Source organism: Tyto alba, unplaced genomic scaffold (genome assembly GCF_018691265.1).
Source record: "Tyto alba isolate M040663 unplaced genomic scaffold, T.alba_DEE_v4.0 Super-Scaffold_42, whole genome shotgun sequence".
In the NCBI taxonomy this organism is placed as follows: domain Eukaryota; kingdom Metazoa; phylum Chordata; class Aves; order Strigiformes; family Tytonidae; genus Tyto; species Tyto alba.
Genome location: NW_024881318.1, coordinates 34,675,830 through 35,252,545, shown reverse-complemented (window position 1 = coordinate 35,252,545; position 576,716 = coordinate 34,675,830). Strand labels below are relative to the sequence as shown.

At 37.1% G+C, this 576,716-nt stretch overlaps 3 protein-coding genes and 1 long non-coding RNA gene across 14 annotated transcripts; 2 read left to right on the top strand and 2 right to left on the bottom strand.

Moving 5' to 3' along the window:
* Positions 1 to 145,593: 145,593 nt before the first annotated feature.
* Positions 145,594 to 405,867, bottom strand: KDM4C (lysine demethylase 4C). Of its 7 annotated transcripts, XM_033003740.2 has the most exons (23): positions 405,657 to 405,867; positions 398,873 to 399,034; positions 391,141 to 391,316; positions 388,179 to 388,293; positions 377,049 to 377,242; positions 371,732 to 371,781; positions 362,021 to 362,124; positions 355,226 to 355,363; positions 277,982 to 278,175; positions 275,010 to 275,239; positions 272,535 to 272,896; positions 270,464 to 270,575; positions 261,472 to 261,522; positions 251,558 to 251,739; positions 250,478 to 250,694; positions 250,131 to 250,207; positions 228,647 to 228,702; positions 224,894 to 225,002; positions 174,956 to 175,141; positions 169,869 to 170,039; positions 153,119 to 153,238; positions 149,298 to 149,390; positions 145,594 to 146,538 (listed from the first exon to the last, which is right to left on the bottom strand). In XM_033003740.2, the coding sequence occupies exons 2-23, from the start codon at positions 399,011 to 399,013 to the stop codon at positions 146,365 to 146,367; spliced, it is 3,252 nt and encodes a 1,083-aa protein (XP_032859631.1). In that variant the 5' UTR covers positions 399,014 to 399,034; positions 405,657 to 405,867; the 3' UTR covers positions 145,594 to 146,364. The 7 variants fall into 7 exon arrangements, 5 of the variants coding, with proteins under 5 accessions (XP_032859631.1, XP_032859633.1, XP_032859634.1 ...); XM_033003742.2 differs by lacking the exon at positions 261,472 to 261,522; XR_004408717.2 differs by lacking the exons at positions 145,594 to 146,538; positions 149,298 to 149,390; positions 153,119 to 153,238; positions 169,869 to 170,039 and adding an exon at positions 194,043 to 194,217 and having other exon boundaries at positions 175,062 to 175,141.
* Positions 405,868 to 408,482: 2,615 nt separating this feature from the next.
* Positions 408,483 to 419,094, top strand: LOC116964343. Of its 2 annotated transcripts, none has more exons than XR_004408721.1 (3): positions 408,483 to 410,767; positions 416,172 to 416,314; positions 417,081 to 419,094. It is a non-coding gene; the product is annotated as an uncharacterized LOC116964343 (long non-coding RNA). The 2 variants fall into 2 exon arrangements; XR_004408720.1 differs by having other exon boundaries at positions 416,159 to 416,314.
* Positions 419,095 to 429,076: 9,982 nt separating this feature from the next.
* Positions 429,077 to 480,122, top strand: GLDC (glycine decarboxylase). 2 transcript variants are annotated; one of them, XM_042804770.1, is made up of 25 exons: positions 429,077 to 429,347; positions 429,455 to 429,533; positions 438,722 to 438,857; positions 450,036 to 450,200; positions 452,945 to 453,022; positions 453,722 to 453,869; positions 454,132 to 454,328; positions 456,829 to 456,925; positions 457,850 to 457,955; positions 459,011 to 459,150; positions 459,905 to 459,985; positions 460,546 to 460,643; positions 461,149 to 461,233; positions 461,328 to 461,369; positions 464,320 to 464,462; positions 465,378 to 465,453; positions 470,743 to 470,868; positions 471,763 to 471,912; positions 472,388 to 472,500; positions 473,102 to 473,243; positions 474,895 to 475,006; positions 476,251 to 476,346; positions 477,567 to 477,739; positions 478,412 to 478,492; positions 479,476 to 480,122. In XM_042804770.1, exons 1-25 carry the CDS (start codon positions 429,114 to 429,116, stop codon positions 479,617 to 479,619), a joined length of 3,042 nt encoding a protein of 1,013 aa, XP_042660704.1. In that variant the 5' UTR covers positions 429,077 to 429,113; the 3' UTR covers positions 479,620 to 480,122. The 2 variants fall into 2 exon arrangements, with proteins under 2 accessions (XP_042660704.1, XP_032859640.1); XM_033003749.2 differs by lacking the exons at positions 429,077 to 429,347; positions 429,455 to 429,533; positions 438,722 to 438,857 and adding an exon at positions 442,358 to 442,461.
* A 2,554-nt stretch (positions 480,123 to 482,676) lies between these two features.
* Positions 482,677 to 575,024, bottom strand: UHRF2 (ubiquitin like with PHD and ring finger domains 2). 3 transcript variants are annotated; one of them, XM_042804501.1, is made up of 17 exons: positions 573,581 to 573,641; positions 572,404 to 572,468; positions 558,803 to 559,045; positions 553,798 to 554,060; positions 537,331 to 537,549; positions 516,749 to 516,858; positions 508,798 to 508,984; positions 504,626 to 504,749; positions 504,132 to 504,239; positions 501,905 to 502,009; positions 492,122 to 492,228; positions 489,935 to 490,097; positions 489,261 to 489,398; positions 487,923 to 488,046; positions 487,359 to 487,522; positions 485,313 to 485,411; positions 482,677 to 483,791 (listed from the first exon to the last, which is right to left on the bottom strand). In XM_042804501.1, the coding sequence occupies exons 2-17, from the start codon at positions 572,410 to 572,412 to the stop codon at positions 483,645 to 483,647; spliced, it is 2,310 nt and encodes a 769-aa protein (XP_042660435.1). In that variant the 5' UTR covers positions 572,413 to 572,468; positions 573,581 to 573,641; the 3' UTR covers positions 482,677 to 483,644. The 3 variants fall into 3 exon arrangements, with proteins under 3 accessions (XP_042660435.1, XP_042660433.1, XP_042660434.1); XM_042804499.1 differs by lacking the exons at positions 572,404 to 572,468; positions 573,581 to 573,641 and adding an exon at positions 574,386 to 575,024; XM_042804500.1 differs by lacking the exons at positions 572,404 to 572,468; positions 573,581 to 573,641 and adding an exon at positions 574,386 to 575,023 and having other exon boundaries at positions 487,359 to 487,519.
* Between the last annotated feature and the right edge of the window lie 1,692 nt (positions 575,025 to 576,716).

Genomic DNA, 576,716 nt, shown 5'->3' with positions numbered 1-576,716 from the left:
TAATCCTATAATATACCATCTATTCTTAGCTTTACAAACCAGTAACTGGAATGCAAAACACAGCATCTATGGTGAAAAGCAACACCATAGATGTAAAGTCCTAATCTAGTTTCTAGAAGGATATGTTAAGGTCTCCTCCTCAGAGCTTCAAGGTAGATGTGCCTAGCCACGGTATTAAGTGAGCCTCTCAAGAGGCTGAAGGGCTTCAAAGATAAAAAGGAATGATGTATTTGAATAAAAACTGAAAATCCAACTTTATGAGAAAGATTATAGGAGCAGAAAATAAGATTTCTTCTTTTCAGCTCAGGCCCTTCAAACTGAAGCAAGTTCTGAATGATGTATGGGCTGGTCCTACTTCTCCAGCAGCCCGACTAGACACGACTAGACAGTTCTTGTTGCATTTGGTTGTTTCTTAAGCCCTGTGTTTTTGTTGCAGGCCTTTAGCTCCTACTGCAACTTTCTCAATTCCTTTTGTCTATTGCATCCAATGTTCTCCAAAATCTTCTGTTCCTGAACAGGTTAAATAATTTTTCACTAGACAGCTCCCTCTTTTTCCTTTCATAATCCAGTGTTATTAAAGGGACGTAATACAGAGAACTAAAAAAAAAAAAAAAAAAAAAAAAAAACAAAAACAAAAACAAAAAACCAATCAATTCAGGCATTATCTATCCCAAAAAGGCAAACCACAGAGGAGATATATAAAGCTTAACAGCTTTAGATACAGCTTTTGCCTTTTGGCTACAAAGCTTATGTAGGGTGTGTCTACATTACTGACTGGTGTATGGCACAAGGAGAGGACTGTGATTTGATTTGCTGCAGTCTGTAACATTTCCAGAACAACACGTTTTACATAGCCTCCTAACCAGCAACTAAGTTTGGACTGGTATCAAGTCCTTTCTGTGAACTATGCAGACGTATAGGCCAGCTGCTGGGGAACCTTGCATCCCCATTGCAAGTGGGGTGCTCTAGGCAGTTCCCTGTTTTCAATCTTAATTCCAGCAGGAGATAAATCATTTTGATTGTACCAGCAGTGCACTTAATTGCATAACACAGTATAGGCAAAAAGCAAATTTTCACCTAAGATGATGCCTTCCAAAACTCAAATTCACTAGACATAGTCATCATCCAATAGACTAGGCAACAAAATCACCCTGGTCATAAAAATATATAAAGAGACCTGAGTCTATTTTTCATAACCTTGCCTGTTTCTGGACTACTTGGACACCAGGCATCAGGCATCAGAAATGGGTGTGTATTAGGTTAGTGTGGCAAGGTTTTGGTAGAGGCAGGGTTACAGAGGTGGCTTCTGTGAGAAGCTACTAGAAGCCTCCACATGTCCAATAGAGCCAGTGCCATCCATCCATCTCCAAGACACACTCGCTGCTGGACAAAGCCGAGGTTAGCAATGGTGATAGCAACTCTGTGATAAAATATTTAGGAAAGGGGGAAAAGACCTGTGCAAGGGTAACAGCATCCATAGGAGAGGAGTGAGAATATGTGAGAGAAACAATGCTGCAGACACCAAGGTCAGTGAAGAAGGAGGAGGAGGAGGTGCTTCAGGTGCCAGAGCAGAGATTCCTCTGCAGTCCATGGTGAAGACAGGCTGTCCTGAAGCCCATGAAAGTTAACAGTGGAGCAGATATCCATCTGCAGCCCGAGGAGGACTCTACATCAGAGCAGATGGATGCACCCAAAGGAGGATGTGACCCTCTGGAGAGCCCACGCTGCAGCAGGTTTGCTGGCAGGAGTTGCAACCCCATGGGGGACCCACACTGGAGCAGTCTGTTCCTGCAGGACTGCACCCTGTGGAAGGGACTCCCACTGGAGCAACTCATGAAGAACTTTAGCCCATGGGAAAAACTCATGTTGGAGAAGTGCATGGAGGACTCTATCCTATAGGAGGGAACTCATGCTGGAGCAGGGGAATAGTGTGAGGGGTCCTCCCCCTGAGGAGGAAGGAGTGGCAGAGGCATTGTGTGATGAACTAACCACAATCCCCATTCCTCATCCCTCTACACTGCTGGTGAAGAGGAGGTAGAGGATTTGGGAGTGAAGTTGAACCTGTAAAGGGAAGGGTGAGGGGAAAAATATTTTAAGATTTGTTTTATTTCTCATTGTATTACTCTGATTTGTTTGGTAATAAATTGAAATTAGTTTCCCCTAGTTGAGACTGGTTTGCCCATTAAGTAATTGCTGAGCAATTCCTCTGTCTTTATTTTGACCCACAAGCCTTTCATCATGCTTTCTTTCCCCTGTCCAGTTGAGGAGGGGGAGAAATAGTGCAGCTTGATGGGTACCTGGCACCCAGCCAAGGTCAACACACCATAGGATGTCAAAACAGATCACATTCTTGTTCTTCTGTAGCAAACACTATCTGATAGGAAATCCACAAACAAATGCACACTTTGCAAATCTAAAGAAAGATAATAGACCTTTTTGCTGTGACAGTCCAACTAAATCAGCCCTATACCCTATCTAGCCATAATTAAAACCCCACACTCAATAATTAACTTATCAAAACTTTGGTGATTCACTCAGGTATTTGGGTAAAGGTCTCCCATTCTCTTCTGTTGAAGGAGAAACAGATCTAAGGCACACACGGCTCTTACAACAGACCTTCTCAGCAGAATTTAATCCTCGGCATTTGCAGATCAGAATCTGATTCCCCTGTATGAAACAGAAGATCATTTGTTTGCTCTCTGGAAAGTGGGTGAGCACGACACATATATCAAACTGCTTTGTCCTAGCAGATCTCAGAGAAGATTTTGAAGAACGAATGGTTCAGCACCCTGTGCAGAGCAACAGTTGGTCCAGCCAAACTTAAGAGGTGCAGCCTCTCAAGGGAGCAGGAGATTCCAGCCAGTCATGAGTGGAAGTTTAGGGTGGGCAAAATGTGATATCTGAAACAGTAATTAAGAACTTATCCCTCAAGCAGAGTTAGGATCTTCAATGACTACAAGTTGCTAAGATACCAGGTTTGGACATAAACTTTCATCCAAAAGACAACATTTGCAAAAACAGATGCCTCACAAAGCCCTGCTCGGTTGGGTGCAATGTTACAGAGACAGAAGTGGCACTGTTAAATTGCAGAGACCAGTCAGCCTTTGGAAGCTTTAATACCTAAGCAGCTATTAATTGTGACCTGGTGCATTATATATGTGTAATGATGTGTTTGTTTCTATGTAATATAAATCATTTATTTTCTCCTTATGTCTCCTAAGAATTACTTATAATTTACCAAGTAACTTCTACCAATATTTATTAATTTTAATTATAGAACCAACATATTTCAAGGCAAAGATGTCATCTATAAATATGAAACTAAATATATTGCTGAGTACAGGAAATGAAGTAGTATTTAATTACCAGCAATTGCTATAAGTAACTGTCAAGTGTTAACCGCCATTACTACAAATCTCATGTAAAATGGAAAAATTCATGTGTTGCTGCTATTAATTTAATTTACTAAAGTTACACTTTTGCACTCTACTTAGAAGAGAAGACCAAATAAATATAATAATTACTTTATACAGTGCAAGCTGGATCAGTACAATACCTCCAATAAATAACACTGCAGCTAAGAATGATAGTTCATATAAAGCTTGAACATGTGCAGTTGAAATCAATATACATCTTTGATCAGTTTCACTGATCATTTGAACAGTGAAACTTATAACATAAAACACTGCAAGTTAATACTTATGGTAACAGTAACAATTGATACTAGTTCAACATCAAAAATAATAATGGCAAAAATATCAACAGCAGCAGACTTTGATTTTTTAAATTTTGTTACACCATTTCAGCTAGGATATCAGAAGTCTCTGAGTCTATATTAACTTATTCCTGATACTCCTGCTGGAGTTTGAGAGTACCCTTTAAGCTCTGTGAGAAAAGTTTCCATCTTCTGTATTACTAGAAATACTAAATAAACACTTACTAAGTTGTGCCACTGGTGTGAGAGAAAGGAAATTAATAATAACCATGTGATTTCACTCAGTTTCAGAGGTTCAATTATGTATGTTTTCAAAGTCCTAGCAGTCAAATACTCTTCCAGGTAATGCATTACATTGTTATGAGAAGGCCTGTATTTGTGTATTCTCCCAGTCAAACATGCTTTTCATATATCTATCATGGACAGGAGAAACCGGATGGAAATGAGGAGATAAAGAGAAGGTTATTCACATTATTGTAAATATTACAACACAAAGGATATCATCTGGAACTTAGGACAGTGTGAAAGACAGGAACCAGGTAGAAAGTAGTGATGAAGTGTAAGGCACTTCTACCTCTACGTCATTGATTCAAAGGCAGCCACTCAGTACCAGTGACTCGTGAAGGTAAAAACAATGATTCATCTTTATTTACATCATCTCATGAATGCTTAGGAAATTATGTCACATTCTGAATGTCATGACTGTATCCCTCTTGGGAATTCCAAACCTCAAAGGGCTGTAGGACCCACAGGGACCAGACTACTTTTATTCTACAGGTAACACTTTCAAGCCATCACTGTAGACACCAATCCTTTAATATACATGCATGAACATTATATGTTCTTTCATACAAATTTTCCCTCAGTGTCCTTATTTACCTGATCTTTTAAAGACATTCACAAAAGCGTTTTTCTAGTTATGCCTCTGTGATGTTTTTATGCATCAACAGACACACAGCATCTGGCTAGATGTTAACGTAAATTTTTTTCCACAGACACAAAGTGGTTTACAGAATAGAGTCTGAACTTTGAACTTCACCAGCCCAGAAATCTTGTCTGCACACTTTTTGAGTTTGGTGATAGAATTTACTATGCATATTCAATATCCAGTTCCCAAAAGTACCTAAACCAGTCAAAACAAAACCAGTTTTCTCATACACAAATACAAGAATATCTGCCTGTTTATTGCAATTTCCAAACCAAATTATTGTTTACCTGAATGAACAATGCAAGTGGTTTTTAAAGAAAGAAATCTTCCATAAATCTATATTAAAAAATTTGGGCTAGCCTTCCCTTGATTTAAATGTAATAATTATGTATGCTCAAGCAAAAAAAAAAAAATTAATAACCAAGAAGAGTTTAAATAATTGGAAAAAAAAACCCTTACAGGTACAACATCTAGGAAAGAGCATAAAAATGAAAGGTTAAAATGGAAACATTGCATGACTTTTTTTTTTTTTTCTGCAGTGAAGTAAACTCAGTTTGTGAATAAAGCTCAGAGCCTGCTATGCTTCTCAAAGAGTAGCGAGTAAATGTCAAACATGTTTCTCTCATTTCCAAGAAAAAGTCAAGATACTGTGTGAAACAATATGTAATTGCTAACAGCATTTGATGTGATGATATAAAAACAAACCAGCTTATGCTCTCTATTTAAGCCATAAGGCATCATTCAGCTATGTTTTCCAGGCATGTTTTAGGAAAAGCAGACACAAACCATTTTGTCTCTTTTCTTCTAAGGTGCTGTGAAGTTCAAACACTGCAGTCATCTTTCCAAACCCCCACATATCCCTTACTCTCCCTTTGGAGAGGAGCAAGAGGGAAGAGTATTAGCCTGATTACCTAAAGTTAGGCAATCAGACTGTATCTTTCTGCTAACTCTCTCTTCCCAAAACATTCACAATCCAGAGGCCAATTTCAATTAAAATTTACAGTAGAGCTCTCAAAGATATTAAACCCCTGTGAATTTCATGAAAATTGGATAACTAGAAGAGACAGGCATGTATATTGCTGTCATCAAGGGAAAGAGCACAGCATGTTTTTTAACCTTTTTCAACATCAAATAATCTACACGGGAGAGCACCACAATCAGTGGTAGCTGGTCTCCAATGTGTTTGTGTCTCATAGTGGACTAACACTCTGGTCAATGTAACTGATAGTTATGACAGGAGCTCAGCTCTTATAAGCCACAGGAGAACCCACAGCAGAGAGCACCACTCAGTGTTCTTTGACTGTGGGAAAATCTTCAGTGAGTTTATGCCATTTATCGTACACCAGAGAATATGTGTTCAAAATGTGCTCATGCTGGCAGTGCTTGTTGTTGTGGAGTCTCTAGCATCCAGTAAAGCTTCAGTGTAGACTGAAGCTCATTTTCCACAGAATATTCATAACCTCTCTTTCTCATTCTAACAGTCTTTCCTTCCTTTCTTTCAGGTGGAGTATCAGATGTTTAATAAAGCATCTTACAATCATAGTATACTTGAGTTAAATTCATCCTTCAGCTAGAAGAGAAATCCACAAGAAACTTTGTCAGTTATGGTTGCTTTCTCAGGGAAGAAGATGTTTTCAGGAAGCTGAACATCAAAAGCACTCAAATCATTATGTTTGAAATAATTTGTAACATCCTAACTTTTATAATGATTGAAATGTTACACTAAGAAATCAGAAAGACCTGTGCACAAAATTCTGATGATTTCTAGGCAGATACACACATAACACACAACCTCCTGAGGCCTGTGAAGCTGTCAATGGCATCTAGTCCAAGTTCTTCACAACATATGACTTCCTCACAGCTGCCAGGTAAGGTGCAAAAGAGCTCTTTTGACATATTGCAAGCTGTCTGCCAAGTGATTTTTTTAAAAGTACTTTAAACAGGGGTATCAATTTCACTTATTCTGATTTTTCACCTCAAACTCATTAGTCCTAACATATTTCTTGTTAGCAATATAATGAGTGGCAGAATGAATCCATTTTCTTCTGTCATGGTACTCAGCACAAGGGCTGTGCAGGAAGGATTTTTCTTCTTTTCCAAAGAATGTAATTCCTATGTTAAATGAAGACCTCAAAATTTCTGACAAACTGCACTTTTCATCCTAAAAATATAGCCTGCAAAATAATCCCCCCATTTTACAGAACATTGTCTATTAACTCTGATAATCCCTTTGCAAATTGAAGACCTTAGGCAATATACGGCCCAAATTTCTTCTCACCTTTGTACTCTTTTTGTTATCAGCATAACATCACTGACAACAATGAAATCACCCATTTAACATGAGGGGAGAATCAGGTCCAAGTGTTTCTATATTGGTTTGATAGAACATCTTACTTATTCACCGATAATTTAATTAATAGTTTTACAATCCTAAGAGTTTTATTATGAATTCAGCTGTGTTGACTGTAGAGTCATGATGCTTAAGAAATGTAGCTACATTTTTTTCAGTTGCACATTATGAAATTAATACATGTCCTATCTAGATATGATGAACATTTATTCTCTTGCCAAGCTAACTCTAATTTCTGATAGATGTGACAGTTCAAGCAAAACATTCTGAAACTGCCAAAACCCTGAATTGCAGAGAATGAAACTTTATGCTTAGAAGAATTCCATTAACTTTTGTCTAGCTTGCTTTTTTTTCCCATTTGTTTTCAACAGCCACTAATAGCAAAAATTAAGAAAAAACACCAAACAAACAAGAAACAACCAAAAAACCAGGAAAGACTATTCTCTAAATATGTTTGATCTGGTTTAGAGATGGAAAACCCTTAAAGTCTTCCAAAACTACTGACATTTTCCCAGAACTCTATCCTTTTATACAGAAAGCTTAGACATAGATAATTCTAAATCAGATTTCTGCCCAATTTCAACTGCCATTGGAAAAGAACATTGCAGAAAAATTTAGAGCAAAAGAGATTTTTCAACAATTAGGTGAATCATTTTACACCTCCTGAAGCAATCTGCAAATTTATTTATTTTTTACAAGTCACATCTGTCCATTAGAAGAGGAAAATACTTGCCAAATATGACTTCCATTGTCACTTTTACAACACACACAGATGAACTGATGGGTTAGTGACCTATACTTAGCTTTGTGTGTTCATTTCTTTCCAGAAAACTGAAATCAAGAAGATAGAGAAAATTCACTGTAAAAAGTCAGTGGCTGTGGGAAAGTAGTTTGAGATTGGGATTTAAAAAAAAAAAAAAAAAAAAAAAAAAAAAAGAGTAGTACAATGGAAGGTAAATACACTAACTGAAATTACAAAATGTTTTCTTAGGTAACATATTTCCCAGGGGCATTGTTGCAACACTCTACCACAACACTATGGTTGTAATTTGTAGAGTTTCTGCTGCCTCCAAGTTGAAGGACCCAATATTTTATCACAAGTCACAGAAGTTCACAACTTAAATCAAGATATTCACAGACTCCGTCCCTAAAAGAAAATTTAACAGTTCTTCCTTTGTGTGTGTCAGTAGCAGACACTGATTAGTAAACCCCTGTACAAATCCTAGCCATGCAATAGGGCAGCAGTAGGTTTCATAGTACATATCTCTCACATTATTGTAAAAATTAAATGGATTTTAAATCAAAAAGCTTTGTCTCTAATCTTGAGTTGGTAATCTATTACAGAAAGTAAATCCTAGCACTCTGTCTTTGCTCTGAAAATGTTTGGGATAAATACATTTCTACGTAAGAAGTGTTTCTCTCATGGAAGAAACTTAATGCATATATCCTCCACCAAAGCACATTGGTTTAAGTTACAGGACTGGACAGCCAACTCTTGCATTGGGCATGACAGCACCAAAAGCAGGGAGAAAATCAATAAATTTCTAGTGTGAGTAATCATATGTTATCATATAAGTCCACCTTTCCTACCAACTAACGGCAGTCACCTCATATAAGCAAGGGACCAAGGAGATCTTTTCAGTCTCTTTGATCTGAGGAAGTCTCAGCTATGATTTGTAAACAGCTAAGAAGTGAGAAAATGTTCAGCGAAACTCAGAACACATCTATTTAGCATACTGAACCAAGGTGAGCTCTTTGTCTAAATCCTGTCTTGACCCACTTATGTAATAGGACTTCAGTGATATCAGATAGAAGTGGTTTAGACTGTGCTGGACTGCAACAAAGCCTTTTCTCCACGGTGGCTCCTGTTATATACTCATCCATGAAAGCAGTGGAGCCAGACCAGGCAAGGAAAATGTAGGGCCTCCAGTGCAAGCCTGGTCATCTTTTTGACCAGAGCAAGGATCAGCCTGATCACCTGGTGTGCCCAAAGAATAGCCACACTGTCACATCATGTCGAAGAGCGATCTGGGTCAAACAGCTATCTGTATAGTAATAACAATCCCAAATGTAGTATGTACATTCTCCTGTTCTGAACTAGATTCTTCAGGAGCTTATCTCCTTCCATACACAGAACCAAAGAAAACTAGCCTTCAGAGTTTGGTGCTTTATGTTACAGAAAAATCAGCACACCTCTCATTTAGCCAATCTAAATTTGTAGATGACATCCTCTTCCTTTGCCTTTCCTAAAAGAGACCTCCTACCATGATGCTCATAATTCATACCCCGCAGCTATAAGCACTCCAATTTCTGAAGACCTTCATAATTTTTCTTTTTCCTCTGTTTCCTGCTATTTGCAGATGGTATTCTATGCTGACACTTTGTCTGAAGTTTACCCATCTAGACCTATACAATTACATGTACACAAAAGCCCAAGATTACAGAGGACAGGTTTATCAGTGTTTGAATGTCAACTATCCAAAACTCTCTCTCTGCAAAATGAGAATATATATATATATGTATATATATATATTCTGACATAAGCCTGAGAGATTTCCATCATTACATTTCACATATGGAAAATGGGTGGGTATTCAGTTATTTAAGGCATTCAAAATGTAGCATGCTCAGGTCTCCTGATTCACTGGTAACAGGGTGCATCTGCTGGATAGTCTGACTGTACAGATGCCACTCAGTGAAAGTTTTTGTTTCCACTGATGCAAGAAGGACAAAAGACCCCCACAGGCAGACATGGATGGTGCAGGACATTCTAGGAAGAATGTAGCTGAATTATTATATGCCATGATTTTAAAATCAATAAGTAAATAAGGAATGATTAACCATGATGGGAAATCACTAGCCTACATTTAATTTCATGCAAGGTTGATATGTCACATAAAACTAAGGACATGTGAAACCCATGTATCAGAACTGTTGTCATGGCCTTATGAAACTCATACAAACTTATATTAGAGAGTTTCTTTTTATATCATTTGACTGTGGACTACAAACTACAATGAAAAAATGCAAAAATTGTGAATAAATGTCTTAACGTGTTTCCACAGGTTTAATGATTCATTCCAGTATCAAGAACAGCTACAGGAGTATTCTGCAAAGGAGAAAAATGGAAAACTATGTGGAAAATAGGTTGTCATAATTCAAATTCAACTATTTTCATATAATTTTTAAAAGCAGCTTGACAAACCACATATGGGCTTTTCCCACTCTGGTTTGACATATATTTAAAATAGGTAGATTTACCAGTGGAATAACAACACAAGATTTTTATTTGACTAGTCTACTCTGCTTGACACCACAGTCAAATCTGAACTTGAAAAGGTAGTGATTTCCATATTTTGCTAAGATGAGCTCAGTTCTGCTGAAAATATTTGATATGGTTAAAATTAATTTAATCTAGCTACATACTCTCTGATGGAAACCTCCAAGTTTTGGTTTCTGATAATAGCAAATATCAGTGCATTTTCTTTTGTTATCCTAGACTTCATTTCTTCCTCAAATACTTTGATCCTTGGAACACATTTTCCAACAAATAGTTTATATGGACAGAAATTAAATCAAGCTCTTAAATCCTATGTGGCTTTAAAAATCTCTATGGATTTTTGTGGTTCCAAAATGATAAAAATGAATTAATTTTATTCTGAAATAAAAAGATTTTAGGGAGATTTTGAAAGGAATAACCACCATAATAATGTAAAAATTTTTGCTCAGTCTCAAAGAATAGTGTATCATCTATGGCTCTAGTATTTTATAGTCCCCAGACAGCTTTTATGTGTTATTATTAAGTTACCTTGTACCCATATTGTAGTAATTGTAAAAGTGCTGTAATTTACTGTCTTGCAATGCGTAACATTTTAATAGATTACAAGCAGACATTACAACCCAATGGTATTAGAATAGTCTTGAAGGTGTCCTGTATTACCCTGGACAGTAGCAAGCCCCTGACGAAGATCAGGAATTAATTTAACATCTACTTTTACCTACCTTTATTCCCCATATACAATCTGGGTTTGAAGGTAGAGGAATACAGTACTGGAAAATGCACTTCTGCAGGACTTTAACACATCCCTACATCTCCTAGCTTATGACAATACCACTCTAAGTAACTGCCTATGGAAAGATGGACAGAAGTACATTTTAAAGTGACTTGTAAAGACAAGGTTGGTGTATTTTGCAAAAGCTTTTCATTTTTAATGAGCTATTCACTTTCTGTACTCATTTTATTTAATAGCTTAGCTTTCTAACTCTCTCTTCTCTCTGGTAGTGAATTACTTTCCAGAAATAATAGGGAATTTTAAGCATCATCATGTTGCTGGTATTGTCACTTGAAAATGTGGGTTGCCATCACCTCATCACCCCATCCTGGTTTGCTCATTAGTGGCACTCTATATGGAAAACCTTTAAACATCATTACTACTGTGGTGTAAACCCAGTGTGCCAGCATAATGAAAAACAATTCAGCAGTTCCCTATGCTCTGTTAGTTGTGTTTGTCATAAATGAGTTGTGGAGATTTGGAGTGAATGATCCATATCATATTGAACTGTCCCTTTTATCGCTGACAATTGAAGGTGACTGAAAAGCTGGGTCAGTGTCAGACTGTATCTAATTGGAAACCTTTCCTCATTAACGTTCAGTGTTGACTTGTATTAGTTGATGAAATTAGGACCACAGTGGAATGGATTTTATTACACAGAATGAGCTGGTTGAGCTCTCTTCCATTTCAACGTTTTTTTAACCCCACCCCTGGCTGCTGAGAAAGGAATTCAGAAGCAAGGGAGTTGTGAGTGATGCAGGATTAAGAGGAAATTGAGTAAAAATGTCAGTGCTGCTCAGGAAATTGAAACCATGTGCATATTTATGCCACATTTACTTCAGCAAATCTTTTGTGAAAATACTTCCTTATAGATCATCTGGGGTTATTTTGTGGGTTTGAGTTAGAAGTAGGAGAGAAATGTTTCCCAGGTAAAAGGGAAATGGCAAACTTGAGGGGGGGGGTGGGGTGGAGAGAGTTGTGGAAAGTGCTTATTCTCTGAAAAGTAGAAATGAGGAAATAATTTTAATGGCTTAGATACAGTTTCGCAATAAGAGAAATGTACCACTCTCTTCAAAAGTGCCCCCAAACCTGAATAACCCATTTTCTTGTTTATCAGCTGTTATAAAAAGCTGTTAATTGAAGGAAACCAAGACAAATCCGTAACACTAAAAATGTTAAATATAACTGCATGAGCCTACAGAAAATATGCAGGAGTCATGCTATAAAGATAATACACAAAATACTAAATTTTTCATAAACATTTGATGAATTTTAAAAAGCAGTAATATCTACAAATTCATTTTAGGAGCAAATTATTGCAGCAGAATTGATCATATGACAATCTGACACAGGATCATGATGTCTATAGACTATAAGTTTGAGGTAAATTCTGACATGACAGAAGAATAAGGTGACAAGGGATGCTTAGTATAGTGTCTTGCTATCACAAAAACTCCATTAAATGATTTTGTCTTCAAAATCACAACTCTTCCTAAATATAGGTTTTGGGCTTTTTTAACTTCAGCGATTTATTAAAATTGAATACATAAGGGATACCCTGCTCTCATCTCCTTATAATGTACCCTTAAAGCCCATAAGTCACTGATAATTATGGACAGAACCTCAGAACATAATGGAACTGAGATTTTTAAGATCAGGTCTAAAAAGAGCAAGGAGTTTCTTTCCAAGTCACTTTTATAGATCTCTCAGAGGTTTTTCACTTCCATCAAAATCATGATTCATGACTTTTTGCCCCATAAATCTTTCCAAATATCAAAACCATGTAAGTGGACCCAAAATTTCACTTAATTCTGTAGCTCAGAGGCATGACAAAACCACCATGCAAATAGCTTCGAGTCTGATCTCAGATATTCTGCTTCTGAATAAACAGTTCTACAAACTGCTTTCAACTCTCAAAAATTGCTCAGTCTGATTCAGACAGGAATCTGAGCTGTTTTGTCAATGTCTCCTCTTTTTGCGTTTAGTCAGAGACTGACCCATCCTCTCTAGATCTTGTAGCTATGCTAATTTGCAATCATAAACACCTTATTATAATCATAACTGCCATCTTATAAGAAGATACAGAAAACTGACAATGTAAATTGGGAAAGAGGAAATAAGTTGTTAATAGAGAAATATCGAAAGTTCTTTTAACAATACCTTAGTAATAGATTATTTTGGTATGATGTTGAAATGTTTACCTTGGTCACATTTTCCTTATGTTTATTTTTTAAAAATTAAACTAGTAAGTTTTGGTACATCTTTTAGCACAGTTATATGTTTATATTTTCTAAATGTATGTTTTGGGATTTTGGAATGAAACAAAATGTTTATTGGTGTTACTGGAAAAAAAAGTAATAGACATTTTTCACCCATCTCAGCTAAGAAGAAAACCCAGAGGCTTTCCCAGTATTATGAAAAAAACACATTATAAACCAAAAAATTATCTCATATGTTGGAATGACAGTCTCATAGTCTTCTCTCAGTGAACAGAATCATTTCCATTCGTCTTCAATCAAATATATTTTGATTTACATAATACAATCACTCTTAACTCTCTTTTCCTACTCATGCATCATAAGAGTAGACTGGTTACCAGTTGCTACTTTGCTTCTAATTCTGGTGCTGCTGGGCTTGAATTGTCTGTTAGATTTGTATTTTGGTGTCCTAAATTTTTCCTCTGATGTTGTAAGATTTGTCCCAGCTTAGGGAGGACTTATTTGGTTCAATACAAAAAAGACAGAATAAATAATGATACAGTTCTAATAATTTAATCTATTTCTCCCCATTCCCACCCATCCTGTCCCATTCCCTCCTCCCGCCAGCATCTCAAGTGTGATGCATACCTTGCAATATCAAGATAGTGTTTGGAAATTAACATTGTTACAAAGAAATTTTTTTGAATCTCTGAACTTCCTCAAGGTATTTAAAACAATTATCGTGGTATTTAAATTCTGATAGAAGCAAGGGGAAAAGGTGGCAAGAGAAAATAAAATAAAAATAAAAACAAATGTAACATGAATGTTTGATTTGGGGTTTCCACAACTAGGTGAAAATAAACAGCTGGCACAGAAGTAGGAAAGAGAGTTCTATGCTTACTGAATAAGGTAACATCCAAAGCAGAAACTCTGGCTTCACTAAGAACATCAATGTTTAAACAAGTTGCTTGAAAGCACTGCTTTGGAAACTCAGGTACAGACACATCTGGTTTGACTCTTTCTCACTTTCAAATGATTCCAGCCTTCATTTAGATATGACGGTATCTGATGTTTACACACAAGGGGTCAACGTGCTTGTCTTGCTCAAATCCATTAATAATCCCTCTCTATTTTACCTCCACTGCATTTATGAACACTAATTACTATGAAAACATCAGACAGAAACCAAGTGACATCCAAACATGGGCAGTTACCGGTTAAACTCACGTGGCTTTCTTCCCAAACTGTCTTTCAATGACCTTCCTTCTCAGGTTTAAAGTGCTATTTAAGAAGAGCTGCAGACATTTTGTTGGCACCAGACTTGAAATTCATAATGGGCACATTATTTGGCCACATTATAAAATAGCATCATCCATCTAACAAATGAAAAAATTTTAATGGGTGCACTCTTAATTATAATAATTTGGAAGAGAAAGACATCAGCTGAAACTGAAGTGAGAAGGTCATTTAATGAGATCTGTGACTTTGGAGTCCCTTTTCATGTTAGTATAGGTAATTGGACTTGATGATCTTAAAGGTCCTTTCCAACCTAAATGATTCTGTGATTCTATGGTTTTAATTCTTGTCTACAGTTTCTGTTTTTCTGACATATTATAGCAGATTTTCTTATTTTCTGGTATGTAGGCAGAAGCAAGAACATGACTACTTGATGCTTTGGTTGTGATTAGATATTTTTTTATTAGCACAAGAATTTCTAATATTTTACACTCAGAAGTAAAGCATCTCCCAGTCACTAAAGGTCAGGGAAAAGGAGACACACACATCAAAGCCCTACCAATGGATGCTTGCACTCAACCACAATGGAAGACAGAAAGAACATGGAGAAAGAGCAGAAACTGAAATAGCTCTTTCCAATCTTAAAATACCTGAGTTAGAAAAACACTTCATATGCAGCTCTACCAAGCTGTTACATTCACAGCTCTCTCTATTGCACAGATTCCAATAAGGCTCACAATAAAATGTGTATTGAACTATCATATTGCTGTTTTCAACACAGGGTACAACATTCATGAGCTTCTATCCATTTCTCCCTGGAGGTGCTTTCCTCTTCGTTCTCTCAGAAAGAAGTTTGGTGCTTTCTTTCTGAGAACCAGGTCTCACCTAGGGACCAGTGTTGCCCAGGCTGCTGAGCTCCCTCTCCCCTCTGAAAGTACCCATTAGTTGCAAGGCAGGAAACAGCAGAAGTTCAGACATAACTGCCAGAGTGGTGAGACACTAACCATTTTCTTGGTTCATTAAGTTACTTGCAGCTCAGGCATGTTCAATAGGTCAGACTTTAGGAAAATGGAAGCAAATGCACTTATTACCAGAAATTTCTTTATATGAAAGCTATTGCCACTCCATTTTAAAACATAACTTTGATTAAAATCTAAACATAAACCCTATTTTAGGCAGGGAGCCTGAGCAGTTGTTTGTTGTATGAGAAACAAGAAATATTAATATTCTGGATCAGCAAAGACAACCTTGCAAGGTAATAGTCTGTTATTATGAATACATACATGTGACCTTAAAACCAAGCTGTCTGCAGGAAAAAGTTGCCCTTTGACACCCAGGTACACCAAAGAACAGGCTGCCCAAAGGTGAATGGTGGACTGAGTGTGAGATCAAAATATAATGATAGTATGATTGTGACTGGGAAACTATTTGCAAAACACAATTAAGTCATCATTTAAACCCTAGAGAAAGCACTCTGAGTTTCAAGTTCAAGGGTAACATTGTTAACAATATTGGTAACATGCTAAAAATGGTTTAACATTTTACCCACTTACCTGGATCATCTTACGGACAAGTCTGAACTGGTCTGATCTGGTTACAGTGTCTGATGGTTAACTTTAGAAAAATACTGTAATAATAATGTTCCTGTATTGGAAGTTGATAAAATAAATACTGCTTTTTTTTTCTTTTGTTGGCTGTTTTTTTTTGTTGATTTGTTTTTGGTTGGGTTGTTGTTTTGTTTTGTTTTTTTTTTTTTTTTTAACTGAAATGTTTTTTGGACAAGTATATGCTGTTGCAATGATATTGCAATGGAGTGTGGCTTTCTGGTATTTTACTCATAAATAAACATTATGCACTGATTTGATTCTCTTAATTTTGCAGGAAAAAGGACTCTAACTGTATAGCCCTTTTGTGGCACATAAAGATCCAGTTGCTATAAATCAAAGAAATGGTGACATTACTGAAGGGAGAGAGAGACATGTGTAGCATTTTTCCTGACCTCTTTGAAAGAGATTAAAGTCTGGAGTTTAATGAAATGAAATCTTTTTCGAGGGAATCCGAATGAGGCTTCCTCTGGAGCACTGTTCTGGGGCAATGATTTCAGCTGGCCTCAGATTTTCACCTAGGTCTCCAGTGTCAAAAGTTAAAGCAGGCTGCATTCACTACCTGGAGACCTTCTTTACACTTCTTATACTAAAGCCAGGAGCTGCCTCTGAAATTACTTGAAGTAAAACTGTTTTAGAGACAGAAAAATATATAAACAAATTAAATAAGAGTCCAAGATCACTATGTCTTTCCTATCAATAAAAATGTTAACCTACCTCAGAATTTCCTGACCATAACCGGGAAAGAGATTAAAGTTGTTTTCACTCAAAAAAAGACCAAAGGATGCACGAAGATATCTTTTTCTTGTTAATGCTAATGAATAATGTTTATATTAGAACAATTTTTACACTAGACACAAACTTTATTCAGAAAACTGTCTTTCTTGTAGTAAACTGAGATAGCAATTGAAATTTATTTTTCCAATATAGCTTTCTTTATGAGTTTGTGCATTTTTCTTCAAGCTACTAACTCAGTTGATAAGAGAAAAAGAGTCAGTAAATAATTTGGTTATTGTTTAACATCATTCAGCATAAAAATTATACTCAAGAAATTTTCTTAATTATTCAACAGACTGAACTATTAAAATTGGGGGCAAAAGGAGATTTGTATAAATAAACTGCTACCCTTTCACCAAGATAAAGCAAAAGGTTCTCTTGTCAGATCTTGAAAAATGGTAGTATTATGCCTAAATTAAATGTTTTTATGTATATCCAAATTAATATTAAAGAACTAAAACATTACACAGCTGTGTAAACATTTATTTGGTTAGCCGATCTTTAAAATCATGCATTTTAATAATTTCATTGAAACTGGGGGGGTAGGGGGATGGGGTAGGGGGGGAGGAAGGAGGGGTAAATGAAAATGAAACAATGTTTACAATATTCAAACTTCTGAGTGCAGTGATTTAAAAAGAAACAACCAAACCTCCTGATCTCTATTAGACAGAATCACCTATTCTTCTGCAGTACTGTAAATGGTCTGAATTCCTCACCAGAGAATACAGCCAGAAAGGTCAACAATTATGCAAAATAAATAATGGGTTTAGAACAATCACCATATCCAGCTGGTCCAAAGTAAGCAAACTCTAAGTCTGCCTGCCAGGTGCAGGCCTCTTTTCCCTGTGGGGATGACCAGGACCTTTCAGAAAATGATGCAGTAAACAGTGTTGCTAGATACCCAGGGAAAATGCTTACTGATATGTTTGAAAACCAAAGGGCCCTAGATGCAGATAACTGCAAAGATGGTTATTTGTTTTGGCAGATTTATTTCATTAACAAATAATTTATTTTTATAAAATGCATTTGTATGGATACTACAAAAATTATAATCTAAACATAATTACTTGAAAATTTTCGGGGTTTCTTTTTGTTGAATGAACATCTTACATTCTGTCCTTGTTTACCTCCACTATTCAAATGCTCCAGCTTCTTGCCACTGTTTGCAAGAAGGTGGTTCTACACCTATAAGTACAAGTATTAAGAGAATTAAATTCAAATTGTGATCCCATTAGAAATGCTATTACCCTTTTTGAAAGGACAAACCCAGTACTCTGTGACTTATGTGTTTAATTTCTTTGTATTTTGACTGATCGCTTTCACAGAGAGCTCTTTATACTGCATCTGCTGCTTTTAAAGTTTGCCATCACATATTTTTGAATAACAATATATCCAAAGGAAGAGTGGTTCAATTAGGACTTCATGTAAGCAGAAGGTTTTAGTAAGGTTATTGGTTAAATCCTGTCTCCTATAATCTCTGTACAGCAAAAGAGTAAATGCTAGAATCTGAACCTACTCTTCTTCCTAACAAATGACTCCCTGAATAATTCTCTCCTCCCTTACTTGATTTTTTTACCTTTCTGTACGCAGACAAATAAGGAAACATGGGCAGAAACTGACATGTGGTACATGGAGGTCTCTGTTAGTGCTTCTCTTTTCTAATATGAAATATCCTTCCTGGTGTTTAAATTTTGGTCAGCTTTAACTGTCCTCAGCAATCCTTAAGGATCATCTGTAGTGCATTAGAAGATGAGTCCTTAAGTACAGTTAAAAGCAGTGTAGAAACTCACCAGCTCCATTATATTTATTTACTGATATCAAAAACCTAAAGCCAGGAACTACAAAAATATAAAACATCCCAAGGCCCTTCATGAACTAGGAATACAATTTGAACTGTCTATACAATTCAAGATGCACAGAAATACAACAGCAGGTCTGAAAGGGGTGCTTTTCTCTTTCTGCAGCTGCCAAGCATTATTGGAAATGGGAGGTGAATCTAGAGCAGAGGGAGAGAATTATTAGAAAGTGTTTTCCTGATGTTTCGAGTCCTCTCCTTTCACTGTCTGCAGGGTGAACAGTGAATAAAAGACTTGCAGAAAGCCAGACCCATGTATCCAGTGTGCTTGAAAATTCAACTTAGTATGAGAATTATGGACTGAGCTCTTACAGGGCAAACCAAGGAAACCTCATCAAACATAAAATACTGGAGAATACAGACATATAAAATCCCTAGAGAATCATCCTGTTATCATCATAAAAATTAAATTAAAAAAAAAAAAAATGAGAGAAGGGGAAACAACACATGCTTAAGCATAGATCTAGGTCCTGTTGGATCACCATCTAGATGCAAAGAGAAGTAAAAACTACCTCTAAGCAGAAAATTACTTAAAATTAAGAATACAATATTTAGTCACTGAGAAGTCAGTGCTCTTACTTGATTTGGTTGCAAGTGAAAGCAAGTTTCTAGTATTGCTTGAGCCTACAGTATAAACACTGGCAGTGCACCAGCGCAATAACATACAGCTGGTCTGTCCTAGCAGCCTAAGATAGTAAGACCCAGTATGTCCAGAAATCACTAGAGTGGATTTAGAGGTGCTGAAAGTGTGTAACGAGGACCTCACATGGTTTCTTTGGTTGTTAAGTATCTCTGTATTAATCTGTAGCAGCTGTTTGTGAACCAAACTCACTGTCAGAGTCACTGAAAGTAGTGGTCTGTAGGATTTCTATGAGACAGGAGGAATGGGCACAGAATTTTCCTGAGGTAAAAGATTAATCAAGGGGAACCCTGGATTTTTCCCCTTTGGAGTCAAAGAACAATAAAATAAATCCTGGAAATATAGTGGGACAAAAAAAGCTCTCAGATGATATTTTGGCTGTGTGATTTTCTCCTGGTTTCAGGATGATGATAACAAGTTTAAATGCAACCAGGTCTATTTTTCCCCTAGCCAGAAAATAAAGGTCTCAGAGTAAAATGTCACAATGATTCTTATTTTCAGTTTTCAGGTTGTAGTCAAAAGCTGAGGCTGACATTTTATCTTGAACTCTCATAGTTGTGAGAAAACAAAGGAAAAAGAAAGGTATGAGGAATTAAGGACAAAGTATCCCTCAGACTTGATTCCACAGTTCTGCAATTTTGGTTGCTAGTGACTACTACTGGGCCTTGTGCCACTCAAACCTTTGGAGTATGCATTGCCTGTGCTGGCTGCAGCCAGCCTCTTCAACAGTGCTGTCCATGGAAGGAGCACTGTGGGTTCATAGCCTTTGACCATATGCACAGATGCTGCTAGCTGCTGTGTCATCTTCTTCTTCTTAAAAAGTTAAATTTTATTCTTATTGGAGAGCACTAACATTCCCCTCTAAGTGTCCCCAGGTTATATACTGGGTGTTTCATTACATTAGATTAAATGCACTTTAGACACTGTGATTACAATAATTTTCCCCACCAGTTTTAGCGTATTTCACATGTTCAAGATCCTGATTAGAAACTAATTTGTCTCCCTGAAACAAATACAAGTTAAGATTTCTTTAAGGTGTGGCTTTCTCCAATAGTGAACAATATTGGAGTCAATTTTTTCATAAACAATTGCAGTTTTGATAAATATAGGTATTACTTGTCTTTTTCATCCTCAGTAGGTTGAATTTTATTCCAGTCTTTTGCAGTTCTGTCATTTTCTGACAGTGGGAATGAAGGAAAGAGTTAACTTGTGAATTCAAGCTGCCGGAGCAAGCACAGTGATAAGTGCTACACTCATGCTGATAATCCAGGAAGTAAGCATAAGCAATTTAGAAAGGGTCAAAGGCATTATATTCATTAATGTTAACAGCCTTCACTCTGGCACTGAGATGAGACATTGTGACAACTATTCCTGTTGCTGACTTGTACATTTTTGGGGTAAGGATTTTTAAAAAAATCAAGAGATTGCAATAGTACAGATTTATTACTAGTTTTATATAAATTATTTGCACTTATGTCACATTTGTTATTTGTGCCACAATAATAGACATCAAGAAATCTTTATGTTTGTAGCTGGCTAGGTTCTTCATGTAGTAGCTTTGACTCCTCATTCTTTGTATAAGATGTCTTTCTGTCCCTTAGATGCTATTTTGACCACGCTGTTGTTATAGGTTGAATAGATTATCAAACCCTTATGTTAACAGGAAAAGCTGTTCTGTAAAATGATTTCCAATACCACTTTTAATTTTTTGAAAAAATTTCTCACTTAAAATACAAAGATTTTAGCTTAGATAACAGAACAAAGGAACAAAAAGAAGATAAAAGCTACTAAAGTTATGATAAATCAATATATAAGTGGACATAAGAGGATAAACAGACAGATACAGTGTGCTAGATATTTGCTCATCAGTAAGCATAGGCTCTTCACAAGGATGATTAACTAGCTGTTACCCATGCTTCATGTTTCTGGTCATTTTCCCCCATTTTCTCCCTGCCTCAGTCAAACACAGCACATATAATTTTTCTATTACTCTTCGTCTTTCTTTTCTTTTTTTTCGTTTCTTTGTTTGTTTGTTTTTGGTTGGTTTTGGTTGGTTGGTTGGTTTCTTTGGTTTTTTGTTTTTTCTTTTTCCCAAAGCAGGTTTCCACATCCGGATAGCATGTAAATCTGACTATGTAAACTTAGAGAAGCATTCAGCACAGAAATTAATGTAGTAAAAGTGATGCATACCACAGGGCAGTCTTCTATCATTTGTTTGTCATTGTGATTTGCTATGGAAAAAAAGGATGATAACAAGAAGAAATGGAAAAGTGTTCTCAAGGTCACTAACATTTCTCTGCTGCAGGATTTCCCCAGGTGAAATTATTTTAATTTACAAATTTGCAGAGATAAAAAAGGTCCTGCTGTGAAAACCACAATATTCACTGTAGCGTGTGGTGCTGATGAGCTCCACCAGATGATAAAGTAAATTGAAATCTCACATTTCTAAGACCTTTCGTTAGTGGAGGGAGAAAATCATGTGAAGAGTTATAATATAGTTAATGATATTGCAGGGCTGCTCTCACTAACTCTACAATTCTGTTATGTGCATAGGTTATCATACTAATTACCTTCATCTAGAATATTAGTCATCTTAATAGAGGGCTTTCATGTTTCCTTTTACTTCAGTTCTAAAGCTTGCAGTTTAGTGGTTTCAGACTGTAATAAAACTCAAATCTCCCAAAACAGATCAAAACTGGATAATTGGATTTTAAACAAACCGTGCTGCTGTAGGCATGACACCAAAGGGGAAATTGAACAAGAGAACTATCCAGTACTTCTCAAATCAAGTAAATGGGAGGTACATCCCAAGAGTCAAAAGAAAACCTAACATGCACTAGATACTCCTTTCCACTTTTTTTTTTTTTTTTTTCCTCTCAGATTCATCCTCCAGGGTGCTGTGATAATCAATATCTCTAAACACATAATCAGGGTTAAATTACAGAGTTAAGTTTTACCAAGTTGTGCCACCAACAGTGAGTGGCTCTGACAGCAGAAGATAATCACTAGATTTATTTATTTTCCTTGGTATTAAGACATACATGTAGCATTTACTCAACAATGAAAACATGTAACAACTCCACATGTGAAAAACATATTCCTAAAAGAAAACAAAACAAAACAAAAAAAACCACACCCATCAATCAAAAAAAAAAATAAAAAGACCCTTTTTCATATTTTTTAGTGACTTTGTTTCTTTTTGGTCTTGTTCACAGGAATAGTCTAGCAGATATACCTCGCAGCAAGCAGTTCAAAGAACTCTCACCACTTCAAGAAAATGTTGCAAAGATCACTCTAAAATTTAGAGAGTTGTTATGTTTTAAACTTAAGTAAAAAGTAATGAAACAGAATCTTATGATACGATTGAGTTCAGTTAGAAGAAAACTGGTTTAAATAGTTACATTGACCTCTTTGTGGATCATCTGGTTCCAAATTAGCTGTGAAAGCAACAAATGACAGTTCCAGAGAGGAGTTATTCTTCTTTTCTAAACATCCTGTCACCACTTGAGAACTCCCTCTTTCTTAAGCTTTTCATTTGCTCTTAGCACAAAGCTTAAAAACTCAAAACCAGGAAGGCAATATTAAATAACCAACACATCATAAATGAAGTGTTATTGCAATCATGTAGACTTTACTGACAGCAAGAATAGTTTTAAAAAACCCCAAACCTCTCTACACAGGTAGACAAGATATGTGGTAGTATTTTACAAAGTCTTCCATTTGATAGAGGACTACCTTTTGTTTTGATGGCTCCATGTTTCATGGGCTCCAAAGAGTTTAGAAATGCCTCAGCTTCAAGGCAATTTACTTGCTGAGCTGTAATATTTATTGAAAAAAAAAAGGTAAGAAAATAATTTTTATTTACTAGGCAATCAAAAATGCAATAGAGGCAGTGTTCAGAGCTAGTTTCTAGTTCAGCAGAAGATTGGAGGGGATCTGAAAAATTTTTCTCTGTTTCTATTACTTTACTAATGGCATCATGAGCTATGTTTGAGGGCAAAGGATCCCCAAGGTGCTATAACTTGAATTATTTTTGTTAATGCAGATATTTTCTCCTAATTATTTTTCCAAGACAGGAAATTATGATTTTTCAAATTTGCTTTTTACATTTTCTTCAGAAAAGGTGGTGACTTCAGGATCAACTTGACTCTTCCAAATGTGGAGTAATTTATATGGACAAGATGGCAATACTTTTATGAAATATACACTTACTGTTTTAAAATGGTTTAAGAAAATCTCAAATAGTAACTTTTTGCAGGTTCATGGTGGTTTTTGTGGCCAGTGTTCACTTTTGTACAGCTATACCAATAGGCAAATATATATTCTCTCAGATAGAGAAAACACTGAAAGAAACAAAACCTCTCTGATGAATTCCAGTGATCACTCTTTCAGAACTGAAAGGGGAAAATGCCAAATAAAGGCCAAGAAATATTTTCAGCTGTATCTCTGTAAAATAAAATATGAGGCAAGGGAAAAGTCATAAGCATTTATTTGATCTTGAGAGTATTAAAATCTCTGGAAAGGACAGAAAACAGCCAGCCGTTTGTAAACAAAATTTTCCAGTTAGACCTATGGTATTCTTCATTTGTATGATTTTATACACAGGGAAAAGAATCAAAAATAGTGCTTGGTTTGATTTGTCAATGGAGGCTCATAACTGAGCATGCTTATGCTGCATTTTGAGCTCTGATGTGGTCAGTAAGATACTCACTATTTCACTTCACTCATAGGAATCATTACATTAAAGGAAAAGCCTATTGTTGTGTTTCGTATTAAATGGATAGAGCCATTCTCATAACTGAAAGGTCTCCATAGAAAACCTGTCTGAAGGACACACAAATACTTAGCTGTGATACTATCAGGTGATTTAAGCTTCTTCCAGACTTGGGAGACCATAAACTTAATATTCTCTTCAGAATAAGGTATTTGGTCATGTGTATGGCACAAAATGAGATATTATTCCTAAAAACAATGATCTAAAAAAGTGGTTGTTGAAAGTTAATAGTTTTATTTTGGACATACTGTATGCCATGTAAAGTACTGATATTTATCAGCTGGATTGTGCAAATAAAACTGTAGGGTTTATTCCCTAGAAATGGTATGGAAACAAGTCAATGAAAACATGAATCAGGAAGTTAGAAGTAAGAACAAGTCAGTGGCAGTTCACAGCTTAAATGACCTATGGGTTTTCAGTTATCAATCCCTACTTCAGGAGGTTTTGCACAGTTCCCTGTGAATAAAATAGACTGAAGAAAAATGCATATCCCTGACTTTTGGAAGTCCTAGATATTTCTCAGCTCTGCTTAGAGCACAGAATGGAAAGTTCAGGCTTCAAAAAAAAAAAAAAAGAGCTTCAGTAAGTTAATAAATGTTTTCCTGTTAAGGTTTGTGAAAGTGGGAATAGGGGAGGGTGAGGATCAAAATACTTTTATACAGAGTGGGAAAATGGGAAGTATTTCTAAAACCTGGACAGTTAACCTTTCTCAACCCTGTGAAAGAAGATTCTGTCTGAGTGCTGGATAAGATATGCTCTGTATAGTCACATTAGTTAAACGGGATCAAGCATAGGAAGATGCAGCTGAAGAGAAGGGAACTGCAAAGTTAGTTTGCATTTTGTTCAAAAGACCTAACCTCAAAAGATGCTCGGTGTTCTTCACCCTCAAGAGACTGGCTTAACATGATGCTGGACCAGCCACTAATTGCTTTGTTAGATTATTTAATTAACCCTGAACAAGCTGTCTTAGGGGATGCAGCAAGGGACATTTAACCAATCTCTCTCCACATGAAAACCTTGACTAGTGAAAACTGAGAAGGGAGAAAAAATGGCCCCACATGAAATTACACTGATGACATTCTGCAGAGTGAGACATACTCAACATAGTATTTAACTACCACAAATGTCATTTCACCTCTCTATTTTTAGATTAATTTTAAAAACTTGGGAGTAAACCATGTTTTCCTTGGGATCCACTTTGGAAAGTGACATTGCTTTCCTGTCTCTTATTACCCTATCTATTTCTTACATAAATTGCTGCCAGCAGAAGGGATAACAGCTGAAGGAGAGATGATGCTACATTAGCAGGAAATGAGTCTGTTTGTTTCAAGTGACTTCTCAGGACAGCAATAGCTGGCATTGTAACTGGCAGAAATCCACTCAATGGACTCTGAAAATGTGATTCAGAATGAGATGGTATGACAATTAATGTGATTCCAGTTCTGACACACACCAAAGGAGAATAAAACCCAGTTGAAGTCTATCATGCATAAGGTATTTTCAGGCTGTGCTAAACAACTGCTTTAGCTGCAAAGATCAACAAGCACAGCATATACTTAAGCACAGTTCAGTCCTGAGTCTGAATAGAAACTCCCCCAAAAAGATGATTTAGATTCAAGACTTGGAGAAAAAAAAAGAAATCCAGACTAAGAAATGTGGTAGTGTAATTTACCTCATCTGAGCAGCCTAATATTTTGTTGAAGAAAAAGAAAGTGGTCTAAGATTTTCAGTCAAACCTTTGGTGGTTTTGGCAAGGAATTTGGAAACTGTTTCTTAATTTAAGAACGAATAAAACAAATATGATATCATACTACCCATGAAAGCTACTGTAGGATATTTTATTGGACATGGCTGGTCCAGCTGGGGTGAACAGTTACCAAGCACTGATGTTCATGTAGGAATGAAGCCCTACGTAATCTGAAAATTTGCACAGCTGTGTACTTCTGGTAGCTCATGACATATCTGCTAAACTGTAATATACAGCATATGGGTCTTATCTGAACATTTTAATTAATATATTAAGTATACCCACAAATGGCCAAGGCAATCATGTGGTGTGCACTTTGAAATCTTAAGTCCAACATACTTCCTTCTCTGGGTTCTTTTTTCCTTCATAGTCACCACAGAAGCCAAAAAATTACAGTATCTGCAGAAATAACATATGCTCACTGTCATGTGATTTTGAAAGGGATGTGTTCATGACTGTATTTTTTAAAGACTTTTATAGCATTATGAATAACATCCTCAATATCTGTTAGACTGAAGACACTAGGAAATTTAGGGGTAAAACTCACATTATTGAATAAAGCCTTCCTTCCATTGACTGCAGAACTATAAAAAACTCACAAGAAGTATTTCCATGGATGAACCAACCCAACCAATGGCATAGCAAGAAAGCAACTATTTTGGGCAATTCTGAAATATCAATTGAAGTGCCCTTACCATACCATCATTTTCTTTTTAAATGGAAAGGATGACAGCCAGAATATCTCAGTTAACTTCAGTTCTTATGACATCTCTCAGACAAACCTGCTGCTATTGAAACATAACAACATCTTCAGGGTTTCAGTGATCAAAATCACTATCTTAATTATCTTCTAAAAATACATTGGAAACCAATTTCAATAACTAGATGGAATCCAACAGAGTGATCATACTATCCATTGCAAAATATGTTTATCCTTGCATGAAAATCCTCTTACTATTGGACTCAGATGTTGCTGCTGCCAACAAGCATGGAAACAGTTGAATTGTGCCTATGCCAATCAGTAGATGGCCAGGAGTTGAGATGAATGCCATTCCTTTTTGCATGAAAAAAAGGCAGAAAAAACAAACATGCTATTGGTGTTTTTCTGATGTCCAGCCATGGCTACAGGCTCAAGTAAGCCACGATGAGAAGTGTTTGTGAGGAAATCAGATATGCCAATTCAGCATCAAATCCTATCTGTATTTTGCCAAGGAGCACAAATTAAAGCTGCCTAAAGGTTGCCTTGAATTCTGTTGGCAGACAAGCTGTGGACACAAAGGCCTTTAGGGCCTTTTTATGTTCCCTCTCCCAGCATGCATTTGTTCTTTCCAGCCAAACCCTAGTATCCAACCTATTAAATGTGGAAATGATGGTGGGTAATGGAAATATTTTTTTTGTAGTTTGGAATGAGATTTGACAACTTATTCCCACATTGGAAAATTTTGGGCACTCTACAGTTTACAAGAAAAGTTTGTATTATGAAGTAAAATACTGCTGTGGCAATTGACTGTAGTGTAAATACAATTTCCTAATGTATTCCATGTTTCTGCCAACCTTATTTTTCTAGCTAGTCTTATACTTTATTGTCCATTAGAATAGAATATGGAGAGTGTCCTTTATTACTTCATGCAGAAGGATATTTCAAATTTTGCAGTATAAATCCTGTGCTATCCCAGTGCTGCTTCTCCACTGCAGCTTAGTCATCTGAATAAGAAATAAGCTTATGTCGGTGTTACAGTTTAACTAGCAATGAATTTCACTTTATTGCGATATTTATGAAAGCTTTTAAAAATGTGGTTAAGCAGAAACCTTCCATGTGGCTTCAGTCAATATTTCTTGAAGAGGAGGACTTTAAAAAGCTGAAAAGCTGTGGAGTTTTACATTCTTTCCTGATACCTCACCTTCCGCTGCCTTTTTGTCTTCAGCTGTTTCACTGAGTCCTACCTTAGTGCCACAATGTCCATGGAAAGTTGTTTTAGTTTGTTCAGCTGTTAAAAAACAAAGATGTCTCCATGTTGCCTATAACATAAGCAAGAAGCTTGGAAACAGGAACCGAGAAGCCCCAGGCACAATTTCCATGCCATTGTAAGTATAGCAATTGTTATTTGACCTTATACAGTTACAGTTAGAGCTCTTAAGAACCATTTCGTAAACAGTTTCTTGGCTGAGGAATGTTCCTTGAAATTGACAGGAAACTCTGGATCTTGAGTAGAGCTCTCCAAACCACCAGTCCTCCCCCCGCCCCCCTTTTCAGAGGGAGAAACTGAGTGTGAGGATAGAAAACATTAGCATGGCAGTAAAATAAACTGTGATTGATTAACGACTTATAAATTGAGTAGATATTGATGGTTTGGGGCATCTTCTAAGGTGTCTTGCACTGGCTGAGAACTCCTAAGTACTTAAAGGTATCTTCCAGGACAAGATCTTCCAAGGTTTAAATTATTTTTTGAGAGGAAAATTTCTGATCATTTAATGTCTGAGGAAAAAAAGATTTTTAGTCAAAGACTGGATTAAGTAACAGTTTTCTTTTCCCCCAGTAGCTCTCTTCATTGTAGCCCACTTAGCCCTGAAAAACAAGATCTATTTTCCTGATCTCCACCTTCCATGGGATTTATCTTCATCACTGGATTTTCCATCCTACTCACTCTCATCTGCTTTTTTTGTGCCCCATACATATTATACTTCTGCCAGCAGCTCAAGACCACTAGAAAGCACCAGTCTAATCTCCCCAGAAGCTGCATGATTAGGAAACTTTTCAGTGAACTGTGAGCTGTGAATTAGAACCCCTTTGTTCTAAGGAGTATATACAAGATGTCAGTATTTAGCTTGCAGAAGGAATAGTTTAGCCATCTGGTTTATATGCAGGTATGAAATCCTTTCCCAGTTTTCTATGAAAATGCAGTGCCTGTTCTGTTTTGTGCTTGTCAACAGCTACTTTAAGAAATGTGCAACCTGAAGATAGCTATCACAGCAGGACTCTCAGAGAAGTTCAGCAAAGAGACTTGTAACGCACCAAATCTCAAACAGGCTTTGTCATGACATAGTAATCTAATCTCTGAGATTCTGTTGTAAGAAAATTTTAAGTGCCACATAACTCCTAAGAGCTACTCATATTGCAAGACAGATCACAGGACAAAGCAGTCATATCAGCAGGACAGTGTGCACCACTAAATAGACTAATGCAGTCCTTTCAAGGAACAAGGTAGCTTCTTGAAACTATCATTTCAAGAACCGAGATCTCTTAATTTCATTGGACTGTACCTTGTAGACTGAATATGCCAGGTCAAATCAGTTTCAGCTCAGATATATCCGGTCTACATGTTGAACAGTGTAAGATATACAACAACTGTATAGACAGAGTTGCTATATTTTGGGATCTAGCATCTTCTGAATACAAGTTTGTCGTGATTTGAGCTCAGAAGGCAACTGAGCACCACACAGCCACTCACTCCTCCCTTCCCTACCAGCAATGAGAAGAGACAAACAAGCCAGGCTTGGCATTCGAGATAGGACCAGAAGGGGCAAATCATCCATTATGGTCACAAGCAAAAGGCAGATTTGTTAGGGGAAGAAAAAAAAGAACATAGATTTATTACAGACACTAACACCACTTAACAGAGTAGGACAGTGAGAAGCATCACCACATCTTGAAAACAGCTTTCCCCCCACCCCTCCCTTCTTTCCAGGCTCAATTCTGCTCTGGATATCTCTACCTCCTCCCCTTAGCAGTTCAGGCGGCAGGGAATGGGGGGTGCAGTCAGTGATGCTGCTTCTTCCATCTTCAGTGTGAGGAACTTCTGGAACTTCTTCCCCCTGATCCAGCGTGGTCCCCCTCCCACAGGGGACATTCCTCCACAAACCCCCTGGGACATGAGTCCCTCCCACAGGCCACAGCATTTCCCTACACTGCTCCAGCATGGGTCACTAACTTTCTTGAACTGGAGTCCCTCCCACAGGCTGCAGCCCTTCCTGAGCTGCTCTGGCATGGGACACCCCCGCATGCTGTAATCCTCTCAGCACTGATCTACAACAGCAGGGGCTACCTTTTCCCGCAGGATCCCGGCCTTCTTCAGGCAGTCACCTTGGTCTGGCATAAGAGGCCCCCCACAAGCAATAAATCAGTGTCTGCTCCACCGTAGACCTCCACAGGTGGCAGGGGGGGCTGCCCTGCCATCTAACCACAGGATACATGGGGGTCTCTGCTCCGGCACACCTCCCCCCTCCTTTCTTCCTCCATTCGTCCACTGACCTTTGTGTTCATGCAGCTGCCGCAACTCCTCCTCACAAGTCCGTCTTCTTCCAGCTCCCTTCTTAAATACATTGTCACAGAGGTGCAGCTGATTGGCTTGGCTTTGGTGAAGAGATGAGGGTGACTTGGAGCCAGGGGATCTTCAGAAGCTTCTCACAGGGGACCACCCCTGCAGCCCCCTCCACTGCTACCAAAAAAAAACCACCACTCACTCAACCCAGGACATTCCACCACTTGCCTCTGTGAATCACATATTTAAGAATTAAAAGATTCCTCATTCACTACAGAAGATAGTATATACATCAACATCAGAACAAAAAGAAAACAAAACCCAACAAAAACAGAAAAAAAAAAAAAAGAAAAAAAGAAAAAAAGACAAAAAGAAAAAAAAAGACAAAAAGACAAAAAGAAAAAAGGAAAAAAAAAAAGAAAAAAAAAAAGAAAAAAGAAAGAAGAAAAAAAGAAAAAAAGAAAAAAAAGAAAAAAAGACTTCAGCACACCAAAATAAAAATAACATTGACAAAGTATTGAGACACAATACACAAAATCCACCCCTACTCCCTACACCACACCAGAAAAAAAACTTCCCCACAATTACAACTACAGAAATTCCAAAGATCATTCCACCAATGGAGTTCAGTCTGCATTTTGCCCGTGACCACAATGGCTGATTTTCCCCTCCTGGTCCTATCTTAAATCCCAAGCCTATCTTATTTGTTCCTTCTCAATACTGGGAGGGAAGGGAGGAGTTAATGGCTGTGTGGTGTTCAGTTGCCCTCTGAGCTCAAACCAAAACATTCCTTTTCGACGCCCCACATTAATAAACTTAATTTCACTTAATCTCACTCTTCCTCATTTATCAATAGAAGGCAACTGAAAACCTTAGAAAACTATTGTTTTCAGATAACACACACTTTCATTGTACCAAAAATAAATCACAGAATATTTTTAATTGGAATGGAACTCCTGAGGTCATCTAGACAAACCTTCTGCTCAAAGAAGGTCTAATGAGATCAGGTTGCTCAGGGAGTTGATCAGCTCTGACTGTTGATCATCACTAGAGGCAGACTGTGTACCACTGTAACATTTATATGTGGCAATACTGATGGTGGGGAAAAAAGTCACAGAGTATAGAATTCAATTTGTTTTAGCTTTGTTCTATTTACAATGCTAATAAAGCTTAAAGGCATGTAGTTGAAACTCTGATTTAACTTCAGTAGTTAGGTACAACTTCAAACTCATGCTACACACCTGAAGACTTTGGAGTGCTTTAGAAAATCTAATAGATTTCCAAGAGAAAACATATAAAGTGATATAACCATAAACTGATAACTGCAGAGTGTGAGACAGGAAAGAATAGCAAGAAAGGATCCACAACAACGAGCAACTCTCCTCTTAGAGAAGATAGAAATTCAAAATGACTGTGATCAAAACAGTTGTAAAAAACAGCAAGCACAACAACTAAAGACTTCGGTCATGTAAAAGGTGGGGTGTCAGGGCTGCTAGTCTTGGAGGAACAACTTGCCTTCTGAGTCATCTCTTCTAAGCTCAGTCTTCTCCATAAACATATTGTCAAGACCACCGATATCTCCACATCAGAGGATTTCACTGCAGGGAGTCAGCAATGTCAAACAAATCTTTTGAAATCATATGTAAAAGATACCTGAGCATGTACAGTAAGCAATTTTCTGGACTATAAAACAACATAAAACAAACAACAAGAGAGCAGCTACCACCTGCTGATTACTGGGAGCAGGCAGTGAAACTAAAATTTTGCATACATTCTTTTCTTCCCTCAGTCCTCTGGTATACATTGCAGAAAGATGGGAAAAAAATTGTTTACTGCAATAATTTGTTTCCAAAACAGTGATGATCCTATGTATTTTAAAAGCTGTTTCATTCCAAAACACTAAAACCTGTTCCAGTCTTTCCTGCTTTAAGAACATAAATAAAATATCAATGACACTTAAAAATAAAAGCGTCCAAGTGTTCAGCTTTCTTCCATGGTACACATTTGTTTTTAAGTTGTTATCAACGGAGTTTTGATTGAGCTCTTTCTCATTATAAATGTTCCTAAATGGGAGAAATACCCTAACTGAAGACAAAGGTGAGGAAAAACCCTGTAACATGTATTTAATTTTATAAGCTTTCTAAAATGTCTGGGGAGAAAAAAAAAAAAAAAAAAAAAAAAAAAACAAAAAAAACAGGAATAGAAAGCTCAACTGGAAGTGCAATAAAATGGAAACAGAAGAGATACAGATGCATGTTAATGAGCAGTGAAACCATCCAGAATGCCAGTAATGGTGTGAGTATTAGAGATAACTGTAAGGAATGAGATAATTACATAGCTGAAAAGATTGTTGCTATCTCATATCATGAGGATATTATAAACAGGGCTTCTCTCTCTCTCCTTCTTTCCCAAAGGAATATGCACAGAAAGTGGAATTCATCAGGTTAAGGACCAAATAAAAACAAGCATGCACCTCGCCTGTCATTTATAACATAACCCCCTCGTGGTTATCGTAGTGACTTCACTTTCTAACCTGGCCGGCAATTGCCGTTATACCAGAACAGCACATTAACAGAAATCATTGTTCAAGTGTTTTTACTTTAATTTTACTAACAATTCCTAACAATATCCTTGGACACAGCCTTTAGTAATATATTCCTTTACAAACATGGCTGCAATTTAACTGCAATTTTTATTCTCCAGTTTCCTTAGTGTGTTTTTCTTTTAATGAATTACACAATTAGCTCGTTTCAAAGAAGGCAGTAGGTAGGACAAGGCAGGTAGAATCAAATAGTTTGCTATTTAAACACTGCTTTCCAAAAATTTGTGCCCACAAGTTCTTGCTGTAACATTACAGTACATTGGAGCCTGATTGAAGAGCACCTGTTAAATACATGGGCCTCTTAAAACAATTTATTTCTGTATTCCTAACTAAAATATAGCCATAAATACAAGATTTTGTCTCTCATTTAACTAGTCCATAAAGATGCGTGAATCCTGCAAGACAAAAACACTAGTGGATCTGAAGCTGTAATGACATAAAAGGTTCTGAATAAATACATATTTGTGAACAGACCAGAAGTGAGACTATATATGTGTAATGAATACAACAAGAATTAAAAAGTTCTGCAACAAAAAAAAAAGGAAAAATATGTTGAAACATGATTTTGTAAATGGTGTTTCAAAAAATACCATTTTTATGGGCAAGAAATTTAACTACTCAACCAATGTGCATTGAACAAATATTGAAGAAGTAGAGCAATATCTTATAGAAGTAGGTTCTACAGTACAGTAGATTTAAGAAGGTCTTCAAAAAATAATTCTGAAGAGCATAGAAGCTTTCTTTGTGTCTGTTGAAAGTAAGAATATCATATTTAAATATTGAAAGGATAAAGATGACTTGTTGGTGAAAGGCTATCATGGTGAGACAGTAAAAACAGTATTTTTTAACTTCTTCTCTTACAGAACGGTGGAGGGAGTTAAGCAATTGTGAAAAATATTGGAAACTACATTTAAAATGTCTCCCAAAGCTGCATCTTGTCCCTAGGTATAAGTGCTTGCAACAAACACAAAAATAGTAGAATTAATATATTGAGAAGCCCATATGATAACAGGACTAGAATGTGAAAAGGGAGCACAATTCTTGTTTGGAGGGCACACTTTCCTAGGTTTTAAAGTGTCTTGTGTTGCAGCTGGGAGGTTCTTGTGCACATCCATTGGGTTTTCTTCACAGTATTGTTAATTTGTAAAATACTTTTATCTAGTAAATTCAGTAAAGAAACAAAGGTAAAACTTTCCCCTTGAGAGCTGGATTAGCTCTCCCTCCAGCTCAAGGATTGTCTTTTATATTATTATTTTCTTTGTTTGAGGCCTGGACGAAGAGTGCCAATGGTGAGAAATTCATTGAAAGAAATTACTTATGAAGTGAAAGATATTTCAACAAAATAGCACATTTACTAAATAGTAGGAATGTGTTCTTCGAAAACTCTGCATATATGTGGTTTTTTCCTATGAGTCAAGGAGAATGAGAATCTTCCTCCCTGCTAGCTAAGTCCCTGATTTTTCACTAAGAACAAGTATGCTTGGGCTCTAATGAAGAAGAGAGTCTGCCAGAAAAATTCTTTGTGGCTTTCCAGCTTAAGACATACACTGTGGAAGGTAAGTTAAGAAGGAACAATTTTACTTTATTGCTACAGAGGATCAGGTCTCCAGAGTTTTGTTAAACTCCTCTCTCACTGACTCACTCATATCCATACCACATACACGTCATTTTTGCGACTGACATTTGTGAATGCTGAACAAGCACAGTTACCATCCTCAGATGTGCATCCTCAGAACATATCTACAAATAAGAGTACAGTATGTTGTCTAATTAAAGCATGAGTTCTACCTTTTAACAGGTTAGAAAATCAGTCTTAAGCAAACCAAGGAACTTCTCCTTTAGACATTTATAGTAGAACAGAGCTGTCCATCTTGTAAATGTGGACTAACTGGCTTTCATACAGCCTGTTTTTTGGTGCAACCTTTTTCTTTTTTGATTCAGAAAATTCCTGCATTTCCTGTAATTTTTCATATATGGATTAAGTATTTTTGTTTCCAATCACAAAATATTTCCAAACAGTAATTTCTAAATAGCAAAATTTCACAGCACACTCTCAGTACTCCTCGAGTAGTACATATTGCACTTCAGCTTTCACTTCTAAATACTTTTTCAGAGATAGGAACCGATGGGACCACAGTTCTATCTTTGCTCCTATCTAATTCCTTTTTTTCAGCTCCTGCATTTTATGAGAAACTTGGAGATGGCTTTCAATAGTCATCTTCAGTCCTGTTCTGGGTTTACCAGGAGACATTTGCTACACAGCTACAGAAGACAAGCACAGGAGTACATACAGAGGAGAAACAAAGAACATCTCAAGAACTCTAATGCAGAAAAGGAAGATATCACTTCTCTACATTTCTGCCTCAGCATTTAGTAGTTGATTATTGAATTTTAGGACATGCAAAATATCTATCAGGACTTAAATGTTTGCTAGAAATGCAGAAACAAATCTTTTCATCAGTAGTGAAATTTCTTGCTTGTGCAGTTTTTCTTATGTCACGTAATCCAGTTATTTTGATGTTGTTTTAATTATTAGGGTTGGCAACCAAATGATCCTGTTAATTATTTATAAAAATTATTTAATTTTCTGTTTACTTTTAGTTCTATCTTTCTGCTAAGCAGAAAAAAAAATCAACCTAACATTATACAGCCATTTAGTCTGTACAATAAAGAATGCCTGAAAAACTGAATGATCTAATTGGTTAGCGTGTAAAACAGCAGAATTCACCACTCAGATCTTATTAGCCTGTTCATTTAATTAAGATTATGCAAATTCTTTGACAAAAAGTAACATTTTATAATAAAGTTATATTCTCCTATTCATACATTCCACTACTTGAATTGTACTAGGGGATGTTCATTTAAGACAAGCAGCTTTGATCATAAATATGAACTTATTCACGCCCTGCCATATCTTATTGATATGGCAGGGATATAACAGGATATTTTCTCTCTTGTTAGAATGAAGTTGCAGTTCAAAGGATTTAGAAAAACATCCACTGTAAGAAATTGGCAAAGCAAGTATGTATTGCACTACAACCTCCTGAGAATTGCATAGTGTTCCTTCTTCCCAAGCTTCTGTGGGGGTTCATGCTGAAAAAAGAGTGTGTGCAGTATGTGCTGCAGTTGAAATTTAATAAATAATTGAAAAAAAAAAAAAGTCTGCCAGAAGACAAACGTGCACTATGTCAAATGTCATGAAATCAGCAGGCAGGTCTCCATCTGTTTATTTATTTAAACATATCATGATGTATTTCATCTACAATATGCAACTCAGAAGTGAAAGCTTTGTGTCATATCTCCAACAGAGCTACTAACCCTTGCACTGTATTAAAAAGAAAAACAATCTCAAAAGGTAGTAAAAATTACTGAATCCCAGGGATGTGTTATATGAAGTAGAGATCTCTCTGATGGATTTTGTGTATAAATTTCAGTAAATGTATCTGTGGGCTTTTTGCAGAAGTAATGAATACAAAAATTTTCTCTGTTTAGATGGAAGGTTTAGTTTTGAGGGTGGGGGGGTCTTTTCCTGACACACACCCCACCTTCTTTTTTCTTTTTTTTTTTTTTTTCTTTTTCCTAAAAGCTTTGTGTGATTTAACAGTTCTCTGAAGCTCTCAGTAAAAATTCCTCCTGTGGCAAGCTCCAAAATGGAAACCAAACGTCTCCTGAGCCTCAGATAGAATGCAGTGAATAATAAAACAAGGCTTTGCACTCACACAGCAGTCTCTGAGAGTCTCTAAACATTTCAAAAATAAATGAATTCTCACAGCACCTTAACAAGGTAACTAAGAACAGGAGATGGTAATGGGATTATTATTCCCATTTTGCTAATATAGATACCAAGATAGGGAAGCCGAATAACCTGCCAAGATAGTGGTACGTACTCAAGAGAAAGTAGATCTTCTGACTCCTGGTTCTAAATATTTACATAGAACATTGTCAATGGCTAGCCAAGGTTTGCAAACCTCCAAACCTTACAAAATCTCTCCTGAGATATCATATAACAAACAGAAAGCTAAGGCACAATCCAAAATGCATTAATGTTAATGGGAATTTTTCTGCTAGAATAAACACACTGAAGTCTGAAGATTTTCCTGAGCCTTAGTCAACCCGAATGCTACAAAACTGGAACAGGTTTTGCTACTTCCTGTCACATTGCCAGGAAGTACTCTAATAATTGTCTCTCTTGCAGGGTTTTGAAATTACCTTTCTAAGCAGTTGTCAGACCAAAATAACAGAGTTAGTGAGAGCATTTGTGTCCTTGCGCCTGGCATGGCCAGCTTCACTTTGGGTGCTGTGGGTAGGCAGTTGTTACTCTGAGAGGACGCAGGCCATGAGAGATGCTTTTTACTGTATTGTCTTTGAATACAAAAAAGACCATTATTCATATTGTTATTCACAGATGTATTCATATGTTTTATGCTGGCTTCTCACTTATAAAATGGTCACCGAATAACACCTTTCAAGAGAGCTAAGAGAGTGTCACAAACAAAGAGAAAACAGCAGCTAGTTTCAGAATCAGATCAGCCCTGTTCTACACCATTCATTTTTTAATATCTACCTCTTTTTTGTTTGGGCTTTTTTCATATTCTCTCTCTCTCCACATAACAATGTTACATGAGTCCAGCTCAGAGGTAAGAGTGCCACCTATTGAGTCCCTGGCAATATTTGTCATCATCTACAAAGGAAACAAAAGCTTACATACAATTTCTTATGATGCATCTGCATATAACAAAAAGACAAGCAATGTCTTCTCAACCAAATCCAAGAATTATGTATTCAGAGAAAAAAAAATACATGGTAAAGACTATAAGAAATAGTGCCTTCCTAACAAACATATCTTCAAATATTTTTTTCTTTAGAAAATAAGGAAAGGGAAAAAAATCAAGATTCAGAAAAAGATCAAGTATTTATAACAAAAAACTGTGTCTATAATAAAAGAGCAGTTTGCTTAAAACAGTTCAGTTATAGTTCAGGGTAAGTTTGTCTCCTGACTTGACCCAGAGAGAATTTTTTCCCCTCATCATGTTGTCTATCATTGTACTAATTAAATACTTTATTCAGCCAGAGTGTGCTAGATGTCATCTTGGAAACACTTCAAACAGTATTGAGTAATTTAAATCTGAATATAAGGCAGCCACATTATGGCGTTATATTACAGAATGAACTATCTTTTCCTTTTTGGCAGCAAAAATGCAAAGGCAGTGCATATTTTTAAAAATTGCTGGAATCTCTAGAAAGTGAGGAAAACCAAAAAGACTTACAAGAACAGTGATGATTTTTCCACTTTATTACACTTGCATGTGAATCGCATTTTCCTGGCATCCCAAGCAATGATGACATATGAGAAACATGTATATTTTTAGAAGAGTTGCATTATTGTTGACTTGGGTGTATATACTGAGTTTAATCAAGAGAAATCCTACCCATATTATACGCTTCACTTAACGGGCACTAGCTAGACAAATGAACCATTTTCTGAAATGTGCAGAAAAATAATCAGACAAGAAAATTATCAGAAATTCCATCAGTACACAAACACTTATCTCTCCAGACCAGGGAATAAATGTGTGTACTTCATTTTAACTTTAACTGAAGCAGTACTTTGCTTCCTTTCCTTTTCTGAGCCATGGTGCAGTATTACTTATTGTTGCTCCAAAGCAGAATGTATGGACAGTATCTATGTTGGTGACCTGAGAGAGAGCTCACATGATTAGGAAATCCAACAGGAGGGAAAAAACAAAACAAAACAAACCAAAACAAAACAAAAAAATAAACACCAAAACAAAACAAACAAACAAACAAACAAACAAACAAATAAATGCAATTTAGTGGCAAACACCACCCTGAAATAACCAGATCCTGATTACTTTTCAGGATCAACCTCTCTCTAAGAGCAGTGATGTACAAGAAATGACAAAGGGTGAATTCTGGTAGCGTTATTCCAGTGTCAGTGTGAACACTGCTTCCATGAGACCAATGCAGGAGAGAAAGAAATGCTGTCAGGACACCTGGAAGGAGAGATGAGAGTAAATGTGCGTGTAATTATTGCCCCCAAATGACTGCAGTGATGATCTGATAACCCCATAGCATAGCAAGCAAACATGAACAGCTGTCACAAACTCCAGAAACTGTAATATCACGACAGAGGAGTGGATTCTCCCTCAGTATGCAAATATATGTGAGCACAGGTCAGACAGCTACATTTCTTTAATACAAGGATGCCTTTTTCTCAATGTTACTTAAACTAGTCTGCTAACATTCTTAAGAGATCTGTGAATCTAGCCAGTGAGATGTGTAGACAAAAATCCCAAAAAATTAATCAATAAACCTTGTCTACGTATGTTTACTTTCTTCCCTGCTCTTCAGGATCCAGGCTGCCTCAAATTCCCGATCAGTGCAAGGAGAGAGCCCTTTCTTGTGCTGTTTTAAAACCAAGGGACTAATTCTTTCTGTGGATTGATGAGCAAATAAGAAAGTTTAATTCCAACAGCTTTATTTACTTCTCAGAAAGGTCTGAATGTCCTGTACATAGACAAGAAAATCTGACTTCATAGACATTGCTGAAATCACTCTGAGGAATCTTTATCTACCAGAGGTGTGACGACTCCCCACAGCTCCCACTGAAATGATGTACCTAAAGGTTTGAACCCACAATACATCCAGGATGGCAAAATCTTGACTTTCTACACATTTCTAGTTTCTCTTCATCTATCAGTGACATAACTCTGGATACAAGATGTATTTGTCACTTTGCACACAAGAGAAATTATTCCTAGTCACCCTCACTTCCTGGACTTCATATAATTTATAAACTGGACGCTGATCTTAACAGGATGGATTGAAGAAATGTAGGGAATATTTGTTGCACACAAGTGTAAACTGCCTGTAATGCTGCTGAATACTTCCCTTACCTCTGACTGAGTTTTGAGCTTGGATTTTGGCAGCAATCACAGCAATGTAAAAATCACTCCAAGAAAAGATGTAAGGAAAAAAAGGAAAGAAAGAGAACATGTCAAACAAAACATGCTGGTCTAATTTAACACAAGAGTCCTTTTAAGGACACAAGGTAAAAATCACACCAAGTAAGGATGTAAGAAAAAAAGAGAAGAAAAAAGGAAATATGTCAAACAAAACAAGCTCTTTTATTTTAAAGGAAAGTTCTTTTGGGGGCTTAAGGCCTGAGCCTCTGTTAGGACTGCTACACATGCTGGACGACTGCCAATATATCAGGTTACAATAGGCCATTAGAAGGGGCTGAATATGGATAATCTTCCCTAAGGGCTGAGCAAAGCCATACTGCCTTGATTACTTTTTTTTTTTAATTTAGATTAAAAATCCCTATAACTGTTGCAGACTAATTGGAAAAAGACTTTAAAAGAGCTTTAGAAAATTAGGTAAGAATAGTTTTTATTATTGTACTGTGCAGCAATTGCTACAAACCTCTTCCTCCTAAAGGATGGGGAGTCAATCATGAGAAACTCTTATCAGAACAGAAAACGAAACCTTTTCCCTTATGGAATTTCATCTTTTGAATGCTTGTTTTATTGTGACCATTTTATTTCAAGTCATCATTGGAGAGCAAAACAAGTGGTAGAAAGGCTGGTCTCTCAGCAATCTGCACACTTGCACAGTGTTGTTAAAAAAACAAGGTTGCTCCATATGTAGGTGACTAGCCAATGTAATCATAGCCCCAACATTATGATTTGCTGACCTTTGACAAAACATGTATCGGTATTTCATTTAACATAGAGAAAGTTTCTGATTTAGTTTGAACATTCTCCCCAAGTGTTGTAGTATGAATTCCAGCATTCCTGGCTCTTTATCACTCCTGATTAGTAATCTGTGAACCATAGAAACTGCAGTGCTGATCTGTGCTCTGGAACTCAAAGGTCAGGTACAGCATTAAAGACCCCAACCACCATCTAATTTCTAGGAAGAAACGTAAACGTAACAGTCCCCTGCAACAACAGCAACATGTTAATGCACAAAAGCTAGGGTTTGAAACTGAGAAGAAAGAAGAGGAAATCTCATCACTGAAAATGGTTGAAGACCCAAGTGTAATGAAAATCCACCAATATGAGAAATAAATCAAACACTGATAGAGAAATAAAGCTAGTAGTCTCCCACCTACTTCTTTCCAAGTAAATTTGCACTTGAGTTTTATGATATCAGTGCCTCTGCAATCACTCTCATTCTCAAGGAGGTACAGGATTTAGGCTCCAACCTGTATTGCTTTCATTCACAACCCTAATGAAAGATTTGCAAAGGGAGCTGCAGCATCCATGTGATTCATTTAGATATGCAATCAGATCATTTTGTTCTCAGGGAAATACTATTTGGGGAAACAGATTGATATACCGTGATTTGTATATTCTTGACTTCTAGGGGCAAGTTTTCAAGTGTTCAGCTCTCACAGCTGGGGTTACGTTTTCAAAAGTGCTGAGAGTTCATTAGCTCTATTGTAATTTCTTTGATCAGATTTTTATATATATATGTATTCTGAATATCACTTGTTTTAAGAACCTGGACACAGCTCTGTAGCATGCAGTCTGTGAACAGAGAGTATCACTCCTACCTGCTGCCAAAAGGTTCTCCAGAACTTCCTCTCAACCCAGTATACTCATCCTGTCTTTATTTTTATTGTGTGATACAGAAAAACAAAACCTAACACCCCTGTATTCCCAAAGAACATTGAAAGCACCTGGAGCCATATTCTAAGAAGAGAGGCTGAGGAAAAATAGAGAGCTCCATGTATGTATCAAGATTGATTTTGATATAATATAAGGTTATAAAGGGATTTACTGAGCAAATCAAACAAAGGCAAATTCTTTAGACTTACTAGGCTTTCAGAGCAACTTTATTCCTAACCCAAGATAGCTATTGACAATTCTTGGACCTTGCTGGAGCTGAAATGTGTCTCAGCAAATGTTGCTCAGTGTCCACTATACCTAAGCATCTGGCTCCACTGTAGACTTATCTACTAACAAATAAGCAAATGTTCACAAATCTGGAACACATACTCAGACTCCAGCTAGCTGTAAATTTAAGCAACCCTCTCATAATATATACTGCACATATTCATGAAAATGTTGTGCTTCATGACAAATATCTACTATGTCACATGACTAAATTCAGCAGTGTAGTCCCTTTGCATGTTTTATGTCACTTTTACATCACAGCCTCTTGTATCTCATATCAACAAAAATCAATTCACCTGTGTGAATAGTAAAATTGCAACCAATTTATAGATTTTTGAGTTTCTCTGCTGTTAGCTAATTCCTTCTTTGTAACAAACATTTTTTTAAATTATCATTGTTACTGAATATATAGAATGATAGAAAGATCATAATGTTTAAATAGTGGGTCTTAATACTTACTAGGGATGTTTTCTGAATAAGCTTTTCCCTTTTTCTGTCTTACAGTTCAGTCATACTAGAAGGAAAAGACGAAGGCTGGGGAAAAGTATCAGCAGATTTTTAGTCTATAATGCCATTATAATGATATGATGAGAGAGGTTAGTGAGAAAAGTTGTTTTTTAAACCTATATGTTCAAGACAGTCTCAGTTAAGTAAAACGAAATTGCTGCATTTCAGGACTAGTGGCAAGGAAGAAACCTAATTCTCATTTTTATTTTACTTTAGAAGCATAAAGGACCGTCAAAAAACTATGTAAATCAGTATGAATTTACACTGGACTCTAGACATTTCTCACCTTTCTGTAGTAGATTTCAATTCTGATGTTTAACCCACAGCCAACTGCTTTTAGGTATGAAAAGAAAGGTGGATATAAGCTTGAAAATTAACAAATGCAATTAGAATATTCTAGAACTACAAATGATATAGAGGTATAAGTGATGCAGAGCTATGAATCATAGAGATTTGTAGTTCAAAATCACTCTCAATTCCTAGCTTCCTGGAAAAGTAAAGAAGGACTTATACATGGAAAATACTCCTCAAAAACCAATAGCAGAATTCTTCCATGTTGTTCTCCTATAAATATCTCCTCTAAGAGATCAGAAGTCACAAAGTATCCAAAAAGAAAGGGCAGAAATATTCTAGCAAATCAGTTTTCAATCCCACTTATTTCTATGTGCAGATACGAGTTATTGTAAGGAGAAGAATCCAGAAATTCCATCAGATTATGACCTTTGGTTGCTTTGGCTACAGTGCTGATTAGGAGGAATGGTCTCCCAGGGGAATCCCACTTCTGAAAGGTTTTGACACTGTCTACAAAGAAGTCTCCAAAGTTGGTTAACTTTACTGCCCCATAATCTGATATATTTTGGTAACATTTCTATTTCCTTCTATAATCCATTAACACACTACATATGCCCCCACCCACAAGATCACCACCACCACCTTCTCTTCAGTGGTAAAATAGCTTTCAGTATGTTTTTAATTCATAGTTCCTGTCTAAAGGAGGAATCTGGTTACCTGAGTAACAGAAACACAAAATCAGACATAAAATTAGAATTTGTTAGACTCCCTGATTAGGCAGTTGAAGAACAAGAAATATTTTGCACATAAACCCATTTCTGTACAAAAGTCAAGAACTGCAGAATAATGTGTACCCAGCTAGCTATATACATGAAACAGAAAGCAGAAGATAACATACAAGTAGCCATGTATGATCACATCACATCACAGCACATGTTCATAAATTCATAGGGTAACTCAGACTAGCTTCGACCTGAGGAGATCTGTAGCCCTGGCTCAGTTCGCTGCTGATCAGTGCCTGTTGCCATCTCCCCAGAGCTACTCTCCAGCCCCGTTGTCCTAGATTGCATCCCTGTATGGCTCTGGCTTCCTGGGGCAGAGCTTGGCCTCTTCCCATGCTGAATTTTATGGCATCCCTATGAGCCCCTTTCTCCCCTTCTCCAGCTCACTCTGAATGGCAGGCCATCCCTTGAGTGAAACAACTGGTCCTCCTTGGTGTCATCTGCAACCTTGATGCATGTATCCTCTATTCCCTCCTCTGGATAATTGATAGAGATGTCAAACAGAACAGCTCCCAGGACAGACTCTGTGGGACCCCAGTTGTTACCCACCTCCAGGTAGGACACAGCTCATTAACCATGACCATCTGAGTTATACCATCCAACTGGGGCTTTTGTGGTTTACAGGCCTGTACAGAACAGTATCATCTTTCCAAATGCTGTCAGTTTGGAGATGGTACTTAAAGCAAATTATAATGGGGAAAAAAAAACACAAAACTTCCACCAACATGGAGCATTTCTTACCTTTTAGCATCTAGTAACGAAGCAGTTTCCATACTTCAAAGTAAGAGATCTTGGTAGACTTCTATTTTTTTGAACATTTTCTGTTACTTTCTGAACACAACTCTCCTGACAATAAGTCCTATAGGGTCGTTATCTATTGTGTGGGGAAGAAAACTCATCCATTGTAAACATACTGCCAAATAATGTCATTTTCTCCATCTCCATTCTGTTGTGGGAAAATGTGACTAATCAGTCCCTGTTCGTTTTCTCCTCATCATTCTTGGATTTATCTAGTACCTTCAGTCATTTTTCCTCACAGACTAAAGAAACCTAGTCTGTTTAATCTATCCTCATGTGGAAACAAATGGAACATCATTGTCATCTTTCTTTCTAGTTTTACTGTGTCCTTTTTGAGATGCTGTAACGAGAGCTGTGCTTAGTATTAATGATACGAGCACATCTTGGACTTGAGGCATAATAATGTTTTATGGTTTGTTCTAATTTTCTTTCATAGTAATTCCTAACTGTTGATTTTCCATTTTAACTGTCTCTGGGTATTAAGCTGATGTTTTCATAGAAATAGCCACAATGCCTCCACAGTCTTCTTTCTGAACAGTAGTAGTTCATTTAGAGCCCATCACTGGGTATGTATACACAATGTGTACATATAGATAGTGGGTTTTTTCCCAGTTGCATTACTTTCACAGCACTGAATTTATCTTTCACTTTATTGCCAAGTCACATAATATTGTGACATCCTCCTGCAGCACTTTGCAGTAATCTTTCATTTAACTGATCTGAATAATTTTATATTATCAGCAAACATATTTACCTCTCTCTATATCTAACTACTTTCCCAGGATTTTGGTGAATATATGGATGAATACACATCTCAACCTAGACACTCAAAGAATTCCACTGGTGAACATTGCAATACCTGACAGTTATTTCTTTTTTTTTTGTTTTGTTTTGTTTGTTTGTTTTGGTTTGGGTTTTGGTTGGTTGGTTTGGTCTGATTTGGTTTGGGGTTTTTTTGGATTTTTTTTTTTATGATAGTCAGTAATAGTTGTACTTCCTCTGTTGCCTCATGTCAGTTTAGGATCTCTGAAAGTCTTTGGTAAGAGATCATCAAAAGTATTCTGAAAGTGTAACTGTGGAACAGCCACAGGATCTTGTTCATTCATCTAATCCTGTAAGAAATTCCGATACACTTCCAGGGAATGACATCATTCTGCAGAAGCCAAACTGAATGTTTCCCACTATGTCACAGTTATTCGCATGTATTACTGTCTCTGCATTATGGCTTCTTCCAGTTTGTCCAGTACAGAAGTCAAACATACTCACCTGCTGTACCCAGACCTGTTGTGAATCACTTCCTATGAACCTGTTTCAAATTTTCCAAATTTGTCAAATTTGACCCTTCCGGTCTCAGGGTCATTTTAAAAAGTAAGTTGTACACCACAGTTCATGGGTCAGACATTTTGTACTGATTGCCTTTACAACACTTCATAAAATATAATCTAATCATCATAAATTGTTGGTTTTCAATTGCCTTTATTGAAACTATTGCACTGTAGAGTGTCATGGGGGATTCTGAACTTTTCCGTCACTGTGCTTGAAACCTCTCCCAGATTTAGACAAATGTTGTCTAGCCCATCATCTGCTCTTCAGTTAAAAGACTGATGACAAGAAGAGGCCTACAGCCACTACAGATTCCTAATATACCTCGCTTGAAAAGGTTTTCTATATTGATGGGAAGCCATCTATAACCACTCCCACTATCACAATCATAACTGTGTATATATATTCACTTGCTTCAGAAACACAGCCAGTCATCTTCTCTGGTTTTTAATCCTTAAGGATTTGACAATAGCAGTAAAACCTATCAAGAAGGAAATAGTGTATTTTAGCCTGGCTTCTCTGTTGTGACTCTTAGGGTCCTGTTACTGAAGGGGAAAGAACTGGAGAAGCAGAACACTGCATGTTTGACTGCACTCAGTGTCATTTGCTGCATATACACATTTAAGAGAATATCCAGACACAGATTCAGTGCTTTAAATATCTGTCCATCCTTGTTAGCTCTTCTTTCAGCCTCTGTGGTATCCCTGATGCTCAGTAAATGACTGCCTTCAAATGCCTGCCTTGACAACTGAGCTCTATAAACCAACCGCCAGCAAAACTCAAATTGAATCAAGGGGTTGCTTGAATAATTTATATGAGTGTTACTTTTACAACTTCAACACATTTACAACTAAATCTAATACACCTGAACTACTGCATAACAGTCTATTCATGGCAAATTGGGCCAGAGAGAGCCTACACAATCGTGAGATGAAAAAAAACCAAAGCATGAAAGGGCAGCAACTGAATTCCACTGGAGCTGATTATACATTTTGTACTGATATATAGCTTCCAATATAAAATTTTAAAAGCACAAATGTTATTGGAACAGTAACAGCACAGGTTTGTCCAGGTGCAAGCCTTTAGCCTGCCTTCATTCAGATTTTTTTTCCTGGCATATGAAGTCTACACTCAGCATTACTCAGTTTAACAATATATGCTGTCTAAGTAACTGTTAAATTTGGCCCTTTTTTAAGTGGAAGTACAACATATTTTGCTTACTCCAGCATCAGTGTGCCAAAAAGAGTTAGGCACATTGTTAGTTTACATATGTAATTTTCCCGTATGCATATTCCTTTTAGGGCATCCTAACAGTGTAACAATAATCATGAACAAAATAAACATATTAAAGTAAAATGCTATTGTTTAACTGACCTTATTTGATACACAGAAGGTGAGAATCTGGTCTTTTGATTCAATTTACACAGATCCAACCAGATGATAATTAAAGTATTCACATGTTCTGTTTATGCTCCTATGCAATTTTTCATATGTAACAGGATTTTAAAAATAGGGGAAGGGAAAGAAGATGGAAGGAAGGGAAGGAGGAATCAAGGGAGAAGAAAGAAAGTAGGAAGAATTGATTGGGATGTACTAGGAGGAAGGAACTGGGAGAAAGGAACTGGAAAGGAGGGAAAGGTGTGATTCTGAGAAACAAAGCATTCTGTAAGAAAAGAACAGAATGACAGCATACAAACACATCTATAGTTTATTTGTCTGTGTCATCTTAACTGTTTTTCTGAATTTGATTACAGAGGAAAGTGTGTCCTGGATATTGATATGCAATTGAGCAGGACATAATATACCATTCATCTTGAGGACAGCATTTTCCTTAATGTAGCAACAGCATAAATGTGTGAGTGGAGGTTGTCTTTTTAACCATAATTTAAGGTGCTAAGAGTTGTGGAAATTGCTAGCTATTTGTGTGATAAAGTGTGGTTAAAATTGAACCATAACGTGTAACTATACAATCAAAAGAATAATGACCTACTAGTTTTACTGTGCTAGCAACTTACAAAACCATTGAATATTTGTCTCACTTTAAACATCCTTTACTTTTCTGGATGAAATGTTGCCATTAATAACAGTCATACTACCCCTTACTGATTATTTCAACTGCATCAGTAACACTGTAGTTAAAAGTACAGTTTGGTTCCTTTATTATGAAATTTATAGTAACGAAGTCTTACAAGTTTAAGATGAAAGACCCATGATACCTACTGAGTAGTCACTGTTAAATCACCATATCTCTAACAATAAGAGGAGTTAAGCAATACACAGCCAAACTATTCACTGCATTTCCACATGACCAGTGACATGTAGTTTTAGGAGCACATGTCAAGTTAGGTCTGATGACATACAGGCCTAGAGAGCCACAATGTTTGTTGGTGTTAATATCTGAACAGTCATAGAGTCAACCATGACCAACTGTGGGCTATTTTCACTACGTGCCCCCACTGTACTCAGTAAATGTGGATTTCAAAGGGGCTACAACACAGAGTGTCTAAAACAGAAGCTTTTCACTATGGGAGCTTGGGCAACGTGTTTTTCTGTTCTCATCTTTGCAACCTTTAAACAGCAGAAGCATCCAAAAATGTCTAAAATTAAAGAGACTAAGGCACATAGGAAAGATTTGGGAAAGAGTGGCTTATTTCTTCAGAATCTAGAAAGGAGAGTAACACAGTTAACAAATATTTTCCCAAGATTTAACTGCTATCTTTGAATATAAACACTGTATGTAATAGTGCCACCTGGTGACTGAATTATATTAAACCTTTAAAGTAATGAAATAGCTCTGCTAATTTGTTTAACTATTCATAAATAGGGTTCCAGCATCCCTGGACTAAGTGACATAAGCCCAAACAATTAGCAGTCTATTGACAATGTGCTATAGTTCAAAGCTTAATTTTAAATTTGACAAATGTCAAGATCCAAGCTCTTTCTTAAAGCAGGAAATATATGTAAGAATAAATCAGTGAAGCTGAGGATACTTAGTATGTTCAAGATTGGTCACCTAAGTGAGTCAGCAAGAGTTTGACTTGACAGGATGCCTTTATGGTTGAGATGTAAGTATGAAGTATAACTGCTAAAATTTGCTACAGAGTAAATACAGAGTAATTAATTTTCAGATCATAAGCACTGCTTTGGACATTTCCATGCTTTAAGTGACAATCCATCTTGTCCACAGTGGAAATAAATAGAATTTGTTTAGAAGTCTTCAGTTAAAAAGAAATCAGCTTCTTCCAACTCTCTGTTTTATTTTAAGTATTTTATTTTCAGTTAAGAAGTTTGGAAGCAGCCATCCAGCACTAATAATTGCTCCTGATTAACACAAGAACATCAATAAAAAAGAGAATTGAACACTTCTTTTTTTTTTTTTTTTTTTAATTAAAATAATCAAGTCAAGGAAAACAGCCTACGTGACAGATAGCTTGTGTAAAAATAATTGACTCATTAATCTTAACCATATGAACATGTCCACATTAGCAGGGTCAGCTTCTAGAAAGGATGCAACTGTAGCTACATATTCACAGAGGTGTGAAGTTGAAGTTAGCCTAATTGAATAAAAACTTTCCTTAAGAACAAAATGGAGGCTTTAGAGAAGATTCAGCATCAAAAGCACAGAAAGATTCAGTGGGATTCTCAAATCACAGCATATGGATTATAAATTATTTAGGCAAAAGAATGTCCTTTCATCATACTAAATAGAGCAGACAGCACAAAGATATTTGGATCACTGACTGCAGTCTCTAACAGTATCCACAAAAATACATCTTTAACCTCAGTGCAAATGTATTTCTTATAACCTTTTCTTGGTGATAAGACAACTAGACCTTTTAAGCTAAATAGCTTCAGCCATGAATTGGGTTCATGCAAAAGGCTTCACACTTGCAGTAAACACTGGTGCCAGCACATGAGAATATATAGATATTCAGGAAGAGTTTTCAGCAATGTAGGCACAGTTGTTGACTGAATACAGTCAGAAATTTATAACTCTGTTGATTACACATTATACAGGGTAAAATTTTGTAGCCATGTAACCCCATAATGATGGTGTTGACACTGTCCATAACAGGCCACAGGCTTTGCCTTAAGCTGACAATTCATGACTTAGTACCTGACAAGGTTTGTCTGAATTTCACTTGGCTTCCCTGGAGATTTGTTTTAGTTTAGCAGTAACAGAAATTGTCTAATTACCAGGTAAATATTGTTTTATGTTTTGTTCAGTTTTGAAAGTAAACTGTGTTAAAATAGTTATCACTATACAGAGAGACACATTTAATAGTTAAAAGCAGCAATAACAAGTAGTTAATCTATGTGGAATGAGATATCTGTGACTTAGAAAGAAATGCAACATGGATAAGCAGAGGAATCAGATGGCAGCAGGGACCTTCAAAACATAAGCACAGGGCAATACCAGAAGTCCTGGGCTTCACATAGCTAGCCAGTCATTCCTGGTCACTGAAGGAGTGCAACCCTGAGAGCAGGATATAACCAATATTAGTGATAATAAAAATAACAAAGAACAAACATTCAAACAAGAACAAAACACTCCTTACATGGTGTAACATGGACTTGCAGGTTAGTGAAGGAGGAGCAAGATGCAGAACATGTTGCCAAGCACACAAAATTGACCACTAGTATATCCTAGGCATAGAAGAAATAAACTATTAACATCAACTTAATCTTTCCCCCTGCAAATGGCTCAGGATACTTGTGACAGACCATACCCCACAGTCCTTGGATTGAAGCTACCATCAACCTTAGGGCCCAGAGGGGTATTGCAAGGCTGAGTCCATCACCAGAGAAGAGGATACACTTTAGGAAGTTTGTGTCTGTACCATTTTAACTATACGTGATTTGATCTGTGAGCATTGATAACACATTAGTATCATTGCAACTAGGCTACTAAAATTCTTCAATTAAGCTATTAGGATTTTAATTAGACTAACAATGGATTACTGGCCTTGCATGTAACGTGTGTGCCTTTTTCCTTTAAAAGGACTTTGAGTGTTAAAACAATCTGGTTTGTAGCATAGGTACAACAGATTGGTAGTACTTTAGTTATGTTATTCAACACGTAGGCTGGCAGAAGAGGATAGTGTGCCTGCCACAAGATGCTGTTGCACAGACCATGTACCATTCTGAAGCACCATAATTCTTTCACTCCTGGTGTTTCAGAAAAGAGCACAGAAGTTGCATCTAGGCAGTTCCAAGTTGCTGTTGACTGGACCCATGTGGGGCATGTTTGGTTTTCTCCTATGTTACTTGACCATGAGATCTCTACACATAAAAGTCAGCTGTCGTGATTGCATTGTCTGTAATAATACATTGTAATAAAATCATATGCAAATAAATTCTTGGAACCCACCCAGCTGCTGAAAATCTCAGCTAAACTCTGAGGACAGCTCCTTGAAACTATCTAGGCTAAAACAATTGATGGCAGTTGAAGATCTGGGTCAGCATGTTACAGAACAAAGAACTGTCTTCACTTTGATTATTTTGAGAATAATTGTTGAGATAAGCTTATTAACTCTGATCTTTTCAAATATCTGCCTTTTCAGTGTCCGTGATTGCCATCTCTTAATTATCTTTCAATTTTTTACTTCAGAGAGCACGTTAGCTCATTAAAGCCTACATTATTTTCTTAATATACTGCAGGTTTTCTCTTGGAATCAATATGGGCTATCAGGTAACATGTTTTTCAATAGGGACTGTAAGTCAAAAGACGAACCTTAGCTGTCCAAACACATCTCATGTAGAGCAACTTAAATAGTTACTCTTCTTTTTACAGAAGTACAAATAAAATTGGATTTTGGCTTATGTCTTAATCAATGCAAGTTATCGGCTATTTTCATGCCTCCTTGATAAAAAATTAATATACACATTATAGCTGTGACTAGTGTTTGTATATGACTGTAACCATTTCAAAATAGTATTAAATATACTTATTTCTTATTTAGATGAGGTCTTCCTAAAAATTCTTTAAATATGGCTTTTCAGATAGGGCTTTTTTAAACACTTACTGGCATAGAATCCTTGCCCAGGGTGAATGCAAAAACTGCAGATGCCCAAGCTGTGGACAGAACAGAATTTAATCACACCAATCTAAAATGCTGGATTTCAAAATAATTAAGTAGGATCTTTTTTTTTAGTTCTTTCCTTTTTTCATGCCCTCCTCCAAATTAAGAAAAGCAATTTACTTCATAATTTTAAACTATCTACAGTCATTGGACAGATTAATCAATCACCTCCAACTTTTTATATGAAATAAATAAAAGTAGCTTCTGAGAAATAGATTAAAGGAAAATGAAGTCCACAAAACTAATTTGAGGGGACAATGGGATAGTCAGAGTTCAAACACAACCATCAAACACCACAAAAAAAAAAGATTTACTTTTAATTTATAATCAGAAGGAAAAAAAAAAAAAAAAATCCAACTGAGCTTAGACCAAAAAACAACACATTTACCAGTGACTGAGAGATCTATGGGATGAAGACATCTTAACTGGTCCAGAAAGAGGTTTGAAAGGGTGTTTTCACTGTGTTGGGCTGTAACATAACAGTGTAGACTTTAACCACCATAATTCAGTAAGAAAGAAATACTACAAGTTTGGAAGAGACATTTTTGGGATTTGTCTTGTAGGAAGGCATTAAGCAAAGCAAACACCACCACCCCACCCCACTACCCCTCCTCCAAAAAAGGGAAAAAAAATGCACTTTAATGTGAATTACTAATAATCTTGTTTATATAGAATAAAATATTTTTATAACATTTCAATCACATTCATGTTTTCTTAATTTTTTTCACACATGCTGTAATAAAATTCAATTTTTTTGCTGTGGCGCAGTCATCTTCAGTTAGTTCTTTTTTAAAATTCCCTGACATCTAAATATAACCAGTCTACTCTTAAAAAGAAAACATTTAGAGAGGTATCTTTCAAAGACGGGACTGTCAGATTGACAGGTGCATTAACCAAACTTGTGAGAAGCTCCCAGAAGATGGAAGCTTTACCTTGAAAGCTAAACAGAAGGTCAAAATCAAGTATTCAAAATATTGCATTCTGTGAAGATACAGTTGTATCACTAATAACTGTAAGGTGAACCAAAGTCTACTGAGGAAGGTCTGAAAAGGAAAAAATGTGTTTTGTTTTGGTTTGGTTTGTTTTTTTTTGTCTGTCATGGCAACAATATCTAGGCATCTATTTAAAACTGTCTTTGAGAAGTACCCCTAGGACTTCATCCCCATTCACCAACATTCCCAAATGTAGAGATGTTTCCTACAGGTCTTGTAATGTCTTCCAGACATTTTATAAAAATAAACATTCCTGAGGCTATTTTTCCCCAAAGCCGTTTTTCATTGCTAAGCAAATAGGATTTGCACTCAGCAGAGACAATGCTAAAAATGTTTTGACTTGCCAAGACACAAGCCTAGTGACCCCCACCTGCCCTTCCCTGCCCAGAGCTCACAATGGGGTGCCTCACTTCAAAGAAAGTCCTGAATTGATGTGACATCATTTCCTTTTATTCTCATATTTTCTGAGTTCTAGACACTGTGGCTGCAGTATAAACTTAAAAAGAAAACAAACCTGGAGCTTCAGTTAGTATTCTTAATTTTCCCTGCTAAAAATGAAGAATATATTAAAATTATTTTCCTTGAACTCCCTATGATGTTTGATTTGACCAAATGCCTTCCAGTAACTAGGTATTTTTACAACAAACCCAGGAAACATCAACGTAAACATAATTCATATTACCATATAAATAAATTAATTCTTTTTTTTTTTCTTCAAGCCAGCATTCATTATTCCTTCCAAAATCTGTGTAGAACTGATTCTCACTAAATTCAGAAGAGATAGTAATGAAAAGCAAATACATTTGTGCTGAAGTCCTTTCACAATTTGTTTGTTAAAGTTTTCATGTTGTATCTTTCTCTTAATACTCTTGCTGATTCCTGACAACTATGTTATCCTCCAGAATAGATATATCTGGTGTCTGAGGAGAGGAAGTATAAAGAAAGGAAGGAGGAAATGCTCAGTATCTCATAATAGATCTCTTTTTCCTTCTGACTTTTCATGCCACTGTAATATTATGTCATTACAAAAAGGAGCACAAAAAATTCAGTTCTGCAATTTTTTATAATCTTTTCAGGCCAACACCAGAGTGATAACAGAAATTGTTAGTAGGGCTTGACAACCAAACAGCCTTGGTGCTCAGGACATATTTGATTTGTGTATGCATGTAAACAAAACTGATGGTGAAGAATCATGGGCCATGGAAAAACTAGAAGACAAGTTCCCTAGAAATTTCTAAAAATTTAAAATAAATTAATTTCCATATATTATGTCTCAGAAGCATTCCCCTTCTATTCCCTATCTATTTCATGACAGTACTATCTCTTCTTTCAAGTCTGTGAAATCCTTCATAAAACTCATTCAGAAACAAATCATGAGGTATGTGATGAAACTAGTAGAAGAGCAGGTTAGAACTGATGAAAGAATGTACTTTTCACAACAGTGAATCTCTGAAGCCTGTGGCCAAAGAATGAGGAAGAGACAGGTATAACAGCAGGTCCAGAAGGATGGCAAACTCACTCACAGACAACAGGTTTAAGAACAGAGTAAAGGGAGTAAGGAGGTGTCTCACAGCAGTTCTACTGTAACCACTGAGAGTGACTACTGTATGAGGTTCAAGTGATTTTATTTCAGATCTTTCCAGCCTCTCTTCCTCCTACTCCAAGGCAAAAAACAAAACAAAACAAAACAAAACAAAACAAACAAACAAACAAACAAAAAAATCAGAATTTAGAATGGAAGGATAACTCAGACAACAGCAGACCTGCATGTCTGACTTCAAGGAGGCCAAATGTTTAGACAGTCTTCTGAAAAGGTTTTCTGTCAATGAGAACAATGAAACAACTCTCCAAAATGGTAGAAAAAGGCTACTTAGCTATTTTGAAATGGTTGTTGACAATTTAATGAATTTATGTAACAGGTTTCCCTATAGTACCAGAAGGATGGACATGATGACCCAGTAGGACTTTCAACAGGGAAAGTGACATTTTTGACAAGTATTGCCATCGAAAAATTTATATGTTGCAATAAAATATCACAGAATCAAACTAGCTGATTACCCTGTCTTCCTTCTCTCATTCTTCTACCTTGGGGACCCTCCTGCTTTCTAGAAAAGAAAATAGACATCTGTATTTGGCAACATTTATGCAACACATCCATCGCTGAGTAAGTTCTCAGTCCCACTGAAGCCAAAACAACATAAACTCTCAGACAGGCATACATATTTTCTAGTTCAAGGCCACAGTGATTGTTTTTCCCTGTATGCAGCTATGCAAATTTCTCATTTTATTTATGATGTGAGTCTTAAATTACTATCTGAATAACTGCATTAGTAAAAGTAAACTAACAGTTTAGTATGAAAGTCAACACTCCTACACTGTTCTAAGATTACTTTAAGCCTCTGACTTGCAACAGATTGCAACAAAGGGGAATGAGACGACAACTGGTCATTGCTGTCAACATTTCTGACAAAGAAGGACTCATCCCATAAACATTCACACTAACGGAATCACTCTTAAAATTAGGGTAGATTATTTTAGAAGCAGAGTTACAGAGGTTTAGGCTACTATGGGTCAAATCTGGGCTAATTTGAAAACATTAATGAAAAGCAAAGCAAGAAAGAGAGATTACTCATTGCAGATTGTTTACAACTGGAGCCTATGTAACGTTATTAATTGGGTAAACAAAATGTAGATTTTTTTTTTCTCCTTTGGGAAAGTAAAAACATAGTCATTTAAACAAAACATTCTTTATCATGATTCCCTGTTGTATCTGTGGAGTTATGTGTGGTGGCACTGCTAAGAAAAAAAATAAACATTCTCATTAACAAGCTGAGACAGCTGCCAAATAATCTGTTTTGGTTTTTTGTTTTTTTTTTTTTTTTTTTTCCTGAAGTAAAGAGTCATTTCAACAGTGCTGGGCCTGCACTATGGCTGAGTTCTGACAAGAGGGGGAAAATTCAGCTGTAAACTGCCAGCCTATATTTACGTCACAAGTACTGAAGCAGCAGCAGGCAAACTCAGACTGCTTCTTAAACAGAGAGCTTAGGTACTGCCTGCAGCACTGCTGTGGCAACACGGACCACGGTGCGTGATGCAGAACTGACCTAAGAAGCTGATGAATTGCTGTTTACAAGCCAAACACATCAAACTGCTAGGTATATTTTGCTAAGGGTGGCAAGCTTCAAGAAGCAGTAATCAATGTGATCACTGCCCCCAAAACCAAAGGTAGAACAGTAGCCTTTACTGCTGTCCTTCCTGATTAGAGCTGCATGGAGTGTCAACACTGAGCCAACAAGTATCACCATGACTTCCAAGAAGGTCTGCACATCTGATCTCCTTTTCAGGGGCCAGTCGCAAAGTATCCAGCAAAATGCAACATCTTAACATTGCCATTAGAAGTAAACAGCTCCTGGCCATCAATAGTGGTGATATTGTATAATATCATAAATGAAAACCCCTAATTCAATTTTTCAAACTCAGTACTGGTTTTCTGGAGAAGGATGAGGCCTTAAAAGTTGCATTTATAGTCCACTAAAGTATCATATTCAAGGAATAGGTTTTGCTTCCAGTTTTCTATAGTTTAAGGAATAAATTGTACCTAGGAAGTTTGTAACAGTTTTTAATTTCAGCAGGTGCTTAGCTATGAGTGTATGAAGAAAAGCTAGAAGAGAAAACTCTTGACATTGTCTAACAGTGGCTCCTTATATTCCTCGAAAAGCTGTGAGTTAAATAACCTTACATACGATACCTCACATGCACTTAATTTTATGGGTTAGGATGTGCATGATTAAGCCAAAGAAATTGTTATCTTCACTTACATTTGTCATTATAACCTCAAAGGTAAAAAGCAATCTTCTTTTAAATTACATTGGAATGTTTAAATTCAATCTAATGTTAGGGTTAAAGGGAAATGGGGGGCTGAGGGGAGGAATGACAATTATCTAGCAGCCAGTCATTTGAGCAGATTTTTTAACTGGTCTCCAAAGACTACCCTCAAAGTGGGAATTATATGTTTCAGGGATTCAGCTGGCAATGAACACACTGGGCATTGATACCAATGGTGAATAACAACAGTGCATCTCCATCAACATCTTAGTTCAGATCAACAATGCTTTTGTGAAGTGACTCCAGGTTGTTCCCACTTACCACACTTCATCTGACATCTCAGAACACCCTCCAAGCACATGAACTACATTTCTGGAAGAAACTGAACTAGAATAGGGGCTTCATTATCTCATCTAACATTGATTTGATGACTTATTGTTAAGGACACTTTATTCTCATTTAATTTTTATCCCTACCATCATTTTACAAATTTAATTTTAGATATGTATTTTATTTAATAACACATCAGGCATTTGAAATACACTGTCCAGAAGATTTTTCCTCAAATAACAGAGTTCCAAACCTGCAAAAACCTGAAAGCATAGGAAATCTGTCTCAAATTCACTAAATAAACCAGAAAGCTCCCTCATGTAATGTATACCCAAGCAGGCCAGGTCACTGTTTGTCAGCTTTTTGCAGGAAAGCTAACTGATATATTTAATATAATTCTCAAAATGTAATGTGAACTTCATACAGAGTTTGAAGATCTGGGTTGGATAGTACACATCAATCTGAAACTGACCAGTACTTTATAACATGTCCACATTTCTTCCTGTTACTGTGTGATCACAGATATCTGGACAGTAATGCTGTCAAGTTACTCTTCTTGTGGTGAATATGTGTGCTGACCTTATTCTAGCTTGGATAAAAACAGTGCCTTTCACACTCTCAATCTGCTAATGCAGGGCTGAGGTTTGCTGGCAGCTTCTCCCTCTCAATGCTTCTCTACCCTTCATTCATTCCTCCATGGCCACTGCTCTTTTATCTCCATCTTTAAATACTTCAAGGAATGCTTGAAGCAAGTTGGCCCAAGTATGAGCCAAAAATCATCTCTTCCTTAAATAGTTACATTGAGCTTTGATTATTGGAGTCCAGACTTCTTAACTAAAGGACTGCAGGCTGCAGAAATTGATCTCTTATCTCAAAACCCCAGAGACACTTTAGTCAGAAATCACTTCAGGGGGGCCTGGCTCAGTTCAGTTTAAACATAAGGTAAGTTTAAAGGTAAGGTAAACATAACATAAACAAAAAGTAAACATAGAAGTGGTCTGAGCTGTCAGCCACTTTCATTGGTTCCAGAAATCAGGAAAGGCTTTTGCCAGGATTAAGACAGAGCACAGTCCCACCTACAGCCCAATTTATCCATTTTTTATGCCTTTCTACCCTTTCCCTTTGCCAGAACTTGCAATGCTGCAGAACGCACTTCTGTGCCCAAAACCTACTCTTCCACTGTCCTCAGCAGCCCCTGTTCCACACAGGTCTCTGTCGATCTTGCATGCAACCATTTCAGAAGGGGCCCCAGCCACAAGCCCTCTTCTGACGCGTTAAGGAGCTGTGCAACCATCTGAGCCGCCAGCAAAGCTCGAGGTGCAGCTTCAGCAGTGGAGCATGTGAAGGGAGCAGCTGCTTATTCAGCAGCAGCTGCAGAAGCAATAGATATGGAAGGAGCCAGTCAAGCTGCAAGAGAAGCTTCTGTTGTTTAAGCAGAAATCTGCAAGCTGATCTTTTCCTGTTTAGTGAGAAACATGAGCAGTGGTATGGAAAAAGAATATAGATGGCATGAGAAAGAAACAACTTGAAAATCTCAAGATGTATTTTATGTTCTGTATGTGTATGAAATATAAAAACCCTTATCCTTTAAAAGCTTACTCCTAAATAAAAAGCACAGACTGTGTTTCCCTTTCCGAGCTGAGTAAACATAATTCTCTACGGTAAGACTTACACACACTATCCAAAAAGATAAGGCAATTTTAAGCATGGCATCTTCAGATATTCTTCCTTTCCTAAACCCAAAGACCTCCATGTAAATCAAAAAATTTAAGTAGTCTGGAGGGTTTACCGATTATTTCTGTAGAACAACTGAAGTACTGCTATCCTTCAATTCCTTACGACTACATAAATTTGTTTTTTAAAACACACACACAGAAAAAAAACCTCACAAAAACAAAACAAAAAAACAAAAGCCAAACAAAAACCAAACAAATGAACAAAGAAGCACAACAGCAAACAGACAGCTTGGAGGTACAAGAAAATTCATCATTCCAAAAGGTGTTGAAGATTTGTTTCCAGTATCAGTCCATTTTTTTTTTTTTTTCAAGAAACAAAATCAAAGCCAGATGACAGGAGATTTTTCTATCAGTCAGTCTAGTTGTTTTTTGTTTTTTATTAAAAAGTTATAATATTTTCTTCATTATCGTCCTTACAAACTAACTTCTGTCTATTAAAACAGATTAATGTGTAATCTTGGTTTAGGAATATTTGTAGATTAGACTGTTACACAATTTAACTACTGATGAATAATTAAAATCATTAATTTATCCACACATGCAGTAAAATAAAAATCTACAAATAAATTTTCCTCATTCCCTTGATAGCTTGTTTATTTTATTCTTTATTTCTTGTTGAGATGATTTTTCTTCAAAGCCAAAACATATTTATGTATCAGTCATATTACAATGTGTTCAAGTTAACCAAACAGCACAACCTCACATGTCAGTAATTCAGCAGAAAATGAAATCTGTTTGATTCCCAGTGGCAATTCGGAGTATAAGGATCTCATCCAAATTTATCACCATGACTGGGGAAAAGCAGATGACCAAGCACAGCCAGGATATACCAACGGTGACATTTTCGTATGCGTAAGAGCAATTTAATTTGTCTTTCCTTTTTATTCATTGCAAGCATAGATATATTTGCACAAAACTATGTGAACATTTTAAAGCAATTAATTAAGCACATAATTCATATGAAAACAATTTATTGTTGGACATTATCTAGGTATCCAAAATGCACATGTGATTTCTGTGCCTTCTAATTTCTGGACATCATTTGATTGTGTAATTAGGAAAGTAGATTAATTAATTTCTGTCTTACTACAAGAAGCAAGGTAAATGCAGCAGTCAAGATGTCAAAGCTATCAAGAAAAAGAAAAAGCAGCACACAACACTGAAAAGAAAAGCTCCAGGCAGACAAAGCTTTTACATACCAAAATAGGGAAAATAAGAATCCTGAATTTAGGGAGCAAAAGCTAGGTGAAAATGTGTCACTTAAAGCCTCACTGTGGGAGAAAATTCAGCTAATGCCATATCTTAGAAACATGAGTGTAAAAATAAAGGGGGAAAGATCATCTAGCTCAGAGCAACCTAATGGTCTCACTCGTTCAGAAATGCTTTATGTGGTTCTCATTATAGCTCAATGGAACATTTATAGCTAAATACATTTTCATTAAAATAAGTATTTCACAGAAGATAAAACATTTTACAAAGACATACTGATTTAAATGCGGTTTTCAGCTAAAGAAGGAAAGAGTAAGAGACCGCAAAAACAAAAACCTCAACCTTTTCAGTGAAAAGATGAACTTTTCAGCACAGCGAGATGTAAGAAAAAAACATTTAAAAGTCTTAGTTTAGCCCCAGTGCATAAATTAAACCTAACTGGAAGCACTGGAAAGTTGCTGAAAACAAAATAGTTATCCCTCCACCTGCTCTGATCTCCCCTTTCATTCTTTTTCCTGACATGAAAAGAATTTGTGTTCCAGCTCAGTTGATGAGGCACACACCTATATCAGCAACATCAATGACAATCTCTCTGTTGTTATTTTGAACTCCCCTTTTATGGACCTGCTGCAAGGATTGTGTCAGTCTTATGAACCATAGGGAAACATATTTGCATAAAGTATGCGGTTAGCTTTGGAAGAGTCTCTACATCATCCAAAATGTGTAGCTGAAGAGTGAATCTGTAAAAACTACATGTCCTTGAGACATATATTCACTTTCCCAAGTTCCTGCACACATTTTAGTTGACACTATCCCAGTATCCAAACTGTGATAGGTCACAGTTACAGCAGTCTTAGTACACTTGTATAGTAAAGATTTAGATGGGATAATGTGGTGTTTTGAAACTCTTGAAGCTCTTTAAGAAAATATTCTCCATAATGATTCAGTGAGCGTAGATGATGTCTATATAGATATGTCCTGTAAGAGCTGCATAGAAAGCTTCTCTCCTTCCCTTCCAGCCCCTAGTGTCCTTTTGACAAAGCAGTTTTCTTTAATGTTTCCTTGTTAACTCTTCTGTCAGTGCCTCTTGTGTGGTAATCCCTCACAGCTTTTGGAGGATGCATAACATCCTCTCTTAAACACAAGGATCACTACTTGTGCATGGTGGTATCTGCAGCAATCCTTAAGGTTACCAAGTGATGACTTTAAGCCTCATGCCCAATAGCATACGTTATTTAAGTTGTAACATTATAAACTGCTTTTATTAATTACATAGTTTCTATCTTGAAAACTCTGTGTTGACATAAAAAAAGCACATCCAAATAAGATTTACACTGTTTTTAAAAAGGTTGGTCTTTTCAGGTGCTTGTTTGCTCATGACAAGGACTTAAATGCATTGCAGTATCTTCTCATTAAAACTCCAATTCAAGTCATCTAAAGAGAAGGTTCTGGCTTATTACAGTGTGATGAAAGTGCCCAAGACTACAACTGTAAATAATTGACTTATTTTTTTAAAAAATAGATGTGGAACATATAACTTTGGGCTAGAAGTCCTCTAGTCCAGACTCCTGCTCCAGAAAGAAACAGTTCATACAGCAGAGTAGGAGAATGCTCAGGTGCTTCAGGTGTCACTTACTAGCACCTCTCTGGAAGAAAGAGTCATACTTTCTGACTTTGACCACAGGGGATGGGAGCATAAACTATTACATTAGATTTCTAAATCTGCTTTAATACAGTTACATCTCTCATTTTTACGAGAAATATTATGTCCTTCAAGTAATCCTGTCAATGTGGCCAGCACTTCAGAGACCCCTAAGAACATTTTCAATTGCATAGTCCTCAGAGTTAGCACTATCTCTTTTCTGTATGTTTAGTACAGCTCCTTTCTCAAGTCTCACTCTGTATTCTGACTAATTACCAAAAACCACATTGCTTGGAAAATTTGGTCTTTAGAGGAAGATTCAATACCCACAACAGAACATTTCTTCTAAAAACCTAGACATTTGACAACAGATAGACTTTACAAGGGTTAGTTTGTCATCATCAGTTGGCTGGATCTTGGCAATTGTTGAACAGCATACAATAGTCCAAAAAATAAAGATACACCCAATATCCATATAAAATTGAAGGGGTAACCGACAAGCAGAACAGAGTGATTCAAACTGGCATGTGTCCAAGGTAGTGGCTTTGCCATCCCTACATTGAATACTGCTAAGTGATCTTTAATGACTTATGGTAGGAAGGTTTGTTTTTTGTGGCTACCATGACAAGGTACAGCACTCCCCAGTTCTCTACTCTGTGACAAGGTTTGAGTTCAGTGCTGGCTAAAAGAGAAAGTTGCCAGTTACCACAGGAAACTTTGAAGTTCTTTGGCAGTAAGTGAACCAATGTTAGCCTTTTAGGATCACAACATGAGTTAATTGTCTAATTTGGAGCACCTAGGGTAGGAGTGACTCAGTCATGCTCTTCCTCCAAAAGTATGTGGTCCTATGAACTGCATCTAGGCCTATCCCAGTGGAAACTATCAACCCAGTTGCTCCATTCTCTTCTTTGTCTTCCTCTCCACCTATCAGTACAATGAAGATGTGTCTCTGCACGATAAGCACAGGACAAATACTCAACACAAAGAAAAATTTGAAGTTCTCCTGCTCCTTTCAGATCTTGAACAATCTTCCAGGCATCCAGAATACAGATCTTATTTTTTAAGGTAAATAAACTGGCTATATATTTAAGTTAATTCCAACTCCACCAATTTAATCTTAGTGCAGCTAGCAGACCTCAGTGGAAGAGCTGGCTAAGTACTGATGCCATTCTTGTGAATTGTACCAGTGCTATAACACAGCTTTGCTTTTCAGCTTAGGTTTCACAACTGATCCTTATTTATGTCTGGCAACAGGAAACACAACACTCATTCTTACCATGTGAAACATACAGTTGGCTCCTTACAGACCTCTAATACTTTGTGGGACAAGCATTGCCTAGTCCAATAAGCTTGGAGTTCTCCCACTCACATGCTGACAAGACCTAACACCCAGAGTTCAGGAAAGATGGCAAAATCCAAATTGAAGTGGAGAGAGGAAAAGAATACTTGAGAAAAAATGTTACCATTTGAACTTCAGAAATTAAATCCAATGAGTGGCCTAAACATCAGAGTTGGTATTCCAGTTCATACACACAAATGAGGTAAAAAGATACTATGGAAGTGTTCGACAAAAAGAAAAGCCATGTTCACATTTAACCAGAGACAAGTCTGTCAACAAGGACAGCAAGTTTCAGTTCACAGAAAAAGTGGCCATGTCTTTCTGTTGAAGAGAGAAAGGAGGAGGAGTGGAGGTGAATAAATATAAGAAGCAGAAAATTTAGTGTATTATAACCATGAAAATTAATGCTGGAAGCAAAAAGGGGGATGAAAAGGATCTGAAGAAATACTGATAAGGCTCAAGAGGAGTAGTTATAATAGTGTACATGGAGGAGGAAAAAATTAAGGAAAGAACTATAATAGTGAGCTAAACTGGTAAATCCTTCAACTTTTTTATGCCACACGATCTAGGAATAGATCATTTAGGATTCCCCCCTAACCATAACAAAGTAATGTCAAATGATAATCATTATGTTTCACCTAAGAGAACACTGATATTAAAATACACACATAGACAGAAAAGCAATCTGTAGAAAATTACATGGGTTTTCAACATGAAAGGGATTCTTTGTACAAGCTTTTGTACATAACACGGGGTAATTTCACAGGGGGAAAAAATTAAGTACAAAAATGGTAACTTAAATTGTTCATTTGGTATAAATCTAAAGTTGGTGTGAAAGAAGACTGAATTGCAGGCTTGTTCCCTTAGAGTATGTTGTCTAAAACCTGAATAATATGACAATTATTCAGAGCTCACAGAAAGAAGTTATCTTTTCCAAGTCTGTAGAGTAATAAGGGAATGAGATAAAGTTGTTTCTTTAACTCCAGGAAATGCAAGGTGTGGTCTAGTTTCTTTGCCAGCATGGGACCAGTTTGGCTGGCTAGTGTAATGTACTGCCAGCCATACCTAGTGAATAAGAAAGTGTTAACACCAAGACTAGTCCACACATTTCCCAAAGTACAGAGATTTCCCTGGTGACACAAACCTTCTCTATATACCCTCTGTACCTATGTTGAGAACTTTTGCTACTTTTCCTAATATATGATAAATAAATCATATATCTGGTATCAAGTTGTTATTTAGGGGGTGAGAAGGGAAGTTTTTCTTCTACAAAATCTAAAAATAATTAACTCCTAATGAACTTTATTTTTTATTGAGTACAAGACTGCTATGTTTAATTCTGTTTATAAATACTAGTTCCCTGATTATGAATGAATGGGTACCACTATGTTCAAAGTCAAAACTATTCTGTGGCTGTGGAGACGGATAAGGGTAACTTGTAAATCACAAGCAACTGATTGATGATGCTGCTATTCTATGAAGAGTGGAAGGAAGTAAACACTATGTATCTGGATGCCTTACACTTCAGAGGTATAAAATATCAGAAGTTGATTTATACTGTAATGCAGAAGTGCTATCATCTCAACTGTGAAGACATGGAGTTGAACACTCAGCACAGTATCTTGTTCAACTGTAAGGAAGAGAACAAGCTCCATGGGACATTTTGCAGATCAGTGTTGTAGCACAGCTACCGAATAGAAAAAAAATTGTATGTGCAATAAGGGCACTTTATGCCTGTTATACACTTTTACAGGAAAATAAAATATGAATGCAATAGGGCCAGAGATGGAAGATGTGGAAAGTGGGTGCTAGTCTCATAAAATGCAGTTTCCTGACCTTATGTATTTGTGTAATTTTCTTTTATACTTTTTATTAGACAGAAACAAAATCCAGTTTCCTCATCTGGACTCAGATACAAATTAATTCAATTAATTAAATCCCACTTCATTGTAAGAAAAAAATAATGTTACTTTATCATGTTAATTTTTTTCCAACATGGAGTAATGGAAATACTAATAGCATACTCAAAAATACTTAAATTGTTTTTCTACGAGAAAGAATATAGTTCATCTTACATTATTTTAATGTATTTATTTATAATATATTATTATTAGAATTTAGGCATAGGAATTATGGCTCTTGATCAATAACTAGTTAATGGTACATTTCTGTGTTTAAAATGGATAGTACTAGGCACATATATTCAGCTTATAATTGATGCTGCCCACACACAACTTTCTATACAGCATTTCTTGCCTATTTTTCATCACTCTGCTATTCATTTTCTTGCATACATTATCATGTGCATGCATGGAAACAGGCTCAGCTGCTTAGAAGGCTCCTAAACATTAACACTTTCAAACTATTCAAAATGGTAGTGTTTTGAGATATTACCAAGATATCCGAAGAAGAAGCATTTATGTTGTTCTTTATTAAATATATTTCCTTTGTATTGTATTATATGTATCTTAACATAGTAATAAAAGGCAGTAGTGATGGGCTTCAGTAATTCAGAGTATGAGTGACTTCCCAAAATTCTGCAGTCCTTAAAAGTGGTTGAGTGTACAATTTTTTCATTATGTTCTCATTTTAGAGATAGGAATCTGAGGCAGAGACAGAGGATTAACTTGCCCAAAACCATACAAAAAGTGTGTGGCAGATCCAAGGACTGAACCGACTGACTTCCTTCTGCCACAGTGTGTTATTTTCTTTGTCTTTATTGATGTCTCCACTAGAACTAGCATGACTGGAAAGCAGCTGGAAAGGTCTCTGCTACACAGACCTGACTTTTCTCCCCTTCCTCAGTCTAGGATCTTGTATACACTACTTATTGGATCAAGTCTTTGCTGAAGAAAGTCAGGGATCAGCTCCTCTCTGAGAGATAGGTAAGGAAATTCTTTAAGACTCAAAAATACTTGAATTTTCTTTCACTTTCTCTAAGTTATGGTATTTCAGGCTGAAATTCGTAAAAACCTATAAAGCCTTTCAATATTAACAAGGTCAAAGCAATATAACTAGTATTTGTCACTTTTTTCTTTTTTCTTTTTTTTTTTTTTTTTGGTCATATCTTTAATTCATATATGAAGTCTCCAGAGTTTTCTCAGTGTCTGATTCTAAGCAAATGAGTAAACACAAAAGAAGCCATTTTCTTGGTTATTTCATGACAAATCATGACTCATCACTTCCCTAGCAATATTCACCAGAGATTTTAAGTGGGCAAAATTAGGTTACCTTGGTAGATGGCTTAACAGTGAAGCAGGCGAGATATAGATCTTAATAGGACTAAATTTGAGATGAAAGGACATAGTCACACAAAAATGAATCGTTTCCTCCTTTCAAGCTCAGTTACGGTAGGCAGCCATGATATAAACTGCAGCATCTGCAACCTTCATCTTCAGACATGACACTCTCAAATAATTAACTGTTTTCTCTTTTTACAGGGCTGGGATATTTGTTTCTCCACACTTTCTTGTGAGAAAAATAAACCATGCTGACCTATTCTTACAGACTGCAGTTCATCACAGTTATGTACAGAAAGTTTGTCCTTCCCTATCCTCACTGTCATCCACACTCAGAACAACTTTAAGGAATCAGTTGAGAAGAAAAAATAAAAATTTGTCTTCTCCCTTTGCATCACCCGAAGGACAACCCTTTCTTGAGCGAGAAGATGAACTTCTGAGCTGAGTGGACCAATTATGTTTTGAGTACACATTCTGTCATGAAATACAGATCATGTAAACACATTAAAGAGAGTCTCCTGGCTTCAGAGTTCTGATAGGAAGGCTTCCCATGTTTTCCATGTTCATATCAATATGCATTTTTGACTTCTGAGGTACTCAACATTGGGAAGAAAGACAGTGGTGGGGGAACAGCAGAGCAAGTCTCTTCAGCATTGCACTTTATCCTAATTTTTTTTTTTTTAATTAACCAATTCATAAGGAATACAGAAATTCAGCCTAGTTTAGGATGAAAAACATATTTTCAAACCTTTTTTTAATTAGCAAGCTGTGCACAGAAGTGAACTAGTTTGCTGCATTTACCCTGATGCCAGACTGCAAAGAGAATTTTGGCATGGTCTTTGCCACATGTTAATGTTGCTACAGTGACAAGCTTGAGCAGTACCATTATACTGAATCTGTAACAGTGAAGTTTATTACTTTATTTGTTAAGTGAAGAATAGTATTTTGTGTTTCTGTTTGTGATGCTTTGCTCTATTGCAGATTCTTTGCAGGGATGAACTTTTGCACTAGGAGAGCTTGTTTTCTGCCTTCTTTTATTTGGTCAGTCATTTTGAGCACAGCAACATCCTTGAAGGCAGACACAGATGTTGAGATTAATGCTTTGGAAAGGGTATAATGCCTGTTTGCTATTTTCAGCCACTGTCATTCATAAACAAGAGAGCATACTGCTGAACAAACAAGGTACTCTAAGAAAATAATCTGCTCCAACAGTATTTTTCTTTTTCCACCCAACATTTATTTGAGTCTATATATGCTTCTGAAAGACAGTAAAATTTGTCAACTTGTTATGTTAGATAAAAGATTGAATTTTATCCTATAAATAACATTCTCTTCACCCAGAACTCAAATTTATTGATTCTAAAATATATTTGGAACACTTTTCAAGGTAACAAACAAGAGACAATGGTGAAGAAGCAACTGTTTTGCAGTGTATGCCTGGCCCACAGCACTAACTAGATTAAACCTCTGCTTGGCAGCAGTTTCTGTCTTTGAGGTCCTCCATAAAATATGACTAGAAGATGGTTTCCAATTTCTTTTTATTTGAGTCTGTATATCAAAAGCCACACCTGAGTGACTTTTATAATTAAGATCTCTGAAACTCTGATTCATGTTGATCTTTCAGCCTCAGACCTTTCATGCTCCATAATTTCTTTCCTAAAATACGGCTCCTAGAATTGAACATGTAGGTTCCAACTATGTTCCCCCTAACACTCAGCATTAACAAATTTATAATCCCAACTCCTCTGAGTCTCTTTTTACTCCTGCCAGTAATCGTTCAAATAGCTTTGGTGTATTATTTATGATTAGCCCTGTTTCCCAAGGTGATTTTTTTTTCCTCCCTACAATTCGTGCATTTGTTAGGGGCTTTATTTTTAAGCTTACTAGTATACCTTTTTGTCTGCAGTCAAGTGGATGACCTAAATCAGTTCATGTCTACCTTTTTTTGCTGTTTTTCTTACCTTTTGTAATAATTTGACATTCTGAATAATATAAAGTACTTTTTAATATTCACTTAGCTATTAGTAAGATTTCAATAACATATATGTTGCATATGTGTATATCAATAATGGCATTAGTCAGATTCACTCTTCAGCATTTGCAAAAAATAGTTTTGTCAAACAAAAGCTTGGTAAAACTAAAATAAACTGTATCTGATGTAAGCATCCTCTAAGGGGAGAAATTGTTTACACAAGCTGACACTGATACTTGACCAACAAGGGATCAGTGGCCAAACATCATGTGAAAACTGACATTCAAAATCTATGAGATTTTGAAAAAAAATGGAAGGCAGACAAATAGCAGTGAAGTTAGAAGACATTATCTCCACAGAACTCCCAAAGAAAGTAAGAGAAGAAGGACATGATGTTTCAGCAATATCATGAACTGAATCAACAGCAATTTCCCCTTGATATGTCTTTTACAATATAGGAAATGAGACAGAAACCAAAAATACATTCAGCCAGGACACCACTACATATTTCACACTCAGGCACTAATGGTTTAAAATACTGTTTAAAAAAAAATGTGAAACACTTGCAGCTCTTGACCTTAAAAATGGCAAATTGGCCTCAAAAGGGATCACAAGTATTCAGAAAGGTTGAGGTTGAAGTGGACCTCTGGAGATCAACTGGTCCAAACCCTCCTGCTCAAGCAGTGCCACCTAGAGCCAGTTGCCTAGGACTGTGTCCAGAGGACTTTTTAGTATCTCCAAGGGTGGAGACTCCACAATCTCCCTGGGCAACTTGTGCCAGGGTTCAGACACCCTCATGGTGAATAAGTGTCTCTTCATATTCAGGAGGAACCTCCTGTGTTTCAGTTTATGCCCATTAGCTGTTGTTCTGCCACTGAGCACCACTGAAAAGAGCCTGGCTCCATCCTCTTTGCACCTTCCCTTGAGTTATTTATAAACATTTATATGATCCCCCCAGAGCCTTCTCTTCTCCAGGATTATCTCTCCCAGATCACTCAGCCTTTCCTCATAAGGGAGATGCTTCAGTCTTTAAATCATCTGTGTGGTCGTTCCCTGGGCCTTCTTCAGTGTGTCCATCTGGTACTGGTGAGCCCAGAACTGGACATGTTACTCCAGATGTGGCCAGGAGTAGTCAGAACAATTCAGAAACAGACTTTTCTATGTACTGAAGCCAGGTGCGTTCCACTTCAGACACTCCTACAACCCCTCTTTCTTGGGAGCTTTAGGTTTCTAATACCTCTCAAAGCTTTGCTGGTGCTTATTTAAATTATCTTGACAGCAAACTACAGAGCTCGCTGTTTCTCTGAATAGATCAAAAGAGCATGTTTTATAATCTTTATCTCAAAATTAATCAGAAGAGAAAATATCATCCTCAATTAAAATCGTGAATATGGTCTCTTTTGCTTTATCACAGCTGTGAGATAAAGGCCAGATGAAATACAGATTTTGGATACAAAGTCTGGAAAAGCAAAAGTTCAAGAATGTTCAGTTAAGGAGTCAATATGAAATCAGTCTTCAAAGAATGTGGAGTCTGGGAAGAAATAAATGGCTGTGTTTCAAAATTTATTCAAGATCCTTTCCCTTTTTTTTTTTTTTTTTTTTCATTTGAAGAGCTTAAAATATTTTAAGAAGTTAAAACATAGTTCATAGCAAAAGTACTCAGGCCATGTACTCTGAAATTTTTTAACTACAGGTAATACAAGTACAGTTGAGTTTCATCACATTAAGATCAAAGGCTTTGATTATGCCAAAGCATTTCAGACTGCTTCACATTACAGCTATGTGCCTCAGAACAGACAGAAAAAAGCCAAAATGCCACTTACTCATGAGATGTCTGAAACAGTAGGAAAAAGAACAGGTCAAATATGACCAAGGTTCCCAGGTAGCATAGTTTACATAATAGCAGAAGATGATCATGAACTATAGGTTTTTCAGTCTAACTGTGGAAAATCTCACATGAACATCTAGCAATCTGTATGATCTTTAGTGCGTATGTCAGACACACTCACCAGGTACCTGGAGAAGAACTGCCTCTGGCATGTGACAGCACAAGAACAGAGTGAGAACAGAATGCAAGAGATCATCTGGGAGACGTGAGTCCAAGAGTGCTCTTGTGTCCTCTTAGATAGCCACTTCATCATGAACACTCCCTACAGCACTTCACAAAATAGGCTAAAAATGCTCCTTTATGGGAGAGTATCAGACGGCAGCATGTTGAGGCATGACTTCTTTGCCTCTCTAGAGGGCAATGGTGAGACCACTACTTCAAGACTACACTGCCAAGCTCAGTTCTCAACTGCAAGAACAATGTGGAAACCTTTGGGAGAGAAATGTAAGAAAAGCTGAATAACCACAAATAAGTCTTGTAAGGAAACTTGGGTTTTGTGCTGTAAGCTGTCATTTTATTAGTGAGTATTTACATGAAAGCAGTAAATGGTTATATAACACCTGCACTAAAATGTCATGAAAACATGACAGTCAGGCACAAAAATGTACAAAACTGCATTCTTCTTCACTGACAGTGACAATAATCAGATTGAGTCACTCTGAATCCAGAGTTCCTTCTAGCCTAGAATCCTGTCTTGTTTTTAGGAAATATTTTGAGAAAGGACAGAATAACAGGGGAAAAATATGGTGTGCTTCCCCAGAGTACTTTTACAGGTGCCAGTGGCTCTGTGCAACTTCAAACATGTGACCAGCATATTTCATGTAAAGTAGAGAATGAATAGGCATTGTTGTACAGTTCCATGACGATATATCCATGCCATGGCAACTGAGGAATGGAGAATGCTGACGTACAATCCTAGACAGAGATTTTTGGTTGGAAGAAGTGTGATATTTTTGCATGGTTTATTTACAAAAAAATATTTCCACCTAATTCTGATCTTGGAACACCTGAGCAAATAACTAATGTACATTTTTTATATGTGTAAAGTCAGTTTTAAAGTTTAGCTAAAAGTTACTGCTTGTTTTTCCCAACAGAACACAGCTAGGAATACCAGTGTGCATCATTTTGTAAATCATATTAACATTCAAGTTAACACTTTTTCTGCAGTCCATTTAGAAAATAATACCTGCTTCTTATAGAATTGAGAATTCTTTTTAATGTGAAAATCAGTCCTGTACACATCCCGTTGTGTCAAACCCCATCATATATCATCATATCCTGTGATACATACTCAATACTCTGAAATAACCTAAGGCAACCATATTACTCCGGTGCAACATACATTTGGGGAGAGAAAGGAAGAGATGATGGTTTTGATGTGAACAGTATGTCATATGTTTGTTAAGAAAGCACAGGCTTGCATGTTACATAAAAATACAGTTGACATTCTTTCAGATGGTCTGAAAAATCTCTCTTGTGCTGTGTCTCCTTCAGACTTTTCAATTTCAATTAATTTAATGCTCATAAATTAGGAAAAGGATGCTACAAAATTTGGAAAGCTTTCAAGTAAACTTTGAATCCAAGTCCATAATCTTCATGGTATTAATAAATCAGAATTACCTGCTAGTGTATCCGGAGTATCTATCAGAAAAACTGTTACTCATTTGAGTTTTATTGTAAATACAAAAATACATTTTTTCCTGAAAACTGTTTGAAAAGGTGCACATTAGATACAACAGGGATACACACAAAACGTGAAGAAACAGAAACCACCTTGTTTTCCTCAAAGTTGTTAGCTGTTAAGTTTCCAGTCATTAGAATCCATCTCTGTTGTCAGCAGGGGAATAACTTGCATCAAGCTTGTACCCTTCATGCTATCAAACAGGAGCAAACTCCTGAAGAAAAAATACTTTTGCTTTATTCTGGCATCTCCTTCACTATTACCAACACCACTGACTTCAGAGAACTTTCATTTATACTGGTGTACTCCAGAGGGGGATTTGGCTTTCCAGCTTTATATCTCATTCCCAAATAAGATACAAGGAGGACAAAATCTTAAACAGACAGTTTAAGTATAGGTTCCTAAATATAGCACAATAACTTTCAGAGAGTACACATACTTCCTGCTGAAGTCAATCAACTTGATTTCATCTCTTGCACAGACTTTGTGCCAATATAATACAAATGGCATTACCCTTGAATGTATTCGATGAATAGAAAGCCATGTCCATTTGCTTTCACCACTAATGCACTTTTTAAAAAAATAAAAATGAAAATTTAAGTACCTCAGCACAGATTTCAGTTCTTAAGTCCAGGATATGAAGTAGATAGATGACTCTAATTTCCAGGTATTCATAACCAGCTATTTTTTACACAGCAGCATAGGTAATCCTATCTGCACAGTGCAACCTTGTATGTTTATGGTCAATGTTTATATGTAGCCTCTTCAAAAAGTGCAGGATTTTATTTGCATTTTACCAAGACCAAAAGGAGACAATAAGCACATCAAACTTTGTAGTTTAATTATGCAATCAGTGAAAGAAGGATGGAAGAAGAGTGGCAATAAAGAAAATCTTGATCTCAACACTGAAGTGGCCTCAGGCACTTAATTTGTACTTCTGGCTGAGAGAAAATATGAGCCTGCCTATTGTGTTCTGCTGTTCACACTGAAACTAAATCCCAATGTAAAGCTTTTCCACAGTGATGAATCTCTTGGATGCAGAATTATTTTAAGTTTTGTTCACATGACAAATGAATGAGAGCCAACAGAAATACTTTTCTTACATGGTCACTGACACATACCTTATTTTCAAAGTGTAGTAAAGCAACATTACAAAATGAAACACAGGGAGGTCAGATTTTTGTCTATACTGTACCCATATAGTGTTATAAAATTAATCACAGGTTTTATGACATCTCAACTGCTATTCAAAAAAAAAAAAAAGCAAGGAACTACACGTTCAAATATTGATGTCTCTGATCAATGTACGCAGACATTCCGTCCATGAAGTTTTTCACACAAATAACTTACTCCTACATTAAAATATGCAGGGTTCAGGTTCCCTTGATGATGTTTCAGAAGTATCACCCTAAATTCCTTTGAACACTATAGACTTTTGTATAAATTCCTGTATCTTTCAACAGACACTGATAACAAATGCTTCAAAATAGGAGGTTCTAATTTGAATAAGTAACTTTGGAGGTAACAGGTAAAAATAATCACAAATTAATTAAAATGTCTTCCTTTGTTTGGGGTGATTAATAATACGTAAGGAAAACAGGTTTTACATAATTCATCAATCTGACGCAAACTGGCACTCTCCAGTTCCACCCAGTGAAACCCAGCTACTCTGTGACACTTGAAAAACAACTTTGAATTGATGTACTACATCCTTCTGCCACAGGACTTAAAGTCATATGGATCCAGTTTGTCACATACTAATGAAGTTTCTAGGACTGAGGCAGTAAGAAATTAAAAAAAAAAAAAAAAAAAAAAAAAAGAAGAAAGCAAGAAAAAAAGCTTAGTTTAAAACGGGGGGTGTTTTTCTAAGTGCTAACTTGACAAAACCTAAAGTAACATACTAGCAGTTAAAGATAGAGGACTTAAGTAAGTTAATGTAGCCTATGCTCATATGACTGAAGGACTGTTTCCTAAGGAACCTGAAATTTCCAAGTATATTGTTCACAATTTAACACCAAGAATGTGTAACACAAGGTTCAATCTGAAGCAGCAAGGTGGCAACACTGGGATTGAATCAAAGTGGCAACAGATCCTTCTTTCCAGAGATGTATGGTCATAGCAGGGAGCATTTTCCAGTAACGGACAGGCAGTGAAACACTTCCTTAGCAGGATTCCTCTTCCCTGCATAGACACACTTCACGGGAGGGTCCAAAAGGAACAAGAAAACTGTACTGAACTCCCTTCAGTTCTTAGCTTTGCTCAGGCTGTGTACTTTTACCTTCTTCGATCTTCTTTTATTATTCCCTTAGTCCACTGCCTGATTTTGTTGCGCTTGTAAATCCTTTTCCCCAAAAATCTTTCTAAGCACTCTGTCTCCTTCAGTTGTGTCCTCTCTAATTTGAATTTCTTTTTGATTTGTTTCTAGAGTTCAAGTTTTTCCTTCTTTTTTAACGTTGTGACAGAGTATGAGGGAAAGAAGCATCTTCTAAAAATCCACCTCCTCTGCTTGATGTGTAATGGGAACCCTTCATTTGCATCTGTGCACAGCACTGCAACACAATCAAAGACACGTGTACAAGGCAGAGCTCTGGTACCTGAGGCTGCCTCTGAGCTGTGCGCAGTGACACCAGCACTGCCTGTCAGCACCAGCCTGCTCAGCTAACTGTAGTGGTTTTAGGAGTACACGTTCTTACTTAGCTTTAAATTTCTGCATTGGGTATGTCTAGCGTAGATACCAAACTCGTTTTTTAGTGTTCAGTGAAACCTGAGGTGTGCAGGCCAAACCTAAACCTCTGGCAAGCTTTGAGCTGATTAGCATTATTTTTGAAAGAAAAATAAAAAAACAAGCATCAAAGTAGTTATCAAATTCTTAAATCATGATTGGATGCTTTATTATAGTGTATATGGAAAATGTATTATAATGATTTCACTTAATTAACTATCTTAAAACTCCCAAATCTTTTCTGGCGAAACTTGTTCTTTAGCAAATACTTGTTACTGAGTGTAATTCAGCTGTTCTCTCCGTTGTGATAAATGTAGTACTTGTACTGCTGCTCACCTTGGAATGTAAATAGTTTGATAGACATTTTTGGAGTAAAGTGCATAACATGTCTTTTTCTTCCAGTTTTCCAAACAATCATTTTTGAGTAAAGCCATATCATAAAGTCCAGCAATTAATTACATCAAGATTAACATCTTGAGTGTTTAGAATTTTTGTGTTGGTCTTTCTTTCAAGGCAGAGACATACTTAACATTTATGGTTTTTATATTTAAGTATTAAATTTAAAATCAACAGCAGATTCTATTTGAGTGTTGTCTTACGCCCCCATCTTTTAAAAAAGAGGTGTTAGCATGAGCACCTCTTCTTCCTTTATTTAATGATAAATGCTCCACATAGCTGTAGCTGGATCACTATTTATGCTTACAAACATTCGTTTTCTGAGTGGTCTTTTATATGTAATTACAGTTTGATCAGACATTTTTTTTCCTTGAAAAAGGCAAAGGTTCGGCACCTCATCCAATTGAGTTATAAGTTTAAGCCTTCTGTTAATGGATTGGTTTTTTTATTGTGTGGTACAACTTTTCTGAATTTTATCATTTGTAAAATTCTTCTTTCATGGACCCTCTCCTAGTCATTAGCTTTTTTCCTGGGATGCTAGTCATAACAAAAGTATTGCTCGGTTACAAAAAACAGTAAAATTAGGATAACAATTAAAAATACTGCTAAAATGTATGAACTATTCTGCTTCAGGTGGAACCACAGACCAGTGACCAAGACTTAATTGCATATAACCCAAACTCTTAGAGTTGCTACAACAAAATACAACATTATGACAGACCAACCAAGAGCTACAGCGTTATTACAGTAAATACCTGTGCAAACCACATGGAAAGATCCTGGTAGTTGTCAGTGAGACTCAGATCTATTGCTGAATACTCCTTCTTTCCTTTGGTAGATTTGCTCAAAACAGAGAAATGCACTTCAAATTCCTGCAGTTATTTTCATCTCAGCATAGCATTCCCTGGTTTCCTCCCACAAAAAAAAAAGATAAAATAATGATTTGGTTAACTCTGGAGCACCTTGCATAAGTTCTTTGTTTTCCAAAGGCCTTTTTGGCTGCAGAAAGATTCAAAACACGTGTTTCACAGCTATTAATTAACAAATAGATTCATTTTTCAATATCCAACCATTTGTTCAGTCCCTGCGTTTAACACAGGTTTATGCATCCACCTGACATTGTACTGAAAACAGAAAATAATTTTTAAGTCCACAAGAAAATACAATGATATATTTTTTCTTCTTTTCTTTTAAAGATAGCAACGTTTGTTGTTAGTGTGTTTTAAACTCTAGTGCTTATGTTTTACACATAACGCCTTCAGCTTCACTATTAAATATTAATATCTGAAGGCGTGTTGTCAGTCTTTATTTAAGACCTTTTGCAACAGATAATCAATATTTGCCTTAAGGATATCTTACAGCTGTTTTGGAAAAACAAGCCTCCTGTCTCAAACAGCTGGAGGATGAAACAATCTCCCATATCCCTTAAATAGATAACCATTACTAATTTTCTTAGTGAAAAAGGAAAATGCTTTATTTAGCTCCCTTCATGGTAGAGGGTGGGCTCATGCATGGACTTGAAGCATTTATTTTTCCTTTCTAAAACAATTAGAAAATTTCTAATTTATTGCTCCTAAGTACTCAAGTCATGCAATGTACCTGTTAGCCCAAAAGTTCTCTGAACAACAAGAGAATTTTAAGAAAAAAGGTCAGAAATCAAATTAAAATTTGCTAACAATTTATGTATTTAATTTTCATTGATTTAGCCTCATATTGATATTGATGCATCTTTTCTGTAAATGCAAGATGGTGAAGTTGAAAGACCTCCCAGAGTAAAGGCGTAACCTGATATATAGAAAGCTTTAGCAACCTCAGCTGACATTTACCAAAGTTGAGCACTTTTTCCCCTTTTCTATGATTTTAATTCCAACAGAGTCAGAATACAGAACATGAAGCTTATTGCACTTCTCAGATTAGAGTGACAGAAACTGCTTCTAATCCTCCATCATCTTCAAATTGATGTTGTCATTGTTGAGCACTACATGTACCTGCAAACACTGAAGACTGAAAAAATAATTTAGTCTAATCTAAAATGTAACTGGGACATTCCCCATATCTCCTCAGAGAAGATACAGAAAAGGGAAAATTATCTAAAAATCTATAGTTGCTTGAAAAAAAGGGGAGATGTTTGGAGAATGTTTTGCTGCACTATACATTTCTGAGCAAATATTTTATATGACAAGGTTAGTATATATATTTTATACTATTGTGCAGTAGAGATGCATACTTATTAAACAGGCAGCATCTGCATACTCAAAGTAAAAAAGATGGGTCCAAGCCAGGACTCTGGATCCAAACAGATGGCAGGTAACAAAGGCTAGTTCAGACAAGAGTGTCGATGGCAAAAAACAAAAGCTTTAATGACAGGGTGATACATAAAAAATTTTCCAAGCTTATGCTGAGGTTGTATTACAAACTAAGAGATTCTGCTTATCATCCTCCACTTAAGCTGCCAAATCCTGCCCAAAGGAGCTATCCATTGCAATACACTATTTTACCAACCCTGAGTGCTCCCGAGTACTCACAATTTGCAAAAGAACAAAGCACCAAAACCTCTATGAAAATATCACATATCTGGAAAGCCTTTTAAAGCATAGATTCCCCCATCTGTTCCACCAGACAATAACCACCTACGTTCCTACTGTTGAATATATTCATCTTTTAAGAAGTTCCTAAGCAGTGTTGATCCAGGACCTCTTGGATTTAAACTATGCCCTGACTAACAAAACATTCTAAATAATTGGTGCTCCTCTTTCTTGAAAAAGTCAAAATATCCATCAGAAAAGGGATATTTTCACATCCTTCCTCTAGACACTCTGCTGTTATAAGAGAATTTAGGAGTGTGGTAACTGCAAGAACAGAATCACACCAACCCGAGATACAGATTTTATTTTCTAAATAATCCGGGCAATAACAGGTAATCAGCAGGGCTATCTTTATATTAGGAATGATTGTGTGTGGGGGGGGGGGGGGGGGGGGTGTTGTTGTTTAACTGAACAGTTGTGTTGTTAAATTTCTCACTGAATAAAAAGAGAAAGCTGACACTTATTACATGTGTTTTGAGCTAGTCTTCAAAGCATTACATGTTTCAGACATGGTAACAAATTAGGATAGAGACTTGTCTAGTAACACTGCAATTTGCATTGTTCATCAAGGTGACTGGTGAAGGAGAAACATTAATAATAATAAATACAAAAAAGAAGATGATCTCACCACTCCCCCTCTGAAAAAGCCCTATCTAGGTAATAACATACTGACTGCTCACATTAGTCCTCTAGATAACCAGCCAATAAATAGTCATTGCTGACTGTACACTTGATTTCTAAATTAGAAAAAAGATTTTACAGCACTACAGAGTAAGACTAGTCACAGATTAATTTGCAGATATGTCTCTCATATTTTGTAGTCTTGGCAACATATTTAGCACCAGAACAGAGACAAGTTATGGTCTTAACCTTCATCACTGTCTTAATCTCTCATTGTTTGGCAGTTTTTCCAAAGTCTTTGGACAAGGTATCAAAGGAATTCATGGCAGGTTTCAGACTCAGGAAGAAGGTTCAGACTGTAAGGTTCGCGAGACAGGATATCAGTCACCTCTGAACTCTGCTTCAGATTTACCCATGGCTAGTGATGATCCACAAAGTCATCTGAAATGAGCTAATGGGCTGTTTCTCCAATAGATGCTTACAGAAATTACATCACAAATGCTACTTCAATATCTACTCTCCAGGAAACTGAAATGCAAAAGAAAAGGGAATTACACTAAATCTGAGTGAAGAGTCCAAATGCCTATTTCATACTATCTTTGTAATTCTACAATTCTCTTAAGGCAGGAAATGATGGCTTTTTTTCTTAGTTTGGGGTTTTGGAGACAAAAAAAAATCTTAGTGTAAAAATGGTCTGATCAGAACTAAATACACTGCAGACATGACCGTGTTCTGCATAAGCCAAGTGTGCTTTTTGAAAGGAGGGATCTAGGAATAGAGGAGATGAAGATTGCAACTTCACTGGAGTCACTAGGTGATTTTCACTAGGCAGCAAAACAACTGCTGAACCATTCGTGCACACAGCAAAACAAACAATCAAGCCAACGGAAGTAAGGACTTTCTTTTCAACAAATACTAGATTATTTTGCAAAGATCACATGAATGCTGTTCTCTAAAAGAAGTCATGTTCACTGAAAAATATGCATTTATGTTCAACTCCAGCTTTTAAGTGCAAAACATATTATTGTTGCTTTATCATATTACTCTTGAATAAGATTTGCTTAGGAAAAACCTGAAGGATTAATAGTAGCAAAAATTATAAATAAAGCAAAGAACAATTATGTTCTAGATCCATTCCTGGTGTCACCTCAGAAAAGTAAATGTTTGATTGATTCTTTTGCAAAATCTGTTTTCTGTTGAAAAACATTTATATTTTATAGGCTTCAGGATATGCATGTAGTTTGCTTTGGCAGTTGTTTCACCTATTGAGATGTATGGACATTTTCCAGCAACAAAAATTGTAATACACAAAACTGGCAAAACAACATTAGGAAAGACAAAACTTGTATCATATGTATGGGAAAAAAAATCACATATAAATGTTTAGAATCACATTCCATAAGAGAGTAGGAAAACTACAGACAGTACATATAAACATAACATTAAACTGTCACATTACAATGCTTGAAACTAAGCAGATATGAAATCTTAGCTACACAGCTTTTTCTCTACTAAAATGACATTTTGAAAATATGCGAAAAGGATCTCAGGAACACTGAAACACAGTCAAGTACACAAAGATTCTAGGCAGATAATAAACACAATGTCCTTTGCAATATCAGCTATAGCACTAGCAAACAAGGTCATGGCCTTGTACCATGGCACAAAGGTACATGTTGACAGATACGGCTGTCAGGTGAAAAAAAATAACTGAATATATGTCTAATCAGAATTAGGATCTTGATATAAGATTCCACTTCTCATCCATACTTAATGGAGGTTTAAGGTTTAAAGGTAAATCACTTCTCAGTAGTACCATCAATGAGCTATTGAACATGGCAGTGTAAAAGATGGGCTCAGACACTGACAAATTCAGATCCTGGGCCTCCATGGCTGGAGATTCTGGGTTACCAGTGCATTTTTCAAGCGCAGCTTGAATTTCATTAATCCCATATAATTTAACAGGAAGGCACTCTGGGGTGAAGTGAGGGATTTCCCAAGTGTTCTCCTGTGGGGACAGAGTAGAAAATTAAAACAATTTTCTTTCAAAGTGAAAGCCCACAAGGAGTTTACTGAGCCTTTCCTTTTCCCTTTATATACTTATTTCCTTCTTTGAGAAGAAACTGCAAACACACAAAAAAATATGTATTTGTGGCAAACAAGCTAATCTAACATTATCTATATGAACATACCAAGGAATATCATAGAGTAGCATTAAAATACAGTCTTTCATCACACGGGGGGAGTTCTGTGTCCCCTAAGAGAGGAGAAACTCATAAACTTTGAAGAATTATGAACATCTGACCTCTTGGATAGTAGAAACCATAAATGTCATCTAGAAATTCCTGCATCAACCTCATAATTTCTGCTTCGGTTCCAACATTTGCTTTATAAAGTCATACAAGTCTTGATTTAGAGATGTCTTGAGCAATTCCAGAATGCCTGGTAATAGGGACTTAATCAGGACTGAATAGTCAGTCAGTACTCACTCTGGCTCAGGAAGAGCTAAAATAAAATGTCCATGGTCTCAAACAGTGCATCTCACCAGTCAAAAGAGGAAAGGCTACCCAGTACAGTGGCATCTGTTCTCTGGCTACTTGTAAAGAACCCTATATACAGAAAAGCCTTTGAAATCCAATATACGAGGTCTTTTTTGGCAAGGAATAACGAGCTACCTTTCCCAATCATGGTGGTTTAAATTTCTGCTTCTCCTTAGAAAAAACACAATAGAAAGTCCCTCACAGTTAGCAGTAACTTAAACTTCTTGGTCTTCCACTCTATCTTGTCTTTTATTAAACCGTTTATTAAAAAATTTATAGTCATTCCAGCACAGCCTCCACATTATTTTAAATATCTCAGCTATCCTCCTCATTAACACTTAGCAATGGGATAAATAACATAATGTGTTTAATAGAGTACCAATATTTTAAGCAGGCCTCAACATACTTTCCACTGAGGGTCAATACACTGTTAGTGAAAAGACAGTTATAATAAGGGAGAGAAAATATCCACATCAACTATTCCCTTCAATAACCTTTAATCACTGAAATTCCTTCAAAATATGATGTAGTTCAGGGGCTAATTAATACCTCCAAAAAATCAGAACTCTAATACACTTAGTCATGTCTGTTGTCCCAGTATATATGAAATTTTCCTCTTTGCTTTGTATGTGAGCTATTAGAAAAGATGGTCGTGGAAAGAACAGTTAAATCAGTGCTTCAGCTTCTATAAGGCTGATTGAAAACAGGGAAGATTAAATAACTTTTAGGAAGAATTGCCTTGTAAAAATCTGTAATATTACTGAAGTGCCATGTGAGTTACAGCATAATATAGCTGAAGTGGCACTTCCATTTCAAGATCCTGCTCTCAAATACTTGTAATTTTCATAGAAGGAGGTAGAAAATATGGCTGAAAATTCTATATATGTTTTCCAATTTGTATGCAATTTTTTAAAGCTTCTCTGTATTTTCTGGTCTAAGAACACCTATTACAAATTAATCTATAGTTTAAAATGCTATAAATGAAGTTCAAAATGCCATAAACACACCATAACATATTATATTACAGGAATGTGAGAATACTGTTCAAATAATAACAGGTGGAAATAATATATTCTTTCTTTCATCCAATTATAAACCACAATGCCATCGTGTGCCCTTCCTGAGAAGACAGGAGAGAAGAACATTTGGTTATGAAACGAAAAAATTCATGATGTCATGTGTTTTCTGATTTTTCCTGAAACTGCTTGCAAACTGACCATAAGTAAAGCTTCTGTAATAAAGCGATGAAAATTTTGCATAGCTCTGGCTTTAATATCATGATTCCCTAGCAGTCTAAATCCTAGTGATCCGAGGAAGTAACCATATGGCAGAGGGACAAGCAAAGTGGTTTTCTTTATGCTTTTAGAAAGATGCAGTGGATGTATTGGGTTTGTGTGGCAAGATTTTGATGGCAGGGAGACCTACAGGAGTGGCCTTTGTGAGATGTCAGAAGCAACCCCCGTTTCAGACAGACTCAGTTTCAGCCATCTCCAAGACAGATCTGTCTCTGGCCAAGGCTGAGCCCATCAGTGACAGTGGTAGCAGCTCTATGATCACATATTTAAGAAGGAGAAGTCACTGGACAACAGCAACTTCGGCCAGAGAGAGGAGTGAGAATATGTGAGAATAACAGCCCTGCAGACACCAAGGTCAATGAAGAAGGAGGGTGAGGAGGTACTCCAGGCACCAGAGCAGATTCACCTGCAGCCTCTGGTGAAGATCACAGTGAGGCAGGCTGTCCCCCTGCAGCCTACGGAGGTCCACTGCACAGCAGGTGGATGTGCCCAAAGGAGGGTGTGAACCTGTAGGAAGCCCATGATGGAGCCCACACTGGAGTAGGTTTGTTGGCAGGACTTGTGACCCTGTGGGGGACCCACACTGAAGCAGTCTGTTCCCAAAGGACTGCACCTCATGGAAGGGAACCACACTGGAGCAGCTTGTGAAGACCTGCAGCCTGTGGGAAGGACCCACATTGAAGAATTTTGTGGAGGACTGTCTCCTGTGAAAGAGATCCCATGCTGGAGCAGGGGAAGTCCATGAGGATGAAGGAACAGCAGAAATAGCATATAATGAGCTGACCACAACCCCCATTCCCTATCCCCTTGTGACACTCAGGGGGAGGAGGTAGACAATTTGGGAGTGAAGTTGAGCCCAGGAAGAAGGGAGGGGTGGGAGAAGGTATCTTAAGATTTGTTTTCACTTCTCATTGTGTTACTCTAAATTTTGATTGTCAATAAATTAATTTTCCCCAAGTCGAGTCTGTTTTGCCCATGATGGTAGTTGTCAAGTGATCCCTCTGTCCTTATCTCAACCCACAAGCCTTTTGTCATTTTGTCCTCCTGACCAGATGAGGAGTGGGAGTCACAGAGCAGCTTTGTGGGCACCTGGCGCCCAGCCATGGTCAACCAACCATAGCACACTGCAATAAAGGATAAAAAGGATAAGAACACGTACTGCTTCCATTCAGCAGTCAAGGGCTATAACTAGAGTTTTCAAGTGTATTAATTCAGGGTTGGACACCAAACTGCCTGCATGAGACGTAGGCTGGTGTTGTAAGATGGAAAGCAACTGTAGCTCCTGATGCATCTCCCTGGCACTGTTGAAGCTTGTATCCCCATCACTGCTAATGGTAATATTAGTCTGGGATACTGGAAGTTTAACATGCAAGAGCCTAGACTGTGATGTCACAAAGTTGCTCTTCACATCCACTTTGAAAACTAGTTTGTACAAACTAAGAGTGTACAGTAGAGAATTGGCTATGGGTAATTATCGTGCTATAAATCAGTGTCTTGCACAATTTACTTTACTCAAAGTTCTGCAGAGGGGATTTAAACAACTACACAAGCACTTTGATCTGTATTTTCCAGCCAAACATGAGCTAGTCTCAACACACTATAAGCAACACTCCATAACTACGGGTGAGGGAATAGCAGTATAGACATTTCACCTGTCTGAATTATGCATGCATAGTAAAAGTGAAGCTGATTCATTTAGACTGTTTGAAGAGAAGATAAGCGCAAGTCTCCATGCTCTATTCTTGTGCTAGCAGAATTCTCTTTTCTACACATACAGGGTAAAACCATTTGGATTTTCACTTCTCTTCCTTCATAACTCACCCAGTCTGTTTTAATTAACGTTTTAAGTGACCTGAGCCCTGAAGTAAAGGATTCAAACAGAAATTCAGAGAGGGAAAGAAGATACAAGAGGCATGCTGTATTTGTAACAGTATATTCACAAATAACATCAAGTAGGTCACTGACCATTTTGCATGGCAACCTAAAAGTGCACACATGCTCCCAAACCTGAGCAAATAAGGACACGACTAATGTTACTGCTTCTTCCTTTACCCAAGCACTTGTCAGCACAGTAATCCACAAACTCTGGCCATGCCAAAAGCAGTCCCAAATTTCTCTGATATATCTCTCTAGCAATAATACAGAGATTTATGTAGTTAACCTACAGAAGAAAAACAAATAAAATCATCCCAGATGACTAAATCACAGTTTCTGGTGGATAGCTTAGTAACTGAATACTTTATCCCCTGAAGGACTACTCAAATCATTTGTTTTCATTTTCTTGACATCCTGTCAGTGTAACATAACTGTGCTGTGCTGCTCTGCTTGTTATTTTCTGGGATGAAAAAGACTGTCTTTGCTGAGGAATCTTAAGAGGTAATGAATAATAAGTTAGAGGAATAGACCCAGTCATGTGATCTCTCAGGAAAGAACATTTGCTTATAAGCCCTCTTACAAACCACAGAAGTCAGTGAAGATCTCAGCAGCTAGGCCGTTTGTGTGGGAGGAACTGACATGTTCTCTTTATGGTCCCTGAAAAAAAAAATCATTTGATGAAATCTTAGTATTTTTTTGAAGCTGGTCCTTTCAGAAAGGGTGCTTTTTTTTTTTTTTTTTTCATACACAGAACAGCTGTTCAGCTATTTAATACTTCAATATTTTTGTGCTCTCATTCTCCCTGCACTGCTAAGGAGTTGGCAGTCACTGTGACGGTATTACAGACCCCAGGAGAAAGCAATAATATCTGGGATATTGACAGTGCAGTAGGTTAAAACATTGTCACCCAGACCTCTCAGTTCAGGCACAGTGAGCTAGAATTTTTGGCTTAAGGAACATGTGAACACAGGTTCAATGATCCCACCCTAGCCCCTAGTGAACATTAATCCACATCATAAAATCATCAAGCAATTTGTCAAAGCAGTTATACACACCTCAAAAGATAATCTGAGACTGGTGAGTTCTGAGGGTGGTACTGGACAGGAATGGCTATTTATTTTCACATAGAGTTTACACTGTGTTTGATGTCAATATTACTTGCCCCAGGCATTATTACTAGACAATTATTTTCAATCACATGCCTGTTGGTAAAAGTGATAAGAGAATTTTAAAGGGGAATACTGTGAAACTTATTCACATACATAGCAAACCAGGACTGCTTGTAACAAGGGCAGAGATGCAACCTGTAGCAGCATAACATTAGAGCTACAGTTTTTATAAAAATATTATGAAAATCCTGCTGGAAAAAAAAATTCTCCTCTGCTTCCTCCTTGCTCCTGAGGGATGATAAATTACTGCTAGCCTAAGAGCACTCAATTCCACACTTATACCTTCAACAGTAGTTCTAATGCAAGGATCAACAGAGAAGTGGCTGTATATAGAGCACTTCCTCATCCATTTCCTTGCTCCTACTCTCGTAAGGGAATAACTAAGTGAAGACCACAGCTTTCTCCAAAGTGGCAAGACCAAATAACTTCTCAAAAGATGAATGGTGGCTGTCACATCATATTATGCCCTTGAAAAGGCTGAATAGCCTAAACAGGAGTTTAGGATTTAACTTTGTCCTTCTATGTAGTTCTCACTTATGAGAGAAGGACTGATAAAAAATAACCTTCTTAGTCTGTTCATTTATAAAAGCATCCATTTTTTTGTTTTGTTTTGTTTGTTTGTTTGTTTTTTTAAAAAGTACTAAAGGGGAAAATGAATCAAAACAAAGCTAAGCTAAACACAGACTTTATGAGTACTTTATGCATTACTAATTTGTAATTTTATTCCTAAATCGAAATAACTTCTATTTCCCAAGAATAACAGAAAATCCTTAAAACAGGAATGAATACTTATGTAATAAGACTTCTGATTAGAATTCTATTCCTTTACTAGTTTATAATCTGTTATTGTACCACAGATTTGGATTTAGAAAGACATTTAACCAGGAGAATGTGTACATTTAGCTACAGTTATTTTTTAAAGGAACAATACTATTTCTCTAAGCTCCAAATCCATATTTTGCATTGTTCCTTTTAAAAATATATTTAACAGTTTCATAAGTTTTAGGAGCAAAAAAACAAAGTTCTTCATCAATTTTTTATAATCCTTTATCATGTTACAATGTAATTCCAACTGATATGACCTTCAGTAATGCCTAGGAGAACATCACAAGAAGTGTAAAATAAACACTGAGGTACCAGTTACGTTAGTGCACATCCATCAAGATCAACAGAGTAGACTCATCATCACATCACTAGTCCTGCAATTTGTAAATCACGTTGGATCTGGCTTTTCTTCCAGGCATTCACTTCTGTGTTGTACCATGCCATGTTTTATGATACTGGAGAACCTAGACATATTTTTTATGTCTGCCCCATCACAGCCAAAACTCTTCTGTACGTCCTCCATATTCATGTGTTGTTTTTTATGAATTATCTTTAAAAGTGTTTTGTTGACAGTCTCACAGAAAGTTAAACATGGCCTTTTTTATGTGTTATTGAAACCTTGCACTTGCCCACTATCATCTTTATTTTTCCTTTTTTCATATCAGCTCTTGCCTTCAGATACCATTAAATAACTTCATCTTACTAGGTTCATAAGATACACAGTCAAACTGCTGGCTCCAATGTCTAATCTGAAACTGTCATCACCCTGAACAGCTGTCAGACTTTCTGCTACCTCCTTCTCATATTTATGTTGCCCCCTCAGCACAGGAAACTTTATTGTATTTGCCCATCTTTAAACCCCACCACTTTCATGATACCCATACTCTCTTCTACCACAATTAAATAGGGGCTTGCTTTAACAGATAATTTTTATTCTCTCCATATGGGTTTCATTTTTGTCTATTTCATCCTCCTGCTGTCATTCACCCTACCCAAGGGACAATCTTCTCTTCACATATCTGCTTCAAATATTTCCACCTATCCAGGAGCCCTTCCTGGCCATCTTTGATCACAAATATGAAATAACTGGTGTTCAGTCTGGGATTTATGATGAGAACTCATTATGTAATTTTTTTAAGAGTACTCTACCTACTCATCCTGGAGAACAACAAATACAGTCCAGGAATTGCACAGGGTTGTTTTAACTTGTAAGGAATGAAGCTGTGGTCCATTCCAGCAGCACAGTTGAGATTGGATTGCTTTTAACACCAAGAAGTTATAAAATATTATGTCTGCCTTTATAAATAAACACATCCATAGATATTTGTAAACCCAACTGTGTAAAGTCCCAGTAACCTGATACCAAGTCTGTCTACAACAATGACCTGCCAGAGGCACAGCAGGGGCCCCTAAGAGCACAGGCTGGCAGAGGTCTGGAATGCACGGGAACAGGATGATATTAGGAGCCCCAGGGCTCGTCACACAAATGTCCAGTTGCTGACAAACAGGTGTGTAACAACTTAATGAAGCTGCATGTAAATAATAGCACAGGTGGAGCTGCCTTGAAAGTATATGTATTACATCAAAAACAATCAGCTGTGATGGTGACACTCCCCCAAAATAAATATGCAGAGGTGATCATCCTAGCACCCTGTACTGCATGGCCACTTCTGTAAGTAATTATCTTTTCATTGTTCAGGTGAAATTATATTTTAGTATTTGGTTTAATGTGTTGCTGCTTCTGCTTAGTAGATCTAGTTACCTACCCTTTTGGACTAGTTGTTAAATCTAAATACCACAGGGTGCCCCCATCAGGCCATCTGAGCTAAAGGAAGCATTGTATGTTCAGAAGTACTGTATGTACAACATTGAAAACACTTTCTACCACCAACATTTACAACAAATGAAGCTTAATCCTTGTACATAGACACTGTTGTCTGATGGGAGGATGCTTGCAGTTTTCATACTAGGCACCATGTGGTCTGATGGGAAAGCCCCTAATATCCCACCATTCCTAAGAAAGATGTGGAGCATGGGGGCAGCTCTCAGAAAGGCACTTGGATGTCAGGTTTGTAACAATGGAGAGAATGACTGACAGACAAACCAAAGTACAGGAAGAACTTCCGAGCAGGGAAAGCATCAGTACATAAACATTAGTGCAAAATAAATATTTAAATCTCAACTGATGTAGCTCAGCTGGGTTTGATATAGCTGTCCTGGGTTTGAGTGAATGTTGGGGGTTTTTTGGTAGCAGGGGAGGGGGCTACAGTTGTGGCCCCTGTGCGAAGCTTCTCGAAGCTCCCCTGACTCCAAGTCGGCCCTACCTCTGGCTGAGGCTGAGCCAATCAGCTGCACCTCTGCGATAACATATTTAAGAAGGGATCTGGTGAAGAGGAGTTGGACTTGTGAGGAGGAGTTGCAGAAGCTGCCTGAACACCAAGGTTAGTGGTAGAATGGAGGAAGAGAGGGAGGGGAGGTGTGCAGGAGCAGAGGTCCCCTGTATCCTGTCGTGAGATGGCAGGGTGGCCCCCCCTTCTATTCATGAAGGTCTACAGTGGAGCCGACACTGATTTATAGACTGTGAGGGCCCCCATACAACAAATTAAGGTGTCTACACCTGAAGTTATACGGGATCTGGTGAGAAGAAGCAGCCCCCACTGCTGTAGTTTGGCACTGGAAGGATTGCAGCTTGCGAGGGTGCTCTGCACCAGAGCAGCTCAGGAAATGCTGCAGCCCATGGGAGGGACTCCAGTTGGAGAAAGTTGGTGTCCCACGCAAAAGCAGCTCGGAAAGGGCTGTGTCCCATGGGAGGGACTCAAGCTGGGGAAAGTTTGTGGAGGACTGTCTCCTGTGAGAGGGCGACCAAGCTGGAGCAGGCGGAAGAAGTTCCAGAAGCATCCCCCCCGCAGAAGATGGAAAAAGCAGCAGCACTGACTGCACACACCCCACCCCACCCCCATTCCCTGACCCCTGCACCACTGGGGGGAGGAGATAGAGATATCAGGAGCAAAGCTGAGCCCAGGAAGAAGGGAGGGGTGGAGGGAAAGTGTTCTCAAGATGTGGTATTGCTTCTCACTGTCCTACTCTGTTAAGTGTTGTTGTTAGTGTCTGTAATAAATTTATGTTCTTTTCTTCTTCTCCTAACAAGTCTGCTTTTTTCCTGTGACCATAATGGATGACTTCTCCTTCCCTGTCTTATCTCAAATCCCAATCCTGGCTTATATTTTCTCCTTCTCAGCACTGGGGGGTGGGGGTGGGGCAGGAAGTGAGCAATTGTGTGGTGCTCAGTTGCCCTCTGAGCTCAGATCATGGAGTTTACTGATTTACTTTCTACTTCTCAGTGCTAGGGGAGGAAAGGGAGGTGAGCTGCTGTGTGTGCTCAGTTGCCCTCTGAGCTCAAACCACAACAGTGAGGTAGAATAAGGATATCTAGAGGTGCTCACGTGACTAGTTACTGGGTGGCATCTTCCATGGTTGTGATCTGTAAAGGTCCTAGGATCATAAACGTTAGACTTTCATGACTTCACCCATAAAGCTTCCGTATTGATGAATCTGTGGGATGATGGTCAATTAAACAGTGCAAACCAAGGGACCATAACTAATCAGCCTGAATAGTGAAAAAGCTGGCAACCTCCTGAGAGAATGAAAAGACACAAACTGAACCCAAATTAAATTAGATTACTTCAGGAATTTATAGTCAGTTTTGTTAAAAAAACAAACGTGGCTAGTGGAAAAGAGTAGAAGCTTAGTGGTACTGTCCATTAAACTTCAGTAAAACCTCTTGAGAAATAAAATAAGACATTTCATTTCAAAAGTGCCTTTACTTCCATTATTTAGCTATGGCCTGAGAAAAGAATCAACACAGGATAAAACACAGCAGATCATATCTTTTTGAGCTTTATGTAAGGCAAGCCTTGTGCTTTGTCCAGTGCTTGAGCAAAGCTATTAAGTGTTAATGCATATAATCTATCTAGCCAGCTAACTAGTTTAATCCATCACACAGTGTGTGAAAACATAAAAGCAACCCAGCTGTGACAAGTTAATAGCAGGGTTAGGCAGTAAAACGGTAACAAAAACACACTTTGATTAATGATCCTGAATTCTCCAGTTCTAGTATAGATGGCTTTTGTCTAGGTTTATTTAGTGGCCAATCAATGCAAAATAGATCTGGTAATTTAAAGCATTATACCAGATCAGAAGTGTTGCCCCATACTGATAAAAGCTAGAGAAAATGTCACATTTTCATAAGGAGTAAAAGTAACAATTTCTATATCTAGACCTACTTCAGAGGAAGAGAGAGAATTAAAATACACCAAACTCAGGGGTCAGTCCAGTAATACTTGCAGTGAAAGGCAAGTTATAATTTGAATAAAATAAGAACCGTGCCAGACTATTACTCAAAGAGTGAAGCAAAACTTTCTTTGACCTCTAAAATGTGTGAAGACCTTCCCTTTCCTTGTATATAAGTTTCTGGTTCCATAGCCCTCTGTGAGCCATTTCTAAACAGGGTCAGAAAAAAAAACTTGATGAAATGTAAGAAGACAAATTGTTTTCTTGGCATCTCTCAAATCTGTAGTGTTTTGGATACTCAATTATCAAATACTTTGGGATACATCAGGGCACTGGCCAGCATTCCTCCTCCTTTAGTGCATAGAGCCTTCTCTGTTAAAAACACCATTGAATGAATACACATGACACAGTCCCTGTGACCTCAGGATCTGGGAAGCTTGGGAGGGAGCCTCCCAACCTGAGGAATTCAAGCATCAGTTACATCTTAAAGAAATGCTGCAAGTATCAAGCTATAGAGCTTAATTACCTCTGCTTGACATTTTTCCTCCAAAAGAGGTGTCCCACCACCCTGCAAAATACACATAATAGGGTATAGATTATTCATAAGTATACCTCCTGTTGGAACTGTTTGGAGTTTGAACTTGTAACAATGAAAAGGACAATGAAAGAAGATAATAAACTACCAATAAGACCTTTTACATTTGCTGAGCAATATGAATGACCCAATAAAAAGTCTTCTACATACCAGGTAAGTTGGAATGAAAACTAGAACCAGCCTGGAGAAAGTGAAAAGAAACCTCTTTTTCACTACTGCAAGTAACAGCATGGCTTCTACTGATGTAGGACAACGTAGTGCATGACGTGGGCAAAACACTTTCCCAGATTGGAAGATCAGATTAACAGTGAAGTCTGTCTTTCTTGCTTATGTACAGCACCCAGTAAAGCAGCCTTTCAGCGTGAGGTGTTTGAAAATGCTAATCCTTCTGACCTGCATAGCTGGTCAGTGTGGGATTCCATGAGTAGGTTTCAGTAGAAAGTGAAGGTGATAAATGCATCTTGCCACTAAGAAGTAATCACAATTATCTGCAAGGAACATAATATCCCATTTCCCTGAACACGAAAGGAATCAAGTGACTGGAGATGGTTACTTCAATCACAACTTCAAATGCCCTTCCAGTCATTACACAGCACACCAACCATTCTCTTTGATGTAACACCATGTGTGGTTCCTCTGGTTGTTCATGGCTTACTGCTCATTCTCTCACCCTGTACTTCTACCTTCTCCATTATCTGTCACATAGGCCTCCATCCAGACATAATTAAATAGGTTGTATTTCACTTTCCACTGCTTAAGTTTTGAGTAGAATTCATTCTTATCTTTGGCATGAGTTGTGGTGAAGTGTACAATGACTTCATAAAAGGAACTTAACACTTCATAAGCAATGTGATAGCTAATGCTGACTGATACATGAAACAGTCCAAAACAACTCTGTAAAAGAAAATGCTTCAATAAAACACCAGTGTTCACTTCTGACATCATAGGGTCTAATTCAAATAAATTACATTATTCCTACTGCACTGGTCTGTAACAGGAGTTGCTGGTATATAGACTTGAAACCAGAATTTGTTTCTTAGCCAGTTGTAGATTTATGGCTTTTTGTTGTTGTTTTGATGATGGCTATAAGGCAAAATTATAACAAAATTCTGCATAAAAAGTGAATAATCAAGCTTGTAATGTCTGGGAAATTTTTAGCAGTATAATACCACGTCTTAATTGTCAATATAGCAGCTAGAAACATGGAAAGGCTGTCATGTAAAGTGACAACATGACATGCCTGTAAGTAGCACAGCACTCCTCAAGAGAACTAAATTGACCTGCCTGTTCATAGCTATCCATGAGAAACTACCTGCTGTAGCAGTCCTTCTATCAGTAGCACCTGATATGATATTTCCATCTATCACTTCTGCATGGGAAGCATACTTGTCATCTCATCTAACACAAGTAGACATCTAACTATGTCTAGAAGTAAACAAGGAACTTGTGTTAGGAACTGACAGTAAGTTGCAGTCAAACATTTTCAAAAAGGCTGTGTTAAGGAAATATGTAACTAAAACTGTTTTAGATCTACAGAGAAGGGAAGGAATACTTCGTCAGTGACTGTTTCTGATAGTTGATGCTTCAAGACTTCTGTTACCTGACAGTGTGTTCTGGGCAGCCACATTCGAAGTTACATACTGAGACACCTTTGTCCTGTGATGTCTAAAGGATAACACTAGCCTACAGCTGCCACTAATCCTTCAAGCACATTTTGCAGATAAAAGAGTTCAGTGGGTCAAGCTAACCTAGCCAGCTGTCTCCAAACAAACACTTAGAAAGTCCTTTGAGATGTGTCAGATTACAAGCAGTGATTTGGAGCATCAGCTGCACCAAGTAACTGTAAGCGCTGCTGGCAATGTCCAATTACATGCTGACACAAACTCACAAAACACTGCAACCCTGATGCAATAAACCAGCTTGCAAACTCATATCTCTCGGTAGAACACTGTTGAATATTTCCACAAATGAAAACAAGCTCAGACTTCTGGATGTGACTCAGATTGACTGTTTCTCTATCTCCTTTTTAAAAGGTTGGTCTTCTATTTTGGCTGTTATATGGAGTGGCCAGTCCCCATAGGAGAGGTGTGGTTTCAGTGACATTCAACAAGGAATGCAAAGTAGCCAAAAGGACTGGGGAGAGCTGTTGCAAGAAGGACTTCTCCATTTTTTCAGAAGGATATTTTGGTCTAGACATGATATAATTTATGGCCACTGAAGAGGGAACAAGTACCACTTGAAGAGGGAAGTATTGTATATGCCTAGCTACCACAGTTCTCAGGATTTACCTACTAAATATACTTACTACTTTGCAGTAAGTTTAGGGCTAATGTTTATGATATTAATTCAGTTTCCAAGAAAAAATTACCACACAGAGTGCCATAAAAATGCAATTATAATCCCTGAAGACATTAGTTCAAGGGATTTTCCATGATATTCAAACCAATGAATGGATTTTGAAAAACATAGCTGTATCTTTAGAACAGGAGTGCAGTCTAGAATATATCTGCTCTCATTACTGCTTTAATTTTAAAATTACTTTTAAAATATGATACTTAAAAAGATAGAGGACAAGACTGCTTTCTTTCCAGACAAAACACTAGGTGGATAAATGTGTTGCTTCTAATTTTCCTTTGAGTGAGTGATTATTATAGGAAATATGCTAGGAAGTGTGCTGCAGTTGCAAACATCAGCTCTATAGCTTTAAGGAGAAGCGTTGAGTCACTAAAAGAAAGGAAAATTTCTGCAAAAGACAAGAAAAGGGCATGAGTGAAAGACAAGAAAAATTTTAAGGAAAGCTAAGGCTTTTTTTTTACGAAAAAAATTAAGATTCAGATTTTATGTCACATTTTCCTGAAAAACTTTTGTCCTTTCCTTGCACTAAGAAGAGGTGTAGCACAGTGGTTTGCCAGAGTAATAACCTTTCTTTTCAGAGAGAGGGAGGCTTTGCTGCAGAGTAGGGATGTAACTGATTAGTGGAAAAGAACCTGTGATGTCACTTTCCTGCATTATTCCTAGTAGCCAACAAAGAGCTTTATTAAATACATTGTTTTTATGACAAAGAATACTGTTAACTACAAGCTCTAGTGAAATTCACAAATCACTGAAAACAAACAGACAAAAGGCATATGAAACATGATCAGAGAACATTTCTGTCAGTGATTTGTTTCAAAAGGAAGAAATGAGAATCTAAGCACTGAGGTGACGAAAAATGGCATGAAAAGTACAGGAGCAAGCAAAAAGAACATCCTCATATTTTGATCAAGCAATACAGAAGGGGAAAGGGAAGGGCAAAGGAAAGGAAAAAATAAAGGAAGTACCTATCTGAGAGAATGGACTGTCACTGTGTTGAGATGTGTAATTTTGTATATAGAATTTGCCAAGAAACAACAAATCCCGGGCTGCTTTAAGTTAAAAGCCTGCTATATGGGAGGGTGAGGGAATTGGGGGCAGAGGAATCAGCAGCAATAAGCTTACTAAAATAGAATATTTGTATTATGATTGAGGAATAAGAATTCCATATTACAATATCTCTCAGTGGCTGCGATTGCCCGAAGCTTTCAATTATTATATTTATTGTTTGTGCATTTGTGGGCAAAGGACATCTACCAGGCATTGACAGGACTGCAAAGGATGGAAAGGAGCACAGCCTTTTTCTGCTTTCCAATTACAGAAGCAGCTGATATCCTGCCTGTGTCAGAGACCTTACATCTACTGTCATAACCTTTCACTCATGTTGTCCTGAATGATCCTTAGGTATGATCCTTAGTTAGAATGATCCTTGGTCAGGGATATAGAAGTGAGCTAAGTTGGAGATTCAAGACAAGCTTAAGATCAAAAGGTGATCTAACATGTTCCTGTACTTCTTACTGATGGTAGGATAGGTTACAAGTCTAAAATGCAGATTTTGTCCACATGCCAGAAAGGAAGTAGATCTGTTGTTTAGAGGGAAGGGGTGAACTGGCTGATTCAAACTGGTGCCCTGTTTTGGCTCATCTAACAATACAAAAAATGTATGCAGAGCCAAACAGTTAGGTCTAAATGGCAATTTATCCAGGTATAGCTTAAAAACCAGAGAAATGTCTAAATTCAAGATCAATGAATGTGGTTAATCCTAGGGCTGTTCAGCACCCCTAAATTACTATAGGCTGCTGTTATACACTATAATAGCTTGCTGAGCATTTGTTAACTCCAGCAGAGTATATGTGCAATTATTTCTAATGAACTCCTCAGCCCCTCAGGAAAAAAATAGAAGTCCTTTTGAATTGGTTCTACCTGTTGGCTGCATTAAATTTGGAAACAAAAGACATACATTTTCAAATCTCCCCATAAAACAGGGCTCAGAACAAGATTGGCGTGTTTATTTTCAGAAAACCTCCTAAAGCATTTTAGGCATGGCCAAACTAATAGATCTCTCCTTGACAGTTGCAGAACTTTTATTTCCTTAGCTATAGTGTAACAGATTGCTTGCAGTTTAAGTCTCAATGTTTGGGTTGCACTGCAAATTCTGGCTGCCTGCTGGGATTGTAAAGAGGTCTCATGCAGAGAGGGGAATTCTGGGAACATCTGCCCACATAAACATTATGCAACCAAGGAGTCAAGGGACGGAACAGCAATTTGTGGGAAGGTGAGAGAAAATAATTTTCCCTCACATATCAGCAGACTATCTACTAATACACTAAGAGTTAAAAAGTCTGTCTGATCTTGAAATTCTTGATAATTTAGATGGAAGAACAATTAAAATAGAAGATAAGACCTCATCCGAATGAATACACTTTTTTTCTGTTTCAGAACATCTCTTATTCATGTATGTTTTCAAGTTTACGTTTTTCACTCTCCTCTATATCATAGTGTAATTGGAAAAATACAGCTTCACATGAGAGGATTTTAATTTTCATGGCAGATTTACATTAGATTGTCTTTATCTGGGAGATTCTTGATCACCAGTCAAAGCAACAGCTGGTGCACTCTGCTTCAGCTGTACTTGGACATTGGGGAATGTCATCTTATCAAAATGTTTTAAGTGCACCCATCAAAGCTGACATAAACTGGAACCTGCAACATCAGCCAAGCAGACTGCAGGTTTATTGCATGGTTTCACATCACTCTGCAGAAAGCAGATTGTGCACAGGAAATGAAACACAGAAATTATTCTAATGTTAAACTTACTTGAATTTCAACTTTCCCAGACAATATAAATCAATTTAGGTCCCAGCACTTCTTGTGCTGTTTCCAGTGTTTTAAATATTTACTGTTCAACAGCCTCTGAATATCTTTCCAAGATCTGCTTCAAAAATTATGAGGTCTTAAACCCGTTGTTCCACCAATATTTCTTTCACACTCATGAACCTGGATAAACAAAACACACTTTAGGATTGTAAGGAATCTGCAAGTGTTAAATGTTGTTCTTTAGTGAATTTGCCTGAGTACTTTTGTCTGTGGATAGCACTGAAATCCACATAAAAACCTTCATGTGGTGTCAGATCAAGAACCATCATTGACACAGAGCTGCAGTCAAATCATAGCAGCGATCTTTGGTACTTAAGGTTTTTCCTCATAAGATCTTAATTACGCACAGAGTATGCTAGATGCATGCAGTATATCAGCAACTCAAATCATTTCCAACTGCTTTAGCCAATGTTGAGTTCAATTGTTTTTTTCATAATACCGAGATTGACACTATTATTTTCATGACACATTATTATGTTTTAGAAGAATAAACAACACACATCACCTAATGGCCTACAATGTATACTCTGTGCATGCACTAAGTATTCTTTTCACAGTGGATTTTCAAAATGCTTTACAACTCCCATTTTGGCACAAAATTAGGCCATAAATTGACTGAACACAGCTCTCAGACTGAGCTAGAATTCTGCAGGCTGAATTTCTGGTTGGCAATCAGGAAGGCAGAAAGAATTTTAACTGCAAACAGCTCAAGTGTGCAGGAATAGATAATAAGCACCAGGTAAAAAGCAATGAATTCATAGGAACTTGATGTTGCAATGAGGATGTTACTGTACAGCTGCCAACTTATTCCCAAAGAGAAGAGGACATAGCTGAGCACCTCAGTAACTGAATACTCTTAAGCGTATGTCTTTTCATGAATGTCCATGTTTTGCCCCAAGTATATCCCTCTTTATTCTGTTTTCTTAGAGCTAAGAATGCATACTTGCAAAGGAGCTTGAAACATACAATATTGAGGACTAAATAATGTTCTCACTTGTGGCTCACACATAGCTCAGTGGAGGTGAAAGAATCACAGTCTCAGGAATAAACAGAGAAGACTGAATTTACTGCTGAGTGTCTTGTGACCTTTTCAGGTACCCTAGAAAAGTGATAATTTAGAATTTGTATATAGAGATCTCAGATTACGTTTGCTCTGAGTAACTCTACTGCATCCTCCACTACAGCACCCAGTAGGTGTCAAAAATAAATTTTACTGAATATCACATGTATATGGCAGAAGTTTGGAATCCCACCCTAGCTGACAGTATGTTCACCCTTGGTAAACCAAACAAAATAACTTACTGTAAACCTTGGCATATATGGGGAATCTCGGTTCCAAAATAAGGTTTGTGATATACATCCATGTAATGTTACTGCTGCTTTTCAAGAGACACATAAACTTTCTTTTTTTTTTTTTTTCTTTTAAAAAGTAATTGTTAAAATATGTGCTCTCTATTCAGATATCTTTGAAAAGCACATATCAGTAGCACTAAAAAGTAAAGAATTTTCATGGTTTTATACCCAAAGATTTCTAGCAGTGTTTTGCTTGTTTTTCAGCTTATTCCAGGTTTATATGCACTGCTTAAGAGCAACAACTCAAGGGTTCCTGAGTTGATGCCTGGCTGGGCAACAAGCTATACATGGGAGGTGGTGAGTGATTGCCATTGCATCACTTGTTTTGTTCTGTTTTCTTTCTCTCTTCTTCCACATCTCGCTAGTTTATTAAACAATTTTTATCTCAATCCACAAGTTTTCTTGCTTTTACTCTCCCTTTCCTCTTCCCCCATCTTACTGGGTGTGAGGAGGGTGGGAGCAGTGAGAAAGTGGCTGTGTGGTACTTATCTGTCTACCAGAGTTAACCTACAACACCAAGATAATGCACCAAGAATCTTTAAAATAGAAAACCTATGTCAGTAATTAAACAGAATTTTTCAGGGATGTTGGTAGGGTTTTTTGTTTCACTGAGTCCACTATATATAAATGTGAAACATTCACTTCTGGTATTAAACATCAACTGCCTAATCTCTTGAAAATAACTTCAGAGAGAACAAGCAAGTGGTTTAATTTCTTCACTGGGAGGGTGGTGAATCACTGGAACAGGCTCCCCAGAGAAGTGCTCATGGCACCGAGCCTGTCAGAGTTCAAGGAGCACCTGCATGACCACACTCAGTCATGTCGTTTATTTTCATGTAGTCCTTGAGGAACAGCTAGTTGGACTTGATCCTTATGGGTCCCTTCCAACTTAAGATATTCTATGATTCTATGAACTAGCAAATGGTTATATATGAGCATCAGACCAATATTCATTGAGGAGACTATTAATTGCACATCTCACAGCTCTTCATGCTGTGAGCTACCCTATTTGTCTGTCCTCTCTGAGCACACATAAGGCACCATGAGAAGAAGCAGAGAAACGATTCAGTAGGCAGCATTCAATGTTAACCTGCACTCACACTGAAGTGTAGCAGGCTTTCTTGTTTTGGCCTATACTTTCTCTTCATTTAGCTAACTGAACTTACTAAGTGTTCTGCACCAAAGAGATGAGCGGCTCTACAACATGCATGCAAAGGCTCACCCATTCCCTTGCTAGTACAGAGCTAAAGAATGTGTTTCTTAGGAGGTGCTCATGACAAAACAGTCCCCTGTTTGCCCCTTTGCCTCATCCAAGGACCACTAATCCTCTCTGATTTACAGTGTTACCTAGAGCTACTGAAAGTGGACAAATTCAAAAAGAAAAAGGCAGCTCGTCGTTCACTTCAGATTCACTTCACTTACCCTGGGTAAGTGACCTGTAGAATAAAAACACAAAACATTTCCATGCCCTAGAGATAGACTTTTAGACCAAAGGAAGGTCTTTCTAAAGCCACTGAGCTACCTCACCTAGTACTATCTGTACTTTTAATGTGCACCCACCTTCGCCAAAGCTAACCTGACAGGTAGACTGGAAGCCAAGCCCAGAGGCTGACACAGTCAAAACCAAACATCTGGGATCTTTTGTCACATGGCTTCTTCTTTGGCACTGCAGGGTAAATTTGTTCAAAATCTTTTAGCATCTGATAAAAAAATTAAAAAAAAAAAAAAAAAATTAAACCCAACCAACTGAAAAAAAAAGAGAAAGAAACTTTACAAAAGCCTGACTTCTTAAATTGAACTTTGAAATGTGAATGAATCTTCACCTCTAAAGTCATAATGGGAGTACAAAAGACAGAATTCATGAGCGGAAGGACTTCAGGGCATGGAAAATCAGACATAACATGTAATGTCAAGGGTGAAACAAAAGCAGTTATTAATTTGGCTTCTTACAGTTAAAACTGCCAGTGAATACATTTTAAATGCAGAGATCCATTACACCGTAATCCCAGTTATATCCCCCTGTCACCATGGAGCTGGGCTATTAATGATGTTGTTATTTCTCAAGTTAGGCCTAAACTTTTCAGTTTTGGAAAAAGAGCGTCACAATTAAAATCTATGCTCTTTAATAAAACATTTGTGTTAAATGCAGCCAGTGGTACCTAGGGGGGTACTCTTCAGCATCAGTCTTTTACATCATTTGCTTCAATAACATATGTGTTAAGATCAGCTTTCCCTAGCATTTTATGACAGAGTCTGAGAACTCAGCTTCTTTTTGCACTCATCAAGCCTGAGTCTTGCCAACAGAAAATTAGTTCTGAAGATTATAAAATGCACTAAAAGTAGAGACCAGAGTTGAAGCAAGAACCTCATCTCACAGAAACAGTGAGCAGCCAACAATTAGCTGATAATATGCTGGCCATGGAAGGCACTTATGTTACACAAATAGAGAAAGGGACATACTGTGAGTGCAAATTAATTACCCAAGGACACAAAAGCAAAAGTTTTAGCATAGTACTTGTGTCATGGTTTAGGCCCAGAAGGCAGCTGAGCACCACATAGCTGCTCAGAGATGGGGGAGAGAATATTGAGCAGAAATGTCTCAAGGAATCCGTTTTAGAACTGGGAGGAGTAGCTCACCCATTATGGCTACAGGCAGAAGACAGTCTCATTAGGGGGAGAAAAAAAGGAAACATGACTTTAATTCAAATGTTAAAAAAAAACAACACTTAACAGAGAAGGTGGGGACAGTGAGAAGCACCAGCCACATCCAGAAACACACCCCCTCACCCTTTCCTCCTTCCTGGGCTCAGCTCTCATCCTGATCCCTCTCCCTCCTCCCCCAGCGGCACAGGGGGCAGGGATGGAGGTTACAGTCAGCTCGCCGCTCCTTCCTGCTCAGGAGGTGGGCTGAACACCGCACATTTCTCACCTGCTCCTTGTGGCTCTCCTCTCACTGCCGACAGTCCTCCATGAAACTTCTCCAACATGAGCCCTCCCCACAGGCTGCAGCCGTTCCCAAGCTGCTCCGGCGTGGGTCACCCCCGCATGTTGCAGTCCTCCCAGCGCCGAACTACAACAGCTGGGGCCTCTTCTCCCCTCAGGGTCCCAGCCTCCTTTAAGTTCAGATGCCTGTCCTGGTGTGGGCTCCTCCACAGGCTTCAGGTCAGCCTCTGATCCACCACAGACCCTGTGTGGCAGGGTGGGCGGCCCTGCCGTCTCACCACAACATACAGAGGTCTCTGCTCTGTTGCACCTCCCCTACATCCTTCTCCTTCCTTCCACTGATCTGGGTGTCCATCCTTCTTGCAACTCTTCTTCACACGCCCCAACTCCCTCCCAGGTTCCCCTTCTTAAATATGTTATCTCAGAGGAGCAGTTGATTGGCTTGACCCTGGCCAGAGGCAGGTCCGAGTTGGAGCCAGGGGAGCTTTCGAGTAGCTTCTCACAGGGACCACTGCTGTAGCTCTCTCCCTCACTATCAAAAAAATGTGCCACATAAATCCAGTACAGCTTGGAAACTTCCTGTTGAGTCCTAGCATTTACTACCCCATCCTGCCATCACTATATACCTCTTAAATTCCAGAGTAACTTATTTCCATAACCTAAATGACAAAATGTCATAAGAACATTATGACTGTAAAAAATTAAAAGAACCAAAGTGGGTGATCTGACTGCATTCATTGTTATACCTACTTGTCTCAGCAACATTATTTTGCAATTGTAGAGATGATTAAGAACCTCAGGCCAAAAAGGTTTGCAATCCAAGCAGCTACAAAAGCAGATTCAATTTCCATTCTATTCTGCTGCATACAGCTTGTTTTGTTCCTTCAGTACTGTATTTACAGGGCAGATTATGTTTTCACAATCCAGACTTTTTCAAAGGAAATTAACACTGTAAGAGTATGATCATGATATGTGACTCACAATCTCATATCCATGATGAGTGCCTAGGGTGCTTAAACGACCGTCACAGTTATGCTGTACAGCTGTTTAAAGGTGCACTGGAGAAACAGTTTGGGTTGTTAGAGAAGTCAGATGAAATGGAATGAATCTGTAATCCACACTGGAACTGTAACGTGACAGTTACTTAAAAGGAGAAAAAGATGTAGGTGGCTTCAGCTTTTTCTCTTACTTCTTTCTTGAATAATTGTGTGCTTCTATACAAAAATACTGAGTATGCATTACACATCAAAATAAATAATTCCCCCCTATCTCTGTACTCCAAAATTTGCAGTTAATTAACCTAATCTGTCAGTTTTTGTAAATTGGAAACTCTTCCTGTCATCCTCTCCAATCATTACGTATTTAAATTTCATCCTTGGCCAGTTTCATGATAATGTTTATCTGCTCCAGAGGATTGGAAATGAGAGTAATACAATGCCATACCATTTAATTTCTTTCTTAAAGCTGGAAAAATCAAAGCATCAACTGGTCAGTTAGATAACACAATTTCCCATATAGGTTATTTGCGTACAATAACTGGGGGCTAGTTTAATTCCTGAGCTGCTTATTTAATGGTTCTGATAGGGATTCCTACAGTTAGGAATGAACTGTGCATAAAGTTTCTGTGAAAATTGTATGAAAATTTTCTCACATCAGAGCAGGTTATATATAAATTACAGCAGCACATATTTAACATTTCATTATCTGAACAGAATAATATTCTCTACTATTTGTATACATTTTTTTTATAGTATTTATCTTGCAAAATGTAGAGAGAAAAAAATAAATGTTTAATATCAACTACATATTTCAAAATCACAGAAGGTTTTTTGCAGGTGGCTCACTTCAGCCTTATATCTGATTTTTTTTTAACTGCTCCTGAAAAGTTTAACAAGGAATTAATATATGTTAACTCAAGTCATATAAATAAATTTTTAAATTTCTTTCATGCTCAGTGTGCTTTATAAACATTTAGTTAATTTCAACACAACTTTCATCAGATGGAGAATGTGTGCTTCTAGTTTTGGCACCCTAGGAAGATTAAGGCTCTTATATGAAAGAGCATTTTTAAAACTCTTCTGGCTATAAGAAGGATCCAAACTCTCCAGATCAGTGAAAATCCTAAGGAGAACTTATCTGTAGACAGAGCAAGGATGTTTGTATGTACCCTATCTCTGCCTTGGAGACCATGTTACTCAGCCCAAACACTGTACCAGGTAAAAATTCAAGTCCAAGCACCAATGTTTTATCATACTGCTTCTTTTGCTACAGTGTTGCCTACTGTGTATCAAATACATCTTAAATACAAATGGAAACCATTAAGATGTTCATTAAAATGATTGTAAGATTACCAACTTTGTTACCAACAACAGAGTCATGTGCCAAGCATTTCCACGCTTCCCACTTCCTTAGAATATATCTCTACTCATACTGGATCCTTTTGCCAAAGCAAAGAAAAAATACCTAAGCTCAAAAGAAAGGGATATCAAGAATTGTTCCACAACATATCGCACACATGCAACAAAAACTCTTCTGTTCTTGATAAGGCAGGCAGAAGGAAAGACAAAATATGAAGGATTTTATATACCTACTAGCAGCTGCTGATCAACAATAGTAACTCTTCAGTAGAACTGGAAAAGTTGGACTTCCTAGTCTCTGATAGTAGAAGGATATGATAATCCTCTTCTGCAGTGTCTTTAAGCCATTGTTGTCCCTTTGCCTGCAGGGATCTTTACTTTGATTCTTTGTGTCTTACTCAGTCTCCTCTCTTTCCCCTGAGAAGTTAGGCTGAGATATCAAAGGACCCAAAGTAATCAATATATTTTCAGTTCAGGAGGATTCAACCTACCTCATCTCTGAGCATTCACCTGAGGATTTCAGTCTTGAGCTTGTGCTCACCCAGAACTTTTATGGCAATAAGCAGTTTTATGGTACCATTTTAGTAAGAGGGATTTTGCATTATTGTCAGAGGTAACTATGTAATGGATTGGTTAAGTTAGTGGTTTCCTTGTGAAAAAAAAAAAAAAAAAAAGGCTTCTTGGCTTTACCCTTTGAATCTCAAAATTTCTGTACTTGTCATTAGACAACTGGCAGGTTGTTGACTAAGTCAAACCTTAATATTTGACCCATCTGAGGGAAGAATTTGACTGGCTATCATGAAGAAAAATTTGGGCGATATCGCCAATCATTAAATCAATGTGTTGCTTGATGAAGTCAGTTTTATGGCTATCAGACAGTTTTAGATCATCCTGAAGACTCTGATACCATGAAAGAGGGACAGGTGTGAGAGATGGAGGTTTTTTTATGTGTGCATGCATACATTATGACTCTATATTACACTAAGATTTTCCAGTGCATTCACCCTGGCCCAAAGAATAGGAATTGTGCACAGTTTCATAACTATGTGTTTTAAAGATCAAATCCAATTGTACCAAGGAGTTGTCTAAATAATAGCACCAGATTTGTTTTTACTCAGAGTAAATAGAATAGGGAGTTAAAAAGACTAAATTTGATTTAGCAGTTAACAACAGTACAATACTTTTTTTTTTCTTCTTAGCACATCACAAGCTCAAAAGCTCTATTTTCTTGACTTATACAGAAAACTTATGCATCTGTAATTTGAGCAAACTATCATCTAATTAAACAATTTAGATTGAATATGCTAATGTAAAGGATCATAAAAAAAAGAATAATTACAAAGGGACTTCAAGAGGATAATTACAAATGGAGAATGTTGGATCCAAATAAAATTCTTTAATTACTGAAAACCCATCTAAACAAAGGATTGAGAATATCTTGTTTAAGCATTATGCACAATGAATGTCTCTTTAGACCCTTGAAAAATATTAATTTGATCATGTATTTTTTAGATATCACCTAATAACTTTCAAATACTATGAGCCTCGGGGAAAAAAAAAAAAAAAAAAAAAAAAGAAAAAGGAAAGAAAGATCCAGCAATGTTCCTATTCTATAGGTCTATTTGTAGAGTGTCAACAGTGTTTCTTATCCCAACAGTAGGACAGTTCATACTTTCATCAGCATCACATTCCTGAAGGTATCAGAGAGGGAGTTCCACTTACCCAGAGTGACTTAACACTGCATTATTAGTAAGATTCAAGCTGCTTATGAAGAAGAAACAAAACCAAAACCATTTACTTCAGCAAACAGATGCACACATGCATTTACAGAGTACAGCTCTGCAAACAGGTCTAACAGTAGGCTTTGTTCCTCTAATACCCCTTTTTCTACAATTAGTGGATTTCTGTAACTCTCATGTATTTTGCCTCAAGTGTCTACTTTCTCATGCAGTGAACTCTCTGCCAAGCCAAAACATGAAAAGATTGTTTCTTAGTTTTCCTTTCTACTTCAATACCTAGATTTTGAAGAGTTTCTGCAGGTTAGTAGCACATTTTAAAATATTTTCACAATCCCAACTACAACTGTAACTTCATCAATGTCAATAGCAGGTTTTAAGAATATTGTCATTCAGCCTTTGGCCAAAAGACTTAAGGATCTGCAAGGTCATATGGTTTAATTACACTAGTAAAGACAGCCATTTAACAGAGGAAATTATTATATCAATATTATATGTGTAACATCCCCACAGGAGCCTCAGATCCCATATACATATACAGCCCTTGCAATTTTCTTTAAAATGTTAAAACAAGTATGAGATGCAGGGAGAGAAAGCAGTTCTTAACCAGACTATCTCATTGATTTGTCCTTGGTTTTGTTAACATGACTCAAGTATTTAACAAATATTCTGGAAGCTTTCAGCTCCATCTTAAAAGGCTGAGAAATCTGTTGCTTCATTTCTCCAAGGAGATTCACAATAAAAATGGGAAAAAATAATATTCGATACACTATTTTTCCAAAAGGAAAAATAAAAGAGATCATTTACATTTAAGTTCCAGTTGTATCTATTCATTTTGTAAAAGTATTCATTAGATGGAAGGTAAAAAAGACATAAAAATTTCCCATCTTTTTTAAACCCATTTTGGATCACCCTGAAGCACAGCTGAACTAGAGGTATATTTCTGAGAAACTTCAGCATAAAAGAAACACAGTAATCTAAGAAAGAAAACCTGAAAAATGTCTGTTCATCATACCATCAGAATATCCAGACAAATACACAAAGGTAACAAAACACCCAGATTGAGGCCAACAAGAGCTGAACAAATTTAAAAACATCTCAAAAAGTTAAAAATTTAAATACTGAAACCTGTTTTGTACCCTGATATGATTTCAGGATATTAAGAATTAAACCTTTTCTGATAGACAGAAAATAAGAGAACTGTATATGTAAACAGGAGAAATTTGCATAACTGTGCAAGATCTATTACATTCCAAGGGAAAATATCTTGATTGAGGACAGTTTTGGTTTATAATTCCTTTTGACACTTCATTAAATACACAAATTATTTCCAACTCATGTTTCAAGTTAAAGTTGGAGAGTCAGTTGTAGGTTCCTGGGTTTCTGAAAGAACACTACTAATGGTAATAGGATTTCTGTAGTCATAAGGGAAACTACCAAAGAAGTAATGGCTCTGAGATGACTACTAAATAGGGTTTCAACCTGCTGAACTTGGGTTATATGGGATAAGAAGTTTGTCTTGCTGTTGAACTAATTCAATAGAGACACACTGAATAGATAACTGCTCTAGAAACATTTAAATGAGAGAATACAATGTACAGTTGCAATAATAATCTGAACTTCCTATGTTTATACCAGAAAGTGAAGTCTGCGTTGCACTGCATACTGTACTTGTGAAAAATCTAGAGATGCAAACTTACATAAACTACAGTACATGTGTACACTACCAGAAACACACTGAAGCTGGGCTGAACTCCTGAACAAGAGGCACAAAATTGGGGAAAACATTAGAAATCTGCAAACCTACCTATAACCTAACTACAGAAAAAGAAGGTAGAAAATAAAAAAGATTTACTGTTACTTCTCTGCTATCATGACTTGCAAGAACTGAGATAAAAGAGAAAGAGAACCTACCACCTGTGATTGAGGAGAATGCATGTAACTTTAATCCTTAGGAAAAAAGCAATCTCACTTAGCTACCCTAAAATTCTCCAGTTCTATTTTACCTTATTTACCTCAGTTTGGTAGCTGTTAGATACATTTTCCCCCACAGAGATGCTTTTTCCCCTTAACAAATGCAGGATTATTGAAAATTGAGTCAATCTTTAAGGCAATTGTGTTGTGATACGGTCCTATGTGAGCTGGTGAACAAAGGCTCAAGATGACTCAGATGAGCCTTCGTTTGATGGCACCATACTGTTTTCACCTGCCCAATTATCCAGCACTCAAGGGGAAGGCACTGAAACTCCCTAATTGGTAGAATTTATGGCAACTTTTTTTCCCTTTGAGGAAAGTTGCCCTCTGAGACATTGACTAAAACAGACTCTTTAGAAGCAGCAGCAGCACAAACCAATATAGCCATGTCTCATTCTAATTTTGCAAACCATAGGTACAATATGTGTTTTTAATAGATTAGACCAATCTTCTTTTTAGGAGTTTCAATAACTTACTAAAAAAATATTTTCAGTAGACAGCTGGTAATTTCAGCTACCAACCTATTCTCTATTCCTGGCACACAGTTGTTTCAGGAATCTATCTTGCTCCAAATGGACATACAAAGTTTTGTTAACACTTTATGAACTAAGATTTTCTGCTGTAGTTTTCATGGGAAACTTCACAGCAGCTGACTCTGAAATATCACGAGAAATGTGAATGTTCTTTCTAGCAAACACAGGAGTTATTCAATGCTGCAACCGTAGTCTGAGAAGGGGAAAGTCTAATTAAGTTGTAAGGTCTTTCAACCCATGTCTTCTGCCAAAGCTCATCCTGATCATAGACAAACTGTAACATTAAGGTTATGAAAAATACCTGAGACATGAGTCAACGGACTATAGTTGGATAAAGAACCAAGAGTCACACATGTAGAAGTTCAGTTGACTGAAACAGACAAGTTTTTTTTGAGCTTTGTACAAGCAGATTATTAAACAGGCTTTCTTCAGCCTGGCCTGAAGTAATGAAATTAGAATTGGAGAGATGGTCTAGCTGAAGTCCATTACAAATAGAGGTTACCTACTTTCTGATGAAAAGTAGGTCCTGACTTTTAATAGCACCAAAATGATCCTCATAGCAGTGTCTATGATCCTCAAGAACATGCAGGTATCTAACTCCTTTAGGAGCAAGTCAACTAGATAGCTTTCAGGGTCTGTGCTCCATCTATACTACTTGTATGGGTAACAATTATTTAATTCACCACAATCAGGTAAGTGTTGTTACCCAACCAATTCTCACCTGAAACCATATGGTAAATAATCTGAATTCCAAAAGAATAAAAGTATCATTAGATGAGGATGCAAGCAGAGACACATGATCTTCTCCTTCTAGAAATCCAGCTGAGTTAACATTACACTGACTCCAGTATATTCACTCATGCATAAACAGTATACTGCCTACTAGTAGCACTCCGTGAACCAGTTTCTGGACATGGCTCTCTATAGACATAGAGGAGCAGCTTCACTTTCACAAGCCCTGGTCCTCATGGGGGACTTCAACTACCCCAATATCTGTTGGAAGGACAACACAGGACGACACAAGCAAACTATAAGGTTCCTGGAATGCACTGATGATAAATTCCTTCTCCAAGTGATAGAGAAGCCAACAAGGAGAAGTGTTATGCTAGACCTTGTTCTCACCAACAAGGAGGGGCTGGTGAGGAGTGTGAAGCTCAAGGGCAGCCTTGGATGCAGTGACCAGGAAATTGTGGAGTTCGAGATCCTCATGGCAATGAGGAGGGCGCACAGCAAGCTCACTTCACTGGACTTCAGAAGAGAAGATTTTGGCCTCTTCAGGGATCTGCTTGGTAGAGTACCATGAGATAAAGCCCTGGAGGAAAGAAGGGCCCAGGAAAACTGGTTGATATTCAAGGACCACCTCCTCTAAGCTCAGGAGCAATGCATCCCAACAAAGAGGAAGTCAGATAAGAATGTCAGGAGGCCTGCATGGATGAACAAGGAGATCCTGGACAAACTCAAAGACAAAAAGGAAGCCTCCAGAGGGTGGCAGCAAGGACCAGATAGCCTGGGAGGAATACTGAGAAACTGTCTGGGTAGTCAGGGATAAGGTTAAGAAGGCCAAAGCCCTGATAGAATTAAATCTGGTCAGGGATGTCAAGAGAAACAAAAAAAGCTTTTACAGCTTCATTGGTGATAAAAAAGAAGACTAGCGAAAATATGGGCCCTCACTGGAAGGAAACGGGAGACCTGGTTACCCAGGGTATGGAGAATGCTGAGGTATTCAATGACTTTTTTGCCTCAGTCTTCACCATCAAGGGTGAAGCCACTGCCAAAGATGCAGAAAGTAAAGGCAGGGTCTGGGAGAAAGAAGAGCCACCCATGGTAGGAACAGATCAGGTTCAAGATGATCTAAAGAACCTGAAGGTGTACAAGTCTATGGGACCCAATGAGAGGCACACACAGGTCCTGAGGGAACTGGTGGATGAAGTGGCTAAACCACTACCCATCATATTTGACATGTTATGGCAGTTCAGTGAAGTACCCACTGACTGGAAAAGGGGAAACATAATGTCCATTTTTAAAAAGGGGTAAAAAGAAGACCTGGGGAACTACAGGCCTGTCAGTCTGACCAGTGTGCCCAGGAAGATCATGGAGTGGATCCTCCTGGAAACTGTTCTAGGGCACATGGAAAATAAGGAGGTGATTGGTGACAGCCAACATGGCTTCACTGCGGGCAAATGGTGCCTGACAAATTTGGTGGCCTTCCACAACAGGATTACACCACTGCTGGACAAGAAGATAGCAACTGATGTCATCTATGTGGACTTGAGCAAAGCTTTTGACACTGCCCTGCACAACATCCTTTTCTCTAAATTGGAGAGACATGGATTTGATGGATGAACCACTCAGTAGATACGGAATTGGCTGGATGGTTGCACTCAAAGAATTGCAATCAATGGCTTGATGTCCAAGTGGAGGGCAGCGGCAAGTGACATTCCTCAGGGATCAGTGCTGGGACCAGTGCTGTTTAACATCTTTGTTGGTGACATGGGCAGTGGGATTGAGTGCCTCCTCAGCAGGTTTGCTGATGACATCAAGCAGTATGGTGCAGTCAACACGCTGCAGGGAAGGGATGCCACCCAGAGGGACCTTAACAAGCTTGAGAGGTGCAAACCTCATGAAGTTCAACAAGGCCAAGTACATGGTCCTGCACATGGGTTGGGGTAATCCCAAGCACAAATACAGGCTGGGTGAAGAAGTGTATAGAGAGCAGCCCAGCAGAGAAGAACCTGGGAGCAACAGTAGATGGAAAACTAACTATGAGCAACCGATGTACGCTTGCAGCCCAGAAAACCAACTGTATCTTGTGCTGCATCAAGAGAAGTGTGGCCAGCAGGTCAAGGGAGGTGATTCTCCCCATCTACTCCAGTCTAGTGATACCCCACCTGGAGTACTGTGTCCAGCTCTGGGGCCCCCAATATAAAAATGACATGGACCTGCTCAAGCAGGTCCAGAGGAGGCCATGAAGAAGGTGATGAGGGGACTGGAGCACCTTCCATATGAGGACAATCTGAGAGTGTGGGTGCTGTTCAGCTTGGAGAAGAGAATGCTCCAGGGAGACCTCACAGTGGCCTTTCAGTTCTTAAAGGGGGCTACAGGAAAGATGGGGATGACTCTTTATCAGGGAGTGCAGTTATAGGATGAGGAGTAATGACTTTAAACTGAAAGAATGTAGATTTAGATTAGCTATATGGAAGAAACTATTTAATGTGAGGGTGGTGAGGCACTGGCACAGGTTGCCCAGAGAAGCTGTGGCTGCCCCCTCCCTGGGAGGGTTCAAGTCCAGGTTGGACGGGGCTTTGAGCAACCTGGTCTAGTGGAAGGTGTCCCTGCCCATGGCAGGGGGGTTGAAACTAGACAATCTTTAAGGTCCCTCCCAACTCAAACCATTCTATTATTCTGCATACACATTCTCTTTCACATTCACAAACTTACCTAAAAGATTAAACTGACTTAGAATATATTAATTCAATTGTTTTTTACTCAGGATTTCCAGCTGCAATGGGATCAGGGCTTTTAACAGCTTTGCTGAAGACAGTCCTACCAGCATGCAGTATCACACGTTTCAACTCTATATAGTCTGTCCCCCAAAACTATCTTTTGGGCAACAAAGGCCATGAACACTAATAACAAGGTGTAAATCACACAATCTATGAAACCATCCATCCAATCCTTGTCAATCTCTAAGCAAAGAGCACAGAGAAGGAGTTAAAGTAAACTCAGAAATGTGTGCTGAGTTAGATCTGAGAAGCCTCCTGCTACCGAGGAGTGAATCTGAGTGTTGATGGGGGAGGCTCCTGACTGAGCAGGCGGTATAATAGAGCCTGTATCTCCTGTTCCATTGCAGGGATCCACAGTCTGCTCCTACTCAGATCAGCTGTTGTTTTGCAATTTCTTTAGGCCACCTGCTGTCTGTACTAATTTTGTAGTTAGCAAAGCACTCAGAGAATGGGTGGGGCACAAATGTTGTACTTCGTTTAGAGTAGGAAAGGATCAGAGACTAATAAAATTATTAAAGTTAGACTGTGTGTGCACTGATCTTTTCTAGGCATTAAGTACAAGAAATGCAGAGTTTACAAACCATCAAGTTTAATGTACTACAAACAATAAGTAAATATGATTCTCCAGGGAAGATTGCCTCAGTGTCCTTTCCTTCCAAATATTCCTTAAGCTTAGTAGCAAAATTGAGCATCTCTCACCTCATGCTATTCTTCTCCTTTCTTAGTAATGCGTGGATAGTTGATAATGACACTGGAGGAAATCTTGCTCCCAGATTAGCACTGCAGGAGTGTCTATCTGCAATGCAGATCCCTGCTGCTTTCAGTATGTGATATCCACAAATGTCAGTAATCTTAGAACAGGCAGGAAAAAAAAAAAAAAAAAGTCAAAAGAAGAGAAAGCTTTGCCAATTAGGTGTCACTTCTTTGTCCATAGTTCTCACCAGTTTTAAAAATCTTAACCCTAATCATATTAGGTGAATATAAACTCACAATAAGCAAAAAATTCATCACATATCACATCAAGTGCATAGCACGGAAATATTGTAGCTCAGTTGATGGGTGGTAATTCATTAAAGCATGGTAACTCCTATATTTCTAGGCATTTGACCATGTGCAGAGCTTCCAGAGGCTTAAATCCAGTCCTAGTTCTTCCACAAATTCTGCCATTTAGCTTCAGGCAGGTTACTTCATCTTCTTGGCTCATTTTATCATTATCCCAGTCCCCAGAGCTTTACCTGTCATATCTTTTTAGATTGCAAATATATCAGGGCAGAGGTGGGGTTAAGACTATAAACTGTTATTTAAAGACAGCACAGTGAGACTAGATCTATTTGGAATTTTTATTACATAAACTATAATTTCATTTTTTTCTCTTTCTCTAAGACAGGGGACAGAAAGATTAAGAGAAAATTAATCTAAATTAATCCTAGAAGTAAAATTGACTCCTGACTTTCAGTTTTATGTGCTGTCCACATATGCACCAAAACCTTAGCTTCAACCTGTTGTTTTTGATCTCTAGAGGGACTTTGATATGCTTGAGGGTAGACTTGTTTACAACTAAAGAAAAATTGTCCAGAGGGTTATTTATCATTGTTTTTTAAATCACTGTTGTCTAGCGTTTAATACTAAGTTTCATGCTAATGCATGGAAATAAAAGTAATAAACCCATACTGATTTAGATTCTTCTTCCTTGCCCATTGTTTTATCCATTCAGGAAGCAACGCCAGGAAGCACACTGACTTATTTACGCTTCCTACCAGCCACACAGATCACCCACAGTATCACTGTAACATGGCAACACCGGGAAAAATGTTCTCTCTTACTGTCTTCTTTCATGAAGCAAAACAAAAATTGCATGTGCATTCACAGGTGCTACCAAGATTTTCCTGCAGTTTCACAGAATACAGACAGAAGGTGACAATGTGACCTTTTTTTATAATACAGGGCACAGAATTAATTACTGTATGAGCTGGAGCATGTCTGTTACAAACACAGCCAATTCCAATGAAAATATTGCCACAGTTAGGAAATTCAACACCACTGTTAGTAAGCTGTCTCAATAGCTAATTATCTTTGCTAAATACTTACGGCCCTAAATGACAAAATGGTAACTTTAAAAAGAAGTAAAGACTGCTACTTACATGATTAGCACATAAAACAGGCCAGTTTTGAGACCTAAAATGCCAGATGCTCTTTCTTTAATTTGCTGAAGTTCTGTTTTAAGGAAAACTGTTAAAAAACTGGAAATACCTATTCATTGTGGGAAAGCACAGTGCAGTGACATAAGAAAAATTCTTGGTAATAACAGTTTTAACTTTGGTACAAACTAATGAACAAGTTAAATTTATGTTCCATTTCTAAAAACCATACACAAAGACCCCTTTCCAGTATATGAAGACCACAAAGGTGTCATGATGGGACTTCCTGGGATGGGGCAGGGGCAAGATCACATTTGTCAGTTGTCTTGTGAGATGTGACTCTTTCATGTCTGTGCAGGGTGCAGGTGCCCAATTGCTGGCAGCAGAGTCTGCAGGGGGGACTTCTGTGAGGAGAGACCAGGGGCACCCCATGTTAGACACAGTTGGCTCCAGCAAACCCACCAGAAGGCACAGCTGAGCACCTCAACCAAGATGGGGACCCCTCTTGGAAAGCAGTTTAAGAAATGGCAAAATTGCCAGACAGGGGAGGAGGGAACAAAAAAGAGTAAGAAACAGCAGAGGAAACTCCAAGGGCAGCGTGCTAGATGGTGGAGCAGGTATTTCCCCATGGCCCATGACCGGCCCATGCTGGACTGGGTTTATCCTGAAAGAACAGATCCTGAGGGGGAAGCCTGCACTGGAGCAAGGGAAAAGTGCGAGGAGGAAGCAGCAGCAGAGAGGAGCTGCTGTGGGTTTACCACAACCCCTCATTCCCCGCAGTCTTGCGCTGCTCGATGTTGGGAGTGGAGGAGTCAGGAGTGAAGAGTGAAATTGAGACTGGGAATAGGGGGGAAGGTGATGTTTTAATTATCTCTTTGTTTCTCACTACTCAAATCTATGTTAACTGGCAATAAATTAAACTCATATTCGCCAAGCCAAGCTTGCTTTTCCGATGACAGTGATTGGTAAGTGATTTCCCTGTCTGTCTCAACCCACAAGATTTTCCAATCTGTTTCTCCCCTTGACCTGTTAATGCAGGGGAGTGTCAGAAGCTGGGAGGGCATTTGGCCAGGTTTATTCCACCACAACATGCCATAGCAGTGGAGGACAGCAGAGCTGCATGGGGACTTTTGACATCAAAGGTTGGTAACATTACAAAGGTGGGAAATAGAAAGACAATAGTTGCATGTGAACCTGCTTATTCATGGCAGATTGACTGTGGCCAACAGCTAAGCATCACACAGCCATTTGCTTACTCTCCTGCCATCTCCAATGGGACAGAAGAGAGACCAGGAAGAGCAAAAACCAGGAAATCCATTGGTTGAGGTAAGGACAGTTTAATAAGTGAAGGAAAGAGGAAGAAAACAAAAAAAAACAAAACACATGATGTAAAGGCAATCATTCAGCATCTGCCACAAGCAGGCCAATGCCCAGCCAGTCTCTTAGCAATGCTTACCTTCCCAAAGAAACCCTCCTCTGTTCTTATTGTTAAACATGACACTGTATCGATTAGAGTACCCCTTTGGTCAGTTTGGGTGAGGTATCCTGGCTGTCACCCCACCCAACTTCTTGACCAGCCTACAAACTACAACCTACTCCATGGGGGGTAGAGTGGGAAAAAGAGAAAGCTCTGATGTTGTGCAAGTACTACAGAGCAAAAGCCAAAGTACTGGTGTGTTATCAATGGTGTTTTAGTCACAAATCGAAATCACAGCACCATTTGGGTTGTTATGAAGAAAATTAATGCCAGCCCAGCCAGACCCAGTACATTACATCAGCCTTTATTTCAAACAATTCATCAGAGCTGAAGAGATACTGTTTAAGGAAGCAAAAATTAACTTTTTTACGTTTGTATTCACCAGGGCAGTCACCTGTGAGGTGATGATGAACTAGGAAGAAAATAGTTATATATGCTAATACAGGACAAGAGACAAAGCAGAAAGATTTTGATGCTGTCAAGCTAGTTTCCTATCTCCTGCAGAGAAACAGATTCCTCCATTTGGATTTTTATGGAGCTGATATCAAGAAAGTATTGTGAAAATGCTGTGAAACCTTTTAGACAAAGGGTGTGTTATAAATAAATGAAGCCAATCTTTATAAAAAGTATATAATTTTATTTGGGTTCAATCAATTTAGGGTGAGAAGCAATAGGCAAAGCAGCGCTGGGTGTGTGGAGAGCCTCAGCTCTGCCACAAGTCACACCGAATTCTAAAAGCAGTGTCTCTTATACTCTTTCCATCAGATAGTAGTCCTGCTCTTATTCCATTGGGTCATTTGCATTGCTGGGGTAGTGTCCTCCTCCCAGTGGATCTTTTGGAAGTTTGAAGGTTTCCACGTCTTGGCGCGCTTTCCTCTCATTGGGTCCGTTAAAAGTCTCAGGGTCTCAGCTTTAGGCAGTCTTTTTCTAAACAGCTATTGCATCAGCTCGGGGAGGGGGGGGGGGGGAGGTCAAGGAGTGTTTCTAAAAGGCAGCAGCGCTTACAGTGTTTCAAGTTAAAGGTACATCATCTTTTTTTTATTATTATTATTCTTACACATTCTCAATCTGATTCCAACATTCACTACAATTACTATACATGTCATAGTGATCACAGCTCACCCCGGATCCACACAGGGAACAACAATTACACTTATCACACCATACTCTATGTTGACACGAATCATGCCTATGTTTTCCACAGGTGGAACAGGTAGACATAGTGGAGCTGCAGTAGAGCTTTTACCTCTCCCTGCATTAAATTCCTGCTCTGCAAACTGGAGAGCCCATACTGAATTACTTCTGTACCTCAGAGTTTCCCAGGCTTCCACCTCCACAGTCTTTCTTCCAAATGCACTTGAAGACTTCCAGTAGCTAGCCACCTATGGAACAGGTCACCTGGGAGGGTACATGAGGTTGTGTTGTCACCTTGACAGTAACAACTAATTATATTTGCATGATTTGGTCTTATATTCATTTTGATTTTCAGCATTGTGAAAGTGGTGTGACACTCACCATGACTGTAGATATGTGTGAAATCAATTATAAATAAATTATTTTACAAAAAAAATACAGAACTTTAGGGTTTTTTTCCTAGATTAATATGCATGCAAACAATGCAATAAAATACTCTTCAAGACAATGTAGATATTGTTCTGTTTATTATTTTATTAAATTCAATGAAATCAGGTCTTTAGGTTGTGATAATGTGTGGGTGGGATATATAATGTTACAATATTTGTAACCCAGGCAGGCCATAGAGCAGTGAAGCAGCAACTGCTTGTGGTAGTTGATAGGTTTCACAGTACATCACAAGCATATTCACACTATAAGGTCTGTTATTGTCAAAGGGAGAGGATGAGAGAAAACACGTAAGTTTGCTGTCTTGAACATGCAGAAGAACAGAGGTATGTTGACCAAGAAGAGTCTGCCAAGAAAATGGAAAACAGGAAGGTGATAGGAACAGAGAAATGAAAAAGAGTTGGAGATTCCTGACAGGCAGACGATCACAAAGCACATAAACCCCTCAGAAACATCTTCCTTACTGCAGTTGCTGTTTTGAATAAACAGGCTGTGGAAAGAGCACAACTCGGAGAAACTCCTAGCTGGATTGTGTACATTGTTGCTGAATCCATCTGAAGAGAGTACACAGTATTTATAGTTTAATCACTTTCTGTTCCTTGTTCAGAATAGAAGTGACTTGGGGAAGAAAGTTGGATCAGTGTGGGTGCTTCCGTCTCCTTCCACCAGGGTCTCCACAGCCCAAACCAGATTCCTGTGTTGTGAGGCACAGTTTAAGTCAGGCTCTCAAACAAAAGCTCCACCTTATCAGAGCCATGCTGTGTTTTATACATGGCAAATGGAGAATGACATCGCAGAAGCAAATCCTACCCAGTTGCTGAAAGGACAAAGGTTCATGACACAAGCTCTCATAGGAGCCATAGCTCTCCTTGATTACTTCTAAGCTGATTCCAGCTTCTTCCTTTTGACTGTTCTTTGAATATGGAGTTTGAACATCTTCCCTAGTTTCCTTAGTGATAGTTTTATAGGTATCCCATTTTTGATGTATCCTTAAGAGCATTACCTTAGCAAAGGATGTCAGCACTGCTCCAGGGATGTGCGTGTAAAGTGGATGTGAGTGGACTTGTACTGTCCTACAACATGATGATCCTGGCTGCAGGAGAACAACTCAAGTTTTGCTATGGCCAAACATTTGAGCAAGGAAATGACATACAGCAGCCTGGCACAAAAGCAATTGAGGCACATCGACAAATTGATCAGTTAGTCCTAGCAGGATGCAAAGCACTGTGGGATACCAATTGAAAGTTGGTCAATTTAATGTGAGGTAGAGATACGTCCAAGGAAATGTTAGGCCCCATTAACTTAATATGCTGTTAAGTTCACACCCTTTGCACTAAAATATAGGAAACACATTATCTAGCCAGTTAATTCACCTAAAGAGCTGCAGCAAGTAGAAGCAGGTATTTTCAACAAATAAATTGTTTGGTGTGTATTAACCCCTGAACCCCACCAAGATATTTATTTACATGTACCTTTTGTCCAAAACTGATGAGCTCATTTTGTAATAGATGGAAAACTATATTACTAGTCCCTTTTCTTTCCTGACTGCTACATTTTCAAATGGTGTTAAACATAATAATTAGATTGCAAATTGGCATCAGCAGAAATATGTAGTGAGACTGACTTTTTATGATGTTTTTCCCAGATATTTTTTTTTTCCTTTCTTCTTCTTTACAATCAGTTTCCAAGATAATTGTGCCTCCCTTCACTGAAAATGATGACTGTACTTACGTATTGCCCTGTAGAAAGTGAAACTGCATGCCTCAGTGAATTCTATCATCATTTCACCCCCTAATGAGAGAGATTGTTTGCAGGCAGATGAAATTAAATTGTAAGCTCTATTGACTTCAACAACAGGTGCCATTTGTGCAAACCCAAAGGGAACCATTGAATTGTCAAAAAGATTTAACTCTTCCTGACACAGTGGTATCAGATAACATCTTCTTGGTACCTGCACCTCATAGAGTTCCCGCACCCACAGTGTCTGATCTCATCTATAACATCACTGGCAAAATGGCTAGAAAGAACTGAGTTAACTGCAAACGAAACAGCTACACTTTCTGATTTCTAGATTGTATCAGATCTGCATAAAGCAAAATGAGGAAGGAAGAGAGAAAATAAACTGGAAAAAAAAATAATCTGGAAAGCAGTAAGGATTTCAGAAACTTTCCAGTTTTTTTAAAAAAATCCTCCATGGTTAAATTAAACTCAAAACTGCACTTGGCAAATTTTAGTAGGAAGAATTTCATTTACAAATGTTCCACACTTCCCCCATAGCCCTGGGCTGTGAAAGGTTGCCAATTACTTGATCTGCATTTGCAATTAAATTGAGATGATCACTGATAAACTATGCAGAAGAAATCCATGCAGAAGCAGGCCTTTGCCTTTTTTGAACAGATTAAATTAGTATTAGCTTGATGGCTGTTTTTTGTGCAAGTGTAAAACATTGGCATTCTTAGTTCCAAAGAGAAAGAATGCCCAAATCCCAGTGTTGAACAAAAAAAAGATCTGGTGCTCTTTGAGTTACTTCCTTAATGCTGTTTCTTTCCCTGACAAGAATTCTGTTCTTGTCAGATAGAGAGTCAATCACTGCTATCTAGCAAGAGAATCCTCTCTGTTTCTGGATATAATTTGATATTTCAGTGATGTGAAGAACAATTAAATACTTAAGCATTACATAACTTCAAAAGTCTCTTTTGAGATGAAAAATATGCAAATGATAATGTCTAATATGGTTATGGTTAAATTCTTTAATTTTGACTTGAAAGCAAAGAGATTTCAAGACAGCATGATATATTTGATCCAATAAAATAATCAAACCAACTTTGTATCACTTTGGTGGCAATTTATCTTCCCTGCCTGAAGGAGAAAGATATTCCTGCTGCAATAATGGATTTATGTAGTTTTTCCCATATCTGTTTCTTTCAGTTTAAGTATTCAAAAATGTGAAGTCCTTTAGTGGGTAATAGCTCTAGGCATGTAGCAGATAGGAGACTTCCAGGAGATGAAGGTTAGAACATTCCCTTGTTGAATATGGTTACAGGGCTACAAGTCAGCACTCTTACTCTGCTAACAGGCCCTCATATGCACTCCCTTATTATACCAGTAGAAAAAGGGAAAGAAAGGCTCAGGAAACTAATGGTCTGCAATTGCAGAAGCAGCACAGAATGCAGCTTTAAACAGTCAGCCAGCAGGATCCCTGTGTTAACAACCGCCGCCCCAGGTTTGCAGCAGCAGCAGCAGCAGCAGCAGAATCTGTGTGTGCTGCGCAGCTGTACTGCTGCGAGTTCCTCACCCGGGTCCTCACCGCTGCGCACAGTTCAAGCGCTGCCTGCTGCCTTCTGGGCAGAGTCCCTACCAACTAAAGACAGGGAATAGCAAGTAAGTCCTGCAAGCACCTGGTGAGATAATGCCTGTTTTATTCTGGTAAGAAGTAAAATGTGCTGATAACGTCTTTGACATTTAATGATGCTGATTTCATTTTGAACACATCATTGAACAGATATTGAATCCATTCATTTTGGTAATAGACTCAGAGCTGTGGAGCTTCTGTTTTAACAAATAAATAAATAAATAAATAACCCAGAAACTTTTCTGTGTGGGGTGGGCAGTGGGAGCAGTCATAACCCCCCCATAGCGTACCTGTTAGCATTTCATGAGTTTTGCTTTTCTGTCTGCATTTGCATATGTTTATCTGAAAAAATAATTTACTTTTCCTATTCTTGTCTGCAGCTTTTCCAGTTCTGAGATCAAGCTTCATACTATGCTTTGTTAGACTGGCTATTCTAAAATAAATGCTAAAACTTAAATATATTAACCAGGTTTTCCAATTTGGCTGTAGAAGGTTTGGTTTAAATATTACTTTTCAGACAAAACTGTAGCATCTTTTCTTATTACACTAATTACATTTTGTAATTATATTTCTCCACCTTGTAACAAAAAGGGGAGATTTAAATTAAATAAAATAACTTGTAAAAACTTAATGGAAATTTTCAGGTATTGCTATGGCTTTTTTATAACTGTCAGAGCACTGCCATGACCATTGGAACATTTATTTCCCCAATTTCAATTCTTTGTGCTTTTATGCAAACTAACTCAATTAACAGTATTTGGGCAAAACTAGATATAACACATTCAAAGTGAGGATCACTGTGAGTCTAAACAAGCAAAAATGTGTATCAAAATCCAAGTCTGGATTTCCTTCCTATGTTATATGGCTATTTTTGGCCAGTGCATCTCCACCTACTTTTGTGAAGTAGCACCACATTTCTACCACAACAATTAACATGAAGATCTGGTTTTGTGCAAAGATTTTAGACATTTGCAAAAAAGAAATTTAATCTGTTACTGAAAATTATTAGCAGAGAAATACGAATGAGAGACACTGGAATAGACAGTACATAATATCTGCTCAACAATCTCTAGAAATATGCTAACTGCACAGGGGGGCTGACATTTTAGTTTGTTTTTTGTTTTTTGTTTTTTTTTTTTAATTGGACATAATCAGAACTCCATGTGTCTTTCTATAGAAATATGTCTCTGTATGAAAGAAAAAGAGATTGTTCCTGCTCCTTCTGTGGTTGTGACCACTTGCAATATGTTCTGATATTTATCTGTGTAGCAACTGGTTTCTTTCATTTTTCCTGTCAACATCCAACTTTTTTTCTGTCTTATTACATTTCCCTTTGCTGAACTCTCTGCCCCTGTGGAAAAAAACTACATGGTCTCTCATAAAAAACTTATAATGAAACCACAAAAAGTGTATTGCCTTATTGGGCTTTTGCCAAATTCTGCCTCTGACTTTCCTTTTTTTTGAGTAAGCAATAAGATTCAGAAACGGCACAGTGGATGGTCCAACGTTTTTTTCCTTGGTCATAGGGTAAAATTGTTTCAGCAGGAAGGTAATAAGCTGTTAATGAAGGTGTTTGAAGCAAAGTGTGGTCATAAGATGAATAAAAGGAGTCTGTTGAGTGATACAGATGAAAAGGTAGGATAGAGGTCAGCCATGTAATGACACCAGGTTAGATATTCTGTGTCCCATAAGTTGGTTATGACTCCATTTAGCTTCACGTATTTATTAAAAGGAAGGGCCACACTGCTGTGATTTGTATTGTAAATCCACAAAAAGAAGACACTCTGCTGTCAGCGCTCCATTCCCAGCTTTGAATAATCTGAGCTGTAGGGCAGTAAGGAATAAAGTCCTACACCCTTTTAAGGCAGAGAAGATGGAGAATATTCCTGATTTATTGTACATGTAAGCATCCAATGTACTCCCTGCTGTTAATTCTACCAGTGGATCCAACCAGTGAGTATTTCTATAGCCTTCCTTTTCTTCTCGAGAAACTTCAGCATACAACAATGTCCAAAATAATCTAATTTAAAGTCATTAGCTGTGAACCACTGTAGATGTTCATATATGCAAATCTTTCTCATTAAATCCCACAAGAACTTTCCTGACAATTTAAGAATTACCTATCCATATACTCTAAGACGCTTCATGGCTAAGCAGCAATTACGGGTTGCACTTTGGGATTTAGACAACTAAAGTGGCAGGTCACTGCTTAAACCCTTTATGATCTTTCTGGCTTATAGTCTCTCCATTTTTCAGTTTCATAATCTTCACGATGGAAAAACAGGTTCCTACATTGGTTTTCTGAGAGAATAGATAAATTAGAAATTAAAAACTGCTCAGGTAATCAATCACATGAATACCATTGTGATGTCAGGAACAATGGCAAATTTCTTTTGATTAAGTTATTTAAATCTCCAACTGCACAGGACCAAATACTCACAGGGCTAATGAACCACCTGGTAATGAACAATAAAAATGAAGCACTTATTACTTTTCTCTATAGTTGAAGGCAGTTTTCTGTCTCCTGTCATTTGGTATCAATGAGCAGGTTTCCAGCACAGCTGAAACAACACTAGATTTGAAAGATGTACAAACATTGGTATCAAATATATTAGCAGCTATGAAAGCCAAACCAAGCTTTTGCCAACAGCTGCAGCTAGTTTCCCCAGTTCAGTACAAAGGCTGCAAGTAAACAATGGCTCAGGTTAAGTCTTGGATATGACAGGAGGAAAATGACAGACAAAACCTGCTTCCAATGCAAACTACTATCCTTACAGTAGTTCCTGTATGGAATATAACTAGAACTTGAGTTCCAGTCATTTTTTTTTTCAGTACTTGTACACCACTTAGTCTGTGAACCAATAATTTTAGAACCACATTGCTAGAACAGGTGGATAAAATATATATAATAGCATGTGGATATTAAATAGATAAAAAATATCTTTTAATGAAACAAAATTTGGGCAACAGCCGAGCACAAGTCAACTAGAACTATATTCCTCATAATGGGATATAAATTTAACTTCTCACTTTGTTACTACCTGTGTCCATACCAAACAGTTTTCAGCAACCATTTCTCGCATGGCAATAACCCTGCCTTTTGGAAAGCATGCAATATAAATCAAACAATAAAACACTCTTGAGTGCTTTGTATGAAGCTAAGTAGAAGTGAAATCTCCTTCATTCTGAAAGGAAAAAAGTACTCTCAGGGGAAGGGAAACTTGATCATTACAAAAATAAAATTATGTTTAAAATAATAATTACTATAAAAAGAAAATTAAATTACAATAACATAAAATTACCAATCTCAAAATTCTTTGATTACCTTGGATTCTCTTTTGTTTTGCCAGAGAGAGAATTGGACTTTTTGCTAAATTTTGGTATTTTTAGGTCTGATACATCACATTAATATAATAAAATAAAAGAAAAAAGAAAAAAGAAAATCTGCATCACAGAAATAAAATAATGGTTATATTATGGTAACATGATCACAACATGAACTATTTAAAATGTTATGACATGTAGAATTAAATTTTGCTAATTCATTTCACAAATTCTTACCCTGAAACTGTGTTACACAAATTTCTACTCAAAGAGAATAGAATGCTATTAAAACAACAGATATTCTGAACACATTGTTCATCATTGGTTTGAACTAATAGACATATCCAAAAATATTTAGAATTTTCTACAGCTCATATTAAATTAATTCCCATCTTACAAAATGAAGTCAAATAAAGTGTGTTTCATTTCCATATTGTCGTGGTTTGGGCCTGGTCAGCAGCCAACCACAATGCAGCAGCTCTCTCTCCCTTCCCCTCCAGCAATGAGAAGGGACAGAGAGCCAGGCTTGGGGTTCGAGATAGGACTGGGATGGGGAGAAATTTCCCTTTACGATCACGAGCAAAAGACAGACTCGTTAGGGGAAGAAAAAAAAACCCATACATTTATTACAGACACTAACAACACATAACAGAGTAGGACAGTGAGAAGCATTGCCACATCTTGAGAACACCTTCCCCCCACCCCTCCCTTCTTCCCGGGCTCAGCTCTGCTCCCGATATCTCTACCTCCTCCCCCAGTGGCGCAGGGGCAGGGAATGGGGGGATGCAGTCAGCACTGCCACTTTCTTCATCTTCGGTGAGGGGAGTGTCTGGAACTTGTTCCCCCTGCTCCATCGTGGTCCCCCTCTCACAGGAGACAGTCCTCCACAAACTTTCTCTGACATGCATTCCTCCCATGGGCCGCAGTGTTCCCCACACTGCTCTGTCATGGGTCACTAACTTCCTCCGACTGGATTCTCTCCCATGGCTGCAGCCCTTCCTGAGCTGCTCTGGCGTGGGACTCCCCTGCATGTTGCAATCCTCCCAGCACTGAATTACAGCAGCGGGGCTGCCTTTTCCCATGAGACCCCGGCCTTCTTCGGGCACAGAACCTTGATCATCTGAGCAGGAGCAACAGGCCATAAATCAATGACTGCTCCACCGTAGATCTTCATGGGTGGCGGGGGGGGGGGGCACCCTGCCGTCTCACCACAGGATACAGGGGGGTCTCTGCTCCAGCACACCTCCCCCCTCCTTTCTTCCTCCGTTCCTCCACTGACCTTGGTGTTCACGCAGCTGCAGCAACTCCTCCTCACAAGTCCCCCTGCCCATCACCACATCCCTTCTTAAATACGTTACCGCAGAGGCGCAGCTGATTGGCTCAATTTCCCAAACAGAAGTGGAGCTGACTTGGAGGTGGGGGAGCTTCGAGAAGCTTCTCACAGGGGGCCTCCCCGATAGCCCCCTCCCCTGCCACCAAAAACTCCACCACTCACTCAACCCAGAACACATATTAACAATAAACAAGAGTTAATAGAAAAATACATGCATAAAACTTCCACTTTTTTCATGGGCTGCCACTAAATATGCTTCTGAAATCAAATATTCACATGTTTCTATAAAACATACTTTGAGACAAAGCTAGGGCAAAGCTAAGATTGAATGCTTAGTGCTTTCTGACTGGTATGATTGTAAAGAATATATTATACAATTAAACATGTACAGCGGGAGGTTACAACCAGATCTAAACATTTTTTCACTTGTTTTGATATGTGCTGGATAATTTTAAAATACTTCTGTAGATAGTTACAATATGAGCACTGTGAACTGTAGTTTAATAAGTGCTTTTAATCCACGTGGGATACATAAAGATGCCTTCAGTTGCACATTTACTTTCTCAAGAGAAAATGATTCTTTACTGTGGAAAGTAATCTATAGGCCTTCAACATTGTGTTTTGGTCTCTGTTTCACAGATGCAAAGCAGACATTCAGTATCTGTCAAAAACTGCCTCTGTAGAAACAAGCACATACGTAATTGGTTGTTCATTTAAGACACATTCTAGGGAACGGATTTTTAACTGATTACTTCTTTTAGATAAAGCCACATAAATATGCAGATTGATCATGCATTTGAAATTGTTAACTCTCAATGCAAACTCAACATTTAAATGTGTATCCTATAGTTCTGAGAACTGTTTATTAGCCAGCATATCAAAGCAGGCAGAGAGCTAATTCTGTTCCCCTGACAGTATCATGTTGTTGCTGTTCTACTATCAAAACAGTGGGTTTTACATGTAGAAGAAATCCAAAGCAGTGTGTTAATAATGCATACACAGAACACCCTCAGTCCATCTACAAAGTGGCTGACATACATCTCCTTTCTGATATGTTTCTCTAAATGGCTTTTCAGCTTTAAGCAACTTTCTGCATCCTGTCAAGCAGGCTTCACAAAAATGAAGATGCCTACAGCCCAAAAGTAATGCCCAAATCCTCAAATTCTAACATCAGCATGACTTTAAAGGAATGGTAAAAATGTATCATATAGTAAACTGAGAACATGCTTCCTGTCTAGCCTGCCAAGAAAAGAACTGATGATGCACAATGAGTATTTGTGGGTCAATTACAGAGATAATTTTCTTAAGACATGTTTGATTATTTAGAAAGATGCCCTAACAGGTGGACTTTTATTTAGCAAAAGGTACATGCAGAAACTGTGAAAGATCATAGCAGGAAACTGCTCTGCTCTAACTCAGTGTCATTCATATTATTAATTTGCTTCTACAGGCCACAAGTATAATTATTCCTTTTTATCCTGGTAGATTTTTCAATCAGGTACAAATACCAGACTGAAAAGTAGAGTCAAGATACATCTACGAAGACAAAATTAACACTGAAGAGTCAATTAATTTAAAGATACTTGTCACACACACATATGCCTAGCTAATCAACCAACAGTATAAGCCTTAGGTAACCTGAAACCCCAGCTCTAAAAGAGATTACTATTGAGTTCTCACTGTTCATGGGATTTCTTTTTTCTTCCAAATCTCTCTTGGTAAACAAACCTGTCTAACAAATTCTAATCCAAGAATAACAGGTCTAGATTTCCCTCAGCACCAGTTGCACAATACAGTTAAAATCTGAAATTTAATATTCACATGAATAAGATTATCAAGAGCTGGGTGACTTTAGCAGAGCTGTCTTTCAAAGCATGCCAGCAATCTTTCACAGGGGATTTAATCTGAAACTACAGGAGCAGGCTCCCTCCCCAGAGGAAGGGATAACATTGAATTTGGTAGGCCCAAACTCTGAGCAACCTCTTTGTTTTCTTCTGATTCTGAACTATAAAATCAGACTGTAAACTGTAATTCTTTGAGTGGATTTTTTCTTTTCCTCAATTTTTATTCTTTTCCTCAATATACAAATATCATTAAGGATATAATACAAGTGAACATTTTTTTAACTATATAAAACAGACTGCCCTGTAATAATAATGCCCAATAATGCTCAATACCTATTAATCTATTTTCGCTAAAAAAAAAATGCCCTTCATATAAAGACTCCAGGAAATTATCTTCAATAATAAAGTTTAAAATTTGAGAGACACTAATTTTTCTTTTGGAATACTTATGGAACTTGCAAGGGTTGCACTTTTAAGTCAGTCTTCTTTTTAAAATACATCACTAAGTAAAACTAGTTGCAGCTATTACTTAAAGAAAAACTAATTTAATTTTTGAAGTTAGTAAGACTTGGCAACACAAGAGCAGTACCTTTCAATCACTTACCATTTATGTCTTTATCTGCCTCCAATCTTTTTTAAAATACATTTTATCTCTCTCTTATTTTTCTTATCTCTCCTATCATTTTGTAAAAATCTAATTTAACAATATTTTACAATCTCCCTGATAAAATACCCTTAAACAATTTAAAATTGTTTCAGAAACCTTTTCAAAAACATGGTTATCAATTCAATTTGTTTTGGTTGTCCGAAGTTTCAGGGACATTAAGGTTCTGTTAGTCCAAGAGAATAACTTGATTTAAAATGTTCTATTATTTGTTCACTAGCATTCTTGACAGTATTTTTTTGGCATTGAAGCAGTATTGGGAATTGATTTCTTAGTCAATTGTATTTACTTTCCCATATCTGCAGCCATAGGGGCAAAATATTGGAGGAGATATAAATCACTGGTTGTCTCTGTTGTTTTGGTTTGGAGGCAGAGTTATACAAAACAATAAAATCTGAAGTCCGGGGCCAAGAGTTTATAAAACATGAGATTTTATCCAGCAAAGTACAGCTCACCATATACAGCAGAAAACATCTGATTATTTTCAGTTAAATGACACATCCGAGAGAAATAATCCTGTCCTGTTTCATGAACGTAGCACTCTGCCAGTAACAAATGTTACAGGCATGCACATAAAAAAAAAGGAGAAAAAGAAACAAGCACATACAAATCCTTCTGTGTTAATCACTCAAAATGAAGAAAACAACCTAATATGTTAAGATATGCTGAGTGGGCACTGATAAGTCCAAGTAAAATAGTGTAATAAATTGATCTAATATTGAAAACTATCAAAAATACAAATACACCAATTCATGATAACAAGAGACTGAAAACACAGAGGAAAAGCCTCAAAAGAGGACAACCCACAAAGGGTCTGACAGAACAGGACATCATGGTATCACTAATATACCTAGTGACAATATGTACACCTTGGCCCTTGAACCGATCACCATAATAATTTCCTGACCAACATCTTTGATAAGCATAAACTACAAGTAATTTTGCAGCTTTTCCCAACATCTGAATCCAACATCTTGGGAGAGTTTGTGAGCTGTAGGCATAAAATATTGCTATGTTTCATATGAATTTTGTTTTGAGGCTAGTGATTGATATCTCTAATTGAACTTCTCTTTCAGTTACCCCCTTTTTCACTGGATACAATGACCAGCAAGCAAGAATCTAGTAAAATTAATATGGACAACATGTGGACATCATTTTGATTTGTCTTTCCACATATCCCCCCATTCTAGTTGCAAAGTTCCTGTTTTGAATCACAGATGAAATTAAAAAGTAAAAGGATGACAGGCTCCTTAAAGAAAGCACACAGGTCATGCTGTAATGCAGTGGTAATAGCAGGTTTCATGACACCTGGCTTACAAGAGGAAGACCTTTCTAAAAGACTGGTAGAAATTAAATATATTGTCTTAGTACACCATCTGTAGTTCAAACAGTACAGTCCCTTTAGGTGCACAGAAAACAATGAAATATCTTGCAAATGTGATTAATTTCAGGCAATTCAGGTAGCTTTCTCCATCAAAATCAGTCTGACACAGAAAGATAAAACTTGTGCTTTTTTTTCTCATTCTTTACATGAAAGGGCTAGCTCAATAACAATGAACTTCATGTCTAAACTGAACCATTTTCTCAGTATGCTACCCTTCAATATTCCTAGGTGGTTTCTTTAAAGAACTGACATACTATTCATGGATTTTCTCTGACATGGGGTGAATAAGATAGACTTTCTTTAAATAAGCTATGGGATGCTGCAGTTCCTTTCTTAGAGGATTTAACCTACCTATCTCATTATACACAGACAGATACATTCCTTCCTATTACATTGAATGGACTCATACACTGTGGCACTACATGAACTTTAATTATGTGATTTTATCAAAGTCACGAAACATTCAGCATTGAGGCTTTTTGGAATCGTATAATCACAGAACGGTTTGGGTTGGAAGAGACCTTAGAGATCATCTAGTTCCAACCCCCCTGCCATGGGCAGGGACACCTTCCAATAGACCAGGTTGCTCCAAGCCCCATCCAACCTGGCCTTGAACACTCCCAGGGAGGGGGCAGCCACAGCTGCTCTGGGCAACCTGTTCCAGTGTCTCACCACCCTCAGTGAAGAACTTTTTCCTTCTATCTAACCTAAATCTACCCTCTTTCAGTTTAAAATCATTACCCCTTGTCCTATCACTACCTATCCTGATAAAGAGTCCCTCCCCACCTTTCCTGTAGCCCCCTGTAGGTACTGGAAGGCCACTCTAAGGTCTCCCTGGAGCCTTCTCCAGGCTCAACAACCCCACCTCTCTCAGCCTGTTCTCACAGGAGACGTGCTCCAGCCCCCTGAGCATTGGGCAGTTTACCCTGGCAGCCATGGCAGATCCCAGGTGTCAAGGCCTTCTTCTGCTCTTCATGTCTCACTGTCTTTTCCCATTTGCATCACAGAGCAAAGCCTCCTAGCAATAAATCAACCTCAGTGACAAAATTAACTTAGAAATTAACAGATTGATAGCCAGAATGGGGCATCCTCTCCTTGGAAATATCTTCTAATTCAAGAAATGTCTTCATATCCAAGTACAAAAAAGATAACACCAGACCTTTTTACTCATGTCTACGTTGACAAGCTGCCAGCAAAATGAAAATAAATACTTCTGATTTCATGAAACCTCCTTTATGATAGATCCTCTTCTTCAAACCAGTGAATGTTTTTCATGCCACAAATGGCAGGCAGAGGTGGATAGGTTAAAAAACTCATAGTTATATTGCTAAATGGTGGAGTTAAATCTTTCAGGCAGGAATTTTTCTTACCATAAATGCTATAGCAAGTATGCTATTTCTCCAGCATAAGAGATGTAATTGATCTGTCTTGGGAAAAAGAGTAAAATCCTGTTTAATTCCAGAACAAAGTATGCTTTGTAGTTATGTTTAATCGTAATGGGAGAGATCCAGACCCCATGGAAATCAATACAACTATTTCAACATATTTTTGATCACGTCCACAAATAGAATTGCTTTGTGAATCACTGTATCACAGCAATTCAGTACAAACTGCTTCAGATAATTTCCTGAACTTCCAGAGTGGAAGTGTTGGAATTTCACAGAAAATAAAGAAAAGCTCCTACATGTGATTTGGATTCTTACAAAGTCTCCCAGTCAGAATGCCAGAGAAATTAAAAATATGCTTGGTGCTATTGCAGGGATTAATTACCTTGGCACTTCTTGTAAGTAACTCTGTTTCCCCACTGCCAGGAGCCATTAGTAAATGGGTATGTTTTTTTCTTAAGACTCATACTGGCTGCCAGACTGATAGCTCAGATGAAACCACATCGGTCCTATGTGGGAAGCCTAGCTAAAACCTTCTGTGCTTACAAACACTTTGCAATTTAGATGGACAGCAAGTGACTATTATTTACTCAGGGTTTCAGGACCTGCCTTCTGGGTGTTGAACTAAATGGCAGTTTACCCTGGCAGCCATGGCAGATCCCAGGTGTCAAGGCCCTCTTCTGCTCTTCATGTCTCACTGTCTTTTCCTGTTTGCATCACAGAGCAAAGCCTCCTAGCAATAAATCAACCACGATGACAGCAGACAGCAGAAATGAGCAGACCTGTAGCCAGAATGGGGCATTTTCTCCTTGGCAATACTTCATAATCTCCCTGAGGACTGAGTGTAGATGACAGAGAGAGGAGAGATGTCTAGGTGTCAGGACACAATGAGTTCTTTGCTCTATCAACTTTGAAAGCATGCAACTTCTCTATCCCAACACAAGCCTTACCCTCAGCTCTCTACCTACAGAATAGATCTGCCTAAGGGAAATTCAGGTCTATAGTATTTATTTTTCATTTGCATGCATATTCTATTTATGCATACCTGTTCCAGGAAACAGATGCTCAAAAATAATAATAATAAAGAAAAAACAGTCATTTTTTTCCTTTTTCTTAAGTTTTTTCCCCTTGGCATCTGGGTATTCTCTTGCATATTCCCTTCATGCCAGGTTCCTTGGTTCTGCATAACACCTCTGACCAATAGAAAACAGCTAGGATGGGAATATTTCCTCCTTTTTGGCTGTATTTGCTGCTTAGCTCTGATAGCATCTGGATAGCTCCCATCACATTAACCAGTTGTGCTACAGTTACTGGTCTCCATGTATCAGCATGTCAGTGAGCAGTGACATAGGACAAGGAAATGTGTGTTCACTATTTTTTACAATATTACCCATACAGGTTCAGGAATACCAATTAATTTGCTTCATCTTCTCCATTCCTATTTCATGTATGGATTATCAGGCAAAAAGTGAGTGGCCTTCCTGCCCAAAGACAATACATGGCAGTCCTTTGTTTTAGTTAAGGTAAGAAACATCATGGAAAGCAGAGGGTAGTCATATAAAATCAGATACATACAAAGAAAAAAGCAATCCCAGTGCACTGGCCAAGTACTAGGAAGTTGTCAGAATTATTCATGAAACCAGCTGAAAGAAGGACAACCTATTATTATTGCAAGCTTACTTTTTTAACACTTCACATAGTAACAGGTTCCAAAGTATAAACACCAATGCACCAAATGAACTAGTGTTATATCTTCTCAGAGGATCAGATGCTGCAGTCAAAGGAAGGCATGTGAAGATATACCAGCATTAAAAGGAAATCCATGCCACTATATAGAGGGGTATATTTTTCTTTGTGTGTTTATTGTATTAATGTTGTCTCTGCATGTTTTTCATACTCTTCTATTGATGAGTTTACAAAATATTAAAAATCAAATGAAGGCCTTTTACCTTTTTTTTGTTTCTCTGCCATACTGGTAAGTAAATCTAATGAGGTAAAATTCAGGTAATCTACAAAGCACATAAGTATCTTCTGAGACTTTAAACACAGACTTGTAGCAATGAGTGAAAAATATGGCCAGCAACACATCAAACCTGTGGGCTTCCATGTGTTTGGTTTTCCATACCTTCCAATCTTCTACAAAATTGTGTTATAGGGTTGTGGGGGGGACAACACGCTATCTTGCTGTGATATTCCATACACAAAGAGCAGTCAGATCCTTCTGTTTCAGACAAGTTTATTTTATATGGAGAACAATGTAGCTGCAGCAACGACACTAAAATGAAATAACAATAAGGGTAAGGTTTTACTCCCCATAGCTAGTGAGTTGCATCATTAAAAAAGGACTTAGTAACTTCTGTCTAAATAAACAAGCCAACATAGCTAAAGGTTATATGTACACCAGGAAATTCAGCCATGAAAGACAAGAAATTTCAAGATAATGACCTGCATTTCAGATGTGAACAGAAGACAGAGACGTTACTTTACTGCAAAATATTATTACTTCTCCCAAGCATGTTCTTTGACACTGTATATGCAACAAAACAAAGAGCATTATTTCATTCTCCTTATCCTGTTCTGACAATTAGTGTACATTTAGGAATTCCCTCTTGGGTCTCTGCAGTGCTTGATACATCTAAATTTCAGATATCCAACTTTCTTGAGATTTAAATTGGAAAACTTTCTGACTGTTAACATACAGCCCCAGGTCTAGTGTATCCCTCCAATCAGTCAGTAAGGAGTGTTAATGAAGTGCTCTCACTGCCTGTGCAAGAATAGAGCAAAGCCCTCTGGTTGCCAGCAAATCAAAGATCAAACCAGTCTGAGGCAGGACACACAGTTGCGAAACACTGCTCTTGTTGGAGGCTGGTTAGAAAAAGGATCTGATAAATAAGGAAAAAGTTACAGAGGGTATATGATGTGCCAAAATAGAAATAAAGAATGAAAGAATGGGAGACTTACAGCAGAGTTCAAAAGTATCTTTCCCTTTATGCTTTCCTCAAGATAGCTCTGCCATATATTTTTCAGATTGGCAGGCTGGGTGGCGGGGGAGGGCTGTTCCTTTCTGAGTTGTTTGTAATTATTAAATAATGTAAAGGTAGCATTTAAAAACTTAGGAAATCATATGGTATCAAATATATATTCATACTTCAAACACCCATCTTTATTAAATGAAGCTGAGTTTGTGCCCTGAAGTAGGGAAGAAGAGAGGAATTGTTACATTGCTACAATTAGGCTGGAAAATCTGAATTATGTTATGATGAGGGTGGTCAAACAGTGGAACAGGTTGCCCAGAGATGTTGTGGCTGCCCCCTCCGTGGAAGTGTTCAAGGCCAGACTGGATGGGACTTTGAGCAATCTGATCTAGCTGAAGATGTCCCTGCACATTGCAGGGGGGCTGGACTAGATGACCTTTAAATGTCCCTTCCAACCCAAGCCATTCTGTGATTCTATGTGGAAACCAAATCACAAAGATACTCTCCACAATGATGACCAGGACTGCTCTCTGGGTTCATACATTTATTTCATAACCAGTGTTGTGAAGGTTCACTTCTCAAAGTATGAAATTAATCATATTGCTTCTGCTTTTATATATAGTGTGAAAAGATATTCAGCATTGTACGATTACTAACACTAACTTTTCTCCAGCTTCTGTCCAGTAATAGGCTAGTTTTTTTGGTCTTTCATTTCACTAGCTTTGCAATTTGTTCTGCAGTGACACTGCTTCTGTAAGCAGCATTAAAGAGCAGCTCCAGAGTCCTCTCTCTGGTGTCACTGTCTGTCTTTTACATGGGGAGAAGGAAAGAGACAGGAGCAGCTGAGAAACTCAGGTTGCAGAAAGATCAAGTCAGCCACAATTACCATTGTATTCATTTGTTAAACCATTCAGTTGAGATTCTAATTGCACTAGGACAACTAATTTTGTTCATTAGAGCTCAATTAAATTAATCTGAAATTCAAGATAGTAACATTGCTGTAGTACAGCCATATTAAAGATGAAATATAATCTCTCCTGATTGTTACCTTCTGTCAGAATAAATTTTTCTTCATATAGAATTAAGATACAGGCATTTTCTTTAGCAATACAATGAAATTTTACAAATAAAAGATTGGATATTTTTAATTAGTGTCATTATAAACAGACTTCACTTGAAGACAAAATGGAAATCTTTGTGTTTTCAAAAACATAATTTCCTGATAAATGTTTTCTTAGTGTTATTATAGCAAATATTTCCCTTGACTGACCACAGAAAACTTATTTTAGAGTGCTTGTCCTATAATCAAATCTTAGACTTCACTAGCCTTATCTTATTCGGTTTAAGGTCTTTGAAGAAAACCATTTTACATCACAAAATTGGGACAGAAAGTAGCATTCCTCCTCCTTCAAACAGGTCTCGCTGTCCTTGAGCTATTTTAGACAGACGTTGGTCTAGGCTGTTCTTAAAGACCTTCAGAAATTGAGATTTCACAGTATCTTTGAGAGCACTTCTTTCTTCTAAACAGAGCTGCCCCTCAGTTGACAAGAAAGAAAAGGGACTAAAATGATGCATTTCTGCAGGGTTATTAATTAACGACTTGTCTTGGTAGTCCATATAATTTCACCTAAAATCATCTCCAGCCCCGCTGGTGTCTCTGCTTAGGACCTTATTGTGCATTTTGCAAATCTTCATGTTGGTACTTCATGTTAGCACATGGACAGTCAGCAAAGCCAAGCCACTGCTACTAACAACCAGCCACGCTGGCTTGGGCAGGACTCTCTTGGAAAGTGGTATTTCAGTCACACTATTCATGATTAACTGCACTGGTTTTCTGTTCACCCATAGAATATTCGCACTAACTATGTTAGGAAGAAGAATTCAGATTTTTCTCCTTCAGTGAATGTATCTCCCTCTTTCACCAGTATCTTTGTAGTACCTTTTTATGCTATGCAGACAACAATGTGTTGCTGTGTAACAAAAGTTTCACTTCATGCCAAAATGCTAGTAAACAAAATAAACCATTAAAAAAAATTAATAATTGGGGAATTAAGAATAGAGCAAGTTTTGGTAGTTTCTTACCAAACACAGAAGAGAAGTTGTCCCTAAAAGGCTAGTCAGAAGGAAGTAATTACTACCTCAATGACTATTTCATCTAAAAGTCTCCTTAATAATTAGGTTTTTAAAGACTTTTTTTTTTTAATGACGAAAAGCTTTCATATAAGACTATGTTCCTTGTGTTTAATTAAAGAATACATCTAATTTTATTAAATCCCAATGAGATCAAGGGGATATTTTGTTCATGTCAGCAACCAAGCAACAATTAAATTGCTAGAAGAAAGAGAGCAGAGTGATGACAGGGCACTGGAGGGAAGCCACCTTCCAATTCATCACCAGTACCAGACACCATATTTTAAGCCTTTAACCCTTTGCCAAGGGAGCAGGTATAACTTTCTCTTCTAAGAGTTTTAAAAGGATATTTTTATTCAATTTTAATTAAGGCTATTGTCAATTTTTCATCTGAAGTAAAAATATCACTTAAATGATGTGTTTCTATATTGTTTGGAAAAAAGAAAAAAAAAAGGAATTGGCTTTCATTCAAAATTACAGATTTAGATATACATTAATCTATCTGTCACAAGAGAACTTTCTAAATGCTTTTTTTTTTTTTTTTAAGTAGATGGTTTAAATACACTCTTTCGGTCTGTAGGACTTAATTGAGATTACTCTCATTTTCCCATTTATAAATTTTTTAGACTAAACTTATGTGACTAAAAAAGTGATGATTGTATCTGTCAGCTAATCTAAAAGGAGATAACCAGTAAGAATTACTTTGTCTTATCCTTTCTTTTCTAGAATATACATTTTCAGTCATTTAAGAAAAAATTACTTTGCATTTATGCACTTCAAATGCCCCATTCTACCCCATAAAAACATGATTAGAAGAGATAGGCCTAAGAAGTATATGTATTCCCTTATTTTACTTTCCTTCCAAAGCAGATAATCAGGATTAATTTTGCTGCAGAGCAGAGAGGTTTTTATGAGTTCATAAATTCTAGGTAAAATCCAATGAATGTTCATTCTGAATACTTTGGTTCCCTTCTCCTATCTATGCATTATTTTATTCCTTCAGGGATGTGTGCTTGAGTACAGCATGTGCTGTTCTATAAGCTTGCTTCCTGCTTTCTTATTTCAACTACTCTTAGAGCTTGAGAGTGAAAGGAAATACCATATTTGCAGGAATCCATCATATTTTATTTCCAAAGAGTTTTCTTAATTTCTGCAGCAGTCAGCTCCTTTCCTATTAAAAGCAAACAAACAAATAACCAACCAAGCAAACAACAAAAGCAACAAAAAAACAACCAAACAAACAAAACCAACTCCCTGAAAAAGCAGTGTTCACACAGTTGCCTTACCTTTTTAGAGTGAAAACAAAAGTACATGCATTCCTGTTGGAGGAAGTGTGTTACATTACAGAATACATCTGATTAAAAATTCAACTATATCAGATGCTGAGTCACAGATCAAACATCTTAGAGTGCTTTACTGTATTTCATGTGTAAAGACAAAGAAAAAATTAGAAATTGTAGTTAAATTTCTGCAAAAGTGACTGTCACCAAGCATAATTCCTTATCTTTAATGACTGCTAACAGTATAATCATTATCAAATGGAATACCTTCACAGCTTTTCATTAGTTCTCTGGGGAATCTGCTAAAAGAATTCCAGTTCAAAAGATTGCACTACTGATGAGTTACTGAAGTCTAAGGCTGATCTGAAAATACACTATTAGAAGTATATTTTACATTCCAAGGCTGCTGTTCCAAATGTCCAGGTACAGAATTTGGGCTTTCTTCTGTCACTCTTTTCTTTACAAAGTTATGTTTTAGAATGAAGTCCCTATGTGATTATGTGGGAATAAATTTGGTAAGATTCAGTTCATGAAGTATGGTGATACAAAGTAACAAGGCAATATTTACCTTTTCTGGATGTATTTTCTTACCAAGCTGGAAAAATTCATGTTGAAAAATTACTTTTTAATTATACATGCTATTTTTAAAGTCTTTCAGAAACATGTTTTTGAAATAAAAATCACCAGGCAATTAGTTCTAATGCAGTTATGGATCGACATTTTTGCAATTTGCTAGCACAGAAAGGCTGAAAGTAGAACAAGAAGGGTAGGATATTCTTGTAGACTACTAATTTAGCAAGGGCTTCTGACATATTTCCACTCTGGCCTGAACTTTAACCCCAGAACCTCACCTTTATGATTTCTAAAAGCTTCAAAGCAAAGAATACAGCATTAAATGCACACTTAAAATCTTAACTCATTCTGCAACAAGACAGGAGAAAATCAAGCTCATGGTACAAACTAAGCATTAGTCTGCTACTAACAGTGCAGGAGTACATACAAAACTGTATAGAAGATAAGAATATATTCAGTCATCCATACTACCTGGCCCTTCACATGTTACAAACTGCTGGGCAAGGGAACACCAGACAGAAAGGGAGAAATCCTAGTAAGGAAATTACATTGGATAATGGCTATATGCAAAACATAAAACACAAAATCCACATAAAAAGAAATGTAGCAAAATGCAAAGCAGTGTTTCTGCCATAGGGAATACCACATAATTCACTAGAGAAAATGGATTACATGGTCTGACAACAGTAAGGGGATGCCAGCGACTGTTCTTATAGCAGCACTAAGCCATAATTGCTGTATTGTTATAATTTTCATTGGGCCAAAACTTGCAGTTTTCACTCAGCCAGCTCTCTCATTAGTGTTAACAGGGAATTTGGTCCCCCATCCTCCATTTGAAAAATCTGGTGTTGCTCTATATGGACAAAAAGGACAAATGTCCCTTCTCATTTAAAGTACTGTCAGACATGTCAAACCATTTTATGCAATTGTATTTGCTGTGGAGTCAGACCTGTTCTTTCACTTCATCACCATGAGAGGAGTAGATACATGCATGTCTCAGACCTGAACTGTCATTTCATCCTTGACTGCTAAGGTACAAGACTGGCTTAGGCAGGGAAGGGGAGGAGACAAGCCAGAGAAATACACCTGTGATATATCCCAGCACATCTGGTAATGTGTACCAACCCTTTTTGTCACTCTTCCCTCAGCAGTCATAGCCATGTAGGACTCTCCACTGACCAGGAAATAACCGGTCCTTTTCAACTGGAAACATTTTAACTTGGCAGGAAGGTCAGTTGCTTTTAATCACTAAGAAATCTGTTGTGCTGATGTACCAGTAATGTTTTCCTCCAGGGCCTCCCTCAGTAGCTACTCTGTCCTTTCCTTTAAAACACATAATGAAATTAATAATTCTGATGGCAAGTGATTACCCTCCTGGGGTTTTTCAATTGCTTTCCTGTGTCTTTTTAAAACATTACTAATTTATATTCATTTTCTTACTGCTATCCCCAGTGAATTTGATTGACAATTCACAGTGAGAGCATCTACAAGAGCGTTTTCTGTTTATTTTTCATAAAGTACCTATTGTTAGCTTTGAGGGAGCACCACAGAACAAAGTGCTGAAACTTGAGAGCGATGCACATTGATCACATGTTTACAGGTAAGAGATGTGGTCTATGTGCACCCTACAACACTTGTCAGTATCCCTGGCTGTGGAAGCCCAGTCAAATAGCAAGTGAATTTCCCCAAATCAGAGGCTCTTTTTTGATCATTCCAAAATCTGAGGATCTTGTAGTACAACAATATTACTCTATCTCAGGCATCCAGTTTCTTTGATTCATCTCTGAGGGCAAAGACCTGGGAGAGCTCAACAGTTGCTTTAAATCATCCTTTTTACCTACTGCTTCAAAAGTTTTGGGAAGAAATTCTTTATGCATGGTTGTATCTTGGTCCTGCTTGTACTCTAAGCATATGGTGATACTCACACCAGTGTCTAATAACTTAGAGCTTGAAGTTCTTGCTGCAAAGGTTTACCTGCAGTTACAGCATCTCTCTGATGTAACCTCTGCTTGACTTTCCCTTGGCAGAAAGCTACTGAAGAGTTTTATTCATGCAGCTTTTTGTGTTATCTGACAACATAACATCTACCAGACCTTTCATTTTTGAAATATACTTACTGAACTAGCTTATATGGTGTCACATTCACTAACTACTCTAAGCAAAGAAAAGACAGGATGTCTGGAGACCTGCCCAAAATCACACAGGAGGGTGGTGTCAAAGTTGTGAGCTCTTGCCACAATATTCTGTGCCATGTTGTTGTGTTTCAGATATGGATGATAAGGGTGAAAGTGAGACTATTGAAAAACTAATGTTTTTTGCTTATAGTTCATGGCAATAGTTACCACTGTTTCCTGTAGCTATGACTTTATTCATCAGCCTCCAAATATGCAGTACAGCCAACATTCATTCCATTAGCTGGGATAGCACTGCTCCCTATCCACAGACCATAAAAACATTGCATGTGAACAAGTGAAGCAGAATATACTCAGGCTGTCTCAAGCCAAGTCTTAAACTGGCAGGTAAATAAAAATTCAAAGAGGGAGCATGGAGACATAAGAAAGACAATCTGTCTTCCAGACAATAGTAGGGCATACTAAAGCAGACCTCATCAGCTGTTTGGCACTATTCCTAGCCAGTTCATCCTGAACTCCAAAAATGGCACCAATTCTTAGAGGAAGCACTCTGAGGAAAAGCAACAGTGTTTCCCTGGGAACTGGCTTCCTGAAGTCCAGAACTGACTGCTTAGATCCCTAGTTCATGTCTCACCTGTGAGAGGTCCTGCCAAGCCCTCTGCAAATACCAAAATCTATTTTTAGCTTTACCTCAGGTATCTTACTATTTTTTAGAAATCAAATTGTCTTCTGTTTATGCACATTTTCTCTGTTACGAAGACACCCTATCAAATAGTTCTAAACACTACACAAATTGTAGGAAGGAGCCACTACATGTTTCTCTGGAGTACATGACAAACTGAGCTGGAAGAAGAGAGAGAAAGCACTGCATTCCCATAGGACTTGGAACTGTGACCCTTTTATTGCAGGGCCTGGGATGCCTGTTCTGTGAAAATAAACCTATGTATCTCATACTACTTCTAGAGCTCTGTGCATATCTTAGGTCCCCCATAACAATTTCCATGAAAATCTAATTTGTCTTATTTACCCCCTGTCATTCCCAAGCCAGCCTTGTTGGTCTTCTCTTTATTGATTCAAACACATCTGGGGCATAAATGATATATTAAAATTTCTTAATCATGAAGAAACCTATAACTCCATTTCTTCTTATTTCAACAGGTCAAGTATGTTGCTATCTAATGCATGAGGGTCATTTATTAATTAATGATAGATACTATTTTCTATTCAGGAATATATTGTTTCATTAAAAGTAAAATATATTAGTCTCTAATTTTTGCAACTGTAAATATTGCCCTTAAATTAATATCAAGAATTGAACATCCATGACCAAGGAAGAATTTACCATTAATTTCAGTGGAACTAGGACTTCACTCCAGATGTATTCACAGGGATGCTTCAGTGTCATGGTTTGAATGCCAAGGGCAACTGAGCACCATGCAGCCCCTCACTCACCCCTTCTTGTCTGGACTGGGAAGGAGAAAATAAAGCAAAAGGCTCAGGAATCAAGATAAGGACAGGGAGGGATGACTCACCCATTATGATCACAGGCAAAAGACAGACTCATTAGGGAAAGAAAAAAGTAACATAAATTTAATACAGACACTAACAACACTTAACAGACAGAGTAGGACAGTGAGAAGTATTACCACATCTTAAAAACACCTTCCCTCACCCCTCCCTTCTTTCTGGGCTCAGCTCTTCTCCCAATATCTCTACCTCCTCCCCACAGTGGCACAGGGGGCAGGGAATGAGGGGGAGGTTGTGGTCAGTCCCACCACTCCTTCCTCCCCAGGGACTTGCATTCTTCCCCTGTTTCAGCCTAGAGTCCCTCTCACAAGACACAGTCCTCCAAGAATTTTCTCTGACATGAGTGACTCCCATGGGATGCATTCTTCCCAAGCTGCTCCAGTGTGGCTCCCTCCCATGTGTTGCAGTCCCCCCAGCACTGGACTACAACAGCGGGGGCTTCCTACAGAGTCCTGGCCTTCTTCAGGTGCAACCACCTGCTCCAGCATGGGGTCCTCCATGGGCTGCATGTCGGCATCTGCTCCACTGGTGACCTCCATGGGTGACAGCCTGCCATCTCACCATGGGCTGCAGGGGAGTCTCTGCTTTGGTGCGTCTCTGACCTCAGTGTTCACATAGGTGTCCCCCTTGCAACTGTTCCTCACAATTTGAACTCCTCTTCCCAGGTTCCTCTTCTTAAATACATTATCACAGAGGTGCGGCTGCGGTCACTAATTGGGTCAGCCTTGGCCAGAGGTGGGTCCAACTTGGAGCCAGGGGAGCTTCGAGAAGCTTCTCACAGGGAAGACCACTGTATGCCCCTCCCCCACTGCCAAAAACTCCACCACACACACGAACTGAGCATATTCAGTCATGAAGGATGTTTTCAGCAGAGAACTTCAAATGTGGGGCATGTGAATAACTAGCTATGTGACCAAATTGCCAAGCAAGAGACTGTCTTTCGGTGCATGGACACTAACTCAGACAGATATACATACTAAATTAACACCCATTAGGCAAGGTCCTTTATATATGTCAAAGTTGTAGGCATTGAACTGCTTCCCTCACCAGAGACCTCTGTCCTTAGCATCTTAACTCCATACAATTGTCAAAGGAAGACAAGAAGGTGTCCTTTTTTCTACTTGTGTGCTTGGAGTTGTAAAAAAAATGTTAGCTCATTTTCCTCTGCCTTTTGGTGTGAGACTTTGAAGTAGGAGCTACAATAGTGGTTAGGCAGAGAACAGAATAACAGAATGGCTCCAGTCCTTCCTTTGAGATGACTTAACAGCTGTAATTACCAAAAAAAAAAAAAAAAAAAAAAAAAAAAGTGGTATTCAGCACAGAACTCTATCTTATTACTATTTCAATAGGTCAATAGGAAAAGGAAAAATAATACCTTGTTCTCTGTTCCTTTTTCTTTCCAGCTAAAAAATAAATGATATATCAAATTCTCCTGTTCCTGTTTTCACTCACCTAATAGGACTCCAAGGAAAACAACAGGGCCGCGCAAGACACACTTGTTTGCCACATCAGGACTGGACTGAGGTAAGAGCTTTGTTTATTACCCATGTCCACTGTGCATGCTCACACAGAAAGGGAGAGACGTGGATTGCAGTGAACTGCTTTTAGACATGGAAACTTTTCAAAGGTCATTTAATTCCATTACAGTGTTCCCTAAGCCTTTTCTCCTTCATCATGCAGCATGACATTGCCATCAACTGTTAGCACTGAGTCAAAAAACGCCGTTTGGGAACACATTACTTCATCTCTATTCTTCCTTGCTTTAACTCCTGTGCATCCCAGAGAGTCATGATGGTGATTCTTTTCCACAGTTCCTCTAGTGACTAGATCTGTAAGGAACATTTGAGGGAGCTTCAAGCATTGTTTTTTCTGGGAAAATTCTGGCAATGGCTGTATACTTCGTGTTGTATCCTTAACTCTATCATAATAATTTAAATGCACACACACACACATACTGTTTTTTCTAGTGACCAAGCTTAAAAAAAAAAAAAAAAGGGAAAAAAAAAAAAAAACAAAAAAATTAAAAACTCATCACATGTAACTGATTTTCAATCTGTACAGCAGGACCAGATCCTTGGGAGAACAAAGATTACTGCTACTTGAGTACATGCAGTAATTGGCATCAGGAATAGCTGTTCCTAAAGGCAACCAGGCAGTAATTTGCTGGTACATTTCACAGTCATTTGTTTATACCGGAAGAAATTTGAGCCCCAGTCATCCTGGGTTCTGCAGAAGACTGTGAACAAATCTCTTTTTCAGAATCGGGTCCCTGTATTTCTCCCCCTTTCAGCTCTATGAATTTGCCCTATATGCCTTCAACTCTTTGCACCTTTGTACAGAAGTCAGATTTTTTTTTTCCCCTGTTTTTCTATACTACTGCAGCAACATTAGCAAGGCATTGAGAGCAAAGGAGCATCTGCCTCTGTCCTCCATTTCAGTAACTAGAGTGATTGAGAAAAGGCCCTCCCATTTTGCAAGCCTGGCAAGGTCAGTGCTGAGCTGTCTGAGGTGGCAATGCATGCACAGTCCCCTCCACCACCACAGAAGAGCACTGGCGTGGGACAAGCACCGCAAGTGGTACAGGCTCTTTCAAGACGTTATCTCAGAGCCCAATCCACAGACCAGACAGTTTATGATACCTCAGTCAAATGGCAGAACATCTATAGAAATATTAGCAAAACTATTTCTAGTACCTAATGGGAATTGCCTTTCCCCCATGCACCAGCAAGTCCCTATTCTACTCTATAAAGGAACTACAGAGGTTCTCAAATAAATGGCTGGGAAATTTCAGGGAAGAAAGAATAAAGATTTTTTTTTTTCTTTAATCCTACTCCTCAAAATCTTTCCAAATTACCAAACTGCTTGAAGTAGAGTTCCCTGACTTTTTTCAGTTACAAATTGACACATAAAATTTCAGCTGTAAGATATCTAAATTGACAGTTTTTAGTAACTCTGAACAAGCTCTTAGAGAAGAAAGTTTTAGCAGCTACCAGCTCTCCCTACAAATCTAGTTATAGAGGAAATACATTAAAGTATTGAGAATAACATTTCAGCAGCATGGCTGCAGGACAATTCAGCCTGATAGTAACATTGAAGCCATAACCAAGTAGACAGTATATACAACAGCTCAGATGAACTCTAGTAAAACCTTGATGCCCTAACATGCTATCACACATTTTCTTTTTGCTAGATGTGTCAGAGAAAAATGCTATCTAAGGCATTTGGAATTCAAGACTAGAAGACTCAGAGATGGCTTCTGAAGTTCAAAGGTGTGATAAATATATCAGATGGTTCTGCAACTTTTTAAAAAGTTGGATATGCCCTTTGTGCATATGTGAGGGAAATATTCCTCTTACTCACCATACATAAGCTTTCTCTTCAGATAATATGCTATTGGACACTGGCATGAAATACTTCAGTTCATTAACAAGAAACAGAAATACCACTACAAAATTTAGAGACTGAAGAAAAAGCAGCATTTCATCACAGCAAGTGAAATTATTATTTTGCCTTCATCTATTATCAAAGTTAACAGTTGTGATTGTGCCACTAAATAGCGATGGTTAAATCAAGCAGAACAGGTAGCAAATACAACTATTTGTTACTTAGTCAGACAATCATTCAAGCAGTATGCAGCTTATCAGTAATTTTCCTATTATGTCTTCTACACTGGAAAACATCTCACAAAATCAGAAATGGTGGAACTGCAAAAACAGGGGCAGCTTTTATCCTGCTATATTTTGCTTGTAAGTTTCAGGGTAACATTGACTTCTCTGTTACAAAAAATTGCTGTTCACTTACATCACATTTGGAAAGTATGAACAAGCTTCAAATCAAAAATATTTTGTAGAAATTTATCTATTACTCTTTTTAATTGAAAATTTTTAAGCACTGTAGCACAACACAATATAGTGTAGAGCTTCTATTAAGCATCAACAAAATGGCTTTGCTACAGCAATACAAGAGCAAATAGGATTCAAAAGAAGTAATCAATTTTTTATCTAATTCTACTAATTTTACTTTATCAGACCTTAGCTATAGCTCTGGAAATCATAGTTGTAGTGCTAAAGTATTCTACTTCACAAGTCGGCATAAACTCAAGTACTTGAGACTCTTCCCTGATATTTTTTAGATGAGTGTGAATATGCTGGTCAAACCACTACTTTGTGTGTGTTCACTCACAAGCACACCCATAGCCTTCAGGATTTTTGAATACACAGAGTATTTACTTTCCTCTTGTATGTATAAAATAATTGAAAGTGTGTGGTTCCTCCTGTCCTGAGGTACGCAGCGCTCTCTTGTTACAAATGTTCAACTTATTATTTTATTTTTTTAATCTTAGGAAAACCAAAACTGATTCAGTTAGCCTATCTTTAAAGGTAATACTTCACACTTCCTCACACAGACACTGTAAGTGAAATCGTCATGAATAGAGACATGCTTTTTTCATCAGAAATGACATATTCGGCCCCAATATCGGGACAAAAATAACACATAAAGGTTTTACTGGAGCAAGAACCTGGCTATTGAGAATTGGTTACATGGACAGCAAACATCCCTGTTTGGTGTCCAGCTATCCAATCCAGACAGTGGCAAGATCCTGGTTTCCCAGAGCATGGCACACCAACCACTGCACGTGAATCTGCTCTCTCACATACCTGAAATGTCCATATCAATACCTGACGTGCAATCAAAAAATGTGGCTTTTCAGGACTTGTAAAGGAACAGAAAAGCTCCTTATAGGTCAGTTGATTCGACAATACAGTTTGTGAGGGTCATTAGGTCTTGAGACAGGAGGTGTGAACCACAATCATGACAATGACTATGCTTTTCATATACATAGCTGGTATTTTATAATACCTTACAAATGTCAGAAATAACTTCAAAGCCTTACAGACCCTCCGAAGTAAAGACTTTTTTGCTGAAAGTTAGAAGGGGAAACAAGTCAACTGATGTTTTTTGCATGAATGTTTTAAAAAAACTGCATCAATTTAATCAGCAAATTTCAAGAAACTTGAAGAGAAGGATGCTGGATCCATGAGATGAGACAGTTTATTCATGGTGTCACAACAAGTCATATTGGATCCAGGCAAAGGACATAAATGTGATTTCTAGCTTCTGTAGTACTGCACCATATCATCTATTTAAATTTGTTTTGAACCTTCATGGTGGACCATAAGAGTCCTTTTATCCTAGAAAAGTATTTTGAAACAAAGCATCAAGAATCACAGAATCACAGAATGGTTTGAGTTGGGAGGGACCTTAAAGATTGTCTAGTTTCAACCCCCCTGCCATGGGCAGGGACACCTTCCACTAGACCAGGTTGCTCAAAGCCCCGTCCAACCTGGACTTGAACCCTCCCAGGGAGGGGGCAGCCACAGCTGCTCTGGGCACCCCGTGCCTGTGCCTCACCACCCTCACAGGAAAGAATTTCTTCTTAATATCTAATCTAAATTTACTCTCAGTTTAAAACTGCTACCCCTCACCCAATCCCTACAGTCCCTGATAAAGAGTCCCTGCCCACCTTTCCTGTAACCCTCACTAAGTATGGCTATAAGCTCTCCCTGGAGACTTTTCTTCTCTAGGCAGAACAACCCCATCTCTCTCAGCCTGTCCTCATAAGGGTCCCAGCCCCCTGATCATCTTCATGGCCCTCCCTCTGCACTTGCTCCAAAAGCTCCACATTCTTCTTATGTTAGGAGCCCCAGAGCTGAACGTATAATTAGGTTATCAGCTGCATTTAACTCTAGAAGGCAGCAGCAATCTTGCATTTTGCAAAAGTATCATTAGTTTTTATTCTTCCTTTACAATACCAAAAAGAGCTCTGATATTCTGAAATATGTGAGACACTAACCCACCACAACTCACTACCTCTAGAGAAAGTGTCAATTATAAATACATTCAAATTGTCACAGCTAAGCAATTTCTTAGACTAAAGGGATTCTAAGTGATTTCATGGTACAACAAAATATAGCTAATGTAACATAGAAAAATTAAATTGTCAATTGAGGTGTCACACAGTAAATGAAAAGATTTCACTGCTCACTCAAAAAAATAAGAATAATCATGCAAGGGCAACAGTGAAACAAAAATCTGTATGCCTCAGCATATAAAGGACTGGGTTTGTCATGAAAAATGATTTGGGTCCATTTATTCACTTTTTTTTTGCAAGTAGAACCCTAGAAACAGCAGTACTCAGATTGAAATTGGATTTTGAGAGGGCTCTTTCTCCTGTGGCAGACAGTCAGAAATCCTGCTGATGGTCCAATTTACAAGAAACAGATGATGTCATTTTGATAAAGGTCTCTTCTGGTTTCACATACCCAAGTGTTCAGACAAATTCAGACTTTCTGCTTTCTGTGGAATATCCAAAAAGGTCAAGATACAAAGACTAAAGTGAAGCAGAAAGACAAGAAATGGAAACACAGTATTTATCAAGTTTGCATTTTAACACCAAGCCATGTGAGTGTCTGTGTGTATATTCTGTTGTGTTCAGGAAACTACATGCATACTACCTATAGCGAATTTTCTGATTCCTGTAAGTATAAAATAATAGGATTACAAATCACATCAACAGACAAAATGATGCAAGTAAAACTACTGTCTTTATTTATTTTTAAACATTATTACATTGATAGAATATTATTTTAAAAGGAAGACCATAATATATTCATTTAAAACTAGGCTCTTAAACTTATGTATTTAAACTCTAACTTTCTGTGCTCATAATGGAAGAAAACTATATTTAAAAAACACTTATTTTTAACAGACCTTGTGAAAACACCAGTATTAAAAATAACTGCCAAAATCTGCCCCTTTAAATATACAAAACAGCCTCGATGCCCTGAAGGTATCTTTCTTAAAAGTCTAAAATTTCTAAGCTAACAGTTGAGTCCACATCAATCCCTACTGAGAGCAGTAGTGACATAAAAATGTAAAAGCACTGTACAAAACAAGTACAGCCTTTGTTTGTCTTAATACTGCACATGTTTGTATTTGTTTTAAAAATGCTTTATAAAACTGCTGTTATTGGACTTGACATCCCTTCCTGTCTGCATAACAAAATGATCCACTGAAATTACCTCTCTTTACTAAAATGTCTCCTCTTCTAAATGTGAATCTTTTCTCATAATTCAAAGGGAATTTTACAACTTTTTTTAGTATACAAGCAGGACTGAAAGTTTTCTTCAGCATATGACTGTGTAATCTCTCTTACTCTTATTTGATATCCCCCTTAGTTTCATAATACAAAATATTACAAAATCTTTAATACGTTAACTGAAGAAACCAGAACTCTAGTACTTCAGTTTACAAGGCTGGTTATAAATTCACACACTGTAAAACTGAGTGTTCAATTAAACCGAAACCAATTGCAAATAATGTTGCATGCTTTTTAACCAACATCCCTCTCTCTATTTTGCTTTCTTTATAGCTCTTTCTGGCATTTCTTCCGGAATGATCTTTCAAAGAAGACACGGCATCCTGAATCATTCACATACTCATTCCCAAAGCGGGAATTCAATATTTTCTGCCTCTTCTCTCCCAAGGTAACTTCTTCTCCATTAAATGTGTTTTCAAATCTCATGTCAGAGGCTGTAGACTAAAACCAGACATTAATTACATATAAAACTTCATATAGGCATATTCTGACATATTTTAGACAAGTTACATGGAAACACAGATATATTTCACTAGATTATATGAAGCTAGCTATATTATTGATTATGCAGTTACAACTGTTTTCAGGAGATGTCTAAATATTAAATATAAATCTAAAATATAGTTTTTACTTTTCCATATTTTGCATGTAGCACTCATTTAATTTTCTAGGTCTGTGGTGTTCCTTAGAAACATGCTACTAACATCAGTTGTTAGTTTTGATTTTATCCAGAGGTCAAAAAATCATTCTAATTCTAGGTAGAAAACAGGAACATAGAAGTGATGTAATTGTTGGGCAGGTTTGATCCTAGCAGTATCGAGTATTATCCACCACACTGTGTTATTCAGAAAAGTATTAAATGCAAGGTACTATGTCATGGACCTCTGAAAAGAAAGCTGCACATGACCTAATGTGCAAAGAATCAGAGTCACAAGTTCAGTTGTTTGTCAGCAAACTTAAAACAGATGGGAATCAACTGAAACAAAGCCGTGGGATAGAAAACAGCAAGCCATTTGGGAAAAAGCAGTGGCAGAAAATTTTGGACCAAATTCCACTATGGGAGTCATGATGAAATTCGTAAGATTAGGAAAAACATCATTTAGGAGAAATTGGTGTAATTTCTTTCAAGAGATGGAAACAATGTCATAAACTGTTTTTAACTTGCACTGTCTTCAGCATAAGGAGGGGAAGGAAGTGTTGGTCACATGTTGAGGACTAAGCTACATATTTAAAAAATCTGAGGCAATAGTAGAAAATCATGCAGTCCAAGCAGAGGCTGTGGTTTGTTTTATTTAGTTGACCAAATCCAATGCTTTTAACCTATACTTAACTCCCCAATAAAGTTAATGGTGACAAACACAAAAAAATAAATATTGATCTATAAAAACTACATTTTAAAAAGAGTACCACAAATCCAACTACATTTCTATTGCTATCCTTAGTGAAATGCAACCAGTTACATTCTACAGAACATGCAGTTAATTATAAATGCTTTTTACACATAGTCTCTAAAACAAAAAATGGTAATTGAATGCTTTCCGAGTATAATGAAAAAACACATTGAATATAACCAGATGGTTCATTTAACATTTTCCAAGACATCTATCTTAACCCTAGATGGTCAAGACACTGAAAGATGTGTGAACTTATCCCAAATACATTGAAAAAAAAGTGTCTTAGCTAAGAATATTTGACCACTGCAGCTCCCATGAGAAAAACCTGTCCTAATCTTACTCTACTCGTTCAGTAAAACAGGGCATCATCCTGCTGGTGAACACTCCCCAAGCAGGCTGATAGCTTCACATTTCTCTGTCTCCCTTTCGCAGCTTTACTACCCCTTTTATACATGGTGTCAATCCCTTCCTTTGACACACTACTAGTTTCTGAAATATACAGCATCTGTGTCAGGGTTTGATGATGAGAACTGGATGAAAGGAAATTATAATAACAACGACGGCATTGCATTGCAAGAAGCACAGAAAATGAAAGCTGGACTTAAACCTTCTTCAGCTACCTTGCCATGTAAATGCTACGTTAGTCCACCAGACTCATATAAGCTGACGTATGCCTCAAGAATCAACTCTAAACATCATTCCCCTAAACTCCTTGAACCCTGATTTCAAGAATCAGCTAATTAATGTCACATAATGGATGTGTGAACAGGTATTGTGTATGAGCCCACCCCGCTACAGCAATGAAAAATATACTGTACAATGCTCTCCCTTTCAAAGCTTCACTAAAAGGATTCTTCAAATAAGAGGGAATTTTTTTATTCACAATAGTGAATTATTTTTTTTTCTCAATTATGACAAGATTTTTGTATCTTTATGCTTTGGTTTTACATGTTAAAAAGGATAATGTTTAATTTACAATGCAGTTTTGAACAAACAGCTCTAAAACAGAACATGGACATGAGAAGAACAACATGGTGCTTTCTGAGTAGACTTGGTAATGGACTGAATTGAACAATATTTAGCATTAATGACAAAAGTAACAGCAGTTGTCTTGCCTCCTCCAAGAACTGTATGTCAGAACTTTCTCTTTTCAAATTGTGTTATACTCTTTATGAACCTCAACACTTTTCCACATGGCATACATATAAATGACTAGCTGGTGAATGTTGTTTGAAACTGATAGAAACTTAAAAAATATAGCAAAGATTTGGTTTTAAATCAAAGACCAGTGAAATGCTGCTGAGTCCTGCCAGTGACATTAGTGAGTTCTAGATCAAGAGTGATTAGAGATCAAGATATGATTAGAGATCAAGCACTTTTTTCTTAGAACAAGTTAATTGAATTTTTATTAAATTCAATGTTTTTAAAATCATAAATCTCTCAGAATTTGGAAGGGTTTAAAAAAGTATACACATGTTGTAAGCATACTGAAAGAACACAATGTCTGTCAATTTAAATATTTACTAACTTGATAATTTATGATCTGACAGGTGATCAACCAAGATGTCCCTTTTAGGAGAAAAGAATTATGTTTGATAACAGGATTTGCCTGTACTAGAAGAAAAACTAACAATACTCACTAGCAAATGGACACTTAATTGTTGCGCTGATTTAGCCAGGCATATTAGTACAGGCTTCACAAAACATCTGTCTAATTTAAACCACAACTGCAGAATAAGTCTAAGGATAGTATTATTGGCATTTGAGCATATATATACTATGAAGTTATCATCACCAAATACTCACAAAACGTGCTTTTACTCTCTTAGGAAGCTCTTCATCTAGTGTATAGATCTCTTCTCTCTTGACTGCTATTTCAGAACCATCTTCAAACTCAACCTAATTGAACAAAAATGGGTATTTAAATAGAAAATAATAATTTAAGTCTTGCAGGAAGTTTCTGGGAATGTCTCCAGACAAAAATATATGTGCAAACACAGAAGATTTATATACAAATATTTTGCTATCTATTTTGGGGAACATAAAATTAGGATTAAAAAAACATTTAAAAATATAATTTCTTAGGAAATGCAACACATTCATAAATTGAAAATAACATGTAAGCAAAGAGACTTCAAAATCAACACCGACACATATACAATAAAATTTATTAGCTTAGGAATGCCAAGCAGTAACAACATAGGCAACATTATTTTGTAGGACTGACATATTAAAATGTCTTCTTGTCATTTTTATTTGCCTCTAATTTTTTTACTTGCTTCTAATAAATAAAAAATTAATTTTAACATCCAGTGATTCAAGGTTGAGGAAGACCATGTCAAAAGAAATAAAGTATGAGTGACAACTAAGGAAATACCGGTTAACAGAATTTTATTGAATCTGATGGAATTTCTTTAAAATGCTCTGTTCAGAAGATGAAAAGCTTTATCATGCTTAGGTTTAGATTTAATCCAACATGAACCCCGTTAGCAGAAAATGAGAAAGGAAATGTAACTAGGTGTGGGGAATGTTAAAATGCTGAGGCTTTGAAGCATTTAAGCTTTTTCAGTAGCTAATGCTTTTTTTTTTTTTTTTAAATACTTCATCTTACAATTGTGAATTTCACTTATTATCTATAACTGCAGTTTTAGTTCCCACAGAAACTATACTTTAAAGTTTGGTATAAAATTAAAGGAAGTCCCATTCTACTCTTGTAAATGGACTGGGTTTTGTAAATTCAAATTAAAACCTTGCCACAACTCAGTATTTCAGATTAATTTTGAACAGCTGAAAAATTGATATAGTATATCCATTCTCAGAGCCAGAGTACAGTTCTATGAACTATTAACTTCTTTAAAAGCAATTTATTTTACAGCAATTAATAGGGATGCACAAATGCGGAATGTATTTAAAATCTACACAGATGGATAACAAAGTCACAGAAGTCATCTTTGTTCCTCTCTGCTCTTGTTGCTAGCCCCATAATTCTAGTCTGTTACTAGTATGTTAGATGAACTTAAAGGTCAATTTGTCTTAAGCTTGTTTAATAAAAATATGATAATTTAGGTATTTTTCACTAGGGTGCAACCTTTCTGCTATTCCTGCTCCTTACTGCACAACACATTTGGTAATAATGTTTTTGCAATATTGGTGAAAGAACTGGGCAGGAAATGAACTCTGTCAGCAGCATGTGATCAGGAAATCACCTCCTGAACGGGCAGTGTTTTTGTTTTAACTGCCAGTGTGCAGCAGGAGGCAACTGCTTCATACTACAAAACCTGGCATGCTTGCTGTATGAAATATATATAACATTTACAATGAAGAGCAACTGGAAGTTCTTTAGCTATAATTCAGCATAACACTGGAAATAAATTTGCCTACCGTTAGAGGCAAACACAAGAGCTCCTCTAAGACTTCCAACAGTATCATGATTCATGCAAAATATAAACCCACCATCTCTAATAGCTCCAATTTAATTCAGACTGAAGATACTACATTTCAAATCATCAATTTTATCCAGCAAGTTATTTTACTTGTACTTCTGCTGCTGTATTGTGTCTGAGTAGTATGTTATTCTCTCCATGAGATTTTCTTTTACTAGAACATCATAAATTAAAGGCTCAGCTGGAATTGTTAGAAAGCAATTAATAGAGTGAATGGATAATTTAATAATCTCAAATGAAACTAAAAAATAAATAGTGAATGTCAATATCAAAAATGATCAAGAAATCAAACACAGATCACATTAACAATTTCACTTGAACACCTGCTTTGTTTGGCATGTATAACTCTGCTTAGGGATTGTATAGGATACTGAGTGGCAAATGTCAAACTGGATGACACAAATTCTCGTGCATTGTGTCATAGCTCCTGCATGCACAAGTACTGTCACATTTGGTACAAATGTCTCGTGGACGTCAGGAAAATTCACAGATTTATCCAAATAGATCAGATATGCCTTATTAGATCATAATACTAGTTTCAGAGAGTCCTTCTTAGTCTCCCATTTTGTTGTACCATCTAAGAGATCACACAAAAGACTTGGTAAGAAGTGCAACATAAATCTCACAACCCAGAATAAGAATGGAGCATGCGTATGCATGGGTCCTGGGACCTTTCAGACAGGCTGTGTAGAAAGAACAGAGGAAGAACTACTAATGTGTCTTGAAGTTAGCCTTGCACTCTCCATGTCATAGACTTTTTGTAACCTGTGGCCATGTTGTGGCAGCCTCTGCTCCCATCCTATATACTGAAATACTTGTTTGTCTCCAAAATCCTATGCAGTACAGTCTGGACTCCCTCTAAACTTTAATCTTTGCTATTTTCCCCATGATAGGGGTTGTCACAAGGCAGTTAAGTAATCTCCCATGATTGTTGTGCTGAGGAAGTCCAAACTTTACTGAACCTCTCCATGCTAATCCATTTCCATTAAACTAAACTGGCATCATCATGTTACCCAACAGGTGTGAAATAAGACAAAGAAGTGTGTTTTGACTATGTCAGATTCCTTCAAATATGAAAGATAAAAACATTCATCTAATATACCTTACAGTATTCCTCAGAAGACCAGCTGTTCAGAAGATTAAATGATTTGAAGATTAATGTTACTACAGAACAATAATCTTTATATTTTATAAAGAACTTTTCACCTTCACAACATAATACAGCTGCTAAATATAAGGGAAGAGGTAAGATTTAGAGACTAGCTCAAGGGATCAGACATTTGAGGACTTGAGTTCAATTGCAAGTCATTGGCAAAGTGAGAAGGTCAATGCAGCAAATCATTTAGCCTCCCTGTGCCTTAATTTATCTACAGGTATAATGGTAAATTTGCCATTTTTGTAGTGTAATGTGAGGCCCTCAGATGAAAAGAGTTACATAAGTGAAAATTATTATATATATATATATATAAATGAAATGTACCTAGATTCTCATTCTTTCAGAAGCTCTATTATTATTGAGATTGTTTTATTGCAGTTTCTACCATTCACTTGAGTACTCAAAGATGCTGACTGATTTTTCTCAAAGGCAAGCACATAAAAAAACGGTTATTGTGTCTCTGAAATCAGAAGTCAGCTTTTCAGCCTTGCTTTCAGTGTTCAGTTCCCTTTTCCCTTTGCTGAGGATAAAACGCTCCTTAGATTATGTGTTAACTAATTCATAACTGCCTCAGACAAATGAAAGTGGGGCTATTTATGCTCTTCTTTTTACTGTCCTCCCTTCCTTCCTTCTGTGAAATACCCAAGGTTTACTGTAGTCACACACCAACACTTAGTTTTATGTCATTAATTGTATAATTACCTGACATCAAATAGAAGTAAATAATCAGGAGAAAATAACAAATGTTAACTTTCAATCTTAATGTTCCACCTGTTCACCTGACTTCTTATTAAATAAGGCGTTTTCTTGATTTTATAAGAACAGGTGAAACCTCAGCTCCTAAAGAGTGCAAAGCACTTGTTAATGGTTTAGACAGCTTTATGTATTAGTTTAAATGCATTAACAGTTACAATAAAAGTCCACACTCCAGGCTTCTGCAGCTTTGAAGATGCAGTTGGCCACTCCAATGCTAAAGCCGAATGAGCAATTTGCAATAAAGACATCTGAAAAACAAACCAGACACTCACCTTATACATGGTAACTGTGTTTGCTCCCACATACTTCGCACCATACAGTTTTCCATCAGGCCATTTCACTTGGACAACCTCTCCCTCTGCAGGAGGACCCAGCCTTAGGCAATCTCTGCTCTATTTACAAAGAAGGATGGATTCTTAAATCTGTGAGTGAGCAACTATGCTGAAATTATCAGTAAACTGCTTTTTACAACTTAGTAATTAGAGGAGATTTATTACCATGTGTGTTTGAAGTTTTATAATCCTGCTAACGGGCTAACAGAGGATACTGTTAGCCTTTGTGAAAGTGAAATACTGACCAAAGAAACACTCTCTTTACAGCTTAATGCTGCATTGGCAAGGCAACATATACATAAATCAGCTAGCTATCAGCAACTGTGATACATTTCCCCCAAAATTAATTTCCATCACACACTGCAAATAAAGATCACTAAAGTGCAATTGCATACGTGCAATACTTTCTCTTTTACATATTCAAGTAACTCATGTTTTGTTAACCATAGCACATTTTTGCTAGATGCTAAATTTGCTGACTGAAACATACCCTGATGGATCAAACTATGAATGGCGAGAATGCAAATGAGTTCTTCACTTAGCTGATGGGAAAGCACTGAAAGAATCCAAACGCTTACAAAGAATAAGGCAGGATTTTTTTTTTTTTTTTTTTTTCAGAAGATACGAAGCAGTTTTTTCCCTGTGTTTTGGCCAAATTTTGTGCCTGACTTGTTGAGCATGTCAGAGCAGCACAGTTTACCCTAGTTGCAATATATCCATGTTATGGATTCTTTTGCCCCATATGGCTCAGTATGACCTAAATGACTTATTTGCAGAGCACATTGACCACACACCCATAACAACAGCTGTCCACATGCGGTAATATGTGAAGGAAAATACAGAAATAGATCGTTTCAGGTCTGCGCTCACCAATTCTTTGGAAGCTTACGCTATGAAATACTCACCCTAACAAAGGCATCTATACTTTGTACAGACTACATCACAAGACTTGTCATGCAGATTAGTACAAATTTAGTGGTATTCTCCTAGGTGTGAGGGGACCTATTCAGGTGACCGGGTTACTTGACCTCACTGCTAAGATGTCTAGATTGGGAAAAGGTAAAGCCAAGCACTCAGGCACAAGGACTCAGGTACAAGGTCCTGCAGGACCTGGTATTATCTCAGGTTGCTGCAATACTATTACTATTTTCAATAGTCTCAGATTTACATCGAATAATTTACAAAAATATTGTATTTTGAGCTCAACAGTTCACTTCCAGCAGGGGCCAACACTCATCATGACAAAGAACTCAAAATGTGGAAGCAAAAATGCACCACGGTGATACTTACTGGGACATTACCTTGTTATAATTTCACGCTAGCCAAATCCAGGCTTTATAAACTGTTTTTAATCACATGTATCTTAATCCATGAACTTGATTCAGCACATAAGAAAGGAAGTTAAAAGCTGGATTTTTACAGAAACACATTTTACTGCATGACAATACTGTCTCTGTCATCCTTCAGGTGCTGTGCCAAGGGGACAGTTCTAAAATATGCCCTGTGTGTTTGCCTGGCAAAGGTTGCCATGACAGACACAGAAAGATACATCCTTTCAACTTCACCGAAGATTTGGGGTAGTAGGTGGCATTACTGTATTACCCTTCACAGTATTTGCAGGAGAGGTGGTGGGAAAGGGGAAAGGGTGGCTGCTGCCAACTTTCCGACAGTGGAATATTTGACTTCTCAGGGGACAGAGATTGTTAAATACTATCATAGCTCTGACTATAAATTAAATGAGACTATATAATGCTCTCTCCTCAGTGATGACTGTCAAGATGATTATTGTCATTATTATACTTCTTCCTTCACCTCTTTATTGCTAAAGTGCAAAAAGGAGTCTTGGCTAAGTGTCTTGAACCAAACTTTTAATACACATCATGGAAGATAGCAAATTTCCTGAAAACAATCTATCAACAATGTCAAGCCAAACATTAACTTTCCAAGAACGAAATCCCAGCATGAATTGGTCCCTTTGCACCTTGCACAAGAAAAAAAATCTCACAGCTTCTCTAGGATAGCTAATGGAATTCCTCATAAGGAAAGTTCGAGTTTTCATGCAAATAACTAGGCAAATAACAATCCCATTCTTCATGTATCACCACAGTGTCTTAGTGTATGGAGCAATGTTTGGGAAACCTGTACTAAATCATTTTTGCCGATTTCTATCTGAGCTCCTACCTTTTGTTTTCATATTATATAACCATTTTAGAGATTCTCTTTTTACTGCAAAAATAACTCTCACTGTTTTCTTCTGGAGAATGATTAGACTCATTTCTTAGGCTGATAAAATTACAATACAACCTCACTTTTCTCAGTCATATAATGAAAAGTCAGACATCAAGATATGTCAGTAATTCAACATTCCCACACAGCAGCTTTAAATAAGTGTGGGCTCAATCTACATTCAGCTTGGAAACCATGTACATTTCCCATGCAATTACAGAGTATATTTCTTCTTCATTCAAATAGACAAAATCATTCCTATCTGTACCAAAAATACTATTCACTTAAGTGTCCAGTTTCACAGCTCAGAACCCCAGTTGCAAGCATGGTCAGCTCAGGAACACGTCCAGTTGGGTTTGAGTATCTCCAACAATGAATGCTTCACCACCTCCCTGAGCAACTAGTCCAGCATTTGACAACCCTCACAGTGAAAAAGTCTTTTCTCAAGTGAAGAAAAATTCCATGTTAAGGAATTTCTTGTATCTCAGTTGGCACCCATTGTCTTCTATCCTGTCACTCTGCACCACTGAGCAGTGTGTGGCTTCATCTTCTTTACTCCCCCCATTGGGTATTTCTACACATGGATAAGATCCTCAAGTCTACTATTCTCTATGCTGAACAATCTCAACTCTGTCAGCCTCTCCTCATATGACAGATGCTCCAGTCCCTTCCTCACCACCATATCCTTTCACTGTATTTGCTCCTGTACATCCATATCCTTCTTGTACAGGTGTGTCCATAATTGGACATAGCACTCCAGATATGGTATCACCAGTCCTAAGTTTACAGCCACTCAAAAAGGATTTTATGAGCAAAAACCTGTAAATAACAATAATTCTAAAACATTTCTTGTTTATTACAGGCAGTATTTTCTAGTATTAGAAACATTAATTTCAGGGTTCATCATATGTATTGAACAAAAATAGGAAGCAGTCCATTTGCAATAGATACTGGAAAACTACATTGAAATACTATTTTTTTGTGTTTGTCTCCTATGCTGTCACTAAGGAATTCTTGTGTACAACACTACAGATAAAGTAGACATTTTTGTTATTTTTCTCATCTGATATTCCTTCAGTTTTATCACCAAGGTTGAACAATATTTTGGTTCATTAAGGCTGGACAGAGCATTTGCAAGTAGCAAATACAGTTGTGGTGGCAGGGTGGTGATGGTTGACACAGACTAGGAACAAATACTGAGCCACACTAAGAAAAAAAGGGAGGAAGTCTGCACCTGAAGCATGCACTTGAATGCAGGAACTGTGAAATGTTGTTGGATTCCCATAATTTGAATATAGCCACTGACACTTGAAGAAAATATCTTAACTTTTAAAAAGTTTTTAAAAATACATTCAAATCCTTTCCTAAATTAAGGCTAAAAAATATAGATTATAGATATTCTTGTCTAAAATGAGCTCATGAACTACCAAGACTATCCTGCAAATGGTCAGAAAGAGATGTTCCTTGGATGTCTACAATTTTATTTTAACAATGTTTTGTCTGGCAACTGTATTATTTGTTTAGCTATTTCAAATTCAACAATTATTTTTAAAATTATAAAAATATAAGAGCCTTGGTTTGATCTAAAGGAGCCACACTGAAAATTAATATCTTTAGTGAATTCAGAGGAAAAAGAAAACTCTGTGGAGTCATCCTTGAAACCAACAAGGCCAAACTGGCTCATCTCTTCAGGCTCTGGCTAAAAGAAGCCTGCAAGTTAAATTGATAGTAGAAAGGATACTGTGGTCTTTAATATCAAGTTTGTAGTAGGAAAGGATGAAATTATACTGTGTTTACAAGTACCAACCAATGTTAATTTACAGAGTCTCTGATCTGACAGAAAGCTAGATAGAGAGGAAATCTAAGAAAGTAAGATATTGCATGGCCAAAGTAGAATGTGTGAGCATTTAATGAAAAAAACATTTTCAGTTTGAGGGACTTTTCCACAGTGAGGAAGGCGGCAGTTGAGCAAAAAGGACCTAGAGACTGCAATGCATTATTCAATAACACTTTAAAAAAAAAATTCTTTTCAGGGTCAATACATGAAAAGCAAAAAGGTCTCAAAAACATTTCTGAATATTCTGAACACACAAAACCCCCACTGCTTCATTCCTTCTGAATCTACCAGGACCAGTTTTTTTATTAGCTTGCACAATGTTCTGCCTTTCAACAGTCAGCTTATAGCTCAATGTTTCATGAGTTTAAACAAAATCATATCCTTCCAAAACTGATTCAGTCTTTGGTGAATAAAGAATATGATTGGTGAAGAAGAGATCAACTCCTGTAAGTAATGGTCATAAAGGCTAGTACTGTATTTAATATCATAGCAATAACATTAGTCATTGTATCTCAAGAATTTGTTTGAAAAGAGGAAAATGTAGCCCATATGGCATCTTTTAGATGCAGTAGAAACCCAACAGTATTCAAATATTTAGAATTGTTGTTAGGAAACAATCGTATTCAAATAAAAAAATGCCAATACTTGTCTTTTCAAATAAGTGATTTCATCAGATCACCTGGCTCTTGCTAACAGTTTTGATGATGTGATCCTACCCTGACTCAAGAGAGGATAAAAGAGTTGTGATGATGAAGGTCCCTGATTTGATTCTGAAATTGATAACCCGGACTAGTATGTCTTGTTTTAAAAGCTGTTTTTGACTCTGTCTCATACTTTTGCATGAGCATTCTGTGGAACTTCTATTAAAATGAAGAAAACCTATCTCCATCTTGATTAGATCAGAATATTTTCTGTGAGAGATTACTAAACTCAGTTCTCACAGCTGGACTCCCACTATGAGCTTAATAGGGAAGAAGTGAACGAAACATTGTGAGGTAAAAGAAATTTGCAATCCATAACAGTCTGAAGACCCTCCTCTAAAGCTGATGAATATTACTGGAGACAGTTTTCCCTGAACATAGCCCTAAAACATTCTTACTTATATATAAATAAAAAAATATATTTTATATAAATATATAACAATTTTTATAGAAAATATTATCTTACATATAATATATAAAATATGTTCTGTATTTTTATGCAAAAATATTTGGTTTTATATAAAATATATTTTATATTAAAAAAATACAATGAAGACTGAGATTTCTTTTTCCTTGTATAAAAAACATGGCCAAAAACTTGGAAAGATATTGAAGAAAAATCAATCTATGGTACACAGTGTTAAGTGGGAATATTGTCTGCAAGTGCTTCACTCGAAGTTTACTCTTAGTCACTACTAACCCATCTGAATAAGCATAATTTTTCATTTATAGCAGCACTGTTTCACAAACCTGAGGTTTACATTCATAAACTGGCATCATTTAAAGTAATTTCTTTTAGCATGAAGAATAGATTCTTCCTTTTCTGAAACATTTAATTCATCTGGAACTTGTTAAGTAATTTTTAAATCTACCATACCCATAACATACTTTACCCATTTCGCATGAGGGTGTCTCTACAAAATCCACAGCATGCAGCATCAAACTGTCATCAGGCATTAACCAAGACAGCAAACATAACCAGGTTGGCATCTCTTTCTTCAGGAGAGTGTCTAACTGCACAGCTCCTACGTCATGAACAACCACAGAAACTCCAATTTCATTTTCCTCAAAAATAATAGAATTGTTTATCTGTTCAACTGGAAGACACATCACTGAGCTCTGTTATTTTTCAAATCACTATGATTTAGACCTTATTCAAAATAAAATATTTTTGTTTGTTTAAATTGTATTCAAATTACAGCATTTTTCTCAATGTTACTTAGCAAAAATTTCTGCACCTCCTTGACATTCCCGGGCTTTACTTGCTGATTTGCTTTGTTTCCAAAACAAAGCACAAAAGGCCTCATTGTTTATTCAAATTCTTGTGAAATACCATTGATGGTATAATTGACATAAACAATAGGGGGCTAAAGTGGTTAAACCTGGCTCTTTCAACAGGTTTTGTGAGCTAGCACATACTTCTAATCCTATTTTTGCTATATGGCTCTATAACACAGCAACAGGAATGGTATAAATATACACAGAACCTGACTGGCATTATTATTCTTGGGATTCTATGAGTTTAAAGACAGTTTCAATGTTAGCTCAAAACTAGCATTTGTAACAATTAGTTTATCTGAATGTATTTTTCATCCTTTGAAGTTACTCATTATTTCTGTCCCTTACAATATCAAAACCCTCTAAGAAGACCTATTCCAATCAGACTATGTAATAATCCATTTCTTTGTGCTGTTGCAGCTTTCTGTATGGGAGGGTTCTTGTGAATCCCACTATGCTGCTGTTACACAACTTGGCATGAAGGAATGGCAAAAGACAGAAGTAAGCAGCAGTCTGGCTTTAGCCCCACAACATGCCTGGTGATATAGATCCTTTACATATTGTTCCATCCCTGACACACAAGGACTGTGGCACAATATTGTAATCGTCTTCCTCACAGACTGAAAGCTGTTAATCTAGCCCTGAGGTTTCAAAGATCAAAGAGAAACAGATACCAAAAAGACAAGCTAGAGCTAAATCAAATTCTGCAATTGCAGTAAACCTGATCTTCCTATCCTACATATTTACATATTTTTTTTACTATCACTCATCTTGTATTTGTTTGTAAATTTATATATATTGCTAAAGTCAAACTGTGAAATAGAAACTGTCCATTTTCTGTCCTCCCCTGCATTGCTTAAATCCATAAGAACAGCTCAGGCCCTAGTATTAGTCTATCTAACCACAATTCGCAGGGAGCAAGTCATTACACTGACTCATTTGGTCTTTTATCCTAAAAATTCCATGGTTTCTGAAAAATAACTTAAAATTCAGGCACAGTCTCCAAAACTGGATAGCCAACACCTCTATCCTATTATTTGGGAGAAAATGAAATTCATTTCACAGCAAATTCAATTCAGAGCTCATTCTTTTCTATTTACAGAAAATGGGCATTCTGGTATTAATTACAAACAGTTACTTCTCATAACACAGACAAAACACACTAACTACTCCTGATTTTCACTGATAAGACTTCAAGTGGTTTCTAGTCCCCAGATTCACAACATGAAGAAGTAGTAAAAATCCAGGACGATTATTCGGCTTTTGCACAGAAATGATCCTCTCACTGTCCCTGGTTGAATTGCAGCAGTTGTTTCTAAGTTTTCCTCCTAAATTAGGACCTGAGCTAAATTTACTATCCTACTTCATTGCTACTAGGGTCCCTACATTGAGCTAGTGCTCTCTGGACTAACAGAAATCAGCTGAATATAGCTGGAAAGGGAAAAAGTGCAGAACTAAGCATGGGGTGATCATGCTGTCAGGAAGAGTTAGCTCTTGCTGCACAGACCCAGGAGAGAAAAATGGTCCTGTGGTGGAGCAGGAAAGGTACCTCTGAACAGTCCTGAGGATGGAGCCTCAATGTCCCTAAGGCCATTCTGCAAATGCCCTTAATGCAAGGTGTCTCCTCTGCCTATGTTACTTCAGCTAACATTAACTTTCAATGTGAATGCTAGCAATTAAGCTTCCACAGTCATGCTCACCAGTGATTGTTTCATAAGGAGCACGACTAATGCGATTACAACTAACACCTCTGATTTAGAAAAGCTTGTCATACTGACAAATAACAAACCACAGCTGCGAACAGTGAATATATCTACTAACGCCATTAAAGCGGAAGTGGAGAAACAAATTGTGGAAACTCTGAGACAAACATTGATCTCAACAGACTGTCAAACTGTGTTTTTCTTTTGGGAGCTGACAGTATGCAGTAGTTAACGCAAATTTTTAGAAACACAAAATTAGGTTTCATATGTTCCAAGGCAATTTGAATGAAAAGGAGAGTGGTAGCTAATTTGCCACAGTCAGAATTTTATCTAAACAGGAACAGCAATTTACACAGTGCATTAGCATTTGAAAGAGCAGGTCTGATTCCCAGGAGTGCAATTCTGTTTTTGAATCGGTATAAATTCAGTGAAATCACCAGATTAACACAATAGTCACTGTAATTCAACAAATTTAGCCTTGGATCACAGAATGCATAGTATAATAATACATTGAATTTATATCTAATATGTTGTCTTTAAAATGCTACTGACTCTTCTCTTAGACAGTGAATATATGCTTTCACCAAAGGGAAACTGGAAGACAAACTGGATCATGCATTCCTGAATACATCTAAACATTCCTTACTTTCAATTCATCTTAGAAAGTTACTATTTCAACCATTAGCTTGCCTTTCAGCAAAGTATTAATAACACAAATGCATGTGTAACGCTAATTGACAGATGCAGAATTGCCCAGATGGCCGCAATTCAAAACCACATTGCATCATGTAGCTTAGGATGTTGTCGTGGTTTGAGCTCAGAGGGCAATTGAGCACCACACAGACACTCACTCCTCCCTTCCCTACCAGCAATGAGAAGGGAAAAATAAGACTGACTTGGGATTTGAGATAGGACCGGAAGGGGCAAATCACCCATTATGGTCACAGGCAAAAGGCAGACTTGATAGGGGAAGAAAAAAGAACATAGATTTATTACAGACATAACAACAACACGTAACAGAGTAGGACAGTAAGAAGCATTGCCACAACTTGAGAACACCTTCCCCCCACCCCTCCCTTCTGCCCGGGCTCAGCTCTGCTCCCGATATCTCTACCTCCTCCCCCCAGCGGCACAGGGGGCAGGGAATGGGGGGTGCAGTCAGCGCTGCTGCTTCTTCCATCTTCAGTGGCGGGAGCTTCTGGAACTTCTTCCCTCTGCTCCATCATGGTCCGCCTCTCACAGGGGACAGTCCTCCACAAACTTTCTCCAATGTGAGTCCCTCCCCTGCGCCGCAGCATTTCCCTATGCTGCTCCAGCATGGGACACAAACTTTCTCCAACTGGAGTCCCTCCCACAGGCTGCAGCCCTTCCCGAGCTGCTCCACTGTGGGACACCCCTGCATGCTGCAATCCTCCCAGTGCCAAACTACAACAGCAGGGGCTACCTTCTCCCACAAGATCCTGGCATTCTTCAAGCATGGTCACCTTGTTCAGGCATGAGAGGCCCCTCACAGGCCATAAATCAGTGTCTGCACAGATCTTAATGAGTGGCAGGGGGGGCACACTGCTGTTTCACCACATGATACAAGGGGGTCTCTGCTCCTGCAGACCTCCTCTCTCCTTTTGTCCTCCATTCCTCCACTGACCTTGATGTTCACGCAGCTGCCACAACCCTTCCTCACAATTCCAACTACTTCTCCCAGGTCCGTTCTTAAATACGTTATCGCAGAGGCACAGCTGATTGGCTCAGACTTGGTGCAGTGGTGGGGCTGACTTGGAGCCAGGGGAGATCCAAAAAGATTCTCACAGGGGCTCACCCCTGTAGACCCCTCACCTGCTACCAAAAATAAAACTCACCACTCACTCAAACCCAGGACAGATGTCCAAGTTAGTACTGGGCATCACAATAAGGTGCAGTACAGAGGACACTGAGAAAGCCTTAATTTGGGGGACAGTATATGTCTTATTGGACAAAACAGTGTCACCGGTAGGAAAGTAAAGTTGGCAACAACACCAGGATGTTTGATTTGCTGTGCTTGACTGAACTACAAGGCTACTTTAGTGCAATAGAGAATCCTTGTTTATGTTTACATTAAAGTTAGATGAGACTCTGAATCCTTCAGTACTACCTTGTCTCCTGTCCACTTGTATATTGGTGAAGCCCTAAAGATTTAAAGTTCCCAGTAGATCAGATGCAGTCAGAGAATTACAAAGAGCAGCTCATGTTCTGCCCCTGACTCAGGAAGTAACATACACAAATTAAAATGCTCCTTCTCCCCTCCGTCACACGCCAAACACACACGGCAAGGCTGCACATAATCTGTTTCTGAAACACATTACAAATAGGGTAAATTAGCAGTTCTGAAAATCCTACAATTCCTGGGTAACCTCAGAAAAAAAGGTGGGAGGGGAAATAATGCTCCTCCCCCACTCCCAGCAGTCCTGCCTCATCTTAGTGGTTCCTGTGCAATTCCAGGGATTTTGCTGTGCCCCACATGCTCATCACAGCTGTATAAATTGTGGTCCTAGTCATGGACACACACTCACTTTGCAGACACATGAAGCATTGTAATATATTTCTGTCTCTCACCTGCTTCACTGCAAAGTCAGCCATCTTACCACAAACTGCTACGTAATAGATTGTCTTCCATTTTGTTTCTCTTGCTGAGCTGTGAGAGCATTACCTTCAACTCACATAAAATCATTATTGATAAGGATCCATGAAGCATTCCATTATAAAGTGGAAAAGACATTACACACAGGAAACCATGTAAAGATAATACTTATATCTGAAGCTTTAATTTGACTTTAATCTTTCCTATAATAATTTTTTATGCTTATCTATTAAGTTGCCTGTATTTCTACTGTAACAGGGAACAAAGGAAAAGCAAGAGCCACACTAAAATCAGTTCTGTTTTCCATAATGGAGTAAGGTGAAAGTAAGTCGCTTAAATCAATATGGTTATAGTACTGTACAACAGGTTTCAGATTAGAATCAGACTGTTGTACCTTTTGATGCTTTGCACCTTCAAGAGTTAAATGATGGAATACAATCCTCCAGTCGGAAGCCTTAGATCTTAGTCTTTTCTTTTGAAAAAGTTAGATTCTAACTTAATAAGACCATGGTTTTAAAAACAGGAATTCATTTCTGTTAGTATTGAGAAGATGCAAACAATGATTTGCATCAAAAGTTCACAGTTACAAAAAAGCGTCAAAATTAATTTCTCAGCTCACATGAACTTCAAGTAAATTCTTCAAAACATATATACATATTTAACTTCTTGGAATATTTCACAGAACAAGAATGCAAAATCCTACACAATTTCTAAAAATCTATCTAACCAGGAAAATTAAACCAAGTTTTCTCCTGAGAGGCATGTCATGCAGAGCTACTAAACTTGCTTTCCAGAATTTTTCAAAATTGTCTGTCAATGGCCACACCATACAAATTGTTGAGTAGTAAGTTCAACTACACAGCAGGTAACTTTATAATGCTGAAAAAAAAATTGTGCCAACCCAACGTGAGTAGCACATTATTCAGCTCAGAGACTCAATGTTGTCTCAGTTAAGAAATAAAAAAATAAGGTTGCTAAAAATATTATAATTCATTAGGTCCCTTTTCCCACATCACACAGCTAGTTCTGAGGACTTTTTGACCAAATTTATACCAAATACAATCTATCCTCTTGTTACCTTCAGAAATGCATTGCTTGCTTTTCTATTTCACATTCTCAGAAATCACTGGTGACGGTGATAGATCCAAAGTATCTATAGAGTGTGAATTCAACAGTTCTAATTTCCTTAGCCATTCTTTACAGATTTACATGCCAGTATAATAAAACTGAACATTATGCTATTAATGTCTGTCAGAAGTCTAATGGTTCTTTCACAGATACAAAGAGGCAGGAAAGCACTATTATTTAAAGTTTTGATTTGAACAGGTAGACAAGCAGAAAACAGTTGTCAGAAGAGATAATGAGAGAAAAGCATACAGAAGAGAAGCCACTGGAAAAAAGTGCTGGATACTACTCAGCAGTTTAGCCATTTATAATGCCAGACAAGTTTGATGGAAGAAATGTTATATACATCTGCTTTGTAGGACAGATTTTCAAAAAACCACAGCATCCTTCAGAAATTACTAGGGCTAGAATCCAATCTTCTATTTTTTATATCCAAGTGAACGTTAGTTGACTGTCGAGACTTACATACTAGTCCAGTAATTCTGAATGTCCATTGTTCAAGCCCCGTGGTTTTTCAAAAGCAGAAGCAAAAGTATTAACATACACAGATATTAAGAAGCTGATTGAGTGTCCACATAGACATATGCAGACACATATTTATTGTAGCAGTGAAAGTCCATTGCCATGGACAAAGTCATTGGGGAGAAGTTCTTGCAAAGAAGTAAGACTTTATTCTTGATCAAGCTACATCCCAAGCACCAACACTCACAGCCCCCAGAAGTGAGCTACCTTTTCTAACCTGCACATGGAAAAATATTATGGTACATTACAGCTTTAAACTAACGTTCCCTTTAGCTAGCCAGTGGAAGAAATAGTTTTTGAAGAACCATCCAGGAAAATCATATTTGTTCTACATCTCAAAGGAGGAGAAAGTATATCCCTTCTGTCTCTCATTAGTCTAATAATACTCTCCTTGGGACAATCTGTATTCAGCCTGACTCCTTTGCCTGTACTTTACCCCAATTAGTTCAACTCATCTTCAGCGACTGCTAAGATTATAAACGCATATGCAGCTTCAAACCCCTGCCAGATATCTAGGCCAGGAAGGATCATTCAGAATCTCAGTGAGTCCACAATCAAGAAAGATAGGATAATTGTCAAGACTATGCACACAGTATGTGTATACATTAGAGTGTGGGTCATGAGATGTCAGAGCTTTAATTTCATAATTTTGTAAGGATGTAAAGTGAGCATTGGTGGGCTGGGACAATGGTAGAGGATTGTAAAGAAGGTCCCTGGCTGAGAATTTTTTTTTTTTTTAATAGCTTCTCAAATGACATTTCTATCATACTGGCAGGTTTTTCTTCAAATACTGGCAACTAAAATGTGCTATATTTTATTACAAAGAAACTAGAGGATAATAATTTGGGACTTTGTGAAATTTAGGTGCACACTGTAAGAAGTTGTAGCCTTTGTCATAATTTCAGTGAAGTACTTTGACTGTCAGAGTTCTCAATAGACCTGTTCCTCCCTCCTCTGTCAGTGGTGAATTTAAAGTATTGGTAGACACAGAAAGATAGAGCTTAATTCCATTCTCTTCACACTGAAGGCTCTCTTGGGTGCATTTTTTCAGGTAAGGTGGCATCCACTTCAAAAAACAGTCAAAAATCCAGACAAAAAAAAAAATCAAGATGTTGGATGGACCAGCCTGACACATGTAAAAATAATTTCTTGTTCCTGCTTTTGACAGCTGCAGTCTGAATGTCTTAACCTGAATAATGTATACTTTTTCAAGAGAATGTTTTCCAGATTTTATCAGGACCTCAGAAAATTACCATAATGTGGTTCTGCAAAACAAACTCAGGAACTCCTGAACATAGCATCCAAGTGTCCTTCCAAACACATCTCACTTCCTCAACTCTTAAGATGCTCTTGCTTGTAAGGAACATTTACAGCAGCATTCCATAAGCTACAATACCACTTAGCATGGTATTCAATTTATAGATTTTATTAAATAAAGTCCATTTTGGGTTGTGGATATGACAAGATCAGCTTTACCTTCTCAATAAAGAACCTTTATATTTATACACTTAATAGTAAACTAAAACATAGTGTGGGTATGTCGTGGCAGCAAGAGTAAGTACAGTCATTTTTGTTCACCTGGTTTCTTTAGTAACCACAAGGTGAAACCACCACAGCAAAGAATTCTGTGTAAACTGGTCACTGGAGGACCAAAGCACTTACTGGGGGAAGTGGCCTTTAAGGATGTCTACCATTTCAGGAGAGGTGTGCTCAGCTCTCCTGTAATCGGACCTCCCCACAGACTTAAAACATTCTTGATACTGCATTCTCTTTTTTCTCCCTCTCTTCTTTGCGATTAATACAATTTGGTGGGACCTTTCTGCCCCTGACCATGTATACTGCAAGGCCTCCCTGTTTAGCTGGAATTTTAATAAGGCAATGTGGGAACAACTTCATTCCTAGCACTAATTTGACGCTACATATATATATGTAGACATATTTTAAATATATTTTCTGTTATGGCATTATTAACAGCCACAATATATAAAGAAACAAATAAAACTCCTAGAGAAGTACCCAGAATATTCATTTCTAGTGAACTGCCAAAATATGCAAGTGGAGATATGTCAATCAGGTACTAACAGGGAAAAAAAAAAAAAAAAGAAATGTGGGACACCCTCCCTAAATGAGCAGGCTGAAGAACTGGGACATTTCCTGATGTATAATCTGTAAACTGACATCTGGCCTGATGGGCAGGACAGTACTTCTGGTGCTGAGCTAGGGGCTGTGTGACAAGTTACAGAGCATTAATCCTTCAGAAGTGGCAAGTGGCACACATACATGCTGTCTGTCGTTAACAGTTACTCAGGACTGCAGCATATGCACTCCCCACTTGTATGCATGCACTGTTACACTAACTGCTAAAGCTGTCATCTCACCTCCTTTAAGACATCATGTACTATCCCCCTCTGCAGTCTTTCCATGATTTGCAGAGGAAGCTGTTCTGCTGTTTCTTCCAGCAAAAAATTATGCTCATATACTTCATTGCACTCTCTTACACATGCTGTGTTGAGGGAAAGCTGACTGGTTAGCACATCAATACGATATCTAATGGGTTTAAACATTGTTATTGAGGAGTGAAATCAGGTATAGTCCCCAAGCAATAGCTTGAAATAAAAAATCTGTATAGCTATGCCCATATGTAACACTGACACCTAAAAAAAAAAACAAAAACAAAAACCAAAACCCAACAACAAAAAAAAATGCAAAATCCAAACCCTGATATATTTAGCAAACGCTAACACAAAGACAGACAAATACATAAGAGAAGAGAAGAGAACAATGTATACCATGTTTCCCCTGCTTTGGTAGTTTTTGAATGATAACATGCAAACAGACTTTCACAAAGCTTCGAGACTGAAATTTCCCTCATCCTTATTTTCCTCCTTAAAAATAAATCACTGTGTCTGAACACTGGAATTGTGGTCTATTGTGAGATGAGCTGAAATTATGTAGTGGATTCAGTACATACTGGAAAAGCAGAAAGCTCCTGCTATCTTTGTGAGCTAGTTGAAAAGTGAAAACAGATTAGAAAAATAAGTTCTTCAATAGGCAGCAATATTGCTTTCACACCAGATTTGATGAATAAGTCCTCCCAGCGGCACTAACACCTGATACGCACATTGCATGGATTAGCAAGTTTTAGTCCAGGCAGAAGAAAAAACATTTTTTTTTTCACTTCCAGTAACTGCTGCAGGTATATTATCTCATGAAAACACAACAAGATTTCTCTAAGGAATGTGAAATTCGTTTGGTGTTTCCATCAAACAATTATATGTTGTTCACCCACTATCTGAGAAGCACTGAGGCATATCCAGGCCTGATTACATTTATTCTTAGCTCCAGATCAGACTACCCCACCAGGGTGGCAAGCAGTTTCGCATCTCTGCCTTACCAGATCCTTGATACAAGCATACACAAAAGAGGGGTTTCTAATAACAATACAGCCACATTTGCTTAATATCTTGATCATCCTAAATCAGAATGTCCTTGATCATTAATGGAGCCTTTTGGAGTGTTTTGTATTAAAGGATAAATTTTCAAAGACATGTAAGAGGGATTTGCTGACTATCTTCTATTCAGACCAGTGGGAGGTAAACAGCTCAATCCCCATACACTGCTCTGAAATGTACCCTTTCAAATACTGTATTTTCAAAAGGCATCAGGCTTTTCAAAAACTAAGAAGCTTCTAAGAACAACAGTATCATCTCCACTGATGCATCTGTCAGCTAATGCTGCTTCCAGGAAAACATTAGGCCTGCAGAAAACAGAAAAGCTGAAAGACTTTCAAGGGAGAAGAATATGGAATAGTCCTAGGGGTTAGCGTGTACTCTTTGTCACTGCCACATATGCCAGACTGTCTCCCTCTATGTACAGAAGCAGGCATAGTAATGAAAATGAAAAATGGTAAATGAAAAGTGGTCTTGCAGCAAACAGCACTTTTGCATACCCGTATTCACTTTTAGAGATTATTAGCAGGGGGTAAAGTAAAAATGTAAGTTCAGCACAAAAAAGACTCAGAGGAGCATGAAGATAAAAAAGGATTAGGGCCAAACTGTGAGAAAGATGTCAGATCGCACATGATGAACACAATGAAGGTTATCATCCAATGTATTCATTGCAAATGTGGAGAGAAACAGAATCTTTCCCCAACTGTCTGCAAATTTTGTTCCTATGTGCTAAGTAAGTGTACAATGTGGCCCTTAACAGTTTTGAGAAACATGGTAGTTTATTTAAGTGCATAAGGGAAATCAAAATTTCAATTGTTTTTTGGAAATGCCATAAACTACACATTCTTCCCCTCATAATTTTTGTTATTAATAATGTAATATCACAAACTAAATATCAGAAGGTGTAAACAAGTTGTTAGAACAGATTCTTGAGAGCTATTCTTCCCTTTACAGCAAGATTTTTATATTCTGCAAGGAATTTTTACAAGTTATCTCTGAGAGACAGAGAAGGATATATAGAATTCCCTCTCTCATATCCTTTATTAAATACGTATTTCTTATTTAATTAAAAGCTTTTCTAAGATTACTTTCGATTCAAGGTCAAAACAAGTAGCTCAAGATGTTCTAACTCTCTAATTTCAAAAAAAACCCAACCAAACCCAAACAAACAAAAACCCAAAACCAGCCAAACAAAATACAAACCAGAAAGAGTAGGCATCTGAGAAAGTACTTACTACAATGTCTTCAGGAAAAGTATCTAGACTGATAGAGCCGTCATCAAACACGACTTCATAGAAAAGTTGAGATGTCACTCCCATGACTTTGCAACTATAGTATCGTGTATTTCTATGTTTCGAGATGACTGTCTGCCCAACCGTAATGGCCTTTTCACATGTATTACGTCTCTTGAAAAAAGGAAGAATTTAAATGAAAAAGTAATTTAAAATACCATCTTATCAGGAATTTATCAGTGTCAAAACAGAATTGATAACAGTTCACCAATCAATATCAAAACATCAAATGCAAAATAATTCCTTCCAACCATGATCATTTTGCATACAACTTTTTTGCATTTTATGAGAAAATAAATGGCATCTGAAGAATAACAAATCACAGCACACAAAAACACTTTTGCAACTGATGCCTTCTAAATATTCTGCATTAGATCAGTAACACACAATTGACAATGTTTGTAAATTTTAATTGTAGAATAATCTGTAGAATTGTCTTGAAGATGTAAGATGTGATGAACCCAGACTACGGTCTTGCATTGTTTTGAATTATAGGATTTTTAAGAACTGGATTACAGTATGATTCTATATAATTGCTTAATATTTTGCTGAATGGGATGCAATAGCTAGATGCATATCCAGTTCTTGTCAGGGCTATCTACAGCAGTGTATCTGAGTAAATTCTTGATTTATACTGTGCAGAACTTTTGCTTTAAAACTTCAGACAACACTGATCACTCTTCATGAGTTATTTATGTAGCAAATCAGTAACGATAATTCTTTTTCATTTCTCACTTTTAATTCCTCAGAAGCTATTACAAGGGGCAACTACACTGGTATATACTAGGCATAAAATATTTTTTATTAGAAATGATTCTATAAAGAGCATGAAAATATTACATATGCTAAAGTTATTCAGTTTCATAGAACTGCTTTTCAAACCTTCAAAGGAAGTGAATTCTTCAATCGATATAATAATCTTAAAAAGTGTTTGTGAAAATCTGGAAAATGCCACAGCTGTAGAATTTTTAGCACTAATGACAAAGGGAGAACCAAGGACAGCATCAGGTTTTTTTATTAGGTTCCAAGCATTAATAGTAATGTCAGTGCTTCTGGGGAGGAGGAAAATACTACCCTAAACTTGAACACTTCTGTTTTTGTGGAGACTGTAGTCACTATTGTGCTTCCTTCTTGGTCCAATTTCTGGGATTTAGAATTTTTAAACCTCTCTCTTCCTGCAAACTAAAGGGCGAACAAAGTACAAATATTCTGTAACATTTATGGAGACAGTGCACTAAATTTCCATGTGTCAGAGCTCTGCCTGACATAAGCATTTGGAGGATTTAGTTGGGGTCACCTCAGACAGTAAAACCCAATGATCTTTCTAAAGCATTTTCAAGTTTACCTAGAAATAATGTTCACAGCATACTCACAAATTATTTAACCACTTACATGTATAACAAAATTGTTTCTTCTTGATTTTACCTGTCTGTAGTTAGAGTAAGTAGCAGAATTAACTACATAAGTAAAAATTTACTGGTATTATCATATGAGTGATAAAATGTCAAATAGTGCTTTTTATCCAGTCTTGAAACATATGTAAATATAAATGTTAATTTCCCTTTCAATTCTTGACTTTAGTCTATTCAGTTTTATTTGAGGGGTACAGATCAGAAGTAAACTGGAGAGTATTAATTGATTTACTTATATGAGATAATAGAAAAAGTTTGATGTTACAGAAGTCCAAGGAGAAGTATCTCTATTGAAAGGTTTAAATGGTTCTAAAGCCTGAAAATGGAACTCTTCAGAGAAGATGAAAGGCAAAATATAGTATTTTAAGAAACAATACAGCCTCATTTAATGATAAAATTTTCAGAGAATAAATGCCATTGCTTATTAGAACAAATATTAAAAAACAGAAATGCATCCTAGCTCAAGGAGAAGATTATTTTTTTAGTATGTTATCTTGGTTAGATTCTTGATTTTTTTCTCAGAAAAAATATTGACAAGTACACTCTGTAATTGATTGCATGTCCCAGAAAACATTTCCTGTCAGAAAATCTTAAGAATTTATTGATGTTAAGAATGTCATTTTTGATCAGAAAGGACAGTTGTTATGTAAGGGAGGGTATCAGATTAAAGAAACAGCTGTGATAGTTACCAGATTATTGAGAAAGCTGTGGTTTAAAAAGTATGATTTTCTTTAAGAGTACCTAATCCAAAGATGAATTGATAGTGGCAGAAATACAGAAAACAACCAGATACCAAGAAAAAAAAAAGTTAACTTCCCCTTCTGTGTTTAAACTTCAAAAAGAGGGAAGATTACTTTCTCATTCATTATCTGTAAGGCAGGACACAAAAATCTTCTTAAATCAAATATATAAGCTATGTGTATATGAAATCATAATAACTATCATGAAATAGACATCTGATATATATGTAAATATCTAAAAACTTTCTCTGACTATAATTTTTAATGGGGGATCCTCAAAATTCTGAGACTTATTTGATACAGGAAAATAACTCTCATTTCATCATTTTAAGCTTAGTCCTTGGAGCTCCAATTTAGGCATAGAAATGATGCATAACATTTTGAAAATATGCTGGCTCGTGATTTTTGCATATGTCCTTCCTACGGCATGCCTTAGTCTCTCTGAAATGTTAAGGGTCTGGAGTAGTTGGCAGACAGTGGCAAACAATGGCACTGCATTACTCAGGTATTCAACAGAAAAAGGATCTACAGACGCCATTTGACAGAATACCTTCATTCCCTGTGTGCCACAGAGATAAGAGCTGGCCAATTACAGTAGAAGATAATTTGAAATAGTTCAAAAAGCAGCAACAGTAGGTTTTTGCAACTCCTATCTTTGCCCCTTCTAAAGACAATCTTTCAAAACGCATGTAACTGGGGCTGCCAAATGGCCTCTTTTATCAGAGCTTCCAAGTGAAACAGCACCTGTGTATATATGCTTGTCTCCAACAGGCTTTCTCTGACCCTCAGCACTGTCTTTGCTAATCTTGTATGGATCCTTCGGGTTTTTGTTTTTTTTTTTTTCCCTCCTGTTAGTATGGTTGCACACAACGGATTTTTCTCTTTTGTGTATGAAACAGTATTTTTAACCAAAAAAAATCCATCTGCAGCACCTATTCTCAACACTACTTCCAAGTGTTCTTGCAGTTTGATGACAAAAATGTGTTTCATGCCCAGAGACAAGCACAGTCAAAGATGAAAAATGAAAAAAAGCATGACCTACTGTCTGTAAGTAGTAAATTTCAGAGCCTTCCTTGCATACTGAGACTCCAATTTACATAATGAAATAATATAGGCTGCAACAGGAATAATCAAAAACATTCTGTATGAAACAACTTTTCTGCTAGCAAATTTTTGTGTTTTTTCTAAAACTGTACCTTCAGTAAATACAAGAAGCATGCTTAGTTTTGAGTTCATGAACCTCCAAAGACCATATTTTTGAAAATTCATATTAAAACTTAAAAACTCTAGTTCTTAGTATTTGAATATCTACTTCACTTGTCAGCATTATATGGGTGAAAGGATTACGCTTTCCCTTTTGATTGTATTTTTAATGATTTTTCATCAAAGACCCACCTGTGTTTTCCATGGTTGACATTAAAATAGTATCCTGGGAAAAAATCCTAAAGACAATACAGAATCTGATCCCAAGTGAAAAAGACTTGTAAAAGTATATTGATGAATAATTTGGACAGAATTTGCTTGATATCACAGCCATAAATAATTTGCATCTTGTCATTGCAATACGCCCTTGCCTGAGGTGAAGAGATACACTAACACTAGTAGTAATACACATTTATCTGTACATAGGTAGGTTTTTTGTTGAGCAACCTCATTGATTTACATATTACAATATCACTATAGATATATGTCACAATTTTTCCTAGTAATTTAACCCAGTAATTTTCAACTAATGATAATGCTTTCCAAGAAAGCCAAGTAAAATATCTTCAGTTGCCTTTACAGATAGAGATTTAACTTTATTTTTCAAACCAAACTCTTCTTGAAAAATGTTTGAAGAAACTAAAATCACATGAAATGTACTGGTTTCACATGTTAATTCATTTTGGAAAACAAAAAACTGTAAAAGGATTAACAGTTTGTGGAGGTTTTAAACAAGGACATACAATTTGCTTTGATTTTTAAGAACCACCAGAAGATTGGACACTCAGGACTGATTACTTTGGTTGGGAGGCATTACATTTTACTCCACTTCAAAGAAAAACTTACTCTTCAGTAGTCTTGTCATTAAGATTAAGGATTCACTGACAACCTCTTGAATGAATGACATACGTTATACAGACATTACCTAGGTTAATTTTTTTCACCTCTAATGTATAAAGGAGATAAAAAGTTTGCAACTTTTGAATTCTTGACTAACTTACCAAGCTATTTCCTTAATAAGACTACATTAAGTCCTTCTAGTTTTCTAGAAAACAACATACAGTTTTAAAAGCCCAGGATAAATGGCAAGAGTTTTCTTAACTGAGCTAGTAACAATTCATTCGAATAAAAGACATTAAACTAATTCTTCATGTGTCTCATCTAAAATTAAGGGTTCCTCCTCAGCACAGGCTAGAAATAAAAAGGCACACTAATGACATGAATTTTCACAATTTGACAGTGTTACTTTGCCAGATGACAGAATAATGATAATTGGGTATTTGCAAGACACTGCTTGGCTGTGGAACAAAGAACTTATATATACCCCATATTCTTGATCTCACAGTATCTGTGAGTATTTGCAAGGTATGGTGATCAGGGTATTTTTAATACACTCTAGGTTAACAAAACAGAGAACTCAAAGATTTGTTCTGGCTGTGAAAACAATACAATCAACAATCACTCTAATGCAAAAATGTGTTAGGCATATGAAGTATCATTTCTCCTAGGTAATAGTATAGGGAAAAACTTCAAGATGTAATAGTTTGTTATGTATGGAATATGACAGATGGAGCTATTATAATACACAGTGTGGATGCTTTCTTCCATTTTCTCTGAAATCATACTTTAATTCTGAAATTCCATTTTTTAACAAATAAGGAAACAATTTCCTTACCACATTTTGGTTGATCTTGTGCCTGAAACATGTGACATAGAGAACATATGGCCACTCAACAGGTTCTATCAGCACTCCTGCAGCATGGGCACAGGTAACATGGAAGGAGGCTAGGCAGCGTCCATATGAACACTGAATGCAGGCACCGAAGTTACTCTTAATTCTCTCTCTGCAGAAGATACATTTCTGTAGAAGCAAAATAAACAGAATATTTACCATACTACCCCAACTCCATTGACTTCTGAAAATAACTCAAGGACTGAAAAGTCATTTATGCTTCATTGATTGCAATATGCAAGGCAAAAGAACCAGCATTTATGAATTACAAGGTAATGTAGTAATATGATGAATAATAGCATTTTTTGCATTTTTATGCTAATGTGAAGATGATATGATATGGTGCTATCGTAAGAAAACTCATATATAGACAGCTATTCAAAAGTTTAATTCTGTTTTCCATCCACTTCTCTGAAAATTAGCCTGCTCCTCCTAAAACGTGTAAATAAAAAACCCTATACATAATTCTGCAAAAAGTAACAACAAGACTCAAAAGCAAAGAGAATATGCCCACTGAAATGTATGGCTAGACAGGACTTACACACATCATTTAACCTAGCCCCCTGCTTTGAAGGTGGACTAAATACATACTTGGTTTTTGGGAGATGGCTAATCTAACATGTTCACGAAGTGGTTTCTACAACATCCTCAGATAACCTGTTACAGCGTATAAATCTCCTCAAAGCTAGAAATGTTTTCTTTATCTTAAGCCTCTGCATAATTCCACAGCTGAAGGCTGTTCCTAAGTCTCTTTTAACTTTTCCTAGTCTGGTTTTCATTGGTTGTATATTTAATATAACAGTGATTGAATAGGCTGTATTTCTCCATATATTAAAATATCATGTCAATAGCCTTACCAATATCAAGACATAACACTTTTTTTTTCTTTTGCCAAAATGGACACCACATCAAAATATTATCACTATTTTGTAAGTGACATGAGTAAGTGGCCTATATGAAACAAATGAAGGGACATGAGCTAGGTTATCTAAGTCTGGGAAATAAGCTCCACCATACTAAAAAAGACAAAGTACAAGAAGACTGGTATCTTGCCATCAAAAGACATTAACAAACACACTCAATAGAGTAATTACTTTAGTAATTTCTATGGACAACTATGTTATATCACACATGGGAACTATCCTCTGATAGCTCTTGACATGGCTAACAAAAATGTAAATGCTATTGATGATCATAAAATTATCTCAGCTATTCTAAAATACAGACATCTTATTTGATGACACAAAATAGTGAATTCAATAATTTGAAAGCATACTACTGGAATAGTGATTACTTCCATTTATTTTAAATTTGCTAGTCACTGACTGTGTTAAACAACCTCTTGTCTGCCTAAGCTGGGAACATGAGAAAGAATAATTTTGATTTATTTCCACTCTATGATTAATAATTCAAAGTATTTCAAATTAACTCACATCAAATTCTTCTTCTCAGGTTACCAGAGAATTTTGTTCTATTGTTTATTAATTTCTATATTCTGAAGAAAATCTGCAGACATTTCATTGTATAATTTAGCACGTACATAATTTCAATGGTTTCTGGTACTCCGTGACGGAAATAGTGCTTTTTGCAAGTGCTAGCCCTGTCAAGCTCATTGGTCACGCAGAGCTTTAGTTCACGCATCATTCCGCATATGAAAAACTCTTCAAGTTCTGCCTTCATATCCACCCTGTATCCAACAGCCTGCATGGCTTTGCACAAGCAGAAACAAGAGTAGCATCTGGCATTTCAAGCTCAGTTAAAAATTTTACCCATCCCTCACTAAAAGGACAAGGTCTCAGCTTGGTCTGCTGCAGCATCAGATCTGAAAGACTAGTAAGAAGTAAAGATGATTTCACCATCAAAATAGATGTTCCAGAGCCTTCAGTGATATGCTGATATCCCATTCTGCATTTGTATTCATGTGCATGAAGCCATTTCAGGTAAGTCAACTGTTTCTTGAGGGAGCTTAAGGATCTTTTTGTATATACATATTCAGAACCAAGTAAAATGGGAATTCCAGAAAGAAAATACAATTGAAATCTATTATGTATAATGTCTAGACACTGAGTTCATGCCAATACAGAGCTCCTTTGGAACATTTTTTCCCACAGATATACACACAAGTTCACCAGTCAGCTTAGTGAAAGACTGAAGTACAAAACATGTTTCTGTATATAAAAAACAAAACAAAACAAAACAAAAACAAAACCACAAGCAGCCGTGTCTTCTAAAACATTCCAAAAATGCAGTTCAAACAAAATGAAGAGAATGAGGAAAAGGGATAAAAAAGTAAAGTGCAGCTAAACTAGCAGTAACTGAAGGAACTATGTTACAGCAGGAAATGCTGATCCCCTTGAATTATTGGCTGCAGTTGTGTAAGGCAGCAAATATGCAAACATTACAATGTGACTGTAAGTTTCTTTGGCATCTTACTAAGATATGATGAAAACTTGGGAGATGCAGAAATCTAAAACATTACATTACATGAGTAATGCTTCAGAAAAATATTCAATTTACAACTATATATATGTACAATTGTTCTATTTTAAGGCTTATCACCTTTCAGAAGTGGAAAAGCTGAGAAAAATAAAAGCAGTATGAGGACTGTCAGAGATGCTTCAAGGGAAGCTGAAAGTGCAGTCAGGAAAACTGAAAATGTAACACATTAAACGGGATAGCCAAATCCACAGAAATTAGAGCACAAATTCATCCGTCCCTGTAAATGAGACTGACTTCTCTGTTCTATTCCAGTATAGGTTAACTTAATATTAACATATTAGACAAACTAACATTTTGTAAGAAAAGTTATTTCTCATAGGTATTTTTCAGAGTTGCAACTTGAAAGTACTGAAAAAAGTAATTTTAAAAAATGCTGTCAAATTAATGTTGACTAAATTCTTATTTTTGTCATGCTGGCATAAAACTACACTAATACTTATGAAAAGTGAAATTACTTCAAATTTGTTCATATAAAAGGATACTGCTTGGCTCTATATAATTATGTGAATTCAGACTTCAAGTCAAATGAAGAAAGTGAAAATACTTCCTGTGTTTTAACCATGAATTGAATCCATCTCACTGCCAAATACAAGGAAGGTAGTTGTTACATCAGCTAACTCCAAACACACATTAATCTTTTGTGCTCCACTCTTACACTCTTCAGGTATAAAAAATATTAAATTGTGAATATGAACATGGAGAAAAAAAGTTACTGTACATGCAGGGGAAAAATAATCCTATTTCTCCCTGTGTTTACAGAATACCAGAAAAAAATCTGAAAATCAGTCTGTTTCAGGAAGCATGAAAAGAGTCAAGGATGACAGATATTGAAATATGTTTCCTATTATTTGTAAGATGCTGAGTCCTTTGAGTATGACACTGAAAGGGATGATGCAGATCTCCTCAGCTTTACAATGAGTCACAAACTTGGGCATGAATTTTCAAAGGTACACATATGCACAAATAAAGGTCAGGTGTACAAGCAAATTCACAGCTTTCATAACTGTATTGGGCAGCATGGCCCCACTAAGAGATATGAGAAGTTCCTTCATATTTGAAAATATAAATCAAACAGTTAATCTATCATATTTGATTAATAAAATCAGAATACACAGAATAAAAGCAGAGCAAACTATAAAAATCTGCTTTGAATAGACTTTCGGAATATTAGCTGAGCTACATACCAAGCTGTATGTTAGCTTCAAGTAGTAAATTGAACTCTGCTGTGTCTGACCATACTGCCAATTCTTTCCCTCCCTAGCTTCTAACTCATAATGTGTCTCCCATACTCTCACTTGGGGCTTTACAGCATACGAACTTTAATTTCTTCACCTTTTTTTTTTCCTATTAAATTATTTTTTATAGTATAGTGATACTTAAAAAGAAAAGAAAAAAAAAAAAAGATAATATAAATGTAAAAAGAACAAAAAAATAAATCACTGAAAGTGACCAAGGAAAAAAGACATCCAAAATTATGAGAGAAGAGAGGGAATCATCAGCTATGAAGACTGAGGTCTCACTCTCCCTCCCACCCTTGCCTGAAGTCTCACTTTTGTAACCTTGTAAAATAAAGGAATTGTATAGAATGGAACCAATCTTGAACCAGTCCTGCAGAGGATAGAATCTAAATACCTCTCTGCCTGGGCAAATCTTGTTTTTAGGTATTTAAGCTTGCTACTTGTGAAATTAACAAGCTTGACAAACTATGAACACATTAATTCCAATACAGTCATGTTAATTCAATGCACAACTGATAGTTTTTCAGTAGCCTGAAACTACAGCTGTTCCTGCCAGCCGAAGTAAACTCACCATCTCAGATAGCTAGGAAGAATGTAATTTTGACTTAATGCTTGTTAGATATTAGTGCAAAGCAGAGACAATAGGGGAAGTAGCTGAGTATCAATCCTAATCAGAAATTCAGATGCAAAATGAATTGGAGAAAAAATAAAATTGTTTATATAACTGGAGATTCAGAATATAGGACAAAACAACATACTGCAATTTTCTAGATGGTGAAATGACTTCTTTTTGCCCCCAAAATGAAAAATATTCTGCTGCAAATGTATTTCATAATCATGGAATAGCTCTTTAATATTAATAGGTTGCAAATATATAAACAGAATTAATTTTAAAGAACAAGTCTGAAAAAGCTGGATGACAGTACTTGGCAGAAGAAAACGCACTGATAGGTTTCAAAATAATTTTTATGGATCCTTATATAAAGGCTTTGTTATTACTTCCATCAAAAAGAGTAATATCTACAAAACAAAATTCCAGTCCCTGACAAGATTATGAAATAAACACAGTAACACTGCTTTCTGATGCAAGGATTTATGAAAATAAGCACAAGGTGAAGTTGTGGCAGAAAGCCGTGGCTGAATTCTAGGAAACAATTTGGTTTATTGATTTCTCCAAAAAGTATTTTTATGCCTTGGCAAGAAGAATGACTCATGTGAAGAAGCTGACCATAGTAAAGCTTTAAATTCTACAAAAATATGGTATTTCAAGAGAGACTCTAGAAATTATTACATTTCCAAGTATTACTAAAAATCAAGAAGTAAGATCTCTTCTACTCCTGCAGATGGTTATTAATTGTTAGTCAGTAACTGAATTGTATATATTGTATATTCTCATCCTTTTTTATATATTTGGCATTTTTGGCCTTCTAGGTATCATTGGAAATAAACACTAAGACAGAGACACCATTGTAAATTTTAGGAAATTAATGAAAAATAATGTGTCATTTTTTTTCCCTTTAAGATATGCTTTATCAGCTCTGCATTTCATAATGAGTCTGCTTCGCTTCAATACAAATAATATTGCTGTTGTGTATGATCACACTCTAGATATGAAATGTTGGTCCTACTGTAACCAATAGTAAAATACCCATAGATCTTCACAGAGCAAAGATTTCTCAGAGAATATTGACAGAAGGACCTTCACCACCTTATCAACTGTTATAACTTCAGACATACACTATAAAATGCACAGTAAAACTAATCTTTTCTTTCTCCAGTCCAAAGCCATAACATAGATTAGAAGTGTGAAAAGATTACAGCCTAGTCATACTGCAAGAGTTAGTAGCAAGGTACTGGCACAAAGATTTGTTAACGATGCACAACACAATTAGAAGATACATACTATGAAGACATTTGACACATTATCTGCAGATCAGTAAGCGCATGTTGTCTGCACAATCATCTTCCAGAATACAGAGTCAGCACTTAATTTTGGCAGAGAGGATAGTGCGTTTCTATGGAAGCAAGCTCATTACATTTTTTCATTTTATGTTTCCATTTATTCCTGATTAATCTAAACCAAACTGAATATTTCAGCTATGAAACTGATGGGACTTAGAATCAGAACGTGTGAAGAAAAAGAGTTTCTTAGGTCATTTATTCTACTTCTTTGTTCAGCACGTTTAGAAAATGATATAAAACTAGCTAAGAATATTGTTAGATAAAGTAACAAGAGACTATTTTGAATCCCTCTGGTACTTCAAACATAACAACCAGTACATCATGGAGGAAAAAAAAAAAAAAACCAATCCTTGTAGAAAACTTTTTATCATTTCCTACTACTCAGTAAGTCTGCTTATAGGATGGGGCTACATCAAATTAAAGATGGCAGACATTATCCAGATGTAGATGAAATTCTGTTAGTCATATATTCCATCAGAGAAATAAACATAAGAGTTATGCATCAGTAGCAATTAGAAACAGTAATCTTATTTTCTAATAACTCTGAAATAATGTAGTTTTGGGTCTAATCTTAATGAGTGAACTTGCAATTCATGTTGTTTAATTAAACATGAAAAGATCTGGAAATGGCACCAAATATATGTAATGGTTTAATACACAATTTTAAGAGCTGTTAAAATATTATCAGGACTTGCCAAAATTATGTATAAATACAGTAATAATCTACTATTTCAGTGAAACTGCTATGGTAGCAATATCTTTTTAATTCATAGGAAAGACAAACATACAGCGTGGAGTTAAAAAAACCCTTAGCTCTTCTGAAGCACATATTGTGTGATTGCAATGAAAGAGTCCTTACTCTGTAGTTTAAAGGATAGAGAAAAACAAAGAAAACAAAACACTTGTTGAAGAAGTTCTTATTTTAGAAGGTGCCTGAAAAAGAAATATACCTGTGATACACTATGTAATCTCCTTAACTGGTAAAAGGTGAGTGATGTGAGGCAAAAATGAAGAAATAAAAGACCTTGTTAGAGCTCCAACTGGTGCCTGCACAGTGGTACTTACCACCACAATACCTATGACTATGTCATATCTAGAGAAGTAAACTGCTGTGTATTTATTTTCAGTATTCTTGAAGTCCTCAATATTTGTAATTAGACTTCAACAACAAGCACTGCAGTTAAGTCCCTACTCTTTTTTTTTTTTTTCAGACTACAGCAGTATCATTAATGTTCTATGCTGTTGGAGATACCCAGAAAGTACTTGAGAGGTCTGTAATCCTACTCGAGATCTACTGATAAAAATACCATATACACATATCTCTACTATCTCCTCAAAGTCTTATTAGCAATAAATACTATAAGGAAAATAATCAATCACCAACACCTCCTTTAAATTAAAAAAAAAAAAAAAGAAAAAGAAAAAAAAATCACTACATATATAAGGAATATGCTGCTAGCACAGTCATTGAACAAAAGAATACACTCCTACTTCCTTTCAGATTCATATACACCAGGTGACACTGAGAATTTAGTCACCCTAACTCTTCTTCTGTCTACTTCGTATCTACCTCCTTTCTGAAATAGTAATATGTGAATGTGAACCTTCACTTTTTAAGGACACTCTCATGATTTTAGCTTAACTCTAGCTTTTATGTATTCATACATACTTTTTTCAAATGTGTTTTTATTACAGAACAAAACAAATGTTTTTGACAGACAATGCTACTTCCACCGTACTTTTGAAATGTTGCATGTATTTTTTTTGTGTTTCTTTTTTTTTCCCCAAAATTTTCACCTTTTAGCTTCTACATTGTGCCATATATAACATTAAACACACAGCCTTAAAAAGTGTAATTTTGGAGAGGCATCATGCCTGTATTCTGTTCATCTTTCAGGCATCCTGAAATTAACAAGATGAAGAACGGGTATTGGAAGGGCACAATTCCAGGAAGATAAATATGGAGGTTGGAAAGAATCTCATTTTCTTTGTTCTCCAGAAAGAAAGCATTTTTATTAAAACTTTGCTTTGGATTCGCATAGACCAGTTTGAATAGATTTGCCATTTACACAAAAGCTAAAATACCTGACAAGCTGTGAAAGGCCATTTAGGCTGAAAAGGTGATGAGGCACCAATTCACTGCGTCTCTGCTGCAGCCTCCGCTAGATATGGTGGTTAGGGGTCCCAGTATTATGTTGTAACGGCACTCTTGTCAGCTGTTTCTTATAAGCATTACTGGAGATTAAAGGCAACAGTCATCTTCAGATTCGTTTCTGCACTCCAGCCATCCAGTCACAACTGCACGTTTCTTAACCCATGTTTAGAGACAAAACCACTGTGCGAAATGAGAGCTAAACTATTTCCGTAGAGTCAAAGAATAACGGAAGTTGGAGGGGACCTCCAGAGGTCATGTAATGCAACACCTTGCCAAAGCTAGACCTAAATCAGGTTGCACAAGGCCTGTCCAGCTGAGTTTTGAACACCTCCAAGGACAAAGATCCCTCAACCTTGCTGGGCATCTATTCAAGTGTTTGACCACCAGCTTTCATAAGAAAACCCTTTCTTTACACAACACTAGAATTTACTGTGTTCCAATTTGTGTTCTTTGCCTCTCAAGCTATCACCATGCATTTCCAGAAAGCATCCATCTCCATCTTCCCTTTATCCTCTGATTACCTAGCTAAAAGTATCAGTAAGATCTCTACAAAAAGGTGTCTCTTTCCCACGCTGAACAGACCCAGTTTCTTCAGTCTCTCTGCATACATCGTGTGCTCTAGCCCTGATCATCTCAGTGACATCTCAATGAACTTGCTCCCATATGTCAATAATGGGGAGACCAGGTGCAGTCTTAAAAATGCCAAATAAAAGGGAAGGATGGATCAATTCCCTGGGCCTGCTGGCTACAGTCTTACAAATCAAACCCAGGATGCAGTTGGCCCTCTTTGCTGCAAGGGCACACTGCTGATTCATGTCTAACTTCTCCATCATAATCCCCAGGTCCTTCTCTGCAAAGCCAATCAAGACAAATTGTAGTGTCAGACTTTATCCAGACTTCAAGAGACAGATTCCCAACTAAAATAGAGCATGACTACATGAAGTAGTTAGAAGAGACATCTAAAATTGCTAACTCAGAAACATCTTTAACAGACAATGAATAGAGAACTTTGGGACTGCATCGCCTTTTCAGTTTCCATTCCTTCATGAGCTGGCATTTAATGCAAAGCACTGCTTTGAAAAGTAATATCATTATTTATACATAGTACAGAGATCTCTGTTTTCATATAGTTTATTTTATAATTGCTTTATAATACTTCATATGAGTACATACAAACACAGAGAGATAATTTAACATTTTAATAAGATATCAGTTAAATTAGAACATCGAGATGCAGCACTGAAGGGATTATAGTCTTAGCAATATCCTGCAAGCAATTTACTGAAATGAAAAAGTGCAAAGACAGTCTTTATCAAAATAAAGGTACCACCAATAAACCAATAAACTAAAAAGGTAATTCCAAAACACCCAAATAAGACAAAATTACGAGAGTCAATCATATAGCATTTAAGACATGCATGTTCAAATATTTAGAAATAAGAATCTTGTCAAGCTCAAACAGAAACCTCTCATGACAATACAAGCACACATATCAAAATTTCATCTACCTACTAGCATGACAGTAATGTCCTGCTTTGTGTGTTAAAAGATTAGGAAATTGGAATGGACTTCAGTATATGTCCTTTGGGCAAGAAGGGGTCCTGGTCAATTATGTAGGTGAATGCACTTTGCCTCTGGGAAGGAAAATATACTTGTGAAGTACAATGAATGAGGACGCAGCTGCTTGTCAAGTTGTTCTGTGTTGAAGGGAAGCAATTGTGGACATAACACACTATTAGAAAAGAAGGATAAGTAAAACCATTTACTGTGGTTATACCATTGGACAAGAACTAACTGGCACCCCTACCTTAAAGCGATAATATGTGAGTCATGCTATTTACAGGTGCTAACAATAGCATATTTACAACTGAATATGTCAAAACTAGAAGTAAGGGGTTATTCAATGGTGGAGGGGTATGGGGGTATTTTTTGTTTGGGGGTTGATTTTTTGGTTGTTTGTTGTTTGGGGTTTTTCATTTTAGGAAGGGGTCAAGGCATGCAGAAATTGAACATGCTCTGCACCACAGAAAGTTTTTTTAAAATTCTGAAAAGCTTGGTAGGACTTCATATCTTACAAAGAAAAGATTATTTCTGAAGCTTTCAGTCAAAAGCCAAAATCCATTTTTCAGCAGAGTTGATGTTGACATTATACCTAACCAGAAAATAGTGTCATTTGAACAGGCAAAAGTGATAAGGCAGTACAGAAAAGTTATGAAATTCTTTAAGACAGATTGAAATGTATTTAAGTATAAGAAGTTTTAAAACTTCCACAATCTAAAATTAATCAGTTTGTAGTATCTCAGAGAAAGTAAGTTATTTCTAAATGTCTCCCTCATTTCTAAGTCCTGTACTAACTTTACTAAGTAAATATTTAGAATAATCTGACCCTGATGCAGAAGAAGGTGAGCAGTATCTTGTAGGAGTCAGACATTATAAAAATTTGCCAAACCATTTGTCCCTCTAAATTTAAACACATTAGCTATTAATATACTTAGTAGTTAAAATCTTTGTGGGCAAAAATGAAGAAGCAAAAATTGAAATTATAACAAGTTTAAAATCAGTTGTTTTTTTCTCCATCTTTTATTGTTTTCCTTTTTCTTTCCCTCAAAATATAAAAAAAATAAATAAATAAAAGAACAACATGATGGCTTTATCTTGGGCAGGTAGGCAAATAACCTTTTGCTTAAAAGAATCTCATAAACTATCATCTTTCTTGAATAAATCCAAAAGTATGTGGATATTAGCACAGTTGCAAAGCACTCCAAGTTTGCCATGGAAACAACATTCTTATTTCAAAATAATACAACTGCTCACTGTGGACTATTGGCATGAAAGCTCCCAATCCAAGCTCATCGACAGCTTGTGGAGTGGACAGATGAGGCATGGAAAATATTTTAAATTAGTTCATTTATCTTGCTCAGACATGGGAAGAGATTGAGAATTTTTCATGTTTATAAAAGAAAGCAGAGGGAGAGAAAGAAAGGGGGAGGAGGGGAGAAGGGGGAAAAGTAAAGGTAAAGACAAAAAAGGGGAAGAAATTAAGAAAAAAGAGAAAATGGGAGTAAAAGTAGAAAAATGGGGAAAGGGGAAAGAGGGAAAAGGAGGAAAAGGGAGCAAAGTTTGGGAAAGGGAAAAGACAGCACCTTTTCATATAAATTATTACCAGTTAAGCTAAATTTCATACACAATGCATTTTTTGTCCATTAGAAAAAATACACTCCAACATTAGCTAAACTAGCAGATGTTTTTAACTTGTTTCGATTTGATCTTCATAGCTTTCAGAAAATAAACAGTTTTTTATTACTGCATTAAACACATGCAGACTTAAATTGTTTTGTCCTAAGGACTCAGATTATAGATATTTTTCAAACATGAGGCATAATTCCCCTCACATGCTTCAGAAATGATGCCATACACATCCAAGATGATGAATACAATAGATTAAGTATTTAGTTAATTCAGTGTCTTATTGCCAGGGAGGTTACTGGAGCCCAAGACATAGCAAGGGAGATGGCTCAAAGGACAGAATAATATATTGCAAGACAGATGACTAATTTTTTTCCTGAGATTCCAATGGCTCCTAAGAATATGATTCTGACAGACTTAAACAGAGATAGGTTTCCTCCTCCTCCTTTGAACTTAGGTCACTCTATGGCTATTCCTAGAAAGGCAGCTTAGTACTACATGAAACTCCTATGAGAACCAAATATACCTGACATGTACACGTCAAACTTCTGTGAGAAGCTCATACTGGAATCTTACAACAAATCATGGAGTGTATGGAAATTTACACAAGAACAATGAATTCTTTTACATCAGAATAATGAGCAAACGTTACTAAGATTTGTAATTACTGATTGTTACTGCACTATCTGTTCTAATTCCATATATAGAGAGACTTTGGATCCTATTTACTCATTGAAATGTATTATTCTAAAAGCAAATGGAAAAGTGAAACAGTGCAGTTCGAAGAGAATCTGAATAAAAATAACTGTGTGTCTTTGTTATTTTCAACAAAACTACCACCTATGGATAACATTTGATTATGTTATGAACAGCTTTTTCCTGTATGCAACTAAAATTTTGTTTCAATTGGAAATATGCATGTTTATTTTTCATATTTTTAATTTATTCAGTATGTCCTCCTCTTTACCCAGCTTTTCAGGCACAGTGATTAGGCTTGAAGGAGGTTAGATTTTTCCTCACATCCTTTTCTTTGACATTTTTCATTTTCTAATTCCTCACTCTGGGAAATGCTTCACATCCTTGATGGACATGTAATTGATTTGTTTAGTGTTAGTGTTCAGCAAGGACTGCTATTGAAGGGCAAGCTGCACTCTCTTCCATTGTGATGTCCAGTCCAATAAAAACATATTACAAAAAGAAAATTTTTAAGTCTAGTTTACCTGTTCGGGCTATGGATTGACCCATCTCTTTGGTCTAAGTGGACCCATTTAGCATGTAAACTATTTTGTTCAATCTAAAAATATCATTATCAGCATCTCTGCCATCTGGCTGAATATTTTTATTCCCTGAAGAGCATCATCTTTCACTGTAAACAGAACTTCATTAAATTATGAAGCCTTGGCCTATGGGCCCAAAGGCCCAGTTGTCCATGGTGCAATTCTGACTGCTGCCTTTTTTCCCTTTTTGTAACACAAACCTTTTCTTTAATGTGGGACTTACTTGTTCACAAGGAAATACACTGCTAACTACAGATTTAATTTTAAAGGCAATTTTTAAAAGTTCCCTACCAAATGTTGTATCAGTAACAATACATAGAAAAGTGCAAACACCTAATATTTAAAAAATAAAAGCAGAGAAAGAACATCTAGGATATAGTTTGACTTTTGATAGCAATTTTCAAAACTTCTTTTTGACTAGTTAGACTTCTGGAAGATATTCTTTCTCTCCACGCAGTGCATCCAACTCTTGTGTTAATGGACCATTAAAAGATGCTTCATTGTGTCTTAATGGCATAATACATTATAAAAATCAGGTGAAGGAAGGAATTACACCTCTCAATCTAAAGACATGTCATATAAAAGGCCATAGCTGATATTTCCAGAAAGAAATATAACAACAATTTGTTAATATAGCACTGCCAAGTAATCAGTGAATTTTTGAAAACTTGTCTATCATAGAAAAGATTACTCTAAACTTGTCCAGAATTCAATTAAACCATTTATTTAACTATAATCTGACTTGAACTTCTGACACTGATATGAACATACCATTCATACACCCAGCCATCTTGATAAATTATTGGAGTAGACTAGTATAATATTTCAAGGCATAATTTAGTTGCTTTAGCTTCTAAATATCCCTTTAATGACCCAGTAGATCTATGCAAGATGTCTAAAAACATCTACATGTTTATGCAGGGACTGAGATAGGCCAGAAAATATTCCCCTGTCCCATACATTGTCCATTTGCTATACACAACATGGTGTCTCAGCACCAGAGAAAGAATGACATGGGTATTTGTATCTCTGAAGTCTCACAGTACAGTACAGCTAATACAGTGATATGGAGACACTCACGATAGCCATGCTTTCTGGGTAACTGTGAATCATTAATCATAGAATGGTTTGAGTTGGAGGGGACCTTAAATATCATCTAGTTTCAAACCCTTTGCCATGGGCAGGAACACTTTCCACTAGACCAGGATGCTCAAAGCCCTGTCCAACCTGGCCTTGAACACTCCCAGGGAGGGGGCAGCCACAGCTTCTCTGGGCACCCTGTGCCAGTGCCTCACCACCCTCACAGGAAATAATTTCTTCCTAATATCTAATCTGAATCTACACTCTCAGTTTAAAACCATTACTACTTATCCTATCACTATACTCCCTGATAAAGAGTCCCTCCCCACCTTTCCTCTAGGCCCCCTTTAAATACCAGAAGGCCACTATAAGGTCTCCCCAGAGCCTTCTCTTCTCCAGGCTGAACAACCCCAATTCCCTGAGCCTGTCCTCATATGGGAGGTGCTCCAGCCCCCTGATCATCTTCTTCATGGCCCTCCTCTGGACACGCTCCAACAGGTCCATGTCCTTCTTATGTTTGGGGTCCCAGAGCTGGACACAGCACTGGAGGTGAGGTCTCATGAAAGTGGAGTAGGGGGAGAGAATCACCTCCCTCAACCTGCTGACCACACTTCCCTTGATGCAGCCCTGGATATGGTTGGCTTTCTGGGCTGAGAGCACACATTGGTGCCTTATAGTCAGATACACAGGGCTGGTCCCAATCCACTCATTGCCCAGCCTGTATTGGTGCATGGGATTGCATTGACCCATGTGCAGGATCTTGCCCTTGGCCTTGCTGAACTTCATAAGGTTTGCACAGGCCCACCTCTCCAGCCTGTCCAGGTCCCTCTGGATGGCATCCCTTCCCTCCAGCGTGTCAACCGCACCACACAACTTGGTGTCACTGGCAAACTTGCTGAGGGTGCATTCAATCCCACTGCCCATGTCTCCAACAAAGGTGTTAAACAGTGCCGGTCCCAACACTGATCCCTGAGGAATGCCACCTGTCACTGCTCTCCACTTGGACATTGAGCCGTTGGCCACCACTCTGACCGTGACCACCCAGCCAATTCATTATCCACCGAGTGATCCATCTGTCAAATCTATGTCTCTCCAATTTAGAGGCAATGATGTTGTGTGGGACAGCGTCAAAAGCTTTGCACATGTATACTGTGCAATATAATTATTTGCACAGTTCTTTGCTATATGAAGACTAATAAACCCCTGTGATTTCTGTGTGGTGGGGACAAACATGGTGCAAATCTTCCTATACGGTGCACTTGGCTCAGAATCCCTTCTTTTTCTGAGAGAGATCACCATCATCTGAGATCACACAGGAGGCAACACTGAGCATCTATGTCCCACAGAATAGACAAAAAAATCACTGGAAGCAAAAGTAAAGACATAAATCTCCGTAAGGATGGTTCACCTTTCATTTATAACTTCACAACAAATAGCAGCTTCAATGGTGAAGAGGCCTCATTAGTAAATCACACTTTAAAACAGTTGGGTTTTAACTTTCTACAAAACTATTCCTAGCAGAACAAAGGAAAGAAGCTGAAAAAGGGAAAGGGCACAGAATCTTTGTTATAATTTGGATTCAAAGTATATGTTTTATTGTTTTCACTGCTTCACTTGGAAATTCTTTTTTTACTTAACTTGTTTTACTTCATTACTCATGTTTTTTTTTTTTTATTTATGTTCAACAAGCAGTTTTTAAGCTTTGAGGTTTGCCCAGAGAAACAGAGAGTGGAAGATCAGATTAAGTTCTCAGAGATACTTATCAGTAAGTCAGAAAAAGGCTAAGAACATTCAAACAGAAAAGGAAATCTATTTTCTCCTAAAGTGAAATTTTTACAAATTTTATTTTATTTTATTCAACTTAATTCATTCTTTAAAATAGTAATCCTATGTTCCTTGATGCAAATGTTCATTAAAAGTGGAAACTGCTGTCAACTATATCCTTTTGCCCTGGAGATATTATATATAAAGCACTGTGTGATTGAGAGATGAAAATGAATGACAATTAAGTGGTGATGCATTTAGCTACCAGCAATCACGCAAACATCTGGTTTCAACAAAATCATTGAAACTTTTTGTGAAGTCCTAGAATGTGTATTCCAGGATCATGGTGATGCACTGCACAAAATCAGTTGAGACTACTTGGAAGCCTCTACTACCATGGCTGTCGCCACATTTCCACTGCCAAAAATCATGACTCTGTATGAACTATCATGAACTACTCTATGAGACTTTGTGAGACTAGTCTGTATCAGTCTGTGTCCTGGGTTGAGTGAGTGGTGGGGGTTTTTTTGTCTGGTGGCAGGGGAGGAGGCTATCGGGGCGGCCGCCTGTGAGAAGCTTCTCGAAGCTCCCCCACCTCCAAGTCAGCTCCACTTCTGTTTGGAAACTGAGCCAACCGGCTGCGCCTCTGCGATAACGTATTTATGAAGGGACGTGGTGACGTGCAGTGGGACTGGTGAGGAGGAGTTGCTGCAGCTGCATGAACACCAAGGTCAGTGGAGGAATGGGGGAAGAAAGGAGGGGGGAGGTGTGCCGGAGCAGAGACCCCTCTGTATCCTGTGGTGAGACGGCAGGGCGGCCCCCCCATGCCACCCATGAAGATCGACGGTGGAGCAGACATTGATTTGTGGCCTGTGTTTGTTTTCACCTGGCTGAGCAAAGTGCTGTGCCCGAAAAAGTTTGGGGTTGTGTGGGAAAAAGTAGGCCCTGCTGCTGTAATTCAGCGCTGGGAGGATTGCAGCATGCAGGGTTGTCCCACGCCAGAGCAGCTCAGGAAGGGCTGCAGCCGTGGAAGAGAGACTCCTGTGGAGGACTGTCTTCTGGGAGAGGGGGACCACGATGGAGCAATGGAGAACAAGTTCCAGAAGCTCACCCCACCGAAGATGGAAAAAGCAGCAGCACTGACTGCACCCCCCATTCCCTGCCCCTGTACCTATGGGGGAGGAGGTAGAGATATCGGGAGCAGAGCTGAGCCCGGGAAGAAGGGAGGGGTGGGGGGAAGGTGTTCTCAAGATGTGGCAATGCTTCTCACTGTCTTACTTCGTTACGTGTTGTTAGTATCTGTAATAAATGTATGGGGTTTTGTTCTTCCCCTAACGAGTCTGCCTTTTGCTCATGACCATCTGTGGTGGTTGGCTGTTAACCCGGCTCAAACCACTACAGTCTGATTAGCTTTGTTTTATTGCACTGAAACTGGACAAAAGAAATGGGTGCTTTCTCACAAGCTACTTATATATATTTACTACAGTACATTTTGCATACTGAACTGATGGCGTTTACAAAGTAGTTTGTAAATGAGTTTCAGAGACTTGTTAGATTCTTTCATTTTGTTTAACATACTTCTGAAATAATACATTTAAGGTCATGATGCTTGCTGTGATCATTTCCACAGATGTTCCTTGACTATTTTTTATCTGTAATCTACTGTTTTCATAAACTGAGATCATCTTAACCTGAATCCGTTTGACTTTATCTGTGAGCACAGTCCTAACATCTTTTAACCTTGAGAGGATCTTTGCTTTAATTGAAGATTCCTCTCTTGACTATTAATTTTCCATCAGCTATAAACATAAGGAAAATTATTAACCATCTTTTCACTTAATTATCTCTGTGATTTCTCAGAGACACAAAAACCTCACAAGTATGGGTTGAAGAAGTGAAGACATAAGTAAAGCATATCTAAGAACTTTTTAATTCAAAATATGTGGTATTTTTCAATGCTACATGATCATATTTTAAATAAGCAACATGATGCTCTCATTTGTCAATACAAATATCATGACTGCATACATGCAGTGATCTTTTATCCATCCTTTATGTAAAAGTTAACAGTTTGAGCAACTTCTTTGTCCATAGCTGCATTTTTCATAACTGACTTTCTATCATTTCCCTAAAACCCACCAAAAAATGGTAGGATTCATAATAGAATGCATAAAAGTGTAATATATGGAAGATGTGTACTCAATGACTACCATAAAGACTGATGAAGTTGTAAATATCCAATCAAGTATTCTCAATTAAACTGGTATGTCATATGATAGCCAAAAGCAAGCAATGAAAGCCTGTTTTGTACAAGAAACAGCCGGTAGTTAGAAAATACTGGCAGGGAGTTAGAAAATATTCTATATGTATTTCTACCTATAGATAATACATGTATGCTCTGTGTTTGTTTATGCAAAGTTCAGTATAATTTAATAAAGTTTGTTCTCAGTCATTAGGCAATTTCTATACATGGTCAAGTTAGCTCATAAGTCTAATAGTCTTCCATGCTTTGTGGATTTTGCAGTATTAACTACCAGCAGATCAAGGACAGGGACTCAAAAGGTGTAATAAAGAGATTACTGTGGTTCCCACTAGCAAAAAGAAGACAGACTGTGTTTCAGTGCTCTAACTAAAGCCATTTATATTTAAATCTGTAGAAACGTTAAATTTAGAATAAATATGGTTCATCATGCATTGGCTGGGCATTATTTCTATTCTGTGCTGCATGCTGGAGACAAAATATACTGCTTTTCCATTATTTGGTATAATTTTTCCACATTAATTTTTGCTGATTTTTCAATTCAAGAAACATGAGGAAAAACTAACATTGTAGCAAATGCATTCAGTACCACTCTATATAATATTTATAGCAGAAATTAAGACAGAAGGATTTCACACTGAAAAAAAAAAAAAAAAAAAAAAAACAAACAAAACAGGAATAATCAACACTATTGATTTTAAATACATTTTGAGGTACTTATCCTCTTATTTTTCCCAGCTGCAGGAGAAAGGAAATGCACTGAATCACATACCACTAAGTTTTCACTCACTGTGAAGAAACTCTTCATACTTAGTTTAACACTCATGCACATTTACTTCAATGGAACCAGAGTGGTCACTTGATAGAATAGGATTTGCTCAAGAAAAAGACATACGTTATACCAAATACTTTTGGAAGATACAGGAGGCAGAAGAGAGGTCCCTAAATGCAACTTGGAGAGTTCTTAGTTGCTTACTGGCTCCAGCTCAGACAAAGTACACAGAACTGGTACCCTGCCTGGATGTTACAACAAGCAACAAAGAAGCAGCTGCCTTTCAGCAGTCTGCCAAGTGTTCGAGCAGGCATGTGAACTATGTCTTGAAACATGCCTTCGTGCATCTGCATTGCTTCCTGACTTTTCCGCTATGAGTTTTTCAAGGAATTAAGCCAACATATCTGAAAGCTGACACAGGACACTTGAGTTTGTCACAATGCAAATATCTTTATCAGGACGGAGTGTCAACCACAATATATATTATTTCACTGCCAAGATCTCACGAGGTTTGTTTTGCCCATACTGACAGTGCCTTAGGACTACTAACTTACTATTAGTTTGTAAGGCAAATTATTCCAACCATCATGTAACCAACCAGCATGTACAACCTGAAACACTTGATTTTGCCAGTGTTTGCTTTAAATCATATAGCAGGATAAAAGATTAAAAAAAAAAAAAATCCACAAAGAAAACCACCACAAGCTTGTTTGAAGTATGGAGTTTCAAACAAGAGCAACCATAATTGTTACCTTCAAGTGATTGTCAATATGCAGAAACAACAATATGATAACTCATGATTAGTATGACAATCAGTATAATAAAGAATAATCTTACCTGTGCTTTAAGATAGGACAAAGTGGAAGATATTGAAAGATAAGATCAAAATTTTCAGATAAAAATGGATTACTACGTCACATTCCTTACAGATGCTTGTTATCAGCAGTACAGACCCTGGAGGTCTTCGGAAAGACCTCTAAGGTAAAATTTCGGTTTTGAGGTCCCTACAGAGCTGTGAATTGAAACAGAAAGAATTTCTACATTTTAATCAGTAACTCAAGAGAATGTAAAGAGCCATATACTCATATCACCAAAAGTTTGTTAATTAGAGAATCTGAAAATGCACGCTCACCTACTTTTTACCTATCTATTTTCATCTGCAATATTTCTATATTCTCTGCAAGTCTAATGCAGGACCCCAGGTGTCCATCTTTAATGCAGTGAGCCAGTGCATCTGCTCAAATGCATAATGCTGTTTTCTGCCACACTGAGTTTCTAGCAAAACAGCTTTTTGTGAAAACAGAATGCTTTGAATAGAATATTGGAATAAAACAAACATGCTGCTTTTGCTTTAGCAAGACAGAATATTATAAGTAACTACCATGTGTTTTCATATGTCTCTCTGAATTTGTTGTCTTAATTAATAAATTGTCCCTGTTAATCTCCACTGAAAATAAAAAAATATAATAAAAAAGTTCCTACAGTTTTTCTAGATTCCACTGGTTGATAGACATAGCTTACTCAAACAGAATGCAGTATCATCGAAATTAATTAATATAACCATATTTTTCAATGATGGTGTAGCTATTTTGGGGAGGAAAAAGCACATGAAAACCCACCCCAGACCCTGTTTTCCCAATTATTTAGTACATGGGCCTGGACAGAGGATGTCACAAGTCCTCTTCTAGTCCATGTTCATGCAGGTCCTTCCAAAACAAAGGAAGGGAGGCATTGCACATTCAGTTTTGTTCCAGTTGATAGGCAGCTGAAGAGCACACTTGGACACTGAGTTTGGAAGGATGCACTTATTCTCAGGTTTAGACACAATCTGTGGCAATTCAATGCACATTTCATTTACTGAAACTTAAATACAAATTTTCCCAATAATAAGAATTGTTTTTATAATACCAAAAGAAACCTAAAAATTAGTTTTTGATCTTGCTACAAAAAAAAAAAAAAAAAAAAAAAAAAAAAAGGCAGGTGTACAGATATCCATGTAAGAAACTTTTAAGGTTCATTAACAGCTGAGTAAATAGGTAAGGCTGCAGTGTTTTACCTTTGGACAACCTACTTTTTGATAAGTTTTTCTGTAGTATGTGGTATAATGCTTTAGAAAAAAAAAAATGTCTGCTTCAGTTTCAGCCATGCTCTTTTTTGCATATCCAAAACCAGGGAAAAAATTCACAACACTCAAGTCAGTGAATGTCATTGTCCTTAAAGATGTTTAGTACTCTGTGAAATCTTTCCATTCATTATAAAGAAATGAAGCTTTTGTTGGCTTTTACTACACCTACACAATCACATGATAAGCGCTGTTACTGTTAGTTGGGCTGTAGCTGTCCAGAACATAACTTGGAGGAACACATATTTCTACTTTTGTTCTACAATTTCTGTCTCCATAGTGTGTTTAGGAGTACACGAAGACTGCTACCTAAAGAATAAAAACTTGTACTGTTCCATAGCCCAGAAATAAAGACAATTCCTCCATATTTTCCTTAGGAGGATATACAACAATGGTAGAACACTGAATTTATTTGTGAAGAACACTACATGCTATTATTTCCATCTAAAACAATTCACACCTAAAGCAATTTTGAGTAGTAATATAGAAAATCGTCAGTTGTGCTTTTCAAAGATAAGTATCTTATTCAGTGGCAATCAACAAGTCCACCCACATACATTACGGCTACATATTCGTACAGGTACAAACAATGAGATATGTCAACTCAAGGGTCGATGCTTAGAAATGAAAAAGGCTTTTTTATTTTCAGGACTGCTCAGACAAAGTATTGATAAGGGGAAAATATTAAATTACTCCTACCTGTTGATCTGGTGTTGCATTTAGCTTGGCCAGGAAAAAACAGGGAAGGTGGTCTGACTTAAGTAGGGAATCATTGTCCCACTCCACCATGAGAGAGTGAGTTTCTAAGTTGCATTTGAGGTCTGTATATGCTTCAACTCTGCGAGGGTTAGGGCATTTCCTCCCAAGAGCCAGCGTACCAACAAGTAGGCACACAGCAGAACAAGGTAAGTTAACAGTTACCTCAGGTTCACTACCTGAGGAGGAAAAGGAAAGGGCCAAGAAACTGCATCTCACTGAAAGAACTGAGATGAGACAGCAGAATTTGGTACAGGACACTGAAGGACAGGATGGGCTCCTTGGAGTACCAACTGCGCTACGGCCAGCATGCCACCGAAGAGGCGGCACTGGGGTGAGAACACTAGCTCCTACAATGAAGGGAGTTTCAAGAACTTATGTTACAGGGAGGCTAGTTCTCAGTTTTACAATGTTTCCTACAGATTAGGCCTGTGAATTCTGGATGTGTCCCCGCAGTAACACCTGCCAAATCTTACTTTCCTAGCTTTCTTATGAAGGTGGGGCTCAGTCCTCTACTTCTACTGTTATTAGATAATATCAGTATAACATCCAGCTCAGGTAAGGGAGACCTGCTTTCAAGGATGTAGCTACATACTGTTACTGAAAAATCCACAAAGAATTTGGGGCAGATAGGTCTGAGAATGAGGCAACTGGACCCTACTTATAATCCTAAATAGATGGCCAAAACCCAAGTCCTAATTTATAGGCAGCTTTGGCTGGGTTATTGGCTTGAACTCAAACAAATTTAATATGCATTCTTCTATTTTAGAGGCAGATATTTCAGCTTCAATTTCAGGATTAGAGCTAGGATACTCTTATTCTAGTCATCCCTGGGACACAAGAGGTCTTATTTCACACAGATCCCTTCCTGCTTCCACACTGATTCCTCCCCTTCTCTTTTTCTTTCCTCCAAAAGATGAAAGATAGTATGTACCTACTGTAAGTTATAATTTGCAAGAGACATTAAGTATTAGACACAACATAAGGTGATATTGATATAACAGATCTCTGATATAATGAAAATTACTCCCCTATTTGATTGTGCTCCAGTTTGACAAGCAGTTTTATTTAAAATTGGCTCTTCACTGATTTGAAGTCTATGCTATTGACTTGCAATGTGGATTTGAGGAAAGCAGACTTGTGCCATTATGTCCCCCATAACTTAACTCTATTTTTCATGTTTGGATGGCCAGATACTAGCAAAGCTGTTCCTAGGAATTTGTGCAATAGGCAAAACAGAGGATTCTTCTGCTTTATCATCATTATTATAAAATGTATGAAATATATTTAACTTACACAGACATACCATTCTTAGAAAAATCCCATGGTATTTTCTCACAGTCCTACCTTTAAAAACAGTATCTTAATTCCATTCTAAAATCATGCTAATGTAGCACCTCACAGGACATGAAATCCATGTGGCTTAAGAGATCTCAGATTTATTAAAGGAGGTAGTTTTTATTACTAGTGATCTTGACTTCATGCCCAAGTCCCTAATTAACACAGTGTAACAAAGCTTAAAGAAAGCTGTATTTTCCATAACATTGTGATAATGAACAAAAGCAAATTTATCTATCAAAATTTATAATCTATTTTTAAAGGATGGCTGTATTTGATGGCTTGAAAAACCAATCTACCTTTTTATTTTCTATCCACAAGTATGAAATTCAAAACCTTCTTAAAATAAAGCAAGCAAAAACAGCTCAATGGCAACTGTTAGGAACAGCACAATAAAATTTCAGTAAGTGTGTGAATGGAATATAAACCTTATATAAAGGGGTTCATGATATCAGAAGTGCTAAGTACTATTGCATAAAAAAACAGGGCTCCAACAAATTTTAGATAGTACACTTCTACTATCTGCATAAATAAATAGGGACTGAGCAACTCTGAAAGAGAAGAGACAAGAAGATATGGGACTGTGCAAGCAGAATAAATGCAATATAATGTGAATGTAAGACATCAACAAACAAACACAACAAAAGGAAAAAAAAAAGGCAAAAAACCAAGGTGCCAATGATAAAACAGAACATATCAGTACTGATGCTAGTGAAAATGATGAAAAAGAAATATTGAAATTGAGTAACTGGAATTCAATATTGAAAGCATTCATCTTTAAAATGCTATAAAAACATGGACATGCAACACTCAGCAGTGATGATTATGCTATATATTCAGAAATTGACTAGCAACTTGTACACTCCATGATTCAGCTGTGAGTGTCTCCATTGTGGGATGCAGGTCATTGTAACTTGGCTCTGCAAGACTTTTTTGGCCCTATGGCACGAAGTTTCCTGCTGCCCTCATGTCATTTTGTCTGGTGTCCTTGTTTGTGCTGTAATACCAAAAGTATAAGAAATTCATATAAGGTTAAGTAAATAATTGTCCTTTATGCCTTCCCCCTGAGGACATGGCAGCTAAGTCTTTCATAGAGAATATCTAGACTCTACTCTTCAGTATCTGGAATTTCAAATGATGGGCTAATGTAAGTGTTCATCCAGGCTTTTAAACTCTATAGAGGAAATATGATTCTGACAAAGGTCTTTTAGCAACATGCTTACCTCACATCCACCTAAGTTTTTGTTATTTTTACCTTCCAGAGTGTGCATGTCTGGTATGCTCATCATGAAGAGGCCTGCACGCTAAGAATCTGACTTCTCTTGAGGTTAAAATTTAAAAAAGTTATTCCTAAATGAAGCAAGACTAAATTGTTAATAAAAAAATAATGTTGGTATCGCTCACAGGGCAGAGTGTTACAAGGTATATTTTGTGTAGCATTTTGAAGGTGAATGATCTTGTGAGTAGTGTCAGTATTTTCAATAATATGAACATTGATATCTGTTCTGTATTTTGCCTATGGTGTGTTCTTTCTTATTTGACACTATTCTTTTCCTACTTGTTTTCCTCCTATTCTGCTGGTTTACTTTACAAATATAAAAAATTAACAATTATGTAAAAATAATAACACTGTACAAATAATGAAATTCCATGGATGGCACTGTAATACTGAAATGTGAAACACAGTTCTATGACCATTATTTAAAAGTTGGTCCACTGAAGGTAAAATGATCCACATGAAACTGAATGTTTTATTTGAAACAAAAGAACAATCAGCAGATGTTATTTTTCTTAATAAGTCAAAAATATATTTTAAAAAATGGAAGAAAGCACAGTTTGCAAACCTATCATCTGAGTTTCAAGAAAGTCAGAAGTCTACAGCTAGCAGCTGTACAGAGTCAATTAAGCCTTCTGTCCACATCTGCTAATTAAAGCTGCATGGCATGATAATTCTCTTGGGGAATTATGAACTCTAAAGTACAAAAATTATCTACAGTGATAATACTTTGCCCTCATAATTAAGTAAGATAGGTTGCACAGATTGTTGAAGCTGAACAATTCTTCTGCATTATCTCTGCAGACTGTATATTCAATTCCATGGCAAACCCAAGAAAGTTGAGGGATGCTCAAATTCAGGATTTCACATAACGGAAGGAAGAAGCACAAATGTGGTAAGAATATCAAACATTTTAGTGTTATGATGCACTTGATCAAAAAATAAAGAAGTGTTCTAGTATCATTCTGCAACAATTCTAGTAAAGCCAAGACAGCTATACCACATATCACATTCTACTCCCTGGTTGGCTGCGAGGGACTGTCAGGTTTGCATTTGTGAGAATTCCAGCTGTATCCAGTATTGACTTGCATCATTAAGGACACTTGGGTTTTTTTTAGACAAAAGGCATGCAATTCCTAAGAACCATTGTCTTAATTCCCAGCAAATGCAACACAGCTACTATTCTAACAAATTGTACTTATTATAATACTTATGATATTATACCTACTAACTTCTGCAAGTTGCACAGACATCTCAAACAAAGAGAACTGAATAATTCCCCAGTGACAATAACAGTCTGTACCATAATTGTCCTTTACATATCAGAAGATATATTTTGTGTTGGAGTAATTGGCTGAATGTGACTGCTGCTTGGCATCACAGTTTACTTTACTACTGCATATTTCAGTTTCAAATCATGACTTGAAATCCTTTTTTTTTTTTTTTTTAGCACTAAGAAGTTTTTAATAGATTCTGTCTTCAGTTGGTCAAATGATTATAGTAAGTAAAAGATTATAATAAGTAAATGATTATAGTAAGTAGTAAAAGGCAATAGGAGCTAAACCGTAAAGTAATACAGTCAGAGCTGAGGAACTGATGTCTGTGCAACTTTTGTGGGGCTCTCCTTCAGACGAGCTTATCTATCTCTGTATGTTTTTATTATTTTGTTACTAAGTGTTTTACGTTGCACATAGAAGGTTTTCTCTTATTTTTTCATGGCTGGATTTTTAAGAATTGCAAGAACCTTACAAATGTGGAAAAATTGTACTGTGCAAAACTGCAATATTTGCAAACAGCAATCTCCATTTATTAGATTAATGATCATAATTTATGCATAGATGGATATTTATGAACTAATGAATTGGTTTTGCTTTAGCTTTGTATTCAGCCTGAAGATACAAAATAACATTTTGATACTGGCTTTCAAAACTGTGAAAGAAATGTAAGGAAGAAGTCACAGGAAGCATGTAGGCAAGATAGGAATCTAATCTTTCAATTTCAAAACATATACCTAAACAATCAAATTACTGCTGAATTTATGTTTTGAAAACTCCCTTCTCACAAAATGTGCATGGTGGTTCACTGCTGCTTTAAATAATTACTATTGATTTGTCCTGGGTTTGTTTGAGTGGCCAGGGTTTTTGGTAGCAGGGGAGGGGACTACAGTGGTGGCCCCTGTGAGAAGCTTCTTGAAGCTCCACTGGCTGCAAGTTGGACCAACCTCTGCACCATGGATGAGCCAATTCGTGATGGTGGCTGCACCTCTGCAATAACGTATTTAAGAAGGGGAACCTGGGAGGAGGAGTTGGAGTTGTAAGAAGTTGTAAAATTTATGTGAACACCAAGGTCAGTGGAAGAACAGAGGAGGAAAGGGGCGAGGGGGGGAGCTGTGACAGAGCAGAGAGCCCCCTTTATCCTGCGGTGAGATGGCAGGGCAGTCCCCCTCTGCCACCCATGGATGTGTATGGTGGAGCAGATGCCAACATACAGTCTGTGGGGAGCCCCACCCTGTCTCAGGTGATTGAGGCTGAAGGAGGCCTGGATCCTGTAAGAAGAAGCAGCACCTGCTGTTGTAGTTCAGTGCTGGGAGGATTGCAGCATGTGGTGGTGTCCCACACAAGAACAGCTCAGAAAGGGCTGCATCCCATGGGAGGGACTCATGTTGGAGAAAGTTTGTGGAAGACTGTCTCCTATGAGAGGGGGACCACACTGGAGCAGGGGGAAGAAGTTCCAGAAGTTTCCCTCCCCACCCCCCCAAGATGGAAGAAGTAGCAGCACTGACTGCACCTCCCATACCCTGCACTGTTGGGGGGGAGGAGGTAGAGATATCAGTAGCAAGGCTGAGCCCAGGAAGAAGGGAGGGGTGGGGGGAAGTGTTTTCAAGATGTGGTAATGCTTCTCACTGTCCTACTCTGTCTGTTAAGTGTTGTTGTTGTTAGTGTCTGTATTACATTTATGTTCTTTTTTTCTTCCCCTAATGAGCCTGTGACTATAATGGGTAAGTCATCCATCCCTGTCCTTATCTCAAATCCAAGCCTTTACTTATTTTCTCCTTCCCAGTGCTGGGGGGGTGCTCAGTTGCCCTCTGAGTTCAAACAACATGACTACAGGAGGCAAACTGTTGCAGCGTGGTGGGTTGACTTTGTCTGGCTGACAGGTGCCTACCCAGCAGCTCTGTCATCCCATCTCCTTAAAAGGATAGCGAGAAAATAAGATGGAAAAGCTTGTGAGTCAAGATAAAGACAGAGAAATCACTCATCAGTTACCATCATGGGCAGAACAGGCTTCACTTGGGGAAAATTGTCAATTAAAAATAGAGTAGGATGGTGACAAACATGACAAAACTAAAAACACCTATTTGCCATGCCCTTCTTCCCAGGCTCACCTTTTCTCCTTCACTGCTGACTCCACTACGTCCTCTCACCCACCAAGTGGTGCATGGGGATAGGGAATTGGGATGTTGAGGTCAATCCATAGCAGCTCCTCTCTGCTGCTCCTTCCTCCCCACAATTTTCCCTTGCTCCAGCATGGGCCTCTGCCACAGGAAACAATCTTTCATGAACTGCTCCCGTGAGGATTGTCCTCTCCACGGGCTCCACTGTGGGCTTCTTGCTTCAGGCAGCAGTTCCTGCAGGAGCCTGTTCCTGCATAGGCTCTCACAGTCTGCAGCTTCCTTAAGGCATATCTATCTGCTATGGCACAGTGTCCTCCATGGGCTGTATGGTGGGTATCTGCTCTGGTGGGGTTCTCCACAGGCGGCAGGAGGATAACCTGCTTTACCATGGTTGTCTCCACAGGCTGCAGGGGAATTTCTGCTCTGGTGTCTGGAGCACGTCACACCTCATTCCCCCTTCTCCTTCTTCAGTTTTGGTGATTGTAGTGCTGTTTCTCACACATTTTCTTTTTTTTTTTTTTTTTCCTCTCCTCTCTCTCACAGCTGCTGTGCACTGTTTTTTCCCCTTTCCAAAATTTGTTTTCCCAGAGGCATCACCAGCCTGCTGATGGGCACAGCTGTGTCTTGTGGTGGGTCCAGTGGAGCCAGATGGACCCAGATGCTGCATAGAGCAGCCCCTGGCCCCTTCTCACTGAGTTCCCTTGAAGCCCCCCGTAATATCAAAATCTTGACACCTACACCTAGTATATGTAGTCATGGTGGTCTAATGATATAAGCAACAGACATATAAGAATCTTTAAAAAATCCTTTTATCTCTAGTAGAGCAACAAGTCTACTAAATTTTCAATAGTGTACATTACATATAATATTGTATTAACAGTATATCAGTGTTACCTGAACTAAAAAAGTGATTTACAGCCTTTCAGGATTTCTACAGACTATTTTTAGTCATTTTATTATCAGTGCAAACACAAAAGACTGATATTGAAATAAACAAAATGTAGGGCATATATGTCACTTGTGGTTCAGTTTCCATTTGTCTCTTTTTAAAAAAAAAAAAAATCATTGGCTTGAAGTACTTCATTTATAATATGAAACTAACTAAACTTCTCTCTTTGAAGACTATTAAATATTCAGTTTTAATGTCACTCAACTGTATATATTACTCCTTAAATTTTCTGAATTACAAGTACAGATGATACCCTCCTGTAAGGCTACTATTGCTGCAAAAAAACAATGTGCTGTATATCCTTCAGTCCTAAAGGAGCGTGAATTAATACAGTTTTTTAGAGAACAAGCATTTTCAGAGATTCTTCATAAAAGCTACACAAATGAGTATTTTTTTAAATGTTATACTTTCTTTTACTAAGTATGAGGTCTCTCCAGAAAAGATTTCACAAAAAGCAGGGTAAAACTCATTTGGACCACCATACCGAACAAACTACCACTGCAACATTTGAGATGAGATACAACTGTAAATGTGTTACATGTTAACTTAAAAAAAAAAATATATATATATATATAATGGCAGGCATTATATTTCAGAACACTTAGACGTTTTGGTAATAAATATGGGTCAAAAATCACTAAACATATCAACAAGTGACACTCATTAAAATAAATCACACAAAATGGCACTTGTATGATAACATGTTGTGACAGTACTACTGCTTTCATAAATAAAGAATGAAAATTAAACTTTCATAGTAAAATATTTCACTAGGCTAGATTGCAAAGTTTGACATGGTCAATTCATCACTCCAGAAATCAGACAAAGCTCAGTCTGCTGTAGTCAGGAAGCTCATTATTTAATTGAAATCACACTGTATCTAGGACTCCAACATTTCTTCTGTGAAAAATAATCACCAAGAAGTTGAATGATAATTGTCAACCTCCTACACTAGAATTTGATCACCCATTTAAATGAAGGTTGAAAAGCAAGAAGTAGTCATTGTCAATAAAATTGCACTGGACTCATTGTGTAGAGAAAGCAGATGGATAGATTCAGTGAGTAGTTTAAATTTGTTCAGTAATTCAGAGCAGTACAGATGCTCTAGAAAAACCTAAACAACATTTTCCAATAGATTTTTTACAATCAAAACTAAAACTACAGGAAGGTTCCGTTTCAATTAATATTCTGAATTAAAAACAGGATGGAAAGCAATTTCCCAGGTTCTTGAGCCCAGTCCTTCATTCTGAAAAGTGATCAGCATAACAGAATCACTTTACAAACTGTATGAGCTCTAGTATAACACCAGTGGTCTGGCCAGCACACTCTATTCCCATTGGAAGACTGTTCAAAAACTTCATTAAATAGATGGGAAAAAATCTCTTTGTCTTTTAAAGACTAAATTTGCCTGTAGTCTCTGTATACTGTCAGAATGACAAGAAGCAATGCTGCTATAACTAACAATTTAAAGTATTTGTATAGTTAAATTTTCTTTTACTATTTTGTAAACTTTTCTCTGCATTGAAAAGTTACACTGTCTATTGAAATATTACCTTGCATTTTAAAAGTTATAAAAGGAGGCTCAACGTTTAAATAAATAATTTCAAAATTACCAATATAAATATTTTGACCTTGCTGATAGGAAATTAGTTCCAATTATCAATTTATTATTCAGACAGGAATGTTTTTTGAAACCTTGAAAATATTTAGGAGTCAAAAAAATTGCTTTCCACATTCTTTTAGTGATAATGGCTCTGAAATACTACATCAATTACCACTAAAATAAAAATAGAAACATAGAAGAACAGAATCATGGGAAGAAAATTAGAAGCATGAAAAGATTTTTTTTTTTTTCTCATCTACATAGTGTGTCCTACATTCAATCCAGTCTATATTCCACTGCAGAGCTGAATCTGAGGTTCTCTCTTGGCTGGCTGAAGGCTTCCACAGAGATCAAATCAAATGCCACAGAGAGACTGAACAGCCTATGAAAGCAACACTGAGCTAACCAGCAAAAGACTCAGACATTCTTATAGCCTTTATGACATTAGAAATTGGCCACAAAGGCACTGTTGTACCAGGTAATTTTGTTTCATCTAAGCCTGAAGCTCTAAGCTTGTACTGATACCAGAGGTTGCCCCAACTCTGGTGAAGGACCATGCACTTGGCCTTGAACCTCATGAGGTTCACATGGGCCTACGTCTCAAGCTTGTCCAGGTCCCTCCAAATGGCATCCCAACCCTCAGGTGTGTCAAACACACCACTCAGCCTGATGTCATCCACAAACTTGCTGAGGATGTACTCGATCTTTTGAGTTTTTTGACCTTTTCTGGCTGATGTGCCTATAGAAGTCCTTATTATTCTTTTTGTCCTTTGCCAAGACCAGCTACAGCTGCACCTTGGCCTTCCTGACTCTATCCCTACACAACCAGGCCAATCTCCCTATATTCTTCCCAGGATACCCATCCCTGCTTCCACTGCTTATGCATTTCCTTCTTGCTCTTTAGTTTGACCAGCAGGTCTTGAATCAGCCATGCCAGTCTCTTGCCTTTCCTGATTTCTTGCACTTGGGGACGGAAAGGTCTTGCGCTCTATGAAAAGCATCCTTAAATATCTGCCAGCTCTGTTCTGCTCCATTGTCCCTGAGGGCATTTTCCCAGGGGGTCCTATTGACCAACTCCTTGAACAGCTGCAAGCTTGCTTTACTAAAACTCATGGTCCTGACTTTTAGCCTGATCCACATCCCTCAGGTCTCCAAACTCCACAAGTGCAAGACCACTGAAGCCCAGGCTGCCTCCATTCTTGACATTTCTAATTAGCTTACCCGCGTTGGTGACCAACAGGTCCAGTAATGCATCCACTCTGGTACAGCTGTCTATTATCTGGCTTAAGAAGTTATCCTTGATGCCCTGTTGGTTTGCCTACAGCTTGCTGCGCTACTTTTCCAGCACATCAGGGTGACTGAAGTGCCCCAGCAGGATGAGAGCTGGCAAGCACACTGCCTCCTGTAGCTGGAGTAAGAAGGCTTCATCAGGAACCTCTCCTTGATCAGGCAGCCTGTAATAAACACTGACCACAAGGTTCCCTTTGTTAGCTGACTTACCCATAAGCTTTCAGCCTGCTCATGGCTATTCTTCAGAGACAGTTCTTTACAATCGATACATTTCTTGACACAGAGGGCAAGCTCTCTGCTCCTTCTTCCTTGCTTGTCTTTTCTGAACAGATGGTAGCCATCGATAGCCGCACTCCAGTCCTGGGATTTGTCCAACCAAGTTTCAGTCATGGAAACTAGGTTGTAGCTTTCTAGCAGCATGGTGGCTTTCAACTCCTTCTGTTTGTTGGTCATGCTGTGTGCATTGGTGTAGATACACTTCAGCTGGGATGTTGGCCATGTCACTTTTTTTAGAGAAACAAACCTTAATTCCTGTGAGGTAATTCAATGGTGTTCCCCTGTTTATTTCTACTACTTCAGGAGCCCCTGTCTCCTCTCCATAAGACTTCAAGTCTTCTCTTCTGTCAGATACAGGGAGGATACAAGATCCCCTTGATCTTGTGTTTTTTCTGGTGGCTGTTCCTGTTTCTGTGTCAGGGAGGGCAGAGCATGGTTCTGCCAGTCTATCTATTTCTCAGACTCCCTGATGCCTCCTTAACCTTCCTACTTCCTCTTGTAGCTCTGCCACCAGGCTGAGCAGATGATCTACTTCATCACACCTCACACAGTTGTTCTCATTACTTCCATCTGTTACCAGTGAAAGCCTCTGGCACACCCTGTAGCCTGAGACATTGGTGGCTGCTGTTTTTTGTGGGAGCTCCGTCTAGCTAGCCACTTCAATTCTGGTGAGCATAGCGGACATAGCTTTCTGCCAGGTGGATACCATAGCTAAGCTCTTTCTGGGAGGGTGATGGCCACCAGCTGAACTCACCCTTTGAGCCAGGAGGGTGACAACACCTTTCCTGCACGCCCTTCTGTACAAATTGCCATGTCATGCCCTGTTCACTTGCACTCCTTAGGCTGCTCTGTATAGGTGTGGAGGTGGTCACGGTTCCCCTGGCAGCACCCATGCCTTGTAAGCATCTCTCGTGAGAGCTGCCAACTCCTGACAGGTGTCTCTGCTGCCCTGGCATTTCCCTGCCTCAGGAAACCCCACTGTGCACCAAGATCTTTGCTCCGCTGTGTACTGGGACAGCTCTGGAGCAGCTCCCCTCAGCAGCTGACTTACCAAACACTGGAATAAGGCATTTTATCAAAACCCACAGACTGTCACTTTTCTTCATAGAGTCTTTCCCTTTTCAAGTTTGCCACTCAAGATCTGTGATTTAGCAGATAATTTAAAAGTTTGAAGCTTTCTGTTTAGATAAGAAGCAACTTCATTGCAAATAAAGAAACACAGAATTCAGCTAATTCACCAGAAGCTCTGTGTGCCGCACTCCAAGGCTTCCCTAACAACTTGTAACCTGCTATGGAGAATTACACATTCACATTCCTAATTATTTTAGGATAAAAATCTATGAAGGAATTGCAATATAGAAAATCATGTGCTTTATAACCTTTCCACAGTATGTATAAAAACTATTTTTACATCTATAATACAGCACCAGCACCCATAATAAAAGCTGAATTTGAAATGATTGTTTACCACTACTCTAATTTAAAAAAATATTAACATAGAACATTTTATGTTCACACTGGTGAAGTTAGTCTTGATACACTTTCATTTAGATATTTTGTTGTTTAATCCTGTCATTCTTAAAATTTCAATAGTCTGTCTTGTTCACCAGTGCGAATCCCTTCTTTATGGTTAAATATCTGGACCCATAAATCTGTTTTTGTTCTATTTAGCAGCATCATCTTTTCCAGTTTTGAAAGGATCTCAAGATTATTCAATTTTAAACCCATAACAGAAGCTATACCTAAGAAATCTAAATTATATTCTAAAGCTTCTATTAAACAGAAACACAATAAAAAACATTTCTAGGACAACTTTTCCCCAGTGACACCTGCCATTTTGATATTTTCTAAATGAAATGCATCAATTTTCTAATGACAAAAAAAAAAAAAAGGGAAAAAAATACCCTGAAAAAAATTGCTACAACATATTCAGAATATTCACCCCTTAGAGAAAAGATAAGGCAGTATAAATACTGTGGGTATCAGTCACATTGTTTCATAACTACTTGAAAGACTGTCTGATGCCATGATGAGAGACCTGAAAAGTTCTACACCAAAACAAAATGTAATACAAGTACTCTAGTATAACCATAAATTATCTTACTGATTTGAAAAGAAAGGATCCTTGCAATATCTTTGAACTATCTGGAACATAATGGTTACCATATTTACAATAAATTTAATTCTAGCCCATCACAATTTTAAAGCAATGGCTATTTCCTACACTGTGTAGGTATAGTTTTATAGCTGGACACTCAGATTAACTACATGGGCAGTATTCATTCCTCTCAGTAGCTTTAGGTTATGCATCTTCTTCCTTTCACTTAGATATAATGTTCACTTGCACTTCTCTCTTCTCTTTCAAACAGTAATGATTAAGGTCAAAAATATTTAGTCATCAGCTGCTTTGTTTACAAAGCTCTCTATATTTCAAGATTCTGTATTGAGAGATGGCTCAATCCCTTCTTTCTGATCTTCAATTAAAAAAAAAAAAAAAAAAAAAAGAGAGAAAATCAGTTTGCAATACCAACCCTCCTTTCACACATATGAGATATACTGAAAGTTTACCAAGTCCCATCCATAATCTCACTGACTACTCACTAACCATTTCATCATGATCAACTTGACAAGAATCTTGATCTTGGTCTTCCTCTTTTAATGTAATCTGTTAGCAAGGGATAATATCTAACATATCTACTGTATTTCGATGTTGCTTGCCTACTTTTGTAATCTCTACACTTTCATTTTGTTCCATTTATTTTGAAAATCATTATGAAACAGGGTTGATTCACATATATATGGCAATATTTGAACAAATGTTTGTCATTTACTAGGGGCTGTTTAGGATGGCATAAAGCTCTGAATTATACAAATGTTTGGTCAGCAAGTACTCCTCCAACACCTGCCTGTATGACAGTCACAATTACTCAACTGTATAAACAAAGAAGGGAAGTCTTGAAAAGTAATATCTGCAAATATCACCCAGTGAATAATCATTTGCAGGGCTTATTGTTGCTTTGAAGTAACACATTGGGGATCCTTTCAAACTTTCCATATTCTTTAGCATTTTCACCCAAACTGGCTAAAAGACAGCCCTCAAAAAACTAAACCACGATAACTGAAAAAAAAAATGTGGTAAGTTTGTGTCATTGTGTTAAAGTAAATCAATACAGTAATAGAGTAGCAAAAAACTTGCTGGCTGTCTTATCTGTTCTGCTGTCATTAACTTTGGAAACAAGCATTTAAGTAAAACAAGAAACCATTTATGAATAGTCATATATGTTCCCTCTAATTAAAAAAAAAAAAAATCCACACTGGTATATTCGAGAGATTTATATATATATACACACACACACATATATACATAGCATATACAAAGCATATATACATATATATATATGCTTTAATAAAACCTACAATACTTCTCTAAAGTAAGAATTCAAAAGATACAGAACATATATGGAATAAATTGTGTGCTGCTCATTTATGTTAAAATGTATAAAAACAACAGACCTCTTAAATATTTTTTGTGCATTTTTCCAGTCAACAGCAAATCTGTGAAAGTGAAAACAAGTGACCGAAGCCCTTCTGCCTTTTACAAAAAGAGAATCTAATTTCTCTGAGGTGAAGAAAAAGAGCTATGAATCATGAAGTCAGAAGTTTGAAGTACATATGTATAAATGAGTAATAGGTTATATCATAATGAAAGGATTTCAAATAGAATGGAAGGTTATGACATCTCAAATCACTAAGCTGATCAGAGGTGGCGGGGAGGGGGGATTAAAATCTTTAAATTAAATGGCAGAAGGATGGAAATTAGACAATAGTTACTGTAAACTCTCTGGAGCAAAAATTCTCACTGCAAAAAAACAAGAGGTTACTGACACCAAAAAATGACCCTGGATCATTCAGACATTAAATCTCTGTGAAAAATGAACAAATAAGTCAAATCTTTCTAACTTCATATATTCTTCTAAGTCTCCAGAAGAAATACAAATAGTTATATGAATATATATAAAATAGTTACTTCCATCTCTCAGTTGGACAAATGCTTGTATCAAAGGAATTTTATTTTATTAAGCTTCCCTTATTCTAAAAGCCAATATTAACTTCATATGTATAGGAATATGTGTGTGCATGTACATGTATACACATGTAAAAGCAATGCAACAAAGTATATGTGAGTTTACGTGTGGGAAAATGAACACTCAAAATAAAATTAAGGGGATAGCAGATCTTTTCTATGACACATTCAGAAACTTTTAGCTTCTACAAGCAAAAGTTTCCTATTAAAAAGGCACAACCAGCAGAGTTGCGAATTTTCAATTTCTGTTTAAAAGCTATCCGATTTCTACTTGCTATAATGAGATAATTTTTACCATGACTAGTTAAAGAAGTAGATGGGATTGCAAACAGAAAATTCCAAAGGGTAAGAAAGAATTGCATGATAGTTATCTCAAAGGCAATTTTCACAGTGACCACAGTATTTTTCAGATGGATGGGGTGTCTTAAAACTATGATGCTAAACTGGAAACGTACATTATAGGCAGCTCTGACTAGGATAAGTCTACACTGCGAGTTGTGTTATAGCAGCAAAATTAATTAGTCATCAAATAAATTTCAGTTTTAAAGAGAAAAGACCTCTCACAAGGACAGAAATACTCTTCCCTAATGGTCTAAAAGCAAAAGGGTCCCAACCAAAGGATATCTGCAATACAAGTCAAGCCTTATTACTCAAAGGAAATCTGGAAGTTCTCCAGAATTACAAAAGTGCTTCCTGGCTGCAAGACTAGTTCCTCTGTCATTAAGGAATTTATATTTAATATTGCAGAAGAAAACTAACAAACTATAGTCCAGATGGTTAGCTGAGCATCATATAGAATCGGGAAATATGAATACTTCTATTTGTTCCACTCCCTGCAGCCATCATTTCTATGGCTAACATGTTGGCTTAACATTAAACGATAACGTAGACAGCTACAGTTCTATTAAAGGGATGACAAACATGAGACACCATGCAAAAGACTAAAGGTTCATGTGTACTAATTCTTCCCTGGGATAAGCAGATCTTTAAAACAAAGATTCTATTTGCAATGGCCTCTTTATTTACAGCCCTGTTGAGTTATACTTGCACAAGAACACATCTTGTACTGTCTCTCAAATTCAGTTTAGGGTATTCTCCACAGCCTCTGCCCTTATATCTGCCCATTTTTGTTAAGTTAATTTTTTATGCACTATGAAGTTAACATATTCATTACTCATTTAATGAACTCCACATCATTTTATGTGTGATTTGATTATGGCACCTTTGGATACCTCACCTTCTTGACGAAAAAACAGACAGTAACACTGGCTGTCCACCAGGAGAATTTTCTGTCATATAGTGTCACTCTGTAACATTTAGGCTACTGGGGAAATTGGAAGATGATGTAGGCTGCAGTGCCATCATTATGATGTTGACATCGCTTTATGACTTGTATTTGTCAGACTTGGACAGAGTAGTCTCTTAGCTTGCCAAGTGCCCTGCTGTGATAAGGTGCAAGGAATAAGTAAGCTGCTTAAGTTCAGAGATGACAAGACAGATGTAATGCTTGTTGGTAATGAAAACAACATATACCCATTCATGAAGACCACACGGTTAAACACAGTGGATGTGCTTAGCAAATGACCTCACATCACTACGTATATTGCAGAAAATACACCACTCCTCCAGACAAAATGTTGTTCTCTGTCATTTGGGGTAACTTAAGACACTCATCTATAGTTCAAGCCGACTAAGAGATCATATCTTCTTCTGATAACAATGGGATGCAAAACAAAACAGCAGAGTGAAATAAATGACTGTTAAAAGAGCCACACTGTAAACAAAGGGAGAACAAATCACTAGTCTCCAAAAGAATGTGCCATTTTTACAGTAGTAAAACTTATCTAAAACAGATACCTCATCCTTTCTCTTGGAAACTGCACACACAGAAAGCTCACAGAGAGCTACTTCAACTCATGGAAAAAGGTAATCCCTGGCAGCAGTTCAGTAATCATTCTTTGCTCTTTAAAATTAACATTAACTTGAATTACTTCAAATCCCCAGAATTTGCTGCTCAACTCAACTTACTACTTTCTTCAGCGGCTCCTTACAAATATTTCAAATAGCAATCAGCTTCCTAAAGGAAAACTAATATCTGTTCATGTAGACAGGTTCTCAAGCTTATAACCTGAGCTGTACCTTTTTCACTTCAGGGAACAGCTCTGACAATAACGTTCCAAGAATCACCACAGCAATGCCTTGTGGCACAGAACTTTAAACAAAAAAATGACAGAAAAGAAGTGGCTTAAAGTACTAAAAATCCAAACTTAACATTTGAAAGATAAACATTCTCACTGAACTGAGTTTCCAAGTATTTCCGATTATATGCAAATAATTAATTTAGCAATTACTCATTATTCTATTCTTAAAATACACCGAATCCATAAAACAGCGTGTAGTATAAGTAACAAGCAGGAGGAATTAGAAGCAACTGCACAGCCAGAAAGCTGTGATCTAATCGCTATCACTGAAACGGTGGGACAAATCACATGACTGGAGTGATGCAATCGATGGGTATGAACTGTTCAAAAGGGACAGACGAGGAAGGAGGGGTGGAGGAGTTGCCCCCTCTGTAAAAAAAACTGATTGACTGCACAGAGCTGTCTTTGAAAAACAACAATTAACATGTTCGGAGCTTATGGGTAAATATTAATAGCCAAGCCAACAAAGGAAACCTCATGGTTTGTGCTTACTACCTGCCATCCAATTAGGAGGACCTTGTTGATGAAGTCTTCTTAGTTCCACTGCAGGAAGCATCACACTCTCAGGCTCTGATCCAGTTGGGGGACCTCAGTAACCCTGACATCTGCTGGAAAAGTGGCACAGCAAGCTGCAAGCAGTCCAGGAGACTCTTGGAAAGCATCAAGGATAATTTCTCAATCAGACAGCCCAACCAGAGGAGAAGCATTACTAGACTCATTGCTTACCATCTAATTACAGAGGTGAAGACTGGTGTGCAGCCTGGGCTGCAATGACCATACCCTGGTGAAATTCACAATCTTGAGGGATATGGGCCAGGTGAAGAGTAGAGTCAAGACCTTGAATTTTAGGAGAGTGAACTTTCAGTTGTTTAGGGAATTACAGGATGATACCTCCTGGGAAACTGCCCTCAGGGATAAAGGAGTAGAAGAGAGCTGGCAGCTCTTTAAGGCTATTTTTCTTGGAGCACAAGAGCTCTCAATTCCCACGAGTAAGCAATCAAGTAAGCAGTGCAGGAGACCTTGCTGAGTAAGGAACTCCCGGTCAAATTAAAGCATAAGAAAGAAATGCACAGGCAGTGGAACCAAAGACATGTATCCTGGGAAGAATATAGGGTTGCTGCCAGATGTGTACAGTTTGGATTGGGAAAGCTAAGGCACAGTTGGAACTCAATTTGGCAAAGGATGCAAAGAATAATAACTTCTACGGGTATGGTGGTACCTCTCTGTCCCCAATAAATGAGACAGAACTAGTGACAACCAATATGGAGAAAGCTGAGGTACTCATCAACTTTTTTTGCCTCAGTTTTTCACTGGTAATCCCTCTTCCTACATCTCTAAAGTCCCTGAACTTCAAGGCAGGAACTGGTGGATTGAAGTCCCTCCCATGGGAAGAGATCAGGTTCGAGACCACTGTAGGAACATGAAGATACACAAATCCATGAGAGCCAATGAGATACATCCCAGGGTCCTGAGGGAATTGGCTGATGTAGTTGCTAAGTCACTCTCTGTCATATTTGAAAAGTTGCGACAGTCAAGGAAAGCCCCCAGTGACTGGAGGAAAGGGAATATCACACTCTTTTTAAAAAGGGTAAAAAGGAGGACCGTGGGAATTACCAACCAGTCAGCCTTACCTCAGTGCCCAGTAAGAAACTCCTTGAAGTCATGCTGAAACAGATGGAAGACAGGGCAGTGTCTGGAAATAGCCAATGTGGCTTCATCAAGGGCAAATCATGCCTGACTAAACAATTGGCTTTCATTAGCAGTGGACTAACTGCATCAGTGGACAAGATAAGAACTACAGATATTTATCTGGACTTCTGTAAGACCTTTGATATGGTTCCCCACAACCTTCTTGCTGCTAAAATGGAGAAATATGGGTTTGATAGATGGACTATTAGATACATAAGGACTTGGTTGGATGCCACATCAAAAGAATTATAGTCAACGGCTCAATGTCCAAGCAGAAATAAATAATGAGTGGTGTACCCCCAGAGTCCATACTGGGACCAGTATAAATAATACTGGTCTCCCATGACAGACATAGTGGGATTGAGTGGACCCTCAGCAAGTTCACAGGTGGCACCAAACTGACTGGTGCAGTTGATATGCTTGAGGGATGGGAAGCCATCCAGAGGGACTTTGACACACTTGAGAGCTCAGCCCAAGAGAACCTCATGAAGTTCAACAATACCAAGTGCAAGATCATGCACTTGGGTAGGGGCAATCCCCAGTATCAATATAGATTGGGGGATGAATGGAGAGCAGCCTTGCAGAGAAGAAGTTGGGGGTATTGGTGGATGAAAAATTGGGCACAAACTAGCAATATGTGCTTGCAGCCCAGAAAACCAGTCATATCCTGGGCTGCATAAAAAACAGCATGGCCAGCAGGTTGAGGGAGATAATTCTGCCCCTCTACTCTGCTCTCATGAGAGTACTCCCAGCTGGAGTACTGCATCTAGCTCTGGGTTCCCCAACACAAGGAAAACATGGACCTGTTACAACACCTCACCTATGAAGAAAGGCTGAGAGGGTTGGGGTTGTTCAGCCCAGAGAAGAAAAGGCTCTGGGGAGGCCTTACTGTGACCTTTCAATACTTAAAGGGGGCTTATAAGAAAGATAGGGAAAGATTTTTACCAGGGCCTGTAGTGACAGGACAAGGAGCAATATTTTTAAACTGGAAGAGGATAGATTTAGATTGGATATAAGAGCAATTTTTTACAATAAGTATGGTGTGATACTGGAACACGTTACCCAGAGTGGTTGTGGATGCCTCATCACTGGAAGTGGACGGGGCTTTGAGCAACCTGATCTAGTGGAAGGTGCCCCTGCCTATGGGAGGGGAATTAGACTAGATGACCTTTAAAGATCCCTTCCAACCCAAACCATTCTAGGATTCTAGAGGACACAAAAGAGTGGGGGCTTTAAAGGAATGAAAGTATAATGGAGTGATTTATAAGCACCCACTGATGTTGTTGAGGAATGTTGTTTTTTTAAAGTGTATGTAATGTGTATGTAGTCAATAGCGCATTAATAGGTATGTAATGTGTATACAGTCAATAGTACAGCAAAATACATTCAAACCTGCCTAAGTCTAACATAATAAAAAGATACATTTCTAGAAGACTGAACAATACATTTTTATGGTCTCATAAAACAACCTGGTAATAATTGCAGTGATGTTTCAGTTTAAAATATCCTGGTCACAAAAATGATACAACATTATAGAAGAAATTTTTTCTCTTTTAAATTTATATTTAAAAATGCCTTGGTTTGATGTGTATTCAATCACTACAAAAACAACACAAGCAACAACAGAAACAAAAACTATAGAACTGCCTCTGTATCTTGTGCATACGGTAATCAGAAAGAAGCTTTCCTGGATTATGCTGTCTCCAATTTATTTTCTAACAGATATAATCCTGGTGTCAGTTTTCTTTCTGCCAGTTTTCTAAAACTTTACTTGAAGTCTACATACTCTGGACACATTTATTCCTTGTTAGTTACTACACTTACATCAGCAGACATGTTTCTGTCCCTTCCCTGGCAGTTTTAATTCTCACACTTTTTCATTTCCCCCATATATGATGTATCATTTTCTAAATCAAATGCCTTTCTACAGAAGATTTTTATATGCAATTAAAACAAACAATTAAGTTCAAAAAACCCCACAATCTAAATGTTAATTCATAAATAAACCCAATGTCCACCAGCACCCATCATTACTATTTCTTGGGACACAAAGTAGCCCTTTACAACTTAATGAAACACTGTCTTTTCAAAATCTTACACAAATATTGGGCAATATTTTTCTTAGCAACCTAGTGACACCAGTATTGACAAACAGAAAGGTAAAATAAAGCATAAAGCAACTTACTGAATATTACAGTGTGTTCAAAGTTGAGATGAATAACCATAAAATGAGATCCCGATAGGATCTACTACTTTATTAGTCCAATTAAAAGATCTTTCAAATGAATAACAGTAAAAAATTAAGCTTTGGTATGAAATACAATCACAGGCCCTTTTGCTCCTTTAAATAAAAAGTATTATTGTCCCAAATACTCAAATAAGATTTGAAAGTGGAATCTGATCTTTAAAGCATGTAAGCACTTCTGAAAGCTTTATCAGAAGATTTAATAAATGTAAGCCAAAATAAACATAAATAAATTCATCAGGTTTGTAATCTTTTAAAAATGTATAATGTTATAAAAATAATTTTTTTACTGATGAAAAGTAAAACCATTTAGATAACCCAAGATCCTCTTGTTATTCAGTTGCTACTTTGCTGTCATCAAATTATTAGAGCTCAGAGAGTTATTCCATATTCAATAATGTAGAATATTACCTGTGAAATGAAATGATTCTTCACTCTCAACCTTATTATGCAATTAAAATCTCAGTGTTTAATTTAGCTCTTCAGTGACACTCATTTCTGGACATCTACCTGTTCAACTTGTGAGTTACCTTTTTTTATACACTTGGTGCATTACTATTTGTGTGTAGTCACAAAAAAAGTCACATACATGTCCTCACATATACAAAAATATACATTGTATAGACAGAGACCTGACAAAACATAGGCCTGACTCTACCAGACCTACATATCTCATTATGGACTATTACTCATTCAGATTTTTAAAATTTCCAAGCGTTTTTATGGGAAAAAATCCATTTTCTTGTGCACAGAGTTCTCTCTGCAAGTATAAAGAAATTCAGACGACTAGTTAACATTTTAAACACTCTGATTTCATTCTTACAGAAATGTCCATGTCTTCAGACATTATTTATAGTCACGCATATCTAACATTTTCCATATTTTTCGTAAGACTTGATAGTACGGTACCACTGCAAGATATAAATCTGACAGTTTGTAATAGGATCTGCTTATCATAGCAAATTATTCTGACAGTAAGTACTATACAGCCAGCAGTGTACATTCTTCGAACATGCTTATTAAAAAAAATCTTATGAACACTGTGACTAAAGCATATACACTAAATTGTATTTTGTACATGGCTGCAATGAGTTACTACATATTTAACAACTTATATATTGCAGTAATCAACTATTGCATTTTTTTTTGTTTAACACTTTAAATCAAAAAGTGTGCTATTTAAAGCTATTTCATTAACATTTTTAAAACAATCTGGAAATATTTTAAATCTGTCTTAAGAGTTCTGTCTATCTTGTTCCCATTGCCTGTGAATGTGTTCAGTGAGTTAATGTGTGAATTAAATGTATGGTATAGCAATTCCCCTCAACTGTCCTTCCAGCAGTATTTTTGGAAATGTTGAAAAGTAATCGATACCTCTTTGTATTACCATCAATGCATAGCAACACTGGTATACATCACTGCAAGTGTTTCTTTCCTCTTTCACAAACACAGCTGCAATAGTTCTACTACCCCACTGTAGTTTAACAAATGAATTTCATTACAAATTAGAACACAGAAGATGAGCAGTGTCCTCAAATGCCTTTAATCCTTTTTTAGGATTCATACATCATTAAAATAGAATGACAGGCAGGAGAATATTTGCTCGTTCCTTTAAAAACTCATACACATTTTCTCTTTAATTCCATTCTTCAGTGGCATACCACAGACAAACCTCTGTATTTTCAGAATTGATGTACCTTTCAAAACTATAATCTTTGGCTTTCAAGCTCACTATTATTTGCCTTCAGGTGCAAATTTTAAAGTGTATAGGCTTCTTAAAAGAACTTTATGGCTTCAGCCAGATACTGAAAGGCTTGTAGATCAGTCATCATCACAGTGTAAATTTCTTTTCAAAATAATGTTCCTCACTCAGAGTACACTTGTGCTTATACTCGGTTCACTTGTCAAATACAAATTTGAGGTCATCAAAAGCTTCAGGGCAACTTCAGCTATTCCAAAACTCATTTTCTACCTCTATTTTGTTGGAGAAATAGGATTTCAAATGTAAAAATAATAGGAAACTCTACAGATAAAGAAACAAAATAATCTTACGTGCATGCTTCAGTACAGCATTGCAGTGACTGACAGTAAGAACAGTCAATCCAATGCTCAAGCATTTAAAAATATTGAAAATATTAAAAGCAGATAATGTACTTTGCTATTGAGTTGATATGTATTCTATGCAAAATATGAATTTAGATTTGACATATTAATTATAAAGGTTTAGGAACAGATTCTAATTATTACATGTTTATTTTGTAACAGAAGAAACATTTAAACATTGTCATTCACAACAACTACTGTTCATTATAAGTCACATGTTTGACAAGCATAAATGACACTAGGCTCAATATTCCTGTTATTTGGATTCCTTGGCCACATAATAGTAAGTGCTTTTATTTAATTCTATTTTTAAGTCCTGTGTTTTATTAAAATAGAATAACAGACAAAGAGTACCTATTCTTTCTTTTAAAGGCCGAGTTTATGTTTGAGAGGTCAGTCTGAATTTTTCACCTCCAGAGACTTTTTCTTGCAGCTATAGCTCATATTTATAATTAGAGCTGAGTAATTAACACTCTTTTGAAAGCAGAAACTATCTAGATACTTGGGGAAAAGCTTTTCCCTTCCCAAAGTAAAATCAAGTTTTATCGTTGACTTTGACACATGCAGGAATCCACAGTCTGTTTTCTATGACCCAAAGCCTTCATAAATATAAACAGTCAAGGAAAATAGGTTCTCAAAAGCAGGAGTTTACACCCAAGCTTCTCATGGAGGCTTAAGGATAAGTGGAACAAGGCAAAAGTAAAATCAATAAATAAATAAAATAAAGCTAAACTCAGCTAGAAACCTAAGCTATATCTGCTTTGGGTAAACTGTTAGATGATGTTAAACTGTTGGGAAGGAAGCTGACACCACACTCATTCATGGCATAAACTCTCCTCCAAATCATACACTTGTTCCAAATTGTCACCAGTTGAAAGTCTGCATATATGTTTAGACAAATTTCACGTGGTCCCCCTCCACACCGTCATTTGTCACCAACTTTGCCTCCCTTTTATCTGCTACTAACATTTTCACTGTGAAGTATTTAGGTTAGCATTTGTGTATTTCCTGTCTTTTCACACTTGCTCATATATCTGTCTGTTAAACTTGGAGACCACTGGAACAGACATAATCTGAATTGTGTCTGAAAAGCAACTAGAATACTGTAGTTTATGTAAAATAACATTTTTAAATGTGTGATATGGTAAGGTATATACCTCCAGTCATTTAATTTTAGAACCCATGCATAAACATCTCAATTCAACATACATTCCCTGTCTTGATAATCACAAATTGTCATTCCACATGGCTACTGGAACTCAACGTGTCTGATGGATGTGACCATCCAGACTGAATCTAAAATATAGGAAGGAAGCCTGACTGATAAGAGACCAGGACAGTCTCATTTTCCCATTCACATGTTTCAAAAAAAAGAGAAAAAGTATAGTCACAGAGAGGAAGAGTGGTGAAACTACAGGTTATAGAGTCTCTGTGGGAAGTCTCTATACTGAGATTGTTTGGGAGGCCTTTTGCTTTCAAATTAAATGTCAGCTAGAGTGCATCAATATCATGGGTGTACATGCCTAAAAGTGATGATACAACCTACTTCATTTCAATACAGGATGTATCACATTATTTTCTTTCACATTCTCCTATGAAAGACAAAGCAACAAAATTATCTAATTAATATTGATTTAGACTGTTATCATCCACTAGCATTAAAGAATAATTTTTAAGATAATTAATTTTTAATGAATATTTCACTGTCATGTAAATTTTCAGCAATGATAGAACATGGCACTTAACCCACTGAAAAAAGTTAGGGAAATATGAAAACATTTTGGAATTCTAAAAAAACCCCACTAACTTGCTAACAGCTGCATAAAACATTTTTAAAGCTATGACCTACTGTAAGCATAATACAAATATTGATTTTTACTCGGGAAAAAAATGACTGTATGCTGAATATTTAATAATGGAAAGATTGACAGGAAACACACTGTTTCCAACCCAGAATGTCTAGTGAACTACAACTATTTAACAGCAGTCAGTATACATACTAGCTAAGCAATAAAAAACAGCCTACCAATATGTTCATGTTTGCACAGATGTTATTTAATTTGTCAAAAACAAAACACTTTTTATTTCCTTTTACATTAATTTGTAGATGTTACATTAAAGAAAATGTCATCTCAGCCTCTACAGATCTCTGAAAATAGTAGATGTTTTGCTTATTTAGGGTTCTTACTACTTCAGAAAGAGAGATGTGAATGGGGGGAGGAGGAAAGAAGGAGGGGCGGGAGAAAAGGCAGAAGATGGGGATAGAAAGAGAAATGGCTGCATGCTAGAATGTAATCTATCATTTTATATTTGTTTTCTATTATTTTTTGCTCATTTAAAAAAATTCAACAAAACACATCCCAAATTTTGTAAAGGAGAGATGACATAGTAGGATACCCCACATTTATTAGTTATCTCATGCTTTAATATAAAGAATACTATAAAGAAAGGCCCAAAAATGCATTTTTTAAAAAATGTATTGCTTATGAAGGCTCAATATCAACAGTGTACAAAACTTGCCCCTGCTTATAAATGAACACTCTGAATAATGGAGACTGATGAACAAGGATACACTTAAACTAACAAATATGGTATCTGTGAAGCAGGAACTGTCTGCTGAAGAGCAGCATTGGTGATCCCTACAATTTCAAAGGGGAAAACCATCCCAAATCAATTGCTCACAGATTCCCAGAGCTAATGTCAAAGTGTGAATCATTCAGTATGCTTTTACAGAAATTAGCAGCAAGACAGATGGTATCAGCTGTTTGCTCCAAAGTATAGCATATATGATAATGGAGGGAAATGAAAGATAAGGATGGAAGTGGGGCCAAGTGGGGTAAAGAAAGGACAGGAATTCATAGAGAAAGGAAGAGAATTAATTTGGATATAATTCCTGGGGTTCCCCCGAGGCAAAGAATGCAATGGCAGTGGGTATGAGAGCATAATTGTTTTTCTGTAGCATGAACAGTCAGGAAGTGAAGACTAACGTAAGGATAACATTTGATGTGGCATATATACGTATGTTATTGACAGCAACATCTTTAGACAATTAGGAAGCCCATGTATCAGGAAACAAGAGAAACAGTTTACAAAAAGTACCTAATGAACACAAGGTTTTAGAGAAAATATAAACTATGCATGTAATCCCTTTTTTTTTTTTTTTTTTTTTTATTATAAAATACAGAATACTACAATGTTATTCAGGAGACTTAGTTTAGCTAGGGTATTCACTGTGAAACTTAGTAGAGTAAAACCATCAAGTACAGCAACTTATTTTCAACAAAAGCCAAAATTTAAAAGCAGACAAACTGATGGTGGTTTTAGAGCAGATTTTTCTCTGCTCTTTTACCGAAGGAGCAGCATTTTATTGGTCTATTGACATTAAATCATTATAGAGCATTTTGAAATGGTCAAACTGCCTACTTCCCTTAAATTAGTACAAGCCTAGCTATTTCATTATAAATTCAATGTCAGAAACTAAGTCTTGGAAAAATAAGGTTTAATGATCCAAACCAGGATTATAGTGCTTCCTTCCCTCACAGTAAAGCTCTCCACTACCTGAAGCAATACTACATTTATGGCTGTTATAAAGCACCCTGCCTCTCATTTTTATTGTATTCAGCTGAGTTCCTTCATAACAACATTCATTCCACTGAAATACACAAACTCTTTTACTTTAAAAAACAGCATTAAGGAAAGCAAGTACTATATTCCTAAACATTCAGGGACTCACAGGAACCCAAAGGGGTATATACAGCTTATTACAATCTGTGGTGCTCCAGTGTCATTTTACATTGAAGGTGCCTTCAAGAACTAAAAAAGCACTAAGGACTATAAGCAGTCTTCTATAAACTGAAGGAAAAAATAGAATAATAAGCTCTCAGCTGTAAATAAACTGATTAACATAACTACTTCATATTCAGCACAAATTAGCCAGGAATTGTAAATCATTGTACTGGGTTGAGTGAGTGGTGGAGTTTTTTGGTGGCAGGGGAGGGGGCTATCGGGGAGGCCCCTTGTGAGAAGCTTCTCGAAGCTCCCCCACCTCCAAGTCAGCTCCACTTCTGTTTGGGAAATTGAGCCAATCAGCTGCGCCTCTGCAATAACGTATTTAAGAAGGGACGTGGTGACGGGCAGTGGGACTTGTGAGGAAGAGTTGCTGCAGCTGCGTGAACACCAAGGTCAGTGGAGGAACGGAGGAAGAAAGGAGGGAGGAGGTGTGCTGGAGCAGAGACCCCCCTGTATCCTGTGGTGAGACGGCAGGGCAGCCCCCCCTGAAGATCTATGGTGGAGCAGACATTGATTTGTGGCCTGTGGCTTCTGCTCAGATGATCAAGGTTCTGTGCCCGAAGAAGGCCGGGGTCTCATGGGAAAAGGCAGCCCCGCTGCTGTAATTCAGCGCTGGGAGGATTGCAGCATGCGGGGGTGTCCCACGCCAGAGCAGCTCGGGAAGGGCTGCAGCCGTGGGAGAGAATCCAGTCGGAGGAAGTTAGTGACCCATGACAGAGCAGTGTGGGGAACGCTGCGGCCCATAAGAGGAATTCATGTCGGAGAAAGTTTGTGGAGGACTGTCTCCTGTGAGAGGGGGACCACGATGGAGCAGGAGGAACAAGTTTCGGACACTCCCCTCACCGAAGATGAAGAAAGTGGCAGAGCTGACTGCACCCCCCATTCCCTGCCCCTGCACTACTGGGGGAGGAGGTAGAGATATCGGGAGCAGAGATGAGCCCGAGAAGAAGGGAGGGGTGGGGGGAAGGTGTTCTCAAGATGTGGCAATGCTTCTCACTGTCCTACTCTGTTATGTGTTGTTAGTGTCTGTAATAAATGTATGTTCTTTTTTTCTTCCCCTAACGAGTCTGCCTTTTGCTCGTGATCATAAAAGGGGGATTTTTCCCCATCCCAGTCCTATCTCGAACCCCAAGCCTGGCTCTCTGTCCCTTCTCATTGCCGGAGGGGAAGGGAGAGAGAGCTGCTGCATTGTGGTTGGCTGCAAATCAGGCCTAAACCACAACAATCATTTAACTTCACGAATTTTGGTTCCATACCTTCATAATCAATAGTTTAAAATTAATTCAAGCATTCTCCAAAAAGCTTCTGTTACTCTTATACAGCTCAAGTCCTGAACAGTCCAGAGAATTAATTTCAACATCTGATAAGCTAAACATTTCTATGTTTTCAAACCCTGAATTAACAATTTCCAACCAGGAATATATCTGTGACTGTTTAAGATCCCCCCAACATAAGAATTAACATATTAAATTAATTCTCAGTGCTTTTACTGGTTTTGTTTTCAGATTACGAAGAACCTTTTTTTATAATAAACTATATTTAGTCTTTAGAAATTTGTTTTATGTTATTTTTAAAAGGACATGTGAAAAAAATTTAAACTTTTGAATAAAAAAATTAGAATGGATTACCATTTGAATGACAGGCTATCAATTTAAACCACAAAGTTGCATCTACACATTTAGAAATACAGCTACAAACCACAGAAAGTAATGAATGAATTGAAATGAAAATGCAATGAAAAGACTATAGTTCAAAGTGAGCAAGTACAAGGTCACGTAGACCAAGAACCACTCTGGAAATAGCGTGGGACAGATCCAGAAAACTGATAGTATCTTTTCCTTAAGATTTTGAATGGGCTGCTAATCACTTTCTATCAGACGACATCACAGTGATGCACACGCTGACAAATTAAGTAATTCTCATGTAACACAGCAAGGAAAGTACTCTGCTTGCGTACATCGACCTCCTCGAATGACACTGTTATTCTAGATGTAACACAGGGTGCAACTCCTACTAGCTGATGCACTTTTATTTATGGTTTCCATCAGCTTTTGAAATTCCTCAGGAAACATCATTTTTTCCATCCAATATAATGTGTGATCTGTTTTGTGCATATTTTTCAACACCCAGATGGTGAAGATACCATGTAACAAACACATCACACATTCTTTTACCTTCATAAAGAGTTCCTTGAGGCAAACATACATATTAAAAAGACCTCACAAACATGTACTGTATGATAATCCCAGTCTGTTTGGGTTTCAACACTTTCATTACCAGTACAGTTCCAGAACAGAAACTTTCAGTTGACATTGGTCAAGTCTGTTTTTCTTCTTTTGGGGAAGGGTAGGTCTGAGCTTCTTTTAATAAAATATCAAAGGCTGTTAACAGTGTTAATGAATGACAAAAAGCCCATCTTGATAAAACTCCAGTTATTTATTAAGTACCTTAAACATAGTTTATTGCTCTGTTCCTGTCAATAATCATCACAATTCAGATTTTTAAAACATTTCAAATATTGGAACATCTTAATAAAAAAGCATATATGAAGCATATATGAATATACTACTCACCAATTTCAATCTTTCCAAAGGTACTCTGCTAGTGTCTATCAGTGTACGTTCCGTGACATTACCAAATCTAACTTCTGGGATGGCAATTGCACATATTACATGTGCCCACCTGTGAAAAGTGGCAAGTCAAGAATACCACCAAAAAATCCCCATTGAAGTACAAATGATTAAGATGTTTTGTTAGTTCCTGTGGGGCTTCTCTTTTTTTAAAAGGCAACCATCTCTACACTCTTCCATATTAAGATTTCCTAAGAGTCTTTGAAGCATACTTAACAAACCTTACAACACTATCACTTTATGAAAATACAATTTCAGACAGGGTTTTATTGTGACCTTTTTTTAAGCATCTTTCATATTCAATTTATTAAGTGCCAAGGTTTTGTAGTTGTGCTATCCAGGCACGTATATAAAGACCACGCTATTTGACTTGTGTGCAATTGATCACCTACAGCATTTTGGATTAACATTACTCAGGCCTGAGTAACTATTCTTAGGCAACACACATGACCACGGTCAGTCATACATCTATCAAAGTGTAAAACAAAGTAAACCATCAAGACCTTCTATTTACAGACACAAAGGCACAGAAGCAGCAAACCAATCAGGCTATCGCTGTAATTCCCAACATGAACTGGATCCCCTTTAGTGGTAAAAGCACCCGTCAAGTGCTGAGGACCAGTAAACATGCAAAACTTCAGTGCAACTTCAGGAAGCTTGTCAGATGATGCTACGTGCTTCCTATACTCATCAGTAAGAACTGCTATATCCCTCAAATCTCAAAATAAGAAAGGTTAAAATGAAACTAAAAAAAAAGTCTGGAATTAATATTGAAAGTGCATATTATATGAAGTAAAAGAGAAGCTAATGACATTTTTATTAACCAAGCCTGAGACTACTTCTAAAATCTTTTTTCGGGGTAGACAACTAGTAAATCTGAAAGGGAAACATTTCCATTCTTTGACTTATATTTCCTGCCATTCACTGTACTTCTCATTACCCCATTTGCTCTTTTTTGTAAGCCCTGGATGCTTGCCTCACTCTACTTTCTGCAGATCTTCAGAGAATCACATTATATGATCAGCTTTGCTCATGTAGAACGACACATAGGGACTAAACAAACTGCCATGTGACTTTAACATTGTTCTGCCTAAAGTGTGAAATGAGAACCGCATGTAAAGATAACATATCAATTAGCAAGTTATACAGTTCAGCCCAAATAAAAGCAGATAAAGCTTGTAGATCTATAATTACATTATGGTAACAGTTTTGTTTTGTTTGAACTTAAAGAAAAAAGCCTTGCTTTGAGACCTGTTAATTTTTAATGGCACCCTTTTCATTGCTGCCTGCCTATCTGCAAAACTACACTGTCTAACCATCTAAGTTTTATGGGACAGAAATGATATAAATAAAATGCCTCTTCAGTAAATCTTCACTCAAACCTTTATACTCTCTCATCTCTCAATCTAGGAGGATTCAAAACAATTTCTGTGTTCTGCTGAAAAGAAGGAATCTCAGCTCTCTTATATAGCAAATTGTTACCCCATCACCACCATTTGATTCATTAGCTTTTAAATCTAAGTGATGCTCATCCTATATCCTTAATCAATATGTGAGAGGGAAAGAAGGAGGGAAGGGAATGTACAAGTTGGATCTTAGACTTAATGGAGAAAAATAAGATAACTGAAGCATACTCTTCCAAAAACCCTCAAAAATTTGGAATGGTAGCTAGTGCTTAAAGATAGATGAAAGACTCAACAATATGTAGCAGCTGTAAGTTATCATGAAAACAGAAAAACAATGGTTGAACTACTTTTACAGAACTCTCGTTTCATAAATCCGTAACAGTAATCTACAGAGGGATATAATGGAAAAATAAACACTTTAAGCATAGATATGCAGAGAAAGGCACTTTCTGCAAACACCTGTGGATTTTTTTCTATTAATAAATCTTACAAAACATTTCTAAAACATTTTAATTGATCTATAAGAAAGATGTTTGTATTTTCAAAGATATACCACACCATATTTCATATCCTGGTTTTGGCTGAGGTAGAGCTAATTTTTTCTTCTTCCTCGCTAGAATAGTGCTGTGTTTTGGATTCAGCAGGGGATTTGGTATGAGAAGAGTGTTGATAATGCACTGATGTTTTTAGCTGTTGCAAAGAGATCACGGCCTTTTCAACTCCCCATGTCATGCCCATGTGCAGGTGCACAAGAAGCTGGGAGGGAACAAAGCCAGAGCAACAGGTCCAAATTGGCCAATGGAATATTCCATATCATGTAACATTATGCAACATCATGCTCAGTATATAGATATGGGTTGACCAGGAAGCTCATTTTCACTTTTGGGATTGGGGTTTCAGGATTTTCTCTTCTCTGAGATCACTAACAAGGAATGGGCTGTGCATCCATTGGCGGGTGGTGAGCAACCACATTGCGCATTACTCATCTGTATTTTCTGTTATTACTATTATTATTATCATTATTATTTTAATTTTCTTTTACTTCAATTAATAAATTGTTTTTATCTTAACCTATGAGTATCCTCATCTCTACCCCTCCAATTCTTTCCCCCATTCCCTGGGTGTGGGGGAGGGTGAGTGAGCAGCTGAGTGATCTTTGGCTGTCAGCGGGGTTTAAACCACCTTAATACCATCAGGAAATACCAAAAGGACATGCTGAATTGTACCAAGTTGACACTTTTTTCTTGTCTGTTTTGGTTTGTGTGTTTTTTTGTTGTTGTTTTTGTTACTTTTTTTTTTTGTGTGTATGTGTGTGAGAAAAGCAAGTAGCAAATTTAGGGGAGTTTAAAAAGGAACTAAAAAGCAGATGAGAATTTTCACATGTTGTTTAAATCCTCCATTAAAATGGTTACAACATTAATACTTACTGAAGGTAAGATCTGGCCTGTGAATTTTACATAAAATCTTAACTGGACAATTTACAAGGGTAATGCAACCAATTGCAAATCACTGGTAAATAACTTTTTGCCTGGTAAGTGGAAAAGAATGTTGCAGCTAGATCATCTCTTACCACTGCATTCCAAAGTGTTAAAGAAAAAGATCTAATTGATATTGCTAAGTTATTAAAACAATTTAATTAATTATAAGAAGATTCACAATGCATAAAACTGTTCCACTGTTGGGCTTTAAAAAAATATTAAGCTGCAGTATTTTCCATTTCATCTTTGAGTTACTTGCTATAGTGTTCTTTCAAGTACAGAGAAAAATACTGATGCTGTTAATAGCATGATGTCAGCAACAATACTATCTTTGACAGTGTCTGATAGAAATATATTTAAAAAAAAGCACACTTCAAAATCTAAAATTATTTCATTATGATTCAAATTAATTAATAAAAAAAACTGTTTCTAGAAGTTCAAAGGTATTGTATTAATTCTGTAATGATAAATTTCCAGGACCAAAAAGAAAATATACTTTGCTGTTTGATAAGACTTGCCCATGCAAACAATGACAAACGAGCTCTCATTTATTTTCTTTATACAAAGGCCAGCAAAATAAAATTCGGAACAAGTATATGTGTGCAAATACTAAAACAAATGTACATTTTAACATCTAACTATTTCACAAAATGCCAGTGGCACCTTTCAATAGAAGTAATTTTAGTTCTGCAACAATTCAACTTAAAGGAACACTGTCAAGTAATTAGGTTTACAAATACTTTGTACATGAGAATGGATTGGGAATAATGTTTAAAACAAGCACATAAAATTCCGAAGTATACATTACTTACTTCTTGTCAGTAGTTCTCTTCAATGCACCACCTCTCAAATTGCAGAGACAACATTCCTAAAAATAAAAATAGTGTAGAAAAAAGTGAGCTTTATTGACTGGTTACAAATCAGTTTTTTTCAGCTGATCTTAAGGATATCTAAATTGCCAACGTAATTAATTACTAGATTACAAACTGCCATTTAAAAGCATTGCATTTCCTTACAAAAAAAAAAAAATTACAAGAATACAGTAACAAGATAAACAATTCAAATGAGCTAAAGAAAAATAAATTTTAAGTATTACTCATAAATAAAGTGCCAGAGTCACTCTGAAAGAGATACCAAATAAAAAGGCATTTAATCAGAACTACCACAGAAAGGCTGGAATTGCCATACAAATTACCAAGGTAAAACAAAGTAAAAGGACACACAATTAGTTTAATAGAAGTTACTGAAAAACTGACTCACAAGCCACTGATCCAACTCAAATACTTTGAAAACCTGCTTGTTCCTGACAGTTCTCAAATTTATAAACCTACCAGAATATGGGGCAGGTTATCTTATTTTTTTTTTTCCCAAAAAAATTTCCCTTTGCTGCAGTACATCTTCACTTCCATAATCTTCAGAACAACTCCAAAATCCACCTGCTTTCAGGGAACTCATCAAGGTATATTTCAGTGGTTCCCAGATAATATGCCAAAAAGGGCTTTTCCTACCTCTACTTAAAACTGTGCCTTTGAATAGATATGCAGGCTTTTCTACTTTCCAAACCTTCTCTCCCTCTCTTCAGCCTACTCCTTTTCTGAGTCTATTCTTTTCCATTTTTGTTCATGCTTTTCATTGTTCCTTCAGTAACAGATGAGAGAGTGTTTTCAATGTTAGTTATATTTCATGTCTCCATTTTTCTGGTCTCTACAAAGAAGCAAGTGCACAGAATAAAGTCAAGATAACTTTTGCCTGTATATCTACTCAGCAAGCTTGTCTCCTGAACGTCTAAATTTAAGTTGCTTTTGCAGGGGAAAAAAACAACCAAACAAGCAGCAAAAACCCAAAGAACTGTTATGTAATGCTCCAGTCCGATCTCATCTTAGAGCCTCTAATAATGAAATTATTAATGTCTGCCAGAAATCTAATTGAATGCTTTATTACATTTCCTATGAGAAAGACCTTTCCTAACTAAAAAAAAAAGACCTCTTTGTGACAACTGAAACTTCTTTGCAATATAAGCACATAACATTTTGCCTTACCTACCAAAACCATGGAGAACAGGTAACCCATCCTCATAGAGAGTACCCTTTTAACTACTTAATATCAATGTAGAGTTGTGAAGAAGAGAAATTGGGTTTGTTACTTTAACCACAAGTCTTGGGATGGGATCTAACATGTTCCAGATCACATTGCACTTTATAATAGTAAATAGTCTAATAAATCAGGAAAACAAAGGCTCAGAATACCAATTCCTTCAGGTATTCAAAAGGGAGTAACCAGGAACCAGTAGTTTCAGCATATAAAGTAGAAAAATGGAATATAAGGAAGTTGCTATTGCAGCACTGACTGGGAGCTTCAGCTTGTACTGTTTCTAATTTTTGTTTCTACGCTTAGATGGGGAAGGACACTATTGCATAGGATTTCTTGATTTGACTGTGAGAGAATAAGTAAAACTGTTTCTTCAAACCAACATTTGTATTCAGTTAGCTGCATCTTTGTGAGGTTCTCTTGCTGCATCTTAGGAAATCTGCTCTTGTATCAAGCCCACCACAAGACAGAAGATCGCTGGGGTAGGAGGGGTAGTGGAGAGAACAAGTAGAAGGGAGAACACAGGAAGGAGGAAGGGATGGAGGGAGACAGGGAGAAAGGGATAGCAGAGGGTAGGGAAGGATGGATCAAGGGAAAGAAGATGACAGGGACAGAAGATCATTTCTCACCTAAGCACCCACACTCTTGAAGGTAAAGAGAAATGGTGGGAACCAGAATTACTCTAACATTATTTACTCTTCTGCTTGTCTGTCAAAGACAGATCAAGTCAACAAACTTCATGCCATTTTAGATTCACATACAAATTCAGTCTAATGTATCACTTCCTATTTATTTTCAAATAATTATTCTTTGCTTTGCTCTTCAACCACTATACATAATCATCTTCCAAATGTTTGTAGATTTTTATGATATCCTAACATCTTGGTGTGGTTTTTGCCAAGCTATATATACTAAATTCCTTAACTACTCTTCAAGGTGATTCAAATAATCTTCACATCCTCTTTCTGTTTTTTGCCCTTCTTTGGATGTCATTACAATAATGAGGTGCTGCCATTTACACATATATACTCTCAAGCTATGACAAGAACCATTACTATCTTTTTTATCCTGAATATATTTTGGTTTTGAAAAAACATCATTCAATTGGAAAATTCACTGAACTACATGGGCATGAAGTAAAGAATTTCCTAAACTCGATGCTAAGGAATCACATTATTTAGGCTTTATACCCTTAATTCACCATGCTGAAATTATTCTGAAATAATACAACATAAATTCCACTAAACAGTTAATGAGCACAGTGCACTTTTTCCAGTAAAGTACCACTACAGTCATAGGAAATTTGCTTCTAATTGGCATTCAGTTCTCAAAGGCAAGCACTTGTATGTGAAAACTACAGCATAAAACAGTCTGCAGGTCTTTAAACCTACCTGGGAATCCTGAGAACTACCTTAGCACAACCACAGAGCAATCCTACAGCACTGCATCCTATTCAGTCTGATTCACCTTAGAATCTTGCTTACAAATCAGCAGAGGAAAGATCTATTTCTTCAACTCTTCCTTTGACTGATTTTGACACACAGAGTGAATAGGTCATCTTTTCTGCCATCAGTGTGGTTTATAAACAGAGCTTGGCTGACCAACAGAGTGGTTCCAATCAGTTAGTTTTATATATGACAGTTGGAGGTGCAAGATAAAACCAGCAAAAATAGATGGGCACACATCTCCATGACCACATGAGAGTAACAAAATAAGTGTGTCAAGTAGCATAGAAAACAATAATTAAAATGGAACAGTTATTCAGGAAAAGGCAAATATTACAATTTCCTAAAAAAAGGAGCTGTGTAGGACTTGTCAATCTGATCCCCAGCTCCTTCATAGTTCTGCAGGAGTGTGAAATGTACAATGTCACAGTAGAATAACATCTGCAGACTGGGGAGGAGAGCATGAGTCTGACTCAACAGAAATCTTTACAGAGGGAAAAGCTTCATTCCCCACTTTCAGATGTAAACGTTCAGTGGATCCCCCACCTGTGGATCCCTCACAATGTTTTCTTAATTGAAGCACTTTCTCTATGTCTGCCATAAAAATCCTTTGACTGCTTCTCTGTTTTGTGGAATAAGAGTGGCTTTACCCCTACTTCATTAGCTTTGATGTTTTTATGCCAACTTAATTTGAAATTCATTACTTGAACAATGATTCCTGCTTCTAATAGGTATTTTTTACTTTTAAGGAAAACTTTATCTAATTATCTGCTGTGTAACTTATTCATACATCTACAGAGAGAGTCCAAGGCCCTAAAGAAGTTCCACAAATAAATTAAGCTAAAATACCACAGGAAGAGACTTTATATAATATATTACTAACAATTTCTTCTGAAGGTTTACTGATTCTTAATATCTGTAAAAATAAAGAATTGTGAATTAGGCACTGCAAGAGACAGAATTCATAATCCTCACCTATGAACTGCAGAGCTTTCACACTAGGTTAAAAAAAAAAAAGACTTAAAAAAAGAGGAAAAAAAAAGGAGGCGGGGAGGCAACCCAGAAAGAAGGTGACTGCAGTTGGTCAAGCCAGGAAAGAGTGAGAGATGCCAGTAAAATAATGAGAATAATGGAAAAGGGCTTGACTATCCTCATTACCAGCTAGAAAAAGACTTAACTTATGCAGGGCCTGTAGGAACCAAATTTTATCCCTTCTCAAAAACCATCTGTACAAATCTTTGGTGAATAGATAGTGGTGGTGGGTAATTGTTCACTGTCTGCTGGATACAGGCTATAACAACTTAGGAACCATAAGAACTAGAAAATTTCAGCAGTGTTCACAGCAAACCTGTGTGGGAAGGATCACAGGTTTAAAGCACAATAAATTGACTTTGTAAATCATGCCTGCATTGCAGGATATATTGACATATACCCATACAACATGGCTATTACTTTACCTCCAGTTTCAACATACTGCAAGCAATGAAAATACAGGGGACTTGATTTTTAGAAAGACTAACATTCCTAATACAGGTATACCCGCCATGGATGGCAGTGAAATCATGTGTACTTTAGCAGTTTTCACACATGTTCTCACAGAGAAAGAGCGTTTGTGTATCCATGTGCATCTGCTCTCAGCCTGTCTGTAAAAATCAGAATAGGAACAGACTTCATTATAGAGCATCACCTTAGAACATATCCTATCTCTGATTCACTACTACTTTGAAAATCCTTCAAACAAGTAATTTTGTCATTTGTATTTGCACTAAATAATAATTTCTTAAGCATATTATTTTACACTTATCTAAATTAAATCTTAGGCCATTTTAAATCGCTCACCTGCTTAAAAATTCTCCACAACATTCTAGAATTAAAGAAGAATACTCTTCCAGTATCTGTATAAAGTAAGACATCTCCATATAATGCACAAGCTTTAGCACACTAACATTCTCTTTACCTTTTAGCTTTTTAGTGGAGACAATGTGTTTTTTCCATAAGAATACAGATCATATCCACAGTTTCTGGACTAAATACTTTCCCTTGCTTACAGTGAAACTGAATTTTGCAACCAGCATTCCTAATCTACTTTATTTTTAATTTGTCTGTGTCAACCACTGCTAGAAACCACAGAAAAAGCCTAAAGTAAATGTGAATTAACCATGCTTTCTTTAGTACACACATCCAAAAGATGGATCACCTTTTTTGGATTGATATGCCACTACTCAGGCATAGCTACATATTAATTATTGTTGCATGGATAAATAATGCACAAAAAAACAAGCCTGTTCACACTCATTTATATTTTAAAATTAATGCATTTAGTTGTCTTTGGGTATTTTTTATACTCTGCCAAAATTCAGTTATATTGACAGTAATGCTTACAAAAAGCAGTTTTCACACTTCCATATTTGCATACTTATTTCATCAGCAATAGCATTCTCTATGAGACAGGAAGCTGTCTGACACAGCAAGGCAACAGAATTCAGACAAGACACAGCAGAGGGATATATAGTACCTCATATAATGGTTATTTTTATGGATAACTATGCACATGTCACACATTATCCCCTTTCTTGTCAAACTGCTGTTTCTCCTTTCTTCTAAGACCCTTTAAATTACAATGGCATCTCCAAAGAATTAAATATATTTCATTTAACTGGATAAATAACTTATGTTGGTGGATGATGACAGGGCAAAATGAAACGTGTGTTATTCCTAATTAAGTTTGTCTGACACATTTTTAACAACTTCCTCGTAAAATGTAGTCTCCATAATCAATGTAACAATCTCTTCAAGCTCTTTTACATCACTGCTATTAGGAAGTTTTCCATAACAGCTAACCCAAAGATTCCCTGCTGTAGTCTAAGCCTTTTTCTTTTTACTTTATGCATCATAAACACGAAAAATAGATTGTTCCTTCCCTTTTTTGCCATTTTGCATCTACAGCCCCTTAGTCCATTAAACAACCACAACTTTTTCACCTATTGTCTTTATCTGTGGCCGTGTTCTCTCCTCTGAAATGAAACAAGAGCAAATCCGTAGTGATGTCAGGCAAAGCATGCTCCCTTCATACATCTTGCATCCCATATCTAGGGAGGTGTGTTCACACAGTGTTCACCTCTGGACTGCAGTGACTTGTTAAGGTCATGCATCATCACCTTCAGGACCTCTTCTACATCAGTGGCTGATATCATTGCTCCCCACTTTGTCTGTATTCTAGCTTCAGTATCTTGCACTTTTCCCTATTTAATTACATCCTGTTTTCCATAATACCTTAATAATTTATCAAGACCTTGTTGATTTCTGATTAATCTTCTCAGGCATCATAAGAAAAAAAAGAAGCTTGTATTCAACCAACACCAGCTGCAACAGCTTCTGCACAAGGGGTAACTAAGCAGGCTGCGGTTGGTCAGGCCAGGAAAAAGAAGACAGTATGGTGTTTGAGAGATGCCAGTAAAATCATAAGGGACTTGGAAAAGGGCTTGACTAAATACTCCAACACAATAACAAGGTGGTTGCTATCAAAGGAAAATAGAAAGCAGCAGATTCAAAACAAACAAACAAAAATGTTCTTCACAGAGTGACTGTTTGCCAGATGTGGAAGCTAAAATTTTACACTAGTTGAAAAACAAGCTGCGGAAGTTCATGAAAGAGAAATCCAACAAAGGTTACCTTTTACTCAGTAAATACAAAGATACCGCCTTTGGCTAAAGAAGTTTCTTATTTGCATATTATAGGAGATTGAGAGAGCATTAGCGAATGTTTGCCCAAGACTTATATTCTCCCCCCAGGTATTCATTTCTGGCTGTGCTAGAGAGAGGATAACAGGCTAGAATAGACTAGTTTAATTCATTATGACAGATCTTACTACTCTATGTAACCTGACATTTTAAAGCTTTACAAAATACATTTTAAAATGTTTTATAAAACATACTTCGGTATTAGGAAAATCCTGTTACTTGGCACTGCCAAGTATACACTGAAATATACATTACACATAATATACATTTAATTTAATTTTCATGTGCTTGTAAGGTTTGTGATTCTGAAAAACTTTACTGTCACAGCTTTAATTAGCAGTGATATGAGAATGAATCAATTCAAGTAAGTATACATTTTGGCTAGTGGTTTGAAGCATTGTAAGTGTTGATAATGTCTTCAGCACTAAATAGAACACTATTTATCTAGTTAACATATTTTCACTTTTTTTAATCAGTTATTTTCCCTGTATGTGTATTGACTCTGACTAGCACCTGAAAGCATGCAAATATATAAGAAAAAGGGTTAGGACAGGGGGGTTTTCCAAATATTTCTAATAAGAGGTCAGAGCAGTTTTTTTCAGTTTTAAGAGTCAACTGCTACTAAGCTGTGTCACAATAATGCTGATTTACTAGTCTCATTTAAAAGTAGCTAATTAAAACAGACATCTAATCTTGAACTCTGCCACAGCTAAGTCAAATAGATACAAACTGCATGGCTAAATCTGATCAACATCTTTCGTTTTCTTCAATCCACTTTGGTGGGATTTTTAGAGGAACCTTTTAACTGAAAATAGATACCCTTAGTCTTCTACCTTCTCTCTCAATTACCTTGTTAATGCCCAAGGTCATACTTCCTAAAAGTATTAACATAGATGTGCATTTAGATATGGCATTGCTGTCTTTTTGGCTATCTCATTTCCCCAGCTTATTTATATTTCAGTCTGTATTTATCCTTGTGTAAAGAGAAAAGTGTTGGTGTTTCTCTTAACAAATCTGAAAATGTCATTTTCACCAATGGTCCACTAATTAATATTTTAGTCTTTCCATACCAGGGGAATAATTTTCACTCAGAAAATAGCTTTTGAGATTTAATTTCAATTCAGACAGTTACTATACCCAGATCAAGCTATTACCCTAAAATTAGCTTTTCAGAGACAAAATTCCATTTTTTTTAGAGATGAAATATTCCTAAAAATAACAAATTACAGACAAATTGAGGGTTGTCTAGTAAAAGGATTCACTTTACTGTCTAGGAGCACCATTTCTTAACAGAGCTGCTAAATGTTAACATTATAACTCACAATCCTCATTTGTATATAAAAGTTGCCAAAATTCTACCATCATCTGCCTCAACAATGCCACAATTTTTAATAATAAAAGGAACTTTGAAATAGGTGTTTCAACTTTTTTTTTTTTTTTTTAGAAAATTTTTTCAGAAAAATCTTACTGTGTCCCAAAGAATAAACCATCATCAACTCTTTTAGCATTTTATAGATGTTTAAAGTTCTCACTGATTGAGGAGGCTGAGTAATTCCATGAAAGAGAAATCCACCATGGGTTAATATTTATTTAATATGTAGACACATCTTTGCCTGCAAGGTTAAAGCAGTTTCTTGAAAACTGAAGGTGGCCAAACTTATTCTACAGATCAACATTTTACTCTTTAAGATGCATTCAAATCTGTTCAAGACATCTGCCTTTGGTAATTTAAAGTTTAGAAATCATCAGCTACTGAATTTCCACATTTTAGTAGCCTAATCCCACAAACATTGTCTGCCCTGCCCTTGATTCAGGGATAGCCAAAAATTTCCTTGCAATTGCAGCTCCCAGGTCATGCCAGGTTGAATGCAACAGTATACAGAGCAAGGAGCCTTTTGCTGTTCTGTTCATGACACAGCATTATTGAGAATAGTGATCTGCAAGAATACAAAAAGTAAGAGAGAGTTGGCTGCAATAGGAAGACTGATGGGGAATGGGAGCAGGGAGAGAATAGGACTGAGACTGAAATAAGAATCAAAACATTCTTTACAGGTAACTGGAGTAAAAATAACTCACCCACTTGGTAGGGGGCCCTACGTTCCCAAGCATCCTAATAACAAAGATTACAGACAATGCCCCCTTTGAAGAGGACTCAAAAGGAAGGAGATTAGCTGTTGAGTTTGGGTTTTTTAACAAAAACAAACAAACAAACAAACAAACAAACATTGAAATTAGGTACAAAATACAAAACTGATCATTCTTCCCGCAAAATATAATGAGACTATGAAAATCAACACCAGAGGATAACACTTCAGCTACACACTTAACAAACACAGAAACAAAAATTGAATGACGGTATACCTACTGATAAAAAATATGTAGGGTTATTCCCATTATAATAAGACAATGTTTAGAAGTGACAGTCAATATTAGATTTAAACCTAAACATCTTTAGATGAAAATTTTTATCTTCAAGAAAGCAGGCTAGCACCAGCTGTTCAGGGCAGGATAACCTGCTACTGGGTATTTCCAGCTTTCCCCTCAGTGATTTTGCAGCAGTCCTCCTGGAGATCAGATATGGTCTCCAAGGCAAATTTAGATTGGATGAGGTTGGTGGAGGTTCTCTGGTCCAATGCCAGCTCCAATCAGGGCCAGATTCAAAACTGCATCTGTCCAAACTCCTGCTTGCCCCTGGAGGGAATGGACAACCCCTTCCTTGAGATGAGAATACCCATACACCCGGAGGTGCCCAAAGATATCAAGCCTTTTCATATGGACACCAGTGGCAAAGGCTGACTTGGTGAACTGCAATGAAGGGAATCCAGGGTCAAAACGGACTGGGTCTGATCATTATGGCACTTAGGTTAAAAATATATTTTTCAGGTTTAACAGTCTTCAATTTGGTTCCTGTGACAGCATCAGGGAAACACAGTATTTACAAACCTGTTAAAATATGTTGTGTCAAAGACTGGCTTTTACAAGCAATATGTATCCTATTACTAGACTGTCATGATTTTACCTTAACTGGCAACTAAGCACCATGCAGCTGCTCACTCACTCCTCCCCCCACTCTGGCAGGATGGGGAGGGGAATCGGAAAAAAGAAAAACTCATGGGTTAAGATAAGTACAGATTAATAATTTAAATATAATAATTGAAATATAGTAATAATAATAATAATAGTAATGAAAAGGAAGATAACAAAAACAAGGAAAGATAAAACCCAAGAGAAGACAAGTGATGCACTGGGCAACTGCCCACCACCCGCTGACCGATGCCCCAGCAGCAATTCCCCCCCCAGCCCATGCGCTGAGCCTGACGCTCCATGGTATGGAATAGCCCGTGGGCTAGTTCAGGTCACCTGTCCTGGCCACGCTCCCTCCCAGCTTCTTGTGCACCCCCTCGCTGGGGGAGCAGGGGAAACTGAAACGTCCTCAGCTCAGGGTAAGTGCTACATAGCAACAGCTCAAGCATCAGTGGGTTACCAATGGTATTCTCACCCTGAATCCAAAACACAGCATGGCACCAGCTACTAGGAAGAAAATTAACTCTGTCCCAGCCAAAACCAGAACATAGACTAATACCAAAACCGGAAAGAAATATCATGCTCCCCACCTCCCAGTCCACGCATGGATACAATCATCATTTAGAAATAATTCTCCCAGTAAGTCACCTTTTTGCAGGGAAGGTTTGGGAAAGTCCAGATTTTAAAAACAAACAAACAAACATTAAATCAAGCCTTACTTTTCTGAAAAGAAAAAACATATAAAACTTAAGGTTTTAACCTTTCCTGTTATAGTCAGATTTTCATGCCAAATAATTTCTTTTTATTAACAATATCAAAATGTTTTTAAAGCTTGGTAGAAAAATCAGTAGAAAAATTAAGATGTGGAATACCAACTCACATGTAGTGAGTTAATTTTGGCAGTTACCAGGCTCTGAAAACAGGATTTTATAATGGAAATGCTGACACTGTATCAGTGAGAAGGGCACCACTATAAAAATTGTTCAAAATCATTATTTTGAGTAAGGTGAAATGGGGCAGTTTCTGAGCTGGAATGCTGAAAGTTCTTATGTGCCATCTTTTTGAAGCCTTGGGAAAAAAAAAAAAAAAAAAAAAAAAAAAAATCATCTTTCAACAGATGTAATGGGCTACTATAACCACAAGATATAAACCAAAAGTCTGAATACCAATATTAAAATACAAAGCACAAAAAAGCTCATCTACAGAAAAAAAAAAAATCTGCTAAACCTTTTAACACTTGCTATTCAACATAGGATCACTTCTCAGTATCAGTGCCAAATGATCAGATTAGGTCTGAACTATTTCTGTAGTTCTATGGAGGTACAGAATAACATGTGAAAAGCCATGCAGCTTTCTTGGTAGTCTTACTAACAGCTAGTTTACTATGAAGTAAGGCATTGAAGTGCATTTACCTGTTTCCTTACTCTTCTTTCTAACTCTTTCCTGTCCCAAATCCTTCTGTCCTCTAAATAATAAAGGTACTTACATTTATGTACTATCACTTCTAGGTGACCACATCCTTGCACATTGTATAGTATGCTGCATTCTCTATAATGCCAGTCATTATTCTTCCTGACTTCACTAGCTTTCTTTAGCTGACATACTTAAGATAAATGAGGCATTTGTTCTCAATCAAGGCACTTTGTATGAATACAGCAGATGACTTACTTAATATTGTTTGATTTTCTTATTTGTTTTGGGGGGTTGATTTATGGCTAATTTTTGTCCATTAGCATAGACAAATTTGGTCTGACTCTTGTCTTTTGTCAATAATCATTATCAAACAGGACCTACTGCCTAGTAGAATACAGAGCTATGATTTGTTATCATGGATCCAAGTGAGTCCTTGGAAGGTGAAAATTTTACATAAAATATTGTAAAGCATACTGCTTCAGCTACTTGGAAATGCTGCAACTCCAAGAAAAGAAGTATGCTTCTGAATCTCAAAAGCAGTTTCCTCTGATAATATAAAATGGAATCTTCATCAAAGAACAGTCTGGCTTCGTAAATCTTGGTCCACATCGGCACTTTTTTATTTCCATATTTTAACGATGTACACAGTTAGGATTCACACATAATACTGTTTCATATAGCAAGTAATAGAGCTCTCATGTCTATGGTGCTCTCATACTTCAGTGCTTTGCAAAAATCATACTGATATACAAAAACCTAGCATAGAATCACAGAACAGTTTGGGTTGGATGAGACCTTTAAGATCATCTAGTTCCAACACCCCTGCCATGGGCAGGGACACCTTCCACTAGACCAGGTTGATCAAAGCCCCGTCTACCCCCGTCCAACCTGGCCTTGAACCCTTCCAGGGAGGGGGCAGCCACAGCTTCTCTGGGTACCCTGTGCCTGTGTCTCACCACCCTCACAGGGAAGAATTTCTTCCTTACATCTAATCTAAATCTACTCCCTTTCAGTTCAAAGACATTACCACTGGTCCTATCACTATATGGCCTTGTAAAAAGTCACCCTCAACTTTTAATCCCTCTCCATTCTTAGTAGAGACCAGATTTTCTATAAAGTTAACATAATTGACCAGGAGTCTAAGAAAGTATCATTTAACAGAACTAAAATCAATACTTAATTGTGTAAGCAGAGGAATGAGAAGGAACTTTCCCTCCTAAGAAATTAATCCTGAACTTTGAACCAAGGTTTGTACCAATGTTTCATAACTTCCATTTTATTCTTCACTGCACAAAACTCTTCTTTCTCCTTGTTTTCCAATTAACCTTCCCTTCAGGATTTAAAGCTTTACCCATAAGGAAAACCCTCAGACAAGTCTTCCTGAGCTAAATCTCCTTCTTCTAGGAATCAGTGTGAAGAGAAAAGAAACCAATTTCAAACATTTAGGAAGTTGGAGTTTCAGGGAATAGATATTTCTAATAATTAAATCTTCTCATTCAGTGCACTCTTCTGATGCAAGAACTGAATTTTTGAAGGCATGTGGACATAATTCCCACAGTGAATCAAATCTCAGCTTCACATCTTCTAAAACAGCTGCAGGTTTTAGGAATGCTTATCGTGAATAAGAATTTAGATTAATATGATTTTTTTAATTTGTATCATGTAGAAACTTGAAGTCCGAAACAAGTTAGTTGAAATGTAAAATACATTCACTCTAGATTCCCTACAGTGGAAAAAAGGTCATGAAAATAAGTGATTTTCTTTAATTACATCTCCCTCTCCAGAGACACTTATGGTATTACACAGCAATTTAAAATACAAATAAATATCAGATTTATAACAACAGATATAGAAAAATGTACACAAATTAAAAAACTGATTTATAAAATAAACATGTATATAATTCAAAGGTAGTTTAAAACAACTTTCAGCTGCAGGTTGATACAACTAACAAATTGCAGATTTTTAAATGGAAAAATAGTACTTTGGGCAGCAATATATTCAGTTAAGTTGTCTTTTTTTATAGATGTACAGAAGACTGGTTAAAAGAGAACCACAGTTATCTTAAGTATAGTGCTAAGATTAGATTAAAGTATTGTACTATTTTGAAGTGAAAGCTCTTCGGATAATCTAAGGTTATTGTCCAAACTCTGAAGAGACAGAAACATGACCCTAAAATGACAAACAGGACCCAAATAAGTATCAGCAATTCTTAATCATGCTGGTGTCAGCAATGAGGTTCCATACTAGCAAAAATACACTAATACATTGAAGTTGTATATCAAACTGACAGTTTCCTCCCCAAAGAGAACTAGTCACAATGCTTTGCAATTAATAAGACTGTTCAAACAGGCAAAAGAGGACCATAGAAAAAAAAAAATCTGTGTCTATTCTATTCTTCTGCCTCAAGGCATGGTTAAGTCTTCAACTACTCCTGACAAATATCTGTCTAACATGTTTTTAAAATTGTCAGGGAATAGATTCCACAAAATTTCTATATATCATATTCCAGTGGTTTACTATTTTTAGAAATAAAAATTTGCAAAATTTCACAGTATTAACATAAACTTCCGCTGATGCAGTTTAAAGCTGTTACAAGTCATCTTGTCCCTAAAATGAGAAAAAGGCAACTGATTGTGTTCCTATATTTACATGAGAGAATGCTACTAATTTCCTTTCTGTCTACCCCTGGCTATATTAAAGTTCTGGGTTGAATGAGTGGTGGAGTTTTTTTGGTGGCAGGGGAGGGGGCTATCGGGGCGGCCCCCTGTGAGAAGCTTCTCAAAGCTCCCCCACCTCCAAGTCAGCTCCACTTCTGTTTGGGAAATTGAGCCAATCAGCTGCGCCTCTGCGATAACGTATTTAAGAAGGGACGTGGTGATGGGCAGGGGGACTTGTGAGGAAGAGTTGCTGCAGCTGTGTGAACACCAAGGTCAGTGGAGGAACGGAGGAAGAAAGGAGGGGGGAGGTGTGCTGAAGCAGAGACCCCCCTGTATCCTGTGGTGAGACGGCAGGGCAGCCCCCCCCTGAAGATCTATGGTGGAGCAGACATTGATTTGTGGCCTGTGGCTTCTGCTCAGATGATCAAGGTTCTGTGCCCGAAGAAGGCCGGGGTCCCATGGGAAAAGGCAGCCCCGTTGCTGTAATTCAGTGCTGGGAGGATTGCAGCATGCAGGGGAGTCCCACGCCGGAGCAGCTCGGGAAGGGCTGCAGCCGTGGGAGAGAATCCAGTCGGAGGAAGTTAGTGACCCATGACAGAGCAGTGTGGGGAACGCTGCGGCCCATGGGAGGAATTCATGTCGGAGAAAGTTTGTGGAGGACTGTCTCCTGTGAGAGGGGGACTACGATGGAGCAGGAGGAACAAGTTTCAGACACTCCCCTCACCGAAGATGAAGAAAGTGGCAGAGCTGACTGCACCCCCCATTCCCTGCCCCTGCGCTACTGGGGGAGGAGGTAGAGATATCGGGAGCAGAGATGAGCCTGGGAAGAAGGGAGGGGTGGGGGGAAGGTGTTCTCAAGATGTGGCAATGCTTCTCACTGTCCTACTCTGTTATGTGTTGTTAGTGTCTGTAATAAATGTATGTTCTTTTTTTCCTTCCCCTAACGAGTCTGCCTTTTGCTCGTGATCATAAAGGGGAATTTCTCCCCATCCCAGTCCTATCTCGAACCCCAAGCCTGGCTCTCTGTCCCTTCTCATTGCCGGAGGGGAAGGGAGAGAGAGCTGCTGCATTGTGGTTGGCTGCAAATCAGGCCTAAATCACGACAATTAAGAAGGTTAATTCTGTTCAAACCCTCCTTATGGAATGGTTGAGGTCTATCAGGAATGATTAGAAGAATTTTGGTTTTGGTTTTTTTTTTTTTTTTTTTGCAATTTCAATTGCACCTCTTGTTTTCTCCCATCCTATTCAGGCTCATGTTTTTTTGAACCACTTGTGTTCACTGGCTTAAACATCCTGGTGTGATGTTTCAGGTTCTATAGAACTGATGACTTATGTTAAGGTTGTGATCAGAGTAGTCACAACTGCAGCTGGCAGCAAGAACTACTGCTTAGGCAGGGACTCCCATCTTATATGCTTATAACTGATAATTCTTCTCCAAGTATTATACCTACCTCTGTTGAATTCCATATGATTTTTTTTTTCACCATTTCTTCAATACAATAATAATTATTGTACTACAAAAATAGTGGAATCCAATCCAAAACAGTAATTGGTTGCAATTCAAAATAGTAATCCTAAACCAAATTAGCAAACCTCAGCCTATAAAATGTCCACGATCCTTAGTACTTATAAAAAATGCATCAGGAATGCTTCTTATTAATCCTTTTGTTTCACTGAAATACTGAAATAACTGAAGAAAATAATATTTTGAATAATACCTGAAACATACTTGACAGCTGTGAAAATGGCATCAGTATATTCTGTAAGTTTAACACCTTGGTAGCTTCACTCCCCCATCTCCTGTGCAATCATCTTAAACAACTTCAGTAGACCAGTATAGATTTCCAAGTATATTCCGTAAAGACATGAAAAATAATCAGCAAATGATGCACAGAATTTATGACTCTCTTAGTGATTTTAGAAGTCTGATGAGAATGACAGCTGGCAGCCTGAGATACTGAGGTTTGAAAGCAGATTCATATTCCTATATGTTTGGCAACTACTGATTTACATCATCTGTCACTTGAATATCAGAATTTAAAACACTATCATAAGTGTCTGAAAGTTAGGATGAATTAAATGTTTTGCTTATTCCTTATTCCCATGAGCTGTCACAACAAGAAATCTCTTTGTTTTTAAATGCATCTCTCTTTGTACTCTGTTGTTGTCTAGGTGTTTAGAAATTGGTAGATTCATCATTTGTTCAGTATTTCTCTTGTAATTCACAATAGGTTGACTGCCACATAATTCCTTGGGTCACCCATTTCCTGGCTTTTTAAAAGGAAACATTAAATTTTCCAGGCTGCTGGAACCTCACCTAAGCTCTGCAAACACTCAGAGATAATCGCTAATAGTCCTGAGATTACTCCTGCATCTCAAGGGTTTTGAAAGACTCTACTATTAAAGAAGAAAAAGTGAATTAGGTACCATTCATGTATGAGTAAATAAAATAACAGAGCGTTATTCACATCCTTGAAGCTGCTGGATTTTTGCTATTTAACCTGGGTAGCATGTGCCTACTACCTATCACTCCCACATCTTTCAGTTGACAATGAACAGTTCACATTGACATGTGAACGATGTGTAATAACAAAGAATACAAGATAGCACACTATGGAGGAGAAGTTTTAAGTAAATGTAATACTAGTGAGGTCTATTCAATCTTCAACATTTCATTAAAACTTCCCAACTGAATGACAAGTTATGACATTAAGAATGTGAATTTTATTCCACAAACATGTCTGAATGAAGAGCTGTCTTGGGGTATAAGTTCATTTCACTCAGGTCACCAATTTAGAGGTATAGAAAGACGAAGTTGTCAGCATTAATGATTTAGCTGTACAGTAATCAATACACATACAAAATCACAACAATTCAGTTAAATATATAATAGACAAAGTTTATGTTAAATAAATTGTCCAAGTGGGCAGCACATACTGTCTAGCCTTTGCATAGTGAAAATGGTGCTCCATTTTATTCCTATCACCTTCTTCATAGCTAACACATAAAATTCCAGAAACCCACTAAGTCTTCTTACCAGTTCCTAGAATGTGCTTTTGAAAAAATCTAATACTAAAACCCCTTCACATAAAATTCCCATTCAGCTGTTTTCTGTATCCTATTGATACCTCTTCTACTGCTTCATCTCATCTCTTCAAATCATTTGGCAAAAATTACTTTCCCTAAAATCCAGATCTTCATTTTCAGAAACTTATACATATCATAATAGAATAAAACTATTCAGTAAAATGTGCATGATTCTGCTCAAATTAATGCTGTCCTTGGGTGTGAACTTTTCCCCTAAAAGTTTGTCAAAGAAAAATCCCAGTCAAGTCAAGCTTTAAATTCCTCCCCTACATTTTCCTTTTTTCTTCATATTATCCAGTTCTCCCTTCGTTGCCCATAGTAAACATAAATGAGGCAAGCCAGTCATTATCTCACTACTTTTGTTATCTTTCAACTACTTCTGCACTATCTGAATGACTCTTTATTTCAAGAACATTTGTAAACTAACCTTAAAACCTCAGAACAAGTTTAGAATCCTTTCTACAACACAGTATTAACAAATCAAAAGACTGAGTTTTGTTTTACTATTTTCAAGTGACTATTGGTGTCAAAAAATGCACTATAGTCAAAAGACAATAACTTTCTCCAAATTTCTCCTCAAATGTTTTACTTTCATATTACAGTTAACGTCAGATTCCAAGGCAATGTTCTAAATTTTTCATTGTTTTTAACAAAAACATCTGACTCAGTCCTATTGTTGTCATAGATGGTATTTCATGAATAAGAATGTTCTCCTCAGAATTCCCATACCTGCACATCATAGCTACATCTCCCCTAAAAAGAAATTAACAAAACTTTTCGATATAGCAGCAGGCTTTATAACACTGTTTGTGTAACTGATAGATTCTGAGTTAATGGCAACCTGTCACTTGCTAGAACAGAATTATGCTTTTCCCCTCAGTCTTCCCCTGACTCTAGAACAGTATTCACAAAAGTAATTTGGGAGATCCTGAAACTCACAATTGTCTGATAAGGAAGCTATAACAAGGTTTTCTGGTTACCACTGGAGGATGAAAATTGGATTTTACCTAGTAAGAATGCCTTTCCTACTAAAATGAGAACACATTACAGAGATAGGAATTGATTCAATAAATATTTTAATAGCTATTCACTGAGACAACACAGGACTAAACATAATAGATGGACCATATTTTTGTAATGAGCAGTTCTAGGACACTTTTTTCCTTTTGTTTTCCCCATCTTAGGTAGCATGTGGATTAAAGATACCAGTTCCTCTTTTGCTTCCCTAACAGCATTCACAAAAGATCCTTAAAATGTTGACTGTGTTTAAAAGGAAAATCAAAGTGTTTATATTTATTGTTACTTCCAATTTGCTAATGCTATGTCTCTGAATTTCTTACAGGTGACTTTTGTAATTGCAAGAAGTGATGTTTGACAAAGCAATACTGTATTTTCCAGTAGCTTGAATCATAGAATGGTTTGGGTTGGAAGCAACCCTAAATATCACCTAGTTCCAATCCCCCTGGCCATGGGCAGAGACATCTTCCACTAGACCAGGTTGCTCAAAGCACCATTCAACCTGGCCTGGAACACTTCCAGGGAGGGGGCAGCCACAGCTTCTCTGGGCAGCCTGTTCCAGTGCCTCACCACCCTTACATTAAAGAATTTCTTCCTCATATTTAATCTAAATCTACCCTCTTTCAATTTAAAACTATTACCCCTCATACTATCATTACACTCCCTGATAAAGACCCCATCCCCAGCTTTCCTGTAGATACCCCTTAAGTACTGGCGGGTCACTCTAAGGTCTCCCTGGAGACTTCTCTTCTCCAGGCTGAACAAACCCAACTCTCTCAGCCTGTCTTCATAAGGGAGGTGATACAGCCCCTCGATCATCTTCTTCATGGCCCTCCTCTGGACTCACTCCAACAGGTCCATGTCCTTCTTACATTGGGGCCCTCAGAATTGAACACAGCACTGCAGGTGGGGTCTCATGAGAGTGGAGTAGAAGGGGATAATTACCTCCTTCAACCTGCTGGCCACACTTCTCTTGGAGCAGCCCAGTATACAGTTGGCTTTCTGGGTTGTGAGCGCACATTGTTGGCTCATATTTTTCTATCCACTAATAGCCCCAAGTCCTTCTCTGCAGGGCTGCTCTCAATCCACTCATCACCCAGTCTGTATTTGTGGTTGTGTCCTAGGTTGAGTGAGTGGTGGAGTTTTTTTGGTGGCAGGGGACGGGGCTATCGGGGAGGCCCCCTGTGAGAAGCTTCTCGAAGCTCCCCCACCTCCAAGTCAGCTCCACTTCTGTTTGGGAAATTGAGCCAATCAGCTGCGCCTCTGCGATAACGTATTTAAGAAGGGACGTGGTGACGGGCAGTGGGACTTGTGAGGAGGAGTTGCTGCAGCTGCGTGAACACCAAGGTCAGTGGAGGAACGGAGGAAGAAAGGAGGGAGGAGGTGTGCTGGAGCAGAAACCCCCCTGTATCCTGTGGGGAGACAGCAGGGCGACCCCCCCCGACACCCATGGAGGTCTATGGTGGAGCGGACATTGATTTATGGCCTGTTGCTCCTGCTCAGATGATCAAGGTTCTGTGCCCGAAGAAGGCCGGGGTCTCATGGGAAAAGGCAGCCCCGCTGCTGTAATTCAGCGCTGGGAGGATTGCAGCATGCAGGGGAGTCCCACGCCGGAGCAGCTCGGGAAGGGCTGCAGCCGTGGGAGAGAATCCAGTCGGAGGAAGTTAGTGACCCATGACAGAGCAGTGTGGGGAACGCTGCGGCCCATGGGAGGAATTCAAGCCGGAGAAAGTTTGTGGAGGACTGTCTCCTGTGAGAGGGGGACTACGATGGAGCAGGAGGAACAAGTTTCGGACACTCCCCCCACTGAAGATGAAGAAACAGCAGCGCTGACTGCACCCCCCATTCCCTGCCCCTGCGCTACTGGGGGAGGAGGTAGAGATATCGGGAGCAGAACTGAGCCCGGGAAGAAGGGAGGGGTGGGGGGAAGGTGTTCTCAAGATGTGGCAATGCTTTTCGCTGTCCTACTCTGTTATGTGTTGTTAGTGTCTGTAATAAATGTATGTTCTTTTTTTCTTCCCCTAACGAGTCTGCCTTTTGCTCATGATCATAAAAGGGGGATTTTTCCCCATCCCAGTCCTATCTCGAACCCCAAGCCTGGCTCTCTGTCCCTTCTCATTGCCGGAGGGGAAGGGAGAGAGAGCTGCTGCATTGTGGTTGGCTGCAAATCAGGCCTAAACCACAACAGGTTGGGATTGCATTGACACACATGTTCAGCACCTTGCATTTGGCCTTGTTGAATTCCATGAAGTTTGCACGGGCCCACCTCTCCAGCCTGTCAAGGTCCCTCTGGATGGCATCCCTTCCCTCCAGCGTGTTGACTGCACCACACAGCTTGGTGTCATTGGAAAACCTGCTGAGGATGCGCTCAATCCCACTGTCCATTTCACCAACAAAGATGTTAAACAGTGCTGGTCCGAACACCAACCCCTGAGGAACGCCACTCGTCACTGCTCTCCAGTCAGACATTGAGCTGTTAACCGCAACCCTTTGAGTGCAACCACCCAGCCAATTCCTTATCCACTGAGTGGTCTATCCATCAAATCCATATGTCTCCATTCAGAGACGAGGATGTCATGTGGGAAAGTGTCAAATGCTTTGCACAAGTCCAGGCAGATTATGTCTTCCCTTATCCATCAACTCTGTAACCCCACCACAGAAAGCCATCAAATTTGTCAGGCACGATTTCTCCTTACTGAAGCCATCTTGGCCATCACCAATCACCTCCTTATTTTCTATGTGCCCTAGCTTAATTTCCAGGAGGATCCACTCCATGATCTTGCTGGGCACAGAAGTGGCACTGACTGGCCTGTAGCTCCCCAGGTCATCTTTTTTAAAAAGGGGGCTGATGTTTCCCCTTTTCCAGTCAGAGAAAACTATAGTAGATTGCCACAACTTCTCAAATATGATGGAGAGTGGCTAAGACACTTCATCTGTCAGTTCCATCAGGACTTGTGGATGCATCTCATTAGATCCCATGGATTTGTGCACCTTCAGGTTCCTTAGATGGTCTTGAACAAGATCTTCTCCTACAGTGGCAATTCTCATTTCTTTTTTGACATAACTAAAACTTTTATGATGGCATTTAAGGATTTACATTTTTAAGGCACCTGAAATGTCTGCCTTAGTGAACGACTGAATGAAAAATAGCTATGTTGCCAGGAATACTGATTATCACATTTCCTCAAGGTGTTTTAAGGAAAACAAATATTAGATTGACTTAGTAAGACAACCAATAAATTGGTGAAATGTAAAATTTTAGTGTTTTTTTTTTAATTTTTAAATAAGTGTATGTCAGGGATTCTATGAACTATTAATTGTTTGTCTATTTATTCTTTGCTGTATAAAACTGTTTTAGTATTTTTTTAAAAAAGAATAGGCATTTAGGAGCTTCACAAGTGAAATTTTTTTCTGCTTATACTGTGCAGTAAACCTTAAATGCTGAAAAAGAACATTTTCATTCTCCAGCTGCCCACACATACCTACTAAAAGTCTAAAATATTTAGAGGAAGCCTAATTTTTTATCTCTTATATGCACTTATTTTTTCAGTTGTTTCCTTGAACAATTTTTTATACACAACTATATTCTGTTAGCCAATCCTTTTCATGAGAGTATAAACCTATTCCATGTTTGTCTATCAAAATGTTACTACATTTTACATTGAAATCTAATCATATTTTACAAATAATTTTTCCCCAGCAAGTGTGTGTTCAGAAAAAATATACAAGCTATATTCCACATGCAATCATGCATGTGCTTCCTTTTTTTTTTTTTCCTTAATCTCTAATGTGTTAGATAACTATGTAACATGTAAAACTTACAGCTCTCCAGGCTTCTTTTCTGCATCGAGAACACAACCATTCATTTTGGATTTCACGAGGAGAAACACCATAGCAACCTGGAATAAGAGAGCTGGATCAATTAATATGCTCTGCATTCCTATCTATGATGTCATACAATTCAACTGTGTATAAACACTAGTAAAACACACCTACACACCTCCTGTGATCAAGGAGACTTTTCCAATTAGCCAGGGACTGGAGCATTACATATGGAAATGTTCTCCAAGTACTTTTAAAGACATACTAGAAGCCTAGTTAATTATTATTTATCAATAAAACAAAATTTTATATTTAATTTCTCCCAACTGAACAATTAGTTTATTTACTTGCATGAACCCGCACGCAACACTTTGCACAGGAAATCAGAAGACTTGTTCCATCTTCTTCAATAAAGGCATTTGGTGGATAGTTTTCAGTGTTTTCTTCACTATAAATAAAACACATCTCTGGAATAAGAGGTTTAGTTTTTTCATTTTCAGCTATCAGTGTTTCTGCTGAGTTTGCTTCCCCAAAAATAGGACTTTTTTCATCATGATTGTCTGGCTGGAAAATAAATAAAATTTATATTTAAGTAAAAGAAAGGAGAGGCTTACTCTTCCTTTTGACAATGATGAAACGACTTCTCCCCTCCCAGCTCTTGCACAAACAGTATAACAGTTTTATTAGAAAATTAACTGTTTCTAGGTATTTATCACAGTCATTCTGTAGTTCCTTGATTGTTCAAATAACTGTGAAATCTAGAATAGCACTCAGACTGCAAACTAGATTTACTGCAGTAGTGTTCAATGATACTGTACCTCTGTCTGCCTTTGAGCCCTTTCACTGGGTCCAGTGCAATAAAAGTTGTCTTCCTAGTTCCCATGCTGAAGGGATTCCAGTTTAGCAGCTTCAGAATTAGTACTGTAGTACTACAGCAGCATTTTAGCTGACATTTGACATAGGAATTCCACAAGCCAGTATCAAACAGTGCTCTGCATTAGACTATTTCTGTGGGAATATTATTCCTGAGAAGGCCTAAGTACTGTGAAAACACTTCTTCAACACTGTAGGAAGCAGACACAGAAGAGGCTCCAATAAAAAGCATTTGAAGATGGACATATAAGGAAGTAGGTGAAAGGTACAAATCTATTTGGATTTGCCACCTCAAAAAGAGTAACTTCAAGAGCAAGCACACATACACTAACACCAATCCTATATAAAACCTAGTACAAGGCATACTCTGTCTATCATCAAGGATAAACACAAGTGAACAGAGTATCAGTTCTAATTCTAACAATAGTGAGTTTATTTACTTTTCATACAAATCAAAGGCATAAGCTTACTTTATTTCTAGTTTACTGAAAATAAAGTAGCTGGGCAGCTATTTCACACTTCACCCAAGATGGAGCTGTCAGGATTTTGCTTACCTTGTAGTATGGCATGAGGAGAGTACAAATGGCACAGTGTGGTTCCTTTTTCGCACAAGCTGCATTATATTGTTTTTCAGCATTGAAATTGGGTACTTTTGTCTGCCAAAGGTAGACCAGAGGCCTGGCCCATGTCTCTGTCTCTTGATTTTTCTCTTCAGTTAAGGTAACATCAGTCAGTTCTTAAAGAAAACAAACAATTGGTTACATTGTGGTCCTGGAATGAAGACAAGCAACAATGATTTCATCATGTGTGCTAACAATGAAAATAAGACAATGCTATAAGAAGTCTGCATGTGAGTACAAATGCAGAAGTCTAAAAGAATTATGCATCAGGACAAGCACAAAAAAAGTGCTTTGACACATATGTCAGGAGCTCAGTGATCACATACAGCATAAGAAAGTATGCCACTAGCTCATCTGTTTACAATTTGTATTCATATCCACAACATTACATCTCAGTCTCCTACTCCTTAATTCCTCCAACCTCTGCCCACTATTCCTCCATGCACTCTGCCCTCAATTCCTTATGGATGGAATGTGTTGCATCTTGACAGACAGCACCAGAAAAATCACTCTGTTCACCCAGAATGACACCTTTCAACTCTTGATGGAAGCTGACACTCATTCTCCAAAGGGAAAAAGAAACAAATGTTATAGCCAGGGAGTAATGGGGAACAATCAGGTTGAAGATGTAGCTGGATATGCATGCTCGATCCCACTACAGGAAAAATTATTTGGTAATATCGTTAATCTGTTCTGGATGTTATAAAAGTCTGGTTTACTTATTAGCACTGTTTCCATGCAGGACTCCTTAAAGCTGACTTTATGAAATTGAAAGCCTCTAGAGAAACTGGGAAACAAAATCAGACAGAAACTCAACAAGAAATAGCTTACTAAATATAAATAGTCTAAAAATGTAATCATTTGTTATTGAGAAAGATGAGCAAAAGGGAAAGCTGTGAAAGGGAGACTGGGTGTAAAACCCATGCCCCAGTGGAATCAATAGCCTAATTATTAATGATCCAGTTGTTAACACAAGAATTTCAGCCTAGTCATGTGTTTGAGCTGGTTGGAAACCTACAGATATCCTCACAGGCAACCTAGTGATTTTGCCACCTGCAAAATCTAGAGATTATGAGGAAGTAAATGCCTTTTAACTCTAGAAAGGAAAGTATTGCTGACAGGAGATGTTAAGTATATATTTCTGAATTCAGTCCTTATACACTGCTCTGATTAATGATGAGGTCTGTGGTTCAGTTCATTCAAGTGGACAGTGCCTATTAAATCTTTCAAGATCTATGAGAAGGCATGTAGGTGTCAACTACAGTAATTAAAATAATGTGAATGTGGGAAGGAAATGAGAAAATTTATTAAATAGAACTTTCAGATAACAAAAATGTCTATAGAACACAGTCTTTTTTCTAATGATGTATTTAAGAAAAATTGTTTATTTCAGAAGAAGAACCAACAGAGAAATGTTTAATGAAGTATATTAAGCTGAATCATCGCATTTCTTCAGCCCATGACTGCCCTCATCCACTTTGTGAATCAGCAGAGGCTTTATGGGTTTCCTCCTCTGACAAATTGTCATGCATTGCTACAAAAGCACTATGAAATTGACAGCATTTTTATCAGTGTTGAATAAAATATGGGTTAAAATATTTGTCTACAAGAAAGCCAAATGTAGCAAAAATAAATTAATTAATATATCCTGCATGTGAATTCTATTCCACTTTTAGAGTTACTCAAAAGAATTAATATCAATTCAATAAACATTTGCCAATAATCCACATAGAAGGGCAAATAAAAAACATCTGCAAAAAATCTGTCAGCAAGACAATATTCAGCAGCAGAGCTTTATGGTGAATAATGCAGCTGCAAAAGAACATCAGTGAAGAACTAGCTGAACACAAAGAAGGCATGAAGATACAGAATGCCAGCATCACTTTTATAGCTTTCTGAACTACTTTTTTTTTTTAAGTTAAAAGCTTAACTGAGCTTTTATTTAAAAACATTCTGTCCAATCATATTTTTTGTATTGCTTGCAATTTTCCAAAGTGTAAAATAAATAGCTCTGAAATCTATGCCTCTAGTGCCATTTCTATCTATTTAAATTTTCCCTTACAGTACAGTCTCACAAGTGGCTTCAGTTTTGCTAATTTATTTTCTGAATTCTTTTTTTTTGATATTATTTTCTTTCAGGAGCTTATACTGTCATTATTTTAAATATTTTTGTTATAATTGTGATCTCACAGAGAATTCAGGGTTTCATTATGCCTTATGAAGAAAACAAGAACACAAAATTTGTTGTGAAGGTTTGTAACTTACATCTTCCATATCTATTATCCACTTTGAAACTGACATCCTTTGATTGCACCACTCCTTCTCACTACTGAATAATTCTCCAATAAGAGTTGAAGTCTTTACCCTGAACCTCAGCCTATTATGCTCCTCTCTAGACAAAAAAATCTATCTTTGGATTTCTAGTCCTGGAATCAATTGTAGGACGGTAGCTCTAGTTCTCTCACATAGTGCTCTGGTCTCCCACTGCCTCCAGCACATTGCTGAGTTCATGACCAGACTTTCTGGTTTTGATGAGAACAGTATTTAAACCTTAATTACATATAAGCTCTACAATTTAAGTTCCCTCATGTGATCTTTACAAATCCTTTCCAGACAGAGGCAAGGGACAGGAATAAAGCTGGCAGCACTCTTACATTTTGTTGGTTTCAAGAGATTTGCATTTATTTTCAAACCTTATTCCAAATGAAGCCAAGGACCAAGTGTCATATGCAGATGTACCAGACTGCATCTTTCATAACCTCCAAAAACTGAAACACTATTTTAATAAGCTTATCTCCCCCTTTACTTTAGAGCAACTACTTCCAGTTACTTATTAACTATAAGCAAACCTTCTTTATTTGCCTCTGATCTCTAGCTTCTCTAATTATGTATTCTATCTCCTTTGAGGTATGACTGTCTTCTCAGTGCTCCTCACTGCAGTCTCTTAGTCTCTGCATGAACTATGGCACCCAAGCTCTCTGATGTGATCCTCCTGCATATTACACCCTGCAATCTCTCACTCTTCTTCATCATAACAAGTCCAGACACACAGCCAGAAAAGGAAAAATATCCCTCCTCTATTCCGAGGGAGACTAGCTAAGCCAGTACTCCTTAAAGGAATGTTACACTAACAGTATACAAAATTAAGGACAGAATGGATGGTCTTAAAGTATATAAGCTTTGTCTGATCCTCTGTTATCACTACTGTATGGCTTGTGAATTTCACAAAAATCTTCTCTTCAAGAATTTCATAGGCAACCCTGAGCTTAATTTATCATCTTTCAAGGGCCTCAGAAATATTAGTTCATCTCCTTATAATCAACATTCACCCACCCACATACTGAAATCATAAAATGTCAAAAGAAATTGATATTAGAAAAACAAAACAAAAAAAAACAACCAACCAACCAAAGTTACAGAGTACATGACTCCCATTAGAGAATATGACAACAGTGTTGCCTTCCACAAGTCTCTCACCAGTTAGAATATACAATTTTCTATATAAATATTCTATATCAACTGAACTTGAGCAGGTCTATCTTATGTGTTTTTCCCAATGTGCCTCAATATCACTGACAAGAAGCATATCCACATCAGCCTCTCAGGTAACTCCAGGAGTTACTTTTCTGGTTTCCATGAAGTCAGAGAAGTTATGTATCATAGAAAAAAAAGTGAGAATCTGGTTATCTAAAACAGGCAAGAAAAGGAACAGCTTCCCAAGTGTTTGGCAGAAAGCAGAGAGTATATAATCAGTTGGTGTAACTAACACTGTCATCTTGGCAGTTTATAGCATTTCTTCACTTATCCATTTGGTAATTTCAAAGTACTATTTATGTACCCCCAAAAATTGGAAAACTTGAGGGGTTTTTATAATACTTTTTTTTTCTATTTATTAAGTACGTCTCACTTCCTCTTACTCTCTTTAATGACTCCTTTCATTACTTACTACATAACTGAATAGCAATCAGTAATTTAGCATAAAATAAATTTACCTTCCTGACTCACATTGGTATGTGTGGTTTCAGGGTAGACATTCAGGTGCCTCATGTGAGTTTAGTGGTTTTTATTAGAACCATTAGAAGCATGGAGGTGTCCAGCATCTTCATATGCTTCTACGCAATGGTATAAAGGACTCAAGACAACTGCAACCTCCAGTTGCCTCCATTTGAAATCCAACTTAACTGACAGTTTTCAAAGTAAGAATGGATAACAATTTGTGGTGTTCATACTGACTGAAAAACCTCAGAAGTTCCATTGTCATAAGCAGGCACACTTTCTGCAACTATATATCAGTGTGATTTCCCAGTACTCACACAAAAACCACAGTAGAAGCATCAGCTCCCACAGTGAAAGAGAATCAAACATTGCCCACCAAAAATCACACATCTATTTTACATGACCAGTACATAATGTTTCATGAAGCACTATGAACATGATGTTTCACTAAAAATCTTGGCATACTTCTGAAAGAGCCTGAGAGTATTGTCTCAGTTCTGGTAGGGCAAGTTTTGATGAACAGTCACATATGCAATGCTGCCAACCAACAACATTCTACAATACGTGCAATTTGTCAGTCAAACCTTCTTTGCAATAAACTGGTCTCTCTCCAAGAGCAGCTACCAATGGCCCAAGACAGACAACCCAAAAGATTCAGGTCAGTCAACGCGATGATATGAAACACAGTCTATGTCTTTGGTGAGCCTTTTCCCTGTATAGCACATGAAATGGAGCTACGAAATCTATCTTGACTTCTATGCCTGCTATAACCTGGATCAAATCGCTGACACTTCCTCACAGTTCACCGTCAGTAAGTCTATGAGCAGAACTCTGTACAGGTGTGCAGCAGAATTCCCTGGTGAGAATTCTGATGTGCCATTAACTCTTTTCAGATTAAATTTACATTCCAAATTAAGAATTAATCAAGACAAAAGTGAATAATGCATTCTTGATATTCTTTGGTAAAGAAACATCAAATCAACTTAACTATAGTACAGGATATATCTTGCTGTCAGAGGGAATAAAAGAAAATACAGGACTTGAACCTGTTAGCTGTGAGAAGGAAATTCAATATATGTTTGCAGTTCAATTGACAGCACTGTTCAAGAGATTGCAAACTCTCATGCATAACACATAGGCATACTGACAAATACTCAAAGAACCATCTTTAAAGTCTTCAGTTGATCTATTCCTGTTGTTTAATCTCCATCTGAATCATAACATTCTAACTATAGATATAGTAATTATTCCCATAGCAACAAATATTGTATCAAAAATTGAGGCCATCAATTCAGCTACAAAAATAAATATCTCTTTTTCCAAAACACCTTCTCACACAACACCATGTTCAAGTGTAAATGTTATGCTTAAGCAGAAATATAAGTGCTACTTATAGGAATTCAAAATTGCTTGACAATGCAACAGAACTATAATTATCTGAATCACTTTGTTACAGTCAAGCTCACTCTCTTTCCTGAGACAATTTGTCTCTGAAGAACTTCAGCAAATAAGACACCATGTTCAGAGACTAACTCTATAAAGACGTATGTGCTCACGCGCTACTTCAAAGTGAAACTATGAGAAGAACCATTCAATACACTTTCTCAGGATATATTAAAATTCCATAACTATAAAAATACAGTACAGGGTTTCTATAACTGCAAAACAGAAAATCCTCTGGTTATCACATGAAGCCTTTACTATCTGGAATGTGACATGCTTGAGAAATTATATGAAATAAACATTAAATAATCTACACTAAAATAAACATCTTTTACATTTAAGAGGACTGTTTACACAACATCTTGCACCACATAAAACTTCAATTAAACTAAACTTAGAAAAAAATATTAAATAAATAGGACATCATATAAGAAAGGAAAATAAAGACTTGTACTTGCACCATTGGAAATGTCTACATAGACCCCAAAACCTCATAGCTCAGGCAAACCAATCACAGTCAGGAAACAAAATTAAATATCATAGAACTTCTACAAACTATCATCCTTCTAAAGTTCAAAATATGATTGTAAGTGTACATTATAAAATAAATTCTAATGTCAAACCAGCCCTTACCTTTGCAGCTGTAAATTAAACTTCACATCACCCTTGTGTAATGAGTAAGAGCCCTAAAGACCTTCTAAGATTTGGTTTATTAACAAAGATGTGTTATTCAAAGGAAACAAATGTGAAATTATCATTCAGAGTTTCAAGAATTCCCCAATGCCAGAGAAAATAACAAAAAATCCCAAGTTGATCTTCTCTTTCAACAACTTAGAAGGAGTTCCATGCTCAATTAATATTTTCTAGGACAGAATAAGAAATCCGATGCATTCCATATGTGGAAGAGGACCTATTATTAAGCAGGCACTCCTTCATTTAGAATATCTTTGTGATGATGCAGGTATATTCTGTATGTAAGTCAGGGCACTGTTCCTCTAATTTACACTTTAATGTTCCATGTATCATATGACTGATCAATAAACCCCTGAAACTGAAGAAGGCTCAGAGGACATACGCAAGGGGTCTGTGGATTTGAATCTTGGGAAGAATCTAGGAAGTGACTGCCCATAGCTGTTGCAAAGAAAGGCAAATTTATCTCAACATAAAGGGGAACAGAGGGTGGCCTTTTATCAGCTAGGTGGATCGGCTGGTTGTACAAGTTATTCCCTGAGATAATGTTAATCAGAAGATTGCAAATATCTTCCTGGCCCAGCCAGACCAGAATATGGGAAGTGCATATATGGCTCAGTTCAACATAGAGTTTAAAAACTGAACATCGAACAAAATGAACTTTGAAGACAGCAATAGGTTGACTCCAATGCATGTATTCCTCCCCAGCAAATGGTGACACTCAGCATCGTGACAGTGAGCATACACAGACCAGTAATGGGAATTACATTTATATTGTGATCCAACTGTATATTGCAATTTTATATTGTGCTTGTATTTTGATTTCAGTACATTGATCTCTCACTCTGCTAATGCAAAATCCTGTGTAACATCAAATACTTTCCATTAAATTTGATATTAAATATTAAATACTTCTTGTGTGGGACACTTAACAGAACCCAGCCAGAGAGTATTGGACTCTGGCACAAGGAACACAGAATTCAGTTCTTTATTACTGGTACTTAAATTGTATTTACAAGTAAAAAGACTGACTTGGACTCTGCTATAGTGTTAGGCATTACAGTTTAGAGCAGCCAGAAATTTCCTGGATAAGATGTAAACCTTCAGCATGGGAGCACATGTTTAAATCAAGTTCAGAGACCCTCTGCTGGATCCACTGTGACAATATAAACTACTTGGATTCAAACACCTTATCAATACATCATTAAATATATCACTGATTTTGGTATGTTTCGATAATAACTATGTGGAGTGGCCTTCACACAATGAGTGACATTTCTGCCTCTTACAGCCTCTCAAAGACAGCTTATTATGAAAGTCTGTTCATATGCATATTTTTAAAAAATACTCATATGAATGAAGCCTGTTTCTTGTAACTTCTGTTATGTTTCTGGCTGTAATTGTATCACATATTCATGCTGAAGTCTAAAACACATCAATACCAGCCCCCCCAAAAAAGTATTAACAGGATGATGTAATGCAGGATATTCCTATGCATTTAAAAACATTTCCCTACTGCCACCCCTAACAGTGGACACAGATCTTGATTCTCCATGAACCACCAGGGCACTTTTACTTCAGTGCAAGTATGTTTTCCTGTAAATAGATGCTTTACCAGATATAATTCATAATGAGGTTAAATATTTTGTTTCCTAAAGAGACAGAGCAAGTGCTCTTTTCCAAAAGAAAAGCAGAAACACTTGATGAGCCAATTAATTACTTTAAATAAGTGCGTAACAGTTATTATAAACCTTACTGTATCATATAATAATTCAGCTATAGTGGTACTGATACTCTAAGGTGATTAGTAATGTCAAACTCCATACTATTTCCTGCTATCATGTTTGTACCTGAAAAGAATATTCATATAGGATTAATCTATCTCTGTTATGCAATTTCGGATATAACAGTTCTCATTAGTGGGATTATTTATATTCATCTGTATACCTTTACATAATTAAGAAAAGGGAAACAATTCGTTAAAACAAACTGTGTAGACAAAAAGGAAATTATAGCCCACAATCTGTTTTGGTACAAAGGAAACTCCTTCTATAACAAAGTACTTATAAACAGCTACTGTGCTGCTTTCCAAGTGGGTAAATGAATGAAATAAATGTTTTCACAAATGTTATTGGTTTAATAGTTTGTAGCAAACTTGCTCCAACACTCAATGCTATTGCTTTGAACGGTTTTTGCTTACTAAGTTAAACTCAAATTCTCAGACAGAAAACATTTGGGCCATTTGCAGAATGGGCTGTTGCCAGTATTTGCTGATTTAACCCAGCAGATGTGAAAAGCCATAGACGTTAATACAGTACAATTTGCTTTTGCCAATCTCAACAATGATTTTGCTGCTTGGGGTTATGTTCCACTGATGTTTCCTGGCTTTGTACAGCAGCATTCTCTGCTATGAAGAGCATAGCAGCATCTGTTATTTTTCAGGTAGTTGAACATAATCTCAGCCCTGGGAGGCATTATCTATACTTTCAAATGTCCTGGAGGAAATAATAATAATTAAAAAAAAAAGTCAGTCAGGGAAAAAGACTTGCAACTTCAAAACTTTACTGTTCCTGCAGTATATCAGCAAACTCAGTTCAGAAATTGTTTTTCTTTTTTTCAGTAACGAAAGCCATAGATTTCATAGTAAAATATGAAAATGTAAAACTTTTTAATTTCTTATACTATACAAAAGTTTAATGTATTGTATGGTATTGTACAGTAAAAGCACTTCAAAGGATGTATAAATTTTTGGTTGGAGAGTCTAATTGCTGAATTAACAATTAATACTTCTGTTCTTATAATTACTGTATGTAAAGATAGCTGTACTGAATCAGAGCTGTAGAGGATATACCTAATATCTCCTGGATTAAATGAGGTTTAGCTCACAAAAGAAACTAACGGAGTGTTTTATTAAAAAAAGTAAAATCTCAAAAAAGTGTAACATCAGTTGTAGCATATCTCAAAATGTTTCAAAAGGCCAGAAAAATTCAGAGTTCAAAAAGTTTTTAGAAAGACAATTTGACAGAATTGAAAGACACATTTAGATACTGGGACAGTCTGATTTTTCTTGAGCATATCAGTAAGGTCCCATAATGAAATTCACATTTGTTTTGTTATTGAACTGTGTATTGTAATTGCTACACTTTGTAAATGTAATTTGTACTTGTATTGTGATTTAAGTGCATTCCTGTATCACTGCTAAATTGAAATCCCATGTAACTGCAACTAATTTCAAATAAGAAAGTTTTGTTCTATTCATTAAACCCTTCATACGTGGAATATCTAAAAAAACCTGGTCAGGGTGTTTTAACTGGCATCGTTGGCAGAATATTCCTGAGAGTGAGCAGTACTCATTAAAGCAGTAATGATTACTCTGGCAAAAACATGCTTTCTGACTTGATGTTAGTCACAGATAAGAATCTGGTAGAGAAAACCTGCATTGTGATTAAGAACAGGTAGTGATAAGACTGCCTCCAGACTGAACCACTACCATATAAAAGAGGAGATACAGTTATTATAAACACTAGTAAAGGCTGGAAAAATCTCACCAGTTAACTTTGAAAAGGAAGGATGGCAAAACCATAACCAGGATTTTTCATGGAGAGCAGAATAGAGCACTGATCCCACTGATATTTAGGATGAATTTGAAAAATTGAAAGGTTCTAACAAGTTGAAGAGAGGAGAGAAAAGCAGGGCTTCGCAGGTTGCTGGGTATTTACCTCTCAGTAGCAGTGCAGAAGATAGAAGAGGAGAAATGAACACATACCATGCTAGAACAAGAAAAAGAAACAGTTATAAAAGATAACATAATGCATAACCAATGTACACAGATAATCAAAGTAAGTTCTTAAACTCAATGTTTCAGCCTCAAATCATGTGATGCCCATACGCATAGGAATCATTTACTATGGTCTACTGAAATAGACCTCATCCAAGTGGCGGCCACCACATATACGAAGGACAATGAATGATCAAGAGATACATGGTTTGATACTGATCCTTTGGAGTGTGCATATTCAGGTGACTCATGAGAAGAAATATGAAAGTGTTTGCCTCCATGGCAGAAAACAAATGAACAAAGAAAGCAATGGGCCTGAACCAGATGCAACCCACGTATTCCTTCCCAGAGACTGGAAACATCCAGCATTGTGACAGTGGGCCTATTATTAGACAACAGTAATGAAATTCACATTTGTATTATAATTCCTAACCGTAATGTAGTTTGTACTTGTATTGTGATTTGAGTGCACACTGTATCACTCTGCTAAATCACAATCCCATGTAACTTCAGACTTCAAATAAGTAAATTTTCTATTATGCACTGAATTTTCCATATATGGAATACCTAAGAGGACTCTGTCAGACTGTACTGGACCCCAACTTCTTCCTCTAACAAATGGCAAAGTAACTAAAATGTATTTGATTTACATTGCTATGCTGCTGATAAACTAACTTTGAGAAAGCTCTGAGGACTTATGGCGTGGAGAATTAGTGCACATTTATATAATCCGTAAAACTAGTTTTATAGGACTATAGCATTGACATTTTTTAAAACTTCCATTTTCATCTGCTTACCAATTCTTGCAACAAAATTATTCTCTACTTAAACCCTGGACCATAAAAGTACCCAATAAATACAAGGGATAAAAATTAATCTTTCATCCACTGAATTCCCTAAATAGCTGCACAACTTCATTGTGAACATGGAATGAAGAATTGAGCCCAAATAATTAAGGCTCAAATGAAAGATATCTACTTATTCTGGCTACCTAAGCTGAAGCACAAACAACAGATTCTTACTGATACTAAAAAACATGATCTAGTGGCTCCAGAAATACAGATACTTATCAAGTCCAAAAACCAAGCTCAAAGGTGACCCACTAGTCAAGCAACTGCATTTAACATGTGGACATGAGGCCAGAGAAAGGGAGATGTTCTTATACGTGTAACAACTGCCACATGAAATACGTATAGAATATTTGTGTTATCATTTCCATTTTATATGTATGTACATTATAGAAATTCCAGTAATTTCACCTGTCTTTACACTGTGTAAGTTTAAAGAATAGCCACTGTATTTATAATTTAGTTCAGAGAGGCATCTCATTAAAATCAAAACAGAAACAAAAGAAAATCTATTGAAATTTACCATATAGCCTATTAGCAAAAAATTGCATTCCAACTCAATTTGTTTGTGATCACTGTACTTAGCAGCTAGAAGATTTGATCAATAGCTAAAATTACACCGGAATTTTTAGGAATTTCTATTGTCATCCACAAACGTGCTTACTGATTTTCTAATGAATCACCACAGTTTGTCATTTGGCTTCAAGAACTTACGGAGGTTCATTTAAGCTAACCAACTCCAAATGTAGAGTATGTATTTCAATTTAGAATAATTTCACATAATTAAGGATTACTTAAATCTGAAGGTCTGGTCACATATATCTTTATCCCAGTATATGGTATATATGATTTCAACAATGTAAAATTATTGTACTGTAAAGGATTCAGTGAAATACACACAGTTCTCTATATCAAAGACAAACCCATTATTTTATTTAGTTCTTCCTCTTAATTTAAAATTAATATCTCATGAACCTCTGGAAATTTAAGAGATGGTCCCTGAAAATCAATTCTGGAGTGGTCCCTACCTTTGTCAATTACCCACTGAAGCTATCAAATATGCATTATATTATCAGTGTAAAAGTATTAGCATAGCGGGCTTTTTATTCCCAATTTTGTTCCTGTCTTTTAAGAATTTTCCAAGCTAGCACACAATCTAATTCTTACTATTTTCTAAAACATTCTGCAGAACTTTTCCAACCTACTTGTCAGTATATGCATCTGTACAAAAGTGGAAAAATACATAAACTTTCTCCCAATCTTCAGCATCTCTTGCCTATTAATAAAAAGGGTCACTGTGATATGACAGAATTATTTGGTAATTCTTCCTTAGAAACATTACAGAGCAGATTCACCAACATACTCTTCTTTTATGCTACTCTAGAGACAAAAAACAGTACCAAGTGGGGAAAACATATTTTATGATTACTTTATATCTCTCAAGCAGCACAAATCTAACCTATGTCAATATACCATTTCAGCATAAGTGCCTCTGGGCAAAACACAAGTGAAATTTTGAGGAACCAGTTTACATGAATGCTCACAGTTAAGATTGTGATGAAGTTCTCCAATGAACCAAGGCCTCAAGTAGTTACTTATCTTCATAAATTAAGTATGGAAGATGCAAAACAGAAAGACTCAATCACAGATCCAAATTGACATGATAAATCAATGCCTGAATTGGAATTATAAATCAATAGCTTCAAGCTACAGTTCCTGCAGATCACTAGAACAATTATCCCATAAGCACCCCATCCACTAGACAACAGTTGCATTCAAACTCCCTCAAGGATCAATTTCTTAAGTGTAATTATTTTGTACATTTAAAAATATATATTACACACACTTCTCAGACAAGAAAAAGCATTTAGTAAAACCCTACTGGCATTAAAATCAAGACATTTTCAATAGTGATGGTTTACAAAGCAGCTTCAGATTTTGAGAAAGGCAATGATAACTCTACAGGCTATATTTTATTTAATTTGGAAGAAAATAATTACTACTGTGGTATCTTGGAACTAGGATAATTTATTAGTCAATACTCTGTACCAATACATCAGGGAACTCATATTCATTAAACACAAGTCATACATTTTCTTTGGACTGTAATTACAGAAACAGAAGCTCAACTCCAGAAGATAACCTTACAGAAGAGACATCTGTTTCATTGGAAAATATCATATCCAGTTTGCATACCAACTCCATAGCTACACTTGAGAAGGCTACTGAGAGGCTGCACTAATGCAGCAGGAAATCCATTTTCAGTTTGGCATACTTGATACTGAGAAATTATACATGCCTCTGTACCTAAGACTGCAGCTCTATCCACTCCTCTAAGAGGTATTTTATTTGAAAGCTTAAAAAGCTGCACAATGAGTGTTGTAAGGTTCATCTAGAGAATAATGACTCTTTATGATCACGACATATAAAACTGTCCATCAAATGGGGCATAAATGTTAGAAGAACTGGTTTGTATTTCCCTCTTGAATCAAAATAATGGCGACTCTTAGATGCTGGCACTTGTAGGGGTCCACTCTAGGGCAGATAAGCACTGCTTATGAAAAACGTCACGGGACAAGAGCCGCCAGTGGAAATAATGAGTTGTCAGTTCTTGCCATTTCTGGAGATCAGCTGCTAGCCCACAAGGTTGACAAGAGTATTGGACATTCAGGAAAAGCTTGACTTTTCAGCACTTCCCTTTCCTAAATACCTACTGAAGATTCTACCTCAATTTTGTAGCTTTTTGAGTCTTTGGGTTATCACATGCTACATAAGTGCTAAAAACTTTTATGAATTATGGTAATCAAATCTTGAAAATAGAATTTAAAGAAATCAGAAACAATGTAGGTATCAGAGTAAAGGAGAGAAAACATTTTTCTAGCATAGTGATACTGTTGCAAGTGGTAGATAGTGCTGGTCTCTTTCAGTGCTAGATGATGAAGTATGAAAAATACAAATTCTGTAGTTCATTAACTCATAAAATCAAAGTATTTTTAAAGATGTAAAACTCTACTTATAAACCAGATGAATACAGTGTGAGAGTGACAGCAAGACTGCAAATTACAATATTAATGTGTCACAAATAAACACATCTCTATTAATTCGTTAACAAATTCTTCTCTACCTCCTAAGTAATATGGGGGGGGGGGGGGGGGGGGGGGGCTGGAAGCTAACATTTCTTTCTGAAATATGTAAGAATCTTCAAGAAGAATTTGGCATTTTAAGCTCTGAAGCAAAAAAATTATAATTGCATTTACAAGTGTCATTTTCCCCTATTTCAGCATGCTTAATCTATTTATGACATTACTGAACATGCCTTATATGGCTTGACTACTAGTATCAGAACAAGTCCATGTCACAGGATGCTGAGAGTGAATGTAAAAAACAAAGAAGCTTTATTTTATGCTATAGCAGAAGGAAAACTACAGCTGTAAAACTAGCAATTTTCAGGAATCAAACCCTTGTCCAAGCCACTCACAATAGTTTTCTCTCTGTTTATCTTATGAAGTAACAAAAGCAAAATTACTTTGAATTTCTGAATCATATTTAAAACACAAAAAAACGTATACAAAGAAACCTACACTGAATTCAAACTATACATTAGTGTTATATCATTTAGGGCAATGGGAAATCTTAGTCAACTTGAATCTAAAAACAGTTTCTAATGTTGCATGCCCAAATATTGCTGGAAAGAAATCTCCTGGATCAATCAATGTGCATCCAAAGTCAGTATGCTTGCTCCTTCTGCTGAATTTGCCTTTTTATTGCTTAAGTGAGCAGAAATATAACTGCATTAAATACAACAGAATAAAGTTACCATAAGCCAATATACCGCATTGAGCGTAAGATCAAGGTTCATAATGTAAAAATTGTTAGTATTTTGACTGTGACATACAGCTCACACTGTACTGCTGCACTTACTTTTCTAAACTGGCAGCCTGAGCTATAATTTCTGGGATTGATTCCCCAGTCCCCAGTATTTCTAATTGCTCAGTCCTTTAGGCATTAATTCCACAATAACAATCATAAGGGAGACCTGAAAGTCAGACATACATAGATAAAAGCTTCAGAGAGAGTGGGGAAAAAAAATTAACACCAGTAGACCATAAAGAAACAATTAACCCAATAATTTCTCTGTAGAAGAAACATTCAGATCATAAAGAAACATACACATAAAGAAGCATATGTAGTGATAAAAAGAAAACACAAAACTAGATGTTCAAGTGATTCTGTACAAAAAAAAAATAATTTCTGCTAAAGGGCTCTATTAACAGTGAATCCAGAAAGTCTCTGCTAAAATTTAAGCATGCTGTCAAACATGATAGTATTCTATTTGTAAAATTATGATTCTGAAATGGGGGACAGTGTCAAAGAATGCTGCCTTCATATTATTAATGGCCTCTGATCACTTCTATTCACAGTAACTTCCTAACAGAACCCTAGTGTCTGAAAGACTGAAAGTATGTTCATTTGAATATAAATTATCTGTATTAGAAATGGCTACAGACTATCCAACTTGTGGAAAGTGACATGATTTGCAGATGAACTATAAAGCTCCAATTTCTTAATTTTTCATAACACCACTAGCCCATATCTTCTTCTTCCTACTTTCTGTTTACATTGATGATTTTACTGGACCCAGATAAAGTAAAATATAAACAAATGTATCAAATACACAAATCCCCTTTGTAAAGGAATAGATCAATTCAAAAATAATAGTACCAAGAGACTACAGTACCATGGCAATTACTGCATAATTTTTGTTAAAAAAACAGAGAGAACAAGAACTGAGTAAGTATGCATGATGAATTACATTTCTGGTAACTCCAGAATATGGATGAAGCATCTTAATAAAGAGGAACACAGTCACTAGTACATTGATACTGATTACTCCCCTGATACCTGACAACAAATATTCTTGAACATGATCAGAAAAATCTCCTTTGACTGGCATTCATCTTGCCACAGATCTTTAATTCACATGCCAGCATGCACTAGGAAATCTAATGAGGCTTCAGTTTGCCAGTCTCCTTCACCAATTCTTCAATCTCTGTCTCGGATGTAAACATTCTGCTCACCCAAAATCTATTGGTTTTCTTCTGATGTTCTCACAAAAGCATGCTGATAAATTAGATCACAATGAGAAACAGATGCATGAAAATAATACAAAATTCCAATTCCAGCTAGGAAATACCAATAACTGCCATGTCCAATAAAACTCTTAGTTACTTCCTTCAATCAATAAGCAGACAGGTGCTTAATAGCTACTTGAAATGATTCTAAGACAACATTTTCTTTCCTAACAAAAATACACCATTACCTACCAGAAGGACAATCATCCTTTTAAGAGGAAGGACTGAAAGGTATATGACTTCTTGTTGGGATGCTGTTAGTTTCACACAAAATTAAGATACCAGACAACAAACAAAGAGCGGAATCCTTGAAACTAACAAACCAGTGTCATCACATTATATCTAACCAGATTATATCATACACAAACCATTCTTAAATAGGAATTTTACACTATGTTTTAACTATATTGATGAAAAAGCGTCAGGAGGCAAAAGGAATATAATCTCTAAGTAAAAAAAGAGCAATTTCACTGCAACCTACCACATATTTAAATCTTTAAGTACTTTACTAGATAAATCTTAATATCAACCTTTTTGTGTAAATTATCATAACACTTTTTGAAATATGCTTTGTCTAGCCCTGAAGGAATCCAAACATATCCGTGTATGACACAGATCATGGGCCTAAGCTGTCTCTAATTTTCAGAAAGATACTTAACAGCTAATTGCAGTTTCATGACTGGCAAAACTGCAACTGAGATCAAAAAGAGAGAGAGAAAGTATGGCTTTCCCAAACTAGTGAGACAGAATCCACAAATCAATGACTTTAGGCTTGGAACAAGGAGGGAGATGTACTGATGAGGGACTAGCTAAAATTACAGCACCCAGCTCAACGATACCTAAATCTGTGCTAAGTGAAAGCATACTATTCCTTAGTTACAAGAAGAATCAATTAAAAGGCATGCTGCCTCTCTCTCAAGTCAAGGAAGTTTATCTGTAGCTGTAAGAAACAGCTACTGTTGACTAGAGGCAATAATTGAAGAAAAAAATATCAGGTAGCCCAGCAAGACTCTTATATCACTTAAAATATTAAAATAAGAGCTCCAAGCAAAATGCAGGTATGAAGTGCAGGTAAACACTGAAGTGTACAGGAACGCTGAAATCAGACCTGTGGTCACAGACACAGTATCAGCTCCATTCTGCACTACACAGAGTATCAAAGTGTCCAAGGGAATGTGAGGACCAATCTCCAGTTCTGCTAACTGAAGAGATTCTGGAGAACTGCATGTGAAAAACCTGTGCATTACAGAACCAGAGTGCTAAGACAATATGAAAAAGGAATGTATTTGTTTGCCATTTTGGTGGGTAGTATTGATGTACAGTTCGATAAGCTTCATAAGCCACGTTTGATAGAATAAAGTAGCTTTATTCATCAGCTTTGGCTGGCTGTATATGCAATTGCTGGGTAAAGCAGATTTGCTTTTTCTATTTACTTCAGAGAAGCAAATACCTATCTTGGTCAAATTTCTTAGCTTTTGTAGCCTGTCTGCAGATGACAGTAGATCTCTAAAGTTAAAGCACTCAAGTAAACTCCAAAAAAGAGCATCTGAGAAGTTCTGAGTATTGTTTTAATGTTTTTGATCACTGTGATATCTAGTTACAGAACACTAAATTTCATGGCTGCAGAATTATTTACTTATTTATTTTGTACAAAACTCTGTTCTATATAGCACTGTGTCATTTATCAGCATTATTTATGGACATGCTTCTTTTTCTTAGTTTCTATTTCACTCTAGTGCTTGAAGTGCCTAAAGGTACCATACCGTATACAATAACATGAATAACTGCAATCTATAGTGAAGATACGGACAAGCATATTCAAAATGATTGCCTAACATTACACTTCTTATTTGTGCAACTAAGTTAAACAATGGAATTTCGTGGTCACTACTCGGCATTAAAATGAAATTTAAAAAAAATTACTTAAAGCATCAAATTACCTAAACATCAAATCAGAAGCCCAATTTTATGCATTCCAAGGATCACCATTTACCCTGCTTCCAGTTGCTTTGTGCCACTTAAAAGTAAGACGAAAGCTGCTCTAAGAAAATTTCTCAAGAATTGCTCAGTTCACGAAATAGAGAGGAGACCTTTTGCTGCTTCCTAATACACAAAGGTTATTTGCATTATGTCTAAAAACAGAACTATGTTATTCCACATCTTTTTACGTCTGTGAAAATATGGTACATACTGTTAATGTCTTGCTCGCTATTCACTGCTTGCAAATCTGCACACTACTTAGCTCCAGTTAGAAGCATATATAGAGATATGAGACATGTAGATGACATCTGCATCAAAATCAGCTTTTAAATTACTATTTTAAATCAATAGAGTAAAAATGATTTACCAAAACCAGGGAGAGAGAGAGAGAAATGTTCATTCTTTCCATATGAAATTAAGTAAAAGCCTGGAAATCAAGACATATGTAAAGACTCTGATAAGTTTATGATGATAACAAGAAGTCCGTAGCCTTTTTCTTGAATAAGAACTGTAGTATCTTAAGTCACTGACTCCCAAATGTCCAGTGTCTATCAAAATACAGACAAGGAAAAAGTAGCTTTAAAGCAATATAGGGGACTATAGCTTACACCTAAGATTCGTATTCAAAGGATTCTTAGCATCACTTTTATCTATGTTCTCACAATTAAAAACTTGTTCTTAAACACAACTGCTGTGAGTTCTAATAAGATATATTTGATCAGTGAATATACTTGTTTTACAATAATGTCTTATTGTTCAGAGCTTTTTGCAAAGACAGGTCCGATTCTTTTGAAGAATTTGACTGAAAACCAGCAGAAGGTACATGACTTGTCTGTGGATTCAGAGGCCTAAATGTTTACATTTCCCATCCAGAAAGAAATCATTTCATCTTGATCGTTTTTGCAAATGCCTATATATATGGTCTTATAAAGACAGAAAAGGACCAGAAAAATTTGTTAAACAGTAGACTCACCTTCACCGCCAGCTGTCTGCTGTTGAATCAAAGTCACTGGAGATCTAACTGGGGATTTATTTAGTGGATGATGCCAACTCGTAGATATTTTATTTCTTTCAACTTCCACTGACTGAAAAGGAAAAAAACAAACTAATTCAGTATTCAATTCTGAGAAGTTAATTTTGATGAACAAAAACAATCTTCCGTAAAGAAGCAGAGATGTCAATTCTGTAAATATTATCAGAGTACTTGAAGCACTTTTAGTGTACCAATATAACATTTGTTTCTAATTCAGAATATATACTTTAATTAAAAAAGAGCAATCTTTGTCAAACACAAATGGCTTGAGGTATAAGTTACTGCAGACCTCCCCAAATTACAGAGCATAAATCCTGGTTTACTCAGGTGATGTTTGAGAGGAAGAACAGCCCAAATAATTCTGCAGAACCAGAAGTACCATACAGCCACTAACTGTGGCTGGGAAAATGAGGCAGAAAATCACTGAATTCCTTTCTGAAAGAGTACAAAATTCCTGAGGAAGTAAAAAAATTACCTGAAGCTGAGGTAAGAAATTGAGTCCTGATAAGCGAATAGCATGCTGATTTGTGATATGAGGAAATTCTTTCCTTTCTCAAGCACTCTATGTACATTCTGCTCAAAGTTATAAAAGCTTCAAGAACTAAAGCCAACACTACCAAGTCTAGAAGTGCAGTTTTCACAACTCCAGATTTGAGTGCCACTAGGGGAATGACAAAGTACACCAGCTAGTGATGGTATCTGGATGCTCAGGAGCAAAGGCAAGCATACTGAGAGAAGAGTGGGAAGAACAGTCTCACACGATTCCTACAGACCACAGCATTCTGCTCCTCAGTGCCCTGAATCTAACCTAGCAAGTTACACACGTGCCTCTTGACTGATCTGAGGGTTGAAAATTACTACTATAAAATGGGAAGTAAATTACCAAACAACATCATATTTACTGTGATAAGCAGGGGAAAGAAGTTGTGTTTAGAGAAAAGGACAGGTTTATGATCTAGAAAAATTTACCAAATAAGTAAAAAGGGAAAGATCATCAGACTTTTTAATGGCATTTGTACAACATGCTTCTTTGTTTAAAAGAGAAAGAAAGAGTCTGTAATTATACTGGAGAATATCTGAAACCTCATATATAAATGTCTGAAAGGCACAGAAAGAAATATAATCTCTAATACATGATGATTAAAACACTGAGAAGTTTATAGTGCTCATTATTACATTGGAAGGGCTGGAGACAAAATTATTAAAACTCACAACATTGCAAAAAAAAAATCATCAGTGCACGGTTCATGTCTGTGAAAGGGTCAGCATGATTTTACTTTGGCTTCTAAAATATATTTCCCACTAAATCTGGCAATCTGGCAGTGGATTTCCTGGTCTCTCTGCTAAACTGGGATTGAACTCAAAACTAAGAAAGCTACTGTGACCACCACCACAGCTTAATTTTTCATTATGCTTCCTAAAGTCAAAGCTGCCCAACCTTCACAGCAGAATAGCAAGAGTAAAAAAAGTCTGTAAGTTTGTAGGTGCTCCAATGAGAAAACATTATTAAACCTTATGCTGACATTTTACCAGCATACTCTTAATTCTCCTTAAAACTCAGTCAAAACAGCCATTTTTTATAAACACAAACACATGATATCAAATACGGCATCCATCTCTAATAATTTCAATTTCACGTCAATAGCAATAATTAAAGCTGATAGCCTTGCTCATACTAGCAGGCAGCAAACATATGAATAGCTTGAGAATAGTTGCTAACAGTTCAGATTAACAGATATAAAATGAAATTACTAGATATCTAAAATTAGAGGGAAAATATGTCAACAAGCAAGCTCCAGAAACATTCTGCTTTCAGATCCAAATACCCACTATTGCCTGAACACTTCAAAACGTGTTCAAATTTGCATGTGATTAAAATCATGCATATTCTTAAGTGCTTAATGGGGATATCAGGTCTCATTAGAAACATGTTCATTCACATTCCATTATATCAGGAATATATTACTGTATATATATATATATATAAAACAATGTGATTTGCTTCACATACACTGGATGTTTCCATGCAATCTTCTTTAGCTTTTTTTACAACAGGCAATTCTTCATGTTCCATGCTACTTCCACAGCTTTCTAGGTTGCTGACACCATCCTCTGATGAGACATTTTCATCTTTATCTGGGTTTTCTGCTTCAGAAGTTTGTCCCTCTGACTTATGGTATGGTATGGATGAAATAGACTCATCCTGAGATTTCAAACTCTCTTCTTTCCTACAGCTATCAGAAGCGAGCATGCAGGCCACAGAATCTCCAAATGTAAAGAGAGGTTGACTGGAATCTGTCATGTCCTCATCTTCCATTATTATTTTCTCTTGTACAGGAACAGGGCTCAAAAATGAGTCTGAATGGATGCTTCCTATAGATCAAAAATATGCTTTGTTAATAAAACTCACTTTATACTACTGTATTTCATTTCACAACAGTCCGAATTATTCAAAGCATGGTTCCTCATTTAGAAATCATACAGAAAAACATCTGGTAGGAGGACATACACAAATGTGGAATACAGGTTTGATCAAAGAATAAATTAAATGTAAATGTTTTGAGTTTGGAGTGTGAAATATAGTTTCAGTAATTTAACCAGTATTTTGTATTTGAATTACAACAGGTCGTGTCATTCAAAATAATAAATATTCATGTAGCTTGTTTACTCTGACAGCCCACAAGCACTCTGACTAGTTGAAAAAAAAAACTATCAAAGGTTGGTATATTGAGCTTTATACCCTCCATTTATACCTATTAAACCTGTTTTAAAAATGAAAGTAAACAAAGACTAATGGTTTATAATTAAGAAGATATATTTCAAATAGATACCAAGAATATTTTAAAAACAACATAATCAGTCTAAAAATGAAAAGCAATTAGCATAATTTTATATTTCAACAATTAATATAATTTTATATTTAAGTAATGCTGAAGAGTGAAATTGTGTGGATTTTACTTTATTAAAATTCTTCATCTGCTGATGCTTGCATGGCATAGACAGAACAATAGGTTAGAGAGGTCACCCAAAAAATATGTTTCTGAAGAACTCTATGGCAGACACCACAGTGAATTTTGATTCAGCAGCTCATCCAAGGCATTAAAGAAACAGCCTCTGTAAAGTCCCTTCCCATTTTTTTCTTTCCAATGGTTATTTGAACTTGTTTTTCTGAAAAAAAAATTTCAGGTCAAACAAATATAAAATTTAGTAATACAGAGCCCACGCAATACCGAGCCACAGTCTCTAAGTGCTAAGAGCACTGCCTTGACTGAGTGTAATGGATGTACTAATGGACATACTATAGAGATAATGTAGGACAACCAACCATCTCCTATGTGAGCAGTGGAGCTTCCACCATCATACCTAAAAAAGGTCCTTTTCCCTACTAAGGTCCAGACACCACCCTTTAACAGCACAAAGGAACGAGGATAGCACTCCACTCCTACTTTTCCTTCATTGTCAATGAACACAAAATGGCTGCTAACTAAATACTAGTTTCTCAGTGGTCACAAACACTCCAAACCTCTATTAAAAGTCACAGAAAGCTGTAAAGGAATAGTGCCTTTAAAAAAAAAAAAAAAAAAAAAAGTCATAAGAACAGACCTGTAAAGGCTTTGATAGAGCAGCAACTAATTTGTACACAGGAATTTCTAAACCTCCATATTGGAATACGCACTTTGCTATCTTTATGTGGATCTATCCTGATGTTTACTATCTCAAAAAAAAAACATTAACATAACCATTAATATTCACAACCAAGGAAATTCTACACACAATTTGCAAGTAAATTTTCAGTATCAATATAAAACCAAATGGGACTGCTCACAAACTTAAAACTGAAGTTTGCCTTTCTGAGCAGGAATATGAAACTGCACCTGAACTACAATGAAATGTGAAATAGGAGAAATAAAGTCCAGAATAGACCAAGCATATTAGTATAAAATATTTGTGGGGAAAAAAAGAATCATCTTTGTCTTGACAAGGCCTTTATAACTTTCATTGTCAGACAGCTCAATAGGAAGTTACAAGTAATCTGCAATCTCAAAATAGAGCATTTTTGTGCACAAGTATAGACCACTTTAATATGCAGCATTCTTTATGTAAATACACATAGCATACTACAAGCATGTATGTTCTGTACTGTTTGCATAAGTGTTAAGACATGCTGTAACATTTCTGTATCAAAAACATTTTGCTGTAAAACTTATCAGTCTATTGAAGAAATATAATTTACAAAACCTTGTACTTTCTGCCCCTTTTAAAAACACTTCAGTAAACAGTTTAGGTGATATTACTCTTAGCTCAGAATATTAATTTTCCATTTTCTCATTCTTACTGAATATCAATCTTCTCTGCATAACTTTATATGTAGGTATTTTAGCATGCTGCTTAGGATAACACTATGCTTTAACATCCACTGATTCGTGGCATTAGAGTATCAACAGGCTACAACTTACATGTGAAACATAATCAGTCTTTATCTCACCTGCAACCTTGACGTTATCCAATAACTGTTGATCCAGCTGCTTTCTACTACTGTTTTCTTCTTCCCCAGAAGGCACTCCTGTGTTTACCGGTCTCACTTTTTTTCCAGTGACCTTGAAGCCATCAGTAGCTGCTTCAGTTGCTATGATTTCTGCACCAGCTTCCATAGCAGATACTCTCTTGTCCTCTGGAGTTTTAGGCTTTTTAGATTGAAATCTGGTGTAATGGGAGCTGTTATAAGAGATATTGCTGTCAGAATGTCTGTCTTGGATAAGATAAAAAGTCTACCAATATATATGTCCCTTTCACCTGCTTAAAGTGGTAAAAAACTGACAATTTTTCACCTTTTTGTGTTGAGATAGAGTTTACAATTTATTAAGTGATAGACTAACAATTGATTGGATTTAACCTTCTAATCTTTTATCACCATTCTACAGTAAAGTTATTAAACTGTAAAAGTAAAATAACCTCAAGTAACTATTACTTAACCAGCATCCAAACTAGTTTTTTAATGAATGAGTCTTTTGAGCCTCAAAGAGAATAACCCTTCTAAAAGAAATGAAGAAAAAACATTCTCAGTTGCATTAAAATCAGGTTGCATTTCCAAACCTCAATGCTAATGAAACACTAGTCTGAATACCCTTGTAAAATCAGATCTGTTTAGATATCTTAGAAGTTTTTATATGCATTTTAACACAAACAACAAGCATCTGAAAGAAAAAATTCCAATCACCAAATATTTTGAATGGCTACAATATTAAGGCCATTTCATAATTTCATAATGCTGTATAAAACCAAAGTTGAAATTAAAGATTCAGAGTAAGTTTTTGCACCCTCAGAAGTAGAAGGGAAAGGTAAAAGCAAGAAAAATGGCATCCTCTGTCAGAAACTGGTTTGTAATTTATGTGCTTGGGATAAAAATAACAGATTAGCTACCTTTAGTAAGAGATTAGTCCAAGTTCAAAATTCAACTATGTGACACAGGAGGAGAATTTTACGTGCTTCATCACACATAAGGTTTGAAAACTCGTAACACACTAGTAATAAAAGCCCAACTACGGCAAGGTAAAACAGGAGTTTTACAAAGGTCTTCAATCTTAGAATATAGACAACTCCAGAAAAAAAGTTTTGCTACCCCTTACATTTTATCCTGTGTCCATCAATGTATATCTTTCAACACCCTCTCTATAAAATAGTAATTTCCAGAAAATTTGCCGAAGTATAAGATGCCCATCAGTTCACATTGTAATATAACAGCAAGTATTATTACTGCTTACATGCAACCATTTGATGTTCTATTGTAGCAAAGTATTGCAGCCATAAATGTCAGAGTTAAGCTCTCCCTCTCACTATATTCATGAAGATTTCCACAGATTGCGTTGCTATTTTGACTCTGCTGGAACTTGTATTATTCCCATAATCAAAATGACGACAATTTCAAATCGACACATTAAACTAGAAATGAAGCTGAATAAACATTTTATCACCCCTTTGCAATACGCATTGTTACCATGCCTGTACAAAAGCCAACTCAGGAATTAAACAGCATTGGAACTGTGTTTATTAGATTAGCTAACTGCATGAAATCAGCCCACGTGTTCCTGTAATAAAACTTTCAAGAGATTTATTATAAAGTCTTTGTTTTTAGTTAAAACTGACTACCCATTAGGTAGCTGGTGGACAAAGTGTGAACTTGTAGTTACAGTGTACAATACATAGAATGAAACTTACTACAGGGCAAAACTGCATTCAATTAGCTAAACAGCAGAATTACTCTCTCTCTGTGTCCAGGTTAATGTTATACACATACTAACAAATTGGCTGTCCAACTGCTTCACTGGTTGTCTTTAAGAACTGATTCTACCCCACAAATGACTGTTACCCCAGAACAACCCAATATTGTATTTCTCAACTATAAAGTTCCACTATAGTGGCAGTTGGTCCTCTTCTTTACAGGTTGACTTTCCTACCATTTTCCTCACAAAATACATTAACTTACCAAGAAAATCGAGAAAATTAGTTTAAGAGCAAGTTTAAAAAGTAACAATATTGTAAAATGATTTGAAGGAGCAAAAAGGACTTAAAAAAAATCTGTATTATCTTAAAACTGCACTCTGCAGTAAGCAGATACCAATAGAACTGGCCACCTTAGGCTAGAAACTACGTAGATCTTTATTAATAATAAAGAAGAAAATCCATACAGAACCAGTTAAGTAAAACAGGATAGCATTAATATAGAAAAAATGCTTGTGCAAGGCAAACAAAAAACACAATGCACACCAAGAAAATAGATCCAGCTATGAAACAGCTTTAATATGTCAAAGCTTTAACAGCTTCAGTGGCAAGTTGAGAAACTTTTTGCTCCTGTCAGTGGTGTCAGTATCAACAACTGATATTTAGGCCTTCCTTATGGCAAATTATGATCTGTGATTGACCTGTGGCAGACACAGAGAGATTTCAGCTGCCATACTGTGAAAGTGTGCTAAATTTGAGTGAGATGGCAGTGAGGACCGAGACTATTGCTAGAGACTCCACACAGCTGTTGGGATTCCACCACAGCTTCATGGTAAGTTTTTCCAATTTAACCTTTACCTCAACTCTTAGAAGACTTTTTCCTTGTATTTTGGTTGTAGATGTCACTGGAAACAATGGCAACCATCCACACCTTGAAAATTTCAATCCTACTAAAGAAGGATTCTAAATACCACACTGGAATGCACTTTGATGCTCTCCATACTCATTAACTGCAGCTAGACATATAACTTGTAAATTGAATTAATTTTTCATAGTCAGTGTAAAAAAAAAGACTTGCTTTTCCCCAAATTCATCTTAACACAGAAAAAAAGGAAAACAAACCTCATGTAAAGTGAATGAATTCAAATAAACCATCAGAGAAAGTGGCAAAAAAGTAACAATAAGAAAATTGACATCATATTAAAGATAATTAAATAGAGGATAAAGAAACATAAATACCATTTGGGAAAGTTCTTTATTTTCTCCCTTCTTTGTAGCCAGGCCTTTAGTTCAGGTGTTGATTCAGGCATTGGTTTTGTATGATCTATGGTGTATATATCCTTGCCTTGTTTCCACAGCTGGTATCTGTTTGGTTGAAACGTCTTCACAAAGATGTCCATGGATATTTTCACCATGTCTCTCCTGCAAGTGCACTGCAAGAAGACAGGAATTTATAACTGACAATGGAATATGCTGCAGTTTGCAGTAAAGAAAGTCCAAAATAAAAACCCCATATGTGAAAACAAACTTTTCTTGAATCAACATTTTTCTTTTCCACTCTTCCTCACTTCTTCAGCAGATACTGTCTACTGTCTGAACAAATGTGACACACTAGCATTCCACAAAATTACTTATGGACACTCCATTGATTCATTAACTGCTACAGTTTAAGACCAAAAGGAAACGATAGCATCTCTTTTTGTTCTATTAGCTGTCCTTGATAGCTTTAAGCATCATACCATGTTGAACCCAGTGACAGCACCATCTTTAGTGGTCTCGCAATTTTCTTTTTAAAAATAAGTTATATAGTATCCACCAGACCCAAAGGTCTTTACAGGCATATACAGTCCTAGCTTTTAACTCTTCAAAACAAAATGCGAGTACCATATCAAGTTACACTTTTACCCAGGACTTTCTACAAAGCAAGAGAGGGAAATATTATGTTTAAGAAGACTGTGTTATAAACATGTAATCTGAAGTTCCATGCAATGCAGAACCTAAAACCTCATGCAGTACTTTTCTCATCATCTTCGCTCTAGTCCCTCTTTTTAGTCCCCAAGAGAATTTCTGAATTGTTTTGCTTTACAAATTATGCATAGGAGTGGAGTATTTTAGATTTCTTTGAATAAACTCTTAATGATGATAATGAAAATGCAGAGGAATCTTCATCTGGAATACTGCAGATGGTGAGACAATTTTCAGACTAAAGTTACTGTACCTAATGCTTCAAAATACTTCATATCAGGAGACTGCAATAAGCAAATCAATATGCCTACAGCATAAACTATTGTGATGGGTTAAACCCTGTCTGGCTGCCAGTTGCCAACCAACCTGCTCTCTTATTCCCCCTCCTCTGCAGGACAGGACGAGAAAATAAAATGAAAAAGCAAATGAGTTAAGATAAGGACAGGGACATCACTCAACAATTGCCATCACAAACTCAACTGGAGGAAATTAAATTTATTTATTGTCAATTAATAACAGATTAGGATAGTGAGAAATAAGAACAAAAACTTAAACCAGCTTCCCTCACCCCCTTTATTCCCAGGCTCAACTTCACTCCTGACTCTGGTATCTTCAGGGCTGTTTCTCACATTTTCCTCACTCCTCTCCCTAACAGCTGCTGCACGGTGGTTTTTACACTTTCTTAATATGCTATCACAGAGGCACCATCAGAATCACTGTTGGGCTTAGCTTTGGGCAGCAGAAGCTTCATTTTGGAGCCAGCTGGACCTGGCTGTGTGACATCTGAGCAGCTCATGATCCCTTCTCACAGAAGTAGAGTGCTGCAGCTCCCCTACACTACCAAAATTTTGCCATGTAAACCCAGTACAATTACTCATATTAAAAGCAAATTGACTGGCTAAAACATAAAACAAAAAAACATTTAAAGAACTTAGTGCTACAGCTAAATAACTCTAAGGGCAAAACTGTGACAGTATTTGCTTTCAGGTAAACAGAGATAGATAAATAAAGAAACCTGGTAAATTCATGGCCTGACTTTGTTTTTCTACAGCTACTTTTATCGTCCCTTTTAAACAAGGATGGTTCTTAATCGCAGAAAAGTTGAAACACACAAGGGACTGAACACAACCTTTCTACTAGCTAGCTGTGTGCTGGATGCAAATTTCTTTATCTGCTATTTCCACATATCATTTCTAGTCCACCCTTCTTACTCTAGAAAATCATAAGATATAAAATTAAAAAAGAAGGCATCCGAGATGTATTAAAAATGCTTTCTTCCATTTCAATATGACATTAGTACCCTGTATGTTCACAACAGTGCCCTCTAATGGGAGGTGCAATAGAAAGAAAAAAAGAAATCAACATAGAAATTGTAATTTTATGCAGCTGTCTTTAATGATAGTTTTTTACCCCAAATACGATCAGAATTTTCATTTTTCAAAAAACATGTATATATGTAGATATACACACATTCTGTAAAAGACTTAACCTTATCTCAATTATTTGAAATGTCTCATTCAGAGACTACTTGATCAGTCACAATGAACAGTAACAGAAAAGTAATTATGATACTTCTGTATACCATATGCTGTATAAAGGTGCATAGATAATCCACTGTAGTATTTTTAACTTTCATAAATGAAATTTGTAACATAAAGGCAACCAACGCTGGATTTTCTCTCCATTTACATGCAAAATTCTTTCACATTCAAGCCATGTTGCTACACACCAATTAGAAATTGTTAAAGCAAAAATTTGTGATTACTGCTTTTGCTGTTGGACACCAAGACTTCCAGTGGTTTGGAAGAAAATAATTATTTAAACCATCATTGAAGTATCAAAGAAGAAAATACATCAAGAAATAAAAAGTATTCTATGATGTTATGAAAAGACTCAAAATAAACTATGTCTAAAAAAGGTACAGAATTCCTGTCTTTCAATAATCTTTGATGAGTTTCCACTATATTTTATTAGAACTACTGCAAATAATTAAAAATTAAAAAAAAAAAAAATGGGAAGGTATTAAAAATATCATAGAATTTTTTAGAAGTTTTAAAACTTTCAGAAACATATATTTCTGGGTGAAAAGTAATGGAGAAACACCATGGTCAACAGTATTACTGCTTCCCTGACAATACAGAAGACAGGCCTCTAGGCACTAGAGGGTAGAACTCTTTGGAAGTACCATATAAGACGACAACAGATATGTTCTGAAAACAGTATCTACTCATATTCCCTAAAATAAAACAAGAAAAAATATAATCTGCTGCTTTGATAAATAATCTGGAGGATTTTTTTGTTCTTGGTGAAGGTAGTGGTAATGTTTTTTAATGTTTTTTCTCCATTTCCTATTTGACTGACTTGTAGCTGACAGTTATACGGCTTCCTGCTCCCAAGACAAAAAAGTTACTGAAAGATTCTCTCTGAAGCAAAACTAAATGTCATTCTGTGGAAGAAACCTCTAAGGACAGACACAAAAGGGACATGCCACTGTCTACTAAAATATTCAGGGTGATACTTTCAAGGATCACAGTAATTTTGGAAGTATCTTTTAATATTTTGTAAGTAAATGCAAAATCAAAAAGTTGCTGGATTACCATGTAAAATACAGCTGATGTTGCCAGAGATAATCATCACAACCTTTTCACTGGAAAGAATTATTTTCTGTATGCGGTAGTATTAGTCTGATACATATTCTTCAATCAAAGATTAGTATGACAATCAGAATACTTAAGGGAGCAGAACTTTCACAATTCTTTGATATTACTATTAACATCATCAGTGTCACCAATTCTCTTATTATTATTTATCCTATTATACAGATACAGTTTGGAGGTAAGCAATACAAATAATATTTATTTTACTATTTAATTTATTTTATTTTTATTTTTATTTTATTTTATATTTATTTTATTTATTATATGTTTATTTTATTATTTTACTAGCTGCAAATCTTTATAGCAATGATTTGGACGAAAAGTCTGTCAGCTACTTTAACTAATTGGTATAACTAAATGTGAGATATTTGTAATATGAGAAAATTACCTAGGAGAGACATACTTGGATAAAAGAATTTTTTCTAATACTTGCTATTTGTGAATGGGAAAAAAAATATTATTATGTACTTAAAAAAAAAAAGTTAAAATCTTCCCAGTTTGGATTGTGATTCAGGAAAATTTAAAGGAATACAACAAGCTTGCAGACACTCATATTAGACAAATACTTAGGCACTTTTTAAAATAGGAGCATTTTTCTCCTAATTGCTCCCACTGAGGTAATCATAGAATTAATGTTTTGATCAGAAGCACACTGACCTACTAGCATCTATGCCAGTACCTAATGTTATAAATAATGGAAGATTTGCTTTTAATAAAAGTAATTAAACAACTACTTTTATTGAATTAGGCTAAAGGTGTTATTAAATTAGCATTGTTAAAATTCTAAAAGTTAAGCAAGCCTTTTCTGATCACAAATTAGGCATATGGTTGGGCATTGTGTGGAATTGGACAAGCAATAGGAAGGGGGGGTGGTCTGTGGTTAGGTATCGTGTAAAGGGGAACCTGGATGGGAAGGGCCGGGGAAGAATGGAAGCCAGCAGAAAAGAAAGCGAAGAAGAACTCCTGATGAAGGCGAACCTAGACTCCGCCGCCTCCCCTCGCTCCCCCCATTTCCCTCGCTCCCCCCCATTCCCCACCGCCCCACCCCCATTCCCCACCCCCACACACACCCGCACACACACACACACACACACCCCCCCGCCAACCCAGCCCCCGAGGGCAGTGGAAAAGTACTGAGACAGACAGACAGCCTCGGAGAAACAAAGCGAAAGGAGCTGCGCAGGTGTAAAGAGGAGAACCCCCACCACTTTCGCTTAACCAGTGAAATCTCCTGTTTTCTCTATAAAAAAAGAAGCCCCTGCGGGGGCGGGGGCCGCGCCACTGCGCCCAGCGATGTATTCTTTGCCACGCTGACTTTGCCCTCGAATAAAACTTTTTTTTTTTATATACATGAGCTTGTTTCTTACGCTAAGAACAACTCCTAAAAACGTTTTATATCATTAAGAATCAAGTACATGTCTTAAGTACCTTCCTAATACTCCATCATTAATATTACATTCTTTCATCAAACAGAATCACTGGACTTTTAAAATTAACATAAAAATATTCACTCTGTAGAGAGTATCATATTTTGCTGCAACAGAAAACAAACAGACAATTTATCTTATTATTTGACTAGAAAATGGGGAGTAGTATTCCTTAGAACCACAGTTCTAAGCACAGAAATGTATATCCAGAGTCAAGCCTTTGTGATTTGCATTTTTCTCTTTTACTTCAGTGAAGGTTACCTGATGATGTACCTTCTAAAATGTGAAATTATGTCTTTATCCATGAAAATATCTTCTCAGCCTAAACATCAGTTCATACACTACAGTGTTACAACATTTAACACAGTAAGTTTAAAACATCTGCACAATTTTGGTCATTTTGCATTCAGTATTGGATTTTGTTAATTAAAATGTGGTTTTCACTACATCCAAGATCTACTTTAGTTAAAATTCTTTCAAAGTATTAATTTGAAGAAGAATAGTAGTACTTGATTCCTACACATCTGTGGAACAGCATGAATAACAGTCAAACTATGAAAAGCTTTCTTCTTTGTAAAGAGAGAATGGATTTTTACAAAACATGTAACAAACCAACAAATTAGAAGAACAAGACAAGTATCAGGCTGGTAACCTTCTTTATATAATTCCCAATCCACAATGCATACTATAAACATTATCCAATCAAGCTATTTTTCACTGACACACCTTCTTAAGTGCTTACACTGATTAAAGCTTTCTTCATAGTACAGGGGCAATAAAACATTTATTGGAGAGAAACATTTTAAATAATTTAGATTATTCTTACCATCTTAACTTCAAGTGCACTTAATAGACTATTTCACCCACTATATTCTACCCTTCTTGCAATACTTTAAACAAATCATGTTCAAACAACGTAAAAAATGTGGTTTGATAAACAACATTTTAAAGGTGCTGCAACTGGAACAGCTCCCTGTGTGGACTACCTGTAGAAGAAGTGCCTGATAGGTACTGTTTCTTAGGAGGACAGGATTTAATAAATCCTGGTAATAATAACTTTTCTTTGCTACGGAATCAGGTAGTGCTACATTTTCACACTGACCTTCTCGCAGCTTGTAGGCAGTGTTGCAGAAACCTTTGATATCAGTTAGCCATCTGTGCAAGCTTCAATAAAGCAAGATTTCCTTTGATAAGTCATAGAGTACACTCACTTTTCCCTGACACATCCAGTCACACACAATAAAAATAGAAATTCAAACACCACTCTTTTTTAAGGTTCTTTTTGTACACATTGCATGGTGTTTTGAGTAAATAATAGGAAAAAAAAAATCTAATAAATTTATTATTTGTATTCATATATGCATAAGCAAATAGTCTGCAATAATTTAAAAATAGTCCAATATTTAAACAGTGCATTACAGAATGTCTGAGTTTTTTTCTTGATTCCTATTTCCACTTTATTGTACACTTACACATAATGCCACTTACACATTCCTATACAAAAAAAAAAAAAAAAAAGTCAATTTATATTACGTAGATTTGATTCCATCAGCATCAGATGCCATTGCAAAAACGTGGCTGTTTTCCTACAATTCCTTTGAAACCTGGGCAACAGAAACAGTGTGACAGGACACAGCTGAAAGAACCCCATCTTTTCTTAAATGTTCCACCTCTCAGCCCTTCTTTCTCTTTATCTTATCAACCCATTACACATTTTTGATTATACTCTTTCTTTGTTTATGTGACCCAGAAACCACTGAATTAAGTAAGAGTTAAGTGTGCAGATGAGAAAACTGATGGAAGTCAAAATGGAGCTGGGCATCAGCCCATGATCCAAGGAACTCAATAGAGACAGGCAAAGATGAGGAAAGGTATTTATATGCACAGCAAGAGGAGAAAAGGGGCTTTGCATACATTTGGTAATTTTACAGGTCTTCTTGAACTCTAAATGCAAATTGTCATCCAGAGTAACAGATTAAGGCACAGAACAACATTCTCACTTACCAAGTTTTGACACCCATCTATCCAGTATTTTTTTTGTTTGTTTTGGGGGGGGGAGGTACAGGGGGGCGAGAAAGGCAGAATTATTGCAATACATGCTGCCACATTTGATGCAGTGAGACCTATCATTGCCAAAAAAGCTCAGCCCTTTGAAGAAGTATCTTTGAGAAACAATTGTTTAAGGTTCACTGCTGTTTAGGGGTTTTTTTGGATTTGTTTGTCTGGGGGGTTTTTTAACATATCTTGAAAATAATTCCTAGAGTTTCCACAACTATACTATCCTTGTGTGCCCTGTTACCCTAAATCTTTTACTGGTATCTTTTCTGGCACTACTCTTGCCCTGTGGAAAATTTAGTAATTAGCTATTACCTTTTTTATCTTCATTCTGATTTTATTTTGTATTTCTAGCCCAAATTCTTCTCCTCCTTCACTCCAAACAGCTTCTCTGTCGATCCCTGATGCCTCTCTGCTGTGTGTCAACAGCCCTTGCTCCACCCTTCTCTTAGCTCTGTATTGTTTCCTTTCTTAGTACCTTTGGACTGCACTTCCTCAAATCCAGAAAATAAAAGCTTCTGTCCCTTAAGTTAAATGTTTAATTCCTGTATTTTAAAATTGAAGGATTTTGCCTCTGTGAAGTTATAATTTATTGTAAAGAAATTCATCTCCATCTGCAGCAGACCAGAATTAACTAATTCTAAAAGATGTCCTGAAGAAAACACTCTGTGCAATAACACATGTGTGTGTATATATATATATATATATATATATATATATATCATTATAAACCATAACTTGTAGTTGTGCAATATCTAATATGGGCCCATTACCATGTAATTTCTCATATTGAGTACACAAATTCCACAGTCATTATCATTAATTTAGTTACAGAAAGTTTACTACTATCAAGCATAAAAGCTTGATAAAATACATAAAAGTATTCACAAATGACCCAACTACAGCAATTCTAACAGTTACATATATCCTTAGCTCATTAATTACAGCAAAGAAGTTGTAACATATTGTAGGTAAGAAGTCAATGTAGCAGTGTAACAGGAAACTTAGTAAGGAACTTAAATTCAGATTCAAATTTAACCATAATTGAAGTTTCATGGAAATATAACCAGATGAGTATAGACATATCTTTTCCACAAAAAAAGGTGTTGTGAGAAAATTAATTTTACAGAGCTCCAAACCTAACTGCTACTATCAAAAATCATGGTTGCATTTACATATGATAATGATCATAGACAGATCATGTTGAAAACTAAATACTATTAAGACTCATCTAAAGACTTAAAACTGTTGAACATTCCTCAGCATTGCTTCTGAAGCATAGCACAGCAAAAGGAGTAGTGACTTGCCCTTACACTTATAAAATGATAAATTACTTTTTAAAGTTCAGAAAATATTTTTTTCCTAAACATTCTGAAGATGTTCTAAAATGTCATGACAGATTTTTCTCAGGCTTTAACTTTTAGCACCTAGAACATCATATGAAGGGATGTTAAAACCAGAAAATTAATGTTATCAATGGTAAATCACAGTACATAGTGACTTCTGCCTGGAGGAAGAAGAAAGCAAAGAAATCCCAATCTGAGGGAAAAATCTGTGGCAAAGTCTCACATGAAGCATGTAAAGCACCATCATATTCATAAAGCTTCTCTAAGGTATATGATAAATTCTTGCAAAAGGTTGGATCAGTTTTTCTGGACTTAGATGCCCAAAATTCATTACTTATGTAGATCTCGTAGCTTCTGTAAATGAAGTGTCAAACAGCAGGCTGAATCAACCACTGTTTCTTTATGTATCAATAACCTCATTGCTCCAATAGTTAATGTTATTCTTAACCAAAAATTCAGAGAGGGTAACTGCAAAAATTAACAACTAATGGATTTATTCTACATTGTCAATCTACTGAATCATTTTTGGCCAATAAGACTCTTAAACTGTGTGTACGTCTCCCAGAGATACTTCATTTGTACTCTTACCCAGCAAAGCAGAACAGTATTTAGATAATCTATATACCTTCCCACAGATAATGAAAAAATCTGTAGTTCTATACGCGTTCATTCCAGGAATGCTTTGCAAATATTAATGTTTCTTCCTGATAACAGAGAAGAAGAAACCAGACCACAGAAAGGTTTGTCTGTCAAGGTCACAAGGCAAGCTACAGTCATAACTGAGACTAGAATATATTTGATTTTCAGTTCCCCGTTCCTGATGTTAGACTTTATTTCTAAACTGAACAGAGGAAAAGAGAATTATTTTCTCAGTTCTTAAAATACAACTTTTTTTTCCCTTAAGGCTCTCCTACTATTCCAATTTTATTACAGAGAGAGGAAAAAAAAAAAAAAAAAAAAAAGAAAAAGAAGAGGGCAGAAAAATATTAGTGAAAAAAAAAATTACATGGTCCTACCATGTATTTTAAAAGGTAATAAAACCCCAGAAATTTTAAATAATCTGCTGTCATCTATTTATGTAGCTTACCTTTTACCTTTTAACAAAAGATGGAAAGAAAAGAAACTGTAGCTATGCAGTGTTCCATCTCTACTTAAATCCAAACTAAGTAAACAATGGAGCATTGTGAAATTAAAACAAGCAAACAAAAAACAACACACAAAAGTAAACAAAAACAGAAAACACACCTCTGACTCTCCCAAAAAAAAAAAAAAAAAAAGCACCCAATTAGAACAAACTTCAAAAGGAAGATTTTCTGTCATTGTTAAGTAAACCATATGGCCAAGAACAATGCTCTGTTGATATGATGAGAAGTGAGGCTTTGTGACAGAGGTTGTTTAGGTTTGGGAAGGTAGAAGTTGAGAAGGTAGGGGAAAATATGAGTAAGACAGAAACTGCAGAATCCTCTATAAACAAAAGCTGTACGGAAAACCCATCAAAAGTTTTTCTGTTCAGACACTGACATACTCTTGCTATAAGCCATCTTGCAGCCCCCTCTGATCCAAACACCTCAAATGTTCCTACTAGAGTACTGAAGTGGCAAGTTGAGCATGAAAACAGTAACAACACTGAAAGAATGAAAGCTACTCACAATCCAAATGCTATGTTTAATATCTTGGAACACTAGGCTCAACTATTAAAATTACTCAGATATAGAACTTGCAAAAATATAAATCAAACAAGTGGAACCAGAACGTTACGTATTTCACCTGTCACAAAGAGGAAAGATTAGCTGAACCAAAGGAAAATTCATTGCACGAAGTATGCATTCAAAATAGGGTGAAACTACCCCTAGACATTTTTGGAAGAAATGGAATATGTTTCTGTTGGCTAAAGCTCTCATACAAAAAAAAAAAAAAAAAAAAAAAACAGACTCACTGATGCAAAGCAAAGTCCCTTCTAGCAAGCACTGGGTTATCAACAAATACATCATTGTCACTGAAGATCCTCGAGAAACATCTGCCAATAGTCATGGAAAATTGAACCCATTCCTAGAAAATATGAGTTTCCAGCTAACAAATATGATAGACAAACAGAAAGGCTCAGTGTAAACAGAGATGGTATTCAATTTAAACTCCTAATGAAAAAAAATGATAGACCATTCAAAGCAATGGAATTTCCTTCCTCTCAAGTGAAGAAAGAAATGAAGAAACAATGATGTTGACAAGGCAGACCTTTCTGGATTATGGTTTCTAAAAGAATAATAATCAAATGAAAGACTTAACAGAAGATGATGACCAACATTCCTCTTACCTCTAATAATTTACCATGCCCTAGAGTTGGGAAAATAAACATTACTTTACTATTCACTGAAGTGGTTATATTGCTGCAGTGATCACTGTTCCTATGCTCACAGCTATGGATATAAGGCAGGAACTTTCCTGAATATGATCTAACAAGTCTGTTCTGGTGGTGGTCAAGCTTTGCAGAGAACAATAAAAACAAAACACACTAACTCTGCAGCTGTATCAGATACATCTACTTAATTTCTTTATAAGTTCACCAGCCCATAAAAAAGAATGAGAGTTAGAGCAAACTAAGTATCACCGAGAATGAATATGAAGGTGGTATACAGAGCTCAGTGTGGAGCATGCAGGCTCATTATTAAAAAAGAAATTGAAAACCATTTACTAAGGTACCAGAATTACTTGCCATGTCTTTGGTTCAATACATTTTATTAAACCAGTCTATAACAGGACTGCTCTCAATCCATTAGCTTTGTCTTACAAAAGCCTACTGTAGCTAATGCCTCCAAGTATCAGTATTACTTGAAATAAAAGCACTGACTTGCCACTAGCCTATTCAGACATAGACTAGATGGTGAAATTATTGGTCCAAGAAGTATCTGGTAGCATCAAAGATTACACAGACAATGAACAATATACACATTATGAAGAACAATTTTTCTAATTTTATTCTGAGATTCACTTTGTGATACATTAGATAGAACATGTTTTGCTGCCCAAGAAATACAGAATTAAAGAAGTTTGGTATTATAGAGCATTATTACCATATAGTACTGGATGCTAAAAGAACTTTAGAGCCATATCCTGTACAGCTATTTAGAAGAACAGCCAGACACATATATCCATTGTCTTCCTCCCACACTCATACATCTACACAAGATCCTCCAACCACCCTCTGAAGCTGAGAAGATCATACGACCAGAGATCTGTGTGGTTACAAAGTGTAAGAGTATCATTACTTTCTTGGCTAGATGGCTGCACTATTAACCTTTTTATACCAACTTATATCATACAACAGCACAACTTCTTGGCATTAGGAGGTTGTGAGGAAGTGTGTTCAAAACAGTTCTGTCTTCATCAGTAAGTAGTCATGGATGATTCTTGGCACGACAAGTGAATTTAAAGTAAAACCTCTTTAGAATTTTAAATTTACATACAGTTAAGCATGTGTGCTAACTGGCAAGCTTTTTAATATGCTTTTCTAATATGGGTAGGGCAAGAGGTTGTGTAAGTGAAGACAAAAGGCTTACAAACTTCTCTAGCGAGGGTTATGATGCAGTAAGAAGAACTTTCCAAAAATGTTAGCAAATCATTTGATCATTTGTAGGAAGTAGATTCAAAAGGCATCACAATCACCACAATTTTGCTCCTATCAAACAGTATGCTTAGTTTAGGTTTTTGTCCTTTTCATTTTTTTATTAAACAGAATGCAATAAAGAATGTATGTCATTTTATCATTATTCATTTTGGGTGGCTGTAGAAGATAAAAGGATCATTTAAGACCTATATGCCTTCTTTCAATAATTACTTTATAAAGTAATCAGAATTGCCATCAGCCAATTGTTCCTTATGTTTTGATAAAAGATCAGGATTCTGCTTGTGAGAGTGTGACAGTATGACATGCTGCTTATTGAATTTTTCTGTGAAATGAATAGGAGATATTTTTCCACAACACTGTATGGAGATAAAGAATTTCTGTAGCCATAAAGTCTAATAAAACTAATGAATCTTCTAGAGGTAAAACAAAAATATGGCTAGCTTCCTGTGGATTAGGCCCAAAATTTAGGATTAACAGTTCATTAAGAGTGGCTGTATGATGTTTTCAAGACAATCAGGTAATCAGATTTACCTCTTCATAATCAGCTTATCTATAATATTAGATATGAATTTTTTTAACTAAGGATTTTGGGCGAGTGTAAAAACCTAACTACTGCATCTCCAATGCTGTCACATCATTAAAAATATTTGGTTTAATCAGATAGACACGAGATTTAATACTTGGAGTTCACACTACTGTGGTTTTTACCTACAAACAATAAAATGTATTACTTTATTGATTTTTAGTCCATCAAAAAAAAAATACATTTATTCCACCTGAAATAAATAAAACTGCTATTGAACATCATAGAAATATCTTCTTTACATTTCATGCAAAAGAATGCTGTATTACATGCCTCTGAGAAGCCGTTACAGGAGGCTTGTATTTGGGAGAGAGAGAATTGATAAGACCAAAAGAATGGTTCTGTATGACATCCTGGTTGCTTTTTAATCTGTAAAAAATCTATTAATCAGACAGAACATGTCCAAAGAGTGAAAGACACTTCTGCATCAATTCTGTATTAACTCCAACAGTTCCATACATTTTTATTAAATGTTCTATTTCCACTTGCGGCTAGCCTTAAATCTGTCATAAAAAAAAAGCTGGTATCAATTGTATAGGCTGACAGGCAGTGACGACCAATCTAAGATAATTCAACCTCATTCCAACCAACTCTATTTCTGGTTTAAAAAACCCCACATCTGCATGTTTTATACAGCAACACCAAAAAAAGGTTGTAAATATAGATGTGTAAAAGGAAATCACTATATGGAGTTCTTTTATTTATGCCTTGGAAAATGCCTTTATATTGTGATCTATTTAACTGTCAAGAAGAAAACCTTCATAAATATGTTCTACATTCATAAATATGTTCTTCAGGGAAAGGAGAAAAAAAAAAATAAAAAAAAAAGAGAGAACCACGTGAACAGCAGTAGCTTTCCATTAAGAAATGCAAAAGCCATTTTTCCTGGCTGTTTGACACAGTAAATTGAAGTGGGAAAATTAGGTTTAAATTAAGAGAAAAAAAGATCAATATGAAATAATAATGACTATTTAATTCTACATTAAATACATTTTATATAGATTCAGTATTGCAAAACTGAAATACTGTGTTCAACTCAAGCCTTACTCTGTCCTTTAACACTTGCACTGAAAAAGAAAGTTTTCTCTCTATGTAACCAGACAGTTAAATCATTTCTATCAAAGATAATTACCTTATAGTAGTACATATCTTAAAGCAGAAGAATCAGAATTTGTTACCTATTTCCATAATTTTGATAAATCTTTTCCTTGCTTGCTGCATATCTAAAAAGCTAACAATATTTCAATTAACTAAAACAATAACTAGCAATTCTATCATAGTTTTAATTAAGAATTCTAACTCTACAAACAGAATGGAGTTCAATTTCAATGCAGTGTCCAAATTTCTGGATATTTTTATTCTATTTTGAAGAATTGATGATGGAGGTGAAATCCTCAGTCGCAAAGCCAAAAATAGACCTACCATCTTGACGTTCAGTCATGTGCATTCAAAAATAAAGTGATGCTTCCTTGCAGACCTTCATGCACTTATGAAATACAATGCTAAGTTCTGATTTGCAGGTACTTTTTCTCTAAGTTCAGGTCTGGCATTCTGACATTAATAAACTTGATATTGCCCTCAAAGAATTATCCCTCATTTGATTCAGGCAAAAGATTTAATTATGTTAACATGTCTTTTCCCAAAAGTAAAGACTGACGTTAAATTACGTATCTTGACAGCAGGACCAACAGGAGAAGAAATTTAACTATGCAGAGAACAGAACAGAATATGTAAACATCTGCAGTAAAGGATGGAAATGACCACAGAAATTTTATTTTTCTCCTAATGTTTTTTCTTTATTCCCTGTTAAACATATGCAAGTGCTTTAAGTCCAAATTCTAGAAAATTACACTTGAAAGTTTTGTGTTCAGCATGGGTCTCTGAATACTTAATACGGTTATTTTTTATTTATATTGCATGTGATAAGAGCAAATTAGATCATTAAATTTTAACATTCCATGGAGGAATGATAATGGATTTCTGATGATGTCAAAACAGTCAGTTTAAAACTTTTGCATTTACTTTTCCAGTGTGATCAGCATCTTATTTTATTGTGCAGATGTCACTACCAAATTATTATCAGATTGTTGCATCTTTAAGTAGATAATTCTATGCCATATGTTTGTGTAGGAATTGAGATTCTTGCACTGGAACACACCATATTGTGTTCTCTCACTAAAATACAGTTAAAGAATTAATGCTTAATAGACACATGCAGTGAACACTAAACCTGCCGCTGGGAAGGACATGACACAAAAAGGGAAACATTACTTGATGTTTTTTCCAACTGTAACCAACCTTGTTGGAAAAGAACTAGTAATTTAAACTCAATACTTGTACAATTACAAAATCAACAGGGAAGATAGAGAGCCTGTGAAATATATTATTTGATAAGCTGCCTCTAAGATTATCTATCTTCTGAGAAAATGCAAAGTTTCTTCAGCTTCTGTTGACTTCAATGGAAGCTAAGGATGCACCATGCCTTGCAGAATCAGAAGCTTTGAGAATATAGTTAGCTTAAGGGAAAAATAAAACCAGGTTCTAGAGAGACATAAATAAAGGAAAATTTAAGTTAAAAGAAATTAGTAATAAAGATTGCAACCTAGGTCAGAAACATTGGGGGTTTATCCAGATTCATCACAAGTATATATGAAATGCTTGTGTTACAGGAAAAAAAAACATAGCAAGATGACCTTTCTAAAATGAGATGCTCATCTTAAAAATCAATTTCTGTGAAACATTTACTCATCAAATACCACATCTTTTACCCTGTATACTCTAAAAAGGGAAAATGCAAAATGGCCACTTCCAAATTCTTTACTATTGCATACAAACACGTACAGAAGGGACTGTGCTGGACTTATTGTATGCTATGTTTTCTTTTTCACAGATGACATTCTTAAGGAAGATGTCAACTACAGTAAACAGAACTGCTAAAAAGCTTTACCAAAAGTTCACATTCTTCATATACTATCAAGTGGAATGAAATAAATCATCTAACAAAAGGCCTGAAATTAACACAGAAATTTCCACAACTAACCTCTTTTGCTAGGTACCTACTAAATAAAGTCTGGATCATGAGGATTATTTCCTTCTAATGTTTATTTCTTTCAGGCTGATTATAGGGAAAATTGGAAAACTTAGGCAAAAAAAGATACCAAGCAGTACACTAAGTACTAAAAGCCATCTATTTAAAGACACACTAGATACTTTTCTTATTTTTTAAGGACAGCTTTTAAGCAGGTTGAGTTTTTATTACTGCTCCATTTCTGGGGATCATAACAAGCAATATTCCAGTTTAAAGGAAGTAAAACCAAGTGGTTCTAATAATAAAATGAAAGCACAATCAAGACAGATATTTCTATTGCACAAGAGGCAAAAAGGCGGTTATGTCTTTTTCCCCACTTGACCTACTGGTTGCCCGCTCTAATATTAAGAACAGAAAAAGTATTTTTTTATGTCTTTCTAAACTATTTTTATAGGACCCCAATCTGAAACTTCACTTCCACCAGGCACAAAAACTTCATTATGATACTAACCTAAATAGGTTGCCTATGTGACTTGTTCATATTTGTACTGAGATGAACACTTTCATAATTACAAGGATAGTGTTTCTAAACCCACCAGATCTGAAACAGAACCAGAGAATTTGGTTACCCACATCTCAAGTACAGTTTGGTCTTCTGCACCCATCCAACAGACATAAAAATTATGCCTAGAGGGAGAAAACCAAGAAGCTAAAATGCAGTTATACATAAAACTGTAGCTTGTTTCTCAATCCCACTTCTGTGCCTGTGCTATCTATTCAGCTGTGCTCTAGTCAATAACCCAAGTTTTTTTTAATTTGCTTTCAAATGAGAATCTTCCATTTTCTACAACTTTTTCTATTAACTTTTCTTGAACATAAGTGATTAGAATTGCATGAGATAGTTCCACTACCACCACTCCACACCCACTTAGGCCCAGATTTAATGCACAGCTTGAATATTGTGCTCAAGATTTCCTACCCATCCAGCTGACTTTGTCTGCAATCCTGTTATTCAAAAAATTTTACTTGCTCAAGTAGCATTTTCAGGTTTCTGTGAAACAGAAATTTATCCAAATTTGGAGAAGTGGCAACTATTTTACATTTTAATAAAATGAAAAACAGAGAGTAGATTTGTAATAATTACAGGGAAAGGAATCTGTCTCAGATTTTCCTGTTTCACCTAACAGGACTCCTCCTCTGATGCATCCTGAAAGTTCATCGTTCCCACAGCCTGCTAGCCAACAGAGGAGACAATTCTTAAATCTGTAACTCGGCTCAAATTATGTGCTATAACTAGTTAGCCTATATGCAAGCCTTCATTTCAGAATCTGCGGCCAGTAATTAATAGAGCCTTTCAGAGTTCTTTTAAAACAAAGAAGGTTTTAATCTTAAATGAACAGGTAATTCTGAATTAAAACCAAAGTTTAAACAACAAAACCTTGGTCCGTGGATATCTGTTTTCCACAAGCCTAGCCCAATTGCCTCAGACCATGCATGCAGTCTCAATCTCTACATCTGCCTGGTTTTTCTGCAAGTAATTTTCATTTTCCAGTCAACAATTTTTTAACCATTTCAATTGTCTGAATTAATCTCTCCAAACCATTGCAAGCAAATACATCATTATGAGCTAGGTCTGGAAGAAATGCTTTCTCATTTAAAAATGTGTGCATTGTTTCTTACCCTGACAACTGGGAGATTTAGCTATTTAACAATAACAATAGCTTCATGGTAGCTTCTTTAAGACTTGCTGTTGCATTACAGTATTATGTATACAGCACATTTCCAACACAGTCATGTGGCAATCTTTCCCTTGCTGCAAGACCATGTCTCATACACTGACAACGAGCTGCCCTGTATGTTTTACAGGCCTCAGTTCAAACACTAAGTAAAGCCACTCCTACTTCCAAACCTTGCACTATATTCAAACCACTTTCTTCTCTCATGTAAAAAGCACAGCGAGGTGCAGATGCACAACATATATAGCACTAGCATTAATCAGGTGATATACATTATGAAAGTTACCAGTTACAGGTGACAGGAAGACTTTAACATTTACCTTGTTTCCAGTTCTGGAATGTTTTCTATATTTTACATGCTCTTCAACAACACCAATTATTTTCTGTAATTTTAACATAAAATAGTAACTCTTCCACAGATCAGTTAATTGTCTCCACACAACTTTGATGGCAAACTTAAAATCAAATCAAGATTTGGGAAAAAAAAAAAAAAAAATCCAGGGAAAAATAGGTGATCCATATTTAATTACATTACATTACATTCTCAACAATGTCAAAAAAACTTTCTATCTGTCAAGAACGGTCTTTTCTACTCTATAGCAATTAACTGTTAATTGATGAAAGAGATGACAATGCATTCTAGTATACTAGAGCCAATATACTTTCTTAAAAACTCAGCTACAATATCACATTACTTTAATCCAGGGTCCCATTTATAGAAGAAAATTACAGAATTGTTGTAACTTGCACCAAGAGGTACATTACTGAGAATCTCTATGGATTGGACAAGTAACTATTGTATGGAAGAATTTGACATTATGTAATTTGTACTGAAACAGAACATAAAATGAAAGGGAAATTACAATGCAAGTATTTTGAAAAGTCATACTCAATTTGGCCTTTTTTTACAGTAGCTGAGAAGCAACTGCAAAATAAAATGCTACCACCCCATATCCAAATTCTCATTGCAGAAATTTTTATTTTCTTTGCCTTTCATACTCCTGTTTGCAGCTATTAAAAGATTCATAAAACAGTTGAGTATAATTGTGACTTGATCACAACTGGCCACACAATCTTCTGTTAATCACTGCTACCTCCAAAGGCACCCAGCTTGATAGAAAGTATGGCTAGGAAGTAGTTTAAACTCCAACTATAAAAATGTTCTTAGAAAAGGGAAGACAGACACAAGGAAGACTGATTAAAAAATAGACTGAAGACATTCCTACTTCCTTCCACCCTTGAATGTTCAGACCTACATAAAGTCACTTAGAAATTTCCAGGTAATATTTTCTGTTTCAGGAAATCATCAGTGGATATCAGGCCATCACTCAAAGGAAACTAAACACACACAAATGACAAACTAGCTTCCTCTTCAGTTTGACCAAGGAACACGTCACCATACTTATGTAGTGAAAGTGAATGGTGCTGCTCAGAGAGTACAATTATTTTTTTAATCACTTCTAATGGTATTTGTAACTTTGATATCTGTAATAAGGTAAAATAAACTAATACTACTGGATATATAATAAAAGTTGATCACCTACTCGAATATGGAAGAATTCAATTTTTCCTAATATCAGTTAGTGTACACCAATGACAGTTTGCACATATGAAATACTGGCAGTAAATAGAGGTAGGGTTATTAACATGCAGTATTTGTCTGATCTGCTACATATTACAAATCTTACATTCCAGCCATCTAGTTTTGGGCATGGCAACACTCTTAATGGACACCGTTAGAGTTTGATAGTTAACACGCAGATTGAGAAAATACAACACAGTACATGGCATGCTTTACTGCCCAGGTTCAAGCCACTTAACCCCCCCCCCCCCCCCCCCAAAAAAAAATCAAAACCAAACAAACCACCAGCAAAACTAGAAACCACCACCCCACCCCACAAAAAAACCCAAAACAAATCAAAACCAAAAAAGCCACATAAATAAACAAAAAACAAAAAAAAAAAAAAAAAAAAAAAAAACAAAAAAAAAAAAAAAAAAAAAAAACACCAAAATAGCAGCACTCACTTCACTTTGGATGACTGATTATTTTAGTAGGGTATCTTAAGCCTTCAAGTCAAGTAACACTTACAGTACAGAAAACAGAAATTTACTATGTCAAATACATACAATCAAGCTCTGTGTTTAAGACCATCACTGAACAGCCACATTCTTTGTCATTACTGAAAAGTATCAACTGACAGACTGCACTTATCAGTGTAAAATATTATGCAACTCACAAAACAGATGCCCCTACTGTCATAATTTACTAGCCAAACATATATCCTGGTGCATCAAGTAATGCTACTGTCAGTAACAGATTGAGATATTCTCTGCTTTGGTCTTCAAGTCTTTATTAAAATATATATTCTTTATTTTTTATGTAACTGCCCTAACATAGTTCATTTCATAAGGATTGAGGAAGGAAAGCAGCACAACACAGATTTCAGACTTCAGGAGAGCCTATTTCTGCTTACTGAATGAACTGGTGATAGAAACCCAAAGGAGGCAACTCCAAAGGATAAAGGAGTTCAGGAAAGCTGTCATACATTTTAGGAAAACATCTTTCAAGTCCATGAATGGTTCATCCTGATACTGGAAAGCCAGAATGTTTAAATGGAGCTGGAGGTGGCTTGGCTAAACAAGGCTCAAGACCAAGTTCCAAAGCAACAAGGCAGCATATGGAAGTTGGAGGCAGGGCAAGCCTGTAAAAGAGGAACTTTATGCATGTAGGTATGATGTTAGGAGAGCCAAATCTCATCTAGAGCTTATATTTGTAAGGGATACCAAATGACAACAAGAAGAGCTTCTATCACTGCTCGAGTAAAAGAACTGAGTCAAGAATTGCTTCCAAAACTCAACTCATCCAGCTCCATGCAGCTGATCAGCTGTATCCAAAGAACTGGCCAATATCATAGTGAGATGTCTTTTTGTCATCTTTGAAATGTTGTGGAGATGACATAGGAAAGGACTAGTGACTGAACAACAGCAAACATTGAACACATCTTCAAAAGCACACCAAAAAGGTAGTCCAGAAACTGCAGATCAATTGGCCTTCTTAGGTCTCAGGGACAAATCATGGAATCAGTCATCTTGAGATACACTTCTGGGGACCAAGGGTGAATCACGCCTGAACATCTTGATTGCCTTGTCTGATAAAATTTGTGGTTTTCAGTGGATGTCATTCACCTCAATTTTGGCAATTTTTCAACACTGTCCCCCAACATCCTTGCATCCAAGTTTAGACCTTAACTACATAGGTAAAATAATCAGATGGACAGGATAAAAGAGTTGTGGTTAGTGGGTCATAGTCTACGTGGAGACCAGAAACAATCAGAGAACTGCAAGAATCTATCCTGGGACCTGACTAATATTTCTATCAGTGACCTGGAGTACACTCTTTGCAGATGACACCAAGCTGGGGGACCAGCTGATATGCAAAGGCAGGGCTGATGTTCAGAAAGATCTGGACAGGTAGAAGGAATTGGCTGACAGGAGCCTAATGAGATTTAGTTTGTCCTCACAAATGTGCAGTCCTGTCCCTGGGAAGGCAAAGCTCCTGGCAACAACACGGGGTAAGGATGGATGAGCTAGGAAGAAGCTCAGCAGAGAAAACCCTGAGGGCTCTTGCAAGCAGCAGAGTGCAGGCCAGCCACACACCCTGGCATCAACAAGGGTTAGCAGTATCTTGAGTTCTATGAACTGTAAGGTAGCCAGCAGGTTAAGAGAAGTGACTATCACCTTCTGCTCAGCACTCACCAGACCACACTGAAATACTGTGTCCAGTTCCCTCCCTTTCTGAAAAATGCAGATAAAAAGAAGTAAGTTCAGCAGAGGTTCATCAAGGCAGTCAGGGAAAAAAGCATGAGGAGGCTGAGTGAGATTCATTTATTTAGGCTAGAGAATGGTAGAGGTGTTTTCAGGGGGAAGCAACAGCAGCCTCCCTGTACCTGAGAAGTTACCAAGAGAACAGAGCCAGAGTGGTAGATCACAGGAAGGTGAGAGACAGTGGACATTAACTCAAACACAAGAGGTGCAGGCTCGAGCTATGGAGAAATCTTTTTCGCTGTGAGGACAGCCTGGCAGTGGAGCCAAGGTCTGAATTATTCTACGATTCTATGAAACATAAAAAAGTAGTTGACAACTCCATCTACAAATCTTTGCATGCCAAGCTTATACCAGTGCCTGAAAGCAATAAACATACATAGAAAAGAATAACTTCTACAAGGTTTAAAAGCCAGTAAATTTTCCCCGTCAGTGATTATGGATGGTGAATTTTAAAACTTGAGTTATGATATGTGTTTAATTTTAAAAATGCCACTAGTTAGCAAGAGAAGACAACTGAAAGAGATTGGTTGTATTCAGAGGTAAAATACAAGAATGATTAACAAATCCATAAAGAGTTTCACATTCTTCTGGGAAGGATAAGTAGGAAATACTTTTCTGATATTACCGATGAAGTGTCAAATCACAAAAAATAAAAAATAAAATAATAATAAAAAAAAAAAACTAAGATAGCTCAGCAGGCCTAGTTAAAACACTTCACTTGACCTCTGAGCAACAGAATTAAGGATTTCTTCTGAACTAATTTAAAACCTATCAGTGCTGAACATAAGGAAATTTCAGCTGCTTAACTGTACTCATTATGATCCATTTGAGTGAAGTTACAGTAAACTAGAATGCAAAGACATACGATATCTTCTGCTGTATGGAATACATTTATTGTTACATCTTTATTTTTTATATAAAATAGTAATGCAATTAAAATTTGCTCACATTTTTATGAGTATTTATTCTGATTCATCACATTCAAATCTTTAGTTGGACGCTATAATCAGGTTGCATTTTGATAAAGTAGTTTTCCCTGATGTATTTAAGCTTTCTTATTTGTTGTTAGACTTCATGACTACTTAGAGCAATGTAGCCCCTTGCTACCTAAAGACTAATGGGTTTTTTAAGAAAAAACAGACTGTCTGAACAAAGGAGCTATCATTAATAGCATCCACATCCAGATACAAAGTTCCATGAAGGGGTGAATAATTCCATGATTCAATATGTGCAACTTCTGGTAGGGTTATATTCCTGCTCTCAGGGACATCTACATGACTCGTGGCAGCTGGTGACTGGCTGTATGACATGCTGTACTTCTGACCCACCTCAGCAGTGAGGCAGCAGCGTGTTGGCAGAGATGGAACAACAGATGCCCTTTTTTCACTCACTGTCCAGGCAGAAGCTACACAAATACACTAGGTCTGTAAGTAGGAAGAAACAATTTAGGGTAAGACAATGCAACTGAGGCTGGGGGAAAGAGAATGTAATACAATGGGATTTAGCAAAAAGACACAATACAAAACTTGCATACCTCTCCATACTATGCTGGGGTAAAGATGCCCCAAAATGACCCAGCTACCAGTAGAAAGCTTGCCCAGACCTCTAGGCAACTTGCAGTCCTCTGTGATAGTCAAACTAGCCTGAGTAAATTTATTCATGCATAGGACTTCTATCAGCACACCTGAACTGAAGCATTACCATTTTAACCACTGCTACAGATGCATACCAAGAACAATGGGAATGTTTTGAATGTATTCTGTAGCCCTGTGAGGGTGACACCAGGCCCAAAGAGCCATTTGTTGCAATCGGTTGCACTTATCTTTGTCTCCAGCTTCACAAAGTTTGTTAAATGGGTTTTTCGAGAATAAACACTATCATAAATCAGACTCCTCACACCTAACAATTCATTGTGTATTTTTAAAAAGCACGGGGTCTGAATCTGGGCATCTCTTATGTATAATCAGCGATGTTTTACATGGAAAACCCATGGAAATCCCAGACTCCCTTAAACAATGTTTAGCAGCAAAATATACAGAAAAATGAGATTAAACATTTTTCTTGTGGCACTAGTGACTTCAGTAACAACAATTTCATGCACAGCATTTATGAGTCTTTTTCAATGCACTGCGATTTTGAAAGCCAAACCAGACAGACTTGGAGAAGAGAGTAATAATTAGAAAGCATACAAGGAAACAAAATTATAGATAGAGAGATAGGCATAGATATATTTTATTGTTCCTTCCCTCACCACTGAATCTGAGGACAGCTCACTTGGAAACAATTTATAAAAGGTGTTGCCTAAGATTGCAATTAATACCAAAACACTGTTTTCATAAAAAAGATTTTTTAACAACATAAACCAGAAGATTTTATGTGGTTATATAGGAAGAAGAAGGCACAATAGCGCCTTATGTTACCATGGCTGTATTAGCTTTCATGAACAAGCGCCGGTTAAAAAAAAAAAAAAAAGTGTGTGTGTGTGGGGCGGGGGGGGAGAGGGGGAAGAGGAGGGAGCCACTAGTTAGAAACGAACACAGCTATCCACAGTTACAACAAAACAAGTACTCTTATTTCTCAGACATGCTAAAATTACAGAAAGACACTATCACTTAAATAAGTACACATGTGCTACCACAGGCTATGATTAACTTTCATTTTGCAGTTTGACGTGTACTACAAGCCAGTTTTGGTCAAATTTAATGCACTCCACACCTCAAACCTCACTACAGACAAGTCAGTCCATAAAGCAACACCATTTTTTTCCCCACAGAATATACTGTACCTTAATAATCAGCTATAGTATAGTATCCAGAGAATTTCAGTTATACAGCATTTGTCCCTATGGACAGAATGGCATATCTTGAATCCCCAGCATAATAAGACCCAAAGCCAAAAGCTACATAGTTGTAATACATCATTTTTCAATGTAAATGTGACTGAGACATTTAAGAAAAGACAGATTCCAAAATGAAATATAGCGGGAAGATTAGCAAAGCCACTAGGATTCAAATACCAGTGAATTCTCCAAGGGTTCAAGCTTATCTGAGTCTCAGCAGCAGCATAATACAGCATAAGTCCAAGTCACAGATGCAGAGAATCTGAAGCACTACAGCAACTAGATATATACCACTAAATAAATCATCATCATGAAAATGTAATTTCTTAACAGCAATTACTAGATTATGAACCTCTGTTTTAAGATTAAAAGTAGAATAAAAGCAGAAACTGAACACTGTCTAAATAGTATAAAATACTGCATTGGGTACCCATGGCAAAGTGTTGGTAGGGGGGACCTGCAGAGGCAGCCTCTGTGGACACAGCCCATTCCAGCCAGCTCCAGAGGACCCTTGGCAGGACACAGCAGAGCCCAGCAGCCAAGACAGTGATGCCTCTGCAGAAACATACTTTGTAAAGGGCAAAAACACCAGACGGTCAGTGGAAGAGGGAACGAAAAATACAGTAAGAATCAGGAGAGAGAACACCAAGGTCAGAGAATGAGGGAAGGAAGTGCTCCATGGCAGAGCAGCCATTATTTCCTACAGCCCCTGGGAAGTCCATGCTGAAGCAGTTGGAAGTCTCCTGAAAGAACTGCAGCCTGTGGGGAGATCCCACACTGCAGCAGTGGAAAAGTGAGAGAAGGAAGGAGTGGCAGAGAGAAAAGCCCTAGAGATTGACCATGCACCCCTATCCCCACTCCTTGCACCTCAGGGAAGCAAAGGTTAGAAGAGTTGGGATTGAAAAGTGAAGTTGAGGCTCGAAAAAGGGGGGAAGAAAGGTGTTGTTTTAATGTTAGTTTCTCATTACCCAAATCTATTTTAATTGGCAATAAATTAAATTACTTTTCCACAAGTTGAGTCTGTTTTGCCCACAACAGTAGTTGGTAAGTGCTGTCCCTCAGGAGTGGGAGTGAGTGAGCAGGCATTTGTCTGTTAGCCAAGACTAACCCATGGGTAGGTTGAGAACAGGGAAATAAATTATACAAGGACAAAGGGACTGTAGTGTTTCCCCTTGCACATAATAATATTGTGAGGACGTTATTTTACTTGGGGAAAAAAAAAATATATTTGTAAGCGTGGCAGATACAGTGTTAAGTTTCTTAGTAAGACCCATAATCTTACAACTCCCAAGAAACTGGAAAAACTTTCCAAGTTTGTAGTTTTCCATTTATTCTGCAAAAGGCAAAATAGGGTTTTTTGGGGGTTTGTTTCAAAAACACACTGACCTATTGCTCACGTGATGTATATTATTATATGATACTACTTTTAATGAAGACAAAATGTGCCATGCACAATCCTACATTCCACTGGTAAAATGTAAAGTCTGTTTGGTAAAACTCGTAAAGTCTGTACACAGCTGACTCAAGGCAAAAACATTTATCCTGAATAAATCTCAGCTTTAATCCATAAATGAAATGTTCTGTGATATGGTCAGATTAATATTGCTATGAAATTTAGTTATTTGCACTATTTGTGTTTTTAACACTGTTCCATTATGAAATGCTTTGGTCCTTTATTTTATTGCTTTCTCATTTGGTTATTCAGATTCTTTCCTTTAAATTTTTAAAATATCTACATCTTAAATGGACTCGCCTTTTTTATGCTTAAGAGGCAATCTGAGTGGGTTCCAACTGTACTTGTCCACAACTACAATCACACATCCTAAAAAGCTACAATATTAAGGTTTGTTTGCTTTTCATTTCCATAAAATCAGTAGTTTTCTGGTGATCATTCAATTTGTGATAATTCTACAAGCTTTCCTCTCCCAAGAGGTGGCTTTTTTACCAGGCAAAGCACAGGGCTTTTGCAGCTTCTCACTTCAAAGAATGTTTTTTAAAAAAAAAAAAAAAAAAAAAAAAAAATCAACAAAACTATATTCTTCTTCTTAACCTTAATAGACAACTTGTTCAGCAGAACTCATCTCACACCTTTTTTGAGAGGCACTGCTTCACTTAACTCTTCAACTATCTCCTTATCCAATTAAGCACTGTTGACAAGAGCATTGCTGAAAGCAATGAAAGAAGCTGTATCCAATCCTCCTTGGCAAACATAACATAGGCCACAGAAGATTATCTCTAGGCTTTGAAAAGCTATGCAGGAAACCCATGCTATTTTTACACCAACATTTTATTAAACAAGTTTACTATTTTTATTACCCACCAGAAGATGCAATGATGTAAGCAGTGACAAAGGCAAACTTCCACTGTACAAACTTTGCTCATAGCAGATTCAGAAAGCAAAAAGGCAAAGTCGCCAAGAGCTTTTAGCACCTTGTGTGTGCTGTAGCTCTCACTGCTCCTGCCAGCTGTATAGCTGAACCAGTGATAACACTGGTTGGAAATTTTAGAATAAACATGCTAGCATAGACAAGACTCCAAAGGGAAAATATGAAATGAGCTTTTGGCAAAACAGTAAGTTCAATAAAAAAAGAAAACCTAGTAGGCTGGATGTACCATGAAGAGCAGGAATAGTTTTGTAGTCATATCAATGAGGAAACTCCCGAATGCATTAGGTAGGGCACTATGCTCCTCAGCAACTGTGTGCCAGGAAGCTTTCACACACGTGTTTCCAAAGCATTATAAATAAAAAGTGCCAAAGTCATTGTCCTCCCTCCTCTAAAAGGTGTGAGCTGAAGAATATCAGATGTATGCAGTTACTGTTCCTGATAATCATCACTGTTTTAAGATAGAGGAGCAACAAAACAGACCCACTTGGTATTGGGAAAAATAGTTTGATTAATAATCTTTGCCAACAGTAATGTGCCTAATAAAATGTATGCAACAAGTGGGTAGCCTTTTAGCACCTACCAACCATACCTTGCAATAAGCCTCCTGAACCATATTGGGAAATAATATCATTTTATACTTTGTAATTCATATATGGAACATTTCACTCATTTTAGTCTGGGTGAGCAAGTTCCATCAGTCCAAACAGTTTTTTGTACATTTGGGCATGATAAACAGAAACAGATGGGAATCCACTTTCTATCTACTATGTAAAAAAAAAAAAAAAAAAAAAAAAAAACATATATACATTTCTTAAAACACAGTAAATAAAGTTTTTAATCAATGTAGACATTTGCTGTGCACCAGTCTCTCAAGAATCAGGGTTAGAAAATGTGCTATGACACCTTCTTTTCACAGACCAATTTGTTTGGTCTTTCCACAACAATGGAAGCCAAGCTTGATTCTCAGCAAGTGTTCAACAGTCTTAAAGACCATAAAAGTCTAAGCATGGAAGAAAGAACTTGCATACACAACCAATCACATTTTGTAAAGGACACACAGAAGTACTGTTAGAAACTGGAACATAACACTGAGAAATACCTGAAAAAAGGCTTTAACAAGTATGTCAGAGGTAACACACATAGAGAAACACAGGAATATTTATATTAGTGAATGAGATGTGGAAAAATGCCTTAATATAGAGAAACTAGACTAAAATCTGTTTGTTTCTGAAAAGCATCCTAACACATAAACATACCCAGATATATATCTGTGACAATACTACCAAAACTGTTTGTTGATGACAAACAAGTTAATATCTCTCTAATCCCTCATAATACCTAAACAAAATAGTTTGAGGCGTATGTATTCCATGGCATTTCACAAAAGAATCATAAAAGTCATGGAATAACAGACTTTAGACTAAATGTAAATTCTTATATTGAGTATAGTCACCATAAACTATGTTTGCTGCCAGTGACAGACTTGTCAGTATCGTCAGTGGAGTTTAGTATACAACTCATATCTTGCTTAAAGTCATGCCTAAGGTCTATTGCTAAAGAAAGTGCAATCTGCAAATGCCTATTTCTCTCTGTTGATGTTACATGAACCTGTGGTGACTAGCTCAGCTGTACAGACCAAGGATGGTTAAAATCAGTCCTGCTATACTACAGCATTAATTAAAATAGTAACAAAACAGTCCTAAACCACCAAAAAAACAAAAAAGAAAACCAGCCACCCCCACTCCCCCCCCAAAAAAAAAAAAAAAAAAGAAACCAAAAGAAAACAGAAAAACAGATGGAGATCATAAAATGAAATTTGAATCAGAAATCTAACTTGAAACACAGATTTAAGGGAAAGAACGAGAAACCTGAGGATTTCTCACAAGTTGAATCTTAGATATGCTTTTGTCATATGAGGGCATAGAATGAACAAAATTAGAAAAGTAAAACACAGGAGATGGAAAGATGGTAAAGTTGCCTTGTACCAACAAGATATTAGTGGAAGTGATAAACAAGGTTCAACTCGATCCAAGTATTCTGGATTTTCTCACTATTCAGAGTTAACTTATTAACTATTGTATGTGTTGATGAATACCATTAAAATCAACACTGTACACTTACAATACTATTTTGATTGTCAGAATTGAGGGAGGAGGCACAAATTTGGAGCAACAAATTTTTTTATTAAAATGCCGTTCCCTATTATCTCTTCAACTCCATACACCAATACACTTCATTTTTTTAAACAACTAAGATACCAAAGTGAATTTTTTAAAATGGTTTAATAAATACATAAATCTATTTGCAGCCAAAGGGTAGAATTAAAACTGTAGAATAATGGATGGATTGAATAAGCATTGCAAACATTCCTTTTGGTACTGAAAGGAAAGAATTGTATTAATCCATTGATAAGGTAAGAGCAGAGACTAATCCAGTCTGCAATATTTTAATTAGAACATTTTCAGCATAAGTAAAGAAATAATTTATATTGCCCATATTCAGTATTACTTAATAAGCAAAAACTATGAAATAAACAGAGAAGTGAAGGTCATCAAATTAGGCTGGCAAACTCCAATTTTCTTCTTTCAGTGAAAAATAGGGTTTTAATATACTTCATAATAAATATGCATTTGCTCCTCAAAACTTGCTGAGTTGAAGAGAAAGGACTGAAACCACAGCTTGAGCTACTTAACAAAGGAAAGTTGTGAAAGCTTTTTTAAACTTACATAGAATTTAAAGATGCCAATTAATCCTCTTCACTAAAAGAACAGAAGGCTGTTCTCTGGCACTACAAAAAATGGGGCATATTCAACCCTTTCATAACTGCATTTCTTAACTTTTCTGGTACTCCAGTTTAAATCAGGCCTGAGTTTGATACAGTCTATCTAGCTGCTCTTCACTAATTCAAAAAGGCTATCTTCTGCAACTTGTCCTCCTTAAAATGGGAACAGATACAGTTAGGCTTGAGATTTTTCCTTCTGTGTTTAACTCAGTTTTAGCTCATTTCTTGTATCCTACAATGTATATCCTTCCCTCTTTGTAATTTATATATAAGTGTAGCTGGCAATGTTTTGTTTCATCTCATGTGACATAATTTACCCAAGCTGGTTAAGATTATGTAACAGAAGAATGTTAATCACACAATTTGCAATTTCATCAAGCTTTTCTGCCAAAAAGGAGAACCCTGATATATAATCATTGGGAGATCTTGAGTTTTAGTATCTAAGAGAAAACAGTATATGAATTCAAACAAAATAAATTTGAAATTGTTAAAATAAAATGCAGAAATAATAGAATCTGATAAATCTCCTATGAATTAAGGGAACTGTCTTAGAGACACCTCATATAGAATTAAGGAGTTTTACAAGCTTTGGCACCTGGTTAGTCTATAACATAGTTTTCCAAAACCACAACTTCCTACAAACATCATACAGAAATTTTGCAACTTACACAGGTCTTTGAAAACTGCTGCAACATTCAGGTCACAAGGGGGAGAACAAAAAAAGAATGAAGGGAAGGGAAAGCTGAGTGGTAGTCCAAGTGGTGTGAATACTAAAAACCTTTACTTGCTATCAACATCACGAATTTCTCATGTAGAACTTTCAGCAAAAGTACATGCATATATATATATATATGCACAGGTTTTCCAAATTCCACACACCTTCCTGGTTCCATAGCTTTTAATTTCTTGGAAAGAAATTTTTGAAGAACAAACAAATCCAGCACTATTTACCCTCTACCAGATCACACATAGACAGAATGTGTTTTGTTGTTATTTGCATCTGCTTCAGTAAAGGTGTCACACAGAAGAGGCTTGCACACAGAAGTAGTAAACATATTGCAGTTGGGTAACTTCAGATTCTGTTTATTCTACATTGAGAAATACTTGTCAGTGCTGTGCTAGGTACTACACAAGGTCTCCAAAATACCTACTAATGGATATTTCATCATCAGATTGCCTTCCAGTAAGAAAATGTTTTTCTAAAAGGTAAGGTAAATTTTCTTTCATGCAATTGCAGTATACCTTCTCTTATGTCATTTTGCCTGGAGACAGAAAACAAAGGAATAACATTCTCCTTAAAAGAACATCTTGAAAGGTTTGAGATATCATGCCTCAGTCTTCTCCTTTTCAGACTAATTAAACCAAATTATTTCATTAATTGTCTAGTTCTTACTGCCTACTACTGCTTTCTACTACTCACTCTTTTTCATATTAATACCTATTGATGTGTTCTAGAGAAACTGAAAAGAGTTCTCCAAAGTGAGGCTTCATCAGCTTCTGGTGAAGTAGCAACTCCCATGTTTTCCATAATAACACTGTTGTTAATGTAAGATGTTAGGAATTCAACAGAAAGGTGAAAATTTTTGTTAATCAAAAATTAACAATATGGGCAACTAGAGAAGAATTTGTGGTAAGCCCTAAATTCTCTTTTAAAAATGTGATTTGTTTAATACCAGCTGTGTGCAGTAAACACAAAAATCAGTGTATTTTAGAAAATGTCAGATAACAACAAACTTTCAATGGCATATTGTCATGATAAAGTAGCTGCTGTTGTAAAAATATTGAGTCTAAGCTTGCAATAGCAAATAGACATATTTTGTTTATACACAAAACTATTTCCCTTATTTTTCTCAATTTTCTTACTAGCTCAAAAGTACACCAAGTGCTACCCAGTTTAGAATATTTTCTTCACTTAAAAAAAAAAGCGTGCTGATGACAATACCATTGTTTGAACACAACACAAAAAAATTATCAAATACTCTACTGAAATAGCTAACCTTCCCATCACAAAGGATCCTTGTGAACATTTCTTTGAGAAACTCACAATCTGTGAGTGCTCAAACACTAGGGAACTCCCATTCATTTGTCCCAGAAAATTCTGTTCCATTTTCCTCACTATTTTATCTTGGCAGCCAATGACAAAGTCTCACCAGTATCTCCACTACTGCGCTCTTAACAGTTGAAGCTATTGTAGCAACTATAGTAGGGAGTCTGTTGCAGACACTCTCCTTCATCTAATCTCCAAAACCAGCAGCTCATGCCAATAGCACACTAGTTCCTGCAATACCAAAAGCTGGCAACGTACCTCCAACTCACCTCCTGTCAGAAAAGAGAAAAATTAGTTCTTAACGTAATGCCTAAACCCACCTTCTTCACTTATGACCCCACTGTAGGAAGGAGATCGCCTAATTCTAGAACAGAAATACTAAGCAAATATGTCATTTTGGGGAACAATGGTCCAGCTACGGCTACAAAAAACACAATGCCTTCAGATACCACATAATGGCATTAGACCTGCATTTCATCTGTAACGCAACAAGGCAAGAAGCCCCACTACTAATAAATGTGAAGGGATACTTGGTACATCCTAATTTAAAATCTTTTCTTTGCAAGCAAAAGAATATTCTTCTAGCAGAGTTACTTTCTGTAAATGTATATTTAGGCATGTTTTGCTTAAAATGAAGCCTACTTTATCTTCTAAATAGAAATTTGTCTCCATTATAATTTTGCTTACAAATCCCATAAATTCCTGTGTCCTTAGAATAAAGCTGATGCAAGATTATGTGGTATTCTGTCCAGTAAGATGAAGAAGGCCTATTCTTTGCATACTATAACATTAAACAGTTAAGCTGGAAATATAATCAGATGATCATGAAATTTTATGGAGGTAAATATAAACTAGTACTAATGCAATGGCCCAGATTCTACTCTGTGTTTGAAAATTCTTAGGAAATCAGATTAAGTGGCTTCCAGTTATCACTATCTCTCACACATTTCCCCATCTCTAGTTGGAGGCCAGCTGTAGAATACTAAAAAATACTGTACCCTTTCACACTGGATTTCTTGTTGTTACAACACAGCTTCAAAGAGCTGTTCACTGATAGGAACCTCCAAAATGGAAAGTCTCTTGTCCCTTACCACACCTCTCTTACTGAGGGTGAAACACAGGATCACCAGTCTACTGCAGTGGCTCATATCATCCAAGGATTTTATGTACAAAATTTTCAACTGGTGAAGTCTCCCAGGCTTCCTTCTAACATGGGAAAGTAGGAAGAAACACATGAGTTTCAGGATATGATCCATGATCTTTATTTTAATAATGGATACATCAAAAATGTGGATATAGTATTACAACACCAGATTTTATCAACTTTTCCATCTAAAAACAGATAATTTGTGGAAAAAATAAAAATAATTTTCAAAACTAAGGAAAACAAAGCTTGGGAAAAGTTACTACAATGTTATAGTTTTATCTACAGAAAAGTTCTGAGAAGGAAAATCAAAACTGGTTAGAGAGAACTTAATAATATATATTTTCTGCAGCTTTCCTTGTTGCATCATCCAAAACTCTTAAGAAGCTCCATTGTCTATCATCAATATATATTATAACCTCTAAAGGTAAATATTCAGAATTGACTGCAGCAGCCTATCAGCTTAAGGATACCGCTAACACTGAAACATCAGCTATTCCTGGTGCTACACAAGCCTATGGGATCTGGCAGAAATGTAGACACTGTAATGTTCACTCAGTAGAGGCGAAAAAAAACTAATTCAGAACATCTAGGTATGAATCACAACACTACTCAGAACTATTCACATTTAATAATTTTACTTTTAAATATATAACATTTTAACTACTGTTTTTAAATAACTGTATGAACAAGTCCAAGATATTAAACACCTTCCAAGATGAAGTTCAGCTTCAATGACTAGTTTAAATTACTTTCAAAGTAGTTTAGTTTTAGTAGCTTATAAAGCAGCTTGTGAAAGCTTAAAGACGACCATTTGATTTTCAGAAACATCCAACAGTGATGTATAAGACTGTTAGAGAAAGAACATTAAAATGTAATTAGTGTTTGATCCTGCTAAATTCTCAGCAACTCCAGAAGGTGCTGAATGCCTCCATGCTCCTTTTCAGTCTCCTGGTGCACTGGCACGTCTGAGCTTAGACTGTGTTCATACAGACACATAAATCTCCAAAGACTGCTTCCCCAAGACCCATGTATTTTCACAAGTTCTGCGTGAACACTGACAAAAGTATGTTTTGAAATAACAACATAAAGACAGCAAAGTCTTAGTATTTCATTAGATTATCTGATGCACAGAAAACAGTCTAGGTTTCCAGCTTTTTTTGGGGTGGGGTGGGGGAAGGATGTTTCTCTCTACTTGGCTTTAAATAAGCCTGTCATTAGCAATGACATCATAAAAACTAATACATAAATACTGGCAGGATCCAATATAAAAGATCCTGTTTGATTGTCTTCCCTCAAATATTTAAATGCCTCCCTTATAAAATAAAAGCTACATAAACAAATGCAGTAGAAAACAAAACAAAACATATCCTTCCCATTTATATACCAGAAAGCAATAAAACAAAAAATCTCTTCTTAATGCACTGTGTGTGCATAGTAACATTTCTGTCATTAATTATTGCCACATGGCACTGAACTTCTCTTTGGATTATAAACATGTGATTACATTTTCTTTAATCGTTTTCTTCAACAGTTAAAAGCACGTTTTTTAAGAGTACTTGAAGACATTTAAAAGAATGTTACAGCAATACTTTAGAATGGTGACAAAAGTAAGATTGCCTGGAAGCCACTTTAAAGACTGTCTGACAAAAACAAATAAACCACATTCATAGTCAATAGAAAATATACCACTTTATTATCCACAAACTATAACTAGCGCTACTACTAGCATTTTAAACTGAACTACAACATTCAAAAAATGATTAAATAGGTTAAAGATTGTTTGGCAGTATGTAGTAACAGATCTGAGTTTAAGGAAGCATCCTACACTGCTAATCAGAAAAGCTCAAAAAACCCCAAAACCCTAGATAAGGCTTTGTTTTGTAGTGCTGACCTTATCACTGCTACTATGATTTAGAGTGCTGAACTACAAAAGATGTAAGCACACTTACTCCTCAAAGATAACATAGTCTTTAAGACTGAAGTTAATTTATATGAGTCTAATTTCTACACAGGAAAAATGCTTTATCAATACAGATGCAAGTTCCAAACACAGTTGCACCACTGTACCTTACATTAATATAATAACAAAATCCATACACAAAAGACAAAAATCTGCAGTTAAAGGCAAGCTTTAAAATCTCATGTTCTGAATATATAAAAATTCAGAGAATAAATATTGCCCCCCACATATATTATGTCAATATCTTGATAGAAAGAATCCACTATAATCCCTACTTTAAAGAAACTGCCACAAGAGAAAAATCTTCAAAAGTTTTAACATGGTACGTGCTCTGTACTGTGAGTCACTCCTTCCCCTTCTAAGAGAAGAAACTAAATATGAACTCTGGAACCAAGAAGAATTTTCCATGGGGCTCTGACGTCCAGGAAAGACACTGAAGTTACCTGGAATGACAGAAAGGACTTCTACAACCTCCGAATTCAAGACAGCAGCATGGGGAATGCTGACAGAGTAAGGGCAAGACATCCACGCACCTACATGTGCATGGGTATTCATCTTCTTCCCAATGGCCATAGTAGGGGATGCCATCCCAATGCATTTTCTACAACATAATCAGATTCTCTTGTATGCTTGTAACAGCTTATACTCATGAAGTATGTATCATCCTCCTCTTGACACGACACATGCTGTTGAAGTCAAAGTACAATGCATGCTTTAACTTCATCTTCCAGCCTTTCACACATTGTGTTAAAATTAAAAATTTCCAATAGCAAAAAGGAGAACAAAGGGACAGCTTTGAGCACTCTTGCCTCAGGAGGAAGGAGATAGTACTGTCAGGCACAAATTGAGGTCATGTCTCAATAAAGTAGGACAGCTGATGTCTCAATAAAGTAGAGGTATTCCTGCTGAAATCTTGATCCCTTTCCTTCCAGGCCTCTTCTATTCTGAAATAATCTCTGTATTTAAACAGCATAAATCCTTGAAAGGAAAGAGAACAATACCTGGAGACTTGTAAACAAAAACATACAACAAGGAGTTCAAGGTCTACTATACAAACATAAAAGCAAGTTTCTAATCCTCTCCTTTTTATGATTCTGTTCTTGAAAATATAAATATTTTACACCACATTTCTTCAGGAAGTGCAGAACTGTAGAAAGTGAAAACTGTAAGAAGGTCACCTTGTTGCAAACAGGAATCAAAACAGAAAAATAACAAAGCCATAATTCAAATAGATTAAAAATAGAGTCTGTCAGAGTTTTTAAAAAAGTAAATAAAAAGTAAAAAAAGCTTGTTATTTTCTTGGCTGTAGGAAATGTATTTGTGAACTTTTTAAAACTCAGTATTTAGAAACAGACATTTAAAGGCTGCCTGAACTAAGCATCTGACCTAGAAATGATTTTCAGAAGTAAACCCCAGCTGAGCTACTGTGTTTACAATCAAGATTACGATTGTCTCATTTTCTAAAAGCAAACATAGCCATAGAGTATAAATTTGTCTCCAGTGGGTGTAAGTCCCAACACAGACTGAAGAAATCCTCTCTTATCCAGCCAGTTCTCATATCGTATAATGAGCCCTATCACACAGTGGAGTAATTAAGAGTTGATTTTATATAGGAGAACAGCACTGGGTTTTACTTGTGGCACAGGTATAAGGCATCTGTAATGAAACCCTGCAAGAGAAAAGCTAGGGAAAAAAAAGGATTACGTACAGCCTTTATCTCAGACTATAGCAGGCTTTGTTTGCTAATACCATTAACTAACTGGGTCAGTTTTAAATCTTGGAATCTATTTATCCTGTATAAAGAGATTTCTATTTATGTACAAAAATTGTATTTACTGTGGATATAGTATTTTATAGACTATATTCATGCTATACTATGAATTTTTGATTCAGAGATGTAGAAAGTGATTAAGCAAGGCAGAAAAAGTGTCAGAAAATAGAAGAATTTTTATAGCACCCCTCTAAAATTAGCCAGTTGTCGTGGTTTGAGCCCGGTCAGCAGCTAAACATGATGCAGCTGCTCACCCACCCTCCTCCCACTTGGGAATAGGGAGGGAATCAGAGGGGCAAAGGGAGACTTGCGGGTTGAGATAAAAACAGTTTAATAACAGTAACAGAATAATACACTGACACCAGTATCAACAGGTAATGTACAATACAGCTGCTCACCACCCACTGACCGACACCCACCTGCTCCCGGCCAGCGAGCCCAAACACAAAAGCCCCACAGCCACACTCCCAGAAGTGGCAGCCCCTACTGGCCCACTCCTGCCTTTATATAGTGAGCACAATGTCACGTGACACGGCATATCGGCCAATCGGGACCCAGCACTCCAGCTGTGCTCCCCCCGCCCCCGCACACAGGTGAGGGCACTGGGACCTGGGGAGCCCCTGGGGTCTCAGGGGGCTGCAGCTCCTCCCGCTGCCAGACCAACGGGAACTCTAGTCCAGCCCCAACTAGGACAGCCAGTATATAAAAATTGTTAGAGTTTTGTCTGTTCTCAGGGAAAGCTCACATGGCAAAAGACTTTATTTAGATACTGTTAATTCCTAGAACAGAGACATCACTAACAAATCAATACTAAACAAAAAGTAAAGTGTGTATAAGAATACAAAAAGGAACAGTTCAATCATAAGCATGAAAATCACAGAGGTGGAGCATTTTAAAATGTTCTAGTGAAAAACTGATGTCACTTTTCAACATTAGTATACAAGTCATACCATATTTCCCTGAAACTCACTACTGAAAAACAACATTGCAACTTTTAATTTCACACAGCCTAGACACTGCTATTTCTGCATACTTCAAAATCTGATTTGATGAATGGCCAAAAAGCACCCTCTCCTTACCTGTTCATACATATGAAAAGGTTTCAGCTTTTTTTAAAACTAATTAAAACATGCTAGACAAAAATCTTGTCTTGTTAGACAAGACGTAAGAATCATCATTATCATTTGTACTGAGCACCTGATTTACTAACCAAAGATGCTGCAAAAACAGTTTTTACAGTCATCTTTATTGTGATTCTCAAAATCAGATTCGACATGTTATTGACACCATGAACATAATATATATCCTCGTAATCATTGCAGCAGCAGGAAAACAATGCTCAGCAATGCTGCTTTTTAAGATAAAGCTCATAAGCAAAAGAAAAATTTTAGAAGTTCTTTTAACACTTTACTATAAATGATTATAAACTCACTTGTAAAGCACAGTAACTTTACAATGCCATACAACCTGTACAGTGAAAGTTTAATGGCATTAGGAACTTCTGCTTACTCCACCTTCTTGAAGAGCTTATCACATCATACGCCTTGGTTTAAAATTCCCAAAAGACTCTGAAATTAAAATATTAAACTAATTATTTACTACTAATTCACCTATCTGGCTATTTAATACATTTACTTACTAATTATTTTTTACCGACATTTAACTAAGTGATACTGTATCACAGGACAAAGGACTTACATATTCCTATTTTAAACTACACTATTTTAATTCATGAATCTTTGGCTAGCTGATCAGCATCTTTTCATTCTCAGTCACAATACCCTGTCTTCATGTAATATAGTTGGGTGATAACGTCTACTGAAAATGTCAGATACATCCACAAGACGTTTTTAATACAGCCATGAATTTCACAAAATCCAGCACTGTATTTTTATAGATATTTACTATTTGCATCTTAATTTCAGAATTATTTAAATTATATCCTTATTTCTGACCACCAAATATTTTTACAGATTTTTAGGCTAAGCCATTATTTCTTTAATGACTAGTGAAGTTAAAAGGTGATTCTGTCAATGTAATTTTAAATTGATTGGTGGAGCTGCTTAGAGAAAAAGTGACTTGCTGTATATTGCGTATTGCCTAAATATATTACCTTGCCATATGATTTGAAGGCAATTTTAAATTTATGTAGAAAACCACATTTTTCTGGTACCTCCAACATTGCGATGTCATCTGATATTAAAATTAAGTAAATAATAAGCATTTTTTAAAATCTGAGCTGTAAATATGCTTTTTATAGGCCAAAAACAGCAGTTACCGTTCAAAATTAAACCCCTTCTCCGATGTTATCTTAAAGATATCCTGTGTAGATATTACAACACCCTCTCACATTTCCACTGACTAACAAATGTGATACTTCTGATATCAGCATATGGACTCCACAGGCACATCCTGGATTTTTAATACAATTCAGACAGAAACTTAGTAGGGGCAGAGACACTGAAACGACACAGACTTCATTAAAATATTGCTGTTTGCAGAGATGTGTAATGAGGGAAAGCAATAAACAGACAAATACTTCACACATAAACAAACTGTAATTATAAACTTAAATGTATGCAACCAAATACAAATCTTTCCCCCTCAGGTACCTTAGTCAATTCTTAATAAGATCAATGTCTGTTATTCATACAGTAACTTGACAAAGTAAAGGAAATAGCTCATTCATATTTTATAAGTACACTAATATGCAGCTTTATTGAAGATACCCTTTCTTGAAAAAATCTTTGAGGTTTCCTTGACTTGTGTTTTGGGATATATATTTGTATTACATTATAAACCATAAGTATGTCTCACTTCCTAGGTCTCAATATATATTTATACAATTGTCACTTCATCTAATATTCAATCTTCCATTCTGGACACAGTATTGAGCTAAGTAGAGGCAACACTACACAGTTATGCATGCAGTGCAAATGACAGCATGAATGTATAAAGGCACCAGATGAAATGACAGATGAGGCTTTAAAAGAATGGTGTATGTGGAGCAAGGCATAATAAATAGAGCAGCTGTAAATCCAAGAACCCCAATGAAGCAAGAAATAGACAGTTGTTGAGTGGAGTGCTGACTGTATCCAGGCCATGTCACAGGTAAGGCAACAACACAGAAGCAGCAATGGCACCACAGAATTTAACCTGGCCTTTGCATAGAGTCTGCAGAAATCAGAGAATCATCAACAATCAAGGAGAAAACAAAATCTGTGATGAGAACCTGAAAATCAGTGTTCCCTTGTCTACCATATGTCAACAACTAATCCTAGACAGACTGTTTGGACAACTTAGGAAAGATGAGTATTTCATTGTGAGAGAACGAGTGTAACAAAGTGAGTAAGTGAAATCTACACAGAAATGCATGTGAATAACCAATCATGTTTAAAATTTTTAAAAATCACCTTCCTCTCCTACTGAGTCTTGCACTGAGCTTTTCTGTCATGAGAAAAAGCATGAAATACAATTATTTAACATTTACTTTTGCTGCCAGCACTGGAAATTATTGTCTGAGCAGAATAGGCCATTTAACATTTGGCATATCCAGGTCATTTCTGGGTTTTCAATTTTGCTGGATTCTGTTTTGAACAATGTGTCAGCAAAATCTAGTCTAATTCAACTCTCAGCTCAAGTGATACTTTCACTTAGGCTTACCAAAAAGAAACATGACAATTATAAAGAAAAGCACCTATTTTGTTCTGGGCTTGAAGTACCACTAAACTAATTTTGTAGACAAAGCAAAAATCAGCTAAAGAGCTTGAGTTTCAAATTTAGTCTTTCACTCCTCAACCTACTAGAGAGGAAAAAGTGCCCCAGAAAGTATAATTAGTCACACCAACTCATGCACTGGAGATGCACACAGGCTGAAACAAATTCCTATGAGGTACACAGCTCTCAATACTACTGTATCCAGATTGATAAAGTCTTAGCAGAGTCCTAATAGAAAGGATTTTTAAAAGGGGAGGGGAGTGGGGGAAGCGGAAGCCACCAGGATTGTGGGAACTTCCACAAAAGAAAACAAAATAGCTGATCACACAAGACCTCTTTGAAGCTACTGCAAAAGGTTCAGGTAAAATGATACAACTATATCGTTCTGGTGGAATCCAATATAAGGATCCTGATAAGAATTTGTATTATTTTTAAAAGGCTTGGGAGGAAACTTAATCTGCAAAAAGTTTGAATTTTCACTATTTCTGATTATTTTTAATTATATTCCTCACATTTTGAATGTAACTATTTCCTACTGCTTCAAGGTTTCTGTTACCAACAAAGCACATAGGGTCTACTTGTTGGCAACACTGCATGTGTTGCATAGAACTGCTCCTCAAGATTTACACTAAACAAAATTGCTGCATACTTTCAGACACTGCCAGAAACAACAGCACAGCCAAGAAGGGCAAAGCTACCTGAAGAGAACACAGAGTTGAAGGAGACAGAACAGCGCAGCAGGCAAAGAAGCATGCAGCTTCATGAGAGTGTTATGAAAATCAAAAGAAGGGGGAACAAACTGGAAAAGAGATTTGGATAAGAGCAGAGAGAAGATGGAAAAGTCTGCATTGGAGGAACAAATAGGCAAGGAAATAATACGAAGAGACCTCTGAAAACTAGGCACTGGTAGTTAGAGTAGAGAGAAATACGGGTGAGGAAAGAGATGTGGGTGGGTGAGACAGGATGGATGACAGCACACACAGAGAGACCAGTGACAGACTAGTCTGTAGCCACTGGAATACTGTCTCCTCCAGACCTCAGAAAAGAACATCCAGAATCTACATCCCTCTTTCACCAGAAATAAAACTTAAAAGGCAGAGCTTATGCTTGATCCCTTCAATCCCTAGAATAACATTCAGAGTGAAACCTGCGAGTTACCAATCACTGTGTTAGCTCTAACATAAAAGATATTTATGGACAATGTAGAAGTCCAAGTTTCGTTGTAAATCACACATGAAAAATTTTCCAATTCTATTTTTTAAAATACATTTAAATCTGTCGTGGTTTGAGCTCAGAAAGCAACTGAGCACCACACAGCTGCTCACTCCTCCGTTCCCCCGCAGCAATGACGAGGGATAAATAAGCCAGGCTTGGGATTAGGTATAGGACCGGGAGGGGCAGATCACCCATTATGGTCACAGGCAAAAGGCAGACTCATTAGAGGAAGGAAAAAAAAAAGAAGAATATACATTTATTACAGACACTAGCAACACTTAACAGAGTAGGACAGTGAGAAGCATTGCCACATCTTGAGAACACCTTCCACCCACCCCTCCCTTCTTCCCAGGCTCAGCTCTGCTCCTGATATCTCTACCTCCTCCCGCAGTGGCACAGGGGGCAGGGAGTGGGGGGTGCAGTCAGTGCTGCTGCTTCTTCCATCTTTGGTGGGGGAGCTTCTGGAACTTCTCCCCCTGCTCCATCGTGGTCCTCCTCTTACAAGAGACAGTCCTCCACAAACTTTCTCCGACATGAGTCCCTCCCCCGGGCTGCAGATCTTCCTGAGCTGCTCCAGCGTGGGACACCCCTACATGTTGCAGTCCTCCCAGTGCTGAACTTCAACAGTGGGGTCCATCTTTTCCCACAAGACCCCGGCCTTCTTCAGGCACAGCACCTTGATCATCCATGAGAAACACCTCACAGGCCATAAATCAGTGTCTGCTCCACCGTAGACCTCCATAGGTGGCAGGGGGGGCCACCCTGCCGTCTCACCACAGGATACAGGGGGGTCTCTGCTCCGGCACACCTCCCCTCTCCTTTCTTTCTCTGTTCCTCCACTGACTTTGGTGTTCACGCAGCTGCAGCAACTCCTCCTCACAAGTCCGACTCCTCCTCAGCACGTCTTCTTAAATACGTTATCACAGAGGCACAGACAATTGGCTTGGCCTTGGTGCAAAGGTGGAGCTGACTTGGAGCTGGGGAAGGTTCAAGAAGCTTCTCACAAGGGGCCACCCCTATAGCCCCCTCCCCTGCCACCAAAAAACCCCACCACTCACTCAAACCCAGGACAAAATCCTAAATTAAAGGAAGTATCACAAAAATAAATGTTGCCAAGTCAAGAATTATCACACAGGAAACACTAGGATCTAAACTGCATGAATACATTTAATCCATTCCATTATGTCTGTACGCTATTGTATACTTTTTAATCAAATGACCACACTTATTTCTAAATTAATATCTTTCACTAAATGCGCAGGACAGATATGACCTGTGAGAGAATAAGAATTTTGTAATTGTGAATTTTGCACATCTTTGCAGACACTTGAAGATGTAAAGAGAGCACAGCAAATAACACTCTAAGGGAATGCTAAAACTCACTTTTTAAGGAAAAGGCACACCTACCAGAAGAAATTGATTGTTTCATTTACTCAGTCATGGAGTTCCTGTGTGATGGCAGGCTAACCACAAAATGCAATTTTTCATCTAGCTTATAAAATGTAGGCAGTAGCCTATAAAATATTACAAAAGGAAACTGCAAAACTGATGACCTACTATGCATTTTAAGCCAGCTAAACTGGTTCAAAGAGCTTCAAGAAAATGCTAAAATTTAAAATGCAAGTCACTGGCATCTCATATTGGACACCTTAAATCAAAAAAGTATTTCATCCTTTATACCTTTTGAGCTTAAAGTTCCCCAGCTGTAAAACGCAGATAATAACACGAACCAATTCACAAGAGTATTGTGATGTTAAATTAATTTTTATGAGGTTTACAGATGCAATGATGAAAGTATTACAAAAGCATCTAGAAGGAATTTTCTTTCTTTTTGGTGCCCAGTTTGAATAATGAACAGTATGACTACACAGTATACGCTGTGATAAAGGAATACTGAATAATTCAATCTTGTTAATGGAGTAAGGTCCTGTAGAAAAATATGCATCTGCTCATAAAATTGAAGATTACATATTAGCATAACACAGGTAAATTAAAGTTGAACTGACACTTTAGTTTTGACAGGCTAATTTTTCAGTATTTGATTTTGAATCATTGCTGTCCTTTACAGACAAATTTCTTGATCAGTGTAAGAATGACCTAATGACCTACTAAGATGTTAACTGTTTAATTTTAGTCTTCTCTAAACAACAAAATGTACAGAACACCTTGCTGCCATGCAGACAAGTCAAAATAAATGAACTGTCTGAAAATCTTAGGTTGACATTTTACAAGCACCTCTCTGTGAATCACTTTGTAAAGGTGCATTTGGTTTGTTTTTATCAGTATTACAGGTTTTTCATGAAAAGACCTACTTAGAGAAACAACTGGAATAAGAATTCAAATTAAGTTGTTAATCTCACAGTAAAGCACCTTAATGAAAATGTAAGGCTATCGTTTTACAACTGCTGAACTATGCAACACCTACCAAAATAAATAATTTGAAATATCTTCAACAGTTTTGTATATTAGCAGTGACTTTTAAATAAATTTAACCATTGTGTAAACAACTTTTTTTTAAAAGCATCTGTAATTACCAAGCTGATTACAGTTTTAGTTACAGCTGACTGAAAAATACCTTTTTGAGTTGACACCAAGCAGTATTTTACCTTACTGAATGATTTCAAGGCACTTTAATTTTAGTGTGTGGTAAAAGTAAGGTTGGGTTTTGGGTTTTTTTTTTACATTTCTAACTGCAGTTTCTCAAACAGAAATATATGTACATGTGAACATCAAGCTCACCAAGATGACTGACCAATGATCAGCACATGGACAGCGTATGTGACACCTTCAGGTCACACTAGATTTCTACATACTATTTTGCAACTCTTGCATATGAATTCTGACACTTCCTGGAAGCTTCTAATTCAACCTGAATAAAACATCTGAATGGAAAACCTGGATTTAGGAGAGACTATGCTAAAGATGACAAATCTACTCTCAGAAAAATCTCCAAAGCTGTAACATTACTAACTCTCAGAACTGAAGCAGCTCAGTCACATGCAAGAATAGTTTATGTCTACAAACACTACACAAAAGCAACAAGGGAAAGACAGTGACAGAATTAAGAAAAAAAAAAAAAAAGCCAAACAAAAAAAAACACCAACCAAAAAACTCCAAACAAACAAAACCACACAAACATACCCATTCCCAAAATAAAACTAACAAAAACAAATTAAAAAAAAAAAATAAATTAAAAAAAAAAAAAAAAACACAAAACCACAAACTAACACATTTCACTTGGCTGTGTTTCTCTGGCATGGTAGAAAGCATGTGGCATGCCATATCTGTTTTTAGCTCCCGGGTAATCAGCTAGAGCCGCAAGGTAAGTACTGCTCAGAACTCCTCTGTAATGTAGGACAGAAAAAGTAGACTCTCTTCAAAAATCTCAGAAGTTAGGACAGCTTTGGTTGCAGGAGACTCTTCAATCTTAAGAACAACTTCAGTTCTCTATTACTATTCAATTTTAATGGCAGGACTATCAAAGTAGATAATAACTCATAGATTGAAGAAGAAGCTTATGCCTAGCTTTCTTTTTGCTAGAAGACTATACAGGACTAGTGTTAGAAATTTTACTGTGTAGGAATAGTTTGAAATACTGCCAACTGTGTAGTCCAGATATCATAAAAAGCGCTTCCCCCACCCCTATTTTTTAACATCCAACCTTAAAAGTTAACTTAACCAGACTTATATATCTCATTTAGGTGACTAAATTAAAAATTTTTATACCTAAATAGTCTAAACTGCTCCCCAGAGACCTGCTCTACTAGCTCTGTAAAGAGCTCAGTATATTAATTCAGGCACTTCCTTTACAAGTATGGTACTAGGAAAGCTTAAATAATTAATGCATTTTCAGTCTCAATTTAACTTTAAATGAGAGATTTAATATCTCTGTTTCCAAATATTTTTTTTCCTTATGTTTAAGTATTTTTAGCAATTGGAATATTAAAATACAGGAACATAGCAAGTTAAATCTGAATGTACAAACTGAAGTAAACATTTTCCTGAAAATTTATTTTAAAAAGTACTTATACATCTAAATATGAAGACAGGTATGTACTGCAGTTTCCAGAAGTATACTGGAGCCTAATTCACAAAAGCTCTTCACTGTCACCGGCCAAAAGCAGACTTCAACACCCCATTGGAAAATATATTTTCCCATAATACAAGAGTCTGCACTTTCTTTGCACAGCAAAAGCCAGTAGCTATTTGAAAGATGATTGTGGATTACCATATCAGAGCTTTATAAGAAGTAAACACTGGTTTCCCTAAGGCACCTAAGAAAGACACACTGATAACATTAAAAATACCACCAAGAAATTTCTAACAATCACAGGCAGGATGATTTCTCCTATCCTACATGCCCTCAAGCACCTTTTCCTTTAGCACTCCAATGATAAGAATAAAACTTCTTTAAAAATTCATAGTGAATTTACTCCTGTTATAATTTTATACAAATTATTTCCATAAAAATTAATATAACTCCTATATTCAATACTATTAGCAAGTTACTGCAACAGAAAGCAAAATATTGTAAACAATTATAAACATCAAAAGATCCCTGATTTTATTTTTCCTTTATGCAACAGAATATATTTAACACTTAAAGAGAACTTATTCTGCCTAGCAGTCTGCTTTTTCTGATTATATGTATCTCAAACAAAATGACAAAAATAAGACTGAATTTGTAAGTAATCTGATGCTGCTACTTTTTCATACCTGAAGGCTGTTACACATGAAGCTGAAAGGTTGACAGCACTTTTCCTTAAAAAAAAAAAAGTAAAAAGAATTGCCCATATCTTTTCTAGAACCTGGGAAGCCAAACACAGGATATGGATTTCAATATAACAGTGTTAAAAGTGAAGTATGAAAGTATATTAATACTAAATGTCTTCTGGAGCATTAGTGAACCATTTCATATATATTTTTCACATTTATAACAGCACTTATATTCAACAAACATGAATCTAAGAAAGCTACTATTCCAAATGAACCCACATTAGACTGCATCTAATCTTTTTGGTCAAATATGGTCAAAACTTTAATTTTCCTTCACCATTAATATTTTTATTCACATTTAGTACATATTATTCTTGGTCTGACAGAAAGTTAATGTCATCCTTTCCAGAAAAAAAAAAAAAAGGCAAAAAAAAAAAAAAAAGCGCACACTCACTAATGACGCGCTTTACATTTTTTTTTAATCTCTGTTTAGATCAATCCCATTGGTTGCATCTGTTGAGTAAGTCCTTTCTGTTAAATGTAAAATACAAGTATATTACACCCAATGGCTAAAAAATGTAACATAGGAAAGATATCTTTACTTTCCACTTCTCTCATTTGCTCAGCATCACTTTTAATTTGTTTGTCTTCTAGTTCTTCTTCAAGTCTCCTTTCTTAATCCCTGTTAACAAAACTCCTCAAAACAGCATTTATATTACCAGCAGCACCATTAGACCTTGTCACTAGCCTCATCTTCATGAGTTTTCCTCAAAAAACATCTCATTGCAAAAATTTCTATCAACAAATCACCAAACATGTCACCTTTTTTTCTACCAGCGTATTGTTCTCTGTGTGGAAACGACAGCTCTTAAAACTGCTCTGCGCAGATTCAGGCAAGAACAAGCAGGCCCTAAATTTTACTAGTTGTTTCATGATTCAGTGAAGACTGTTTTCCACAAAAACTTTTATACCAACAAGCCTGCACTAAAGAAATCCAACATATATTCTCAAGTACACATGATACTTAACGATTAAAACACTGACCCCTCAAAAAGTAAGTATGGTTCATTTATTGATCTTCAATTCATTCATTCACTGGTCTTTTTAGTTGCTACACATGTTTTCTATTACTTAAGACTAATTTATTGTATGTCAATAATAGAAAGGCATTAAGTATTTTCTCACTGTTTTTAAATTACATTACAGAAATCTTTCCAGTCTTCACTGGATGTTTATCCAAGTTTAAGAAACTGATTTTTCTCTTCAACAAACACAAACAAAAGCGTTCAAAATAATTATTTGGATCTAAAATAAATACTAAGCTTTAGTAGCTATGATAATAGCTGATTTGTCAGATTTCAAAGAGAATTCATATATTACTGCTTGGTGACAAATAATGATTTTTTGAAAGGGTCTCCCTCACAAGCTCAGAGCAGACTCTTGACTGACAGACAAAAATAAGAATGAGCAGGGCAAGTAAAGAAAGGAACACGGTGCCAGAATAAAATAAAAATGCTTTCTAATGTTCACTGAGACATAACATGGAGAAAACAAAAGAGCAAGACTGTCAAAGGTGACTACATAATGAAGTTTAACAAGCTTACAGCCTATGCAGTGCAAAAAGAAAAGTGGACAAAGTATGAAGAATTCAAGCCAAAGCCACTGTCACTGCTGCTATTTGACTATGCAAATATTATTAAGCATTTATTAAAATTGAAGTTACCCATGCATATAAACACTTATGCCACAAAAAGATATAGAATAAAATTGTTTGAGCTCAGAGGGCAATTGAGCACCACACAGCTGTTCATGACTCCCTATACCCGCCCAGCGCTGAGAAGAAGAAAATAAGCCAGACATGGGATTCAACATAGGACAGGGAGGGATAAGTCATCCATTATGGTCATGGGCAAAAGGCAGATTAGTTAGGGGAAGAAAAAAATAACATAAATTTATTACAGGCACTAACAACAACAACACTTAACAGAGTAGGACAGTAGGAAGCAATACTACCTCGTGAGAACACCTTCCTCCACCCCTCCCTTCTCCCTGGGCTCAGTTCTGCTCCCAATATTTCTACCTCCTCCCCCCAGTGGCGCAGGGTCTGGGAATGGGGGGTGCAGTCAGTGTTGCCACTTCTTCCATCCTTGAGAAGGGGGAGCTTCTGGAACTTCTCCCCCAGCTCCAGCATGGCCCCCCTCCTACAGGAGACAGTCCTCCACAACTTTTCTCTGACTTGAGTTTAAAGAGCAGATTCTTTCCCTCTTGTCATTTTCCCTGTATTTCCCACATTTTTTTCATTATCTCATTCCACCTACCTTTACCTTCTAAGATTTTCTAATTCTTATTTTCTTTTTCTGTTCTTTCATTTCTACTGCTGCTGAAATTATGTTGCAAAGAGAAGGCACATAATGCACCAGTAACTTTGTGCAACAAATAGGAGTCTGCATACAGCAGTATACACCAATTTGAGTATCTTCTTTGCACTGTGTGCTATCTCTCAACCACAAACCAAGTTTATACACAGGCTGTCAAAACAGATGGGCACTTTAGAAGACAAACTATGTATTCATACAAGTCTGAGCTTGGCTGAAAATAGCATATCCTTCAGCCACACAGATACACACACCCAAATCGTGTACTGTCTGTCACCTTTTGCTGAATATGGTCACTCCCCACTACAACACAAGCCATCAGCTCCTTTCTCCATCCTGATCACCAGGCAAGGACACTTTGTTTAAACTATAGCAGCTCATAGTTATAGGCTTAGACAGTCCTAGCAAAACCCACAATGAAGCTGTCACAGGCTCACATTTCACAAGAAAATGATGGAAGTAATCTTATTTCCAACATCATACAACTGGTATAAGACCCACCAGAACTTAAAGCAAAGATGACAACAATGTGTGGACATCAGATGGGCCATGTAAACCAAGTTGTCACTGTCAATAAAGGCTGGTAGAGCTGCCCAAGGGACACAAATAAAAGAACTAAGTTTAAATTAATTAATTAAATGGCTATGCCAAAGAAATGCAGAATATTGCTTTTACTCAGTATTTCTGCTCTTCTTATATAGGTGTCAGAAATTTTTGAATACACTTGTTATGAGCTGTCCCATGGGTGTCATTTTCCTTATTTAAAAAAAGAGAAAAAGTGCATTCAGTTGGTTCAGAAGCAAAGTAGCTTGAACCACCTACCATTTTTCCCCCTGCTTTGAGAGTTTGTACTGAAAATAAATACATTCGACATGTTTAGAGATTGGATATTTTCTAACTGAAACAACACAGTTATCATACCTTAAACTCATTATGTACTTTCTTCATTTATAATATGCAAAGGCTAAAAATTACATGTACACAAGCTAACTCTACTCTACATCACAAAGCATTATATTGTAGTTTACAATCTTTGGGAGACAAGTAAGATTTGGTAGCAAATTTTACTTTCATTTATGACAAAATTACAAAAAATGCGCTCTGTGTCTCAAAATTATTCCCAAGTAGAACATCTAACCATGGTTAGTCTATTTCAGAGAAATTCTAAAATAAAACACATAGCAGCTCAAGACACAAATCATAAAGAACTGATTGAATTCCAGCATGATTTCTTTATATTGTAAAGACTTCCCAGACAAACTTTACCTAAATACCAAGAATTAAACAGTATGCTGACACAAAGCACCAAGCCAAATCTATCCATTTTGCACATATATGCATACATTGTTTTATAATAAAATTCATAGCATATGTACCCAAAATATCTAAATGTTTTCACTGCCAGAATCATCACACCCCGCCCTCAAAAATAAAATGAAGACAAGAAAGAGTAAACATGAGAAGCCAGAACTGACATAAACTATGGCAATAAACAGTAAAAACAGTAAGCGATTTTATTGTTTCACTTTGGAAGAGATCAAGAATCTGGGTCATCTAGCTACCATCTACTTTCGTTTTCCAATGAAGTACTCTGCTATTTGTTATCAGTTGACATCTCCATTTCACATCAGTTTGAATGAGATTTTGTTCCAAAACATCAAAAATAAGCAAGTTTACAAGATTAATTTTTAATCTGATTAGAATGAAGCATGGCTTATTTTTATTCTGAAATCAGGTATATTGTAACTTTTACTTGTTACCTATTCATAATTTAGAGGGTTTTTTCACACCTGTTACTATTCCAATTACCAGCTGGCATAGCTCAGCAAGTAACAATTTCCAGATCAATTAAATATGCTGACTAGAATACCAATTTCCAAAACTATTTACATTTAGAATTTTATTATACTAATTACAATTATCCAAGTGAAATTATCAGTCACCTATTATTTTGCTTTATATTACACTTTTGAAATGATTACATGATTATTTTAGAAAATGTGGCATGTATTATACAAGGTCTAAAAATTTTAAACATATCAAGCATTTTCATTTACTACCTTCAGGTTTCATAAAAGCTACTCCATTATAGATCTCAAACTAATTTTTATTCTTATGTCATACTCCTAGAATCAGTATTTCAGAAATGTTCCTCTTTTTATCTTTACAGTCATTATTTCATTTCAGTTCACGCTCTCGAAAACTGCAGTGTATTTTATACATAGAATTATTATATTTTTGCTGCACTTCTGTATTTCCAATGCTAATACTGTTAGTTATTTTAAGATCAAGAATATGAAATGCAGATTGCTAAAAGAAAAATAATCAAGAGCATTATTTTCCTTTTATAAGACACATGGTCTTAACTGTTTTATAGCTATACTCAGTTGTTTAAAAGAAGGACAACACTATCTCTCATAACAAGAAAAGTTATTGATGCAAATCATTATTTCACATGAAATTCAAAGATGAAGAGCAAATCATCAACACCATTCTTATGCAGCTTGGGACATGCACTGTAGGAGTAACTATATTCCCAGAACAATTTCTAGAATGTGATCATTTTGATTTGGAGTGTGGGGAAAAAGTTTAAAACTGCTTGGCATGCAGTTTTCCTTGAAATATATGTGGGAGGTCTTATGTTCTCTTGAGCATCTCCATTTGTTTTTAAAATGTCCTACCTCCAGCAAGTCTGTAATCAAATGATACAGGTAATTTCCACCTAGCGAACTATTTCAACCATCATTCACTACTTTATTCTGAATTAAAGAAACAATCAAAGGTATATAATAGAAATTTGAAGCTAAGATTCACTGATACATAATAAAGGTCCTATTTAAAAGAAGAAATATGAGATACTAGGATATCTCCTTTTGATTCATCTTAAACATTGCAATAGGTTAAAGGCCATTGCAGAGACTTTTTTTTTCAACAGCCATGTTTGTAATCCCTTGCCATAAAAACAATGTCTTAAAGGAATATTGAATAAATTAGCAAGACTTGTAATACAGCAGTCTGTTTTCAAGCAATGTGAAATTTTGTTTAGAATTTTTTCCAAAACTTTTTTTATTTGCTTCTAACAAATTCACTAGTAGGCCTCAACTCTCCTACATATTATCATCACAAAATAAAAGACCATCCATTTTCTGCCAAGTACCTGCTTGCTCTGTAAAAACAAAAATTTGATTCAAAAATGCCAAGCAACCCATCAGTGCTAAGATGACTTCCATTAAGACAGCACAACCGAAGGAAAATCTGACTATGGCCTCAGAGAACATGCACAAAATAGGATTTCCTTAACATGCTCTAATAGATTCAGGCAGAGAAGAGAATTTGATCTGGAAATTAATTATCAGCTGTCACAAAACATGGACATCATTAAAATTAGAAAAAATGACAAATATGATACAACCTAATCCTTTTTAAGCTTAAATCTGAAATAATACCAAATAAATAGTAAGCAAACACTTAAATTGTGTCAGGATAAAATTTCAAACAGAACATTTTTTAAATAGTGTCATACAATTAGAAACATGAAAAAACGTAAGTTTATATTGTCTTATCTGGCCATTTCCATCATCTATATTTTCAGTAACAGACAGAAAAGTTTGAAACACATCAAACAATTCTGTTTGAAGAGAATAAAGAAGAAAAGTCCATAAATAAAATCCAATAAAAAGAAAAAATCAAAATATATTAGAAATCCAGCTCTCAAAACTGGTAGGCCAATGATACTGTACAGCAGGCAGAAACCCTGGTAGAAAGGCAAACATGAAATCTCACTAAAAATAAAGTATTACCTTCTCATGGCTTTCGAAATAGCACATGCCAAATATATTTAAACTGACTTTGAACAGGATTTCACTCTTGTCCTCATGTGAGGCATGAGATTTCATTTAATTTCTAGGAGGCATTTTGGATTGTACATCCTTATTCATACCACAGCACCTTGGTACTGCAGACTGACATGATACTGGTAATGTTACTGCTAATGTGGCTCCTGTATTCCTCTCATTAATCACCACATCGGCCCCTTCTGGGAATTTGTGAAATACAAATACACAGGTCTGGGTCAGCCTTTCATTCTTATCACCTACATGTCAAAAATTCATATATGAAATTAGTATCTACACACCAGTCCTGAAACTGGAAATAAAGACAATAGATTGTAATAGGTAACCAACAACACACCATGGAGAAAATACAGCCTTTTGGCAGAGGATCCTGGATACCCAGGTGCTGCAAAAGAATGGATACTTAAAGCCCAAGCAACGCTTTTTTCTTCAGAAAGTAGGGAAAGGTTCTTCCCTTGCCCTGGTTTGTACATGCATCTTTTCCCAAACTTCCCCTTTCCCCTCGGCACTGTACAGAGAACTCTACTCTGTTTCAGCATTCATCAATAACAGATTTTGTGCAGAAACATTAGGACAGTGATATCTTCTACAAATATGTCATACATGTAGTATGTCTCAGCTTGCATATACTTTCATTGAAGTAGTAAAGGAGTTCTGATATGCAGATGAATACAATATTTTAAGTGCAAAGAAATGCAAAGCAAGCACAAGAGGAAGCAAGACTGTCAATCATGCGAGAAGGAAATGTTAATTTTTTTAAGATTAATTCCTCCCCCTGATTGATTTGAGGGAAAAAGGGGAGTATCATCTGGGATGATAACTAAATGGAGGTTTTCAAGCACCTCACTGGATCTAGGAAAACATGTATCTCAAAATGTACATGCTATATCTGAGCAGGTGAAGGCAAAGTGTACTCAAATTTTTATCTTCTCATGTCAGTGTCCAAGAGCACAGTTTATTAAGTGTTAGTTCAAACTGAAACAAGGAGGTAAGAGGCAGGTGTCCAACTCTTAAGCTGTCACTTAAATAAGCCATATTCCTAATGTACAACCTTTTGTCTTGCATAATCAAGAGAAAGAAATGGATTCAACAGTTCTGAGATCAGACAACTAATGCAGGTTTAATTTAAAATGCCCTCATTACTGCTTTTTAAAAAAAAAAAAAAAAGCTATTCTCAAGTCGAAAAATAGAGTATGGGGAGAACAAAAAAAAAGGGGGGGGGGAGACAAAAAAAAAAGAAAAAAAAAAAAAAAAAAACACAAAGCCCCCATACACACACCGAACAGAATCCCTGCTATTTTCTTTACTACCTGCCAATTCTATACACAAATATACTAAATTTTGGGAATTAATGGTTTTACCACCATAATCTATGCTACTCCATCACCACACAGAATAGGATCAGCGATACTTAATATATACATGCAGTATTTTCTCAAGTCCCAGAAAAGACTATACTGCATTTATTTCTAATTGAAGTTGCCAGAGGAAAAACAAACAAATAAAAAAAGAATGAGGGAAGGAAAAAAAAAAACAAAACACAAACAAAAAACCCCAAGCCAAATCAAACAACAACAACAAAAATAAACCACTCCACACTTGTAGCTGTATTCTTCCTTTCTCTTGCACTAAAATTGCAAAAATACAAGTTTAATTATATAAATAGTTAAATGGCATTTGAGACATGAAGTTAAAAACAATCAACAACTTTTTGATAATTAAAATGGGACTAGTTTAAATAGAACTACCTAAAATAAAAAGTTACAGAAGCACCAGATCAAAATATATTTCTGATAACAAGCTTGTCGCTTCATTACTTCGGTTTGAAAATAAGTTCTAACAGACACTTGGAGTAAGATGTTACAGATACATTTGTTCATGACTAGTTTACCAGCTTCCTTCATTAATCATATTCTCCAATACTCTAAAATATCTGTTGCATACAGAGAGGGAACCTGGTCAGCATCAGCTGAAAGCTTACTTAGTACATTGCTACCCAAAAACTTCTTCACTAAATTCATTAGGGAATCACCATGCTGAATAAGCACCCTGGATATTTTATATTTTAATGGAAATGTGCCTAATAAAATTAGTTATGTCTCAACTTGTTCTACAGTCTTCAAAGTAAACATCTTTTGTCATTTGTCAATATCACATGTATAATAATTATGAAACAGTGGTGACATACGTACTCAGTTATTAAGAGCATTTTAATAACAACTATGGTTTAAACATCAAAACTGGTAAAAAAAAAAATTCCCCTTTGTCCTAGAACATGGCACAATGTCAAGTGTCTAAAGACAGGGTAGTATGATAAATTACCTAGCTAGTACATTTTAAGAAGTTACCATCTCTCTACCAAGACACATTAAATGTTCACATACATGTGCTAAGATACAGCACTGAGAATGAGAATGGTTTAGCTGTGCAAGTCATCCAGTTTATTATGCTAGCTTCTTATTTTCCTCACTTAATGCTGTTATAATGGATAATATTATCACCAACTGGAGTGAGATATCTATAAAACTATCTTTGTATTCACACTTTGTATTCATGGTTTTAAAATAATGAAACACCCTTTTTACCATAAAAAAAAATGAAAAGCCTGAGATGCTAGAAAGGTGATTTTTGAACTATTTACCTAACGTACACATTGCTGGTTACATTTGCATACATATACTATGTTCATTTTGACCATCAAACAATGCTATATTTAATTAACCATTTGTGTATGTTGTGAGCTATAACCATATAACCAGCTCTATATTTATACATGAAAATTCTGGGGTTTCTTTTTCAATAAAAAGCCATAATAATTATTACTTTCATTTATGTTTCCCAGCCTATGACTTCTATACATGCTGAAGTTGATTTGAAATTGCTCCCATTTTGCAACAGAGTGATAGTGTGAAAGACTGAATGATTTCATCAAATCCTATAATTATTGGCTCACCTGGAACTAGAACAGAATACATGAGTGCAAATAACTGTGCAAAAAAAATAAATGCAAAAGCTACATTATGCCAAATAGATACATTCTTCATGATCTATTCTGTCATTTTTATCTGCATGCAGTACTCGAATGAGTTCTACTGTTATTTGTATTTTAAATATTACAGCTCAAACAGTGGCAAATTAATCTTCAAAATAATTTTGGTAATAGAGGAAGACCAGTATTATCCAATGAATTTGAAACAAAAGTAGAGAGATGGATGCAACTGCCTAAGGTCATTCAGCAAGTCAAGAGCAGAGCTGGAGCTAGAACTCAAAATCTTTTAATCCTAGCCTCATGTTTTAACACTGGTAAATGTTGCCTGTCCCAGGCTGTTAGCGGGAATTGTATTTATGCTCTGACAGTAAAATAGACTCCTTGAATGTGTGATGCCCAAAGGAGAAGATGAAAAACAAGAAACCATATGTCTAAAGTCTTTCTGAATATGCCTCAAGAGTACCAGAAATAGGAAAACATATTAAAAAAAAAAAAAATTGCCACACATGAATATCCACTTTAGGATTCCAGATACGTTTTGAAAGAACTAAATGAAAATTTAAATGACAACATAAAAATCAAACAACTATCATAACAGATTAGTATTAACATGACATACACTAAAAGGTTATGGTACACACACTTCCTAATGACTGTAAAGGCTCATTTTACCACCTCAGCCATTAAACAAAACTCTTCCTGTCACAACATATAGAATGAATGAGTTGTAATGGAGTCCTGAATCTACTTTTTCTTAATTATCACAGCACAGTTTCTCACTACACTTAACTTACAACACATGTACTCACAGTCTGTAAAGTACTACAAGTTCTTCATAGGGGAATTAATCCCACAATAAAATGAAAACAGATATAAAAAGAAATGATAGAAATACTCCCAAACTTTGGACAAGTCTGTGCCAAGAAAAAGAAAAAAACAAACAAACAAACAAACAAACAAACCAAAAAAACACTGCACAAAAAAAATCCCACATGCAAAAAACCCAAACAAACAAAATAAACAACAAAGCAATACACAAAAAAGGTGCATCAGCTAATTGCTAAGGGTACATCAGCTAATCCAGTAAAAAGTAACAGTATGTTTTCCCATCCCCATAAAATCTGGACATTATCTGTCTGCTTATGAACTCAGCAAATACCTCCCATAGGGTATAACTGCTAGGAAGTTTATATAGCCTTCTGAAAGCACGCAAGAAATGCTAATACCACAGCTCATTGCTTTTTCATCATGAGTTCATGTATTTTCTCAGTATTTACAAGTAGGTGCTCCTTTAGTTAAAAGTAGAAATAAAAAGATCAACAAATTAAACTCTTTCAAGGAAATGTATGAAGTTATATTGCCCTCTGCTGATGAACAGCTAAAATTGGACATAAAACCAAAGCTCCAATAAAGACTTTGAATAACGTATGTTACTGAAATTCAAATATTTGTTTTGCTATAATTCCAACAGACCCCAAATGTCATTTCTGTTTTTCAAAGAATTGTCAGCGAACACAGCAATATAAAAGAAATCTGACAAAGAGAAAACATGCAATTTAGGTTTTTTCTGCTCCAAGAGCTGGAAAATAAACTTTGCTAATTTCATTTTACTCTTACTCAAGCTTACTTGCATGATCTCACTTTAAATTACTTACCATATGAAAATGTTTGTCCAATCAAGGTGCATATTATTATCAATTTTTTCCTTGAAATGAATATGAAATGATATCTTATTTAGAAATAAGCAAAACTATCTTCTCCACATTGATGTTCAAAGGCAATTTTTAAAAAGAACTATATATGAGAGGATAGGAAGGAACCTTATATCCAGTCCATACAGACTCTTTGATGATAAAAATATACTTACACAGAGTACAAATCAAACGGTATGCTCTTATATAGCTTCCAGATCTCATGCCGGTTAAACACTGGGTTTACATTTATAAATATTTCAATCGTTAGTTAGAAGAAGTTCTTTCTGCCTTTTAATTTTTTTTCCAAACACTACAGCATACTGCTGGTAATGCTAATGCGTTATTAACACCTGCTGGGGCTAGAGGGAACTGAGACACCTAATTCAGCACCTCATATGGGAAGATTTTACAGAAAATGTTTGTCATTTTAGTTTTGCCCTTGTCTAGACTACTATTTTCAATACAACTAGTTCAGGTAAACAGCAGCAGTGCAGATACAATTGAACATACTTTGAAAGGCTTGACTAGATCAAAATATAGCCTAAATTCACTTCCAGTCTTTAACTTGTTAGTCCTGCATGTGCCAAAGCACAAATGCTTTACCTTAACTGCAGTTTTATGATGTGTTAATTAGATCACACTAGGTAATTTCATCTCATATCACAAATTTAAGTACTAATCTATATAGGCCTCTGATTTCCTTATACTCTTCCTAGAATATGATTAGCAGCGTGCATAGTATAATAATATCACCTTGGAAATGAGGCAGTATGTTGCCCCAGTACACAAATAATGGTTTTGCATTTTTTCAATAGGATGTTTTCATTATTTCTTTTTGGGTTTTTTTAAACCACAAAAGACTTCAAGGCTGAGATAAAATGGGCAAACAACAGGAAACAGGGAGTTGTGCTCATCTTAACACTGTTTTCTTCAATCTTTCTATTTTCAAAGCCACTTTCAATAAAATTCAACAAATTTAAGACAACAGAAAAGAGAGCATTCTAAATTGTGATTTCCTGTGATTTTTAGTCTTGCCCACACATGGATAGTATACAATGTCTTAATATAACAACTTATCTTTTATTTACAATACTCATACGTACCACAAGATAACAACAAGAACTATCTGAAAAGGGAAGAAAGAATAGGAACCATGACAAAATACTCTTAGTTCTTGCTTCTACAAGTAGCAGATAGTTGATCAAATAATATGTATTGGTGATGTGATTAAACAGAAATATTCAGCTGTCAAAAAAGAGACTGTGTTTAGGAATATGAGTAAACCAGCAATTGGTATAAGAGAAGAAAGTTAATGTCACACCACTAATTATTTTTTCAAAAGAAACAAACAAAAATGCCCACCTTAACATCTGTCCTAAAGTAATCTCAAGACTGGTCCTAAAATTAGAATTTTTCATACCGCATCCACACTCGCACGTCACAGAATCATACTGGTTGGAAAGGACCTCAAAAAGATCATCTGGTTCAACCTGTTATGGGAAAGACAGCCTAGATTTACCTCATTTCAGTGCTCATTTCCCACACAAAAATATCCCAAATTCTAAACACTGGTTAACCTGAATAACTTTCCTTTGTACAGAGACCTTGTGGATTAGGTCACCACACCACTCTGTGTTGAAAAAAAAAAAAGTTTCTTATTATACAAACAAAGGCCTATTAAGATCCTAAACTCCATAGTTAAAGCACAGCTATTAAGATCCTAAACTCCACAGCTGACAGCACACCTCAGTCTTTTTAGAGTATGATTTCAGTTTTTACACTACGTATGATTGATTACAAATCCAAACTAATTTTCTTCCACATCCACTGAGAACTTTTGTCCGTTATGGCCAACACAACTGAGGAAGAAGATGACCATGTACTTCCCTACACAATGCTTACTCGTTGACTGTTCTCCTAAATAACTAAGCCTCTGGAATTTCAGCTTGCAAATGGCTTCTAAAACCGTGATTCTGAATAATGTCTTACAATGACTATTGCTACACCTTATATTGAAAAAAAACTATTTTTAGAACAACAAAGATTCATATTTGCCTCATCAGAATAATGGCATAATAGTTTCCCATAACCTATATTCCTCCTTGTTCGTCTCTTTGTGTAATCTTCATTTACCTCCCAAATTCATTGCTCAGATTCTAAATTCTTCAAGACATATCAATGAACTTCTGATATGCTTGTGGGGAAAAAAAAAAAAAAAGTAAAATAAAGTATTTTCCATTAAGAAGCCCAAGCATTGACAGAAGTACACAGCGCATGGTTTTGAAAGCAATAAGCAGATATCATGATACATATATGTACAGCAGCAATTATATCGAAATATCCAGCTCATGCATATTCTCAGACATTCACTGTTCAACTATGTTGACACTCAACTACACTGACAACACCAGAAAAAAGAAGCAGATATCAGCAAACTAAGGGGAGAGGGAAAAAAAAAAAAAAAAAAAACAAACAAACCATCAAACAAAAAAATCCCCACCAAACCAAACTCAGACTCATAAAAGTGCTTACAAGTTTCTATGAAAAAAATCTTTTTCACTTTAGCCCAACACTTCAAATGTACAAGTCTTCAGTCATATATCTTAAACCCCCAGATACCTGTATTTTTGCCAGTAGAGTTTCCAGTCTGCCTACAGTTTTACTACTTATGCAGTACAGCTCATCATTTCTGTCTTGGGAAAGGTAAACAGCTCAATATCCAAGCCAAGCTAGGACTTCCAAAATAGGTATTATCATCATCAGGACAGATGTACTAAGAATATTCTCCACACATGCCTTGCAAGATTGAGGTCCAAGTGGAAGACTGCAGCCATTTTCATTCACATATTTCACAAAAAATATGTAGAGGCTGCTTGTGACCATGTGGCAACAGAGGTGCTGCCATGCTCTTCTAGAAAGTGTTTCAGGATTCATAAAGGATGTGTACATGAAACTTCCTAGAAGATAGAAGTTCTTCATCTTCCACCTCTTGTGAGGTCTTCAAGCCTCACCAAGTCAATGTTCCTGTAAGTAACATTTTAAATCTTCTGGGGGAGGACACTGAAGCCACACATTTAAACCACGTCAAGATGCACTAAAGCAGCACTACATACACTCATATCGCCTAAATCCAAGAAATTTAAGTGATTTCCAAGAATTATATAGAATTTTCTATTATATATTTATATATATATATACACACACACACATATTTCTATTTTCTATTAGATAGTATTCTCTATATGAGACTTTAGGAGGACTTGACATACTCCTGTGAAAACAGAACAGTTTCCCCCAGGTAGAAAAATTAATGTTTATAAGGGTGGCTTCTAGTCATTCTGAAGTGATGGCTGTGGATAGTTTAAAGTCAGAAATACTCAGTGTAAGGATCTAAAAGGTCAGGATGGACTCAGGAAAAAAACAACTGAAGGGAAATATTATCATGGTGGTTTTAGAAACAGAAGCCTTAAAAACATAGGTTATTCTCTTACACTGAAATGATCATCAGAGAACTGACAAGATTACAGAAAAAGTCCTAGCCCAAAGGAGACACAAAGGAAATAGTCATGGAAATAATCTTCATTTCAAAGCCTTTCTGAGAAAATACACAAGAAGCCCAAAAATGGCATGATAAACTAATAATCCTCTAAGATCAAATGAAGCAATTGCTCACTGAACTCCTCCTATCTTTGAACTTGCATTAAGGTTGTTGTCCAGGTTCTGCTAATTTCACCTGTGGCTTATTAGAATTATTATCTCACTTATCTTCATTACTGCAAACCACTCACTTTGAAAATTGCTTCTTGGATGGTAACTTTAATGAAATACATGATAGTATGAAATTTTAAACTAAGTATTTCCTGAAGTTGTAACTAGGATTTTTCTGTACTTGTTTTCCCAGTAAATGAGGTAATAATGGTCAGGAAGTCATTAATCTTTCCTGGTATCTCAACCCATTCATAGTGCTAAAAACATAACTTTCCAGAAAAGTACTTGAAGAAATTAAATGTTCAGAGAATAAACTCTGAACAAAATCTTAAGAACTCAAGGATCAGAGACAGAAGGTCTACCAAAGTCCATCTACGTAGGACAAAAATGTACTTTCAGAATTTAAAAGAAAATGCAGATTATGTTTAGAATTTGCATTATAGAGTGTCTGATTGCTATTCAGTACTATCACTCATTAAAAAGTTGTGTGCACACTTTGTATTTTTCAGTGAAGTAGTTCTGCTGAGTAGTTATTTCAGTGACTTAACAATACTGAAAGTCAATTTCACAATTACAGTAAAGGGCATATATAAAGTAAAATGGTTTCTCTTCTGGGCTAACAGAAAACTAAAAAAAAAAAAAAAAAAAAGTCAAAGATGCTAAATAGGAATAATGAAGAGAGAACAACAAAATGTAAAATATTTTTTCAGCAACAGACAGGATGCAACAGTTCAGATTATGACAAAGGTTCCCCCCAAAAATCAATCTAAATGAAAGTGATTCAGAAGAGTAACAGGGTGACAGAGTAACTATGATCACAAATTCAACCAGAATGCTAGGTATTGCTAAAAGTGTCTTTACTGTATGAGTGACCCCTAGGTGATCACTGTTTAAAAAAAAAAAAAAAAAAATATGTATATATATATATATATTTATACACTGGGCAAACATCATTTTAAATAAGAGATCTACCAATTCAAGTAATGGCTCTTTGCAGGTAGAGAGGTCACTTGACAGCCAATCTACATATTTCAGTAGGCACAACACAGGTGCAGTACACTGTTCATCATCATACTGACTGATACTTCTGCAACACCTTCTGCTATTCACCAAACCACGTGGTCCAGAAGAAAATTCTGAAGAATGTAAGTGGTCTCTTGGTCCAGGAAATTCTGAACTGCTAAACTATCCATAAAAATGTATTTTATAAAGGCATATTCCTTCTAAAAGTAAATATAATGATATCATTAAAATAATTTTTATTCTCACATGTTGTAATTATGACACATTCATGTCCAGAAAACAACTTGTATTCAATTTTTGCCTACAGTAAACCATCATATCAGTAGTTTCTAAAAGCAGCAACAAAATCTTGAGCAGTTCTACTGTAACAAATAGAAGACTTAAAGAAAAAAACAAAAAAGGAAAAAAGACAAAAAAAAAAAAAGTTTTTTTCTAAAAACCCTGGTTTTCTTCATATCACTGTATTTAAAATTTCAAGACATTCTGTAAAATTTACACACTAAGGAAGCCCTCAAGAAACAACACTCCTGCATGTCACCTGACTTCACATTCTTTCTTCTGAAAAGATAGTTATAGTCTTTCAGACTCTGCACAGAACAGTTTATCACTAGTAATTTTTATAGACATGGCCAAATGATGGTAATGACATGAAAAGATTTGCATTTATCTCTCTGGTCACTACAGTTATGAAAGGACTAACATCACAAATGTGACATGAATCCCCTTTGCTTAACTCAGATCTTTCCCTTTTTGGATTTACTGAAGTGAACACAGTCCATTTGCCAGACATCCACACATTTGCCTTATTTAGCTATGATATCCATGACCTAATATCAATGCAAAAAGTCAACAACTAATCTTATTAAAGATTAAATTAAAACAGTGCAAAAATTTTTAAAAAAATTTAGAAAAATCTTCATTGGCTAATTATCAGCATTCTCATTTATGAATAGTTTTGAGAAAACACTACATCAATTCTAACTTGCTTTCAAAATTCCTATAGTATCAATAAACTTCTTTCATCTTATTTCTAAAGATTCACAATATCAAGTGCAGTCATATCTGATGATCTGATTGCCCCTTCAGTTTTTCTACCATATATTAATGTATTTGCAAGTATTTGCAACTAGTGACAAAACAGAACTCAGAAAACAATGCAGACGTTTATACATTATTTCAAGTAATCAACTAATTAATTTATAAATTACTTAAAGGGAGAAAATAAAGCAAAGCAAATGAAGGAATTTTAATTATGAATCATATTTTCACAGAAACATTTGCAGATCGTTCATGCAAAAGATACAAATTCATTATTTTTCAATAAAAAATAGCTTTATTAATACTTGCAAATTGTTTATAGAGCATCTAAATAATACCTTTCTTGATGTATTATCTTGATTAGTAGGACAGTCAAGGAGAAAACCAAGTAAGTACAATTATTAGTTCACACTGATGACAGTGAGACCCACTGTGGATTATCTCAGAGAAGTAAGAGATGAATAAAACTGGGAAATAACAAGTATGCTGCTTCGCAATGCTTTTACACAAAATTATTGTTAATTACTTTGAAAATGCTTAATCATACATAAGCTTGAAAGGCGAGCATAACCACACAACCACAGGCTAGGCCAACACACAAATGTGTGGCCACAAACAAAGGCACTGAAGAAACAATTTGGAAAGGAAAACTCTTCTACTGTCAACAATTTTTCCAACCTATGCATACAGACAGGAATCTTCATAACTGCAGAAAGAACTGATGGCACAATTCACAGAGTTGCTTGCTGCTATGATTTTATCACAAAGAACAATAAAAGCTTTCAGTCATCCAATCACAGATGAACTCAGAGGAGATATGACGACCAGAAATGAGAAGACCCCAGAAAGCACATTCACCTCAGGACACAAACTGCTACAAATTTGTCTAGTTTATCAACGTCTCGTATAATTGTGATTAGCTCAGCTTTTTTAAACTGGTGCTTTGGTTATAGAATCATAGAATTGTTTAGGTTGGAAAAGACTTTAAGATCATCGAGTCCAACCGTAGGCGTAATGCTGCGAAGTCCACCACCAAGCCATGTCCCTAAGCGCAACATCTACGTATCTTATTTATTACCTCCGGGGATGGTGACTCAACCTCTTCCCTGAGCTTGACAACTGTTTCAGTAAAGAAATTTCTCCTAATATACAACCTAAGCCTCCGATGGTGCAACTTGAGGCTGTTTCCTCTTGTAACTACTTGTTATTTGGGAGAACAGCCTGACACCCACCTCACTACAACACCCCTTCAGGTAGCTGAAGAGAGCAGTAAGATCTCCTCTGATGAGAGAATGTATGACAGAACTTAGATAGTACCACTAAGGTAGTAGTATCTAAAGTAATTATTTCTAAGAGAATTAAACTTTTACTTACTGAGTCAACATTAATTCAGTCTCTATGACTGAATTTAGGTAAACTAAGTGTTAATCAAAGTTCAACACCTGCTGCTTGACGATACCACTTAGAAAGGCTTCTGTCTTGCACAAATATTTTTGCAAAGACTTCTGTGAATACAGATAGCTTAATATTTTCAGCTTTCCAGTCCAGTGTTAAGATACAAGCATTTGCCAGGTAACCAGCTCTACAGTCCTGCTTTCTGCTCAGCTCCTCTGCCTTTCAACATTTCTAGTAACACCCACTTTACATGACTCTTCTTTCACATGCACAGATGCAGAAATAAATCACGTTTATCACTGCATAGAATGCATGTATCTCACCTGCCTTGGCTCACAATAATCCTAAACTCTCTTTTCAAACTGCTAATAATACCAAAAAAGGGGAGGTGGGGGGAATATCAAGTAATAGCAATAACCCTTAACACAGAATTCATGGTCTCAGTTAATACACCGTGTCTTTCATTCTGGACTGTTTTCAACAATATGCAGTACTATCAGCTGGCAACTTCCTTGCTAGAAAATTAATTAGAGGTCATTCAAGTTTGAGACTGTGTTTCAATGCTGCACAGACACCAGCTAATAGGGAGAAGCCACAGACCAAATTGTAGGTTGCAGAAGGAAATAACAGGATTATGCTGCACTTCAGTAATCATCCCAGCAGCTTCAGTAGGCAGTGCTGGCAGCCTCTGAGGTAAAGCAGAAGAAGCACCTACATCATTTCAGGACTATATGAGCACAGATTTCCTGGGGGGGGGGGGGGGGGGGGGAATCCAAATAAAATTGGATTGTTGTCCTTGTAAATTTTACTATGTATAACATACCACCACAAAGGAGGAAAAAAAACAAACCAAACCAAAAAAACACAAAAAACTTTGCAGCCTGATTTTAGTTTCATAAATGTATATAAATGTTAATTTAGTTAACATGCATTTTCTTCACAGTCATTTTGTGAATAGCTCTGGAAGGTAAAACAAGATTACTGAATCTTAATTAAAAATAAAAATCCAAATGAGCTGCTGCAGCATAATCAATACAAATTACATTATTTAAATTAAGCAAAATTTAATTAAAGGCATTTGCATTAAATTTATTCTCTTTGAATTCAAAGGTTTTCCTGTTTTGTAACAAATTTATAAGCAGCACAGAAGTCAATAAAATTTTGCATTATTCTAAATGAGCCATTATGTGCTAGACACATCATTGTATGAAACAAAATACTGATTCTGTCGCATCTTGGAGTTTAGCAACAAAGCCAAAGGAAGAAAAATCCACTTCCCTCAATTCCTGAATTGTAGTTCAAATGCACTACACTATCACTGCCCATTTGATTATGGTAACTCATGTTACAGAAAGCAACTGAATGTTTCTACTGAAGTTATCACCTCTCTCCTCCTGCAAGACAAGCACTTGGTGAGTACACAGCATTAGAGCTGTCTCACACAGAACATTAATCTGCCTACAAAAATACATGTAGCATTTCTCGTAAAAGTTGCAGAGCCAAAAAGATGCAGAAGACCCATTGGTAGTCTTTATTAATAACACTAAAATTCTGTCTGAAATTAAATAAAAAATTGCTTGCATTTTAGAGATGCTGAATTACACTAGCTGTCAATAAGACCTGGGTATACTCAGCACCTTTCAAAAGTCAGAAATAAAAATGTTTGGTTAGCTGTTGAAGCTTGTCAAAATACATTTATGCCAAAGTAGCTTTTTAAAAAAATACATATAAATATATCTTATATGTATATAAATATAGATTATAATTATTCTTATATCACAAAGTTAGAATTTAATTTAACCAGGTCAAAAATTCTACAAGAACAGATTTTCTGGTATTTATTTCCATATTCTACCCAACACAAAGACATGAAATTCAGGAGCATGACATTTTTTTGAAGGTTTTCTTCATCTAAAAAAAAACCCTCTGAATAAATTGTAGTTCTACCCTAACTAAAGCAAAGACTTCATAATTTTGAGTATCAGATTCAGTAACTACAATGCTTATAACATCGAGGTGCAGCTTCTTTTAAGAAGTCTAACAGACTAGATCTACAAGATCAAGCAACTAATTAACAAATTTGTCAATACCAGAAAAGAGGGGAAAGCCCATCAATCCCATGGACCATGGAATATTTTACTCTTTTCCAGATAGAAGACCCTATAATAAGGAAGAAAAAGTGAAGATCTAAGAAGAGACTGACACAATCTGAATAATGTAGAGAGTGTCATTCTAAGATGGTAAAACAGAGATAAAATAATACATAACTTATAACTCTCCATTACAATTAAATGCTCCCCAGGTTCTAACATGTACCAATAGTTTACAAAAAAGCACAAAATATACAATATCTGAAATGTGTGCCTTGGGGTGTTTCTGATACATTTCTAAGGTTAAGGAACAAATATTGAGATGCTTTTATTTTAAAAAAATAAATATATATTTGCATGCACCACACTGCCAATGGGACTAATTGATTAAAAGTTTGTAGATCTGTTTCCCTTCTGCAACACATGCAGTAGTGCTGTATTGAAGAGGCCAAAGATCTATAATATATAGTGGCAGAGATCAGAAAACTTTTTTTAGATTCTTCCTTTCTGCAATTTGGCCATTAGAAACTGATAAATACTATTAATGAGCTTACATCTTTTAATTCTTAATTTTGTTGGAATTAAAGCAAAGTACGTGAAGGAAATGGCAGAAATACAACAAAGCAAACCATCTAACTGTTCTGCTGCCAATATTGCAATTACTGTAAGTAAAGATGCCTTACTGAAATCCTCTACATTACAAACTGTACATTACCTATTTATTCAGATTTACTGATTAATGCTGACTCTGATCCCTTTGTAAGCAGAGAGGGGGGGAAAAAAAGTCCAAATATACAATCACTTCCTAAAAAGGCACCCGTACTCTTTACACTCTCTTTTACAAGATACCCTAAACTGGTTTTTTTTACAAGATGTTCAGAATTTAGAGATTGTGATCAGAATAACTATGAAACTATGTTTTCAAAAGCACTATCACTACTTAGTTGAGTCATATATGAGGAGCTGCTGATGACTATTCTACCTATATGTGCATGAAACATTTTTACAGTAACATGCATTTTTTTTTAAGCAGATGATAGAGAATTGCTTGATAACAATTATGAATAAACCACTGATTTTGAAAATAGGACAATTTTGAAAAGAAGAATTCAATTAGAATGCTCTTGAAGCAATTTATAAACTTTAAATAGTGACAAGTAAACCACATATAATTTTTAACAGCTATTGCAAAGAGCATTATGGGAAAAAAAGCCCTGGAAGCATACCTGTGCTCAGAGTCCCTCCTAGCTGCAAAAATCAAACCCATGGGATTGCATACGACTCAGTCAGAAAACTAAGTAGCTTGTCCAGAATTTGCTGTTACCTGCTCTGCCCAAAGCAAGACAGCAACTTCTGCATGACAGTTCTGCTTCCTAAAATAGGAGATTACTGTAGAAATGGAATTTTCAATCTGGGAATGCAACTTGTGAAGGAAAAAGAGGAAGAGCTCTAGAGCAACAAAAATCTTAAATAAATATATTAAAAAAAAAAAAATATTAAATGGATTGTATTTGACAATTAAAACTTTTGTGTGATTGCATCAACTCTCTTGAAAGCAGTGTTAGAGCATAGCAAACAGAGAATAACTGCTGGAAAGTCAGCAAATCAGAGATTAGCAAACAAACCAAGGAGAATTTGATCTATTTCCATTCAGGGATGCATACAAATTGCATACATTCTCTAAGCCTATGCAGATTTTAAAGCTACAATGCCAGCAAGTATTAAAAAAAAAAATACAAAAACAAAACAAAAAAAAACACAGTAATAATTTCCAAGCAATTAATTGAGTAGAGCTGCTACTTCAGCATCATCAGGGAGCGTAAGTACAGAGTCACACAAATTCATCCAACAACTGACTTCCCCAATATATACATTGCTGATTTATCTTTCCAGCCTGGACTTACACAAGGGTCAGATCCTGATGTCAAACTTGGAAACGCTTTGCTCAGTGGGGCTAGCTGCATGCAGATTAATAGTTTAATAAGGATTACAGGGTGTGGACCTGTAGGGACCAAGTAGTTATGATAGCAGTAAAATAAAGCAATAAATGACCTATATCCAAATACTGCTTTATTCAGGCAGCAGCAATTACATTTTATTTAATTATGCCCAGTACAGACCTTTACTAACAACACAGGGGGGGCTCACTGACAAATTCATCCTTTCTTACTAAACACAATGAAATATTGACTTTAGATGTACTTGCTACAGCTTTAGAGAAGACCTCTAGAATTTTCCTCTCCAGCTCTAGACCAAAACCAACACAGGCAGATTTTAAAGGCACAACCACCCCAAATACCATTGATATTAAAGGAAGGTAACTCCCTTGCAATTGAATGGAAGGAAGACAGGGTGGGCCATCTCTGTTATCTCTTCTCCTTGAGATAAGAGGGGAACTAAAACCACTGAGACATAAAGACCAAGGAGCTGCAAATTAGCCCAGACTTGAAGGACAAGGTGTACCTGACTACAGGACTGAGTTTGCACAGAAGTAAGGGTCAACTAGTGAACACAGTGAAGAAGACTACGAGCCTTCATCTGAAGACCCCTGCCCACGACCACCAGGAAGCACTGCGCAAGCTTGATGGGAGGAATTTGGGGTGGGGGGATATGTTAATGATTTCTCGGAACTAATTGTAATATTCCCTCCCTGTCCTCGGAGTAGTAATGCATATGTATTAGCATAGATAATGAATATGTAACCTTTTATACAATAAAAGGGAGCCCCTTTTGGCTCCCGGTGGGCACGAATTTGGAGGAAATTATTCTCCCGTGGGCCCAGCGCTGAATAAACATACCTACTTTATAACCTTACTGGTTGTAAAGTCATGATTCAGTGCTTCAGATTGCTGCTGTCAAAAGGAAATACGGTCTCGGGATACTAGAAATCATTCTGATGGTCTTCTTCCGTGCAGTTTTTGTAGGTGTCTGACATTGTCTGGAACTTAAATGTTTTTTGGGGTTTTTTCTTTCTTTTTTTCTTCTTCTTCTCTTCCATATATAGAGATGAAGCCTTGTATGAAGATGATTTTCACTCAAATAACCTATGTATCTACAGGATTCACCTGTCATGGAGGTGAATCACTCCTGCAGTGGGTACTAAAATCACTAGTTTGGCTCAGGCCAAACATAGTGTGGAGATAAGCACATACTTGCAACTTTCTCTCTGTTTTTCTGAGTCTGTGAAGTATCGTATAAAAATGAAGAAGGAGGGTTGAACAGCAGTATCATAGATTTAGAAATACACATGGCTTATTTATATTTACTTCCTTCATCCGAAAGAAAACACCATAAACATAAATGCACAATTCAGAATCCTTGACTTGGTGTGAGCAATAGAGACGGCTTGTATGAATGAAGAATAATAAATTATATACATACGTAACTACATCAGGGGAAATAAACTGTAGGTGTTACTTCAGTACAAATGAACTTACATAGCCTAGCAGATATGTGAAACAGGAGCTGAACATGGGAAGATGTCTCAGCTGCAGGTTTAGTGTCCCCACTGTACTTGCTACATGAGTGACTAGGACTTGTTTATATGCTACTAGTTAAAATGTAGGAGCTTAGTAGTTTTATATTATTAATAATAAGATAAGTCAAAATGTTGCATTATTATTTTATTGCTCATACTAATAGTAGGGGGAGGACTTTGTTTATGAGAAGAAAGGTTGGGAGGCAGAGGTTTTAAGGGAACTGAACATTTCAGTCATATTTCTGCCTATCAGGAGAGGTTGCCTCCAAAGTGCCAAAAAGTTATTCTAGAAAGGCTAGAGAATTTACTTCCTTAGAGTAGGAGAATGCAGTTAATTTTTAGGATGAGCTTTACTTGTGTAAATGGTATAAATAAGAAAAAAGAATCACAGATGGCTCACTTCGATTGCCTGGGCATGCACCGACACATGAACCACTTTGTTATCTGTTACATCTGCCTGAGCTTAAAAAATTACACTGGGTACATGGAGATTGGTACCCTTCTGGCTAGACAGAGCAAGGCAAAATATCTTGAGCTATCTCAAATGGACACCTGTGTTTCAGCAGCTGATTCAAGCCTAGCCAGTATATTTTGTGAACCTCAAATTTAGAAAAAGAATTTCTTAGTTAAAATTTTTCTTTCTTGAAAAACTTGGAATGACAGTAATGTCTCTTTACAGCCTGTGACATTAGTGTATGGACAGAAAGGTATCTATTGACAATAGTTTTTCCTCAGTAAATCAAGGATAATTATAATCTGCATTCTGTTGAAAAGTAAGGAAAGACAAACTGTATTGATTTACGCAAGATTTCATATAAATTATATTCTGAAAAGGAAACTACTGTATCTTACTGACTTTTTCTATGAAAAAAATCATCTCGTTTGGTGAAAGTTGATATAAAATAAAAACTTCTAAACATGCACCAAGTATGCCAACTTGTTACATTTATTACTTTAACAAGTAGAACTTTTATAATATCACTTAGGAAAAAAAAATAAAGGAAAATTAGATTCTATCATTTTTACTCACTCACAGTTGCCAGAAGGTACACCAACATCTAAAATCTTAGTTTAAGGAATTCTCCTCTCCTTACTTACTCAAAATTTAATTAAAAGAAATAAATCTGATAGTAGTGTTTGTTTGATTTTTCTTTAATAAAACAGTACAGCTTGCATGAGAGCCCTGTGCCAGAAACATGTGTGCATAACCTTAGTCACACGCACTGCAGCATCACTCGAAAAAAAAGTTAGGCTAGGTATAGATGGAAAAGATTCATTAGAATCCACACTGAGCTTTAGAACCACAGAATACACTGCTCACAGATAACATCAGTACTTGCACATAGCATAACAGAGACTGTGAAAACATAAAAGCACAGTCATATGAAGTTTCAGATTATGAATTACAACCAGTGGCTCTAACAAAATGGGAACATACAAAAAACAATAGAACATAATTCTCTTTTGCACTTACAGGTAAAAATACCACTATTATTACTTTTCCTTTCTACTCCTAAAAGCATTACAAGTCTAAATTCAAGATGTCACAGTACTAGAAATCTAGAAATAAGCAAGTTACCGCCCACTGGGAGACTGACAATCTCCCCATTAAAGCAGTAAGTTTTAGAGTGGGAAATCTTAGTAGCTGCCATTCTCAGGAAATGTTGAGTTTGTGATGTAAGAACCAAAACTGGGGCAGTAGATAAAAAAAAAAAAAAAAAAAAAAAAAGAACAGTTCAAGATAAAAGAAATAAACATAAAGAAAAAAATAAAAGAGAACATTCCGTGACGACTGTGGAGCTAAGAGTGGTGCTGATTATGAACTGAAATGTCAAACTGCAGAATGCACAAGATTTGCTCTGAAGTGACGTACTAACATGAGCACCAGAACTGGAAAGCATGTCTGGCTCCAATATGCTTGTAAGATTTTATTAGCAGCCAAGTCAGTGATATAAGTAACTAATTATAATTTCCAGCAAGTAAAAACATTAATTTGTACATATTGAATAATGACGATGATGATGATATTGCAGACTGGTATCAAATACATCAGCATGCAGTCTTTACAAATGAAGCTTTCTTGACAGCATTGCCTAATGCAAACTAATAAAACAAAGTGATAGAAGAACCATTCATGAACTTATGCACTTTGCTATTTCTGACATTCAGTACTAAAACGCTGCTGTAGGAGTATCAAGATACTTTAAGCCTAGGCCTTTAAACTCTTCACTCAAATTAAAAAAAAAAAAAAAAAAGGTACAATCGAGTAGACTTTTTATTTCTGTTTTTAAACAGACAACTAATATTTTATTGTCAAAATAACCTATACATAATGCTCACTGAAGAAAATATTACCTCAATAAATTATGAGAGGTAGAAAGGTGCTTTTGTGTGGCAAATATAATTTATTCTCTGATAAAATTATTGAAGTAATACATATTCTCTCTCAATATACATTTCATAATATATTGTTTGGATAGCATAAACTGGACATGGCTGTCCTTAAGACAATGATTCTTTTACCCAAATAAATCAGGATACTAAATAACTGTTCTTCCCTTTGAAACAGTCATAACTGCTTGAGGCTGCTGCGGCATAAAAACAAAATACCTTCACAAAGGTCTCAAAACAGTCAAGCTGAAAATCTAAGCTAAAGTTTCATTTAACAGCCTGTCAGTTTTTTGATGTGAAGCTAATGAATGCAGTGGCAAACAAATCCATCAAACCTAACATCAAAACAACTGCACTTCATCCCACCAAAAGGAAAAATACAACCTGCAGGCCAGCACTTTGATCTAAACTATCCACAGAAAACACGTTGCTAAGCAGCTACCACTGAAGAATGCATGAATAATTACTGACTTAATTTTATGAAAGAGAGCAATAATACTTAAGTAGCCTGAGTTTCAAGTAGAAAAGATTGGTAGACTTCTCTCCTCAGGTTCTGCATATCAGCTAAACAACAAAAAGCTTTCCAATACCAGCATCTGAAAACAAATCACGTCTTAAAAGGAGCTGCAATACAAAAGAATCATTATAATGACTAGTAAAATCACCTAGTGTGACTATCCCTGATAGAATGCAGTAAAATTTACATACACTTATACTGAGTGAAAGTCACCCAGTGGTGCCACAAAACAGACACAGTTTGCAATGAGAGCAGTCTTTGGGAATGCCAGTGCTTTCTCTGAAAGTATGGGTATTGATTTGGGCAGGGGGTGATGGAGAGTTGTGAGGGACCCTGACAAGAGAATTTGGAAAAGAAAGAGGCAGGCAAATGTGAGGATTTAAACAGTAACAAGGGGAAAATTGAAGGAAATAAACTAAAATAACTACCTCTGCATAAAAAAGAATTAGACAGCCCTAAACAAACCTGCTCATATCACCAATCTCCTGGACATCTCCTGCACTGCATCTCCACCACAACCCAATTCTCTGTTCTGTGAACTACCTCCTCCTATCAAGTTTAGTTGGGACCACGCAGTCCAGAAGCTCTAGACAATGTCAAAGGATGTGCTTTTTACAGTATTCCCTATAATTAGGGACTGATTTGTCAACAGCTAAGTTTTTCACACATTTGCAAAACAGCAGCAAGCGAAAAAAGGAATTCCAATTAAAAAAAAAAAAAAAAAAGAAAAAGAAAAAAGAAAATGCCTGCACACAAAAGCACAGGATCTTATTCAAAATTTAAATCTGTTTGTGGTTCTCAGAATCGGAGTGCCTAAACTTTACTGATACCATTCACCAGAACTAAAATTGGGACAGGTGAAAAATCATGACTGAGAACCCTGTTTTTGGCATCTATAAGTGAGAGGTCTTGCATTGTAACCCTTGTATGAGGGCAACATTAGCATTCATTAGAAATAACAATTACAACAGACAAAAATATAAAATTAATAAACACAGATGATCTACAGATATGGGTGTGGGGGCCGAGGGTCTCAAACCCTGCAGTTAATAAACATTAGGAATACAAGATTTTTCTCAGACTAGAGAAGTGTCTTTTATGTAATTGCTTCAGACAGGCTTTTATTTTATCAGACATAAAAGAATTGTGTGTAAATATTTCTATTCACCAGTTCTAATAACTGAACATCACCCCTTGTTCAGCACACAAATTACCTACTCATCATAAATCAAAGTATACCTACAAAACATACAAGCTAATTGTCTCTGGCACATCTGCTTTACCAAAAGTTAAAAAACGTCCTGGAGCAAGGAAACTCAAAATGCACTTCATGAAGCTACACATTTCCAGCCTACTCAAATGGATGTAGGAAAATTACAAAATTCACATAAACCTGAAGAAATATTCTATCTTCCCCTATCTTTTACCACTTTTTTGAAATAAATAGCATTCCACAAATGAAAGTTCTAAGATGATTATGATTACAAGTATCTAAAGCTTAGAGTGCCTCTCATCCTCATAGAACATAACACAACTAAAGTACTTCTGAGCTGAGCACTACCAACCTTTGATTCTCTAAGTCCCACCATTACTGTATATCATCACTTCACCAACATCCCACTGCCCCACACCCATTTACCAAGCATCTTCAGGACATGACTGGTTTGTTCCTTTCACCAGTACCTCCTATTTCCCTTCCTGTGTGTTCTCACCAGTGGAAAAAGACAGCAAAAACTACACTGTTACTCCCCTAGAGTTGGGGGACTTCTAGTATATCTGTTACTTCTCCATTTCTGGCTTTTTTGTTTGTTTGTTTTTAAATTTAAATCTACTTTTTTACCTCTGCTTAATTCTGTCTAACTTAATTGTCTCTAAAAGTGATAACACAGCTCAAAGCAGCAGCCAAGTTCTAGCAAAGAACACACTGGAGGTGCCACCTGGTATTACTTTTCATATATATCTCCGTGAAAGTCTTACACAAACTCTGGAAAAAACACTGGAGGGTACATCCCTGCTCCCAAGGTTAAACTTGTACAAGTAGTTAGGGTACACACAGTGAAACCAAAGTCACAAGTTTAGCATTTTTAAAGACGGAAAATAATTTTCTGGATTTGCATCCAGCCTCTCCTTAATCAAAGTTCCCAATCCTGAGGGACTAAATGATCTCTGATTTAACATTTGCAATCAATCTCACAGAATCTTTAACACCAACTAATTTCATGCAGGAAAGCAGTATTGTCACACAGCCTAAATATTTACTACCACTTTAATAGAAATCTTGGCTTGATTTTTTTTTTCCCCACAATTAATGAAGCATGAATATTGACTGTACTTCAGGATTTTTTCCTTTTCTAAGACAGAAATCCAGCTGTAAGCAATTAGAAACTATTCTGTAGAAATAAAAGTGTTCCTGTAGAAAGACAAGTAATCAGTCATCAGTATACAATATTCTCTAAGGACAATACAGCAATGAACTGACCTAGATATTGCTGCATTTTGCTGATGCAGGCAATTTTTGCAGGGAACTAGGGGATCCAAAATATTTTTTTCAATTAAAATTCTTGTACATACCACATAAGAAGGAAAAGATAAGTCAAACACATCAGTACTCTGAAGAATGACAAATGGGAATGCAAGTTTGTGTAGTGGTCTTTTTTTCTTTCAAATGAAATTACCTGAGCTGAAAATAAAACTAACTACAATATCAGCATTCTTGGGCACACAGACTTTTTAATGTTTTAATTAATATTTTCAGGAAGTTTCCTGAGGTTACGATAAAACTAATCATAGCTATCCTTATGTTTTTATAGAGAAACACCATAATCAATAAACAGTACACAATTTGCAGTAACTCCATAGCTGTGTGCTTTCAAAACATTATAGAATTACAATTTAAGAACAGATAACAAGTTATAATATATTCTCTGTTTGACTTGTTGACCCTATTTGTATAGCATAAGCAAATATAGGTAAGTATTAGAACAATTATCTCACAACCTTTCCATTAGTTCTTCTCTTCTTATACCTTTCCACTAAAAAAAAATATAAAAAAATCCTACCATTAGCACTTCCCAGCAGGTTCTTTTTGATTTAAAAAGAAAAGAAAAATAAACTTTCATTCTCATTTTTGCGGTAATAAGGAATAAAGAAGTAGCATTAAGCACTTTGACCATTTGCCAAAGAAACTGGAGTTCACATTTGGCAATGGTATCTAAGATTTCTCTACAGAGGGGAACTAGTCATTATTGCTTCAAATGCCACTTTGAAACTTTCAGACATTTAAATTCAACTGCAGACACCACAGTACTACTTTAATTTCTTATATGATATATGCACAATACTGCTCCTATGTGCAATAACCACAGACCACAGAATTCAGTGTCCTAAGACACAAATTTTATCCATATGCTGGAGAATTTTTACTAAATAAAACTATTTAGATTGTATATGCCAAGACTTCTTAACTAAAAATTCAGAATTTCAGAAGCACTTTTGGGGTGGTGTATAAGAATAAAATTTCAGTAACTTCAAAAAATAATCTTCTAACTCTGTTGAATTTAAACATGACATTAGGTTTACAGTATAATACAATAACTGATAGGCATACTGGAGGCATAAAAGGTATAAAACATTTAATAGTTTGTACTGGAGCAGCTGGTAGACCATTTTTTTTAAATGTAAGTAATATGAGGCCTGTACACGGAAAGGGATGTCGTTTCAGGTATCACTACCTCAGCTTTGGTACATCCAAAGAAAAAGATTCTTGAAGCTCAGCTGAATCAATTTTAGAGCTGCAGCATATTCATACCTTCTAAAATCGAGGACAGTTTTACCTGCCACAATTAACTCATATCTGCCCATGCCCATATTCCTCTCAACTTTGTTTCATTGTACTATTCATAGAAAGTCCAAAATATCAAATACATAGATTTTTTTTTTTAATTAACTTTACAGTCAACGCTTTATCTGTCAGCTATTAAAAACACAACTTTCCCATTAAAGAATAAAGACCGGCCTGAACATGTTAGATGCAAATTGACATTTTCAGTAGTTTCACTACTGCTAGTGTATGCATACAGAGCACAGAGAAAAAAAATATTTATAAAGTTTTCCCCTGTGAGGCATAGTCAATCTCATTAACAATAATTATCAACTGTGCCTAGAATCATAAATTTCCACTATTTGAGAACCTTCTCATAATGGTCTTCCAAAGTGCTTAATGAGAGCTCACAATCATTACTTAACTGTTAAACCTGCACATCTGATTTTGCCCTTTATTCCATGTCATTTTATTTGCTAATAAGTAAGCAAATCACTGTTGAAAAGGGGTTTTCAATAACAAACAAGTCAATGCAGAAAATGCCTCTAAAACATTTAGAAAGCTTACTAACCAAATCTTATTTAAGCCATAATTCTGAGAAAAATCACAAAGTATTGAAAAACAGTACCAAACTTCCACTGAACAAATTGTATACTTTCTTAACTTTGTGTATTTACTCATGTGCTGTACATGAAAAGCAGCAAAGAATGTATGCCACATAACAAAATTTCCATCTAAATGATCTTCAGTAAAACAGACCTCATTTTAAAATCTGAAAATATCTATTCTGAGTTCACAGTTCCTTTATTATCTTGTACTACAAGGTATCTGATAACACTGAAGAAAAGTTGAACTTGTTTCTTTAAATTTTGTTTAAAGTTTCATTATTTCTGTTTCTTTCTAGGTAGCAAAATTCCTAGTTTAAATAAAGTACTTCCACAAACAGTAAAGATTAGAAGAAGTTTAAGACCAGCAGTCAGTTGTCTTTGCATATGCTAAGCTCAGTATAGGTACCTTCAACTTAAGAATATCGGTAAAAAGAACTGGTTTTGAAGAACAATATATACATTAAGCTTCAAATAAAACTCCCTACTGAGAGGAATACACATTGCTGGAACTATAATACCCACTATAAAAAGAACAACTATAAATAAAATTTTAATGGCACTATAAGGTACTACCTGATCTAATAGTTCTCCCTTTCTCATCGGCTTCCATAGATTCTGACAAAGAAATAACCACAGGAAAGGTTTACATATGCATCAATTTTCTGCAATATGACTTACCAAGTTTGCTGCTTTCCCATAATCAATCCATCGGATGGTGGCAAAGTTTGTTGACTCGGCACAGTTAAAACCATGATTAAATCCTGCATGGTATCCATAGGGGAAAGTGATCATAAATTCTCCTGCCTCTTGTGTAATCTGTAGCAGAAAAGAAACAAACAAAAAAAACCTCTCAAAGTGAACCACATTACGAAAGCAGTTCTGCTCCTGATGCAACAAAAACTATATTTGCCTTTGCAACTATCTAGACAGAATTTTCTTCACCTTGCACACAGCTGCAATTAAATGCAAACAGAAGTAGTATACTTGAGACAATGTTATTTACTGTAATATACTGTCCTGGGTTGAGTGAGTGGTGGGGTTTTTTGGTGGCAGGGGAGGGGGCTATAGGGGCAGCCCCCTGTAAGAAGCTTCTCAAAGCTCCCCCAGCTCCAACTCAGCTCCACCTCTGCTCAAAAACTGAGCCAATCAGCTGCACCTTTGTGATAATGTATTTAAGAAGGGACGTGGTGACGGGCAGTGGGACTTGTGAGGAGGAGTTGCTGCAGCTGCGTGAACACCAAGGTCAGTGGAGGAACGGAGGAAGAAAGGAGGGGGGAGGTGTGACGGAGCAGAGACCCCCCTGTATCCTGTGGTGAGACGGCAGGGCGGCCCCCCCTGACACCCATGGAGATCTACGATGGAGCAGACACTGATCTATGGCCTGTGGCTTCCACCTGATTGATCAAGGTTCTGTGCCCAAAGAAGGCCAGGGACTTCTGGGAAAAGGTAGCCCCGCTGCTGTAATTCAGCACTGGGAGGATTGCAGCACACGGGGGTGTCCCACGCCGGAGCAGCTCGGGAAGGGCTGCAGCCCATGGGAGGAACTCATATCGGAGAAAGTTTGTGGAGGACTGTCTCCTGTCAGAGGGGGACCATGATGGAGCAGGGGGAAGAAGTTCCAGAAGCTCCCCCCACTGAAGATGGAAGAAGCAGCAGCGTTGACTGTACCCCCCATTCCCTGCCCCTCCGCCTCTGGGGGAGCAGGTAGAGATATCGGGAGCAGAACTGAGCCCAGGAAGAAAGGAGAGGTGGGGGGAAGGTGTTCTCAAAATGTGGCAATGCTTCTCACTGTCCTACTCTGTTATGTGTTGTTAGTGTCTGTAATAAATGTACATTCTTTTTTATTTCCCCTAACGAGTCTGCCTTTTGCTCGTGCCCATAAAGGGTGATTTTTTTCCCCATCCCAGTCCTATCTCGAACCCCAAGCCTGGCTCTCTGTCCCTTCTTATTGCCAGAAGAGAAGGGAGAGAGAGTGGCTGCGTGGTGGTTGGCTGCCGACCAGGCTCAAACCATGACATATACATAGCTACATGTATTACTTTACAAATTCAGAAAGTACTTTCAAAAAAGCTAATCTGGGAGCAGAGGTTCACTCGTGATAAAGCCTGGGAGTACAAGGAACTAGAAAAGACAGTGCAAATAATGTATTAGGCTTCCTGACTGAAAGGAAACAGAAATAGGCTGGACCAAAACACCCACAATTATCATCCCTAAATACTAATACAAATTAATTGTTGAAGAAATTATTCTGTCCACTACCCTGAAGTTGTTACTCTAGAATGGCACCAGAACTGTTCTAGGAAAGACTGGAGAGAGATCTTATTCTCAACCCTTCTCTACCATACCCACTCATTTATAAAAAAAACATGATTTGAAGACCTATGACTGATGACCTGATTTGCTTTCAAGCATAAATTAGGAGAAAGTAGGAGGAGTTAATGAGCCTTAGCAGTCAAAGAAAACCAATGTTGTTCATCCCAGAGCAACACACAGAATATATTTGGATCCCCTCAGGCAGTATCTTTAAATAATTTTGGATAGGAAAGGAAGAAGAACAACTAACAATTGCCCTGCACCAATTCTTCAGCTTTATAGCTGTGGTAGTGTGGTCCCCTCTCCCTGCTCTGCTTAAGCCATAACCACCAATGGGTGTTGTGATGGCTGCATCCAGCTTACTCTGAACTTTGGGGAGATGGACAGCAACACAGTAGCCGAGGGCTGTCTTCCACAGTGACCCAGACTTCCTGATGGTATGCAAATATGAGTATAAATCAATCATCTTACTCCAAAAAGAGTGGACAGGCCAAGTTTCACAGAGCTCTCCTGCACAGCAGTGGGCTGCATGCCAGGATCTTCCCTCGAGTACAGATGCCTCTCAAAGTTACTCCTCGAGGTTGAGAGAATCCTTATTGCATTTCATCTGATACTTGGTAAGTGAATTGGAAATAAGCATGCTGAAACTGAAATCTTAGCTAAGTGATATAAAGGATTGATTATACATATATAATCTTTTTAGATATAAACTATTGACCAAATTTGGGACTCAGTCTGGATCCAGCTTCACCTAGACTTCTCTCTGGAAAGGAGATTAGAATGCAAAGGGGTCCACTCTGAACCTCATGATACAACAGGAGGGTCTTCCTGACAGTTTTGTCTGACCTTGTCCTCTATGCAGTAAATAATGAAGTGTACCTTCCCACCAAATCTTGTTAAGCCACTGTCGTATTTACCACTGAACTTTGTTAACTCACAGTTTCATATCAATAGAGTATACTACTGCTCCTGTTTCACAAGTGAAGTGCATCACTCTCTGCAAGAACAGCTACTAACACCAAGGTGATTCTTGCATTGGAAATGCCATGCAGAATGTCTCAATGTAAAGCCAATAAAACAGTACTTTAAACATTACATTAAAATAAATTTTAATCTACCCTGGTCATTCCACTCTTTAAGCACAATTTAAGAGAGCAGAAGGACTCTGGTACTATTGATAAAACAAATTCCAAATTCCTAAAGGACAAGGAAGGAGATTGTCAAAGAGGAAAAACCTGACTACAGTTAAGCTCTGACATTGCTTTAGAGAAAGAACACGGATAGTTCCTAAGGGCTGTTCTGTTCTTTACAAGTACAGTGAAAAGCAACCAAAAGAAAAGTGTGCCGAAGGCCACTGACTCAACAAGAAACTACAGAAAGCAGAAAAAAAAGAGAAACAAAAACCAAAACCAAAGCAAACCTAGAAAAAAAACAAAATTATATTTCATATAGCAAAAGAGAAATCAAATTCCAAATAGTAATAAAAAACGGATATGAAAAGCTAGCTCTAGAACAAATTACAAAAAAATGTGGGGTAAGGTAAACAAATCATTGGTCAGGATAGTCTCTTGCAAGAGAGAAATCTCATCTTCCTATACTTGGATGGATTGCTGCTCTCCTCAGGATATGAGGAAAAGGAGAGACAGCACTTCTTGTCAGCCACTAATATTCTCTCCAATCAGAGACAGCTTTAATATCTTAAAGTCAAACCACCAAAGACTGTATCAAGGACAGGCTAGTCAGACTAGAAATAGGACACTGTCTTCTGAACTATCTAATAAGAGTTAATCAATAAACTAGAAGATTCGGGAGTAAAGAATTTAAAGATATTCCACATGCTCTCTTTGATATGCCTTTTTATGTTAAACACACATTAAACAGCAGGCCCACTAAAAAGCAAACAGATCCATTTAAATTAAGCAAATAATCTGAGCAATGACTGATGACTGTTCAACAGGATGCATTTGCTGATTACAGGAAAATAAGGAGACTTTTGAGAGATTAAATATACTGGTTTTGTTGTGTGACAATGCATAGGCAATACAGTAAGAAAAATTGGAAGGACAAATATGACTCTTTTTAGGGAAATACATTTATGATTGAAATGAGAGTTAAATTTTAAACAATCACCAAAACTCACAACTCACAACTAACATTTTTTCTTATTAACATTGTCATGTCTTAAATCTCAGCTTTTTTCTGGAAGAGCTGTCTTACATTAAATTTCTGCTTTTAGAATCCCCCCCTTTCTTCTCCTTCAAAATTTTCATCTTACTTTTACAAATTGTTTGTGTGCCTTTTTTTTTGCTCAGTTCAAGAATAAATACACAGGGATAGCACTTCATGATGTATATTTCTCAGTGTATGATGGGATGAAGAAAAGAGATGAAAACAAGAAAAATATGCATAGCTAGCAAAGCTAAAAATTAAAATTGGATCTTATGTTTTGCATTTGCACTTTGCAAGGTTAATTTTTTGTGGGTTCATATTTAGTATATACATGCAAATGCATATACAGGTGCATATATTATAACTGCTACTGTAGTAGTCCAACAATCGCTGTGGGAATGTTTAAGAAAGATTATTCTCAATGCTAACAATTCCAAAATTTATCTCAATACACCCTCCCACTGCTGACAGTTTAGCAGGTGTTCTGTTGCAACAAGCAGCAGTTCAGCTGCCACCTGGTAGGCGTAGGCTGACTTATCAGCATTCAACACATTTCCACTTCTATCACTTTGAGTCATGAGACATCACAGCCTGGTTCTCTCTATTCACTTTCACACTGAATCCCATTAATTACGATTACACTTGGGTACAGTCTGCTTCCTCCCAAGACTAGGTGACAGAACCAAACTTAAATATTTAACTATTTCCAGCACTTTTTTTTTTTTTTTTTTTTTTTTAATTAGAATACAGGAATAGTCAAGGCATTGAAGTAATAGCATCAACTGCCTTACCTACCTCAGATGTGTGGTACTGAAAGTAAATATGCTGGTATTCTGTAATATGCTACCTTAAACACCAACCTCTGAAAATCATACTGTTCAGAGTACTGTTCTGTAAATCCAAACTATATATCTAGTTTCATCTGACACTTCATGATAAAGCACAAGGCTATGCAGGGAATCAGTATTTACCTATATATTACAAAAACTGAACTCAACAAGTACATTTTCATATGACAATATATCATTCAGAAAATAAACTACTACGTATATGAGTAATTTATTCAAAAAAGTTTGCTTTCCAAGGAAGGCAGTATCACCTACATTTCTTCAATTTTATACATAGGTTGATTTAAGCAAGAAAAGTTAAGTGATACTCCAAAAGGCATGCAACAAATCAGTGGCTTCATCCCACCTGTGCTACAAACAGTGTTGATAACAAAGAGATCTTTTCATTACTTCTCAGCAGTGCCTACACAGCATCAAGGCCTTTTTAGCTTCTCACATCACCCTGACAGCAAGGAGCTTGGAGGGGCATGTGAAGTTGGGAGGAGACACAGCTGGGACAGCTGATCCCAAATGACCAAAGGAATATCCCAGGTCATACGTGTCACGCTCTGCAATAAAGCCAGGGGAAGAAAGAGGAAGGGGGGATGTTTGGAGTGATAGTGTTTGTCTTCCCAAGTAACTGTTACACGTGATGGAGCCCTGCTTTCCTGGAAATGGATGAACACCTGCCTGCTGGTGGGAGACAATTAATTAATTTCTTATTTTGCTTTGCTTGCACATGCAGCTTTTGCTTTACTTGTTAAACTGTCTTTATCTCAACCCACAAGTTTCCTCACTTTTACCATTCTGATTGTCTCCCCCATCCTGTGGGGGGACAGTGAGCAAGTGGCTGTGTGGTGCTTAGCTGACTACTAGGGTTAAACCATGACAATATTATACATGAAAACATTCACTTAAATATTGGGCTACATTTCATACTGTTACAAAAATATCAATTAAAACAGATAGAAAACACTGAATTATCCTATATTCTGTGCAAGGTTACATGATTAACTAATTTTGTATACACAGGTCCACATGATGTCAATAAACAAACACCACATACACCAAACCAGAAATCAGAATAATGAACAATGCGTGTGGCAAGGACAGTTTACAGGACTATACTGCAGCAGGAATACAGTGAGAAAAAGTATACATTGCCTGATTCTTCTGAACACCTTAAAACAGTCTGAGCAGTGGGAAATCAAGAATCATAACTCTTTAATGATCAACACGCTTTTAAAAACTCAGTATAACATAAACAGATGTTCAGGCAGGGGACCTTCTGAATCAAGCTCTATTCTCCTGAGTAGGCTTACAAAGCTCATGAATTTAGAACTTCAGAATTTGCAAAGCATTCAGATTATAGAATAAATATACTTAAAGAAAAAGCAATGCAGCAGAAACGTTTTTATTAGCTAGCACCTATAAGAAGTCAAAGTGGAAAACAAGAAGGTACAAAATCTTGTAGGAAAAAAGCAGGTGAATAATTCAGATGTTTGTAAAAGCAGCTATGTATTAAATTCACCCACAAAGAAGAAAGCCAGTTATTCTTCTCACTTTCTGTTTATATAATGTTCTTACCAAATGTCCAGTCTGCCACTACCTAGCAGCACAAAATAATCATTCACTCTTTTTGTAATATGTTACAGCTTTTAAAATCTATTTTAAATGAACTAACAGTTCTTTTGGGTTTATTCCAACTGAAACTGTTTAGATCATAATACTGATAAAATTACATTTAATTTTATCATCAGAAAAACAACATACAGACATAAATAAAATAAATATTTATTTAAAAGTATTTGGTATGCAACTTAAATTAAAACAGGTAGTTAAGAAGTGTTTCAGTCAACAGAAAAACAGATGCAAGCTTGCGTGAATGTAAAATAGAAATAAAAAAAAAATTGGTAATGTCTTAAAAATCACAGATGCTTTTAGGATAAAGATTATGATGGCTACAAGTGTTTTCTGATAGACATTTCAAGCTAAACCATGTAAAAGTCCCAATACCACAAGCATTTCTTTTCATCTTTTCATGGAGTCGGTGCCTAAAAAAAAAACAGTAATTTTGCCTCACCTCTACTATAAACAATCCTTATAGCAGACACAATCTAATTCAATGCATGAATGCAGAGTTTAAAAACAAACACTGACATACCTTGTCAAAAGGAATTCCATAGTTTTTCAATACTGATGGAGAAATCAGAGTCATTTTGTGGCGAAGAAAAGCACTACATCCATGAGAGATGCTTGGGAAGAACTCTAAAGCAAGATAAGCAAAATTGGACATCTTAATTAAAATAAGTAAGAAATTTTTGTAATATTTTACAATACTTAATACTGGTTAAAGATGTTTTAGAATTTTTTACTGTGTCATTGATAGGTTCTGAGAAATTTGTGTGAAAATCAAATGCACCAAGTTTTTCAACTCATTTTCAGGGGCAGAGGTTGCAGGGTTTTGGGGTTTTTTTGTTTGTTTGTTTAAGAAGTGAAATAATTTAAAACCAATTTGGACTTCTAAATTTAGGCATACTTTTCTTACTCTTTACAGAAATATTTCTTTTGTGGGTTTTGTGGTTTGTTTTTTTTTTTTTAACATTAAAGTTCATTCTGCAACCCTTGCACACATGAAAATCAACTATAGTACATAAATTTAGAAGGATTCCACAAGAACTATGTTTTTTTGTTTCTTTATATCTTGCCTTGATTTTTATGAACAAAGATTGCTTTCCATATTTCAAATTTCATTATTAGTTATGTACCATTCTACAAACCCTGCTTAATTCATTAAATAATTATATAATCCAGTTGATGACAACATGGAGATAAATAAATGAGGGAAAAAGTGAAAAATTCAAGACAAAGCTTCAGTGTTACTAAACTCTGGTATCTGACCTCCTAACCAGGATGTGAACAGCACCTCAGCTACAGTTCAAATTGGCTACCCAAACTTTCCTTCTCTAAAATGAGAATATCAAGTTATTTTCTCTTCAACCTAACTATATTACAGTAAGAAAGCATTATGTTACAAGGCAAATGGGAGAAGATGAGGAGAGAGAAAGTTTCCAGAACATGACTAGTTTAGTCCTTCCTGACCTTGTTTCAGACTCCATTCTAGAAAGAATGTAAGACTCTCAAAAAGTGTAAATGCAATTCCTGCAAACAACAAAACAAAGGATAAGAAAGGCACAAGAATTAATGAAAGGAAGAAGCTCCTGAAAACACCAGATTGAAAAATGGAAGGACTATAGTGAAAGCCATCTAACCACCTATTACTTACGCTGTATATTTGCTTTCAATCCCTCTTCCAGTTAAGCACAGGCATATTACTTGCTCTGAGATAAGCATATGTCGTTTGTTAAACCCAAGAGGAATACTTTTGACTGTGTTATAATGCAACATCAGAGAAGTCTCACAAAGTTACAGCACTAACATCAACAGACTTAGGTTGACAAAGGATAACAATTTACTCACTAATCAGCAAAGATGAGGAAGTCTTTACTATCTTTATTATTAGAAATATAATTATTGTTATTTATCTTTACAGTCTTTTTAGTGTTTCCACCAGACCATTAGCAGGAATCACCATCAGATGTACTTTGAGTAACTGCAATCTATACATTTAGCAGTCCCAGTTAATACGTAATTTTACTGTATCAAGGACATAACATTTGAAAGTAATCCCTTTCTGTAAAGTCCAACTTTATTTACTTATTTAACTTTCTTCTGTAGAGTAATTTTTTCAATGTTACCAAGACCTTAACATCAAGTGTTTACTGTATTTTACGTCATTTATTCTCAAGTGATTTCAGAAATTTCACAAAGATGGACAGGCTACTGCTAGGAAAAAAGTTATTAAGAATTTTTTAAAACAATTACTTTTTTAATTTTCAGAAAACAGAATTGAGGCATAAAGGAGTTCACTCTCTAACAGTTCCATAGGAAAAAGACCAAGCAAACAAGTTGAAACAAGAACTGCAGGCTTCTTGTCTTAGACTAAGGGTAAGTTCTCATTGCTAGGCATACAGTTTCATCACAGCCCCCTCTTAAAACAGAATTCATCTTTTCCTCCTTTATAAGTTTTTTAATTAGTACAGTATGAATGAGCCTGACTCTACTGATAAAAAAAAAAAAGTCTATGATAATGACATTAGGTAAAAAAGTATTCTCTGAAATTATTTTCATTTGTGTTATAAACTGAGGTAAAATTCATATAAGAAAATCCAAATATAAAGCCATTTGAAAATGATGACTTTTTTCCTGGGTGCAAGGAAAACATATATAATCCTATTCCATTATACTACCTGAGAAACACTGACAGAAATCAAAGTGAAGCAAACAGTATTTCAAAGAAAAAAAAAAATTACCAATTATCTTCCATAACAACTTGATATGGAGAAGATACAATGCCAGATCTTTGTGATGAAAAGGTCTCCTTAATGATGGTATTAATACTGATTCAGAAAAATACTTTGGATTCATTTATACATAAAATGATCTTTCATGCCTGAGGAACACAATATGTCTTTGAGAGAGATCCAAATCAATAGATTACCTAGGATTATCCAAGGTGTAAATGTTTGTCCATAATGAATATATTAACCAAGAACACCACTCAGTTATTCTACAAACTGGAAAAGTCTGGTAATTTTATGAAGACTGTAAGAGATGACCCAAGAAAAATACAGGAAAAAAAACTTAACAAAAATGACAAGACAAAATATTTAAAAATATTGCTTAGTGGACTCAGACTTAGCCACAGGACATTTAACTAGTAAAAGAGCTTTCTGTCATCCCTTTACTGTGTTTGCACAAGTTGTTGGATCCTTCTCACATAAATGTTAGTTTGTTATTCAAAGAAGCAGTTTCATTCCTGAAGCAACACACTTAATACTCAATTGTTAAATTTAAAAATTAAAGAATCACTTTCAATCAATTAACCATCTAAATATTTTTAATGACTTGAGGAAAATAAAGATGAAATCTCAACAATTTGCCATAATATGTAATGTAATGTCAGATTTAATTTCTTCTCTCTGATGAGTCTTACATTTATGTCCATTAATGACCCTACAATTCCAGAACAATTTTAAGGTGATCACATTATAATTGTATTTTTTGTACATTCTTTTATAGCACAGTCCCCAATCCTGGGAGAACAAATTGTTTCTAATTTCTTAGATACAAGGTTAAGCAGCACTTAAGAAGCAAAAGGTGTACTGTACTCTCATGCTGATCAACGAACTAGGTACTCTGCTAAGATGCCCAGAGATTAAATTTCATTAAAATTTATCATTCTTTCTTTTTTCTCCCCACCAACAGGCACAGAAGTTTTCACTCTCTTTTGGAATTGCAAATAATGTTATAATGTAATTTCCAAAAAGTAATACTTGGTAGGTACATTTTTATCATACATGTTTGGCTTCACTGACTAAAAGACAGTTTAAAGAAACTCACCTACAACTAGTGGACTTCAGCTAATAAATTTCAACTATTTTGGCACAGTTAATCCCTATAATTTATTGATAACAATCATAACTTGGAATCTACAGCTTATGAGCTTCAAGAAATCTCGGTCTTGAGCAGCATAATAATAGAACACACTGTGAAAAAACTGAATGAAAGTGATACTTGCGACTGGAGAAAAATCTAGTATGAAAAGTGGCAAAAACCTTAATTTCTAAATGCAGTGGGAGTTTGATTCCGTTGCTTTCACTGAGAAAGCAAATTTTGTACTAAATTCTGCTACTGCAATATGCTTAATTAGCTCAATACACGATGAGAAAAAGCAAACCATGGGCAGATATCCAAAACTTAAATTGTACCACTACAGCTTCAAGAGATCAAAAGTAGTTGTGACAACTCCAATCAGAAGGCAAGCTTGTTGCCGAATTCTAAGAAAGTTGCTAACAACACAGAACAGCAGAACACTACCTACTCAAAAGCCATTGAGAGAAATTTAGAGGAAAACATTTGCTGTGGTCATGGAGACCTCACAGTGAAATAGAAGTGCAGCCTACACATTCTGTACCACTATGAAATCTCTTTTGACTCTGTGAAAGTCTACACTTACACACACTCAAATCTCCTACTCTCTTTCACCTCATTTTCTCAAAAGTACTCCAATGAATAAGGGAAGAAAAGAAGGTACTATTTCCTCATTACAAGACTCTGTTTATCAGAAGATCTTTTGTTCTGCCCAGGCTAAAGGTAAGGTCATGCAATCTTTTCTTTCAGGAAAGAAAATCCCTGTGGGAGAATTGTTTAGCAGATGTAAAAAATACCTGATAACACACTGAATAGAGAACATTACATTAGGAACATCTCAAGACCCTCACAAATACATTAAATGCAGTCCAAATCAAGACATGCCTGCAACACACTAGAAACATTCTCAAATACCAAGCTGGTGATAAAATTACCAATTTACAGTATTAATCCTAGATATTTAGTAAATCCAAAAGAAAAAATACTGAAATCTATATATAATGTGACTATCATCCGGGTTGTGTAGTACATTCATGCTTTTACAAGACACATGAAATCTCAATGTAATCCATTAACACCAATCCATTAACTACATCAGTTCTACAAAAGCAGGTATTTTGTGGGAATTTGCAGTTTCTCAGATAGTCTCTTGAGAAATGGCAGACCTCTTCTACACCTCTCCTCAATATTTCTATTTAGCCATCTGTACTCTTCTCATCTTCTTGGAAATTATTACACAGAACACAAAATGAAAATTCAAAACAATTACATCATAAGAACCAATGAACAATAATTGAAGATCAGGGTAAAACAGAATTAGATTGTTCATTGATTTACATTCATGAGAAAAAGATTGTCCAGTTGAAAACTGGCTATATATTGTATGATATACTGGTGATTGGCTATATATTGTATGATCAAAGATACCACAATTTGGCCAATAATAAAGTGATTATATAATCAAGTGATTATTTAAGCACACAAACATGAAATCATATTCTTGGGGAACTTTCAAATCACATTCTGACCTGTCAGTGGATGAAGCTAGGCTCCCTAACTTTTTCAACACTTCCATACTCAAGTCTTCACTTGAAATTTTACAGTAAAGGTGTTGTAATTTTTGTTTATTAATATTAATTGAAAATATAAAATATGAAATTATAAAACTTATAAGAGAACATACTAAATTGCAAATATCTTTAATGTCATTAAAAATAGTCCACATTAATTCAACTATGCTCAAAGTTATGGTCATTTTTTACTTATGTAATTCTTCATTTAAAAGACTTAGAACACACAAAATATTAATCGTAATTCACTGATCTACTGATCTACTACTCTTGGAACACAGGCAGAGATTAAAGAAGGATTGAGTTTTCTAGTAATTTTATTTTTAGATTTTAGTTTTGTAAGTATAAATACAAACGTCACATAATTTATTTAAATTAATTTGCAATGATTCGAACTAATTTGATTTAACTTTCTGTATTGCACATAAAAGAAATTAGGAGGATGAGTTTGCATGACAACAATCCTCACAAAGAAGCAGTGGCAATTTGTATGCTATACAAAGCACAGAGTACAAAAGCCACAAAAGAAGCAAGTGCTGTGAAACATGAGTGTTGTTATGCCCAGATGAATATGTTACAGCCTTACATTTATTATCTTTTATATGCAATTTTCCTAACTTGACTCATGTAACAGTTGAGACAAAGTTCAATTCTTCAGCTGATGAAGTTTTCAGAATCAAAACCCTTAGAAGCTATGAAAATTCTACACCAAGTTTCATTTCATCAACTATTTATACTTGTTTACATTCATAACAGGTAATTAATTTAATGCAGAAGTCATTAGTTAATACTATACACCATACTAAGCTTTTTATAACACCCCTACATGCTTACAATATATTAAACTTTACTTTACTTTCTTCTTTAACATAATTGAACACCACAGATAGATGTCATCTCTCTGAAACAGCTTCTGCTGTTAAATGATCTATTAAAAGATCTTGAAAATCCTTCAGACTGTCATTTGTGATTTGCCACTCTGCTTCTATTCTCTTTATTTTCTAACCCATTCTGTCAAACAAAAAATCCTCAATATCATGGTATTACAGATTAACATAACAAGTATAAAAATTGCAGTTAAGAGCTCGCTTGAGATTTTTATTACATTTATGTCTACATAAAATTGAAAAAAACCTACATAAATGAGAAAGCAGCTGAAGGGCAAAATCAAACTGTTGTCTTTATTAGATGCAAATCTAATGTTTTTCAGATAAAGTATTTGTAGGTGCCACAGTCAATCAAGATTTCAATGGAAAGCAAAAATGAAAGCAATCATGCACAAAAGGCACGTGTAGTAATTGTGATGTGCAGACAAGATAATGGAAATATTCTAGCCTTCCTTTAATTTTATGTATCAACTGCTGCCTTGACTTAGACAACCTGTCTCATTTAATGCATTATTTTATTATTTTAACTATTTAGGAGCATTCAATCAATTTGGTAGGAATCTGGTCACCAGAGCTAACCTTCCTGAGTAAACTACTTTTTGCTTCAGATGTTGCACTCACAAAAAATATATTATTAAAAATATTTTCAATACACATGTAATTAAGTATGAAGGTATCATTTACACTATGTTTCATTAATGTTTACTATTAAGTGACTTGCAGCCATGCAGCTTATTTTACATTTTCACCTTTTTAAAATATCTTATTGTAAAACTCAGACTGTAATTTAGCAGACAGCAGTTGAAAAGTAGAAAATCACTGAAGAAAATTATTCTCAAGAACTACAGCATCATCTTCTACATTCCATTCTGAGCTATCAGCTGGACCAAAAATATCATGAAAACAGCCTACTCATAAAAAAAATCACAGAAGACATTAAAGTCAAATACTAAAAACTTAGGAAATATCAGAGAGGGTTGTCTGTGAAACTCACCTATCTTTTATTGCTGTTACAATAAAAATCTCTGTGTGAGTATGTAGTTTTTCTACATAAGTACAGTTTCATTCACTAAATCTAATGGAATAAACAACTATTTGAAATTTTATCTTCACTGTTTAGTATCTGATTTTGTTCCATTTGCTATTTACTACTCAAAACACAGTTCTGAAATAAAAATAATTAAGTTTTGATCATACACAAAAATCATCAAGGAAAGTAAGTTTTCCATTCACCACACAGATCTTTATAACTTGTATTAACATATAATTGACAGCAGTAGTACACAACTTACTTCCATGCAGATGTACAGAGACCAAGGCTGAGTTACTTTCCTGGGCAATTTGTTTAAATACAGTGATCAGTAAGGATGAAAGAACTGTGTTCCTGTTCCCAGCTGTAGAAAAGCACTTACACATGTGCCAGTGTACCTGAAGCCAAATCACTTTCTGTCCTACCTTGTTCCAGCAGTTCTAGACCTAGTAACTGTTACACTGGGTGATACTGAAGTTGTAAATCCTATTTAGCCCACTGTCCAATTCTGACTCTGGCATTTGGACATTAACACACCACTCCCCCAGTATAAGCTATTTGCTTCTGACAATAGTGGTTTTGGAGATTTCCACTTCTGCCATGCTTTATGTCCAACTCCTCTTGCTGTATAAGGCCACAATTATCAGCAACAAGAGGCCTAATCATCTTCAGGCCACAGTTTTCTAACATAATACTTTCTTAAACTATATAATTATATAAGTTTACACTAAGTGACTTCAAATGCTCCCATGTAGCAAAGCATGTATCTCCAAAAGTTACCTACTTCCTGAATTTGCATAGGTTACTCCAGTATCTGGGGTAATTAGGGTATGTCAAAGAAAAATTTGAAGGTATTTTTCAGTCTGCAGCAAACAATGCCATGCCTCAATGCCACTTAATTTTTAGAAATGAGTGAACAAATGTTGCTGAAACTGTGCATTCTCTTCCCTCAAAAAAAGTCTTTGAGACACACTCATTACAGAACATTTAAACCTGAATAGTTTTAAAACACTGCACAGATATAATTACTATGAAATCTGTAATAAACACCAGAGCACATCTAACAAAAACTCCATCTACCCAAAGGTTTTGTTACCAGCAAATGTCAAAACTGGAAGTACAGAGAAGTGTTTAAATACAGCATAAAATCTTTGCTTTCTCTGAGTAATTCAGTACCAACGACTTACTGCTCCAAAATTTACAAAGCCAAATGCAGCTCCTACCCTCTTCTAACAGATTTCTTTGCCAGTGTTGCCCAGTCTCCCCCTGAATCCATGCAAACTTTTAGAATTCACCATGGACATTGAGGAGTTCATGCTGTGAAATGAACCATCTCCTTCTGTTTGTTTTGAACCTGCTAAGGCTCTTCATTCAGAATCTGTAGCTGTACTGGAAGACACAGTGAACAATCACTCTTTAGTCATCTTTTCCATGCCAATCATCACAGATCTTCATCAGACCCCATTGCCTTTATTTGACACTCTTTCAGATTGAAAAGTTAGAGCTTACTAACAATTATTAGAACAATAAGGCGAATTTTTCACCAATCCCAGTGTCCCTCTCTGAACCTTTTCCAATTCTCTCTTCTTTTTACTCCTTGCTCTTTTCCTGTAACTCTTAAAATAATTACTGAATGATCCTAGCATAAATCAGTATCATTTGTCTGGTCTACGACATGTATCAATTTGTTTACCAGTGAAAACCAAAAGCTTCGAAGTATACATATGAAGAGTTCTATACTTTGCAAGCTGGAAAAAGAATCTAGAAAGCAAAAAAATGAGTGACAGCTTTCTCCACTGAAACTATGGGAAAATTTAAGAAGAGTAAATGCAATTATTCAGGCTGAAATCTGTCTGAGACATGTTTTTAAGACTGCAAATTTACAGGTCTTTACTTACATATCTTACTGTTCTCAGCAATAGTTAGAGAATAGTTCAGAAAAACAGTCATGCACCTATATGAATGTAAAATGGATATGAAAAGAAAGTGTACAAAATTTTTCAGCATTCGGTCCTGACACATAATATTTAATTATCAACATTCAGTAGTATTCCTTATATGCTTAATAGCAGGCTATGAGACATGAGCTGCAAGGCCAAGTAACTTGCCTAACTATTCCCATCTTCATAAATTGCACTCTTAATCCAGAAACAAAAAGAGAGGTGTTGTGTTATTGAAAATAAACCAAAATATTGTGTGTGAAAAGAATTCTCCTACAGACTAATGATTTTTATCCCTTAGATCTCAACCTTACAATATCCTCTGCTCCTTCTCAATAGATTTTCCTCACATTTCTGGAGGGCAAAATCCAGTACATACTTTGGCTAAACTGGATTTATATGCCTGCTTCCAGGCCACCAGGCTGCTACCAAATAAGATTTAGCATTGATACATTCTGTCTGTTTCTCCCTTCCCAGAGGTACTAACCAGGTTTCCATCCTCTAACCAGGCATTAACTTTCATGAAATTCTGGAGACTCATCTGTCTTCAGTATTTCTATCTTTGTATCAAACTTGACTAGGAAGCTAAGATTCATAAGTTACTGATGAAAAGAAGCTATGACAAGAAAAAGCAAGGGCACAGAGGAGACAAAGATACTAGCAAGGAAAAATCTAATGAACAACAAAATACAAAGCCTCATTTTCATAGGTTTCACCAAACTAAAAATGCCAGTACAAAATAAAGTTCTAGGAGAAAAAAAAAAATCAATTTGTTTCTTAAGAATTCTCCAGCATACTAAAAATTGTTCCTTTTTTGCAATTATTCTGTAGACAGATAAAAGTCACACAACATTAAGTAATAAAACACAACAGATAAGTCAAGGGCAATGTTTTTCACTTTGCTGGAGATTTGTCCTTCAAACATCTTACATATGGAAATACTGAAAATGTTACCTTGAGATAGTCTTTCAAGCCGTTTCCCATGCTCTGGAGGAACAGCATACCTAAAATTGACATAAAGAAATGCTTAAAGACATAATTACTACAAAAGCCACTATTCATGTGTGATAAATATCTGAAAACACAGAAGACAAAAATATTAAAGAGTGAAAAATCATATGGGAAAAAATACCAACTTCTGAGGAAAAAAATACAGAGGGGTTGGTTTTTCTGAAAAAAAAAAAATAGCTTTTTTTTACTTTAAACATTATAGTACATAGTTCAAACATGTTATATTCACTATTTAAAATCATGTATATTGACAATATTTGATATGATTACACCACTTCAATTTAAAAAAGATACATATGCTTTAATTTTCCAAATTAAATAAAAACACACAAGTATAATTTATAGAGGTTTAATGTCTTTGAATTTTACTGTGCTTCACAAGACACAAGAGTTCAACAGAAAAATATGAGCATTAAACGCCTCCATTTTTTCCTATAGCCAATGCTGTGTAACAAAACAGCTACTTGTCTTTGTAAAATCATTACAATTAGAGTTTAAAAAACATTTAAGAAATATACTTTCTTCAAATTATTGTATATGTCTTGGAATCACTCTGTTCTTACAATAAATTACTTCATAAAGATTCCATCTCCTATCTGAAACATGTCAGCAACAGCATAAAAGAACTGGAATTAATCTCATGTTATTTTTAATGTTTATTACAGATAGAAAATTGAAGATCATTGAAAAGCTGTAATTTCATCCTGCTTTTCTGAACACTTTGTTATTCACATATTTACTACACTTTGTAGATATACTGCATGTATTAATTAGCTTGATTATTGATTTTAACTGCTTTAGTATGTGATATAATAGGCTTTCATTTCAGTGTAACGTGGCAACAGCATTGGATTGATTCTTCTCTACAAAAAAATATGGTTCGGAAAAGGAGAAAATGCATATTCAGCTCTCCAATAGAGTCTAAATCCACATTTTCAATATACAGGTTTTTTCATTCATCTCCCCTGACAACTCACTCAGAAAAACAAGTGAAGGGTCATAGGCCCCTCATTTTGCACAAGAAATAAACATCTCCCTACCTCAAGCTCTCATTTGCACACACACAATTCTACTGTATTACAACTGAAACTGCTGAACCGAAGGAACATCCTTCCACCACAGAAGTCAGTGCTCTAAACTGAACTGTAGCAAAACCCATGCCCACTGACTGCACAGTCCTAAAGGTATTAAACAAAGAGGGGCTTTCAGCTTGACTCTGCTCAATGTTTTCTGTTTTAAGCAGAATTTCACTGTCTTACAATAATGGATTTTGTTTCTCTCCACTTGTACTTCCAAAGTGTTTGTGCCTGTTCTCCACTCTGTATTACACATGCATCAGCATATACACAGTAATCTAAACTATGTTTGCATGTTTCACACCCAGTGGAGACAAATGCTATGTATAGCATTATATACCATACTGTATGTCATTAAATACACAAATCCATAAAGCAAAATGGACAGACAGTGCATAAATCTTACAAAAAATGCAACCTAGAGACTTTGCTTTGCTTTACCCGTCTTTAATTGGACCAGTATTCTTCCTAAAAAGTTACTCTTCCAAAAGTACATGCTACTACATTTTTGTGATAATATGAAGCCATATGCTTCTATTTGTACATGTAAATATGTAACTACTTTTCAATTTTACAAAAATGCAAAACTGGACAACTGAGCTCTCAGTAAGTCTCTTGCAAAGATATAATGTGACACAATTTAACTGGGCTATAGCTATTTATTTAGCTAATCTCATGTGGACAAATTAAGATAAATTCAGATACTTAATAAACTCACAATTATTTTCCAAAACATAAATATCTTAGTCAGATTTTTTTTATTTATAAATTTATATTGCAAATTGAAACATTATCTATATTTTACCCATGGATCTATTAGATGTACATGTGTAATTTCATTTAGTATCCTCATTTTTCCACTTCATAAAGGAAGATGAACAGGTATTGGTAAACAATCTACACTGCCATATACAGAAAAACAGATTCTAGCAATGTCAATCAAGAGGTAACAGTAAAGTTTCCCATGGCAAAAATTTTAGGCAATCTGGAGATCAGATTTCTCGCCATCCTGTATCCACTGAACTCCTGAAAAGAACTTCCAAACCTAAATCACCTGCTTTATTTTGAATTTTACTATAGATCATTTCACCCTATTCCTCCTACAACCTTAACAAACTGTCGGGTTGAGTCTCACTCTCCCAAGCCATCTGATTTTGGCTGTCCAAGCGTTCTGTCTTCAACAATCTGTTCTCATTTTCTTGACATCATCACAAAGACAGAACCATCTTGCTGCAGTACATGCTCCTCTTTTTATGACTGACCAACCCCGCAAGGCATTTTAGTAATGTGTTTCAGAAAACATAAACAGGAGGGGTTTTTAACATAATGTATTGCTTCTTGTCATTTCCAGTCTTCAGAGGATCTAGATGGGATGTGACAGAACACATCACAAATTGATACGTAAATTATATTTGTATTATACTGCAAGTTTACACTGTGCCCCTTTCAACAGAAAGTAAAAACTCATTCTTTGTGCAGAAAATTCAGACCTCTAACATCAGACATAAAAGGTGAACAAGGTCAGCACAATTTTTAAAAATATTACTTTCTAAAGTAAAATACTAAATTTATTCTCCACATATCTTTACGCTTTTTCTCTAAAAAAAATAAAAATGAGTCAAATTATTATTATATTTAAAATATCCACAGTGCCATGAAAATAATTACCTTGAACCTGCTTAATAAACACTTTCACATATTCATTATTAATATTCTTCAAGAAGATTTACATCATCTTAAGACTTAAAAAAATTCCTATCAACACCACTGTTTTTCATGAGTCAGGTAAACAACATAAAGATTAAGCACTGCTTTCAGATACTTAATAAACTCAGAATTATTTTCCAAAATATAAATATCTTGTTCAGATTTTTTAATTTATATTTTTAATTTATTTATAATCTATAATTTAAATTTAAGCATTATCAGTATTTTACCCATGGATCTACCACACATACTGATCATCTAGCATTTATATTAACAAAAATCTGTTTTCTGCTAGGCATTAATTTCCAAGAGCAGTTTAATACTTTAACATGACAAAATTCCTCAACTTATTACACAAAAAAATACTCTTTAGTCAGACCCTATAACCCTGAAATAATAATTACAATAGAAGAAAATATTTAGCAAGTGGCAGAGTGAAGAAATTTTTAATACTAATAAGCAGTTCACATATATCATTATTAAACATATCAAGAACAAACTGAATTAATAAATTAAGTAAATCATCAATTACACCAATGGTGGTTCTCGTTAAGAAGACTTTTTCCTTAGAAACTGTGATGTAAAATGAGGTACCATCTTCAAGATTTCTTTCCCTTTAGAAAAAAATGCAAAGGAAAATTGCAGTAAAAATTCTGCCTGATAGCAAGTAATTTAATAGACTCTGTTCCCCTTTCCAAATAAATCTTTCTTCACCATATTCTCCTCTCATCTCCCTCATATTGTTCTGTTTCAGAACTTCTACGTTTTCTTAATTCCTTTTTCTCCTTCAAATTATTTCTCTCTTTATCACTTTTCTGCAAGCAAAAAATAATCCATAAATCAAACATATGTACTACACAAATACATATGTATATAAACACACAAACAGCCATAGTCCCGATTTTGCAAATGGTTATCAGACACACTTTTCCCCTGTGTTTCACATGAGGCACTCAGTGGAGGAATCGTCATAGATAATATAAATCTATAAACTTCTTTGCCAGCCGCTTGGAAGTGAAACAGCACTCAGTTGCCCTCTGAACTCAAACCACAAGAGTGTAAGAAGAAATGAAAGTTAACCTAGGCCTAAACACTGGAGAAAGCTTCAAATTCCATAAAGACTGCTCAGGCAGTCACATTCAGCTGCTGCCTGCAAGTTCTCATCATGGCTTTCAGGTGGAAGTGGTTGTTTTCTCACAATTCAGAGAAAACACGTTGCTTCTCATTGTTCTTAATAAAGTATTTTTCAGTTCTCATAAGAACAGTATGGCTGTCTCTAAGAACTACGTGTATACTCCATAAAATTAAAAACATGGTTTACTACTGTACATGCCAGGGTATTTGGTTTTACTAAGGAATAACTTGTCAATTCAGTTTAAAATTTTTAAGAGAAGACAAAATCTTTACTGTCTCTATCTTAAGATTTAACTCATCCTCCATCTTTTTGAAGAAAATATTATACTAATACCACATTAACACAAGATGTATTTTATTGACATAGGAACAGCATTAGCATAAATTATTGCAGCATTTCTCCAGCAAAAGCACATGGGTAACAACAAATAAATCTTTAACTGTCTTTCATTCAACATTTTTTTAGCGCTGAATTTCTTAAGGATATGGGCCAATGTGGTCCAGAAAGCTGCATCCACTGCTATTTCTTCAAAACATGAAGAGGCCAGTGTTTAACAATTTTGTTCATTCAGAAGTGTAAACAAGTATCTGTAAACTAGAAAAGCATTTATGACATTACCATATCAATTGAGCACCTCTCCTGTGAGAACAGGATGGGAGAGTTGGGGTTGTTCAGCCTGGAGAAGAGAAGGCTCCAGGGAGACCTTATAACAGCCTTCTTAAAGAGGGCCTACAGGAAAGATGGGGAGGGAGTGTAGTGATAGGACCAGGGGTAGCAGTTTTAAACTAAAAGAGGGTAAATTTAGATGAGATATAAGGAAGAAATTCTTTCCTGTGAGGGTGGTGAGACAGTGAAACAGGTTGCCCAGAGAAGCTGTGGCTGCCCCCTCCCTGGGAGGGTTCAAGGCTTTGAGCAACCTGGTCTAGTAGCCCCTATGCGTGGCGTGGGAGTTGGAACTAGGTGATCTTTAAGGTCCCTTCCAACCCAAACCATTCTATGATTTCAAAGAGGCCTTACAGATGTTCCCTCAAATAGTCTTGGGGCTCCCAACTCATTAAACTTCTCATATAGAAGCATTACAGTCTTTCTGTTGAACTCCAAGGAGCTTTATGTACTTATTAGTGTTTTCCTTTAAAATGAAAAGATGCATTACTGCAATGTTCTTTACATCACAAAGCTCACATATTTCATAGTATTCTCAGCTTAAAAGAAAAACCACAGAACTACTATGTTAGCTTTTCAGTAAAGCTTATCACTGTGAAGCAATTGTACCCCATCTTTTTTTGGTTTAGTCAGCTGAAGCAGATAAATAAAAACATATTACATAAAAATTTAAACTTGCCATGACTTTGGTTCCCCAAAATGGAGATAATTAATACTGTAAAGATCCATGTCTTCAGTGTGCCATGGAAACGTTGTTTTCCACATGCCAAAATACAGATACGGCGTATTTACACCCTCAATAGAAATTCCACACTCTTCTTCTACAACATCCAATATTGTATTAAGATGGCCAATATTCCATTCCTCAATACCCTGAAAAAGATACACAATAAATGTATTAATACATTTATAAAGTAGTGTGATTTTATATGTGTCAGTCAAAAGAGACACACCTGATCTAGCCCTTCAAAAGACTGTATATTAATACAATTTTGTAAGCAGTTTAGAAGACAAATTGAAGTTACTTGAAGAAAAATTCTCTTGACCTTAATAAGATTTAGATCAGATTCTAAGTGTAAGATGTTCAGAACAGAGAACACAAGTAAATTTGTACCTGCTTAATACTTAATATATCCAATCTAACATGGATTGAAACACCATACACAATAAAAATAATAGCTACAAACAAAATCTTTGATGAGTTAATAGCTGGAAGCCAGTAAGTTTCATTTACAATGTAATACTAAGTAGTATGAAAAAATATTTTAAAATTTAATTTACATCTGTAAATTTACCATTTCTCTGAAAAGTACAAAAACCAAAACCATTCCATCACTTCAGAGGCCCTTCTAACCATAATGATGTACTACATGAGGAATATACCACATAAGAAATATATTGATTTCAGGGGATTTCAGCTGATTCCTTACATTATTGTCTATAAAATTTGTATATTAAAAACTATTCAGAGAGCCATGCATATACTTTTTCTGGTATTTCAAATTCATGCATAAAGTGCAATTCTAATTGTAGGTAATACAGCATGTAAGAGTCAGTATAACTAAGACCAAAGCTACAAAACTGAAGAGAGATTAGACTTCATTATAATAGCAATTTTTAGTACTTCCAGGGAAGACATTAGCTGGTCCTCAAGCAGTCAGAAAAATCAGAAATACAATCAAAACTATAACAGACTCAACTCAGGCAAGTTTATTTGGAAGACAGTCCCTAAACATGCCCTTAACCATGACCTGCTCTGCGCCCCCCCATCACTAAACTCTGTGTGGTTCCTACAATCTTACTCAGATTTAGGTAACAAATTGATGGCAGACTGCAGTCCTGATGCAGCTGATTAAGAAACATGGTGACATGCAATAGTTTGGCTGGTGATGAAGTAAGAATACAGGTTAAAGCAAGAAGCAATGAATATTTAATACTTTCAGTTTTTATTTTCTAGTTTGTTGAGAATTTATGTCAAACGTTATGTATGCAGCAACTAGAATTGATACGCAAGATGGTAACTTCGATATGAAGTTCAACCTCTTCACTGAACAAGCACTTCTGACTGCCTGCTGTGATTATTTCACTTAGTAAGAAAAACAATGTTGAAGTTATCTGGGACTTTTACAAAAGAGTAAAGGACTTTTACAGAATGAGTTTGTTTTAGACAGCAATTTATTTTAAATGGAGTCTTTGGCTTTGATGCATTTGTGTGACATAAAGGCACTTCAATTTTTTTTTTAAATAAATTAATATGATGACCATTATGAAAGAAAAAAACTAAACACCAATATGAACTGAAATAACAGATGCTGGTAAAATTTGCACCTTTCAAATCCAGAAATAATAATCATCAGCAAGGCAGCAGAGCTGTAAAATATAAAATTTGTTTTAAGAAACAATTTTAACTAATTACTCCTCAGATTTTTTTTTTTTTAAATCACATAAAATTTATCTTTGTTCACAAATTGTGTAATCAATTTGGAGAAACAAATTAATACAACAAAATAAAAGCAATGTAGGCAGAGACACAAACAGGTTTAGAAGAATACAATAAAAACACCAGATAAAAATCAACTGTTAATCTAGGCAGTATACTCCTTCTGACAGTGGCCAAGAGCAGACAAGAAACAGTGACAGGAAAGCAGTACTTCTCCAGAATAACCTTCCAGCCTGCAGCAATTTGCAGATTGAGGATTTCTCCAGACAGAGGTGTTATCCTTCTACCTAACAGTACCCCAGTGGGCTTTTCACCAGTTTATTCATCTAGTCACCTTCGTTAACACATGTAAGCCTTTAGCAACCATAACATCCTGAAGCCTTACTATTCTCTTACTAAGAATGAAGAGATAGTTAAAATAATCTTTTTTTGTTTTTAACACATCTCACCTTTTCACCTTCTGTTAAGTCACAACTAGTCACCAAGACAACTGCTAGTGGTTTGTCCCTAAAACAAAAGCAAATCCTCCCACAGAGAACAAACCTATGAGAAAAAGCTTGCTTCAGAATACCAAACATACCAAATAGAGAATTCACAACCTCTACACTCAAGATGTATGAACTATTTCCACTTCCTAAAGACTATTTTGGACAAGTAGTTTTAGCTCAAAAGGAAATGTTCACTGAAACTGTTTGAAATGCTAAAAATCACACTGATTCATTTTAACTCTTTCTACCTTCCTTTAACTTAAAGATTACATATCAGTTCTATATTTATGCCTAGACTGTTAAAATTATTACAAATTATGATTAAAGCTGTTACTTTTCCTCACAGGTGTATTTTCTAATATTCCAAAACACTAAGTAAAATGCTTGCATGAGTTTTTAAGTAAAATATTGAGTCTAACTTTTCTAATAGTTATATAACTGTTTTTAAACTTTATAATTGCTATGCACACTAAAAGGATCACAGGAGTTGTAAAAGAATAGTTCATCTAGTCAACACATAACAATACTTCTCAAAATTGAAGTATATCTTAAGAGGTTATGCTATATTTAGTAACTATTTAGAGCATCAGTACGCATATTGCTTGACCATGAGGTGTAGCTGGTAGTTTCTTACAAATACAAAAACCCATTTAGACATTATAATCTATTCAGTGTTAGGAAAATATCAAATATTTATTCTGCTCAGAATATTACAATACTATCAGATTATAATAATAACTTAAAGGGAATGTGTAAAAAAAGCTGTCTAATATTTCCACATTTTTGATGGCAAATTCTTTAAAGAATACCTGTCATCTTTGACAACTGTACAACACAATCCCATATCAGGAAAAAAGCTGAAAAATAACATATTTTTCTTTCTTTGATATAACAAAGGAATAAAGGATTTAAATATCTTACCATCTATGGTCATAGCTATGCACATTAGTTATACCTTGTATTTCTTCAGAGAAATGTTGTAAGGTACATAGTAGTTCATACAGATGACCACTGTTCCTATCTTCACTAATTTTGTAGATGATTCAAAGTTACTGTAAATTGCTATCAAGAGTATTTATGATTCTTTTAATGACCTTTTTGAACCAGCATTTAATGCAATGTGGAGATAACACTTCACAAGCAACTCATATATCCAAACACTTGCACAGTTTTGAAAGACCTGAGCCATTCTTTTCTCAAAGACACAAAAACAAATGTAACTTTCAGTATATTGGTAAAAAATTAAGCTCAAGGTTGTAAGCAGTAACCTCTTTGCAGATAAAAAAAAAAAATAGGCTCCAACTGAAATTATTTTTTATTCATTTCCTCTTTTTAAAGTACTTACAATAATGACATGATACTATCCTTTGCACTTTACTTAAACAAATCAGCCAACAATGTGATGTATTCTACTTCTATGAGCATTATTTCTGTATGTATAGACTAATACACACAATCCTTTTTCTGTCTTTAATTTTTTCTCTGATTTCTCATGGATTCATCTTAGTATTAACCTTGCAAACAAGACATCTGTTCTACAACTAGGATTAAAAAGCCCGTATGACTAACTGTAATAGCTCAAACAGTAAAGAAGAGTTAAAAAAAAAAAATTAAGATGGAGTGAAAAGGAGAGGCAGAAACACAGAGAAAAATTTGGTTTTGGTCACTCACTCCTCTCTCCACACACCCACTCACTCACACCAATAAATACAATAAAAAGCCTGACAGGTTTTTATTGCTTCTTCGAAGTCCACAAAACACAGACAGACAAATGCCATTAAAATAATCCCTGCACCATAAATACATAGATTAGGAAATATAGTTTCCCTCATTTCATGTTTTTTTCTTCTCAGTACCTTTTCAGATATAACTACTGCTTTGCAGAGCCCTTTTGAAGAGTGGGAAAAAAACAGAAGCAAGTAAATTCTCTTTGTAAATGCATACCAGAACCAAACACGAGTGAAAGAATGCTCACGTTTATCTCAACCATGAGGACATAATAGAGAAAAGACATCTCACATAGAACCACATAATCACTTAGGTTGGAAAAGATCTTTAAGATCATCAAGTCCAACTGTTAACCTAGCACTGCCGAGTTCATCACTAAACCATGTCCCTAAGCATCACATCCACACATCTTTTCAATACCTACAGGGATGGTGACTCAACCGCTTTCCTTGGCAGCCTGTTCCATTGCTTGACAACCCTTTCAGTGAAGAAACTTTTCCTAATATCCAATCTAAACCTCTCCTGGTACAATGTGAGGCTGTTTCTTCTTGTCCTATCACTTGTTACTTGGGGGAAAGAGACCACCACCCACCTCACTACAACCTCTTTTCAGGTAGTTGTAGAGGGTGGTACGGTCTCCCTTGTTGAAACTCATAGAATTGGCCTCAGCTGATTGATCCAGCCTGTCTAGATCCCTCTGTAGAGCTTTCCTACCCTCAAGCACATCAACACTCCTGCCCAACTTGGTGTCATCTGCAAATTTACTGTGTGCACTTGAGTTCCCTCATCCAGATCATTGATAAAGATGGTGCCCACTAATGCTGCTATATCACTCCCCTCCTCAGCTGAACAGGGTAGCAAAAATATAACAAAAAGCTCATGTGTCAAGATAAGGACAGGAAGATCACTCAGCTATTGCCGTCAAAGGCAAAATGGACTTGACTTGGTGAAAATTAATTTATTACCAATCAAATCAGAGTAGGATAATGAAAAATGAAAAAATCTTAAGACACCTTCCCCCCACCCCCCTTCTTTTTTCCCAGGCTCAACTGCACTCCTAAATTCTCTACCTCCTCCCCTCCAGCAGCACAGAGGGATTGCGAATGGGGGTTGCAATCAGCTCATCACACATTGCCTCTGCCACTCCTTCCTCCTCAAGTGGAAGACTCCTCTCAGGTACTCTCACTTCTCTCTCTGACTGCAGCTGATGTTGTACAGTAGTTCTTTTTACCCTTCTTAAATACGTTAACACAGAGGCACTACCACCATCACTGATGCTCAGCCTTGGTCAGTGGTGGGTCCATCATCAACATTACTGGAATTGGCTCTGTTGGACACAGGGGAAACTTCTAGCAGCTTCTCACAAAAGCAACCCCACTACCAAAATCTTGCCACACAAACCCAATATAATACAGTCAAGGATGACATACAAGATATGTACTTATTGTAGATTGCAAAAGATATTCTGTAGGACTATCTCATCAAGGATGGAGAAATCCACAAACTCTCTGGGCCACCTGTGCCAGGGCTCAGTCATCCTCACAGTGAAAAAGTGTTTCCCAGTGTTCAGGAGGAACCTCCTGTCTTTCAGTCTGTGCCCATTGCCTCTGGTCCTGCCACTGGGTACTACTGATAAAAACCTGGCTCCATCCTCTTTACACCCTCCCTGAAGGTATTTATATACATTGGTAAAGTTGCCCTAAACTTTCTCTTCCCTAGGCTGAATCACGCCTGGTCTCTCAGCCTTCCCTTAAGTGAGAGATGCTCCAGTGCCTTCAACATCCCCTCACTGGGCTGTCTCCAGCTCTCTGTCTCTGGGGAGAGATGGGTAGCCCAGAACTGGGCACAGCACTTCAGGTGTGGCCTCAGCAGTGCTAAATAAAATGGAAAGATCACCTCCTTCAACATGCTGGCAGCATTCCTCCTAATTCAGTCCAGGTTACTGTTAGCCAACTTTGCTGCACTGGCACATTACTGGCTCATGTTCACCTTAGCTTCCTCTAGGGCCCCCAAAGGACTTTTCTGGAAAGCAGATTTCCAGCCTTCAGCACCTAGCAGGTACGCCATATATCTGGGGTTTTTCCTCACTAGGTGCAGCACTTTACACTTCCCCTTGTGGAAAGCTTCATGAAGTTCCTATCAGCCTGTTTCTCCAGCCTGTCAAGGTCCCTCTGAATGGTAGCACAACCCAATGGCATATCAGCTGATCCTCCCAGTTTTGTCTTGTCTGCAAACTGCCCCACCACCCAAATCATTAATGAAGATGTTAAACAGAACCAGACCCAGTATTGATCCCTGGAGTACAATTATAGAAATCCTTCTTGTTGCCTCCAACATCAAGATACAGATTCAATTCCAGGTAGGTTTTGACATTCCCAGTTTCACTTCTGCATACTGGGACAGCATCTCTATATTCCTCCCAGGTTACATGTCCCTGCTTCTACCTCCTGTGTATTTCCTGTTCATGTGTCAGAAGCTCCTTGTTCATCCATGCAGACCCCTGACCTCTGGCTCATTAGGACTGACCACTCTTGAGCTTAGAGGAAGTGATTGCCAACCAGCTTTCTTGGGCCTTTCTTCCCTCCAGGGCCTTATCCCACAGGACTCTTTCAAGCAGATCACTGAAGAAGCCAAAGTCTGCTCTCCTGAAAGCCAGCACTATGGTCCTGCTTTCTGTCTTGACACCTCTGTTAAGATCCTGAACCTGACTATCTCATGGTCACTACAGTCAAGGCTGCCTTCAACAAGTCCTTCCTTGTTTGTGAGTATGAGGTCCAGCAGACAACTTTGGTCAGGAAGTTGTCACTCATGCTCTCCAGAGACTCTTGGATTGCTTACACCTGCTGCACTCCTGCAGCCTTGGGTTAAGCTACAACTCAGATGCCATCCCCAACTCATTTCATGGTCAAATCCAGACTCTACTTATAATGTCAAGGTGCTGATTTAAAATCAAGTCAGCTGCTCTGTCAAGGGATAGAGCAGGAAACTTGAGAACATCTGTTGCTAGATTTACTACATTAGAGATGTACCTACAATTTAGCAAAAATAACTGTTAGCCTACTAATTCCACTGAACCAATCACTCTTGTATTACTAATCAAATATGCTCCCCACATATTAGACATGGGAGGAGGTAGGCATTAGGAATTGTCTTATCAGGATGAATAAAACTAAGAGAAGGAAAAGGGAAGTAAAGTGGTATCTTCAAGACAGAAGCTGAAAAAGAGTGGTGAGAGAGAGAGGCAAGACAATATCTATACGTGCTTCTTCCAGACCTTGGCTTTTCTCTACTGAATAGCAGATGCCACTGACAGCACTTTAGTCAGATGTGTCTTATGACTCATTATAAACATCACATCAGTCACTTTTCTTTGGAACTTCTTTTGAAACCAGGAAGATATTTTTTTTCCCAATAGTTGCTAAATCAGTCCCTGTAAGGGTTTCATATACCTTTCCCATCTGTCCATAAAAATACAATTTCAAATTAATTAAACACAGGGAAAAAAAAAAAACAAAAAAAAAACAAAACAAAACAAAAAAAAAAAAACACCAACCAAAAAACACAAAACAAACAAGAAAAACCCACACAGGAAACAAGTTAATCTGAGCTCCTTGTATCTCATACAACAAGGAAACAACTTAATTTGTGGCCTCAGTGATTGGTGGTTTGATTTAAACAACAGTTGGGACTGGCATGGAAGTGGAAGGCCTCAAAGTAGTTCACCAGCACAAAGATTCTACAGAAAAAGTAGGTGAATGGCACTCTATAATTTACTCCCAGGTACAATTGCCAGAAAAAGTTAATAAAGTTATGCTATCAGAAACAAAATAACTCTTCTTTCTCTTCCCTGACAGGAACAGTACCTTCTTGCAACTGTTTCACAGGCTGACCATTCACAGCCTAAACTGGCTCAAGTTTGCATTTCATTCATGTAAACTCACAAGGAAGACAGCTCTCTTCAAATAATATAATAAAAAAGAAATAATCACTTCTCAATTAAACTTCCTAAATAACCATAACTCCTAGGTGTTCATAATCAATTCATGAATCAGTTTAACAACTGCAGCTAGTGAGACTGGTGCTTTATTATTGACATTATAAACTCTTTCAGGAATATTAATTTTCACTCAAGTTCAGATGACCTTATAGCAACAGAAAGACAGACCCTTGAACATATATCTAATAATATTTATAATCTTAACAAAAATAATGATCTTTACAATCTGCTCCTTAGTGCAGTGCTTTTCCTTGAGTCACCTACATTGTCATTCTCCTACAAAGCACTGTAATTAAATGTAACAGCAACTAAAATGCATACAGTCCAGAATATATTTCAAGTAAACATTAAACTATCTTAAATTTATTTTCTCTAAAGCTCTATACAGTGTATAGAAAACTTCTCATAGGTTATTTCCTTAATCATAAAGATTTAATGAGTGTTCAAAACTGTCAAATAATCATAAATACAAAACAGAGATTTTGGAGTAATCCAAATATCACAACAGTAAACTTTGAATCATTGATAGTAGTTGTCAAATTTCAAAGAATGCATTTATAGACTTGCTCCTGCTCTTTTTTTTTCTTGCTGTTCCATATAACACAGGCTGTATAACTTCGCCCTGTCTTCTAAACCCCTCAGAATCTGTCATCCTCTGACCTAAGAAAGCAAACAATACTGCATGATCTATGATCTCTCTGGCAAAATGCCAACAAGGTACTGGATTCCACAAATAACAATATTGGTTTTTAAATAATCTGAATAATAAAAATTAAGGCTTCATCATGCTTCAGATACAGATGTCTCAACGTAAAATTGAACTTCACCATGTGGAAAAGAAAATGTAATTCCTAAACTTTTAAGCTAAAGAATAAGGACTTGCAGCACAGCAGCATTTCTCACTAATTTTGATGGCCCAAATACACATAAGCATCACATTTTTATTAAATTGCTGGCATTTATCTACCTTAATTCTGCCAGACATTTACCTTTCTGTGTTAAATGCAACAGCTACAACACACTGTTTTCTATGAAATGCATTTAGTAAGAAGTAAGCATTTGGTCTTATTGCAAATAGGTTGTTACAACAAATTAATCCCGACATTCCATTTCTGCTGTATGCTGCCCAAAATGCCAGCTACTTGTATTTATCTCCTTTCCCCAAATAATGACAAACCTGAAGCAAACTGAATGAAAACATAATAGCAACTTCTAATTCCACACAGAATTTAAAAGATCCTTTCTTAGCACTGTTTTCAAGTGTAAGGCTTGAAAAATATTAGTTGTGCAAGTCCACCATCTGCTGGCCAAAAATGAACTTCAACAAAAATATTCTAAGACAAAACATTCTGATCAGTGGCATCTGTAACTTTTTCACCAACAGCATAGTACCAGGGTTTTTCTTCTTTTCCTCTAAAACCCACTGGGCCATGCACCGTGACATGTCCACTTCATTAACTGCTCAGCCTGTTTACACTCTTTCCTCAGTGCCTATTCCATTCATTAACATTTCTCCTTTGTTATTTAAACAATATCCATTTAACCATAGCCATTAAGGTTTTCTTATTCTACCTATTACTGTTTTCTTCTGCACTCTGTTATTCCCCACTCCCTGCAACTTTCAGTGCTTTGTCTCCTCCTCCTGTGCATCTAACATTTTCATTAGGATTGCTGAATGCTGCTCTTATCACTTTACCTTTTGCTTTTTTGACCTCCCTTCCTCAGACTCTCAATCTCATGAGAGTGCATCTCCATGAGAAGGAAAAGTCTGACCTTCTCTTTGAGGAGTCAGCACTTCAAAATCAGATATTACAGCATTATTTTTTCTTCCGAAATGTTGCTCATGCAACAGTAACCCCAAGATACTGAAGACCAAAGAAAACACAATCAAAACAAAGTATGTATTTGTAAAAGACTACACCAGAAGGCATTCTCTGTTATCATTAAAGGGGAAAACAAAACAAAACAAAAATCGGAGAAGAAAAAAAAGGGCAAGCTTCTCTTTCTTGAAACAAACACTGCTTTCCTGTGCCCACAAAGCAGTAGCCATCTAGAATGTCTCTTCACCAAAACACCCCAAATCAGAACCTTCAATTATTTTCTAAATAACTTTTATACAGCTATTTGGACACACAATAGAATTTGAACTTGCTACTTTCTCTAAACAATAGACCATTGGACATTTATAGACATTTTTCAAAGATCACATAACCTAGAACAAAAATTGAATTGCCTTAAGTCATCCTGGCTGACTGCATTTATCTTTGGACAGAGTCTTCAAGTAATTTGTCTTCCGTGAAAAAGTATGAAACATAGCAGAGCCTCAGTCCATCTGCCCCAGAGAAGGCAGTTACACAGAATATGAACCAACTCAAGAACTCCACACGTGGTAGATTCTTTTGGGGTAATGTTTGCCCTGTATTTCTTAAATCCTCAAATCTTCTTTGAAATGCTAACATTTCTTCTGTTAGTCTCATTACTTAAATAATCCTTTCAAAATCTAGTTCCTATAGCTACTTACATAGCCTAATTGATATCAGTGGATATTCTGTAATTCTTTGGATACTGAGATCTGTGTTAAGAGTCCCTTTTTATCCATGGAGATCTTGGCAAGTAGCCAGCAAAATTCATTTCATTGGGAAGTTTGTGTTTCATCTATTTTAATTCAGAAGTACACAGTAATTGGAAGCATATTTCCAGGAAACTGCAGGCATTACAAGCATGTATAAATAACAGCTATCAATTTTCCTCAGTGAAAGAGAGAGAAATAAAGTATTTCATCATTTAATTTTACAGTAAAAGTTATTTAAAGTAACACTAAATTTCCACAGAGGTACACAGATAGCATGCATATTGAAATGTTAAGAAACAAATAAATTGGAAGCAATCTCAAAGTTCTAGAGAGTTCAAAGTGAAGAAAGGGAAGAGTCTTTGATCAAGAAGAACAGCAATATCCTACTGTCTAAGCACAGAACTGTCTGACTCATGCAGATGTAGAGTTAATTTCAACCTTGCTTGGAGTCTTTAAAGTGAATAACACAAAGATTTCAAAAGACAGACAGATTCTCAGTCACAAAGCAAGAATGTATCCTCTAAGTATAGTACCCTTTAAAAAGGGGGCTAGAAGAGAGAAACTTCATCAAAAACTACGCATACTTCATCATAAATGCTCCCATTGATATCTGCTCCATAAATTGGTGCCACAAAAGTCAAGTTCTTCCAGTATTTACGCTCCAGATCTTCATAATCTACATAACTTGGCGTGCGGTATCTGCAGAGGAAGAAGCAGGAAAAGGTTCAGCATAATCTTTCAACAACCACCTTCACAATGGACTACTCTTCTGATCCTACAAACTGAATTCCAAGAGATCACTGTATTTCAAATTCACTGAAATAGAGGAATTATTACTTGTCTCAAATTCTCAGTTTCATGATTCACCATAGCATGTAACCTCCTCCCTAACAGCTACAGTAACTGAAGTCATACACCCACTCATACAACATTTTCTTCATTTTCCACCAGCTAAACAGCACATCCATTGACTATCCTCAGGCTGAGGCCCTCCCTTTTGTTTCTATTCCATAAAAGAGGCACACACGAAAAAGTCACTTAATTGACAATTATTTGTTATTTTCCTGCCTCACTATCAGCTCCGCAAAGACACCGAGGTAGGTCCTGCACAAGTACTAATTCTGTCAAGTAGCAGCCCTGCCAGGCAAAAACAGTACTTCCCTCTCTTCTTCCTTCCTATAAAAATGTTTTGAAAGAAAGTGTAATGTTTCAAACAGTTGATATCAGAAATTCTACTATGCAGTGGAAAAAAAAAAATGTTTTAAGGGCATTTTTCTTTTTCTTTCTTTAGTGCAGCACAGGGTACCATACTTTTATATGCATAAATATATTAATGTATATAGTTTTGGAAGATTGCTCAAAGCTCATGTAAAATCTTGTGGGAACACAACACAAGCACACTACCATAGAAAACATCCATCAATAGTTTTTGCCTCAGGATCTTTTATCAGACCGCTGTTCTCCCATATTTAGGCCTTCAGAAAAGAAAACTTGGTCCCCCATTCATATCAGCACTGCGAACTTACTACACTTGAACTACTGGAAAGAAAATCCAAACATACAAAATTAAGTAGACCAGGTACATTTACATCATGCAGTAACACAGAACAGAAACAAGCAAGTTAGCAAAGCACATCTTAACCAAAGCATTCTCCGCAATAGAGTTGTTTCAATTATTTCTCATGATACATATACATATATATTTATATATATACACACACACATATCTCCAGAAATCAGACTGTATTTCTGCTTGGCACTGAGTAATATGGACACAAACTCAGTTACCATAACACAAGTGTCTTGATTACAGGAAGCAGGTATGACCATATTTCCCAGAGGTTAAGGTGGAGAAGCACCTTGGTTCAATCATGAATTGTGAATGCCTAAACACATAAAAGATGAAATGCATTAGACTGAGCACACAAAATCCTTTTAAAGGCAACTATGATTTAATTTAGATGCTCATGGCCCTTCTCTCTTTCTCAAAGGAAATTAATAACATCACAAAACTCAAGAAAAGAGTCTCTGTACAGAGAAGTCTTCATTAAGGAACAAAATTATTTTTAGGAGAGAATAAGGGGTTTCAGCTACTTGACAGTTTAAGAAATATAGACTGCATTAAGAGTGGCATAAGAAGTTATATGACACATTTTCTCAAGAGCAGTGATGTATATTTAGAAAGACCTACAGCTAGTAATAAATAAGAAGCCCTCCCAACTGTTCTTAACTTTACCTATGAAATTAAGTTGTAAACCTATTTCAGTAAAAAACTTGAAAACTGAAATCAGTAACACTTGCAAAATATCTCCCATGATAAAGAATACAATAAACTTAACTAATATTATGATACATATTAAAACCTTCACACTATTTTTGCATTATCAAACTATTTTAAGAAATTAGTGTTTCTCATTTTATCATGGGCTAATCAAATGTAAACTTTAAAAATATATGAACAGGTATCACAGAAAATGACATCAGATACCATACAGGTTTTATATTTTATTCTCTCCTCTAATAGTTCCTGAACAAATAATTTTAAGAACTACAAAATAGGTTCCCGTTCCCACTCACTGAAGGAAGAAAATTCTAAGTGTGATATCCTCAATTTTTCACAAGTAATATATGGGCAAAAACATACCGATAGTTTTTCATTGAAAAAAGGAGGAGTTTTGTACTTTTAAAAAGGCATGGAACATTTGTTGAGGATTGCATTCTTGTTCTAGCTTTTCCTGATCTTGATAACAGCTTCTCTTCTTACACCTTAATTTCTTAATTTATGAGAGAAACTTTCCTTCAAACTATGGCAGTATTACCTTCCTTCATTATATCCATATACCTTTTCTCTCTAGGATCCTTTGACTCACCTTCCAGAAACTATTTCCAGTCAGTTTTGAGGAAATACGGAAGCAGAATTTATTCTTTTTTATGGGGCCAAAAAGAATAGGGAAGAATTCCTTCTAATACTTCTCTCTTCTTGGAACACCCACCAATTTGAAACTTTTTAGTATGGTGCCTAGCCCTTCACAGACTTTTTTCCCCCTCCCTTAATATCCATCTTGCCCTAACTAGAATACAAACATTCATGAGGTGAAGCTAAATTCTCTTAGATTGATGCAAAAACTACTGGGCAAGTTAAAAAAATATGTTGTATTTTTTTCAGAATTATATGATTATAGGCCATTCCAGCATGCAGGTAATATTAAACATTAATAGGTGTACTTAAAATAAAACTCAACTATAAATCTGTATCATCTTCATTATTTTCAACATAAGCATTTGTTAGAACAGAAATAAAAAATGGTAGAGAGAAGGCATCATGTCTCAGGTTTTGCAGATGCTTTTTTGCTGTCATGGTACCGTATGCTTTCAGCAACAGAAACAAACAAGATTCATATTGACGTAGCCTTCCACAACTTAGGAGACAGGAAAATCTCCACTGAGTAAGTGAAAAAAAATCATTAGCTGCCTACCACAATACAAAGAAACCACAATATAGAAATAAATATTTGCCTTTCTAAGCAAGATCCCCCACATACCTACCTGTCACTGTTGGCCAGCTGCTTGAACTCCTTCACTGCCATGGGCTTTTTCTGAATGCTGTACTGTGTGAAGAGCCCCAACTGGCCAATGACCCTCTGCTCAATTGGAGCAGGAATCACCAGATCTTCAATATCGTTATAATGTTTTCTTGGCTTCCACTCCTTCGGTGGAATAACCTTTAAATTCAGAAATAAAAAACAGGACATCAAAACATTCTAGAAAAATCAAAAGAAACAGTCAAATATGCCCACATTATCAAATGAGTGCTCACTCACCAGCTGTTTCACAATCATTAACTGACCATATAAATGCTCCTAGATAATGCAGAAACCAATTCACAGTGGGCATATTATTACCTCAATTCACAAATTACCTCAAATCACTAATCTACAGCAATTCACTCATGTGCAACTGTACAAATATGCACCTGTATAATAACAGAACAGACAAATATTTTCTAATCAGAAAGCCTTATAATTCACAAAGATTTCATACACCACGAGAAAAAATTGTTATCCTCAATTTAAAATAAATAAATTTTTAAAAATCATATAAATGTCCAAATGTTATTTGGTGTAAACAGTGTAGGTAACTTTATTTCTTACTGAAAAATGAAAAAGTGCAGTTATTTTAGAGAGCTTTAGATTTTAGTCTAACATACTCCCCATAAAACTGCAGGGTACAACTCTCAGAGTAAGAGTTTGCACTAATTTAGACATACTAATTTTTATATTAACATGATTTAAACCTCATAATTAAAGATTAAAGCTATGTGCAGATTAACCAATTTTAAAGTTAACACTTTTACTTCAAATACCACAGAACTGTCCAAAGTCTATGAAAACTCAGCAGGTTCTGAAGTGTTAGCAAAAAAGTCATAGGGGATTTCAAAAAAGCCTGTAGTCATACCAGTGTTCTTTAATAGGCTGTGTAATTTCGAACGTTCCTTGCATATATTATTTTATCTGAAAACAGAAAACTCTCTAGATTTGAAATTGCAACAACTTTAAAACACAGCAACAGACATCTTTAATATGTATTTTTGGTTGTGTTTTGAACTTTTAGTTGCCCAAAGGCTCAATGATACATTCTTTGATCCACTCATATTCATTCTTTTCCACAGTGCTCAAAACAAATTTTCACAGGCATTGGCTTGGAAACTTTTAAAGTAACATACAACAAAGTAGAATGCCTTTCATAAACATGCATCTAACACATACAAATTACATTACTTGAATAAATAATTCACATCTTAGAGGCAGCCCTTACACTAGGGTAGCTAGGCTGTTCCTCTAACAAGCATTTCAGGAATCTACACAATATTGTCCATTACAGATCTTGATATTACATAGCTTTGAGAAAGTAAAAAATTGTAAAAAATAAAACAGATAGATCCTGAGATCATTTGCTACCTTTGGAAAACAACCACAAATCGGCAAATTTTAATGCTAATGTACTGAAATAGTCCATCCCTCAAAGAAATCTGATCAAGACCGTTCACGCTAGCAAGCACACACCAAAACAGAAGCATCAAGCTCAACAAATGTTATCAGACAGTAACATACTTTCATACATAATGTTTTTACTTTAAACATAATCAGGCAATTTTATTTGGTTTTTATACATATGCAACTCCCTCTTTTCCTTTTTTTGTTCTCAGCTTCCATGGGACTTCAGCTGAACAAGGACTACTTAGCAAGTTTCAATGTTGTTTGTTGTTAGAGGAAAAAATTAATCAAGTCAACTTGTGACTCCTATTTGTTTCTTTCACATGAATCTTAAATTATATGCACATCAACAAAATAAAAAATGTTGGTTTTGAAGCAGAGAACTCACGCATTCAGAATATATGCATAGAAATCAAATATGTGTAGAGAAATTTCCATTTTCATTATTATTAATCATGAACTTGTAGGTTTGGCTCAAATATACAAATATGGAAAAGCAAAACTTGCATTACCTTATTTCATTCAAGGTCAGTGTTTTTTAATATTTTTGTGAATACAGGTTCAAAATATCCCCTTTCAGCTAACTGGAACATATTTATCATTGCTGTAATTAGAGTACTGCTTAGAGAAGTGAATTCTGTGGGGATTTATACTCTAAGCAACATTTTAAAAGAAAATAAAAAGAGACCGTGCCCCAAAGAATTTGCACTTTCTAAGAAGGGTGAGGCAAGGACTAGAGATGTTAAAACGTCATCTCCAAAGCAACAAACAGCTAGTCAGTATCAGAGCTGGAAATAAAGACAAGGTCTCTGAGTTTTTACCACTGACCTGTCCCACTGAAGCCTCTTCACATTCCCTTTACTAAATATAACCTCGTCAAAGTCAAGCAAGTTAGGGTTATTCTGTGGAAGCAACCTAGATCAAATTCACCAGCCAAGCTCTTCAATGCTCAAATATAAAAAAGGAAAAATATAAGGCAAGGCTTTCTCAATTTTATGTATATACACACACACACATATATATAGATATATATCTCAAACATCCTAGGCATATTAGCACTGTCCAGTGTTAATTAGTGTGATGTATATTCTGTTTTAGATAGGGATGTCTTAGTTATACAACTCAGTCTCCTCCATGAAGGCTGCACATCAGCACAACTGCTATCAAGGCATATACTTTTGTTAAATCCTCTTTCATATATTGGTAATCTCCTGTTCTACGTTTAATTCTGAATGGCACTGGCTACTATTTCTATGTAGCTACTTTTGCCCCACCTCTTCTGAGCATTTTCTTGTACTTGCCAACATCTATTTTCAGTATCATGTTCCAAAATTACTTTTCTACTTGGCAATGCAACTGCAAATTAATTTAACTATTTCACTCTATATAAATGTCGTTTGAGTCTCCAAAAAACTTGTTATTCAAGTAAAGAGCAACTGATCTATGAGTGTGCCTTGGGTTTCATTTGTTCTATTGCTTTCTTTCCTTGTTTTCCTTTAAGTATAGGATCCCCTGTAGCAATAAGACTAAAATACATCATCTACGCCTAAAGCTCATTCCAGATTCAAATTCAAAAACCTAATCAAAATTTTTTAGCCAGTTTGCTCCAGGGATGACACAGTATATTATCTGCTCTAGAAATGGTATAATGTTGTTTTTCTAGTACCTTAATCATTTGTTTCAGGCATAGTATTAGGAACTTTTTTTTTTAACATTTTATTCCCCACACTCTCCCCTGACCCACAATATATGCACACCTTCTAGTCATTTTACCCTCATTTACATACATATATTCTTCCACACAGGTAAGAGCTCTTCTCCCCTTACACTTTGATGTTTTACCTTAAGTGTTAGGTACACCTACTCCACTTATGACCTCTGTTTAGAGGTTAAATTGTTCTGTCTGCATATGCATATATCTTCTCTGGTATTTTCCATTCTCTTTGCATTCATACTTGAGTCTGTACATCCTAGATTTAATATAAATTAGGTCCTCTGTAAGTTCATTTTATATTACTATCAAAACAGGAAAAAATATTTTATTGTAGTTATTTTTAAATCCAGTTTCCAAAATTCAGAAAATGTCCCTTAAACTTCTGCAGTATGAATTTTTGACTTGATAAGATTTGTTTTAAAAATACTTAGTTGGTTTATTTTTTTATATATAATTATTTTTAGATATATCAAAAAATAGTGAAAATCAGAATATAAAAAGTCTCAAGACAACTGAATAATATGTAGCAACTAATCAACAGGCTGAAAACATCTAGAGATGCTCTAACTGCTACTCTAATATCAAGCAGAAGGGGAAAGCAAACCTACACAGTATGGTTAGAAGAGCTGTTCCTCAGTCACTGTACAACTGAAACACAACACATGTAAGTTTTAAAAAGTTTTGTTATACTTTCTTGTATCATAGACACTATTCCAGGTGTTCTGTAAACCCAGGTCAGGAGATACCCCAAACGCATATAAACACAAATATATTAAAATATATTTTGTGCTCCTCAGACTATCAAATTATAAAAATCTGTACATGGAAAAGAGCTTCCCAAATGATTTTGAAATGCAATAGATGGAATGCAAATTAAGTCCTAGATTTATGACCAAAAATGGAGACACACACATTTTCAATCATATAAGCACAGGGATATTAATTTCAAACAAGTCAAACTGTACTATGTAAAGTATCACAAATTCCTGACTAGATGGCCAAATTCTGTCCTTACTGGATGCATTCAGTTTTAATGACTTCAGCAGAAACAGTAAGAAACTCCAAGTGCTATAAGAGTAGCAACAACCTCTGTAAACCAAATCTTGGAATTATTTTTAAGATTCTGCTAATTTCCCGCTTCTCGTAATTGCATGTATGTGTACAATTTAGGAGAATAGTAACTTGTTGCCAAATTTTTCTATCCCTATTACCTGATAACAAGGTTTAGTAAGTATCACATTGAGAGATTATGTTAATGAGATAACCAGAAAAAAATAATTTTCTTTTTTGAAAAAAATTGTATAGTCCAGATAAAACTACAAAATAAATAGCTATAGTTTGATAATGACAACAACACTGAAAGATTCATCTTTCAGGAAGCAGTTCATTATCTTATCTGGAAATAAAGTGGTTTTAATTTGTACTTAATTACATTTTTTTTCAAAAATAAAAAACTGCTTGAAAATTTAAAAATCAGTGCAGGTTACACACTGTTAACTAGATAATGCATCTAAAATTTACTATCCACTTCTCATACTAATGCAGAAAGCTGTCATATCTCTTAATCTGACTGTCAGTTAAATTACTAGCATGGACTCCTCACTCACCTTTAATTCAGCTATAGGATTCTAATCCACATTTTGCAGCATTACACCATGGCGAAGAAAAGACCACAGCCTAACCTCTGTTCTTCTGTTGACCTGATCACCATTTTACAGACTGATTTTTTACTAGATTAGCATTAAAATAAATTAAATACCGTATATGTCTGCATCCAGTCCACAGCCAACATCTGCATGATACTCTTTAAAATACTGCAACACCTGGTAGGATATCACTGTTGCACCCAGTATTTTTAAAAAGTCAGCTCCGCATATTTGCATGCCTCACATAAAAAGATAACTACTACTTTGGCCTATTACAATGTTCCTTTAAGGTGTTTCAACTTCAAAGTTTACAGGAAACAGAAGTTTACATATTAAGTGTACTCTTGTTAAAGTGACAGCATTAGTGTGTTTTACTGATATTATGTCATCTTTGCCTTTCAGTAACAAGTGAATATTCAGATAATGCACATTTCATATATGCAGGAATTAACCTCATGCTTGGTTACTGCAGAAAATTATGTCTGTCCAGAATCCTGACAAAGATATCTCCTTAAAGGGGGGAGGGAGGGGAAGAGAGAGAGAGAGAGCAACACTAGGAGTAAGGATATGAAGATGACAGCGGTATTAGAGAAATTTTAATCTACACAATAAAGGCAAAACTGTTTCACATTCTTTTCTTTCACATACTTTCCTAATGTTACTATGTCCATTGCTTTCCTCAGGACGTCCTCAATGGCTCTGTCCTTTCCTCCTATCTCCAACTATCTGCACATGGAAGTTCAATTGCTGATGACAGGAAAGGAACCAGAACCAGAATCAAAATAAGGAAGCAAAACAGGACAACTGAAGCCATAATTATGTCTCAAAAAAATCTGAAGAATATTTCCAATTTGACAAATTCATTATCTTTTTACACTTCCTACTGGCTGAAGTTTTACAACCAAAAATGCCAAGACATGAAAAAGTCTCCTTTTCCAGATATCCTAAAGCTCACACACACAAATGACTAGTAGTCTGGGCTCAAAGCATGACGTATTTTAGTCCCACAGTTAATATTAAGTATACCAGCAGACTCAGAGGAGCATTTAGCAGCATATATCAGGAAGCCACTGACCATCATTCCCAGCTGATTCAATCCCTGACAGAAAAGAAGCAGCACAAAAAAACTGATGGAGATTAACTGAAGCTGCTCTTTAATATGATTGTCTCAGAAATAAAAACAGAAGTTTGCATAGGCGTTTTAAGGATTATAGTATAATTTCTGATGATACACCTCCTGAGAATTGTCAAAGAGGTAAACAGATAAACAGTTTTTAAAGCCATATCACAAATATTCTTTTTAAACAAAATTAGTTTATCTTTTAGGTTTTTTCCTAAACATATTACACCCTAATCCTGGCTCATATAACAACTTCCTCATATAGACAGAGAAAGCAAGAATTGCTATTTATACATACCTGTCTTTGTTTTATACACAACAAAGAAAACAAACAGGTTATATAAGAAGAAACAAATTGAAATAGAAAAAAGTCAGTATCACCTTAGTGGCTGGTCATACAGTACTTTATTTCTTTGGTTAGATCTCCATGAAACAGGATTAAAAATTATCAACAACTGAAATAATGCTGTTTATACAAACAATATGAAAATAAGACATTTTTTTAATGTTGAGTCCATGTACGTAATCCACAAAATGACACATAGCTAGAATCTCCTGCTCACATACATGTTAATGGCGTAAATCTGTTGAGCAGCAAATGTCACCATGATGAATTTGCTGTTAAGTTTAATGTTCAAGATGAGAGGACTGCAATAGTTCACCCACACACAAACAAATAGGTTCCATTATACAGTGGAATACATAAAAAATTCAGCACAGGCTTTCCTCTGTCACCTATTTATCACATACTCTTGTTTGCAGAGAATAGTTTGAAAATATGACCTACATGTACACAACCCTCAGAAATCAGAAACCAAAAAAACTACTTCCCGTAAAACAAAGCAAAACCAAACCCCTCACACTTTGAAAACCTTGTAGAGAGGACAGAGTGGACAGAGGGAAACCAAGAATTAAAGGTTTTGTTTCTGTTCTCTGAATTTTTAAATGTCTTGGCTTTGCAACATTAACTTAAAAAGCCAGTGATGAAGACAGCTATTCCCACTGACTACTTACAGTTACTAAGCTAGGATTTCTAGACCCATGCACTGTGTCCTGCTGATTTGAAAAGTGGCAAAACAGATACAGCTTATAAATACTTAGATATATAAATATATACATACTATATATATGTACTTTTATATATCTATATAAAAATACTATATATAAGTACTTATGTGATGTAATACTAAATTACACCAGACTTATTCTCTGACAATCACTCTCTGTTAGAGGGAAACACCTGCTGTAAAATCCTGCATATACCGTTGTTCAAAGTGCAATGCAATGGTAGTTAGTGTACTTATAATTCTCATTAACAACAAAATGACACAATCACCATAAAAGAGAAAATTATTTCCATTCAAACAGTGCTTCACTATCTTCTTGCATACACTCATTGACTGTAGTGGAATTATTTGCTCCAGCAAAGTTATACAAAACTCCAAAAGACTGAGTTCAACATCAGGACTTTCCAATTTATACTATGAGCTCACTATTTTGTTCTGATTTGACAAAAACTAGTTTAAATCTTTCTTTAAGAAGCGATCCTCTTTTGCTATTGTAAACATGGAAACAATTGATGGTTGGAGAGAAAACACTATACACCATCTTCATTAATTTGAATGAAATATGAGAAATACCAAGAAGTTCTTTCTTAAAACAGTAACAGATCAGTATCTATTCATTGAAAATCATTTAGAGAAAATGTTAAATACAAAAAAGGTCAGTTTTGCAATCAGCAAAATACAAATACTGGGGAAACTGATATTAGGAACAATTTTCCTTCTACGTTACAGATATTTACCTTTGCAACTCCAGCCCTGTGAGCACCCTGTGATTCCATGTATACTAAGTATTTGTTGAACTCCCTGAATTCATCCATCGTAGGCCTAAAAGTCATGATTTTGAATTGATTTGGAGGACATTTTGAGGTAACAGCAGACATTGTGGTTCACCTTCAATCCAGCTATTAAAAAAAAAAAAAATCATCATACACTGAAGAGAATAATTTGTAAAACAAATTCTGAGATTCAACATACATGTTACAAACAGGAAAAAAAAGCTTCCAATAAAAGGCACAAAACACATTTACTTTTTCGCCTCACTCCTTTAAGAATACTCAGCCCTCACCCACCACAAACACTATAATGAGTGACATTTATTCAGTCCAGCCCATACCTCTGTGTTTATAGCACATTTTCTCAAGGAAATCTAGTATCATACTTTTTATCCTAGTTTTACCCGTGGGCACAAAACATATACAAGCACAGTGATTGTATGTGTTCCTACAAACCCAAGGCTCTGTCTTCAGCAAGTTTTGGAATTAAATTTGTCTAAGGTGAAGGGATACAAGACTGAGAGATAACCAACTTCCCACATTTCTTATGAAAAGGAGTAAGGAAACAAGAAAAAAGCCATACAAGTGGATCATCTAAGTGAAAATATACCAAATTATTTTGGCCAGCACCTGATTTCAAGCAACGGGTACAACAGAATAAATATCACATAAATTAGTATGATAAAAATTCCTCTCAACCAAGACATCTCACCAAAACGTATCAGTTATAATACCCAAGTTGCTTCAAAAACAGCAATGTACCAAGTTAACTGAATATAACCTAGCCACAAGGAAGAAATTACTCAAGGACTGTTAATCAAACTAACTTTGTGGAATTCAAGAGTCCTACATAATTCCTTGCACTAGTTCCTACTTTTGTTCTTTCTCTCAAATGCAAAAATTCAGTTATATCCTACAAAATCATTAAAACAAGAAAGCATAAAATATAGTCCAGAATAAGACTTAAAAGGCCCTCACAGGTTCTTTTTCAGATAAGAACATAACTACTAAGATGCCATTCTAAAATAAAATCGATACTGCAATCATAACATCACTGTCTTAACTATTCCACTTAGGTGTATGCATAGCTACCTATTTTGTGATACTACAGAGCTGTACAAGCTGAAAAATAAAACTTTCAGAGTTTTTGTTTACTACTACACAATGAAAATATGCAGGACATTAGTAAATACAAAGCTATAGAAACAAGGGCATTTGGGCTGCACATTATAAAATAGAAAGAGAAGTAGTATATATACAGGGATTTTTTTTTTTACTGCTATTTCAAATCCCTAATATCAACACTGTAATCAGCCATTTTCTGTACCCCTTGCAAGACAGTAAGGCATACTGACAAGGTGCCCATGACTACCTATAAAAGCAGATGGTAATGTGAATAAATTAGAAGACATACTCCACTTAAATTAGCATGCATTAGTACTTTGTGTAACACTGAACAGAAAAAGCTTTTTAGCTTATCATGGGAAAGCTTTAGTCAAACAAGCTCAAGCTATAAGCCTGATCCAACAAACTGCAAAGCCTGCCCATAAAGCTTCAACTTCATGTTGACCAAGTAGTTTGCCTATGTCTTGAAACGTGCCTGATTAAACAGCACCAAATTTAGATAAAATGCAAGCATGTAACATGTCCAAAGTTGTCAATTAAAGAGCCAATAGCTGGGTTAAAGAATCTGATATTCCTTTTAAAAAAATTTATAGCCATTGTCAGTACTTGTCAAAAGACTTTCAAATCATCAGATGGAAATGTATTAATGCTATATTTATCTTAATACTACAGAAGTGGAAACATGAAGTCAGCAAAGTTTAATCATCCACATCTACGTCACTATGTGACCATATTAGAGAAATCTAATAAACCTAATTCAAAATGTCAAAGTACAACACTAGAAAAGCTCATATACTCACAGTAAGATGAAATCTCATTAATGCTACCAGTATTTACATAATCCAAGATGCAAATGCATTTCACCAGTTATGATGACAAGGGGATGTGCTTTTTATCCTGTAATACTTAAATTGTGTAGCTTGTACAAACATAACATACTTGATATTTTGGTATGTACATTAACAACCAGAACAAAAAGGTGATAAAAGACTATGACAAACTTCTCAGGGGTGACCAAAGTGAAAAAAAAAAAAAAAAAACAACCAAACAAAAACACACACACACACACACACACACAAAAAAAAAAAAAAAAAAAAAAAAACAGAAAAGAGAGGAAGAAAAAAAATAATAACTTTCTGCATGTTTTGAAATTAGTAATTAAGGCCAGATATGGGACAAGTTAATGACCTGCATTTACAGAACAGAAGTGCATTGCATTACATGTTTGACGATACACTATTCTGCATAACTGTTTGGTAAGTGTAGAATCTACAGGATCGCTTCTTCTGTAACTTAAGAAAAGGAAAGGACCCCTATACCCCACCAAATCTCAACTATCCAAATCAGTACCAGTCAGCTACAGTCTCCAGCCCCACCTGTCAAAACTGTTGACTGCTTTTTGTAATGACTACACCTTACCATATTGTTAAAGGTGTCAGGATACTAAATACCATCTATTGGTGGAAGAGTTATCTGTTAAACAACATTATTTCATGCAGAATCCTCCATGCCCTCAAAAGAACACAGAATATATTATCCCCAGAATTGGAAAACATCTTCCAAATTCCGTTTATTTGATACCCAATATAGAAGTCCAAACTAGCAATTGTGTTTAATCAAATTACAAGCAAGGCACTGATTCACACAACTAAAAGACACTCTGTTAACACAGAATGAAACACACCAGAAAAACAGCACATGTTGATTTGCAGTTGGTTAAAATGCACAAAAACCAGCAGTCTTCCTGACACCTACTTGCAGTATTACAGTATTCTTTCTCCACCTTAATACTAAGCTGTCAAGATCTCAACTGAAGGCTATCTCCTTTTTGTTTCTAGTGTAAAATGAACTAACCAGTAATTTGAGTTCCACCCTTCACCATCAGGGAACCAATACTTTCTGGCTTTAAACTGCACAAGACTTGAGACACTTGCTCTTCCAAAGATGCTTTGTGGGAGGCATCGCTTGACTGCCAAATGATGCCCACTTCGGTCCCTGTACTGAAAGCACTGCTGAACAAGAAAGGAGAAAACAAAAAAAAAAAAACACAGCCTGCTATCTCTACTCTGCTATACATAAAATAATTAGCTAACATGGAAAAGCACTAAATAACTACAGGCCATTTGTGTCATACCTGCATCATAAAATAAGCGCATCCATATTTTGGAAGCTCTCATTATTTTATTATTTCTGTGTGTTTAATATATAAAACATCAATGTCCACAGTCTTTACTCAACAACCCAAATCAAACAAATTACATAAAGCAAGCTCCAGTAAATGAGAAAAAGAGGGAAGACAGGAAGAAAAAAGAAGAAATTTTTGAAGGTCGTCATTTCTCACAGATAAATTAGTTAAAACACACATTTTTCTCTCTTTTTTTCTTCCAAATTTTCACTAACTACTGGACAGCAAACATTTGAGGAAGAATTAATTCATCCTGAGAAATATTTTTCAAATAACTAACAACAAGAAAATAAATTTGTCCAGAGAAAGGCATGCACAAAAAGCCAAAGCATTTTGTTGAGACTGATCTGAAAGAAACACAGAATGAGAGCATTCACATTATGAAGTACTAGGCATCACTTTTTAGGAATTATTCAATAAAGACACTACTGACAAAACTTAGTGGAAAAAAAATTGTAGTTCTCCTCAACCTCCTATTTGCAGAGTCTGTTTGGCAAAAAACATAAGTAGATTGTAAAATCAGCTCTGCAAGAGCTGGAAATGAAACAAGCAGTAGAAAAGCAGGTCTTAACCTATCAGAGCCCAGAGAGCAATCTTATTTACAACATAAAATCAAAACTCCATGAGCTCATTCCATAAACTATTTTTACAACAGATGTAGGTAGGTTCACTTCTGCATTTTCCAACATAATTTTTTAAAAACTTTTAGCATAAACTGTAAGCAGGTACCATCCAATTCCCTATATTGTTTGGAAAAGCAAATCCCAAAATGTAAGTTACTGCAATAGTGCACAGTCCATTACTAGCTAAAGGAATGACTTTCATGTAATTAGAAACACAAAAGCATAGTTTGTATGTCCAACTATTACTAAGAATGCAAATAGTTAATTATCAATGTAATTCGGTTTTGCATCCTTATATTTGAATTTTTTCTTTAACAACGGTAAGTGTGCATGCAAATTAGGTCTGTCTAGTTTATGCACCTGGCTTAGAAAAAGATGCTATTTATCAGGAATTTCCAGTCTGATATTTATAATACATATCATAAGTGTTAAAATAAAGCTGTTAAAATAAATGTATGGGCCATAATGTTTTGTATTTGTGATGTGAGGCATTTATAAGCCAAACCACATGGTCAGGCATGTATTCATCAGACATCCAGCAGTCATCAGGAAGAATCAATTAAGTTTAAAAATGTTAGTGTTAAAGTATTTAATGGATTACAGAAACTTAAGAAACCAGGAATCTGGATAGGTAGCCATATTCTGAAACTCCTAAAACTATCTCAATTTGACTAAAAAGCTTTAAGTAGTTTTATAGCTTCAAGTTTGCATTTCTATGCCTGGTACTACCCTTACAGCAATTATTTCCAAAAATATAAAAATTTCCTATTTTGAACCCATAAATATTGAACAGAAAAAATGACCTGTATTCATTCTGTAGACATTCATCTCCCATGCCAGGTTCACAGCATGCAAAAACATCTTGAAATAATTGATTGAGGAAAAATGGGAATGGGGGAAAAAATAAATAAAAAAGTATTTTTCTCATTTTTATTTGCAACCTACGTTTCAAGAGCTTTTACTTTCTTTTTAATGAAAACACAGGTGGGAAATCCATAGTCCTGTTGTCCCAAACTCTGGGTTCTTTCCGCCAGCGTGCAATGAGCTGAAAAAAACATAGTGTCAAGATACTTGTTTAATCCATATCTGTGCAGAGCTGGATGCTAGGTGGTAATTCCACAAAGCTAGCACACTGCACACAGGCAAGCGAGATTCTTATATGCTTCAAACTACACGAATACGCAGCTTTAATGTAGTGACTATTAATTTTTTATCACTTTGTTCCTCAGTTTAACAACATGCCTCATCTCGATTTAAAGATACAGTCTTTTTACTATTCTGTGCAAACTGAAAGGGTGGGGGTCTTACCTAAGTAGGGGACTTTTTCTCATCAAGAGGTGTGGCTTTCACATTATAACGAGCTAAATTCATCTAAAGGACACAACTTGCTAAGTCTTTACAGTTCCTCTGAGCAGAGAGCCAAAGAAGGTTGCTTTGGTCCTCAATTCAAGCCTTCGTCTGTTTTGTTTCTTTTGCAAGGCTCTACTATATTTGAGGTTATTATCCCTTCCCAAGGCCTTGTCCTGTGAAATGTTTCTTTTTGTTTTAATCTTTACTCTTTCATCAGTCCTAGCTGGAAGCAGAATGGCCTTCAGCAGTAGATGGTCAGGCCTACAGTCCCCACAGCTGATAACAACAGATACCCAGAAAAAACAGTAACTATGGCTAGTTTATAGTTGTATTTTTCCTGAATACCATCTCAGTCTTCAGCAATGGAATCCTTAGACAAAATCATCTTCAGAACATCAAACTTGTCCAAAACTGACAGCACCATGTACCCTATTCACATTCTGCTCAGCATTGTGCTGAGAAAACATATCCCAGCAAAAGACACCGATAGAAAAAAAACCTGAAAGTTTTAAAGTGAATTAACTGCAGAACTAAGAAGTAGACCAATCAAGAGCTGTTTAAACTGAGAAAATCCTAAATCTACTCAAATCAATATTTTTTACTAAAGTCAGGTAGGAAATCACCTACTGTATATTTTGTATACACTTCTCATTTTCAATTGCCAGTCAAAATCAACTGCAGAAGAGAGAAGGTTCATTAACAGAAGACTATTAAAATGGCATAAAGCCCCACTCCCAAAACTGGCTCTGAAAACACTGTAACCACAGACAGATGTGGAACTGGTGCTTAACTGGGTCTTTTAGACAGAAGATAGGTCTAAAGTCTTTTTCTAACACTCTACAACTGTTAACTTCCAGGAACGCCTTAATGACCTGCAGAAGCTAACGAGCTGTAGCAACGCGGCAGCACTTTGTAAGGAGGAGACCTGTTTGGAAAGTCCGTAGAATTTCCTCAAAGCCCAGATGGACACGGAGACAGGTAACGCCGTATTGTACCGCGTCCACCCACTCGGAACACCCGGGGAAACCGCCCGATCCCTCGGAGAACTTCCACGGACTGCCCTGACCCAGAATCGCTGGCCTCAAACGGGAACGCGAGAGGTGTTTTTCCGGCACCTGCCGATTTCGCTTGCTCAGCTCGGACCCAGCCGCCACCCGCCGACCCGCAACGCGGAGCACCCCCCCAGGCCGTCTTCCTCCGGGACGCGGGGAGCCCCAACCCCTCACCCACCCCACCGGCCGGCTGCCGGCCAGCACGGCACCCGCTTCGCCCCTCGCACCCCACCCCTACAGCCTGCCCCCCCCCCCAAACCCGCACCCCAAAACCCTGATGCCTCGGAGCACCGCCTCACTGCCGTTATAGCGGTCCCAGCCTTCCCCTGCCCGCCCCCGCCCCATGCACACCGCGCACCCGGCAGGTCGCCCCACACCTCCACCCCGCGGACCCACCGCCGGCGCTCTCCGCTCACCTTCCTGGTACAGGGTAGAGCGGGCAGCCGCAGCCAGAGGAAGGCGAAGGACGGCTGTGCAGGTCAGGTCGGTCCGGTCCGGTCCGGTCCGGTCCGCTACTCCCGCCACCGCCTCCCCGGTCCCTTCGGGGCTGCTGCCCGCAAGCGGGTGACAGCTGACAGCTGCGCATGCGCGCAGCGCTCGCAAGCACGGGGGAATAGTGGCGGCGCGGGCCGGACGCCGAGGGAGGAGGGGAGGGAGGAGGAGGTGGGCGGGGGGAAGAGCGCGTGACGGAGGAGCGGCGCCCTCGTCACGTGCAAAGAGAGGGCGGTACCGCCACCGGCGCTTCCGGGTGGGCCGCGTGTTTGCGGGCGCGGGGGGCTGTGTCTCCGCGCCGCCGCGGGGTGGGGAGCCACGCGGCGGTCACGTGGAAACCCCCTAGCCCTGAGAGCGGCCACCTGGCGCGGGGCGGGGCGGGGCGGGGCGGGGCGGGGCGGCGGGCATAGTAGCGGCGTTTGGCGTCGGTAACTGTTGCCAGGGGCGGGGCGCGGGCCCGGGCCTGGGCCTGGGCCGGGGCCTGGGCCTGGGCCTGGGCCTGGGGGTGGCTGTCGCTCCGGTGGGAGCCCGAGGAGGTGCTGCCCTTTGGGAGATGCGGCGGATTGGCAGGTGCCCTCTCCGCGGCGCCGGCCGCCGCACCTGCCGGGTAAAGCCTGAGGGGAAACACGACCCCTGAGTTTACCGTCAAAGTCGGTAGGTTAACCTCAGCAATACTCGACAGGCAAGACCCTTCAGGTCCGTAGGAACGGTGTATCTGTCAGAGCAAGCCGCGAGGTCGGCTTGGTTGTCCTAACCTCTTTCACACTGTCAGGTGCCGTACCTGTCAGTACACTTACATGAAAGTGATTTTGTTTCCAAAACTTTAATGTTGCTTTTAGTGACAACACCTCACAGTGCTGTATGTCATGCATTTACTTTCTAGAGTGAAAAGATAGCTGAAGGACAAGTTCTTTTTAGATGCACTTCTTCAAGCACACCCATTATGTTGAAATAAGCCTTACTTTGCACTTGAATTTAAGTGCCAGAGACCTCCTTCAGTACTAATGGAACCTGAAAATACAGGATTATAAATATACTTTTTTTTCAAAAAAAGGAACATATCTAATGCTGTAATTTTGCTGTGCTCAGAGGCTTTAATTTTTTTTGTTATTTGGGCACAGTGCTGTACATTAAATGATAGTAGTGCTGTGTATACTGTATCTTCAGCCACCTGCAAACACATGGCACTTTATCTAAAGTACAACATCACTGTGTCCAGCAATGTTTTAAATGAGTCATCACCATCTGCCTAAGGAAAGGAATTTTGTTTCACTAATAACAAGTAGAAGAGACAGAGGAAGCTGCTTGCGTTCTTCCATAAGCCTTTGGGGTGATATAGGAAATGTTTATTTAATGCTTGCAGGTGGAAAAACAGTGCAGTTGAATGCAGCTTCTCATTCGGTTCATTCTCTGCTCATGGGGTCAATTATAAAGCACAAAAGATTGATGACTTAGGATTGGTTTTGAATATGATCTATGAGAGTCCTGCTGCGTACTGGTTGAAAAGAAAGCACACAGTGACTTTTGAAAGCATTGAGTCAGCACCTCTCCTCATCTGGTCTTCCTCCTGGTGACAAGTCTCTGCAAGGTCATTACCTGCTGGGAGTGTGTTACAGTATTGCCAAAGCACACACCTCTCTGTGCCACTGGCTCAGCACTCACACCAGGTGGGCTGAGGCTCCAGGTGTGTAGTCTGAGAATGTTAACCCTCATCATGCCATGGTTATGGGAAACTGCTTTGACATAATTTTTCAAGGCCAGTAGCTTAACGCCTCTGTCTTGCTAGATGGAGGTAAGGACAGTGGCCTTCTTCAGAATAGTTACGCAATAACATAACATTTTTATGTATTTGCTGACATGTTCTAGCTGGAGTGAAGAATTTTTTTCTTGCTGAGGTTTTGGTAAGTTTTCTTCCTGCCTTTCATGCTTTGGGCTATGCCTTTGTGTTAGTGTTGGCTAGTAACAAAACCGCTGGTCATGTGTCCACCACCACTGAGGAAAAAGGTTGTAACCCATTTAAGTTGCTGATGCAATATATAGGCAGCACAAGCTTCTGACCAAAAAATTGTCTTTCTTCTGTATAATAGTGTAAATATCCTCTCTTTCAACACCCTGGGCAGAGGTCAGAAGCCACTCCTATGTGATGTCTGTTTAAGGTTATGAATTTGTCTTCCATAACAAGGTGTCATGGGTCCCCATTTCAGTGTTGTACCACTCCTAGTGATTTTTTTTTTTATTTAACATAATCTGAATTTCCTTTACTGCAGTTTATATGTTTGTCTTGTCCTATCACTCTGTGTTTCCAAGGAGGCTCCGTGTTTTCTATGCCTTCCCACTAGGTAACAGTGGACAGCAATGTGATCACCCTGAAGCCGTGTGCTCTTACGGCTGAACAAACCCAGCTCCCTCAGTTGCTCCTCACACATTGTATCATCCAGGCCCTGACAATCCTTCTACTGGACTTGTTTAAGTACGTCAATGTCTTTCATGCAGTGGGAAACTGAAAACTGGGCACAGCATGGTATTTCACCCAAACTGGTGCAGAATATACCATTTTTGGTTTTGAATGTAGATTACTCCCATATTGCATAGCAATAATACTAAGAAATCTTTTCAGAATTTAAGCAAGATGTTTGCTTAACATGACAGTAGCATAGCTATTTAAAGTAAGGTCATCTCTGAGGCAGAAAAAGTTCTCTTGCAGAATCTCACTGCAATACTGCTTAAAACACATGAGATGGCAGCAAACAGCAAAAGCAAAGCACTGCTAGCCCAAGGCAGAAAAGTTTTTGACAATGAGACAGATTTTGCCATGATGCTGATACTATTGTCTAGACTACGCAGGTTGCTGCACTGTGTGTTACACTGCACTGAGTTCTAAATCAGGACGTGAGTGCTGGCTGTTCAGATCTAATCCTGTCTGAAACTTCCCATAGCCTGTATGTTTAATCAATAGTGTGCAATTTAGCAGTATTACATAAGATATGTTGTGTAGACTACAGAGGAAACATAACTTTTTTTCCAGCTATGTATATTTTGTCAGTTTTACATCTTTGTCATCATATCTTCATCTTAAAAATTTTAATAGCTATATATAAACTTACATCTCTTAGTGTTCTGTAAATTCATTCACTCAGGGAACTCTGCAGCTGTTAAACATCTCAGTGTCATGCAGATGACGTTAGACATTTAAACTGACAATGATGTACAGTAAAAACAGTAGCAGTACAAATAGAGTTACTTTACTGAGGGATATAGTCAGTAGGTAGCCTTCTCCCATTAGTGTCATATCCAGATCAAAAGTATTTTGAGTACTCCAACTCAGAACATACTGGCTTGATGTAGAAATTCCCAGGATATCTATGCATCTGTTACAAAGGCCAGACTAGATAATCATAAATACAACTTCTGAGTTGAGAATTCACATTAAGTATTTCTTATATTTATTCTTTATATTCTATATTAAACATAGAGGAAACCCAATTGTATTTAATATTGATCACTTTAATTAAAAAGCTTACCTATCCAGTGTTCCTTTCAGCCAACAGCTTTCTTCCTCAGAAGTTATCAGTATAAAATAGAGAGGCTCTGCCATATTAGTTAAAGGATGCCTGTGGGCTTTGCAGGACAATAGCGCTGGAACAGTGTATGGCAAGTCAACTCAAGCGTCAAGTCTGAGAGGCCCATGTTCTGTTCTCCCAGCCAGTTAAGTTCAGTTGCAGAGCAGTCAAAGGTTCGTTAGTATCTTAGAGCAAACATAAATAACATTGCATTATTTGGTAACACTAAATTTTTTTGGGTCATTTTCTTGCTGTTAGTTTTATGAAAAATGTAATGCTAATTTCCACTAGTGGTGGACAGATGGTCAAGAATCTTCATTGTACTGTAGTGCAAAAGGGATGAAAAATTAACAATACATAACCAGGTCACCATGTCTCCCCTCTGTGACAGTGAAGTTGTGTTCCTTTCAGTACGGTTAGTTGTCTGACCTATTTTTAATAGTGTTCTAGGTCAAAATTTTTCACATCTTCCCATTTTCTCTGCAGCACACATGTAACTTCACTGAACTTTGAGAGTTTTGTATGCATAAAAGACAATCCCAGGATAATAACAAGGTGAAGATGAATATAGAAACAGGTACAAAGAATGCAGAATTTTTTTCTTTCCCTCCACTGTAAATAAATAAAATAATTACGTATGTAAGCTTACCCTAAAAAGAATGCAAATACATCTTTTAATTAAATACTTTACACAAGTACTTTATACCTCCTACAATTTGATTAGTTGATGCCAATATCCACTGAAACATAGGAAAATTTTTCAATTTATAAATTAAACATAGAGTCAAGCCACATCCCTCTTAGTTAAAAAGTTATATATGAGAAAGTGACAGAGATGGCTGGAGCACTGAATTCAGGATAGCCAGAAGAAAAGAACCCTATTTTAGTGCATTAAACAGCCCTTAGACGAGAAAGTTCTGCCCTGTTTGCTTATTTTAGTCTTTGGATTGCCAACATATTTTTTTGCTGCATGCAGAAACTGTTTTATTTCAGAATGTAATAGGTGGCAGTCATTATCATCTGTTTTTCTGTCCACAAACAGTTAACATGTCTTTTCTTCCACACAAAGAATGACTGATTTGCTTAGACTACAACAACAGAAAGACAGTAAGGCTAGGCTCTGCAAGTAATCTAACTGCTTGCCTTTAAACCACAAATTTAACTTTGGTAAACTGTCCACTGGATCCACCCAGACTCTGACAAACATGAGCCTGCAAACAAGTGGCATTTAACCATCACTGTCCTTTTTTTCAGTTGTCTGATTTGGGGGCTGAACTGAGAAAAAATAAGTAAGTTCCTTTATAAAGCCTTCATCCAGAAATGCATTCTATCCTTTTTAACCAAGCAGGTGAATGAGAGTTTTTTCACACTTGTCTTGAGGAGTGTTTCTCTGCCCAAGAAGTGTAACAGAGCAGCCGAGATGAAACACTAGATGCTAACTGGGCAAGTACTGACTTCAGAATACCATGAAAGAGGTAAGTCTTTTTTAGCCTGTGTGATTGGTTTGGATGAACTACTGTATTTTCTTCAAACGTAGTGCAGAAACTTAACAGTTTGGCAATTTCTACAATCAGAAGGTGATCTATTGGCCTGATGCAGAAAAGTAATCAAATTTAGCTTTTTTGAGTTGAGAAAGCCCCTAAATGTGATGGACCTAGACTCTGCCACAAGTTGACTCGCAAGAAAAGTCATCTTAAAAGGAAGGCTAGTGCTCCCTTGATCGTAAATGGAAATCAAGAAAGCTTCTTTAAAAACAAAACAAAACAAAACAAAACAAAACAAAACAAAACAAAACAAAAATAAACCCCAATCCACCACTGCTCTAATCACTTACATTGTTGATTCTAGCATCTTTTGTCTTTAAAACCCCTTTATGTGATAATAGAGGAGGTAGCTGAAATAACTTTCAGTTCACTGCACAGAAGAAGTATGAAGGAAAAAAAATGGCCACGTGTATACAGCCCAAAGCATTGCCTCAGAATAATATTCTCTATAATTTCTTTGGGGTTTAAAATTCTTGAGAATCTGTATATTAATTGCAATTTGTACTAACCAGGAGTTGCCACATTTCTAATTGTTCACTTAAATTCTAAATTGTACTGTCTTATAGAGAAAAGGTTAGCATTTGTAGAAGAAAGGAATGCAAAGATGGAAATCTCATTTTTGCCTTTTTAAATCTTGTTTTAAACATCAAATAATTCCGCTTCAATAGTAAAACTTTTAGCTAACTTCAGCTTACATATGCAGAATCCTTTAGTAAATAAGTTGTGACTTGTAAGTGGTCAGAATGAACGTGAAATGGATAATTCTTCTTATATTTGAAGTTTTAAAGATTGATCATTTTAAGAGTTATTGTAATGTAACTAAATACTGAAATAAATTTTGGCTTGATTTTCATTTGATACTCCATAATTTGATTGTTTTATTTTCAATTTAGAAGTCTACACAATTCTGAACAAGGATTTTTTTAAAATTTTATTTTGATAACATTCAAAACACTAATGCTGTCCCAGCTCTGACAAACAGCATGAATTCAGAACCCTGGGAGATCTTGGAATGTATCAACCAAGCAACTTTTGAAGATTAGTATGTTTTTGTCTTCACACATGATTTCACGTTGCCTTGGTTGTCCTTAAACTTGGCTATCCATCCCATTAATAGTTATGCTATAATACCTACAACAACAGAGTACCTGAGGAAGTCCAAAAATACTCTTACTGACTTTACCTGACACTTAAATGAATTTTTTTATGTTGTTTTTTCTATCTGTAAAAAAATGAATAATAGCATTTGCTGTACTGGAATCAAACAAGGATTAAACCAGTAAAGTTTCTGATGTGTAGAGTATTATTCTCATCTTGATACATTTTGACTTTATTAAAAATTCACAAAGTGACTTTGTTAAATGGAAAAGAATAAAGACAGTCATGGAATAAATACTAGTTGCAGGCTGATACATATGATTTACAAGTTATGAAGGGGAGCACATCCGGTAGGAATGTACAATGTGAATGCTTCTTGCAAAAAAGTATATGAAGACTCCTGAAAATATTTTTTCTGGTCTTTTTGTTTTCATAGCATTTTAAAAATACAGCTTCTCATGTTGATTACTTTTTATTATTCTATTTCTGTATATGCATTCCATATCTTATTTTCAATCACATTACTCTTCCATCCCATGTGAACTCCCAATTCTGATATGAGATTATGACCCTCATGTGCCAAATTAGTCCTGCAATAGGACAGGTTTCTGTAATAACAGTGAATTGGGACAGGAGGTGGAGCTTGGGGGTTTTTTGTTGGTTTTCCCCCACTGTGCAGTGGTGAAATATCTATATTAATCTGCTGGATGATGACATGACATATATCAATATATAACATTTCCAGAGCAAGTTCTTCATTTTTTTAATGCCTCGGTTTTTTAAGACATAAAGGGACTTTCATCAAACATCTCTCCAGCATAATGATGACATTTTAAGAGACAATAGTTCAAGATTTTTAACTTGAATGGCATCAGTGTTGGCTCCAATCCAGAGGTCATCCAAGGAGCAATAAGAAAGGGTGAGAAGTTCCACGCAAACTAAAGTCTTTCATCAGCTTAATTCTCTTGCATTTCTACCTTTTCACCCAAACTTGCAAAATGTGGCAAAGTACCAGTTTAGCTCTAAATACCTATTTGCTGCTCAGTGAGATATATTAAAAACAGAAGACAGTCCCTTTGTCATGGATATGAATAAAAATCCTGGCAAAATGTTGGATTACTACTGGAATTACCCTCTGAGAAGAGATTCTGAGAAGAGGAGGTTTTAAGCACAGTATCTGCCCATTTTCTCTGTGGTACTCATGTGACTTTACTGAGCTTTGAGTTTTATATGCATGAAAGACAATCCCAAGATAATATCAAGGTGAAGATGAATATTCAAACAAGAACAAAGAATGTGGATTTTTTTTTTTTTTTGGGGGGGGGGGGGGGGGTGTTGGCACAAACACATTTTATTGGCGCTTGCACAGCTGGCATAGCTTCTACATTTTTTAACCAGATCAAAATGCTAAGACATCATAGAATTACTTATAGGACCAGAATCTTAAATTATAACTTCAGTTTAAATGAGTAAACCAGCTGGCCATGCAGGTTTTTGAAAGCACACACTGCTAACTTACTGTTACTGTACTCATACCTTTTATTTGATTTTTGTGAGAAGCAAATTCATCGTTTGATCTCAGAGCCTATTGCTACAAGCAATATTATTTTCCAGCTGAGCCACAGCTAACATGCCTTTTATTCTTCTTCCTTTGTGTCCCTTTTATCACTTCAATGTGCTCTTCCATGTGTCACAAAGTACAGATGGTGAAATGCTTTGGGTCATACAATGTTGTCTGTTAATTCTTTTGTGAGTTGTGGTGCCAGCTAATCCCCATTTTTCAATTTCTAATGTGTTCTCTGCAATTTCTTTTGGTTTAATCATTATGCCTGAAATAAAGAATGGCTTATAACAGCTGAAAGTCAAAGGCATTGAGCCAAATTGTTCTTCCACAGACAACCATGCAATTAATTGGCTTCACTGATACTAAAAATAATAGCAAAAAGGAAAAATTTGCCCACTGTTTTACACAGTGATAAAGTCTTTACAGATATTAGGAATAAAGCTATACCAGACAGCCACAGCATATACAAAAGAGTGCATGCTCCAAATAGATGCTCAATTGTACCTGATGGCATATTTTAGTATAAAGAAAAAAGGTAAGGAAACAGTGAGTGTCAGAGAAGCAAACAATGCGAGTAGGGTTAACAGATGTAGGAAATAGCATATGATATTACAGTAAACTTCCAAGAGTACTCTTTTGGCCCAAGATTAACAGTACGAAGACTATTAACCTGGGGGAAGAAGATGAGGAGGGAACTGTGTGCTTAAATAAATTGTAGCACTGGTGAAGTAACACAATCAGAATAAAACAGTAAGGTAACTAAAAATGAAGTCCCGATGTTGGGCTGTACCCACATACTGTGCTTTCCAAAATGTAGCTTGGTAATGAAACATGACATTCTATGCATGTCAAAGGCATAGCCTTTGAAGCTGAGCCTTTTCACAGGATGTAGTGTCATCTTTTGCTATCTGCTCCAAAATGTGGAAACAGTGGGTAGTGTTTGTGTTTGATGCAAGGTATTTCACCTAACCATGGTTTAGGTCAATCAAACAGCTTGCTCCTACCAAAATGAGATCACATTTCCTTCACGTGCACCCACACACTCACAGCCCCAGACACACATGCTTCTATCACTTACCTTGCATCAGCTCTGAAGCTTAGTAGACCCCCCCATCTGAGCAGACTCAGTTTATTAAGTGATTCAAAAAATATATAAATTCCTGATAGATTTGGAAATTGGATCGGTGCATAGAAGGGGCCTTTCAGTGTAGAGAGATGTCACAAAAGCATTAGGCATTTGGTGTGAGCAGAAGAGTATGTGGGAACTCTCATTTTCAATAGTTCAAGACATCACTGATTACGTAGTTCTCATTGTACACTGGTTCTCATGTGCATCCTTTTATTAGTTCAATTTTTCATTTGTCTCTTAAACGTTTTCTACAAAATTTAAAAATAAATTTAAAAAATAACTATTTCTGAATCATTTATCTTCAAATTAAAGGTGTTATACTGACTGTACAATATAGGGGGTACTGTTAAGAAAACTAATTAATGAAGAATCTCGTACCCTACAACCATGGCTGGATAAAAGGAAGCTAAATCCTGTCATACTTGTAGGCTGTGTTTCTCTGCTTTTCAGTTTAGAAGGCATTCTGTTAATTCCCACATTCTTTAGAAAAAGTACTGCTAACTGCATCCAGCTGTAGTTGGAAATACCTTTTTTCTCTTCCTTTTTTGGTGTTCTTGCTCAGAGAGATGTCACATGAATACACTTTGAATTTATACGGAAATTAAATGCGCTACTGTGAGCTTCACATCTTCCCTAACATACTATGACCCCGGCATTCTTAGCCTCCCTGACAAACTGCTGTAAACGTTGCTCCTACGTAATAGCAGTTGCTGTACCCTGCAACATTGCTGCTCATTTGCAGTTGCATCCACACAAAGAACTTGGTAAGCCAGGAAAGAAAAAAAATAAGAGAGAAACTAGGAAAAGGAGGCAAGCTCACAAACAGATGGAACACTGACAAGACACTGGTAACAATGCATATGCATTGTAAGACCTCTTAAGACATAATGAAATTATTCCTGGACCTTACCTCAGCATTGCCAGAAGGGACTGCATTCCCAAACTCCAAGGCAAAATTAAATATAGATTAGGTCTGACAGTTATGGCAACCAGTTCTCATGAGTGTCACTATTGGACACTCATCAGATTTATAGTAGTCATCAGCCTACTAATTGGCAGTGTAAGAGCAAATGGCAAGACGTGGTTTATAGTTTATGTAGCTGTGATACAGTCTACTCCAGAGGTTGGCATGAACCTGCCTTATATACTTCTCTTCCTTTTGAGGTAGGAGGAACGCTACAAAAAAAAAAAAAAAAAAAAAAAACAGAAACAACTGTTGAATGATTCACACTTATTTTCATATATCTTGTAAGTATGAGTTTTCAAGTTAATTTACAGATGGTTTTACAAAGAATGAAATTCAGGTGACTGAGGACTTGACCCTGGTAAAATAAAAACGCCTGTACAATAAAGTCCATTTTCCCCACTCCAACCCAAACGATTTAAAGACACTTCAGGCATTTTAGATTACAACTCTATATGAAATCCTAACATTAAGGCTGCAATTTCAATAGATAACATGTGTGGATCTAACAGCTTATTGTTTCTATTTCTCTCTCTATCACTTAATGACATTCCCACTACTTACTAGACTTCTTCCTTAGTTGACCAAACTAATTAACTAAGGAGAAAACTAATCCAGAAAAAAAAAGATAGATTCCTGGATGATTAGTGGGATGAAATGGTTCATCATCCAAGGGAGGAGGAAACTCACAAATGAGAACACAAGAAGTGGAAAAAAGAGAAGGTAAAGTTTTCTCTTTCTTGACAACTGTAAGATACTGCAGTGCTAGAGATAGCGCTATTCATGTCTCATCCACAACTTACAGTTAACTTCAAAAGAAAAATTTGTAGTGCTGAATTTTGTATCAATACAAAATTTTGGTACAGTAGGACATTAAAGCCAGTTTTCCCAAATAAGAGCACTAGTGAAATCTAGTACACAAGTAGCAGAAGAGGAAGACAATAATCATAACTAACCTTGTTAGGTATTGCTTATTATATGCAGGTTTTTTAAAAAGCAAAGATTATAGCTATTTCTATAGAGACCCATGTGCATTAAAATTCATGCCTGTGGTTTTGAAGAAAAGAAAGTGGCTTAATCAGTGCCATTATTTTGATCCAGAGATTTAGAACATAAAAATGGAAGCTAGTAAGTAGTTTGTATGTAAGCATGTATAAAACCAGAAGATTAAATGTAAATAAGGAGTGCATAGTTGTGCTTAGTGAGGTTTCAGACTGGTGTTTCTACATATGAGAAGGTAAAAAGAAGTTAAATGTGATTAAGCAAAGGAAATAACAGAGCAAGAGGAAAGCTGCTCTAAAAGAAAACTGAAGAAAACAAAAAGGAAATGGGAACAGCAGGGCAGAACCAAGAAACCAAAAGAACTAGAGAAAAGAAAGATATATAAGGGGGGGGGGGGGGGGGGGGAACAAAAAAAACTGAGACAAAGATAATTATAATTTGTAGAAGCTAGACTCTCTGAAATGCACTCATACTTTCATTTTCCCAGGTCAAGCATGGAAGGCAAGGTTTTGAAATCATCTGATTTCTCGGATCCTGCCTGCTACCATGTGGTGTAGCTGCTGATTGAAAGCCTGAACAGAGTTTGGAGGATGGAGCCACCAATCCACTATTCCTGCACAAAAACACTAGTTATAGGAAAAGGTTGCCATTACAGCAAGTAACTTCTTTCCCTGTTTGGCAGATTTTACGCCAGAAGGAAGAAGGATTTGAGAATGTTTTTCAGTATCCTTCCTGTTACCCTGGGTAAAAATGTACCAACATCAAATCCCTTTATTGTCTGGTTGATTTCTTCACCTCTTCCCATTTTCTGTTTGTCGCTCATGGCAATTTTCAACACTTTTTCTAGCTGTTTATTTTTTTGTCATCTGAAGATCAACAAATTTCAAAGTAGAATCAAGACCATTTCAGAGGTATGTATGTTTTACCAGAAGGTATGATCACTGGTAGAACAAAATGCCACCCTTAGGAAAAAATTGTAAAGGTTTAATCTTGCATAGTTAGACAACTGTATACTCTTATAGCAACCTCTCTTAAGTTGTGAGAATCTGAAAACACTTTGGTTTCACTGAGCACCAAACCTTGTACTGCTTAACTGATCTAGAGGGCTAAAGATGTAGGACAACATAACTATGTCCATTACAGAATATAAACGTATAAAAGCATGGGAAACAAGTTGCACTTGGCACATGAGACCATCATGGGAAGGGAGATATTCAGCTGCTTATTTTTGTCTGGGGAGGCAAAACAATATGTTGGTAGCTATCTACAAAGAGAAGAAAAATATTCTATTCCATGTAAAATAAAAAACAGCAGTAGTGGGTACAGTACTTTAATTAATATGGCAGTAAAATAGAATATGAGTTATTGGAAAAAGCATCTGAGCTATGGAAGATAAGACGACAAGGATTTAATTTTCAGAGAATTTTGTGGAGTAGAGAGGTAAAAGAAGGGCACTTTGCTAATAAATAGAAGCATTTGTACCCCCTACTAAATACCAATTCTGTATCTATTTACTTAAAAATTGGGATCATTCAACAGTACTGGATAAACCAAAAGCACAAAATATTGGCCACATTTCAGAACAAAATTGACCAAGTTGGGAAGACTGCTGGAATTCATCATTAGAATACTGCTTTTCGTTGTTCTTTCTAAAAACAGCTAAGAAACAAGTGTTTCTCACACTGCTTATCGTTATTTTTAAAACTGGCATGGTATCCATTACAGCTCTGTGAACTATTTGTATATATCTCTGAATCAATGCTAAGTGACACTCAAATTTAACATTCTGTTCTTTCACAAGCCCAAACACATGCTGGTAATATTTACTTACCAGGGAATCTGGCAGATTGCCTCCCACCAAAAGCCCTCCCTCACTCCATCCCAATGACCTTTTCATGGCTCTTTAGCTCCCTGAAACCCTCTAGAACCAGCAGAGAAGAATACTGAGATTTATCAGCAGACAAGATGAATGAAGTTAGGATTTATTCAGCCTGTAACAAGTGTACAGGAAGTAGCTTACAACTGAACAGCGTTCTGCTTCTAAATCCGCTATAAAAACAAGTTCACCAAGTTCTTCAGGGCAGAGGAGCATATAGTGAAATATGGCTGGATTATTGGTGGAGGGAGGGATGGACACGGACCCGGGGTATGGGAGGGACACAAGTGAGATTAGATTTTACATTAACTTTTTGTTCTTGCTAAGAATTTATTGTTAAGTTCTCTATTAAGAGCAATCATATGACTGATAGTATGTTGGCCTCTTAAGCAAAAAGATTATGAAGATTTTTATTTATGAGAACTGGAAAAAGAAATGCCAGTTTTACATTATTTGCTAGTGAATAATTTACTTCATATTTTATAGGGCAGCAAATAAATATATGCAAATAGCTTAAGGCACCCACAGGGAGAGTCATGGAATGTTTTGTGTTCTTTTCAAGACTGTATCTGCATTGACTGAATGGGAGTAAAACCTCAGACATTAAAGTTATTTCAGAAGGAAACAGTGTCCTTAGAGCTGTGGTTCTCAGATTACTACTTAAACAGACTGTTGTAAATTCTCCATTTTTCACTGGACAATCATCTATTTTGTTGAATTTTTAATTGTTGTGTTCATAAATTTTGCTATTCATGTATGTTTTCATAGAGTAATTGCTCTTGCTTTGCAAATCATTATATTGCTTTAAAATCTCTTAACTCTCTGCAGTTATTTCAGGTGTTTTCATCCATGGTCCATTTAATTTCTTCTATTATTTTCTTCTTAGTAATTACCGAAATCTTCAGACTTGTTTATAAACAAAAGTTCTTAGAGAATTATGACTCATATTACTTGTTACTGGTCACAAATTTAAAATCAAAGGTTGTTCAGGTTCTATCTGCTTCTTAATAATGGGTGACCTGAGTTTAATTGTTTCATTATTTCATATATGACTAAAGGAGTTAATACAATGCGATATGACCAGGGAAGCAGAAAAAAAATCTATTATTTGTATTTCATTGTCACTATTGCATTTTATTACTTTAAGAGGTTCTGAGTACTAAGTCCCATTTAACAGTGCATATTGCTCACCTTGATTAAAAAATGCTTGGGTAAGAAGGTAACAGACTGCTCCTTGCCCAGTGTTTTCCCTACAAATGGGCCTAGACTGTTTCTTTGGAAAGAAAGACAGTATTCCTGTCCTTTAGTTATATCCTAGAGCTGATGTTGATCAGCAGTGGGCAGGTGTTCAGTTGAAGAAGTAAGGAGGATCATGTTTTTTTGTTTCTGGAAGCTCCTTATGATCATAGGGCAGAGGTTACTGTGGTGGCACACTGTTTTAAAACGCACTTGTCATTCAGATGAGGCAGTGAGATTGTGACCTTTCCATCTGCAAAATTTTCAGAGGCCCTGTTTCTGGTTTATGTTAACCTTAATCAATTAAAAAGTAGAGATGAGTTGATCCTATTATTTATTTCAGCTTTTTTAAAAATGATTGCCAAAGACAGAGTTGCATAATGCCATTTTGCAATTGGTAAACGTAAGCACAGAGAAGATACATTTTAAATATTTGCACTTAGACAGGCTAATATATTGGCACTGTTAGAAGATGGTGATCTCTAACGTTTTCATCACTACAGTAATAAATTAACAGACTGCTCTTAACGAACTCAGTGTCCATTGAAAAATCAAGACGCACATTTCACATTAATCCATAGGTAACATGTATAGTGTTCTATAAGAGCAGGTGTAATACGAAACTATATAAATTTCAGATGGTAGTACTTTGGAAATTCCAACTCCCTCTTGCTTATGTTCATCTGTTAGTTAACATTTTGCCATGTCATTCTTTGAGAGAATGGCTGTAATGAGAAAATCATACGAGATAGTGGGTCCTTTCTGTGTCATCATTATATTAAAATACAGCAAAGGAATTTTTAGTAGCATCTGAGATCTCATCTTCCCTCATGATTGTATACTGTCACGCTATTCGAACTAACAGATTATGACTTGTCTGCTATACTTTACATACCAACAAAATGAAGCACTAAAATAATGAAAATAAGATTTAGGATTTCCTTTGCAGGTTTAATCTAGTCTCTAGACGTAAGCATTAGAATATATTTTCAGAATATTTAAAGTCATGGTTATCTCCGTAGGTCACGTACCTTATTTAGCAAATAGGTAGTTATCTGATTTTTTTAGTTTTTTTTTTCTCACCACTACACTTACTATTATTCCTAATTCCTTGTCAGTTCTTTTCTCTTATTCTTCACCACTGGTCAGTTCTGTCTCAATCTCTACTCTCACTGGTTGCTTATTCCATCATCGTCCTTCCACATAAACCATACTGACAGTGACCAGTATTTCCTATCAACTGCAGTCTGTAAAGTAGATATCCCAAGCTGCATTTTTCAGCTTTTTGCTGCTGTTTGTCTTTTCAGTTTCTCCCCAAAGTCTAAGCGTTGTTCCTTCTCTACCTGAGTCACGATTTTGCCTCCACTCACTGCACTAATTAACACATTTCTGAATTAGTTGAGGCTCATTATCATGTTAAAAAGTCCTGTTAAGCAGTGAAGTATGTTAATGCAGCCTTGCACTGAACCAAAATTATTGCATGGCTCTTTGGCCAGAGCTGCTGGCCCTGTACATGGCTGTACGAATCATGTGCAATCCCTGGGAGATTCAAAGAGCACAAGTGAATGCTAAGTCATGGTCAGATCATGCCATCCTAAGGTAAAGCATGCTTACTGTAGCTGGGATGTTTAAAGAAGATAAGGCTGAGTCCTAAGAAGCCTCTAGTAGGTGTATGTGAACTGATCTTTTTAAAATCTTTTATTTCAGCCATGTTTGTTAGTTTTACTTTCTATTTTATTAACAGGAGCAGTAAAAAGATATCTAATACCAGAACAAGGCAATTGCAACATTTCAAGCTTTTTCTAAGTTATATGTTAACTAACACATTATGTAACATTAAAGTATTTATTCACTTTTGATTTCAGAGCTAGACTCTTCAGTGCTGATTCAATCTTAGTCTATATTTAAGAGCTCACATTGCTGTGTTCATTAGGAGTTTGTAAAATATCAGATACTCTAATTGACTGCACATGTACTTCAAGAAGATAGCTGAACTAACCTTAGCAGTTGCTGGTTGGTTATCAGACAAACCAGTTCCATTTCTTTCACTCCTCTATCCTGGTTGTGCAGTCCTTCTTCGTACCTTGTACTGACTGAAATACTCATCTTCTGTGATCCCTCAGCAGGCCAGCCAAACTTAGTCAAGGATATCATTCCCCTCTTTAGTCTGGACTCGATATAATGAAATCTTAGATTTATTCAGTCAGAAAATTAAACTTTGTCTGCGGTTATGGGCAAATCTGTGTATATGTAGGTGTAGTCAGACTATGATCAAACAAAAGGTCATAACTGATTACAGTCCATCTGGAACCTCATAGGAAGTACATTTTGATGGAATCATTTATTTTTGCAGAACTGGTTTAAGCAATCTCTTAGAATCATAAATCATTACTGGTCTGGAAGCAGCAATTCTCTTTAAGCAGACGAAGACTCAGAAACTCCCCTAGAAGCTTTGCAGGATTTCTTCTTCCCAAATCTTTTGCTTTGAGCTGCAAAGGGGAAGGAGGTATGCCCTTACTGGATCTTCTGAGATTTATAAAGAGGACTTCATGAACCTTTACCTCAAACAGACCAGAGGAAAATGTCTTTGTAATTAATTTGATATAGTTAGGGGATCTTGTTAGAAATCTGGAAAAGACAAAACCACTGAAAGACAAAGATCTGTGACCCAATCTTGCAAAGGGGGGAGGATTTTTATTCAGTGTTTTTCAAGCTGATATGTGGTTTCATTAATGCCTGTTGAACTGAAAATCCAGACAGATGGCTGGGATCTGAGATTTTTTTTTTTTTTTAAATAAAAATGAAGTTTTTGCTGAAACCATCACTCTAGCAGTTTGTATTGGTGTGCTATCTGAAGTACAAACAAAGGCTTCCATTCCTATTGTAAAAAGTGAGTCTTCTGAAAAAAAACCTTTTAGACTTCCTGAATTTTCAAAATCCGCGAACTCTGTTGCATAATACCTTTAACTCCTAGATAAGAATAAGAGAGGACAGATGTTTATTTCCCAAAGAATATCTCAGTACCTTGTCGTCATGATACACCTGTTAGGGTCAATAGTATACAGTTCTCTCTGTGTAAGAGAGAACTTTTTTTATTGCCTAATAAAACTAGATTGGGCAAGAGAAATTCTTGCAATGTAATGTCTATTACATAGGCATTTGTAACAGATAACATCTAGTGATATAAAATATTTGCATAGGCAATGCTTTAATCATATAACTATATTCGGTATTTAAAAGCCAATGGACACAACTAACATGATAAGAGGTTTAACTTATCCAGCATTAAGTAACTGAATTTGCATTCAAGGTCTGTCAAGCCTACCTTTGAACCAAGTTAAAAAACAGCAAGTGACAATAATAAAGACTAGAAAATCACCCACCCAACAGCAAATAATTCTGGCTTTGTAAGAAATCCATTGTAGATCCTCCTGGCCTTCTCATTTGGAAGGTTTACAGAGAACACTGGTAGGCATTTGTAAGGATTGCCAGTAGATTTTGACAAATACATCTGTTAGAAATGACAGTGATAACAAAGAAAAGAAACCCCACCTATTTGTTTGTAATCCTACAGTTTTCAAGAAGGAGGGGTATTTGTCATGAAGACATGGCAGCAGCTGCCCTGCTTTACCATGTGTCACAGAGATGTCTGGCAGCTTGGTTTGTTGTAGCATGAGTGAGCAGGGTGGCAGATGGAGAACAAAACAGTGCTGTTTGGAGTTAATTCCCTTTGTCTTCTCTGTGGATACCCCCAACTCCAAGCACAAAAGGATGTGAAGTAGGAAAAAGGTTTAACTTGTGTTGAAGGGTTGAGACTTTTTTGACCAGTGGACTGGAATTATTCAGGAGTTTTTAAAATAATCTAAAAGACTGAAGACAAAGCCAGCCTACGGAGAGTCCATACCTAACCACACAGTTGTTTCAGTTGTTACAGGGCCCCAAGTGCACCTGTAGGACCTACAGGCCCTGACTAGCCTCCCCCAGGGTACCCACACACTGCCTGTGATGGACCTGGATCATCATTAGCCTAGGACTCTCAGTGGATCCTACTACCAGTACTTGGATCACCCTGCTATGACCAGACCCTGTGGGACCATGGCCTGTCAGGGACAGCCCTGCCTGCCCTGGAGACACCATTTGATCCTGGAGCACCCAGGTGGACGGAACAGCAGGCCCTTGCTGCTCCCTGACAGAGGAAGCAAAGAAACCACACTAACACCCTGTACCTTAAAAACCTTCAGACACTTGCCTTCTTCGGCCATGTACCCACACAAGAAATGGGGTTGGAAGGATTTTGCTCCAAGGTTAATATTCAAGGATACTTAGATGTTCCTATCTTCCATGTGTCCCTTCTGAAGTCTCAAGGATTTTAACTTCTTTCCCTTCTCATTTCCTTCCTTTTTTCACAGCCCTGTACTTCCTCATGAGACCTCTCTGTGTTATTCTCCCTTGACAAAAAGATCATACCAGTAATTTATTTTATAAGAAAAATAAACCTATATTTGAGTATTTAAACACCAATAGAAAAGGCAGTAGATCTTAAATCCATCTGCATCTGTATATGTATATCAAAGAACTATCTACAGAGCCTAAAGTTTTGCTTGTTGCATTCATTTTGAAGAGGAGAAACGCATATGATTCCATGCAATTGGTTGTGCAAATATTTACTTATTATTACTTTCAGATTAGAGCTATACTTTGAGATTTGTGATAGGGAGTCATAGAATATTCTAGGTCTGCTTTATTGACTTAGCAAGTGTGGAACATAGCAGGTTTGTTAAGGATTATATCTCCAACACCACAACTAAAATGAAACCTGCACCCTGAAGATGCTGAAGGTATGGATCTGTATGTGAATAAAAAACACTTCCTTGGAAGAGTTCACTTTCACTGTAGCTCACGCTTATTGAATAACTGAAAACAAACAAGATCTGAAACTTCGTGAAGTGTCAGCTCTAATCAGGGTGCAGGGATACTCCTGAGTTCAGAACAAACAAAAGACTGTATCACTCAGGGACTGTCAATTATAGAATATAGGCTTAAAAGTTTGAATATAGATTAATCTAACATTAGGATGTTTACATAGCAAACACATCACTGAGGAAGGTTGGCTATGGCTCCTAAAGAAGCAACATGATATTATGTTATCTGGTGTGATAATGTTACCTGGTCTTTTGTGGAGGATGGCAGCCCTAAACTCAAACCATTAGATCCATGAGAAGTCTTATGTACTAATGTATGTTTTATTTTATGATCCAGCTGTGGTCAATGAAAAAACAGTGGGTAAAGACTGCAGAAATGTCTCCTGGCCCTTTGGCAATAGTAGCTGCAGTAAGGTCCTGGGGGCTGTTATGGATTCAGGAATATGCAGCTGACTGGCTGTCTGCACCAGCACAACATTGCCTATCCTGCTGCACATTCTGATACACGGGTATCGAAAGAACATGTCATGAAGCTATGCTATTAAGTTTAGGCACATGAAAACTGCTTCCTGGGTACACATGGCATAAAATTCATGGAGCTCTTAAATTTTACTAGTGTAAAGGGATAAAAAATCCCCAAACAGGTGGCATTTCAGTCCTCACTCAGTAAATACTGGCATATGTAGATGCACTGGTAAGAAGTCATTTTCTTCCCACTAGTTCCTTGTGAAAGAAGCATGATGTATTGCTACTTCACTTAAAGAGTAAGATGAGGAATAAAATGAAGTCATTCCAGGCTTGATGTATTAGGTAAACATCTGTATTATTCTTGATGTGATGACAGCCATAGTGCTTTTCAAATCTTATTTTAAGCAAAGAACCATGTTAGAGATTAAACATTTATTGGAAAGAAAAAAGTGTGATAAAAAGGTAACAATGTTTACAGTACAAACCCAAAAACAGAAACTGCACATTTTATATTTTATTCTGTAAGGACTAAAATATTTTATTTAATAACAAGCATATGTATAAAATATGCATAAAAATACATGTGAAGTCTGTTTTCATTTACATACTTAAGGATCAGTGGTGGTAAATTATAAATATGTAACACACACACCCCCAAAACCAGAATTGGTAGAAATTCAGATGATCTTCAGTACTGAATTAGATACAACTAAACTGAAAGAAAAAATTCTACACCTCTTCTGTCCCTTCATTTTAAGATTATTTCATGATAAGGAAGGTGAAGTATTAATGAGGGTGCCTTCTATCTGGTCTAACACTTAAAATAAGCCTGCCCATTAAGAGATCATTTGGCAGGCATTCCTCACCTGATCTGCTAGAGAATTTTGACAGCACGATGATGGCTAGTCATTTTCTTATAAAAGGTAGCAGAGGTGGTCATTTAAACTGCTAAAACTTTTTTTTTCTGTTGAGGAGTTTCTACAGAAAAAATCTTGCACCAAGGCAGAAATCAGCATATGTTGGAGTTAGTCTGTACTGATACCCATATGATTTGTTTTGTTTTACTTGCTGCAATGTCCTTAACATTATGAGTGCTTTTTATTACTTTAAGGAACAGTAGATTGAGAAATAAAAGGTTACAAAGTGACTGCTCTTGAATAGTAAACTGTTATATTTATTCCACTAACAGTTTACATGGGTTCAGTTGGCAGCTGAACAAATCTGGAGTAAAAGCACATTGGGAACTTCTCAGTGTAGAAATCTCAGGATGCTAACTGACTGTAGAAATGCTGCAGAGCAGCTTCAGTGTAACTTTTTGTCCTAGTCTTGTATTCCTCCTCAGGTAGCTGTAATTGGCCAGTGTCAGAAACAGGCAATTGTTATAGAAAGCACTGTAGTCTGACCCAGTCATATATGTTCTGTTGATAGTGGTATATATAGAAGCATATCAGCTGGAATAGACTTTCAGCTTTGGGCGACAGGAGGGAACTGAAGTCAATCTTAAAAGAATACAGCACGGTCTTCTTATTGTGACAGTTTGTGACTGAGAAGGATCAAAGAATGGTAGTTCCAACACCACCCACAAACCTTGTAGTATTAGAGCTGCAATAGTTTTTTAACTAAATCACAACTGGAGTCAGGGCAGATAGAAGGATTTTTGTCCTTATTGTGGCATTCAAATAAATCTGAAAAGTATGGATATCAAGAAGAGTACACATACCATGTCACTTTAACCTATATAGGGCGTTCCTCCTAAGAGTTTTGTGCTTTATCTAACAAAACTGACATCCCTAGCAGCTACATAGCAACTCACATGATGTCAGCTCAGTAAGCCAAGACATACACATCTCTGAGGTTTGCACAAATTGCATAATAGCAAGATACTGATTTGCAATCCTGTCCTCTCTTCCAGGAAACCTCCTTCCTTCTGCTGATGTACATGCAGAAAACAGCAGGTTTTGTTGGCTGTATACTTTGAAGTGATAGATTTATTTGAAGCTACAGGATTAGCTAGGCTTTTTTGATTTGTCATCAAAGCATTATTCACATTTGACATCAAAGCTTCATTTTCTATTACATCTCTTGTTCAAGATTCCTATTCTGCTTGTTAAGGTCACAATACAGGTTTTGGGATGCAGCTAGAGAGCTGGCTAACTGATCAAGTACGTAAGCCAGTTTTGTTTCCCAGCCACAGTGACTGCACATAGGCCACGCTGAAATGAAGCCTGTGCCGAGTTTCTGAAGGAGAAAGCTTTAGCCACAGAGTGGCTTAACAAAACCACCCCAGATGTGGTGCTTTCCAGATGAAGTGAGCCTGCCTTGACACTACGGCCTTGTTCACTGGCACATCTCCCCAGTCTTCCTCCTCCCAAGCACAGTTTTCACATTGAACTAAAGCTGGGTTTAGTTCTGCAGTAGCCAAAAAATGTGGATAGAAAATACATGGATTGGGATGTTTGAGATGCTTCTGTCTTCCCCCGGAGATCTCACTTCCTACAGCACTACGGGCAACAATAAAACTCTGGCCCAACCCTGAAGAAACAATTCTATCAAAGTTATCATTTCAGATGAGCTGACTGTAATGGCTTATTTTGTATGAAACATCATCCCGATATTATCTTCCAGATAAAAGGGATCCATTTTTAATGAACGCTTATTATTTGGACAAATTCTGCAATAATATTTGGACAAAATCTGCAATTTGTTTTCAAAAGCTTTGAAAGTGCTTTAAAAAGAAATTAGTTTAGGTACAAATTAGTAACTGGAATCAATTTGCTACTATCATGGGTTTAATGTATTTTTCTAATACCTCTGTTCACTCTTGTCACATTACCTCAAATTAAAATTCATAGCAAAGTTTTAATTTCCTTCATGTTACTATCATATTTTGAAAGAAGCAAATTATAGAGGAGAAAAACAAAGCATAATTATCTTTGAATAGCAATCTGTTAAAGTCAGTATTGAATTTATATCACAAACCTTCGCAACAAATACCTTTGCTGCTTGATTTATCTCAGCGTAGTGTGCAATTTGGAGCACTCTCATTCCGAAACCAGGGACTTAAGTCATTACTCCCAATACAGACTGGTATAAAATATGGGACACTATTCTGGCATAAAAGAGTAGTTTAGATAACTCAAATTATACCAGAGGGGTAATTCCATGTTTGCTACAAAAATAGAGAGCTTGCCTGAGTCAGTGATCTCTGGTGCAAAGTAAATTTATGTTTTGGTTCAGAAGCAGTGATTAGTTGTCTCATTAAGTTCGGAAAACAGGCAGTAAGTCTGTGATACAATTAAGAGGAAATCAGTGTATATTCTGGGAAAGTATTTTTATCTTTCCTTGTTACTCTATTTAAATGTTGATACAGATACATGTCCTCAATGTTGCTACACTTCTGTTAATAAAAATAGATACAGTTTTGTAACTATGCTGATATTATACTCAGAGATGCAGAACTGAGACAGAGGAAGAAGTAGGTTCCAGTTAACCCCTCCGCTCCCCAAGACCAACATCACCAGAAGTTAAATCAGTAATAAAGCTGACACAGGACCCGTGCCTTTCCCCCTCCCCTGTCCCCACAGAAAGTGGCATGCGTGACTCCACCGAAAGCTGGCCACTTGAGAGCAAGCCCACGCTCCGCTGCAGAAGCGCATAAACTCTTTTTTCCATCCGAAGCAAGGCTTTTGTGGAGGAAAACCCTACTTCCTAGCAAAAACCACCTCCTCCCCCAACCCCAACCCCCGCCCCCCCCCCGGCCGGTCCCGGCCCGCCCCGCCGCACGGACGGACGCTCGGCGGCCGGGCCCGGCGGAGCGGGGTCAGGGCCGAGCCGGGGGGGGGCCGGGGCCGTGGGGGGGGCGGGCGGGCAGGTGGCGGCGAGGCGGGGCGAGCGCGGCGCCGCCCCCGGGCCCCATTGGCGCCGTCGGCGGGGGGCCGCGCCGGACCGCCCCCCCTCCTCCCCCCCTCCCCACACACCCACACAAAAAGTGTGGCTGCCCGGCGGCGGGAGAGGGGTCATGCAGAACTGCGGGCGCTGGTGGGGGCGGCTGGCGGCCCGCGGGGCGCCGCGGCACCTGCGGGGGGGGTCGGCGGCGGCGGCGGGCGGCCAGCGGCGCTGGGGTGGCGGGGAGGCGGCGGCGGCAGCGCGGTGCATCGAGCAGCTGCTGCCGCGGCACGATGACTTCTGCCGGCGGCACGTCGGCCCGCGGGAGCGGGAGAAGCGGGAGATGCTGCGAGCCGTGGGCGTGCAGGTGGGTGCCCTCGCCCGGCGCGGCGGCGCGGCTGGACCCCCGCTCCCGCGGCGGGCTGCGCCGGCCCCGGGGGGAGCTAACCGCGGCGTGCCCTCGCCCCTTTGCAGAGCGTCGAGGAGCTGATGGATAAAACTATCCCGGCCAGCATCCGTCTGCGGAGGCCGCTGAGGATGGATGACCACGTCTGTAAGTGATCGCGGGGTGCTCTCGGGCACCCCCCTGCCCCATTCCCCCCCACCCCCCCCTTTCCCACCGCCGGTCCCCGCGGGGGTGGGGGTGGGGTGGTGGGGGGTGGCTGTAGAGCGGAGACGGATGAGACGAGACTTGGGGTGCTGCGCCCTCCCACCTCCCGTCTGAGCGTCACCGCTGAAACCTGTAGCGAATAGATCTCCCCGCTGAAGTCAAGTGCCGGGAAAGACTTGAATAAGCCCAGCAGCACCGTCACCGGCACTCTAATCTTCACAAACTAACTTGGTAGAGTAGTTCAGCTGCTGCGTTTCTTGCTGTCGCATTGGAAATCTGTACGGAAACGTGTGTGGCAAAACGGGGATGCCCCAAAAAACGTTTTTGAGCTCAAGTGCTGCAGTGCTTTCACTCTGTCCCAAGAGTCTGATATGGAGGGAAAACTAACTAAAAATGTTTCCCTTAGTGCGGACTGTAGCTTCAAATTGGCCGCTGTCTTTTGTTGACTCTTGTGTTTTTGCAGCACTTCTTTGTTGTCCCATCGTGCCCCAATAACAACCTGCGTACTCTAATAACATGCAAATCATGTGTCTCTGTATAATGGATACAGTAGACTAATGGCTAGCATTTTGAACCTGTCTGATTGAGTGAGACAGATAAACTACTGGAGTACAAAACATCTGAATCAGCAATTGTGGCAGTACAATAATAAAGCAAATTGCTGCAGAAAATTTGATGAGTTTTCAGTTATTAACATTTTAAAAACCGATCACAGCACAAAATTTCTATCTGCATAATGGCGATCTTGATAGACATCTGCGAACATCATGTTGGAGATCCCGTGATCAAAAGAAACACTCTAAAATGCACCTAGCTAAACAATTCCACTGAAACTGACAAAGCTCAGTCGCAATTCAGATAATTGAGTCAATTACATCAGTATTAACTTTATATTCATGTCAAGATCGTTTGCCTGATTTGTAGAAAATTTGATCCCTCTCACTGGCTTTTTTTCTTTGCTCATCTGTGCACTGTAATTTGAGTGTAAACTTAAGGCCTGCAGCTCCAGTGAGGTTCCCGGCCAGTTCAATCTGGTTACTCCAAGATGACATCACGCACGAGAGGCAGCACCACAATGAACAGCCAGGAAAAGTAGAGCCTGAAAAGAAAGAAACTAGCCAGGAAGGATGCAGTATTGACTAGAAGTTTCTACTTCTGAAATGTTTTATTAGTACAGTGGTATTCTATTTTTTGGTAACTTCCCATGCTATTAAGATGAGGAAGGGGGGGTAAAGAAGTGGAATTTAATCACCTTCTTCTGTCTGTATAACTGCTGAAAGTATTACTTGGCATATTTTCCTATGATTAAAGTATTTTAATCAAGGTAATCCCTGGCTGGTGAGTGATTTTCACTTATCCTCAGAGAAAAAAACTTTTTAGATCATTTTTAGGTCTGCAAAAGGGGTTAAATGTAGATTGTCACTAATAACTACTTCTTAAAAACCTCTCTTCTATTTGTTGGTTAGTTTTTTTATTTAGTATATGATACTCTTATGAAGTTGTACATTACTAAAACGCTCATAAAAGTGATAAAGTACAGTTGGGCATTAAAATAATTGTACATTATTGAAAACTAAATGTCAACCTGAGTCAAAATCTTGATGCAGTTTTATGTGTTCTCATGCCGATTTGCATAGCAATTTTGAAGTGAATGTCTCCCACATTGCTGTGCATTAGTTGATGTTCTGTTGTACGCAGGTTCTCACTGTGCAACAGGACCGCATTAGCTCACAGTGTATTTAGTTCACTGGCATTTTGCTCCACTTGCTATGCTGTCCTTGTTCCCTTAGAGTAAACTTTGAAAGAATGTGACTGTGATGCAGTCTCACATTGCACAGCATGCAACAGTTAGTTTTCAAAAGAGATGCTTGCATGAGGTACAGAAAACTTTTTTTCTGTGCGCTGCTGCTTTTTCTTCTGCAGCCAGTGTGATGAACTGTTTTTGTCACGGGTTTTCCATTGCACTGGTAGCAGAAAACTCCATGGCCTGCAAAAGAGAAGTTAGAAGCCTCAGCTTAAAGTTGTGCAACTTGACTTTGAACATCTTGTACTTAGGACACTGTAGTCTGTGCAAAACTGACTTCCTCATTAATGCACCAGTAAAGAGAACACTGTATTTCCAATCACCAGTGCGAGATTTCTTATGAGTACGTATATTACTTATCTCTCACATCCCTTGTATTAAAGGGAATAGCGTCATGAGAAAGTGTCATAAGAAATGTGTTCTATTTTAAACATGTTCCTTTTATTAGTAAAAAGACAATTTTGCTCCCACCATTCCCAACTTCATACATGCAATGGGAGAATAGGGCAAGGCAATTCAAAATGTATTGTTCAGCTTCAGCATTTATAACATTTTTAATGTGGTGATTCTTAATGGTTTAAACATACACTTCCGCTTTTCTATATGACTTAAATTAACAAACATAAACATAATGATTCCACAGGTTAAAGTGCAGCTGAACAAATCAGCTGTGCTCAAGCTACTCCTTTGTGTTAGGAAATGTAGTTGAGCTTGCACTGAAGTCTCGTTGAAGACCGTGCTTACTGCTAGAATTAGATAGGCAGTCCAAGAAAAACATGCACACACCTTAAATAGTACATCTGGGTGAGTATCACAGGTCTCTGCAATTATATTTGTGGGGTTCTATAGCTTTAGGCCTTGTCTCAGATGTGTACATTTCATGTATATGCACGTCTTCAAGTTCTGATTAGATGTGACAGTAGGAAAGATTGTTTTGCTTTACAGATACTTCCCTTGATAATGTAACAGATAATGTCTGAAAGGCAGAAAATCCATTGGCTGTGTGTATGCAATAGCAGTAAAAAAAAAAAATCCTCCTGCGGATGCAGCTTATATTAAAGAGCTGTTTTAAATGGTATTGCATGTTCCACTGCTCATGAATAAAAACTCTGATTATAGCAGAAGCACAATCTTTTTGTACACTTGTTGTCTTTTGTAGACATTTTAGCACATCTCTACTCTTCACTGGGGCTTCATCCCTTCCCTGAAGGACATAATATATTGAGAGTGAAAGCCTCTAGCCTTAACTGGGCATTTTTTTTTTGCTTATTCATGAATGAAAAATCCATTCTGGTAGATGCTGAGCTTTGCTGGTACAAGTGCATTTACACTAGAAATGTTTTTCAGTATTTATTACTGTTCCTGTATTGGTAGATTTCTTCTTGTACAGATGTGATAGGAGAGAAGAAATGTAGCTTGTGCTAAGAGATTTCTGAAATTAATTGCTTCCTTTATTATGTAATATGACGGAAGTATCTGTGTCCCTCTTCTGACCAAAAAAAAGCCATTTTAAAAGTACCTGCCACCATCGGCCCACTCACAGTGTTGTAAAACCACCTGAATATGTCACTGAAAGCCAGTAGGGGTGAAACAGCAAAATGTCTGATTTTCTCTAACAGTAAATTTCAGTCCTACACCTCAAACTGATTCTGGAAGGGGGGCTTTTTTTTACAGTCAGCTTTTTCCACAGATATAGTTAAGGGAAAATGTTATTTTGGCATGTAACTTCAGTCAATATTTACAACAAGGCTAGACTTCTGTTTTATACTTAATTATGATCATCTTGTATTACAGAGCTTTTTTCCCACTGCCACAGTGGGTAAACTTTAACAATCAGCTTTTCTTAAGGTATTGGAAGGTGCTTTGGCATGTATGTAGTGATTGACCCATTTGAAGTAGAAGAACAGATCATCTCACATAAGAGTAATCCTCTTTTATGCCTGCAAACCTGCTGTCTGTATGAGTCATAGTTATCCCTGCAATGTTGCTATTGTATGTCTATCTTTAATGGGTAGGCTTTGTATATACGTTATGTATTTCTGCCTTTTTGTTCAGGATTTGAATTTTAAAAAAGAGTCTACAAACTCTACCATGATTTTTTTCCAATATATTCCCAGTTGCATTCTGAAATTTTAGAATTTATAAACATTTGTTTATAAATTCTGTGTGAGAAACTAATGGGGTTTCCAGTCTAAACATTTTTAGAAGCGTTTTTGCCCAGAAGCAGTTGTAACAAAGACTATTTGTATCTTCAAATTTAGCAGCTCTTTATGCAGTTAAGCCTACTTTAAATACAAAATCATAGTTAAAATGCTGCTTAAAAAGTAATTCTGGATGAGTTTATAATCAGCTCCTAATGTCAGTCAGATTTTTAGACCCGATTTAGTCATTTCAGGTGTCCTGCTGCTTTGGGTGCCTGTAGCAGGGGTAACTGTCATCCTCCAGAGCATTGCCACAAGCAGTGCAGGAATGTGCATTCCCACCGGTGGCACTTGGCTCCTCTCAGCACTTTTGGGCAGCTGCTCGTCCTTCCAAAGGCAGCAGGCCTTGGCAGGGTAGGACAGAGGAAGGCAGGGCGTGTTGCTGGCTCTCAGCCCGTGTGTGCTTTGTGCTCCCTGCAACACCCTGGGGTTGCCTCTGCTGCCCAGGCAGGCTGGGCCTGAGCAGGTGGCCCCAGGTGGCTGGAGGAGGAGGAGGAGGTGGAGGAAGGGCAGCAGATGGTGGTGGTTTTCCAACCACCTCTTGGGAAGTTGCTGGGCAGACTCAGCACCTGGAACAGGCACTTTTCCTGTGCTGTTCTACAGAATGACTACACATCTGAGAGAGCTTCGGGACTGTTGTTCTTCAATATAATGTGTTGGGTTTGGTTTTTTTGTTTGTTTGTTTTTGTTTGTTTTTTTTTTTTGTTTGTTTGTTTTTTTTTTTGTTAACAGAGATATAATTCATTGCTAAAGCAAGGTAGATAAATTCACGCCCTTTTTCTTATATCAACTGTTCTAAAGATCTTGCTTCCTTGATCTCAGGAGCCAGATTTAAGACCTGACATGATGTGAACAAAATGGTATCTGATAAGTAGTCTAGTCCCTTTTGTGTCCCAGGTTTTAAGTTGCATAACTTAAACTGCTCCTTCTGTCTTGATTTCTCTCTCTCTCTCTCTCTCTCTCTCTCTCTCTCTCTCTCTCTCTCTCTTTCTCTCCCCCTCCCTCTCTCATTTTATGGACACCATATTATTTTGTAGGTATCTCACAAGTTCAAGGCAAATCTATTGTGCTAACCACAAAAACACTTGAAGAAATAACAGTATTACCATTTTATGATGTGATAATTCTCTCCCTCTTACTATTTTTGTGATATATTTTGCCTTTTCTACCTGTGGGTGTAGCAGTCATGAAGTGTCCTCACAGAACTACTACTGGGAGCCTCAGAGAATTTTCTCCACAGTTCTAAGACAGCACTACTACAACTTCAGTGAACTTTATTCCGGGTGCTGTCTTTGGTCATATTATCTAATGAGTTGATGAGGGGAATAAAGATCAACTGCAGTGACTTAGCTGGCAATTTTATTCTTTTTGCTGAACAAGGTTCTTAAAGAATTTATAGTGTACACCCAACAAACTGGGCTCAAGATAATGACATTTTAACCATGTTGTCTTAGAAAACTGGAAACAAACAGCCAAGTGTGATGGCCAGTTTCCAACCATTTCTTAACTGTAGTCAATTTTTGTTATTCTGTTTTACTTCCCCATTTGGGATATTGCTTCTTTATTTTACCCATTGCTGGGGAGAATTTTTTAAAAAATACCAGTAACCCAACACAACATCTTTCAAGCTGTTTTTTTTTTTTTTCAACCACATGTATTGAAATTTGCCAAAATCCTAATCTTCATATGTTTTAGCTTCAAATGAATGAATAAATACTTAATATACTGTTTCCACTACATATGCTCCTAGGTATATACCTTATATAGCAGAAAAAGTCTGTTGAGTTTTCTGGGTTCGGTGACACTCTTGTTGAACAAACTGAAAACTCAGCAATTTTATTTTGAATTTGAAAACCAATTTTTAATCATACATAAGATCACCTTGTGGTTAGAGTTCTTCTGACTTTATATGAGCATTATTTATTTACAAAGTGATCAATAAAGTGTTAGACTCCTCTCACAGATACTGTTACGGGAATACACTGTTAATAGCTAGGCTTGGTAGAGTGGGAAATACAGCTACTGACAGAGACACAGGATCGGGCCTGGGGAGGTCCCCAGCCCCTGCCCAGAGCAGGTTCAGACTGGGCTGCTCAGGGCTTTACCCAGTCAGAAGATGAAAACCCCCCAAGGATGGAGACTCAGCCCCACTGCTGGGCTGTCCTCATGGGAAAAAGTCTTCTCCTTACCTCCAGCCTGAGCCTCTTGAGTGTCAGCTTGTGCTGCTGCCTCTCACCCTCCTGCCACCCACCCCTGTGAAGAGCCAGGCTGCATGTCCTCCATTCCTCCCATCAGTGCGGGGCGTGCTGTTAAGAACGTTTTCATTCCCTCACTCTCTGGTCTTTGGACTCCAACAGATGTGTTAATTTTCCTCACTGCTGTCTATGTCAGTTTTGCTTGAATTCAGAACAATATTAGTGCAAACCAAACAGTGAATTAATTAAAATTAAATCATCATAAATCTAATGGAGACATGTTTGGTCTTAGGTACAGACAAATCTAGGGGTATTGACATCTGTTACTCAGGAGTGCAGTTCCTTAAGGGCTGTCCTCCTAAAGACTTGCTGTGATAAACTACTTCAAGGCATTGTAAGGCGTTAGGGGAAGGAGTGTTCATCCCAGGACCCTTCAAAAAGGCATGTCAAATATGGGAGATGTATATTTGAGCTGTACTCTTGCTGTTGTCTTCCGTAGTGACTGAAGGAGCAGGGTAAGTTAGATGAAGTAGGAATGGAGGGAGTGTTCCCTCCAGCATTTCACCACCCTGATTAAAACTGTCTTCACAGGTAGCTCATAAAAATATAATAATTAAAAATATGTTCAGTGTTGGGATCTATTAGCACAACTCTTCTAGGTGAGATGTAGTTCTGTTATGCTTAACTGCTACCTTGTGAGAGCTGCGTACAGTCTCACTAGGCTTTTTGCTTTGTGCCTTGAATCACTTTGTAACATGGTCTGTTTCAGAGAGCTCTAGCACAAGTTCAGTGTCTTCATGTGGTAGTTGTTAGCTGTATTTGCTGAGAAATGACTCCCCAGAAGAAACGTCCACTCAGTCAAACAAAGGAAATCTTATCTGGCACATAACACAGTATTTGTGGTATGTGTTTACTGCAGAAATCGCGCTCTAAATGCATTTTTATGTGTGACATTGAGCTAGTGAGCAAGTTAAATTATAGCCAACTTCTGCCTTCAACTGGATTTGGAGTTAAATAGGCAAATTCATTACCATTTTCAAAAATACAATGATGCTTGAATTCCACAAGAGTACAACCCTCCCTCTCAAACTGCACCCAAACTGTCTTTCATCAGACTTTTGGCTTGCAAGTAATAGAGGAAGATCTCTACAGAGTTAAAGCTCTTACTTAAAAAAAGGAACAAGTGCATCTATCTGGAATAAACTGTGTGGGAGGAGTACTGGGGAGTGGAGCTGCTCACTACCCTTTAGAAACTTTGCCCTGGATGTTGCTGAGTTCAAGTATAATTAAACACATGACCCCTGAGTCTCCAGAAAAAATTGCAGTTTACTGAGAACAATAAATTAATCTTTATACATTAGATCTAATAGTAACACTGAGTAAAAGGCAGAGAAGAAATGAACTTTGAAGTGAGAACAGAAGATCGGTAAAACAATAACTTTGTAGAAGCTATAATGTGACTGTGAAAGAAATTAGTTGAAAACTGTAAGAGTTGCAGGGAGCTTTTTAATTACTCTTTATACATGGAATGCAATAGTAGCACTTTGAATAAAATGGAGAGATAAGTTTTGAAATTAGAGCTAAAGTTACAATAACCTTGTTTATGGCTACAGAAGAGATTAATTCAAAACCTGGAGAATTATATGCCATCAGAATCAAGAGCATTAACTGTTTTGACTTGATCTGTCTTAATGGAGTAACTCGCAGAGGGAAAACAGGTTTTGAGGCATCCAGGGCCTGAGCTATTCTGCTGTGATGAATTGTAGCCTTATATTCCAAAGCCTGCTTTTCAAATTGCAGTGCAGAATTAATAGAACTTGGTGCAACTGCCCCAGTACAGCAGTTTCCAAGGTCAGATTGGGGCAGAGGGGAAGAAAAAAAGATCTGCTCCCCTCATCTAAAAGGGTTGGTGTCCAATTCCACCCAGGTCTGTTAGGTTGGGCAAGCCTATCTCTCTGTGTAATCTTAGCCTATTGACCATCTTTCTGCATCCTCAAGAACTAACATATTTTGTAAATCTTTCCCCTTGGCAGATGTTGAGTAGCATTATTCATTGACTACTAGGAACTGGTTGACCTAATGTGATTTTTGTACAGCCTTTAGGCCACTGAGAAGTATGTAAGAGTCAGACCAGAGACTAAACTATAGTTGGGGGAGGGAGTGCAAATACTTTCCATCTGAACACTTCAAAATCATTCTGTTGTAATATCTACGAACTAGATTTGCAGACTCATTAAAAAGTTAATCTTAAATGGAATTTCTTAAGCTAGAAATACTGTAGTCGTAGCTGGGTTTTTTTATTTTGTTTGGGTTTTGTTTGCTTTTTTTTCTTTTTATTAAATAAACTGGTGAAGCATGATCAAATTGAATTCGAAGAACGGTTCCGTTTTATCAGCTATTTAAGGAAAATGTGAGAGCATAAGATTCATTAATACAAAGAAATTACTTCAGGGTGCTTGGTGTGAGCCCACTTTGTGCAAATATGGCTTTGTTAGGAACACTAAATTGTAATTGTGGATGGCTTCATCCAGTGCTGATTCTGCAACAGTTAGGTAATAAAAGGTGCCTTTTGAGATACATTTTAATACATGTGCAAGAGACAGAATATACATTGCATTAGCACAAAAAGGCCTCCCTATGCCATTTGCCTACAGCTGTTTCTCTCACTATTGTTTCCACATTGGTTGAAACCCTGTTATTATTCAGTTGTTGTGTTTTCCAGAATTTTGGCTGAATTTAAACTTTCACAGAATATCTTATCAGTTTATTATTTTATCTTTACTGTTCCCAGTTTGTGCTTTATTCTCCTACTGTTTTTACTTGCATCACCAATCTTGCACTTTTTTTATACAGGAGTACAAGGCATTTTAGTTGGAAACTGTTAGCATTATATGTAACTCTAGTTTTCTAACATATTTTCTTTTCAATTAGGTGAAAATGAAATCCTTGAAACTCTATACAATATTGCAAGCAAGAACAAGATATGGAGATCTTATATAGGCATGGGTTATTACAACTGCTCAGTGCCTCAGCCCATTGCACGGAATTTGTTGGAGAACGCAGGATGGTAATGTACCACGTTTTCTTTTTAAATGCGTATGCATAAATACACATTTGAAGTTTGTTTTATGAATGAACATAGACTAGTATACCCCAAAGATATTTTTTTTTGCCTAAGGCTTTCATATATTTTATATTGATGTGTAAGTGTAGGAACTGTGTTGTTCATGCTGAAGCTACAGAGGAAAAGGAATACCTTTGATTTTAGAAGACACTTTTTCTGTAGAATATTTGATTGATTTTTGCAAATTCTATTCACAGCTCCTATTTATTATGATCTAAAACAAGAGTATTTGTTTGATTTAAAGAAGTATACAGACTTAAATCCTAAACTAAAATAATTCTTTCCTGATTTCTGCCAAAGCTTAAACCGGCTTCCTCCTCTACTTGGTGTATGCAATTTTGGGTGGAGGTAGTTAAATATTGTGCAATACTCTGTTTATGGTTTTCTTATGAGGAAGTAAGAAGCCTTGAAAATTTTAAAGGCTTTTCTCTTAGTATTTCTTTTTTCTTTTTTTTTTCTTTAAACAAGAGACTTTCAAGAGTTTGCACGTGCGTCCATAAAGTATGTTCTTGGCTGAACATATAATTCACTGGTGCCTGAAAATATGTAGGCAGCAATACTTGATCATTCATGAAGAGACTGAGAATACTGTAATTTGTTCTCATCACCCAGCTGACTTTTCAGCTTTTTTGGGACAAGCAAAAGAATATCCTGTCTGACAGACTTGAATTTTAATGTTATCGGTTTGTTTGGTTGGTTATTTGTTTGTTTGTTTTTGTTTATATCTAAGAAGGAAAATACTTTAATGCATTGATTTAGATTTTCTGAACAGAATTAATCTAAATAATAACAGTGTTTTGTCTCCTGGTGGACTTTTTGATGGACTTTTCCTGACAAAGGCACTAAGGCATGTTTATAAATACTCAGCACTGGCATTTCAGTAAAGAACTGTGTCTCAGAAATGATGCAAAACTAAATTTAACGTGGAGCCTCACTTTCTAAGAGACTGAATGCCACTGATACCCTGCATTGTCACATTGGGTTTAGAAATTCCCTTATCTCTAGTCAGTAGCATCCTTTTTTTTTTTTTGTACTGTATTAAAATAATAACATAACTTTATTACTGAGTAATTTTAATTTTAATAAAAGCAGCATTGAAAAGTTGTGTATATATTAAAAAAAAAAAAAACACAAACCAATCAAAGCGTCAAATTAGTGTAGAAAAGCCATTGTTACTTAGATGCTATATTTTTGTACTTTAGTTTTCCGTAAGTGAGTCTGTGTATCTGTAGACCTCCAAGTCCAGGTATTTTTAGACTTGTGTGTTCTATTTGCATCTCAGACTTTCGAACTAATGAAAAAGTTGCACTGTTTGGACTCAAGGAATCTGTGCAGCACATCTGCACAAAGCTTTATTTGGCCTTATCCCCACCCACTTTTTGCAACATATGCAATCTAAACAATTCAGTACAGTGCCACTAAACAAATGATCAGTTGTTAGAGGCAAAAATAAGAACAGATAACAAGTAAGTGGACCAAAATGAACTGTGTATTTTTAAATCCTAAAGAATTGTGTAGTGTTAATGAAACAACTGTGAGAGTCTATCTAGAAATCTGTTCTTGGAGTGTCCAGTAAAGTCAAGCTAGTTGGCTAAAAGCTAAACTTTTAGATGGCTAAGATGAAGGCTAAAATATTTCTTGGGGAGAGGGTGTATATGTGTTTGCATGTATGCAAAAGCAGCTATACAGACTTTTTGGAAGCTGCTTAAGAACTCAAACCTCTCCTTGCATCTGCTGAGTGTGTAACACTTTTGGTGGTAACACACTTCACATTGCAGCTCCAAGGGAAACTCTGCAAGTGCAGGTTTACTGTTTCTGATCAATTCTCCCTCTCACATGACTCGTGGTTTCTTATTGCTTGGCTTTCTTTAGAGCAAGGCTTGCACTGGAATACAATGTAAGCTTATAAAATATTGTTTGTAGAAATCTGTGAACACAAAAGTGAAGGACTTCACAGTATTTAGGACATTGGACTTGCTAGTAGAACGCAAAGAGGTAGATTTCAGGAGGAAACTGCTTAGAACAAAATGGATTTTTGACTGAAAATGAGACTACTGACCCACACTGCTTTCTTTAGAAGATTATAGCAGAAGTCTTTCGAAATCTCAGATTTTGTTAAGAAAATGTTCAACACTGCTGGAGTTTCAAAAATTTTAGAAGCATTTGGACAGTGATCTGTAGTATCTCTATTCATAATAAAAACTGTCACTAGCTTAATTATTGTGAGATAAAACTGTCTGACCAAAACTATGCACTATTAAGTGCCTGGGAAGTCAGCATTCAGGAACTTCTTGTAGTGGTAGCTTTAGAAGAGCAAAGGTGTCATTTTCATTCTGAATTCAATTTCAACTACTTCTGTATTTGTGAAAGAAGCTATTTCAAAACACTTGAGGAAGATATTTTTCAGATACCTTTTTATCCAAAGAACACTTTGAAAGTTAGCGAACAAGCAGAGAAATTTCTGCTGTGGACCTGAAATACTGCAGTTAAAATTCCGGTCTCCTACATGAGGGTTTTGACATAGTCAGGGAAGGTATAGGAGAAGTAGCCCTTATTTTGATACTTGGTTTCCTTTTGATCTTAGTTACTGGCTCCCAACACTTCCTTGTTCCTAGCAATCTGTGACTAACAATTTCTTACTAACATGGGGCGGAAGTCTTAGAAGTATTTTCCATAAACTACTTAGTTGATATCAGCAAAAATATTAGCCTGTTTTTTCCAGACAAATAAAGAGCAGACCAATGTGTAATTTACTTTATCCTTAGAACATCTCAACTCTAAAATTCAGGCAGAAGGATATATTTTGGGGTATATGACCAATTGTGTGCCTTTCAGCACTGACCCCTCAAGTGTATGAATGCCTGTCATATGTTTGTTCATATGTATGCATAATCCTTATTCTGCTGTACCCCATATTAACATATTCATTCAATTTTGTCACATCCAATGTGTTGAGCTCTTTCCCTTGTAGCACACCAAATTAATTCTGTGCCCTGCCATGAACAAAAATGAATAACTGAAGATGTGAAGAATGTTTGGTTTCAGAAATCAGCTTAAATACAGAATTTTTATTAACATATGTGCCAAAACATTGTAGTATTTACTTTGGGGGCTTAAATGGGTAAAAATATCTATCAGGCCTTGAAAATCAAGAAGGCCTTTAAAGTCATGCTGCAATGGAGCATGTTGCAGAGGTCTCCAAAGTACAGCTCACTTGTTTCCTTTGCTCCCAGACATTCAATATGTAAGAATAAAGTACCTGTACCAAGGACACCTGCAATCTTTACATCAGTAGTGTAATTTATTAAACTTGTTAGCTAGTAGCATTCAGCACTTGTGCATTGCATTCTGAAAATTACTGCATACCATGCAAAACTCTGACAAACATTACACAGCTGTTTTCTGCTTGTAGGCTGGATACAGAAAGTTGCACAAGCAACCACAAAGCATGCCAAATTGGCAGTAAATTCAGTGTTTATGCTTCAAGTGGAAACTGGCATGTCTCCATGCTCTATCATAAGATTATCCAGCTTTCTCAAGCCCATGGGTAAGATACTGTTATAGGAACACCCTTATAACTGCTCTTCAAAGATGCATAAAGTGCCAAGTGATGCATCTGGAACTCTATATACAGTATGTCATGGAATTTTGCAGGCTGGATGGAATTGCATGTTATTGGATGGCTCCTAGTTATACAGCTTTACTCTAGGATCTTTCTACACTACAATATTCATATATGTGCATATTTAAATTAAATACAGCTGTTTTGTTTTGGTTTTTTGCAGCTTTGGCCTTTAACAGTGATGTCTAGTTCATAAAAGTCAGATAATTTATAAATTTAATGTAGACAGGACTGAACTTTAGTCTCAGTTTTCCAGTGTTGTCAGATGTATGAATTATCTTTTTTCTTTGGTTCATGTATATCGGTTTTAAATTCTACTAGTGGGCAGTCCTTACTTTAAGTTTGTTTCATCTTATTAATTGTGAGATCTCAGAAAGAATGTTCTGTATAACAGGAAATCCAAATCAATTCTACATCTGACATTGCATGAGATTAGTCTTGGAGATGTCTAAAACTGCAAGAACATAATTTATAAAAAGATAAAAGTATTGTGTTGATTATAAATACATTAACTTTCCAGAGATTCAGTCAAAGTGTAGAGAAAGATAGCTGAGGAGGATATATGGTGAACTGTTTTGCTAGAACTTCCTGCATATTAAGAAATAAATTAGGCTTAGTCTTAGATCTTGAGTGTACGCCTACAAACACTAATCAAGAACCAGTTCACTGAATATTGCTTAATAATGGGGTTTTCTGAATCTTTGTGTGGAAGCAAGAGCTATCTTTAGCATAAAGAAACCATAACTGTTAATCTTGCAGTTAGTGTGTAGTTTGTTAGTTTTGTTGCTAAACCTACAACAAAACCAACTCTCAAGTATGAAGGCTTCTGCTCTTTCACAAGCCAGGTTTTTTTGATGAGTGGCTTAGCTTTTGGCTGAAAGTATGCTTCCTAGATGCTTCTTGCTTTGATGCCAGGTTTTCTTTTGAAATCTTCATTGATATCTTGAAGCTGGTATTCATACAAGTATTTCTGAGAGTAGGATGAGGCAAAGGGTGAAACACTAAACAAAAGCAAAGAGTTACAAAAGCTAGAAAAAGTGAGGCCACTTACTACCGAAATCCTGAATGTTAGACACTGGCTTAAGAAAGATGCCACAAACTTCTCATGGAAGGTTTCTTTTGTGTCATGACCCATCTGCCTTAATTAGCTCAGGAGCATTTGTCTGCTCCCAGGTACTTTTGGTCAGAACAGATGCTGACTGTGGATCATATTTTCCTCTAGTTTGACTGAACAAGAAGCAGCAGCTGTGTTCCTTGCCATGATGGTAATTCTTCCTCTTTATTTTAATGGCAGTACTAGACTTGAATTATGTGCAGAATAGCCACTTAAACCTAGGCAGAAGAGAGGCAGGATTTGAATGAGAGAAGTTTAGTGTGCTTTTTAGAGATTTGATATATGTAAAAGTTTACTTTAGAAATTTTAGTGTGCTTTTTAGAGATTTGATATATGTAAAAGTTTACTTTAGAAATTACTTTTACTTTTAAAGAGTTTGCTTTTAAATTACTTTTAAAAGACATTTAAAATGTAGTATAGATTCAGGCAGAAGTCAGAGTACAATCTAAAGCACTTTTATTTGAATAAATTATTGGAGAAGTAGAACTATTGTATTAAAAGATTTAGATGTTTAGACAGTGCCAACCAAACTTCCAAAAAAAAAAAAAACCAACCCAAGTGTGTTTAACCCAAGTGTGTTACCATTCAAAACCATAATTTCAAAATCACAAAGCTTCATTAATTATGTTTCGTAATATAGTGTACTATCCCAACTATGTGGTGTAGGACTGAAATTATTCAAGGGAGCCCTCAAAGTACCAGCTACTTAGTAGCAGTTTAAGAATAGATTTTTTTAAATTTTATTTTATACAACATAAAATCTTAATTTAAAAAATCATTTGAGCATAAACTACTAGTGGAAATTCTTGAGGCTTTTTTAATAGGTTGATTTGAGTGGTCTGCTTGGAAGTGTTCATTGCAAAGTCTATCTTTAAATAGATAAAATCTTAGGAAAGGGTGTTCTCATCAAATAAGGGGTTGTGAACATTAGCCACGTCTTAAGAAAGATGCTCTGTCTTTGAAAACAAAATAATTTTGCACCACATGAACAGCTACAACTTTAATGTCCTTTAGCAAAATTTACGGGTTTAATGTGAAGTATTGCTTCTCTACTACTGATTTTTCCTTTTTCTTTTTTTTTTTCTACCTTTCTCAATTTGCATCAACCTCTAATTAGTAATGGTTTAATGAAACAATGTTTTTGTTGAAATTAATAATAAATCCAGTATAGTCACCTTTAATTAAAATCACACTTCCGTTAACTGATTATTTTGGCAAGTACTAACCAATGATTCTTGATTTTATTTTTCTTCTCTTGCACTGAGTAATATTTCTCTAATGCATTTCAATTAATCTCAATGCTTTAATTGTTATTAGTCTCCTTCTAGTTCCTCCTGCAAATTACAGTGCAAAAAAAAAGGCCTTTAGCTGAAATAAAATGAGAAGGTAAATTGTGAACTTGAAGTACAGAGTTTCTTTTAAGCAAGAAAACTAATGGTTCATGCGAAGGTGCTAGGAATAACTCTTTTTACTGTTGAGAACTGAGTGGGCAGGGGGACCATTCAGAAAACAAATCTTTATACTGCCAGGCTGCAAGTTTATCTGACAATCTGAAAACTGGGTTTAGCAGCAGTGGAGAAAAAAAAAAATGCTATTGGGATGAGCAGTGTTGCATGTAGCCCACGACATAGTCTCACTTCTGAACTATGCAGTCAAGTATATGATGATAAGTAACTTAATGTTAGACTTGGCTAATAAAAAGGAAAAACCTTCAATATTTGGCAAAATCATCAATATTTATCTTATTTGATGTATAGCTATTGCTTTCTGTCACTATACTGAATAGTATATGTGAGAAATTTGATCAGATGTCATTTAAATAGACAGTAAATTCATTGGCATCATACTTTGAATTCACTTATGATGTCCTTCTTTCTAGCTCATCTGTTCTCTTGTTCAGGACTTCTTTCCTACCTTCTCTCTTGTATTACTATTTTATTGCTCCTCTCATCTTGCTCTATACCACAGTTTCTCCAGCCTGTTCTTTTAAAATCTTCATTGCTCACCTTCTATTGAATTTATGTGACTTAAGCTTCCAACTACTTCAGTCTCTCTTTAAAGATTATACCTTCACCCATAAGCATTTTTCAGAAGTCGAGGGCTTACTACTGCCCTTTCAGAAAACAGATTGTTGTCTTCCTCCACTGATAGAAAACAGAGGCCATGAGTGTTCCCACTTATCACTTGTTTCTGGCTGCTACTCTGAATTCAAACTGGCATAAAGTCTGTCCTGAACAACCAAGGAATTCTGTACCTGAACTTCCAGCAGTGAGAGGAGAGTCTGATCTCTTTTTGCCTTTCACCTTCGGACCTGAAGAGGGTCCCAATAATAATAATACAGAGAGTGGCCCGAGTAACAACAATCACACCGATGCGGCTACATGTCGTCCCCCTTTATTGCCCGAATCGCTTGGTTATATCCTCTGCAAAGCAAGCACCCGCTGTTCACGCACCCCATACCCCTTGATTATTGGTCATAAGCACCTTATCACACCCTCAAAGGGAAGCTGTGATAGGCAAGCATCTTGCTGTTTGCTGCATATTTGTGCTTAGCGTAGCCAGATACATAGCTGAGAAAATTCCTCATTAACAGATACAGTTCCTCACAACACAGCCCTTCAAGGTCATTCTCATAACACAGGTATTGTTAGCAGTCTGATCACAGGCCTGGATTGTCCAAACCTTGGAACAAAATATCATGGCCATTCTCTGTCAGAAATTCTTCTACATATCCCCCTTTTTCTTTTTGGACAATCCAGACTTGATTCATAACCTTTGTCAGCTCTTTTCATATTCATGAAATACAAAGACAGACAGCTAAAAATACAAGCAGACAGTAAATAAGCAAGCGAAGGCCTTCTCTTAATAAGCTAGCTAACCATCCACTGATTCCAAGACATTGCTATGGTCACTAATTTAAATCAAGTGTTAGAAACAAATCATATCCTGCTGACCCAAAACCTGTGTCTCCTCGAATGTCAGAAGGACCATTCAGAAGTGATGGATGCAAGGGATGTTTTGACTCTAAAGCAACAATTTGAGCAATTTTACTACCTTTTGGAACGGTTACCGGTGGTTGTAATGCATATGCCATAATTTGGATTTGACCTGTTTAATCTGCATCAATGACAGCAGGGAGCACAACAACGACCTGCTTTCCCGTCGACGATCGACCAATTAATAACCCACCCACTGGGGAATCTCTAGAAAACAAAGGTCCGTATGCTGTGGTTGGTATAAGTGTCACAGAAGTACTGGTTAATGTGGTCACTACTGCTGTTGTCACATCAACTCCGAGGCTTCCTGGGGTCGCTGGTGTGTGGTCGAGTAGGAAACCTGGGGGGTTGAGACCTGGACTTGTGTCGTCACATGAGGTCCCTTCGCGCTGCGCCTGCCGTTTCCCGACTTTCTGCAGGCCATAGTTGCATGAGCATCTGTATTGCAGGTACGGCACCAAACAGGTTTGGTGCATCTATGTTTCCAATGACCTGTCTCACCACAACGATAGCATGCGCCCGTGGTCTGACTGCTTTTAGCCAGCTGCCTCTTTGGCTGTCCTCCACTACTTCTCAACGCAGCAGCCATTGCCATAAATGGTTGATGGAAAGTTTCCTTCATGGCTGCTGAGAAAGCTGCAGCTTGGTTCGATTGCTCAGCCCGAGATGTTAACAGCAACATGTCATCTACCCCCAATCCTTGTGGGAGTGTGGCTATTAGGTGCTTGGTGGTTGCATTACTATTGTCAAAAGCTAGTGCACGGAACAACTGTGTCTGCATGCCCTCAGTGAGTTCCGGAGCATCTTTCCACGCTGCATGGAGTCGGTCGACGAATTGGCTAAATGGTTCAGTGGCCCCCTGTTGCACCGTTACATACGATGGTGCTTTCTTCTTATCTGGTACCACTAACAATGCACGATGAGCCAATGATTGTGACTGCTGGTGGACCGGAGTCGGCAGAGCTAATTGGGCAGCTGTTGTCAAATATTGTCCGTCCTCAATTAGCATCTGAGCTGTCACTCCGTATAGTGCATCTCTCTGTTGTTGGGGAACACTGGTTTCTGGTACCGCTAGTCTCTTCCAGTCTTTCCCACAACAAAAACTGTGATGATGATAGAAGCAGTGATGCTATCTGCTTACTATTATTTGGACACAAAACATCAGCTGTAAAAATGAACTGTATAATGTCTCTCGCTGCCTCAGATCATAGCCCATAAGTGGTCACAGTTTGTTTGGCCTGGTTCAAGATCTTCCAATCATGAGGTTCCCAATTAGGTCCCCCATTCGTTGTCACTACTGGGCAAGCCAACACTCCAGCAGCATGCCAGTCCCCTTCTAACAAGGCATCACGAATCACCCCCCTCCATCGGGACTGAGCTAAAAGCGGAGCTGGTTCTGGTAAGGGTGGCGGGAGTGGGTGTGGCGGGGCTGCCGGCAGCGCTTCCTTTTCTTGTAATTGTAAATGCAGAGTTCTGTTCTGTAGCTTAACTTCTGTAATTTTCTTTCAAGTTCTTGGACTCTGTCACTGTCCTTTTCTGATGTTTGACTCTCTTGCTTTAATTCGGACATAGCCGCCATCTCACTCTCTGAGCCAGACACTGCACCGCATTCCGCGGGCACTGCCCCTCGTGCTCCCGCACCGCCTGATTTCTCTGCCGCTTCATGCACGGTGGAGCGAACAGGAATACTTGGTGACATGCCCTTAATAAAGTGGAGCTGTTGATTAAACCCGAAGAAGGTGGCTAATCGGGACGGACAAGTGGTTTCGGAAGGGACCGGTGGAGATGGTATAGCGCCGGTAGCCTCAATAGCAGCAGCGGCTATTTTCTTTTCAGCTTGCATCTCCCCCAGAGCTTTTATGAGCGTTCGCCAGACCAGCCCTTGCTGACGTGCCTCACTGCCTTTACTGCCTCCAGTGATAGTCTCATCCCACAATAAATCACCTACTTCGCGCCACTCCTGTTGGCTAAATATTAGCGAGGGGTCGCTCATTCTGACCCGTTTTCTAGCCCACTTAACCAGATTGTGGACATCTCGTTCTTTTTCACCTCTCTTAGAGAGCATGCTAAGGAGCAGTCTTATTGCCGCGTCCGTTTCCATCGCGGTCTTACCTCCTGCCAAGGGTCAGTCAGCCAGCTGACTCGGTTGCTCGCGTCTCCTTTTCGCAGCAACTCAGCTCCCAAATCGAAAGTTCATTCGATGCTGTGGAGTCTTCAATCTGTATTTAAACATCCGACTTCAGAGGCTATATAGCATCCTAGTCAATCTGAGGGTCCCTGTTCAGGGCGCCAAATGAAGAGGGTCCCAATAATAATAATATAGAGAGTGGCCCGAGTAACGACAATCACACCGATGCGGCTACATGTCGTCCCCCTTTATTGCCCGAATCGCTTGGTTATATCCTCTGCAAAGCAAGCACCCACTGTTCACGCACCCCATACCCCTTGATTATTGGTCATAAGCACCTTATCACACCCTCAAAGGGAAGCTGTGATAGGCAAGCATCTTGCTGTTTGCTGCATATTTGTGCTTAGCGTAGCCAGATACATAGCTGAGAAAATTCCTCATTAACAGATACAGTTCCTCACAACACAACCCTTCAAGGTCATTCTCATAACACAGGTGTTGTTAGCAGTCTGATCACAGGCCTGGATTGTCCAAACCTTGCAACAAAATATCATGGCCAATCTCTGTCAGAAATTGTACTACACAGACCCATGCTGCTTTGTGTTTCTGAACTGTTATAATGGAGTGTTTCCCTTAGATTGTTGGCTTTTCTAAGGAACTGCTTATGTTGCTTCTACTGTTTTGTTCTCCAAATGACAACAGATAAAAGTCACATCAGTCTCACTTCCCTTCACTAACATATGTGGAAACTGCCATTTCACAAGAAATTGCCTATTTCTGGGCTTGATCCTGTGAAATGTCGAGTGCCTTTCCTCCCATAAGAGTGGAGAAGACTTGGAAAGTGATGGGCTTCAGAAACAGTATTGGAAGATAATGGCAATACCTAGGTATGATTGAACTAAACATTCTCATTTGAATATTGTGATTTGACTCAGTTTTCCCACACTCAGCACCTACTTCTCCTCTCCCTTTCCCAAGAGGCACTCACACATCTGTTTTAAAATTTCTCTTTTCAAGATGGAGAAATAGAATTCTTCTCCTGTAAAAAGCCAAGTCAATACCAGAAGAACAAATATTCTGAGGCTTCCAGGAGGGTAATGAATCACTGCCATCTAAAATGAACTGTTTTCTAACAAACTTTCATGTTAGTGAATTATGCTTTACAATTTATTTTGCCTATGACATAGTTCAGTTACCTATTGGCTTAATTCTGTTATGTATTTATTTTCCTAGATCAAAATTCAGAATTCTTTTCTTACAGGGTTACCCAGTATACTCCCTACCAACCTGAGGTCTCCCAAGGCAGGCTGGAGAGCCTGCTAAATTACCAGACTATAGTGTGTGATATCACAGGAATGGATGTGGCTAACGCATCTTTGCTGGATGAGGGGACAGCTGCTGCAGAAGCCATGCAATTATGTCACAGGTACTATGTTTAAATGTATGGTTAAATCACAACAGGAAGGAGTTTTGGACTTTGAAAGGTGTGTCTCCTGTGTAGGAGAGGTGTCACCTGGATAGGTCAGGGTGTTGAAGTTGAATGTGGCCATGTTACTGTGAGCAGATCACTGAACAATTATAGCTCATGTTTTTAAGTCCCCAGAGAAGTTCCCAGTGTTGATGTGAATGTTTAACTTGGCCATCTAAGGCCTTCACAAACTTAAGGACCTAGAGACCTGCGGAAAGTCTAGTACAAGGAAGACTTAGTCTTGGTAGAGGAGGGTCAGGTTACAGAATACTTAAGCAAACAGGACATACACAAGTCCTGATGCAATGCACCCATGAGTGCTGAGGGAGCCACCTGATGTCATTGTGAGGCTGGGAGAGGTACCTCAACACTGGAGGAAAGCAAATGTCAATCCTGTCTTCAGGAAGGGCAGGAATGAGTACGCCTGAAGCTACCAGCTGGTCAGGCTCACCTTGATCCCTTGGAGATGATGGAACAACTGCTAGTCCTTGAAACCATTTCCAGTCAAGTAAAGGACAAGAAGGTGATCAGGAGTCACCAGCATGGATTCACACAGAGGAAGTGATGCTTGACCAACCTGATAACTTTCTACAGTTAAATGGCTGGCTTGGTAGATGAGAGGAGAGCAGTGGGTATTGCCTACCTTGATGATCTCCCTTAAATCCTCACAGAGAAGCTGCAGAATATGGGCTGCATTAGATGAGAGTGAAGTAGATTGAAAACTGGCTGAATGGCATATCAGAGGGTGGTGATCAGTGACATGAAGTCTAGTTGGAGGCCAGTTATTAATGGCGTAATCTGGGGACAACACTAGGTCCAACTAATGATCTGGAAGATAGGGCAGAGTGTATGCTCAGCGAGCTTCCTGATAACACAAAACTGGGAGGAGCAGCTGATACACCAGAGGGTTGTGCTGACATCCAGAGGGAACTTGACAGACTGCAAAAATGGGCTGACAGGGAACCTCATGAAGTTCGACAAGGGGAAGTGCAAAGTCCTGAACCTGGGAAGAAACAACCCCAGGCATATGGGGTACATGCTGGGGGCTGGCAGGCTGGAAAGCAGCTTTGCAGAAAAAGCCTTTGGGGGTCCTGAGGGACACCAAGTTGAATGTGAGCCAGCAATGTGTGCTGGTGGCAAAGAAAGCAAATGGTATCCTGGTCTGCATTAAGGGGATTGTTGCCAACAAGTCAGTGGAGGTGATCCTTGCCCCATCCTCAGCACTGGTGAGGCCACTCCTGGAGTGCTGTGTCCAGTTCTGGGCTCCCCAGTACAAGGGAGACATGGACCTACTGGAGAGAGTCTGGTTGCCTTGACTGTTGTACCAGCCTGGCTGCTGGCACCCAGACACACAGCTGCTCCAGCTTCTACCACCACAGACACAGAGGCTCCTATGGCTGAGGTTTCTGGCACTGAAGTCCACTCATTCTGGTCACTCTAGTTGCTGCACCATGGACATGTGGTTCTTCCATGGTCTGATGCTACCCAGACAGCTATACGCTCCCCTCTTCCCCAGAATACAGAGTCCCTTGATCTTAAAAAGAATCAGAAATTAATTTAACAAGAAGAGAGGGCAGATTGCACTAGCTGGGTTCAAGTGCTTCAAACAGCAACTATTTGTATATGACCATGTTCACCGCCTTACTCACTATTTTCTTACACTTCTCCCTCCTTGAATCACTTAACAGTATCCCTTTTCCCCTAAATATCTAATAATAAACCCAAAATGCTCTTCCCCTGCCTCCCATAATGTTTCCCCACTGGGGGGGTCCTGAGACAGTGTCTGCCTGGGTTAGTTACTTAATTTGGGTTCCCACCTGCTTTGGGGCCTCCTCAGCACCTGCAGAGATGGGTCTCTAATGGGTCGGTATCTGCTGTGATGAGCCTGGGAGCAGCAGGAACGGGGTATTATTATTTGCGCTCCTCACCTGCTATTGCTTCTCTGAGGGTGCGCAGAGAAACTTTTACCCTATAACCTAACAGTCTGGGGCATGAATCTCTGCTGTCCATGAACACTGAAGATATGAATTGGGTTTTTTCCACTAGTGGTTAAAAGGAGCTTTACAAACCAGTGAAGTACATCAGTCCTAAGTTGCTGAAAGTGAAACTGTTACTGGTATATCTAAATTTACTTTCAGGTATCTGTATCTGCAAAGCGAATGAAATCTGAGAGATGCCTGAAGGTTCACTGTAAGGACTGTATATCAGGAAGGAGATTACACAGCAAAGACTGTGTTGTAACTTCAGTTATTCAAAGCATCACTGACACAAAATCATCTTTACCAGAGATAACTATGCAATTGTCTTAGTCTCCATTTTACTATTTTGATGGCTCATGTTTGGTTATCCAGGGCAACACTGAAAATATGTATTAAAGACCACAATTGTATTCCTTTAAAAGTGTATGTGTATGCAGAGGCATTTCTGCAGCTTCCTAAGTTGGCTCCTTTTTCTGTTTCACAATCTGTTTTAATTTTGTCAAGTACGATTTTCTTTGAGTGTCTGAAATGAACTTTCTTATTTTAAATGGACTAGAAACTTCATTCAATCTTACACTTTATTTGGTTATGATAACCAAAATTTACAACTATCTTTTAACTTAGGAAAACTCACATTCAGAAAACTAATTAATTTTATTTCCATGGAAAAGAATATGTTCTTGATATGCAAAACTTCTTTTTTTTTCCTTTTCTTTCTAACAGGCACAACAAAAGAAGGAAATTCTATGTAGATGCCCGATGCCACCCTCAAACTATAGCAGTGGTCCAGACTAGAGCAAAGTAATGTTTTTCTCCATTTTCCACTATATCTTTTCACTTGAATTGAAACATTTTTCATTTGTGTCTCTTCACCATATACCATTTTTGGAATATAAGAATATGATTTCTTTGCAAAATAGAAGCAGAAATCTATTAACATTTGTTGTTTCTTCTACTTTTCCATTCAAATACAACTACAAAGTAATTAAAGATGTTTAGAAAGAGACTAAACATCTGATAAAAAAATATTTATTTTCCCCTGAAGTTATTGTGCACATATATACATTTGTTTATTGAATTCAGTCTGGTCTTTTTTTTTTTTTTTTAACTAGGAAATGAATTACCCTAGATAACAAAACTTCTCTTTTCTTGAAAGCCAAATCAATTTTAGTTTACAATTTAAAGTAACCATCTTCTAAAAATATGATTTGATTCTCAAATTTAAACATGTTAAAGCAGCAAAAAGTTGATATGAAGTAGCTTATGCATCCTCTGCTCTGCTTTGCTCCATACTTCTGATGATATCAAATGCAATTATTCTTCCATACTATATACCACGACATGAAACTTTCTCAATGTTTAGTGCTGCAAAGTAGGTTCACCTCTTGGTGTGTTAAAGAAAAAGGTCATATATAAGTCCATGAAAACATCATATTAAATGTCACTCAAAGGCAGGAAGTGGTTTGAATATGTTGTCTTTTGCATGTTTTTGTTTTCCAGTTATACAGGTGTTATTACTGAGCTCAAATTACCCCATGAGATGGATTTCAGTGGAAAGGATGTCAGTGGAGTATTATTTCAGTATCCAGACACCGAAGGGAAGGTGGAAGACTTCTCTGAACTTGTTGAAAGAGCTCATCAGAACGGGGTAAAGTAAATTTTATTGGTGTCGTAAATTTGATGCATCAAGCAGCCATACTGATAGAAACTGTTACATGAGATACCACCTAAAGTATAACTCTTCAGCTCCATGAAACTGATAACCACTACAGTCAGTACAACCACTGCACCTCAGTTCTGTGCAAGTGACATGGAACTGTTTGAAGCTGTACATTGTTCAAACTTAGCTCCCATGCAAACATCGTTCCTTCAGAAGAGAGGCTGACTGCTCCGTGCACTTCTGTTCTCAGACTCTCGCCTGCTGTGCTACTGATCTTCTGGCTCTCTGCATTCTGAAGCCTCCTGGAGAGTTTGGGGTAGATGTTGTCCTGGGCAACTCCCAGAGGTTTGGCGTGCCACTCTACTACGGGGGACCCCACGCAGCATTCTTTGCTGTCAAGGAAAATCTAGTGAGAATGATGCCAGGCAGAATGGTGGGTGTTACAAGGTAAGGGCTCACTTTGTCATTAGTGTCTTCAGGAAACATCAAAATAAAACACATTATGATCATCTTGTTCAGCCTTTATGAATAACAGCTGACCATGGTGTTGTACCAGACACCTTTTTTCTTGAAAACTGGGAGAATTAAAGTTGCTTTCGATTTTTATGAGGCAAGCTTAACAAATTGCATTTGTATGGAATGAAGCTGTGAACTGTCTATAGTGCTTGCTGCAATGTGGGTTGAAGAGATAGCCAAAACAGCAAAGAGGATTAATTGTGATGGCATGAGGCTTTGTGAGCTAATTTATTCTGCTTATTCTGTATCATTAAACCTTCTTCTCTGACATCGTTATTAAAACCATAAATAAGAAGAAGTAAAAAAATTCGGTGAATTTCCCAAATAATCAAGAAGGAACTTAATCCAGTTCAGATTTTAGTCAAATTTAAACAAAGCATAGAAAGAATGTGCAAAACCTTACCTTTAATTCTTGTTATTGGTGACATATTTTGAATTTTGACAAGCAGGAATAGTAGAAATGCAAAGTAATTGTCACTGGAAAGACTGCATATATGTGGCACAGAAGCTATTCAGAAGTACTTTAGTAACCAAAATAATTAATGACATTAACGGTTATCAATGAGCTTAGAAATATTTCATTTGTATAGTAATATTCCTTCAAATATGTTGTCAATCATCTTGTTTATTCTAAGGGTATCCTTAGGCTTTACTCATAGTTCTGAAGTCTGATCCCTAATTCAGATTTTGATCAGAAGTTAGGTACAATCTTTTACAAAGTAACAGTAATTCTATTTATCAAGGCCACGCTACTGCTACTCTGTGACTACACCTACTTTAATATTTTTAATCTACTCTTCATCTTTCTGCATCTCAAGAAACTTGGAAGAGAAAATGTCAAAATGGAAAAAGCTATGGCACTTACTCAATGATGCTTTCTGCCATGGATTTTTTTTTTTAAGGTTTTGATCACAGAATCACAGAATGATTGAGGTTGGAAGGGATCTCTGGAGGTCATCTGGTGAAAACCCCCTGCTCAAGCAGGGTGACCTAGAGCCAGTAGCCCAGGACCTCCAAGGAAGGTCTCCAAGGAAGGAGACTCCACAGTTCCTCTGGAGAACCTGCACTAGTGCTCAATCACTTTCACAGTGAAAAATTGTTTCCTGATGTTCAGAGGACCTGGGCTACTGACTCCTGTGTTTCAGTCTGCACCCATTGCCTCTGGTCCTGTCACTGGACACTGCTGACTAAAGCCTGGTTCTGTCCCATTTGAACCTTCCCTTCAGGTATTTATATACACTGATAAGGTCCTCCCTGTGCCTCCTCTTCTCCAGACTGAACAGTCCCAGCTCTCTCAGCCGTTCCACATAGGAAAGATGCTCCAGTCCCTTCAACATCGTACTGGCTCGGCTTTCTCCAGTATGTCTGTATCTCCCTTGTACTGGGGAGCCCAGAACTGGACACAGCACTCCAGGTGTGCCCTCACCAGTGCTGAGGAGAGAGCAGGGATGACCTCCGTTGACTTGTTGGCAAATCTTTGCCTAATGCAGCCCAGGATACCATTGGCCTTCTTAGCTGCATGGGCCTATTGCTGGCTCATGTTCAACTTGGTGTTCCCCAAGACCCCCAGGGTCTTTTTTTCTGCCAAGCTGCTTTCTAGCTGGGTGGCCCCCAACATGTGCATGGGGTTCTTCTCCAGGTGCTACACTTTTCACTTCCCCTTGTTGAACTTCATGAGGTTCCTTGTCAGCCCATTTCTCCAGCCTGTTGAGGTTCCTCTGCAGGGGCTGATAAACTAAGCTGTTCAGTAAAAATGCACAAACATCTGCTAGAGTAAAAATGATTTAAATATCACATAAGTGCTGCACAAGTACTTGAGGCAGGTAATCCAGCTATTCAAATCCCCACATATGTACATATGTATATATTTTTATGAATGTGTGTACATAGTTTGTCCATTTTTTTTTTTTGTGGCTGTTCTGAAAGTTTTCATAGGTTAAAAGGATATCAGATTGTCTTTTATCTCTCCATTTTTAACATGTTAAGAACCCTACAAAAGGACCTCTTAAAGGTTGGATGGAACAGAGCCCCTCCAGTTATATCATATAACCTTGTTGCACGGGTTATTTTTATATGCGAATTCAACATGCTCTTACCTGACATAATCAGAAAACATGTTGCCTTCTCAGTGTTTGTCCAAATTAAGTTCTGGATTAGCATTCAATTAAAACAGTTGCAATTCTTAGAAAATTCACTGTGTGCTCTACCTGACTGGACATGTTTACCAGCCATGATGTAAACAGAAATCTAGAAACTTTACTCTCACTCTCTGTTTGATATCTCAGCTTTCCTGACTTATGCTTTATTCTCTCTGTCACCTTTCCCTCTCTGAGGATAAGTAACTAGTTTCAGGTTAACATGAACAGAACCCAATGTCTTAAACTACTGCAATTTTAAAGTAACAGAAGCAACATTTTTGCTTGTGACTTAGAGATGCAAATGGAAAGGAAGTGTACCGACTTGCTTTGCAAACACGGGAGCAACATATCAGGAGAGATAAAGCTACCAGCAACATCTGCACAGCACAGGTAACTTGTCATGTTTTATTTTCAGCAGTAGAAAGGAGCAAGTTAAACCATAAGGTTATAGTTGTAACGTCACAGCAATTTGAGTTAGCTTTGCTTTTGACAGTTTTTTTCTAGAAAAAAAATAAGAACATTGAAATACTCTGGTGTTTGTGCATTTGTTTTGAGTCCTTTGGAAGTGGGACCCTGCTTGAAAAGAGAGTATTAATATCTGTTTCCTTTAGTAAAGACTTTGGCCCTGAATTCATGCAATGTCATGAGTCCATCTGTCTCATAGGATGAGTGCCACTGAGCAGTGTTGTGATTGTTATGAATGAGAGAGATTTAATAAAATGGAAGGGAATTCTAATGATCTGAAATTGCCCACTCAAAAATGTCTCCACAGTCCTTCGGTCAGACAAGTTCATAATTTTTTCTGCACCTATCGATGCTTTGCTCACGCTCCTAATGTTGTGCTGGATTTTGAGGAGGGATTATTAATATTAAAACAAGCTTCATTACTTATTATTCATAGGATATTCCATAAATGTTATGTACAAATCCTAAACAATGAGTTTCCTATGAGACTAGCTTTACTTAAAGAGTCTTCAAATGTCTGTGTTGCAGTAGTTGAATTTAAGTTCATGATAATTGCTGACACAGTTTCATTTCAAAGGGCATTAAATTGACAATCAGTGCTTACAGTTTCATAAAAGTATTTTGCCTTTCCCACCTGTTATTTTGTAGGCAACATGTAATCAAGTGTAATGTCAGTTGAGGATATGTTGTTGTCCCTGGATGCTAAAGAAACTTTCCACTAAACTAACATGAAGTAATAGTTGATGATGACAATGATGATGATGATGATGTAATAGTTGATGATGATGATGATAACAATGATAATGATGATGATGATGATAAATGTCCTAAGCTGTATTTGGATCCTAGGCTCTTCTGGCTAACATGGCAGCCATGTTTGGTGTATACCATGGGTCTGATGGATTAAGACATATTGCAAGACGGGTACACAATGCTACTCTAATCTTGGCTGAAGGTGAGTATTAAATGTTTGAAGAAACTGTTCTTAAATCCTTACACCTTCTTAAATAATACATCTTCTTAAATAAACTTACAGGGGGTTTTTGCCAGCTGATGTTCTTTCAACTCTAGAGAGAACATTTTAATACAAAATTCGTAACTAAGGTTTTTGTGTTCTTCTGATAATGACATCCAAGATGAGCTTGCAAGCATTACTTTTGTTTCCTTGGGAAACTAACAGAAATCTACACAGTGAGTATCTAGATGATAAGATTCAAATGCTGTTTTCCAGCTGCAAGCTCTGTACTTCACTTACTGGACCATCCTAATTTACACACAGAAATCTGCACAAAAAAATAATAACATAGCAAAAATAAATAATAAATTAGATTAAAGAAATAGGAACATTTCAGTTAAGTTGAGTGGAGTATCATAACTGCCCTGAATACTGAAATCCCAAACCTTGACAGCTGACCAAATGCGCACAATCTGTAGCATAAAATAATGATTTGATAGCTGGACTATATGGTCTTGTAGGTTTTTTTTCACTGGCATGACTGTCATTGCCGTCAGAAGGAGCTATGCAGATCTGGAATGCTGGGAACTGAGGATTGATTGCCACAATTATATGTGCTTTATTTTCCATCTTAGCTGGAAGACCTTTTGCTGCTGTGAAAAGCTTTAAGACTCTAAACTTCATATGGCAAGCTCCATAACGGTTAATAGCCATTTATATAATAAAATTTTTCTTTCCGGTTTTGTGATTTTCTCCTTATTGCATTCATATACCAATTCTGCTACTGTATGTATTACAAATTTGATGTATCAGAAGGATCTTCCCTAGACTCAATCTGCATTATTAATTAGGTCTGACTCTGATTTATATACGCTTCATGTGCAGTGATATTTCACTAAAAAGCTGGTAATTTTGCTGCTCTGTACACAAGGGAAGTATTTTGCTTTATTGTGTAAAAGCATTTACTTAAAAGATTGATAGGGTTATTATGCAAGTACTGTGTAAGAAAGCAATACAGTATGCTGCTAATAGAATTAACTTACTATTTTTTGTAGGTCTCAGGCGAGCTGGTCATAAACTACATCATGATCTGTTCTTTGATACCTTGACGATCACATGTGGATGCTCAGTCAAAGAGGTTTTGGACAGGGCAGCTCTTAGAAAGATAAATTTTCGGATTTATAGTGATGGCAGAGTAAGCAACTCCCTAAACCTTACAGAAGTTTGTAGCATGGCTTTTTCTGCATTAAGTTTCTGGTTATTACATGTGCTAAATAGAACAAAATTATTTAAGACGGCTTGTAATTTGCTTAAACATATCAGTCAATTATAAAGATGAAAAAAAATAATGAAGTTGTTAAGTGATGTACTGAACTTCCAAAAATAATAATTGTATTTTCATTTTATGTCTATTTAAAAGAGTATCTAATTGTTTCATGTTAAATATGCCATTAAGAGCTAGAATGGAGAGACTCTAAAACTTAATGATGAAATGCAAGGAGACCTCCAGAATTCGGGTCCTGAGGCAGTGTTTAAAGACAGATTGAAATCTAAACCACATTTTGGTAGGTGCTAAGGACTTTTGGCAAAGTCTAATATGTTCTGCAAAATGGGATGGGGCAGAGGGCCAAGTCTAGCAAAATGGGTAACTTTCTTCTTAAATAGAAAACACTTAGAAACATTAGAGGTGAAGTCACAAGTCTTGACAATTGTGAGCTACCTGGCTTGGATGGTTTAGCAGGGGAAAGGTAGGAATTGGAATATTTTATGTAAATAAAATAAATTTTTATATCTACTACATAAAATGAAGTGATATCTACATATTGTTGGTAGGTTGATTTTTTTCCTTTTTTTTCCTTCTGTGTTTCTGGAATATATTTTCTTGACCAGAATATACTATGCCTCTAGAATTAAGGGCTTTGAGTAATTACTGTTGCTTTTATCCATAGCTTGGAGTATCACTTGATGAAACTGTAAAAGAGAAAGACCTAGATGACATATTATGGATTTTTGGTTGTGAGTCTTCAGCTGTAAGTAGACAATAGATCATACAGATTAAACTACCTGAATGTTTCAGAAGTTTAGTGAAAAGCAAAACTGCTCTTGGGGAAGTGGATGTCTATATGATGTTAGTTCGTTAAATACTGAGAATTTCAGATCCTCTCATAAAGAAAGGCTGTATGAGATAACAATGGTTTATGTAACTGAGTAATATCATTTTCTGACTCTGACACTTAATCATTTGAGTCAGCTTGGACACCTTGCATTTAAGCCGTTACTTGTTTTATGAGGGTTAGGACGTGGTGATCAATAATTTCTCTCCCACTGGAATATTTGTTGTATGTCATTAATAATTATCAGCAGTACTTCCAAGATGAGGACTACTGAGACATTTGTACCCAGTTTTAATATCATGTGTTGTCACACTAGATATACATAGGTATATATGTTAATAAAGTTGTTTCTTTTACCTAAAGAGATTATTGAATCTTGAAGTAAACTGGCAGTATAAACTAGTTCTGATGAAAATTGACTGTGAAAAGAGAAATTTCTGTGAATGTGTTTGACTCCATGTTTTTTTGTGTCAAAGGAGCTAATTGCTGAGGGTATGGGTGAGGAAACCAAAGGCATCCTTAGCACCCCATTCAAGAGAACTTCCAAATTCTTGACACATCCCGTTTTCAACAGGTTTGTGAAATTGCTGTATATCTGATATTTTAATGGAATCCAAAAGTATCTCCTTTAAAAAGTTATACTGGATTCAGCTGAGGACAGTTTTGTAGCTCTATTCACAAAGTCACTCATTACTCTGGAATTATCTATTTAGTAACATTTTTAGATATCTTTCACATCTTAAATGAGCAAAGCAGTATTCGTGGTCACATGGGGGATGTGTTTTGCCATTAATCTGCTACATTGTACAAGCTGTTATTTGAGGACATAGTATCAGTGGACTTATTAGAGCCCTTATATTCCATGTTTACTGATAGCATTTCTGAGGGAATAATAGGCATTTTTTATCCACATTGCTACTAACAAGCATAAAGTACTGATTTGGAAAGAAGTACCTAGTGTATTAAAAAATATTCTCAGTCTTAATTCTTTTTTAATGGCTTTTCCTATGTTAGAGAACAGCTCAAACAGCTAGTATAACTAATCTGCTTGCGTTAACACCACATTTTGTGTTCCCCAGCTATCACTCTGAGACAAATATCGTGCGATACATGAAAAGATTAGAAAACAAAGATATTTCCCTTGTTCACAGCATGATTCCTTTGGTAGGTATTTATCAAAAAGAGAAAAAAAAAATAGGTACTTACATAGGTATTTATATATTTCAATAAATACTGACAAATGTGTTTGTGTTTTTAGGGGTCCTGCACAATGAAGCTCAACAGTTCTGCTGAACTTACAGTAAGTTGCAATAATACTGTCTTGCTTGAGTAAACTATCTAGCCAGTGTCACTGTAGGGAAGTAAAGACTGCTTTTGGTCTAGTACCTACTCCTCCAGCTGAGGAGACAGTTTCAGAAGTAGCTAAAGTCATCAACTCCCTTTTCTGCTAGGAAAAAGCTCTGAAAAGGACAGTAGGAGTGCAACAGCAGCAGGAGAGTGAATGGCTTTGAAGACCCAGTTCTGAAAAAAATAATGAAAATAATTTTTGGAGTTAGGTGTCACAGTTCTGTTCTCTCATGCAGTTTTGCAGTACTTCTATCTGTTTTACAAAACTTATGATCTAATCCTTAGCAATATGGAAAGAGTTAGGTGGGACTGGTAATTCATGCTTCCTTGTCAGTTTGCTATTTCTAAGATAACACTTCTTTTCCCCAGGTGAGGAGCTGGAGTCTTTGGATATCTTAATTTTTCTAGCTGATAGCAAATGAAGCAGACCCTTAGCTAAGCTGTTTTAGTACTGAATGACTTTCTGACTCTGAATGAGCTTCCTCTGCTCTCTCCATTTTGGCTTCTCACTTTGACCTTTAACTAGATTTCCTTTCTCTGCTTTCTCTCATTCCCTTCTCTAGTCTTCTCACTTCACTGTTTTCTGTTTTGTATATGCCCTTCTAATTAAAATGGATAGCAACAAAAATGGGTGAAGCAAACTCTTAGGTATTATTCCACACAAGTCCTCTCTGTTTGCCCCATGATCTGTTGCCACAGCTCTACATAATGAGAGGTGACCTAGAAGGAGAAACTAAGGCTTTTTAAGGATCTTCTGAAAGTTAAAAAAAAAATGTTACTGGAAATCATAGAATTGTTTAGGTTGGAAAAGACTGTTAAGATCACTGAGTCTAAGTGTTAACACTGCCAAGGCCACCAATAAACCATGTCCCTAAGCACCACACGTAAATGTCTTCTAAATATCCCCAGGGATGGTGACTCAACCACTTCCCTGGGCAGCTTGTTCCAGTGCTTGACAACCCTTTCAGTGAAAAAAGTTTTCCTAATATCCAGTCTCAACTTTCTCTGGTGCAACGTGAGGCCATTCTCTCTTGTCCTATTGCTTGTTACTTGAGAGAAGAGACCAACACCAGCCCACTACAACCTCCTTTCAGGTATCTGTAGAGAGTGATAAGGTCTCCCCTGAGCCTCCTTTTCTCCAGAGTAAACAAACCATGTTGCCTCAGCTGCTCTCACAGGACTTCACCTCTAGACACTTCACCAGCTTCATTGCTCTTCTCTGGACATGCTCCAGCACCTCAATGTCTTTCTTGTAGCGAGGGGCCCAAAACTGAACACGGTATTCAAGGTGTGGCCTCACCAATGCCAAGTAGAGGGGCACAGTCACTTCCCCAGTCCTGCTGGCCACACTATTTCTGATACAAGCCAGGATGCTGTTGGCCTTCTTGGCCACCTGGGAACACTTCTGGCTTGTATTCAGCTGGTTGTTGACCAACACTCCCAGGTCCTTTTCCACCAGGCAAGCTTCCCACCCACTCTTCCCCAAGCCTGTGGTGTTGTGGGGTTGTTGTGACCCAAGTGCAGGATGAGGCACTCAGCCTTGCTGAACCTCATGCAGTTGGCCTCAGCCCATCGATCCAGCATGTCCACACCCCTCTGTAAAGCCTTCTTACCCTCAAGCAGATCAACAGTCCTGCCCAACATGTCATCATCTGCAAATTTACCAAGGGTACACTCGATCCCTTCATCCAGATCACTGATAAAGATAGTAAACAGAACTTGCCCCAGTACTGAGCCCTGGAGAACACCACTTGTGACTGGCCACCAACTGGATTTAACTACATTCACCACAACTATTTGGGCCTGGCTGTCCAGCCGTTTTTATACCCAGTAAAGCGTACACCTGTCTAAGCCATGAGTAGCCAGTTTGTCCAGGAGACTGCTGTAGGAAACGATGTCAAAGGCTTTACTAAAGTCAAGGTAAACAACATTCACAGCCTTTCCCTCCTCCACTAAGTGGGTCACTTTGTCATAGAAAGAGACCAGGCTAGTCAAGCAGGACCTGCCTTCAATAAACCCATCGTGACTGGGTCTGATTGCCTGGTTGTCCTGTACATGCTGTGGTGGCACTCAACCCACAGCCTTCCCTGGCACCAATGTCAGACTGATAGGTCTGCAGTTCCCAGGACCCTCCTTCCAGCCCCTCCTGTAGATGGACATCAAATTTGCTAGCCTCCAGCCAACTGAGACCTCCCTAGTTAGCCAGGACTGCTGACAAATGATGGAAAGTGGCTTGGTGAGCAATTCTACCAGCTCCCTTGGGTGGGTCCCACCTGGGCCCATAGGCTTGTGTGTGTGTCTAAGTAGTGTAGCAGGTCACTAACCATTTCCCCTTTGAATATAGGGGCTCCATTCTGCTTCCCATTCCTGTCTTCCAGCTCAGGGAGCTGGGTGCCTGGAGAACAACTGGTTTTACTATTAAAGACTGAGGCAAAAAAGACATTAAGTACCCCAGCATTTTCCTCATCCTTTGTCCCTATGTTTCCCCCCACATCCAATAAAGGATGAAGATTCTCCTTAGCCCTCCTTTTGTAGCTAATGTATTTATAGAAACATTTTGTATTGTCTTTTACTGCAATAGCCAGACTAAGTCCTAGTTGGGCTTTGGCCCTTTTAATTTTCTCCCTGCATAACCGCATGACATTCTTGTAGTCTTCCTGAGTTGCCTGCCCCTTCTTCCAAAGGTCATATTCCTGAGTTCCAGCCAAAGCTCTCTGTTCATCCAGACTTCATCCTGCAGTGAGGTTGGGAACTTGTCTTGATGCACAGAAAATGTTTGATTTTTATTTGACCACAGAGCAGCTTCTTTCCTTCACAGAGTTTAACAACAAAAGAGTTGTCTGCAGAGTTTTTTGTTACAGTACATGCTTTATTACTTCTTCTTATTTATTTTTTTTTAATAGCCTATTTCATGGAAAGAATTTGCCAATATCCACCCTTTTGTGCCCCTGGATCAAGCTCAAGGATATCAGCAGCTTTTCAAGGATTTAGAGAAGGACCTATGTGAGATTACTGGCTACGACAAAATCTCCTTCCAACCAAACAGGCAGGAAATTTTTTCTGAATATTTGCTGCTAATCATGATCCCATAAACTGACCTCTAAAGAAAATGTGCAAGCCAAAGACAGAAGAAGCTTCTAAAATTAAATTTGACAAAGAGAAGTCTTGAATGCAAGCTTATGAACACAAGATTTATTTTTTCAAAAGTGCAGAACCTTATTGTCTTGTCTCTTCTAAAATTTTAAGGATTTGGTCTTTTCTATTCTTTTAATCTTTCCCATGTTTTCATCGATGAAGGCTGGTTTCTCCATCATTGCTTCCTTAATATGTTGATGTTACTGATACCCTCCTATGAGATAAAATTAAAGATTTAAACCAAGCTGTATGAGTTGGCAACTATATAATTTTTGAAATGGGTATTTGATGCACCAGGTAATACTAGGTTTGACTGAAGAATGCCTAGGATCTGCATAGTCACTGAAATAAATAAAGCAGATCTGAATGAATACTGCTGCAGCCTGTTTATGTCCATTAGTAGTTTTGATATAAAATGGGCAGTAAGGACTTACTCTACACATAGGATGTGACTGAAAGAGTTCTTATGTCTCGCTGCATATACTGCACTATTTCAGTATTAGTTTGCCTCTCTGTGGTCAAGCATGTAGTCCCCTGCTAGGTGCAGAAATTGGGATCAATTCAGTCACCAAAAGGATTTTACATGATACTATAAACACATAAAATGGTATAACTTTTTTCATCTACTGTTTGCAGAAGAGTCAAGAGCTGTTAATTAATACTTGTCCATTTGTAATTTAATCCATGGGATGTACTTCTTTTAGTTTGCTGACACTTGCCTAAAGCCATTGAGAAGGATTAGGGCTGGACAATTTGAAGTTTTAGCAGAGATCTAGCACTTTCTGGTTTCTGTGCTCGTGTAACAGGGTTTGTGTTTCTCTTGCAGTGGAGCCCAAGGAGAGTATGCAGGTTTGGCTGCAATCAAAGCTTATTTAAATGCAAAAGGAGAACGTCATAGAACTGTAAGTGTCAGCACTTGTGTGGGGAAGAGCTCTGGGTGAGAAGCAGATAAAGAGGGTTGATTCAGCATCTGGTACTCACCTAGAGAGAAACTAAGTTATGTATTCTCATATTTGGCAAGATTTCAGTATTCCTGTCTTCCCTCATGGATCATGGGTACCACCTTAAAAGTCTTTCTTTACTTTACAGGCAGTGGGAATGAGGAAAGGGGGCTCCCTCAAAGGGTGATTATACTGGGTCTGGCTGGGGTGGATTTAATTAACTTTCTCCGTAGCAGTCCAGCTGGTGTTGTGCTTTGGATCTGTGGCTAAAGCAGTGTTGATAACACAGGGAACTTTTTGTTATTGCTGAACGATGTTTGCACATTGTCAAGGCTTTCTCTCTGGCGGACTCTGCCCTGCCCCCTACCCCTCCCCACCTCTAGGGAGTAGCCTGGTCGTGGGCAAGAAATGGGGAGAAATACAGCCAGGACAGCTGACCCAAACTGACCAAAGGGATGTTTTATGCCATATAGTGGCATGCTCAGCAATAAAATCTCAGGGAAAGAAGAACAAAGCAAGGAAGGTCACGGTTATGGCATTTTTCTTCCCAAGCAGCCATTAAATGTGCTGAGGCCCTGATTTCCAGGAAGTGGCTGGACATCTGCCTGGCCATGGGAAGTAATGAATGATTTTCTCTTCTTGCTTTGCTTGCACATGTGGCTTTTGTTTTCCCTGTTAAGCTTTAATTCCCTCAATGCATGACTATTCTCACCTTACTTCTACTTTTGCCTTGTCCCATGGCAGACGAGTGAGTGAGCAGCTGTGTAGGTGTTTGGCCACTGGCTGGGTCAATCCATCACACTCTTTTTTAGCACCCAGCATGAGGCTTGAGGTGATGACATTTTTGATCTGAACATGTTAATTTGTTAACTGGCAGTCTCCTATGTGGGTCACAGAGCTTGCTTGCTTTACTGTGTATTAGAGTGTAGGGCTTTTTAATAGCTGCTTTTGGTTCATGCTGTTTGCTGTGCTGCTTATCAATGTATTTCGCTGTGCTTGGAAACATTTAGATAAAAGCAATGCCTGTATGCCTGGCCCTAGTTGTAATGACATTCCTGTGCTGTGTGAGCTACCTTGTGGAGAGAACAAGGGATTACAACTCCATCTTCTCTGGGGTTTGTGTATCCAACTCTGTTGCATGGGCTACTGATTTTTTTGTACATCCTTACGTAAGATGTTTGATCCTATTATCTAACATTGTTTTCTGGTCATTGGGTGTATGGAACCTAGTTTCGTCCCAGAGTAAGTCAACAGCTTGTTGAGCTGACAGAGAAACAAGCCCCAGGGCAGCTGATCCCTGAGTGACAGGATGTGTAGGAGGGTTTAGGCAGGTGCCTAGGGCTGTTATCTCCTCCCATAGCCTGGGATTTTACACCTGAACTGGCATGCAATCCCACTGTAATGGCACACCACTTGGTGGAAGGATGCTGTGATTACCTCAATGAGAGCCAGCAGCTCCTAGGACTGTTTTGGGGCTTGGCCTGTGCCTGTTGGGCACTATCACATAAGCAGGGGAAAGTAGGCTTCTACCTGTAAGGGCATGATGGTTAAAACAGGGACCCAAACCTCAACCAGGGTGATTGCCCCCGTAGTAAAAAGGAAACACTGGCAATGGAGATCAACAGGACTGTACCATCAATTAGTAAAGGAGGAGGAGGAGAAAGGATCTGATCAGGAAGCCAGTCCTTTGGCAAGGAAATACAAGGAGGAAGTGATAGAAGTTCTTGTCCATTCAAATTGTTTCAAATAAATTTCTGCAGGATATATGGAGGTAACCTTTGTTCACAAGGGTCACTAAAACTGTAGCTGAATAATGCAGATCAGTTTTGATTGACTGAGGATCATCTTCAGCTGGTAACACTGGAATCTAAAGGCTTGATTCTTTTCTATATTAACTACCTGGAACTTTGACCTCAAAGAGTCCCTTCTCAGCTATACTGTTGTAATCTGACAAAAGAGAGTTCATGTAAATCTCAGAAATGATACAACCGTAGTTAACCCCAAAGAAGAATCAGTTTTTACTAGTACACTATGTTTAATAGAATTTTGAATTCTAATTTTCTTTTAAAGATAATTCTTTATTTGCATTTAATGGCAGGCAGTTATAGCTGAAAAACCTGAAAGTAATATTGTTCCTTTAGATGTTTTCTGAATGATCTGAGATGCCTGGAAGAAAGGCTTAATCATTAATTGTAGGCTTTATGTATAAGTTTAATTGAAAGTGAAATAGGTTGAAATATGTAAATGTGAGAAATTGGTGGTAGCAAGTTTCATTTTGGAGATATGATTGCTTGGTTGTGATATAAGAATGGCCAGATTAGCCCAGACCAAATGTCTGTCAGTCCCAGCATCCAGTCGTACAGTGGCCAATAGCAGACAGACAGACTCCTCTTAAGATGAGGAGTACAAGGACAAAGCAGGTTTACAATGGTACTTACTCAGTGCATGGCCCCAGCTTCTACATGTCTACAGTCTGGGAACTTCCCAATTCAAAGGAATCCAAAGTCACTGCTTATGTATTTTTCTACAATTAAATCTGATCACTTGACCTCTTATGAGGAAGCTTCTGATATTTACAGTATCTTGGAGAAAACATTTTGTGGTTTCATCAGCCATTATCATATAATCATATTTTTTCATCGGAAATCTTTCCTCTTAATTTTTTGAACCTGACATCTTACAGTTTCATCTAATACCCACTCACTCTTGAAAGGTGATGAGCAATTCTTCCATGTTCTCAGTTAGCATCAGGTGTTAATTCTGAGATTTTATTATAACCTTATCCATCCTCATTTCTGTCTTCCTAGTTAGATTCCAGTTCTTTTCCCATCCTTCCCAAAAAGGCGATCTCATAGCTTTTTTTATACCTAGAGCTTCTGTGTTCCTTTTTCTTTGTTCTCTATTTCCTTTCTAGTTTTTAAATCAGCTGCTCTTCTTCCCTCCAACACAGCAAGGTCTTTACAGTGGTGATAGGTTCAAAACTACGATGCCAGTTGTGTATTGTTAAGATTTGTTTTCTTGTATAATATTCTAGAAACATCTGGCTCCAGTATATTCAGTTTTGAATGCTATTAGTACTGTGGGTACTTTTCTGAACTATGCAATCAGTTCTCTTAGTGATCTGGGTGATTTTGTATTAACAGGATATTTGGCATTTCACTGTATGTCTCCATTGTAAACCAATTATGAGTAAGCTGAAATGCTCGGGAACAAGCACAGATATTTATAATGTTCTGTTAGGATGGCCTTTCTCCACAGTGAAAACTTACCATTTATTTTTCTGTTTCTTATCTGTTTTTTCCTGAAATACTTATCTATGTGAACCTTCCCACTTGCCCCATCGGAAGTTAGTTTGGGAACATTTTTGGGACTACATCAAAAACTTATTGGAAATATGAAATTAGTTAGATCTTACTCCTTTGCACAAGCATAGAGGTGGCTTTAATGCAGGAAAAATGTCTTTAGTGCAATAATATCCATATTTTCTGATCCTGTTTTTACACTTGGCTTTGGAACTCATTTGCCATCTCAAAATGTCATTATTATTGTCCTGGGAACTATAACCTCTGTGTGAGGAAAATACCTAAAATTGAATAGTGAGTATTGTCTTCTTCTGTCTTTGTTTCTTGCATCTAGATCTCCTCAAACTTCTTGGAAATCATCTACTCTCTACAATAACAGGGTTTGTTTTGTGAGTAGTTTTACTTAGTGGGAAGTGAAATTAGGTTGAAACTTTATTCCTGAGGGAGTTATCTTCTGATTATCCATGTATGCTCTGCTGTTTCTTATTCTGTGCAAGATCCTTGAGCTTCTGTGAGTGTCTATGGTCCTTCTATGATCTGGGGTACCCAGAGGTTAACTGCACAGAAGAGTCTGAGGGCTGCTTGGAATTACGCACACTTAAGAAATCTCAAATGTTACAGTAAAATCAAGATAATCTGTGAGGTTTTGGGGGGGAAAATTAAATAAGAAAGCCCACAAAATGTTGACCATTCTCCTGGGCTGGAAAAAGGAAGCAAATGAGCAGATCATTTGGATTTGCTGCTCTCTCATGGAAAAAAAGTATCAGCATTAACTGACAGCTCACATCTGTCCACTTTGTTACCTGATCAATAACTTCTGCACCCAGAAGCTACAGGTGCAATCCAGCAAGACTGGGTGGCAATCTAGTCTCCCTTTTGCATTTCTGCTATGCAGCTAACATGGCTACAGATGTGCCACGGTACTTTCCAGCACTGGGGCTGGGATCCTTCTGTTTCCTTTCAGCACAGCTGCACAGTAGAACATTGACAGTTCAGTGCAAGAAGAGCAAATATCCAGGTGCTGAGCCAGGTGGGTCAGTTCCCTGGAATAGCTTTTAAAGTAATTAACATTTGTCTCAGCATCTCAGTGGAACATGAGGTAGAGACCATTGTGCAGTTTCTCATGAAAACAAGTGCCTTACTGTCAGTTATCTAATGCAGCTAAGTTTGAGTAAATTAGTTATTAAACTTAGTTAAATTGATCCTTCCAGGAGAATCATAATAGACAATGTTTCAATATCCTCATTGAATAGAAGCAAAGGATTTTTTTTTCTTAGAGAAAGTATATTTATTGTATTTAGAAGGGATGGAGTTTCTAGCTGAGGAAATGCCCTGAGCTCCATTTTTCTAACTATCACTAACAAGAACTTAAATTTATTTAAATAAAAGTACTTCTCATTTTTCTTTTTAAATGAACTGTATAGTGCATATAAATAGCTGTCTGAAACGTCTTAGCTATAGCCAAAATACTTCAGTCTAAATTTTTGCCTTGAATATAAAACAGAAGAAAGTGCTTTGGAAGTCAGCTGTAGATGTAGTGGAAAATTGGAATTAGATAGGTTTTCCTTGCAAGTCATAGTACATATGGAGAATGATTACTATAAAAAATCAAATCAGTCTTTTTTTTAAAAAAAAAGGGAGCAGTAAAAGGAAAGGATTTTAAATGTGAGTATCTGAAATAATATTCTGGCACTGCAGCCCCAACGTGATCTATGCTGCAAGTGAAACTTTATTTTCCTAATAAGTATTTAGATGCTGATACTTGAATGGATTTTCTTCAGAGAAAATTGAATTGCCACTTCAGTACAAGTGGCAATTTGACAGCAATCATTCCCTCAGGATCCCTTATGAAAACCTTGATAATGAGTTGTAGTTGAGCATAAACCATAATGCTTTAAGAATTTTTAACTAGTTATACTTTAGCCCCTGCTTCTTTTTGCCTTCTAAGGTTTGCCTTATTCCTAAATCTGCTCATGGTACAAATCCAGCAAGTGCACAAATGGCAGGGATGAAGATTCAGCCAATTGAAGTGGATAAAAATGGGAGTATTGATATCTCCCATTTAAAAGCAATGGTGAGTATTACCTTTAATTAGTAAAAATAATTATCTTTCATTTTCAAGGCAGGAACACTGCTTCCCCTCTACCGGTAATAGTGTTGGCAGCTGAATCAGATTTTTCTTTGAGAGAAAATACGGTAATAATAGTGAATACATGCTTGAAAAGGATAAGTAATTATTTTCTTTTTTTGCTCACTCATACCCTAGCCATGAGACTCTTGTGAGATTTCCTTTAATATCAGGATCTTTGGTGCACGAGTGGCTCACAGAGTCTTTCTACACAGTAGGTTATTTTATAGCAGACCTTTTTGGTCTACATCTAGTATTAGAAATGAATGAAGCATGCTTATGTGTGTGAAGCATTTGAAACTGCACTTTAGCCTTTGCTTAGTGAAGTTCAAGCCCACCTCTGCTGGGGAATATGTTGCTAGGCAACTTTTTCACTTTTTGTAGATTGGCTGCAGGAGAATCTTGGGAATCCAAGGGGTTAGCGGGACACACATTCCAAAATACGTATTTGAGTAGGATTTTATGGTAGTCAAAGAACTGTATCACACAAATTAGGGGGGATGATCATTAGATCACATTACCTTGAAGGCCAGATATTTCACTTGGCTTGTCTTAAGGTCCCAGAATTGACTATTATACATGTATATTTTAATACCATGCATTGTTCCCTAATTTAAAGTTCTGATTTACTGAGAAAAGACTCTTTCTATAGGTATCACTGAAGGAAAGAGCCCAGTATCTTTTGCTGACTATAAATTAATTAGACTACCTGCAGAGAGACTTGCTTCTCACCTGTAAAACATTTGATGACCTTAATTACAAGATTTTGTAAAAATATTCCCTTAAGCTTTAGGATCCTCAGTGACCTTTTTTTTTTTTCATCTGCCTCCTTGATACCAGGTGGACAAGCACAAAGAGAACTTGGCAGCCATCATGATCACATACCCTTCCACCAATGGTGTGTTTGAAGAGAAGATTGGAGATGTGTGTGACCTGATTCACAAACATGGAGGCCAGGTTTACTTAGATGGAGCAAATATGAATGCCCAGGTACAAAATCTCCTAGGTAGATTTATTACAGCTGGGAGCATACGTTTCCTTGGAATAAAAATAGCACAGCAATACTCAACACAGCTTCCTCACAAGATGGCACAGTGTTTGGGGGAGAAGGTGAGGTTTCCAAGAACAGTAGTAAAAATTAGATGGTGAAAGTTATTCTCTTTTATCTGATTTTTCCCTGAAAGATCTATGAGTTTTTCACTGAAATTGGCTTAGTCTGCTTAATCTTTGTCAAAGATAATATTTATAAACATAAATAAGAATTCCTAAAGCAAAAAACTGTTTGCATGATGTCCTGGGTTTGAGTGAGTGGTGGGGTTTTTTTGGTAGTAGGGGAGGGGACTATCACATTAAAGAAAAGCAGGAAAACATATCACATCTTTTTGAAGCTGTTTTTCTTGAATGAAGTAATAGATCTTAAAATGTCATGTAAAGTATATTTTGAGACAGAGTATTCCCTTCACAGGTGGGTCTGTGTCGTCCTGGAGATTATGGTTCTGATGTCTCTCACTTAAACCTTCACAAAACCTTTTGCATTCCCCATGGAGGAGGAGGACCTGGAATGGGACCAATTGGAGTGTGGGTATCTCTTTATTAGGATTTAAAAAAAAAAAAAAATACCCCTTAGTGAATCTTGGCTGGCAATTCACTTAAGTACAGAGCCATAAATGGGAAAGGTGTACAGTTGTTTGTAAACTTCTGTCCTTCTCCAGGATAGTCATGTGCTAATCTCATGAATGGTGAGATTCATCTGTGTTCCCAAATCCTGACTTTCATGTTGGCTCTGTAGTGTGTATGGCAGACCTTGCTCAGCAGTCTGTTTTCTGAGTAAATGCAGAGATGATGGCCTTTGAGGGCTGATATTGTACGTAGTCCAGAATGCAGAAGTGGTACATGAACTATGTGAGTCTATCCTATAGGGCAATCATATTCCTTTAAAATAAAATAATCTCACTCTTTCAAAAAAATCATTTTGATTTGGATAGCTGCATGAATATCTTGTGATAGGTTGAAAACTGATTGCTATCTTCCATTGTGGTGTTGTTAAACTTTCTGTTGAAGAAGACTTAGACCACACTTCCTTGAGGACGGCATTTGGAGGGGAGGTGAAGAGAAGCTACTGCTGAAATTGCCCACAGCAATACACATTTAAGTTCTAAAATCAGTGTTTTCATTTTAGGAAGAAACATTTGTCTCCCTACTTGCCTACCCACCCTGTCATCAAAATACAGCCAGATAAGGATGCATGTTCTTTGGGTACTGTCAGTGCTGCACCTTGGGGTTCCAGTGCTATATTGCCAATTTCCTGGGTGTATATCAAGGTGAGTAGACTTTTATAAAGAGTATCTGCTAAGGTTCCATTTCTGTTTCAGCAAGTCTGAGGACCACTGGAACCACATGAACAGGTTTAAGAGCAACTCATTGTAAGATGTTTGCACAGACTGAAATGCATATGACTGTGGCACAGTCATAGGTTGTATACAGCCTTTGATCCTCCTTGTTTTCCAGTAGGACAATGGATCAGCCTACTGCCGTCTGCTGCAATAGGAAAGGATGGCAGGATAATTGCTGTACCTGTGTAGCCTGCTTAATTATTCTGTCCTATGTCTGTAATAATTCCTGAGACAAGTGGACACAAGACAGCTGCAGTCAGGCTTGCCCCTCCACTGACTCTGACGTTGAAGCTTTCATGTTTAAAAACTGCTTGGTAATTTCAAGAGTATTTTTGGTTGCATGCTGCAGTATTGTTATACTTGACTTGTGCGTAACATTTAACTTTCCAAAGCATGTTTAATAAGAACTCGAATTCTAGGAGGTTTTACTGAACTTGAAAACTGAACTTAGTTTTGACTTCAGATTTGTGACAACTTGATCATGATCTATGTAATTTTTTAATGCATTGCAATTTCGTGATAAGCCTGCAAATATTTGGTTACATATATGGAAGTATTCAGCCAACAGAGATGAGTGTACATTCAAATTCTGTTTGAGAAGAGGGTGTGCTGGGACTCTGAGCAACATTTGAAACTTTCAGTGAGAGCAAGAGCTGGAAACGTGAATGTGAGGGCAGTGTCATTCAGAGTACCCTGTAGTCTGTTTGATAATCTAACCATGGAGACGTGCTCCTGGGGAAACCAGCTCTTCTGGGATTTGAAATGAGCAAATACAAGCTGGTACAACTTCTATAGTGGCTTTTCAGCTGTGGATAAAAATCAGTTGTGACTGTAAGCTGGTTTCTACTATAGAATATTTAAACTGTAGTAAATTTTTAAGGGAAGCTGTTTCTTGACAATGCAAAGTGCCATCTGTTTACATTGTCCCATCTAAAGGGACTACCTTGAAGGCTGTTTTGGCTTTCTCCTTTGCCAATTTAACTTCTAAGAGCAGTGTTAAGAAACTGAACTACAGCTTGGTTCCAGGGCTGTCCTTTTACAGCACTTTAACAGAGAAATAAGTGTATCTGTGTTCATTTGGCTCTGGTCTTTGTTAAGACATCTGTGACATGACACCAGCAAGCAGAGTTTGAGTTGCTGGGATAATCTGTACAGACAGCACACATAGTTTTTTGGGCAGGTCTCTGGACATGCTTTCCCTGGGGGGTAAGGATGGCGACAGGCAGTGTGTGCAGTTCTTACAAGTGCACTGATGACAGTCTTGAGTTCTGCTCACTTTTTTCTATTCATTTCAGAGCTTCTCAGTTTGAGGAAAGGTTTGGGTTGTTCACTTGACTTTAAGCAAAAACTCCTACACAGTAAGCAGCCTCATGAACTATGTATACCAAAGTTGCTCTCAAGTAATACCCAGTGCTTTTCTGTGAGTGCAGTGTGCAAAAGAGTAACAGCAGTGTGACTGCCTTGAAACTAGTCAGATGCATTATGGTGATGTTGTCTATCATGCTTGCCAGTACAAGAACACACTTAGCTTGCCTGGGAGTGTTTTTAGTTCCGTTTCCTCATGTCATCCCTCTTTCAGACAATGGGAGCAAAAGGTCTGAAACACGCTTCTGAAATTGCTATACTAAATGCAAACTACATGGCGAAGAGGCTAGAGAAGCACTACAAAATCCTTTTCAGAGGAGCAGGAGGCAAGTATTGGACAATTTGTTATCTTCTACAAAGCTTTTTTTTTTCCTAGTATAGAAGTTGGCTTGCAATATGGTTCTTTTTTACTGCTACATGACAGCTGCATCTAACTTCTCTTGATGTTCATAAGGAGACAAATAACCTGCCACACTGCTTCTGTGGAGGCATTGCAATGAAATTGAGATACTTGTAAGTAGAAATAAAAATGCTTGTTTGTAATTAGATGAAATGATGGCAAAAGATAGAGTAAACCATGACATCAGATTGTTCTCCTTGAAGACTAGTAGCAGATTAATGAACAGTAGAAAAAGGAGACACAACAAAGTTGAGACCTCCAAATCTCCCATAACCAATAGCACAACAATTTAAGAACTGGAAGCAGTTTTTAGAGCTGTACTTTCCCTTTCACACTTTCTCTGAAAAAAAGAAACCACCAAATTTCTCTCATTTCTGTTCCTTATTTTCCTTGGTGAGATGGAGGACAATCCTTCTGGCAATGAAAAATACTTTATCTATATTCTAGTTCTCTGTTGCACCTCCTTAGTCTTGCAGCAGGACAGAAGTAATGAATAAGAGGTGAAACAATTATCTGTTATACTAGAGTAACTATCAGAGTAACTATTTTGTTTGTTTAAGCTGAATGGCACCAAAGACCACTTGAATATGATATGTATGTCTTAAAAATACATCTTAAATTTGATGGAGTACACCTTGGCTAAACCTGCACATTGCATTTTAAGAGAATATATTACTTACTCACAGAAGTGAATAGAAGTTGCAAATTTTGAAGGATTCAGCAATGAAATGGAACTAGGTTCTCCAGGATCATAGATATGAATTTAAATAACTTATGTCTTTGGCCTCTCTACAACAGCAGATTTGAGCTTTTCTTTGTCATAACATGAAACTGATTATCTTGTACATGGCTAATGGTGTTGGGCCACTGACAAACCAAAATTTTTTTCAGAGTACTTGTAAATTATAGGACCTACTTTGATCACCCTTTTCTAGTTCTGATCTTAGAAATGGGGCCTCTTCTTAATGTGTTGTGGGAATCAGAGGGCCAGTCTTCAAATACTGAGTTGTATACCTCTTACCTGATCATTTTTCAGGTTTGAGGTTTTGCCCAAGTGGATATTTTTTAATTTGACTTTTTGCCATGTTCTACACAAACCCCATCAGAATTCTGGGTAGATTGCATTATTCTCCTAGTTAGTAAACATAGTGTACACTTCTTCATTTACAGGTTATGTAGCCCATGAATTCATTTTGGATACAAGACCTTTCAAGAAAACAGCAAACATTGAAGCTGTAGATCTTGCTAAGAGACTTCAGGACTATGGTAAGTCAAATGTCTTTTTTTTTTTTTTTTTTTTTTCTTAAATAGCAGCATAAGTGAGAATTTTCTAAATCTCTTCTAAAGGGAGACAGAAATATTCTAGTCCTGTGCTTACGGATCATGAATCTGTCATGATAGTTTCAGGTCTCCTCATGTTCATCAAGGGCCAAGAGAGATATTTGCATCAATTGAATTGTAGTAGCAACTTACATGTCTGCTGCTACCTCCCCAGTTATGTAAACTGCCCCTTCAGATTTGCAATTACGTGTTTTACCCATTGGACCAAGTCAGTTGGAGCCAAGAGCTTAATAAGATTCCAAAAAAAAAAAAAAAAAAAAAGAGAAAGAAACAACATCATCAACAAAAAATAAATACTTTTGAAGTATAATTATAGGATTTAAATGATTCCATCCTGATACAGTTTGGGCAGTTTTGTACACATGCTCAGAAAAAGCTGATCATGGCTACTCTTTGGCTGCCAGACAAGACGAACCATTGAACTTCTTGATCCTATGCAACTGTGCTTCTAACGAATATGCATAAAAGCTGTTAAAACCCTAACCAGTAATGCCTGTCAGTGAAATAGTCCAAAGCCCAGTTGTGATACCAAACAAAAAAAAACAAAACCCCACCTTTCCTGCTCATTGTAGGACTGCTATGTCCTTAAAAAGCATGCACCACTTCAAACAGATTTTTCAGTAGCTGTGGAGGTGAGTTACATGGATAAGTTTAGTAAAGTTCCATCCTCTGCAGCTGAAAGAGAGGTGTCATGAGCATGTAATTAGCAGTAGTGCAGAAAGGGAATCGGGAAGCCACCTTTTCTTTTTACCTTGTTTACCGGTCTCACTTTGTCATTCAGCCTGTTGTAAGATGATAAAGTGACAAAACACTTCTACTGAGGTGAGCAGCAGGAACAGAAATAACCCAGAAAAGAAGCAATATTCTTTGGGCTGAAAAGTAAGAAAGCAGAAAGATGAAGTTTTAAGAGCATCTTATTAAATCAGTGTGTAACACTATTGTAAATAATGCAATGGTGTTACCCTTCAGTGTTAAAAACTAAGATACTTGAAAAGTCTGTCTTACCTCTACAGTACACTGCTAACGCTACCAGTGAGTTCAGTCCTGTAAAGATTATAGGAAGGGCTGAATTCGTGAATCAATTGCTAGCTAATGCCTATATTCACTCCTAACCTATTGTCAGTGACTGGTTTCTTCTTTATCAGGTTTTCATGCTCCAACCATGTCCTGGCCAGTGGCAGGGACACTTATGATTGAACCAACAGAGTCTGAAGACAAGGCAGAGCTGGACAGATTTTGTGATGCAATGATCAATATTCGGCAGGAAATTGCTGAAATAGAGGAGGGCAGGATGGACCCCCAAATTAACCCACTAAAGGTAAGATGGCATACAGAGCAAGTTGCCAGCATCAGCTTAACCCTTGTGACGTACTTGAGACTATGTGAGCCCACTTCCTGGTCTTTCAGTATTATGAAAAATATCTGTGTGCAACAGTGAACACACGAACTTCTTTAAATTTGACTTTGTTAGAAACCTTCAACTTTTTCAAAATTTTAAGTCAGAGGTCTGGCCTTTGCTGTCAGAGCAAAGAAAGATATTTATGCAAGCTCATCATCTGTAATCTTCGACACCATCTTGAATGGAGAGATGCTTATCTATCTGGTTTAAGAAGGGGATTGACCTTAAAAATAACAGTAAACCACAGATTGAATTAATTATTTGAGCATCTGCTGCACAAAACTGCTATATGCTCAAGTTCAGTTCAACTCTTGTAATGCTGTACTGACTTTTTAAATACTGAGGGAATTTACTGAAAATCTGGAAGCATATTGAAACTCTGGGTAATATCTTCAGGCAAACTGAAAAAAATCCAGATACTGACTTGCTTCCTGCTTTAAATCTGCCCTTTTTTCCCCCAGATAAATGGTTTTCTCAAGAGACTGTCTGGACAGTAATTATTTATATGTAATAATGTGAAGGAGGGTTCACACTGGTATGTTCAACTGAATTCAGTAATTTCATATCCTAAATATGTCTTTTTGCTTGTAGATGTCGCCACATACTCTGAACTGTGTCACTTCTTCCAAGTGGGATCGTCCTTATTCCAGAGAAGTGGCAGCATTCCCACTGGTGGGTAAATAATGGGATCCTCGTGGTGTGGTAATACATAAATGTGCTTTCTGCTCTGTGGCTTTCTGGTCTGTTGGAAATGAAGTAATCTGGCAAGAATAAAAACTTCAGAGCTGTTTTTACTGTTGCTCAATTTTTATGTGTGTGAGCTCTGCAGTAGTTCTATTAGTTTTGTTTTTCAAGACATGGAAAAAAGATCTTAAAAAAAATTCTCAACACATGAGGTGCAAACTTGGATTTCTAAATCTCAGCACTTCAATATCGGATATTCCTATTGGAAACAGCCCATTCAGTTCTGACATAGTGCACCAGGGGCTCCCAAAACAAAGTCCCACATCCTGATGTTCAAAGCTCTGCTCTAAAGAACTTGGATGAGGGTTTCACAAGATACATGGTCAGCATGGGACGAGACACACCAATGGGAGCCTGCTACAAATAAAGGTCAGATTGGAGTTGGATATATCAGACTTCTTGAGACCACTGCATAAAATTGCTTCCACAATCTTAACAGCTAAAATATATAACTTTCCTCACCTAATACTGAATTGCATCTATTTTATTAATATGTATTGTTTCAAAGAGAAAGAAACCTGTGAAGTTTGCCACCTTGTTTTATATATTATAACTATATTGGAACAGCACAGGTTTTGGTAGCTCCCTCTACTTTTCTTTGGCTTCTATCTTCTAACTTCTAAAGCCAGTTATTCAAAGGGTCATAGTTTTATCTCATGACACCTGTTTCTTTGCAAGCATTTGTTAGAGGACAGGGTTACACTTTTTTGAAAATCTAAATATTCTTTTGACTGCCAACTCTATTAGACATGCCTATTAACTTGCAGGGACTGCAAACAGATGTGAAGCATGACTTCACTTAAAACTACTTTTCCAGCATTTGCCATTCTTAAAGCTTCTAATGTCTATTACATTTACGTAGTTTTGCTTGGTAGAAAAATTAAAATAGTTGCTTTTTCTTCTGTGCTTAGCCATTTGTGAAGCCTGAAAGCAAGTTTTGGCCCACAATTGCTCGCATTGATGACATATATGGAGATCAACACCTGGTTTGCACCTGCCCACCAATGGAAGCCTACGAATCTCCCTTTTCTGAGCAGAAGAGAGCATCTTCATAGGACTGCTTCCAGATGTCTGGATTTCCAAGTCCATCAGGATGGCCTTTTCCTCCCAGACCTGATAGGAGATTTATATACTGTGTATATTTTGGATAATCACCATATTTGTTAATTGAATCACTGCTCAGTTAAAATGTAAATACAATCAATATGCTAGGTGTAAACCAAACATGATTGTTCCACAGCAGATGATGTTGAAGTTGCCTTAATTCAGCATTTTGTCTGTTTTGTGCTAAAGTTTTAACAATTAATGCTCAATTTTCAAAGTGGCATGGAAGATATGGTTAAAAAAAGTAGAAAAGATGCAGTTGCATAAGGCAATAGTAATGAATATTAACTACAGGAGTAATTGTTTATATTTTGTAAAAAAAAAAAAAAAAAAAAAATGGAAGTTGCTTCATATATTACCACTAGCATTGCTAGTGTTAATATTTCATACTGGGTTTTTTTTTTTTACCTACCAATGTTAGTACTCTAATAAAATTGGTTGGAATTTTAAGTGTTGTCGTGTTCTAGATTTTAACTTTTCAGCTGGATTTATCCAACAGAGCAGTATGAAATTTTGAAGCCTAAGTTCTGACTTGTCAAAATTGCCACAGAGGTAACAGCTTCTACACAGAGCAAAATACTGGCAGAGATTAATACTGAAATCTCTGATTTTTTTAAAGAACAAGAATGATCATTTTTATGGAACAGTAACAAACTTAACTTTTTTTCTATATCACATCAATTTTTCCTTGTAGTTCCATCTAATCCTCTCCTCTTATTCCAGGGAAGGCATGAAACACCTTTTCTAACAGACTGTGAACTTCTCAGTATGAGTTACATCTTGTCTAACAATGTATTCTCCTTACACAGTTTCTCAAAACTCTTATTTTGGATACTCGCTTTGGTTTATACAGTGCACTCAACTTTCCTCGCTTTGTCATGTAAGTCTACAGCTTGTGTGAAAACTGATTCATAGCTTTATCTGCCACCCTCCCCAAATACCAACAGCACCCTGAGACCAGAGCCCTGCTGCTACACACAATGTCACATTCCATTACTCTCTGCAGCCAGAACGCAGGCCTTAAACAGGAGCCTCTTCCCATCTGTTCCCAGTCAAATCTCCATAAAAACAACCCTCTCACCGGTTACGCAGAGACCCCACGCATGCTATGAGTGAATGTGAAAGGACCCTGAGGCCGTGTCAGTGCAGATTCGTTTACGCCTGGTGTAAGCGAGCACCCCTGTAGAGACCAACTCGCTCAACCACACGACGCAGGACTTTGGTGGATGAGGAAGCAGGTACTGGGGTAACACTTGGGCCAGGGGAAGGACCGCACAGTTTTGCACCTTGCAGCCAGCAACTGCTCAATCCCTTCTTGAAGGTCACCATGCACACCCAAGCCTGGGAGCTTTCTCTGAAGTGACACAAGTGAGGCTGGTGTTCACGGCACTGTTTTAAGTACTGGACTTCTGTGTTCTTTATCGTGAAAGTTTTGGGACTCCAACTTCTTCATTACCTACCTTATGAATTCAGTGGTGGGCTTAAATTACACAAAGACACTGTGTATCGACATGATTGTGTAATGACAGGAGACAGGAATGGATTTCATTAAAGGAAGGTTAGGCCATAAGGTTAGTTTTCCTGTGAAAAGCTGCACCTAGGTACTAAAAAGTCTAAACACATAGTGAAGAAAATTAGCATTTTATACTCTAGAGTTTCTGAAAAGAGCGTCTTTCAGTAGCTACTGATACAGCACTGAGGGTACAAAAAATTGTGAAAAAACACTGCAAAATTGTAATGTGAGGAAAAAGTTTTTCTGGATTGCCGATCTAACTCCACAAAGTCTTGTCAAGCTACTTTAATGTCTGTTAAAGGTAGTTTCATGTTACTTGATTGTGTCTGCCATTGAAAAGATATATTGAAAAATTGGTTCGCATATTTTCATATTAAGCAGAGAACTCCCCATTGTTGACCTCAAACCGACAAATTTATCTCATTAATTAACTGCTAAAAGCTATCAAACAGAAAAAAAGCATTAAAAGGTATAAAATACTTAACAGCGCTCACTCATCAAGTAAAAAGCCACAAGTCTTATGTGCTTACTGCACAGATGCAATGCTTGTTACAAAGGTAAAATAAGGTCTGTTTTCCCCATAAATTACTGAGCTAGTATTCTGTAAAACACAGAAGTTCAACAGGATATAAGAATCTGTCTTCTATAAGAATCTCTTTTAAACTGTTATGCTTATTGGTATGCTTAACACTAACACCAATTCACCTACTCAATAAAGGCTGAACCCTCATTCTAGTAAGCACGGAAAAAGCTGAGGAGTTAAATCTTTCAAAACTGTTCAGCAACGCCTGTTTTTTTTGTTATATGACTAGAGAGATAGTACCAGCAAAGTGCATTTTGGATGCAACTGAAATCCTAAGTAGGACGGGGGGAGAGTGAGAGGACGAGAGAAGTTACTTATTTCGGACGAATTGAATAAACCATTAAGCTAACTAACTTTCAGCCACAAAAATCAACACTGCCACGTGCATCTCAGTAGCCAGTTCCTTACCACACCAGGGTAAGGGCAAGATGTTAAATTACTGAGAATGACATCTGCATTTCCATCTATACCTCTGTATATGCCTACTTTGCAGTGCAGCCCCGTGGCTCTGGCGGGACCCTCTGGCTGATGGCAGCCCCCAGCCGCACCGAGCCGCCCTGGCAGCGAGCACCACCAGCAGCAGCGGGGCACGGAGGTTCCCTCCAGTGCCAGCACATGGCCTGGACACTAACAAGCTTCCTTCAAGTGCTGGGAAGAGACCACAGGAGCTGCGTGACAGCTGCTGGTACAGAGTGTGCGTAAGCCCACAGGTATCCATGTCAGGCTGGGGTCTTTTTCTTAACTAACACTGTTTTTTTTCATTGAGAAAGGAGTTAAGGAATATAAAGCCTCATGTCTGAAAAATAAGAAGCCCACCTAAAGAAAGCATTTAATAATCTGACAAAAAAATTTTATAAAAATGTTACGATTTAAGTAAGTGGATAATAGTAAAAACAAAATTGGCAACTTTTCTGAATCATAAAATATTTAATAAGGTATATTTTTGGGGGGGGATATATTGTATATAAAATTTCAGATCACAATATGAAGCGATTTGAACCCTCTCCAAGCTAGCACTGCCTTCAATGCCATGTAGATGTATTGTCACTGATACAAGACCTACTAAAAGCATACAGTTTAACTAATACAGAAGTGGCTTTTTTATATGAAATATTTTTTACACAGCTAGAGTGTCTTGAATACCCTCTTTAAGTGCAAAAAACACAGATCACTTTACACTAATGCAGCAACAATGCATTCATATTGTTCTCATTAGTCATTAGTAGTCAACTTGCATAAGATACAAGAAAAGCACAATGAAGCTCACAAAAATAGACTAAAAATCAGCCTGTTCTTGCAAAAAAATACAGCATAATAGAAGAAAAAGACAAAAAAGGATTATGCACACCACAGAATTCGCTGTTCTTTAATCCAGCTGGCTTAAGTGCTGTTTCTGGGTTTTTTGCTGTTTATCATGGATTTTTGTTTTGGTTTGGGTTTTTTTTTTTGTAAATCAAACCACATGGACCAGGCACAACTAATATTCAGGAGGCAGTGTGTAGCTAAAACTTCACTAACTTTTTGTCATCCCCACAATTTATTTTCCTCTGTCCTGAGGTAGTTACAAAAAAATAAATCATAAATGAAGCATCAGCTAGGCCAGTAAGAGCTGAGGCTTTTCTTTTTTTTTTTTTTTTTTCTTTTCTTTAAAAACTATTTGTTAACTGGCCAAAACTACCCTTGATGTTAAAAGACAGCTGAGAATTAGAGTTCTCACTACACCAAAAAGATGGCCATGAGGGGAAGAGGGTTAGCTGCTTCAGAATGTGACAATATATTGAGTCCCATCAAGCTGGCTGGTCCACTGTTGAATTTCTCATGTTTATTCTCCTTTACTGTCTATAAAGTCACTGGGAGAAGTACAGAAGGGTCTGAGCACATCATCGTCCTTTACTGTAACCAGGAAAGAACTGGTCCAGTAGAGTCTGCAGTATCTTGTTGGGAACCATGGTGTAGCTCTTTCCCAGGTCATAGCGGCAGGCAGGGCAGGTGAAGACTTCAGCTCTGAAGGAGCGCTGTAAACAGCTCTAGGACATACAAAGACAGAGGAATAAATTGTGAGAACTTTGTTTTAGGCTGACAGCTTAACCAGAAAAAAACCTAAGGAATCACTATAAACCAATCTGCTGTACTACCAGGAAAAAAGACATCGTTACCAAGCCCTCTGGCATCCAGCTCTGCCTCGATGACTAAAATGTCCTAAACAAACAAACGGCTCTGGGCTGGGGTGTGAAACATGGAGCTTGGGAGGAGTAAAAACAAATCACTACTGAGATATCCCCTTCATTTCCACTAGTGCCTTCTTGTGAATCACAGCCATGTCTGCAGCTGCCTTCTAGCTTCACACTTAAATTGCTACAGTTTTCCAAACCTACATTTCAAGAGGAAGGTGAGTATACCAGGTACAGTGTTTAGGTAACAATCTTCCATCTACTTCATTGGATGAGAGTCAGTTAAGCCTTAAAGACGTGTAGAATAATATGGTCTCTAACACAATCACATCAGGGCTGCCCTCCTCACTATGCTACCACAGGCTGTAGACAGCCCAGGCATGTGAGCTGAATATCAGAAATTTTCAGGGCAGATCTGTACCCTACCAGCAATAGTAGCTTACTATCAAACTACTCCTTACAACTTTAACTGGATGTTATTTTTTATTCACAAATATGTGCTGACATCTTCAAATTCTGTGCTTTCAGAGTTTGTTGCCATTCAGCTTTCTCCTCTCCATGGTCTTCCAATTTCCATAATTCTATGTATTAACCCCTTCATAATTCTTTTAATGTTTTTTTAAGGAGCCATAATCATTCTATGTGTGCAGGCCATCCATAACAACACAGTGACTTTTACTGGAGTGACACATATCTTCTTGAACAGTGAACCTGCATTATCAGACATTGTACTAGGATGATAATTGTCTGAGCCCTTTTAGAATCTTAGGCAGAAATACTAGGTATGGCAGGCATGGTTCAAATATGCACAATTCAGCTCATGATACTTTACAGACTCATGCTACAAAAATTCAATTTAGTACAAACTGGATTCCCAACTCCTTACATTATAACTAACTGATCAAGATTTTAAGATACGTGAGTTATAAATTGACTTCTGGGCCCTCCTACCAAACAAAAACAATGCCAATAATAACAACATAACTTACTCCAGATAATTTTCTTGTATTTATCCTGCATCCTTTCAACAACTGTTAATAAGAATCTTACACAATTGTAAAAATCTGGCTTTTAATTATTGTTACTGTACCAACATCTAGCTACTGGACCAAACCAAGTGCTAGTGTAACTCCACTGATCTCAAAGAAACAACAGGAATGGTAACATTCACTCATTATATCTATCAGGAACTACACTAAACGTACTTCCACTCTTTATTACATAAAATTAATGTTACACAGCAATTACTGTATGCAAACTTGTATGTTTTTGCTCAGAATGTTAGGCAATATTGTCTTGCTAAAATACATATGGCTTTGGTGACTGGTGTGTCAGAGCCAAAAAAACAGCCCATAGCAAGACCAAGATTATTCTTACTTTACAGACGTTGTGGAGGCACTCTGTTGTCACCGGCTGGTAAACCAGCTCCTGGCAGCAGACACACATAAAGGATTGTTCCAGTTTCTTCAGAAAATTCTAGTGTAGGGCAAAGGAATAAAAAAGACAAAATCTATTACAGTTCTTGTAAATGCCACTTATTATAGAAAGATGATAAACTTCCATAAGTTCTTAAGTCCTCCATATCCATGGGTGCAGCTTTTTAAAAGCAATCAGAAAGCACATCCATTACTGCTTAATTTCCCTGCTCTTCCACAAATCAGAGAACAAATAATTTAGAGATTATTTACTTGTTTGTATGATTATTGTTATAAACAAAATGAAAGAGACTGGAGGGCCCCTCATGCCTGATTCTTAGCATAGGTCAGAAAAATTTAGTAACTGTGTTTAGTAACTGCTGCTAGAAATTTGCATGTCCCCGCTTCTCTGCCAAGGGAACTTACTCTGCTAAGAAAGCCACTTCTGCACCTTCTCCTGTGCTTATGGATTGTAGGTACCTTAACGGTTTCTTCTCTCATCAGGCCAATTCTCTGCAGTGTGTTAATCAACCTCCCTGGTTTTTAAATCTTCTCAGGGCATCTCTGAGGAATCTTCAAGACACATTTGTATCAGGTGCTTTACGCACACAAACATGCTTATCTCTGGCATGTCAGTGATCCCCAAATACCTCAATAATACAAGCTTGGGTATAGGGAAAAAAAGCAGATCTACAGATAAACAAAATACGTTTTTTTTTGATAATAACTTTTAAAAATACCAGACTTATCTTAAATCATATTTTATTTAGTTAAAAGGGAAGGTGGTTGTTTCGAGCAGAAACATTTATATTTTCACAGTAGTGACCCAAAGCTTCCAGTGATTCCCACTGCCTTTAGTGGCAACCAAATGGAAATTTTACCAAAATTATGGGTAGGAATCTGTAGAAAAATGACTTCTACATAACTCAAGCACTTTTAAGTTTTTTAAGTTACTGTTTTCTCCTTTTTACACACACACATTTCTATTGCCTGGTATCATGCACAATTTTAAGAACTGAAATTCATCCTAGTCATTACAGACACTTGACAGAAAATAGATAATAGTGAATAACTTCACACGGTCCCTACACAAAGAGAACTGCAGCAGCACTATAGCAAAAACTAGTACTGCAAGTGGAAAAACAGGGAGTTATAAATGCTTCTTCTGTTACAGAAGCACCATAAGTAGCTACTGGTAAATAAACTAATTATGTATGTCCATTTTTAAGTATCTATCTTCCAACCAATTGTCTGTTTTTCACTGAGTTGAGTTTTATCAAGTTATTTAACTTCTTAGTGCCTTAATTTCTTTTGCAAAACAGCTAAAATAACTATGAACGTGACATTGGTAAGACTAATTATGACCGAAAGACATAATATTTCAGGAGTCATTCCTTTTGTGGAGTTTTTTTATACTAGTGTCTACAGTCTCTTCAATCTTGAGCTATTCTTGCTATTTCTTGACATTTGGGGGGAGGAAAGCACTTTGTCTCTTAAGATTCCCTCTCTACAGAGTGGAATAATCTAGATCTGGATTAAAATATTCTCATTTCATATCAACATTTGAAGATGACAGTACTTCTATCTTCTTTAACAAAGCAAGCAACCTGTATTTTCTGTCATAAAATTATTTTCTGTCTAAACAAAAAGTAGTGACTAGAACAATCTTTCTTCATGCCTGATTTCTCACATCAGTATAGCACAAAAATACATTTATAATTCAGAGAAAACAAACTCCTTTCAAAAATTAGAAGAAAAAAATAGACACTTCTAACTTCAAAATATTTTTGAGCAAGAAAAGATCTCTGTTATGCAGATGTATACCGACCCACCAACAGTGGGGATTATTTTCTTTAAATTTAAGTCTTACAAATAAAAATAATGCTAGACACAGTTTGTATTCAGCAGAAGTTCAACAAGCAAATTAGGTTTTAAGAGAGACTCAAGATTTCTCCTAACGGTCTAAAGAAAAGGTAAACATTAAAAATTATGCATGCAGCAAACATACTGGTCCTTCCTTAAGAGAAGCAAGTACTTCATCCCACAGTTTCTGGTTCATACAGTCTTCTCTAATCAGCCATTGCTGCTCTTGGGTCAGCTGGAAAGCTTCTCCTTTCCCTCCATCTCCCATTCTCATGGCTTTGGGTGTATTAGTAGGTTCCTCTATACCTGCTTAAGATTATGACCATCAGATGCAGTAACAAGAGTGCTGGTCTGAACTAATAAAAGGGGAAAACAAAACTGTTTCTAGAAGTCTAAAACATGAATTACAGTCATAACATGCGGCAATCAAATCCCTACTCCAATGCATACTTTTCAGCATTGTTTTTGACTGCAGCACACAGTTGTATAGCTTGTTTTTCTACAGAGCTTAAGAGAAAAAAAAAAAACAACATAAAAGTAGTAAATAGGATGTTTCCTACAATACTACTAAATTACAGAACATATGCTTATCAATTTACATTAGTATTTCGAATAATTTCACACCTCCACTAAGTTTCATGCTACTGACTTAATAAAATGTAACATTACAGACTTTGCTGATGAACACTAGAAAAGTAAAAAGAAATACCATCATCAATTGTCCTTTTCTGGTTTCCATTACTCTGGCTGGTTGGCTCCTGTTTCACAGTTTGCTTTTTAACCTTGTCTTTCTTCTCCTTACTAGCCATGGCCTCCAAATAACCTTCTGGGTACTAAAATAAAAAAGCATAGATTTAAAACAAAACCCACTGGCATACAGGAATTCTCAAATATCAACAAGACTAATTTCTAAAAAACTTTAAACTCTGTGACTACATATTGAAATAAATACGTAATAATTTTTAAAACTCTACATGACAGGCTGAGAGAGTTGGGTTGTTCAGCCTGGAGAAGAGAAGGCTCCAGGGAAACCTTCTAGCAGCCTCCCAGTACTTCAAGGGGGCTCCAGGAAAGCTCGGGAGGGACTCTTTATCAGGGGGTGAAGTGATATGATGAGGGGTGACAGTTTTAAACTAAAAGAGGGTAGATTTAGATTAGATATAAGGAAGACATTATTCGCTATGAGGGGGGTGAGACGCTGGCCCAGGGTGCCCAGAGCAGCTGTGGCTGCCCCCTCCCTGGAAGGGTTCAAGGCCAGGTTGGACGGGGCTGGGAGCACCCTGGGCTGGGGGAAGGTGTCCCTGCCCATGGCAGGGGGGTTGGAACTGGATGACATTTAAGGTCCCTTCCAACCCAGACTGTTCTGTGATTCTATGGTGATGGAGAAAAAATTACATTAGTATCTAATATTCAAAAAGTATAACCAAGTCAAAGGATCTATTCCAGACTTGACTGTATTAAAAGGAACCCCATATCCATATCTATGCCCTTTCAACTATACAAATCAGTCAGGCAAAGTTGAAGATGAAGTTATGCTCTAAGATATAACATTGCCTTGCTGAGAAAACAAACAATATGTTAATTTTTTCTATTTTTCATTGATTCTGCAATGCTCAAGTCCTCGTGGGTCAAGTTTATTTTTGTGCCTGAAATATACTATCTGTACAAACTCCTCAGTCACATGAAAAGTAAAATACATACAAATGCACAGGTTTTTTGATTTCTTACAGACTCTGCTATAACAATAGTCATTTATAGAAATTCCTTCCAGCCTAAGGATCACAAAACTGAATTCCAACTCTTAATTTTCCATATACGCAAAGCAATACACTGCTAAGGCAGAAAGCTTCATCCACCATTCCTTCTGCTGTGTCATTTTTACAGGATTCTTTCAGTCTGCATATAATCTGTAGTGGTTTCTGGCAATAAATCCTGCCCCAGTCAAATACAAGAAAAAAAATGGGTCTATAATTTAACTGATTTCTATTTCTGGAATTCATTTACTGGAACTGAAAATAAAACCAACTCTCTGAGTCCTGATTCGAACCTGTACACTCAGACCCAGTTTCTTTGATCGCTCCATTCCTTCTGAAGTCCAAGGTGCAGGTTCAACATCATCTCTCCTCAGAAGATAGCGCCAAACTAAAAATCCACATTTTCCAATTTCTGGCCAATATTTCACCACCTAAAGAACAACATAAAATTACTGCCATTATTTTATCACAAGCCAAACACATGCATATAGTTATATTTTAATTGTTCAAGAGGAAATGGGAAGACTAAGTTATACATTACTATGACACAGCAGCTCTTCCCTCAGGTGCAAAATTTTTGTATTTTTGATAAATACTGTGATCTTAAAAGGCACACACCTTTATTTCAGATGCTAAGAAGTCATTAAATGCACAAAAAGCTAGGATATAGTTAGAAGGAGTGAGGAAATAATTTGATTTTCAGGAATGAATATGACTCAGTAAACACATATAAAGTAGCTTACGTATTCAACTTTATATATCCAATTTGCATTATGTTCTATTGTCACTGCTCTGAATAATTTAATTTCAATTCTTTGCAGAATAAGCTAAGGCTAAAAAGCTATCATGGAGAAAAAAGAATTATTTATTTTAAGCAATAATGAAGAATTTGCAATGTAACAATTATGAGACTTTTTAAAACAGCTGAAGAAAAATGTTACGTTGCACTCAGTAGAAATGAGAATACCTTGTAAATGCCATCGTATCTGTTGCCTTCCTCTGGGGCATATTTGCTGATTCTCCGTCCTTTTGAACTGCGCACTACTCTGACTGGCTTACCAGCTCTCCAGTTCTTAGACTCTGCTCCATTTTTGTCATCCAATGGGGCATCACAGTTAAGGGCCAATGCCCTAGAAAGAGATTTAAAATCTTCATAAACTAGTTTGCTTCGCACAACAGATTTCTGAAAATTAATGTAATTAAGTTGTATCTATTTCCCTTATCTAGTTATGTTTTGTCAAGCAGCATAGAACTTTTCAGTATATTCTTCAACAACTGCAGAACTGATGGGAGCAATGAGATCCATGCTACCATGTATGGTAAGAAAAAAAATGGGAACACAAAATATTCTGTTGTCAAAGTTCCAGATGAAAATTCAGCTGATAATGCTAAATAAAACAAAACAATACTTTTAGATTGAATATTCTTCATCTTACAAAATAAACTCTGCCTAAATAATATTGAGGGAATGAAAAGAAAATTGTAACAAAAGGCAAACTTTTCTTATTGCTATTCCCCATTAACTGCAGATTTTAAAGCTTTTTAAGAGTGTACGCAAAAGTAATGACTATGACAAAAAACACTATAAAGTACGTAGTAGCTGTCCAAAAAGCTCAAAGCAACTGAAATCTCTCACATAATACATAAATTGCCTTGGAGTAGGAGTTATATAATAATAGCTAACTCAAGGACAAGCAAACCCCTTTATCCACTAACTACATGAAAACCTTCTAGAAAAGCTGGAACAAGACAGTACGAATAACTACTAGACCACGCTGCCATAATCAACAGTATTTTTACTACTGCAGGCTGATTTGACCAGGGATTGAAAGCCCTTCAGAATCACATTCAAACCAAACCACAGATCTCAAACAGAGAAATAATATGGTTTGTAAACAGCCATGGTATGAGTATAAAACCCACATTGTACAGAACAGTAAAAGACAGGCACGCAACGCCGATGTTAAAAATTTTTCTTATATAAAAACAAAGCTTAAAAATCAAAAATGTCTGGACAAGAAAAACTAATACTGATTCAACTACATGGAATCATCATAATATTCGGTATCAAATTGCTTGATAACTTATATCTAAATCAGTAACTGAGAGCAGCACCTTGTTATACTCCCTGTGTACCAATGCCTGCAAAGCTACAAGGCAAGCTTTTTTCTCACTTGCTAAGCGCGAAGAAACGCTGAGACTAAGGGGTCCAGCTTGTAATTTTCTTTCCCAAAGCAAGTTTGCTCTATTCACTTAATATGCTTGTAAACCTGTTGCTTAAACTTACACCTCCATCTTCCTTCGCTCCTTGTTCTTGTTCACATCATGTCCCTTCTCTCATTCCCTCCCCCCATTTCTCGGCAGCCAAGTCAGGCTTTTCCCCTCTATCCCCTAAGTACCACCAAAAAGCTTGAAAGAATCCCACTCCACTCTGCTTGACAGCAGCAGATCGTATCTAAAAGCAGACCTGGCAAAGAAAAGGTCTCAATCTCAGCACCCCACAGGTGTTAAGTGCTCAGCTGCATAAGAGGTTATGCCCTTAGAAATAAAAAATTATGGAGAACTCTTTGTTTGGCAGGCTTTTGAAGGACATGAAAACACTTTAAGCAGATGTTTAATTCGTCTTTTGGAGATATATTTTAAGATTCAAGCACTTGGTTTTGATAAATCAACACCCTAATTCCTTGCTTTTCATAGAAAACTACGATGGAAGAAAGCACAACCAAAATAGGAAAGATTTCTTTTAACACAGGAAAACAAATGTGCTTTCTTCCTACTTAAATTTCATAATTGATTTAACCATTGAAGAAGAAACCTAAAAAGGAACACCCTGAATAGAAAACTTCCACCCAAGAGTTGTGACAACCTTCTCATTAAATAAAACGAGAGTCCTCTGAAGGAAACTGTGGGACAATTTCAACTGGACACATGACTACTAGATTCACCAGCATGTATTTAATTGAAGTGCATGTTTCTTTAAATCAACAAAACATAGTGCTTGATAAAATGCCTCTTAGCAGCAAGAGGCACTATTGTTTACAAAAGTAACATGTACAGGAGTGAATTAATATAGCAGAATGTTAGTTTTAAATTAAAACACTACAACCTAGCTCTTTGTTTTGGAATATTTGTTAATTTTATATTAAAAACTTACCTATTCATGTGTGTTAATGTCTGATCAAATGAATGTTCTCCAATCCTTTTATTGCCAGAAAGATCTCTACCTCCACTCCCAGTGTAAGTGAATTCATCTCCTCGATCCTGTGCAAGAAGATTATTCTTCATTTTAACACTCCAAAGTAAAGCAACTCAATTTAAAAAAAATGCGACTTCATTTGTTCAATTTACACAGAGAGAGAAAAACTATAATCCAGGGCACAGAAGGATGTGTTTTCAATTTCAGCATCACTGTCCTACAGTAGTTGTGCCAGGATAAGGCTACTGGTCTGAATGTAACATATGTACCAGAAAATTCTTATGAAAAAAAAATGCCTGCCATAAAAAAATTGAACATTTACATCTTTCAAAAATATATTTTTGGAAAAAAATAGAAAAAAATCTAGGGAAGGGAACACATTCTAGCAAGCAGTTACTTGCTCTACAGGTTTCATTGAGTTTACAAGAATATCATATTTGTAAAATACGTAATAAATACCTTGGAGGGATCACTTCAGCTTGTGCAAGGTGCTAGGTCCTAAACAAGTACAAACAGCTCTGCCTTATGTACAAGGCAGATGCTTTAGTGCAGCTCTTCTGAACTAGTAAGAGCTTAAACTCATTTAGATTTGCATTTTGTAAGCTGATACAATTCTGTAGTACATTTCCTACATAGACTATTCTTTAAATTGAAGGAAGGTTGATATCTTTTACCATGAAACATGGAAACTGTTAAAATCTACATACACATAAGTAAGCTAGTATTACTATCTTCTTTAGGAAACATGTCACAGAAATTCATATTACTCCTGGCAAATTCATGTATTTCTAGAAATATATATATTCTACAAATATATTTATTATGATACCTCTTTGGAGATGCAAATTTTGTACAAAGAATGAAACAACAGTAGAATATAAATACTTAACAGGAAAATAATGTTTACATGAATTTTTATAGCAAAAATCTGAACATACTTGTACACAGTAGTAAAATTCAGTCAATTTCTTACCACTATTAAAAGTCTGACATTATTAAGGATCCAGTGCAAGACTGTTACAGATATTTCATGACTGACAACAGCAGAAAAAGAGAAAGTTAGAAAGAGAAATGCTGGTTGAACAAGGCCACAGTTTAATTATAGAAATGATGTTTATTTTATTCTGTGTAGGGAAAACCTAACAGAAATTCAGCTGTAGTATTAAAATATTTCTTGTTCAAATTTTATCTAGACATAATATAACAAGCAAATGCTATGAAGTTAAAAAAAATACTCAGAACCTGGCAAAGACACATATAAGCTCCAGTATATCCTTTCTTAAAACAGTCTACTTACTCTGCTTAATGGATCTCTAAAAAATAACAGAAATAGAATAATGTTGTACAAGGACAATATTGGAAAAAACTTCAAAAGAATGAAAGACCAACAAGACAAGAACTATTTGTTAAGAAAGGATGCAAAATAAATTGTTTAGGATAAGGTATCACAAAATTGAGCTGTTTAATTTTTCAGTGATTGTCAAGGCAAACAAAATGCACAGATCATACAAAGATAATTGCAACAATAATATGAATAGGGATGGATTTGCTTGATGAATTAGGCCCATTCAAACAAATCTCATTTTAACTTTGAATAAGAAGCTTGTGCCAAGTTCAGAAAACCAAAAAGATGTATCTTGGAAAGTCATGAATAAAGAGAGGTTTGCATTTCATAACAAGAAGTAACTGAACACAGGTTCATGGTGTGGCAGAGTGGGGAAAACTGCTAAAGCAGTTTTTTCATGTACAAGCAGAACTAAAGTGAAACTGAAAGGTGATTTCTCCCTCTTTGTAGAGTATAATGTTGAGAAAAATATTGAAATAACGTATTTAAGAATGTAAAAAAATAGAGGAAAGATGGAACACTACAATTGTGAGCAAAATGGAAAAAATTATAAGACAAGACAGGTTCTTGACAAATAGTTTTGTTTGTCAACAATTCGGTAGAATAATCTTCATGAGAAGAACATAATGAATAGACATTTTTTGGCATAACAGACAAACATAAATCAAGGACAAATCACTATAGACTTAAGCCAAAAACACTCAAGTGAGAAGGCATAAATCCAACAGTACTCATAATTACCTACTGGAACACACTTCTGTGGAAAATAGGTTAAACATAAAAGGGCTAAACACATCAAAATTCCAATGTCTTCAGAGAAAGACTGCATGTTTCTCTGGGTGGTACTCTTCAACCACAAGCAACCAGAAGACTTGTGCTTGAAGAGACAGCATGAATATAAGGCCGGTGCATACATGCTCACATCTTGAACGGATTCCACACTTGATAGTTACATTTGCTTCTCTTTAATTATCCAAGTGTTCTATGCATAAATAGACAAAATTATATGGACTTGGGGGAAACTGGAAATCCGGGAGAAGGAAAATGGAGAAGAAATGGAACAATTATGGAGCACAATTCTTACAGGCCAAATAACAAGAAGGCATCTTTTAACAGCCCACAACCTAAGGAAGGATCATTTCTGCTTTACTTCCCAGAAGAACTACACTCACTTATTTCACATCAGATATATTAACAAAAAAAAAAAAAAAAAATGCAGGTAACACAGACATACATTTCCTAGAACTGGAGGAAAATAAAAGATCTTGCGATACACAGTGCTGATCTGTACCAGATGAAGAGAAATGGGGAGGATATCTGAACCTCTGATATGAGAGGAACTCCTAAACAAGGACAGCAAGAAAGCTTAGGAGATTAAGTGCTTGTAGAGAGAGAAAAATCTAGAATGGCAAGTGTAAGTGATGCACAGACACAGAGTCCTTAGAGTGGAATAAATGTGAACATGGATACAGCCCATGACAAGTAGAAGTGGAATGGGGATACCAGTAGTCTGGAGATCTACAGGGAGACCTACAGAACCTACTTCCAATGAGCTTCTGGTGGTTTACTTCGAAAGTGGAGTATGCCAGGAATATTCACACAGCTTAATATTTGGGATCTTTTGATGAGTAATGACTCACTAAAACAATTTCTCAATAGCTTTGAGTTCTGAGTTTATCTACAGACAATGCAGGATCTTCCTACCACCTGTAACAATGTTCAACTGATAGCCTGTATGTGACAAGTAAAGGCGGAAAGCTGGTTTTTTTCTGAAGAGGAACAGAAAGCAGAGCTTGGATACTGATACTGCTGTAAATTCTGCATTAAACACTTAAAGAAACATTTGGCAAAAGGAATTATTGAGGTATGTATGTTCTTTAAGAAACAAAGTAACTATCAAAAAATCTATTAAGAGTCTTATCTTTTCTCTTCTCTTCCTTCTTCCTAGCTTTTCCCCATTTTCTTACCTTAAAATATGTAATTCTGCCATTTCTCTTCTGCTTTCCACAGCTTCCTTGCACCAAAACTTTCGTTCAACAGCTAGTAAGACCTTTGTTATTATGTCTTCTCTTAATGCCTTCTGTATGTCTCTCTTTCTTAGTTGTTTCCATAAAGTTATTTCTTAACTGTCCTGTTTGTAAAGTTTGATGGTGTTATAGAGCAAATGAACTTCAGCCACAGTAGCATTGACCCAGTATCTCATATTGAGGCATTTGAGTGGAAGATGAGCCCAAAGCTCTAGTACACTAAAGTCAGTCAGCTTCAGACATACAACATAAGCAGATGGTCAGTTGTATTAAATCATACTTCACTATTTCAATGTTGTTACATAATCCACTGTAAGTCTAACAGAGAGATAATGGAGAGTGAAAAATTAAGATTTTCAATTCCACCTAAGCATTAGACCACATTATTTCTATGGGTTGCTTTTATGCAGCAGCTGACAAGGGCATTAGCTACTTCAAGTTACGGGAATATCAGCTATCTCAAGAGAGCACTGAGTTATTTTCTCTGTCCATTAACACCTATGCTCAAATTTCAAGGTTTGATCCTAATATACATAGAAAAATTGCATTTATCAGTTAGTAAAATACATTGTTATGAACACACACAGATTTTCTAGGTGACCTTCAACCTTCAGTCTGAACAACAAAAAAATGTATCATTGGCTTTTTTGATATAAGAAACCCCGAAATTTCATCAGTTCATCAACCCTTCAATTCATCAGTTTCACTTTAGTACAACGTGATGAATAAAGGCTAAGATTTTTATTAATATGACAGAGCAAAATATAGAACCACTAAGCCTTTTTAAATGAAGTTATTAAATCCAAGACAAATATTAACTATCAGATAATTACTTATGAAAGGATTTTCTTGCCCTGGTAGTAGGGATACCTGAAATTGAATCATGTCATCATTCATCTCCACTGAAGTCTTACAAGTCTGTTTGCATATAAGTGCTGACAGAATTGGTCTATCTGCCCAATTGTCTGATTTATTTCTGATAATTTCATGGTTTAGCACTGCAGTAAAAGGTGCCAATTCAAAAGGACTGGTTAAATTACATATTTCAGTTATAAATCAATCAAAAACCCCTTGCATCAAGTGCAGAGCTTGAATATATCATAACTGGTGTTTCTGAGTCTTCCCCACAACTGCCCTTGACAGCAAGAACCTGACAGTATCCTGGCATATTCCACCATAACATAAACCTTTAACCATTTCAGTGTTAGCCAGTCTTGATCTCTGAACAATAAATAAGACAACTTCAAATAAGCAGAAGGTGGCTGTAACTCCCAAATGAAAGCACTGGGCAATTACCACGTGCACAATTTTTTGAGGTTTTTCTTATTCCTTTTGTGTTCAGTGCCAAAATGGTGGATTACTAGACCTTTAAACTAAACATTAATATCTAAAAAATTCAGCCTACCTAATCTGGATTCATTATCTTCTGCTCCATTCAAAATCTTCTCCAACTTCAAACCAGGTTCATCAAAGATACAACACACAGAAAGCCTTTTCAGGTCAAAGACACTTCTCTCTAGTAGGAGATTACTTAGGAGATACAACAGCTTTTTGGGACAACATTTTAAAATTACAGTTATTTCTGGCTATCTGTTGGAGATCACTGTCTGATTGGTCTTCTGAGGGCAAAAATTCCTGCAATCTGTATGAGTAATTTAATAAGCCTACGATAATCCTAGTTAAAGAAAGGCAAGGAAAATCTTGCCTGTCCGGAAGATTTTTTACTATTTAATATTCATTTATCTCTACACAAGTAACTAGAATTTGTTCCTTCCATCATTTTTATTTCCTGTATTTAAATAAATGCTTAATATCATAAGAATTAACTTTTGTTAGTGTTCATGCGAAAAATCTATAAAGTCCAGAAAGAAACTCATGGTTTGACACAACAAAGATGACTGTAATTACGCTGATCCTTCAAATAAGGCAACAGATTGATGATACTCCATATATTGCACTAATATGACTAATGTCTCTTGAAAATGTATGAATTTCAGAAAGACAGTATTTCAGTATATTAGGCATTCACAAACAGAAACCAAGGCTTGTGTCCTTGACCTAAGGTACTATTCCAGACAGAATGCTTCTTGGAAAGCATTAAATATAAAAAGGAGCTAAATGGTGCTTTGCTTAGCGTTGCCAACATTAATTTCTACTTTTTAATCTGCTGTATCATTGTGTCAAATAAGTTCCTCAATGCTTCAGAAACAAGCAGATATGCAAAGTCCTGAAAATGAACTTTGGTAAAGCAGACATGAGCACTACAGACACTGATTCTACACCCCATTATAAAGGAAGCTGACAAATAGGCAGGTAAGACTACTCTGACAAATGTAGTACTAGCAGGAAAAAAATGACAAAACTTATCTATGTAACAAAATAGGGCTTTTCAGAATGTGAAGGTAATTCTGAATATAATGCAGGTACAGAGACAATGAAATTTGGAAAACAATGCACGAAAGGGGTTTTTTGGTATTAATTAGCATTTTGTATAGACTGATAGCTAACAATACAGAGTAAGAGAAAAGATGGAGAGGAGATTTGCAGAATTGGAGCTGTACTGAAAATCTGAAACAGTGGTAAGAAGTAAATATTAAAGCTACCACCATACAAATTATGTCAAGTATGTCAGTATTGGAGGTAACAATAGTGGACAATTAACACATCTGAGTGAAAAGGAAGATATCTGGTATCTATCATGTGAGGCACTCAAATTCTTCACATTACGTTGGGAGACCAAGCAGGTCCCAAACGAGTAGGGCACTTAGACCTTGGAAATGTGATGGCTTTTGAAAACAGCAGGTTTCATGTTGTCAGACATCAGGTTTTCAGCTACATACTCAATCCAGGTAACTCACAACAGAGAGACTCTCAGAGCAATGGTTGTAGTCACTTGTTATGTTGGATTCTCAGTACTATAAAACAGAGGTGGGAAAATTTGAAAGGATCTGTCCCCTTGGTAATGTAGTCAGCATGGAATGATAATTCAGAAAATTCATATAGGATACTACATCTCTTTTGTACCAGTGCTCACACTGGATTCAGATGACCCAGGTAAACCCAGCAAATCTGTTAATAAAGCAGCAGGTCATACACACATAATTAGGTAAACTGCTTGTCACAGTGGTCTTTGGATAAACCAGTTTGACATGGTGCTCTTATTGCCAGTTGATTTGGATTTAAAGCCATTTAAGTATGCAATTCACTACAGCACTGGCACTGCACCTTTGGCACTAGTGGAACTGATTAAGCACTTTCACTGTGCAAGGCACACTAAGCAGAGGTTCTGAAATGCTATAATCTCATCACAGGGCTCGGGCAAATCCAGTGAGCTAAATACTGTTTATTTTCAATTGGACTATTTCAAACAAGTAAAGTAACAGTTGTACTAACCCCTTGGAGCTGACTACCCCCATACAAGATTAATGCAAAGACACAGAATGTCTAAAATGGACAGCAAGCCATTTCATTAAGTGATTTGTGAATGCTATGCTCCAGGCACTGAATGGGTTTGGTATAAAGTATCAATGAACCTAAGCAATGAGTATATTTGCCTGGGGTCCTTTTTGAGTCATTAGATATGCTGTTCTCTTTCATACTCTCAGAATTGTTTACAAGACCATGCAAATGATCACAGCAGATATTATTCTCCAAGAGATTCTGAATGTCAGTTCAGTTTTCCTGTATGACCCTATATGTAAAAGCACTTAAAGAAGAAACAATTTTTGTTCAAATTAAACTAAGCACACCACACAATTAATTTAACATCTTTAAAACACTACATTAACCCAGCAGAAACATGGACTTTGAAACTTTTGAAAATAAACAGCAGCTTTAACTCCATATATAAAAACAGTGGTACAAAATAGGAGGGTAAAGTGAAAATTTTTCAGCTACTTGATTTGATGAACAGACAAGCCAAAATACTTTTATCGTGAACACTGTGATTGCACAATCACTGCTAATGTTCAATATCTAGTTTTAAAATGTTTGTCTATTCTGCTATAATTCATAAATCTTAAATTCCTCAAAGAATTCTCAATTTCTTCAGCTAATGTTCCTATTATGGTCACTGTTAAGAACAAGACCAGGACATCAGCAATATCAACTTATTCAAGACTCTAAAGCTAACTGTTGTAATACTGGATCTTAAATAGGTAAGGCATCACTAAAATTCAAGGTTATGCATTTACAAGAGAAAGATTAATGTGCAAACATTTTATATGCATGTAATTAAGAATGAAGTTAAGCTTCATGTGCAAAACAATTGTATCCAATGCTCATGTTGTAAACTGTGACTGTATCCCTTCTCAGACTTGAGGACAAATCCTGTACTGACAGAACTCATCGCTACTGAGCACTCCAATATATTCAGAATATCCCAACCTGAGCAAAGTTGCAGACAAGCCCAGGTCTGCAGAACTTTAAATTCCCAAAGACACAGCATAAAAATAGCATGATCTGGAAGCTAGACAGTGACCTCTGTATCCTGCAATTTTGCAGTTATTTTACCCCAATACTGAACTGTTAATTTAAAGTCACATGAAGAGCATTAAAATGGCACAAGTCAACACTGTGCATAAAGTTCATAAACATACAGTAAAACAGTCTTCCAAAATGTATTTATTTCTCAATTTTGTAAAAACTTGTACTCAAGTACCTATGTCGTACCACTAAAATTCAAGAAAGAGCCACCTCTCTTGTTCTCATAAAATAAAGTGACTAGATATGAGCAGAGGATTTTATCTTATTTTTTATTTAAAAGCATCATTTGTGGAATGAGATACTCTATGTAGGTTACTTATAAGCACAGAACTTGATTTTTCTGTGGATATTCTTATAGGAGTTTATTTTCAACCTTTTCCAAAAATCAGGAAAAACAGCAGTAAATTGGGAAATAAAATCTGGTATATGAAAGAAGAAGTGAAAAAAAAATAATTCCAAAAATGCATCTGGGAAAAAAAAAAATTGTTCCTTGTATTCTTAGAGAACTGAAAAAAAGCTGACATTCATACAAAATTTTAGGGTATCTTCTGCAATATTTCTCCCCAACTATGCCTCTTCAAAATTATATATGTCATCTAAACTATGACAGTAGGTAGGTGTCCACAAAAACTCATGATCACAACATCACATAGCTTAACTGGAAAAGGCATGTAAAGGGTCCAAATAAATTTATTAAATAATCTGAATTGAGTAATTACAGTAGCAGAAATAAGGAGACATCACTATCACCATCAAAAAATTAACAAACAAAAAAGGCGTCTGCAGCATCCCAACATAGCAGGTACCACTACTGAGCAAGTGTTCTTAGGATCCACTGGCTAAGGGCCCTAGAGCTTGGGTTGAGGTGACTCTAAGGTGTAGTAATGTATCCCCACAACAAGTACCTCCTTACATGACTTGTTCAAAAAAAGACACAGACTCATTCAGAGGAAATACTCTGCAGCAGCAGCAGCAGCCAGAAGGTGCTGTTGGCAAAGAATGCATTACATTCTGGTGTTATTTCAGATGTTTGTTTATTTCTCCAACATCTTTTTCCTTGTTAATCCATAGATTAACATCTATGCATGTTTTCAAACAATGGATTGTTTACTGCTTTATCCTTCACCGATGCATGATTCAAAGTTCCACCTGATGGAGCAGGAAGGGAGGTACCCACTGTAAACATTATTTAATTGCAGAAGACAGTTATATATTCATAAATAAATGGTCAACATCATGAGATGAAAGTTCGTCACAGTTACTGTTTTGCTTAGTAGCATAATTGCTTTCATTGCTCTACTTGAATGTTAATATCAAAGTAAATTTTTTTTCCAGCACATTTGGGGATCATAATACAATTGAGACTTTCCTAATAAATTCTGAAAGCACTCATCAGTAGGAGTCAAGAACCTTCAGAACTTCACAGAATCAAGTAACATGTACCTTTTTTTCTTCATTAAAATAAATGTATCATGTATTTAGAAACACAACAAACCCAAAGGAAGAGGCATCTGTCTTGAAAGCAATAAAAATCATTACCAAAGCAGAACATAAAACACATTATTTGCATATAATTACACTATCAGAAACAAAATTCAGATTCTGAAAGTATAGTGAAATTTAACTACTCTAAACAATGTAAAATCCATTGTAATTGATATATTTTGCTTCAGTATAAATATTAGCATAAGAATTCTTTAAGAAAGATTTCCTCACATATTTCTCCCCAGAACAAAAACCTATTCAGTTTGTTATCAGTAGTGGCTGTTTTTTTCACAGTCATATTTGCATAAGCATTAGTTTTAGGATCAACAACAAACAACTCTATCTTTACAACACTGATACATTAGAACAGCAAAACCGTTGCTTCAATAAATGACATACCACTTCATCTTCAAATCCTCCAGCTAATACAAGTGAATAAGCTCCATCATTACTGCGCCCATGGATTCCACCCACATGTGGTCTGTGAACACCTGCTTCGCTCACCTGCCAACAGAAAAAAGCCAGTTTCTCGCATTTTTTTCAAACAACCAGACATATACAATCATTTCTAACAATCGGCTTTCTGCTTAAAATATTGTACAGGGGTGTCAGTGTAAATAGTTAATGTAAGACTGCCATTAAAGGTGAGAAGTCCTCTTTTTTTTAAGGAAGAAAAGCCAAAAGTAAGGACACCCAAAAAATGGAAGGACAATGTAGGACAGTGGTGACACTGGAATATGTAAAGAAACACTTTCTTCTTTGGCAAAAATCTTCACGATTCTTTCCATAAACAGTATTTATCACTGCTATACTCCACTTGCACAGTCATTTAGAACAACCCAAAGCAAATGGAGATCTGCCAGTTTGGTAACATTTTACAGTTTTTAACTAAGGAAGATCACAGTGACCTGTGTAAAGATCATTATGTCAGGTACTATTAAGGTAACACGCTGTAAATGTGACCAATGCAGAGGAGCATTATCATACTGCCTGAGGAAACAGAAGAAGCCACTGCAACAACATACAGATCATAAGCTAGCTCTCCAACCAGGATAACTGTCTGGTAATGAATGTGCAACTAATCTGAAACCAGAGCACCTGAGAGCTGCAGCTGTACCATAAGCTGGCAACGTCATTAGAGTCTGCTGGAACATCCTCCCCACAAAAAACGAAGGTTCCCATCAGGAAACCAATTAGGATCCTTCTTCCTTCAGACCTTGATATTGCCTGTTCTTCTCATTCTGTTTCTCCCACTCAACTTTTCCCAGTCCACACTTTTAAGCAACTTCCATGGAAGTTTACATTCTTCTGCTATAGTCTTGTACTTCCATGATACAATACATGAGATCAAAGGTCCAGCTGGCCGAAAATGCTGTCTCTACCAACAGGTAAGAGATGTACATGGTATGAAAATTATGCAAGGACACAATGATACTTCCTTTGCATGATTTCTCAACATCCAGTAGTCTGTGGCTCAGCCTTCCTAAGCTATGTAAATCTCTCGGATTCATAGCATCAAAGAGAGAAAAGAGTTCACACTAGTATCACTTGTCATATGCACTAGCACCACTTTTATTCATTTTGAAGTGGACAGCTGTCCTTTGTTTTGATGACCTCTTTTTGCATTATAAAATTATGTATATTGGTCCCTAATCAATTTTTTCATACTGTACATCATTTTGTAGTCATCTACACTATACCACGTTTTCAATATTCTTCCAGAATTAAAAGTCTTTCCAGTCAAATAAAACTATACCATTCCTTTAATCATTCTGACATGTTCATAATAATATCTTTTATTTTCCTAACCCTTCCTTTCACAATAAATTAACACTTGATTTATTTTTTTTATCATTATTCAGTATTAAGATGACATATTTTCAAAACTGGCTATTAGAAGATCTCTTTCCTAAATAACAAGAAGTAGTAGATGAAATCCCATTACAAACTATATAGTTAGAACTGTTCCCCATCCCATGTTTACTTTCCAGAACAACGTGGCACTATCACTTAACTTCATCATCTATTTGCCAATTTTTCCCGACCATTTATGAGTATGCTAAATAAAAAGGCCCCACTGTTGCACTCCTTTTCTGCTGTATCAAACATCCTTCCATTCATTCCTCCCTCCCTTCTTTCATTTCCAGGTTTTATCAATTAAATTTAGCTTTCTACTAGGCGATTCACCCCAAGGATGGACTCTGGTAAGTAATTCATGCCAAAGATGCTCTTCAGATACTCTCTCCAGAAGCAATACCTAGTCAATTTCCTTCTAGGAAAAGAGAGATTGTGTCATAAAAAGCTATGCAAATCAGAAATAAAGAAACTACAGTCTCTAAATTCTCATAGATTTGCTGAGACAAACTAATTTCTCTAAGTATCCCACTCAGAATTTTAGCACATGAAATTTGTTTATCCTAACAACAGAATTCTTATTAAGTTATACTGTAAAATCAATACATTTCAACCTTCAGTACTATCAGCATCACTTCCAGTGTTAGAATCACAGTGTATTTTTTTATTTAGTCCTGGTGAAAATGGTAATTGTCAATCTACATTTATTTTACTGCCCAACTCATTCACTAATATTCTTATTTCAGCTACAGCTAATACTGAAACAACATACCTGAACTCTGAATTTCCAGGTTGTCCCAACAGGAACACCAGGTATAGGTCCATAATGATTAGAAGGAACAATAGTGCATTCCTTAGTACGACCAACACAGGCCATGCCCTGAAAATACATCAGACAAAACAAATTAGTATTATAATATTGAAGACTATTTGCAAATTCAATGCAGATACCAAGAAATCTGATCATTATAACAAACATATACTTTAAAATATGTTAACAATTGTTAAAAGAAATGTTAATTAAGTAATATGTGCTTATGGGTTTGGGGGTGGGATTGGAGGTCATTTGTTTTATTTTTACCTCTAGTCACCATAATAATTCTTCCGCTGCTTTAACTGCCAGTAGATATTGGACAAGATTAAACATTGTCTTATTTTCTGTGCAACCCAGTACTGAATTTTGTGTAGTGCATATATAAGTAGAATTATAGATGTAGCACATACATGAACAATCAGAGTAACAGCTATTTCTAAAATACACTCTACCTTGCCCCAGTCTCTCTGGCTTTCAGTACTGGCAGATGGCATCTTTGCTTTCTTTTTACTCTGTTTGAGCTTTTCTCCAGCCTTTACAACTTCATTAGAATCATTTTTGCAGGAAGGACAATACCTAAAAAAAGGTTTTAGTAAATTCTCAATTACTTCATAATAATGGCAATATATTTCTTGTAGCCAAAATAGTGTCAATTTGCTTATCTTGACTGTGTATTTCAAGCTAGCAAACATATACCAGTCTTAAGAAGCTGAGGCCTACAGCTTAAAAAAATGCACCCAACATGAACAAACACTGTCAACTTTTAAAAAAGGGCATTTCAATATATTTGAAGGTAGAGTACTAGAGACAAAATATTTAAATATTCTTTCTCAAACGATACGTGAGAGGTCCCCATGTCTCCTGTATTCTGTCTTCATTCTGTCCTCTTTCATTTATATCATGTAAAGGAAAAAATAGCTGAGATTAGAGTATGCTGCTAATCAGTACTCATGGTTTGTTTCTACATCCTGCCCACTCTACCTTTATTTTCTGCTTCTAGTGCAATAAATTTCACTGCAGACAGCTGAATGTCAAAAAAAGCCAAAGTATCACGTAATGTGTGTAAATACACACACACATGCATGCATGCACACACTAACTCACTCCACAACACTGAAGCCACTTGGAATATAGCTCTGAGACTCGTTCCAGCTAACACAAAGCCATCCTAGTAAGAAAGCAGGAGACACTAGTACGCAGTGACTACAGCGGAGAGGGAAAGGGAGTACACTGGCCCTTTTCCTGCTTCTAATAACATTTCTAACTCACTCCAGGAATGCCAAAGCAAAATCAATTCTCCATGTTTCTGGCTCCCTTGGGCTGGGTTTGGCCCATATGCCCAAAGTGGAGGAAGCCTGATCTACACTAACATTGATAAACCAGTTTAGAAAACTATCACTAGTACTATTAGCTACTGTTTTGGATTTATTTATTAACTTTTGTATGTGGATATGAATAAAGAATTAATGATTAACGCCTACAGGAACACATTTCACTATGTCAGTAAAGATGTTGAACCATTAAGACAATGAAGCTATGTAGAAAAAAAGAAATTAAAAATAATACAAGATGGCGAAATTGTCTAACAGTAAGACTTTGAAAGATACTACAGTTAAAAAGAAAAAACAAGATTATGCAAAGACAAATTAAATGAAGGAACATGATATAATGTGAATTCATATAGTGAATTAACAATGGCATTCCATGCTTCTTGATAGGGTAAACATATTACCTTAGTATTTTTTAATCCGAGTTTTATATGGAATATTAAATACTGTTTCACATATAAAGTGGCTTAATCTCCGCAAGAGAAACTTATCATCCTTTCCCAAATGGCAGGCTTAGCTCCTGCAGAGAGTTTGCCAAATTTTAGACTATAAAAATACTAAATGAAAATTTTTCTGCTTCTAAAACAAAAAACATCTGCCAAGAAGTTAAGGATCAGACAGCCATGAGTCTTTGCTAGTAGCAAGAAGAAGGGAGAACACAGACATCCTCTTTGGTAGGAGACACTGCTTTGCCCAGTGCAACTGCACTCTTAAGTATGTCCAAGCATCAGGACTGCATAGGGCTGGCATCACTAAATATCCCAAAATTGACTGTCACAAGACAGCTCCATAACAGTACCTCTCCGACCCAGTGCTGCAGCTATGTACTTACATAAATAAATCTTAAGACTCATATCGTTACACAGCAAACAAAAACAAGTTAAAAAGCTTAAAAGTAATTTATATTTTTTTTAATTAAAAGAATTAAACTTCGACTACTTGTGGAAATTTATAAATTTTTGACCAGAAATGTAAGTGGAGGGGTCTAAAGGTGCACTTAACACATGCCCTGAGGGACTCTAAAGACCATGTTGTCAGTCAATTTAATTCTTGTGTAGTTGTCTACAGAGCACCAAATCTTCTGTACAGAGGAAAACAATCCTGGAGACCTATGCAGGACAGTTATAGTGATATTATTGGAAGAGGGTAGGGAGATCCAAGCAGCAATGGCTACACCTTGAAAAAATTTCTGTTCTTCAAGCTTCCTCTGTAGCCCTCTGAAATAGAAGTAGGATAACTAACAAGAATATTTCCTAGGAAGCTTTGGAAAAAGAACGGGTGCCAGTGAAGACTAGAACACTAATACCTAATCTGAACAATCATTTGAAGCACCCAGCAGGCCAAGTTAATCTTAGCACATAAACTAAACCAAAGAGAAGCTGATGGCTGGTGAGATTTCAGTATCAGGATCCTGACGTGCCTATCAGACCTTTTGTGTATTTGAAGGTGCAGAAGAAACTAGAGAGAATAAATTGTTTCCAGGGTAAAACAAAGAATTCGGATGTTTCGTGGAAAGGGGCCACTGACTTGAAGCATATGTATTTTCTTTATCAGAAACTTTCCTGTGACTAGTAATAGAAAATAAATGGACTTTACTGTTTCTGGAGTGCTAGATTAGAGCTGGTTCTGAGAGTAAGAGGGAAGAATGGATGGACTGAACAGATGTGTACTTCGAGATGGTCTCATTGAATATTCTGATAGAAGGAAGTCAAAATAGAACTTCTCATCTGCTATATCCAAAGGTCAGGTGGAATCAGGTAAGAATAGTCCTTATGGACTGCAGTCAGTAATAAACCACTTGTGTGTTGAGAATGGTTTCCAACACATGACATCAATTCATTTATGTTGACAAGTAGTAGGAAGCAAGAATATGTCATGCACAGACCAGTCTGCCTTGACAATAAAAAACTTGGGGACAGTTAAGATGAACATGGCGTGTAATAAACACTGCCAAATAAACACTATAATCATCTTGCATATACCAGAAGTGGAAGGCATGTAGACAATATTCAAATAAATGTTATTTTTAGTTTCAATGACCCTTACATATTTCTAGAAGGTAGTGAAAATAATTTTTAGATAGTATTTCAAGCCAGTAGTTCCCCCAAAAGCACTGAATACAACTCTTCCCAGTGCAGAAATTTCATGGGGAAAAAAAAAATCAACTTCCAACAACAGTATCCCTGTGGCCATATATACATGCTGAGAAACACCTATCAATGGGAATGGTGTCAATTGCTAAATCACATATTTCATATACACAGGAGGAGTTCAGAAAAAACAGAAAGCCCCAGAAAACATGCAGACCATTAGGCACTGACCAATAAACAAACCTACTATGGCATCCACTATGGTATAGGAGATTGAGTTATTTATTTCCAGAGAATGTTAAAACTTCCAAAGCACTTACACAAATTTTTATATAATATTTAATCACAAGGTCCAAAGAGATTCCATAAAATGTACCCATAGACATCTTGGACATCTGTTAATGTCTATGTAATGGAAAACTTTATTAGAACAAAGTTCTATTTATTACTAATTTATAAAGGATTAGCATCTCAAGTAAGTCATGGGCAGGTGATAAATACGAACAGTGTAAATTGTAGAGAGCTAATAAAGACAAAAAATGGTACATAGTCCAAGATAATATAATGGGCTGCTAATGGGTCCATGCAGATTCACTTCAAAATGCAATTATTTTGATTTAACAATGCCAGTTAGCTTGGTTTTTCGGCTTGCAGAACGAGGGACAGTAGAAATGAAGAGTAGCAAGGTGGTGGTCCTTCCACAGCAAGAGAAATTAATCGAGTACAGGCAACGAGAAGACACAGGAGGGCCACAGCAGCAGTAACAGGGACAGAAGATGAAGGGAGAGAAGGGTGAGAGTAAGAGAATTCTTCAAGCTGTGAAGCCTGATCAAAATGAAAAGGCTGGGGAACAACCACTGTTGTTAAACACCATCAGATCATATAATGCCACAGAAGATCATAATGATCATAACTAATAAAATAAACATACCTGTTCTGAAACATCACAATGGTCATAATGAATAAAATGAACATACCAGTTTTGAAACTCCATAATGGTCATTAAAGCTTATTACTAATCCTTTGTGAATGATTTAAAAGAATCACCTTGACAGAAAACATAAAGCTCAGATTAAGTAGATAGATGAAAAACACAGCAGAATTTAAAAAATTCTTCAGTATTGTCTCTCATGAGGTGCAAATAACAAAAAAGGTACCACTTATAAAATGGCAATATAGGTAAGTAAATCATTGTTGTATATTTACCAGTCCTCATCTTCTGGTATCTTGCTTAAGGGAGGGTTCAGACAGTATATATGATAAGCCATATTACATTCATCACACAGGAGTTGCATGTGAGCATCCTGTTTTCCACCACACAAATAACATGAACAAAAACGGCATTCCTTATCTGGATCAGCCCTACAGTGCTTGCATTCAGGGCCACTTTTTCCTGTCAAAAACAAAGAAAAAGTCAAATGCCACGTATCTTACAAAAGTGCATTACTGTATCTACAGGAAAAGAATATTTCTGTACATGAACTACCCTCTTAAAAATGCTTTTTTTCTTACAATGAGGTATTTGCCTATGTAGGCTAATGGGATTTCTTCTGCTGTATAGACAAGCAGTAAGGAAAATGATTTATCAGCAGCTTCTCTTAATTTCTCCCCTCCTGTTCCCAACATGACACCTGCATACACTCCCTACAGATGGAGCTTTGCACAATCTCTTGTTGGAGTCTTCTTAAATATAGCCATGAAGAAATTCCAATTAGGTAACTAGTAATAGAGAAATGAAGATGAAATGACAATTTGGAACAGCTCTCTTCCCCTTAAGTTCAATTTACAGTTAGATAGAAGAAGTAGTCTGAGACCACAGACAACCCCAAATCATCAGTTGTTTCACAGCAGCACTTTACACACACTAGTCTTCTGTTTCTGTTCACTTGGAAATTTGGACCCATGAATCCCACTATGAAACAAACCCGTTAGCATTGGTTCCTCAATCCTGGAAAAAATGCTTTTATATGAGAGAAAAACATTTAGTAGCCTAATATAGGTATGAAAAAGAGGGAAGAAACACTGTATACTTATAGCAGAATTAACACTTACAGGAGAAATGTTTGAAACAAGTAGAAGGTCCAGAGAAATGAGGCAAGGCTTCAGAAGATAACTTGATCACAGCCCAAAGAATTCCAACATTAAAAGAAAAAAAATTGCATTTATATGTTCTGTGTAAATGTCATCTAGAAATGTCATGGAAGTGAATTTGAGCTTAAACTAGTCTAATACAATAATTAATTATTAATTAAGTATTTCCAAACTTCTCTGGAAACAATATTTTATCTGAAAGAAGTAATTGGCTTTGAATCAGAAAACAAGGAAGACTAGAAAGACTATTTGAGAGTTTGGAGTTGGAAGCAGGAAACTGGAGAATCTAGACACCTGAGATAATTGGGAGAACATTTTTCTTAAAGTTAAGAATGGGCCAGAAAATGCTCTTTTAAGTACCATTCTGTAAGAAAAAAATAACCTCAGGTTACATAAATTCATCTGGAATACCAATACTTGGTATAAATTTCTTGTAAATCCATAGGCAAACTATATGAGGAATTTCTGAACTGTTTGACGATGTCTACTCAAAAGGGCATCTGGGCTAGAAGAACAGTGTGATAAAGACAGACAAACTTATTCCTGTCATAAGCTTTGCCAAAAATACCTGAAAGTCATTTGTTGTAGAAAAATCAATACTGTCATTCTCTGGGACAACACCTTACTAAATATGTCCATAATGTCACAAGCAACTTCATTAATAAGGAATTTGAAAAGCAGCCCCACTACAAAAACGAAAACAAGCAACCCCTGCAAACCCCAAACCCCCTACAGCCCTTCAGAGGCAGCATGAACATCAGACTCTTTCATGGGTGCTAGTTAAGCAGACAGAATATTAGACAAAAAGAGAAAGGCACAAGCAACAAATCATAACATTTAAGAAAACACTGCCTGTTTGCATGAAAGACCTAATCCTTGGGAAAACACAAAATTTTTCTCATACTAAAGGACTGCTGTCTTTTTGATACATTTTTAGGGGAGACTAGAATTTGTCATACCCCAATAATGAAGAACTACCCCAGGTTTCTCTGACTAGCATTGGAGAGCAATACTAAAAAACAAGCTTCCATCTTCTCTCATCTTTATTTTCTGTTTTTCTTCACCACAAGTCATAGTCTAAGTTGCTGACTTCAGGAGCCGTATAGTTTATCAGTTTCTTGTATGTATGTTTGTTTGAATAACATAAGCAGTCAAACTCAATATTTCTTTCAGGAGTTGACTCTTGAATAGAAGGATGAGGTGGATCCCTCATTAAGCCAGAGGAGTTCTGGATACTTTTCAGTTTTTCCTATGCATATTGAGAAAGAAATTAATGACTAAGGGTTTGCAGAAATCCCAGCCCTTTCCTGAGGAGGAAAAATTTGCCTTCCCAACTGAACAGACTTTACATAAAATGTGATCTACATGGATAAGATATCAGTGTGAAATCTCTGTGAAGAGAACCTCCAGACTAAAAGTCTTACAAAAAAGGGGGACTGGAATGCCAAGTGTTGTGCTATATCTGCAGTCTTTCTGGAGGACCTTGGAGAATACTTTTATCTTCAAAGGTGGAAACAACTAGACTTAAGACAGGGAAAGGGATGGAGTTTTTGAGTAACAAAGAGTAAGGGGCTGCTGATGTATTAGGAGCCAGCAGGGTAACAGCTGTGAAATGCCCCAAAGTAATTAGGGCTTTTTCCTCTAAAAAGATGACACAGCTGATAGCACAACTGAAATGTCTTCACATGTAGCATGGGTAACAAACAGGAGGAATTGGAAGCAAACTGTGCAGCTGGAAAGCTGTGATACAATCACTATCACTGAAACCTGGTGAGACAAATCATGACCAGAGCGCTGCAATCAATAGGTGTGAACTGTTCAGAAGGGACAGGGGAGGAAGGAGGGGTGGACAATTTGTCCTCTAAGGATCAACTGCACAAAGCTATCTTTGAAAAACAGCAGCAAACAGGTTGAGAGATCATGGGTGAAAATTAGAGGCCAAGCCAACAAAGGAAACCTCCTGGTTAGCGTTTATTACCAGCCACTCAGCTGAGGCAAGCCTGTTGACAAAATGTTCTTACTTCCACTGCAGGAAGCATCACACTCTCAGGCTCTGATCCAGTTGGGGGACTTCAGTCACCCTGATATCTGCTGGAAAAGCGGCACAGCAAGATGCAAGCAGTCCGGGAGACTCTTAGAGAGCATCAAGGATAATTTCTTAATCAGACAGACAGCCCAACCACAGGAGAAGCATTACTGGACCCACTGCTTACCAACACAGATGAAGTAATTGGAGAGGTCAAGATCAGTGGCAGCCTGGGCTGAAGTGATCATTCCCTGGTGAAATTCACAATCTTGAGGGATGTAAGCCAAACAAATATGAAAGTTGGAACCATAAATTTTAGGAGACTGATCTTTTAGTTGTTTAAGGAATTAGTGGATGGGACTCCCTGGGAAACTGCCCTCAGGGATAAAGGAGTAGAACAGAGCTGGCAGCTCTTTAAGGACATTTTTCTTGCAGCACAACAGTTCTGAATTTCCATGTGTAAGCAATCAGGCAAGGAGTGCAGGAGACCAGCATGACTGAGTAAGGACCTCCTGGTCAAACTGAAGCATAACAAGGAAACACACAGTCTGAGGAACCAGGGACATGTATCCTGAGAAGAATATAAGGGTGCTACCTGAGTGTGTAGGGACGGGACTGGGAAAGCTAAGGCACAGTTGGAGCTCAATTTGGCAAGGGATGCAAAGAATAATAAGAATAGCTTCTACAGGTATGGTGGTCAGAAAAGGAAGATTAAAGAAAATGTATCCACCCTCTCATCCCCCTCTGCTCCCATAAATGAGACAGGAGAACTAGTGACAACTGATGTGGAGAAGGCTGAGGTATACAGCAATTTTTTTGCCAGAGTTTTTCACTCTCTCACAGTTTGCCACATCTCTCAAGTCCCTGAACTTGAAGGCAGGGACTGGTGGCATGAAGTCCCTCCCATTGAAACAGATCAGGCTCAAGACCATCTGGAACCTGAACATACACAAGTCCATGGGACCCAATGAGCTACATCCCAGGATGCTGAGGGAATTGGCTGATGTAGTTGCTAAGTTACTCTCTATCATATCTGAGAGGTCATGACAGTCACTGAAAGTCCTCAGTGACTGAAGGAAAAGGTAGTGCACCTGTTTTAAAAAAGGGTGAAAAGGAGGACCCTGGGAATTATTGATCAGTCAGCCTCACCTTTTTTTATGATGAGGGTGGTGAGGCACTGGCACAGGGTGCCCAGAGAAGCTGTGTCTGCCCCCTCCCTGGGAGGGTTCAAGGCCAGGCTGGATGGGGCTTGGAGCAACCTGATTTAGTGAAAGATACCCCTGACCACGGCAGGGGCATTGGACTAGATGATCTTTAAAGGTTCCTTCTAACTCAAACCAGTCTATATTAAGAAGTGCTAGAACACTGCAGTCTATTTTGGTTGGTTTTTTTCTAATTGTTTTGTTTTGTTTTTTTAAGAGAAAGAAATGTAAAACCTGAAGAACTTAAGAATCACTGAAGAGGGAAAATTACCAGCTGCAGAGAGAAGGTCCAGTGAGATGTATTGACTTGAAAACAGGAGGAAACGTGCAAAAAAAATGGTTATTGTACAAAGTGTCAAAGGCTAAGTGCAAATACACTTAAGAAAGCGAAAATCTCTCAGTGTACTGCTTCTACCGAAGTCCAGCCTAGAAGAATTATCTGCATATTATCCAAATGCAAGTAATCTTCTATTTCAAGATTTCTCTCCCAGGGCTCATTTGAAGATAAAGGGAACATTGTAAGAGTGCTGATGAACAAATCTGTGGATTTTCCAGCACAGCTAGGCAAAACTCATGGTCTGCCCAAGGTGTCAACACCAATTCAAGTCAGACTGAAGAAATACCATGTAACTGATATCCCCTTTGAAAAAATGTAAAAGTGAGGACAGAGCACTCCCTAAAGAAACTCATTAGTCTACTTCATCCAATAAATAACAGACAAAAAGAAACTGTGTATTTTTCTGTATCTCTTACCACCACAGGCTGGTTAGGCCTACCTTAATTTACTGCTTTTGGTTACAAAATCAGTTTCCTAGGCCAAAGGTTAACAACAATATTCCTTTCAAAAAGATGAAAAAAGGAGAAAGGTCTACATATTTTAGTTTAATGAAACAATACCTGGTGTTCCCAACTTTTCCAGTACACAAACTACAAACTGTCATTTTCATTATATGACTTCATGTTTCTGCTCTAACCATGTCATAAGTCAACTGCACTGATTATATCTGCACTATTGGTCACATGAAGACAGGTCTGTTCACCCCTACCAACACTGTAGTTTAGCTGCATATATAATTTCATATTCTCTTCTTTTGCAGGAAGAGATATGTTGATATCTAAGTCTTCCGGTTTGCATCTAAGTATTTGAAACATATTTATAAGTATGTTGCTTCTTAATTTTCTAATTATCTAATAGGTTTAGCCCTACTGTTTTCCTGGGCTGCAGAATTTAGATTTCCATTAAATAATTTGAAAATAACTACCTTACTTTTAACTGTGAGTGCTAAACACATATTAACACGTCATACACATTTTTATCTAATTTGCACATACTAGAAACCTAACTAATGTATGGCTATGCTCAAGGAGTAACAATTTTTCTGCAGAGGTAGCCTACATTGTTTAGCTGATGAAGATTATTTCTGAAGTAGACATTCTACCTTCTGTAAAGGGCATGGATAGTAGCTTTACATAGACAAAAGTAGTCTGCATTTTCTGATTGTGCTTACAACAATCTCACAGAGTATTTCAGGGCAATCAATTCTTTGAATTTCATCCGCCACCATTGTAACAAAAATCTGCAGCTTTTCATAGCACATAAGCTAAGGTAGCTGTGTGTTTACAGATATATGCATATATATTTAAACATTTTAAATACAAAATATGAATAGGGATGTAAGTACAGTCCAGAGGTAAAGGGTATACTGCTTATGGCATACAGCTCAGCTGATGTGCACTGTGCGTAAGTGAACAAAGGCAAGACACCTGACTAAAAAAATCAAAATCAAATTATTAAAAATGAGAGCAGGAACACAATGAAAGAAAACTTACACACAGGTGCAAATGTCTACACACATGGCAATATGTGAGCAGTTTAAGCGAAGAGGTTATAAATAAGGAAATAGCTGTCAAAATAGAAAGGAAAGAGCCCTACATGAAAAAAAAAAAAACAGCTTGACTTTGAAACAATAAAAGTGGCAAGCAGTGCAGGAAGTACAGAATTTCAAGGCTGCACCTCAAATGCTGTGTTCAGTTCTGGGCCCCTCACTACAAAGAGGACATTGAGGTGCTGGAGCATGTCCAGAGAAGAGCAATGAAGCTGGTGAAGGGTCTGGAGCACAAGTCCTGTGAGGAGCAGCTGAGGGAACTGGGGAAGTCTAGCCTGGAGAAAAGGAGGCTGAGGGGAAGCATTATTGCTCTCTACAGAATACCTGAAAGGAGGTTGTAGCAAGGTGGGTGTTGGTCTCTTCTCCCAAGTAACAGGCGGTAGGACAAGGGGAAATGGCCTCAAGTTGTGCCAGGGGAGGTTTAGATTGGACATTAGGAAAAATTTCTTCTCTGAAAGGGCTGTCAAGCATTGGAACAGGCTGCCCAGGGAAGGGGTTAAGGCATCAGTCCTGGAGGTATTTAAAAGATGTGTGGATGTGGTGCTCAGGGATGTGGTTTAGTGGTGGACTTGGCAGTGTTAGGTTAACAGTTGGACTCAATGATCTTAAAGGTCTTTCTCAACATAAACAATTCTATGATTTTATGATAAATTAATAATCTTGTCAGATCAAATGGTGCCACTGTAGACAGTTTTGTACAGTCAGCAATACAGTAATCATTCATTTCCTTAACACACACACATAATTTTTAAAATTAATCCACTACACAGTAGCTGCAGGTAAGAACTAAATGAACTGTAATAATTTTATATGCCCTTTAAAAAGTTTCATAAACAATATGACTTGCAAAATAAGTAAATATTTAAATGCAAAGCGGTACCTAGATTTTTTATATTTCTCACACTACAGTTTTTTTAAGTAAAAGCACATTTTAAGATAAAAACCCTTTCATATGACCAAGAAAAAAATAAAGAGAATGGATGGTTAACTTTTTTTGAGTAATTTGAGGAAAGTAAATCACAAATAATGAAAAATAATTTCTGAGTTCATTTACAGAAATTCACATTTTTATTTTTAAGAATACCACAGCAAATGGTATTTGCTCCTCTGGAAAACAGTGATTTTTTAGACAATGACAAATAAACAGCATGCAGACTAGTTATTGTGCACGGAGAGCTACATACAAAGGTCCTGAAAAATTGCCGTGGAGTTAGGAGTCTAATATATAATAATATCTAATACCTATTAGTAGAGCTGCAATCCAATCTCTCAATGTTGCTACCAGAAACACGTACCACTCCTAATTTTAATATATTTTTCAACTTAGGATAAAATGTCACACTACTTTTTAGATATCCTGCCACTAACTCGTTCCTGGGGTTGTGGGGAAGATGAGGAGGTATGGCATAGTGATTTTTTTAGAAAATCATGCAGGGCCAAATAATAATCCAAACATGAATTATCCCTTTTTTTCATGCTACAATCAGCTTTGGCCTAAAGTTCCTTTTTTTTTTTTTTTTTTTTTTTTTTTTTTTGACAAAATAACAGGGTTAAAGTGTGGCATTATAGACTGACTCTATCTTTAGCATTTATTAATTTATTTAAAGTTTAAATTACATGTTAATTGCAATAGCAGTTTTGGTCACCTGAACATCTGTTCAAGAACTTAACTTCAAATTCATTCTGCACAGTTCATTTATAGTGTTATCAGCTGCTCCCCTTTTCCCCTGCCTATAACTGATAGCACTAAGATGTTACCAGTTTCTGAGTAAGTAACAGAGCCACCTTACAGTAAGTATACTTTTAGAACAGAAATCTAAAAAGGATTCTATGTTATTACTTTCCTGAACACACAAAACAATTATTATTACCTCTGTATGCTGATCCTTCTATTTTTTTAAAGAAACATCACTCAATTTGTACGTCTATTCAAATAATTTTAAAAATCATACTTTTGAAATCTCCATCCCCAAATGTCAATGGATAGGCTCCTGGCTTTTCAATCTTGTACATTTCCTCTATAAAAAGGATCTTACAATCATTTATTGTGTCTTCTGGGCCTCTGAAAAACAAAAAGAATAAAAAGTACATTCAACTTAGTTCCTCAGACCTAGACTTGATGAAGCCTAAGCAATAAGATAAAGCTAACACCATCTTTTTTTCACCACTGATAGGATACTTTATTTCAATTCACACAAAAAATTCAATCTACTGCTGTAACTTCTAAGAAAAACACATAAAGAAAAGACTACTCCATTACCCTCGGACTACCTGTCTGCTGAGTATGTCTCTATTGACTGTCATTCATAACTTTGTAATTCTACTTCTGAAACCTCAAAATGTTTTTCTGACTGAACACAAGAGGCCAAAATTATATCCTCTCAAATACAGCATATCAAACATTATTGTAAAAGTATAGTGTCAGAAATAAGTCAGAAGCCTGAATGATATGACATAATAATAGACACTACTTGGAACCCACAGAGTAAGAAAAGCAATAGAAATCTTCAGAAGTCCTTCTAGGACTTCCAAATGCTTTGGCAACCTAAAACCCAGTCCTGCAGATATGTACAATACTTAATTATGTACTGTGAGTAGTTCTGTTAATGTCAGGTTTCAGTGCCAAATCTGTTCACCATATCTCAGTGATGAGTAACAAAAACTCCCTGACTCCACAACACTAATGCTGAAAGACTTCTAGAGAAGGATTAGGAAATATTAAATGTATAGAAAAGGTTTTAATCTGCTCTTATAATCTCTTTGTATTTACTAAAATTCTAATTCAAATGTAAACTTATCTAGGAAGAAAATGCCATAAAAACACCAGCAGTTTTAAAACACTCCCTTTTCTTCCCTCCTCAGGATGATATTGTGCCTTCTTCAACTGCCTGTTCTCCTACCATTTTCTATTTACTACCTAGTCTAGAACTAAGCAGTAATTTTTAATGTAACCCATGCTGGAAGTATTTATTACTGAACATATTCTCACTGATTTCATTGAATTGCATGTGTCATTACTGATTTCAGAATTAAGCAGTCTGACACGAGAGAAATTAATTTACCAGCTGGAGAGGTTTCTCTACACAGACCAAGTTGAAATGTTATGTTTCTTTCAAATATTGGAGTGTAGAAAGGCCTGAGAATATGTCCAAATCAAGTGAACAAGTCTTCTAATCCATATTTGTATGCTATCTGTAAGAAGCAACCACAGAGGTCACTTGAAAATCCTTTTGAAGAAAGTCAGCCAGGTGGCATATCCCTATCAGAAAGGGTCTAGGCTGCAAAACTAAATCAAACTATAGAGAGGTAGGGAAACAAGATAAATAAGGATAACCGCAGTAACAGAACACCTCCAGAAACACCGGGCTTCGGTCCAGAATCTGTTACTCCCCACTCTACCTCTTTGTCTGCTCCCACCACTTCCCTTGTACTGACCCCAGTTCTTGGACTCTGCCACATGCTGTCTTAACTAAGGCATAAAAAAAAATAAGCTGGGAAAAAAACACAGGCAACAAAACACCTTTTGGTGGCCCTGAGCACTGCAGTTTTTAAGTCTCCATGGAACTGGTGTTGAGAGGACTCTGATAGTATCTTGGTGCACTGTAATTGTCTTTTAAGTGCACCAACAGCTGTTTACTTTCACACCTGTGTTTATTTTGACCCTTTTTTTTCCTTGCAGTTTTTGAAGGGAAAACATTCCCCATTGTTGGTCATATGCATAAGCAGCAAATATTAGCAAATTTCAAAGATTTGGGATATTTCCATAGAAGATACAATGCTAAATCAACGCAAATACATCCATCAGATAAAGAACAGTTTGTTTTCCTGATCAGGAAAATCAAGTATTTCAGATAATCTTCATTTGAACCCTTGAGGGCATTACTTAAAAGCAGTTCATGCGATTGTGCATAACACCCTTCCAATTTATTTAGGTTTCCATACAGTGCAGTGAACACAGAAAGTCTGATTTTCTGCACCTCAGTCGAGATTAAGACCACAGGGTCCTACCACATAGAACACTGGACACCAGCTTCTGTTACAACAAAGTATACCTCTGACAACACAAGGTTATGGAGATACTTCCACTCTGTGAATGGCTACAGCACTTAAATTCTTTCATCTGTTACCAAATCTGCAGCTCTACTTAAGGCACAATTTCCAGGCTTGGTTTAAAGCGATCTCTTTAATGAGAAAATTGCCCCTGAAACAGATAGAAGAGCACTCCCAAGAATGACGACCCCTTTAGGAAGACTGTGGGTGCCAGTACACCTCTGCAAGGAAGTAAGAGTGGAAGCTTCTCTCTTCAGCAGTAGCATGCAAAGACACTTTGATTTATCTACAAGACATACCCATTAATTCACAGTCATGAAAGCACTGTACATTCAAATATAGAAAGGACAAATTGTAAACATCATCTCTGGCAGGAAAACCAAAGTGAACAAACACAGACTGAGCTTCTCAAAGCACCAAGGTTTCCCCACTTATTTTCTGTACCTTGGATAGTCTTTTCTTAACTGCCTTATAATTTTTGTTAGTCCTAGATTAAAGTTAAAACCAAAATAAATCTGGCACTCTTGAGTACTATAAACATAGTTATGTTAGGACCTTCCTTGGTTATACCACTGCTTGCCTGCCTATCCAGCTTGATTCCTCTAGTACTTATTTCTAACATAATTTAAAGTAGTGAATCTATTTCAAAACCAAAATACAGAATTATGCCTTCTTTAACCTAAGTAATATAAAATTTTATATTGATATTTAAAAATACATGTATTGGTTTGTATAGCTGTATGCTTACAAAGCAAAAGATAAAAAATAAAGAAGCACAAGTTAAACTTTAAGCAGATCTGTGTGGAAACGTCAAAATAGTCAGAAGTTGAATAATATGTTGGATATTAGTAAGCATACAACTACATGTGCATCTACAAAAAATCTGAAGCGTAGCTTACTAAGCAAGATAAAGTCATGTCAAGAAACAGTAGTGACAGTCTCAGTGTAGCACCTACAAACATGTCTATACCCACGTCATGGGATACAGATATTATCAAACTCCATTACACTTCAGGCAAATTTCAGCATATTTGCAGAGTGTATTTTTCCTCAATTTTTGCATTTTGCTAATCTTCCATGCACGTGTAGTCTAAACACACTATCCCTACTATAAGCAAAACCGCATCCAGGAAAAACTTGCCACATTCCTTACCCTCTCTCTACACTGCCTTACTGTTTAGAGCTGTGTCCCCCTGCCCGCCCCTCCCACACACACCCCCCCCCTGCCTTTTTACCTCTTTTTTTACTGCATTTTCTCCAGAAATTTATAAAGTAGTTGGTTGCTTAAAAAAAAAAAGCCTTTGATCACCTGTAATTCTCTGCATTTAGTCTTTAGACAAGAAAGAAGGTGGCAAAACACCATAAAGCTATACTCACAAATCTACAGACACTTGTCCTACTGCTATCCGTCTATTTAGAAAACAAGACAAATCTAGCTCAGTAGAATATTTATTAGGAGGAAATTCCACTGATGCAAATTAAACTATTAGAATGACTTTTAACCACAATGATTATCACATTGTTTCCTTGAAAGATACCATAAAAGATTTAAGTTGGTTCCATGATGTTAGTGTTCCAACAGACACCACAGGGAAAAGTTTTTGTGAAGTAATGCAGAAGCATGGATTTTAATCAACTTTGTAATAAAGTCACATGTATATTATCTCAACTTCAAAGTGATGAAGCACAACATACTTTTTTTTATATATAATTAGTTAAATAAAACAACTCCTGTACTTAATAGCAGAAAACACAGAACTCTGAAAATAAAAAAAATAAATTCAGTTACATGCAGATTAAAAGCACATTTTTCTCTCGTAGGACCACAACCCTACTGACATAAGCAACACTATTTCCGTATCAAAATGGAACTGATACAATAGATGTAATTCATCATTTCTGGGTCACAGCAGACATTCCTTCTCTTTTGGGCATCTCCTGTATTTTTCCTTTGGGATAAGGGCATTCAGAAAGTACTTTTCAGGCTAAGTTTTTCCTGAAAGATACCCAGAATTTGAACCAGAGAAAAGATTTTATTTTCTGCTATGAGTTACATAAGGAACAAGCAAATACTATCAAATAATTTTACAAAGCTGGTATGTTCCAACAAATGCCACAGCTGAAAATCCAGAACTACAGAGGAAGATCAACTACCATTGTGACAAATGATGGCTAAGTAATAAATGGTTGTGCCTTACCAAAGCTAAAAATCTCTACTCAGTTAGTTGCTCTTAAAAGACTAATTCTTCTGCCACATTACACATACAATAGCTCTAACAATGATCAGGCTACACAGTTTGTCTTGAAAATTATGTTTATCTAACAAAATTATGGTTATGTTATTCTGTCAGATATACACAAGAAATTTCACCTTTCTTCATTTCTTCACCTTACCACACTAAAAAAAGAGATTAAAAAAAAAATCTTGAGTTATACATTACGGATAGTAAATGGGACAGCATTTGTATTTAATGTAAGTACACTAAATCCTGTAAAGGAATTAAATCCTAAAACACAGCCAGACTCTTCAATGAGACAGAATTCCTAATAAAAACTTTTGTTTTAGATAGGTTAGCCATATCCAGGGAAACCTTCAACTGAAACTTTTTCTCTCTTTACTTTTTTGCCTCCACACCTCTTTTTTTTTTAACCTTAAGGCTGCAAAACACTCCAGACATACATAATCACAGCTGACTAAGTAGTATGACAACCGGGCACTATCCTGAATATTTCAAAGGTCAACTTTCAAGAAGATAAAAGCTGCTAGATGACAATTACCACACTGTGAAAATTCTTATCAATACCTGTAGTCCAAGGGATTCGGTTACAATTGCCAGATCTCTGTGGTATTTTCTGGTTTTATCACTTTACCATATCAAAATTAGAAGAAAAACATTTCAGCATGCACTAAGAGTCAAAATACAATACTGAATAAAAGCAGGAAAATTTCCTACTCAAAATGCACACAAAGTTTATATTCACACAACAAATTATAAGGAAAAGTGTCTAATGACAATTTATCTTTAGGCCTCCTAAGAGCAAAATCTTACTCATACTAAGTCATGTTTACCACAGACAACTAAATGGTTACTGTCAAAGGGTATTGTCCAGGTCACCAGATAAACAGCCACAATCAGAATAAAACCTAACAGAATATAATGTTGGCTATGCTCTCCAAATATATGAATTCAGATAATAAATAATATAAAAATCAAAGCAGGACCAAATTTACTACCACTTTCAGAATCTATCTTTTCATATGCATTACTTTGTTAACATCCCATTTATGATTAATCAGCCTCTATTCTGCTTTTGCAAAGCTTTCAGCCAGCAACTCTTTATTTTCACCTGCATCAAACAACAGTTGGATGTTGCTTCTCCTGCACCAAACAGCTTCTTCAGAAATATGCAAACAATCTTTCCGATATTGTCGTTCAAAATGCTTGTTATAACTTTTACTATCATACCCTTAGAAGCAGCTGGGCCACAAGAGTTTATGTCTAGTGTATGTATCAACAGCATTTCATTCATCTTTACACTTTGTGCTTTCATGTTTAACAGCTGCATGAACTTGTATCCTGACTCACTCAATATACATTTTTTAAAGTGAAGGCTGTTTTTTAAAAACACTTTCATTAGCCTTTAAATCAAGAGAAACTGGGTTCCTGAACTGAGCTGATGAACAATTGTTTATCAACATTTGATATAAAAATTAAAATGTTAAAATCATTGGGCTAGAGAATGAAATATGTGTTATTGTAACAAATAATCTCTACAGAAATTTATTCTCAAAAACCAGAACTATGTTGTGACATTCACTTCCATATATTCACTTGAAGTTACTATTAGCCAAAAAGAATGTTTTGAAATTAAAGCAAATAGATGTAGGTGCATTCATATTACAAAAGATGTTAAATGGAAAATATCTCAATCTGATAAAAAATATTGCAATGTGAAAATTACTACTGGTTGCTTTACATTTAAACATTAATGATAACTTCGGCTAAACTGTAGTTTCAACCAACTGCAAACATATATTGTTTACAGAGAATGAAACAAAAGCTAAAACACACCCATAAAACAATTACAACCCCCACCAAACATGACTAGAGATTTGATTTTACACAGGCTTGTTTTAAAGGTATCTTAGAAAATCTCCCCACATGGAGACAACATATTACACTGATAATTTGACTAAATTCTGCTGGGTCGCACTGAATTACATAGAGGTTCTTTTATTTTGTATTGTATGCAAGCAGAAAAACGGACAATACTTTCAAGATTTTTTCAGAATATTCCCCACCCATTTGGTTTATCATAAAAATACAAACGCACAGGTACAAAATGGGACGATATGAGCTGTGGGTTTAATCCAACTTTATTTATTTTTATTACACAAGCCACTATAATGACAATGACACAAGACAACTTTTTAACTATGCAAAGATTTTATTACCAAATATATAGCGCTAAAATTAAATAATTTTTTTTAAAAATTATTTCCCAGAATATGCCGGAGACTAACAAAAAAAGTCATAATCTAATAGGAAATATTACGGCTTTTAAAAACAGAAGAAACAAAACAAAACACACGCACCCCCCCAACTCCCAAACCTACAAATTCACATTGTGGATACACATACACGCCAGCCAGGCTTTCACTTTTTTTTTTTTTTTTTTTAATCTCAGCAGTAGGTACAATGCTTGATGCGTTTACAAAACAAGGCACGGCGGTTCATGGTGCCAGGCTCTGGGAGCAGAGCTGCGGGCGCAGGGACAACCCTTTTTCCCCTCAGGCTGGGGCCTGCGGAAGGGACGCGCGCGGCCCAGGCGGGCACTGGGCCAGGCCCGGGTTAAAGGGGCCGCCGCTGCCCGGGCAGGCCCCGCCCTGCGGCGCGAGGCCCGCCGCGCGGGCGGAGAGACCGGCAGCCAATGAAAGGGCCGGCCCCACCCACCCAGCCGCGCCGGCCCTCGCGAGCGGCCGTTGGCGCGGCCGCGCGCGGACCTGTCCGTGGTGCTGCAGGAGCGCCGCAGGCCGCCGCGGGGGAGCGGGGCCCGCCGCCGCCGCCGCCACCGGCACTGCGCTACAGCGGCACCCGCCGCTCCCAAGCCGCGGCTCAGGCACGCAGGTGCTAACACCTCCGTGGCAGAACGTCCACCAAGGACCGGGTAAAAAGAGCTGGTTGAAGACGAACAGAGATAGAACCCCAGAGGCTTCACCTATGAATAACAAAGCTACAGGAGCTGTGCTACAGGGCATGTACAGAAGCTCGGTCCGCTTCTCTGCGTGTTCGTGGACTAAACAGCAAGACTCGGAACAAAGCAGAGTCTGCTCAAGACATCATTCCAAGAGTCTGGTCTAGTCAACAATCTCTTTTACACCAGAAGAGGCAGAGCTACAAATAGGTAATTCTTACTTACGAGAGGTTAAAAGCTTCTATCTAGATTTTACATTATGTTACTATTCTGAGAGTAGGTGCAGCACATGTGCTCATCATGACCTACGATACAGTTACAGTACACCAAACTGTGTACCCAGCTAGATCAAGTGAGAATCCCAATTCAAAAACAAGGACATAAGAAGAAGCACCTCCCTTCATAACATAAACTTACAGGGATACATACTGTCAGGATGGAAAGACCTTCCGGAAAACAACAAATAGCAAAGAAAAAGTCTTGAAAACACAGAGACATGGTAGGTACTTTGTACAATAATAAAAATAATCCTACTTGAATAAATAAATAACTAAGTAAAGATACTTTAAAACCAGCCAACCAACCAAACAAAAAAAAACACAAGAAGATCTGAAGGTATCCACCATAAAATTGTAAATACAAAAACATTTCCCACAGAATGCTTCATACCAAACCAAAGGCAAATGAGAATTGTACACAAATAAAGCCAAAAACACTCTAGCCTAGGAAGTTAGTAATGAATGGATTATCATGGCTTGAATGTACACAACAGCACTACTTTAATGAAAAACCTTGGCATCCAGGGATGTTCCTGTTCAGCACAGGATAAATCTCATCTCACCAAGAATTCCTGGAAGTCAGAAAGTACACAGTGATGTACAGAGAGAAAAAGTCCAAATTAATTTGGCATTTAGAGGGCACTAATCATTTTGGAATGTCTTCCTTCCTCATATTGCCCAATTCTCTTCAGACAAATTACATCAAATACCTGTGCCATGATGTCCAAATCCATTAGTGCATGATAATAAGTGTTCCATTTAAGTGTCCAATGGCTACTGCATAATGACAATACAGCCTTTTTAAGTTTTATATGTACGTTTCATATCTGTGATGATTCCACAACTACTGATTTTTATGCAGATATATACAAATATTCCTAGACTTTGGGGTAAAACTGTTGGAGATTCCTCAACTAACAAGTGAGGAAACTCTGGATGGTGTGGGCAAGCAAAGGGCCTGGGGTGATCAGAAGAAAAGGAATGTAGCAATCAACACCGAAACAAAAAAAAAAAAAAAAAAACACAAACAAACAAACAAAACAAAGCAAAACAACAACAACAAAAAAAAACAGAGGTGCAATCACTTGAAGCGTATGCATGTACATAAAGAAGTGCCAGTAGAAGACCCCTATGGAGAAAGCTCTCATGCCCTTTCTGAGGAATCAGCATACTTTGATGTCTCCCTGAAACACCTAAATACCAATGAATAAAGCATGAGAAACAACCAAGAGGAATTACAGAGCTTAGTGTAATTACTGCAGGTCCATGACCTCACTGTGATCATGGAGACATGGTGGGATAGCTCACCCAAGTGGATTGCTGTGAAAAATGGATATGGGCTCTTCAGGAAGGACAGACTAGAAAGGCAAGGAGGGAAAGTTGCCCCTTATATGCCCTTATACAGACCCTGGTTCTCACAGGGAACTCGAAGAACCCTGGTATCTGCTGGAAAGACAACATAGCAGAACACAAACCTAGGAAACTTCCTAACACAGGTGATTGTTGTGGTTTAAGCCTGGTCAGCAGCCAAACAACATGCAGCTGTTCGCTCACCCTCCCCCCCCTCCTGGGAACGGGGGAAGGAATTGGAGGGGTAATGGGAGACTCACAGGTTGAGCTAGAAACAGTTTAATAACGGTAATAAAATGAAAATAGTGACAGTAATAGAAAATATAACTGGGCAATGCACAATGCAATTGCTCACCACCTGCTGACCGATACCCAGCCCATTCCCAGCTAGTGATCCCAAAATACCAAGATCCCACAATCGCAATCCCGGAAGCAAGAGAGAACCGCTTCCCAACCACCCCTCCTCTATATAGTGAGCATGACATTCCATGATATGGAATATTTAATTGACCAATTTGGGTCTGGTGTTCTGGCCGTGCTCCCTCCCTGCTTCTTGTGCACGGGCAGGACATGGGGAGTTGGAGAGTCCTTGAAATCTCAGCAGCAGCCGAAAACACCAGTGTGCCGTCAGCATTCTTCTCATACCAAATCCCATGCTAAATCCAAAACACAGCACTACTCTAGTTACCAAAAAGGAACATTAACTCTATTCCAGCCCAAACCAGGACAGTGATCAAGGAGATGTGCGCTGCTAGACCTAATACTTACAAACTAGGAAGAACTGGTCAGGGGACATTAAAGTTGGGGCAATTTGGCTGTAATGACAAGATGGAATTCAGGATCCTTAGAGGAGGGAGCAAGGTAAAAAGCAAGCCAACCCTAGATTTCATGACAGGAAACTGTAATCTATTCAGAGATCTGCTTGATAAAATCCCACAGGATGCAACACTGGTAAGAAGGGTCCAGTAGAGCTGGTTGATCTTCAAGGATCACCTCCTCCAAGCTCAAGAAAAGACTATCGCCCTGTACAGGAAATCAAAGGCAGCAGGAAGCCTGCATGGATGAGCAAGGAGCTTCCAGACTAAACGTAGACATAAAATGGAAGTAAGAGGTGGAAGCACGGGCAGCTGACCCAGGGAGGAGTATGGAGTTCCTGTCTACTTGCATAGGCATAGGGTTGGGAAATGCAAGGTCTACGTTGATTTGAATGTGGCAACAGAGGTGAAGGGCAACAAGGAAGGATTCTACAACTACAAAAGCAGGAAATGAAAACTAGAGAAAATGTCAGTCCACTGCTAAATATAGCAGGGCCCCTGATGACAATACACGCAGAAAAGGCAGCCCCTTCTTTGCCTCAGTGTTTACTTGCAAGACCAATATTCAGGAATCCCAGGCCCCCGAGACCAGATGGAATGTCTGTAGCAAGGAAGACTTAACCTCTGTGAAAGTGGATTAGGTTATGGTGCACTTAAACTGGACATATATATCTTTGGGGCCTAACAGATTGTACCCATGAGTGTTGAGGGAGCTGCCTGACATCTGGACAAGGCTACTCTTAGTCATCTTTGAAAGGTCATGACAACTGAGACACCTTCCTGAGAATCGTAAGAGAGCAAATGTCACTCCAATCTTCAAGAAGGAAGATCTGCTGACAGACTGGTCAGCCTCAATTCAATCCCAGGAAAGGTGATGGAGCAAATAATTCTATAATTTCCAGATATGAAGACAAGAAGGTGTTTGGGAACTGTGAGCATGGACTTACAAAGGGGAAACCATGCTTAACCACCCTAAACTGCCTTCTACAATAAGGTGACTTGCCTGGAGGATGACAGGAAAGCAGAAGTTCATGTCCACTTTAGTAAGGCTTTTGATACTGTCTCCTGTAACACCCTCACCTAGAAGCTGATGAAGTATGGGTTAGGTAAGTACACAGTAAGGAGGACTGAAAACTGGCTGAATCCACAGGATTGTGACCAATGTCACTAAGTCCAGTTGGAAGCAAGTCAGTAGAACCCCAGGGCTTGACCCTGGGTCTAGTACTGCTTAACATCCTCATTAATAACCTGAATGATGAGAACAGAGTGGACTCTTGTCAAGTTCACAGATGATACAAAACCAGGAGTAGCCAGTGGATGTGTGTGACACCCTTCAGAGTGACCTGGAGAGTTGGACAGAGAGGAATTTAATTATGTTCAAATATAAATGCAAAGTCCTGCACATCAGGAGTACCCAATGCACCAGTACATGCTAATTACAAACCAGCTGGAGAGCAGATTGGTAGAAAAGGACCTTGAAGTACACGAACAACAAGCTGACCATAAGCCAGCAATGTACCCTTGTGTAAGCAAAGAAGGTCAACAGCCTCCTGGACTGCATTAAGAGCAGTACTGCTGGCATGCAGAAGGAAGGTAACTGTTGTTGCTATTCAGCACTGGTGAGGCCAGGTCTGGGCTCCCCAGGGTATGACAGACTGGGGCTGGCAGGAGTGGTTCTAGGAAAGGACCACAAAATTTACTAAGGGACTGGAACATCTTTGATATACGAGTGTTTAGCCTGGAAAAGAGAAGGGATGTGTGTGGAGGGCTCTTATCCATGTGTATAACCAAGGAGCTAGACTCTTCTCACTAGTGCCAACCGCCAGGACAAGAGGTAACAGGCACAAACAGAAGCAAATGAAATTCCCTCTGACCCTGCGAAATACCTTTTTACAGTGACTGTCCAGAGAGGTTGCTGAGCCTCCACCCATAAAGATACTCAAAACCCAAATGGAAATAGTGCCAGGCAATATGCTCTCACTAACCCTGCTTGAGCAATCTCAAGAGCTCCTTTCCATTCTCAATTATTCTCTTAAATGTATAAATGTATTTCAACACCATTCCTTTTTTATCTCTTTAATTTTCATAATGCTTTCCTAATATCATGCTCACCACCACTTTTTTTTCCCCACACTCTTTGCATTTTTGCACTTAAGTTTGTTTTCTTCTGTTCTTCCTCCTCTGCTTGGAATTACTTTCCTCAGTGGGAACAAACTAAGCTTCGAAACACTTCTAAAAATCACTCCCTAGAAAGCAAGTCAAGACTCTGTGGTTGCAACTCTGCATGTTTATTAGAGAAAGGATAGTGTTACAAACTCTGAAGATTATAGTTTATGTTCTAGGAAAACGAAGATGCCAAGATCCAAGTCAAACCATTATTCACCTTTAAAAGACACTTTTATCTTAGGATAATTATGAAATGGTTATGAAACCCAAAACGTTCCAAATTTCAACAGCTGGTACTTATGTTTGGTGTTTTGGTTTTGTTTCGTTTGGTTGGGTTTTTTTAATTGAAAAGTTAAGCTATTGAATCCAATCCAGAGAACCAATTTTCTCCCTTTCTCATCACAATTTATGTCCATCATCTCTGGTCTACCTGCCATGTAACACTGCTCCCCAAACCATCTCAACACCCATTTGCTGAATTTACTCTAGTTTACATGTCTCTCTTTTGCACTGAGGTGTAGAGAGGTGTGTTTAGGGGTAGGTGGAATCTAGTATTCTCAATACAGTCTAATTAGTGCTTAGTAAAGGGGAATAAATCACTTTCCTCAGTCTTCTGATTATACTCCTTTTCATACAGTCAAAATACTGTTAGCCTTCATTACATACTGCTGGCTCACATTCAGCTTGCTGTCTACTAGGACCCACGAGTCTCTCATGAGAATGACTTCCCAGACAGTATTGCTGCAAGGGGCTCTGCCTTCCCAGGTGCAAGAAAAATGCATTTATCCTTGTTGAATTTTACAAGGTTCCTGTCAAGCCCATTCTTCCTGCCTGTTCAGGTCCCTCTGACTGGCAATACTACCCTTGAGCTTCCACCAGTTTGATGTCTCTGCAAACTTGGTGAGTGTGCACTGCATTGTCACTGGCATGCTGTTGCTTAAGATATGAAACAGTACAGGTCCCAGGATACACCCCTGCAGTTCCCTGCTTATCACTTCCCAGGTAGTATATAACTCAATAACCAGTATCCTCTAACCCTGATAATTCCATCTTATCTATTTTTAGAGCCATCCGGCTGCCCATCCACCCAGATCACAACATCATAATTGCGATAGGAAACCATGGAACACAGACAAAAAGACCTGCTCAAAGTTGAAGTAAAGGGCATCTGTTGCTCTGCAGTTGGCCACAAAGCTAACCATTTTACCACAGAAGGCAGCCAGGCTTCTAAGGCATGAATTGTTCTTGGGAAAAAATCCACCCTGGTTATTCCAAATCATCTTCACATGGCCAGCACTTCCAAGAGGACTGTCTCATGGTTTTCCTCAGACTGATATAAAGCTGACTGGACTTCTTTGAAGATAGATGCAATGTTTGCCCTTTTCCAGTTGTCAGGGTCCTCCCTGATCTCCATGACTTTTCAAATATCGTACAGAGGAGCATCACTATAACATCAGCCAGTTCCCTTGGCATACTTGGATGCAACCCACCTGGTCTCATGGACTTGCACTGGTCAAGTTATTGCAAGCACTCCTTGACTCAAGTCTTCATTCACTGATGAGGACTCTCCTTAAATGCTTTCACTAGGCACAGCTACCAGAGAGAGCTTGTCAGTGAAGGCAATGAAGACAGTGTCTGTTGATACTGAATCATCTGTCTTTTTCATCAATAAATCTGTATTTTCCTTGTTCAGCCTTGTACAGCCAAAGCAGTGGTAAAAGCTCTGTGTTGCCCTTGATGTCTCTTACAAGTGTCAACTCTGGATGAGCTTTGGTTCCCGTAACACCATCCTTACATGTTCAAAATTCCTCCTTTTTACACTGCCCCTGTTTCCAACCCCTATATACTGACTTTTTGCACTGGAGTCAAGTCATGAGCTTCCTGTTCAGACCTGCCAGTCTCCCAGTACATTTATTAGTTTCTTCATTATCAGGATGAACCAACTTTGCATTTGGAAGAGGTTGTCCCTAAGCACCGGTCAGCTCTGCTAAGCTCCTTTAAAATTCACAGTTGCCTCCTATGGGAACCCATTAATCAATTCCTTGAATGAAACTGAAGTCCGCTCTACTAAATTCCAGAATCTCTGTTCTGCTACTCTGCTTCCCCAGTTCCATCAGGATCTTGGTATCTACTATTTAACAGTCAGTACAGCCAAGGCTACCTCTGATCATCTGATTCCCAAGCAGCTGTTGATAATAAACAGCATATCCAGCTATGTATCACCCTGTTGACCTATCCAGTACCTGTATTAAGAAGTTATCCCCAACATCCCTCAGAGAGCTTCTTGACTGCTTGCATTACAGTGTTATCCTCCCAGCAGATATCAGGGAATTTGAGTCTTCCACAAGAATCAGTGCCTGTGATTCAGGGACTTTTAAAGGCTTCATCATTTTCCTCACCCTGATCAGATGAACTACCACCATGATATCATCCTTTTTGGCCTCTCCCATCCTCATCCACTAGTCTGCTTGCAACCCACTGAGAAACTCCCTATATCCAACCTTCTTCACGTTATGGCAGCCTTGTCCTCTATATTTGCCTTTCCTGAGAAGTTAGTATCCATCCATCTCTCACTCCAGTCATGTGAGCTATATGTGAGCCATCATGTCTCCACTATACCAACATGTCACAGTTCTGTGACTATACACAAAATTAATTCCTCCTGCTTGTTTCCCAGGCTGTATGTATTTGCATACATACACTTGAGATTGGTATCCCTCTTTTACCAGTCCCGAAATCTCTCATTCCCACTACACTGTATCCTTTACTTTCCATGTAATGCTAATGCATTCCTTAACCATGGGTCATAAAGTCCCTTGAACACCAAAACTCTACTCACCATGACGGCCAGCCTGTTGACATAGATGCTGCTTTTGAACCACTTGAGGATCAAGGACTTTCAAGGACAGATGGGAACCCAGTTATGGGCCCCATGGTATTAAAAGCCAAATGCCTGTTGACACAAGCTGTGCAATTAACCAGATTTTGATCCACAGGATTTGCCTACTCCCTTCTCCGGGGAGGATCTGTCCTTCAAAGTCTCACCCGTTCATCATCAGGACTGAGCAGCTCTTACATAACTGGGTTAATTAGTTTGAAAGAGAACACTATCTCTAGTAAGGTAGATTTGGTTTGTAACTCAAATTTTTAAATTTCAAGACAAAATTACAGTACATTCACAGTCCAAAAGATGCAACGTGAATTGCAAGCATGTCATCTACTTTCCCTCCATTTTGGGAAAGCAAACTGAAACACTCAAATACCACTTTCTCCATATTGCCAGTTAAGAACAGGCAATGTGCAGGGAAATAGCAAAAAAGACAAATTACTTCTTATGCTCTCCCTTTAAGAATCAGAAGGGGGAAAGCATCAAAAGATAAAATATTTCTTCCATGTAAGAGAAATAATTACAGGTAAGCAATCTTAAAACTGTAATCCTTCCACTCCTCTCTGCACAATGGAACTTCCTGAAAAAGTGTCCTCTTTAAAGCAGGAAAACAAAGTGCACAGAGGAATAGCTATGCCCAGTGTAGAACCTGGACATCATAGCTATTCAGGGAGTGTTTGTAAAATGTAAATTTTTCTCTGAAGAGAAAGGAGGAAAAGGAGAAACAGGAAATGTGAGAAGAGTTTCCACAATAACAAGTCATCCAAATACCCTTCAAAACATACTCTTTCTGTTCTTTCTAAATTTACTGGGTTTGATTTCATAGGTGCTGAACCAAGGTACTATATCTCATTTATGACCTTGGTGGAGAGGACAATTATCCACAGCGAGCCAGCTCTAGACGTAGAGTCTAGGGTAAAGCAGTTCATAGAAGTGCTTAAGAAGTTCTAGGCATCACCTCTACAGAATCACCATGAAAAATCCCAGCAGGCTTCTTGGACAATGGGACTCTATTTTGATTTTAAGCCGTTGCATTGATTCAAAAGAAGATCTCGTCTTCAAAGGAGGTAACCAGCTCCACTGAAATCATAAGGAGAAAAACAAAGAGGGAAACACAGATTCACCCTTTCAGAAGTTTTGTTGTCTAGGAGAGATATGCTATTGTGTCTGTGCAAGAAAGCTTCAGGAAAGTTCTCCAGCAATTAGAGTTCTTACTGTTAGGATACCTACTGATACAGCATAAAAGCTATTTTTAAAAATGCCTCCAAATAAATCTTGTTAATATTCCACCTATCAGCAAAACAATGTTTTCCTGGATCAACCAACAAAGATGCTGTATTAAAACAGAAACTGGGACATTATTTTGGGTAGAAAATTATACCACACAGTATGAGAACTACACTATCGGGCACCTACCAAGTATGACAACTGCAACATGTTATTATCACAATACGTACTGAGAGGGATAGGAAGTATGAAGTATGGTGCTGTAATTTTTCTAAGTGTCAAAACAAGGTACAACTGCCAATAACGTTTTTTTAGACCAGCTAGACAGAAATCCACAGAAGCACAAGAACTCTTGAAATCACCCAGAACAACATGCAAGACTTGTTTCATTGTTAGTTCACTACTCCGTAATGTGTTTAAGTTCTGTACCTTTGCGAAGTTAAAAGAACAAATATTACGTATGACTTCAGAAATCAAAAGTTAAACATAAACGGAAAAACTTGTTCAAAAGAAGTAAAAGAGGCATCTAAAAGTTCAATCTGTACAGGTAGCATAAAGACTGCATAAAAACATCATACCGTCTTCTGAGAGGAAAAACATGCTAGACATGAATAGAAGGAGCCTAAGAGAAGATAAACAGGAATGTATCCTATAAAAACAAAAAAGAAAAAAAGCAGAAGTGCTCAAATGAGAAGGATAAGTCCCAGATCTGGTAGGGTACATAGAAAAACATAATAAGCATATCTAAAAATTAGACAGATTGATCTGAAACCAAAATAACCCTTTTTTGGGAGCAGGAAGCCTCATAAAAAAAACCTGCAGAACTAAAAGATAGCAAATATGAAACTGAAGATGTAGGACCCTTTTTATTACTTTCCATTACTGCTACATTGGTGAAGACCTGAAATTCATTAAATATTCACTTAGAGAGGTATAAAATCTGCAGAGAGAACAGATTTTTCTGATATTCTTGTATATCTCCGAAGGATTAAACAAAATACAAGTCTTGGTATTGACAGAGTCAAACCTTCAAGGGCTGACATCTAGTACAGAAAGAACTGATTTTGTCTCTATCCTGAAGTCTAGCAAGAAGAAAATGCAAAGCACCATTTGAACTACTTGAGTTTGATTTGGTGTGGTGACTTGTTTGATTTGGTGTGTGACTTGTGAACAGTATCTCTCAACTACTCACCAGTAACAGGCATTTGATGCATGCCCTTTAAAGTGCAAAGACAACCAGACATATTACTCTAGATTACAAATAACTGCTTTCAATCATGAAACAGCAGATACTCCCAAAAAAGAAAAATAGAGGATATTTAAAAAATAGAGGTACACCCTGCAAATTTAGTTAAAAGCGGTTCAAGGGCACCACACATACAGAGATCATTCTGAACCATAAGCATGCACACACTGTCACTAGACACCTATGGTCCTAATCACATATATATTCCATGGTCAGAGCACTACTGTGTCCTCTGTATTCGTGGCACAGTAAGTCCAGTTTGGATAGGCTTTAGACATCCTGGAATTACAAATTTCAGTCACAATACAAATACAGTACAAAGGAGAATTATTAATATGTTGTCAATTCTCCTGTGTAATGATGCCTTTTTCTCCGATGTTCAGTCTCAATCCTCTCTTTGATAATATTCTCTAATCCATATCTGTTTCCCAAAAGATGAACTAATGATGACAGACTGCACAGGACACTTCCTTTAGGTTATGACCGAGACATGAATAAAAGTTACACCTAACACACACACGTATCAACAGATACAGTAAAAATGCACTCATCACATGTTCGTTCTATCAGCTGCAAAACATTACCACAAACAGTACGTGCTCCTGTTATTTCCTGTCATTGTGCCAATCGCTTAAAAAGACCGTTGTCAAAAGCAATTCAGATCAATAAACCAAACATGTAACTATTGAATACAAAACTGTTTTATACAAGCCCCTTTGATGTAATACCAGAAAGGGGAAAAAGTCTAAACCATTAATATATCTGAAGCAACTTTCAGAACTCTGCCTCCCTTTACTGCCTGCTAAAGTTGGTCTTAAGTAATATACAAGTAATTAGTCATTAACATACAATCAATCAATCGCTAACATTTACTCATAAAGCATTCAAAATAGATTTCACCTTTATTTAATACAATTAACTAATGCTAACATTATGGCAAGAGCTCAAGGCAACATATCAATATATAAAATTATAGAATATTAATATATTATAGACACAAATCTCATAACAATTCTAAACTAATTTCTACTACTGTATCTTATGTTTTATTTATTTATATTAGTATATTAATAAACATTGAAACGCTAAGATTAGGTTTTATTTTTCAAACCAACATACCTGAAATGTAAAGCGATTCTTGTTGCAGCATGTTCCTTACAGAAGTTTATGAATACTAGCAGATTTATCCCGTATTTTACTGATAATTGAGAGGAATGACTTAAGTAGCGCAGGCGATACAGAATTATTCCTTGATAAATTGCAGAAATGGCAGGGCTCAGATAATCTTACTTTCTGCAAACGAGTTGATTACTCCATATACAATCTATCAACATGCAAATGAAGTCTGAATTCTTAGTCAGGAAGACAATTCACTGAAATAAGATTCCATTTGAAAAATTGACTTAAATTCATGGCCTCAGAATAGAATACTTGTCAACTGTGCCTTTTTCCCCCCCCCAGCTGCTTTCAGAGGATAGTAAGTGTCAATACTATGGGGAACGCCATGGTACTTGCCACAGTACCCAAGGCATGTGAAGTTACCATCTTCAAATATGAAGCCAAACTATTAGCTTACATAGATTAAAAAAAGACTATCCTATAGAGTTCCAACCAGCATGAACAAAATTTTTTATTAGCCACCACATGCTTTCTTTTGTCAATATAAAACAGATTTTACCATATTTAATAAATGGGAAAATACTGAAAGAATCCATGCAGACAACAGTTTTAAATAATGTTATCAACAGATATTTGAACTTCATGTAAACTTGGTATCTGGACAATTCTGTTTGTAGAAGGCCATGAAGTCCACCTCTGATTCATCAAATGCCATACAAGTATTAAATGCACTACAATTAAAATCTTCATCTCTCTAGACCAGCCTCCGTATCTTAGTCTCCTCTTCCTTTCACGTAAATAATTCAACCTATCTGTTCAATTTCAATTTCTTCTTGCTTTACATTTGAAGGTGGTTTTTTTTGCTTTGACTGCAAAATATGTCCGTATGCCTGCTTGACTTAATACAAGACAACGATAATGCACTGAGATTGTCTAATAAAACTCCTTTTATTCTAAAATTAAAAACCATCCACAAAACAGATTTTCATTTACTTGCATGTTTACCAAGTCAGCATCTTTCCTGTTTCCCAGTACTAGATATTATTGCCTTTTCTTTTTCCACACAATATTTAATTGCACTTGATCATAAGCCTTTTGTATGACTCTTCCAATTAGCTGTGTCCTACAGGGTAAGTCTTCCTGCAGGTACAAAAATTCTCCTTTCTCAAAAAGAAAACTACACTAATACCAGAATAGTCCTACTCATTAAGGAATATACTCCCAGAACAATGATACTACTCACTGAGTAAATGTGGGACATGCCAACATTAAGTCAATCATTTCTTAAGAAAAAAACAAATTTTACATTTGTTCCAGTTTAATTTTAAAATCAGTTTCACTCCTAACATATGAGTATCCATACACCCCCCTCCTCTCCAAGAATGGAGGCAGCAGACTGGATCCATTTGCTTTTAGTTCTTTTGTGTCAGAAAATGAAAATGTTAACAGAATGAGGAAAGCTAATGAGAAGGAGGAGGAAAGTTACAGTGAATTCCCCAAGGAGACTGCCAATAAAGACTGGTCATCTGCTCACCCCTAAGGCGGCAATCACACACAGCAACTTCATATGGATTTCTGCAGAAAATACTGGTCCTAAAGAACTATACATAAGTTTTTAAGTTAAATCGGAAAACAAAGCAGTGATACTCAGGTGACTTCAGCCACATGAAAATTCTCAATTCCCACATCCCACAGTTCCACAGTTTACTCATCAGAAGCTATAATACCTGAATTAAGTATTTTATTCTTTAAAAATTCAAGCTAGCTAGTTCAGAGACTTACTCAATTGTTAGAGAACTATTATTCAGTCAGTGAGATCTAGGGGTTCCCAATTATCTCAAAAATTTCTGAAAACAGATTTTTCAGCTTTCAATAGCATTGAACATATATATTAATACAAGTGTATAAATAAGTAACATATAAATATAAAGGAATATAAATAAAAACACAGTATTATCAATTTGAATCACAGATAATACACAGATAATCTTATGGTTCCCTCCAGCAAACATAAAAATTCTGATTCATAGCTAAGTCCGCACACCATAAAAACCATGCACTGTAACTCCATGACTGACAGCTGTGGAATTGAAGTATTACATTAATTCTAATCTAATGATGACTAGTAGACAAAGAAAACACAACAAACAAACTTTATATGATATGTAGGTATTTTATGAGTTGGTCAAACAAATCTTACCCCAGCAGAATTTTAGCATGAACCTCTTTGTTAGTCCTTGAGATTTCTCTCAAAGAGGTAATTTCTGCATCAAACCAAAATCCTCTTTCTTCTGGAGTCTCAACATTGTAGTTAACCATCACCACATCACCCACTTTTAGTTCACTCCACTTCAGAATGGTTCTTGCTCGCGGTCGAAGATTACTGGTGTCCATTTCTACTATGCCATTCTCTGGGTACCTTGAAAAATAAAATCAACAACAGTAATGATTACGACTCCTGTAACAGTAAGAAGTAAGACAGAGACAACATTTTTCAAAAGCATCAATTTTTAAATGTGCTTTGGGCATATAAGAAACATAGTATAAAAATCTGACCTAATATCCTTTTGAAAGTTTAGTTTTCATCTAAACACAGACTAGGAATTTGATTAATCTCAAACAGAAAAAAACCCACACCTCTATGACCTTTCTCTCTCAAAAAAAAATATAATTAAGTAAATCTATAAGCACTGGATGACTGATTGGAACATGATCAAGTTCAAGCTTTTAGCACATGTATGACCCTTGTTTGCTCTCAGTAAAGACAAAATTCTAATTAAAATGACAATGAAAAAGTACTGAAGATTAAAACGAGGTTTTTCAACTCAGCACATTTCTAATTTAGCTTCGCTTTCATGCATTTGTTACATTTCCATTAACTTCAATAACAACACATTTAGGACAGTTTTTTGTAAAAATTTGACCCTACAAGCACAGCATATCAAATTCATGTGGCCAATATAGTTCAAGTCCACATTCCATGCACCAAGTTTAAAAAAAAAAGTTTAACTACAAAATGTAGTGAGAAACAGAACAGAGTCTCAATGATATACATAAGCTAATAAACTGAAAATGTTTCTCCCTTTAAATTACAAAACCAAAAAATCTAGAAAGATAAATGTGAGAATCTTTGCTTCTCTTTACAACACACTTCTATTGGCAAAAAGTAGTAAGGAATAAAACATAAAAAAAAAAAATAATGGTTCCCTAAATCATAATTAAGAAATTTTGGTTGATTTGCTTTTCACTCAAACTTGGTGACTTTATACACAGTATTTTATATAATATTACCCACAAATTGCTAGCATTTATAAGAGATTGCTTTCTTCCTCCTGTGGTGGCGTATGCCATCACAGCACATACACAAAAATCAAAGAGTAATAATTTCTGAAGAGCTCCAATTCTTTTCCAAGCTTAGAAAGACTTATTTAGCAGAATTAAGATAGTGATATTTGATAGTACTACAACTAAAATTCCAGTGCAAGAATAAGCTTTTAAGATTTGAGATGTTCACTTTTCAGTTTAACACCACAGCCTTCTTAAATCTTGTGTATAAGGCAATTACTCAATGACAGTGAAGCCTGTATAGTTTGTCCATGTGCTGGAAAAACATCACAATATGGGCATGATGAAAACATTGCCTGCAGAAGAGAGCTAGCCTGTTACATAAAGTAAAAAGTAAGATGCTAGACTAAAACAGTGAAGTTCCTTTCTGATACTGTGTAAGCAAATAAAGAATCTTCCATCCTTTAACTAGTACTAGATGAGGTCACAGTAGAAAATTTAACAGAGAAAATTAAAGTAAGTCTACTGACTATAAGCAAGTGCCATTAAAATATTCATTCTTCCTTCTTAACAAACATTGCTGAGGGTGATATACCTTAAGTTACATTTCCATCATGCAATTATTGGTACTTTGACAACAACACTCATGCTTTATAGTTAATTTACCTTTATCAAACAGCACTGTTAAATCATAACAGCAAAATCCTGTCTTACTAGTAAAAGTATGGTTCTCACCTTCCAGCATACCTCCCTGTAGTAAACAAAATAATTTCAAGGTCTTGGGCAAATAACACATTGTAACTTGCTAGACTACTATATAAAGAAATATAAAAACTACTGTCGTTAACAGCATGAAGCTCTAACAAGGCTATATCCTGAAATCAGGATGTCTACTCCTGGACAGTTGATTGAAAGCCCACTGATGTAATTGGAAACATTTTAAGCAAGTTCGTTTTGCTTTGTTTTATGCTTTCTATTAAATCTAACACACCAGATTCCAACTACAGATAATGTGGGGCTGGGCTAGACCTGGCATTGTATCTCCAAACATTTCTTTGTCTTCTACCATGCATGTATCTAGTGTGCCTTAAATCTGTGGGAAGATTAATCTTTGTTTGTTTGTTTGTTTGTTTAAAGAAACATGAAGCAGAACAGTTTAAAAGTGGCTGTACCTTTAGATAAACCAGTGGCCAAGGAAAAAAAACGTACCCGTAACTACTTACAAAGTTAAATCAAGAGTGGTTTCCCCCCAAGATTTTCAGTTCCTAATCATAAAAATCTGCATGACAGGTGCTTGGGATTCAGCCATTATCCAAATGACAGTCTCATATGGTGTACCTCTCCACAGTTCATTTTTACTTGGTTTTGTTTCCAATTTGAGTGTGTACTGCAAAGCTGACATTTGTGGTTTTACGTTTGTCAGGCAGCTTTCCTTTAAAAGAACTATTATACAATTCTACTATAATAATTATGAATGTTTTAACTGTTAATATCCATAACAACCATAAGACAGATTCATCTACATGTAAGACAAAGCAAAAAGTAACTCTGGAGATAATGTCTATTTTCCTGAGTGCCTGTATAATGACACTGCATTATAGGACAACAGCCTACTGAAATCTTAAGACAGCTATGTTTGAGCTACTGGTCAGTTCCAGTCATCTTACAATAAACCCTTCCTAAATCTTGGAGAAGACAGCAAGTAGCACACAGTAAATGAAGATTCATTTTACTTGAACTCCAAAATGAAAATAGGGCTTAAGCATCAGGAAATTAAAGAAGATACAAAAAAAAAAATTAAAAAAATACATAATTTACGTATATAGTGATATAATCGAGTGAGATACACATGAGATCAGTGGGCTCATCAAAATAACTAATGCACATTAAAAAAATTCAAGTGTCACTATCAAAAAAAATGCCAAAACCACAATGTGTGACTTAAAACCGTTTATATTCATAGAAACTTAACTTTGATCAGAAAAATCTATTCTCTTCTGAAACTAAAATCCCTTCAGGTTCTGTTTCTCCTGCAAGACCTTTGGACAAATACATTTTTAACATAATGATTAAGAAATATTTTTTCCCAAAATCAGATGTCATCTTTCCCTCCCCTATACAACTCAGAACAGAATCTTTCCTAATGTACAGCTGAGGAACTTCAAAGATTGTCATTGTTAACAATGACTACACCTCTGTTCTTTGAAGTACCTGATGAAAGAACCCAAACAAACTAGAACAAGATCACTTACCAAAAGACACCCCCAAAGTCCCTTTTTACAGGCAGAAATAAACTAACTGCTCTCCAAAAAAAGAAAAGGAAGGCAGACTCTTCACTGAGTAAATTTTTCTTATTGGCTGGTCAGAAACTTAAGCTCAGAAACTTTGCAATAAAACAGATAGCTTGCAAACAGGTAAGATTTTCTGATGCAAAAGAATTCACCTTTCTTTTGCATCAGGTTCCAGACACTGAATGTTTTGATGCTGTGCATTCACACATAGAAACAGGCTTTTGTGAACATCGGTGAATGCTAGCAGATCTTTAACCATTCACGTTTGCACATAACTGACAGCCAAGGCAAAACAGCAGACACGGCATTTGTCACAAGTTTTTTGAGTTAGGCTCAAAATCGCAGTCACACTATAGATATTAAGCACAGTACCACTATTCATCAGTATACTACGTAATAAGTAAACAGTACTTCCCCAGTAAACTTGTGCCCTCAAATGTATCAATGCCACAATTTACCTAAGTATGAAAAAAACACTCACGCTACCTCCATCCATGTTCATTTTCTAGTTTTAACATGTTGTTTCGAAAAATCGTCCATTAACTTAAAACATAATCTCTTACGTATGCAAGAGTAATATTTAAATATAGTAACACAAAATGGGAATACATGGGCTTATTTACATAAACCAAAATGTAAAAAGTATTATTTCTAACAAGCCTCAAGAATAAAGTGAAAAACCCACTCCAACAAGCTATAATAAATGACTATTGTTAGACAGGAGTGTTTACTGAAAGTGTTTTCTTATTTATTGAGTTACTTTTAAAATCCTAAAATGACCCTCAAAAGAAAACAGAAACATTTTCACAGCAGTGTTCTAATTAGACTAGCATAAGTTTGGTACAGTTGAAATAAAGATGATATGAGACAACTCAACCTTAAAACAGTTGTAGATATTTTCTTGGGTTTTCCATGTTTTTCATGACACTTGGCATCTAATATTGAAAAAAAGTAGACATCATAACAGTAAGCATAACCGTAGACAGTTTAATGAATACCACCCATGAGAAGCCTCATATTCATCATTAAATTTTATTTCCCTGTAATATTTCTAACTGTAAATACTAACAATAGCATAGCAAGAATTTCTTAAGAATTCGTATCTGTGTAGACAGTTTCCATAGCAAAGAATTATTCATGAAGTAAAAATTCCAGTGTTTCTTGGAAATGTTTCTCATTCCTAAAACGTTCAAATACTAAAAAACACATTAGCTCTATGTCACAATATACACTACTCTGCTCGATTTACTGAGAACTTGCAACATAGCCTTCAACACTTTTCCCAGCTATTACTAAAACAACTGGAACTGTAGAGACAAAATTATTGAAACAAAAGTCAAGTATTCCCCATCCCCCCTCCACACTAGTATGGTAAGGAATGTTTGTTCAGATGTGCAATTTCTCAAATTGCTATTTTCCAATAATAATAGAAAGAAAGCATAATTTATCTTCCTAGTCAACAAACTCAGAAGAGAGTCAATTCAATTTGCACCCAGAAATGAAGGAATAAAAGGGCACAAATAAGAAAGAAAAGGAATGATCTCATAGAGGAGGTAAATCTAATTAAGAAGGTAAACCTGAATAAAAACTAAATTCACACCACCATCCCCCAAGAATTTGCTACTTAGGAAAATAATGAGTATAATGTTGCTGTAACATTTTGAGAAAGCAAATGACCCTATACTGTAAGCCACAATTATGAATTAAAAAAATAAATAAATTTAAATATCACTGGGATAATAAAGCTGTGTGTTTGCACTTCTAAAAGATGACCAGTAGCTCTGATAATCTGTTATTACAAGAAAAAGGTAACATATTTCAAAAGACAGAATGGAAGGAATAATAAATACCAATAAAGATAAAAATCAGTCACATGGAACATAAACAAGATCTTGAAAACCTTACCTAAAAACAAGTAATTACAGAATTAAGATGCTTAAACACTGACAAACCGTATTAATAGCCCAAATAGAAACATCTTACTTTCCTACTGATTTCAGTTCTGAGTATTAGTAAAAGTTAACTTCTAGATTTACATCATTGCATTGTGTGGACAACATAAATAATCTGAAAGATGACAAACTGGAAACAGTATCAAAACAGAAGTTCAGAAGCTGTAAGAAATACATATGAGGTTTAAGTTTTAATACAAAACTATTATATAATGAGTCTAAATGTTGTGAATGTAAACAGGTTTACGTCACTAGCTAGCATACAGGATGACAAGTCACACAATTACCGACTTATTTTTTGAAAAACCTTTCCTCAGGTATTCAATTCTGTGAGTGTAAGAACATTTATAGCTGATTAAAGACAAATAAGAAGCAGAAAGAGTTCAACCACATTCTCACTGACCACACCATTTTTTTCAGCCAAGTATCAGTATTGAAGGAAAAAAAAAAGTTTGATGACATTTCAGTTGTTCTCTCAAACAACTACTATGACAGAAAAGCTGCCCTATCTTCATTTCATATGCTTTCTGAAGAGGCATAAGAAACACTTATTTTCTCAAGGTATTTTGTTTTAGTTTGCAGAAAGTGTCTAAATCCTTAGAAACCAAAGCCTTATAAATAATGACAGTTGTCAAAACACTTAAGTCTAATACATGCAAACCCTTCGAGATTATAAAACACAGATTATGCAGTCAGGAAATCCACTGCGAACAGGACAAGGAATCTTAAAAGCAATACACTTCTTGAAATGAAGAGCAGTTGTGTGCAGCCTACTCTCCCAAAATACTTTTGAGCTAACATGCCTAGACAGCCACGTCATAGTGGCAGTCTTTTTCTAATGAGGATGTAAAGAATGAAGATTTATGTGTGATCTAGCAGGTCTCCTACTGGTTTAGGATTGTCCAATAATCTGTAGGAGAGAAAGTTTTGAATGAGTAAACAAATTAACCAATGATATTAGAAACTAGAAAACAAAATTATGCAGCTAGGAGAGGTGGTCCAAGTAGTCATTCAGACCAATTATAAAAAACATTTGTTACTGACAGAAGGTCAAAGAAAATATGTGTTTCTCTTAGAAAAAGATCATCTTAAGAGAAGATTCTACTGGGCAGACAATACAGCTCTCATTCCTCTTCCTCTTCTGAAATTCTGAAGCAGCCAATGTGAACTGAAGCTAACAAGTACCATCATGAAGGCATGGCCTGTAGCTCCTGACATTTCTCCATATTTCTAGCCATTAACTTAGTATCCTTCAAAAGAAATCACCCCCCAGTCTTCTCACTTCAGTTGTTGAGACTACTGCCAAGAATTTGACAGCATACATGTTTCTGATATGCACTATTTCCTGTGCTTAATGTATATAAAGAAAAAAGTGAAATATTTCAGTTAAACATGTTTACAAGATGTATTTGAGAAATACATTGTGTACAAGGGTATTTTGATATTTCTTCACAGAAAACAAAACACAACTGTTTGCATCATGCACTTTCACTAATGCTGCTCAAAGCAGATACATCTCAAAGAAGTAGTGATTCTTTCCCTTGTTCTGCCCCTCACAGTGCAGCCACTGGGCAATTTCATTTGATTGCATCACTAACATAAATAGTAATATTCACTTTATGAACATTAGTTTTTAGATGTATCAGGAAACAAGAACACTTCACTGTACAGCCACACAACCATTAAATTCAATGCAACTTAACTATCAGATGTATGCAGTTGGGAAGTAAGGTAAGATGAAGGAGCAGTGGACCCCTCATCTTACAATGGCACATACTGTTTTTTGGTCTCCAAAAAAACAATTTATCAACAGTGCCACTGGTGTGAATTCTCAGATACACATTTCTGAATATATGTGTGTACACATTTTTAAAGAAAATGCAGAACTATGCATAAATACATTATTTTTCAAGTGTTAATGACAGTCTGGACTACAAATAACAAATGAAACTCACCTGAAATAGATAAGACTGTATTGGTATGTATACTGGCTACAGCAGGACAGAGCATTTTAGAGTGCTAGGCTATCAGAGTCTTTCACACAAAATGCCTTGTATTTTTTTTGTCTCCTCCCTTTATAAAAAGGATGATCAGTAATACCTTTAGCCTTCATTGGGAACTGTTTCTCCTCACACCACTTTCAAGGGGAACTTCTCTTACTGTCTGCAACCCTGATTACTCCTGAATAAACAGAACATATGTGTAAGAAAAAGGTTTAAATAAAAAAAAAGTAATCTTCTTGACAATGAGGACTCCTCTTGTACTTGAAGACCTTCTCCTGCACTTAATTTTTCAAAGCTCCTACAACATGAAATAATACAGGAATAAATGTTTTCCACTTGAGTGGGACAAGATCTGGGAAACAAACAGTTTTAGAAAAAAAAGGTATTTCAAGTAGGGTCTGTCCCAACTTATTTTTTTCATCTTACACTTTTCCCTATTTGTCTAAATAAAGTTTGTTGCCAAAGTTCCTATTCTTGTATTCTCTTCTGGCTATCATGAGGCACCTATGCCCCTAACATGACTCAAACACATCAGAAGTAAATAAAATGGTAAAAAATACAGCCAATCTTACAAATGCTTCTCAGGAAGCAGAAACAATGAAAACACAGAAGTATTGAGTTGACAGCTCAATACATTTAAGAAGTGTTTAACAACAAACCTTCCATCTCAAATTAAAAGCGACCACTGGCAGACTGATACAAATGATTTAGTTCAATTTACACTTAGGAAAGTGTAACTTTCTGTTACAACTGTTGGACACACAGGAATCCAACAAGTGTCCTGGATCACTGAGATCAGTCCCCTTTTACTACAAACTACCACATACACTAATCTCTTCCTAGGCTCTGTTTACAATCTGAGGGTCTAAAATTCCTGTGGTGTTTTCCACAATAATTTTTATGACACTTTACACAGCTTATGGAAAACTAACTGCCTAATGAGAGAGCCAAACTAACTGAGGCTTAAAGGTATAATAATGGCATATTCTTACGTGCCTCTACCGTCAAAGCAGGCTGTAATCTCTTTTGGGTATGAAATACCTTTTTGTTAAATGGTTCTATGACATTTAACACAACTGTAAGTGAATTATTCTTGAGGACTATTGGTCCTGATTAGTAATATTTGATAAAAGCATATATAGTACATCAACACAAGCTCTTTAATTAGATGAAACAGCATCAGCAGCTTAAGGACAAAAGCAATAAGAACAGACGTCTTGCTAGATAGTGATGAAAATTAATGCTATTCTTAATTATTCATGCTGAAGAATGAAAAGGACCACCCATCAGTAATTTTATTTCTTAGAAATGCATTAATCAGGTTTATTCTGTAAACAAAACTGCCTCTGTAACAAGCATAAATCTGCACACATTCTCCTCTTTCCATTCCTCCCACTCTGTATTTTTGGTACAGGGAGTACACACAAATGCATCGCTAGCAGCAACTACATAACTGAGTTCTATAAAAGAAATAAGGGTGAGCATACCCAGAGTGCAAATGACTGTCACCCTAGGAAAGCCACATTTATGATCATGCCTGTTTTGACAAGCTATGTTCAAAGTTCACCCTTTCAAAGCTGACTGTTTTGTCTGCACAAAACAACTGTTGGTTCACTCAGCTTCAAAAACCCAACAGCATATAGGCTCCAGGACAGAGAAATGATACCTCAGAAATTAGTTGCTCATAAGTACCTGCACATCAGTATACAAGCACAGTCAGTAGCTCCCCACACACACAGTTTAGACAGAGTGGGGTTTTGATTCCTTCATTAGACAGTAATTACTGTAGGATCACATCCAAAGACAGCATAGTTTCTAAACTATGTTATATGTGAGATACATATATATTCTGGATAGACAGACAGATATATTCTGGATAGCTGTAGAATATTAGTATTGGCTAATATATATATATGGTGGCATTCTGGATATTCTGTATATATACATACGTATGTGGGGGGGTATATATATACACACACAGAGATCTAGAATATACATGTCAGTATTAATAGTGTGTATATATATATAGCCAGCACTAGTATGTTTACATATATATATCTACAGATATCCAGAATGGTGGCATTCTTTAGTAATGTCAGAGTTAAAACCATGTTGCAACTTAAGCTCTGCTTTAGCTGTCTTGCAACAGATTTTCAAAATACCAGAAACCACTGACAGAGTCTCTAAAATCGCTGTCTCCCTTGATCTTACAGCTAGCAGCACAAAGAGACACAGGGACCATTTGAAGTAGCTGGTCCCAAGCAAGTCGGACTCCATCCAACTTATGAAGAGCTACTCAATTTAAGAATAACGTAGGAATGCTAGTTTTCTAACCAAAATCAGAAGCAGGCTGAACCTTAGTTTAAGCCAAAGCCTAGACTAGGTCCCAAAAGAAATCTTATAATATTAAATAAAAATGAAAAAAAAAAAAAAAAAAAAACACCAAAACACAAAACCCACAAAAAAAAAAATGGACAAAACCACCTGAAATTTGCATGCAGGCTGTTGTTCACCTTGTAGAAGTGAGAGAAATCATGAAAGTCATCTTGCTGAAGAACAGAAGTAGCAAGTTGGTTGTAACAGGCTCTGAAGATTAACAATGACTTTTCTATTCCATGAATGATGATGGTCCCTCAGAGACTGCAACATTCTCAAACTCAGAAGAGACATTAACTTTAGTAAAGTGTAAGGACAGATGGCTGGGAAACCCACTGAAAGATGGTGTACTGATACGGAAGCAAGAATTAACACAATAATCCTCAGGATCTGTAAGACAAAAGTATCATCAACCAAAAAGCTTCCCTTTCAAGAGGGACACTAATGGACAACAAGAACCCTAATGTACTCAGAAATTTAAGTCCATCAGGTTAAAGTTCATCAACAATGCCAAATTCTGTTTTAGTAAAATGAAACTTTAAAAACTGTGTGTGCGTGTGTGTGTGTGTGTGTGGAATCTACTATTACAAATACTCTAAATTCTGCCTGTATGGATCCAGGAACCTGGTAAAACTTTTAGGAATCCTCACTAAAAGTAATGGCCATCTGGCTACCTAAATTGCCAGAACCAGTCTAGGCATGTAACTCCCAGTGCATCCTACCTCACATTTCTTTTCAGACAGGCTCTTTGCAGCATCAAAGAAAAGACAGACATGTAAATTCTTATGGATCATAAAAGCATTCAACACACATCCTACATAGAACGGACACAAACTTGACTACAATCCCTTAGGCTGAGAAACAAAGATACCTCATATTACCTCCAGATCTGAAAGAGTTCAGAAGGCATCCCTCTACAGCTCTTATTAAGCATGAAGTAAACAGACAATCCCTCTTGCTAAAGTACCTGGTTCCCTAGAATAAATAACCACAAACAGTATACTTTATGACACATCATGCAGATATTACCTCAAGGTTAAATTAAACTTCTCTGTTGATTAATATAAAACCTGGGAGGGGTATCAGCCAAACACGATGGCCCTGAAAAAACGTTACCTACACTTGAGCCACACTAAATCTACACTTGCATACAGGTAGGCATACTGAAATTTTGCAGGCTGCAGGAATGTCTAGCCTTCCTCTGCCTACTATCAAGAGCCTTCTTAAACAAAAGGCTTTCACTACTTTTCCTGAAACAGGAAAAGGAATGAAAAGACAGCATTTGTTTGTAAATCAGTAAGTCTTTCCTCTACTTCAGGGAAGAGGTAATAATCAAAAAGCTAACACTCACAGAGTGAGAGAACTCCCTGCCTGAATATAAGTAGATTATATCCAGTGCTGCTCAAGCAACAAATATGAAACAGAGTAAGTTAAGAGAAAAGCACAAGCTTTCATATGTCACAGCTCTAAGACATGCCCTTATGGTGCCACATTAAGCTACTGAAGTGTCCTGCTCCTGATTTAGAAGTGATTCTTAAGCAAGCTGTGGTGGAAACTACCTACTGTTATCTCAGTTAGCTTTAGGATCTTGATACCCACAAACTAAGATTATTACAAAATATATATTTGTGGAATAGAATTATTAAGATCAATTTAAGATGTTTTAATCATTTAACAATTGTGCTGCAGAACAAATACTGATCTTTTGAGGAATAGTCAGAATAACTGTAGTTTAAGGAATTCATAAATAATTTTATTGGAGACAGTTTGGCCTTGTAGTGGCAGGTGCAAAGAAACAAAGAAGTTGCAAATTAGCAACAAACCAGACCAGATCAGACTTGAAGGACAAGATGTACGTGACTACAGGACTGAGTTTGCGCAGAAGTAAGGGTCAACTGATGAACACAGTGAAGAAGACCATGAACCTTCATCTGAAGACCCCCAGCGACCACCCAAAGACTCCAATTGACATGCGCAAGAGACATTAACATATGCTAAATGAGTTCCTGGAAAAGTTATGAATATAATAAAAATGCAATGAATATGTATGATTAAGGTAGTATAGATGCTTGTTTATTTAATTATCACACACACACATTAGGAGGAGCTATCCCCTGTGTGTCTGGCACTGCAATAAAGAATGCCTGCTTTCTGAAACTCCAAAATTGAGTCTTAGAGAATGAATTAATTACCACTTCCCAGTAACAATCTAAGCGTGTGTTGGATTCCTCATGAGTCCTTTCAAATAAGGATGCAGCTTTCTTCTGTTCAAAACAGGTTCATATCTTCTTCTGTATTAAAAGACAGCTGCTCGGAGTAGAAGAATTGTAATATAGCATCATATGAAACTTGGTAACACACTCTTGACTCAAAGTCTTTAATAGCTCTCTCTGATACCAACAAATGCAATGGCGAAATGGAAATACAGTGAATAAAGTGGCAGAAGGGAATGAAGACAACACTAGTAGAAATAGGAACACACCTGCAAACAATTCTGCCTCCAGAGAAAAGGCTGCATTCAGAAACTGAATGCAGAAGATGGACTATCAGGCAAAAGCTACAGAACCACAACTGGATGCCAAGAGTTGGTACGGACCAAAGGTCAGCACTGACAGAACTGATACTTTGGTCTCTTCCTTACCAATGAGCATAGGGCTCTTAAGCACCACAAGCCTTTTAAATCTTTGAGCTTATCAGGAACTGTGACTTCAGTTTCATCTGGAACTGAGAAGTTCTGCTCCTCTGAATGGTACTAGGTTTTGTGTAAGCAGAACCATCTTTCTGCAGAAGTATGTGGGCCTTACAACTGTTGCAGCAATTTAGTTAAAAACTAGGCACACAGACTTGGGTGGTGGGCGGATAGGGAAACAGAAACAATACGACTGTCCTGTTCCTTACATAATCAGGGAGGGATATGTAGTACCTCCTATCTGTAGGAGTCACAGCTGGTAGTAGAGCTCTGTTTAGCCATAAAGTAATTACGCCTCTGAAATTACTATAACTAAGCTCTTCCCCAGAAAGGTTAATTTCTCTTAATTGTACTCTTTGCTGGAAGAGCTCTGCCACATTTTTCCTCTTCATGTTCACTCTAAGTACACTGTTTAAACAAGTGGAAAGAAGGCAGGAATGAATGAAAACTCAGTCCCTCAGAGGAGAAGTACGCTCTTAGGAAACAAAGGATTTGAAAAAAAAGTGAGTTTTACCAAACCTAAAATGGCAAAACAATGTGTTTTACACAGGACTGTGATATCTAAACCTAGCAGGATCACTGCTAAAACCAGCATTCTCATTTAAGCTAAGGACAAGTCCTGCTTCATCCTTTAAGAACAGCTGTTCTTAGGAGAACACAGTGATCTAAAAGTTACCCTGTCAAGAAGTAAGTAACAATTGATTGGATTATTAGTGTGATGGGACTGTCAAATGTTTCCAGCTAGAAAACCAAAGCCCATCGAACATCAGATCTGTTGGACCTGCCTCACTTTTAAAGAATCAGGTGTGGAGCACACAAGCAATCCAGCACAGACCCAGTCTACTTGATGCACAGGAACAAGACTATACAGAACCAGTGGCTAGGGCAAGCATTATCCCTCACTGAAACTGCTGGAGGGAGGGTACACACACCATAATTTCTGGACACATTTTTGGTGAAAATTCTTAGTTAGTTCTTCATGCTCTTTGACACATTTTCTTTCCACCGCCAAAAAAATTCAAAGCAGAGAGAAGTGTGTCCTGGTATAAATTAGTAAAGCAATGGAGGCTAAAGTTGACCTTTCCTGACAAGCACAGTCTAAGTGAAAATTACATAGGTGAAACTTCACTTTGGGATAAAACTCCCAGCGACACAGTTCTAGATAGATGGCATCAAACAACACGTAACTCAGTCCTGAATCTATGAATACATTGTGAATACCCATGGGACAGCTAGGAAAAGAAAGCAAAGAACAGTTTAGGCCTTCATCTGAGTCAAGACATGGATCTGTGTGTTGGAGACCGTGAGGTGAGACAGGCCTGCCCTAGAGAAATTTCTTGCAAGAACTGGGTCTATGGTGATAGAAGACCTGGTCCTGAGATAGGGTTGCAGATTTCCAGTATCTCCTACATAAACATTGCTATTAGCATTAGCGGTTAGAGCCATCAAGAGATGGGGGGGAAAAAAAAGGATGCTGCTTGAACTTTTACTATTTTGGGGAGGCATCAGACTAAGTCTGCCACAACACATGGTACAGTAAAGTATATTTACTATTCATCACGATAAAGCCTCAGATCAGAGTCAAGGGGCTGGAGTTGACCAGTATGCTACAGGTGACTTACCTCTTAGCTGTAACCTTTTTGGTGATTTTTTTTTTTTTTTCCAGACTGGAAGAATGTAATGGCCAGAGGGGGAAAACCAGTCTGGAAACTGATCATCAGAGACAACTGAAGCAAACTGTAGACCTGTGTCCACCTCTGACACATAGTCCTTCTAATGCATTCAAGTAATTTGGATGGCTTTACAGGCACCAGGCTTCTGTCATCCATTTTTAAGCCATTTTTATTCTATTTCAAATAATGTCACGTGTTTTCATGTCATGTAAGAATATACCTGTTGTAGGCAAAGTAAAGCTGAAATTACGCCACTCAAGAGAATCACCTTAAGGAGACAAAAGGGAAGAAGAGCTTCTCTGAAACACCACTGCAAGGACAGACTAGAGAATGCCAAGTACATCTGGCAGTAAAATACATAGTCTGAACCTAAACAGCAAAACAACCAGGAACAGGTAACTGTGCAGAAGACAGCACTAGCAGTAAAATATGAACTCTGAAGAGTGGGAGTGAAGAGATAGGTTAGATTAAAAAGTTTCTGGAGCAGAGAATGACTCTATGGCAACGCACACCACAATCTCCCTACCTATCCACATGTAGGTGGCGGGACACACGTGTGGTGTAAAGACACCAAACACTAATGTATGAAAACAAAGTGATCTGACTGCACACATAGCTACCATATGAATATGCATATTAGGTAACACTAAAAGAAAAAAGTGAGAACTTGGAAGGTTTGTGTCAGTAACTTTCATTAAAAAAAAAAACCAATCACTGATAAATCTACTAGCCTCAGCTTCCAGAAAGCCTTCCAATAGTTTCTCTTTCCAAAAGCTCAAACTTCAGATACCTTAGACTGATCAGTTAAATAACTGTAACTTCAAGGACTACATCACAACATTGTGTTTCTGTGCCTCACCTGTGTTGGCTAAGAATATACAACTGACACACATAACCTTTTATTATAAGAGTAAAAAGACTGTCTCCACCTGCTGAAAGGGAACAGCTAGATCCTGAAGTACATATAAATAGAGATCAATCTTCATTCTTCTTTAGTATGAATATGACAAAAGAAAAAAATCAGACCTGTTGTAAAACATTTTCTACTTCTGTAATTCTAACTCATGAAAAACAACAGCATCAACAAAAAATAACATAATTTCACTGTAAAAGCCACAAACACTGCTTGTCAGAAATGTCTGCCCATGGCTAACTTGCATATATCCACAGTATTGTAAAATTAGGTAATCTTAAAGCCAGGTCTTTGAAATCATACCACAACAGACATGCAATTTCAAGATAAAATATTTTCATTTTGATCATTCTGGTTGACTAAGTTATTTTCATGTATTTCTTGCAATATTCAATGAAATACTTACATTTCTACTTCCACCTCTGTAATTCTCTAACATTTTAAGTGGAAAACTTACACAGCTGCAGATACAGAATCTAAACTCACACAGTTAAAAAAAGGTGCATTAAGTTGTTTCTACTACTACTAAAAACAACAAAAAATGTATTCTACATGACTCCACAGTTACCAATTAAAATAACTAAAGTTGAAATAGCTGCTCTAAAATCATATTTTTGAAACCTATATTTAGTTAATACTGAACATACATTGCATCCTTCTACTTTAATCCTACATTGTATAAAACTACAGTATTTTTACTAATCTCATAGCAAAAATTAAAAATCCTCAAATCATTAAATTTTTTATTCATTTAGAAGTTTAACTTAAAGCATTAACAGATGTTACTTTAAACAAAAAAATAAATCTGGACCAGTTTCTCAAGCAAATTAAGTGGTGTGAAACCTGTTCATAAATAAGAAATCCCTCCAACTCTGAGCTTCCCACCCACACATTGCAGGGTCTGGAATTTGGTTTTACTACAGAAACAAACAAACAGAAAAAAAACCACAACCCACTCTTACTGCCCTCTCTCCAGGTCAGAATCAATTTCATGCCCTCAGTCAAAGTTGTCTATAACAAACCTTTACTATAAGGAAAGACCTGCAATTTTATGCACAATTGTTCTATTTGGAACAAAATTGATCCGAATCAAGTAATAAAATTTGCTCTCATGACAGTTCTCCTTCAGCTCCACTGAGAGGAATTGAATATACGCAGGGCATAGTTAAAAAAAGACAATACTTTACTTGGAAAAACCCACAGTAAAAGTTCAGTTATATAGTTTCTTTTTTCTTATATAAGAAGGATGGATTTTAAGTTTCATAAAGACGAAGAAATTAATACTTGACAAGTATTTAGGCATGAAAAATATGATTACTCCCAATGGGTTCATTATATCCAACTGAAAAGTGTTATAATTTTTTTAATGATTTTTTTCTTGGTTGTAATATTGAACTTGCTTTCTTGCTTCTTCAAGAAATTCTTGGTTTATACAAACCAAATAACAATATGTGATGTCCTCAAAATAGTATCAGGAGCACTTACTCATCATACTTGATATGATAAATAGCTTCTTCATCAGTGTCCATACAGTCTGAATAAGATGTGGATGGTGTACTGTCCAAATTATTTACATTTTCTCTAGAATGATCTTGACTTAAGTTTCCATTAGTCCTTTTGTAAATGTTACCGCTCTTTCCTTGAGCTTTACCATTCTTATGTCCCTTTGTTGCTCGGGTAACATTTTCTATATGAGCTTCAAACCAGGCTCCAATGCTGACATCACGGGCATCCACCAATTCATTTATCTAAAAAGAAAATATAATAATGAATTTATCCTTTTTTTATGGAATCCAAATTAAGAAATAAGACAACTTACTATGCTACTGCTTAACTTCATTATCAGTAAATCAATTCTAGCTGAGTAACTATCTGAGCTTGAGCAAGTTCAAGTAACATGCAGTCAAGAATATGTTGCACTTTCAGTATTTTCTTTCCTCATTAAAATCTGGTCAGAATATAATCGGTATGTAATTTTAAAAAGCAAGGCTAGATTTCTTTTTTTTTTTTTTTTTCCCCACTCCAAGTCTGAAAGTTAGCTTAATCTCATTATCCTTCCCTCCTGCTTCACCAATTGTTCTTTATGACTAAAATAAGCATAAAATGCATTAAAATACTAGCTCACAACCAAGGGTTTTAAAGACTTCCCTGAGCCTCCAACTTGGAATTATTATTTAACCTTCTACCTTTTGGCCTGCAAATTTAACCCTTCAAGACTCAAGGAGAGAGAGGGAAGAAACAAGTCTAACAAGGTTGCCACCAGTCAGCCAAAATCTTATGACCGTAAGAAATGGAACTATCTCCCAGAATTTCTCCCTTCTGTACTCATAATAATAGTGGTATTAAGCAAACAAACCACTATTACTGTAAATCACGTTTCATTTTCTCATGTCTTCAGCTAATTAAGCAGATGTTCCTTTAATAATACTAAGAACACTTTAAAAAAATTTAATGAACACTTCACCAACAGTATACCAAATAAAAAAATTAATACAACAGAACTACTGCACAGTCATATCACAGAAAACAACGATATGCATACATATGTATATATATACATACACACATATAAGGTTTAAGCTACAGCCTTTGTCAAGTACCAACATAGTGGCAGGCAGATAGCTACTCTTACTAACCCCAAAGGCTAGTTTCTATAGACTGAACAATCTTACAGTATTTTCACAGGAGAAATCCAAAAAACACGCACAGTAACTTTTAGTATTTAGTCAAGCAGCCCTTATGTATCTGAAAGCACAACTGACAGCAGTTTGAGCTAACAAGTTTATCCCAAGAAAGCAATACTTCGTATTTGAGTCTTCATTCACCTTCTTAAAATGACCTCCAAAACTCAGTCCTTTATTCTTCCTCCCATGTAAAACACCAACACATATTTTTTAAATTTTTATTCTTACAACCTACAGTACAATTTTTTACCAGGATGAAAATTTCAGCCGCCATAATAAACAAATCAGAGAAGGACAAACTAATTTCAAATCTATCAATCTATTTGAAATATAAACAGTGTATTCTGGCACTTCTAGAAGGAACCCTCACAAAGGCATTCCTACACAACCTTATGTGTTTGAATTAGTTGTAGCTCAAAGGGCTTCTTTATTTCCTGCTCTCAAAACCACAGTTGGACAAGACACACACTACTAAGGATTCCCCAGTCTGCTGCTTCTTGTGACTGGCTATGAAAGTGACAGAGAAGCCATGCTGGCCAAGTCAAAAATCACCATCAGATCCAGAACAAAAAAAAAATTAAAAAATTAAAGAAAAAAAAAAAATCAGCGCAAACTCTCTTGATCGTTCCTCTCCATTTTATCCTTCCACAATTTGATGTTCATACTTACACAGACTTCCCACCCTTGCTAAGAGAAAGGGCAATTAATTATTGCCACAGACAACTGAGGAACATCAAACGACTATTTTATAGTTTATGAACTAGGTTATTAGTAGCTCTTTGTGAACAGTATTAAACAAATACTGATTTTAGTTAGATTCAGTTTGTGTGCTTTCCGTTTCAAGTTAGAGTTCTCAGCTGAAACGTTTTTACTTCAGCCAGAGATTTTTGGATGAAAAGTAATGAAGACTGTGTGAGAACCAGAAGGGGAAACATGCACATGCTTATGAATGAGCTTTGATTTTTCTAACATCATTCCTGCACACCCAATCCGTGTTTCTGTAACTCCTCTCTTGTAACACATCCTGTATTTCTCCTTTCAGCATTGGAGATCAGCCATCAGTACCGTGCTTAGCCAAGGTGGTGCTCTTCACAGATGCAGAGTCCAAGACCCCCGGTTCTTAAACCAGATACCATTAACAATTCTCAGTCTTAGTAACAAGGAACAGGAGTTGAACATAATTCCACCCACTACTAGTCCTTCAAAGCCCATGTAAATATCAGATGTCAGGTACAACTGGAATACAAAACAAGCTAAAGCATTCTGATTTACGTAATATACAATGACCACATAGAGGAACAGTGTTTAAATCATTATTTTAACCACCTAACAATAATTTAATTATGATTAATTGCGGAGCCGCGGATGAACGAGACACCGAGACAGGTTCAGTGTGGGAGACAGAGCATCAATCAGCGTGTCCCTTTATTGGTCCAGGGTACATATATTTATACAGACAATGATAATTATTATGCCTACTAGTCACTAGCTGATTGGCTTAAGCTCTAAAGGTCGTATTCGCACGTTCCACCTACTTGCAGTTAGCTTACAGCACAAGCTTCTCATAACACTAAGTTTCTCATGCCACTATTTCTGATTCCTCTTGACTTGTTTTCGATACACGACAGTACCGTAACACAATGTTTCTCAGACCACCGTTACCATAACACTGGGTTTCTCAGACCACTATTCCTAATTCCCCTTAACCTGTTTTCGACACACCACGGTACACAGGGCTGAAGCGTCCTTGACATTCCTCCTGTATCAGCAGCTGCGAGCAGCTGCAGGCAAACCCTTGTGGGGCCCAGCATCAGCAGCTAGAGCAGGCTCTGATCATACAATTGCTCGGTGGGCTCAGGAACCTTGTCTCTGAGCCATTCTCCAACAATTAATTTTTTTTTTTTTTTTAATTACTGGTAATTACTGGTTCCATTTTGGCTAGCTTTCCTTTTGGTAGTTGAAATTAGAAAGGGAAGGAGGGCATGGTGGCTGAGACTATTCAGAACGTGGAATAACAGGTATCTTCTTGATTCTAGCTCTGGATGTAGACCCAGTAAGGGACAGGACTTTCCTCAGACAGAAAAAATTAACTACTCTTTCCTATAACTACACAATTCCTTATTGTTTGACAAACAAGCAAGTGCAAAATAATTGGAATACAATCATCTATTCAGCCATCTAACATAGCTCAATTTAAAAGGCCATAAACTAATGTATTAAATAAGTTTATTACCTTTCAATTATATTATTGGCGAAAAATATATTCTTAAGTTCCCTGATTCTATAAGTAGAAATCTTCTTTACACTCCTACTGTCATCTACAAATAGCAAAGAAAACAAAGACTATACCATTATTTTCCTCTATTAAAAACATATGGCTGGCTGAAAAAGTAATCAATTCACATGTAATGAAGGAGGAAGTGTCAGGTTCCTCACATTAGAGATTACAAAAATTCCAAGCTGACTCGGAATAGGTTTGCTCGAGTAAATTTGCCAATATCACCATTCCCTGCCCTCTTCTATTTTCTGCTTTAATGCTGAACAAAAGAGCTAAGAGACTACCTAATACAATTTTTAGTATTACTGAAAATATACATTTTATTGCTCCTTTCCTTTGATCAACTGATCTCCTGCAGCTTTCCATCTCCCCAGTTTTCTCTCCATCCTTTCTTGTATCACCTTTTACACCCACTGATTAACTGTAAAGCGTCAAAAAACTGAAGAACTGCGCTTTTTCCCACTGTAATAAATGGAGACAAAAAGACAATAAAGGAAGCGCACAAGTTTGTGTCTCCATATTCAAGCCACTAATTTTTTTTGACTCCCCGATTCCTCAGAGACTCCTCTCTGATTCCTCCCCTGCACAGAATGCTACAGGAACGCAGAGTAAGTACCATGCCACGTGTCCTTAACACCTAAAACATTAAGTAACAGTTTACATGAAATTAAGACAGCTTCCCATCAGGATGGCAGATTGAAGTAATAGCCTATCTCTAACTGGAATTAACTTGTATACATACAGCAGCCTCAACTGCCTTTTCCTTCTCTGTAATTTTGGACATTTTCCAGCCGAAGAATTACTGTTACGGATAGTTCTTATTTAAGAGAGACACCCAAACAGGAGGTAATATGTCACCATTCCCTATGCATACACATCCTACTAAACAGCCATTGAGCTAGCAATCTGGAAATTGCCCATCTGCTGTTTGAATTAATTCTGGTACTCTGATGTAATCCTATATGACAATATTAAAAAGTTCAAGGAGGTACAAAATTAACAATGAATAATATAAGATTCCTAAAAAAAGCAGCAATAAAATAGCAATCATTACATCACACACAATTTAAAGAAATTGGGTATTTCCATAGTTTAATCTAGTTCTCATGTAGCACTGAAACATTACTATCAAAATAAGTATTTGGCAAGCTTGAAAAAAAAAGTATGTAGGAAAAACGCTACACTTTTCCAGAGAGGTGGGGGTTTTTTAATTAGCTTCTTCTGTTCACAAAAAGTATGTGTTTCACAGGTGTTCTAAACATTTTAAAGAACACAATGTGTCAGAGTTTATGAATTCTCCTGAAACCTGCAACAGCAATGAGCCTGGTAGAGCAATGCTCTCATGACTCTGCAAGAGTCAGCTTAAATCAAGTCAATTTGATCTATGTCATATTGGGAAATTATGTCAAGTCATGCAGAAAGCAATGAGGATAGACACTTTTAGTCAATGAAACAAGAAACTTATTTAACCATACAATTAAACCCACAAGTGTGAGGCAAGTTTCTAGCTTTTAAAGTTTGTTCATACCTTGTACAATCCAATGCCAGGATCAATGAGAAATGAGCGAGATGATGTAGATGGCTGACTGGATGATCCACTGTTTGTTTTTTTGACTTTGTTCTTGCAGTTGGAAACAGCGCAGAGATTGACTTCTCCATCCTGATCTGTCACAGAAGCAGCGGTAGGAGCTTCAGATTCAGAACGTATCAAAAGCTGAACTATGTCATTTAGTCCAACATTGTAGTCAAATAAAGTGTGTCCATCTTCTAGCTGTGGAAAGAAAGGTATACTTGTAAAATTCTACCCTGAGGTAAGTAGTTTCCAAATCTTCCTTTTACAGACAATAATTGCACCAACCAGAAGAGGCAAGACATCTGTTTCAGGTAAATAAAAACCTATGTCTTGAGTATATACAAAAAAGCTCTCATCAGGTTCCCCGCAGCCATGATTTCATCCAATGAAAATCACCAAAAGTCTCAGAATTAGAAACAGACATCTTTACAGACTTTGGACCTTCCAATTATGCATCAACATGAAAGACAATGCAGTGATTCTTCTAGGTTAAAAAAAAAACAGGTAGGATCTATTTTGCCACTTACATGACATACACAATAACGATAAATACAAGTAAGAATTTTTAAATTAAAATCATTGTTTTGTGTACATTTCAGCTACATAAATTCACAATTCACTCTTTCTCAATCTTTTCTAGAAAGCAATGCAGTACCTGACACTTTCCTAATAGTCTGCAAACTACTTCCTAAATGAAACATCTACATATTAAAAAAACCTCATACACATACAACTCCTTTTACTTTTCAAAACTATAAGATCTGAAAGTATCATGATAGAGCAACTACAGTTAGAGGGAAGCAATACCAAAAATATGTATCGGGTCTTCAAGTTTATGAAATAAAGTCTCCTAAATTGAGAGCATTCAGAAACATTTTTCTTCCAGATTCAGCCAGATTCCCCATTCCCCAGCCCCCCTCTACAAGATCAAAACAAGATTATTCACTGTAATTAAGTCTTTTAACTGATCATTTTAAAAGCTATGATAAAACTGAAGAAACATGCACTGTGTAGCACTTCCTCAAATAACTTCGTACACCAGGCCCCACTGTGTTCCAGATGCAATCAGATCCTGCAGAACACCAGAATATAAACAGAAGTACACTTCTGAATTGTATCTAGCACACAGTTACTAAACATTATTTTGGGCCCCACTCCGCACAGCTTTAACATATCTGCTACTATCTTTATTTTACCCAATTATCCCACCTACCTACAATTAAGCTAAGAAACTCACATCAAAAAACATCAAGTTATAGGTCAGGTGAGAATCAAAACAGGGAGTAGTGACCACAGCTGCTTTGCTCAGTTAAACCCTCTTAATGACCTACAGCATCTTTAAAGTAAAGATTTAATTGAGCTAAACTTATAATGCACTGCTTTGGGACATTAAAACTACAATGTGGTTAGTTACATTTTACTTCACATTGCAGTGGGAGAAAAATGTGCATAACTAAAAAACTCCCACCTCTTTCCAAACTACTTTTGAAACAAAAATTACTTGAGCTTTTTCCAGAATAGGTGCTATTTTCAACATCACTGTTTCAGGAAGCTGTTTTCATGAGCTTATGGGCAGTATCAATACAACAACAAAAAGCAGGGAGCAGGAAGGAACAGAAATGAAAAAGAAACAGGAAGGAATTCTCCTATTTCTCACTAATACAGTTTTCTGTAACATTCCAATGATCTCAGGATGGATGAAAGTGAAATGCGCACTTCTTTCATCCTCTCTGCTTTTTCAAAATAACATTAAAGGACAAAGAACAGTTATAGACACAAGATGATACATCAGTTCTTCTGTGAATGTAAGATCTGTGTAAAAAAAAATATTACTCTCCATACTAGTGATAACTACTGTACCCAAAGCTCAGATGTGTAAACAGAAGTACACATAGCTTGTATGAGCTATGGGAACAACTCTTTTTCAGGTGACCGATTCAAATCATTTCAACACACATCAGATAAAACTGTACTGAAAATTTTGATGATGGAACTATTAAATGAACACAAGTCTTAAAATGGAAATCTCCAGCAACTGTTATTCTACAGGTGACTACCAGCAATGCCTCATATGCCTGGAGCTTTAGGCTAGGGCTTCATACCAAGGACCAATCTACTTAAGCAAGTGTAAGTAACTTTTCCCATCCCATCATGCCATACATTCCTACACTTTTGACAACTATTCAATGAAGGTGACAGAGGTGTTCTTGTAGCCATATGACAATACAGATTTGGAAGCTTTTCATGCCACAAGAAGTTTGTATTTTTGTTGTTAGGAATATTTAAGAAGTTTAAAACCAGCTATTCTTAGATTCAAAATACAAATAAACCCAGAACAATCAAAAATAAACACCTTGCAATAATACATTTAAAAAGGGGTGGGAAGATCCACATTTCTGGAGCTGTTAATGTTTCTGAGCACTACTCTAGGCCCACTTTGAAGATTCAATCCCCCACCAAGTTTTTTTTTGATGAAAAAGGTTTCAAAAAATTCAGCAGTACATCTTCAACATAGATCGCTTCTGAAATAATTAAATTGGATATTATTGGAGACAACTTAACTTCTGCTCAGGTTTTCTCTTCCAGTTGGACTGGACAAGCTGTAACAGAGATTCTAGTGCACAATTTCTAGACTCCTATGGTATGAAGAAATCTTCTGAAAGCTAACGCAGTGTAGAGAAAAGGATAACCTTGCTTCTGGTAGACTGAAGGTATGTAAGCAGCCCACAGGTAAGAGCAAAGAAATACTGTCATTGTTTCCCTTCTCTCAGGATGTTCCATGTACAAGATGACAGAAAAATATTTTGAGGTACTGCAGTTTAAACTTTAAAGCTAACTCAGTGAAGATCTAAATCTAAATAGCCTGAATGATCTACCATAACTAGGTAACCAGTGTTAATAATCAATTAATAAATGTCCTGTATCTAGTCTTTATGATCTATTAATTAGTTATGACTGCAGAATAACTTGTATCTTTGATCCACAGCTGAATCCTCCCTATTAGCAAAAAAAAAAAAAAAAAAAGACTTAAAAGTAATCTGTCCAGAAATAGTTATTATTAACATGTTCAGAAAGCAAGACATACCAAGGATAGGCCTTGACTAAGAAACTGTCTTCTCTAATGACACACACACACACACACCACCACGCACATCTTCTCTAATGATATACACACCACACCACTACCTATTGCTGCATAGGAATCAAAGAAATCGGCTTGGCAAACATGAATTAAATGGTCAGTAGAATAAACTGGTGACTGCAAAATTGTCTACTTCACTGTATCAATTTATAATGAATTAACATTCTGTTCTCTGCCCAAACAGTTGTGGATTTCTTCACTTTGTTTTTATAATCCGTATTCTTTGCAGGAACATTTATGACTACAGACTATTCTATGACTAGTGATGTCACACTTAAATCTGAAAGCACAGTAACAGAGAGAGGATTACTATAAGCAGACTTCAAATGAGGAAAGATGAAGTGCTTGGCAATGAGCACCTGTTTATCACATGAGCAAAAAATACGTTCCCTGAATATTAGCAACTGCATAAATTTAGAACAAGTTAATGACTCTGCAACACTGCCTGCTTCTGGGAGCAAAGCAGAGAAACAATAAAACTCAAGTATTAAAATCAAGTTCACATCCTATATGACTTACAGGAACTACTGTGTCTATTTGCAAGTGTAACTATATCCAGCATTATTGCATCACTGACAAATGAAATCCTTGGAGTAACAAAGTTTGAATACAATCAGTGTTTAAAGAACTCTGTTCCACAGCAGAAGGAAAGAAGAATTATAAAATGTTGCTTCTTAAATTACTGACACTACACTGATGTTAACAAAACAATAAATAGGATCTTGGTCAGTAAGACTACAGCCTCACAGACTACTAGAGTAAGAAAACAGTCATGCAGCTCTCCAGAGTGCCTGTCTACTCTGTTCCAAGTTGTCCAGGAACTGTAAGATGACTTTTCAAATTATGTTATTAAAGCAGTATCAGATCCAGAAAATTCAGGACCTATCACTATCTATGGATATTAACAAGAAGTAGGAGTATGATACCTTCCTTTCTACGAACAACTACCATTTTAAATCCATTCTGGAATACAGTATTTCTTACTCAAAAGAACCACACATAAAAAAACAACCAAACAAAAAATGCCACAAAAAAACAAAACCACCCTCCCACACATACACCCTCTGATTTCCCAGCAAACACTGCTTTACTACATCATCAAAATTCATGAAAGCATTACTGAATTCAGTCCCAAAAAACCTCACAGGCAAGTTAAATATTCAACCCAGAAAGGCAGAAAGTTTCATCAAAAACTGTCTGGCAATTTGTGGGACTAGGTGCTGACCAGTCCCCCAGACGGATTTACGGTATGCCTGCTTCTAACAATAGTTACTTACATAAATTTATAAACAATATCATTCAATTTCATTCAATTCTGCTGCATAAAGATACCAAGATTCCCTAAGAATATGTTTTCCTGGACAGTATATTAGAAGAAAATAATTAAGTGTTACATGTTTATTTAATCATTCAGTAATCATTTAAGGACACTTGTCATTTACAAGTTTATACATGCAAAAGAGAAACAAAAGTAATCGGGTTGGATCTCATTCAAGTCACTTATGGTTTCTTAATGGGTGATTAGAACATGTATTAAAGCAAAAATAACTGAAGAGACAATTTCATTTAAGAAATTTTGTTAGCTCTTCCAATCCTACTGTCATTTCAAAAAAAAGATGCATTTGCTTCCTTAGCAGTAGATTTCACTTTCAGTTTTTCTTCCTCTTAATGACTGGCATACTTCAAAAGCCTTTAAAGCTTCATCAACATATTCTGAATGAAGTGACACTAGAGAGCCGATACATTTACTGTATGTAACTCTCTTTCACTGTACTAAATATCTGTAAATAAAGAAACAGATTACATCTTTCAGGTGTATTTTCATAGATCACATGCCACAGACACTATCAACTTCAAAATACTTCTAGAGAGGTTGTTATAAATACTTAAAGGTAAGACAACACTGTGCTTACACTACTAGACAACAGTAGCTGTAGCAATGCAATACTGGAATTGATACCTACCTACCATCACTGTTAGAACAACTGTCTTGTAACATCAAGACACAAATTACTTTAAAAGCATGTAAAGGCTATACTTACACAAACATGAATGATCATGCAGAGTGCAGTATAATACATTACTTGGTAAAAAAAAAAAAAAGTGCCTGACAAGTAATTCAAATATCACATTAGCTTGTCTAAAAATCCCAGCAGAAGGACAGCTCATTATGGGTTATACGGCATGTACAGAGACCTCCCAAGAAAGCACGTTATCATTCCTGTAAGAACACATTACCTACTGGTTTTATCTTATAGTGTGATCCAAGGGGGTAAATTCACAGGTCACCTTAATCTAGCCATTCCACTTGACAATCAAGATCCTTAATCACTTATGTTAGTGTGCCTTTAAGGATCTTCTGAAGTTTCCTTTTCCTAGAACTAGAGTAGTGCCTACATCCAGCAATAAAGATGAAAGAAACTATAATAACTTTTCATCATACTACTTTTAAGAACTCTTCTGCATTTTAATGACATCAATCTTTTCTTCTGCACAGGTATTACATGCACCCTATGAATTTCTTTAATAAGAAATGCGTAAAGATAGAGAACTTCAAGCTCAAGTTCAGTAGAAAAACTTGGTTAAGAGTTGTTTACAGAAGTTACCAAGAAGGTAAGCTAGCTTGAATAAACCAAGAACTTGTAACTTCCAGCTGGGGACTCACTGAAAGCAAGCAAAGTGAACTTCTAGATTTCTGGTATTTTCCATCTCAAGACTGACATCCAAACCTAACTTTTTCTGCCTGCAAGGAGGCTGTTGGAATTGTGAATCCCACGTAATATTCTTACTGAATCCAACCAGCATCTATTAATGAAAAGCCTAACTGAAATTAAAAAAAAATAAAAAATATCAGCCTTTAAGTATATAATAGTGAGTTTTGGGCTGATGGAACCAACTCCAGGCAAGAAAATTTCAATAACCTTTTCTACATGACATAAGACACTTAGTTTATGGACTTCTGTCATTCACAAAGTGTGCTCAATTTGCTTACACTTCCAAAGCTGAAAGGGAACCTTAACAATATTTTTTATTCCACATGGAAAACTGTAGCCTACACCTTGATTATCTGGTATCTGAAGACGATAATTCAGGATTCTGAGATCTTTAAATTCATGTATAAACCACATTCAGAGTAGTAGGCACACGGTCAGGTTTTTACAATGACTTTGTACTAGAACTGCTTCCCAAGGAAGTACAGTTGTCTCAACTGCAACAGAGACAAAAGCTACCTGAAAGGGAATTTTGTAGCCAAAGAAAGTTATTCTCTTTATATGAATTTGTAATTGTAATTACAAATTCAGATTACAAATTGTAACTGTAATGTTTAATATGTACTGTCTTGAAGTGGTTGCAACACCAGGAGACCCACTTCCTCCTCAAGCAACTCTAGTTTCAACAGTACTTGTTGCAGCTCCTGTACAGGCTGCTCTGTCAAAGAACATTTTGTCTTGAGATCATTCTGCTAAAGCATCTCATCTTCTTTTTGCACACAGGACAGTTCTGCTGCTATCAGTGACATTTTCTGGCCTATATACCAGTAACTGTTGAGGGTCCAAAGAGATACTCCTGGCCATGCACAATGAAACTCCACACAGACAATCCATTATAGTAAGAGTAGAAAGGCAAGTAAGCACACCCAAACATCTTTAACCAAAGACTGCACATCCACAAGGTTTAGTGGCTCCTTCTCATGCACGTCTACAGAAGACCATTTCTGAAGTGTGGGCTTTACTATACTATCGTTTCACATTTTAAACTAGGTTTATGACTATACAGTGTATATGCAAATAGACACCCTGTTCATACTGTTTTCACCTTGGCACTCCTGAATGATTTCTCCTAATTCCCCCTTCCTTATTGCTGCTGGCATTTTTAGCCAAGATCCTAATAGAAACCAAACAGCAACACTTATCAATTTCATCCAAAAATAATTACAATAAAGGTTTACTTTTCTAAATATGAAATAACTTTAATCTTGCTTGGAGAGAAATACCAAAAAAACCCCAGGCCACCCTTACCAGTGCTTTTTATTCTTCACTTTGTAACAAGCTCCTCAATGAAAGCAAAGCCCAAACAGAAACCAACTGAGACTTCACAAACATGTTTCTTGCTTGCCACGAGAAGCACTTTAATTTACACAATTTCATGAAAAGTCCTAGCACTGACAATCTGTTCTCCAAGATTCATGTTAACTTTTTATTTCTTAATAGTTTGGACTTCATCGTTTACTGTTAAACATAAACAGAGGCAAATGGCAGATTATTCCCTCGTTTCAAGAATGAGAATTAACTCAACAATAAAAAAAAGATTAAAATCATTGCTCTTAGTACTCTTTAGAGTGATGACAACATAATGGAACACATGAGTAGGTGAAACATCTGTACAAGGAAGTTCCAACAGTCTCTAGATCCATATCCCTCTAAAAAAAGAATACAGGCAGATAATATTTTGAAAAACAGCAACCAAACAAGTTATTAGTGTCTGGAGAATACGGTCCAAATTAATTGCAGTTCTGTCCTTTTTTCGCATTTCAAAGTGGCCTACAGAATGCTTGAAGACATGACTGTTAGGCCACCAGAAATCCTACCAACAAGGTAGCATGAATTAGTATTTCTATCAGAGAGTGTACTCCGTTTTGACTGCTTATGTGTGTTATACAACACCTAACGATCTGCCCTGGACTGAAGGAAAAAGCTAGTCCTGACACTGGATGGTATCAAACGTCTTACTCTTAATAAATCATAATCTAGATAGGTATCACAATCTTACAGACACTCCCACAGTACTCAGCAGAAAGCACACAGCAGAAGGAACTCCTAGAGAAGAGTTATGAAAGTTTCCAGTATCTGAGAAAGGATTTTCTACAATTACAGTGACAACCAATGAGTTTGACCACAGCACAGTGTGAATATGCTGTGCTTCTTCAACTCTCCACACAAAGAGGAAATCTGGCATGCTACACAATGCCACACAACCTAGAAATAAATCACAAAATCTTGGTGCTGACACTGTAATTACACATATCTCCATACAAACACCATGACAAACATACATTAGCTATCTTTGTCCTCAATCAACAATACTAGCTTTCTCTAAGAGGAAAAAATCACACTCTTCTGTAACTAAAATTAAGTAAAGAAGCCTACATTTTTAAGGCCGCATTCTCCAACAAAACAGTGGTTTTCATACCATTACTACAAAACTATTTGTAGAGTGTATGGGTAGTACCACACATTTTACCTTTTGATCTGGACTAACTATAATCCAAAACATATTCCAGTGTACAAGATTAGTGCCAACATTAAAACAGCTAAAAGTCAAGACCTGTAAAAAAAGACTTGTTGACTTAATCAGAAGATCTAGGTGAAGGCAGCCATTCTCAGTCTCAACCAATGACTTCTACAACGTTCAAGTCTGCACCTCTTCCAAGTTAAACTTTTTAATAAGAAATTCAGGTTTTTAAGATTATTTCTTCCTTTATCACTGGGTGAAACAGAAAAAAAAGTTAATTAAGAGATGGCATTTTCTTCTTAGATGCAACTAAATCCCATTAAAGGAACATTTGCTCATTAACTTCTGGTTGGAAGATGAAGTTCAAACAGCAAGATTTCTCTTCTTTTGCAGTTCTCAGGAGTCTTCTAATTAAGTAAAAAAAATCCATGGGGTCTTCTGGCTTGTATTTAGGATTACCTGATACTTTTTTTAAAAAAAAAAAAAAAAAAAAGTGTGTCAAAATATAAAGCTGCAATGAAATCCTTAGAAGCATGGAAAGACTCATCCATCTCTGTGCTGATTAGATGAGAGTGGTCAAGTACCTCGTGTATGATGGTATGGACTTCTATAGCACAGGCAACTGAAGTTCAGCAACAGTGGTGCCAGGGAGAGCAAATGACTATCTGCAGCTTGTAAGGATACCTGTAACGAAGAACTGGTTATTATCTGAACCTTCCATAATCAACAACAGAAGTCTAAAAAAATAAATACAATCGCCAAGTATATCATGGCAGTTATTTTAACATAATTTAATGGTTAAATGATTAAGAATAGAAATCCAGCTAACAGCTTTTGAAGAAGAGAATCGTCTCATAACTTCCATCAATATAAATGTTACCAGCATTTGATCACTTTTCATCACTGGAAATCCTCATCATCTAGTTGCCAGTGTAGGCCACGCATCTGGTGTGTTATGCATCAAAGGGTCCGTGGTGGGTTTTTTTTATAATATAAAAAGAAATATCCAGTTTCCAAGAGCTCTGAGATTAATTTTAAAAAGTACAAGTAGTAAACAAACTATCTTAACTAGATTACGTGAATAAATACACATGCCACAAAATGCACCCTTAAAGCTAGATGCAATTTCTTACAGGATATACTACATTTTTCCTAATTCCTAATACTGAAGTTATACATACAAAATAGTATAAAGTATTCCATTTTCACATATACCTCAGCTTTTCCTTCAGTTTGTTTAGGTGCGCTGAATAACAAAGATAATTGTACAAGGGAATACTACACTGCATTAGGAACTTTACCTTAAAAATTTAACAAGAAGCTGATTTCAGTAAACAATTTCTGCAATCATATAGAAAAATTATTAATAGGGCTACTAAACCTACTGCCAGATAGGTTTGAAATATACTCCATTAATTTTTTACAAATTTTGGAATGCAATCTGGTCATACGTGCTTTGAAGACTCCAGATGACTCACTCCCATCAAGGTACAGAGCTACTTGATACCAGCTTCATCAAAGAACAGCAATTGCTTCCTCTCTAAGACTTCTTCAAACTATTTCTCAAAAATATAAAACTTAACTGTTCCAGTTGAAGATTTCTCACACCCAGATTCTGCCTGAAGCAGATGGGTTTCGGACAGCTTCAGCTGAAAATGTTTACAGTTTTCCAAACCAAATAAAGCTGGGAAGAGACTGTGTTAAGAAACTCGATTGATTTATGAATAGGTTTAGCACTCCCATTCTGTGGAGGAATACTCCACAAATAATGCTTTTCTATCCTTCTTGAAATTCACCCAAACTGTAAGTATTTAAGAAGCCCTTAAACATCATTTACAAACCTGAAGCTTGAACTCACACAAGATTCTATCCATGCCAGCCCAAGTCGGCAGAAGTTAAAGAGGTCTTGTATAAAAAAGGCTGCAGGTAAACCAAGGCATGTCCTATCATCAGATCTGTAACTGTTTCACTGAGGTTACTTTATTACAAGGATGCTCTCATGCAAAACTAAAGCTCCTCTACTCTTCCTACCCTGCATGAGCCTGACAAAAGTAAACTCAAGAGTCAACTTGCACAGCTAATTAACACAGCTAACTAGCACGCTTTATTGTGCATAAAAGCAGAGCAGAATTTCTTCTAATGAATTAAGCCTGATTCGCACCAACTTCCACACCAAGTAAATAAATGGCTTCAATAGTCTCACTTCCACCTGCGAACTTCAGTCTCTCACGGAACAGGTTTGTAGTGTCTTCCTCACCAACAACATTAACAACTTCAAAAGCTATTTCAGTCACTGCCTCTTATATATACTGGGAAGAAACATCTGAGCTCCAAAACCCTTCTTCCCTGACTCTGCTAAGTACTATGGAAAAGACACTTGAGATGATGGTTTCTTTAACAATAGCCATTTACAAGTTTTTACTGCATTCAAATTCCAACAGGGTGGGAGAAGGTAAGAAGCCAAGGCAAGATTATATAGTTTTTTATATTCCATGAACAACATATATTGCTGAAATGCAACAATGTGCACATTTAGATCTATGTGAAACTGTCTTGGGTTTGTGTGTGTAGAGGGGGTTTTTGGTTGTGGGAAGGGGGCTACAGCAGTGGCCCCTATGAGAAGCTTCTTGACCCTCCCCTGGCTCCAAGTTGGACCCACCTCTGCACCACGGCAGAGCCAATTAGTTGCACCTCTGTTAAAAAGGGGAACCTGGGAGGAAGAGTTGGACTTGTAAGGGAGACACCTATGCAAACACCAAGGTTGAGGAGGGGGAAGGTTCACCAGAGCAGACTCCCCTGCAGCCTGTGGTGGGAGGGCAGGCTGCCCCCTGCAGCCCATGGAGGTCACCAGTGGAGCAGATGCCCACCTGCAGCCCAGAGAGGACCCCACGCCAGAGCAGGTTTCTGCACCCAAAGAAGGCTGTGACTCTGTGGGAAGCCCCCACTGTTGTAGTTTAGCACTGGTAGGACAACAGTGTGTGGGAGAGACCCACACTAGAGCAGCTGAGGAAGAGCTGAAGCCCATGGGAAGGACTCATTGTCAGAAAAAGTTCGTGGAGGACTGTCTCCCGTGAGAGGGACCCCACACTGAAACAGGGCAAGAGTACAAGGAATCCTCCCCCTGAGGAGGAAGGAGTGGTAGAAACATCTGATGGACTGACCACACACCCCATTCCCTGCCCGACCCCTAAGCCCCTCGCCACTGGAGGGGGGTAGAGAAAACAAGAACAAAGCTGAGCCCAGGGAAAAGGGAAGGGTGGGGACAGAAGATGTTTTTAAGATGTGTTGTACTTTTCACTGACCTACTCTGTTAAGTGTTGCTGGTTTTAGTGTTTTAATTAAATAGATGTTCTTTTTCTTCCCCTAAGAAGAAAAAGGTCAAGTCACCTTATTCTGTCTTTTGCCGGTGACCATAATGGGTGAGTCAACCCTTCCCATCCTTATCTCTATTCCCAAGCCTTTTGCTTTATTTTCTCCTTCCCATTCCTGACAGGAAAGGAGTGAGTGAGGGGCTGCATGAATTTTGGCTGCCAGCCTGATTTAAACCATGACAGAAATGCAAGTCAGTATTTATACCTCTACTGTTTCCAGACAACCTGAAGTTCTCTGGCAAGTTTTCAATCTTAAATAAACTTCAGTGTATTTTTATGGCTCTTTTTCCAGCATTGTAACTGAAAGCCAGAAACGCCACAATGACTATAGCTTCATCATATAGAAAAATCTGCTCTGGTAGGTCAAGATGCCAAGAATTTGTCTATTATAGTATCTCCCTCACTTTCATGAATGAAATTGAGAACTTATGTTCTCATCAAGAAGTGCTATATAGGTTTTCCAATTAGGACAGACAGAGTATGCTGCCAGAAGACAGATTGTCTTGTCTTGCATTTCTGAATTTTAGAGTAACTCCATACAATGCATTGCAATTTATGAGTTTAATCACAGTTAACATATAACAAGACAGATAAAACATTAGATGGGAATAGTCTATGGTGAAGCAAGGTTAAGATATGATTTATTCCAGCATAAGGAAATATTTTTGTCCCTCCAAGAAACTCCTTCCAGGCAATGATCTAACTTCTTCAACAAAGCAAGAGACATCACCACAGGTTTCTATTTTCAGTAGGCTTCTCTGGCAACTACAGACTAGGTTATTTGCACCACAGTAAAGAACTATGCATAAACTATTCCCTTTCCTCAGGAAGTTCTGCCTCCATCTACAGAATGACTTCTCTGGCCAATAGACAAGTCATTCAGCTCTGCAGAAATGTGGATCCACAAAGTCCAGGATGCCCTCACAGACCTGACCAAGTTACAAAGTAATACTATCTTGCTCACTCTTCAGTGCCACATGTGAATGGTAGGTCCTCCTGGCAGTAAGAGCTAAAAACTAGAAAATAGTCTGTTCAAACCAGTAGTGCTTTCCCTGGGTTTACAAGGAAAAAAATAGTAATACAAAGTACTACATTAATCACATTAGGTTTTCATCAGTAGTTCCAGGGTATTTTAACCCTTAATAATAGGAGTGTGAAGTACTGCCCACTTAACGTCCTACATTTGTGTTTGAAGATCATTCAACAGCAAGTTACAATATATCACAGACTACACTAAGTGGATATGGACACTCCTATAGAACTGCAAAATAACGGCTCTAGCTCAAGATGTTAGCTGAAGCTGTTCTCTAGTGCAAGCTAAGAACATGAAGTTACTGAAATTCAGCCCATAAACGGTGACTCAGGTTTCTGTATCCTCATAACCTCAAATACCTCCCGTTTTAAAAAGGAGGTCATTTAGCCAGTCTTTTGGTATCCATCACTTGCAAGGTCCACATATTTCTAGAATTTCCCAGAGAGACTACAGTAAGCAGTACTCAGTAGCAAAATCACAACTCTACCAGGAGACTTCACAGATTTAGTCATATGGAGTGCCAAACAGATAAAACAGGAGAAGAGTTTGGACTAGATAATGTTTTTTTCAACACACGCTGGAATACATGTTTTCACCTCAGTATACTGCTTTCTATTTACCTCACAATTAACTGAGATGTCCTTTTTTATTCTTTTTTTTATTTTACCAGAACCCTGAGAGAGCTAAAGTTGTTTACAGTCTCCTTTGCTTATGTCTCTCAACATAGAGTTTTACTTGTGCAAGACCAATCTTTCCTCCTGACCTTTTTTCTACTTACTAGCACCATGGGATCAGAAAAGCAATCCGTAACCGTCAACGAAACGTCAGAATTAATTACGGTAACTGCAAGAAAATGGACATAAGTGGTGAGTGACACTATAAAAACGAACTCTCTAACTTTTCACTGAACACGATCCCACCTGTCTCCTAAACTGGATAAAGTACTAAACTCACAAATGCTGCTCATGTAGACAATTTCAGCTATAGTATTCTGCTTTCTTAAGCAAGACATATGTTAACTAAAATATTCAAGCTAATTGGTTTGGCCACTGACAGACTGTAGAAAAGCACAACTCATTACGGGCTCATCTTTCTTGCTTCTGGGGTAAACCTTGTGTCCCACATCAAGCTCTGCACTAAAAGAAGAGGTGTGCAGGCACTGCACAAAGCTAAACAGGTTACACAGCTTCAATACTGATGTTCCTTGATGTGGTCCCTTCAGAGAAACATGAAATTGTCCATAATGGACTTGACAAACCCATCCTCACAATGCTCACTCTTACCAATCTGTAGAACAGAAAAATTGACTAATTTGCTACTCGGTTTGCTATCTAAGCTTAGCATCTAGCCACTAATGCTTACGTCCTGGTCACATTTAAATTTCTATTTCTTACTCCTTTCCCCTTATTTGTAAAGGCACACTTCACCTGAGGCAGCAATCTCACTGACTTGTGCTACTCAGTTTAGGTGAATGTTGCAACACTCATCTGTTATAAGCAGCTGCATCTTAAGAGCCACGCTCCCAGAAATACACCCTACATCCAACACCTTTCTTGTCAGGTAATAGCTCTGCCTCGCTTAACTCAAGCATGGAGTACACCTCATAGTTCGTGCCAGGCAGATTGAAAGGTTACACCCTTCAGCAACAAAGATACAGCCTGAGGCAATCTATTCGGATCAAAACCTACCGGGCACTGGAGGGGAGGGAAGTACCCCCTCACAGAAAGCGTTCAGCCAGTCACCCCGGTAATACCGGGCCTCAATCTGGATGAAATGCCTCTTCGGACTGACAGCAGCCGCCCCGACCCCACCCGTGACACACCGGTCCCCGCGCCGAGGTGGACCAGGGCGCACAAGTCGTGCCCGCGCAAACGAACCCCGCGACACGCCGCCCCGCCCACGACCCCCCCTCCACCACCACCCCGGCCCGTCACACCGTCCCCACACACACACACCCACGCACCCCCGTGGGGAGGTGGGAGGGGTTCGCAGCCGCCGGGCCCCAAAAACCGTTACTCCGCCGGACGCCGGGGAAGGGGTGCGCCGTACCGACCCCGCAGCGGGTACTGACGGGACACGGCACTTCGCGCCGCCTTTCACACACCCCCCCACACCCACCCACGCCGCCACGTGGGGGCCGCGGGGGCGGCGTTCCGCCGTGGAAACCGCCCGCGGTACCCCCGCGCCACGGCACTGCTCCCCCCTCTCCCCCCCCCCCCCCCCGCCCGGCCGAGCGGTGGGAAACGGGGCGAAACAGGAGCCGTGCGCTCCGCCGGCGGGGCCTGGGGGGAGGAGAGCAGCGGCGAGCGGGGTGGGGGGACACACACCCCCACCCGCTTCCTCCCCCTCGCAGCCCTCTGGAGGGCCGCCCTGTCACTTCGGTACGATAAAGGCAGGGGCTGGGGGAGGAGCCTCCCGCGGTTCAGGTGGGAAAACAAACACACAAAGGGGCCTCTCCAGCACCCGGTCGCCCTCGGGGAAAAGAAAGAGGGGCAGGAGGGCGCTGGGTCCCGGAGCCTCTCGTCAGGCCAGACGTCTCGGCTCCCTCTTGCCTCCCACCTCCCTCTAGGCCCGACGGGACGGGAGTAAACAAAAGCCGGAGCCAGAGGGACGACACATGGGTGGGGATGGGGACCTCCGCGCCGGGCCACACAAAGAGCCGAGCCCGAGTGGGGACGCGCGGCGGGGGGAGAAGGGGAAAGCTCCTCCCCCCCGGCCCCCTCCACCCCTGCCACCCAGGTCGGGGCGTTTCCGCCTCACCTGCTTGCCCCGGTAGAAGAGGCGCTGGCGGTCGGGGCTCACGCGGAAGGTCTCCTGTATCTTCTCCCGCAGGCACTCGATCTTGGTCAGGCGGCTCAGGTCGTCGATGGTCTGCGTCTGGGTGCCGTCTATGGTGCGGACTTGGATCCACATGGTGCGCGCGCTCCCCCTGGCTCAGCCAGCCAGCCGCGGGGACGGGAGGGGGGTCTGGGACCGGCGGTGGAACAGGGGTCGGCTCCCGCCGCGGGCGCGTCCGCGGCGCGAGAGGGAAGAAGGGGGGTGGGCCGGAGCGCTCTCCCCGCTCTTTGTTCGACTCAGTGGGGCAGGATTTTCAAATCCCGCGGAACAGGCGCGAGCCTCCCCGCCCGCCGGGCCGCCGTCCCCGCTCAGGGGGGGAGCGGAGAGGGAAGGGGACTCGGAGCCGATCGCCCTGCCGCTGCCCGATCGCCCGCGCCGCGGACCCCCCCGCGGCAGCGCACAGGCGAGGCGGAGCCTGGCGGGAACCGCCGCGGCCAGGTCTAACGGGCGCCGCCGGGAGCCATCTCCCGACCCCGGGGAGTGTTTACCAGGCGCCGCCGCTCTCACATGGAGGTCACGGCGCCAACGCTGCTCTCGCGAGAGCCCCCGGCCTCGGCCGTAAAGAGGCAACAACACCGGGGCGGGGGCGGAGGGGGAGCGAGGCGGGAGCGAGGCGAGCGGGCCGTGCCACGCCCCCCTCCCGCTGCGCTCTGGCCGGCAGCCCTCGCGCCGCAGTGGGCCACGGCGCACGGCCCCGCCCACGCAGCCCACTCCCCCCGCCCCCCCCGCCGGGCACGCCCCCCACCCCCCGCCGGACACGCCCCCCCCGCCGACGCCTCCGCGCCCGCCCCGACCGGCGGTGGGCGCGAGGCCGGCGGGGAGGGGAGGGCCGTTTGGCGCGCGCGCGCTGTGGGAGCGGCCGTTACCGTCTCTATGGCGGCCCGGCGGCCCGCAGCCCCAAGCCCCGCTCGCGGCCCGCGGCGGGCTTCCCCGGCCGCCGGGCCTGCGGCCTAGACCGGCCTCGGCATGGCTGAGCATCCCTAGGCAGCCGAGAGAACCGTGCCTGCCAGCGAAACCCAGGCGCCGGTCTTTCCAGAGGCACAGTGTCTCGACCCAGCCAGACTTGGCCTTACCTAAAAAATACAAATCAAGTCTAGCTGCGCCTGTTGTGTTCGTTGGAGACATGGGGCGAAAGCCTCACTTATGCTTCAAATCCGGTGTGCGTGTGGCTTGTATTTTTCTAGATTCGGTAATTCTGCAAATTGACGTCAGTAAAAACATGGATTTGCCATGCTGTTGCGGGCTAGCTGCGCTAGGGAGCTGAGCCCTGCACAGGCACTCGGACACTCCCTCACAGTAGGGTAGGGAAAAGAACCAGAAGGGCGAAAGTGAGAAAATGGGGATCGGGGTAAAGGTGGTTTAACAGGTAAAACAAAAACTGAGCAAGCAAAGCAAAATAAGGAACTCATTCAGTACTTTTCCAGGAAACCAGAGCTCCATGATGTGTGAATGTTGTGGGGGACCTCAGCTGGACTGAGGCCCTGGGAAGCAACGACTTCAACCTTGAGAGGCTTCCAATCTACCCCTGAGAGATCAAACAAGAACAAGAGGAGCTGCAAGATGAGCAAGCTTATCGACCACAGTAAGAGAGCATAACAACTCTGAACCAGTAAGAAGAGAGACACAGCAGAAGAACTGATAACCCTGTACTTGGAGCTAGCTTTAGGTGGATAGAGAAACCGGAAAGCTTGGGAGCCTGAACTTTTGAACTTTTCATCTTACTACACTTGCGTGATGAGCTTATGCATATTAACTTATCCACCCTGGCAAGAGCCAGGGTTCATTTCCATGAACGTGCGATGTATGAACACATACATGAAGGGGCGTGTCGGTAGGCAGTCCGGAAAGTCTGTGCACCCTGTAGTAAAAGTATAAAGGAACAAAGGAGGAGAGCAATAATGGATTTTTCCTTTTGGCTTTTAGCTTTTTGTGTTAACTTGCTTTAAAGAAGAATCTGTCTTGTAGTTTTGTCCATCTTGACTGCGACAAATGTTGCTTAGGAAGACAAGTGCCATAACTCCTAACCTCCCACCCTTCTTCCTTCTTCCCCCAGCTTTTATTGCTGAGCACATCGTATGGTCTGGGATATCACTGGGATCAGCCATCCTGGCTGGGTCATTTCACAGCATCTTGCACAGTCCCAGCCTACTCACCAGTGGGGCAGTATGAAAAACTGAAATATCCTTGATCACATGTAAGCACTGTTCAGCAACAGCTAAAATGTCCCTGTGTTCAACACATTTTGGGTCACAA

What these genes read in the sequence shown, in the direction of transcription:
- KDM4C (XM_033003740.2), bottom strand. Translation starts at nt 399,013, where the DNA reads ATGTCTGCTGTTACCTCAAAATGTCCTCCAAATCAATTCAAAATCATG. An exon ending in ATAAAGAACTTTCCCAAATG is followed by an intron (nt 275,240 to 277,981) that starts GTATTTATGTTT and finishes CTCTTATAACAG; the next exon opens with CTCCCATTACACCAGATTTC. An exon ending in ACACAGTTACCATGTATAAG is followed by an intron (nt 149,391 to 153,118) that starts GTGAGTGTCTGG and finishes TTGTTCAATTAG; the next exon opens with GTTGAGTTTGAAGATGGTTC.
- UHRF2 (XM_042804499.1), bottom strand. Translation starts at nt 574,538, where the DNA reads ATGTGGATCCAAGTCCGCACCATAGACGGCACCCAGACGCAGACCATC. An exon ending in TCTTCTACCGGGGCAAGCAG is followed by an intron (nt 559,046 to 574,385) that starts GTGAGGCGGAAA and finishes TTCTTTCCACAG; the next exon opens with CTAGAAGATGGACACACTTT. An exon ending in ACATTAACACACATGAATAG is followed by an intron (nt 490,098 to 492,121) that starts GTAAGTTTTTAA and finishes ATCTCTTTCTAG; the next exon opens with GGCATTGGCCCTTAACTGTG.
- GLDC (XM_042804770.1), top strand. Translation starts at nt 429,114, where the DNA reads ATGCAGAACTGCGGGCGCTGGTGGGGGCGGCTGGCGGCCCGCGGGGCG. An exon ending in GGATTTATAGTGATGGCAGA is followed by an intron (nt 459,151 to 459,904) that starts GTAAGCAACTCC and finishes TTTTATCCATAG; the next exon opens with CTTGGAGTATCACTTGATGA. An exon ending in CCTTTTCAGAGGAGCAGGAG is followed by an intron (nt 475,007 to 476,250) that starts GCAAGTATTGGA and finishes CTTCATTTACAG; the next exon opens with GTTATGTAGCCCATGAATTC.